Source organism: Cygnus olor, chromosome 5 (genome assembly GCF_009769625.2).
Source record: "Cygnus olor isolate bCygOlo1 chromosome 5, bCygOlo1.pri.v2, whole genome shotgun sequence".
In the NCBI taxonomy this organism is placed as follows: Eukaryota; Metazoa; Chordata; class Aves; order Anseriformes; family Anatidae; genus Cygnus; species Cygnus olor.
Genome location: NC_049173.1, coordinates 6,245,940 through 6,678,705, shown reverse-complemented (window position 1 = coordinate 6,678,705; position 432,766 = coordinate 6,245,940). Strand labels below are relative to the sequence as shown.

The following is a 432,766-nucleotide window of genomic DNA, read 5'->3' as shown; positions in this document are numbered from 1 at the left end:
TTTGGTGAGCATCTCTGTGCCACAGGGGTTTGGGTCAGGCACACCTCAGCCAAAGCACAGCATCACCGGAGCCCTGCTCGGGGCTGCTCTGCAGGAGGCGCAGAAATCCCCGGGCAGTGCCATCCCTGATGCTCTGTCTCATTTCTTTAAGTCTCTGAAAGGTGTCACGGGGCTATCAAAAACCATCCTGTGGAAGATGTGGGAGTGAAACTGTGCCTGGGCTGGATCAGCCCCTGAGAAGCACAGAGGTGGGGATTGTGCAGGAGCAGCTCCTGTCTCCCCGTGCATGATGGTTAAGCTGCATCAGCCTGAAAGGCAAAGCAGAAGGCTCCCGAGCACCACACGGCTTTTAGTGCCCTTCAGCTGCTTGCGTCTGCTGGCGGCAAGGCCGGGCAGGAGGCAGGCAGGCAGTGCGATTAAAGCAGCTGAAGGGTGCTGTCAGGGATGCAAAGTGTGTTGCAGTTCCCTGGGTCACCCCAATTCACTGTTTGGTCCCAGCCCTCTTGCACTGGCCTCCAGAACATATTTACCCATGTACACCATGTGTATCATATACATATGCATATATATATATATATATATAATATCATATATATCATATATATAATATATTTATATATGTGTGTGATATAAATGATATATATGATATACATGATATCATATACATGATATACACATATATGATACACATACATATATACTCATACATACATATATATATATGTCTAAGCCCTGCTCTTCTGAGACCTCTGGGGACACGGTTCCTATGAGATCATGGAGACCACGTCATGCCCTGTGCAAGGATGCTAGAAGAAAACAAAGCTAGGGCTGGAGCCCCTAAAAATCACGCAGGGGAAAAACACAGCCCCACTTGTAATGGATAGCCCCTGGGTAGTTACTTGTTTTTTTTTCTCGGTCTGAGGTCTCATTACTGCGTTGCTGAGCGGTGTCCTGGCCAGGTGTCGTCACCTCTCACCTCCACCCACACCACCCCAGCCATGGCATCACCCGGCTCAGGGTCCTGGGGCAGAGCAGCTCCGGCAGTCGGGAGGGAAACACGCTCGGGTTGGAGCTCAGGGCCTCGCACTGCCCATAGCAGCACCACAATGCTGCACACACTACTGGTTTCTTTGTTTGCTTGTTTGTTTTTAATTTTGCCAACCAGGAAACAGCTCAGACTGAATTTTCTCACTTTTCTGCAGAAGCGCTCGAAATTCTCCAGAAATGGCCTTTGAAAACATTCTGTTCTGAATGTAATCTGGAAGTTAAAAAGGAAAAAGAAATGCTGCTCTGAGCTGCCTGCGGCCGAGCTGGTCAGCAGTGGCTGAATCTAGGAGTTCTGCTGCATCATTGTTGAATTTGGCTCTTCCTAATGTCAATACCTACCAGGCTTTTAGGGCTGCATTAAAAAGATAAAAAAGGAACCAGACAAGGAGAGCTCAGGCCAAACTTTGGTACTATTAAATTCATCAAATGCACAAAGCAGCCGCTCTAAAGCCCAGAATCAATATTTTCCCACCAGAGCCCCACACAAAACACGGACCAGAGAAATTTGGGAAGTTTTGATGGAATTTTGTTTGGAAGCTTCTGGCTCAGCTCGCATGGCTCTGGAGGCCAGGCTGGACAGGAGTCAGGCCTACAGAACGTGTTTATAGGAGCTCTGAGCAGGGAAATGTCTGAGCCTTGCACGACCCCGCAGCTGTCTGGGCTGGGGGGCATTTGTTCGCCTGCAACCATTCCCACTGGATCTACCAGCCAGTAGACTGGCAGATTTTGGGGGGACAAAGCTGCTCCTGCGATCACTGGAGTTTCCTCACATGAAGAAAAGCGTTTCCCTGCTGGTTCATGTGTCCTAAAATACACCAGGGGAAGCCCAGCCAGCTGGCGCAGAGCAGATAACAGCCCCACAGCTCGCACCCCGCGTTGCCCCCCTGGCTGTTTTTCCGATGCTGTGGGGATGAGAAGTTGTTCTGCCGCTGCTTGAAGGGTGAATTACTGCTCTGCGAGCAAAGCAGCAAGGTGAGTCTGTCAGATACAACTCGTTTCTGTCAGGAAGGGAGAAGCTCAAGCCAAGGAGCTTCTCTGCACAAAAGCAAAATTTGTACGGGAATTCATGCCAGCGAGTTATTACATTGCTGATCAAAGCGAGCTTGAGATTAATGGCGAATCAACACATCCAACACGCAGATGCACACGGAGAACATGCCTGGATGAAGGCCTGTCTCGACCGCTCTCCAGCTCCAGGAGATGGGAAGGTGGGGCAGCAGTCGCCGGATCCGGCTTCATCCCGGTGGAAGCCAGCGTGACACACAGGCACCTGACTTCTGAGAGGGGGAGAAAAACCAAACGCAACCCACAAACAAAACCAAGGGCAGAAAGACATAAAAACCCTGAGACGTCAGGGCCTGGGAAACGTCCCTGGCTCGGTGCTGGCTGCCCGGAGCTGCTGCTGGAAGCCACGGGCACATGAAGGCCACCCCACAGCTCTGCCACATACGAGGAGGCCGAGCAGCTCCTGAGGCACCCCAGCACCTCCCCTCGACCCCCGCAAGCCCTTAACACCACATTCCCTTTCCAAAGGACCAGGATCTGGTCCTATGGGCACAGCAGGCTGAGGCCTCAGGGCTCTTTTTTCCTTTCCCTTGGTTTTATTTGGACGGATTTGCCCAGGGTGCTGGGACAGGCTCGGCCGCCCCGGCAGGACGGGCACTCCTCAGGGATCGGCGGCGTTGGGTGCTCATTGCCTGGCGCCATGAGGCAGGAAGAGATGAGCCACGGCTGTCAGGAAGGGGGGAAACGGAGGGGTGAAGCAGTAGGAAGCTCTGATAAGAAGAGAGCTGTAACCAGAGCAAATATTGAGTCATGCGGCAGCAGCAGACGGAGGAAGGAGAGCAGTGTGCTTCTTGCAGTGTCTGACTTGCCGGCTGACGCTGCGCAGGAGCCCCAGCACCTGCTCACCCGCCGCATGGGGTCCCAAAAATCGGCCTTTTGGGGCTGCCTTTCGCTGAAATCGAAGCAGGGAGGAGGAGATGCGTGCCCCAGCGGTGAGCGCGGGTCTCCATCCTGCGGGGCCGGCTGCGGCGCCGGGCAGGAGGCCAGGACAAACAGCGCGCGTTGTTTGCCACGCGCCCCGTAAAACAACACCGGTGGCAGGCAGCGTCACCGCCGGGTTGAGTCTCCAGTGCTGCCTCTAGGAATGCAAGCGTGGGGCTGAGCCCCCTCCCTCAAGCATCCAGGTGTCTTAAGTGAGACCAAGAGCTGCCGTGGCTGAAAGCAAACATAAAGAAATAACCAAAAAACAAAACACACACACACACACAAAACACCAAAAAACAAAAAACACAACAATCCAGCACCTTCCCAAAACAACCTGAGGGCTCTTTCCTCCCCTCCACTCCCCAGCTGGTGGGAGCAGGGCTGGTGGGACACCTCTGGTGGCCACAGGAAACCAGCAGAGGTCAAAAATAACCAACAGCCGAAATAACCACAAGAAGCAGTGGTGGTGGGCCAGCTGGGGCTCCACACCACAGCTGTGTAAAGGTGGAGGAGGGTACTTGATGCTCTCTGTGATGGGAGAGCAGTAGGCCCACCTGCCAGCACCGAGAGTAGCCGCAGCGGTGGGGACTCCATTGTCCATCGCTTTGTGAGGAAAAGTGAGCAACTCCATCCCCACCGTGGTGCTGAGCGATGCAGGGCTGGGATTTCAAAACCATGGCACCAATCCGCTTGAGCAATATGGGCCTGCTTGGCCCTACGAGATGGGCAGAGCCGCGCTTGTGTACGTCAGCTTCCAGCACTGACAGAGCACAGGAGCAGCACGCAGAGCTGGGAAATGAACAACAACCCCCCTGAAAAACAAAACACGGCACAAACAGTGATAAAATCACCTTTTCACAGCTCAGGTTTAAACTTTCTCCTTGGTGCAACACTGCTCCTCCCAACCGGGGAGCTGAAATAACACCGGAGGATCACAGCCCTAACAACGCGGAAGGGTGAGACAACGAGGAGCCCGCGCACAGCGCGGCACGTCCGCGGGCTGGCGTGGCCTGACGTGGCTTTGCAAAGACCTGTCCAGTCACTGACCGGCCTGCGAGAGAGAGCCCAGATGCAGCAGAACACGACCTGCCAACCAGATCAGCGGGAGGTGGAAAGTCCCTCTGTGACTAGCAAGTATGGACAACCCGAGGACATGACCTGAGGGGTCCCCATTTCTGCAGCGCCTTGCTCTTGGTGGAAGCAGCCTGCCCAGGAGTAGCCCGCAGTGACACAGAGCGCCGCGGAGCGTGGCTCTGCGTGGCCACCAATGCACTGGTCAGCAAGCGGGGAAAACACAAAATGTTCGTCATGGGCTTTTTGCCACGGGTGCTTGCAGCTAAACCAACTCAGCATCGCGATTTCGTGCTCTGTTGATAGCATGGCTTTGAGTCATGGATGTTCATGAATCCTTTTCAATGCCTAAAAGACCAGCCGCAGGTGTCATGAGGAGGTGTAAGCATCTATACAGCACACAAACCCCATGCACAGCTCTGGTACCACTTTCCCACCCTCCATCCTCTTCCCCATGGAAGAACAGGCAGAGAAACACCGGGGGGCTGCCAAGAAGGCCAACAGCCCCGGCAGCCCTCCGGCTGCTCCTCCCTTGCCCTGCGCCACGCCGAGACCGCGGGCACTGCAGCACTCCTGCCCCGGCCGTGCAAGAGCCGCGGCACATTGCATCACCCCCAGGGCAGGGCTCCAGCACCTCCAAGCCAGGGGGGATTTTGCCAACTGGCCCCACCCGGATGAGAGGAGACGGGGAAACGCTTCCCCCGTGCCCTGCAAAATGCCCAGGGCTTGGGGTCATTTCCGGTCTGTGCCAAAGCCAAGACCTGGTGAGCAGGCAGACAAACGCTGCACCCTCCTCGGAGACCTCTGTGCAAGCTCCTACCTGCTTGCGAAGACTCATCCCAGAGGGACAAGGTTTTTAGGTGCCTGAAATTGTTGTTATGAGCACACATTCAGATTTACCCATTAGAGGCTACACAACTTTGCCCAGCAACGCTCCTTTGCAGACCAAAAATTAGGGCTGAAGTGGAGCAATTAGCATCTGATGAAGGGATGGGGAGGTGAAATTTTAAGGCCAGGGTGGTTGTTTCTCAGCAAAGCGGGGCCTGGAATTCCCTGCTGGGAATTTCTCAGTACCACTGTGAGAGAGAAACTGCCCAGAGAAGTAGCTCTCCTTGGGCTGGAGAGCGCTTGGTGTTCCACCTCCTTCTGCGTGGTCACGCTGTGACAAACTCCATTTTCCAGAGGTTTCCTGGCTGTGCGCAGGGAGCAGCCTGTGAATCTGCCACCAGCACGGGGGAGTCTTAAAAACAGATGCAAGCCCCGTTCATACAAAAAATAACATTATGAAGGGCTTCTGGCCAGAGGGAGTCCATCAAAGCCTGTGGAAAAAGAGGCTGGTACTAGAGGCCAGTAGGGATCTTGGGGTGCCCAGCTGTGTCCTGCTGGGGGCAGCTGAGGCAGGTAAAGCCATCACCAAGCATCACCGTATCACATCCACAATTTTTAGGACTTCCTTCGTGGTCTTCTCTATTTTTGACCTGCCAGCTAATCTCATAAGCTGCTTTGCAGAGTACCTAAAGCACTTGCAGCTTTCATTGACCTCCACCGGGTGATCGGGTCCTCCAAAAACAAGAGCAGAGGTGGCCAGGAGGGAGATGCCAGAGCCAGCCTTGGTTTGACCTGGCTTCTTCACCTGGTGGTCCCCAGGCTACAAAGAACGGCAGGTGGGCAAGGGGCAGGGGCAGCGAGCGAGGGGCTGGCGGTGCCCAGCAGGCAGCTGCCACCTCACGTTTGCTTGGGGCAGGCCTAGGTACCTGACAAAAAATCCTTGTTTACAGCTCTCCCCACGCAGCAGAGCCTGAACTAGAAAGCCAAAACGCTCGGTGCACTCTCGACTCCAAACAAACAGTGGGTGTTGGGTTTTAAAGAGCATGTCACCGTGACCTTAATGGCCCACTTTGTGCGTGGTGGCATGGAAGGGAGCCCAAAGGTGAAAAGGCTTAATTAGTAATACTTCAAGCTGATTACCACGGCCCATATATAGGGTGACCCGCATCTACTATCACTTAGCATAGTAATGACTAAGTGCAGCGTGTGGTTTAAATATCTCCCTAATGCCGAAGCTAAATGCATCCGTAGCCCTAACCCTCTAATTGACTGATTCTAAATATGATAGATTAGCTTTCCATCTCATTATATGCATCTAATCAGGGGATGAGGGCGTGTATACCCTTAGACACATGGTTTTTCATTTCTACTGCCCTACAACAGCAATTACAAGAAAATTACCTGCATGCTCAGGTTCGTTGCAGGCTTATCTCGTACCCCATCTCCAAAAGCTGCCATATTCACTTTATGATGGTAATAAAAAGAAGCTGCAGAATCCTGCTTCTATTTGGACGCCAAGATGCAGAAACGCGGTGTTGCCTGCGTGACCTTTGCTGATCACCCTAAATCAGAGCCGGGCTCCTGCTACCCGTGGTCACTGCCCCATGGCCAGCAGTGCCCCGTGGGGCAGGAGTGGGAAGCAAGGGGTGGGTCTGGGTACCTTGGGCTTCACTACTGGCCCTTGGCAAGGATGCTCACTGTGCTACTGCTGCAAAAAGGCCGCCTGCTCCTGCCACCCAGCCACGCAGGGTGCCTCTTCCTGCGGCCTCCATGCCCGGCTGCAAGGCCCTGCGCACCAGGCCGCTCCACGCCCCTGGGAGCTGCTCGTCGCGCCCCGGCCTGAGGACACGGGTGGGTGGAGGACTAAGGCAAGGTCCCCGAGTGACCTCATGTGCCTCTCGCAGCCCAGCACTAATGAGTTTGCTGTGTTTAGGCTTTCACTCCAGGTCTGGGTAGCTCCAGGCACCTCCTTGCTCGTGCCTTGTGTTTGTGTAGGAACCAGGCCCCACCAGGGGCTAGGGGCCCCCTGTTGGACTCCTCTTGCTGCTGGGGGCTCCTAAGCCAGCTCCTAGTGCTTGGGAGTGCCCCAGATACACCCGTGCTCCACCAAAATTGAGAAGCACCCACATGAAGTCGCCCTCAGAATTTGGCCAACATCAAACCAAAGGCCCAGAGTACCCTTAACGTCACGCTGGATGGTCCAGACCCACAGACCTATAGATAGGTCCGTATGCAGACACACAGTAATTCACCACGGGGAGATGAGCCACGTTACGATTTTGTCATTTTCCATTCAAGCGTCCCAGGCAGTGATTGCAGTTTGGGGATTTTCCAGCTCAGACAAATTACCAGGCTCCACCAAAACAGCTACGAGACAACCCAATTTTGGGTTACAGAGCCTTCACCAGCTAGGCAGGAGCTGAGCTCTCCTCTGTCTGCACGACGGAAATGCCTGCTGTGCACAGGAGACTTGGGGCCATGGTAAATTGTTGCAGTGCAAGGAAAATTAAAGGAGCCAGGCTAACAGATCAGAGAAGGCATCCCGAGCTGGCAGGGGGAATTCTTGCTCATTAGGAGCAAAAACAGAAGACAGCTTTCAATTGCCAGGGTGTAATTTAGACCGAGGCTCTACGCAGCAATTTTCATGGGTCTGCATGGAGCCCCAGTGACACTCGGTGATGAAGGTTCCCACAAGTGAAGTCCAGGCTTAGCTGGCTTAAAGGTCACGCTTACCTTTTTTTCCTCCAGTTAAAATTGAGTTTTAAGCTGCTGAGATTACCGTTTGAAATGGAACATTGTCCTCTGTGACATCTGGCTCACTTGTCTGGTTTCCTTAGGCAGCAGGTTTCCTCCAGTGCCCAGGGAAGTGGTAGAAGCCCCGAGCTGAAGGAAACAAATACCGTGCCTTCCCCTTGGAGAAAGGGTTAGCGAGGAGCGAGAATAAAGGGCCTGAGAAGCAGCAAAGAGAAAGGTTGCCCTAAGGAGAGCAACATGTTCAGATCCGTCTATCAGATAACAATACTTAAGTACCAGCTCGAGAGTGTGTTCACAGAGCTTAAAAATAATGGTGACTCAGCTCTAGGTGAAATACTTACTCATCCATAATGCTGCCTCCCTGCCTCAAGTCAGGAGGTTTGAGCTACCAATGGTGCCGCGTTCACTCCAAGTTTGGGACACACCAACATCCCAGAAGCTAGAGGAGATCTCAGACAGTGTCTCAGTGGCATCTGCAAACCCAACGGCCCAGTTCTTGGGGCAAATGTGACACTAAGTCTCAGTTCAGAAAGAATTTGTGGTTTAGCATCAAGCTCCAATAAAGGTTCTTAAGTTCCTCTTTCTTCTAGACTCTGCATTTGGGGAAAAGCGAGACTTGTGCAAAAGGCATCTCTGGGCAGCAGACGAGCCTGTAATGACTAGGAGGCCTGGAACTGTTCCGTGTCTGCGTCTAGAATTAGATTAGATGGAGATATATAAAATTGCCTCTCACTCCCAGCCCGACCACAGCATACCTTGGCTGGTCTCCAAAAGTGGCCTTACTGCCAGCTCTTGCAATGTTCTGTCTTGGCACGTTTGGTGGCAGTGGTGGCAGTGCTGCTGTTGTTGCCGTGGCTTTGAATGTCTTGAAATCTTGTTCCTGGAGTCAAGTGAGATGAAGGGGAAGCAGGTTTAATTTAAGGAATAAAAGCTTTATTTCTTACTGTTGTAGGAAATCTGAGACTCTGACCCCAGCCCACGTTACGTGTTTGGAAATGAGAAACCAGATGAATAAACCCCTCTTTTGAAGGGAGGAGAGGGAGGGAAAGAAGCACTGGAGGAGCTGAGTCACTGGTTTTGAGCAATCCTGAACTCCCTGCTAAAAATCTCTCATCTCCACTTTTCTATGACCGGTTGCCAACAACAGTCATGGGAGCTCGAGGCTGGAGCAGGAGAGCTGACACCACAGGCAAGTTAAAACTGTTTCAGGTCTAAAACCTTGACGCTGACACGTTACCTGCGGGAGCCCACACCGCAAAGTCTCTGTCTCTGCCGGACCCTAGCTTGTCTCACACTTCCTTCCTGGGATGAAAGGAGCAGGGCACGTTCCTGGGCAGTTCTGCCCAGCAGCCTTTTGCCACAGCAGCTTCTAACTCCCACCATCTCCAAGACCTGTGGTCTGCGAGCCTCCGAGATCAAACCAGCCTCATTGAGGGCAAGGCGTTTGCCTTCCCCGGTGTGATGGGGGCAGAGATGAAAGGACAACTTTAGCGCGTGCCTTCACTAGCTGCCTACAAGTGGCCTCAGGCACTTCTAAAATACACTCCTCCCTCTCGGTCACAACCTGGAGCTGTGACCCCATTTCTCAGAGGACACCCTCCTCTCCCTTCTCTTTCCTTGCCTTCAATACAAGGTGTGAGGGGGCAGGCAGCCTGCCTTCCCTACGGACACCACGGGGACGCTGGCTGTCCCAGCTTCCCACCACCTCATTCAGGACCTGAAGATGCTCCGGCAGCCGAGCACCAGCACCACTTGCTGTTCTTCTGCACTTTCTGACCTCTTGTTCTTCTCTCGGGCTTGGCTCCAGCAGCAGGGCACTGCCAGGGGCGATGCTGAGTGCGGTGCGGTGTGGAGGGGGCAGCGGCAGCACCGAAGGCGAGAGGTGACACACTTGTGCAAGGGCTGATGCAGGAGCTCAGAAATGCTGCTGAACGAGCCCCACGTGCAGCAATGATACGAGGTGTAAACGCCTTCCCCAGCCTTCCCCTTCTCCTTCCTCCCTCCTGTGTCTCCTGTACGCCGCGTGCCCTGTTATATGGGTTTGGAGACAGGGAGGAGGCTCCAGTTTGGAGGCAAGGGACTGCACTGTGGTGGCTATACAGAAAGAATAAGAGATGGAAAAGTACATAAAAACCATACCATGCCTTCTGTTGTTACAGTTTTAGCACCCATCTTTTGGTGCTTGCCATTTTCCTCCAAGCTCCAATGCCTGGCTTCACATCAATTCATGGACCCCGGCTTTCATCTAAATAAATTATAATTACAAGACTTTCCAGCTCCTATTGATGTGGAGGAGAAGCGCAAGTCAGAATCTGAAATATTCATAATCCAGATGGAAAAAAAAAAAAAAAGAGAGAGAGAGAAAGAAAAGAAAAAAAAAGAAAAAGAGAAAGACTTTGACATTTATTATTTTGGAAAGCTCTTGATTTCTGAATGAGCCGTGATTTTCAGAAGACCTGACTCATCATCTTTGAATGCTGGGGTTTGGCAGCCCTGTATATATTTAGTAATACAAACCCTGACTTGCAGCTTCCAATGAGAATCCTAATGGCATGATAAGACAGATTTTTATCTCATTCACGTCATTTCCAAATATCAGGAAATTTAACTAACAGCAAGAGTTGTAAAAGCTGTGAAACGCTCTCCCTGGGGAAGAGCAGAAGTCCCGTGACTACCCACTTGAACAGCTGAACAATCCAGCAGAGCACGCAGCAGGGAACAGCTCTTTTCCTTCTGGCTGGGAAAGAGCGGATGATCCCAGACACATTTTCCCTTTCATTTCTCCTGGCTCTGGGCTTTGCTAACCAAGGCTTCATACCACAGCCACTGGAGCCTCTTTCCTATCCAGCAGGGGAAACAGCAACTTCTGCAGGGGGAGCGCACAGCTTCAAGAGAAAATACTGTTGCAAACCATTTAGGACTTCACAAGGAGCAAGGAACCTGTGCCAGTCCTTGGGAATGCATTCAAAGCATCTTTACCCAGCGGTTAGAATTGCATCAAATACATTAAAATCCCCGAGGCACTTGGAGTCTAGTGAGATTTTTTTTTTTCCATTGCCTATCAAGCAGTGGTATTAAAAATGATGTCTTTGGCAGCACAGTCAGCCTGAGTAGATGCAAGATGATTTTAATCTATTCATTCTAGACCATCTGCTTCTTACCCTCAACTTTCAAAGGCCTTGAATGAGACGTAGGCCATTGAATTTTATAGCTAAATTTCATGAACCTCTTTGAAAATGAAAGGATTGCACAGAACACAAATTTAGAGACATCAAAGGGACCTTCCCTTTTCATGCAAGCACTAAAAGCAGTGCAATGGGAACTAATTACAATTTGCTCTATTGCCAGTTTTCACACTGGAGCAAATACAAGCATTTTATGCTTTAAACCTTACAAACCTGTGGCTGCCAGCTTAATATACTCCTAAAGCCAAAACCAAATTAATAGACTAAAACCATCTTGCATCCACTTAGGCAAACAATGAAGCCAGAAGAGCTGTCAGGCTAGCTCATGGAGAAGTTCTTTTTTTGTGTGTGTTCCTGCTTTGTTTTGAAAATCAACATTTCTTTACATATTCAGTGGCAGTGTAAAAACTAATTCAGGTTTTTCAAAAGCAACGCCATTGCACGGATACTTTTTAATGAGCTGATCTTAATCCATGTTGCCGACAGAGTCTGGAGGGAACACAATCGAGATGGCAGCTCCTCGTAAAAGTATGGCAGAGTTCAGGGATCTCAGCCAGATGTGGCTGACTCAAGATCTGCTGACTCGAGTGGCTGAAGTCATTACGTAGACATGTAAGTTCCAGGCAGGCAATGGGGGGGAAGAGCTGCCCTGAATTATGAAGCAACATCTAGGTGAAATTGTGAAAATCCAGGACATTATAGCAGAATATTAGGCGTCTAGTCCCAACACGGATCTGCACGCATTGTTCAACAAGGGTGGTGTGACCCTGACAGCACTTGAAATCAAGAGAAGTGAAGCTGGGGAAGAATCTCCCTTTGATGTTTGATTCTTGCCCCATCAAGTCAAAAACCTCTGGGACAAAGCAGGCACTGGCTGGCCAGAGCAGGAGCTCTTCCAGCTCTGTGTGAGGGCCTCAGACACCATTTTATATATCCCAGTTATCTACAAGCTTTCTGATTTACAGTTCAGAAAAATCATTATGGTGCACCTACAAAAGTGTTTTGGTTTCCATTCCCCGAGCATTCAGGACGTGGATTGGTGGGTAACAGACCTGCTACACCACTACAAGTCTCCAGAGGTGAGTCTTCCACATGCTTCATGCTCTCAGTGGTATAAGCAGAGCTACTTGGTCCCTGGGGCCATGGAGACAGAATCTGTTTTGATGCTGAAGGCAACACTACGGCACTAGCTTCTCCAGGAGGGGAAGGCTTCATTTCAGAACGTCTCCAGAGCCCCAAGGAATAACACAACCAATGAACGCCTGGGATGGTACCAACATGTTGCCAAAAAGGCCTATCAGTTATGAGTCTCCTGCAGTGACACTGACTTCTCCAGGGAAGGAGAGGTCATTCATAATCCTTGATAATAAGAGACTCAAAAAGCCATCATCGCAAAATTCACAGCAAGTTGCTTACACAAGTTTTGGTGCTCCCACTCCTGGTGGGCAGGTTCACCGCACTTAGCCCTGCTGAGGAAGCACTGCTGCAGTCAGTAACGCTGAGATACTGCAGGAGGAGTTGCCTTAGGGCCACGTCTGCACCAAACAGGTGAACGCTATGCTTAATGTCCACGTGAATATGATGGCACAGTGGCCCCTTCACATAAATGCACTCATCCCTGTGCTGTTTCTTCCTATATGAGAAAGCGACTCAAGCTAGCCTGTGCAGCTGATTCTTGGATCGTTTTTCCGGATATCCACTGCTCCTTCTCACGCATACATCCTGTCCTTCCTCCTCTCTTGCCCCACTTTGAAGAGGCTGGGTATCCAGGGATCAGCAAAGGCATGAGAGGCTGGCTGGATGTGATGTGGCGAGAAGATGTCCATGGAATGGAACAGACCAGAGGATGAAGCCATGCTTAGATGAAAGAAGAGACGCAGGAAATAAAGAGGGAGATTTGGTACAATACACAAGCACAAAGGCAAGAAGTGTCCAAGGGTAACTGAACCTGTGCCCCACCTCTCAAACACTTCAGCAAATGGTTTAGGGAAGTAAAAGGTAAAAGTAAAGTAAAAGTAAAAACTCTTTTGCAAGAGGTTTTAAATCCTTCTCCAGCAATTCATACCAGCTCAAGAAAGAGGTTATAATCCTGACATAACAGCTTCAAGCCTAGCATGGAACACAAAGCTGTGCCATGGAGCTACAGAAAAATCACTCAACTTCCAGAAGAGCACAGAAATCACAGAACTATCTCCTAGTCTGATTTTTGTCTGATTTCTACAAACTGCACTAAAAAATTGCCTCAGTCTGCCTGGCAGAGGCTTGAGGCTGCAACTGATAAGAAGTTCCCTGTGAGTAATAAGCCCTTAAATCTAAACCAAACCGAGTCACCTCGTTTCTTAGATAAGCCTTATCCTTCTCATGGGAGAAAGTTGTCCTTTTGTGTTACCTATTGGTCAACAACTTTGCTTTCAAGGAGATCGCCAGCTCTGCAGCTCCCATCACGATAATGCTACAAATAAATTAAGCACTACCACTTTGGATCAAAATTTTAATGAGGCACTAAACCCACAAAAGGGGCTCTGTATAGCATAATTAAATAGAACGGGCGTAAATAAACAGTAAAGTTTTACTAGTTACATTATAGTTGAAAACAGCTGGGATGCAAAGAAAGGAGCATTGAAGATGCATGATGTAAAAAGGCATTTCACAGAATGCAAACACTAGAACTTTTCATATCGCACAAACAGTAAAACACTACGAGCACATGACTTCCCTTTGATTTGGAAGAATCTGTGTGGGGCACAGGGCACTTGTTTTTTTCCTTCTGCTAGTCAGCACAATGAAATATTTCACATAGAAACCCAAACAGCGGCAAAGAGAGCCATTTGTCCTTCAGAAAGAAATAAATACTTCAGAAACAGGTAAAGTCAGTAGGAACATCTGGTTCGGCCAGGCCATGGGATTCTGCTTCATGGCTCTGAAACGCTGGACAGTGCTGGGACTCCACGAAACAGCCTTGCAAACAATCAGAATTATTACAAGTCCATTTGGCTCAGAGCTGCAAGACGCTTGATTTGTGCTCACGCCGACTCCTCAAATCCACTGCAGGCTGCAAGCGATGACATTCAGGCTGAGCCAACTAGCTCAGTATTCAATTCTCCGTCTGCATCAGCTATTTACAGTATCACGTTTGTTCCACCCCTGTCAATATTTGATCAAAGAGCTGAATAAACCTACAAACACAGGAAGGTTTCAATTTCACATTAAGGTAATGTTGACAGTGGTGCTGCCGTATCATGTAAAGTCAGTGCACTGTTACTTCTGGTAACTGAAATTTCTGGTAAACCTGGTTTTCATTGCATTTCCCGCCAGTCCTCTGAGCAGCTCTTCCTCAGAGCCGTAGCTATTGCTGCAATTCCGAGCTTGTGAATGAAAAGTTTCTAAATTCATCTTGGTTTATCATCGGAAGAATTCCTTCTTCAATGGGGGTCAGAATGGGCTCCTCTTTTATAAAATCTGGATCGAAGTTGCTCACGTCATCTTTGGATTTCTGTCAAATGGAAAAGACAAAGGGAAGAGATATCAGAAGTATGTATCATCTGCCTGACACTCTCTCTGCATCTTTACTCTGGTCTTGAGTGCAATGAAACATTGCCTCCATAACCCAGGCAAACCTTACTGAGAGTTTTTTCTGGGGTTGGACTGGGAGCAGCTGAGTTGCCCCACAGAGCCTCGTACAGTATAAAGTCTTTTAGAGCCTCTGCAGGCTTTTGACAGGCAAACCCCTCTCTGATTTAACTGATACTACCTCTGAAAGGTTGCTTACCCCGACATGGCAGGGCAGGGCACATAAATCAACTCCCTTCCTCAAGTGTCAGCACAGACCCAGCCATTCAAAGTGGTTATCAGCAGTGTTTCCAATTAGCTGACTCCACACAGCCCTTCCTTATCTGCAGAGCGTCTCAGCTGGGTTTGCTGGGGGGGAGGGGGGTACACTCCTCTATGTGTGAGTCATTAAACTTGCACAATAATGAATTACTAGGTCACAGGAAGACAAATGGCTTGCCTCCAGGTGCTGGATTCCTCGCTGCACCATACAAAGTGGAACTGTTTACAGTGCACACAAACAAACGGAGTTCGTGGCACATTTTGACAAGGCATGTGTTTTTCCTGCATCCAGAACAAGATCTTTTATTGACGCTGAAGTCTAACGTTTCCAGATTCTGCCCAGCTCACGGATGGACTGAGGAGGCTTCCTTAGCCTTTCATTCAGGTCAAGAAGCAACTCCAGAGCCTGACCTCGTGCTGCTGCAGTTCCCCTGGATGCCTGGTCCCACACCCAGGGATCTCCATGGAGCAGGACTGAGCACTGCCACTAAGAGTTAGCAGTGTGACCACATCATGGGACATGGCCACCCCAACCGAGAATTTCAAAGGCAGGGAGGCCACAGAGACGACCCTGGAAAGTCTCTCCACAGGGAGCAACATCTCTTATCGTGGAACATCCCTTGGGCTGTGTGGCACTGGGAAAAGGGGCAGCCCTGTGTCCTCTGCAGCCTGTTTGCCATGTGAACCACTCACCTGATAGTGGCCTGAGCAGGGAGCACTCTGCTGGGTGCTGTGCACAGAGAGACAAAAACAGAGGCGATGTGTATAGAGAGACAAAAGCGAGGCAGCCCAGACCCGAAGAGGCAGGTGGAGTGGGCAGAACGAGGATTACTTACCCTGTCTTATATTTGGGCAAGGCAAAGGGCCTGATCTGCTGCGCCTGCTCTTATAAACCTGCATCTTTTGGCATTGAGCTGGCTTTGAAAATCCAGCATGGAAGGGAAAAGCGACCTGTACATCTTGTGGCCAACCAGCGGCCAAGCCAAGACCATAGACTTCACCTCCTGGGTCCCAGACCAGGGCTTTCATGTCAAGGTTACCCTTCCTCCTTCTGGGTCTCGCAGCAATAAACGTGCTCAAAACACCCAGAAGAGAAAAAGATAATAAGACCCTTTCCCCCACCCCTCCCTCTCACGTACAATTCGGGGCCTGAACGGTGGCTCCATCTGGCGCTGGTTCAGCAGGTCCCAGTCCAGCTCTTTGAAGTAGGGGTGCCGCAGAATCGCGCTCTCGCCGCCCAGCGCCGGGCTGCCCAGCCGCATGCTGGGGTTCTTCGTCATGAACTGCAAAACAAAAAGGGCTGTTTGTTTCCTCCCGTCCGGCAGGGCCACGGGAGAAGGACCCATTAGCAGTCGCACAAAAGCTTGTCCTCAGCTTTCCTGTTGAACCCAGTCGCTGGCCAGACTTCTCGATTTCATTGTACTGGAACTGTGTGCAAAGACCTTGACTCACTCTCTACAGGAAGCAGTTTGGGCGTATTTCTCCCTGATCCCTTCTATTTCAGTCAAATCCTTGGTTACCACAACAAGAAAAGAAAGTCAAAGTGCATCGTTTGCAACATTATAGATGTTGCACAGTGTTTTGGGAGGTTATTTATTTACATATTAATTTCTCAGGGATACAAACTCGCTCTCAAATGCTGCTCGCCAGCCACCCAGGCTTTGGACTGGAGTCAGTCCCGAGCTGTGTCTTTTTCCTAAACCTCAGCTTGCTGAAGTGCAGCCAGGAGCCTACGCTTTCCTTCCTGTCATCTTAGGAAACCGAGGAAAATGAGCAAGGCGCTGGCTTTCACAGCTCCCAAAACTCTGAGCAGATAGATTAATGCTTACAGGTGACCATCCCCTCCTCTCCATGGCGAAACTCCAAAAGAGGGTTTCCTTTTGCAACGTTTTTTACTCTGCTACTAGTGAAAAGAGATCTCAAACTCCAGCCAAAGTGCCCCGATTTGCCAGGGAGCCATGAGAAAAGCCATTGACCATGCACACAGCGCAGAGGGCCGTGGCGGGTGCCCTTTAGATCCTGACAAGAGTGATGAAGTGTGAGCGCTACAGGTATTTTGTAAGGGGAAAGAAATAGTGGGGGAGGAGGGGAATCCTTTCCCAAGGCAGGAAACGAGCTCGTGTGCTTGTTAATTTAGGGTTATAGTTCTTAAAACTTCAGTAAAATGCAATCTTTTCCTTCCCCTCGAGTATTTCTAATTCATTAGAGAAATCAGGCTATGTTTAAACCGGGAAAATAGCCACTTGTATTTGCCTATTGAAACGGCAGCATAAAGCAAGCTTCACTCTGGTGGAGGTGTCCAGACGATTTCCTTGAAGATGAAAGAGCATTATGTTTAGCAAACAGCCGAACCAGCCAAACCAGACAATCGGTCACTGTTTCGGGAATGACCAAGTCTGCTGCATCTCTGCCGTGGGGAAGCGAAAAGAAGGGGAGGTGCAGGAAGAGACGAACATCGTTCTGAGCACAGGAGCTTCTCAGCAGGTACAAATTCTCCTAGGACATGTGGATAAAAGGTGTAGGCATTCCCTACCTAGAGAGGTGACAGGGAGAAGAAAGAAGACCCATGGATTTGTTTTAGATGTCTCCCCGATGCTCCTGTCCAGAGGGGGCTTCAGAACCCGAACGGATGGGATATCTGCAGGGTATCTGCAGCTCAGGGACGCCGCAGGAGCCCAGACTCTGCTGACATGAGCACAAAACCCCAGCTCCAACCTGACCTCCCTCCTGACCCCTCTGAGGACACGTACTGCCCCAGGACTCCCTACAGGACAGCTGTTTTCCACCATCCCACCCAAAACCATCAGCGGAAAGGGCTGCTGAGTGCACCCAGGACAGGAGCAAAGCCAGCAGGGCTCTCCTCGGCTGGGGCCTTCCCATGCTCTCCCTGAACTCCTCAGTTATGCAGTATTTTTCCAAGGTCAGGCAGGCCAAGTACAAGTACAACTTGTGTTTCCCCCTGGCCCTTTCAACCTGCTTTTGTCCCTTCCTGCCAGCAGAAACCAAACACAATTTTTTTTTCCCAAGAAACTCTGGCCCAAAATTTCTGTGTGATTCTGAGCACCAGACAACATTTTGGTTTCCAAACCAGAAATGGGTCAAGCCAAAATTTCTCAGAGACCTGGTCCAGGCAAGCCTTTGCAAGTCTTTACCTAAACTTCTTTGGTTTGCAAAACAGGCCAGAAATCTCCTGTTAAACCCCTTTTTCTGTCTAGAAATTCCCTGCGCAGCTTCTTTGTCCCCACAGATGGATATCTGCGCCTCACTAGCTGTGATTTGCATTGCTGGAACATCTAGAAAGCTCATACAAGATCAGAGCTCGCTGGTGCTGGGAGTGGTAAAGACCAAAACAGTCCAAAAAGAGAAGACAAAAAGGAGAGAAGGAGAGCTGGGAATAAGTCCCATGTCTCCTGGCTCTTGACCTACCGCCTCCTCCATTTCACCAGGAAGCTTCTGCTAAATGTGTGTGGGGAAAACATAAAAGAAATTAATCTCTGGAGAGGGCTGGTAACGTGCTTTGCTTGGGTTCCCATTCATGCTCAGCCATATAAGACCAAAAACCAAACTGGACTGCCCACTCCCAGACCAGTTCAGTGCCCTGGGATATAAAAGTGTGTTTACGTTCCTGTTTGCTTGCTTTACTCAACACGATGCCAAAATTGCACCAAGCAAAGGCACCCGCTGCAACAACCGGAGAGCCAAGGTAAATGCATTCCTTGCTGCTTAAAACACTCTTTTTGTTAGGACAATGAGGATTAGCCAAGGGCTGTGCCTTCAGCTGGGCTGTTTTGGGCTCTGAGAAAACAAAACCCAACAGTCAAAACAAAATGACTGCTCGGAGTCCAGCAGCTAGCTCTGGTTTGTGCGCCCGACCTGCGTGGCGAGAAACCTCAGCTGACGCCCGGCAAAGGGCAACCCAGGCACCCTCTGCTCCAGGTTAGGTGCACAAAGGAGGCAGGAGGAGGGTGAATGCTTCACATTCGCCCGCTGCTGGAACACGTCCTCCCGGCTGGCTGCTGAGAGTGGTGCTGGGCTGCCACAAACCCCCTCTGACTTAATCCTCGCCTCCGAAAACAGCGAGCCGACTGATGGGATGGGTACCTGAACACACAGCACCTTCCCCAGCTGCCAGGCACACGTTCAGCTGGAGCCCATACCCGTGGCTCTGCCCATGAAAGCAGCACCTCCGAAGCAACCAGCAGCAGGATAGGTGCAGCTGTGTGCCCAGAGCACAGACACTGCCCCGTGCCCATGGGCTGGCTATGCAGGGGGAAGGTTTTCGGAAATGCAGCTCATCTTTCACCTGATCCCTTCCGCTGCATTCAGAAATAGCCAAGCTCTGGAGCTGAAAAAGCCTTACAAAGTGTTGAGCCCAGAAAGGCCAGAGTTCGACTCTTGCTTCACAATTAGGCTCAGGTTGGATAGTCCCAAGTGTCCTTCCAAGTACAACTCTCCAGTGTTTTTTGCAGGTGGCGAAAGAGGTCTGCAAAAAGTTTTTCATGGCAAAATGTCACCTTGTAATGTTTATTATCTCTAATTTGGCATGGTAATCTGAAATCCAGAATGAATCTTAGCCTCCGGCACGCAGAGCCCCGTGAAGAAACAGAGAAAAAAATCCAACTGTAATACCAACAAAGCAAACCAGAGACGTTCCTGAGCAAAAGGAAACACATAATCGCCCAAATCCAAAATGCCTCCCGGCGAAACCAATAGCAAGCCTATTGGTCTTCAGCCTGAACCAGGCCATCCAGCCCTGCATGTGAACACATCCAGCCATGGGGAATTATCCCATTCCTCGTGCAAAAAAGCCCCTTGGGGCATCCAAGAGCCCCTTTGGGCTTTGCCAGGCTGCTGAGCAGACTGGAGCGAGGCTCTTGCTGACCTCAGCTAACCCTCTCAGCAACACCACGGCCAAAAGCAGCAGCTGGAACGAGCCAAAAACCCATGACTTCATGAAATCGTTTGAAAACATTTACTGAAAGAAAACGCAGCAAGCCACGACAAGAAATTAAAGAGGTGGAGATCAGTCCACGGACGGCCCGTGAAGTTACAAGGAAAAAATGCAGAAAAAGCAGCGCCAAGCACGGGGGAAAATCTGCGTCAGCCCTGGGAGCTCAGCCCGCCAGCAGGTGAGGGAGGGCAGGATGGATGTCACTGCCACGGGGGTGTGGGGACCCCCGCACCAATCCTGCCCCCGGGCTGCTGCGTGCCCTGGACCCCGCTGGGGAATGCTCCAGGGCTCTCAGCCGTGGGGCAAGGCTGTGCTGGGCTTCCCCAGGGTTGCTCGTGTGCAGCGCTGCCACTTCTGTGTCACGAGGCAGGGCAGGTGACAAGTCGAATGGCTTGGAGGGCGGTGAAGGGATGTTTGCAGACAGGTAATGTCTGCAGGCACTGATTTCCGTGAATTTACGGGTTGCCTTTCTCAATACTGGAATCCCGATAGGTTTTTATGTGACTCACTTGCGTGCGATTTGCATCGGGATAATTCATGTCATCAGTAATATTACATCAAATAGACTACATGAAGTTACAGCATGTTTTAGGAAGACACAAACAAATCCAGACCCCTTCCCAGAAGAAGTGCACTTCAGGAGAGGAATACAACCCCACCCTGCACATCATCAGCCATCTGAAAGAGGAGGAAAACGTTCTTGTACTAAAGAAAGTCACAGATGTGCCAGCTCCCCCAGGACCCAGCTGCACCGGACAGGCTGTATTTACCTCCTAAGAGAAAGCACGTGCCCCCGAGCAGCTCATCTTTCAAATGCAAGCCCACAGCAGAGACGGAGAACATCCCCGTCCTGCAGACAGGGAGGAGAGGAGCAGAGAAACTCATCACTTTGCTGAGCCCTAGGCAGCGTGCCACAGATCTGACAGCAAACCCTCGGTCCCACCTCCTCTCCATCACAAATTCCACTTGCCTCTAAGGGTCCCTGTTCGGGGCTGTGCAATCATCAGCCCCTAACTGCTAAAACAAAGCAAGACTTCCCAGCTCATGGCATTAACTTTTCCTGCCTGGTGGTGTTTCTGGTGTTGCTACCAAGGTGAAAAGCAGCACGCGGGAGATTAACGCCCCACAGCCTCCCCTCTAGTAACGAGGAGGAGTGGGGAGATCAGGAGATACCCGACATGCTCACCTTTCATTAAGATTCATGAGCTAAACGAACAGGGCAGAAATTAACTCGAAAGGAAATAAGATTTCTCAAAGATCCATTTGATCTCAGACAAAAGGGAATCGTTATATAAATAGAGCAATTACTCTAATTAAGGCTTCCCTCCATGATTCTCTCAGCTGAATGCTGCAGTTGCTGACAACAGTTCGGTCGCCCATTACGTAAGGCAAACAAACCCACAGGCCCGGCTTTCGTTAGCCCTCATCCAGCCCTAACAAAGAGAAGATGGATGTATGGCTCTGGTTGTTAACGTCTGTATTATTTGTAATGATTGGAAGCCAGGAGGCTTTAGCATAGCATTTTTTAAATTTTTTTTTTTAATAAAAAGCTGCTTTTTTGAGTCAGTTTTTCATTTTGGTCTCCTGGGCAAGGCTCCCACCGCTCTCCATCACCACTGTACCAGGGCGACGCTCGCGTGGCTAGCTTGTCATGCAAGAGAAGCCCAGGGCTCGGACACACGAGCAGGTTACGGGGACCGAGGGCACCGGCACCTGGCCACGGAGCAGCTCTGGGACCTGTGCCTGCTCCAGCAGCACAGCCTGAGCTCACTGAGGGCTGTCCCATGAAGTGAGCAGGGTGAGATGAGAGCTCTCGCAGGGACCTGCTTGTTCTTAGGGCAGCTCAGGGCCTGGCAACTTAGACTGCAGCGATCTGGCTGTGGGTGTGAGGCAGGCATGGGGAGCCTGAGTCCCACGACCTGCAGCGAGAACTGTGCTGCTGAGATCAGGGCCTGGGGTCACTGTGGTCTCCCGGATGCTGCCTCTGTTTTGCATTTGCCCCGACTGCAGCCGCTAGAGACCACACGGCATTTTGGCTTTCCACCCTGCAGGCGGCGGGACTGATTGCTAAAAGCCATGGCTTGTACCAGTGCAATTCATCGTGGTGCTGAGCCAGGATAGGACCCACGTGTGCGTGTGGCACCTCTTCCTCCACATCAGGCTCCTAGCTACAGAAATCCTTCAGTGCAGAAAAGGCCCGGTGAGCGCAGTGCCAGGACTCAGAGTACAGGACTGCCCTGAAAGCAATACGGGCGGAGGGAGACAGAGCATGAATTCTCAGTTATTTCCCCTTCCAAATAATATAGGAATAGGAAGGGAGGTTAGAACCAGTCGTCAGCCCTGCTCCTAAAAGCCAGAAGACCTCCAGAGGCCCCTCCCAACCTCAGCCATCCTGTGACACTAAGCATGACAGCAGTCACGTGCTAAATGTGCCAGCCGCAGGCACGAAGGACAAAATGTCAGCGCAGTGGATATTAAGCAGAGAAATTTGCTCTTGCTCCCTCCCGGTGCAGAAAGGGCTGCTCGATGCGGCCGAGTCAAAGCTCAAGGGAACAAGGAGGATTAACTGCACTGCAAACAGTGCCGAGCGAGAGACTAGCAAAATAAACCACGTGGACGGAGCCCCTCACGTGTGGGACAGGCACATCCGCCCCCAAACTGCCCGGAGGTGCAACTTCACTGACTATCACCAGGAGAGAACTTGGCCTAAAATATGGAAATTAAATGGTGTTTGAATAGCTACAAACTTCCAAACCAAAAAATCTACCTGTTTCCTTGCCTTCTCCCACCCGATTTAACTCATCCCCACTATCGCAGAATAAAAAGGTCACAAGTACACAAACACCAAGCACAGGAGCTTTATACTGGCCCCTGAGGGCAGCCGGTGATTTTAGACACTTCTGCCTTTGGTACTCCTCTAATATATAACAAACAGAAATTAACTTTAGTCATTAGATCCGTGGATTATTTAACATAGGTTTCGGTCAAGATGTCCCCCCAGAAATCTGTGTTTTCAGAACTGAGCAGTAAAACCCAGCTCCCACGTGGGTCACCTGCTGCAGGGGCTGCTCAGAGAGTCAAAAGCAGGCTGCTGGTTTTAAATCACCCCGCTCGGATTATAGATACAGCATGGGGATACGCAGGTCGATTACTAAATCAATACATCAATCAGGGTAACACAAACGCACAGAGGGAATGAGCAGCACACTTATTAACGGAGTGGGGGCATGATCCCACTCGCTTTTTAACCAGTGGTAAAACCTCCCTAGGGTTGCCCGGGAAAACAATTAATCCTTTTCTGATAGTCTTGTCAAGAGGAACCAGGCATTTATCACACAGCCCTGGGTGGCCTATTTACATAGGGTCAAGTACAAAGGGGACTAAAGTGCCCCCAGACAAACCTGTGAAGGCCAATCAGGAAAAAAAAAATCACAGGAAAATACTTCAAAGAAGCTTTTCCATGGTCTTGGTTACATTTCAATTCTTTTAATTTTAAAGTTCCTGAAAAGACGCAGCAGGTCAGAAAGGTCAAAGCTGGAAGGACGAGTGGACGAGAAAGACCTCCAGCCCTGAATAGCTCGGCCAGTCGGAGATTTATGGCTCCTACCGAGGCGCTGAGACCTCCCAGTTAGACGCACTGGCTCGCTCCTCTGGGGCTGGGCAGCCAGAGATGGTCCCGGCTGCAAGGGAGGAAGGATTATTCTCATGGCCAGGCCAGAGCCAGGTTCTCAAGGGAATTCTCGGGCCTTCCCCCAAGATTAGGTTTTAATGAACTCCACCAGAATACCCCGGAGGGTCTATAATCACAGTGTTTATCTGGGGCAGAGCAGAGAAGTGAGCCCAGGCCACAGGTCTTGGGCTCGGCCGCAGGAATTGCTTCTTCCCAAGCACTTAAGAGCAAGCAGAAAAAGAAAAGGAAAAAAAAAAAAAAGGTTGACACAATGAATGCTGCTTCACTTTTTTTTTTTTTTTTTTTTTTCAATTCTCTGGCAGGAAAGAGAAGGATGAATCATAATTGACACTACAATAGGCAGGGTGAGGAGCTTTTGTTGTGAAGCAAATCTGAGCCTGCATGCTCTGGGCTTAAACAAGAAGCTAATTTCAGCCTATTGGAAAGGGAAAGGTAAAAGACCTTCAAGATGAATTTGGCTCTGGCAAGCTACATGGGGATGGTATTAGCTTTCTTTCACAGTGAATTATTCAGAGGCATGAGACTATTACTATGGGGAAGAGAACACATCAGAGAGAGGTGTGATCAATCAACAGAAGAGATTGAAATCACTGGGGAGAACTCTTTGCTTTTCAAGAATTAAGAAACCAAGAGACAGCACACTGCAGAAATGCATACGCAAGCTCGAGCAAAAGAGGTATGCAGACAACCTGTGGTGGAGCTCAGCCTCGTCACTTAACCACGCTGCATGTTTATGGCAGAAATGGTTTAGGTGAGAGATCATTTAGAACTGCAGAATTCCTTCTGCTTGGGGAACAACCAGCTCCAGAGTCCTGCTTTCGCTGCACAGGTTCCAGAGCCAACCAGGAAATGCAAGATGAAAGCATTTTTAAAAACAAAACAAAGAAAAAATGTTTACACAGATCCAACGTAGAGTTTCACAGAGAGATTCAAATATGTGCCTGACTCTGACAGCCAAAGCTTGATCAAACTGCGAAAGGGGATTTATGGAGACTGCCAACTCTGAAGAGATGCCAAGGAGAATAATTTATTGGCATATTTGAAGGCATTTTTAATATCTGCCTTTGTTAGCTGGCTCCTCAGCTCCGAGAATAAAGCACTGAGCTCATCTAGCTCCCTCTTTGATTTCAGTGGGTCCACCATTGTGTTGTTCCTTCTCCTTTTAATCTCCGTCTAGAAAAATCCTCCCGGCATCTGGTTCATTCAAACCCAGGTTCATTCTGGCTAGTCCAGCACTGCACGTGAAACAGATTATCTTTTTCTGCCCGTTTCAAAGAAAGAACCTGGCCCAGGTCTGTGGGATGCAAGCGCAAAGCAGAGACGTCTGCCTCGTGCAGTGACGTACGAGAAACGTAGGCAACGTTACACCATCACCATCTGGCTGCCCTGTTCCACACCTCGTCAGCGTTTAGGACAGGACTGGGGAGGAAAAACACAGGGGTTTGGTCGAGCTCACACAGCAGCCAAACTGACCGCCCAGGACTGAGGGAACAGGCGAGGCAGAAAGGCAGCAGGAAGCACATACGTACTGCGCTGGGATGCGCCAAGCAAAGCAGAGCCGAGGTGTCTTGAGTCATACGTTGATTGCTGCAGCACGCAGGGAGGATGCGGACACCTACCGTGGCCGTGAGCCGATGACAGCTCTGACTGGTTCTGACCTCCCTGTAGCCAGGTGGGTTGGACCCCAAGCAAGGACAGTGCATGGAGAGAAGAAACATCTCCAAAGAACAGCCCAGAAGGCCTCACCCTCCGTGATGACTTTCAGAGGCGAGCAGCTGTGTACCGCAGGCAGCCTGGACCACGCGCATCTCTCCTGGACTCAGGTGTCTAAGCAAGCAGTCCCTTCCCTCCGCTCCTCTGTCACTGCAGGCTGCTTGCTTGGGTCACGTTAAAAATCTGCCTCTAAGTCTCTCTGCTGTGAAAGCTCCCTTCTCGCCTCATTAATGACGTTTTCAAGTTGCTCACAGCCGTGGGGCCAGTCTGGTTCAGCAGCAAGCACGCACCGAGCAGAAAGCCTTCCTGAAAACCACATGTGTAAAAGAATCTCACCAAGATTTTAGGCTCTCATGTACAAAAGGGGTGCTCACCAAGATTTTATGCGCTCATGGTGGCATCCCCTCGCCATGGAGTTTATTCCTCCCACGGCACAGCTCAGTCGTCACTTTGCTTTCTGCAGCTGGGCCTGGGTGGAGTGCCCTGGGGGATATTTTTTTTTAATTTCGTTCCAGTTTTCTTTCTTCTCAGCCTGTTACAGTAAGTTCACACAGCACAGCCGGGGTCTCCAAGGGCTCTGTTGGAGCCATTAGCCTGTGTCCGACCAAACCGAGCTGCCCTGTGCTCTGGCCTCACCAAGTAATGCAAGTTCCTCGGAATTTCTTTGAAGCGGTAGGAGATAGCCACCCTCAATCTGCACTCCCCAGAGATGCCTGGATTTAATTCCTACACACACAAAAATAATATTTCTCCCTCATTACGAGCCACCGCTCCTAATTCCTGAGGAACAACAGAAAACACTGCTCGTTTTCACTGGAAGAAAGGTCAGAGGAGGGTACACTTCACATTTAGTTTTTCCTCATCTCTTACCACCTGGAGAGGTAAAGAGCTCCCAGACTCCCACTTTTCCTACTGTTATTTAACATATTTTCTACATATGAATAACCAAACAGCATAAAGCACTCCTACAACCGACTACCAGTGCCTTCTAACTTAACTTCTTGATTTAAGGTAGAATTTGGCCACATTTCCAGTTAGATGTGCATGCTTCCCTCCTCCCTCCCCAGCTAGAGAGAAATCGCTGCTGAACAACACACTACCTCTGACACACGCCACCAGCAGTACGGTGTGGGAACCCTCAGTGGGCTCCTGCCTGCCCTGGCACTTACTGGAGGGATGGAGGGACCTAAGGTGGCCCCCATACCTGCTCTTCTGGGCAGCCAAGGAATGACAAACTTCTGCAGAGAGTTTTGAGTGGCTTTTTTAATTAGCAAGACGAAAATTGGCTGAGCTGTTGTGGAATGGCCCCAGTCTCTCTCTCTCCCTGAATTAAGTGACTTGCCGCCATCTGCACTGAGACATTCCTGAGCTCTTTCTTGCTCTCCAGAAAAATCTGTGTGTGCTGCCTCCTCGGAAAGGCGGATGAGCTGCCTTGCCAGCAAGCACTTGGTATTGAATGCTGCTGTATGTACTAGTTGTACACGCAAGCCAAAAAAGCTAACTGAAAAGACTGAGTTTCTTGGGTTTGGTCTGTGTCGTGGGCTCACAGGAATGGGAGAAGGCTTCTCCTTCTAGAGCAGGACTTTTTCGACTTCTAGATCAGGCTTCAAGGCTGTCTGGAGACCATGTGGTTGGATTTAAAGCGTGGCACTTTCAACCATTCCCCCTCCTGCTGCTCCCGAGATCCACACAAGCTCCCTCCCAGCTGCTGACAAAAGCCAGGCAGGAGATCCCAGCTCCATCCCCTTGTGCTCCAACAGCCAAGCCTGAGTCCATAAAACCTGGGCTGTCAGAGCAGGACCTGGCTTCAGCTGACCCCCAGAACATCCTTATTAACCACAACCGAGTTTGAAGCCCTAACCCACAGACATTACAGCCCCTTGGTGTTAGCCTGGCAACACCAAGGGGATTTTAACTAAGTCCGCAAGAGCAAAGCATAATATGGGGTGGGTGTTTAGACTTAAGCGGTGTTGTCGGGGTTCAGATGGCGCCAGAGGAGCCGTGGGGGAAGTGAACCCAGTAACACAAAGCAGCAGAGACTTCAGAAAACCAAAGCATTTGCCTTTTGACTCAGCCTCACTTCCAGGCTATTATTCTCTAGAATAACAGATTAACTTCAGGTTTCTCTTTTGCATCCTTTTCACTGTATTGCTGACATCATTTCTTCTCTGAAATACGGGTCATGTTTGTTCTCTCAATGGAGCTCCCTAACCTTTCAATCCCTCCTCCTCCTTCTAACACAGTTACGCTCTTCGCACTAATCCTCCAGCATCTGTACCACCCTGTGCTGTTCCACCTGCACTGCCTGGGACTGCAGGCTGCTAAAACCACAGCCAATTTCCTCTGCACCTACCTTATTTTTCATATGAAAGCCACTCAGAAGGGGAATCACCATTTTTGCCTAGTCTTAACTCTGAGAGAGTCTTCTCCAAAATGCTTGTGTTTAGCCAGCTGGAGGGTGAACAGGCATTCATCTAATTCGTGTCCCCAAAATATCCAGCCACATGCAAGGCTTCACTTTTTGAAGGAGCATTTCAGCTAGACCAGAAGTGCTTCGGAGCTCACATTATGAGTGGAGGTTGGCACACAAATGCCAAGAGACACCCTCAGCCTCACTAGGCTCAGCTACACCAGGAGTTCAGAAATCCAGGGTCTGAAGGCAGAGCCATGTTAACACCTCCCCAGGGAGATGCTGCTTTCTAACCCCCTGCTGTCACCTGGCCCTGAGAATGAAAACATCCGAGGTGCAACTCCTCATCCAGATCTCCAAGCCTTTGGGCCAACCATTGGGCCATTCAGTTGATCAGTCCATGGAGTGACTCAATAGACCTGGTTCTTCTCTCCTCACCTGACACCAGACTTGGAAAGGAAAAGCCCTGCAGCTTTCCCTGAGAGTTTCCTTCCCATTACACCACTAGCTTTTGAGCCCTGATTCTCCTTATGTCTCTTCATTCTCCCCTCCAACCAAGCCCGACTGTTACAAAGACAGCGCGATTGGATTGCATTTGAAAGTCATACACGAAGCAAGAGAAACCTGTGCCAAAATACAATGCACCCTGCTTATGGGAAACAAGAGGACTGTATTTCATTTTACGACTCAGCTTAATCCCAAAGCCTCCAGCTGCCTGGAAAGCCATCCTCTTTGCTCAAGCACTTTTTGCTAGTGACAATTCACAAATTCAAAAAATCAACACACCGGAACAAAGCAAACTCCGGCTGCACTCTCACCATAAAAGATATGGCGCAGCAATCTCTGCTCTCAGAAAGCCTCTGCTTGCTCAGGAAGTTTCTCTTTCACAGCCTCTTCATCCTCAGGCACTGGTGATTACTCAGCTGATAGCAGAGAGTATTTGAAAGAATTATTTGAAAGAAAGCAAAAATTACTTTCGGATTGAGATGAAATGGTCTGAATCCATTCAGCAGTAATTTTCCTTTTTTGCATTTTTTTCCTCCCACAAGGAAATCCATTCCCAGTTAGACTTGCTCACGCAAGAAGCCAGGAGAGCTCAGTTTGAGCCCGCTCTGCCTGACTTGAACCATCATCATTCCACCGATTCCCCAGTGACACACTCCAGCGGTGTAGGGTATATGAGTGGGATTTCCTTCTTTCCTCCTCTGGGAGCATCGACTCCAGCAAAATCCTGCTGATTTACACTGATTTAGCTCTGCCCTACTTCCAGAACTTGAGGGAAAATACCAAGGAGAAAAAAATAAAAAGGGAAATAGGTAAAAATTTCTTCTAGAGCACAAATCTTTCTGCTTTGAATTCTAAACGAGGTCCAAGGGCACTGAGTTTATTTTTGTTTTCCTTGGTAGCGGTGCTCAAAGCCACATCAGGAACACCCACCCATTTAAATGCGGTCCTACGGACGTATCTTGGTGATTATCAGGAAACGGCGAAGACGAACAGGATGCAATCTTCAGAAATCAGGTGATTTCTCATGGGGGGAAATCGGTGACACACAGTGATGGTAAACGAAAGCAAAACAAAATAACAGCATCCATGAACCATGTCCTAAAAACTATTATCTTTGTTTATAATGAACCTCTTCGTGAACACAAACTGATCAAGTGCTTTCTAAACCTAGCTATGTGCACTTGTAGAGAATCTCTTAGCACCTACACCTAATTGCCTCTTCCTGGCTGGGGAATTTGATTTCAGTTTCAGAGTTTTGCGTCACTCAAGTGCTAAGTGAATTCTCACTAGTCCTGTTCAAGGTTAGAGGCCAGAACTTTTAGTGAGGGGATGATCCAATTATTGAGGCTATTAAGGCCTCGGTCTGCAATATGAGAGACCCCAGGTTTAATTCCCTGGTCTTCCATAGATTTCCCATGCCGTGTAATTACTTATAATCATTTTTGTCACTGCAGCAGTTGAGTGCCCTGATTTCCCAGAGCTCTTAATATCGTGGGCTAGAAAGCACTGTCACAGCTGTAAATCAGGGAGTTCGAGTTCACTTTCTGTTGAGATAAACCCAGTAGTGATTATTAGTGTGAACAAAGATGCTCACACAGCAATGATGTTATATTTACTAAAAATAACATTAACATCAGAAGTAATGATAAGCAAATCAACTTATTTAGCAGCTAGAAAACCTAGTATCTTCTGTGAAAATAGCTACAAGGGAACAAAATGGGTTCCCCACTCCGTGTTACACTGACTACTAAAAATACTGTCCTACTGACATACTATCAGTACACTGCAAATATAGTACACAGCAGTGATTGCATTTATTACCATTCAAAAGAAATTAAAGCATGTATTTTTTTTCATTTCAATCTAGAGCCCAGAAAATCTCACGACAGCACGCTTCTCCTTCCTGCTAAAGTCAACGTGCTCTGATGCTTCTGAAACACCATGAGAAAGAGGAGGAATTAGGGAGCTCTTCTAGCTAGCAGGTCTGAACCCAAAAGCAGCCACTGAGACATTGCAGAAATTCAGGCTGCAGTGAACTACCACCAGTGCTATAAAACATGACACAAAATTCACCTCCAGGTAGCAGCCACCCAGGGAAAGGAAACACTGAAGAACTGAAGGTGCAGTAAAAATTTCAATTCTCTCCTCCCATCAGTTAACCACAAGGCTCCTGGTTAATGCTCTAAATTTCATCCTTCTCCCTGGAGTTACAGTCATCTCCTGAAAGCGCAGTGCTTCTCCTGAGCAACACGTGAATTTCAAAGAGGCAGTTTTGCTCTCATTTGGGTTTCACCAGCAACATGTGATACAGCTGACAAGCAGAGCGGCAGGAGAGACCTTGTGCAGGTAAGTACCCAGCGGTAGCTATGTTAATTATGCAGTTTTTGAGACGCTCAGTCAATCTCTATTTAAATCCTTAGCTCCCTCTTTCTCCAGTGCCACTCCTCATGCTGTTGTTTGCTAATCCCAGAAGAGATCTGCTGTTGAAAGCTTGGGTCTGAATATGGGTTAGAGCAGCTTTGTGTGAATGAAGTTTGTGCTGGCTGCTTCTACGAGGTTCCAATCAGAAAGAGGAAAATAAGCATTTCTTCATTAAGAGGCTAAAATGCAAATAGTATTTTAATATACCCTGAAATTCCTGATACGATGAGCATCTATCTGGCCCCATTCTACCACTTTTATACAAGACACCTGCCACAAATCTACTCTACTATTACCAATCATCGCAGAAAAGGAATCGACTCACATATTCGAGAGTACCAATTCAACGACAGAAAAGGCAATGAGTCAGAACTTCATTTTTTTATTTTAAACCGTTGTAGATCATTTCCATAGACCAAGAGGGCCTTCAGCATGACAAGCGATACCTCCTGAGCACGTCCTGAGATTTCAGAACAGAACCCTTTGCCTCCTCAGGAAGTGGACTTTACACTCAGTTGATTTCTGTCAAGTTTATGAGATGCATTTTCAGCTGCAGCATGTAATTGCTGATTTACTATCTGACAGAAAGCTTTCAGGAGAAATCTTCCAACTTCTGGCTACTAGATTAAAGATCTGACAAAACCAAACTCTCATCTCTTTTAAATGGTCCTGTAAATCATTCATTATCCCATTTCTTTGAGTCAGTTCTCCACGTTATTATGAATTGCTATCTTATCCAACTATTTCTCTGGCCCTCTATTAACACAAAATTTAGTGGTATTAAGACTTAAATGGATGTATATTCACAGTGCTTAAAAGTATTAGGTGATGTGATCATCAGCAGGAAGTAGTCAGTAGCTGAACAGCCAAGTCAGGTCCCCTGACTCCTCGGTTAACACCCTTATCGTTGAATCACCTTTTGATTCATGACAAAGCCAGGGAGTTCCAGTACGCTAGGCAGCGTTTGTACATGCACAGCCTGAAATCTTAGAAAGTTTCATTCCCGTGTCACAGGCAAAGATACGAGGCACAAGATAAGAGAGAGACTGGGAAAATTCAGGAATACATGCTAGGACTACAACAAGGACTAGGTGTAGCCAGCAACAGCTCTTCTCAAACTGTTTGCTGTACAGCCCCTCTTTTTTCCCCCCAAACACACAAAAATCAGAAATCTTTGCATGCAGGTAGACAGCAGTCCAACAAAGGATTTTCAGGAAGACTTTACTTCATTGACACTCTGGTCACATGGAAATCATAAAACTGCAGAATCATAGGATGGTTTGGGTTGAAATGGACCTTAAAGGCCATCTAGTTTCAGCTCCCTGCCATGGGCAGGGACCCCTCCCACCAGCCCAGGCTGCCCAAAGCCCCATCCAGCCTGGCCTTGAACAATTCCAGGGATGGGGCAGCCACAGCTGCTCTGGGCAGCCTGCGCCAGGGCTTCACCTCCCTCCTTGCGAAGAATTTCTTCCTTGTATCTAACCTAAACCCAGCCTTTTGTTGTTTAAAACCATTACCCGTTGTCCTGTCGTACAGCCACTGCTGATAATACCGTGTATACCTGCTCCTTCTGTTCTGGAAGATGACCATATGCTGTAAATCATTAAGCCAGCAAGGGAATGCCCAGAGAAGCAGACATGCACACACTGCCTGCCAAGTTGGCTGCTGAACCATATAAAGGACATAACTATGCAAACACACTGAAGTGTGGCAGGATTTTTTTTTTCAGTTTATCCTTCATTCCAAGATAAGAAAGGGTCAGGGTCAGGGAAACTGCAATTTCTGAGCTCCCATCCCCCAGCCCTGTTTTCTTTTGCTAGATTTAGGCTGAAAAAAGCCAGGAGAGGATGCAGACAAGCGGCCGAGGGAACTCACCGCTTTGAGGATTGCCACTGCGTCCTGCTGGAGCCACGTCGGGTAGACAACTTCGTCGTTCAGAATGGCCTCGAAGAGGTCGTCCTCATTCTCTGCCTCGAAGGGCGCGTGGCCGCACAGCATCTCGTACAGCAGCACACCCATGGCCCACCAGTCAACATCGGGGCCATACAGCATCTCTTGCAGAATCTGAAAAAGGGATGGGAATGAAATAGCACCCCTGGAGCTTCTTAAACTGAGCAGAGGAAGAAAACAGGTTTGGAAACATCAGTGCTGAAGATCTTGCTGTGTCCTAAGAGCTAGCAAGCCTGGCTGGATGTCCAGGAACATTTCTGTGACCTCAACCTGGGAACCCCCTGATCTACGCTAAAGTACAACAGACCCATTAAGCAAGGGCTGAATTAACTTGGCTGCTCACTGGGTCATCTTGGAAACAATGTCTTCAAAATTAGGCTAGGTTTTATCGGGAGCAAAAGGGGCTTTTCAGCTATCCTGCTGAGCCTCAGAAGTGGAGGAGCAGCCATGTGCATGGGCTGACACTGCCTTTTCCCTGCCCCAGGAAGGAAACGTGTACACGGCTCCAACAGCAACGCTTTCAGCTGGGGAGGGGGAAGGAGCCTGAGTGTGCAAGAAAGCACAAATGCCAACCACAGACAAAAATCATCTGGCAGCACCTGGAGGACAGCTGTTTCTTAAAGAGGTGTTTATTAATTTTGTAGTGAGGTTGGTGAATGACAGGGAAGGGGAGCAGGTAGAAAACAGAACTGGGAAATGAGGGAGAGAATTCAATCTCCTGTCAAATCAAACTGGGACAGTATCTGTGTGTGTCTATTTCTCAATTTTTTTTACAGCTGTGGCTCCACTTTTTACCTCACCTTTCCTTAAGAAAAATATACGCTTATCTTGGTGCCTAGAAAACTTTGCACCCAGCAGACAAATAAGGTGTAGCTAAAGACTCCAGAGAGCACACTAGTTGCTCAAAAACAAGTTTGCTTAGCCAAAGAAAGCTTCCCTATACCTCAGGAGCAATGTAGTCCGGTGTACCGCAGAAGGTGGCTGTGGTGATGCCATCGTGAATGCCCTCTTTGCACATTCCAAAATCTGCCAGCTTGCAGTGCCCCTCGTAGTCCAGCAGCACGTTGTCCAGCTTCAAGTCCCTGCAACGAGAATCATTCACCAAGTTGCTACGTGCTTGGAGCGGCCCCAGCACAACTGGAAGCAGCGTCCCAGGCCTCACAAGCTTAACCTGTAAACTGGACAAGCCTCATCATCATAAAAAAATAAACAGAAGTCATGCAGGAGGGGTTTTCTTTTGCCTCATCTCTTACAAAAGGGAGGGAGGAACAAACATCATTCTGCCGAACGGCATTTAAGATGGGCAGGTACTATACAAGTTCGCCCACATGGCTTTCCAAACGCACCACAAGCTCGACTGGCAGAGCTCCTGCCCACTCAGCTCGGGGACTCACTCACTGGAGCAGAGGTTGCCAGAGCTGTCAAATTGCGTAAGGATGCTCTGATGCAGCAAAACGCGCTGCACACGACACACTCCAGCTCGGCAAAGCACCACACCGGCGGGGAGCAGATCCTCACTTCTCCCAGGGTGTAGGGTTTAGGTCCCGGACTTCCCTCTATTGGGGTAGACCTGACTGATAAATCCCACCTGGCATTTTATCCAAGCTGAGAAAGAAAGAAAGCCCCTGCCAACACAGTGCCACGTGGGCAGGGTGAAGCTTCAGCCAGCAAGGGATGTAAAGCCTTAAAGTCTTCCCACGTGCACTGATCCCAGCCAGACTGCGCTAACGAAGAACCAATCTTCCCCCGTGGTGCTTGTTGGGGTCAGTGCCTCCTCGTTTCATACCTGCTTCCTGTCACGAGAGTCCCGCAGCCAAATGCTAAATGCCATAGTGAACAAGCCATGGAAAAACATGTTTTCCAATACCTCACCTGCAACAGCCTGCAAGCACCTAATCAAAAGCAGGCTGCCAAAATGACAGAGCCCTCACAAAGCTTATCAAGGAGATTGCCTCAGGGATCAGCCTGCAGTTCCAAGCGCTGTCAGGACCATTACCAGAGAGCACAGGGTCATCTGCAGACTTAGGCAATGTCTTCCTAAAAATACATACCGCCTCTTGGCACCTCCGCTTTTCAGCTGTCAGACGAGCTCTAGGCACTGTCACAGATGGAGGAAAGCAGCTACGATGGGAGTGCAAATAGGTCACATTTCTGGGTTTTGTGTATTTCATTTTTTTATTTTATTTTTTACAGGTTTGGAGAAAACTGCACCAGTGGGGGCCAAAAAGGTATCTTGCTGGCTGAGCATACCTGAACACAAATTTGTGCTGCTTCTCGCACGAGATACACTTGAACATCTCTGTCACAGAATGAATTTCCAGGTCACAGCTCTTCCACAGAAGCTATCTCAGGTATGGCTAATCTTTGCCCAAGAGCTTTGCAGTCCTCACAGCAGTTCTGCAGCAGGTAAATGTTACCACCATTTTGCTGAGGTGGAAGACGGGCTCATAGGCTTAGACAAAGCAACTTTCAAAGGCATTTGGATGCCCACATAGAAATAGAAAAGTAAATACATCTGAGGGGGCCTTTATGAAATCAGGGCCCCTTTATGAAATCCGTGTTAGAACTTGATTCATTTTTTCCTCTGGTTGGATATCCATTTCCCTGGAAAGTGGGAGCAATGGAGAAGGTGGTAACATAGGTGACATCTCCATACCAACATGAAAACCTGGGGAGAGCTGAAATCTGAATCCAACCTGATCCTGCTCATCCTCTGTCTATGATCCTGAAGTGGCAATCAGGTGGTTGATTGCTCTGTCTTGCATTAGCATTTCTACAGCCCACACCACCACCAGAAGCCTCTCTGCAGCTTGAGACAAGCTCTCTTGCAACTTCACTATTACAGTAGAAAGATCAGTGCCACATTGTGCTAGACAATTAGAGCCACATCCTGCCCTAAAGAGATAAGAAAAAAGTATTATTAGCTTCTTTTGAATGGATGGAAAAGCGGGGGTTGGAGGTTAAGAATTTGCCCATGTTCACCAGAGCCAGGACTGAACACCAGCTTCCTGAATTCCAGCTCAGGATCTTAATCGTAAGATTATACAACATCCTCTCTCTCCAGCTTTTAACACAGCCCAGATGCCAGTAAAAACCCCTCTGGAAGGACGCTGCCTGTCCCAGAAGGCTGGCTAACTGGTGGCCAGCGAAATTTGGAGGTCTAGGACAGTGCCCACACTTGTCTTACGCTGCAGTGTTTGCTCTGGGTGGGATGCTCAGCAGAAGATACTTATTTTTCCCCTTCTCAGAATTAAAAATGGCTGTTAAGCTGCGTGGGCAAAGGCTTGTCTTGTTAAGGATTAGGTGAGCACAATGAGAGGTATTGTACATGCTCGTCCATGACAGTATGCCTTCAACAGCGGTTCACAGTCAAAGCTCCTGTTGCTCTTCCTTGTGGTTACTGGCAGAGCAGGGAAGCCCTCCGAGCATAAAGGCAGGCCTTGTTTCCAGGAATCTGCAGTGATGTGGTTAAAACGCGCAGTTTATTCTTGGCTTGCTTTTAAATGCACAGCAAGCGCCTTTTCAGTCCTGGGCAGGTCTGACTTCTGGGGGAGGGTGCACCTAAACATGTGACTGGAAGGGGAATTTTGGTGAACTTGCTTGGAGATCCCCCTTCCAAACTTCCCCCCCACTCCCCAGAACACCCACCATGTCCTGGCGTGCTTTGGGAATACCTCAAAATACACCTTCAGTACGTCTGAGCCAGCAGAAACGCAGTCACATACCTGCGCCGAATAAGCAGGTTGCTGTCCCGCACACGGAGCCTGAGGAGCAGAGGCAAGATGCTGCAGCAACACGGGGCCTGCTCTCCGGACCAGATCCCCGAATGCTCTGCCACTTGGCAGCTTCTGCCCCACAGGACGTGCTGCAGGAAGCCTGCAGACCCTGCCGGCTCTGTAACGCACTGCCCTCATTACACAGGAGCTTCTGCAGGTGCATGAGCGCTCAGCGCTTGCTGCATCCTCCCAGAGAGGCTCTATGGATGTAATTGCCATTAAATTTCAACTGTCTGCCTCTCGCTGAGCTAGTAGAGTTTTAACCACACGAGGCAAACCCCCAGCCCTTTGGCTGCTCCGCGTTGCATGTTAAATCCATTAAGAACGCCTGTTGTCTCCTCCTGCAGTTGGGCTATTGGCTTCTCCCGGCTTCTTTCCAGAAACGTGAAACCTAAAGCTTGCATTTTCCATTTTCACATAACCGGTAACAAGCCACTGATCTCCTCTCACTTGCTCACGCTACGTGTGTTTCACTTCAGAAGAGGACCTCCCGCGACCAAAGGGACTGCTCAGTGCCTTGCCGGGCCCACAGAAGAAGGCCCCACAGGTCCCGTTGGCGCAGGCCTCGTGGGCCAGCATGGCAGCAGGCAGCTCCCTCCGGCTACTCCAGGCCCAGCCTAAAGCTTTCTCTGGGAGAGCTCACACATGGCATGCAGCATTTGCACCGAGCAATTCCAGCAGTCATACGCCCGGTGCTCGCTGCTTTACGTTGACGGGGCTCCCCGTGTGTCCCACCACGTGAGCCAGGCCCGTCACATGAGAGGAAAAACACTGACAGGTTTCTAAGATTTACAAGGAGCTCTTCATTTGAGCAGCAAGGATTCCGGGAAGCTGATGAAACTGGAAGCCATCCAGCTCACAAAGCCCAGATCTACCTCATTTCCTTAATACTTGCATTTTCCATTCAATATTTTTAGCAGCTCGATGAAGCAATAACAGCAGAAAGGTTTTCTGAGGGCTGCATTTCTAAGGTCCTGATGAGGCTCTGCCTTAAGCCTGTTGCTGGCAAACTTCCCTTGGAAAACAGACTTCATCTCAACTCAGAAAGGCAGCTTTGTCCTTGCACACAGTTACGGCACATCGGCTTAACGGCATCGTTTTATTCTAGACCCAGAAGAAATGACAAAACGAGCTGCCTAAGCGTCACTCGCTGGAAGAGGTGTTCTTTATACGTCTGCCACTAGAGTCTGACATCCGTAAAAAAATGCAATTACAATTGCAGATGATCCAGTCCTTTCTGAAGCACATCAAATATGATTCCCCTGCACCAGAGTTTTGCCAGTGAATAGGTGTTATACAAGTACCTGCCACTTGCTCTGCTCAAACCACCTCACTTATGACATAGAAATATATTTTAAAGGATGACGCTTTGTATTTTTTTCCCCTCTTTTGGCTTCACCACACTGTTTTGCCATGTAGTAAGGATCTTTTCTGCAGGAGTGGGGGCAGCAGAAAATGGCTTCCAGTTTGAACTGCTCATGTCAAGGTTCTTCTAGGTTTGGTAATCCCAAAGCCCAGATTAAAGCTTGTAAAAGCTCAGTGATCCCATCTCAAGGCAAATACTTTAGTCACAAAAGATGCAGATACAGAGCAGCAGCAGCTAGCCACAAATGTAGCTGCAACTAATATAACGGTGCAGTCAAATGTGAAAATATGCATACATACTTATATTGTACGTATACAATTAAAATAAAATACCCAAACCTGGAATTAGCCAAATGATTTATTTTTGGCATTTCTGAATGCAAACATTTTGATTATTTATTCTTCAGCATGCAAGGTCATTTAGATACCTCTTTGGAAACACCTTTGGAGTGAGCAAATGTGCATTCAAACCCCTTTTGCAAGCAGAGACTAGGTTTTCATTTTTCTCCATCTCTTCTGTTGAAGTCATTTTACTTTGTAGAAATACTGAAATCTCCATCGTGATGGAGAAAAACGTGTTTCTACTGCCTGCTCTGGAAGCCAGAGCAATACACGTTTCCAGCTCCTGCCGCTCCAGTGAAATTGTAATTATTTTTTGTAAAATGAAACAACTTCAGCAGAGGAGAATGAAAGACATTTAGCTCACAGAATAGCACAGTTGTTAAGATACTTAACTAAGAGGAAGAATTCTCAAGACGGAGGCCCTGCTCCAAATGCTGTGGACAACACACTTAAACCAACACTTCCATTGCATGAGGGGAGCAGGAGGAGGTCTCTAAACGACCATGAGAAGCTAACAGCGTTCTAATTTTCCTTTGCATACAAACATAACACTAAAAATGTAATATTTTATTTTACTTGAAACCAGCATTCTCTTGGAAAAAAATTATTTTTAATAAGTCCTAACAACTATTTTGGGCCCAACTGAAACAACTTTCTTCCCTCTTTTCTATTCTTCCTTCCTTCCTTCCCACACTGAATTTTAGGGGCTCAACAGCCAAACTCAAAGAAAATAATTGTTTCACAATGCCATTTCCACTGGTTTTGGAATAGGAATCTAAGGCTGGGAAGGGAATTAAGGAATTTTGGAAATTAATTTCCAATCTCATGTGTTTTAGAGAACTTGCTGATGGTTAAAATTTCCTTCACAGAAGATGGTTCACATCTCCCACATTCTTCTTATAACAACTAGGCATTATTTATTTTTATGATCAAGTTAATTTCTATAACCAGAAATTCATTAAGGAAGCAAATTTCCTAAGCACTGGTATAGCTGAGTGTCAGCAGGTAGTAGAAAATACTGGCTAAAGATACTTGCAATACATTCTACCAGAGCTAGGACATAAAAACCCAGTCTGAGCTGCTGATATTTGTTTAGCTGCTGCCACATCTGTAGGGTAGGGAGAAATACTGAAATCACAAATGAAAAACCAGGTTACCAGCCTTTGAAAAAGGAAGCCACAAAGCAGAGATCAGAAAAAGATCAAGCTGCACCGAACTTGGGAAGACAGCTTGAAAGCCTGAGGTTTGTTGCTGAAAAAAAGCTTTTACTCCCTTTCAGCCTTGGAGGCTTGTTCTAATTCAGCTCCTGTGGTTCTTTAAAGGGGAAAATCACCATATCTCCAAGAATCTCATTGTGCTTACAGAGAGCACAGAACCGAAGGAAGACCTGAAGGTACCATACTGTGCCGTTGTACAACATCTAACCAGAGTGCAGCCATGGGGCTGACATGCCGGTACAGTAAGCCTTACTTTACGCACCCACAGCTTCACAACACAGTCCCTAGACCCCTGGGGGATGCAATCCTGATCTCTCCCAGCCTCAGCTTTACAATTAAATGAGGAAGAGGATGGCACAGCTGCATGCTTCATCCTTCCAGGTACTGCATGGGGTAAACCAAAATACAGCTCAGGGATTGCAAAATGTAAATTCAACTTCTAGTTTTCTTAAAAAAAAACGTTCTTGTGGCTACAGAAAATGTTCCATTTGGTTTCCAACCAACTTCTGAGTTGCAGTGGCAAACTCTTGCAGACTGCCGGTGTGCACACAGACAGGCTGACCACAGCAGGCGTACCGCAACTTGCAGTGCGATGTCATAGGACAGCAATGAAGGGAAGATCTCTCCCGGTATATTTAAATAAATGCATAATTATCAGAAAGTAGGAATGAAACAGAGCAAGGTGCCCTTCTTCGCTGTCCTAACAACCAGAAGTTATTTTCAAAAGCTGACCACACTCAGCCATTTAGTGGCCTTAAATATAGCCACAGCGGCTCCAAACTGAACTTCTGCATTTCTCAGAAACAAAGTAAAAGCAGAAATATGACATAATGACACAAGAGTAACATTCAGACCCAGTGTAAGCAGTACAAGTGTGTGAAACTCTGAAAACCATCACTCCCTGCTAGGCCGCGTAACAGCTAACAGCCGCTTGTCCTTGTTGGCTGCTTTGTGCGGCCGGAGGGAGCAGAGGCCCACGGGGAAGGTCGATCCCACAGGCATCTCAGCACCTGAGCACTTCTCCAGCCAGGGGCCCGGCACCATTCCTGGGGATTTTACGCCCTCAGCCCACCACGGCACATCTACCAACCCCACGCGTGGCTGTGGAAGGGGAATGCAGCAGAGCACATCGGAGCCCCGTGCCCTTTCTCTGCCTCACCTAACCCACCTACCCTGGCACAGAGCACAAACACCTTTTGAAACACTCTGCCCTGTGCATCGGGAGAAACGCGTGATGGATTACGGCCACCCGGCCTCCGAAGCAGCTCCACCTCTCTCGCAGACACCAGGCTGGCACACGGTGATGCAACACGCACTCCTGTCGGGGTCAGACACAAAGCCAGGACCTGTGGCCGACCTCTTAAAACTGAAGCCAAAGCACAACCAAGGGCCCTTCTGGAGGGCAACGTGGGTGTTTGAACTCAGGCAGGACAAGGAGATCCTCACAACCCCCTGTATCTGTGCCCATCTGCATGTCCAAAGGCAATCTGTATCAGCCTTATGCACTCCCCAGGAGAAGACTGATTAAGCTTTAAAACGCATTCTTGCTCAGCCGCTTGGGCTTCAGCCTAAACCCTGATTGGCAAGCACCTGCATCCAGGAGCTCTATTATTATGTTTTAATCTCAAAGTCAAGCAGCCCTCCAAGCGTAAGGACAAGTTCCTGCAAGCCACCTGCCCAGGTTAGGGCAGCACCATTTGGGGTTTGGCGGAGACGGGCTGGGACCGGCGCTCCAGGCTCCCTCTCTGCCTGACCCCTTCCTGCTGGTGGGGTCCCTCCGCGAGCCGCTTCCCGTGGCCGGTCCCTTCCCGGGCTGCTGCTCGTGCCCAAGGGGCTGGCTTCTCTTGGGATATAGCTCGGGATCCAGGGCCTCTCCGACGGTTTGAAACATCAGCAGTCCCACCTCCCCTCCCTCCGGGCACTTCAGCAAAGTGTCTGTGGAAGCTAACACAATTACTGACATGATTTCATTGCTATTGAGATGAACGGGCGTGATTCATCCTCCAGTTAAATTAGAGTGGTAGGCTAAAGCATACAGGCACAGACTACAAAAAGCCTCGGCGCACCACAATGTGTAATCACAAAGCTCCCATCACGTTGGTGGGTCCGAACCCGAGGGGCACAGATCCAGGGGGACCCCACAGGTGCCGCGAGTCCCTCCAGGGTCAGGCACACCTCTGAGAGCTTCCCCTTTACCGTATCCACGGCAGCTGGCAGAGAGCTAATGGCAGTCTCCAAAGGCAGCTTTACAAGGACAGAAGGACATTCTTGTGAAATGGGGCAGCAGAGAGCCGGGGTCATTACTGCTGAAACACAGACGCGCTGGAGATTGCTACGTTGGAGTAATCCCAAAGATGGCGCAATCCGTATATATTTATATGTCCACATGTGTGCGCATACTTTTTTTTTTTTAAATATATTACATATATACAATACATGCATTATTCGCCGCACTTTTATGTGGTATTCTTGTCAGGAAAAAGGAGTTACACTCGAGGTATTTCCCAGAATCCCAGAGCAAACGTCCTCCCAGTTGGTGCAGGAAGGAGAGAGGTGGACAGAAAAAGGCTTCGTGTCCAGCCTTGGTATGCACGCCGCGCACACCCTCTCCGGATGAGCTGCCAGGCTGACTGCCTAGTCCTGTGATAGACTCCTCGGTCCCACTGGGCAGCAACACTGGAATTTGCTGGCCCAGAAACCATCATTTGCTGAGTTGCTCCCAACAGAGCTGCTATTTTATCCTTGCCAAAAAAAGAGGGAAAGAGAAAAAAAAAAAAATCCAAAACACAACCCCTCTTTCTGTGAGTCCCTTTGCCTGAGGTTTTCACAGGAGGTGTACAACAGACCTGAGACCCAAATGCGTGAACAAGAATAAGATGTGGACTTATGACGGAAGGTGCCAAGAGAGATTTAAAAGCATAAGCCTGTTATGTCACCTTGACAAAAATAGAGCAACATCGATTCAAAGCCTGATACAGAAATTAAAATGAAATCAGGCCTGTGCCCACAGTACGATGTGGTCTCAGTGCTTCAAGATGGAGTGGAAGAGTTACCCAACACGATTAACCATCGCCAGCGGCCCACAGCCCACCCTAGAGCTGCTCTAAGGCCTTGTCCCAGCAGGATCAGAGCAGGACCACGTTGCTCAAGAGGCTCCTCTTTCCAGCAGCACAGCCACCCGTCCCCATTTCGCCACCGTCTGCCACTAAGCCTGCCCTGGGGGAATTAGACGGTAGCTCAAACCAAAGCGACTCTCCTGAGCTCTCCTTGCTAATCTCACAGCTGCTCGTGAAATCTACCCTCCCCACACTCAGCCTCTGAGGAAGGACGTTTCACTCAAGGAAATACCAGAAGGAAAAAAAAAAAAAAAAAAAAAGAAGTGGCACCATCCATCATGATCATGTGTGCAGACTGCCTCTGGCAACAGCTTGGGCAGCAAACAAACCTGTACTAGTATTTGTAATGCCAGCAGGGCTTTGTGGGGAAGAAGACACTCCTGAACTGAACCTGTATGTCTAGTCAGGCTTCTCCATATTCATATCAACGGCTAAGGTTCATTCCACTCTGACCCTCATCCTGAATCCAGGGAAATCAGCAGAAGATATCCTGTCAGGTTTGCTCGATTTTGGATTAAGCCCTTAGGAGAAAAAAAAAAAATTACTTAACCTTATTAAGGCTCTGAATTACAGATCCAGATTTATAAAGCTAAAGCTATAGGCACTAATCTCCTTTCTATAATTGACTGAACAATGCTGAAGGCAAAAGTATTCTGTATTTTCAGATGGGATTTTTTAAAAGCACTTTGCTCTGGTCTCTGGATTTCCACTGCCAAATTTACTATTAACTTTCAAAGAATCATTTTTCTGGGCCAGAATGGATGGTTTTGAAAATCTCACCATCCCCACAGAATTTTTATGCACACGATGAAAGAGCTGTGTCAGTGCTAGTGATACATTGTGGGCATAAAATGCACGGACTGTGCCGGAGGGGGTACTGTCTAGCCCCCATTGGAACAAATTTTAAACATACTTCCCAGGAGATGCTGTCTTGAGATGTTTGTTGTATTTTAAGAACTGAGACCATCCCTGATATCATTGGTTATTTTTTTCTAAGACTCCGGCAAACCCGTGGGCACACTAAGTGCTTTCCTGACTGCTCTGATCTCTCCGCTTCTCGCCACAACAATCGCTTAAATAGCAGCAGTGAAATCAGATGGAAGAAGTCTTTGCAAGAGCCTAGCAAATGGGTCATTATCCCACGATTTAGGTTCTCATTTCATGTGGATTACTGCTGCTGTTCCCTCATTACAGGTGATTCACTCCAGGCTCTGCAAAGCCCAAGGATCCTGGAAAAGCAGGGCAGAGCCGGGTGCAATTCCTGGCTGGGCATGCCGGGCTCCCTGCAATCCCGCTCCCACTTCTGGGGACTCCTCCCAGCTTTGCAGCAGGATGAGAGGGACAGACTGCATCTCATGTGCCACCCCGAATGCCATGCTGGCAGCAACCAGACCCAAAGCCACCCATGAACAACGCCGGCCTGTCCCATCCCGTCAGTTCCTTTGCCCATGAGTCTCTTCGGTCGGGGCTCCCTCTCCAGTTCGCGCAGGGACAGGGAAGCTTTCCCAAGGCAGTTCAGCCCCTCTAAAATTTGACTCACCAGCTGGCAAGGCCTTTTAAGTTACCAAATTAGGTGCCTTAGCTTGCTGCCCGATTGCAAGCAAAGCAGAAGGAACTTCGAGCAGGAGTCAATGCTCAGCTGACACGGTTACCGTGCAGGGAAGGCTGCCAACTCCCCGTTCCCGTAAGACGCGAAACAAATGAATCAGAAAGTGAAAAATAAGCCCTGTCTCTGAGCCCCTCTCCTTTCATAATCCAACACACAGAGCACCAACTCCAGGAAGGAGACCGGGAAGTTTGCATAAAGGAAGCACAAGGGGCACTTTCAGGACAGGAATGGGAATAATGACTAACTTCGGCGGGCAGCGAGCTCTAGCTATGTTGGAAATTTGGGGATGTTGCCCGTGTGCCTTTCAGTCGGCTGATTCAGAGCCAGTTCACACTCTGACTCTGTGTGCTCACTCTTCTTTCCAGGACCAGGACGCCTTGCTTACTGAAAGGTACCTGTGACAACTCTTCTTAACTCACCCTTTTGCAGGCCAACACCACAGATCTCAGGACCCTCAGGTTTTACTGTTTTAATTGGGGAAGATCTGAAACTGTCAGGTCCCTCTTTTTCACACTATCCTTTACTATATGCTTATGGTTTTTGATTATAAATCCCTTTCTACTGGAAGAAGACACCATGAATCCTCACTGACCTTATTTTTAATCTAGGGAGGCAAGAAGCAACAGGCAAAACAGAGAAATCTTTGCTGAGAGTTGTGATGACACCACCTCAAATCAAAAGTTGTTAGAATTAATGATATTGTATCTGAACGTCCCATGTTTATACAGGACAGAACTGCACAACAATACACATTTTCTATCGCAACACCAAAGTCAGCCAACCTGAAGGCACGAAGTTTTTCAAAGAACCCTTTGTCTGTGCTTGCTAAAGGTACAAACACCCAAGTGACATCTGAAGTGCATTGTTTTTTAGCTCATGTCCTCATCAAAGCTTAGCACGTTCCACCGACAAGGGTATATTTTTATTTTGTGGCAGGAAAGTGATTCTTAATGTTATTGACAATCCCAGTGGATTCAGTCACCAAGTACACCAGACCCATCTACACAGTCAAGTACCACTACTCTCAGATGGGGCTGCTGTTTTCAGATCTTCTCCCCATCAATAAATAATTGATTGAGGACTAATGGAAGACCACAGAAGCTCGGGGAAGCAGAAAGACTCTCTACTGTCCCGAGAAAAAGGACCAAAAAGTGAATTATTTTAATTTTTACATGCTGAAATGCATCAACCACAAAAGATACATTAAAGCTGATGAATTCCTGGCACTGTTCTAGATGGGCTAGGCAGACAAGGAGCAATAGGTGACCTGCGTCCTCTCTGCACTTTGGGGACGCTACACACACGTGGTTTATCTGTCTCCCATTTCTGTTCTCAGGCAGACTTCACAGCACTTTACTTTACAAATGGTTTGCAAACCTCTTCATCATTTTGCATGAGAAATGATTCCATGGTAGGGTGGCGAGAGCAGAGAACACTGGGTGGGGATGGCGGGGATGGTGCTGCAGCCTACTTTGCGCTAGACCACAACAGGAAAGCAACCACACCATGACCCAGCAGCTACTTTCACATCAAGATTACATCCCTGCGCATTGGGAATCAGCTTCTAAACGCATGCCTACTTTCACTTCCCACCCCGCATTGTCCCTGCGGTGACTTGAGAAGCACCACAGTGATATGAACGCAAACCCAGCTTGCTTCCTCTTCAGCCCATGCCATGGTTTTTTTTTTTTTTTTATTATTATTACTTGTTTTGAATCTCTGCATTTCCACACGCATTCCTGTCTCCACAGCCATCCCTGCTACCTGGAGCTCAGCCCTCGGGCATTTGGTGCTCTGCCCCCTGACCGAGCGCTCGCACTCACTCCTGGCGCCACTGGCAGCCTGCATCACTGCTGGAGTGACTCAAAGCAGAGAACGCCCAACAAGAAGAAAACCCTCATCATCAGCCTTTCATTCCCCCACAGAAACCAAAGCGTGCTCCCAGCGCAGCTCTGCCCAGACACAGAGTTACCGTGTCGACACGTGTCGCAGCCGACACGCAGCGTGTGGTCTGAATGCAGCAGGCTCTGCCACGGAGCTAACCCAAGCTTTGGGGATTGGGCAAAACCGCTTTCTGCTGCACATCCAAAGATGAGGCTGTGGGTCAGATTTCTTCACTGAGCACTTCTCCATCTCCTCTTTCTACCTCAAGGCGAAGTGCTCCGCAGCCTGACGGCTCTGGTGCCCGCACTGCTCCTTCATGCCACAGACGCCGAGCTCCAGCACCAGTGACGCATTGCTCAAGCATGCGGTGGCTTGCTGTTAAAACCAGCAGCCAGCCCAGCAGAGCTCCTCATTGCCCTTGATTGCCCTGGGCAGCTGGAGCTTTTTCTGGCACCTGACTAGCAAGCCCGTGGCTGTTACTCCATGTGCAGAAATGAGACAGAACATGGATCCGGGCTCAGCCTCTTCCCGCATCTTTGAAGGAGCGTGTTCAGGTTTAGCACTGGCCAGCTGCTGAGGTAGCAGCGGGGTTGCTTTTTATAAGCGAAGGACAGCCAGGTTCCTCTTCACGGCGATGTAAGCCACCTTGCTCTGGCCTCTTCTCCAGCAGCACGGCCGTGGTACCTTCCTACCCAACCTGTCCTTCCCTGCTCTGTCCTATCGGTGATTTTGGGGTGCTGGGCTGGTAATGGTGCAGCAACAGCGTGGGCATTCAGTGCCTCTCCACATGCTACAACCAACCCCAGCAGCAAGAGCATGGCCCTGCAGCAGCCCTCACCGTGGGCAGAGGACAGCATTTCACTTTACTCATGTCACAAGCAGTTAAGGGAACCAAGAGACTTCCCAGATCGCCCTGGAAAAGCTGTGCCAAGGCTCGTGGTGCTGCCACAGGACTTCAGCTGGCCCCTGTGCTCTCCATCACATGCCCTGCTTTTTGCCGAATTCCAAAGCATTTAATCATCTCACATATTCTCCTACTCTGCAGCGCTGTCCCATCGCACGGGGTGAGCTGTTCCTAGAATCAAGTACCACACAGATGAGCAAGACTGGAAAAATCTCCCCCCCTCTCCGCCGTGCGAGCGCTATATTGGCTTGTCATTGGTACAAACCACACATTACTTCACGATTTTCCAGCACCCACAATCCACATCATCAGCCGGCGAGTGGGCTGGCTTATATACGCACATGAACCACAGAAGGGTTAACCCTGCAGTGGGCTGAGAGGAAAAGAGACCTATCTGTACCCAGGGCTGTGACTCACCAGGAGGGGCTGCGCAAAAACAGGGCTTTCGGAGGCAGACGGAGAGGTGAGGAATTTCTCCAGGGATTCCTCCCAACAGACAGACGCAAGGAAACAGACGCGAGGAAAGGCGGCTCACCTTTCCCATAACTGAGGCGGATCGGGTGGCTGCCCTGCCAGGGGAATCGCTATTGTCCAGCCCATTGTTTTCAGCGTGGCTAAAAAGGGGACGACAGGAGACTAATTGCTTCACTGGAGGAAAAAAAAAAAAAAAAAACTGTCTGGAGAGACCAAATTATTTTGTAGACTGTTGTTGTTTGGGTTTGTTTCCATCCTGGCTTAACGAGCATTAATGACTTCAGTTGCACGAGGATGGGGGGGGAAAGCTATTAGGGTGGGAACATGATCTACACAGACCTCTCTTCTCGCTCAGCACACGCTTCTGCCACCGACAGCCTCTACGGCCAACTGTGTGCCCCATTTGCCTGGCCATCCCTCCTCCGGACCATCGGACCGAGGAAGGTGGCCGAGAGCAAAGTGAAACATTTACGTTTTCCTTTTCCATCGGTGTGACTGGAGCTGCCAGACTTGAGCAGCTCCAATACTTTATTGTGTTAGCTGTGCTCAGCAACTTCTGCAGAAAAACTGCTGTCCCTTCTCAGCAGCAGGGAAACGAAGGGAAAATGTCCCAAACAAGGGGATGCTCCAGGAGAAAGCACTGGAACCCACTGGCTGCAAAATAAAGTGCGGGTATTTTTTCTGTTTTGTTGTTGTTTTTTTGTTTGCAGAAGCCACGCTGAAACTTCTGAGACTACATCTGGTGCCCAGAGTGACAGAATTAATGCTAGGGCCAAGACACACAATGAATGTTGAAGTTCTTCCTTATGTAACAGCACCTGGGACACAGCCACTCGCTTGGCTGATACTGTGAGTGGCCCTACCACTACAGGCCAAAAAAAAAAGGGTGCCTCCCGACCTGTGGGGATCAGGTCACTCAAGATGTGCCACCAGCTGGTGCTGGGAAGCAGCCCCAAAGAGCTCCAGCAGGAGCTTCACCTGACTGCCTAGTGGCCTGGGGGATGCCACCCGTCCTGAAGCACTCTGAAGGCTGCTGTGAGTGGGAAGGCTGAGCTGCAGTAAATAGGGCAGGCTTCAAGACAGTTTTCCATTATTTATATCGCACAAAATCTCTCTCTTCTCCCTGGAGCTACTGCTGTCAGGTTAGTCACCAATTTGGGCTATCAGTGAGCTGAGCAATTTCACTAGATTAAAAGAGTGCAAGGGGAAAAAACACTGAGACTTTCCACTCATGAATCAGACCTTTGCCCACTCAAACTGCAGATATTTTGTGTCTTCAGAGGTTCAAAAGCCAGTCCCACTTTGCTCTGACTCCTATCCAAAACATCACGATTTCCATCAAGAAGCACAGGTAAGTATCGCCTTCCTGAGAACTGACAGGAAAATGTGTTTCAAGTGGCTCATTCACAGATAAAAGCTATCTATTTAGCAAATACGGTGCTATAAAGGCCTTTTCCAGGGATACCGAACAACTGGTGAGATCAGCTGTGAGTTACACTGGTCACGTCCCAACCCTGCCACCAGCAGACCGGCTGCCATCAGTCGGCCACCACAGCACTGCCATTAACCCTGCAGCTCAAGGCACGAGGCTGCCTTGAAGCAAAACCAGCCGCTCCGCTTCGGGCCCTTCAGAGCAAGGTCTGGAAGGAAGGACACACAGGAGAGCTGGGCCACACGCCGTAAAGCTATCCGCTGCTGGCTCTGTCTGCGTGATCAATTCGTCCCTCAAACAAATCGCGGCATTCAGCCCCCGTTCCGCTCAGCCCGCGATGAATATGGATACAGAGGCCGTTTCCTCTTCCCCGGTGTTTTTGGACAAACCTTGCTGCTTCAAGCGGGAACAGCCAGAGCCAGAGTTGCTGGCTCGCTGTCTCCCGAGCAGCACAAGGGAGACTGAGAGCTGCAGCCCTCCTGTGGGTTCCTCCCTGGCCCCGACAAGTCCCCGCAGAGCAGAACCAGCAGGAGCAGCCCCAGGTCGCTGGTGCTGGGGCAGAGCAACCAGGCAGAGCTCCGACCTCCGCGGCGGGTGGGCTGCCTGTTTGGGAGCATGGCCAGCTGGCCAGAGGCACAGCAGCTCTTTGGCTTTCTCGTTTATGTCGAGGCTGGGCAGAGACGCAGGAAGCGGTAGCCCACTGCCAAGATCTTTGCTCCCTTTGCACAGCAGAGGCTGAATGCAGAAAGTCTGGCTGTAATGCTGCTGCTTGGGCACCGGGCTTTGAACCAGTGATACAAGAAATACTGAAATGGCAAGCTCCAGCTAGGAAGAACGGTTATAAAGCAAGAGGAAAAAATTAAGAGAACATGCAGACAATGACTAAACTAAATTGATATGATTGTGTTAAAATCCCCAAAACGTTGATAACCACCTAAGAATTCCTGAGATATTGACAAACTGAAATACAAAGCACAATCATTCAGCTTTTAGGCACAAGTCAATGAGGATACAGGACCTTGCTTGCTGCTTATTACGTTTTCCTACTCAGGTAAATGTCAAAAGGAACGTAACTAGATCCAGAGAGGGGAGGAGAAAACCTGAAGCCCGCTTGCTAAATGCCACGCACTGGCTCAGCCTCTGACACGTGTCCCACAGCGCCTGCCTGCTGAAATGTGCTGCGGCTGCACAGCGCCATCACACTCGGCCTTGTCTGAAAGATGATGAAGTTTGAAGGAACAGCTTCCTACCGCCCCTTTTACTGCAGGGATTTACACATGACAATTTCCCCGGGCTGCTTTCCCTGCTTTCTCACTCATCCTCTCCTCTAGCCCCCTTCAGTTTCCTCCACAACACACTTCAACAAGGCACCACAACGCCGCTGCCTGCCCCCAAATGGCACGGATCCAGGAGCCGGGACACCTCGCAGTGTCCCACGTTCCCTCGCTGCTCTGGTGGTTCAGATGCGAACATTTGCATCCCAACTCGATGAACTGTGGCAGGGCGGTATGCCTGGATTTGAGATTTAGCTAGAAAATAAACTCTCCTAGCTGGAAGTAATCTTCCCGATTCAGGAGCACTTCTATTCCTGTGCTGCTGAGAGATTTGTGAAAGCTGCTAGAGCTGTTAATAATAAATCACGCTTCTGAAACTTTAATTGATTCAGAAGAAATCAGTTCAGAGCGTGGTGTATCTCTGCGGTTATGAATGTATCACACTTTGTATACAGTATATATGTATATAGTTGAGACTTGAAGGCTTGCTCCTGTTCCCATTGTTGTCAGCTGGAATATCTCCACTAGCTTTAGTGGAATAATAATTGGGTAATACAATTCTGAGACTAAATTGTGCCTTTAGGCACAGCCTCATAAACAGGAGGATCTCAATCCCATTAACAGCAAAGGTGTTATGACTCAGAGGCCAAATGATGAGCAATGCTTTCCCCTTGCTCCATGGGAACAAGCTTTGCAATTTGCATCCCGGCCTGTGCCAGCAGCTAGCTACAACCCCCTGGCATGAAGAGGGCAGAAGCAAAGCCACGCTCGCTGTCCTGCCCAGGGCACCACGGACACGAGATGAGCTCCTTGTTCCACGGCAAGGCCAGGCTGACAACTCCAGCCGACAGCCACCACACAGTGATATTGCCTACTGCTGCTTCTTGAGGGGCTTAGGGAAGCTCAGGCTACAGTGATGGATAAACACTGCTAAGGAAGCAGAGCTGTTCAGCACCTGGAGTTTCCAGTTTGTAGAGTTACTTTACAGTTGGAAATTTTCATCTATTTTTTTTCTGGAATAAAAGTAAAATTTTAGGATTTTCTTCCACAGAAATTCAGAACGCAAAACTGACAGCAATTACTGCAGTGCTACAATATAATGATGAAATTTTCTACCATAATTATTTCTATTTTATTTATGTACTCATTACAGACAGCTGATGACTTTGAACTAGAACCTAAAGGCAAGATGATTCAATTGCTCCACTGATAATAAAAGCTGCTGGGTGACTTTACAAAATCCCCGTTTGCATAAAAATGGCGTATCTACATGCTCACCGGCATAAACAACAAAATCTAGGCATTGGGATTACTGACCAAGGAAACGTCAGCAGCTGATCTTGTCACAGATCGAGAATAAGTCAAATTCTGCCTGGAAAGCGATGGCAGTTGCTGCAGGCCAAGTATGTCAACAACACCGATTTTCTCATTGTCACTCTTACATCTCTCGCAGCTTCACCCACTGCAACATGTCATGTTGCAAGAAATCTTCCATTTCAGCAAGTCCGAGGGAGCAGATGCAACAGCATTTTGTCGGCATAATCTTTGTTTTAAAAACACTGTACAGAACATTTATTAAGGTTGACAGGGACCTTTTCCTCAGCTATAAATATCAGTCTCCCGAATGCTAACTCATGGGTCATATTCTCTGACATTCACGCTGAAAGCTTCCTCGATTCAATGTTATTTCTAGGATGCAGGTGGGTACAAAGATCAACAAAACGACTGGATTAATGCTGGGCGGTTCTGGAGATCTCAGAGCAAAAGTTTTCAAAATTGGGTGCTTAAAATTATTAGCCTGAGTGCCCTTGGTATCAGGGAACAAATCAAAAGTCAGGCGAGCAGTTCTGGATAAAAAAAAGGTAGCCATAATATTTTGGGGCAGTTTTAAAAAATAAATTTTACATGACTTCTTAAAATTAAAATATTTTTATTTTTACTTTTTCTCCTTCTCATGCCCTTCACTCCTTCAAACAGGAACAGAGAATGCAAGAAAAGCAGTATTTGTAGATAAGATCATTTCTTATTTTCAGAAGTTTGAACCTAAATATTTCCAAGTACTCTGGGACCTAAAAATCTGAGTCTAATTCTGGGCTTCTTCATTTAAGAGCTCATTATGCACAGCGACTACTTGTATTGTATCTGTAAGCTTTCTAATTGTGAAACGCCTTCATAAGGATGCAGTAGTCACCAGAAATATCAGAATACAATTCACGTCTAATTGCTTACCCCTGCCACAGATGAGCAATATTGCTTGTTTTTGCTGGTACCAGAGTTACCAAGAAGCACCAAGCTCTCACATCAAGCACTCGGTAAGTGAGAGTCCATGTCTGCAAGAGCGTAGCATGAAGTTATTACACACAAAAGTAAACCTGCGCCAAAGGAGAACAAGAGTAGAAGTACCAGGGCCAGGCGTTTAGGTAGAGGTTATCCAGCCCTGAGGCAGCTGGATGAACCAGACAAACTCTTGAGGCCCCTTCGAGCTCTGTTTTTAATGATTTATACAAACTCATCATGTGCAGGGTTTGCAGGTTTCAAATCAATCCCTTTAAATAAGCATAAAGGAAAAAGTAGACACTAGCAGAGCCAAAAAGTTCTGTAGGCTATTCAGCGGTCCTTAGTCATGTGGAAAGTTGCATTAAAGTTCACAGACTATATACAGTGGAGTCAATGGGGCACAGAGATCTGATATGTGGATCTCAAAACAGGACTGCTCTTCGTAAGCATAACTGTAAATCAGGACTGAACCGTCCGGCACAGTGACTGATTAAACATGACATGGAAACGTGAAAGGCTGGTTTTTGTCTCTGCCCTTTCCATTTGATCAAGTGCAGAGAAACAACACTTTAAACAGTGCATTCGAGAGCTCAGCTTGCAAGCATGCAACAGCCACAAGTTAGTGAGAAATTATGTAGTGGATGTACCCCCTATAAGCACAAATCAACCTACAGAGCTGTTGACTCTCACATAAGATAGCTGCAGACATTACCACCCTCCCCACCCTGAGAGACATTCCTTTATATTCTCTAAAGCTGAATGAAGCACTTTCAGGGACTCCAGCATGAAAATTTCTCTTCTACACTAAGCAGTTGCTGTAGGGACTGGGCTGCTGGTATGCTACTCCATGCCAATTTGCAGCTTTTAGCCGATTTGCTTCACTTGTTCACCATAAAATCAGCTTATATTTCATTCTTTCTGCTACTCTCATGTAGATCCCCCCCTCTTTTTTTTTTTTTTTTTTTTGGTCCTGCTTCCATGTATCTACTCCAGTCCTCCTGGCCCCGATTCAGGAAAGCACCAAATCCAGGATCCCATCGAGGTCTCAAAGCAACAGGGACAAGACCCCACAGCTGAGGTTATCCCAAACCCGGGTGGGGAGGAGGGAGACATCAAACACAAAAAGACTACTTCCAGGTGCATCTAGCGTAGCGTATTCACCCGACAGTTTTCAGAGTTATCCGGCTTTAAAATACCTCGTGCAACAAAGATTTACCTTGACTTGCTAAGACAGCAAAGCTCTGCACAGCAGCTAAGCAAAGCAGCAGGAACCCCCAGCCAGCCTCCCAGCCCATCGGTTTGCCTTGCAGGGCACTGCCGGTATCAGCAGCAGCCCCAGCCCAACTGCCAAGTTACATCCCTGGGGAAAGCCTCTGGACTTCAGGAGAAACCAGATCTCACTCCAGATGTGAAAAAGGGCAACGTGAGATGAGAATAAACAAAATCGCCAGTTGCAAAAAAAAGAAACAGAGAGAGAACATGAGGGATCCTATGTCTACAATGTCCCGACCCATGGAAAAAGCAAACAGCACGCTCATAAGAGCTGCTCTGTTAGCAGTGGCTCTGTGTAATTACGAAAGGCATTCAGCTTCTGTTTTCAGCATGTAATTTTTAATTGATTTTGCTGAAAGAAACTTTAGTGTTGTTTCAGTTAATAAGAGTCTTTCCAGCAAAACTGGTCTCCTTAAAAGGCTTATGTAAACCTTCCTCCAAATGTCACAGGCTCGCTGTTTGAATTGGCAGTGAATTAACCTGTTGCAAAAAACTCATTGCCTATAAAAGCCAACAGTCATGAGACATACAGCTGCAGACCTGACGGGCCTCCTGCGCTAAGGAAGGTGATGATTTCAGACACCTGGCCGGCATCCAGCAATCTCTGCAGATCTCAGAGGAGGAGGAGCTTTTCCCTGTTGTGAAGAGCACCGCACACAGGAAGGCGATGCTTGCGGATAACACACAAGAAAGTAAACACTTGCCATTAATGAGCCTATCATACGTTCCCCAAGAGCTAGCGTTCAGCTCCAAGACAAGACCACGTTCTTATTTGGGTAACTGCATAATTACCTTTTGCCTTCCAAAGGGACCGTGCGTGCTATTAAACACAGTCAAGTCACAGGACCTACTTAATGGTTTGCTGCCTTTATCTCAGAGCCTAGCCACAGCAGAGCACAGGGACTCCCTGCACACCATCCCACGCTCAGAGGCCTGACAGAGCACAAGCAGACCCCAAGGATCTCTAGACAGGCCACCCGCAACAGAAATCAGACAGCCATAATGGCAATGGAATAAGCTAACTAGCACAAGCCCTCAGAATTAAAAGGTTTTTCATCCAAAAAAGCAGTCCTTTCCCAAGCTGTCTAGCCCAGCCTTTTAGTGCTTCTGGCTTTTAACCAGCCACACTGCCTGTACCCTTAAAGATTTACCTGCCGTTGTGCTGTGCTGAGAGGTGAGCTGGGCCAGCTTTGCTATCCAACCACTGGCAAAACCAGCCCTGATGTGCAGGGTGCACGTGTGACACTGCTTCTGCTTCCAGGTAACTGCTGACCCAAGGCTAGTTCAGGTACATCACCATCTCCTCTGTCACTTCCACCTACAGCAGAGACATTCCAAAAAGCAACTGTTTCATCACCCTTCAGGAGATACACTTGCAGAGGCAGAAAGTTCACCATAAAAACCAAGACCATGCCAGCAGGTTGGGTTCGTTGCTCTACGTTGCTGTAAAAAGGCTGCTACCTTTCTGAAATCTCAAATGTCCGCAGGGCAAACCCCTACCCCTTCCCCCCTCAAGACAACCCAGTTTAAGAAAACATTTACGTTTGCCTTCAGTATGCAGGTGTGATGCCATTATTCAGGGACACCTTCTAGGTGACCTTGGCAAGGGGACATGGCCACCAACAAAGCTGTACACCACCCTACGCAAGGTTTGAACTGGAGGGCAGTAGGGCAGATCAGCCATTCTTACATACTGCTACCTGGAAGGAAAATTATAAAGCCTCATAATTATTTACTATCTCTTTGTTTTTAGAGACTGCAAGTGGAGCAGCTCATTTGCTCCGTGTAAGCCACTGTGCAGTCTCATACTGCTCAGCTGTGAATGCCGTTTTGTTTTGTTCCTGGCATGCACAGAAGCCAAAATATGCTTCCCACAGCCTGGGAACTGCTGAACTGAAAAGTGAAAGTCGGGAAAGAGCTGCCTCAAGAAAAATAGGTCACAGAGGCTTTACATAAAAATCACAAACAAACCTACCAACCTGCAAGAGGGCCCAGCATGCTGTTTTCCTTTAGAAGCATCCTTAATGAACGAAGCCGTGCAAGAAGAGTGCCCTGCGAGCAAAGATTTTATCTACAATAGCTTTGATTATCACCTAACCTTTTTCTGGCAGCGTACATCATGAGCTGATCCTAAGTATGTCCTTGTCCTACCCTTCTGTGGTTAGGGGTGTAGAGTATGCCATGATTTGGTACGTTGAAAAGCTCATTTCCATGTCTGCTTTCATTCTAGCTTTGTTCCTTCTATGATAGGATATGGAACCACACTACACTTGTCAACGTTTTTTTTTCAGAAAGCAACTATAAATAGGCACTGCTGAGATGACAGCTAAACCTCAGCTTAGGGCAAGCCAGAAATGTTTCCTCGTTAAGGCCAGAAAGCCACCTCTTTTGCAGTGCTGGAAATGAGAAGAAAAAAACCCAACACACTGTGAAACTAAAAGCTCCCTAAAAAAAATAAAACCAAACATAAATACGCACTCACACATTTATAGGACTTCTTTTCTGGGCAAGGCTTAGTAACAAAAAGCAGACTTTCACTGAAGTGAAGGGCGACCACTGAAAATTACATCAACTGCAACATGAAAATCAAATCAGCCTGTAAGAGCACCAGTCCAGCACCAGGACTGACCGCAATGTTAGAAAGTCACATCCAACCAACACCATCTGCCCAAGGAACCCCGTTCCATGGGCATGGCCTCACAGTAGCAAAAATACAGAAATACCATTCTATAGATATTTCAAATTGGGAACATGTGGCTGGAGAAGGACTCAGCAAACACCCAACGTTCCTTGTTACCAGCATTGCCACCACAGCCCAAAGCAACACAACTCAGCTACTTCTTGATGAACTTTGAGTGCTCTCTCCCAGGCTTCTCTGGCTTTTCAAAGGAGAGAAGACCCAGCTTTTGGCAGTACGTGTTGCAAAAGCTTGACGTACCAGGAGAAGAGTCATTGTGTTGGTAAATGCAGGCTGTCTCCTGAATTGCTTAATCTTGGAGGGGTGGGGAGTGGGGATATACAGGATTGTTATATGAAAGGCCAGCCCAGAAGAAAAACATATGACACAGGGTATTTCTAGGCTAGTGACTTACTCCACTGACCCCGGGAATCCAGAAGAGGCTCATTGAACAGCTTCTGGCACAACGCTTTCTGGTCAGGTTTTTCGTGGTGTCTCTCCCCACTCCTCCCAGCTTCCTATGAAAGCACTCAATATTCTAACAATAAATACATCAAACCCTCTTACACGAATGCAATGATTCCCTTGCAAGTATTTCCTTCCCATCTGCAGGCTCCCTCCTGGTGCCCACTTTCACACACCTCTCCAAAGCCTGGCATTTGTGACCCAACATAAGCAACCTCAGCTTAACGCAGCAACGACAAGCAGCTCTCTCCCCTTACACCCTCCAGAATGGAGTCTCCCTGGTGATTAAAAATAAATAAATAAATAAATAAAATAAACATGAACAAAACCCTCACCCGCTACATCTACCCATTGCAGCTGAACTGACCTGACTCCATGGCTCAACCAGTCTCCTACCAAGATCAAAGCCCATGCAGTTGTTCAAGCAGCTTTTCAATTACTCCTCCAGTTTCCATCACGAATTACAGCAGCACTTGAAGAGTGCCAAAACCCAGAGGGATCGATTACTCCTGCCCTGTGACAGGCAGCGGGCTGAAGGGTACAGGAAAAGCTGGAAGCGAAGTGGCATTACATTATGTGCAGGCACAGTTTTGCTGTTGAATGATTGACAATAACTACTGGATGTCACTAGTTCGAGGATAATGTCATTTGCGTACTTATCTGGCAGGGTCTCTCTTCAGCAGCTGGCATTATTCACGAGGGAAGAATCAGACTGAAATCCAGCTGTAGAATCAGTAGATTTGCTATTCTGTGCAGACAAACACTGTGCTTTAGAAGCTCAATACGTATGGGATATACATCACTGGTAGTTTTCATACTCTCAGGACCTGGAGAATATTACGGCGATACTCCTCTATTTTACTGTGCCACATGTATCACATGGTTTCATACTTTAAAAATAATGTGATATTCTCTATCTTCACCTGACCATCTGTTTCTTATGGAACTCAAGCTAGGAAGAGAAAGAGAAGTTGCAGTTCCTTGATTTATCTCAATCTCACCATCAGACAGGAGATCGCCCTCCGCACCACCCCTGGCCCTTTCGCCAGTTTAGCCCTCAGCTAGTCTGTCTGCGCGGGTTTAATCGATATGGGAAAACACCCTGCTAAACACAGAACAGCATCACCTGGGCTGAACTGTGCAAAGCCCCAAATCAAATGGCATTTGGCCCAACCCACAGTCTGATACAGAGACTGACTTGCACTGGAACTGCTCCCACCCTGGACCAGATGCGGGTCCTGCTGTACAACTGTACCCACGCACTGAAAACAGAGGCGACATTATTCTGCGCCGTGCTGCGTGCCACAAGTAGGACTGGGCAGGGTCACAGCAGCCCATCCCCAAATATGCCTGCTTTGCTGACAAAACCCAGGTAGCTGTATCCAAATAAAACAACTGACTGCTCCTCCTTCCAATGTTCTGGGCAAGAGGATGCCAGGGGCATTATACGATGCATGTCAGAAAGAAACCTTTCTCTTTAACTAGACTGTCGCAGTACAGGCATCTCCTTGCTCTAGGGTCCTGTGCCACTCCAGAACAGGTCTCGCTCTGCCTCTCACAAAAGATGCTGGTTATCTTGCTCAGGAAGGGCAGACAGGCTGGCTGATCCACGCTGGCTGGTCCATGCCTTGGTGTTTGGCAATACAGAAAGGAAAAAATACAACCAAACTGCCCTCCTGGGTACAGGGGGAGGACAAAAGCAGGGAGCTACGTACGGGAAAACATTTCCTGAGAACAGCCTTGAGATGTGGGCTAATGGTGCTCTGACCCTGGTGCAAACACAAAGATGCCAAACACAGACGTGGATAGGAAGGAAAACCTCCTGCTGTTGGATCATGGCAGGAACGAAAAGACAATTGGTAACTGAGCTGAATGGCATTGGATACGTACGTTGAATAAATAGGATTTAAGCATAGTCCCATAGCTAATACGGGGAAACAAACACACTTGGGCATAACCAGCACCGATTAGCCTTTAAATAACAAGGCATACAGCAGCAAAGGCAACAGCTGCTTGTATTTACCTCCCAGAAAATCTAGGAAGGTTTCTCTGAACGCCTGCCCCTTTGTCATCAGTTTGATACGTGCCCCACAGCAGCAGCACAGGCCCGGAGCAGCACGGGGGAGGCTCGTGTCGCTCAGCAGCTAACACCCTGCAGCCAGGCAGACCCGTGCTGAACACAGGCACCTGGTAGGGCAGAGCAGGGGCAGTTCTGGGCTGATGAGCAGCCAAGTCTGCAGAGCGACGTGAACCGACACCAACACAAACATCCCGTGCCTCGGAAGGAAAGCATTGTTTTCTATGTGTCTGCACACGTCATAGGAATACCCTCCCCGCAGACAACAGAGCAGCCAGAAGTTTCACTCCTTCCTGGAAGCTGGGTGCACCTCGGATATTGTGCAGTGGGAAAGTGGAGGTAGTGTTATCCCAGCTGACAACTTGTTCCTGGTGGGCAGCAAGTGACAGTTATTTACTCAAGCAGAAAACTCAAGCCATCATCCCAGCCGTGGGGTTCAGACAAAGAGAACGAATGAAAGCAGAGCTCACCGATAAATGATGCCTCTTTCATGGAGAAACATAAGGGCTGAAATAATTTCTGCAGCATAGAACCGGGCCCGATCTTCGTCGAAGCGACGCGACTTCTGAATGTGGAACATCAAGTCCCCGCCATTTACGAACTCCATCACAAAGAACAGGCGATCCTTCACACACGCAAACACAACAGATATGAACAGCATTAATCACATCCTCTGTCAGGCTTACAATTTTCTAAGTATTATCTCCCAAAAAAAGTCAGATTAAGTACCCATGAGATGTTGGGGGAAAAAAATCCTCATTTTTTCAGGAAAGATTAAGCCAATACCAGGAAGATCTGTTAATACCCCCTTGCCACCTCCCTCCACCTCCCGAACTTTTGCCCCCAGAAATGGCAAACGTTTACATGTGGATTGGGCATATCAGTAGTTGCATGCTCATCACTAACTGGCCTCTGGAGGGTTTGTTTAACTGTTTAACGTGAATCCAGCAGCGTGTGATACCCCTTCAGCAGCACTTTCTGAGCTGAGCAGTCAGAAGAGAAAACTGTAAAAAAAGACATTTAGTCCCTACTAAACATTGCAGCTTTCGGGGGGAAATGTTTCATAATACCCTGTGCGTAACCAGACTGCAGCTTCACCACGACAGCACAAGAGCTGTGGAACAGCAACAACAGCTCTGTCTCTGGGGCACCCCGACGCTATTTCTAGGGAATGTGCGTTGTCTTACAGAGACAGATTTCCTGCCATGCACTTGCATGGCAGCTGCCTTTTAGGCCTTCACATTTTGGCTTTCCTGGCAGCTCTGATTAACCTACAGATCTTTGTGCGATGAAGGAACTGATAAGGACAAAGTATAAACCGAAGTCTCTACTGGGCAGAAAAGCAACTGGTTCAATAATGTTCAGCTCATTAACCACAGCTGCTGGTCTCTGGGGCTTCTTTCTTCGCTTTTTTCTGGTTTTTGCAAAAGTCTCCAGATAGGGAGACGCTTGCTTAAACTCTGAGTGTTCGACAGTCTGGGTGCAGGCTCAGTGTGCCAAAGCGGTGCCCACTTAGCTGTGAGAGAATGGTTACACGACAATTTGTCACAAACGTAAAGCCTAGAAGTGTTTCAGACCCTTTTAAAATTTCCCCTAGTACTTGTTTCAGGACATTCAGCATTGATTGTTTCAGTTTTACTCTGAGTAACAGGAACAAGCAGGCTGGAGAAGAGGCATAGGATTCACTCAAGATCAGCCAGCCTTTTAATGCTACAATTTGCCCTTCTTCCCCTCCAGCCCCTTCCCAGGTCTGACATTAATCACCTAGAAGCTAGTTTTAAACCCTCTCTAAATTTAGGAGGATAAGCGTTGTCAGTCTCCTCTTGCTGGCAGGCGGCCAGCTTGCAACCACTACTGGACTTAACGTCCCGGGATGCACACAGAAGGGAAAAAAAAAGCAGCCAGGAATGCTTTCGATCCTCTCCGTACACAGGCAGGAGAGCAAACTGCTCGTGCCAGAAGAGGACAGCTCGTTTCTCGTCACCGTCCTGGGCTCAGATGAACAGCTCTTTGGGCTCCTTCCAGAAGCAGAAGAGCTCAGGTAGGTGGTTCCCAGCAGGCGAACAATGCAGCTGCGTGCGGCACCAAGGCCATGCGCTACGTGCCGCTTCCAGTCCCTGCAGACAACAGTGCTTCATTGTTTCACCCTGCCCCTATCTTAGGGCAGCCGCAACACCCGGGCTGGCTCGTCTGTGGCAGCCGTCTAGCGAGAGCAGCACAAACCGTGCAGAGGCACCGGCAACCTTGGGTGTTCGGCCCGCATCAGATTTGTACTGCCACATCTCCGCTGCAGTTGGTTCAGCTGAATCTGGCTCTGCTGTGCCTGCCTGTTCTGCAAGCCCTCCTCCAGCTGCAGCGCAGCTATCGCCTCTGCCTTGCCAGCTGGGCCAGCTTTTACATCTCCTTGTTATTCCTTCCCGCCTCCTTCCACACTGATCACTCCACACGCCACATGCTTACCTAGCTCAGCTTGCTCAGGCATCTTTTCAAGCCCACACTTTAAAAAAAAAAAAAAAAAGAAATTGAAAAAAAATCCCTCTTGCCAGGTCTTCTACAGGAAGCAATTTAACTTACCAGCACCCTGACAAGGTATGTGCGCGTGTATTTATGTAAGTAAGATATATTCTTGTATAAACACGCATACAGTTAGGAACATATATTTTCTACTCTCTCCTTAAAGGTAAGCTTCAGGGAAACAAAGTTAACCCTTCATCTCTCAAAACATACAAGTCCTGCTGCTCTGGTGCTGGCAAAACTCCAGGGCCTATCTCAGACTTCCGGACATACTTCTATGTACTGCAATGCTTAAAGGAAGGTGCTTCTTCCTCAGACCTCCAGGTGAGCACAGAAACAGTCTATCATGAAATTTATATACGACTGACGTTGGAATTAACAGCTTTTTGGTACAAAGAGCTCTGGCTTCAGACTAACTGCAAACCTGAGTACCTTTGTCTGTGTTACACGGTACTCACAAGTGCGATAGGTACTTCTCCTCCGCCCATGGTCTCATTGCACAAGTCAAATGTAAATATGGATTATTTAATTACTGGAGCTCTCCCATTTAGGCCTAGCAGGACTTTTCATTACCCAAATTTTTATTTTTACTTTTTTAAAGTCCAGCTAATCGTCTACGCGGTTTTCTAACACTCAGAAACCCCTTGTACTTGCTGAAGAGAAGAGCAGGATGGGTGTTACAACTTGTCCATAGCACAGCATTTGTGCATTGGCCTCCTACATACCTGGCAACAAGTATTGGAAAGCTCAGCACTAATGAGCATCCTTTGGGGACCAGGATCTAGGAACCAAGCAAGGTCTGACATTTTCACTCTTAAAAGGTCATAAGCTTGCCAAACTGCACAGACCAAACACTCTTCCAGGAATTGTTGATAAGTAAAATAAACAGTGGTATTTTATGGGGGGGGGGGGGAAGGCAATTTGCAGCACGCAGAATAAGAGCGGATAAATAGCTCAAAAAGGGGCCAGGAAAGGGAAACCTTAAAATAGCAGATAGTCCGGGTACTTGAGGGTTTGACCCTCCCTGCCTTTCCTGAGGCCAGGTGCTACGAACACGAGTGAGAGGAGGCTCAGGTTAGCTCTGATTCGCGCTGGTACACTACAGCTCCTCCCTCGGGTACACCCTCAATTGCCAGGTGGAGTCGTGAGCCCCCTTTTTGGGGACTTCTCAGTGGGAATTAGGAGGAGGAGAAAGCTGGAGTGTCTTTGCCAGGGCTCAGTGCTGCAATCCTCACAACTGTTTTCTGTTTTGCATTGCTCAGAAGTTTTCCCTGATTTACTATCTCATCTTGACGTTAGCAAAGTAAGAAAGAGCATTTGAGTCAACAGGAAATGGTGACGCTAAAGCCTCTACAGCAGCGGCGGCCGCACGAGGAAATCACATTGCACCATTTCTGTACTGGGATCGAGGCGAATAAAGCCACAGAACAATTGTTGCTGTAAATAAAAGAAACGCTTGGAGGAAACACAACGTCCATGGCACCAGGTGGGCCCATTTCAAGGCTGGCCTACATCTCGAGATTAGCCCTGACAATTGCAGCGAGAGACAACTGGTTCTTTGTCTTGTTTGTTTGTTTGTTTGTTAGTTGATTTATTTGTTTGCTTAAATGTGAGTTTGCCATGTCTGTTTGTTTGCCTCCTAGCAGGGCAGGGGCCACTAGAAGAACACACGACGTCCTAAGACCCATCCCGATACTGGTTACCATACCTATCAAACACAAGCACTCACCAAGCTCCAGTTCAAACACCGGTTTAGCCCTTTGTCCCCACCAGCTTCCCTAGGAAGCTGTCTTGAATCCTTATACCTTGCCTCCTCAGCACCCCAGCAGGGGCGGAGTACAGGTTTTATTAAAAGAGCATCCCTTCCCTCCCCATACCCAAAAAGGCCAGTGCAAAGGCTAGTTTCTACCCACTTCCAGCTAAGAGTCACAGCCGATGCCCATGTGTAAGCCACATGAGACTGGTGTCACACCAAGGACCTCTGAAAACAACCAGGGTGAGAGCCTCACCTCCTTTCACACCGAGTAAATGTGGCAGGGCAGCACCATCACCCCAATTCAAGCAGCGTGGAGAGAGAAGGAGGGGAAGAGATGTATTTCCTACGTGCAGGCACATAAGAAAATAACAAAGCTGCTGTGCCACGGACAGCGTGGAGGCCAGAGAGGAATTCTCTCAAGAGAGGCTTTGGTGGAGGAATTTTACAGAAGCCTCGTCTGTAGCTGGCCACTGCTACAGAAGGCAGCATCTTGAGATGAGACCTGGTCCAATGTGGTTTAGAGAAATGGTCCAGTTTTTCAAAAAAATTTTTCTGGCTCTGGAATTCTGCTACGTTTGCACTTCATCCTTTTGGAAGTAATTCATGCACACAACTCCTTAGAAAATCAGCTTTGGGCTTGATCTGAGTTCAATGAAGCCAAAGGGTTTCCCCAAGAAAAGTCATTTTTCACTGTTTTGGCAGTTTAAGCTGTGCAGAGTGGAAAGCAGGCTTTCAGAATTATCTCCATACAGAAACAGCTGTGTCACTGCTACACAGCAAAAGTTTATTGCTTCCAAAAATGAGTAGCAGGGCTTAGGGAGCTTGTAAGCAAATAAATTAAGATAATTACAAGAGCTGGCAGGCTCCCTCAGCGCTCCCGATGTTCTCTTTCTCCCTTTGTGGTCCGCAACCCCCACACAAAGCCATCTGCCCTCGGTCTCGCTGGGAGCGTGCAAATAAGCGGCGCTGTCTCAGGACCAGGCTTCAGCAAGCCACACGTCCAGCTCCGCCAGCAGCGCCAGTGACCATCCGTATCTGGGTCAAGGCGCTGGACCCGGAGGAGGAATAATAAGCAGGTTTGTTTCCCAATATTTACTCTCACAGGAGTAACACAACCAACAACCACGCTCGGACGCCGCTCTGCGCCTTCCCTCCGCGCCCAGCCCTTCGGCCGAGGCAGCGCGGCGTCCCCGCGGGCTGCCCGCCGCTCCCAGCTATGTGGTTTGCAGCAGGACAGGCTGCTCGGATGGGCGAGTTACCCTTGGAAGCGTTTCCAACCCGGAGAGGATCACAGGCACCTTCAGAAGGGGCTCACCACAAAGGAGTTGCTGGAGCAACCTTCACACGGGAGCTGAAGCAGACCAAACGAGCTCAGCCCTAAACGGCCGTGTGGTGTCGAAGCAGCGCCCGGCTGTGATGGAGCAAGACGCCGATGCCAGGCAAAGATTCGGTCCTTTGGTTTCAAATCAGAGTAGCTACGTGAAGCAGAAGAGAAGAAACAGCTCCATGTCGTGCTCGCTCAGCTGGAATTATCTGTAGGCGTTAGCTACGCTTCTTAAACACAGTCACAGCGACGACTGCCACCGGCACCTGCCACCGCTCTGCCACCACGGCCCCAGACCCCCAAACGGACAAGGCAGTGGAAGGCATCAGACATTACAGCAGCCTGCTGGCTGACCGCTAGTGCTCTCTTGGCCATTTTCTCCCTCTGCTTCAGTGGCTTCCGAAGCACGTGCCAGCCCCAACAACCACTTATGGCCAGGAGAAATCAGACCACGGCAAGAGAGCGTGTAGTGGATGCCACCGTACAGCCCCGGGGCTATCAAGATGGGAGAGATCGTGGTGTGCCGTGCCACATCTGAAGGGCTGAGAAAGAGAAGGCTGCTTTCTTCCACTTGTTTTCATTTTTATTTTTTTTAGCCAGAAGGAGGTGCAGTGAAAATTTGGACTGAGAGGTGGGGTAAGCTGCACGCTGCGCTTCCTCGCGGCTCAGCTGCGCTGGAGGTAGCGAAGGCACTTCTGAGAAGCACGGGTCGCATCCCCCATTTCGGGCTCTTTCAGCAAGGAACTGCTGCCGTCATCGTCACAACTGCGGGAACAGAGCGGTTATCGCTCACCGCTGCGCTCCGCGACGCCGCTGACAGTGGGCACAACGCTGCCTTCCCTACGCAGCGGCAGCCAGGCACATAAACATCGCCCGGAGAGTAACAAATTGGCTCTTGCCATTTGCATAAATAAACTCTCTGGGGTCCCTCGGGGTAAAGGCTGCCCTGCGTGTGCATGCGTGCACAGCACAGCATTAATGCTGAGCTAATTCCAGAAGAGCTGCACGACAGCCACAACCCAGGCCAAGCCGACAGCAGCCGTGGGGTCCCATCTGCTCCGAAAAAAAGTCCTGAATCCAGCTACATCCTTCAGACTTCAGCCTGTGTCTTCTTCACTGCTGGGCTGAAATTTCAAACTCGCAGGCTGAAGAGTTTTTGTAACACAAGGTCAAATGCGATCATCTCTCTGCGACAACACAGCCTTTGAGATCTGCAAGTGAACCGCACGCGTAGCTTCCCTCCCCATCCCCTCCCCTCACGATGGTCTAAATCACAGTGGGATTGGCTCATTTTATGGCCAGAAACCTTCACTCAACATAAATGCAAATGGACAATTTTTAATCACTTTTCTTCATTTGTATCTCTTTCACTAGAAACAAAACAAAGAGCCCAAAATCGCAGGCACTAGATCAACCGGCTCAATTATGTACAAAAAAAATAATAACCAAAAACCTACATAATCGCAATTCAAAAAGGAAAAACAAAGTGCTATCCTGGCCACCGAAACAAAATCTCCTAAAAGTAAAACACAAAACAGAATGAAAGAAGAAAAAATCTTCCCCTCCGGACCTTATTAAACGTCATAGAAAATTACATAAACACTCCTTCCCACCTGAAAGATCACAACCCAAAGGGCTGGCTGAACTTAGGAATAAATTCCGGAATAAGGAACTAGAATATATCAAGCTGTACGCATCACTCATTAATCAAAGATTTATAGGACATCTGCACCCCTCAGCTAGCCGCTAACATCCCGGTGTCTCAGAAGAGGGCAGCTCTGCAAAGATCATGCTGTTTTCACATCTCCCAGTTCAGAACAAGCTACTGGAATTGCTGTTCCCGCTTTGGACCGATCAACCCGAGACAGCTCTGGCCTGTTTTTCAAAAATATCCACTACTTGCAACACCTCCTGGCCTCCGACTGCACTTGGGGAAAGCTAGAGACCTCTGAAAGCTCAGCTAAAGGTCTTCAGGAAAATCTGAGCTGCAAAACAAAGGCTTTGCGGATCCACCCTCTCACCTGAAACGCTGCCTGGAAAGCAGCTCAGGTTCAAAGAGATTTAAACCTAAAGCACTGCTGGGTTGAGCCTCAGCTAGTTAGCTCGTCTCTGCCTTTTGATAGCTCCCCTCCCTTCCTCACTACTAACTGGCACTTGGTTGGTCACCCTGTTTGAGAGTTGGTTTCATTTCAACCCTTTTAATGCCACAACTTCGTAGATTTTAAGGCCAAAGAAAAATATTACTTCCATCTACTGTGGCTAACGATGTGCAACACAACGTCCTTTTGTTACCCTTGCACTAAGCTCGATAGCTTTGCCTAACAGGTACAGCCTCTCTCACAAGGCACTGCAGATGGAGACAGACATTTTCTTAGCTTCATAAAAACACAAGTAGCCCGAGTCCCTCAGCAACTAGGGCACGAAAGTTACACTGAGTGGCTACAACAGTGCTAAGATGATGGTAGCTAACACTTCAGGTCATATTTTCACTTCAGCTCCTATCACCTCGGTGTGCAGCGTAAGTGTGGACACCCAGCGAAGTTCACAGATAAAATCAGAAACGTCAGCCTGATCTTTTTCCACCTTCTGAAGCCAAAACCACTCTGCCTACAAAAAAAAAACACAGCCACCCTGCCCCGTACGTTCCTGCAGCGACGAGCCCACCAGAGGTGTGATGGTGTGCGTCAGAGATAAGCCGAGCCTTCCAAACTCGGAGAGCCTCCCACATCTGTTTTACCTACAAGTTAAACCGCTGTGCCAGCAAAGATGTCATGGGTTTTTGGCGTACCCGGTGACTACACAACCACAAGAAAGCACGGTTTTGACCGGTGTGCCTTTATTCCGTGTTATGTAGGAGCAATAAATACCAACACTGACTGTCCAGCCGGTGGTCACAAAACACAGTGCGTGGGTACCCGAGGCACACAGCGGTGCTTGAGGTGCCCAGCAGGAGCACAGGGGTGGAGAGATGAAATTCCCCTGTATCCATCTGTGTTGGACAGTCCACCCCCAGAAAAACCTAGCTCGCCTCCCCAGGGACCCACGTAAAGCACAGCACAAGCTCCACCAACCCTGACTTCAAAAGGACCCTGCAGCAAGCCCCCAGCAGGGTGCCTGCCTCCCTTTCTTGCCAGTGTTTATGACCAAAAAGCATTTCAGACCTCTTGGAAAATGCCAGGCCTATAAACATGACATTCCTGTCACCATCTTCGTTCGATTTGGGCTGCCAGCAATGAAACTGAAGCACACGCTGGTCTTCCAGCACGGCAGCCTGGGGCTAGCACCAGTCTCGATGCTTAAGAAAAGGGGAAAAAGGCCCAGCAAGCTTGCAGGGAAGCACCACAGAGACGCACTTGGCTGTCAGGTGTACGCACACAGCAAGTCGTACCTCCCCGACACGCCACAGGGGGAAGGCTGGGGGTTAGAGCCTGGGAGATGATCAAAGCTCTCCTCTCTGCTCCCAACGGGCTCCCTCTCAGCGCCCTTCAAACAGCACATCAAAGAGGCCTCACCATTTCCCTGTCTCCCACTAGCACGCTCCGAGGCCTCTGTCAGGATGCTTTTTCACCCCACCAGACCCAGGAAGGCTGCTGCTCACTTTCTGGAGTCCCTTACCTCCACCACGCTGAGCTCTGCCCCGGGGCTGCCCTGTGCTCTGCTCACTTTGTGACAGCGTGGAGCAGCTGATGGAGAACCAGGCTGGTCCTGGAGACCCCTGCAGGATCAGGACCAAGGGATTCCCCTGGACATGCGAGCACAGCCAGTCCTCTCCTGTGGCCCAGCGGACGGGGAAGCAGTCAGCCAGCCGCCCTTGCTCAGTCCCACCACTTTTGCTAGTGACTGGTAGGCTCTCACACGAAAATTATGCCCCTATCAAAGGTTCCAGGTTATCTTGAACACTTACAGAAGGTGAAATGCAGGCTCATCTCCCTAAACACCTGTAGCACAATGCCCATGCTGACCCTGGAAGAACTGTTTCAGCGCTCCGGGAGCCAGAGGTGATGAAGAGAAACCTTCCCCTTCTGTCTCAAGCATGACATCAGCCCACAGCTTGTAAAGGGGGCAGAAAGCTGCATGCCCTCATAAAATAAAATGGTACCAGTTCAATGATTAGCTGCCCTGGAATCCCTCCTGGCTTCAACAGCACCCTGCTAGCTATTAGCTCTGAAGGACGCTTGTTACAGAAAGTCACGTCCCTCCGCCAAGTTCTCGTGTCTCACTATTTTCGAAACAGCACACGCGGGCTCTGTGCCTCAGCAACTGTCAGCAGAGCCACACAGAAAGCAAATCCATATAACGATCCGACTAACAGGGACAGTGCTGGAAACAGCATCGCCTGGGGGATGGTCCCCTGAAAGCACCCTGTGGTCATGAGAAAAGGGATAAGGGCAATAAACATAAAAGGCAGAAACCTCTATCCACTGCTATTTGACCCTGTTTGCATGGGAAGCTGATCTCCCCCAGCCCTTTCATTCTCATGCAAAAGAGGTGAGACAAAAGGATTTAAAAGCAAGCCACCTGTGCAGGAAGGATGGTGCCTAAACCCCAAAGATGACAGGATCGACTTGTTGCAAACTCATCTTAATTAAAACATTCCAGGATCTGCATTCCCCAGGATTAAATTACTAACTTCACCATTTATACGGATAGCCTCTTTCACCTGTTCTAGGCCTGTATTGTTGAGGTGTTGGATGACACCAATGGCAGGTAAACGGAACGGAGCATTTTTGGGTGCTTGTGACCCCTAACGCAGAATCCAACCTTATCCACAGGTCAGCCCCAGCACCTGTCAGCAACTCACAGATTAGTGCAGCGGGAGCATAATCCTCTCTGACACTAAAGGATGGTTGTAAGGCCCTAGAAAAAGCAGAAGCAAACGGCTTAGGCAAGGTTGAAAGTACTCGAACCACGACATTCGATTAAAAAAATATAAAGTAACAGAGATTTATCTCAGTTTGTGGTGAGCAAGGGAGACCTCACACAGGTGCTGCTGGAACAGGCCAAACCCACTCCCTGTGAGGGACCAGCACAACTCCATCCCTTCAGAGGAAAGGAATCTGGAGGTGCAGGTCCAAAACTGCCTCCCTCGCTGCAGAGTGAGGGCCCTGCCCAGGGCCGAGCATGCACAGGGCCATGGCCAGCCTCTGCCAGCCTGCTGCACAGCCAGGGTTTCCTCTCTGGGCTCTGCAAACTGTGACCTACCGGGCAGAGACAACCCTTGCAGCTCCTACCACCTAGTGGCTGCAATATTTCTCTGCAAAAAGAGCAAGAAGGCTGGCTGGAGGTCGGGCAGCCTCAGCCCACCATGGGCTATTAGAGCAGCAAGGGCTAGCGTGCATCACTTACGCTGCAGCTGGGTCTTCAGAGGACCACAGTAAAGAGAGATGAGGCACAGAGGCAGCACCAAAGAACAAGAAACCTTTCTGAAAACAATAAACAACTGATGTGAGCACAGAAAAAAAAAATCAGCTAACTCTAAACAGGCAAGCAAAAGTAGCAACAATATAGATTAACTCAGACAATGCACTGCTGTTTCTGGCACTTGTGCCTGCTCAGCTAAAGCTAGCTTACCCGCGCTACACAGCATCGCGCTGTGCAGCACAGACGTGCCCTGGGCTGTGTAAGTCAGCCCTAGGCTCTAAGTCAGAAGAGTTTGCTGGTTTGGTTAGAATATTATACAAGAGTCTGAATTCAAATAGCTCCAGCTCCATCCAAACCTTCAGGACCTGTCCTGATAGCACGCAGCATTTCAGACTCTTCTGAGCTCCTTCTTCCCAGCTCATGTAACTTCCTCTTGAACTGGAGGGCCCGTAACTGAACACGTGTATTCTAGCTGCGGCCTCTCCAGCGCCAAGCAGAGGGGATAACAACTTCTCTGACCTCCTAAATCAGCCTGGGATATATTTTAACTTATTCATAATGAGTCTGCTGGTTCATACTGAACTTGGCACCTACCATGAGCCCCAGGTACCTTCCAGAAGCGATGCTACCCAGTCACTTAGTTCCAGCCTGTATCGATGCATCCACAGCATCAGACTCTTATTTTCTTTTGAAAAACAGTAAGAAGCCTCAAAATGGCTATTTCTCTAAAAACTCCTAAAGACAGGCCCACTAAGTCATTATTTACCCAGGATCTCCACTCATTGCAGACTGAAGCCATGCTTGTTTTTTTAAAAACACGAACCTTTAATACCACTTTTCCAGAGTTTGGGCTGTAAGTGTACGTGTGATGTAATTTCCACGTAATTGCAAGTGAAACCAGATATTGTTCTGAGTAAACCTCCCCCCAGCTTGAACCAAACGAAGGTGCTTTGGTATCTTTAAACATGGTTTCAGGCTGACATTTTAAGTAAGTGATTCCTCTTAGTTTATATATATGTATGTGTGTGTCTATATATATATATATATATATATTCTTTTCTGTCAAGTTAGTGTTAATGAAGGGGATAACTCAATGCCATGTAAAGAACAAGCATAAACCTTAAATATTGTATCAGCACCATTTAAGCCCTCCTGTGCAACGTATTTGCTGCAATCATTTCTCCATTATGGCAAAGGGTTTTAATTATGCTTTTATAAGCAATTTAAATCTGGTTATTCTGGATTGAGGTGGGTGTCACTGAGTGCAGAAGGTGGACAAAAAGACATGGTAAACCACATAAGTCTGAAATTCTTTTTTTTTTTTTTTTTTTGTAAATGCGTCTCTTTTTGTTTTTGTTTATTACTGGAGGGAAGTTATCAATCCAGATAATGAAATAATGGAGGATTCAAGTAAAAAAGGAACCTGAGAAAGACTGGAACTAGCAGGGGTCTGCTATGGCAAGCACCACTCCCTTGGCATCCTTTCAGAGACTGACCAGGTTCGGGGCAGTGAGGGCTGAGGGGTTCTTCCCTCCGCTCCTCTGATTAAAAGTTGGTCCAGAAATTCCTGTTCCAGGCTGTTCTACTGTTTAGCAACCTCCTTTTCATTTCCAGTCTAACTGTATCCATGGCCAGTCTAGACTCATTTAATCTTAGCCAGCATCTTGACAGCTTTGTTTCCCTTCTCTGTGACATCTGCAGACATCAATCAGATCCTCTTTTTGCTTTCCATTTGCTAGTCTAAACAGGCTGAGTTCTTCCCTTTCTTCCCTTTGCAAAAGACTCCTCAATTACCTCACAGCCCAGCAGACCTCCTCTGCACTCACAGCAGATTGCATTCATTTTTTTAACGTGACAGACGCTAATAGCACGGTGACCTTAACTCTTCCCCAAGTTCACTGAAAATCCCCTACACAGACCAGGACTGCATTTGCTATTTTCACATCTAAGTTGCAATCCTGTAAAGAAAGCCATAGCAAAGAGCATAGCAACGAGCTGCAGAAAAGGCTGCTGTCCTAGATCTGACCTCAAACAGCACTCATCAGTACTGGGCGTTTCTGATATCTTACATGAGAACTTCAGTAAGACCACTAAAATCGGGCCCCGCTTCTTCATATTATGGAACAAAAAAGAGTTTCCTTGGTTACTGGTGACAACAGCGAGCTTTGTTTCTGCTATATAGCGTGGCTGCTCTGTGAAACCATGTAAACTGTATATATATTTAAAAAAAAAAGAAGAAACACACCACCTCATTTCTATTATATGAGTTTACCCCAAGGGCTCCACCCTAAACGAGCTCAATTCTCGAATCCCATAACTGGCTGTTGCATCACCCCAATGAGAAGAGAAACAGGTAGGTGGCAGGACACATTTGAATGCCTTTTTTTTTTTTTTTTTTTTTTTTTGGCCTTTCTCCCCACCTCCCCCTTCTTTTTTCTTTTGAGAAATTTTGGGTTTATGAAAGATTGAAGCCACAAATAATAGGTGAAATTTCTCCTGTCTCTTCTAAGAGGGAAAAGAAACTCTATCAGCATTTAGCAATGGACAAAAAGCAACTGGAAAGGAGCCCAGCCAGTCTGGAAGAGCTACACTGCAAAAATGCTTTGGTCCTAATAACAGCTTAGCTCAGGGACTCCCAAACTTACCTTGCCAGGATACTGCTGTGGCCACTGCCTCCATCCCAGCCACTCCTGCCACCACCCACGTCAGCAACAAGCTCCCACCCATATGCACACGCAGGAGGAGGCTCTCAGCTGAACAGGCAGCACGTGCAGTCTTCCACTGAGGTATACAAATCACAGGTGACAGCAGTGCTGTCACTTGTCTTATCTACACGAGAAGGAATACCAGCCGTGTATACGGGCCTGAGCCAGTGTCTACCCATGCCAGTAAAATCCCTACCAGTAACCCCAGAAGGATATTTCATTCAGTTCTGAGCAGACAGGACAAATGCAGTACTATTACAGTTCAGGAAGCACGGCAGTAGGGTCTGAGATCCCACAGCAACTGGAGGACACTTCGGGCCTGTAGGCATTTACACACATGCATTTGGAAACGCTCAGTGGCATAAATATGTTTCTACGAAAAATATCTAAGATATATAAAACAAGGCTTCCCCGATACTTCCATCTTGTCAGGGAGCTTACAAGCCAGCATTTCGTTTGACAAATGCCTCGGTATCAGATGTTAAAGGCCCACAGTGCTCTGTTCACCCTTGAGCAGAGAGCTTTCTCCTGAGTTTAAGGTGGATGTTTGGAACAAGCAGGGGAACAAACACACAGGAGAGTGCCTCTATCCTGAACATGCCAGCCAGTATCAGGAGGAAGGCTGTCCACTACCTGGGTTATACTTACAGGAGTCTGGAAGCAACAGTAGAGCTTGGTGAGGAATGGGTGGTTCCTTGCTAAGGAAAGGATGCGTTTCTCAGTCATGGTGCATTCTACATCGTCATCTTGGAGAATGACGTCCTTCTTCAGCACCTTCACTGCATACAGCTGCCCACTCTCTTTCATCTTGGCAAGCATCACCTAAACCAAAGGGAAGGGTGAATTGCAAGGGCTGAGCCCTCAGCCTTTATGAGCAATGCTGAGATTCTCGCAGCTTCTCACACTAGAAAGGTCAGTTATCTCATGAGCAGGCTTGTGGAAGCAAGTGAATCAGACTGGTAGTATGGGCATCAGCGTACAGTCAACGGCACGTGCTAGTGCCTGCAGCAGGCTTCTGCCCACACACCCCAAAGCCTGCTGTGGGGCTAGGTGCCCAAAGATCATCCACCGTCAGCCAAAATCCTGTGCCAGGACAGACCCTCTGAGCATCACCATCTGTCCCATTTCCCTCCTCAGTTATCAATTTCCTGTGCGCCATTTTACGCTGGCTTTGTGGCAAAGCAGAGAAATGAAACCCCAGTCTTGTTACATTTGAAACCTCTGCTCTGTTTCCTTGAAAGGAAAAGTTTTCACATGCTCCAAGAAATGCTGCCCAAACAAGTGCTAATGCACACACGTGCAGTTTCTGGTATGAGCCCTGGCATGCAGCTGTTCTTCTGGTTGCTAACTTTCTTCTTTTTTGTGATATCCCACTCTTCACTTTGCTGTCAGTTTTCTTTCTCTTCCCTTTTCTCCCTTCTCTTTCAAACCAGCCTCATCGCACAGGGCACCAAAAGCAGAGTCCACTGGACAATCTGCATGTCTCATGATGAAATAACTCCACATACCTTGGAGCTTCTCAAATACGGAACACAGTATTTCCCCAAAGAGCTACAAATAACACTCACCTTTCCAAAACTGCCTTTTCCCAGTACACGGAGGAAGGTTAAGTCTTTGATCCCGAGTTTGCTCGCTGAATTTTCACTAACATTGTTGCCATCCTTCAAGCTGCCTTTTCCCTGATGTCTCAAAGTAGATCTTGAAGCCAGTTTCTGTGGAGAAAAGTAAATACATATCATTCTGCACAGAAATCGTACTTTGCCTCAGAGGTGATCACAGGTAGGCAGCCTACCCAACGTGGGCTTTTAGAAGCTGTTCAGATGCACTGCGTGGCCACTGGAACAGAAAGTGCATGGGTACTGCCACCCCACACAGCTGCTATCTGTACCAGCCAACCTTGTCACTGTGCAGAGGTGTGCTGAGATGTCAGAGCTGGTTCCTGACCCGGGCATTTTAAGTTGTAAATCCCAAGGCAAGCCTGCCTCTCTCTGCCCTCACTCCCAGAAAAAATAAGACAAGTGTGTAAATAAACGTCTTCCTTCTAACATCAGAGTGAAGAGCATCATTTCTGCAGTATGAGAGGTGCTGGTGAAATCCGGAATCCAAACAGATTTTCTCTGATTCTCTTATGTTTCTACCTGATGTGAGGACTCTTAAGAAAAGCCCATAGTGGGACTCAAACCTCAAAATAGTTTTCTTTCCCACAGCCATGCTCCTGGCTTCCTCTACTGCCACAAATTCAAACGAATGCTTTTCTTGCCCACACGAGCAATGTATGTCTGCATTTTCAGGAATTGTATCAGTATTAGCAAGCATTTCTAGAGCTTCTGGTTTTGCAGTATGTGAAGACCAAGTCAATCTCCAGTGCCCTCTGTTCACTGCTTTTCACGTACGAGTGGGCACACAAACTAGAAGTACTTTTGTTTAATTTATTGGTGCGAACAAAGTCACAGGGACTTCTTGAGCTCCACCTTGTGACTGCTCTGATGTAAAGCAAAATTCTTCCCTGCACAGGAAGCCTTCCCTTGCTGCCACAGAAATGGTAACCTCAGCCATGCAGAAAGAACCAAAACCATTCAGGGTAACACCCAAGAAAACTCCCAGATTTAAGCTTCTGAACAGTAACTGGAGCCTTTAGCTCACAAGTAAGAAGAGGAGATCGCTAAACACCAAGCACCATGATTTTTTTTCCTGGTCTCATTTTCTTTTGACATATATATTATGCAAACCATGAATGTGAACAAGTGATGATTTTTACAAAACTAAGTTGGGGGTGTGTGGCTTGTGTTTCCATGTAACTCCAAGAATTACTGAACCCTGAACTGCTACAGCATGAAGCAGGAAAATAAGGAAGTCTCATTTTTTATGAGCCAACTGAAATCAAAAAGGACAGCACAGCTTAATGAGCATGCTAGGCTGAGAAAGCTTGATGTGGTTGATCAGCACGGCTGACTAACAAGATTAACTACAGCTGGCGATTATCTTTTGGTTTTGAATACATATATGTAGGTCAAATAAAAATGTCTAGCATTTTACTATGGGTTATTGGGGTTTCAAACTGACTTTTCAAAACTGCTGGCAAAAATAAAAAAACGCTTCATGAAAACCAGTTTATTATCAAATTACAGCTCTGACTTCTGGTATTGTGTATGGACATTATCACTCAAGCTCTTATACTGTGCTTTAAATTCTCCAAATACATTCAGGTACACAACAGCTGAATTTTAGGGTGCCTTAAATATTGACAGACAAAAATTGTAACACATATGTCCCAGCTCTAGCAGTAATCTCACTAGGACCCTGGCTTGGACCACAAAGACCAGAGATGATGCTATGTTGACAGTGACCTCAGATTTTAGCTGGGGAAAGAGCGGTAAATCATGAAACGGATTGCCCAAAATGACTCAAAACCGGTGACAAAGCTAGGAAGAGAACTTGGGCCTCTTGCTTAGCTCGTCTTTTGCTCTATCACCAGCCACATACAGAGGCAGTGCATTTGTATTTGTGGAAAGGCTGAAGAAAGGTATGGCATGAATTGCATTGACAATTATTAGTTTGGGGTCTGATACTCTCATTTAGGCCAAACAGATGCAAGCAGCAATGGAGTCACACCACTACAAAACATAAACAAAGTAACATTTATAGACTGATGCCTCCACCAGGTTAAATCTGGATAGAAAACATCCATTTTCCAGGTGAAATCTTTGCCACAAGTTTCACAGAGCAACAGCCTACACATGCGGCCCACTGGCCAATGCCACTTGTTATAACTGAAGTCTCTGATTTCTCCTGTATGCATACAAATTGGACTCAGATGTAAACATTTACAAATAGAGGAGGAAAAAAGAAAAAGACTCACCGAATTTGGGGAAATGCTCCCAGGTTGCAGGCCCATGCATGCCAAGGTTTTAGCGAGCTCTGCTGAGTTCACCCCACAGTTTGGTGCAACATTAGCTTGGCATCGGATGTGGACGTTCATTTTACAGACTGACAGGGGCGATGGCAGGGGTGAAAAGTAAAAGCAGAGGAACAATTAGAATAACTTGGAGGGATTTATTGCTGAGAAATAACTTAGCAAAGGACTGCTCAGCTTCAGGAAATATACTGACCAGACTCTACCCTGGATCTGAACAAAGAGTGTATTTTTGCCACTGATCTCAGCAGAAAGAAGATTAACACTCATATAAGCGAATAAAATCCTGAAAATCAGGTGAGCATACCTCAAACAATCCAAGTAGGGTGCTATATTACCTGTAGCTATTCATAAGCTCAAGTATGTTTGTGAGGTATATAAATAACATTGCAGCCATGCCTTCAATTAAAATTAGGATTTATAATGCCACAGAATTAGCTACAAACTTTCCCTGCATTTGCAGATATCTAATTTTAGAGATATGTTGATTAATGGGAAGTAAAATCTTTCTTGCTTTCACTCATGGACGCACATACGACCTCTTGTGGGAGATGAAGGCAAACGGAGATTGTTTGTTACCTATAGGACTTTACAGTCTAGATCACTGAAACAAAAACGTGGATATGTTTTGTCATCAAGTAACAGTATGACAGTTTAGTCAACCTGTGGCAATGACCTTCTTTTCTTTGGATGCCTTTTGCTGCCTTATCTAATTAGGACAGCTAAGGTAAAGAGAAAAAATGATGCAGGAAGCAGCAACACCCAAGAATATTTTCAACAGTGCAAGCTAAACAGAGCTGTGCTGAGTAAAAATTTGAGTCCTTCTGGAAACCTGATATTAAAAAGTAGATGTGCATTTTTGTAACTCTTGCAAAGATGAATATTTATTGCTTGTCCTTCTCTTGGTTGCACAAATCAAGCTCACACAGTGCATTGAGAGTCTAAAAATATATATCATGTTGTGAAAAGACTACAGTAAGAAGCTGCTCACTTTTACACTGTAGGCCCTGTCGCATAATTCCCCAGAGCAAGGAACCGCAGTGGTCACAGAAAGTTGGGACTTTGTAGTTGTGGACACTGAACTTATGAGGAATGTTGATTCCAAACCTCTGTTCAGTCACCTGAGGGACCAAAAGAAAAGCAGAGATATAAACATTCAAATATACACATAAACCAAAGTTCATTTACATATTGACATTTAACTGCAGAACCGTGAAAATAATTACTCAGAAAACATCCCAATCCATCACTTCACTGAGATTTATTGTAAGAACCCTGATTGAAATCTCGTTTGCAGAGAATCTACTCTGGTTTACTTGCCAGGCAGGCTGGAATATCTGACAAAGCAGATTTTAAAGAAGGCTGCCCAGGCAATTTTAAATTCTTAAAACAAACTTAGAATTAGAAAGCATGGATTACCTCATCACAAACCTATTATACTAAGGTGCCAAATATAAATTGCTAGCTACAGCAATTTGTAACTAAATAGTTCTCAAATGACTAACTTGCATACTATGTGCGAACATGTAACTTTATGTCAAACGGCTGACTTCATTAAATTCAATATTGAATAGTTTTCCCAGCTCCTCCTAAAGTTCTCATTTCTTTTCTCACCCTCCTCTTTCATTTCAGGCCCACATTTAGCTTCGTAGCTTGCTGTCATCCCCTTTTTGACTTTGTTCTTTTCCAACTGTGAATCTTTCAGATCTCAAAGACACCATAGAAAAGGTTACATCAGCTGAAGGAACCCATTCCCATTTAACCTCTTCATTACTTTCTAATTTGTGTCTCAACAAGCAGCTGCTGGAAGAGTGACTAGGGGAAGCCATCACTTAGGAGAAGCCAGAGGGGCTACTGAAACGATGAGTTTAAAGCGAGTGGTGCCTCCTCACCTCTGTCTTCTTTTAAAGCAGTTTAAATATGTTATATACCATTCACGATGCTAAAAGGGGGGATGAGGTACAGGGATGACGACTCAGTATTAGACTTGCACTTTAGCCTTAAACATTTTAATTTATTTTTATCTGGTTTGGCAAGGGGTCATTTTAAGAAGTCTAGCTCAGCAGATCTGAGTCAAGAAATAATGAGGAAAGGCAATTGCTTGCATGCACTAGAAAGGTTTCTGCATGGGATACAATAGATCTACCTTCCAATTAAGAACATTTCAATTGGATTTCCTCAAAGAGTTATTAAACAATTTCCAGTTATAGAAATGAGATGCAACGCACAGTGCTGTTTTAGGTGGGGATGTTATTCCTGTCAAATACAGCCAAAACTAGCACAGAAGAAAGCCTTCAGAAACACAAGTTATGCAAGGGTTTCTTTATTACAACATATATAATTTCATAGAGTAAAGGTGTGGTGCAGTGACTAAATGGGCACTTAAAATTACCAAAAAAGAAAAATAAAAAAGGCAAAACAAAGAGCAGTGGTTGGATTTTAATGCCAGAGGAATCCACATTAAGAGTTGGGCACCAAATTTTGATGATGACGTGGTTAATCATGAAGGAAAATTACCAAGGAAAACAGTTTGGTTTGCTATTTCTTGATCTTTTCAGATGAAGACCCTTCCTAAACTATGTGGTGGTCCAACCAGTTAGTGGAATTAACAGAAGAACAGCTAGATGATATTACACAGCCTATGTAATATCATAATGATAGGGATGAATGTCCCTATCATTCTTCCTCATTTTTAAATCCATGAATGAAGGTAGCACAGAATAGGTTCTATGATAGGGAAATGCCCGGACAATCCTGAAGATTCACAAATTACGATGACCCAAAACAACAAACATGACTTTACCTTGAGATCGTTCTTGTTAGTATTGTTTTGGCACGTGCAAGCTGTAACAATTAGATGATGGCAGCGCTTGTGTACAACACAGGTGCATACTAGGAAATAAAAGAGGCATGCTGAAAAGAGCTTTTGAAAGACTCAGAACACATCACCCCATCAGCTGGTTTCTTTACGGCTCACTTATATTATCAGGACACAGTAAAAATGCGAAAAATAATCAGGGTGGCTCAGAATTTCCAAAATCTCCTAACAGATCTGGAGATTCATCTACAACCCACTGCAAAAGAAATTTTGCACTGGATCATTCATACTGACTAGAAAACAGCTGCCATAAAATACGGGAGATGCAAAGAGAAACACGAGTGTAAAATGAGCTCCCTAAAAATGCTGTTGTACTTTTCCTGGGATATTTCACACACATACACAAACAACATTAGAGAACACAGGTCCGAGGTACCAAAAGCCATCCCTACATCTCAGTGGCAAAGTGTCTCTCCTGTTGGATACCCAACTGAGTGCTGTCCAGGTTAGTTTGTTAGGGTCAGTGCAATGCCTGCATCTGGGAAGCTGGGTAACTGCAGCAGAACGGTGCTGTGTCTAGGCTAATCAGCTAGTCCTAATCAAGAGGACTAATTAGCCCTAAAGCACAGCAGGGCTCTCTGCAGCTCTGAAGCTGGCTTGGCTGGAATGAACTTGGATTCCTCCACTCCATAACCCTGCGTGCACTGGAGCCAACACTAATGGCCACAGCTACTGACTGGGCAAGGAGATTTTTGTAATGGAAAAAGTAAGTTGCAGATGTGTTGCAGGGTCCCGCACTATTCCATCTGTAGCTGACTTAAGCTTACATTCACAAGGGTCTACCAGTAACATTCAATTTCACCCAGAGATTTTATGCAAGATACCCATTTGGTTTACATGCAGCTTCCTTGCATATCAACACTCCAGTGCCCTATTATATTGCACAAGAAGGCTGTGTTAGAAGGCCTGGGTGACCATGCACTTGTGAAGCAAGTAGTTCTGCTACCTTACCATAGAAAAAAAGGGAAAGGAGCTAAAATAATTAAGTGCAAACAAGGACCACATACATCTGTACAGCCATTCAGCCAAAACGTGCATTCAGACACAAGTGCTGCACCAGGCCCTGAGACTGCCCTTTGAAGTCACATCCTTAATTTCACTTTGTTTATCTACACAGGGAGAGAAAGGAAGAGGGTGACCATTCCAGCAAGGTGCTTTGTATTTTAGTATCAGCTGGACACTGTGTTGAAGGGACGTTGGGTTTCTAAAGCCTAGCCAGGTGTTGCACACACACAGTAACTTGGTGGATCTGTACAGGAGGAAAACTGTGGGTGAAACACAGCAACTGGACCCCTAGGTGTTTGCATGAGCATGGGTGATTGTTCCTACACGCATTCAAGCCACCAGACTGACAGCTGCTCTAGTGCACGGTTTTGGCTGGCTGAGGAGGAAGATAAGCAGTGACTTCAGAGAAGCTCGTAACCACAGGACATCCCAGCAGCACAGGGAAGTGCTCCTGAGGAAGCACACCCAACAAACACAGAGCCCGAGCAGAGCACCTTACCTTGACACTGGTATCCCTGCTTCCCAAACACGCCCCTGTGCAAAGCAAAACATGAACAGAATTCAGTAGCAGTAAAGCAGCCTTCTTGCAGACCATTTACAGAAAAGAGAGCCAAAAGGCAAGAGGATCCCAAATGACCAGATCCCTGGGGAAAAACTGCCCAGCAATAAGGGTGCAATTCAGTACTGGGGGGGTGTAAGTGTAGCAAAGTACTGCCAGGGCCAGAGCTTACAGTGCAAGGCTGTCAATGTACGTGTTATTCTTCAAATTCCCCCTCACTCTAGTTTCTGAAATATTTCGTTTTATTACAACACACACCACACTTATTAGACTGATCCCAACAGCCCACACCCTGTTATTATCTCTCCTACTCCATGCTCTTTTGAGACATATATAAGTTTTTCTCCCTGCTCTGCCTATGCCCCCACACATATCATCCCACACCTTACACCTCCTCTGATGGCTTTTTGGTTCTCAGACATTTTCTCTAGTTTTTCAAGCAACTGTTTTTCTCATTGTAATCTCAAAACTCCACTCAAACTAACATTTGTGGTCTTTCTTTACTTCTTTTTCCTGAAATAACATTTGCACTTACAAGCGAGGAACATTGTCCTATCCCCACACTCTCCCAGTTGGCTTCCAGCATCCAACCTACACATCAGCTCTGGCCTCTCTGCAGCAGATTCCAATTTGCAGTGTAAATGTACCCTGGTAGTCCTGGTGGGCATGGGGAGTCACTTTAGTAGCCCTTGGTAAAGTGCTGGGTAACCGATTCAGCATCACAGATGGCATGTCAGTCCCCAAACATAAAGGGCAGGAAGGTCCGCACCACTGCTTTTGAGCAATTCTTACCAGATGAACTCCCTGCAGTGTGAGCAGTACGTTGGCTGTCGCAGGTAGGTAGCCATGAATTTGTGCCCATTCACCTGATGCACTCGTCTTCGCATTGCCCGCTGGCGCTTCCGAGTGAGGTTCTTAAAAATTCGATCCCTCGGGAGGGTTCCTATGCAGGAAAAACAAAAAGCAACAAAGCATTAGCACTGTTGTGCACAATTGCTACCCCACTTTTTGCTATGTATGGCACAAAATGCTTTCAAAGGCCACGATTACGTCCCTGGTTTAGAAGTTGGATAATTAGGATCTAGCACAAGAAAAGCATCTGGGAAAGGCAACAGAGTAAGTTAATGGCAAAGGCCAAAATCTCAAAATTACATTCTTCATCTAGAAATAACTGCTTCTTCCCATCTGCCTCTCACTCCTCTCCCATGTTGAGACATGTCACTAACACATTGATTCATAAGGTGTAAACAGACCAGAAGCTCAAGGCTAATGAGTTATCACAACTCACAGCTCTTTGGGTAATAACTTCTGAAAATGTGACTGCGTGCAACTGACTGACCAGCCCCATGCAGTGGTGCTGAGCCAAAGCCATCACTTGCTTGCTGAATAGTGTTTATCCTCCTTCAGTATCCTCATGCTATGCTTCAGCATCACCATTTGTAGTGACTTTGCTGTTTGGTATGTGTCATTCTCCACTTTCTTTAAAGGGCTCATTTACCAAAGGACAGATAATATTTTACAGTTCTAGAGAGCAACGCACCAGGAGCTGTTGGCACTGCAAAACTCAATCATCTCAAAACTTACTGTTATTTATTTATTTATTTTCAAAAGCAGGTTTAGTTCAGCCATATAACAATTCCCGAGCAAAGCTCAGTTTACACAGAACAAGTCACTCTTAAAACACAGAACTGAGCCCTGGATCCAGAAAGTCATTCACATACAGCAGCAGACATCTGTCTTAAAAACCACAGCCATCTGGCTTCTGGGATCCTTGCACAGACCAGGTCAGACTCATCTGAGCTTCCGAGATCAAAGCCTCATCTGGGCCACACTTGCCTCAGAAGAAAGAAATAAAATTTGCAGTGTTCAAGTCAGTTGCTTTCCAAAGGATGGGATCAGGCCCTCCTAACAAGTGCACCCTGGGGACACATGCTGGAGTCTGCTGCAGGACAGCATGCACCAGCACACTCAGGACGCCTGTTTCGAGGGCAGACTGCTGCAAGACAAAAGCCTGCTATTGCCAAACCCCTCTGCATAGATATAATGCCACAGGAAGAGCAGGCGGTCTGTAAACTTCCCAGCTCTCTGATCGTCCCAGCGCAGCTGATCGGCAGCCGTACCCAAACACAGCTGTTACCGTACCACTTCATTTGCCCATAAAAAGGGGGCAGAGCATTTCCCTGCTTTCAACTAGCTTTGTTGATTAACTACTAAAAAAAAAAAAAAAGCCATCGACCTGATCAAGGCTTGAAGTGTAAGAGTCCCACATCACAGGCACATTTCCTGGTCCTTTCTCTAAGAGTGGAGATTAGGGAAGCCGTCCCATCAGCGCTGAACCCAGCCACTTCAAAGGGATGCAAGCCACATGATGTATTCCTCTGAGTGTTCTTGCCACACAGGTTTCGAAGCAAAGCCAGCCATAAAGCTCAGTTTTGCTTTTTTTTCTACTGCATTCTCCCAGCCATTTGTGCACTTCCATAGGCACCGACTGGTAACTTCATACCCAATGACTTAACCGTGACATGGAGCTTGGCCTGACTGTGAAACAGCTTGCATTTATTTTTAAAATGGAAGCACACTATAAATTAGGATTTTCCCATTAAAAGAAAAAAGGATGTGGTATGGCTCATCCAAGCACTTAAAAAGAAACCTGCCTTCTTCGCTGCCGAGCTTCAAGCAGTTGCTCAGAAAGACAAGTGTAGAAAAGCCTGCCCTTCTAGGGAAGTGCTTAAATGTGTGTTTAATTCTCACTGAAGCCAACAGGACTCAGGGGACCACAGGAATTGCCAGGCTGAATCACAACGTTGGCCCATCTAGTTCAGCATCCTGCCTCTGTCAGTGGGCAACCAGGAACACATGACAGCAAGATGGAGGAACCCTGCAGCTGTGAGATAATTTGCCTCTTTCCCCCACACAAGATGTCATTTTGATCTCCAGAAGTGCGAGCCGACGTGCGGAGGTTTAATATCCCTTCCAAACATTCAATCATCGCTGCGCAATTTCAATAGCCTTGTTATCTACCACGGAAAACATGGCTGAGGAGAACTTCAAGAGGTCAACCAGTTCATCGTTCTTCCCCAAAAGAGGAAGCCAGTTCCTTTGCTGAGCTCAAACTTCGCGTGAGAGAATAAAAAATAAAAAATCAGAAATTTCCTTCCATTATTTTGGAATTTGCTCACCTTTAAATTCAAGTGAACTTATCCTTTGTCTAGGCGTAAGCTTACACTTAAGTGTTTTTCTGGATCAGGGCCAAAAACCTCAGTTGGCAAAGTTTTCTGGCTTGGAGCTCAGCACGCACAGGAGAACTTCCAAGGAATGGAAAACGAAGAGAAGCATTTGGGAGTGGGTGCTGAGCACAGAAGTCAATCACTGAAAGCAGCAGCCCGGTCACCAGCTTGCTTTGCACCGGCTGCTCCTTTAGAAGCCCAACAGCTGACCCCCCTAACTTCACGCGCTCTCATTTACCAGAGTTTAAGGGAATTACATTCCCAGTTTAGCTCACGTAGGTCTGTTTGTCACGGTTCCCCCTGGGGACCAGCATGGGATAAAAGCCCCCTGCCATGAGCAGGCCCCAGGTGGATAAGAGCAAAGCAGCCCACGGCACTACCAAGCAGGACACGCAGTGCGGCCTGGGGCTCAGCCTGCTTTCAGACAGCCCACGGTTTTGAAATGGTTCACAAAGGGTTATTAATATTTAAAACATTCCTCAAATTTCACGTTTTCCCACGTTACGCTCTTGCATTATCCTGTGCATTTCTCCAGGTGCAGGTCTTCCAGGTGATCCTCACACCCATGCTTATGTTCATCTCGCATTAAGTTACAGCAAATTTAGGGTTTATTAAACAGAAGACTGACTTCAGCAGGGCCTGCGCTACTTTCAACATGGAATCAGCTCTTTTGGGTACCTGCTCCCCCCACTTCCTGATGCTGTCTGGAGTGAAAATGGGAGGGAGAGCCCAGCACACCTCAGGGCTGCAGGAGGACATCCACCACGCGATCTGATTGATCCAAATACACAGCCACGTCCCACAGAATAAATTCCTCCTTCAGAGGGCCCGAGCACTCCCCGACCCCTCACACCACGGCACGGAGCGGGTGAGTTCTGCCCCCCAACAAGGCCCAGGTGATTCTGAAATAGCGGACCACCACCACCAGCTATCCTTACCACCAAAACCACCCTGTTCCCGACAGCCAGCCCTCACCAGGATGGCAATTCCTCAGCACACAAGCACCACATATGCCAAGCTACCCACAGCATCGCTCTCAAGAGGCTGTGGGCCGAAACCACCCACTCATGCCTGCTCAGGGTGGACAGCACAGCCCCCGTGCCTTTAGCGTCACAGGGTGTAAGGTCGCTGCAGAAGTCTTTCTGCTCACAGCCTCTGGAGAGTTTCCTACAGAACATGGATTTTCTGCTCACGTGCTGACAGGATTTTGCCAAACAAAGCAGCTCCAGACCACTTTAGGAAGACCCAGACTTTTAAAAGCCTCTAATCTCTGGTGAAGCAACAAACCACCACGAATAGTTCGGATGTCCACATACTGCTATAAAAACAAGCAAGTAATTACCCAGTGAAGGGAGTTGTCTGCGTTGATGGTTAAATTTGGATGTCTGTAACTATGGGGTATTTACTGCGCCTGGCTATCTGTAAAAGCGACTACAAAGTCAAGTACTAAAAAGCCTCTTCCCTTTTCCTCTTCTCCACTCAGGCCTAACACGTGTTTATGCCAGTGGAAATTATGCTTGTGGAGGGAGAGGAGAATAAATAACCCACCGAGTCATCCGGGGGCGGCTGCAGGCACTGGTGCCCCGCTCACCCAGCCAGCAGCACAGACACCCTGCCCTGCCTGCCCCCAAGCCCGCCTGATCCTGCCTTCCCGGACAGAGAACCCCCTTTCCCCATTGCATACCTTTCGGACAATTAAGCACAACTGCTGTAATGAAGTTATTTATCCGTATTGCTCAGTGCCACTACCCACTGCTCCTTCCAGCAGTCCTGGCTGGAGCTCAGCTCCTCCTGGTGCAGGAAAGACAAAGCAAGCTCTGCTGGAGAGACAGGTGAATTCATTTCTCAACAAGCCTTTTTGGAACACTTTTTTTTAAATTTATTTATTCCAAGGGTTTATTTCAGTTAAGTCCTTCCAGCGGTGGTGTAACTACAGCAGTAAGACAGACGGAAAAGCTGTAGCATGAAGTGCTGTGGCGTCACTGCTCACCTCAGAATAGTCAAAGCGTGTCAGAGCTCACCCATCAGAAATCAATCTCAGCACTGCTGCTGTAACGCCAGCACTACAAGTATTCGGGTACGCCCTGGCACATGAAGCTCTCTAGTGTTATAGTTCAGCACATGTCAACAAAACTTGCCTTTGAAAGAAAGACATTCAAAAAACAATGTAAAAAGCCTTAAGCAATAATGCTAATAGATTAAAACTTAACAAAGCCTTTTTTATTAGTACCAGTATGTGTGCTATCCTGTGCTCCCCTAGAAGCATCCCAAGCAAGATCCCATCATACTGAACACCATACAGGCATGGAGTGGAGCCCAAGCACAGGACACACTAGACTGCCAAAAGCATGTGAGCAGACTGGAGGCCATCAGCTGCAGCTCACAGCCCCTCACCAGCGCCGCAGCACAGAATAACAACCGCTGGGATCAGGCTGACGGCCCTCCTAGCCCATGTCCTGGCAGCGAGTAGTGGGAGGGTTTATTAGGAAACAAATACAAAAACCATCACCTACATCAGAGGCGGGAAGGAAAACACACACCCATCCCTTCCAGCCATCAGTGGTGCAGGAGCTCTCTCAACGCTCACCTAACAGCAGGCTTCTTCCTATTTACTGAAAATAAACAGAGGCTAAACCCAGATGTTTATTTTCCAAGCTGGAAAACATGTATCTTATGAAAAAAATCCCTTACAAGGACTTGGTGTATCAGTCAACCAAGAGTTTTATCTTCACAATCCCATGGATAGTCAAAACCACAGGAAGCCTTCCTAATTAAAACATTATAAACACAACGCAGCATTGAAGAAGCTGATAGCCCAACTCTGAAAGGGGAAAAGGATTTCAAAGCTACGACCTAAAGTTGTACTTCCACGGCTGATTGTTCTGCTTCCCCAGAACATGTGCTGTAGATTGAAAGCCTTTCCTTTCTTAAGGACTGCAAAGGTTTCTCTTCAGTTCACCTCATAAGTTACCTGGACGTGTGAATCTGCCAAAGGAAAACAGCACATCCCCAGAAAACCTCTTAACTACATGGGTAGTGGTTCGCTTTCACTTCACATCCATATGAGCTTCTGTCCTCCTGCAATTTCTATCAGTCTGTGCATGAAAACAGATCGGTTCAAATCCCAGTAGAAGCTTACACCAAAGAAAACATGTGGCACATCAAACAGAGGCTGAGGCTCGTGTTTGAGCCAGCTGCTGTTTTCTCCCCTCTGAAAGTGCGAGAAGTTTGGTACGAAGACCAGAGAAAGAACTAGCTTGTGCTGGCACGGCTGGGGTGTCTTCTACCAGCACTTGACAGAAAAGCCATTTTAATGGGCAGTTCATCTTTTAAGATGTCAACCAGTCAATATTGTCTTAAAGAACAAGAAGGAATAATAGAGCAATTTGCTCTGACTCCAAAAAAAAGGAATTTTCCCACTCATGAGTATGAAGCAGCGTTCTCAGCAGTCTCATTGATGCACAGAACATGCAATCATCGTTGCCCCAAACAGAGCATCAAGTCACACAGAATTACACACTCAAGGCAAGGCCTTTGGTTCTCGTCCACATGCTGAAGTAGGGCAGACCCCCTTCCTTGTTTTTCTTCCCTGTTTAAGACAAACTGGTCTCAGCTCTCATCCTCAGTGCTAAGTGATCAGCAGCATTTGAATATCGAGGCTGAATAATGATTTTGGAGTGCAGCAGCAGTGAGAACAGGATCAATGAAGTTCAATCAACAGCGCTAGCGAACATGACAGCGTTCAGCTACTGCTATAAATCCCATCACAAGCTTATTTCTGGAATCACACCGTGATGCCAAAGCTCTGGCAGCAACAGCAGGTGAGGAAGAGATCACAATGCTGAGCAGACACGTCTCAAGTTAGCACCAGGACCTTTGGGGGAAGTTCAATTTGCTTTGCAGTCTCTAGCATTTGGATGTAGGAGTGCAGGGACAAGGCGAGAGCTCTGCGGAGCTGGAGAGCCCAGCACGTGGCTGCCAAGGGGCCATCCACAGGCACGGGAGAGAAGAGGGCTGAGAAGCAGAAGGCAGAGCCTAGTGCTAAGGCTCGAGGAGGAATAGCTGCTTTATATCTGTTTGCATAAATCCTGTGAGAAAGTGAGAGAGGAGGAAGAAGGCAGCTTGAGAAACTTAAAGCAACCAGCAAGGGGGTATTCTGCTGCCACTTGGTGTCTACAGACCAGCTATGAATACTATAGAGGTTATTTTGCATAGAGTTTTAATCGTGATTGCCACACAGCTTTTCAGACACACACAGGGCAATTCAAAAATATGATTTTCCACATCTGCTCTTATAAATTCTAAATAAATAAAAAAAATAAAAATCACAGAAGTCTGCTTGTGGATATTGACAGTTAGCAAGCAAAGCACCGCAGCATGCTGTACAAGGCTGCAAAACATGATGGTAAGGCTCTTTCATTCATTTCTGTAGCGAGTAACAATGAAGAGGAAACGGGATGTGGAGATTAATGGAAGATTTCCATGAACATGAACAACCCCATGCCACAAAAGACCAGGTTCTGAAATGGAAATCATCACACGCCAGCTAGTTTGTGCTGTCCAGGCCACAGGCTGCAGAAGAGATGCCAGCTGCCAAGGAGGATGTGTTTGACGGGAAAGCCACTTCCCCGTGCTTCCCTCTTCCTTCTCTTTTCAGCCACACCGCTGTGAGAGAAGGAAAAGGACAGCTCCATTTTTCACCTACGTGTTTCTCTGCCAACAGCAAGAAACGTTTTTCTTATGCTCAGTTTGTCTTTGTCTCTACAAGTTTCTGCGTTAGTTTGGAGATGGTAACCTCGTGATATTTGTTTGAAAGAGATACCAGGCCGGGGTGATAACAGCTAAGAACTGCCTCAACATGCACAAGGAGGAGATGCCAGGGGAAAAGGTTTTTAATTTTAAATTGGAGGAGGGACTTGACAGACAGCAGATACCTGGAGCCCCAGATAGGCCCTGTGACTGGAAGGCCCACTCGTATCTGTGCCTGTACCCAGCAGGAGGCACGCAATACCCATGCGGTGTGTAAAAGCAGGATAAATTAGTCAGGTCATATCCAGCGAGATGACAGACGGGAGCTTCCCTCCGGCTGCAGCTGAACGTGATCTTCCAGGTGCAGCCGGGCTGGGCGAAGACACCCAGCCCCAGCCCCGTGCTGCCTGCTCACGATGCATTCCCCTCCTCAGCCCCTCGGACCCGCCGGCCTCACTCCGTGTGCAAGTGTGACCCAGTCCTGTCACGCTGATCTGGGCTAGGGACAGGCAACAACAAAGGAAACCAAAACCCGAAGGTGACCCACACAACAGTAAGAACTGCGTCCCCTCCCCAGCTGGGGACAGAGCTGCACATCTGCTTGGAGTCTCAGTTTTACCATAAGATGGGGAAAATCCTCCTTCTTGCTTGAAGATGTACAAATAATACTAGTACCTTGTACTTACTGCATCACTCGTTAGAGACTTAACGAACCGATTCCTCTCTCTCCTCCCCTTGCCAATTATACTCATTATTTCCTTCTGCTTAGGCAAGTGAATTTCCATTGTAAAACCTCCTGTTAGTCCTTCCCACCTACTAAACCGAAGAGAAAAATGTTGAGATGTGATTTATTGGGAAAGGAAACCATTTAAATATATTATTCATTAAAAACAGGAAAATAAAACTAACAAAGCAACTTTGATCTTTCCCATGATTAATTCATGCACTAGAAGCCCTCTGTACCGTAAGTTTTAGAAGATTTCAAACTACGCTGCGCTGGCTGAAGGGTACGAGTACTACTGATGGAGTGACAGCATTAATAGGTCAAAGTTAGCAGCACCTGTGCAAAATCCTTGAGAAACACATAATTGGCACGCTGGGCAAACAGCAGGGAGATCCTGAACTTTCCCCTGATCCCGACGCCTCGGGGCTCGTGTGTGTTGTAACAGCCAGCAACTCATGCTCGTCGGTAGCTCCGCAGTCGGTGTTACAACACGCGACGAGGAGGCCCTGCCTACCCAGGAAAGCATGAGTTTCCAAGTGGCATCTATTTTTAACCAGATGCAGCTTCGTGCTATTTTTAAGTAGATGCTCCAGGGACATCCTTCTTCTGGGCTGCGTGACCAGCTTCGGAATCAAAATCAGCCAAGAGTATTAAAACAAGCGTGGTTACACAAGGTTTTACGCTCGAGTAAATTTGCTTAGAAGTCATGCCTTTATGTTTAAGCAATGCAGCTTTTCCAGAGAGATACAGGCTCAACATCTGTCCCAAAGAGGGGGCACCAGAAAGATTTTCTTTATGTAACATGAGACAAAAAGCATAAAGAAGCTGGGATGAAGAGAAAGCCTGTTGAAATGGGAATACCAAGCAGCTTGTATCCAGCAGGATCCAAGGTCTTGCAGCAATTTGACAAATTGCAACCACGTTACAAAACACTGCAGCCATCCCTGGGATAAAACCTCAAGTTTCCTTACTAGGGGCACCGCACCTTGCAGTGGGAAAGCAAATTGTAACCAAAAGCACAACTGGAACCTAGACAGGAAGAAATTAATTGGGAAAGTTAACAGAGTTGGACAAGTGACTTCAACACTCCCCTTTTCTTGCTGTTGGGGCCGCGCAGCAGAGATCACCGGTGCCTCAGCCTTTCCCAAGTCTTTGCTGGGGCATTTGCTCTGTGCTCCCTTGGAGGGATGCCCAGCACCTGAGTCACCAGCAGCCTCCCTGCAGCAGCTCCTGGCTGACTGGTCACCCAAGTCGCACAGAGCCAGCCCGAGCGGCCCGGCCGCACACTCAGCCCTGATTGCACAGCCGATCCCTGGTACTCTCGAGATTTCCATGTGGCAGCTTGCTAATAAGTTCCCTAATTGCAACAGCCTTAAAAAGCAGGTTGTTTACCGTGTCGCTCTCCCACGCAGGTTCCCACACACCACGGGCCGAGCAAAACGCCGCCGCAGCAAAGCTTTTGTCAAAAAAATGAATTCAGCCTCTTGTATCCCAAGCTTATTGCTGCCATGAAGAGGCTTGCCAAAAGGCAGCACCTCTCATCAAGACAGCCCCACCTTGGTAACGCGGCGAGGAAATAATCTGTCTGCAAGTGCTCAGCCCAGCGATAGCATTTGGCTTCACTTCACAGCCCGTCCAAAAGCACTCCTGCAGATGGCGCGGACCATTTCTGCTCTGCCCCACGCACCGCACCTGTCCCAGGGCCGGCGGATTATCATCATTCCCCAGAGGGATTTCCTGTAGGGCCGTGGGCCAGGAGGAGCAGTCTTTGGAAAAGACATCTGTCCCAGACAGCCTCCCGCTCGGCTAACCCAGCCAGACACGACCGACCCCACTGCCCCGTCTCTCCCCCAACAGGGTTTTCACACTGCGATACATATTTCTCCATTTCGGAGATACATTTCTGAGATTTCAAAAGCAGATGTCCCAAATCCACGCAGCTACAGCTTGGAAAATGCTGGGTGCCACATGGAGAGGGCGTTGCTTGCCTTGGCTCGGGATCTCTGCGCAGAGGGAAGGGCCCCTGCAGGTTTCACCAGCTCTCCAACAGCCACCAGCGCCACCAAACCAATTTTCTTCTCACAAACGGACGGCCCTTTCCACGAGGTCTAAGAGCAGCAGTAATGCGGACGTGCTCTGCCTCCCTGAGGGCTCTCCCGTCTCACCCTCCTCGACTAATGAAGACGCAGAGGTGGCTGAGCGGGAAGAAAGCCACTTTCCCCACCAGCTTGTGATAGACACCTAAGTCTGCAGCTCCTTTCATCTCCTTCCCAGTGCCTCATGGAGCAGGAACATACGGGGAGGGAATTTGGTTAGGCTCAAATGGCATGAGATGAAAGTCAGACTACGGCTTGATGCTCGCAACAGTGTACTTACACTGAGTTAAGCAGTTCTTCCCCCATACAGCAGCGCCGTGCCTTCCTTCCAGCACTCCCCTCCACACAGGCACTTCTCTGCTGGATCAGGTCCCAAACCTGGTTTAGCCGCGCACCCTGCAAACAGCTGGGTTGGCACGATGCGAGGCGTGAAAACAATTTGGGAGGAAAAGAAGCCAGACATCATTGTGCCTTCTGTAGGATCTGTGTCACTGACGTCCAGACTTCGGAAGCATCCTGGCAGCACAGCCCAAAGCCTTGCGTGCTGCTGGACTCAGCCCTTTGTGCCCACGCACGGGGTGGAGGGTGCCTGAACAGCTACGGTGTGCGATGGTCCTGGAGTGCTAGAGGCCACCAGCCCTTTGGGCTGTGACACTGGCACCTCTCTCTGAAGGACTGGCTTTTCTCACCTTACCCCACATTAGCAGGTGAAATACAGGACCAAAGGCAATGCAGGTAAAAGTGCGTGTAGGACCAGACGGGGGCCCCAGATTCTTCACCCATCCCTGAAGTGCTCTGGGCTGTGCAGGCTGGAGGTGAGACATCTTCCTCTGCTTTTGGCTGGTCTGCAGTACGACTGCTATCAGGGCGTGCACCACGAACATACAGGGAGGCCAGATGTTAGGCACAAATTTCAGCATTTCCTGACGTTTGAGAGTTTGATTTTGTAACTTCAGTGATATCCCTCAAATTAAAAGGTTTTTATTTTTAAGATGATTCCAAAACAAATTAAAACATCACTGAAAACAAGTTACAGCCACGGGTACTGCGGCAGCCTTCCCCTAGCTCACCAGCAGGGCTGAGGTCCCATGCACACAGCGCTGTCCTCACTCCCTGGAACAAAGTGAGGAACAGGAAAAAGGTTTGCACGCTGCTGTGCAGATCCAGCACTGGTGACAGAGGGACACACTGGCTCAACAAGTTTCACACCTTGATGGGAGAAAAGAGCTGAGATTCTGGAATAAAAACTTGGTTCCGGATTCTAGCTAGAAACAGGCATTGCTGATCACAGCTCTTCTATTGTGGCCCTTCCTTGCCCCCCCAGCTCCTCCACCATACGTGTCTTTCTTCTCCCCTACCCACCCTCTGAGCTTCTCTAAGCTCTTTTGTTCCTTACAGCTTCCGGCCACCTCCACCCATCATCTCTCCCCTGCCCAGTCTCCTTTTTCCTTCCATCTCTCCTTTATATTTCTCCGTCCTTCTACCTTCTTGCCCTCTGTCCTTCTTCCCAGGTATATTTTCCCAAAGGCAGCAGAAGGCAGATGGAGACTGCAGAGGCTCTCATCCCTCCCACCCCCTCCTCTGCCAAGCTTGAGGTCACCCTGGCAGAACGACACCAGGATCTTTTCGTTCAAAGCCGTATTTTGATCCAGCATCTCGTTCTGGAAAACAACTGAATCATTTCGGCTGAAGCATTCCAGAAAACAAACATAAAACATCTGGCACCAAACCCCATCAAACAGCATTTCAGGCTGGGAACACTCAGGAACAGCCCAAAACAGGGACGTATAAATTGTGAGCATTAGGATCTACCTCTGAAAGCACCACTTGAAGACAAGCTCTGCTCACTGCAGCTCACCTAAGGCTGAAGACCCCGTTCTGCTTGGCTGCCAGCAGCTCTCCCAGAAAGGTTGCTACCTCATCTTAGAAAGCAAATTAAAGGGTAGAGGAGACTGGAAAGGCAAGGTTTAAATAGCAAAAAAAAGTGTGGGCACATTTAGGGTTGCATGTAGGTGGCAGATGTCCCTGTACTTCTTTTTACCTTGTCTGGCACTGATCAGCTCAGCCCAGATGCTTTCTTTCCCTCCCAAAGGCTTTCTTAGGATTGTGGGGAAATTTCCCAAGGCTTTGCATTATCCCACTCCCACAGAGTGCAGGAATTGACTGCCACAACACCTACAACGAGAAGCAGCTTGATGCTGTCGGTTCTCCTCGTAACTGTGGGGCCAGCAAGCACTAACGACAGATGAACACCTTCCAGGTAAACTCAGGTAATGAAGCACTGTGGACCACTGGGACTTTGCTACCTCACAGCCTTGCACATCCTCTGATGCTGACAGTCCCAGCGGATCTGCTCACACATCGAGTCCAACGCTGCCCCAAGGTGCCAGAGGCTTCTGGACTCCTTACGGGCTGGGCTGTCAGACACGAGGAAAACCCTTGCCCGTTGTGGTACCACCTAAACGAGCAGTCTCCTCCAAAATCCAGAGCTGTCAGGCCTGGATGTTAAATGGTACGTTGCCCAGTTTAATAGTTGGTGGAGGTGGGGTTAAAACAAAACAAAACCTAACAAAAACAACAGCAGCAAACTATATAGGCTTTTTTCTGCTACAGATTTACAGGGTGACCCTATGCAAATTACTTGGGCTTTTGGTAAGCCATTCACCTATTTGATCAGTCAGGTACCTCGGGAATTGTGGCCCAGGGGAAGGCGAACACAGCCAGAAGGTGTGCTGATGTCCTGGGGCACCCCACCTTCATCCTGGTGCAGGATGTGATCCAGGTGCCCTTGTCAGCAGAGGATGATCACCAGGCAGGGAGCAGCCAGGACAGGGCTGCTGTCGTCATCCCCGGCCGCAGGATCAGGGTCCCAACCTCCAGCAGCTTCGTGCTCTGCTCCTTTCAGCCCACGTTTGCCACTCTGCTGTGCTGCAGCACAAACACGCACTCCGGCACAGCGCTGTCCTCCAAGGCCAAGCAGATAGATGCAGCTCCTCTGGGAACCACCGTCACTTCTTCCAGGAATCACGGCAAAATAAAGCAAAATAAAATCTCTGTTCCTCATTACCGCCAGGAACACTGAAATCCCAGAGCAGATTGCAAGCTTGCATATTTATATTTAGGTTTTCAGAGCCTAGACAAAACACAGCCCACTGGAAGTAAAGTTAACCCTAATATTGCTGTTTGCTCTATTTCTACAGTGGCTGGATATCTACACAGTTGGCAGACCTTGGCAAGTCATGAATTACTACAAGAATCCCTCAGCTTTAGATTTACTGCTCTGCCTATGGAGCTCAAATCAGTCATCTTCCAGGAAATAAAGGTGGTCTTGTGACTGCACAATGGGCTGGGGGCTGTCCACCTTCTGGCTCTGCATTAGAGCCCCTCCATAACATCGAGCAAAGCACTTCATTTCCCAGGGTGCAGATCTTCCAGCAGTCAAGAATAAGCAGACAGTTCTGCCCCTCTCATCGAAATCCTTCTTACCTGTGAAAACTCAGTTTTCAAAAACTGCCTTTTTTTTTTTTAAATGGATGACAGTCATATGTGAGATGTAAGAGTGCCAGGGTACAAAAAAATGAAGCCCTAAGGAAGATGCCGTCCAGCCCCTTCTGCTCCCGGCATTTCATAGCCCAAATGATGTTTCGCAGTTCACCCAAAGGCACCTCCCTGCAGAAAGCATCTCCAAGTCGTCCTTTGTGGTTGATCAGACTTTGAAATTCTCTCCTTGGATCTTCAGTGCTGCTGAAAATTTTTAACATCCTTGTGCTTAGCTCATGCAGGCTTAGTGACACTGATGGAGCCGCTCTCACTCCCGCTGGCCTGGCTGGCTTGGGCGCGCAGGCGGGCACAGTGTGACCTCCAGGGCAGCAACAGCAGATCAAGACTCTGAGATCAGCCTCTGGAATTGCCTCATACTTTTCAAACTGATCACTGCACCCCCAGCCTTGCTGGAAGGTGCTGAAGTTTGCCTACCTCCCATGCAGAGATGCAGAGCATCTGTGGATGATGCTCCCAGTCTCTATAAGGACGCAGTCTTCTCAAGGGTGCACTTTGGGGGGATTTTTCCCCCCATGGAACTCAACATTGTTCTGACCTATTCCCTTCTCAAAGAATAGAGCTGACCCAACACAGGCTGCATCTGGAAATCCCTTGCCTGAAGCATGCACATTTGTGACCAGTGTAAAGCAATCAGGCATCGGGGGAAAAAAAAAATACAGGAGTATAGAAAAACACTTCCCCTGCTGCTCTGTCCCACGTAAGACTTTGGGCTCGTCATTAAAGACCTTCTTGTTCTCAGGCTGTGCACCTAAAACAGCAAAACATATTTTTACCCTGTCCCACACTGATATTTCCTGCTCAGATCAGGAGGATCTCTGGGCAGCATCCAATACATGCCTTAAAACTGCCTGGCTCGGGCTAGTAACCCAAAACAGAAGAGTTGCCCAACTAGCCAGCAGCTGAGAACAGGACATTTTTTCATTCTTGGTTCCTAGTTTCAAATAATTATTCCCCTGACTTTAAAAAACAGGCTGAAAACAGTTATTACTGCAGGTCACTGAGGACCAGTAAACATTTTTTTTTCTCTGCCTTGTGCAAGAAGCTAATAATGCGTCTGCCACAGAGCTTTGGTGGGGCTGAGAAGCCACACTGCAGCACGCAGCGCAGACCTTTTTAGCACGAAGGCTGTACCACTTAAAACTTCAGGGCTGCAGGTCTTCGCTGGTGCCTGTCTGAGGAAATGCTATTTCTTAAGACAAAAACCATTTCACATTAGAAAAACACAATGTGTTCTAAGAAAAACAACAGCAGAAGACAAAGCCTGTGGTGCTTGAGAACAAACCATCCCAAACCCACCACGTGACAGCTGCAAGCTGAAGAAACGTTTCCTGCTTCAGAGGCAGGTTCAGGCTTCCTTGCTGCTGCAAAGCCTACCTACATTAAGTATTTAGCAAGGGGTGCTATATCTGCTCCACCACTTGGCTTTTCAAAATTCTCTTTGTTCTATTTCTTGCCCAGAACTCAAATTTTTCTTTGTCTTTCCTAATGCTGAAAGAAAGAAAAAAAACACCACCATCACTTACCTCACAACACTGAAATTAAAACTGAACCTCAAGCCAGAATTATCACTTTGAGTGGCAGTGTCAGAAAAAAAAAAAAGGCAAATTACAAGAGTTCAAAGCACTAAAATAGAAGCACTTCATTTTCTACGGAGTTTGCTTCATTCATTAATTCAGTCAAATCATTACTTTGTATTACTTTCATTAGCTTCGCTCCAAATTAAAAATAGCAAATAAGCCATAGAGGTGGCAAACCCCGGGCAGGGCAGTGTTGCAGACAAAGCAGCTGGGGGGCTCCAGTGCTGGAAGGGAGAGAGGCTCACACCGTCCTCCAGGTGCATGCCAGGGGGCTCACGGTGCCCATCCTGACCCCAAAGAGTTGTGCCACGCTGGGAAAGCACGGACCTCAGCCACACGGGGCTGGAGGCATTGATCTGCCTCCTGCCAACGCTGTCTTCATGCCAGGGTGCTTCCAGGTGCCTTCCAGGAGTGGTGGGGCTCCCAGAAGAGCCTCCTCGAGAGCCGTGGTCCTCAGGGCTGCGGCAGAGCCCGGCGGCCTTATTGCAGCACTGCTTGGTCCCACTGCTCCCCGCTCCCATCCCCAGCTCCTCAGCTGAAAACACACTTCATGCTCACAGACACAGCACGTTCACGGCAAAGGCGTCTCTAGCAGAAGCCACTTTATTTACTTTAAAAAGAGAAAGGGTCTCAGGCCTGTTAAGGAGATGAGGGGCAGAGGAGAGCGGTGCCGGCCCCCCGCACACACCGCCAGCAGGACCACGGTCGTGCCTCTGAGAGGTAAATCTCCTCCCGAGGTAAGGAGATTTCCATTCTCATTTTGCACTGGCCAGTTTGCACAGGAAATATCAGCCGAACGAGGGGGGTTAATATAATCGGATATGACTTAGCGCAGCAACAAATACGCATAGTATGGAAAATAAAGGTGGGCAGGGGTAATTTCACTAGGCCTCCCTTGCTTCCTATCGCTTTGTTCCTTTCTCCTCCTGAAAAATTACCTCTCTTTTTAACAACTGAAACAGGTGTATTTCCCTGTCTCAGAACAGCAGGTTACCACCGATGGGCAGAAGAGCCATGTTCACAGGAGTTTCCCTTTGAGGAAGCAAGAGGCTCCAAGGGAAACGTAACGCATTTAAAATTTGGGGGGGTTTCAAGTTGCTGAAGAAGCTCCTGTCTCATTGCCATCCCTGGGACACCCGCTGGGAGAAGAAAGGTCTGAGGATGAAGCAGTAACATCAGCACTAAAAGAAAACCACTAACCCAGTGCTGGACTTTAAAATAAGTAAAGGAAGGCAAACAGCCTCATCTCTGCCTCCCCTGGGGGACCCTTACCAACCAGAGCCAGGCCCAGCTGGACACGTGGAAATCCTACAAACGGGCTCCCAAACACGGCTCTGCTGCTTCTGTCCATGCCAAAACACCTCAGGAGGCAGTGACAGATGGGCATGGAGGAATTTACAAAGGACTAATCTTTTACCAACCGTGTATTTTCTATACGGCACTCATCTTCACAGCACGTGAACGTTTCTTTCAGTCACAGAAGCACCATCCTCTTCCTCCGTTCGCACAATGGATAAAGCAGAACCAAATTATATTTTTGGTCAAGAGAACTCATCAAACAGAAAACAACCGCTCCCAAAGCCAGAAAGTACAAGCTGCTAACACCACCGGGACTGTCTATTTTGGGTATGTTTTCTAGGACAGCGAAATAATTGAGTCTCGGGTGTACCTAACGTTTGGGACTTCTTTCTTCCTCCCTCCTCCCCTCTCTGTCCCTCTCTTTAGTTACTTTTTCGGTCTTTTGCTTTACTGGAATTACATAATGGTGGCTGAGGTTCAGTGAACTTGGCCATTTCTATAGACAAACAATTAGCTCTGCAAAAAAAACACCTCTGAAACGACTCACACGTTGGCCAGTCAGTGTGAAGACCAGCAACAGGCACTGACCCTCTCTCTACCTTTGCTCAGTGAGAGCTCTCGGAGGCTTTCTCAAAGTTAGATTCTCCCCACAGTTCACACTAACCCCATTACATTTTTCTCCTGTCTCCACCGTCTATTGAAAGAAGTAAGAAAGAGATGCTGTGGAAGCACATGGATGGCTCCAAAAGTGGATCTACTGACACTGGCACATCCTTCTTTCTACTTTACTTGACTTTTTTTTTTTTTTTTTGCTTCAACACCACGTCACAGTTGCTGGCTACATTTCAAAGCAGGAAACACACCAGAATTACACTATCCGTAAGTCACAAGAAAATGAACAGAAGTCCTAAAACATCACATTGCTTGAAACTCCATGTGCTACCTCGATGGAGTCTAATGCAAACTCCTAATGTAGAGATTTGGGTTTTATGTGTACATACAGAAAGACACACGCAGCCTTCAAGCGGTCTCTGCCAAGCTGGCCATAACCAGCAGTGAGGATGTGGTAGCGGCTGCCCTCTAGATAGGGGCAAACAAGCTGAAAGTCACCTTTTGGGCTTTCAAGTTGTGCGTTACTTACAGGCTGCTTTCCAAAAATTAAATTTCCAATACAACTGTGTCTCCACATTTCCAGAAAGAAAAGAAAAAGAGGAAAAAAGAAAAAAAAGAGGAAAAAAAGAGAGGAAAAAATAGAATAAAACACGATATTATGACAAATACCTCAATGGTTTTGAGAAGGAAATCCCTCCCTGACTGATGCCTCAGCTTCCCAACTTGGAAGAAGTGCAGTACAGTACCTGCACTTAGCCTTGCCCTGGATTACGTCTGTTCTTGGAAACCCTAAATATGACCACGCATGGGACTGACCAGTCAAGAAAGGCCCCAAGAGCTGTCCTTGATCTTCCTGCTCTCTAAGTCCATACATTTCCAATTACTACAGGAGAAAGAGAAGTAAACTATTTCCAACATTGCCCGTTTTCCTCTGAAAGCAGAAGCAGTACAGACATCCAAGTTCTCCATCTCTCTCCTTTGAGATCCCATTAGCAACAAAACTTAGACAATTAACACTGTTTCTAATGTCTTTTCACCCCTATTGCTGCCTAAGAGCCTCCAGCCTTCCAAGAAGAGTCAACTCCTCCCTAGCACACCTTTGTATTCTCCCTGATCTCTGATGACAAACCAGAAATCTTCCCAAATTGACTCAAAAAAGCCATTCGCACGTCCCCTACAGTCCCCTGCCAAAGCACAGTTGTAGGGAGCGTCCCTCAGAGGAGAAATGGTAAATGATCTGCCTGCATTGTATGCCACAAGGGTGCTTACCAGACCTCAGCGTCCATATGTAGATGGAAAAACACGTGTTCTATGACAGATAAAGAACTGAAAGTTGAAGCAATACTTTGTGGACAGCACAGATTTACACGGAAAGTGAGTTTCAACGGAAAACTGAACTCTGGTCTTCTCTGCCCTGCTGCGATGCCCTGCCAAGGGGCTTTTCTTCACTCTTATTCCCTAATCCTCTGAAAACAAGAGGAGCAGACTGCATCGCTGCTGTAACGAGAAGCCACTGGCTTTCACTATACACCCAATGATGCTATTTGACTTCTTGCATCAATCATAGCCTAAGAACATCAGGACACCCTACGAATCAACGACGTGCTGCTCGCCAGCGGCCTTTGCTCCCGCTAGCAGCACCACTACTTGCTGTAATGATGTACTGGGAGACAGGATGAGAAAGAGCCAGTCCCCCATCAGCTCAGGCCCAGGCCAACACCCCTGCTACTCACCTGGCCTGCTGCCTTGAGCCATGGCTGCACGAAGCAACCCCACCTCCCTAACCAACAGCCCCTCTCCCCCAACACGTGTTCCAGGTTTCCCCCAGTGCATCACATCTTGAAGAACAGCTCTCCATTGAGATGCATCTAAGGCAACGTATTAGCCTGGAGGTTCCTTCTGCTAAGCCACCGAAACAAGCCAAGGAAAGGTCCTTGCAGCACCTCTGGGCACTATTCTCTCCTTTCTCTAGCTCTGGTCACTAAACGGGAGATTACAGCATTGACTAAAGCTCCTTCAGCCTACTGAGATGCCCTTCAAAAAGCTGTTGATCCTCCTTCATGCTGTTGGTCATTTATGGACATGCAATACAGAAGCTAAAATGCAGTTGTGCACCTGTGTTACCCCAGGGACAAGGCAGAGGCACAAAGCCACCTGATATTTACTTGGAAAAGTTCAGCACAGTGATATGATACTCCCTGTCTTCTCCATCACTCCCAGACCATAAATTTCCTTAGGAGTCAAACCCAGGCTTGCTGCTCTCTCCTAACATACCTCCTACGAGCAGGATTACGCCCTGCCCACGGTCCCTAGGGGTACGAGCAGCCCCAGGCTGTGTGCAGAGATACCTGCAAAACCCTGCTGCTTCCACACCACCCAACCAGGAACGCTGCTGCAGAGCTCGCCGTCTCTCTGCAAACCCTTGCCTGGCCCTCAGGTACAGCTCAGCTGGTTACACGTTGGACTCAAACGCTTTAAAAGGCCACAGCTGCCCTGCAAAGAGCAGCACACACCTGTGGTATGCATCACCTCTAATGAGCTGAGCTCTTCGTCAGCTCCCGCGATGCAGCAGCTCCCTACCTACCACAGCAGGCTGCAGAACCAGCAGAGACACAGCTCCCCAGAAGGGTCAGAGCAAATCACAAGCTTATTTTCAAACCTGCATTTGAAAAACAAAAGGCAGGGGTTTTGACACACTTTGTCCTGGGCACCTAGCGCGACGCGTGAGCTACGTGAGCCAGCAGCCGAACAGAGCCGCCTGCAGCCCCTGCAGCAACCACTGCAGCCTGAGCCCTCCTCGCCTCCAGGACAGAGCAGCAGCAGGGTGAGCTGCCCCTGCCGCAGCCCTGGCGCGCCCTCATTGCTCCAAGCAATGTGTTCCCGTGTAGAATGAGAGAAAGCATTAGAAATCCAGCACCCCAAGACCGAAGGCAAAGGGCAGTGGAGCAGGTCTTGCCTTGATTCTTGGCTTCTGTACAGAAAACGTCCTCCAAGCAAAGTTCAAGGCTGCAGCTAAAACAAGTAACAACCGTAAAGGTCTGAGGAAAATAAGCTGTTGGGTTTTTTTTGAGCCCTGTTCCAGATTTCCTGGGTTCCTCCACCACAGCTCACATCCACACTTACACCAGAGTTCACTGCCATCTCAACAAACAGCAGGCAAATTAAAACCATCACACTATAAAAGATGGTTATGGAAAGGAGTATCTGCCCAGATACTTTTTCAGGGCAGCTTTTGCACTAGAAATTTTCCAAGTTTCCTGTGCAAAGTGAACTCTGGGAACAGAAATGCACATGAAGTAGATGGGAATCATTACGGAATAAAAGCCATCCAGATGTTTGAAACATGTTCTACATGCTCCTGATCTTACCCTTCAAGAGGCACCCAGGTGAAAAGTACAAGTGACAAAAACAATCCGTTTGAAGGACAACTTCAGATAAATAAACCAGGCTGAGCATGAATCAACTCCCTGGGCCCCAGAGCAGAGCAACAAGAGACCAGATGGACTCCAGCACGCGAGGTTAGCAGCAGCCCTTCCAAAATTGCCAGCCGCTTGGGAAGCCTTTGGTGTGCAACAACGTGCAACCTGCGTGGGCAGAGGTGTTCACTTGCACACTGCTTGGTGACCGATGGCAATAGCACACACCAAAGGTGAGCTCTTAACCGAAACAAGCCAAAAATAAGGCCCTTACCTTCTGTGAAGCTGCCGGTAAGGGTTATGACGACAAACACTTTACCTTCTGGCTCCAAATCCACCTGAAAAAGTAAAGGCAACGTTAGGAGAGTGTTCTTCAAAGACTTTTCTCAGGATTTTGCATGACAGATCCTACCAACGTATGATAACATACGAAGCTATATGTATTCTCATGCTCACCCTTAATTTTACAAGAAATTAAGCATCCATGGCTCAAATTGTTCCGCACTTCTAAGAAAAAGAAGGAATAAGTTCCTTATTTTTTAAGGAGAGACTGTTCAACACTTTCTTCTTTTTGCTAGAAGAAATAATGATTAAAATAAAATAAATTTAAAAGAGGAAATGGTTAATAGCGTTCCAGTTTGTCAGATAAGTGAAGCAGGAATAACACTAAACACACAGAATTGTCTCAAAAGATTCACTTCTATCTGTTTAGTGCATTATATGCTTATTTCTTCCCTATTATCTTATCCCACTGAAATTGTTTCAGTCTCTCAAAATACCATCTGTGCCACGGTAAACTCCCGTTTCTGATATAAATCACCTTTTGACCTTAAACCACAGAAAACAGGGAACGGTCAGTGCTGTTCCCTAAAGACTTGTCATTTAATCTAAATTAGGTAGAGATACAGACTAGCATTTTAGGGATTAGGGATTCAATCCCAGTGTCAGCCAAGTCGTCCTTGAAAGGAGGGGGTTTGTTGTTGTTTGTTTGTTTTGAGGGGGGTTAACAGCTTTTTAGTTTTCAGTTGCAATTTTAATTAAGGTCTTGTTTCTCTTTTTTGTTCACCAACTAATTTTTAGCAAAGTCCCAGCTGAGAAGCCCTGAAGTTTGTGTCAACTGTCACACAGAAACCTCACTTAAAGGGGGAAAAAAAAGCACCCCCTCCATACACCCCCAAATTGCACGGATAAAATTAGCGAAGAGGAGCTTCACACCTCGTGAGTATTGATAAGCCGCGCGGAACAGGAATTCTGAAAATAGAGCTCTCTGGAGGGATGACTAAATAGCAGCGTTTCAAACCGTTTTTGCCATTGTGCAGTCACCTTTTCCTGGTCTGCCATAAAGAAAAGCAAGCCTCCCCCATCAACAGCGCCAACTTCCCTCACGGAGGTGCATTTAACACACCTTCATGAACAACCTGATCTAGTGGGTGGCATCCCTGCCCATGGCAGGAGGATCGGAACTGGGTGATCTTTAAGGCCCCTTCCAACTCGAGACATTTTATTCTCTGATTTGTGTGCGCACTGTGGAGCAGAAAAATATTTCCTTGCCCTGCAAGAAAGGACGGGCTCCATTTTTTGTCTTAGGAACCACACGTAACCTTCCAACACTTCGTGGCAAAGTGTATGGGCTAGTCCAGGGATCTGCACTAACTTTCTAAGGGATGGACATTAAAATACAGGTAAAAAGAGAAAGTTGAGCTCTATATATCTAGTGGGAGAGCCACAGAGCAGTGCTTTCTGCCAGGACCCCCTGCCCCAGCACACCACCGCTCCTAGGGATGCTACCTGCAGCTTCCGTGCCGAGAGCCAAGAGGAGACGGTCTTCATGGGATGCAAATCACGGAAACTAGAATTGCTTGGGAAAACCTTATCATAATGCTGATTTTATGGATACCCTATTTTCCACCCTCTAAATGTATATATATATGTACACATACACACTCCTGAGCAAAAATTTGAATTAAATGTTTAGCTTTGATTCAGGATTACTTTGGGGTTTGCTGGGGCTGCCTATTGCACTGGCTCACAGCAGCTGTGTTTGAACAGCCCTCTGTCTCTATTAACGTGGAAAACACCCCCCCCAAAAAATTCAATTTTAGTGATACCATACACCATTTTTGTCTAAATTTCAGTTCGATGGGGAGACAAGCAACTTTGAAAAGAAATTATTCTCTCAAAACGCATAGTATTTATAGCATATACATACAGTCCCCCAAACTGATTTATGGAATATCAAGATTTCAGGACCTAGGGCAAAATCCTTGTTCACACAGGTTGCCAAGTCATCCTTCAGCGTGTATCGTTTTTCTACCAACCTCCATGGACAGTGATATGTTAGACTCCTGCTTTCACATTCACAAAGAGAATCTTTTCTCACTTCTTCTGAAATATATGGTCTGCAGTGCAATGAGAAGCCCTCTGTTTTGTCCTGAAAACAAGGTTTGTCAAGATACAAGCAGCCAGCCTGAGACCAGGAGATGCAACAGAAGCCTCATCCACCAGGGCACAGACAAAAGTTGGTCGCAGCTCCGTGACACACCTTGTTCTCCCTCCCTGCAAAGATCCCTCTGCCCAGGGTAGCACAGTCTCACAAAACAAAGAACAAACATTGTGCGAGTAGTGGCACGAGGTTTATAAAGCAATCTCTCTCCCCTCCAGACTCTGAGATTAAAGACCACTCAAATCCCCTACACCAACTCAGCAGCCGTGCTCATGTTGTACAACAATTCAAGAGCACTCAATTAAGAGGACGTAGCTACACTCAAGACCTCCTCATGGCACACATCGGCAGGATCTAATGAAACATTACAGCCGAAAGGCTCTAAAATGAGGAGTGAAGCCCCAACACACCAGGTGTTGCAGAAGCAGAACGTGTTTTGGCACACCAGCACCTTGCTGGATGCAGGACCGACTGAACTGTTTGACATCTTCGTCTGTTCTGACATCTTCCGACATCTTTGTTGGTGACATGGACAGTGGGATCGAGCGCACTCTCAGCACGTTTGCTGGTGACACCAAGCTGTAGGAAGGGCTGCCATCCACAGGGGCCTGGGCAGGCCTGAGAGCTGGGCCTGTGCAAACTTCATGAGGCTCAACCAGGCCAAGTGCAAGGTCCTGCACCTGGGCCAGGGCAATCCCAAACCCAAACACAGGCTGGGCAGAGAATGGACTGAGAGTAGCCCTGAGGAGAAGGGCCTGGGGGTGGTGGTGGACGAGAAGCTCGACACGAGCTGGCCAGCAACGCGTGCTTGCAGCCCAGAAAGCCACCCATGTCCTGGGCTGCATCAAAAGCGGCGCAGGCAGCAGGGCGAGGGAGTGGATTGTCCCCCTCTGCTCTGCTCTTGTCAGACCCCACCTAAGTATTGTGTTCAAGTCAGGGGCCCCCAGCACAAGAAGGATGTGGAAGTATTGGAATGAGTCCAGAGGAGGCCACAAAGATAATCAAGGGACTGGAGCACCTCTGCTGTGGGGACAGGCTGAGGGTGTTGAGTGACAGGACCAGGAGTAATGATTTTAAACCAAAAAGGGTAGGTTTAGATTAGATATTGGGAAGAAATTCTTCACTCTGAAAGTAAAGTGAGGCCCTGGCACAGGCTGCCCCGAGGAGCTGTGGCTGCCCCATCCCTGGCAGTGCCCAAGGCCAGGCTGGATGGGGCTGGGGGCAGCCTGGGCTGGGGGCAGGGGTCCCTGCCCATGGCAGGGGCTGGGATTAGATGGGCTGTGAGGTCCCTGCCAACCCAAACCATGCTGTGATTCTGTGAAACATACAGCCTGTGTTATGCAAGAGGTTAAACCAGACCATCTTAACTGTCTCCCTGGTCTGACACTGATAGCAGCAACAAGATAAGATACAGTGGAATAAAATCATTGAATTTAATACTCTCCTGATAGAAGTGTGGCTTTTGGACCCGCCCTGATTTCCTTTAAAGATGAAGTGTGACCAGCTAAGCAGCAGCCAACCGGGTATCTGAGATCAACCTGCAGCTACGTGGAAAGTGCCTGAAACAGAAAATAATCTCTGACCTAGAAAACCGAAAGCAAACTGGTGCCTTAATGCCTGACCGCAGACGAGCCTGCCCGAGATCAGACGACAGAGCAGCTCCCGACAGCAGCCCCACCTGACGGGACGTGCTTCCTCTCGATGTCCCACGGCCGTGCATCGTGGAGGGGCCTCGTGCTGGCTCCTGGCACTTGGGGCACTGGAAGCTGCAGTGCTGCTGAGAGCAGACGATGTTCACGCACCACGATGATACATCACTGAGCCGCTCGCTAAACCGAGGCCCCGGGGCCATCCTCTGCGATCCCCGCAGCACGGCTCCCGGTGCTCCCGTCCCTGCTTTACACCTTTATTAGCGCCTTCATGCTTAGCGCTGCAGCTACAGAAACAGCTCGCGCTTCAGGATAGCCCTACCGACCCAGCAAGCGACCGCGGCCACGTTTGGGCACGAGGAAATGTGCCCGCACCAATCTGAAGCCGGCCACCCACAAACGAGAAGTGTGGTACCCCACTTCTTCCCCCAAAGGAGGAACTCCTAACACAAGCCCTCGTTTAATCTCTTCAGTCAGTGAAGAGCATCTATCACTAGCATGCACTTCCCCAGCACGAGCAGATTTCTCACTACGCTCTGCATTTAATGACATTTGAGCGCTTCAGAAGGATGCAGCTGGCAAGAGCCTCGCCGTGCAGCCGCAGAAGGGACACCCCTACCCAGCAGAGCTGCACTCATGGGATCCAGCAACGCACGTACTGTGCACCCACCAAGCTTTGCTTCTCATTTCTTTCTTTTCCTCCCAGCATCAACCGTGGCTGCTTAAAGACAAAAACTGTGTTTTTAGAGAGAAGCAGGAGCCACAGTGTTATTCTTGGCAGAATTATTAAAGTCAAAAACAGGCTGTGCAGTCAGTTTGGGTCAACGGTGAAGCCAATGCTGGAGAGGCTCAGAGAAAAAATCATCAGTGTGAAAATATGACACAAAGGAGGAGCTGCGTATGAAATGTGAGATAAGCGATAAGGGAATGTGATCATCTGCATGTACTTGACAGTGATATTCAGAGAGCACTACATGATGTTAAAAGAGAGGGTGCTTCTACAGAGAAAAGCTTCCATTTGGTATAGGATGGTTTCCTTTAGGAAACAGCATACTGTCTGCAAGGTCTAGTATCAGAGCAGCACATACACCGCAGTGGGAGAAGTCCTGCTACGCTGGGAGAAGCACAAATTTTTGGCACGTGGAGCACTGAGAATGCTGCAAAGGTGCTGATCCCCAAATAACCAAACCGGTGGCGTGCAGCGCAGCGAGCAGCCCACACGGTGCAACAGCGTAAGATCGGCACGCGTAGCTGTAAACAGTAATCATGGTCCCCACTCCGGTGCTTTCATCCCCAGAGAACAACTGGAAGAAAAACATGGACTTTTTGGCTCTTTCAGAGGTAAATTGGCAAAGTTTTAGCTAACTGGGAGAGGAGTACGTGCTTATCAGTCGTGAAACCTTTAATCACCACTCTCTTCTAGTTCAAGCAAATGGAAGATGGCACGTTTCTCTGTAACTCAAACCATGGGTACGATTGACCGTTCGAGCTCACTAACCCCCTTTATATCTGTAAGAAAGCAGGAATTTGGCCAAGAGCTAAGCCTATACTTTAACTTCTGTTGAACTTTACAGGCATACCTAAGAGAAAACAAGCGCTGGAGGATTCTGGCAAGTGAGCTGGAAACGAGCAGGTACGGAGCGATGAGTTCAGCTACGGTTTCATTAAGCTCTCGTTGTGAAATGCAGCACTTTGGCAGCACGGCTCAGCACAGGACCGCCGAGGACTTTTCTCAGTAATTCAAACCACTTACACCGTGGCCCATGCCTGAACTTGCTCAGATCGCTCAGCTCCGTGCGACTTCAAAGGGAGCTGCGAGGGATCTGTTTCCCACAGGAGGGGCCCCAGTCAATCATCTTATACACACCTTCTCCCAAAAGAACTGCATTAACGTCACCCCAGACAACTAGGCAGGTGTTATTAACTCCCCCTCTCCCCTACCTGTGTTAAAACAAAAAAACAAAAGCTAGTTCAGTAGCAAACGAGCGAACAGATGCAGAGAGACCAAAACAGGACTCGTTAATCATATGCCTTCACACACATCATAAAAACTGGTCGTGCGTGATTCATCAATGGAAGAGGTTTGGAAAACAATTTCAGAAGGAGGGTAATCTCTCAGGCAACGTATCAACACCCAACTGAAGCATCCGCTGAACTCGAAGAGCAGGTATAGTCAGTCAGCCTCGCAAAGAGCCTGGCATGCCTCTCCGAAAAACCTCCCCGCGGATGGGAAGAGGCAAACGCCAAGGGTGGCTGCCTGCCTGCAAGCCTCTCTGAAATGGGGAGCTGCGTAAATGTGAGTCAGATGGACCCCCGGGATAAAAAGATATCTTCAACACTGCATCTGGCACGAACGGTAATTCCTGTAAACTTAAATTTTTTGTCCCCTCCTCACAACAGATAATCCAGGCTGGGAAGCCTGAGCTCAAGTACGCTGAAATCAATGGAGCTCTTTTTATTGTCTTTGGATCAGACACAAAAGACAAGTCGTTTACCCTGGAGCCCAGAACATCCTTTCTCCCATTGCTGCCCCGTCCTTTCTTCCCCGCAGGCACAGTTAGTCAGCATCCTAGAAGTACAACCTTCTTTCTGAGCCATGTCAGTGCTGACGTGGCTTCAAAAACAGAACAAGCCAGACACTTGCAGTGAATAAAGCAAATATAAAAGCTACCTGGGGACTTAATTAGCTTAATTAAACAAGTAGCTATATCTTTTGACTTCCTACACAATTTTTACATTTAATTAACAGAACTGCATATATAATCAGTCATTTGTAGAGGCAATTCCCAAGGCTCTGTTCAGTCGTGAAGCTGAAAGTCTGGAAGAGTCTGGGTTAGTCCAAAGCTGTTTTTTCACATGCCTCTAGTTACTTCTTTTCTTTTTTCTTGTTTAAGCTCCTACCATGTCATGCTTCTGGAATGTCAGCTCTTTCTGCGTTTTAATAACATAGCACCTCCACCTGAGCATGCTTCGGTTGGATGGGTCGAGTAGCAACTTTCTCAGCCAAATACACATCGGGATTAATCAGGCCCTCTTGGATGTTTTGAGCCTGACAGATACCTGCCCGTCAAGTGAAACACCTCCAAAAAATCCCTAGAGCTCTCTAATAGAAAGAGGATTTTACATTTCCAGACCGACAGCAGATTAAGGTACGTTTCCTAAAAACGCACCGCATGCGTTAGGATGGAAACCAGGGTGCCTAAAAAGCCTGGGGTGCCAAATGTCTTCTCACTGCCGCCAAGTGCTTAGGGCACTCGTTTCCACCCAGGTGCCAAGGGCACCCACGGGTAGTTTCTGTGTGCACAGGGGACCTTAAGTGACACCACTTGGTGCAAAGCAGTGCCCCTAGCTCCCATCCTACCCAAGCTGCGAATCTGAAGCTGTCTGACAGCAGCATCTCCCTGCTCCTACCAGGATTTACTTTTGACACCAGGTCTCTGGGGGCTGCCCGCTGCCCCTGGCAGGCAGAAACCTGGGCTTCTACACCCCTCCTGTGACTGCAACTGTCCAAGTTTCAGTGGGGAAAAGAAACTCTCCCAGTGACTGCTGCTGCCGTGTGTTGGACGCTCTGGAGGTAAACCCACAAATGGGTGGAAAGTTTGTCTCGCTCCTAACTCCTACAACCAGTTATTCCAGCTATTACTGTAATATTGTCATTCTAATTTTTTGTTCCAGGACACCTGTTTAAAATATTACTTTTGTTTTCAGTCAGGCTGCATAATTATAAGCTGAGTCCCAGCCACGAACAATCATGGATAACTAACCGCTCTTAGCTAATCCCGGACTCTTTAATCAATTTTAGCCTGGTTTCACTCGAGATTCCCCATCTCAACAGGAGATCTGCTCAGAAGAGGAAGGGCTGCAAGGCGACTTATCCCTTCCCATGAAGGCTCCTGCCAAGAAAACCTGCTTGGAGGGCTACAAATAAAATATAGACAAAAAAGGAAGTTTCAAACTTTAAGAAAAAAGTAAAGATTTTCAGAGGCATGAGCCAAAGCCTGCTCCTACCGGAGGTACACCACCTTATATTGCTTTTGAGAAGCCCTACCTCTAAAACAAGGCAATGAAGGATTTCTCATTAATTATAGTAGTTATGATCATTAATGAATGATTTATTAATGGTTGCAGATGGGTGCTTTTTATGATATTTTGGAAAAAAAAGCATTCATATAAAATTAAGAGTGAGAGACAGACAATTGGTTGAAGAACTAAATTATATTTTTGTTCTCCCTACACTTTTAAAGAAGACAACAGCTACTCTCCGGAGGGATTTCAGATATTCCTGAGTTATACGGTGGGCCGATGGAGGAATGGGGAGGGTTCAATAGTACTGAAGCTTGTCCAGGACAAAGTATTGTCCCCAACAACACCTTCTCTCTGAACAAACACCCGTTCTTTCAGAAATTTAAGTCAAACTCAAAGCAACTTGGGGAAAATAATCTGGCAAAGTCATGTATATATGACTGAATTGTGCTACAGAAGAGGTCTCTCATCCCCAATTCCCAAATAAGCGCAGGGATAGAAATCCCGGGGATGGCAGGTGGGCTGAGGAGGTGGCGCAGATGACCAGACCCTAACACGAGGGCCCCATTTGTGAGGGCCCGGCACAGACCAAGCGTGGGACAGCTCTGCACATCTACCCGCAACCAGCGGCGCAGGTGCTGAAACTCCCACCTCGAGGCCTTTGTTCTCGAGTCAGCGGGTGTTTTGTCAACCCTGCCGAAGCGGGCCTGCGGGAGGAAGGTGGTCTGCTTGCTGCTGCCAGCTCGCTCTCGGCTGCCTCGGAAGCGGGGTGCGCAGCCCAAGCACACCACAGACGATTGCCGGGGCGCAGCCAGGCGAAGGCGAGCGGCTTCCTGCCCCCCGGCACAGAGTTGTGAGGGGGGCGAGCCCGAGAGCTGCACTGCTTCCACACAGAGCCAGCGGGCGAGCACCACAAGGCCAAGGCTTCCCCGTTTTGGAGAAGCTGCGGGGAGCAGAGGGGAGCGAGGAGGCCCAAAGCCCGCTTGGAGCCAGGGGCGCAGTGGGGAGACACCGAGTCAAGGGCCACCCTGCTCCGCTTCCACACCCGGCAGGCCAGCGGCAGCTCGATGGCCCTAGGGACCGTCAGCTGAGCATGTGGAAGGCTTAGGAAGTGAGCAGAGGTGGGCACGGGTTGCTCTGTGCCAGCCCCGAGCATCCTCATGAGCCAGCTGATCTTAGAGGAGGGCGGCAGGAAGGCAGCACCCCAGGCGGGCCCACAAGATACCCCCGGGCCTCTTTCCCCCGCAGGTTGCATGGCTGTAGCCCACATGAAACAGAAATCACACAGGCAGGACATATTTTGCCTTTCCCTATCACACATGTGTACAAGCAGAGGCTTAGCTCTTCTGCACGAAGTAATAAACATAGATCTTGCTTGGTAATACCAAACCAAATGCCACCACATCCATCCATCACTGGATCCTCCTCCCAACTATTATTGCCCTCTTCCTAAAGCTTTTTTTTTTTTTTTTTAAAGGGCTGAGGGAAAACACAGATTACTTTCATTTCCTAAAAGGAAGATGCTGACAACAATGCAGGACCACTAACTTAAAGGGTGGCAATACAGGGCTTTATTTCAGCTGCTTGAAAACTCAGTTACACTAAGTATGGCCATAAACACACCTGGTAACTGCTGACTATCGGCTTTACACATGCAACGTATGGAAATCTGCCTACAAGCAACTATATGCAATTGCAGGTAAAATAGGCTGAAAGTAGGATAAGATCTCTGTTCTTGGTAAGACTTAGGACCTTTGACCAAAAAAAAACCACAAACAACAACAAAACACAAAAACAAAACCCCTCCAATTTCCACTCAATGAACAGTAACAACAAATCAATAGACCTCAACAGCCAGTTGCTTAGCAAAGGAATCAAAATTATTACCAATGAAGTAAAAATCCTTCAATAGCCACAGAGCCACTGAGGCACCACGTCAGCTGTTGTCCTCCAGACACATTACTTGCAAAGGGATGATGATGACAACTCAAAGTTTAGGTCTCTGAGTACCCAACGCACCAAGTACTGTTTTCTATCCCCAAGTTCCGAAGAGGATCAAACATATTTTCCATCATCTTTGTTAACTCAGTATAATTTGGCAGAAAACCCAGGAAGCTGTGCCAGTTTTGCTGCCCACGGTCATAGAGAAATAAATCAGTGACGGGTGCCAAGCAGGCATGTTGGTGGCACTTCCCATTTGGAAACGGACCAAGGGCTGCAGCAACGAGTCGGTGAGCGGAGTTTCCTCAAAATACAAACATCACTGACACAGCTCCTCACTGACAGAGCGCCCCTTGACAAGGAGATGGCAGCTGAGTGTGCGTGTGTGAGCCCAGCGAGCCCAGGAACCAGACAGCCCACAGAGAGACTTGGGTTTTGCCTGGAAAGAAGCAGAAGAGGCACCAGAAGGAAACAGAAGGGGATAAACAAAAAGACTGGGCTCTCGGTCTCAAGGAGAAGTCTTCCAAGGCACTGCACTCACCTGCAGTTTTAATTAACCTTATTAACAAATCTAAGCTGGCCTATGAATGATTCATTATTTTAAGTTAAGCAGCAAAGTCTGCATCATGGTCTGAGGTTCTCTGTTCAAGGCGTTCTCGTTGGTCACCTCGGGACTGCCAGCCACATGGCTACAGCAGGAAAGTGCTCAGTAACTTGAGGGAAATCCATGGATTGTACAACAGAGAACGGAGCCTTCAATATCCTGTTAATGAATCTAACCCAAGGCATGGTGGACACCTAAGAACAGCTGCAAAACTCTGCAAAGAATCCATTTGCAGTTGTCTTCCCAGGTACTTACTCATTTACATACCTATTTTATTCTCCAGTATTTAATGCTGGAAAATATTTTCTTGTTCTTCACAGATTTTATTGCATTGTCTCGAACTTCTGTGAAATTCTTCTCGTTCAAGTCTCCGTTAGGTGTGTGTCACCATTTCTAGAGCATCTTCTTACTAAACACAATTCACTTTGGTGCACTGCTGCTTTCCCATTTTTGCCCAGTAGCAGCAGCTTCAAAGGATCCTCGAGTGCAATTAGATAACTATCTCGCTGCCTAAAGCCTGAATGCAGGAAGCTGGGGTTCCACAATGCAGGGATTCAAACATCAACCAAAAATCTCTGCAAAGGGCTTGATTTGCAGGTGCCTGCCCCCTCTTTCCCTCAGACAGCAAGCATTTCGGAGGAGATCTGTATTAGTGGAAGGCCTTGCAATACCCCACTGTCAGGCTGGCAAATGTTGTGTCGGCTGAATGCAGAGCCAACAGCTATCTGTTCTGATCATCACTCACCTCGGCTCAACTTCCAGAGCTGCTGTAAGACCACACTGGCAACACTTAAAACCCCAAAGGTGGATGGTGGGGAACCTCTGCACCAGAAGAGGTTCTTGCCTGCTTGCTTTCACTCGGGGAAGCTTCCTGCTCAGGCTGCCATTCCCCTGCTGCAGCCCTGGCACTGCCCTCCTACAGGCAGGGTGGGAGAGGAAAGGAGCTGCACACACGAGATAACTCTCCACCTTTTCACCCAAAGACCTCAAAGCCCCTTGAGGTGCTGCAGGAAACCTTACACCGTTACAGACAAGGAAAGCCATGTCTGGGGACTGCAGGAACAGAGCCAGGAACTTCCTGTGGGCTCCCAAAGCCTGATCTCGCACACTGCACAGCAGGCTCGTGGGCTTGCAGAACTGCAAGGAAGGCTCTGCAGTACCCATGCAAGCAACGCGCGTCTGGACTTCAGAGGTCCAGACGGCAACAAGAGCCAACTGCTCATTTTGTGAACGAGAAGCTGCCTTTCCCCACGGCATCAGAAGCCGTCATTCTTTTCTGTGACTGCAAAGCCTTGCTCTAAGTGCATTACTGGTCGAAAAAATAAGGACAACAGCACAAATAAAAAACCACCCTGTCAGTATCGCAATGAATTAGCTTACGTGCAGAATCGAGTTATCAGTAATACTTCTGACAAAATGCATGGTTTCCAACATCAGGTCTCAGCGGCACGCCAGTCTTTAGAACAGATCCTGTGATGGATATCCCCACGCAGAGCCCTAACTGCATTATGGATCCTTAGTGAGGGTATGAATAAGAGGGATTAGTTCCAGCAGCTTTTGGAACCTGGGTCCTGGTATGGGCTGCAACACCACGGAAAAGCCCAGCCACCTATGCTCTGACCATTCTTTCCCAATTTTGAATTAATCTCAGTGACTTCCTCCCTCCTCATCTGGCAGTTTCTTCACACTGAAACAATTATGAACTAGCTTTTACATCCAGCTAATATTAATCCACCACACCTCCTTTCACATTCCATGTTGCAAGTTGATTAATAAAATGATTTGAGAGAGAAGAAATGAAAACAAGCTAACGAATATGGGTGGTGTCTTACAGGAGAGAATCTACTCGGGGCACAGGGAAAGCTGGAGGAGAAGGTTAAAAGTCGTTTAGACTGCACGCTAACTCCTCTCCCATTCTTTACCACTGCTCATGGGATCGTTTAACACCCCTTGGGTACAACACATCCCAGAACATCATGTAAAAGCAGTAGCAATTTTTGGCCACATAACCAATTAGACATTTCTGAAGGTACAAAAAAGGAGTGCCAAGGCATGCACTCCCCCAGCATTCCTGAAGGTATGATGCTCACTCCTGGTGTCCAGATGTTACTGCTCGTGCCTGCGCTCTAATCGCACGACATCCAGCGCTGGGAGTCATCAGCAAGTCCTCATGGAGCACGAGGAATGTAGGTTGGGATCCAGAACGCAGCTGGCAACACCCGGACAGGACAAGCCATTGCCAGCATTTGCTTTGTCAAGTTAGCTCGTGCCCTGTTTGTATCGTGGTTTTTCTTTGTGCGTTTGTTTTTCTGTTTGTTTAGTGGTTTAGGGTTTTTTTTTCTGGGGGGGGGGGGGGTCAGGGAGGTACAATAACATATTTCTGTACAAGAGTGGCTAAAAGAAGGGTGCATAGATGAGGCTCTTCATAGCGAAGGACCGGCTCGTATATTTGTACAGAACAAATTAGGAAAAAAAGGAATTAAAATCCTGAAGCCAAGCAACTGCTGTAAGAGACAGACTGTTCAAGACCAGGCAATTTTTAGTCCCATCAAGTCTGTGATTACAGTTTTCCTCATCTACCTCATGAGGGAGATGATCTCAGCACGCACTTGTGACCGTACAGTCATAGCTGTGACTCCGGCAACCGGGCTGAGACAGGAAGGAGCTGAGAAGCACCAGCCCCCAGCCTTCTGCAGGCCGCTGGGTGGGTGACGAGGTGCAGCATCACTGTGGGAAACGCCGTTCAGCTGACCCAGCCATCTGCCTCCATCTGAAGGAGGATGCACTTTTGGGTTTCGCGTGCAACTGCGAGCTGACAGGCAGCATGTCAGCATCTAACGACAGCGTGTTGTCACGTATTTCCCCTTATTAATATTTCTTTTTCCCTTTCTAAAGCATGGTCTCGAGATGAGAAAGCATTTTGCAATGTGACCAAGATGTGCCTTGGATTAAAGGAGATTACAGAGGGAGTGGGGAAGGGAAACCCAGAAAGGGTCCGTAGAGGAAAAAGGTCAGAACACAGTTTGTAGTGGTTTTGCTCAGGTGTCCATCAAAAACACAACTCGGTGCTGACCACGCTCCCATCTGAAGCTCAGCATTGCCGAGAATGTAACACAACCTGCAGAGCTGCAGACAAATGTTCTCCTCTCCAAACTGAGCTTTTGATGGGGGTCACTGAGAGTCCAAGCACACGGCAAACCTAGGTAAGCCAGAAACAGGACAGGCTCTGTTATGAAGCCATCCTATTTAGGACATTTGCTGTCATGTTCCCTCCTTAATAAATGTTTAGTTTCTTTGTGAACAGAAGGCCTGGCATTTTATCCATGGCACAGCCAGTGATGCATGTGCTTTTTATTACAAATACACATGCTTTTAACTCCAGCCCACTAGCTAATACTTTTAAAAGTATAAATTCCCCTCTGGAGAAAAGTACTTCCCTACCTGGGTGGCACTGCTAATGTGGACCTTATGCTCCTCTTCCCACTGACAAAGAGCCCTTGCTGAGGAGGGGGCACCCTACCTTAATTCCCAAAGCAAAATTTTATTCACTCCAGGAAAAGCCACATCAATATAAGGTTTTATAACCTTAACCAGAGAGCTTTCACCAGCTGAGGACAGAAATCCCCCAGACAGCATTTATCTTTTTTTAAAATAAAACCAAACAACTTGCCTTCTTTAAGGCTTACCAAGCCCTGTAATATAAAGCTAGGAAGCCAGTCAAACAGTTCCTCGCCTCTGTACAAGTGGCACGCCTGGTAATGACCTTGTGGGGGAAGAAAATGAAAGAGATACAGTCCTAATAAGTGCCGCACATCCAGCGAAGTGAACCATTGCAGATGAAATCCCCTAAGAAAGGGGATAAACTACCTAAAGCTATCCAGCTAATGTGCATGGTATTAAAAGAGCCATAGATAAGATTACAGAAGTGAAGAGTTAGATCCTTAGTGGGGAAATCCTTAACCAGCTGAACTGGAGCTGCTGAGTAGACCTTGCTGTGGCTGCACCGTGAGTTTCGGCTTCGTATGACTCTGAGGATTCCTCTTGCAGCCCTTGAAATGTCTGTGACATTACCACACAGTAATACGAAGCACTACAGTGGTTTGGATAGGGAGATACAAAGTCTGAACAAGTAATGACCCACTGGAAAATTCATAGTGATAGATGGAAAGATCTGGTGCCCTTCAGACACCTACACCTTCTGCCTGTGGCTTCGGAGCAGCCACAACACTGTCTATTGTAAAGAGCACTGTTCCTGTGGAAACAGTTGCTTACTATATTTCAAGAGATGGAATAAAAAATACTATAGATGTATAGATTTTGGCAACTACCTATTTACTGGAGAGATATATATATTAAAAAAAAAAGTCCTGCTCTTATCGTGGATAGTCAATGAAACTATGAGGCACAGATAGAGACTATTGTTGTGTGGCTGAAATAATTGAAAGAAAACAGATTTCTTTGCAAGTAAGATTTTATATGCCCAGAACTATTAATACAAGGAGGCTGCTTAGCCAAACTAGGAACTGAACCACGAAACTTACGTTGGAAAAACGCTGAGGACCTTTTCTGAGGTCAAGAAGATTTTTTCTGAACAACCTCCCAGGAGTCGAGCACAGGGGCTCCAAAGGTTGTTTAAAACCAGCAAACCTCAGGAAACTTTCTCTCACCGAATTTTCACATCCAGAACAGAAACAGGCACTTACAAGATGTTATGAAAATGGGAAGTGATATTGCTTAAAAAACAATGAATACTGCATACCCATTTCTGAGGCGAATATTTGCGGTAAGCTTATTTATATATAGAAATAAACCCACTGGCCTTGTATTAATCATGAGCAGACTCTTCTCTACGGAAAGGGAAATGACACACTTGGAAGGAAGTGTCAGACACCTTCTGAGATCACTTCCATATAAGCTAAAATGTGACGACTTGAAGGATCATTCCCTCTCTTTAAAGAAAACCACCCAAACCCTGAAATTTTATTCTTGACAAAAATCAGAAGAGTAATTCTAAAATGAATCACCCGATGATTACAAATGGAGATTTAGTTCTCAGTTCTAAGGTTCTTCTAAAATTCTGAAGTTCTAAAGTTCTTAACCCTCAGACTTTTACCCAGCAGAGCCACAACCGTAGGGAACACAACCAGAGGGATTTCTGGTAGGCACAGCGCTAAGTGAGCACTGAAAGGAGTACATGCCACGTCCTATCTGCCTCTCACCACGCACATGTTTACAGGCACTTCTACACCACCAGAGTTAACACCTTTTTTTTTCTGCAAAGGTGCAGCAACTGCCCACCCAAGACAAGCTAAAAGGCATGGCTTTCAGCATGCGTTAAATGGCAAACAGCAGAGGAGAGGGTTATATATTCTGATATTGTGTATGTCCAACAGCAGTAGCTAAATGCCGGGAAGAACATAGGATTGATTACGAACTGACAAATCATCAGTCAAGCTCTTCAGTAGACACGAAATAAAGGGAAAAGCCATCTCGATACCAGCCTTTGATCAGAAGGAGATAACTGTCCCCAGCCCCCCTTTCCTTCCGGACGTTAGGACTGCCCTGCATGGGCAGCAGAATGGACGCTGCCTTCACACGTCCCCAAAACCACACTTCTCAGCCCATTACGTCAACTCACTCTGCTTTGACTGATGTTTTCTTCATCACACTGGGCTGTGAAATGGGTAGGTGAGAAGCAGAGCCACGAGCAGGAAGCTCTCCACCTCTCCTGCGGCACAGGGGCTGCCCGTGCGGCACAAGGGGACAAATCTGCTGGGCATCCTCTTCCATCTGCCCTGTGCCAGCTGCCACAAAGTCACGAGTCTGCTGAAAAAGGGCTCCATCATGGCTGAACACGAAACCCATTCCTAAACTGGATGACTTTGTAAGCATTCACCCAAATGTTTCATCCTTAGCTAATGCAAGAATGTATTTTGTCTACAAGGTGCTGAAAGCCTTTCTATATATGCATTATACCCTGGATTTTTGATGCTTTACTCCTTCTTTTGTCTTCCCTACACCCTTTTGTCTTTCAAAGGGAGAGGACAGGGCCCTGCTGGCTGGGCTGACCAGCATGGTGAGCACTACGAACATGACACTTCTCCAGGCTCACTCCAGAAATTGTTTAGTGCGAGCTTACAAAGGAAGGTGAAGCACATTCCTTCACAGATTCAAGAAGATGGGAGAAAACTTTCTGTTACCTTTACTGGCAAGACAGGATAAATGTTACTTTAGCTTATTATTTGAAAATGTGATCAGAATCAGTTACTATCATTAAGAACTGATGGGGTTATTTTCATAAGGGAAGACAGCTTACCCTAGCCTAGGTGGGTTTCTACCCATTTTTGCTCTACTCCAAACAAAGCACAGCTCAGTTGCTTGTACCGTAGCTACTAAACCACCACAATTACATCTCACTTCATTAAGAAGACTTAATAAAACAGCATTTTTCTTCCTGCAGGTTTGTAAGCTGCCACATCGTGAATCCCCTCCAGAAACAAGAGGATGAAACTTCTAAGAAAGGGAAGGGCTGGCAATGGCCCGACAGGCAGTGTCCTGTGAGTGACCCCCTCTCACAAGCCAGTCTTGTGGGAGCAATTCTTGCAGGTGCTCAAAGCTCCCCTTTCGACTTTTTACTGTTATGAAGTAAACAGATAACGAAGTGCTAAGTTTAGGGCTCAATCTTGCAAAATGATGATAATCAGCAACACTCCTACAAAGCCCTGTTAGGAGATGGCTGAACACCCTACACATTTGACACCGCTGTAGATTTTGTATAAAAGAGCATGTACCAACTTTGACAAGAAATCCCACCATAGATTTGGACCACACAGGAACATTTTCCTCACATGATTACATTTTCTTCGAGGCTTAGCAGCAAGCTGCCTTACAGAATAAATTGTCATTGAATATATTAATGTGAGATGCCTCAGTCTGCGAATGACCTAGATAATAAACTCGTTGCACAGAAGCCAATTTCTTCCTCTTTCTCAGGGTTCCAGGAGCACTCTTTGTGCTCCATAAATAATGTATAACCCAGCTATCATAAATCCTTGTTGCAGGAAGGAGGAAAGAAGCATGTCCAGTTCTTCTCCCAGTTACAGTGGTGCAAAGTGGGCAACTCCACTGGTGCCACTGGAAATCACTGGTGTAGACCTGGCAAGCAGGAACAGAAGAAATCGCTGGGCTCCTGTTGTGCTGACATCCCACAAAACATGTGGATGAACTTTTTACGGTAACATTTCACAACAAATGAGAAAGAAGATGACTTTCACTTCAAAGTTATTAAGAACAAATACCAGAAAGAAGTGAGATACAGAGAGCAGCGTCACATGGAGCGTGACAGAGTCTGGGGGAAGGACAGGAACTGGGCCCCATGCAGGAAAGATTTCTCTCTCTCTTCTTCAGATTTAAAGCATTTAAATCTAAACGAAATTAAATAAGAGAGACAAGATAAAAGAAAACATTCAGTGAATCACTCCCCAGATTGCAGCCCATAGACCAACATACTTTTCCTCTTCTGGATCCTGGGCAAAAAGCCGACAGGCTGCACGGCCTTGTTTACACAGGAAAATAAATGCAGGACAAAGTAGGAATTCAAACAGGATGAGCTAGTCTTCTACCAGTTCTTCATCCACAAGACCTTCCTTATTCTGAATCAACTCAACCCAGAACTGAATACATGTAATAACGAGCACATTGACCAGTTTGGACGGAGAGAAGCACTCTGAAGATTAACTCAGGCGTCCACAAGCCAGCCCCAACAGTACCAGAGACATCAGACTGTTTCAGCTGTTCTGTCACATAAAAGCTCTTGGGAGCACGGACATCCCATTTTCACTGTTGTAGTAAAACTGTCACCCTCCTTCCTTCAGACTACAGGGCCAGCCAGCTCCAGCGAGCTGACACCATCCCAAATGATCTGACAGTGCCCGCCACTCTCTTCTTCAGGCCTACAGCACTCCGCACAGTTATGACTGGTTCCAGGTTGAACCTCCTCTATAAACCTGAATGACTGCAAATATTTTCTACCCAAAAGCACTAAAAAGATTTGCAAACTAAGACCCTGTTGCTACTGTAGGAGGTCTAAGACACAAAAGCAAGCGGAGATGTATAAAGAATAATTTACAAGTGGCATCTTGCTTACGTAACAGAGTAAAATAAATTTACTCAAGAGAGAAGCACAAAGTCTGGTACTAGGCCAAAATGGAGACCACTGACAAAGAGCCACGAAGCAAATGAGAAACAAGCAAAGAAAAAACAGAAACCACAAAACAGGCCAGACGGAGGGCTAGAAACCAGAGGTGCTGTAGGAAGGGATGAGCTGCATTTTCAGACCAAATCAGACCAGCTGGCAGTCAAAATGCAGCCTTTGAGGATGGCTGATAGTAAACATAGGAGACGAAGGCAGGAAAAACAATGTTTGGATAGGGAACTACCATCTCAAATCTCCTCTAAACTCCTGGATGCATGCTGTCAGAATACAACTAGTAGTAAACTAGTTGTAATGGCCTGCAACAGAACAGATACACATCCTGCTTCTCACATCCTCTCCCTCAATAGCCTGCATCAGAGAGGTTACTGCTGATCTGTCAAGTGATTTTGCACTGCAAATCATCTTTTTTTTTTGCCCTTTTTTTTTTTTTTAAAAAAAAAAAAAGGCAGAGAAGACACGTACTACTCATGTATCATATGATACTTTTAGAAATATGTCCTTTATGGACACATTTGAGAGAATATACCTGTAATGCAAGAAACTAAAAATAAATAAATGGTCAAATAATTTCCAGTAAGGCCTGCGCCAGCAACATCCTGTTAGTTAAAAAATAATAAATCTCTCACCCACATCACAAACAGAAGCTGCCCAACTTTTCCTTCTGCACCAACACTTCACCCCCTATCTGTTCAATGGCAAGGAAACCTCTCCTGGAAGGAATCTGGACAGCTGCCACCCCACCACCGATTCAGACACAATCACCTAACTAATGAAACTCGATACTTACGAAACTTGGCAGGTGCACGCCAAGAAGAAGTTTTTATGTAGTGTCATCTACGGGTTCACACTCCCCTCCCTTTTCCCCTGCCAACATTTTTTTTGTATTGGCAAAGCTCAGGCTAGCTATAGCCGTGTGCTTTCACTCTGGTATGAGCTGCATCAACCCCAAGGGCAGGTCTGCACCGAACAAAGGCATGCAGAAGTGATTTGTGTGCAGCATCGAGGAGGGCTGGCAGAAGAGCCGAAATCTTGTCCTCAACGGGCCTCGTGTCTGCATAGCCCTGAGCCAGGGCTCCCAGCCTGCTCTTTGTCTGTCTGCAAGGTTGTCCTCAGAGGGCACAATCCCTTTGCCACCTGGATCTGTCACGCATCCATCACACGGACGAAATGCAGGCATCGCTCTCTGCGAGTTTCCACCAGGGCACAGGGCACGGTGGGCCAGGGAACACGAGGCTGGCTGGAGGTGTCAGCAAATGCAGGTCCCATGAGGAAAAGAGTTGTGGGAAACAAACTGGCAGCTGACAGAGCAACTCTTCTGCCTCCCCCCTGCCCAACATGCGAGGAGCAAAGCAGGGAACAGGCCAGCAGCCAGCAAAAGTGCTCCGGCAGCCTGCGGGACAGATCCCATCATTGATTACATGCCTCTGGTCTCATGTAACAAGGGCACAAGGGCACGCGAGGCCTCACATGGGAAGAAAAAAGCACTTTTTCCATCACCTTGGGCCCAGCACAGACGCCAAGATTTTAGCATCAAATACCAGCGGCGGCAGGATGGCCGAGAAATGCTTGCTCTCACATAGCGTCGTGCTAGCGCGCCTGAACATGGCTTGCATCCGCTCGTGGTGCTGCCCTTAAAAATAGAGCAGGATGCTTTCCTCAGCGACTGACTTCACTGGGCGATCAGAACATTTTGTGACGTCAAAGGATAAAAAACGTCCTTGGCGTTGCAGAAATTTCAGTCGTTTGTCTGGCTTACCTTAAGTGGTTTAGCAACATTAATTGGATGCTCCAGGATGCACTTTGTTTTTAGAAGTACATTTGCTATCTTTGATATAATTACAAAGCAAGCCTCTCCCTCACATCCAGCCATCGCTCCTTGTTCCAGCACAACCGAGGGCATGGCTCAGGGAGGAAAAACCACGGGGTGACCTGCACTGGGTTCGTCAGCCAGGGCTGCAGCCCGCGCGCTGCACAGCCCCGCTCGCAGCGCAGGGGAGGAATAAGCAATCAGACCAAAACTTCTCGCTGTGCCAGAAGAAATGAAGTCTACGGCAGGGTTTGACATGCATTAAGTGCATGCCTAAATCGGCTGAGATGTCGGAGGCAAGGTGTGATGCCTGATCCAGAATCCCTCACGGAAGCTGCCAGCAACAATTCTGCTTGTCTTTTTTCCCCATGGTTACACAAGAAGTCCCCGACTTCTCGATTGTATTAGCAAAGCACAACAGCTACAATCGTCCTAAAACATCAAAGGAGCTTTAACAGTCTGCAAAGGAAGGGTGGGAGTCTGCCTCGGTGCAGTAAGGGATATGCTTTCATATTGAATTACGCCGTAAACCAGTTGACTTTTTAATGGCATTTCAATAGCTCAAACTGCCCCCTTGACAATCTTTTCTGCGGGGGTTTATTGCCTATAAGCTTGAGATGGCTAGAAACCAAATCATTACTCAGAAACTACTCAAAAACAGAAAGCCACGGACGGCCTGGATGAGACGCGTTTTAACAGAAAGACCTGTGGTAACAGCCAAAAATAAAACGCGGACAGACCGAGGCCTCCCCCCGCCGGTGCAAGCGGCAGGGGCTGCACAGAGCACGGCCGGGACTGCACAGAGCACAGCCGGGACTGAGAGCTTCCTGCGGTGCTCGATGTGCACATGCTGCTGCTGCTGCTGCTGCTGCCGCCCCGGCCTCGCTCCTCCGCCTGCACAAGCGGCCTCTTGTACAGCAGCGAGGGGATGGCCGGGGCTCCGGTCCGCAAACACCCCCAGGAGCTTTTTCTGACACTGATGTTGCTGAAGGAGACCCTGCGTCCCATCACCTGCCTCCGAATTAGCAAGGGCTTGAAAAAACAGCTCCAGAAAGCCTTGGGTGTCTGCAGGAAAGGGAGCCACCCGCTCCACCCCGTGCCTGGAAGCTGCCACCGAGTCCAGGTGCCAAGCGCCAGCCCACGGCCCCGCGCCGGCGCACGCGTGGGCAGGAGAAGCCAGCACGGGCTGAAGTTTCGCTTTGAGCTTCGCTGACAGCACAGCGTGTAGAGTGCAGGCAGGGCTCCTGCTGCAAACCTGAGCCCAGCACGCACTCAGCACGGAGATGAGGCACTGGGGACCCTTGGGTGGGATTGGGGTGAGCTCTTGGCATCGCAGCTCCTCGCAGCCGGGGAAGGCGAGGTGGTGATGCTGGCGTGCATCCTCTCCGCGCACGCTGCCGGCTCCCAGCACCCTTCCCAACTGCAGCTGTGGCAGGACCAGGCACCTGGCTGAGTAAAAAAGAGACAGCTTCCTAGCCTGCTGCATCCATCTCAAAGCCAGGGCACAAGCGCCACTCCCACAGACCCCTGGCATTCCAGTGGCTCTGATCACTGGAAATTGGGTTTTCTCATGGTTTGACCAAACATTTCAAGCCTCGGATATCCTTAGAGGAAAGAAACAAAAAACAACTCTCAAGCAAAATGCCTGCGTTCTCCAAGGATGCTCACGGCTGCCTGACAGGCCTTTTCTTGGGGAGGAGCTCGTGGATGAGAGACGTAGAGAACTGGCTTGGCTCAACCCCCGATGCTGAAACAGGGCAGTAAGCATGCAGCTCTTTGCCACGCAGTCAGCTCTAGTCTCTCTCACCTGCCTTGATCAGTAGAACCGTTATTAGCAACACAGCCCAGGATTGTATAAATACTTGACAAATAGCAACATTTTTTTCTTCTTTATTTTTTGCAACTTTTGTATGAGGCTGCAAGGCATGCTCAAGTAGCCTTGGTGCACTGAACTGGTGTTTGGAGGGGTTTGTTCGTAGGCACCAAGTCCAGCTACATGCCAAACGAGACAAAATTGTGGGAGCTTTCAAGAACTATCTTACCTTCAAGCAGTGAGTGTGTTTCCCCACTATTCCCATTCAACAATGTGACAGCGTATCAGTAATAATTACAGAAACAACTGAAAACTTCACAAGAAATAGGGATGGACCTTAATTTACTCAAGCCCAGTTTGCAATTAATGTGCAGCCCAACTTTCATATAGGTCAGAGAACTACACCATCTACATGGTTGTCCCGTATGTGGAGATGGGAACTCATACACCCAGAATACTACTGCTATTTCAGCCTACAACTGACCTGTGGACAGACAAACCATTTCCTCCAGCTCTACAAGACGCAGTCCATCCCTGCAGATGGGCGCAGGCTGATGCAGAGGGACGAGAATCAACCTGGACAGCATCCTCTTTTTGTACTCGGACAGCCTCACTTGACGTTTTGCCCAGCAGTCACATCATTCCCTTCAAACCTCTTTTTCAAGCAGGCCTTCCGAAAACTCACAGAGACCATACACATCACAACGTACTCTGTCAACAGCTATACCATATTTTCGGCTTCCTGATGCAAGTTTTGTCCTCCTGTGTGCCCTGTAGTACTTGGCCCACCACGCCTTGGCTCTCTGACAAGGTCACCACGCTCGGGGGAAGAAGCTGTGTCCTCCTTTAACTCTTCAATTTAATGTTCAATAAATTATACAATTTTATACAAACAAGGGTAAAAAACAATTCTTTTTGCTTTAAGAAAGGAAAAAATCATAGGAAAGGGAGCAGATAAAAGGGTTCAGGTTAAGCAATGCACGGGAATTATTTGTTTTAATCTCTTCCTGCAAACAAACCTAGCAGTTCTCACATGAGCACATGGTAACAAACTCATCAGGAAGTTGCAATTGGCTCATTAATCTAATAGTCCATCTGTTATCTAATTTCCTTCAGTATACTGTGATAATTTGCTATTTCAAGATTGAGTCACAGAAGGTTTAATTTTAACTCCTTGTTCAAGTGCTAGGAATGACACCTCTACCCATGGACTACCAATTTTTACACTCATAATTAACTCATTCCCTGGTAACGATGCAGCTCACTATCTCCTGTAAATAGTATCTCGCTGAGCTTAAAAATGAGTTCTGCTACTACGTATGCCTTGTAGGAATAACTCTACATATCGTAAACTTCTCCATTTCAAGTACAGCTCAGTATTACCTGAATTATTTCTGGTGTCTCACTGACGTACGATTGTTTCCTACACTGCACTCACAGACAGCTGAAAAGGAGAAAACACCTTGTAGAGACGCATACACAGAATAAAAAAAAAAAAAAAAATGTCAGTATATGCTAGAGCAGAATTAAAGACATGCTTTAAAAGAAACTACTCAACACCTGTTGTAAATCACAACTTCATAGCTTTCAGGTAACAACCGGCTTAATTCTGTACTGCTTTGCACCTGGCAGGGTCATGTGCACCTGCGTAAAATGCTACCATTCAGGTTTGCACAATTTCACACCCACTCATCCACAAGAAAATGCCTACCAGAAAGAGCATGGTACCGGCAAGATCGCCGCCGGTTTCAGCTACATCAAAGCATGCTGAAGGCAAGATGGCATTTATTTGACAGGATTAATAAAAACTACTGCTACTCCGCAGCTTGACAAGTAAATATAAAAAATGGGAAACAGAGAGCAGGATGCTGAAGTTAATAAGCTTTTAAAGATTTGATTTGTGTAAAGTTTGTCAAATGTGTTTTACAACTAATATGAAAATTAAAAAATATTCAGGCTGTGGTGATTTGTCTACCAGAAAGATTTCGGGAAACAAACAAAACGGTTAGAAGAAAAAGGTAATTTTTAAAGAGTCTCCAGAACATGGATTTTAAAGCAAACTACGACCACGATACCCTGTCCAGTACCCAGCGGGATGACTCAGGTATATAAGCATTACTGATGAGACGATTCATGTCCATACACTTACTCATCTGCATAAATGTTTGGGGTGATAATTGCAGCGATGTACCTGCAAGTCAGCTGGGAAGCACCAGCGCTTACACACCGAATGCTCCTACTCGCTTCTCACTGACACTTCCTACAACATTTGTCACCAGACCATGCGAGAACTGTAACTGAGCACTTATTTTCCCCACAAGAAGACCCAGGTTTATCAACAGAACAGCAAGAGCCTGAGAGCTCACACCAAACCTTTCAGGCAGTGTGGGAGCTGAGGGAACGTCCCAGGTAATCCCGGGCTGTTCTCCTGCGCTCCCCCCTCTCTGGAGGAGCGCTCAGGGAGCAGGGGCTGCATCACACCAGGTGCATTTGGAGTTTACCAACGTATTGTTGTCCTTGCATCTTCTCTGAAGTGAAAACATAAACATTCTATTTCAAATCAAAATGAAAAGCCATCCTTTACTTCCCTCCGCCCCAGATCTCCTTTACCAGACACTCAAACTTCTTCCCAGCTCTGCTGTCCCTTCAGTTCTCTCTTGGGATGCCTGAACATTGTGGGCGCTCTATCCCCCAGGATATTCTTTATGACTGTTTTTCAATCATTTTATATCAAAGGACTACATAACTTTAAGGGAATAAAAAATCTGACTGCTATTGCAGTGATTTTTTTTATGTATAGGCAAGGACAAGCCAAGTTAAACTCTGAGGATTCACTGATTTTCCCCTCACTTCATTCCTTTCCTTCCCTGCCTGTATTAGCCTATGTGCTTTTGTTTTTTTGGGGTTGGAAAAAGGGCAGCATGAGGGATTTCAGAGTGGAGATGTTGCAAATCATCTATAAAACCCTTGCGGTGTCTTTTACCATGCCGGTAGTTCATGGACCTTGTGTTAGTACACAGCAGCACTTCCTATCCTTCAGACTGCACAAAACCCAGTGACAGCCTTGCTGGATTTATCAAGAAATATTAAATTATCAGGGCAAGATCTTGTTCCCATGTCATCATGCGATTCTGCCTGCACGCTATGGGAGATGCTAACGGAGCAAGTCGAAAGGGAAGGCAGGAGAAAGTGACAGAAGACAAACACTTGCTCACCCTCCCCACTAAATCCACCCTGGTTGTTTTTTTTGGACACTAACTGAAAGGACAGAAGCAACTCTTCATCTCTGTCTACGTGCCCCATAAAACGTCAGCTTACATCAGTCGAGTTATAAAACTTGCTGCCTTCCCATCCCATTGCACCCCTCAACTCCCAGATACAGAAGTTCACAGAACATGTGCCTGTCCAACAGGGAGCAGAAACTCCTCCCTCGCCACCGAGCATCCCAAACACCTTGGCAGACCCTATACTGCATCCATCTTAAAAATCAGCAGCCTCGGGATGTATGAAAGGAAAGAAACAGTGGGCCCTTGCACATGTACGCATCCACACAGGAGGTAATATTATTATAGATATTTTGGTAACGTAAATAAGGCCAACACCCCACAACAGGGCAGTCCAAACCCCACATGCAGGCCAGCCCCTGCACAACCAGGACTCCAGCCTTCTAAGAGGGTAAGGTCACTCTCAACAGCAAACAGGAATCACTCCCAACAAATCAAACAAACAAAAATATCCTCAAATCCACGACCCTATATGCTGAGCACACTCCCTTGCCCTGTCCCACACAGGTCTGTTCCATATTTAAAACTGTTTTAGCACAAGTCACAGGAGCAGTTTCTCCCCAGCAGCACAACTAGCCTGGCAAGCTGGGTATGCACCCACGGAGCTCACCCTGATGAACTTGGTACCTAAGAATGCTGAAGGGGGGAAAAAAAAAAAAAAAAGCACCAATATAGGTCTGTTAAGCGCTCCTGCAGCTGGTATTTCCCCGTAGTCACCCCAGAGTTGGAGCATCACACCCCAGTCACAGGCACTGGCTGAGAACAGAAAGCACCAGCGTTCTCTCCAGCGATACCATCTAGATACATATCTGTTCTCTACACTGTCAGCTCTCTTTCCTCCACGTTTGATTTTATTGTGGTGGTTACCTGACCACAGGTACTGAACTTCCTGGTCTCAAAGTTAATACCTGTGTTAGCCTCAGAAATTCTGTGTTCTGCACCTTCTCTGCCCGGAAGTATTTATTTATTTTTTAACTTAATACTTACAAGCAAACTAGTTTGGATCAATACTTCCACTTCCTCCTGTGCTACAGCACTGGAAGCAAAGGCACAGCTTTACAGCCCGTGCTACTCCTTTCACTTAGGACTAAGACATAAAAGAGGTTCTCTGGGCCGGATGTAAGTGACTTGGAAATAACCTAGAATTAACTGTAAGTGAAACCGTGCTCAACCAGCACAGGGGTGTACATAATATATACGAGACTAGTCCTGCCATTCTGCTAGAAAGACCAAGAAATCTGCATGCACACATCAAACAATCGTGCAAGGATGTGTAGATCTCAGGAGAAATGCATCCCTCCCTGGGTATGTACGTTTCCAAGTAGGTCCCGGCGTCCAAAGCAAACGAGGGAAGGCACAAAATCCTGCGAGTCTGCAGGTGTACTTTGCCGGGTACGTATCACAAATTTCCTCTCTGCCAGGCTACAACGAGGAGAGACTTCACAGCCCTCAGCTACGAAGTCTCGGCCTTCCAGCTACGACAACTGAGACTTTGCTCTCAGGGTCCCAAAACGCGTCACCTGAAACGACGCTGGCCGCTTACCCCCATCGGTCCGGCCGCAAACCTAACGCTCACGGGCAGCCCCACGAGGGTACACCTGCGTCAAGGCAGCACCGCGCCGCGTGCATCTGCGGCGCAGGCAAGCAAGGGCAAGCCCCGGCTCTGCAAGCACCCCTGGAGCGCCTTCATTCATTCGGACGAGCCCAGCTCCGGCCTCTCGCCGGGCCAACCAACTCACCCAGCCCTCGAAGCTGTCGCTGGGGCCCGCTGAGCGCAAGAGGTCTTGGAAGTGCAAGGTGCAGTTGGCCACGAAGTCATCGTAGCCGATGGGGGTGTCGTGGAAGACGGACAGCTCGAGCTGGTGGCCGTCGGTGACCGTGGCCGAGAACTCCTCGTTGTAGGTGGGCTTGTTGGTCTTCTGCTTGGTGCTGGTCTGCCCTACGCGCACCTGGTCCACGCTGACGGTCACGTAGGGGTCCAGCAGCTGGTAGCCCTTGCGGAAGAGCGAGTGGCGGAGGGACCAGCGGGTGGGCTGCAAGCCCACCGCCTCCCCGATGCGCACCTTCAGGTACCCGTTGAACTTCATGGCTCCGGACATGGCCGGCCCCGGGAGGAGAACGGGACCCCCGTGCCGAGCCGAGCCGTGCCGAGCCGTGCCCGCAGCCAGCCCCGCCGCTCCTCCTCAGGGGGCCGGGCGGCGGCGGCGCAGCCTCCCCGGGGCCATGCCGGGGCCCCGGAACCGCCGCCCCCGCTCCCCGCCCGCCTCTCCGCCCGGCCCGGGGCTCTCGTGCCGAGGAGGGAACGGCTCGGCTCGGCTCGGCTCGGCTCGGCTCCGGGAACACCTGGATCGTGGGACGGCGCCGGGCAGGGAGGAGCCGCCAGCCCCGTGAGGGCGGGCCCGGGCCCGGGCTGGGAGCGGCGGGGCGGGCGGGACGGGCCTGGGGGTCGGTGGCTGTGGGGAGAAGGAGCCGAGGGCGGCCGGGAGAGCCGGCGGCTCCGTGCTTTGTGGTGGTCTCTGGCTCGGGGTCTGACGAGGGAAGCGGCTGCAGCGAGCCTCCAGACACGGCGCTTTTGCTCGCTGCGAAGTTTGCTGTTCCAGCCCTGTCCGCTGGGATTAGCGGCGCGTGATTCACGCGGCTGGCACGCAGGGGTTTGTCGTGGGGTGGGTTTCTGCTGGTTTCTGCCTGCGCTTAGTAAAGTCAGCAGTCAAGTGCTTGGAACGACGCTCCGGACTTCGCAGGAGAAACGGTGTGAAGCAGTTCGGGGATCGGCAAAATCCTGCCATCCCCGTGACACTTCAGCTGCCACCTGAGCGATGCAGCGATCCCCACAGCAGAGGACGTGGTCACCCAAAGGTCCCTCTGGGGACGAGGACGCGCAGCCACCGAGCCCTGCTGGGAGCTGGGCCCTCGCTAGGGGCAAGCAGCGCGGACACTAAAGGGCCACGGGGCAGCCCCGCGGTGCCCCAGGTTGGGATGCGGTGGAAGGAGTTGCTGGCCTCACTCCATGTTGTTCCGACTCCTCCCGTCTGGCCCTAGCCCAAGGAGCCCTCCCTGCCCTAATCCGGCTCCTTCCTTGTAGCTGCTGTGTGTATCGCAGTCCTGCGCAGGTGTGGAGGTGTCCTCCTTCCTTCTCTGTCCTGTCTTTTATTTTCACTCCTTCCTGTCTCTCTCACATCTCCCTGCTCTCTTCTTTTTGTGTTTCTTTCATTTTTTTTCTCTTCTTTCACATTTTCAGCGTATTCCTCTGCCCTCAGCCATTTATCTTCTACATTCTACGTAGCAGGCTGCCTTTGGTTTCCCACCGTTTCCTCACTCTTTTCTCCTTCCAGTTGCTCCACATTTCACAGGAGCTGGGTGCAGGAGCACCAAGCCAAGACTCCTGTCAGCCTCAGACAGAGCAGGGCTCCTGTTCCATCCTCGGGAGAGAGCAGGTGGAACAGGATCAGTAATGGGATAATTCCTAACAGGGAGGAAACAGTTCTGCCAGAAAACCTAGCAGACCCTTAAAATCAGACTTTTGACAAGCAGCCTGCAAGGCTTTTAAGTCCCTTGATCTATAACTATTAGCTGGAGATAAGAAGTGTTTAAGAATTTTTGAGCTTGGTTAGGACAGGTCATCCTGCGGAGGAACACAGGTCCAACTTCAGAAATTGCCAAACTGCAGGATATGCAGCCACCACAGGCTCCAGGATCTTGTCTCTAGCAAAGTCCAGCTCCAGGCCTTTTAACAGAAGGTATGGCTAAGCAAGCACAGAGTATCCTGTCCCTATAATAATACTTCAAGATTCAGGGAAGTTCTTGTTGGTCTGATATGCCTTCCAAAATACACTTCAGCATTAACTATCATCATTCTCGGTAGTTTTCTTCTCCCTAAAGATCTAGTCCTTTTTCAAATCTTCGTGCCTTCTTGGATTTCTCTATTCCACAGCAGTGAGTTGGTCAGAAAAACATAGTTTCTTTTCATCAGTTGTGCATCTGCTATCTCTTTAGTTTTTGCTTCACAACTGTTCTTCTTTCATGACACCATAAAAAAAAATAATTTACTTTCAGAAGTGTATCATCATTTGTCATTTTGCACTTTCATCATCTCTGTCTTTCCTAGCCATGAGCTGTCCCTTGAAGTCTGGACAGATCCTGTACTGACCAGGATGGTCAAACCACAGTTCTTACAAAACTTCACCATGACTCCATAACGACTGCAGATGAGACCTAAAGACAGTGAACTTTAAAGCACCCACCATGAATGTCCACAGGCTGAGGCTGAAGGCCTTATAAAGTCTGGAGTGCCTACTCTGTAAACTTCAAATCATCAAACATAGATTTTACTCTGCCCAGAGGCCTTCAGAGAGCTCAGTGCAATAGCAATCAAGAATGCTGATTTAAAAAGAACAATTTTTGGCTTAGCCTTTTACCTTGACCTTTTTCTGAGGAAGCAGAGATGAAAGCCTTCCCAAGCAACTTGTTAGAAGTAATCACATATTTACTGACACAAACAGGGAGAAGACTAAAATCTGGTAGTTAAAGGTTCAGGCAATGCTGTTTCCTCTGCTTAATCGCATAAGCTGAAGTTCTTTGCTGCACTGGATTTTCACATATAAAAGCAGTAGGAAAGGGGACATCACTTTTTCTACACGGTGGCACACTGGATTCTCCTGTGATAACATGATTCCTGGACCTGGGCCTTAAAAAAACAGCAAGATTGTAAAGCTTACGGAAAATGCAGGTGAACTGTAGCGATACATGTTTCTGATTAGCGGCAGTACCCATTGCCAGCCAGTTTTCCATTGGAGGAAAAAATCGATCCTGTGCAATCATATGATGCGAACATAATTAATTTTGTGTATCCACTTGAACCAGTCTGGAACAGATCATCTCAAACAGCACCTGAACTCACCCCTATTCTGAATTCCCAGCCAAAACCCAAGTGACCCATTCTCAAAGAGACTTGGCTAGTGACATAAAGCCAGAACATACCCTGCCTACTCTCCAGACACCCAAGCAGCGGAGAAACATCCCCAGTTCACTATTTTCTTCCAAGAATCAAAACATCCCTGCACACCGTGACCTTGCAAGGCTGCATGCAGCAGCACCATCTGGTGATGGCTGCTGCATTGAACCTCCTTGCACGGCACTCGGTGCCAGGCAGGAGCTGGGATGTCTCCAGGAGCGTGGCTTCTCTTCTCCTCCACAGCAGGAGCTCGGCGAACTGGCTCCTGACATGGGCAGGTTGATTCATTTTGTGCCCTCAAGAGTTCAGGGAGGCTGAGCTCTTCCTGGCACTTCCTGCCCAGCTGCATGGTTTCCTGAGCAGTCGGCCGATGACACAGAGTTGTTGAAGAAATGGACTGTGAAGAGGGCACGGATCTCCTGGTGCTGTGCCTGAGCAGCAGGATGGCAGATAGCATGCAATGGCTACAAAGACAAAATAAAGCACAAGGCAATACAATCGGAATTACAGGTGAATTGCAGGATAAACAGAGAACAGGCACTCCCACTAACCTACCACTCTAGGAGAAGATTTTAGAGCAGTGGTGAAGAGACCCCTGGAAAATCAGCTTAGTGCTCACTGATTACCAAAAAGACAAACAGACTATTAGTCTACTATTAGTCTACTAATAATTACTATTAGTAATTATTAGGAACAGAACTGAGATCAAAGCCGCCACTGAGGCACAGTATAAATGATACACCCATACCTTATATTGTGTGCAACGCTGCTTCTCCCACCACCTCACAAAGCACAAACCAGAATTAGAAAAGGCACAGAAAAAAGATGACAAATGTGATCAAAGGCATGAAACAGGGCTGTGGAGGGAGAGAGACTGACTAGCTTAAGATTTCTCAGTATGGGAAAGAATGACCGAAGGGGAAAATGTGGGAGAGATCTGTACAATCACACACCATATGAGCTGGATGAATGGGGAAGGATTTTTCATTTTTTCCCACATAAGACCTAAGGGGCACTTGCTGAAATTATGAGGTAGCAAGTTTAAAATATACAGAAGCAAACACCTTTTCACGCTGTGTGTAGCTACAATATAGAATCCATTGCCAAAAATGGATGCCAGAAATATAAACAGCCTCATAAAGGGGCTATACATTTAGGGAGGATAGACTTAGTGGTGGCTACTGACCAGCAGACAAACTCAGGAAATCCTTTAACCACAAATTGCCATCTGGGAGGATTCACCAGAGCAAGGAACACTCTGTGTTTCTCTTATTTCTTATTCTTTTATGCTTAAGCATCTTATTTGTTACTCTGAAGCCTCGGCTACTGGCCACTTTTTGGAACAGTATGGCTGAAGTATGATGAATCTAGGAGAGAATGAATATGCCTGTTCTGTTCCTGTGGATTGTAATTTCCATGTCTAAGTGAGAAAGCTCAGGAATGACACTTCTTGAGACCGGCTTAGTCACCTTTCCTGCAGATGAGGAAATGGCCAAAGAAGGGACCAACTCCCTGAGATTACTCTTGCATTCTTCCTTCAGGTCACAGTAACCTTAAGGATAAGTTTATGCCAGATCCCTCTTATATTTTTGGTAGCCTATCTGGGAAATTTGCCACTTAGTTTTGCAGACAGTCTATGATTTAAATTTATTATTTAAGGCTGGCCTCATTTCACACTACAGCTATGCACAAATCAGAGCCCATTCATACGTCATGTAAAAGCCTCCACTTCCTTTTTCCTTCTAAAGTGTATACTATTCCCTTCACAAATAACCTATAATTCTCTAATAATTTAGTATCGTCCCCATTTGGCAAGTTAAGAGCAAATGCTCTAACTGCTCCACTTGAAATTTCTACCAAACACTGGGTACATTCAGAAGTGAGTCAGTAAAGTGATGGAAAAACCTTGGCTTTCACAACCACCATTGCAAAAATGTTATTGACATCTCTTGTAGATGGAACTGCAGTTAAATACATTTTAAAAACACAAAAAATAAAAGAGCTGTGGAGGTTAGTAAAGCAGGAACTAACTCTATTTGGTTCCTCTATTAATTTTAGCCTATTTATACAACTTCCCTTTTATAGTTCTTTCTATAAGAGTGCTTGTTAAATGTCTAAATAATGACAGCTGCTAAAAACTGAATGTCCCATGTGTGGAATCATTTGTGGTCTGGAAAAAAAAAAAAAAATCAAATTCCTCTCTAATGATAATAATTACAGGATCAATCCAAAACTTACTGAAATTACAAGCAAAGCTGCTATGTAAGAATCAGCCCTGGGTTGTATGTCTGCTGTCACTCCTGGTTTATAGTTTTAGTGCAAACTAGAAAGAGACATTTAGCCTAATATCAGCTTTTCTTACTTAAGATGCATACTTATTTTCCACAGCTAAACTGGAACTCGCATGATCCTTGTTACTTTATTATTTATTTTGGAAAACACCGAGTCATTTTATAAAGTGCTGGTGTTATAAACTGCAGAATATAGTTTATAAGAGCACTAACTCCTACAAGCCAACCATTAATACAATTAATGGCCTGTTTGTTGTATTAAACTGATCTCATTTGTCTGGCTCAATTAACAAATGCAGTGGTCATTAACAGTTAACAGCAACTCAGTTATTAGATTTTATTACTTGTACAGGAAACACTGGAGAACAAACTGATTGTTTTGGTTTACTGGGGTGTATTTCTTTCCCAGCAGTCTTGCCCTATTATTTATAATTTAGCCACTTGCTTATTCCCAAACATAACTGACACGCTTAGGAATGGGTTCAAAGTCATCCACGTAGACAGCCAGTTCACTTGCCAGCCCCTCCTGCCAGCCCCCCAGCCCCATAAACCTCTCTTTTAAACCAGAGAGCTGCAAGGTACCAGGCATCTGCAATGGCCCGTTTTTCTGATTTTTCTGTAGCTTTTTGTTGGGCAGCAGCTTCCATCCATATATAAAAGGATGGGATTTAAGTAAAAGATAAAATAATGTGTGTCTAGGAGGCTGTAAAATCTCGTGCCTCAGTCATGGTCCTCTCTCTCTGTCTCTCTGTCTCTCTCTCTTTCTCTTGCTCCCTTCCTAATTCACTAAAATCCAACATGCAAGTTTAAATGTATATTTTACTTCTTTGTTTGGACTGATGCATCAAGTAATGGTGATCTCTTTCTGCCTCGCACAGACACTTAAACCAGATAATTTTAGGGGTCTCTTCTGGCTGACAAATTAGCTTACAGCAAACACTTGTACACGAGGAATATCACTCTGTTATTAAGCTTGGGAAGACCTCCCAGGTTCTGAATGCTAAAGACCCCTGACACACACCTTCCTTGCTCTGCTTTCTTCACCCTGATTTAGTTCAAAGCAATAGAAAAACAATACCAGCGTTACATTGTCACGAAGGACCAACAAAGGCTTGTCATGAAGGTGGCTTTCATCAAGCAGTCTGAGCAGCTCTCTTCACCCCGCATTGCCGCGATACACAAATGAGGGAGGAGACACCCACAGATGTGTTGTTAGTCCTCTTTGGAAACAGGATCTTCCGGACTCCCACCAGCCAGTGTTAGAGCAGACTGGTATTGCAAGACAACTATCAGTGCTTCTGAGGTGGAGATACGTGAAGAGACTGTGCCTTACCCTCTGTGGGATAAGTATGTGTGATGAGGCTGAAATAACTCCGTTTCTGAGCTATTGGGCTACGTATAGTCATAAGTTCTCTCCTCCTACAAAGGCACAAGGATATGTCTAGTATAAATGATGCTACCCATTCACTAAAGGCTTTCGTGGATCAGAAAGGTAGGGCCGTATCCAGCACAGCAGTGACACCACCGGGTGCTTAACTGCCCGAAGACGACAGGCCACACTCCTTCAAATGAGGTGGTTCACAGTGCGGTGTCTGAGCACGATGCACTGGAGACGTCCCACCAATCCTTTTTGGCTGATCAAATAGGGTCTTACCATGGTTTGATTACACACAAAGTGATCAGAGGGCCACAGTGGCATGCAAATTTGGCCAAATTACAATAGCCCCCTGCTACCTGCAAATCCATTTGGATGCTATGGCAGCCAAAGGGTACTATGCAGCTTCAAGAGGAAAAAAGGTGAGAGATTTTGCTAAGAGCAGGCACAGGACACTGCTAGTTTGCATGACCAGCATAGGTGATTAGAAAACTTTTCTACCACCCCTGGTGCAGAGGTTAAAGTCTCTTCTGTGTGCCCATGCCTGTGTCTCAGTGGTATGTGCATGGGGAAGTGTAATGTTGAAGTGCTGCGGACTGAAAGATACAAGTCAGCTTATCTGCTCCTGCCTATAATTGAGACACTTTGGATACAACTTCCCTCCTATCAGCTTCTGATAACAACTTCCTTCCTACCCTCTTTCCCAAGCTAGCACGTGCTAACATATTGTGCAACAGAACCAGTTAGACAAGAAATGGGAATGTATTTAAGAAGCCCAAAGATGAGCACATTATACCATTAAGAAGCTGACTCAGTGGAGACTTGCTAGGAATGGCCTCAGATCCTTGGGCATGTATGCATCCTCCCTAACTTGTAGTGACCAAGAGGGGCGAATAAAAAGAGCATCTCTGCCTCTTCTAGTTCCTGGTACAGCTCAGAACATTAAATCCCAGGATTTTCCATGGACAGCAGGAGTGTTCAAACACAGAGGAGACAACGCAGTCTGTGCTTTACATGCAGGAAGCAGGTGTCAGAGCTGCTATCCAGACCCTTGCTACAAAGAGTCTGAGCTCCTTGCTCCCTGGTCTTGCATGAGATGCCATGCAGCTTCACCAACCTCCCTCTCCTGTTTCACGTCCTTCTGCCTCCAGCTCCCCTTGCGAGAACGGGTCTTTCAAACCAGTCACTGTGCCTTTCATGAAGCATGTTATTTCTTCCGTTTCTTCCACTGGATCATTTTTCTTTCTCCAAGGATCTGGGTTTCAGCAGAGGAAGAGATCCTGTCACTGCAAACAAAAATTACGTTATCGTTTGCTAGTGGACCCATCCAGCCAGCACCAACAGGCTGATGCTTCCATTTGTGAGATGGCTTTGTTTATTCTTTCCATACTACTCAGACCACAAGCTACCACCTGAGCGAAGTTGCTGAGCCCTAACTGCATGTGGCAAAAGCTTCACGTTCAGCTCATTTTAAAAGAAATTGAACTAGGAAATTATGTTAGGATTCAGAGGGGAGTGTCAGGCCAGGGCCTCTCGCTGCAACAGTATGTAGCTTTATTTCAGATCAAGGAAACCTAACCCCTGTGTTCCCAAACAGAGAAGCAAGATTTTAGTGAGGCCCAGAACTGAGCTTTTAAATCTGTGGTTCCCTTGTCTCTGCAGCACACACCTGATCAGGCACAGATGCAGATCTCTGAAGTAAAAGCTGCCAAGATACCCTGGAGGAAAAATAGCTTCTGGAGGCAGCTTCCTGCCACTGCGAAATGAAATCCTCACGGTGACAGCCCATTTCCTGGGCTCCTGAGCTACTCAGACAAAAACAAGAAAAACCCAAGGAACAAGTTGAAGGTAAGATGAATAATGCTAATGAACATACAAAGTCTGGACTTTTGGGAAAGCACCTTTGTTCTACTTCACCTGACCAGAAAACATCGTCTGGTTTCATTCCTGTCCATTTTCCTGTTCCAGAACTTTTTCTATCCTTTTTCAGTCCCTGCTGCAGGGATCCACCTACTGAGAAATGGCCAGAGTCTAAGAGTCTGGGCCATCAAGACTTCATCCAGCAAGTGCATGTATTTTGGACACCAGCTGATAGTCTTGACCTGGGGACAGTGCTCCCTTGAGCCACCTAGCATCCTAGTGCTGTCCCTCGCCAACCAGCATCACAGCAGAGGGACATCTACAGTCCTCTAGCTGAGGAAAGGAGTAAGTCCTGAGGTCCTGTTGGTTAGGTCTCAGTTATGAATTAAATGAAAAGAGTGCAGGAGAAGACCAGACAGGGCATCACGGGATAGCACTGTAGGACAAACAGAACTTCAGTTCTGTAACCTGGGCTGCTGCTCTATCTCCACTACCAAAGATGCAACTGTTGAACCCAGACTCTGAGTGGTACCCACAAGCAAACCTTATCAAACCACTTTTACACCTGGGCAAGTGTATTTTTTGTGCTATTGACAGGTATCACAGATGGTTTGTATTACAGTCCGGAGAAATTCTAAGTTCCACTCTCATTAAAGACATAGTGAAAGGATTCATAGGCACGAAGGCCTGGGCACATGCTCACTAACTGTTCCTAAGGCTACTAGGAGGTAGCTATGAAGAATGCAATAGCTGCAAAGTTACAGAGCTCTGCCATCTCACTGGAGTTTGCTCCAGAAGAGCAGAGGGCAAAGTAGGGTAAGGTGTATTCAGCTTGCACGCCTCTGAATCACCAGCAGAGTCCCAGCTGCACGAGACCTTGTGCAGGTGCCAACACGACAACTCTGGGAGAGGAACTCTGCTGGCTCTGGAGAGCTGGGGTTTGCGTTGCTGAGGAGACTCGGAGAAGTTTGGCAGACAGCTTTGAGGGCTGCCGTGCTCTGGCCCCCAGGAGACAAAGCGACACCCCGTCTGCTTGCATTGAGCGAGAAATAATCTCTGTGAGAAATCAGCGTGAATTGTGCCTAACTGCCTGGTTCTCGTGGGAGAGTCTGAAAGAGGTGAAACAGCAAGTGATGGCGAGCTTGATGCACAAAACAACTGCAGTGGCTCCTGGAGATCTGTTTGAGAATTAAACACTCCAAATGTTCCCCAGAAGTGTTTAATATGAATATCATTCCTTAAGCAGTAGGATGTTGTTCTTTTCCTGAGTAGTTTAACTTTGCATTTTTTTGAAGTCTTCAAAAGACTGAACTATGACCCATGCTAAAACAATAGTAGATATTGTTTAACAGTAAGTAGGCTAAAGAAGAGAGAAAAATAAATGCATTAAAGTTATGGGACTATTATGAGTACATGTTGCAGACTCACTATGTTAGCTAATAATACCTAACTGAGTTGGCTCTTGCAATACTAACAAAGGATAAACAAGCCCTCAAGGTTCTCCTTTTGGACAGGACTTAGCCTGATCTTTCAGCTTCCTGCCATGTCTCTCATTAGATTCCTTTTTCTCACCAAAAAAAAAGGAAAAAAAATCCCATCTGCTGAGAACTGCACATTCTTTTTATCATCGCAAGTGCTGAACTCTGTTCACTGAAATGCAAGAGTTCACCAATAATCTCTATTTATCTGTACATTTGCTAGTAACCACAAGAGCTATCGTCTTTCATATCTATAGAGCAGATTGAAGTTGAAAAGCAAGCAGGAAAGGGTTAGAATGAATGGAGTTAAAAGTATACTGAGGTGAGTCTACTACAGAGAATATAGTGATAAAGAAGAATGTTCAAAGGGAGAAGGGAACAATTACCCAGACTAGGTGACAAGAAGAAAAAGAAACACATAGGAGGTACTTCTGGGCATTATTAGCCTTTAAACTCTACACAAGGAATATAGATTTATTTCTGCAGTCCATTACAAAGAACTCTCCTCTTGGTTCAAATGCAAACCCTAAAACATGCCTCAGCATACAAATGCAGTGCTGTGGCAGGCCTGTACTTCTAGGATATCAGACGTGCTTCTCTGTTTCTGCTTCCCTCATTGCTGATAGCAAGAACACATGCTGTGTATGCACTTTTACTGAGATTTTTAAAAGCTCAGGAAATCATAACTCTGTGATACCAAGATGCTATCCCGAGTATCCTTGATACAAACTGTTAGATTCCTAATTACTTAAAATAACGCCACTGTTGGTGCACACCTACACATTAAAGTTACCTGCATGTCCCCATCCCCACTTCGTGGTGGGTACCACAGTGATACTCTTCCCCTTTCGAATCAGAGTATAGGCTCAGACAACAAACACCACTGTAGGCTCAAGCACAGTCCTCTCAAATAGGCACTGAGAAATTCTGAGATGTCTGTGAAGAAATAGAGAGAAACAACAAAGAAATAATGGTGAGGACATCCCTGTCCATCCCAGTTCTGCTGAGAAGCCCCAAACTGTGCACAGATGCTGCAAACTGTACACACACGGATGTTCTTGCTGAGCTGCAGCTCACTCTGAAATAAGCAGGGGAAGAAAATCAGTATCTCAGGATTGCTCTAAAACTTCAAGGCCTTGCTCCAAAACCTTAGAACCTGTAAAACATTTAGAGACCAGGTATAACCACGCTGCACAAGAGAAAGCACCCCCATGCACACAGCGCTGCATCGGCCAGGAACTGTAAGAGCAGAGCCAAGAAAACCAGGTTTTCTTCTATTATCCAACGCCTCTAGATGGAGCTACCCCTTTTCTTTTCAAGCCAAGCATCAGACAGTGAGGCATTGCCAGCGTAAGGCAAGGCAAGAGAAATCTAATGCTTTGTAAGGGAAGCAAGCTTAGGCATTTGCGGCAATGTACACATCCTTTAGCATGCATGTTTTGCTGTCATTAGATATTCTGAGCTTTTTTGTAATCCTTCTGACACTAGCCATGATACCGGTGCCCTTGTACTAATTTACAAAGTAACCCCTTCCAGAAGAGTAATGTTGGGGAGTGAGAAGAAAGCCAAAGTGGATGGCGGAGTGCTGAGACCTGAACGTCATCAACATGCCAGATCCCCAGCAGGACGGGGATCAGCCATGCTAATTTATCTCAGTGGTGTGGCACTGGGAGCTCAGCTCAGTGCTGAATTAGACCCCTTTGAAGAGGGAAACACTATAAAAACAGAGACACTGAAGAACTCCTCTGCCTCCTGTGATTGGGGAGTTCATCTCTGGGAGCCCTGTCCCTTCTGGGCACAGCAGTAGCCTCGGAGTTCAATGGTTCCAGCAGGGCCAGCCAGCCTGGAGAGAATTGACCATGCGAGTGTCATGCTCAGCCTGTGAGATCCTGTAAGCCTGGAGAATGAGCCCTGAGGGTACAACCATGCCAGACAGAAGGAAATACTAACAATGTTACGCCCCTGTTTGCACTGCAATATCACCACCAGGCCCAAGGACTGCAAAGCCCTGATTTTGGAAGGATTAAGGCAGCACACATCTCCCTTTAAGCATCACCCCTAAACCCACCTGCACCCTGTCATCCTCGCACGGGGTGACGAGCACACATGGGCAGGGTCCAGAGCCAGCATTTCGTTTCCCATATTTTCTCACCAGCCCTAAAAAAGCCCCATGGAAGGCAGGACATCCCTGCCCTCCCTCCCTTGTCAGCTGCTGTGTTTCAGTGCTGCCAGCGCCTGTTCCACTAGAGGGTACCCTCGCCCCACACTGGTGCCACGCAGGAAGCTCTGCTGAATGCTGCTCCTAATGAAACCTGAAGGCCAGGCCCTGGAAAGTAAAAAATCAAACTTTACAGAAAAGCATGCTGTAATTTTATGATGCGCTTTAATTTGACTCTGTTTAGTTAGAGCAGCCCCCTGGGCAGGCTGGGACCGCACCGTGCAGCGTATGGCTGTGCTTTCAACTAACAGCTCCAGCCTGAAATGTAACTGTTAGAGCCTCACGCGCAATCAGAGCTGGAAATGACCATGGGGAGTAAAGGAAAAAAATATATATAAATAAAAATAAAAAACAGGAGGCCCACAGGAGCTCACATTTAAAATACATGTTTAATTTTATTGGAAGGATAAGAGCAAAAACGTTCAGATCTCTAATATTACTTATTATAGCAGTGCCTAAGGGGAACCAAATGAGCACAGGCCTGCTCTGCGTTCAGAAGTGGACAAACACCTAGTAAGGAGCACACAGCTTATTCCTCGTAACTTGCAATCTAAATAGACAAGGCACAAAGAAGGAAGGAAAACAGAGCAAAGTAGGATAAAGAAGTGTCCCAAGACCACCCTGCAGATGGGACAGAGCCGGGAGCAGGACCCAGGTCACCCAGTTCTCCTACCAGAGTCACCTCCTTGGCTCACGCTATCTCAATTGCTGTATGTGCACAGCATGTCCTGGTTCACTGTATTTTGTTTCTTCCAGCTCCGTTACAAACATGGATGTACAGCTCTTCTGAATGCCAGGTCCCCCACAGCTCAGTTTCAGCTAGACTAAAGCAGGTCACAAGAAAGAACTAGCGTGAGCAAACATTAGCCTAAACTGTGACCTAGAAAAAAGAACCAAATATTTGGAAATGACACTTATTTTTGTGTCAATGGAAACTAAACCCAGCACTTCAAGCTCTGCCTGTTCCAATACCTCCTATAACCCTGGAGACTGGCAGTAAAGTCTGCATCTCTCATATTCTAATGGAAGCTCAGAAGGATTCGGTGAGCACTTTGGCTCATGTAACTGGCTGTGCCAATGGTCAGTTTTCATTGTTACTAAAAATTACTGAATTCATGCAACTCCATTACACTTCCAGGGAAAGTGAGAGCTCTTAGCTACAAGGAGCAAAATCCTCCTCGATCCTGGAACTTCCTGCCCCTGGTCTGCCCTAGGTGGCTGTTAAGATCTGTTTTGCTCTCTTCCAGACTGGTAGAAAGCAGGTAGAAATTTGCATACTTACTCTAGAAACTACAGGAAAAGTTTTTCTCTCACTTTTTTCTTTCATTCGTTCCATCAGCACCCACTTTCCAACAGGTCCTTTCCTGCTCGCCACTCTTTAGACATCAATGAAGGTGGAATATGAAAGGTGGATGCCGGGTTAATCAGACAGCATGGTGTTTTCCCAGGTTAGAATACATCAAGGGAAAATATATGCAACTTTGTATATCCTGAAAATAAAAAAATAAAAAAAAAATTAACAGCCTCAAACCAATGACAATGACAGCTTGTGTGAGTATTTGGAATTGATCCAGGCATATCACTGATGTGAAGGGATCAAATGAAGGAATTATGAAAGAAACGTTAAGACACATAACAGCCTGAGGTCCCTCATATCCTCACAGCAAATACAATAGAAGAATCATTAACTGGTAGGGCAGCAAGGAGTCTTTCAGCAAAATGGATTGAAGCATTCCATTGAATCAAAACCCTTGGATGGGAAAAGTGCTGGTTTCCACCCAGCTCCTGGGGGGAAGTCGGCTCAGCACAGGATGGGATTGTGGTCAGTGTTAGATACAGGTCAGCAGACAAGACGCTCTCATGGGATGTGGCACACCAAGGTGTAAATCCTACATTTGCAAAAGGACTCAAACTTGGGTCTTCAGCACCTCCAGGGACTGCCCTAACCACAGGGCTATTTGCTATTTTGGCACCAGCCCTCTTATTCACTCAGCATTTTTTGTAGTAAAAGGAGAGGGGAAAAAAAAAAAAGATTTAATAACAGAAAAAAAAAATCTTCAGAGGGCTGATAAATTATTTGTTTCCCCACACTAATCACTTAGCATCTACTTTGCATGCCAGAAACCATCCCTGATGTCTAAAGACAGAGTTGGATGGAAAAGATTAGATCACTACATCACTAGAGCTGAGCACTAGTGGACAAAGTCAGGAAAACCTGTATACATCTGTCCTCACTGGGATAATTATTGAAACCCTATGATATTACTGGGGAACTTTCCTGTCTGAGAAAGGGATGCAAGGATCAGTCCTGCAACATTAAACTTGACTATTATAAAACTTGTCCAAATAAAGTTGGTGGTTCATTTCTCATTCAAACTTTTTTTGGGGGTGGTGGTGAGGGGGAATAAACTAGGACAGATTTCTCACATAAAATTATATGATGTGGTTTTGACTAATGTGAATGTTTCTGATGTATGTGTCTATACAGCTTTGCCTGTAAAACATTTTAGGAGCTTTGTGCACAAGATGTGTTCTGATATAGGTGGATTATACACGAACAAGTGGTACAATGAATGCACAATCACACGCTCCCCAAAACCCCTGTGGGTCATTAGATATCAGAAACAGAGCCTGAAACTCCCTTTTAGAAGCCTTACATACGTGCCTGGCGCTTTCTCCCTGGATTCGATTGACTGATTTACAAAATGAATAGCAGATGAATGGCTGTCATTTCCCTGCTGATTTTGACAGTGGCTGCACCCTTGTAGCAATCAATGTTTTTTAACAAAGAACACCATGTATTTCAACTGAATCGTTAGCTGTATTTTGGCATTCTGTTTATGATAAAGAATTATTTGTTATTGAATCCTTAGTGGTCCATAGCATCGACTTTGTTCTAATTACCAAAGCAGCCAAGTAACAGTTTTCTCCATTTACATATATTTGTAGGACTATAACCAGAAAGAAAGCCACGAGTGACTAGGCCAGTAAACAGTGCACTTTGCTGACTAGTGTTTGTTTTATAACCTTTGGCACAACTTGATATGTACATAATAATAGTTCTTAACCCATAAATAATATTTTACAGAGGTCACACTATAGTTATTTAAGTTCAGGGGGTTATTTCCCAGAACACTAAGTAGCTGTGAATGAATTATGTTTAGTCTGATCTGCCACAGAAGGGTCATAAACTTATAAGTTGTAGCAAACCATGGAATATTACTCCTGTATGTCAGGAAAACTGTAAATGGTAAAGAATAATGCTTGATAAGGGGAAAGTCTTTTTTATTTTGTTAAAGTAATATATGTTCCTAGGGAAAGACTATAAAAACTCATGTTAACTTAAGTGACAATTTGGGCAATCTCTCCACATAAAGCTTGTGAATTCTGCTCGATACAGGGGTCTCTCTCTGCATGTCTGAAAGGCTGCAAACTCCATTCTGAGCAGGCAATTTTTTTCTTTCTTGGCGCCCCCTTGGCTTGCAGTGTCCCAGAATCTACAGGAGGTGATCGGAGAAAGTTTTGTGCCTTTGCACAGAGCTAATAAAAAAAGAAGAGCGTCATTAAATGTTGATGATAGCCTATTCAGATGCAACAGCCTTGGACAAAGAGAAGGCTACCACCTCCTTTGTTAAGTCTGATAAATACATAAGGGACAGGGAGGGAAGAGCACTAAGCTGGGGAAAAGAAATAGGGTAGGGGTCTTCGATCACTTCAGAGGCTGCTCAGGGTCACCTACAAAGGAGGACAGAGCAGAAAGCAGTGCTGGGTGAATTGGGAGTGAAGAGACCAAAGGGACTGTATGTTCTGGGAAAGACACCTTGCGCAGGAAACAGGAGATGGGGGGCAAACTTCTGTAACAGAGGAATATTTGTTAATTGCAAGACCAGCTGAGATGAAGAAATCCAGCCAAGGAGGAGAGGGAAAAGGCTCCTGAGTCCTGAAGGGAAGACACAGATGGGAGGAGTGAGGGGGCTGGACCTGCAAGAGCTCTGACTTGATCCCAACGAGTACGTAAAAATGAGGAAAGCAGGGAAGTGCATTTGAGTCTATATGATTTTGGGGATGGTTACAGTAATCACTTCAAAACAGTAACTGGATTTAGAACCTGCTGGAAAACTCGAGTTTCTTTGTGCTTCCACCATCTTGTGTCCCCAAAGCAGTGAACTGCAAGGTTAGAGCCCTAGCAAAGAGCAGTTTCAGGCAAGGAGGAAGAACAACACTGGTCCTGAGGGTGTTCAGCTGCTGGGCCAGTAACTCCCATTTCAGCGAAGAGGCAACAGATCCTGCACTGGGGTTATGCCCAGGACTCAGCCCCCAGTTAACCTGGCAGTGAGTCCAGATCGCAGCACAGCAGCTGGTCACTGCACGCGGCCTACGCACGCTCGAGCCCACACCATGCTTCCCTTCTGCAGGGCCTGCGGCCAGGCCCTGTGCTCCCCCTCCTGTTCACCACCCCATGAACTGCAGAAAGGCCAGGGCTCTTAAAAGTCTGAAGAGTTTCACAGGTGACCTTTAAGGGACACCTTACTGAGGTGGTGACAACTTCCCAAAACAGAACATAGTCTGGACCAAGAGGATCAATAATAAAATCAGATCGCTTTGGCTCTCCAGATTTTTTCGACTCCAACCTACTACTTTGCTCCCGCTGACATCAGGGGGCCTTGCTGAGAAATTCTAGCCAGCCTGGAGACTTTTAAGACGAGGAGATCAATAAAAATAAAACAAAAAGTCACCAGCTTTATTTTTCCAGTGTGCGTTGCTAGTGCTGGAAGCCTCAGACCAGGCCTAGCTTTTGCGAGCGCTGTGGCGTGGCGAGACAGAACCTAGATGGCCGCCCAGCTGAGCCTGCTGTTACTGGCAAGTCGTGTGAATGTCCTGGCACTTCCTTCTATACAAAATTAGTCCTGCCCAAATGAATACTTGCATACCGGTGGGGGAGATTTTTAAAGTAAAAATATGACAGTGAATTGTTGAGTTCCCATTGAAAGCCAGCAGGAGATGCATGCCTAACTTGCTCGTTTGCCTTGAAAAACTTCAACGAATATTATTTAGAAATATATTAACTATCAAAAAGAAAATAAAATTTGAGTGATATGTCCTGACTTCTTCAAGAAATTTAAGGACAAATGACTTCTTTTCTGTGCAACCTTTGAGGGAACTTTGTGAAACTCATAAAAACAAGTCTTTAAAGAAAATAGAAAGCACTCTTAAGTGTCCTGACCACAGGGCAAGTATTCCAATTCATACGTGTTTTATTATGATGGTGAATTCAAACTGAACTGTAATTTCTCGTGGTGGAGGTCTAAAATCAAGGGCTTATGTGAACAGTGTAATTTGTGAAACCTGGTTTCTTGTGGCTGTCTCACACTTGGATGACGCTGTCTGACAGCGACTTCTGTTCTTGGGATCTTCAGTATGACTGCTCCTCATGTAATTCCCATCTCTATTAATATAGCAGAGACTGCTACAGCCTCTCTCTCAATGTGGGTATTCACTTAGATCTTTCTTTTTTGCACAGATGCCTTTTTTTTTCCATAAAACCTATAGGATACCTTTCTGAATCACTATTTTGAATCTTCTTGTTTGTCTGATTTGGTTGAAATTCCTTTAAAACAAAAAGATTTCTGGGGTGAATGTAAGCCAAAAAGCATAGGTGTGGTAAAAAATGTGATGTATAAGGTAATTTTGTTTCCTTATCCATAACCATATTTTCAGTAATACTTTATCGATGAGTTTATTTATTGTGAAATTCCAATTCAAAATACTGGGAAAAGAAAGTAAGTTGACTAACCATAACATCTCCTATGCCCAGAGATGTTTGGGGACTTTGGGCTCTGTGGTGGTCCAAACAACTGACGTGTCACAGAGCTCCTGGCTGTGCTCTGTAACCATCCCTCTCAGAGATACCAGCGTGAGGTCATGTTATATTTTTTATTATCTGTATTTTAATTCAAGCATTTGAGATTACAGCAAATAACACTGCTGTTATGTAAAGCATAATAATGGCTCGGTCATTTACTTGCTGCCCTCAGCCACCAGACACCAGTCGGATATAAAAAGGTTCATAGATATTTCCTACGTAGTGAAACCTCATGACACAATGTAGGGTAAAGATTACTGCTATTCAAGGCCTCTTTATACATGCATGCCATTGCCCTCAACTGGACAAAAGATGTGAAGTGGCATTCCTATATTGCTAAGGCTTATACTATGAACAGGACTGATTTTAATAAGTGAGGGTCCTGTGCATGATTTCTGAGTGCAATACATTTTGTTTCATTCTGGAAAAGAAGACTTTTAGAATACAAAGCATCTAAAAAACCTGATGAATTGTCAGAATTGATCAGAAGGAAACATCATTTTATTACTTAATATATTGCATTTACTCAATGCTTTGAATAAACAGATGATGCCCTCAAGGACGCTATTGTGCCAAGCAAGTACAGAATAAAAAAATAGTTGCCTTCTCCCAAGAGATCTCATGCTCATGCCTAATTCTGTTAAACATACGGGAAGTTTTGCATCTGTGCCCAAAAGCAAATTTATGACCATCAGTTCCTTGCTACCTACATCTACCTCTTCCAAACACAGCCACTCTGTGTAGCTCATAGGAGGTAGCACTTTAAGCTGCCATTTTCCACACGTGCATTTTTTGGTGAAATGAAAACTTCCACTGGTGTCACTGGAATTTCTAAGTGAAACTAAGCAAGTAAAGTCAACAGCAGTTGGCTGCCTAAATAAAACTGAAAGTGTCTTTTTGAAAATCCTAGGAATTTTAGGTGCAGCAGAAATACACTATGAGACTCCTTCTTCCATTATTACTAAATACAATACATTATAATTCATTTAAGACTGTATTTATCATTTCTAGACATGAATAATTTTCTAGCACTACACAGCATCACTCAAGCACCACAATCTACAGTGTAGTCAACTTTGACTAATTGTCCTAATCATATCTGGTACTTAGGACTAAAGCCCACCCCCTCCCCAGACACAGACAAGATTAGAAATACTTTAAGCATATCATGTTTTCTTCCCAGCTTTCAATAGTGACATTTCTTAATTTCTATGAGATCATTATTTATTGATTATAATAGTGCCTAAAAATCCCAAATAGCAATTTTTGAAAAGGAAACACAGATAAACAGAGATGTAAAAGCCTGTAAATAAAAGGCCCAGAGAAACAATCAAGTTACAGCAGTTTAAAGTACTACAGGTCAGCAAAACTGTGGTTACTGAGCATGAGCGTACTCTTAATCTATTGCAGATAAGACATAAAATGCATTAAGTCAAACCTCTTTTACTGAGATTTAAGTGGATGTGTCCTACCTTGATTTTGTTGCAGGTTAAAAGGATGGCCCCAGTGAAGAAGTACTGAGTAGCTGTGGCGTTAAGCCAGTCACTAGGGCACCTGAGCCCCATGTCACTCCCTGCATCATCCAGAGAGGTGTGTAATCACCCCTGCGCACCTTGGCTATATGGGGTACTGCGAAGCACAAGGTCAAAAACGTGCTTCCTACTACCCTCTGCAAAAAGGGCAGATTAATACTTAATTAACATGTATCGACTTGTCTTGTGGTGCTTATAAAATGTGTTTTGCATTATGTTTTTGTAACAGTTGGCTAGCAAACCTTGACCTGCAAAGGTTAGGATGAATACCTGCACAGCTGGAGCCTTCAGTGGCCAATCACAGTCCTTCTCTCATCATTTCCCGTTTTTATAAATGTAAATATTGGAGGTCTTGTTTAAACCTTCAGAACCTAAACATGTCATCACTATTAATAACATATGTTATAAGACACCACATGCTGGCAAAATAACCTGCAGTAAATGACACCAAAAATATTGAAAAGCTTAGCATAAAATTGAAACTCGTTAATGGTACGCTGTGCAGTTTGGCATACAACTAGAGGCAAGAATTCCACACAATGGGACTGTGTGAGTGCTAACAGCAGGCTCCCACAAGATAAAATAAACTTGTTTTATGGACATGAGGAATTGATTTTTAATGAGATTCTGCTCGGCCGTAACATCATCCTGGGAGGGTGAGCTGGTTTTCCCCTTGCCTCTGGTGCAAAATTATAGTTTGCAGAAGAAAGGCACATTTAAATTAGGCCTATGGATTTGCACCTTCATCATATTAAGTGAAAAGTAGGTGTTATCCCAGGTCTGAGCATAAAACAGCTGTTAAAATGCCTGCAAAGAAGATCTCCTCTTCCCCGTATTACCTATCCGTACGTTCTGGGGTCGGGAGGTCATCCCGCAAGCAGAACACACACTCCTCAAGTTCTTTAGGAGATAAATGATCTTCCAAGCTTATTTCCTAAGGACAGAAGATTAGTAAAATATGGATAAATCTCTCTCTTAGGAGAAGCTGAGTAAAGGCATTTGAGTTTATCTTTTCATGTTCAGGTCTCAACCGCCTGTTAAGAAAAAGTTAAGATCTAAAGAGGTTATCAAACCTGCAGTTTGATGTCAAATCACAGACACATCAAGAAAGAGCTGTCCCTTTGCTGCCTATTCACATGCGATTCTCTATCTCATTCATTCCATCAATTGGAATTCCACAATACCAAACCTCCTCTTTGAAGGTCCCCCCCAAAACTGATATCAAACAAATGGAAAGTGCCTTGTAGCCAGGCAGCATTGTGAGAAAAACAGAACACAAAAGCAAGAACAAATATCAAGCTTCCTTAGCTCTAAGCTCAAAACATTTTCTTTAAAAAGAAATCATACTTTTGCTTCCCAAATCAATGTCACTTGGCCCTGAACGAGCTGAACTGCACAGTGTTGTTGCTTTTCTTTCCTCTCTGCTGTTATGGTTTGCACTGTTTGTGTGCAATCATTGGCTTTTAATTGCCTTCTATTGCCTATTTCATTTGTCAATAAATAGAAAGTGCAGACCTATCACCAAAGACCTTACATCTGTTTCTCATACATCTTAGCCACCCATGGTGCCTTAAGCTTAAGCTATCCCCTACTGCTAACCAGGCTACCAGTTTATTAGGGTTTTTTTCCCCTGCCCTTTTAAAAAGATGAAAGTCCCTAAAAGCTTTTTTGTGTGCAAGTGATGGTTGAAGTTAATGAAGTAAGCATCTGTTAGGTGAGAGAAGGTCACCCTGGGGTTGGGCACCTCCCAGTGGTGGAACTGGCATTAACCCAGCGATTAGTATGTGATGACAACACCTTAAAGATAATTAGTTGACAATGAGTTGAGAGCCTGTTAACCCCTTTAACACCTTATAGTTTATGATTATAATGAAACACTTTGGGACAAAACAAAATAGATCTAGTTTTTCTCATTGACTTACCATTTCTTGTTGTTTCACTTATCATGCTTGTGACCTTCTTCCAAAGAAACAGCTGCTAGCAGCCCACAGCATGTTTCTTATCTTCAACCATCAGAGCTAAAATGTAGCTTTTCTGTCCATTTTCCTCCACAGGCAACAAGGTTAAAGACACTTTGGCCAGGAGTAGAAGCCATTGCTGGAGTAGACACAGGAGAACACATATGAGTAAGTTAACTCTTACAGCATTTCTCACATTAATGGCATTTCTCATGTGACTGAAGACTGAAAACTCAAGCTGATTTTTTTTTATTGCCCTGCAATTTTGATGGAGGCCATTGGATTTGAGTCATCTGAGTGTTACAACTGAGCTCACTGAGGCTTCCCCAAGAAACAAGAGCTATTTGGCAGAAGGAGAGAGAAGCTTTTATAAACTTTGTGTATAGTCAGGCAGGATCAGGCTGCATCTCCATTTGAGTAAAGCAAACAGGAAACAGCATTGATTGTGGGTGTGGGGAGAGGAGAATGAAGCAAATGGAGAACAACTGGCAGTCTGCTGTGATTTATGTAGGCTGGCGTTTCCCATCTTCATTCATTCACTCAACGTGTTTAATCACGATGTAAGAGCTCAAATTAATTATGACCGGCAGCAGCTCCAGAAATTGGGCAATAGCAAAGTAAAATAAATCTGTGCACAGCATTCAAGAAAAGCCTGTCTTGAGACTAAAACTAAAATTCCATCTAATTTACAAAGATACACTTCTCACTTTCCTCTTCTTTTGCAATTTCTAGGTCAATGTGATACAGGCAGTCTTGGTGAGAAAATTTTATGAGAACATGTACTTGTGCCATTTTTTCACACAGAGCCAGAGCAAGGATTGCTCTCACTTTCATTAAGCTTAGCATAGGGCTTCAACTGATTTCAGCAGCAACAGGCTGTAAGTTTGGTGTGTACCCAAAGACATGGCTAACTAAGCTGATCTGTGAACTTTCTGAAACATGCCCATCATTAACAGTTACCAGGGTATTAGGATGTACAGTAGTTCCACACAATCCTCATTTCTCCTGTGCCTCCCATTTCAGCCCCTTAAAATGCTTTAAAAACACCAGTAAATTAAGCTCCATTGTGGCAAAACTTCCCTGGAGAGACTTTTATTCCCAGCTGACAGGCAAGGCAAATGCTTCCAAAGGATCCCTGTAGCAGTTACAGCCCAGACCTCCTGGCTCCTAGCCTCGTGCTTTACTGCTAATTAAATACATCTAGCTTAATGCAGAAAATGTAGAGTTTTGTTATGCTTTTTACATTTAAAGGGAATATATGGATTCAGCACTATATCAAATGTCCATAAATTCAAAAATAAAGTATTTCCAACAACTTATAAGTCGCTTATTAACTAACCTGTACTACTGGATAGTTCTGAGATTACAGAAAAATTGCTGTTATTTATCTTAATATAATTTTAAGAATAGAAAAACTGTCATTCTCCAGAAGTTGAGATTCTGTTATCCAAAACTTTCACTTATCTGCTGTTATGACCATCAGTTCTTTTAGCGGTGAAAAGAGCTCACAGTAACTTCATCGTAAACACAGTGAATATAACTTGCTGTTGTGGGTAGATGGGTCATAAAACCAGAATTCCTAGATCACATCATTGATTGTTTGAATCTTGATTATTAATCGTAATTCAGGATTAATTAACTCATCTCCTCCATAATACAGCAGAAAAAAAAATTAAAATACCTTACAGAATCAGATTCTCTTGTCAGAGAAGTATTGCTCAATATTGGTCTTTACATTTATTTGTGCCCCTTCCTGTAACTCTTAAATGCATGATTAGTCATGATGTTAAGTACAGAATTATTTGTCTGGCTATGAATTTCAAAAATATGGCTTATACGTGGATGGATATAGAAGGCCAACATTATGGGTTGAATCACCATCTAGTATAAAATGGCTTGGCTCCACTGGCTTCATCAGAGCTATGTAAATTTATGCCAGCTGAGGATCTGTCATCATCTCTACAAAATCTTTTCTATCCGGTTACTTCCTTTGTCCATTTTTAAACTACTTTAGAACATCACTCTGGGCAACCCATCTAAAATATCCGTTTGATAATGGGATTCTGCATCAAGATGAACAACTCAGTTTGAATTTGGCACTTACCTGCATTCCTTGTTATCTCATCAAAATGATGAAGGCTCATGCTGATTTCAGCATAAATGAATCCAGAAAACAGGCAACTTGGACAGGTATGCTGGAAACCAGACCTATGCAAAAGTCATAAGAATAGCTGGACGTGGAACAAGTGGAATTATCCAGGATATCAAGGCATGGTGTTCTTTCTTCATACGACTCACAACTTGTTCCAAAGACGCTTACAGAACCACTGCCACCACCTTGCTCAGTTGTGGGCTGCTGCCTCCTCAGTGGGGGTGAATCCAGCACAATTTCCAGATGGATTTGCATTATCCCAGCAAAATGGAAACAGCTGGTTTGGTGGTTTTGAGCATAAAATATTTCCTTAAGAATTTTCAAGCCATATTGTAACGCGTCCAGGCGTTTTCAGCTCTCAGCAAGGAAAAAAATTGTCAATATACATGGATTTGAGTACCAGGTATTTCCCCTCATCATTTAATCTCACAAATAGGACAAACCAAAGCACATAGACTATATAGCTTCGGTATTCTGAGGGAGCAACGGTATGTTACCCATGTCTCACAACCAGGAAGGATTATTAGGAGCTGGACGTTTTGACAGACATTATTATTACTTAGTTTCACAACCTGGATGTTCTACAGAGGTGCGACCACAGCCAAAATGCAAAGCCATGCAATGGCTCGTCTCGTCAGCAGGTAGGGCCGTCTGATACAGCATTCTTACTAACCAGCACAGCTCTCCTGGACAGGAGAGAAGCAGCAATGGGTATTCTGTTGTCCAGTCATGAAATCAGCTTGACCAACTGCTCAGCAAAATGGTCATTGATTAAACAAATGTCTTCAGCTGAAGAGGTTACCAGCATAAAGTCATTTGAAAAAAGACGATCTCTGATGAGCGGCACTGCATATGGAGAAACTTTCCATTGGTATAGAACTAAATAAATACTCCTCTCTCAATGTCAGCAAAATGCCTCCGCCAGCACAGCCAAGAAAAAGAAGGAAAACAGCGTGGGAGCCAGCACACAACCTTGTTTGGGGCTGCTTGAGACAGGAATGGAGTCTGATATGTTGCCATTTTCCATACACTGGCCATCACGGAAAAATAAAGTGACAGAAATAAACTTCGGAGACTTCAGAAAGATGAACAAAATTTTCCAGACCCCCTCATGATTTTATGCTGTTAAAAGCTCCTGCTAGACCAACCAGCAAATCTGCTCCCAAGCTATTTTCCTGAAGTTGACAGAGATCCCATCAGTAAGAGCATGGCCAGACCTAAATCCACTGAAACTCAGGAAAACATTGAGAACATTCAGGAAGACTATGGGAGGATCTTTCCAGTAACAGAGGCTAGGAACATGCTTGGAGAATTGTGATAGTTCGCTTTGTCACCTTTATGTTTAGAGAAGATTATACAAATTGCAAGCCTGTGTCATTGACTTTTGCTTTCAGATAATCCTAAATATTCAAGCAAGCTTCCTTCTAGACGGGTAATTGAATGCCTCTAAAGATGACTTGTCCATATGTTTATTTATTAGCTGCCTATGTTTGTCATGTCCAGTACCGCACAGCTATTTGTGACCTGTTTTTCAGGCCAGAAATGTCATGCAAATCCACCACATCTTATTAGTGCTGCTGCTAGTCTGCCCATGAATGCCAGCTTTGAGATATTTCCATGCTTATCTGAAGGCTGATCTGAAGGATGTTCCAGTACCCGCAGGTCACAAGCATTCTCAGTAGCAAGTAACACCAAACCTGTAATACTCTCTAAACCAAGTTGTCTAATTTATTCCAAATTACAAAGGTAAGTGACATAAGACCCATAATAAAGAGGCATCGAACCTCAATGATCTTCTTTTCATATGAAAGTCTCCTTTGGTAAACAGTCTACTACTATCCAGGTCAAACTTATTATAGTTTGAATTTCAGGGCAAGAAGGAACTTATGCAACATGTTGCTCCATGGGGGACCCTGGTCATTTGACAGACCTGTCCAAGGGCTACCCAGCATGGGAGGCTGGAAGTTGTAAGAAGAATCTCTTACCAGCTCTCTTAGGGAGGGACAGACACTGACTTTGTTTTCTAGAGGAGAAGACAAGAGGATTTATCCCAGAATTAGAAGGCTCTGAGTGAAGAGCATGTGAGATGGATGAAGAAACTTAAAAAAGCAAATATGGAAGACATACTTATTTTTTCAAGACTTGTGTATTTTTTTCAGAAGCTGAAGTAGCTCAACACTGTTACTAATTAATAAAATTTGAAAACTTCATTCATCAGGTATCTGTGTTTCAGCTACGACATGCCTTTGAAGAGATGGCCTCTAAGAATAGGGAATGTAAAAGCCTGGAGCTCTGCAGAGGATATTCATACCAGCTGGAGCGTCTCTGAGGCTCTGTGGAGTTCTCAAGTAAGATTGCAAATGGTAACAGAGAAAAGTCATCTTAGGAGCATGCCAGATAGAGGAGAACAGAGGCCATGTTAGACACAATCCATACCAAGGGAAAATTAAGGATGGGCAGGCCTTGTGTGGTGAGACCCACACACAGGAGCCAGTTCTGTGTCCAGCTGGAGGAACTCTACTGGGGCCATGTGACATGCAATGCTCAGTTTTTGTTAACATCTGTGTGGTCTAATTTTCTATTACTGTCAGCAAATTATTTCTAGGAGTGCCAGGTTATTTTGTCCATAAACGTTGTCCCCATCACACATTTCCAATTTTAACCCTATTTGTCTCCGGTTGATTTACATTTGGCCAGAAGCAAATTACCTATTGGAAGCATTTATTGAAAATTAATTAGGTGGCTAAAATACCTCCAGCAGATTCTGTTAACGGTGTCTGTTCCTTGTGGCTCTCCAGAATTCAGTATTTTCCAGTTAAAACACCTAGCAATTAAAAAAAATCCATAAAGTAAATGATATAATTAGTTCCAGAATGGAACTTAGTCTCTTTGAAATCAGATGCTTTCTTGTAAGGCTACAGTACCATACAATAGCAAGAGGTTTATAGTACCAGGGGATTTTTGATAGACGAAAGAGTAAGGACTTACAACAGCTAGGTCACTGCACGAAGCAAGATGAAGGTGTCCTTACTAGCTTAAAGTTGGTCAGGCATACAGGACAACTGTGCAGATACCAAAGTCAGGAACAGGAAAGAAGACAAGATGTATGAAGGGATATTTAGAGGAAAAATAGATGATTGCGTCTGAAGCAATCACAGCACCCAAGAACAGGGAAAATACACACTGCATCTCTCTAAAGAAAAGCCAGGATGTTAACATGATTTACTGCAAATAGTTCCACAACATTAAAATGAGTTTTTATTTTCTGTGTGTGCTGCTTCAAAGAACAACTCTGTGGGCTCATAAAAATGCAGAGAACAAATAGGGGCCTCTAAGACCAATTTATATGCCATGCCCACTGTGCACTGAGACACATATAATCTGTAAAATGTCAGCTTCAAAGTTCCACAGAGATTGGTGTTAACCCTGACCCCCGACCTTGCCGACTCTAGCTGGGCCCTCATGCTCTCTTAACCAGCTGTTTTAGATAAATGTGCTCCATTTTTAAAGAGATTGTCTCAGAGTTTTACGTGAATAGTAGTAATATTATTAACTCTCGCTGAAAAAACCACCTTAACCGAGAGTCTTTACAGATGGGCCAATCAAAGTCTTACCCCATGCAGAGAGTGGTGGGTTAATAAATATGTCATTGGACTGAAAATATTTAAACAACACTGGGAGAAAAGAGCAAGGCATACGACAAAAGGAAAGCATATTAGTACTGTTTCCTGTCAAAATACACAGAGGAAGCACTTTACTTTGACCATTTTCCTCATAAAGAGACACGGTAGGCCAAAACAAACAAAGCTAAGGAATCTGGTTTATCCCACTGTTGGATACTGAGGACTATCAACTTAAATGAAGTAAGGCTGAGAGACCCAAACCAGGTTCTGCTCGACAAGACTGTTAATTGAACATATCAGCAAAGGCGAGACACACCGACTGTGGCCCTGTCGATCAATACCTCCATTTTATAAGGCCTTGTGCATGTTTTTCATATTTTACTTTATGTATCTCGCCAAAATTAGGTGGGGGATTAGCCACTCATGGTCTGTCGGAAGTCCAAAAGTATGATGTAGCCTGCTGGTTTGGCAAACCGTGGACAAAGTCTAAATCATCCTTTTGAAAGGAAAATGTTGAAGTTCAAGGGCAGACAGTATATTTTAGACAACAAAGCAGCAGCTGGTGTCCACTCATAATAAATAAAAATAAGTTGGGGTCAGCAATACAAGTCAACTGGCTCCCCATTCACTGGAGGTGAGCCAAAGACAACTCGAGTGAAAGGGAAGGCTCAGAATGATTTCATGAGGTTTTGACTCAAACCCACTGCGAATGGGGTGAGAATATATCTGCCGATTTCCATGGGATGTGGGTCTGGCTCTTCGGCGCTGCATTTCGGAAACCACCTACCCTTCATTTTTTGCTACTGATATGTTCAAAAACTTTCTGAGTAGATAAAAGAATAAAACGTAGCTCCTTAAAAGCCACAACAAACACAATGATACCGGATGTAGGCTACAAAGATGTAAGTGAGATTTAGAAATACTGCTGTTCCTTAATAAATAAAAAAGCCTTTCAGTTTAAACCACTGTTTAAAATATTACAGCCAAATTGTTTTCACACTATTTACTTCCAGGGACAGTGCAACCCCATCTTCTCGCTGAGTTTCCAAACCTCGTTCCAGCCTTTCTGGGTTAGCAGATAACCATAATGCTAAGAAAGCAAATACACGACTGTCAGAACATGCCAAGTTACAGCTGAAAGCTCAACTTTTGCTCTTCCCGTCAGTACCTCATGACTCAAAAACAGAAGATCTCCATATTGTGATCAGTCACTTGGCTGTTACTGCAATACGAACAGGAACTTTATTCACTTACAAGCACAGTACCCAGTCTGCAAAATTGACTCAGGTTTAAGTGTCAAAATGCCATTGACAGGAAAGGTAAGTTTGAAGAAGAATAACTCATGATCACCCAAGCTTTAGCATATTTGCTTTTTGAGCTGTACTTCCCTTGAAGGTTGAAATTGTCCAAATTCTTTGACAATGCCAATAAATTAGGTTTGAAAGTTACTTCCCACATCATTGGATTCATGTTTTCTAAACAGAATATAACCTCCCACTAGAAAATGCAAAACACACACAAGAGAAGTTGGCAGAGACACAATAAATGAAAAGGCACAGAAACAAATAGAGGCTGCAATAAATATAATAAATACAAACAAAAACATATGAACAAAAATATACAAATAAATACAAACAATAAATACAACAAATAAAAAAAACATAAATAAAACAGAGGAAGTGCTGGGAAGTCTGATGAAAGGACATACACAAATCTTTACAGAGGACTGATCTGTGGCTGCTTTGCTTTTGTCAGTCATCTTTAATACATAAGTTGGCTCCCTAGAAAATCTGTTTGTTTTTGAAATGTAATCTCCTTAAACAGCACGGGAGAGAAAAGGCGTTTAAATTACAGACAAAACAAGTTTGTGACGGTAAACATTTTGTTTTTCAAATCCCCAAAACAGGTTAATAGTTTTGAGTTCTGTGAACTTTCGGAAGTTTGCCCATCCCCACTTGAAATATTTACTTCCTGTTCCCACTTGTGTCAACAGAAATTCTGTTGACTAACAAGGAAGCAAAAAAGGACATGAACACATGAAGCAACATAAATAAGAAACATGTTTCTCAACACTTGTTTATGGTAAAAATCCAATTATGGTTCCTCAGGATGTCTGAACAGTATGACAAAGCCCTTGGGAAGTAGTAGATTGTCTTGATTTCAATTACAGCTCTTTCTAGGAATAAGAAGCTGTTCATCCTCAAAGTTGATCCCATTTTTTTAACCAAATATTGTTTCTACTAGAACCATGAGCCTATCTTTGTCTGGCTCTCATTAGGATGCTATGAACTTTACATGGAAACCCAATAGGAAGCACAATGTGGGGCAGCAGCAAAACCATTTTTTCTTTGTAAAACCCCCTTGGATCTACAAACCTAACCTCACACTTCTTTCTGCACCATCTGTCCTTTGCACATCCAACCCAGAGCTTGGTCCTTTTCTCCTTCTTCCCCTTTGGCACAGCTTGCTTGTTGAGAGCACTCCCATGTTACTGGTTCCCTTTTAAAACAGTCTGTAGGGAAAAAAGCATCTCTTGCTTACAGTCAATCTGGTCACTGCCTCTCTTGTAAAAAAAAATAAAATAAAAATAATGTGTGTCTTACAAATAAAGACACACAGACCTATAATTAAGGTACTGACCTCATGTTTGGCAAAGTCAGGCTTACATTCTTGCTCTACCAAAGGCCTCCTGCGAGGCCTTGGGCAAATCATGAAGGGCTTAATCACAAAGCATCTTGTGGTACCTCACTCACCGATACAGATCCTCAGTATGCCAGCCACAGTGCTGCTTGAGCCTGTATATCCAGATTACCACACTCAAAGCCATGCATGCGTACAACTGCTCCACCACTGTGCACGTGCATGACAAGAAATGTTTACCAGATCTCACACAGCACTAAACATCAATAAGAGAGATGGGTGGAAAGGTGTTGCTTTTATATCCAGTATTGGGAACACAGGGACATTCCCCACGATGTGCTGAACTTCACATTTTTTCCTGCCCAATTTGAGCCTCTCACCTTCCTAAAGATTTTCCTAATTACTGCACCATCAGATATTCTGAGGTTGGTCTTGTTCAGACTCTCATTTATACAAAATAATTAAATGCTTACTGGGGCAACTGCTGTTCCCTAAGTGACTGTGCTAACCACCAAGCCTGAATAATTCACTCTCTGACCCTTCATGCATGTGAGCATTTAGAAAAATTACTCCGTGACATTATAGAGCTGCAGTTTTCATCAGTTTTCAATTTACAAGCCCCCTAAAATTTTTACAGAAGAGGTATGGATCTTTGAATAGAGAATTTAAACCAACTGACAATAGGCTTGCTTCTGTTAGTTGTTTTTCATGGACCTCTTGGAAGCATTCTACAGACTCCCAGAGGTACAGAGACCACAGGTTGAAAAACACTGTTGCAAAAAGAAAAAAGCACAGGTTTAATAACATAGGCTCATTCTCCCGGGGCCTTAAGACTGCTGCCTTCATAATGCATGTTCTGCAAGCCTTGGCTCTGAGAAGAGGGAATATGAGACACGATCTAGATGTTCACCTGCCAAGTGAGGAAAATCCTTTCCCTTCCCAATGAGACACAAGTACTGGCACAGGAGGTCACTAAAACCAAGTGTTTGCTGTTGTGGTGATGTGGGTTCGAAAAAGACAGATGTGTGTGAAACAAGATCCTCTGTTCCTTAAGATCCCAGCGTACTATAAGAAACTCATACGGGAACTCTGGCAGTTTTGAATTGCAGATGTGGTTTGCTCCCCTGCCCCCTCCCTGCAAACGAAAAGGAAGACAGAGACATGTCCCTACCTGATACTGATGGGGAGCACATTTCAACTAATCTGGCGGAATTTCTGAGCTGCAGCTTATGGTAACAATGTCACAACTGCAATACCTGATTGTTGGAATCACCCTAAAATACTCACGTCTAGTAGGTGCTTGCCTAAACATGTCGAAAAAAATGCATTACCGGAATCAACAAATTTACAGACATTCTCACATCTTATTTCTCTAAGGAGCTGGAGTGAATTTTCCAGTTAGAGGTCTGTTTTGTAATCACTTATGCTCCATTTAGCCACTGGAGGGAATGAAGCAATTCCAGGCCTGGTTCATCTGAAGTTTTTTTGGAGGTCTGCAATAAGATAAATCACACACGGTGCACCTCTCTCTCTGTGGACTAAAAAGAAATGTGCAATATTAACACTGCATAAAGGACTACACTGTAGGCATTTCCACTTGAACGAATGAAACCCACTCCTCATGTTTAACTAGGGCTGGTTTACATTTTCTGGTGGAATAGCAATAATGAAACGTCCTCAAGAAAGAAAACATCGATTTCTGTAATCAACTTTGCAGACACTTATTTATTTCCCTATTGGGAACCTGGGATATTTATCTTCGGTCAATATTCACATCTGTATACACGTGAGTCGCCAAAATAGGGGCTGCAGGCCAAGTACCGCAGGGCCCTGTAGGCTGTGATGCATAGCTGAACTATGTTTCCTGTGATGGACTGTGGCAGCTTGGCAACTGGGACAGAAAAATCCAGCTACTACTTATCTGGAGCTGGAACAAACTCCTGTAATCCGTGCTTGTGTGTGAAGAGGATTGGGATAAAAATGCTGGAAGCCAAATAGCTGAGGAGCAGAAATTGAGTTTATTCAAAAAGAAAGCTTCATGGAAGCAAGAAGTGAGTTTTTTACTTCCAGATTATTCAATATGTAAAGAGGAACCTTTACAGGAAGAGATTTCCAGGGGAAGAAAGCAGAATAAAACTGTTTTCCCATTCCAGTAAGAGTAACGCTCACTTGTGTGAGTTGTGGAGCCAGGAGCTGGACTTGATGATCCTTGTGGGTCCCTTCCAACTCAGCATATTCCATCATCCTATGATTCTAAGAAGGGAACCGGTGCAGCTCACGAGCCCAGTGACTGTGGTATAGTCTAAACAAAACCCTGCTTCAAATCAATTACTTCAGTACTTTGCCCTGGGCAAAAAATATAGGCATTTTAATCAGCTCCAGTGTACTGCTGCAGCACATAGACTACAGAAGAGTAATTAAGACCATAATTAAATTTTCAGTAAAAGGCTGAAGTGGGAATATGGGAAATAATGTAGGTATTGCTGGACGTAGCATTGCTGTTTTTCCACTGCATTGGTTATGGTAGGTGTTTGCCAGCTGGCACTAAGCAGAAAAGGGGTCAGTTGTCGGATGATTACCAACCGTGACACTGGTGGTTGGGTTTCCTGATGTGCAATTCCAAAACAGCTAGCCCAACAGTCATCACAGTTACACTGACCATGGAAGGGGAAATCCATGTGCTCAGAGTTTGTCATTTCTTTCCACCTGAAGTAACATTTCTTCCCAAAATAGTATTTTGAGAATAAGTTCCTCCATAGCTGCTTCCCTTTGAATAGTGCAGGGTTGGGAGAATGAAAGCAGTATGCTGGTGGCCAGAACGTGAATTCAACATGTAGTGAAAACAATCAGGTCTTTGGGGGTGAGAGCTCATCCTGCTCTTCTGGGTTTATTTCAACACTGGTGAAAATAAGGACAGAGAGTAACAGTGATAGCGAACAATAAATAACTGCAGGGACTTAGAATATTCCTGGACGTGTAAGATGCAAATCCTGAAACTCTGTAGAGGTCCAGAAATGTGACATCCAAACCAGAATCAGAGTGTCTTTGTTGCCAGCTGTGGCTCTGGAAAACCATTAGTGGCAATAGAATTCAAGACTAACAGCACATTGCAAAAAGGAACAGGAACCAAGGCTCTGTTTCTCAGTGCCAAAGTGCAAGAACCTCATACAAAGCACATCAGAAAACCAAGAACATTCCAGCACTTTGAAACCAGGTCTCAAATCTGAATTTCAGCAATAACCTGTGGGGTTTTGTTTGTTTGTTTGTTTGTTGTTGATTTTTTTTTGTTTTTGTTTTGTTTGTTTGTTTGTTTGTTTCAGTAGCCAAAGCCTAAGCACTGTTATCAAAAAAGATTTTTAGGCCATAAGGAATCATTGTGATAACCAAATGTGATCTCCGGCATAACGCAACCCTGACATTCCCGTACCCAGTGCAATGACTTGCAATTGTCATTGTTGTGCCATCACAGTGTCTGTACCTCCTTACCTCCTCCTGGCCACCCACTTCTGCCTCCGTAGGAGGTGTTTGTGCAGCCTTGCAGCAGATGCTGGCTGAAAAAAAAAAAAAAAAAAGATAAGCCAAGCAGCCTTATTAACACAAACCTAACATCTCAACCCAATTATTCACACATTTCTAAGTGTGATCAGTTCACCACCCAGCTATGTAAACGCCTGTGCCAAGCACACTCAGAGAAAAGCAACAGGCAGCCTGCAGTGAGCGTGGAGGGAGCAAGGCGCTGCGTTTCGCGCTGGCCAGCTTAAAGGGTCACCAAACTGCCTGTGTGTGGGCATGCACACGTGTTCATCAGTCTTTGCTGTTCATTCCCTCTCCCTCTGTAGCTGTTAAAATTGTCTGGTAACTTCAACCAAATGTGACAGCAGGGCTGAGGACTCAAATACACTGAGTTCCTACCTCTTACGTAGACGTTGGAAGAGGGGAGAGATCCAAGCCAGAAAGTCCTCAGAGGAAAAAAGCCACAGTGTGAGCTCACCTCTTATCAGCCATCGGAGAATACACGTGTGCAACCACTTCAGAGACACTGATGTTATTAGACACCGGAGAATCCACGCTGAAGAGGCACAGGAAGCCTGACTTCACAAGTTCCACTGCTCACCGAGCAACTTGTGAGATTTACTAGGTTTTACTCAACTGATTTGGGGTCTCTGAAGAATCTGCAGTGCTGACTGTACAAGAACAACTCACTCTGGCTCTGGCAAGTAATTAAAGGGAAAAGAACCAGAACAGCCATTAAAAGAGTTGAGGCAAATTTTTGATCCAGGACTCTTTAAAAAAAAAAAAAAAGTTAAACTAAAAATCAGCATGTAGGAGGAGAAACACTTCCCAATCTGCCACACACGCTCTGTCCCCATCTCAAGTTTGGTCCTAGGGGGCTTGCAAAAGTGTTAATACCCTTTGCAGTGTCAGCCTGAGTTTCACCATCATGTGAACTTCCAAATTCATAGGAAAGCATAGCCTGACTTAGGGCCTGAGAAACGCTCTGGAAGGAGTTTTTCACCCTGAACAGAACTAGTGGCTAGAGTTTAATACCCTTCACAACCTTTCCACATATCAGCTGGAGCAAAGAAGTCCTGTCTCAGGAGGGCTGGAGCTCAAACCAAACTTTCACCTGCCCCATTCTGTAAACCAGGAGTTTGGTTCAAGAAAACAGGGAGAGGAAAGACTTTCTCCAAAAGATGGGTGAACACTTGGTTTTTATTGGTGCTACTACTACAAGCCACAGTTTCATTTAGTCTAATTTCCCTTAGACTTGTTCACTTTGTCCTGCAGAGGTCGGTCTTGCCTGCAACACTTTACAAAACCCTCTTGCTCTGCAAACGGTAGGTGTATTCCACTTGCCTAAAACTCTTCTGGGATTAGAAGGTTTCTTTCCCAAAATGAACTTTATCTATACAACAGAGATGCACTGGTTTTATAATAATTTATGTTAAAAAAAAGTGATCGTGACCCTCCTAAATTATATCATTTATCCTAAGAAAAGAGCAAATGATAAATCTTATTTCCCCCAAAACTCTGGTAATTGAGAATAAACCGGTCACATCCAGTGAGTTTTGATATAAATATGCTAAACCAAGTCTTTTTATTGCCCTTTTAAGCCCAACATTTGCACTTGCACTAACCAAGGTTTTCTGGCCACAAGATGGGCAACAGAGCAAACTGCTAACGCCATCAGTTCTGCTGCTCCTGTAAATGAATACACATTCTCCCCGTTTGGATGCAGCCTTGCTCCTGAAGCTGTACCAGAACACAACCTTGGAGACTACAGCAGGCCTGAAATCCCTCTCTAACTCTGCAGTACTCAAATGTATGAATGCAGACATCTTTTCCTGACATTGCAACCCTTGGGTGTACTGCAAAAAATCCACTGTCATCTTCCAAGAGAAAAAAAATATCACCCTAGTTCCAAAGCAACAAAGCACTGCAGCTTTGCTTATTTACCCTAAACATGATTTGACTTATCAAGTGCTAAAAGCTCCTTGCCTCTGAGCTGTGAGGGGGGTTTCTTATCTGCTCTAAGCCACTGAAACATGAGCTGAGTGGCAGCTCTTTGCTAAGCTGGTTTCAACAGCAATTTCACTAACATTTTCCAAACCAGTTCAACTTTCCCACCGTCTCAGGACCGATCCACAACTAGAAGTATTTAGCGTGGCAGCTGCTTCCTGAGACACTTGGCCTTCCGAATGCATTCCTCTGGGGCTAGGAGGAGGTTTCGAAGGAAGCCGGAGGTAGTTCACTTCTCAGCATTTTGTGGTCAGCCTCTTTTCCTCGCTGCAGCCCGGTCAGTATGGATAGCCAGATAAGAAGGAAAGACAAAACCCTGTCAGCTTAAGTAACCTGGAGAGAAGCAGGGGCTCAGAACAGAGACAGATTTTCAGGTTGCACTTGTGTGAGGGTCAATTAAGCCAGGCCTCTTGTTAAGACCAAGAGCAAACACAGCTAAAACAGTGGAAATAAGACCCAATTGCTGGCAGAGAGGACAACTTCTGTGTTTTTTAGTAGGAAGATTAAGAATTCATGAGTAGGAACGAAGGCAAAAGTTCACCTGAGGAAACAAGGAGTTTGTCTGGAAGGCGACAGGGTCCTTTATTTAGACTTTATCCTGCCTTGTACATTCCTGACTGTTGCTTCATATTGTCATGTGCTGGTTGGGATGAGCAGCTAATAGCAGCTGGCCCGCTTTAACTGACAGCTTGAAATTACCTTCAAAGCAAGCAGCATAAACTTGTGCTACTGTAGATGTGGAAGAGCTGATTCCTACCTATGCCTTCTATTAACAGGCAGGATTTCCTTACAACCTCTCAATACTTTCCAGGTGAAATCACCGAATCCCTACTGAGGTTTACATACAGGATGGATCACAGAAAAGTGGATTTTTGTCCATAGTGATTACGTCTCATTATTCTTGTCTGGCAAATGTATACTCTCACCTTTATTTGTCACCTTTCTTGCTCTTACACTTGTAAATGCTCCCCATGAGTTGAAAATATTTCTGAAGTGACTAGTCAGATATATAAAACAGATGCACGATTGCATCTTGGGATGAATTAATTCTGTCTGTGTGTGAGCAAAAGAATAAATGTGTAGGCAGATCAGGGAATAGATTGGACTAAGCACAGCAGCTGATTTTTAAATCTCTAGATCTTGATCATTGTTTCTTTGTGTCTGTTCCCCCCCTTCTGATTTAGAGGGGGAATCAAACCAGGAGGTTTTAAGAAGTAGTCCCATGTCAAGTATCACACATTAATTTAAATCAAACTATCTTAACGCCAAAATGTATCCAACACTCTTAATTTCCGGTTTTCTGTCATCTGAAGTGTGACTTAAAAGCAGCCAAGCCAGCAAGAATCTTCCTCTAAACTAATAAGGCAAGGAGCCAGTTCTGTAGGCCTTCTCTCAGATCAGTTCTTGTAATGTTTACTACCAGCAAACAGTACAAATACTCCCTGGGATTTGTAGGCGTAAATTAGGCTACCACATACACTGTGGCAGATATTCACATGTGCGGGTTCCCTCGGTGTATTTTGAACAACTGTTCTTTGTCTGAGAGCTTGACAACCTGGCCCTATATCTCAAGTGTCAGGGCTACACTGAGTTTTATGGCTGGGCTCAGATCTTCTGAATTACATATATCATCCTGTACTCAGAGAGACCGTGGACATTGCTCTTTTGAGAGAGTAAGCAATACTCGTGTAATTAAATCCTCACCTCTGAAAATCTGCATTATATTTCCACATCTTCCATAGTCAGTATTTCATGATAGAAATATTAACATTGCAACCAACAAAGCTGTAATAATGGCATATGGTATGGCTAGGGAACATCCTGCATAACCATACGACCAGCCAGGAACCTGGAAGAGGCATTTGAATCACTGAACCTAAGCTGGGGTACCATAAACAAACCTATTACCATCATTTCCTCAAATGTAAAGCTACGTGCCCATGACAACAGCCTCTTACCACTTTCATTAACTATGGACCGTGGCTTGCTTTCACATCATCTGCTTTGTTACCTTCAGCAGGACAAATGTTAAAACAAATGGTGGTCTGTGTGCATGGTATTGGTTGGGCTCTCAAGAAAAACTGAGTCATTACCTGATGCCTTCTTACACAGCCGTGGGCATGGGAAGCCCAGATCCATCAAACACAGTTCATTATTGCATCTATGTCAACAGAAATCATGCACTGATCTATTTTGAAGTGTCTGCTCTTGGTGATCCAGTTTTCTACCCATAAAATCCCTGTTCATTAACTGTGATCTGTTTCAAGGGAATATTGTGGGGATGTATATATGTTTTGACATCTTCTATGTGTGTATTTTTGCCCTTATAACACTGATGAGGCCAGGACACATCTAGAAAAGTAACGGTCATAGAATGGCTTGGGTTGGAAGGGACATTAAAAATGATCTAATTCCAACCCCCCTGCCGTGGTCACACTGAACAGGAAAGATTTGGTCCTCTTTGTTTACACTGTTTCTTCTGCACTCTCTTTCAGAAAGGATATGTGAAGTGGCCAAATCCAGCTTATTTTCTTATCAGCTTATTATATATTTGTGTGTAAATATCCAGACTCATGCAATTTAAAATAATGCATTAATGCCCTTGTAAAAATTCAGCCCTTTTACTTTTCTAAGAAGCCTGCTAACAGAAACAGCTACAGGGTCAATCTCAGGTATAACAGATTTTTCTTTTAGCCTTCAACAATAAAATAGTTGGTGGTCTCTAGTGCTACTGCCTTTAAAACATTCCTGGGTTTTATTAGGATAACCCATAAGTCTGGAAAGTCCCACCCTAAGAGCAGCAGCAGCTTTTGTTCAACAAACACAAGTTTCTTCTTGTACATTGTTGGACTCAAGGGTATCTGAACTATGAATGGGTGGCTAAGGGCATAATAGGCAACAGGTTTCAGACTTTTATGAGGGGAGGGAGAAAGGCAGCCCTGCATTTGGTGCTAAAGTATAACACCACCTGAAACATGAAAGGATTTCACCCAGCTCCTGTTATACACGGTCAGATCCTCAACTGGTATAATACAGTGAAGCTCCACTCAGTGCTGATTTGCACTCCCAGCTCTGGCCATATATCTAAACACCACATGTTGTCCTTGAGAAATCAGAGAACATGCAGATCTCTTCAGCAAACTTTTCTAGGAAACCACATGCAAATGAACTTGGTTTCTGACGTGCATGAAACATACCTGTGCAGAGCTACAAGACGATCTCTGAGATACACAGTCATTTCTCCCACTGCAAATAACCATATTGTTCCTTTTCTTTCTAAAATGCCTGGAAAATAATGCCATGGCTCACCATCTTTATAAAATTACGTTTTTTCTTGGTTTATTATTGCTGCCTGACCTCATGAGCTAACTTTTCAGAGGAGCACATGTGAATTTATTTACATACGTGCCAATTATATTAATAGAAGCTGCAATGACTCATCACTGCACATTGCTAAAAATCCTCCCTCATCTCATCTTCGCAGTAAGGCTTCTGTTCTATGTGAATTTACCTTGCTAGAAGTTCAGGCATCCTCAGGGAAGAGAAGTTCCCTTTTTCCTTCCATCACAGTGAACAGGCCTGCAGCACCTTGACTTTGTTGCAAGGGCCACTGTAAAGTGCAGTCCTATTTGGGATTCAAATCCCAGCTATCTTCCTGGCAGGGAACTGCTGCTTGCTCTGCCACCTCTCAGCCCCTGGTCAGTGAAGCTCTGAGATCACACACATATACAAGCAATAAGAACAAATCATAAACATTTAAAACTCTTTCACAATATCATAATATTTGTGTCAGATGAGGCACATCTCATGAGGCTGGAGCTGAGTGGACTATTAAACGCTCATTAGAGATAATATTTGTTTATTAATATCTTTTCTCTATTCCCTTCCTAGTCTTTCATATAGCTCCCACATCTTTATTTTCTTCCATCTTTCTGCCTTTCTTTTTCTCAATTCCACTTGATCATTTTTCTTATTCTGGCAGTTTCAACTTTACAAAATACAAATCCAGCCACACCTTTCAGTGTTAGCCATACACACAAATAAAGCAAAATGCTCAACACTACATAAAGCACCTGCAGGTAAGTGGCACCATAACTCAAAATACTTATGGTGGGTTTTTCAAAACTGCTCTGTGTTGGCGCAACACGGCTCCTAAAGGGAGCTTTTGAAAATCCCACTGCAGTATTTTAAACTCCTGGAACTAAAGTTCAGAAATGATTCCTAAGGAATACTGTGTTCCCTTGAAAAACCTAACTGATGGTGGTTTATAGGCCAGAGTCCAGATAAGGGGTTCTTCCTTGTGAGGACTACGAACATGTTCACAATTTAGACTGTCCGTCTGTCCGAGTGAAAGGCAGAACTGGAACAGTTGAGGTGTTCTGCACAAAACTGTCGTGGTACACATATTTTAGATATGCACCCACGTGGGCAGCTATTTCGCAGAATTTCACTGCCCGCTTTTCAGTTACATATCTGCAGGTAACCTCAGAGGGTAACAGCAGTATTTCCTAAGTGAGTTTTGGCAAGGATTACTTGATTAGAGCTAATAAATGTTAAATGTATGGTACATCAATAATCAGATTTGTTGATGGTGCTGCTGAACAGATCATTTCAGACAATTTTACTTGCTAGTAGAAAGGAATAAAAAAAAAAAAAAGAAAGCGGTCCTTGCCCTGAAGAACTGGCATTCAGGGCAGACCAAAATATCCATCATTTCCCCTTCTGCAGTGCTGCATGGGGACAGATGAGGGTGCAAATTTTTAGCATAAAACCAGAGGAAAGAGATGTAATTCAGGCCCATTGTGGAGCACAGCCATGGAGCTCAGAAGAGTGGAAGCAACTTTCCCCAAGAGCTCACAGGTCACATCACAGAGCTGAGCTGAACTGGGCTGAACCCAAGCCTTTCAGGTCCCCAGCCGGTGCTTTAACCATCCCTCCACTTAGGCAGCTTTACCCAGGTAGCCTCAGAGGTCCAAACTCTGCCCTGGGGTATGTATTGGCCTCATTAACTTACTGTAAATAAGAGCTGTGAGCAGAAGTTGGCCCACAGCAAGCAAGATTTATGGACTGAAAATGCCACATACTTTGCTTTTTATTCAGTGAGAAAAAAAAAAAAGAAAAAGAAAAAAAAAGCCTGAAACAAGCCGAGCAAAGTAAATGAATCAAGACTGCATATCTTTCATTCTACAAACACGAAAATATATACATGTGAACATAAAAAACACAGGTGCCTAAATACTGCAGTCGCCTCCTAAATCTGCTATAAAGCACCAATGGCTATGTTATACTTTTCTCCAGACAGATACGTAAATTACTTTTTTCTTTTCTTTTTCCTCTTTTTTTTTTTTTTAAGGGGGGGAAAATCATCTTAATCTTTTTTTTTTTTTTTTTTTCCATCTTTTCCCCTGAAGCCCTGTGGCCCTTTCACTTAAATTAAGTCTATATAGGTGTCATTTTCTTTGAACATAAACTGCACAACAATTTATTCTCAACAGGAAAAGGCAAAGCTTTGGTTATGCTGCATTCCTAGTATTTTTTGCAGTTTATGGAAAACTCCCATAAACAGAGTACAACACAGTAAGCCTCCTCTGCTAATATGCTGTCTAGACTGCTTAAAATATGAGTTCTCCTTGCCTACCGTGTACCATAGCTTAAACTTTTGACCTTGTTTCTTTTCCCTTTGACCACTTCATAAGCTTTGACCTTTTTCAAGTATTTAACATCCAAATGGCATGTCACCCAAGCTGCTGGGGATGTAAGACCAAGCACTCTTTAAAACTCTCCTTTATTGTGAAGTTGAGAAAAATGACTACAGTCTAACATATAAAAAAAAAAGTTAAAAAATGTCTTCCGCCTTCATACAGCCTCCAACATACTGCACCCTCCTAGGCTGGGCGACATTGATGCATTATAGAAGTGACAGCAGACAATTCTGTAACACCATCACATACGTGCTAGAAGGGGCAGAGGGTTCCTCGTGGAACCATACAAACACTGGGGCATTGCTAATGCATGCCTTTGATTTCTGTTTATGGCCCCCAAGTCGAGTGATCTGTCTTGTTGGCACCAACCTAACTATTTTTAAATGATGTAGCAGCTGGCTCAACACATACTTTGAAGATTTATGTTCATGTCGCGAAGCCCTCTTACTGAAAAGGAAACTGTGGAGTAGTTTCTATAGCTTATTCCACATGCAGATATGGTCTACATACTTCATCCTGGGCCATCATAGCATACATTTTAACAACAAAAAGGAAGAAGCAGTGAGATATATAAGGGAAGGCAAATACAGAATAACAAACAGCAGTGAAACCATTGAGGGTTTACAAACCTTGAAGTTCCTGAAGTACAAGGCATTACTCTAGAGTGCACATGCTACAGTCAAACTCTTGTTGTGAATAAAGTGAAAGAAATCATCCCTTCTTATAAAAACAGTCAGAGTTAATTCCCACACTTGCAGAAGTACATGGATAGACACATACCCATGTGAACTGGGGTGTGCTCACATTTCAGTAATAGAGCAGAACAGCAACACCCGAGACCACTGTGCTGGTTACCATCATCAGGCAGCAGTTTATGGAGGATACCTAGTGACACTCATGCCTGATGCTGAAACACAGAACATTTTATCTAAACTTTTCACATGCTAACACTAACAATTAGTAAAGACACTCTTCTGCATGGAGTCACTGAATATGATATTCAGCCTACAACGCCTCTCTATTACAAATAGTCTGAGTGAAGTCCTGTGGTTAACTGTCATTCCAGCAGTGCTGATCAGCCTCGTCTTAGCAGAGGTCTAGAAATCCGAGGGTCCATAAGGGAATATGTTTCACTACTGAGTAGAAAAATACACGTAATTCCTGGCACTGTTTTCCTAGCTAACTCCATGTGGACTCTTGTCCAAAGCAGAGATCTGCAAAAGTGCAACAGCCACGGGAGGCTGCCACGTACAATCGGGACATTTTGGCCCATTAAGACAGAACAGGCCTTTACCCAACAAGCTTGAGATGTGAGCCCCATCATAAGACACCGAGGCAAAGTGTACACAAAGCAACAAGCTCTCTGTCTGGTTTACCACGAGGACACTGCAGTCCTTCGGAGCCCAGCATTGCCCTGCCTCCTACCTGACCCTCCTAAGGGATCCCCCGCACCCCCACACCCCAGTCCCTACCAGCGTTGCCCACCCCACAGGCCCAGCTCACTCCTGTCAGCTTTGCCTCCCCTCAGCGCAGGCGAGCTCTCCTCATGGCAGCCCTGGCACAAAGCAGAAGCATCCCCAGCCCCAGGGGCAGGCAGGATGGCGGTGACAGGTTGTGACTTTGCACATTGTGTAATACCCACGCCACAGTTGCACGACTGCCATTAGAAGAACTGGCTACACCTGCATGCAGAGAGGAGAAGGGCCCCTACCTGTGGCTAGGGACAGATCGCCAAGGGTTTCCTCATGGGTGAGTCTCCTCCTTGCCCCCAAAGCCTGTCCTCCCCAAAACCGACAAGCTGTAGAAGGCCTTTTTCTCCCTTAACCTCTGCATGTCCCAACACATGAGGATATTCAGAAATCCCTTCCGCACTGAGTCCCCCTGGGAAGGTAGCACTTTCACTGCATCTCATTTTGCTCCTTCAGCTTCTCTCTAGCTGTTTCCTATGCTGTCTGGTTTACCAGCCTAAAATAAATCACCTTCAAAAGAGAGATTTTATAGAAGTGTCCAAAATCAACTGTTGTTCAAGCACTTGGATTATGGAAAAATTTTAACGGTATAAAAATGTAAACCACAGGGAACGCATACTAGGAGATTTTCCTCCCACTCTCTGTCTTATTATAAGGTTGATACCAGACCCATCTAGACTTTCTGGGGACTTTCTCACCAAAGCCATCCCCAGAACTGCTCAGGCACCCGTGCTGCTGATCACAGACCAGAATCGCTGGCTGGTGCGTACCAGAGAGCCTGAAGTGTGACCACATCCAGCTGTAGTCTACTTGCAGGCTCTTCCCCTACTCCAAGAGCATTCCTGTTTTCTCACAGGAGGTTTCTGTCAGCAGTCCTAATACCGAGAGGTTCCTACACACCTGAGCCGAGCCCTCAGCCTGCCAGTCAGCTGTAGCTTTCTTTCCTTCTTTAATGCCTAACATTTCTCTAATATCTAATATCTCACTACTTAATGGCTAAGTTTTAGCTTCCAATATTTGACAATACAAACAAAAATTTAATTTCTGCTCTTCCCTGGCCCCACAGTCTGCAGCAGGCTTTTCCTGTGGTGGAAAGGGAAATCCAGCTCCTCCCAAGAGAGGAACTTTTTTTTTTCTTTTTTTTTTTTTTTGGTACTTTCTTTTACAGTTCAGGAGGTTCCACATCATCTGAGAAGCCAAACAAGCTGGAGCTCCTCATTGTAGCACCAGCACATCAGGTAGCTTTCCTCCTCTGTGCCTACAACGGCATTTAGCTCCTTGTTGGTAGCCTGGGGACCAGAAGCACGCCTAGACCGTCACGCTTTCTCAGGTCTGGCCTCTGATGGGGCTGGAACACATTCCTCCCAGGCCTCATTTCTTCTGGTTTATATAAAATGAAAGTCTTCTGGTTATATAAAATTAGAGCTGAAAAATCAGGCAATGGCAGTTTGTTGGAAGGGATGGTAAGGTGACTGACAGAAAATGAACTTCATCCAAACCGGAAAAGCCAGAGAGTAATTCCATAAAACCCACACTAAACATATACACACATACATACTCACACCCACATTTATCATCCATATGTTTGTCTCTCAGCTTCATTCAGGCTTAAGCCAAAGCCCTTGTAATCTTTATGAGGCACTGTAGCTGCCATCCCTGCGCCTCACTACCTTTAATGCTTTTTAGGAAATACAAGCCCAAAGCCTTTGAGAACAATAGGAATCTTTCCATCAGCCCTGTTGGGTTTCAGATCAGGACCTAAATGCCTGCTCTATGCCAAGATCTGTGTGTTGTCCTCTCTCTTTTCACTCTAATTTTCATGTCTGCCACAATTCCCTGTCTTCCTTATAACATCTGGCTGAGTTTTTTATGCATCTATATCTGAGGGCTGAATTAGACACATGACTTTTAAATTGCTTAAAATATTGTGACATCTTTCAACCTACTCCTAAATCCTACAGACGGGTCAAATTATCTGCTAAGATCTGCTCAGTGGGTCTCACCCTGGTGTTTTCTTGTCTCGAAATGTGCAAAACAATTATGTGAAAAAGAGTTCCTCCTACCTCAGCTGAAATTTATGGCGCTGAGCTGAGGAGATAAGTTCAGCTAAACATTTTGTCGGCATGTTGCAAACCAAATGTGAATAAGGAATTGATATTCTCTGAGTGTCTTCTTGGCATTCTTGTATGCATTTATACTCATGCATCTCGAGAACTAACATTGTAAAAATACAGAGTTCAGGCATGTATTGAATATTCACACACCATAATATTGATACATTTATAATGGTCTTCATATGGAAAATTCTAGCAATTTCAAATGATTCACTAAGATTTTGCTTAGGTATTCACGTCTGAACCAGAAACTCTCCAGAGGGTCATTTGCTTGTTTGATAAATCAGAGAAGAACACATTTTTATACAAGTATTTTAATACAGGAAATATGAGTCTAGTCAGTATCTTTCCAAATACATGTCTGAGTGGTTTTTGATGTGAAATGCTGCTTAATGTCTTTTAAAGTACTATTTAAACAACTTCACATGAGCAACTACCAATCAATATGTCTCCCATTTTCTAACACTAAAAGACCAATGCTAAATAAATACTTTTTAGGCTCACATATAATGAATAAAACAGAAACAAAGGAGAAGAGGGGGAAAAAGACAACAGCAACAAGGTGTTATTTAGAATATGTATTACCCCAAAAATGTAAATGGTCACCCCCGGTTTTGCTCCCTAATGGAAAAGAAATGACATGAAATTGGGCAACTGCAAACCTTTTGCTGAGGTATGACTCAGCCTGCTGCATTTTGTGAGGACTGGCAGGAGTGGCACTGCTCCTGAGCAGTGTCCAGGCCAGAAGCAACTGGTTTATGACATGAAGAAGGGTGTAGCCAGAGAATAACTTCTAATAAATGCATCTGAAAATGAGCTGTAAAGAAATGATGGATTGATAGCAAAGAGCAGGCCCCCAGGAAATGTTGGGGTTTGAAAGCTCCCATTTAACTCTGGTTTAGTTGTTTTGAATGGAACCAGCAGAGGGAAAGGTGGCTTTTTCCACAAGCCATATTTTTATATTGTAAAGTGTAGAGCAACTCAGAAAAGAGTCCCAAGTATCCCAGCAGAGGAAATGGAAGACAAAGCTGCTTGCCAAACAGACACTAGCCATGATTGCAGAGCTTTCCTTTCAGAAAAAAATTAAATCTAAGCATTTTGGTAATATGGCTCATCAAGAAGATTACTGAACGAGTCCAGTGCTGTCACATGTGGGGTGGGAAGGAAGGTCTAAAATACAGTAAGCCACATGAATGGGAGCGGTCACCGAATGTTTTGGATGTTGAGTTTATGCGCCAAAAATGCTGATCAAGGTCTGGAGAAAACGATGGATGGACACTTAAAAAGCCGTGTCTGTTTGGCTCACCAAAAACAAACAAGACTGAGAAGTGACTTAATAACAGTATGCAAGTCTCTCCATAAAAATGTGAAGTACTAAAGGCCTAGCAAGGAACAGGATCACAAAATCAATAGATGGAAGCAAGATTTTTAACTCTTGGAAGGAAATACTGAACAGATAGAGTAGTTAGCTGCAGGGACTCATCATCAAGGAAAGCGAGAAGCTTTCTGTCTGTGTTTGAATCAAGACAAGATGCCTTCCTGGAGAAGGGGTTTCAGCCAAACCCAGTTTTGTCTTGTGCCAAACACAAATTGTTGGTCTCAAAAGAGAGTTACCCTTGGTAAGTGAATTATTTTCTGCTAAACCAGATTAGATAATCTGATGGTCCACACTGACCCTAAATTTTCTCAGTCTATAAGTCTACCTACCCACTTCAATGAGTGTGGATATGAACGGTAATGTTAAATTAACGTGCCTATCAAAATTTGTATTAATGTATGATTTCTGGGTTGGAAAAGCCTCAATCCAATTTAAGTGAACACTTAAGCATACATGAAGGTTTTTCTGAATCCACCAGGACCAATCTCATGTTCCCTAGCATGCAATCATGAAGCACACTGCAGACAATAAAGATATCAATGAAGTCCATATCTGTTGGTATAGCATCTACATTTTCCACATTTCTTTTCCAGTATACTTAGCATATTCTCATTATTGTAAAATGTCTCTCTTCCCAAGTAAAGGTATTTCCAAAATAATGAAAAAGACTGCATAATGATAGCGATAATTGCATTACATGTAGGACCAATCGTACTGCCTCTTATTACAATTGCTCAGTATTGTCCACTGTAATATCATTTTGATTGCTTGTAACTTATGAAAATGCAATTGCATGCACTGAGATTTTCTACATATTCTAGAAGCCTTAAGTTGAATACATTGATATATATACAGTAAAGATTTATTTGTTCAAAACAGTTGTTGTCTCTAAAAAAATATGATTGGGAGAATCACATTGTTTATCTATGTTAAAACAATTCTAGTGCCTTTTCAGTGAATAGCTGTAGTGCTTCTTACCTTCTGAGAGAAGAACTCAAAAGCTGGCAAGCATTGGAAGGTGACTTTTGCTGTGCCTATAAAATCTCCCCTAACAACACATTCAAGAAGCTTCTGAAGAGTCACAGTTCCCGCAAGCTCAGAAAAGACATTTTAAGTCTTAAAACTAAAAATGCCCACTTTTACTGAGCATGTTCAGCTACCTCACTGCTCCTAGTGCTGCTCAGTCTGGGCTGGGACTTCCCCACAGGGCAATTATGGGTGCCTGTGGGGACTCAGGAGGACTTTCTCTGTAATTATTGCTCTGTCATTTGGGTATGAGGACATGGACACTGAGAAGTCCGTGTCTCTTCTGTAGCGTCTCCCCTAGCGCTCAACCAGCACAAAGTAGAGAGCAGACTTACTCAAATGTAGAGGGGATAGAAGCTGTTCCGGACAAGGACGGAGGAAATGAGGTGTATAGGTTGACTTTGTGAAAAGGTTGTACTCGTGTAGTTAGACTGTACTGTAAAGAACAATAGGGCCAATTTAAGATTGCACAGGCAGCCTTAGTTTGGGTAGTTTCTGAGTTTTGTGGATCCCATTTTGCATCCATGATGTTGTTCCTGCAGTTTATTTTTACTGGAGATGTGTAATGCCTCACACAACCAGTATGAAGTAACGAGCTGCCCCAAATGGTGTCATTCTGCTGTCTCCAGTGTGCAGCTCCATCTCCTCAGCAGTTACTTCCTTGAGTATTTCTCCCATTTCACTTTTTCTTCTTCTCTCCAATCTCTTTGGTATTTTCCAGTCCTGACAGATTTACCTTTGTGCCTCTCTCCTTTTTCTTATCTCCTTTTGTTGGCATCCCTGTGCATCTTATGCACCTTGCTTGGGCAAGCAGCCCTTTTCCAGCTCAGTTCTTCTGTCTTCCCACTCTCTTCTCTCATTGCAAACTTCCCCTTTTCCTTTGCTATTCTGTTCCTCTCTAGATCTTTTCTAGTTAGCAGCATTTTCTTTATTTTCCATCCTCAGGTTCCCTGCTCTATTCCTTTCTTCTAAGTTATATTGAAAATGCTAAACTTCTTGCATCCAGAACATCCTCTGGCAGGGATTTCCAGTTCTGTTACCACTGTATGGTAGTTACTGTGTGAGAAACAGTAACTTTTGTTTTTAGCCTGGCTCTTACTAGCTCTGTGTCATTCCCACTAGTACTTGTGCCAAAAGAGACCACGAACAGTTGCTCCCGGCTCAACTTCTCCTTCCATCTGTGGTGTTCATTTCTTATATAGGAGTTATTCAACCATCAGATAATTATTTTTTGAACCTTTTCCAGTTTACTACATCCTTTTCTATAGATGAGGGGAGAGCAACACACATTGTTTTTAGGTATGGGTGAACCATGGCCACACAGAGTGCTGAAGTGATTTTTGTTTTGCTTTCTATTCCTTTCCTAATCATTCCTAATTTGCTTTTTTGATGGCTTGTGAACCCTGAGCTGATGTTTTCATTCAACATTCACTCCTTAGTGTTAATAGGCAGCCCAGAGCCCATCATTTTATAGTGAAACTAGGATTGTTGTTCCCCCACATGCATTGCTTTATGTTTATATACACTGAATTTCATCTGTCATTTTATTACCAAGTCACTCAGCCTCATGAGGACCTTCTGTAATGCTTCACCCTTCAAAATCCTCACCATTAAAAACCAACAGGAAATCTGTGGGTCTTTTTTTTTTTTCCCCAAGGAAGGCGAGCAGAGCCTGGGCACTGCAGAGAGACTCATCTTTGTGCAAAGTCGCCTGGCTGAGCTGTGGCCGTGCTCTTCTCAGGACAAGCTGGGCACTCTCAGAAAGGCTTGGAGAGAGCGCACAAGCAAACCAGAAGACTGTCTAGCACACCTCTACAAACAAACTTCAGTCTTCACCTAAATGGGGCCTGAAAGCATGGGTGTATGAGCATGGGGAGGAGCAAGGGAGGCTTTCCCTGTGCAGCTGCACATGTTGCTTGGGAGTTAGACTGGCTATGGTACAGCCACACGTCTGCTAATGTCAGCTCATAAAAGACAAAAAAAAGAAATCGCCTTTGGTTTAAAGTTTGCCCCCTCTGTGCCCCCCTTTTTTCCCCCCTTCTCTGCTTCAAAAGAAAGACAGGTTTGAGTCTGACTCTGAAGCACCCTCTGCTACAGTATGTGCCATTTACTTTAGTAAGGCTGATTAAGTCATGCATTTACAAGTAGACCTTCCATCAGAGCTAATTTAAAGCAGATGTTCTGGGTTCCACAGCCAGGGAGGCATCAATCTGAGAATTGCAAGGGTCTCTGTAAGAGCACTGTTTTTACTGCACTTTATAGCGCACTGGGAGGAGGTTAATTGGTGTAAAAGTTTAATTTCAAATAAGGATCCCCTTTTAAAGTTGCATATATGCATATACTTTTTATGGAGCGTTATATTACAAAGTCAAAGTGGGGGAGAAAAATCATCCAAAAACATTTCAGGATCAAAGACACCCAACCTGTCAAATGCTAAGATATTTTTATGAGGAAATAGGACTCACATTTTCTCCAGAAGACGCAGAGAGAAGCAAGGAGTGGAAAAATATTTAACTAGATTCCATGGTATATTAGGAGAAGGAGAAAAAAACCACCCATGCCAATATGCTGGTTTCAGAACCTTCTGGCTTGGCTTCCGCTGCTGAAAATATTGGCAAGAAAATGCTCTGTGCTGGGATTATTTATTAGAAAAGCAATAGATTTATACAGCTCAACAATAGAGGGAGGATTCAGAATCGTCCATTTGCTCTGTCTCCTAACTTTCAACTACTTTTGTTTTTTATTTGTGAGCCAGAATAATTATCCTTATCCCTTGAAATTATCATCAGCACTGGCTTAAACATAATTTTATTATTTGAGTAATTGTATTGCCTATGGAGGGGTTATGGCCTGCCTGTTACAGTGAAAACTGCATGGGCTACTCCCAGATGGGAGACTGGTTTTCTTATGAATCTTGAGTCATTTAGATATATATTTAATATTTTTTAGAACTTACTGTTTGTTTGCTTTTGGCATTAGTAAAGACAACGAGAAGAAGTTATATTTACCTTGAACTTCAATCTAGTTTTGCAGGCAATACAGACTACATCAGTTTTCAGCTCTATAAAGGCCCTCCCTCCCTCTTCAGGGAGACTCCCATTAAATTTTGCTGCCCTTCCTGCCTTGCATTACAGCAACACCTAAGGGTCTCAGCTGAACATGCTTAACACCTCCAAAACTACGGCCTTGACAAAGCACCTTCAAGTCTACCAGGGCAAGACAGAAAAGCACACGCCTACAATCTCTTTCTGCAAATAAGAAATGAGTGATTTACTCAAGACTGTAGGAAAACTATGCCCCAAGTCTTCACACACTTCTACATCTGAGGCAAGAGCCCCAAACATAGCAGGTTCAGTTTCTGTTCCCAGTCAAGACATCTCATCAGCAGCAAAACACGACAGCTCATCTCTTCTGTTACTACTTCTTTCCCACCCGTGCACTGCACAGAGGCCCTTCAGACTTGCATGGCTGAGGGAGATCGTTGTGGTTTCAGATTTCTTGTGCACCCCTGGCCCTACATCATGCTCCCCTTCTCCTCCTTGGCCAGGACTGTATTTCATTTTTCTGTAGTGTCGTGCTGCAGTAAGAGCTACGTGGCAATGTTCAGACACGTATGAAGCTGCTACAAGGGATCCACATCACATTCACCAAAGTGCCCACTGAGTTCCTCACCTCTGTCCGTCTGTCCGTAAGCAGCACCGTTTGCTGCTGTGGAGAGGGCACCGTCTGAGCTCTGTGCAGCTTAGGAGCAAGGAATGTGGGGCACCTGGGAAGGGGAAGGGAGCAGTTTACTTTGGAGATTTCCCAACTGGAGCTGAAGGCTGGGCAGGCTGGAGGTCTAGGCATGCAGGACATTTCCCAGACAGCAGAACAGCCCAGGTGCTATAACTGCACTAGCTGAATGGGCACTTTTGTTATAGGCAATGTTTTGAAGGGGTTGGCAGGATTCTATCCTTTTTGCTAAATTCTTTTTCAAAATTAAGGCTAGCTGTGCAGAAGGACTCAGACCCTTCACGTCTGGGTAGGATGCACCAAGCCCACCACTAAGTTATTTCAAAGTGCTACCTAAAAAGATATTGACATGATCAGTAAAGGTCCTAGGCAGTGTTCACACCTATCCCTTATAGCCTAATTCAGGGGTACACAGGGACAAGAATGGGCTTAGTGCCCAAGGAGGAATATTATCCTTCAGGGGATATGGAACTAATATAATCTCATATAGTACTGGAGCCAAAACAGGCAGAGCACCCTGGACCAAATGTATACATACATACTGGAAACCCTATGATTTGAGAAGGCTACAACAAGGATGAATTAACCCAATGTGCTTCGAATTTAAAATAGATGCCAAGTGGTAACCATTCTCACTTGAAAATAGCTAACATCTCTCTTGGAGACCAGCGTGTTCCAATGAAGTGCATAAAGTTAAGATTTTTTTTCTTTCCAGCTGAATAATGTAAGAATAAATTAAAAGCAGGAAACCCTGGTAAGTACTACAAGGATGTCCATGCTAAAAAAACATCAATCTCCAACTTCCCTGGCTCCCTTTCTCAACACCTTCTTCTTCATTAATCTCACTTTCAAAGTTCTGAAACAAGTTACTGCCAAGCCTGCTGTCTGAGGCCAGGCAAAAATTTTTATGCTATAGATGGTTGGAATATGCATTGCAACTTTGTTAAAATGCAGGGAGATTGCCCAAAAAGCAGTTATTACCCACTTTATACACGACAACAGTGATCTTCAGGTTCTTTACTTCTGTTTTGTCTTTGAAGAATTCATTTCTGAAAAGATTGCTTCCAAATTCCATGCAGTTATTTTCAGCCTCCCAAACACAAACCATGAGGCCTTCCAGTTAGCAAATGCTAAAACCTGGAGTCAGCTTTTCTAAAAGTTCTTCTGGAGAACATTATAGTCCTTCTGACTTTAATAGGGCCTTTTGTTTTAGCTCTTACTGGTATCAGTAGGAGCTTTTCAACTTTTAAGCTCCTGGACCCCAAATACCATTATTCCCAGATAAAATAAGAATCCTTAGCACAGCCTGTGAGAGATTTGGGAGTTGCATTTAGGCCCAAATTTGATCCTCAAACTCCTATTCAGACAACTTTGTAACCTGCAAGCACCAAGGAACCCTAGTGCCCACCAGCAAAGTTTGCTGGACACCTAAATTCATGCCTCAGACTGGGTGGCACCTTCTTCTTCCAGATGATTTTAGGTATGACCACAATCACCAAACTGAGAACGGCAGAGGAAGGTGCTTCTCTGAAACCCAGCCTTTGGGGCCTATTTACCAAAGTTGGGAAGAAGTTACTGCTACAACCTCATCCCAGGTTCTCCTACTGACCTGTTCATGCAGCTTCCAGCTCAATAAACTTGCCTCGTACATGCCATTTGTGTGTGCATATACTTCCTCCTGAGCTGTCAAGAAAGCCTGAGTAACTAACTTAGCTTTGTGGCTTTTTCCATGTACTTAAAAGCATTGTAATGTCAACCTAAGCTTCATTGCCTTCCCAAGATTTAGGAGGAAAACTGACATCTGTTGATCCATCTTTCAAACTTAATACCATGCTGATAGAGGAATTATTGGCTTTGGCCTTTATTAGATGCCTTTGATATAGGACTATCCTGCAGAGGGTATAGACGAGGATAAGCTGGTTCTCTGATTTTCCTAAAAGCATGGAAAGCTGAAGATGAGCATAGGCCAGATGTTCTTTTCTCTTTAAGCTGAGGTGAGGGCTCTGAATTGCTATGAGTTGGTCGAATCTGTCCAGCTGGAAGATTTCTTCAGCAGGGATGAAAGCTAATGTCCTGAACCAGTGTTCAGCCATGGCATTCACTGCTTATTTGGGACATTTTGTTTTATCCTAATTTTCAGCTGCTCTAATGTCCATGGGAGACTGAAAACATCTGAACTAGTTATGTCTAAGCCAAAATATTAAGATCTGAATGCAGGAATGGTGCTGACCCTGGACGTATTAACATGATAATTTCCACCAGCTACATCTTTCTGTGTTTCTTACATACCTGTTACTTGCCTCATACATCAGTAGGGAGCTGCTTGCCTAGAAATATCAGCACAGGTAGGCAATGGGTAGGACTTCACAGACAATGAGATAATTCTTAAACCACTCGACTTTTATAGTGAAACATGCTACAGATGTATGTTTTCATCATTATTTTCCCTTCCTTCATTTCTAAATGCACAAAGCAGTTTGATGTTCGTAAAAACAGGAGACAAAATGCAAGGTCATGTCCTTGGATGCATCTTCATGGATCCTGGTGTCTGGCTGCTAGTGCCAAATGGCCTCTGTGCACAGCACCCCATTCAGCTCTGCCAACACATTTCTTGCTCCCCACTAACTTATGATGTCACTTGGAGCAAAGCTTCTCAATATCTTACTTTTATTACAGTAACTGTGTTGCAAAGTTGGAAATAAAAGCAGCAGTACCCTGGCTTCTCAGCTGGTATAAAAAGGAGAGCTCCAATGTTTTATGCCAACTGAGGATGTGGTTCAAGCTGTTCAGGGAGCTTGGGTGTCGCCCCCCACAAGCTGTTTGCCATAATCTCAAAGACATTAGTAAAATGTTAATATCAGCCAGTTGGGGGCAGGAGTGAAAAAAACTGAAAATTTAATATAGTTGCAGAGCGCTTTTTGTTTTTTCCATTAGCTGATATTCTCAGGTTACCAGAAAGGAATTTGGTGTACTTCTCCACATTCACTGCTAGTGAAACAAGAGATTGAAAGATCTTAGAATAAATGACCAGGCCAAGAACTAGCAGTGCTTGTGTTGGGGTTTAGGTTAGGGCCTTTACAAATTCAAGGCTGATTAGGCATCTATTTCCTGGTCCTTGGCAATAAGACTAGGAAGTGCAGGAAATTCATTGTCTTCAGCTTGCCACTGCTGGCTTGCTGCAATTGCTATACATCACACAAAGGACTGACAGGCTCAGAATGTCCATGTCAATCTGCAGCTGCCTTTAATCATATACAGATTTATGAGACACCCCCCACACCCCCTGTGGAGATCTAGAAACTGTGCTTTGTTTTGACTTGACATACATTTTTCCATTTAAGATTAAGAAGTATGAGCCCTATTAGACTGCAGCTATGAAGCAGAAGGGGTAAAGCTCTGTCTGAAATGGAGGAAATGATGATGTAATTTTGAACTGTTAAGGACTGAAGGGATTAAAAGATTTGGAGTAGGATTTGGAAAGTCTCTGGTGTTGCATACGGTAGGGCTATGTTGCCTGCCTCACCATCTGGACAGAGAAGGCCTTTTTCCTATTTACTGGTTTGAGGTTGTTGTTATAGCTGTGCCGCTCACGAGCGCCACTGCACTTAATACTCCATCATCATTTCCATCATAAACCCTTTTTTCCCCCCTGAGGGACTACAACGTCACAGTAAATATTTGCTGCAGGGTAGAGCTTGCCACTAGGGCCTGGTCTCAGGCCGAAGAGCAGCAGGGGCACATGGCAGGATCCGGCTTGGAAGCTTTCCACCTTGTAGTAACTTTACACTTACCTCATTTGCTAAAATGAACATTTCTAGACATTATCAACAACCATAGACCGAAGGCTGATGTTCCTTTTCCATGGGTTTGGACAGCTCGCTGTCCAGTTTGTGGAGGATTTATAACCCGACCAGTTTGGTGGTAGGACGCGTGCCTGGGGTGACCCTAGACAACCACCCCTCACACAAGGGGGTTTGTAAAACCTCAGCAGGCTCAGCAGCACGCTGGTGACTCCAGGCAGCTGTCTTCTTGGCCCTGTTTTGTGCTTTCTGATGCACCAAGCAGGATCTGCATGAGGAGGGAAGTGGCTGTATTTCTCAGCCTCCCCTAGGCCATTCTGCTCTTACAAAAGAGGTCCAAGAGAACAGGGATGAAGTCATCCTGTGCTATAGAAATTGCACTATTGTTCTGTACTGCTCGAGTGCTGTAGTTGGTCCTTGCCATGGTATCTTCCAGCAGCTCAGTAGTATGCAGGATCTCACAAGTTGTTTTCATTTATTAAAAAGTTAATTTCTTCTTCATGTTCCTAATTAAAACCTTGTTATGAATTCAAATGCTCTTTATTAACCAAATTTAGCTTCTCTGAACAGAGTGGGAATCAAATGGTGGGACGTCACCTGGTCCTATTGCAGACACCTACTCACCATTATTCTTTCTCCCCTTCTGTGTTCTTTTCTCAAGGTCAGTCTCTGACCATGTCTGGCTGCAGCTCAGGGCCCTTGTTGCCTTTTCTGTTTGCTCCCTTGTCCAGTCCACTGTTCTTACATACAAACAAAATTACAATCAGTGCTGTGCACTGTCCTGCTTGTACTCTCAGAAGTGCCTTTGCTAAGATTTTCATGGAAAATTAAGTTTTCCAGTTACAGATACATTCGCATCAAGTACATGACAGGGATTTCAAGCTCAGAATATGTTAACAAATGGCAAGACAATGAATTATCTATGAGTCTCTAAGAGCAGAAGTGATAGTTTGACAAGCATTCCTTGCCAGACATTAAAAGTATGAATAAACCCCATAAGCTTTCTAAAAAGATGGAAAGTAGGTATATATTCAAAAAAGTGGGCATATCCCCCACTAAAAAAAAAAAATTGAGAAACTGCATTGCAAATAAACTTTCAAAGCCTCCACTGTAATTACTTTGCTATAAAGAAACAGAGCATGAATTTGTGCTCTGTCCCCAAGAGTTTTAATCGCAAAGCAAGCAAGATTTCAGACATGCTGAATTAAATTCAAGGGCCTGATAGGTTTGCAGGAATGACCACAGATGCAAATCAGAAGTTTTTTTTTTTTTTAAATATATTTTAAAAAGTCAAAGTATATCAGTCTAATTCAAGAGGCTTCCAAAGATCTGCTTTATCTTCCTCCAAAGTCAGAAAAAATTGAGTGCAATATGTTCTGATAACAACTTCCATGAGCTTCTCATCTGAATAGAAATAGCACAGGGACTGTCTCACCAAGACAATTGTAAATCAAAAATGAAACAGTTTTAGTGTAACCTCTGGGAGCTGAAGAGTGGGCCATACCATTATAGCATAAAAGCTGGCCATAAAAACAGAGCTAAATGAATCTTAAATGCTTTTTTTTTTAAAGAGATAAATTTTACTTTCAGATATGGGCAGTGATTTACAGGATTCATATTCCTGTGTTATTTTTATTATTACACAGCTCATCCAGAGCCAGCTGAGACTCCAAAACTCTCTGAATCTGTGCCGCTTGTTGCAGGGATTAATACAGGAACTAACACCAAGGAAGCAAAGTCATTTCTGTCTATCTCTTGTCTGGACATAGATTTGTGCTGGGGAGTGGGATGCTGCTTTGTAGGGAAGAGGATATAGCACTGTGCTGTAGGCGGGCAGTTCTGGGTTTAATTTCTCCAGAGCACGACAGCCTTCATGGGTCCCAGCAGGAGCATGGTGAGATTGCCCAAACAACAGCACTGCATCACAAAATACACTTAAATACATCCTGCTTGGCTCCTGAAGTACTTCTCTGATGGGTAAGAAAGTGGTAAGGGAACATACCCTAGGTAAGCCAGAGGAGAACTTGTGGATGCTGTCCCACATTTCTGCTTTGGTTCATATGAATCCAGTGATCATCTTAATTAAAAAAAGGACTGGGTGACACAAGTACACACACATGGATATAGTATTCTTATTTAGAAAGACCAGAAAACCATAATTCCCCAGATGAAAAATATTGGGCCAAATCCAGAAGTCCTCTTTGCTTAAAAATATTCCACAAAGAATAAGAGTGTCTATCGAGGGATCCCAAGCTTTATGCGTTAGCAAAGCTGAAATAGTATGGCAAAATAATTTTATAAGTCTGTCCCTATTAATGCAGTTAGGGAATAAAAGTATAGGACCAAAACCAGTATTGCTCACAAGTGCACGAGAACCAAATTTTATCATATTCTTTTTTTTTTTTTTTTTTAATTCTCCTTCTGTGTCATGCTCAGGGCAGGTACTGACAGCCAGAAGAAGATTTCAATGCTCAGTTCGGCGGATCTGCTGTGCTCATTAGGAAAAATAGTCAAAGAGTATCTCAAGATGAAACCTTGTCATAGGTTACACTTTCAAGATTACAATTCGCAACTGACTGCTAGGCTGAAAACAACTCATTTCACCCATATGGTATTTTCAACCCACATTTGTCACCCAGATAGATGTGCTGCACCATCAGTTTGTCCTTATGCCTAGAAAGGAGCTTGGTTCCCTCCTTCCCTGAGCCCTGATGGACAGGTGGAAGCTTGCCATCAACCTGGGGGAAAGCTCCCCTTCGATTCCAGATGCATGAAATTATATCTGTAAATTCTGGTCAGTATTGCCATTGCTGGCTTTTGCAGGGTTGTTTAAAAGGGCTTTTTCCCATTGTTTTTCCAAGGACCTGCCCAAAAATGTTTCCATCCAAACCACCATCACGCAAAACTCCAGCAGAGGAGCAAAGAACAATAGCACACAAGGTTCCAAGTTCAATAGCAATTTCAAGGATTTCAGCTGTCAAAGTTAATTAGTGGCAGTTTCTCTCAGGCCTCCTTCACTTAACCCCTGAAGGACAACACTTGGAAAGCTGCTGGTTGAGAGGGCAAGAGAAGTCAAAAAGATCAGTTTTAGAGCAGCCAGGAATTATTAAGAAAGCAAAACTAAAATATGGAATGTGAAGTAAAAATTTTAGACAGAGAAAAAAAAAAGAAAATCAACTTTTATTTCCCCCTTTTTAAAGAAAGAGGCATGAGCCTGGAGGGTGGGGTTCAGAGTCTGGATTTTGGGCAGAGTTATTTTAGAAAGCTGAACACAGTCCAACTGTTGTTCTAGGGCAAGCGCTTCCCAACTTCAGGGTATTTTAAAAAAGTCTGGATCCTGATCTGAAATCCGTGGCTTGGGCTTGTTTCTGAACATTTTTTTTCTTACAGAAAAGAAGAGCCGTCATATGGTAAGCCACTGCAGAAAAACACTGGAGCTCTACATAATTACAGGAATCTATCTTGGCATGCCCTCCCTTAAAAAGGTGTGGTTGCTAGATAAAGGACTAAAAGCCAGATGAATTGGGAAATCCAATGTTCCCAAACACTGATGTACAAACCACTTCTAGATGATATACCAGAGCAGTTCCTGACCCTCCGGCACAAAGTCCCCTGACACACTGAGCAAGGCCCTGCACACACACTGCATGGGGAGCCACCATCTTGGTGCAGCCTCCTCCCTCGCAGCTCAGGGGAGCATTTCTTCCCCAGCAGCTACCAATCTGCATCACAGGGACTGTAGGCCTGCTGCCATCGCCACCTCCAGAATAATAAGGCCCAGGACACAACATCCTTGGCCCAGCCCACAGTAGGCCTCATGACAAGGGGCATCCCCACCATGTGAGCTGATCCAGGACAAGCATCCCCTGAGCCAAAAGAGAGGGCCACATCCCCTTGGTTGGCTCAGGTGGTCATGGGGAAGCTCCCCAGTCCAGGTCCCATCGAGCAGTGCACATGTCAGTCCCCTTAGACAGGTCAAATAGAAGAAAACACATCACAGGAAGAGATGTGGGATTTCAACCTCCAACATGAGAGAGACTGTATTCTACAGGAGATAACCAGCCCTGCCAGGCATTGCTCACTACATGCAACCCTCAGAGCCAGTTTTTTTTACCCCTACAACAGACAGAGTGAGATGGATTAAATCTGTTGTACAGAAGGAAGAGCTGAACAAGCAGGACACAGGAAGACTCATGCTTCTGCCTCTCCCAGCGCTGAGCTCAGCATCTCACAACATTCAGTGCACAGACACACTACTGCCCCTGCCCACAGGCTTGTCCCTAGACCTGCCCCATGGGAGCAGTCTTCACAACTGCCCCTTTCCTCCTCACACTCACACACACTTTGCAGCGCATACCACAGCAGGACAAGAGGCCTGAGCTATAGTTTGCCACCAGTCCCCAAGGCTGACCTATACAACATAGTACTTCACTCTTTCTGCCTCCGTTTTAGTGCATTCATGTCCTGTGAATGGCATCACAGATGGAAACAGACCAAAATTAGGGTCCATGCTGCAGAACACAGCAAAGGTAGCTCAGTGGAAATCAAGGGAATATTCAGAACATCAGCACTTTTGTGTTACCTGAAATAGAGCATTCTCTGTTGCTGGTGACATTCCTAATGCTTCTGTCTACATCACAAACAACAACAACAGCTGAAGCATAGCTAAATCCCCCAGTACCTCTAGCAGAGGAAACATAAGGCCCTTGTTTCCAAGTAAAATGCTCGTCACAGAATCTCTGTCAGAGCTCAGGGTCTGATATGAATGAGAAGGGGAAGCTGACAGCAGGTGGAGATCTTCAGGCTAATTACCTCTGATAATTTGCCTGCAGGTGCTGTGCAGGTGGTCTGAGCCCTGAGGCACTGACCTAGGAAAAGTGATGGCAATTCTGCATCCGCCACTGCTCCTGTCTGGGCTGTAGGCCTGGGATGCTAAAAAAATAAAAAAAAATAAATCTAGATTCCACGTTTTAATCCCTGGATAACAGTTTGGGGTTGTTTTCCTGAATGTCTTGAAAGAGGAAAAAAAAAAGTTTGATCCCATGGAAAAGTTTTACTGTTCACTTCAGTAGCTTGCTACATGTCAGCTTTGGAAGAGCCCCAAAGTGGAGCCCTTGCTCACAGATTAGAAGGGCATTCAGCAGCTAAACCCAGTGGCATTTAAAAAACAAAACCAAACACAACACACATTCTTTCCTGAGGCTGGCAAGGCAGCTAGCGGGAGTCGCACCCGCTTTACAACTGCCATGTGATGTTTTAAGATATTCTTGGGTTTTAGTTAGTGACAAACCCTCTGGTTCCTCCTGAAATGTGCTCCAATTCTTCTCCAGTCTGCTGACTTGAGGACTACTGTGGCTGCATTAAGGTTTACAGCTGTTTAACAGCTCTTTGTTCTAAGCCAAATTCTCAAGACACATGAACCTTAAGAGTCACAGTAATTTCTGAAGTGAAGTAGTAATTTATACGGGTGAGAACTAGATTTTGCATTATCAGCAAATCTCATTTCTGGAAACAAAAACGCTACACCACTATTCTATGCTTTGAAGTACAGGAATATGTTAAGAAATAAGGTTATTTATTTATACTACATGCTCTACTGGCTTCTAAAATCAGATACATGCCTGTGATCAAGTGAGAGTTTTATCATGCATTTTTTAATGCTTTATGCGTAATGCTTGGGTTATATCCCAACAAGCAATAACAATCCTTTCCACACCCAGGGAACACACTGGTCAGGACTCAGTGTAGACTGATCCCAAGTCTACTGAGAAACTGAAGGCTTTGCTCACCTGCTCAAGGCCCACTACTGGAAGGGGGTAGAAGAATGCTTGCAGGGGAGTTCTCATACACAGAGAACACACATTGTCTTAGCATAGACTGAGGACGTGAATGTCCTCCTATTAATGTTAGGATGAAGAAATGCAAAGCATTCAGAGTCCACTTCAAAATTCACTTTTTTTTTTTTTCCACTAAAGGTGTCCTCTGATATCAAAAGCTGAGATGCAACAAGGAGGTAACAGACGGATCAAAAGAAATGACTGTTCAAAGAATGAGAGAGCAGGAGTATTGGAACCAAAGCAAATCCAGGCTGTTCTGCGTGTCTGAAATACATGTTCCTCTTTTACAACTGGGAACCCGCCTTCCCATAAAAGAAACAGTTACTTTAGCACCTTCTTTGTGCACACAGCAGGCTAGATCAGATCCAAGAGGCGAGAGATTTTTATGTTCTTTGGAGGGGAGAGGAGCTGAAAGCAAATGGGTGTTGCTTTTGGTGCAGTTATTGGGCAATTCTGTAACTTTTTAAATAATCAATATATAGACACCTGTAACTGCTGGTATATCAGTACAACACACGTGTACATACATGTGGATGTCTGGTCACCTCCCTCGACCCGGATGGTTTCAGATATGTATTCAGAGAATACATATGTTAAGTTGTAGTCAGATGCCACTTCACTGCTGTACTCAATTTATTTTTAGGAAACGCAAACTGATCCCTCTTTGCCAGGGCACAGTGGGATCACATAGCAGGAGGCTGCTGCTTTGTCCACCCGTCAGGCGTCATGCTGGAAGGGCCCACACTGCCCCAGAGCCGGTGTTCTTTGTTCTGCTTCAGGGTGTGCTCTGTTTGCTTTCTCCCTTGCTGTTCTTGCCCATTCTGCTCAATTAGATAGCTTCAGCCCCTTTATTAAAGGAAATAGAAATGTCTTGGGAATGTCTTGATATCCTTCTATCCTTGCAACTCAGTTTCTAACTATTTGCCCTATGTTCTGCTCTATGGTCGTTATTATTATTATTATTATTTTATATTTATTTTTTTCAGCTGCTGCTAAATAAAGGAGCCATTTCAGAGGAGACGGGAAGACAGCAGCTCTGCCACCACCACTGACCGGAGACCAAACGCTTGGGAGCCTGCTCTCCCAGGGAACAGCATGCGCTGCCCATCTTCCCATGCCTCTGGCTGTGTCTGCACCAAGCAGAGAGAAGGAGCATGGACAGATTACAAATGGCGCAAGCATAACCAGGCAGCCACTATTTTTTGTCATGATGTTTTCATACTGCGAGTCCAGTCTGAGGTCTCTCCTATTCAAACCTCCTGGGGGATTTTTAATCTTCCTGCTTATTTTTGCTCCATCTGTCTTTTCAGAGAGTCCCCGAGGAATATTTATTCTTTCTTTGGAATCTGCTGTCTCTTTCATAAACTCTTTCTCACTTCTGCTATAAAAACATATCCAGGACAGAACTCCTTCCAGTTTCCAATTTAATTTTATTCTTGGTCAGTTTATATCCAGTTGTTTCCATGCTGCGGTTGTGTTTTAACTTGAGTTGCTCTTTTCCATCTCTGGTGTGCTCCCCCACAATGTGTGAAAAGCAAATTATTTCTTTCCAGGGCACCTCACATTTCTTTATGATTTAGATGGGCTGCCTTGAGCTTATCACAGCCCACTTATAAAGAGTTTATGAGTTTCCCTTCAAAGACTTTGGTATGCATCAGGGTATCAGCTAGATACAACAGGCTGGACAAAAGACACGCACCCCACTGCAGCCTCTTTGTTAGTGGATGGTGCATTTTCAATCTGAAAGCCATCTCTCAAAATGAGTACAAGCCTTGTCCTGCAATAAGGGCAGGGCTTTTCTCTTCCTGTCTTTTGTATCCACCTCTATTTTCCAACACCCATTTTCCAGATCTCATAAGGAAACCCTAAATGAATCTGCTATAGCACCCCAAGCACTTCATGGAAGCAATAACCTCCTTTAAAGGGACTGAAGTTAGCTTTCAAACATTCACTCAGGACCTGGTGCCACCATCTTATTTCACAGGAAGAACTGGATGAGGGTCAGGGCTTGACTACAGGTTAATCCATTTTCTCAGTAGTCTGTGAAGTCTCTTCTCCTTTTGTTACTTGTAAATGGCAGAGTGATTGCTTAATGAGCCTACTGCCAGTACCTATTTTCTCCTGGCCCATTTCACCAACACCTACACCTTTTCAGAAAATGTCTCAGACTGTTGTTTTCCCCATTTAGAGGTACGGATGGTACCAGTCCATGTACAATCCTGGGAATTTACTCACACTCCATCTTCCTCTTCAACCCGCTGCCCCTCCACACACACACGAGTCATATTTTGCAGTCATTCCTCATTTTATACAATTCTGCTGTTTATCAGATATGCTCCGTAGGCGAGCGGGAATCCATTTGTGCTCTGCAAAAGGCCAGACTCCTCGAACCTCCATGCAGGTCTCAACCATGCTGCATTTTTGTCCCTTGGAAACCCACCACAGGAGGAAGTTGTTATGATTGCTTTTGTCCCTGGGGGTGAAAGGAGTCACGCACTGCAAATGAGATGCACGTACTGCCGTCCCCCAGCCCCACACCACATGCTAAAAAGGGAATTTCTACCAGATTGCTGTGAACACCTTTCCTCACTCTAACCTATTCAGAGAGGGCAGTAATTCCTCTGCTACTTTGACTAATCAGTCCATAGTCTCACCCCGGAGACCCAGCTTCTAATCCTGGTTTAAGCCTTTTTTTTTTGGATGGATTCACCCATCACTGACACCAGTCAGAGGCTCAGTTTTGGATCCCTTGTTCTCTGCCTGCTCTCACATGCCCACGTCCACCACCTGTGCGTGCTCCCAGCAGTTGCCAGTGCACCCCCTCTGACCGCCGTGACCTAAACTCCATGGTTTGACTCTTCAGCTTTCTGTCACCTCCTGCTCTAGCCCATGCATAGAGGAACAGCTATATTAGGCACTCCCGAAATTCCTTTCTGGATTATTTCATGTGGCTAAAGGCTTTTTCCTGCAGCCAGGAATTTTAGTGTTTTGTTTGTTTGTATATTTTTTTGTTTGTTTTTGTTTGGTTTATTTGTTGTTTTTTTTCTTTAATTGCAGAGTGACAGATTGTAAAAGAACTACTCCTCCTTTCTGTGGCAGTGCACTTTTACTTGTTTTACAAGAATTGAACAGTGTTTCAAGTCACAAGCCACCAAGTATCCCCACTCAGCACTACATTCAGGATGCTCTGCCTGCATGCTCCTCTGCAGAAGCTGCTACTTGGAATGAACAGCTGCAAAGACCAAGTCATGTCCTGTAAACCATTTCCACAGTTTCTTGGAGTAGCTTTTTTTTTTCTCTCTTTTGCTGATACTGAATGTCAAAGCCCACTTGTGACTTTATAAATAGATCCATTGCCAATTCATCCTGGACGACCTCACTGTGCCAGGAACACACATTTCCTCTGCTTCTATACACTTTCAAGCAGGGCATCTCCTCTCTCTCCATTTCAAGCTTTTGACTCTTCCCAGGCCAGCTCAGGTTAGTAGCTAGTGCCAGAATATGTACTAAAGACTTGTACAAAGTCTATATTATTCAGGATTATTTTTTTTAAACCTGGCAGTTTTGCACCACTGTCAAAGCTGGTCTAATAGAATTCATGTTTGCAAACCCATATGCATTCTTCCTCCCTAGTTAGCCTTTTAGACTAATGTTCAGCTAAACTGAAAAACCTTTGAGGATTTTTCCCTTTCCAGTACAATTTTGCATTAGTTGAGAAAATAAAACCTCCCTTATTTGCACTTCTGAGTTACTGATGGGTACAGAAAAATGCCACAAACATACTGCTTTAGCCAAATTCTCTAGCTGGCCCAGTTCCCACATCAAGGAGGCTGACTTTCATTGTCCTTTGTGACCCCTCTCTCATCTTAGTTAGGCAATTTTTCAGCTCCTGGAGAGCAGTTGCAGAATCAGGAATTAATTTGCTGCATCATCTTCTGCATTATCAAGCACTATATAGCTGGAGGAATATAAAAAAATACATTGGTAGGTTTTTTTTAGACTACATTTTTAGGTTTGTCAGGTTAAACCAATCTATTTTTAGACTAAATAACTATAACCTCTTCACTCACCTTCTTCTGGTTAGTTCTGACAGCAGGAGGATTGATGAAAGATGTCTGTAGCCTGTGTTGATAAATGAGTGCACAGGGCAGCCGCTCGTCCTCCCTTCCACCTCCTGGTGCTCTCTGTGCTGAAGCAGTGCATGGGGAAAGGCATAATGAAGAAGGTGTATCTGGCCACAGCAAAGGGAAGAGAGGACCAGCTAACACCAGATTTCCTTCCATGTCAAGTTCAAGTCAGAAATGTAGAGGATAGGTGAGCCCAAGTGTGTGCTGCCACTTGATTGCCAGGAAACTTCACAGTGTTTCATATGAAACGGTAGTTTCATAATAATAGGTCATAATACATGAATGAGCTTTGGTTCAAAGTTTGAGTTTGTTTTTAGCAGGAAAAAAAAAAAAAAAACATGAAAAAAAAAACTCAGTGTCTCACTCTGGGTTTCTCTAATGCCACACACCTCTACAACCCCTCTACTCTTCCTTCTCTCTTGAAAGTCTTTAAAGTCTTTTATCTTTTTTGGGACACGACCCAAACACGGCTTATCCAAACTTGTCCATCTTGCTCTTTCCTTGTTGAGAACCTGGTTGGGAATATGTGACACTAAAAACATAGCAGGGCTTTCCCCCTGTTCGTGTCACAGACAGCCTATCAGGATATCACTTGGGGGAAAAAAAATGTGCAGAGGGAGACGTGTTTTATAATTAAGACCCCTTCAATAGTTTTCCTGGCTCCATTTTACAAACTTTGAGTCACCCTGGCTCAAGCCAGGAGGAATCAGTGTTTGAACCTGCAGAGATATTATCTGCCTTTGAAATATTTAGGAAAACTCTGAGCCTTATTTGGAAAAGTGAAATCTGCTGTGATAACCAAGGCCTTGATTAGCTGGAAGGAGAGAGGGGTCCTAAACACCTTCCTCCTCCTGATTAACTCCTGTTCTGTTTGTGTGGCACCCTGTGGGGCTGCTGGCACCTCAGACATCTCGTAATTGTTTCCAGGGTATCCCACAAGGTCCCAGGTGACCTCCCCAAGGGCTAAAACCTTCTTTTCCCTCTTAATGGAAGACCACGTAACACACAGTCCTACATCAGTGGCATAGTCATGGATGCAGAGCCCTTCTCCCACACCTCCCCTCAGAGACCAGGGCCACAGTGCGGGGCTCAGGCTGTGGCAGGGAGAGAAGGAACAGATATTCCCCTTACTAGCCACGGGGCTGGACACACATCTCCTCCCATAGCCAGATTTCTGCGATGCCTTGGTCTCCATCACCCACGACAGCACGGTGGCAGGGTCTTCTAGCAGGACTGGAGTGGGGACACCTCTGTCCTGGGACAGCATTGCCTTGTCCAGGGACACGTTTGACCACAAGGGCTTTGTTGGTGGCAAGACCCCATCCTGCCAAGCAGCACAGTGCCACAGCCCTGCTCTTTGCTGGGGACCCCCAGCAGCTGGGCACAGCAGGAGGTGCCAGCAGGATTATGGCAGTGGGGCCGTGGGGCAGGCCCTGTGTCACCGTGCTGTGACAGCAGAAAAGCCACCACTGGCTCTGGGAGCGGGCTGCACTCACCAGGTCTGGTGGCTGTGCTCGGTTCTGCTTCCAGGAGGTCAGCAGCGTATCGCTTACATTTACACAGTCACCAGTAACACAAGACCTGGCAGGTTCTCAAAGATGAGCAGAGGTTTGGAAGTCAAAGATATTTTTCATTCCCAAGCATTTCCTTCAGGCCACTGGGAGTATATGATTGTACTCTGCAAGCAGGATAAGGCAAGCAGTAGTGTGTAAAAGTGGTGGAAAAACACCCTCCCCAATTTGACATGGCTTTTTTACCATGTAATAGAGGATGGCCACACTCCCCCTTAAAATGTGCATTTATTTCATAATAGAAATACTTCATTTCTTTCCTTTAAAAGCCATTGGAATGTGGACAATGAACAATTTCACATTTAGAAGCCAATTTTTCATCAGGGCTTATCCTTTTGATTTGGAAACTGGCTCATTTATGCTGGAAAATTCTGTGCAATGTTGCAATAAAAGAGGCTCTATTTTTGCATTAGCTAAAATATGCACACACAAAAACCCAAGCAATACAAAAGCAAGCAAACAAAAAAGTGCCCAGCCCATAAGCTCCAAGCTGCCTAAAATTTCTTATTTCAAGTACAAATGCCACAAAGACCCTTGCCATCTCTAATAAGAAAGCAAGTTGCCACCCAACAGCAACATAACATTTCCACTAGGCAGTATGTTTTTCCCTGTGAAACATAACTTAGCAAATGTGGCTTCAGCTGCCTAAATGTCAGCTCAATCTGTTGCAATCTGTTGTAAACTTTGGAGATACTAATCGTATGTCATATACTCACAGCAGTTTCTGGATTTGCTTTGGGACTAAAATGTTCCTGAGCAAAACAATTCACTAAGGGAGAAATCCTACCCTTTGGTTTTTTTCCTCCTTCCCTAGAAGTAGCTTTTCACTGATTTTTCCCCTTCCTGGCCTACTTTTGTACATGCTGTTTTACTTTATAAATCAGATCCATCCCAGTTCCAGCAGACAGAAACGGGGGTATCTTGCTTTTCTATATTGCATAGCAGAGCAGTAACTTCACATACTGTTTGAGAGAAAAGGAGAATCCAGATCCAGGATAGGCTTCTGGCCAAACCAGCTCAGATTTTCCATCCCTTCTGTAACTGAGACATGAAAAGTGCAGGTTAGGACTGGGCAGCAGCCACTGACATCAGAAGCCCTATTTCTGGCAATCTTCTTTCCCAGATTTGTGTCTGATTCATGTTATGGCTTTCAGACCAAATACAGGAAAACTAGGTACCAAGATACATTCAGACACTGAATCAAAGTTTGAGGGAAGGCTAGGGTTTTCTACATTCATATTAAGCCCACATATACTTGCTGGCAGATATTTATAGAGCATGACAGTATTAATTCTCTTCTGCAGTCAAGAAGTGGGATAAGTTACATGAATTCAGTGCTGCCAGTCCAACATAATTTCCTTTCAACACCATGACCAAATTGCTGCACTTCATTGCCTTGATTTTCACACCTGTAAAATGGAGATAATACTTATGCCTTTTACAAGGGATAATGCTATAAACATTAGTTAAACTATCTGTGAAAATGCTTTGGAGAAGCACCGACTCCTTACTGTACAATGACTTTATCTGTACTGGCTGATATCAGACAGGAAGAGCTGAAATCTAAACCAGGAAAGTGAGGGGGAAAGGAAGCATAATTTCCTGTTTGCATGATGTACTCTGCAAGTGCAACTGAGAATATAAGGCTGAGGGATCTTGCAAGAAAAGGCTTTTTCAGCCAGCTCCCCCAGCTTTCTCCAGGCTGTGCTCATGCAATGCCACGGTCCTCAGTGAAGGCATTCCTAATTTGCCCAGCGTGAGAGGAGGATCCAGTCCTTTCACATCAAATTGATTTTCTTTAAATTCCAGAGCAGATGTGGTGCTGTGTGCCAGTGACCCCCCCCCCCCAATCTCGCACGCCCGTGCTGCACGCGGTGGTACCCTCTGGTTGCATAATAAACCCGAGTAACCACCACAGTGCAGCTGAGAAAGCAATGGAAAATCCAGCCAGGCAGGAAGCTTTTTCTTCTTGATTTCTGTGAAGTTCTCCAAGTTTGGCAAGCTTTGTAAACTCAGTAGCGGGAACAGAAAAGGAAAAACCATCACGTACAATTTTTCTGTGGATTGCAGAAGTGAAATAAATCAAAAGATAAAACGGCAAGGCATCTGTGATACAAGATTTATTCTGTGAATGCTTAAAGTATTTAATCGTTGTCCCTGTGGCTTCCAATTCTGTTTGCTAGGGCCACATTATTTTGCCTATTTTGTAAGGTATAAGCACGTATATCTCAAGTGCTTTCTGGCTGCGTTCCATATTCTCCTCTTCCCTGTTGGTGTTAGTGCTTTCCCTTTTGCATGGCTTGGATAACTCTCCGTAGTGCTCCCCATCTGTCCCTCTTTTCTGCCTTCTGATTTAGCACCTGATAACTTTCTATGTGACACCAGTGAAGTCCTCCTTGTCACCAGTGGGACCAGCTGTGCCATCTTGTTCCTTCCACCCGCTGTGGTGCCTCATCAGAGCTATGCCACAGGTCGCTGTCGGAGCCACTGTCCCTCTGTTGGGGCAGATGGATGTCCCCAAGCCCTCCCATCCATGGGTCAGGCATGAGGTGAGCTTACTATTGCCATCATGGTCCCATCCATCCATCCGCTGTGCCATGGTACATCTGGTACATCCCCTTTTCCATCTCTACACCCAAAGCAATGACAAGTAGAGGGGCTCAGGTTAGCACAGGAGATGTGGGAACCACCACAACCCAAGCACGAAGTTGAGGCACCCCCAGTGGCCCCCAGCCCTGGGGTCTGCTAAGACAGGACGAGCAAGGGTAAGCAGCCCAGCATGTGTTTGCAAATTGGAAAACCTGAAAACGTCCCCATCTGTCTTGCCTGGTTCAGTCCCACAGAGACCCCCTGTGTCCCACTGCATGTCCAGACCCAAAAGCTGCGGTGGTGACAGCGGGCCCCCTGCCCCAGCAGGGCTCTGCGGTGCCTGTTGTTAGCTCTGTGCCACGGCTGTTGAATTCCCATTAAATAGCTGAGTCTCCTTTAAACTTCATCCAGAACAAGGAGCTTAAGCCTTACGGCAGCATTTCCTAGGAACTCTCAGCTCTCCTTTGGGGACATATTTCTTTCTGTTGAAGGGAAGATTTCACAATACCTCTCTTCTGCTTCCAGGCACCGCGGTGCTGCTCTCCTACCATCTCCTAAGAGACTCGCACTCTCGACTTTCAGTTCTCCTGTCTCGTTCCAGCCTGTCTGCTAGGATTCATTCAAAGGTGTAGGAAAAAAAACCTCCTGGGACAGCCTGTCCCGCGCCGCACCCACCCCTGTAAAACCCCAGCCGGAGCACCACTGGTTCTTATCAGCCATCACACCTTAAAGTATAAAAGGTGTGCCTAATATTAGCCAGGAAACGTCGTGGTGAAGACCTGGACTTTTTCAGCTAATCGGTATTAATAACTTCCTATGCTTGAAGACAGCCCATAGGAAATGCAGCCTGACTCATCTACCCTGTAATTAGATGAACTCCTCGAAAAAGTGCAGGTGGCTGCACCGCAAAGGCACATTAGCCAAGGTGCAGAATATGCTTCTGACCAAAGGGCAGATAATAGCAGCAATAATTTCCTCCACTGATATAATACAAAAAAGCAGTATTTCTGACAGATTTGGCATCTGGCTGAGGCTGGAAAGTCAAGCAGTCATTTTCTTTCTTTCCCTCTCCCTTTTATCTCACTCAAGGGAAATCTGTAATATGCACAAAGCCTTGATTTATTTTTTACACTCTCACAAATTACTGGAATAATTATGCAGAGAAATTTCACAAAAAAAAAACAGAAGATATTCAGGCCTATTTGCTACTTTGGTTATACGTAGACTGCGATCCTTACCAAAGATATTTGCTTCCTGTGTTCTCTTTTTCTGCCAAGTTCAGCCGTATATCACTTTTATGTATCTGAAGGCCGCAGCGTAATGCAATATGAAGCTATGAATGGGATAAAGTTACATATTCTCCATTGATTTTCCATTGTACCCATTATCTTTAATGCTGGAACGCGGGATAGTGCGAGGGCCGGAAGCCTCCGCACCTCCACGCTGCCTGGTGCCGTATGAAAACCATCCCCTGGGGGCAGATAAAACCAGCTGCGAGCTGCAGAGAGGAGACAGGCGTTCCCTGAAGCGGCCGGCGTAATGGGGGGAGTGGGTTGCTCACCCGCCAGCAGGGGAGAGAAAGGGAGAAGCCAGGAGCAGGAAAGGGATTAGGGAGGGGGCATGCGAAGGGCCAGGAGGCAAGAGAAGGGCTGGCAGCAGGGACAGGGAGCCAGAGGAAGGGCCCATGACAGACCTGCCTCAAGCCTTCTTGGCAGTGGACGAATACTTTTTGCTTCACAAAAGAGAAAGGGGAAAAACAATAAGAAAAAAAAGTTTTGTGGTCCGTGATGCTGCCGCTGCCCAGGAGCACAGGGATGCTCAAAAGCCTTTGCCCCACTGGTCTGGGGTCTTGTGGAAAGCAAGCTGAGGGCTCGCTGCCGTGGCTGCCCGGCCCCATGGCTGCAGGTGTGTGGGGAGAACTCAAAGGCTGAGCATTGGTGCTGGGGGGCAAGGAAGATGAGAGGGCTGGGAGGATGCAGCTGCACGGGGAGAGTGGGGCGCATGGGTGGCCTGCAGCCCAGGCAGGCCTAGTTGCACTGGGACTAGATGTTAACACTAGCTCTCTAACAAGCTTCTCCAATCGCATTTTTTAAGGCCGTGTGTTAACAGAAAGCAACTGCGCAAATGCAGCAAGTTCCAGCACCGCTTCCACCCTCATAACGACAGACACCGCTGCGATGCGGTTGTTATTCCTCTTGCTAAGGGTCAGAGCGGGGAGCTGGGCAGATGATCGCTGCATGCGGTCTCACTCGGGTCATCCCAGTGGGGCCCCTGCCTGCCCCTCCCAGGCGGCCAGGGCTGAGGGTCCAATCCTAGCAGCAGAGCTCTCTGCCACCTCCGCTCTGCGGTCACCGCTGGTGCCCCTGTCATGTATTTTTCAGATCAGAATGCTTCTGAAGGACGAGCGACCCGCTCATCTTCGCCTGACCTTTACTGCTCTGGATACTCGTGTTGACATCTGTGACTAATTTGTGATCTACGAAACCGAGCTGTGACCAATATAAAAAATCTTTATGAGAGCCTTGCCATGTTCACCAGCAGGTTTCCTGACCTTGCTGCTCCAGAGCTTGTGCTCTGGAGAAATCCGCGGGCGACATCTCCACCTCCAGCATCCCGCCCCAACCTCTTCTCCACCACACCAGCTCTCAACTGTGGGCACGGAGTGCGGGGACCCTCAGGTGAATTTTCCTGTGGTCAGTGAGGAACAGAGCCCCCAGTGAGATCCCCCCATCCCAGTGCAAGAGAAATCTGGTGCCTCCTTTTGCTGCTCCAGTGGGGCAAGGATGTGAGCCAGGCTCCTTTGGGGCTGCCCCGCCGCCACATGCGTGTGCACGTGCATGTGCTGCGCAGCAGGGCCCCGCTTCTCATTTAAACAGCCAATTAAAGCCTACTTTGGCACTTAGCACATGGCATCAGCTTGCAGTACTTAAGCTGCCTAGCACAGTGTGAATTTAATTTGATAAAGGGGCAACTAATAAAGATCTTGGAAGGCTGGTTAAAGTTCATTAAGCCCTTCCTTTCAAGGTACACTTCTCTCCCCTGCAAAAGCTTGCGTCTATTTTTTTTTTAAAGCTGTGTTATATCCTGCCACCAGAAAAAGGTGCCTGTGTCACACTCTGACAGAGTATATTTAAAGTCTCGCTGTCAAAATCATGTCAGATCTTGATTCCTTGCCCAGAAATGTGCAGAAAGAAAAACTAAAGCCCCCTTGCCCAAGTGCGGGGAGAGGAGTGCACGACGGGTTCGTGCAGCTTCTGCGAGGGGAGCTCAGCTTCTGTCACACTGCGCTACATCCATCCTATTTCTTTTGAGCGATCCGGAATTCCAGATGGCTTTCATAAACAGATGAGGAGGCTCCTCCGAGTTCACTGGTTTAATGAAGCCCGTATGGCTGACTCATGTAATAAGTATTTAATCATGCTGATGAAAATCATTTTAAAAACTTCCACCACACACAGTGCTGTTCCCCGCACAGCCGCGGAGCTGATAACACAACATCACAGCCAAGGAGCCTCCGTTCTTCAGAGCCTCTCCAGTTGCCTGCCTCGACTTTCATTAAGGAGTTATAAATGTGTGCACGTCTGCGCATTGCCACCCTCTAACAAGGACCAGTTCGTCTTTGCAAATGCTCATCAAATCACCTATGTGAGTCCCACAGGAAGATTTTTGTTAAGCTCCACATTCCCCATGCAGCTGTTTTCAGAGGTCACTCATGGGTTAACACTTTGGTGTTTATATCTTCTCGTTAGTTTCAGTTTGTGCTCTCAAATGCCCATACTTGCTAGTTTAAGTGCTCTCCATTTGTAAACAGAGGAATGCCAATACCTTGTAAATACTGAGTCATCTTAGGTGGAAATCTGTCCTCTGGTCAGCAGAAGTCCCGGACAACACCACGAAGAATGTGGACTTTCGTCATTTTCAGAGCATGGACCTAAATGAACGCATGTAAGTGCATCATGTGGCCACTGGTCTCCCACACAATCTTGGTACATTTCAAGCTAGCTCCAGTCTGTCCTCGTCTCCTCCAGAGCAAACCCAGAGCTGGAGGCCACCCTGGAGCTGCTTGCACACCGAGGGTGGCAGTGACCTCCCCAGGGCAGCGCTGGGGGGCTCGGACATATCCTGGGGTTATGTGGTCACCCAGACAGCGCCCTGTGAGGGCTGGAAGACTTGCTGGAAGATCTGAATGTATTCCTTGAGGGGGAAGGGTCCAGAAGTCACTGCCTTGCAGGGTCTGGGTGGGCTGGAAAAGCCAGTGGAGTTCTGAGAACAAGCGGGGCGCCTTGCGTGGGCTGGAGCACTGAGGAAGTTGGAGACACTCTACCAGATGCTCTTTGCTTGTGTGAAAGGCTGAAACAAGGCACGTTGACTCCTAGGTCTGGATTCTCATTGTCATGTTTGTGCTTACCTTTACAACAGGCTCATCGCTGCTCAGCAGGCCCAGGCACTTCTGGGACCTCTGGCAAAAGGAAGAAGACAAATAACATACTGTTCTGCACAGGCTCCCAGCCACACATAGAGAGGAGTCCCTGTTTTTTTCTACAGGGAGTTTTGTGGATCAGTCCAAATTTCATAGTCAGATATTTTTTATCATCAGATGAATTAGTTTTACATGTTGGGGACAAGGCCACTTGAAGTTTCCAAATTCTAGAAATGTTGAAAGCTCAAGGCACATTTGCACTATTATCAGTTACAAATTTGCTTATATCCTGATGGGGAAAAGACTTGTTTTCTGACATGAGACCAAACAAAACCTCCACTTTCTGTCATTACAGCTAGTTCCCTTTGGTAAGCAATTTATTGTTCAAGCCACTGACGTGTAACACAGTGTTCATGGCTTGGGAAACTGGATTTGTTTTAATTTCCCTCATTTGATTTTACAATAGACGTTTTTCACTTCTATACATGTGCATATGTTGAAAACCTACTGCTACAGACTGAACAGAAAGCTGAGTGTGATCCTGTCTCTTACACTTACAAATGGTGTGCCCAGGAATTACCCCATGCTTTCTGAATGATTTAAACACCCTTAGTGCAGCGTAGGTGCTGCTTTAAATAGTTGTACCTTGGTGGCTAGCATTTAGATCTTCAAGACTGGGAAGTCTTCTGGTTAACTTTGAATCATATTGCTGCAGCACCTAGACATATGCAGCTGCAAATAACTGGGGCATTATGGTCTTTACAGGCTCAATAATGAGATCCAGAGTTCACTTTACACAAGTGCTGCATCATCCCATGTGTGGGCTTAAGAAGTTTGGAGCAGCAGGATCAAACTCTGCAAGTAAAGGGATACTGCATCCTTTCTTGTACCCCACTTCAGAGCGCCCAATTAAGATGTCACCATGACTTTTCAGAAGAGCACCTTAAATAGAAAAAACACCGGGACAGAGGAGAGGTCTCAATTGCCATGGTTACGACTTCAGACTCTGGAGCTAAAGGATACCAAGAAGAGAGCTTAATGCCTATAAATCTTCCAGGGTGACCTGATTCATGACTCAGCCAAAGCGCCCAAGTCCCTAAGAGCCAGGAGAACAACAACTTTAAAATACAGTTCACTACTCTTGCTGGAATCTGTAACCCACTGGTTTCACACTCAGAAGGTTTAAGCCGCAAAAGGCAGGAGAGGATTTATGCACTCCTCTGAACAAAATACATAAGGGTAGGAAAACTTGACCCGACAATTCTGAGACATGCCTGCCGTAAATAACCAATTGATTGGCTGACTAGCAAAGCCATTAGCGGGCGTGAGGTGCCTGCTGAGATTCAGACACCGCATAAAATGCTGGAGGTGCCTGCAAAATGGACACGGCAATTGGCTACGCAGTCATCTGCTTACGAGCCGCTCACAAGGGCTCATGAAAAATGGGGTGGCTTTCATCTCACCCACTTGACACCAGGGCTCTGGAAGGGGACCGTGCGTGGGATCCAATCTGTCACGGGCAAAGGGGGAAGAACACAGAGGTAAAATGACTACCTTGTGCTTGAGTAGTAAATCATCTGGAGGAGTAAAAGTATTTCAAATTAAGTTGGAGAACCTGCCTTGACAGTTGCAGACAATGAGTCTTTTCTGCTGTAAATCACCACAGCTGCCAAATGGCACTGGTAGGTCTGAGCTAATGGGGCTTTCCACCCCATGAAAAGTGGCTGCAGCAGGTATAGGAGGGGGGAATTTGGTGTCTCTGCTGATCACAGGCTGTCGGGTGAAAGGACTAGAGGTTACATTTTACTATCTGAGAAAGGGTCATTTTCAGCTTTTCCTTCCATCCCATTCCCTCCCAGTGAATTTATGCGGTACACCCATCTTCGCGCTCACTGTTGTGGCCAGTTTCTGGATTTGGATTGTCTTTTTGTGCCATCCCACCCGATGGCATAGGAACAGGCCAGTGCGGTGGAAGGCCCCTGAAGCTCTGCCTACCAATTCTTTCACTGAGAAGAGCAGGCCCTAGGAAGCTGAGCAGACATAATGCTGGGCAACTCCAGACACTCCTTTACACCAACTTGAGACATTTGCACTGTGCAATTAGGTAGGAATCTTGGTCTGAATGGCTAAATAAACAGCAACGTAATGACGAACCAGAGCCAGCTCCTCAGAGAGGCCGTCACTTCAGGCATGAGGCTGAAGCAAAGGCTTCAGCAAGCCTTTGCTGAACAAGCAAAGACGTGGCCTTGTTCCAGTATCAAACATAAGATGAAAACTGACATCTGGGAGATAAAAGGCAGGTAGGAGAATGTAGATACGTGAAACTACATTCAGTTTGATTTCACTCAGTTTCAGATCTTTCCAAGCTTTCCTACCCAAGAAGATAGTGGCTGGCTCACAAGAACCAGCTCCCTGAGCAGGCATCACTCCCTGTGCTAGATTGCCTCTTGCACTGTTTTTTATGGGAGTGGGAAAGTCCTTGGCCCTGCCCCTGTCTCCACTCCAACAAACCAAGCTGCTTGTTCACAAGCAGAGGATTTCTCCACTACGTAGCACTCAGTTCCCCAGACAGTTTTTCATTTTATGGATTAGACTAAACAGTTGTGTCGTTTTCTTTCTCCAGAGAGTGAAGGGCTGCAAGGTAAGAATTGGTTCCAAATAACTGCATTTACACAGTATGCAAAAACACACTGGCTGAGTATCGACATGCTTCTGCCCAGGTGGTTCCTGGTGTCTCCAAACCCATCAGAAATGGTGAGTACCAGCAGAGGATTCATCTGCTTACAGGAATCTGGCCCTATTCCTACAGACTACAAGATTGTACAAGCATGACTATGCCTAATGTCTCACCAGCTAACCTCAGGTTCTATTATAGCACCCTGCTGCTATCCCAGCAATGTCTTTTGAAAGGCAAAAATATCTCAGTCTCCCCACCCAGCCCTAGTCCCCCCAGTTTAATGCCACTGAGATACATATCTGTAGGCAGTGCTGTCAGAAGTAGCATCTGCTCCAACAAACTCTCCAGCGGAGCAACCTGCAGGACAATGAACATTGTTGGAGCGAGGGCCTCATCCATGCTCCAAGCACATCCCCAGAACTCACAGCATTGCTTTAGTCAATACATTCAAAATGTTGAGGGTTGATGTTGCTGGAGACCAGTCTCCAGGACCCCAGTATTCAGGATTCCTCTTCACGCTGGTTTGGCCTGCAGTCTCTAACATCGGAAGCAAAGTAAAAGACACAGGAAAAAAGAAATCAGCTAAATATTTCCCAGCCCTGGAATATAGAAAGATGGGGGGTTCTCTCCCTGTGAAAGTTTTAGGCATCACAACATCCATCCACTAGGAGGTGTTCTGCAGTGCCTTGAAGCCTGGTGGAACAGGGTCTCTCTCCTCTTGCTTGCTTTAAGCTTGCCATTGGGCAGTTTCATTAGGCAGCGTCCAGTTCTGTTTTTATGAGATGACAGTGAATAACAGCTCCGTGGTCATTTCACAGCTACGGAGGGATCAATCCGTATCCCCTCCATGGAAGCTTCTTTCCAAGAAGTGCATTACTCTTTGGGCTGTCCATTTTTTGGAAACCTAACAGTGCATTCTGTACAATATTTTGCTACAGGAGAGAAAGTTCTTGATTTTGGAAGTGTCATTTTAGTACACCCAGTGCAAATGTTTATAAATACATACCTGCACACAGACACAGTGCTTGTCCAAACACATTCAAAGGATACCTAGGTTCTTTCATGTATTACATACTCAGAGTGAAAATAACCAGCTATATTTAACCCAGATCCAAGCCTAGACTAAATTATTTTAAAGGTCACTTAAAGAACAAAAAATCTTGGTAGTGAAAAGATAAAAAGCTCCCATTCATTTGCCATTCCAAGAGCTTTAACAGAACCAAAGCACAGAATGAGAAATTACAATTCAGTAGGATTTTATATAAAAATCGGTGACAACTCCAAGTTCCTATACCTGCCAAGACCTGAATGCAGATGACTGAATTTGGCTGACAGCAGTTGATGGAAACTCCATCACTCACTGCGCTGATGTAGTTGTTTGGAAACCAACGGCTCTTGGCAGAGAAAACACATTTCAGCTTCTGTTGAATGACTGCACATATGATGAGCAGAAGATGAGATAGGCCAATAGCCGGTGTTCAAATCTGGATTATGTTTTGGCTAGGACTTAAAGTTCAGGTCTGGGGCCAAATGAAGGCTAGAATTTAGCCTGAAATATAATCCTGAAATCACATGGGCTCTTCTCCTCAGGTATTGGACTTGGCGGCAGGATCCTGGGGATATTTTCTCCCTTGCAATTGCTGGTCCACCCGTTTGGCAGGCGCAGCTGCGCTTGCTGCATTCCTGTTCTTTGGCCCTGTGTGAGTCGGTTCTGGAAAACTCTTATTTGACCACAACTGGAAAAGAAAAACTAAAAGGAAAAATAAAACAAACACACACGCACACAAAAACCCCAAGCCCAAACCCACAGATCAAATTTGCAAGATGGGTCGGAACCACAAAGCCCAGATTTCCGCGCCAGCAGCCTGCATGAGTTCAGCTGGGAGATCCCAGAGCAGATCCCATGAGGGCCACCAGCAGCTGGGTGGGCCATGCGGGGCCAGGACCCGTCCCGAGCCAGAGGGGCCACAGGCATCCCACGGGGAGAGCAAGTGCGGCCAGCCAAATCCCCCGAGCAGCACCAGGGTTTGTTCTCTGGCTGCCTCGAAAAGCTATTTCCAGAGCTTAACTCAACACCTTCCTTCAACCTCAGAGCACCTCCCAGAGCAAACATAATCACCTCCCAGGTTTGGGCCTTACGCAGAAAGAGATCCATCTGCACAGGAATGATATTTAGCATGGGTCACAGTTTAAAATGCCATCAAAAATACCTGGAAGGGCAGTCATGGTTCGGCTCTGCCATCAGCAGTGAGGTGAGGACACCTCAGTGTGTCTGCTGAGGTAGGTGAGTGACGTGCACCAGAAGATTTGTGCAATAAGCAGGAACAACAGCCTGGCTGCACTCCTCACCATTTCTTAATGTCTGCACTCCTTGCCATTTCTACACACTGGGAACCCGTTCGAAAAGCAGCGATGGAAATCTTGGAAAGCGAATCGAAGCGAAGAAAAGCCCTTGGTGTAATTTTACAGCGTGTGAAAGACTTAAAGCAAGAAACACAACCAGATGCCACAAGGAAACTACTTCCAATTAGTTCTGCTTTGTGTTATACCTACTGATGAAAAATAAAAACAAATTCATTCTGTCAACAGCTCTATCTATAGCATAATCCTTAAATGAACTCATCCGTCAAACTGGTCTCCTCTGGCAAAACACATTACAATCCCTGTTTCTCAGCTGTGTGAATCAATCATCTGTTTCCCAAACCCATTGGTCAACATCTTAGGAACCCAATATATTTTTATTGCGCTAAACAAGCCAGTTGCAGGGCACCAACCTCACCACACCACCGATGTACAAAGTGTCCATCTACTAGCAAACTTGGCGATTCTGGGGGAGCTGTTTCCCTGTCAAGGTTACAGGGTGAACGCACTGACCCAAACCGAGCAAACCTCAGCCGTCCTGCCCCGGCAGCGTGGTCGGGCTGAGCTGCTGCTCACGGTTGGACGAGGTGAGAGAGCACCGAAGAACAGACTGGATTTTCTTCTGGGTGGACAGTTCAGATAGTGATGTTTGAAATGGCATGGTTAGACTCTTTAGAAGATAAAGATTTTAAGACAAAGCAAATGGTTCATATTGAAGGGTAAGAAGTTACAAGTCACCTGTCACCAAGGTCTGAAACGTACCTCAGAGAAGTCCTGTTTCCCACCGACACTCAGTCGTGCTGCGAGCAGAGATGTGCGGTTGATGCTTTGGGCTTCACCGCACCAGCTGATAGAAAATCTACCAAAAGTGTGATGCGAACCTGGGAGTTTCTTGCAGATGTATTAGTTCAGACAGACAAACTACAGCGGCGGTTTTACCTGAGGCCACTTCATAAAAGTTTATTACTTAGTTGTATTTTAACTGTTAAATTGACAACCATTATGAGTTTCACTAGGGAATCCCTCAAAATAATCTACAACACAGTTACCAGGAGAGATTATCTAAGGAATATTGAGCAAAGAGACATGGCAAGGGCACCCTGGTCTTATTGTCCTTGCAATGGTACCCGCTGGTGTTACAAAAGCAGCAATATCCCCCCAGTAGCATCCCATTCAAGAGATACTTCATCATCTCCCATGGATTTCAGTTACCTGGCATATGTTTGGGATGTTTTGCTTCTGAGCTTGACATTTTTGATGTTAGCCTTTACAACGAAACAAACCTTTCAGAAAGGTCTGAGTAACACTTCCTTGAATCCTGGGGTGCACGCAGAACAGTAGAAGACCACCAACAAGAAGATCTTGTTGCTCAAGATGGCCAAACTCAAGGGATCCGTGTGCTCACTTCGGCAGACATTAAGTCTCTGCTGCAGGAGACCATTCAAGCAGCCCATCGATGTATATAGATATAATTAAATTTCCCTGCGGATACAAAGGCAACAGGATTCATCATTTGATGTGGATTTTGACAGCTCTGATGTGCTCCACTCAGGGCTTCCAGACCTGGCTGATCTCAGTGCTGGGCCTGGGAGCCAGAGGAGGAGGAAGAGAGGAATTCATCTGAGCTGAAACCAAGGTCAGCTTCCCTGAGGACCTAAGCCATGGCTCCTGGACACTCATGTACTGGGGACTGGCAGGTTGCATGGGGCTGGATGGGGAATTCTGTCAGTTCAACGTCTCCAGCACCAACATCCTTGGGAGGAATGAAAAGTTGCCAGCAGGACTGTCTAAAAAAACAAAGCAAATGAGACACCTTTCACTGGAGAGTCAAATAATCCCAGTGCAGTGCGCAAAGGCACTGTGAAATCCACCCATGGAAAACCATCTGGTGTTCATCTTCCCTAAACCCAAACATAGCCACCCCAAATCCCCAAGCATCCCAAGGGGAAGCAGCCTCAGCCAGAAGAACCATATGGACAGACACACAGACATGGACACAGCCCTGTACGCAGCAGGACGGATGCACCTAGCTCTGCTCAGAGCTTGCTCCCTTCTTCATCGAAGGACCTGCTGCAGTCCCCTGCCCTGTACAGTGGGCTGAGGCCATCCTCCCCTCTTGCTTTCACCAGCTCATCATTCAAATGTTTGTCTTTAAATGAAGCTGAAAGAGCCACTACAGCATGGCCAAATCCAAGCATTAGAACCCATGAATCAGCCCCACACCCTGTTCATGAGCTGGCGTTGAACACCACAGGGGTTTTCACGGTGCACTGAGCACGCCTTTGCTTCGCTTTTGTATGTCCAAGGTCTGCTCTACAGTCACAAAAAGTTTTTTCTTTTTTCTTTTCAAAGGTGTCCACCAGCACGAGCTTAGAGCCTAAAGCTCCTGCCCAAACATCAGGTACTGCTAATTCATAACGTGCCACTAATAAGTATTGAGCAGGTACTTGAATTCGGATGGACAACAATCTGTTGTGCTCAAAGAAAGGCGAAAAATAGATGTGAACCCTAGATGTTCACAGCTTTCTCAAGAAGAAAAATCATTTATTTAGACAGGGCAGAGAGAAGAACAAGCATGACACCCAGCCCCCTGGTCACTTCCCAGAACTCCCGAGGAAGGCAGCGGGTGCTGGGGCAGACGTGGGCCTGGCCGCGGGGCCAGGGCTGCTTCGGGCTTTTCCCACCGTGGCGATGCTGTGGGCAAGTGCAGCATTTTGCTGTCTCTGACCAAACTTTGCTTAGCTGGGGGGTTTGGCATAACCCGAAAGGCCCGATCCAAAGCAAGCCGTGCAATCCTCAAAATCAGCTCATACAAACAAGAGGACAGCTTTTGAGCACACAGCTGTGCTCCTGGCCAGGAGCAGAGCTCCGCAGTGCCTGGCCAAGCCAGGGCATGGCTTTGGGGAGCACCCACCGGGGCCTGGAGCTGTGCCCCAGGCATTTCCCCCTGCTCAGCTCCCTACACACCAATGGAGGGCTCAGGGCTCACCCCATAAGGATGTGGGGCACCTCGCTGCAGACCCCTGACCCCAACATTGGGATATTTGCACTCCTGCTCCTCGCACGCCACCACCTTGGGGAGCTGCCCCGCACGCTCATGCCCTTCACCTCACTGGAGCCTCTGCTCACCCCCAGTGCTGCACCATGCTATAAATATCCCTCCCGACCCCTCCTCATCCACTGAGCCCCTGGCACCCTGGGGCAGGGAGCAGCCCCGGGGCCACCACCTGCTTCGCCCACCCCGCGGGATGGCGCGGCCGCCCTGATCCCCGGGAGCCGGGACATCCCGGCCGGCTCTCCCCGAGGCACCGGCAGATTAGCGGCTCTATTTTTCAAGCTGCCCCTCTCTCACCCCCTCCGGCTTTCATTCAACTCGCAGGAATTTAAGGCAACTTGGCAGGGCAGGCAGGGTCTATATATAAACCCTGGTGGCCATCTCATCAAGCAAAACGCGATGAGCAAATGGCCTCTGTACCTGGAATGTGGTTTTGTGCAAGTGACAGGTCAGCAAAGCAGCTGACATCTTTCCTCGCAGCACAATGGGGATAGCAGGGATGCCATCAGCACTATTTTTTTCCTACCCTGCTGTGCACTAAAAAATTTATTCTAAGAACATTAGGGAGCAGGGGAGTAAAAATAGATCTGCAGTTTCAGCAAATGGCTCTCTCCACTCCTTGCGTTTCAACCTTTTTTGCAGAGAACAGAAGCAAAAAGGGTTGTGCTGCTCTGTTGAACTCTGTGTTTGCCCAGCAGTTCCTGGTAACGACACCGCTGCTTTCTGGGCTCATTTAAAAATGCTTCCAGCAACCTGGGCATTTTTGTGGTTCCGATTAAAACGTTGTTGACATTAACCACATGGTAAAGAAACTTGGAAATAAGGGTGACCTCGATCCAAACCCTCTTGCCAGGCTGGGAGCAGCCTGCGGAGCCGTCCTGTGTGCACACAGCATGCACATCTCAGGGGCCTGCAGTGGCCAAATTTGCCTGGCCCCCAGAGACATGGCGGTGGTCAGATAATCTCAGAGTTAATGCTGGTGGAGACATTTCCATGGAGCAGGCTGGGAAGTGCCACGACAGCATGGGTAGGCAGCTCCTGCTCTTCCCAGCTCTGCGGGCGAGTCGCCTGTGGAGAGGTGAGCGTGTTTACGGCCAAGTCATAAGCTGCTGAGTGCAGGCTTTGACCTTGGGCTCTCCTCTGGTTTCCTTGTAGGCAGAGGATGAGGACACGAGATGGGCCACCACAGCAGGACCATCTCCGGGGTGAGGGCAGAGCAGGCAACTGTGCATGTGGGGAGGCGCAGGCTGCCAAGCCTCGGGGCGGCAGGGCCGATGTCCCCATCCCCACCCCACAGCCCCCTGCACAGCAGGGCTGGTGCTATGTGCTTTCAAACACATCCCCCAAAGCTAACGACGGCCTGGGGCTGGGCCATGGGATCTCTCTAAGGAGCTGTTTTGGGGGGTAGATGATGCCAGCTTGACTAAGCTGAAACATCTGGCATGAGCACACTTGGTGTCCCCTCCAGGCGCCCAGCGGGGAGCGGCACAGAGCTGTGCACCACGCTCCCATCAGGCACAGCCCAAGCCCTGGAGCAGGGCGCTCCGGTCCCTGTCCCCACAGCAGGGACACCCAGCACAGCATGGGGGGGCACTGTCCCCAGCTTCCCACCACAGATGTCACTCCAGGACCAGCCTGGCTGTGCTAGCAACCAGAAAAGGGAGCGCCTGTGAACCTTTCTGGTTCCAGCTAAACCCAGCTTGGCTTCAGCTGGCTCTTGGGCCTTGATTAAGGTTTCCAAGCTATGACAGCCTCCAGGCTGGAAGACAAACATGCACATGGCCTCCTACTTGCCCCTCACCAGCTGGTGTTAAAGGCTTGAGGGATGAAGCACCTCTTTCACTGATTTACACTAGTGAGACCCTATGCATGGGTGGCTCATGGCCAGGGGTAGTCCAGAGCAGAAATTCCTGCTAAAAGAACCACCCCACCACCCTACTCCCAACCCCTGAAATTTGCAGACACATCCAAGTGACTTAAGGGCTGGGTCCTGAAGATTCAGCTTTCATTAAAGCCCTTGGCATTTAGGCTCCTGACCATACCAGAACAGGGGACCGACCCACAGGTACACCTGTCACCCTCTGGTGCTGGGCAGCATGGGACAACCAGGAGCTGTCAACTTCTCAGGGTTCCCAGCAAAACCTCACCTGTTTGTAGAAGCAGCATCCGTGGGGCTCTGCTTTTTAGACCTTCCCGGTTAAGTGAGTTCCTTCTGCAACACAAGAAGTGACTTCAGCGCTCAGCTTCTCAAGAGCTCGTTTAACAGCGTGCTGTGGGGATTAGGGGGACGACAAGGAATTTTAATAGAAGGAAAGCACTTTATAACTCACTTCCAAGTTGATTTGTACAGCCAAAGCTGCTTTGTTATTCTTTCACAGGGGAAAGATCCCAAGAGCAAACACCTTCAAAGGAGCAATCCAACTCTCCCTGAAGGCAGGAGAGGCAAACCCTGCAAGTCAAAGCAAGGGCTGAAATGTGCCCAGAATCCCCAAGTCCCTCAAGATCTCCATTTGGCAGATTGCTGCAGCATCCCCTGAGTCTCAGAAGCTGGAGCCTCATGGGTGATGCTGAGCTATCAAAACACTGATGTAGGTGGAATTTTTTTATACCTAGAGCAACGCCATGCTTAGGATTACATCTTTAAAAGACTCTTTTCTTGGTGCTAAGGTTCATTTCAAAAGGGGAAATTTCTCTCCTAGAACCTCTAAACCCCTTGTGTTTGCACTGCACCCTCGCACAGGGTCCAGGGGCAGTGGGGAAGTGCCCAGGCCAGGACATGGCTTGGCTTGGGTTTGGACAAGTTTAGACAAGACATGGCAAATGCAAGGCCCCTGCCCCAGCAGGCCAGCCTGGGTGGCTGAAGAGAAGTCGAATATCAACCTTCAGAATACCGAAATTTGGGGGCAGAGGGATCTATCCATGATTTCCATGTATCTCCAGCCTGAGGCTTTGCATCCCTTGGGCAAGCGTCATTCCTTGGCTTCCAACCCACCGAACTGAACAGTCAGATTAAGGAATGACAAGACAGACGACATTTAATAACATTTGGCAGCCAGGCTGAGACAACGTCTCTCCACCGTCGTTCGAGTAATCTCCCCTTGGAAAAGGCCCAGATGAGTGTTCCCGCTGCTCAGATGGTTCCAGAAGAAACGACTTGTAAACAGCAGTGGAAACCGTGCCAGGAAATACCAAAAGAAAAAAAAACATGCCGTTTCAACAACGATTTCAGAGCCGGCTCCAGCAGCGATGCTCTTACGAGCATTAAACACGGCCATCCCTGCGCAGCTCCTGGGGACGGGCTCCTGTGAGGGGCCTGCTCACCTCAGTGGTGGCACCCAGGCCATGCACTTGCCTCCACTCTTGGCCCCTTCCAACACTGATGAAACCCACAGCGCCATGGGAATGCCTCGGTCCTCAGCACCCAACAAATGTGCTGGGGCCTGCTTTTGAGTGCCACGGCCCATGGGCGGGTTTCTGCTTCTGCCTTTCCTCATCGTCAGCACCCTGCACATGGTGGTTCGCGAGCAGGGCCTGGCTGTGCTGCAGTGCTCCTGGAGAGAAACAGAGGGATCAATGTCCTGGGGATAAATACCATTTGAATTCATTGAGAGAAATCTGCCCCATGGCCCCGTACTCCATCACGTACACAGCATCAAAAAGGCAGGAAAGGCCGCAATTCCCCCCGGAGCCTGGGCAGAGGAAGGCACCTAGGGAAGTGTTGCAGCTCAGGCGCTTTCTAGCAGCCACAGCTCCCCCTCTTTGAGCAAAGTGGCTTCCAGAAAGATCTCACATTGGCGACCCTTGCCTCCCACCTGGGACTTCTCCTACAGCTCTCCATACTTCTGAGCTCCAAGCCTGAAGGACTCAGCCAGCACTTGGCCAGGGAGTAATAGAGGAGATTTCCCTGCACCTTTCCTAAAACTCGGGGTTGAGGAGCCCCCCCCACCCCCACAGGCTCCTGTGACTGCACAATGACTGGCAATTAACAGGTACCAGAGGAAGGCGAGGCCAGTATTCTTTCAGAAGTTAGCCTCCACGCCACCGAGACAGGGCTCAAGAGGGACACTTAGCACAGATGTTGTCCAGACTGCCTCTGTCTCCATGCTTGGTGTTCACCGACACGAGGCCAGACTGCTGACTCTGCCACACGGGTCAGGCCTTTCAAATGTTAGGTCTAAAGGATCAAATAACAATTTATGCATTTGGAAAAAGAGAGGTGAACCGCAGACAATAAAAAGCATGGATTCGGTCATTTCTTTCTTTGAAAGTGGTGGAAGTTGTTCATCAAAATCCCCAAGCAAAAATCTCACTACACGTCCTGTGAGCTATCCCCAGTGCCAGATCCGTACAAAGCTGTAAAATACACAGGCTTCTTAAACCCTTCCTGCGGGGAGATCTGCAGCCACGGGCTGCACAAACCCAGCTGGGAAAACGCTGCATTAAATCCTTGCTTCCGGACCGAGGTTCAAAATGAAACAGCAGAGCCGAGCTTGAGGAGGTGAGAATAGGGCCTGAGGTTTTCATGGTCATCAACTCTAGGTTCTGTGCTGTGATAAGCATGTCCTAGGTCCCTTCTAGGTCTCCATGTGTAAATCCTGTAACCTGCCTGGGAGGGTGGCTGGCAGCGCTCCCTGCACACCTGGAAGGAGCAACCTCCAGCAACCACCCAGCTTCCAGACCTCTCAGCTCTCCTCCAACCAGACCCACGATTTGCTGCGTGACAAAATGGAGCGATCGTTTCCACCCCGGTCTCCAGAAAGGTAGTTCTGCAACCCAGGCTGATTAGCTACCACACCAGCCTTCTGTTCTTCGTATAAATCTAGTGCCTTTGATTACATCATGCCAGAAAACTGAAATGTAAATCAGATGGTTAAGGCATTAATGGCTGCACTGTAAAGACTCAACAATGCAAACCTTCCCAAAATGAACTGTCTTGACCTTCACCATGCTGACAATAAAAGTGTGACATCATGTGCAAACGAGCTTTAAATTTAAACCAGGTGCAGCAAGCTGCCTGGCGTCTTAGGGCTGCTGTGTAAACCACTAACATGCAAGCAGCTATGCTGGAGGCAAGCGAAATGCCAAGCCCGGACAGGACCCACTCAGCAACAGAAACAGGTATAAGCAGCTGGTGTGGTGCAGGACAAAATAAAGCATCGCACTTGAAAAAGGCAGCTCTGGGGCTATTTGGTACCAATTCTAGTTGGGGCAAATGTTATTAAGTAAACACAAATTTGCTGATGTTCATTTCCGTGTGACGAGCACACTTGCATTCATACAGCTCTGGAATCAAGCCAGTAGTACACTGATGAGGTTTGTCCATTTTTCTCTCCTATTCAATTCAAGACTCCCTTAGACTTCGCAGAGTGCTTGGGGTTGTGCTCGCAGGTTGTCAGCCTGGACAGCAATCAGAGAGCTCTGTGATTTACAACCCAAAACCATGGCCCTGCTCCAGAGCCCTTCCAGTGCAGCCATCACCCCTCTTGCTACTGCTCCTTAAAGAAATGTTCTGCCTTCCCCGGCCGCCCCTCACCTTGCTGCACAAAAATGCCCTTCCCACGTGGGTTTCTATGAGCAGTTTTCCACCTGCTTTGCCCTGCCCGGCTCCCACCATCCATGCCTGGAGGCAGCGCTGGCATGGGGCACGCTGTGTGGCTGTGGCCACTCACATCTCTTCTGCTGGTTCTCGTTTCACAGAAGCAAAACAGACGCAGGGTTGCTGTGGATGAAACCAATACCTATGAGGAATTCTACTGCAATTCTCTGCACCCTTTACATTTTGGAGCATAGCTCAAAGAGTAAAATCAAACTCTGCTGAGAGCTGACAGGTCCTGGAGGAGCAATGAGCAGCAGCCTCCTGGAGCACATCTCACATTCATTGCAAGCTGGGTGCTGCAAGACATCGGTGCTTGGAATGAGGAATCACAGATGATTACACAGGAGAACACAGCGAACCAGGAATGATTTTAAGGAAATCACCCTTCCCTGGCTAGAGAAATGCTACAGCCCGAGCTGGAGCTAACAGCAACGCCATCGCACTTCAGGAACCGAGGGCAGAGAACCCAGCACCAGGTTTGCTTCGCTAAGCGGGCAGGCTACGCACATGGCACGGGGAAGGAAAGATGACAAGCAAACAAGTTATGCAAATACTGTTCTTTATTTTCTGCTTTTTCGGAACATACCCTAGCTGTTCCACAGGGAATTCAGAATAGGAAACATGTTGCACAACACACAGGTCAGACATCAGCTAGGCCTTTTTTACATACAGATGATTTTTATTTTTTATTTTCAACAGAATTTCAACTCCACATTAAGCACGGTTGAATGAGCACTACTGAAACACAAACACAAAAAACATCACCACAAACTGTAGAAGTTAGGCAGCTCTTTTTTAATACTGAAAACTGTCTGCCACTGGCAGTCATTAGGCAGTGATATGCCTCACGGTTTCTCAGTACGCAGAACAACTATAATGAATGCTTTCAACATTGAAGTCAACTGTAAAACAACAATTTTGGGTTAAGTGTTAAATCTAATTAGGAAAGGAGTTCTGCAGCAATCAATGTTACTTTAGCTCCTGGGCTGATCGAAAGTTGAATCTCTGAGAGCACATTAGGATGCCCACTACAGAGGTAACACTAATCTTCATCCCCGTAGGGACATTTGGAAACAACTTGATTATCTTCAAGCATTTGCAGTGGTAAAATGTCCATCCCCTTCTGTTGTTTATACAAATATCAATGTAAGCCAAATAAAGATCCCAGGCTGCTGAATTAGCAGGATTCAGAATTTTGAACCTCACTTTGGCTCAGTAAGAGCTCGGGAGCTGGCTTACGAGAAAGGTACACATCTGCATCGATGGCAAAGCAATTAATCGTTTGTATCCAAAACAGGCACGATTCTGTCCTCACATATCCTATGTAATACTGAAAGAGCATCAGCTGATGCTAATGAAAATGGTTCGTGTTCTTTACGATTAATCCTAAAATTAATTTTAGGAATTTATTTTAAACAGAACTGGCCATATTAGGTCAGGCAAAAAGCCCACAGTAATCCTGCTCTACTGGTGCCCAAGGGAGATGCCAGTGGAGGTACTTGCAGCCTCCCTGCACTGCAGCTTTTGGAGCACTGACTTCCAGATCCATACCGAAGTGATTATTTGTGCAGCACCAGTAATGAACATACTGTTCATACAGTAATGAAGTACAAGCCCATATCCTCCCTCATGGAAACAATGCGTTTACAAGCTGGGCAGGATTCAGCACTTGCCCTAGCAGCTCAATTGGACCATCACGCATTTTTCCTCATTAGGAGGATCGCAGGGGCAGGAAATATGGCACCTTGAGTACACTCCGTGTGACAAAAATGATTTAAGAACTCCAGATCAGCACAGGCTTCCCCTGTTACTAAGTTATGATATCTCCATGTTCCAAAAAGACAAATTCTTACAAGGACAGACATGACGGGCACACACCATAAAGGCTTGCCTGCATCTAGCACTGACCTTTGGCAATGACCAGCTGTAGACACCTAGTGAAAACCAGAGCCACAAGGCATGACTAAGGGCAGACCATTCACCCACGCTGCACTCCCCATAATGACCATGTGGAGTGCTCATAGTGGCACGTTCCTGCCCAGAGCCACAGAACTGGCCTGCTCTAAGGAACCTGCTTTGGCAGGGGGGTTGGACCCGATGATCTTTCGAGGTCCCTTTCAACCCCTACAATTCTGTGATTAATGCAAAACTGAAATGGAGGGAAGGGGAAAGGAATGACAGAGAGAACAGGATGGTTTCAGTGTCTCAGTTTTCACTACACAGGGCCATGAAAAAATTTTAAACAAACTTACTGCAATGAAGGTGAGTATTAAGAATGCAAACTGCTTAGAAACATGGAGTAAAACAGGAGCATTTGCCACAATACTAAGACAGGTTAAGAACACTCTTGTTTTGCAGTACTCATTTCTGTAATGCTGCTTGCACACTCTCCGCACCCAGTTTACCACAGTCCATCTGAAACGTGAGCAGCTCTTAAACTGGCAAGGTATGGAAATAGGAGAATGAGTGGAAACAAATCAAAGGCTACCAAATAATTTTCATCTCTACATTGTTCTTCTTGTTCATCTGGGGAAAGGCAACGTTGCCAAGTGAGTTCAGAAATGGTAGCTACAGATAATAAAGTAGAACCACTAAAATTTAGAAATGTGGAAATATAGCCAACAAAATCTGTACACAAGAAGAAAAATATATTTAGCAGCACATGACTCAGCAGAAAGCTCCAGAGCAGGTGTACATTCAGCTCAAAAAACCTCATGCTTGTGTACAACGGTAGTGAAACCCTTACACAGCCATAATGAACAGAAGAGTCTGTGGGAGATTCAGAGGATAAAAATAGTGTTCTTGCTTTGTTTTTTCATAGTGGAAAATGCTTGCACCTTTTTCTGAGCCCTTTCTCTTTCTGCCCCTCTCCCCACATTTTAAGTTATGTATCATCCAAGCTTCTTAAAAGTAGCAGTATTTCCATCTCTTTTCAAGTGGAAGATAACGCATTCTGCAAAGCCATGTGCTCCTATCCTTCCTGTACTGCAGCCAAAATGTAATAACAGAGCTCCAGCAGAGGTGCAAATTGCTTCCCTTCATCCTCACAGTGTATTAACTTCACACACTGGTATTCATCATTCCAGAGCCTACCTACCAGGACAGTTAGTTAATAGCCAGGCTTGCGTACCCACGGATTAAAAACAATTGTAGTGATTTCCATAGCATTACAGGGATCAACTGTAAAACTGACACCTTATTTCAGGTATTCTGTGAGTCCCCATTTTTTAACATGATGTACACAAACCCAGCTGTCTGCGTACGAGCAGAGGATTGCAGTGCAGGGCAAGACTCAGCTTTTTCAGGAGAAAGTAAGAGCAAAGGCTTAGCAAAACTTTGACAACTTTCAGCACCTTCACAGATGATATAAATCTTCTTTGTTAAGTCCTGCTGTTTAGAGTTTAAAATAAAGTGACTGCAATGATGTCTTACAACTTCCACTCAATAGTAAACTACAAGAGCATATGATAAATGAGAAAGAATTTCCATAAAACCTCCCAATTCTAAGAAATATTCCTCCTAATTCCTAGCATCTGGAAAAAAAAAAAAAAACACAAACAAACCCCAAAACCAAAACATCTATACTTCATTGACACATCTCCTGTTTTCCTAAAAAGTTTTGGTTCAGTCAGAAAATAATTTCTTGATCTACTGCTATCATCGATTTCTCAAGATACACTTTAAGAAAGCAGATTTTTAGCTTCTTACACTACTGTCAAGAGAAAGCCAGTGTGGATGAACCCCTATAGTTCACCTCTATAGTGAACCCCAAAGCCTATCAAACAGCTATTAGAGGGTAGCCACAGCCAGTAAGGTGGCTATACCTGGTTATGCAGAGTTGAAAAAGAACTGCGAGAACAAAGGCAAGATGCAGAGCCTCAATCCCTAATACTCACACAATGATGAGAAGCTGTCTGATTGACCCCTCGATCCCAGGAGGCCAGAGACCTCTTGAGTTGGAGGCATGCTCTGTGTGCACAGATTGCTTCAGCAGGTCAAGTGTGAGGTTTGTGAGAAAAACACTCATCTAGTGGCTGCTGCTGCACAAAAAGGCAGTCCTACTCCCTCCACCCTAAAAGAGCTCACTCTTTTTTTTTGGCAGATAACTTGTCACATCTCCTGGTCACACGGGCTTTCTGCTAGTTAAACACACTGAGCAGGAGCCACCGCCAGTGCTGGTGCCCTAGAAGGAGTTGTGACCTTCTGGCCAAGAGTGGAATGCTGTTTCTGGAAGTGACAAACTCTTAGATGGCTCACCTTGCATCATGAAACCTCTGCTAGAAGCTTTGTGATAAAAATGACTGCAATCTTTTCCAGAAGATAGTATACCAATTCCTACAGAACGGGGATTCAACAAAACTTCTGAGTTACTGCCTGTGCTTCACCACTCAAGTCTATTTCTGTATTAAACTCCTAAGCAGAAGAAAATTCCCGAGGCACAAAGGATTCCTGAAGCAGTACCAAGCTGCACAACCAACACCACCTGGGTGCCTTCAGGCCATCTATCAGAAGTGAAAAACATCTTACAGATCCCGAGAGTTGAGTGATCTGTTTGCACTGGAGCTCAATAACACAGACCTGCTGCTAAGAAGTTAGAAATGCCAATTTACTGGGGCATCTTCCCTATCTCAAATGATAAAACATACATCAACATATTAACAGCATTGTTTCAGCAGGATTTTCCAGCTAGAGAAAGGTGTGCTAACTGTGCACCTTATGGACAGAAAGAAAATATAAATGGCACTTACTAGCTGCGTCCAAATTACATAGATAAATTACTTTGCTATGTTTTGCTTGTGTCTTATACCAATTCTCAGATGTAAAAGTGCTAACCTAAATTAAAAGAAATACTGCATCTGGAAATGATGAAGAACTTTCCCACTCTCTAAATCAAGCCATTTGAGTCTGAGGTCTAATTTCTTAACTTTACGCAAGCCGTTCCTGGGGAGGCTTAACTTCTTTAGGGCATATAGTCTCTAAAGAGATTAGGTTATTTTAAAGCCATCCTGTTCCATCTGATAGTAACAAATTTAAGAAGGTTTACCATGATATTAGTAGAATGAAAGCAGTGGAAGATATGAGGAACTTTTGCGGTGGGCACCCAATACCATACATACCAGAGCCCAGTTGGTGTTGAAAATTGCAGTCACGTTCCATTTAGACCAAGAAAGAATTACAGAAGTGTACATTAAATTTTAGAGATCTGAGGTAAAACTAAGGTCCCATAAACGTAAAATTTCCTTTGACTTCAACACAGGCAGAATTTCACATTTCAAGCCCAAACCTCCTCTGACACACAGCAGTACATAACATATAGATATGCTCTATTTCAAACATGAAACACTAGTAGAAATGGGAGTAAGAGAGAAAAAGAAACGTTTTCCACCATCAGGAATAGTGAGGTGGATTGAATAACATTCAAAAGCAGACATTAATTGAGAGATATCTATTTTTAACTTGAAAATTGAGACTTCCTAATGCTACTAAAACCTATTAAGCTAGATGGGCAAAAGCTTCTAATTTAAAAATTACTTCAATATGATTCAAGTACACAGAGGTATAAAACTGTATTCAAGAAAACAATTACCACGATGTGCCCATTAAACTGGGCTAAGGCTCTTGGTTTCTGAATCCATATTTGGATAAATTAGGGTGAACATTTGGAATCAGGAAGTTCTTTATATGAACTGGCTGAAGTTTTGGAAATTATTCAAGCAACAGAAGTCTTTCACAGTTAGGATAATGTGTGGCATGCACATCATGATTGATATAAAATCTGTCCATATCATTCTCTCTAAAAGAAAAGTTATTTCAAGGTTCTGCTTTTGTTCACCATGTGCACTAAACTGTTTTTGCATTGCAGAAATTCTCAAGAGATCTTTTTACCTGTCATGATTACATCATTAAAAACTAATATTTTAGAATGACAAAGACTTACTGTGCAATAACTGAAGTGAGTTCCTTCTCAAGATTAAAGAAAGAACCTTACTAATGGACTAAAAACCAGAGGATTATTTCTTCGACAGTGATTTCTTTAGGATGTTCAGCATTCATTTCAGTAGTTTTGACATATCTCTGGTTCTTGATGTCCTCCTGAAGCCCACTTCAGTCAGTAACAATATGCTGTTACTGATTAATCCAATTGAAAATTATTAGAACTAAACTGAGAAGACCAACACAAATGCCAAAAATAACCAGTGCACATGCCTGTGAATAAAGAAAGAGAAAAATTAATGTTTTACTGAAGAAAGCATTTTACATTTCTAAAGCTTATGACTGATGATGAAAAAACCTGTAAGGACAGGTTTAAACAGTGTCTTTTCAAATAATCTTTTACTCTGCAATTATTCAGTCTTCAAATACAAGGTGTCTGCTTAGGGTGAAATGAAACTAAGTCTGCCCTGAGATGGTTCCTCTGGGAACTCCTAGAACAGTTTAGTTTGCTCGCAGTATCAGTATGAAAACTGCATAGATGGACATGCTTGGAAAAAAAAAAAAAAAACACACAAAAAAACCATAATTAGCCCTTTAGAGCTCTGAATGAATTAAGAAACTGAATTTGTATTTTACCAAAATTTAAATGACAATGGATTCTTTATATTTCTGAACAGCCAGGTTACAATAAGGAAACCACAGTTCAGCATACAATAGATTGTGAATTTCTAACAAGGCCCCCAATTTTTTGTGCCTACTTAAGACTTTAAATGGTCAGAAGAGCCTCATCACAAAATTTTCTTTCAGGTTCTCTAATTTATCAACACAAGAGCAGCCCTGTGAATCATAGGAATAGCAGATAATCTACGTATAAGCAGTTTGTTGGCATTTTAGACACTGTCACAGAGTTGTTCTGCTGAGCAGTGGTTAAAAAGAAGCAGAGTTATAGCGCAAAAAGCAGGCTGCCGCACAAATTCCAACTAGAGCTTAAAATACTGTGCCAAAAGAGAAACCATAAAGGAAAAAAAATCACCATGTTTTTCAGAAGGCTTACACAGAAAACAAGCATAAACACTGTTTCACTTAAATGCAGTTCGGCTTTGTCCCAGCTGCCCAAACAACATCAGAGTAATGCGTAAAAAACAAAGAGAAACTGAATTAAAAGTTGACATCTGAAAACTATAGGGAAAAGCATGTATTCAGATCAGTGGTCCAGCCCACAGACATACTGCTACTCTAAGAGGTCTTGTAAAAAAGGAGTTTCAGAAACAGCAGAGCTAACACGAATGATAAAAGAAAATGCTCACAGATTTTGCAAACTGCAATGAAAACAGGAACTTTGCCCCTTGGATTACATGCTCTACAGTGCATTAAAATGTATCTAGAATAAGCTTCTTTAAATATAATTAGCACAAGTTGAAAAAAAGCATACCCCAAGTTTCTGTGGTGATAGAAAGTCCTCTCTGCTAAGCTTCAGATAAAATAGTCCAGGATATATAAAAAGCAAACATGTTGACGTGGTTGAACCTTTAAAAAACAGAAAGTAAGATTTTACTTGGAACAAGATTAAAATATACTAGCTCATCATAATACTGAATTTCTTGAATAAAAATAAAAATAAAAAAAAAAAACAAACAACAACTTACCAACTACTCCAAACATGTTTTTAATGTCTGGCACATACATGGCAAACAAAACAACAATTGTATTCAGTGCTAAAGTGACAAAGATATGGCAAATCCATGACACAGGAATATGAGAGAAAAATAGCATCAATACTGCTTTCCTTGCCTGCATAAAAGGAAGAGAAACATTGCATGGCTAAATAAATGCATATATTTTAATCTTATTTCAATTTCATAAACAAGAATTGTATCATTTCAGATGTGAAAGAACATTTTAAATCAAATGCAAAAATAATTTGGTAATAGTTAAATGAAGTTTTGTCTTTCTGTAGCATGGAAATAACTAAAGTATTAAGGCAATATTTATCATGTGGGCCCTTAGTCTTAAGGAACAATTCCTTATTTGCATGGACAATAAAAGGTTTGGGGATAATCTTATGTCTCTGAGCATGCTTGTTAGGAAGTAACACTGCTGCCAACTTGTATGTAATCTATACACTACCTATATATACATAGTTTTAACTGTTGCTTTTTTATTTTTATTTTTTATTATTTTTTTGTCATAACCGAATGAATTCTCTCAAACCTACCATGGTATTGATAAGCTAACGTGTTTTTTTCTCCAGTGGTGAAATAAGTCAATATGTGTTTTCAATTTACAATGAAATTAAGTTTTCAAGTGTAAGTTTGTTTGTGTGCGTGTGCGTGCGTGTAGAAAGGAAAATCCAAGTCAGCAAAACTCAATCTAAGAGGAAAAAAATCAAACTAAATAAACTTTAGAAGTTCTGAATTCTCTAAATTAAAAACAATGCTGTGGGCTAGTTTTAATTTGAAATCTGTCTCAAGAGCACAAATTAGCTTAGTGGTTAGTTGTTATTTTGGAGCTCTCATGGAACGTATGCAAATATGTGGTCTTTGATCAATCACTTGACAAGTGAATAAGATACGCAAGACTAGATGTGACTCAAATATTTCAGTCTGCAAAGCATTAGTGTTACCATTGCTTATGCCATCTTAAAAATGTTTAGGAGTACTTACTGGGAAGTGGATTAGAGGGACTGTCAAAAGCACAGCAAACAGTACGGCTAATTTAACAGTCAGGATGACAGTATCATGTGGCAGGTACTTGTTGTAACTTTGCAGCAATTCAGAGTCTACTTTGTCTGAAAAACAGAAAAATTAATTATTTTCTTAATCACCTGAGACCTAACAGTGAAATAATTAGCAACGCATATTAAGCTTACATTCAAATTGATCATTTTGCTTGGAACTAATGCAGAGTGGGAGGGGGCACACAGAAGTATCACTGATATACCAGCTCTAACTGATACATAACCCAGAGAAAACTTAAAAAAAAAAAAATAAAATAATAATGATAATAATAAAACCTTCAAAAGGCAAGACCCTATAAAGCCTCTGCTGAATCCAAAGCCATCTAAGAGAAGATACAAATATGGAGGAGGAAGGATTAAAAAGATATTCCAACCTTGTAGATACGTGTTCTGAAACTTTCAATCCACTCACTATTCAGGCAATGTTTAAACTTACCTGAATTTTGCCACATTAGCTAGGCTTAAAATAAAAGACAAGTTTTAGTGGCTTGAAACGATGAGCTAACAACACAGGTAAAGTCTAGAAACCTCCTGAAAACATCTCACACAGAACTAAAGAAAACATACAGATATTGGTATCCACAAGTCTTAAATCTTTTCTATGGGAATATTTTCAACAGATAACAAAAAGCACCATTCACAAATTAAAACGTGGGTTTAGTCAAAGTCTGGACTCCCAGATATACTGACACTTGACAAAGGGCCTGAAACTTAAGCAGGGGCTTCATTTCACTAATAAAGAAAATGCAACTTGACTGATTAAGTCTTTACACAACTCTTCCAATCCTAACATGTCAGCAATACCGTAACCTCCGGATTCACTTTTCTAGGCTCCAAATACCTGCATGGAGGCTGCTAGAGTTCAATTTAGAGGATCTGGTTTGGTACTGATGCTGTACAAACCTGTTGACAAATACCATTTGCAGAGTAAAAAATCTTCAGTAGTGTGAAAAACAAATTGTATTATTTTTGCTGTCTGCTGTCTTGCCGAGTAAAGAAAAAGGATACATGAAACGAAGCCAAGTATACAGTACTGTAAAACTTGTTCTGTTTGTATGAAACAGACAACACCAGATTCTTTTTGTTCAACTAGAAACCAGGAACAAATTCGCTTTGCTAAATTGACTGAAATGCATTTTCCCTTTTTTTATTTTTCCAGAAACATTAAGTGATCTGTGAGGAAAAATTTCACGATTTGAAATAAAAGCTGCAATTTAATTTAAAAGAAGAAATGTTCAGAACTATGCTTGGGTGTGTGCTTTTCTTATCCACTGCCTATATATATATATTGGTGTATTGCTGGATGACATGGAGAAGAATATTTAGCATCAGTTATACTTCTAAAAGGTATTTCTAACAACAAAAAAAATCTATATTGACACTTGAGACTGATTTTCCTCCACGCCAAATGGAGGCAAAGTGCAAAACAATGACACTTAAAGGCTGGCAATTTGGTTTCCTACAGCACCCAGAGCACAGAGGACTGCGCTGGTAACACAACTAACCACACCAAAAGCTTTCGTATCACAGCTCTACTTTCTTCAGAGTGTGAATCTAGTGTGATCTCCATCACGTGCATATTTAGCTTTGCAAAACCCAGTCTACTGTGGAATTACTACGGTATTGTACACCGTGTGTACATCTTCACCACAAGTTACTTTTGTACTACTCAAGGCAGAAGTGGGACAGTGATGAATCAGCACCTGCATCCTCCACCTTTGTCTAAGACATCTGCCCTTTTAACCTGAAAAGCTTCACTACTGCTAAGCTGACAGCAAAAGTCAGAGTCCAGAAAACAGCCTACTCCTTTGACTGTGTGTGCTTTTTTGGAGTTCAGAATGGACCACGTTTTCAAAGTCCAGTCAGTGTATGAAGTTTCAAATCCACAGAAAACAATATAAAACTTCTGAGCCACAGAAAGATGAAATATGTCTCATTTCAAAGAGGAAACTTTTTGTTTGTTTGTTTGTTTTCCATTTAAAATAAAATGGTTTGCATTTTCTTGGACTGGTGTTTTAGGAACAGAGAACAGATTCTCTCTATTTAAAGAAGTAAGTTAATTAAACAAGACAACCAAAAAGTTAAAAAAGGAGCAGAAGCTTGCAAGGGAAAGAAGTAATATCTTACAAACATTCACTGTTGGTTCTGGTGTTTTAGGCTCTTGAGTCAGTTACTAAAAGAAATCAGGCTTGCAGAACACCAGAAATGTTCACAGTGAAACGGACTAGAAATCTGCAGTCAAAAGGCCTTGCCCCAGAGAAACCATGACAGTGAAGGTGACAGGAACTGGGACTGTTTGTAGGACTCCCTTTTTTTTTTTTTTTTTTTTTAAATCTTCCTGCGGAGATCTCATCTGACTCTCTAACAGTGAATCTCTCATCCTGAATCTCTCACAGCGGCACTTAAAATTATATTTTCCTACAAATCACATGGAGGCAGTTAATTAAATTAGGAAACAGTAACAGCGGCCTATACGCTATTAGGGGTTTCAAGACTCCCCATGTAATTTTTCAAAGGATTCTGAGTATCAAGGGAACATTTTCAGACAGTTAAGGTCAGACATACACTAATACTCGGAAAACAAGGTGCAAAATTTCCTAGAAATCTGGAATTGCTAGCTCCTGAAAGCCAACATTCTTGCTGCTTTGTCAAGCACTATCCCAAAGCTACGATCGAGAAATGTAAAACACTCCGAAAAGGAGAGGCAAGTCCTAATCAGAATACCTCAGTGTTATTGTCTTACTGTCCTTATAAGAATTTTTATTCATTCCAATCCAGACAGGCTAGCATGTGACCATCCCATATGAAGGGTGAGTTTTCAGAAGACATTAGAAAAATCCACGTAGATGACTGTGATGCACTTACATGATGTCATGATACAACTGCGGAAGACAGATCACTAAGAAGAGGCAACTCAATCTGAAAACGTGTGCTACATTAAGCGAAACACACCATAACAAATTTAAAGCAGGATGCTTAGAGATAAATGACATTTCCTAGAAATGGCACCACTGTGACATTATATGACAATAATGAAAACACTCTCAAACTGCTAACCATTCAGAAGATGACAAAACAGCTGCTAGCTCTGTTATATAAGACTGCTAAAATTGCTTTATGAAACAGACACACACCTACTTCTGCCAAGATTCTGATGGACCTTAAAAAGCCACTATGTAGATAAGAGTTTGGAAATCTGAGTATTTGCAAAACATGAGAATAGCAGTCACCTGTGTTTAAACTCAACTAAAAAACTGCTCCCAAAAGTATACAGGGGTCCCACGTAGGGTTATTAAATTGGTACTCAAGTACCTTGTCATGTAAGCTCTATAGCAAATGGAACTGAAAGATATCCATACAATTTAGTAGGGACAGTTTCACTGCCACTTTTCTGCTTGGTAAATAGAAAAGGTATATTTACTTTATCAGGTATTATGTCAACAACATCTCTAAGAAATGTGTGTTTCTTGCTTCAGAACATGTATCAAGCAGATACCACCTCCAGCTCAGGAACCACATGGAACACAATTTATTGAAGATGGGAAGCATGTACTAGGAAGACCAACTCAAATCTTACGCTTTAAATTTTTTTTTTAATTCTTCCCTAGCCTTTTTCATTGCCCTCCACTGAAGTCAAGCCACAAAATCAGATGGACCTTTCGTCTGATTCAGCCCTTTCAATTTTCTTATCTTCCTTGCCTATTTTTTCTGGAGTCCTCTGGGTTATCTTTACCTTGTGCATGAAGAAAAGGTATCACAAAGAAGTCGCTTTGTTCAATCCTTTAAAATAAAACTTCCTGTTATTTTAGGAAAGGAACTAAACTTCCAGCAGATTTTGAGTGAAATAGCTAGTGCTAGTTCTGAAAAATTTGTAAAAAGCATAAAACAAAACAAGGAAGCAATACATGCTTTGTAGCCAAGCTGTATCAGACAAGGCAAAAATGACTGCAAAACTACATGTCTCCATGACATCAGGGCTAGCTTACTGAAGGTCACAACCCTTACAAAAAAGGCAGCAGCCTCGGCGCTACTGAGAGACTACAAAACAAGTGGGGATATCACAGGGTTAACAGGCATGATGAATTTTGCTAGAAGATACAGCCTTAGAAGAGAGGTTTCAAACTTGCTGGACCAGCAGACTCTGCCACCAGATCTCAAAATTTCTCTCACAACCATGACTTTCACTTACACTCTGAGAAGTCAATGAGACTGTAACACTTTGCAGTATCAGGCATATCCTTAAGTCTTCACAGGACCAAGATTTCTGAGAATTTAAGTGTATCAATGCATAAACAAGCCTGAAGTTCTCCAGACAATGCATGCATCATTTATTATTAGCCTGCATTCTAGAGAATACTTGGAGAACATACTTACCATAAAATGTCAGATACCCAAACAAAGCAGACATAAAGTAAATTAGGAAACTCAGGCCAATTCCTGTGACAGTTACATTCTGCATTCTACTTTTGGATGGACTAAAATGAAAAAAAAAAAGAAAAAAAGAAAATGAGTGTTGTTTAATGTGAACCATTGAACACCATGCAATCTACATTATTAAAAAAACATAGCAGCTTGCCTTTCATAAGAAAGCATATTCTTAATTTATGGCCACACTTATTTGCTGAGTCTATGTTCTCAGTAACACTTGTTTTTCTTAAAGTATTTTTAATCTTGCAATTAAAGTGCACTTTCCATGCAGACAACAAACACTGTCCCTATGTGGTAGGGAATTTAGACATGCCAGAGTGATATATGTGAGTGTATATATATATATACATATAAATTTATTTTGTTTTTTTAAATCAAAGTTTTGATTTATAAAGGATGATAAATATCCGGACACAGGAAGGCAATCTGGGCCAAAATCCACTGAATCTAGTGAAATGCAGTTTCAGTTACAGCAATAAAAACTAACTAGTAAGTACCTTAGCAAATGACCTTTTTTCTCCAGATGGCCAGGACAATGTACTGACATTGCTGATGGAACCATATTTTCTACTTTTCTCTCCTGTAAGAGAGGAAAAGCCAGTACAGACTAGAGCTGTACACCTCCCAAAAACATGAAGGCTACTGAGTTTGCATTGCTTGACAGCACTGACTTCAGAACATTCAGGATTAATTTAGGGAAAATATAGCAGGAAAGCTACCATAACGTATTAATGTTGCCTGTGTTTTCATGTATTACCTCTGGAGCTCACAGTAAATCGGCAAGACGGAGGTATGGCAGAGAAAAGAGAATGCCATAGTTGGTATTGCATAAGCACTCTAAAATAGAAGAAGAACATATTTTAGATTGTTTGTTATTACAGATGGTTGGAAAATTATCTGAATGAATTCAGAGTTCAGTAAAAGCCTTGGAAGACACAATCTTTCCATATTAATGCTTCAAGATAAATCTTCACAACACAGAATGGTGCCTCTGAATCATTCCACAGAACTGGACCTTTTCAACTGGTATCTCTTCAAGTGCTGTTCCTAGCTTACTATTTCATGATCAGAAGAGGTCATCAGACAGCATGTCAATCAGCTAACAAGTCAGAGGCTAAGAACTTAAGAGTAGGATTTGCCCCAGAGTCCGTGTATCGACCATGGAATTTTCTAAGAAGTTTTCTAAATTTCAATATTCATAGCTACCTATCAAATTATTTACTCCATTAACCCTGGTTTCACTATTTTCTCATTATTTCATAAAAAATTGGATACAGCACCCAGAAAACATAACGTGCTTTAGCATCCGAAGTTTTAAGATAGTCACATAATTAAAGTTGTAACCACACAATTAGTGGTATGTTATTTCAAAAACTTCTACTAGCAGAGATGAATCATCTCCTATAGCTTACTTTAATTGCCAAGTAGCAATTAAAGTATAAAATAACCTAAACTACAACAAGGCCCATGCTGGTAAAAAAAAATATGCCACTTTCAATTGATAAAATTAAAAAGGCAAAATGCAGTATAGGTTCTACAAAGTACAAAAGGCCAGACCAAAAGCTGTAACATCATGGTAGATGCTTCTGGTCAAAACAAAATTTCTTCTTTGATCTACATTTACATTTGTCTGATGTTTGCACTGCCCAAGCTTTCTTTTTTTTTTTTTTTTGGGGGGGGGGGGGGGCAGATTTTGTTTTTTCAGACAAATGCAACCAACTGCAGCCCTCTTGAGTTCCAATACGCCATAGGCCTGTCCCAAACTTATTCTTCTCTTTTCCCCTTCCTCTCCACCCAGCAGAGACCAGAGTGCCAGGGGAGGTTTAGGTTGGATATTATGAAAAATTTCTCCACTGAAAGCGTTGTGAATTGTTGGAACAGGCTGCCCAGGCTGAGTCACCAACCCTTGGAGGTATTTAGAAGACGTGCAGATGTGGTGCTTAGGGACGTGGTTTAATGGTAGGCTTGGCAGTGCCACGTGAACGGTTGGGACTTGATGATCTTAGAGGTATTTTCCAACCTAAATGATTCCATGATCCTATAATACTTCCTCTCCTGCAAGACATAGCGGGTGGTGACACAATTTAAATGCCAGATTAATTAACAAATACCTGAGCTGGCATCCAATGAAATGCACAAGATTGCATTAGGCCTGAAGAATTAGCTTCAGGTAAGCAAAAACTAAGATTAGGTCCAGGCAGTTTCAGTAAACCTGTTCTTCAAGGAACTAAAAGTGTCCATACAGTCAAGCAGCAGTGACTTCCAGCACATTAAGTTGGCTTGATCTGACTGCATCATGAGGCTGGCCACCACTGGATCTGTTACACTTAATACTTCAGTCACATTTGCAAAATGTTTTCATTAAATGCTAACTTGGACACCCAGCCTTCATATAAAAAATGAAAGAGAGACTGGATAACACTTGGCAGTAGGTATAGGAAATATTTCAGCAGCCTATAACTAGTTTTACAGAAGTTTAGCTTACCCTGGATAGAGATTAAACCCCAATTCTTTAACACCCTCCCCTTTAGTTAGCTTACTGTTAGTAGAGATTACCTCTTTTGAAAGATGAAAGAGCTTTGCTTTACAATCTGCAGTAGAATTTGAAACCTGTAAGACATACATGCAAAAAACATGACATAATGAAAGAATGAGCCCAAACCACAGACGTGAAACTTTTTGGTTTCTCGACAGTAAAACTGAGATGGCTAAGAAAAGAAGGAATTTAAATCACAAGTAATTTTGAAAGTGTTAATGTAAAAAAAAGCATTCCAGTTATTAATAAAATTAGAAGAACTTCAGAACAGCATGTACTTTACCTGTAAAGGTTCTATTGCACTCTTCAGAGGTAAAGGACAAGGGATGGACCACTTTTTTATCATAACCTGCAAAACACCACATTCAATGTATGAATGATATCCTAAAAATCAGGCTACATTTAGATATACATAGGGATAATAACGGACAGTTGGTGTACAAAGCGGGCAGCTACACCCACAGTAAATCAAACAGTTTGACTAGTAGATAGTTGGTCTACAGAAAGGGGGATTCGACAGAAAAGCCTGTCCATGCCATTCCATCCAGCTGCTCACTAAGCACAGCTGGCAGCCTTATGGCTTGCCCGTCTGGAGGTGCTGTACTGAAACGAGCTATGACATTAACAGCAATACAACCAGTGCTCCGCATTCACTCTCTCTGTGCTCCACACTAACTGCCTCCCATACAGAATAGCTGCTGTGTTAGCTATCCCAGGCTCTTTCGCTAAGTAGACAAGCCCTTAACAGAGATAGAGCAGAGCCTAGGGCTAATCTTAAAAGGCAGAAACATATGGTTTGGACTAGAAAGCAAAGGAAAAACAATAAATGCAATTATTGTCCCAGAATGTCATTGGGGCTTTAGCTACACCCTGCTGGTTTAGGGACTGCCAAGTAACAGTGCTGAAAATCAAAGGGAAATTAAAGTAAGAAACGTTACCTCTTTTTTCAGGAGGCTAGTTTGAAATGATAGTTATATTGCTCTCGTCACCCTAATTAATTTCCTATTGTAGTTGCTTGGCTTTAGAGGTTATAATTCTTTTGAAGCCTAGAGCAAATAATTAAAAACTTAATTAAAGACTCAGATTCATGAGAAGAACAACATGGAAGACAGTGTTTCTTCTGGCTCAAAGAATTCACTTTTTGCTTGCAGCCAAGTGGTGCTTCCCAGAGAGCAAGGATTAGGTGCTCCCTCTTGCCACCAGTGCCAAGAGAAGCATGGGAATGCTACCTTGGGACAAACTGTGGGGCATGGAAATAGCAGGTACACAACATGCCGAGTGTTGTGGCAATAACACACAACTTAAATTGAATAAATGGATTCAAACAAATTGCAACTCAAGATATGGAACTAGGAGGCAGCTTGCCCAACAGCACTCCGTAAACTTTGTGAAAAAGGATTAAAAGTGAAAATAGGATTCCTCCAACGACGTCTCTGACACTAAACTGGCAGTGCTTCGTATCAGGTCTGTTCTTCTTCGCTTCCTGACTGGCCTAACTGCCTCCCTCTGTGCCGTGTCAACTGCAATGCCACCCAAGGAAAGGTGGAAGAAGGGAGATGACACTGCTGGTACATCAAGAAGCTCAACCAAAGAGTGAGCATGGGAGAGGAAGGAAAGGACCAAACACCAGAACATGACTTGGGCCTTAACACACACCTATGTATGCCTCTGCAACATCTCTTCCTTCCATGCAGTGAGCAGAAATAACGAGCTTGGACACAGATGCAGACTGCTGCACCACAGCCCTGGATGCGCGGCAGTGCTACCTCCCCAGGATGCCTAAGGCTCTTGGCTAGTTGAAGGCATTTATGAGGCTGAGCAAGAAGGCAAAGTAGTTTTTCAAGGAGATCTGTATATTTAAAAGGTACCTATGTAGGGAAAATAAGGGAGAGATTTCAAAGGCTCCAAAGTAAAAGGCTTTGTTTTTAAGTAAAGGGCTTTTAAGTAAAAGGCTTTGTTTTTTTAGCTCTGGCTAAGGCTTGAATAGGCTTCCTAAGCAATGAAAAGCTGCATGGAGCTGAGGGGGGAAATAAGCTGTGCTTGGCAGCGGTGGGCGTGGGTGCAGGGCTTCCAGCAAGCCAACAAGCAACCTTACATATATATATTGCAGAGGTCGGGGGGGGACAAGAAAAAACCACCATAAAAGCTGGAGCATATTCCTCTAAAATGAAATGGATACGGATTAAGAAGAAATTGAAATGGAAACAAAAGAAGACAATGCACTAGATGCATTCCAAATCTGTAACTTTATTTGCCTACCTGCTTAATTGTTCAGATCTGTTCAGATTCCTGATTGCAGTATGCTCCTTATTTCTAACAAAGTTGCCAACAGGAAGAGATTGTTAAGCTGGCAGCACAGCTCAGTTATCTGAGCAGGCGTGCAGGCAGCACAGACAATCCTCCTCTGGAACTTCAAGCCTATTCCATATAAACATTGTCTTTTGAGTATAACAAACATTTGGTTTTAACTTAAAAAAAAAAAAAAGAGGGAAAACCTAAAGACAGATTCTAATGGAAATAGGGTATTTTCAACCCACACCAAAACCACTGCTAAAAATAAAGCCAGAGGTCTCAAAATGTTCTAACGTTCTCAGGGGGTGCTGCTTTCTGGTATCATATGGAGGGAGAACAGGAACCCCTTTATTTCAAAAGTACTAACAGCATTCAGCAAAGAGAAGCTCTCTGTGTATAACATCATTCATTACATATGGCAGGTTCCCAATCTGCCTCACATTTTGTTCTGGGAACGTAAACAACAGATTTAGAAAAATACCACCAGGAATCATTAACACCTTTGTTGAACAAGCTACCAAATAGGGCTGTCTCCATAAAAAAAAAAAAATCTGTCTTTACTCTTCACCAATATTCGATGCAGCAAGGGGGAAGGCAATAAAAAAAGTGCAATGCTCACATTTCATTCCTCTTCATTTAGGATTCACATCAGGAAAGTATTCAACAATCAGAAAAAAGTGAAAGTGCTCAGGACCTCACAGAATCTGGCTTTCAATTAATAGTTACATACATACGTGCTTTTTCTTCCTCATCAGTTCATCTCAGTGTTTTCATTTTTTCCAAGTGAAGACTATAAACAGTATATTAACTTTACAGGAAAAGATGCTGAAGCCCAGAGAGGAGATATGTGACCTGCCAAAGTCCCACAGCAGAGCACAAGAACAGTCTCCAGCCCTTTGACTCAGTGCACTCACCAGACCATAGTGACCAAGACGTGCTGTCTGTAGCACCTACCTTTTCTGCATGCTGTATTTAAACTGTGGCTTGCTGGCAAAAAGCTTAACAGATGGTATGCACATGAAAATGCATAGAATTATTGTATATGCAAAATATGATTGTATTACTTCCATATGACTAACACAGCTTTCTTCTGGAATAAATTAAAGCATATCTGCCATACAGAAATTAACATTGTGCAAACTAAAACACCATTTCAACAGCACGTATCACCCACTTCAAAGCAATTAGATACGAAAACTAAACCACAGTTAACTCCTTTGAGTTTCAGTGTCTGAAAAAGTCAGATAAAATACTCCGTGAATAGTATTAGTTTTCTCTAAATATCCATAACAGCTTTTAATTATATATATTTTTATTTTACCTCAATTAGATTTTCAGTGGCTCTTTCTTTGTCATTTAAGAACAAAGATTAAGCATACAATTTCTACCATTTCATAAGAAATGTGCCCTCCTTCGTTAGAACTCCCTGCATGCTTTTCTGTTACAGGGAATCAAATCTAAACCCTAGCTCGAATCATCGCAGCTTGTCACGTCTGCATGCAAGCCTTGTTTACAGACTTGCTTTCTCTGAGCCCAGAATTACTTTCAAATGCAACCATGCGCTAGAACAGCTTTCTTCAGACATCTGTGCAAATTCACAATGAAATATAGGAATTGGACTTGTTTTAAAACTCTTGCAAATAGCTTTGGCCCAAGACCTATTTCAGCATTACAGTTAGAACTTTGTTGTTGCTGTTGGTAGTGGTTTTTTTTGTTGTTGTTGTGTTTTTTTGTTTTTTTTTTTAAGATAAAGTTTAGGAAAGAGGTCAAGAGTTAAAGTAATTTATAAATATTACAAATGAATTTCCATTAGCTCTGGAAAGGCTATGGCTGCTCCTCAATGCTAAACTTTGGAAGAATACTTCCCAAGGTCCTACAAACACTGCAACTCTCCAGGGATACCCTAGGGAGATGTTTTGACAGCTTTTGAAGTTTGGTTTTATCACATGGTTTAGTTCCTAATGGATTGCCTTGGTCTCCTGGATGGCATGTTTGTTCAACTTGCCTTCAACTCTGTTTATCCCTTTGTAAAACAGGTATTAAATGCAAGTCAATGCAAGCCAGAATGACAGGCAAGAGGGGGAACATTTTTCCAGGCTCCCAGAAAAGATTCTTGATTCTATACCTAGATGACAGTGTGAGTTGCATGGTTGTACTACATATTACACGTGTGCATTAACATACTTCTTCGCTGTAAAAACGAGAAAGGGTGCAATATTTTTCCTCTTAGATCTGCCCAGTAGGTCTCACTTCAGATATTTGGAAACATCTACCTCACAGGGGCCTTGAGAGGGTGAACATCAGGGTCAAAAAACCCATATGGCTCAGAGAAAAGAACTTTTCCTTTCAGCAGGAAAGAAGAATAAGGTCATTGATGTATTAATGAATCTTGTAAACTGCCTTAATGAAGTTCTAGTTTTCCTTGCCTTTTTTTGAACTCTGTCACTCCATTGTACATGTAAATTTAATTTATTTGGAGTATATTAAATTTTCTTCTATGCTAGTTGAAGTAAGTAATAGTTAGAAGCTAAGAAAACAGAATTCTATTCCATTACTAGTAGGGAAACAAAAGTATGTGTGCCAGCTCCCTTCACTGCACTGTCAGCAAAACAAAAATATTGTTACATTTACCAGTCCAAAATATAATTATTTTAAATCTTTTCACATGCTTGAAAGTTCATACACATTTCCATGCCTCAGCAAAACAAATGTAATCTGTCCAAGCAGGCACATACTGAACTCAAAACTCTGAATTCTACATAAAATGTAACGGGGGAAGGGAAGACAATTCATTTCAAAACAGACTTACGAAAACATTTAAACAATAAGAAAAAAAAAGATAAGCTGTGCACTGATTTTTAACTTACCACAAGAGCAAAGTACGCCATAAAGAAAAATGATAAACTACTTGTGTAGCCAAGAAAGCCTGTAAAATAACAGTAAAAATAAAAGAGAATTTATAAGGAAAGTGATCCTAATGTACAGCTAAAGCTTTACATTTTAGGCATGTTTTCTATTACAGTGCTTGGTATCTGGGGCTTAGGACTCAGAATAACAACATTCCAACTGCCTGTCACAGATCATTTATGTAGTTTTGTAGGGCAGAATTAGAACTGGCTTACCACTAATGGCATGCTGTAAGTAAATGCAGCTCTTTAATGTTCTGCTGTAAAGATTTTATTTTAGTATTGCAGACAAAATACTACTGCAACCCAAGTAATAGGTTAACTAGGCAGGGCTGGAAGGCAGAACATACTACAACAACTTAAGTAGTCCCCGCCATCACCAGCCCCCTGCCAGTTAAAATAAATAAATAACCCATTAAGGTTTTAAAGTCTTCAATTGTAATTGCTACTAAAGTAGAATAATATTCGCTTCTCTCTTTTAATTACTCACCAATTTTAGGAAGAAGTGCAAGGGGAAAAACAATGCAGACCGAAGTAATGAGAAGCAGCAGTCTCCCATCAAGGTACCAGGACCTGTTGGAAAAGCTACTTAGGACTGATCCAAAGTTCATGAGTCCTAAAAAGCATGTTTACTTTAAAACTGTGAACTTAGACAAAATATTCTCTAGGATAAAAATAAATAATTTCCAGTTTCAGGGTTTTTACCCCCGGTGTCTGTACTGTGATATAAAATAGAGCTCCCAGATAGTAAGAAAGCAGAGCACCATCCCATAATGAAGCAGCACGGCAGGCAATGTTCTGTAGGCAAGTGTCTGCATGGAGCAGGGGTCTGATGTGTGCAAAATTATTTCTCAGCAGCACAGTATGCAAATCCCTGCCTTTATTCAAACCAATGATCAGAGTGCCATGAGTATTCCATGCTCTACGGATTTCCAATAGAAGTGATTACACAACATGCTACACATATCTCAAGTTGGATTACATCAAGTTGTCTATTTCCACTACTAGAAGAAGTGTCAACTTTAAACCCCACTTACTGAAAAATCTCCCTTCAGTTTATCACTCCTACATGACTTAGTTCCTCAACATTTCCAAGAGGTATGATGCATAAAGCTAACTAACCAAAAGTCAACCCACTGGTTTAAAAATTCCATTACATTTTCTAAACATGGCAACTTTCCCTTCTGCCCAAGTTTCATTATTCCTATCACCCACAGGGTTCAAATAATACAGGAAAAGTACAAGAAAATCAGCTTTCAGGTAATTTGAAATGTTTGCTGTCCAGAGGTAAAATGAGAAAGAGCAGCAATAAAAAAGACTTCCTTATTTTTAATTTTGCACAGTGATCCTTCATTTGTTGCAACAATTGGGGGACAAAAGAGATGGAAATTATTATAATGAAATCTGCTACAATGCTTATACATAAAAACATACATATAGAAAGCACCACAGAGGCATGTGAAGTTTTAATGCAGTAAAAAATCTCATCTTCAGACAGAGGAAAGTACAGATGTGTAAGTTGTTAAGAAACAGAAAAATCTTGAGGGTGGCTCCCCCAAACTTGGTAACCACCATATCCTGTACTGATAAACATCTTGCACATCAGCCTCCGACTTTACTACCTATAAACACCTTGGCCTTTGACCTTCAAGTTTATTTAGTCCAGGATATGGTTAGCACCTAATAAACAGGCAGCACCTCAAGTTATCATAAGGAAAGCAGTGTAACACCTGTGTTAAAGAAAAATTACCGCATACACGTATGAATGACTGTCATACATGGTGGCCAACCACTTGCATCACTTGTTTGAAAAAATATAGGTAATGTAAATGAACAGAGGAATTTCAAGGCTGAGGAAATCTTGCCCGTCTCTGAATCAAAGTAACTCTTAAGTGACAATATCTACATTAAAAATAAAATATATCACTCTTCAAAAAATGTATTACTAGCCTACGCATGCTACTGCTACAGTTAAAAAGCAGCTTTGCCAAGATCAACTGCTGTAGTATTGTTAATATTGTTGAAAGTAATATTGTTGACACTTACGGGTGGCGTTTTTAAACTTTTTCTTTCTTTCTAGTATGGTGGATGTTCACACTAGGAGCAACAGAAGAGCAGGCAAATCATAAAGAATGCTGCTTTATGCTTAACGGTAACTAAAATGCCTCAGATATGTACACGTGAGGCTTCTAATTTAAGTCACCCAATTCAAGACATGCAGTAGATCCATGCTTGCTCATGAGCTCAACAGGCCCAAGGAAAAAAATGATTTGGGTTACTTTATGGTAAATGAAAAAAAAAAAAAACAACACAAACATTTGTGGTGGAAGGGAAAGAAGAGAGTAAAATTGTAGTGAGGTGATGTGAAGGAGAAAAAAATAATTGTGTGTACTTTTAGAATATCCAATTCTTTTATTTATAAGAGCTCAACCGACTTCCCTGCCCTCTACCCCCAAAAAAAACAATGACAAAAAATCCACCCGGAACAGTGGGCCAGCTATTGGTTATCAAAATATGTGTCTATTTTCTCCCAAAATACCATTGTAGAAATATATTTATTTTCCAAAGGCAGAATAAATGTGTTTATATTTCCTTTAAAATCAGTTTAATCTGCAGATATAATCCTACATGATAAATGCATTCCAAGTATGAAATTCAGAATACAAATCCTTGCCTCTACTGAAAATACTTTGGCATGCAGATGTTCCTTCTCCCTCCCCCATATTTTAACTAAAAGCAGACATTTATAAATTGCTTTAATTTCATTCCTGAATGCAACAGGACAAGAGATTCATATGTTCTAAATTAGGATCTTACTCTCAGTCCGTATCAATTATAAAACACACAAGCAAGACAACTTAATTGCATCAATCATATCCCCCTGACAGGGTCATTAAATGTTAACAGAGGGCTCACAAATTACAACTTTTTAACACAATCCTCATTTGAAACTATGTTCATGTCATCAAAACTATGCGCAATTCTTGTTATGCAGAGAGAGTGAAACATCTCAGCTTCAATTAACAAGTGTTTATATCATGTGTTTTTGTTTTTTAATTAAGACGTGAAGGTATATTACACACTGGGTCTGATTCTTTCAAACACATGCACACCTGCTTACCTTTAGCTATAAAAGTAATTCAATTTGCAAAACATTCTTTAGGTGACTTTCCTGGAAGTATGCTTCGGGATGGCATATGAGTATGAAACATTTTTCATAGATAGTTTAACTGACACATCTGACAAATTCTAACTACAGTTAAAGACAAATTCTGTACCCAAAGGCATGCCTATCAGATGCCATACTGACTTAAAACCAGAGCAGTTGTGCAACCACATCTGGAAAAAAGCAGGCCAGCTAAAACAGTTTAATCAAAGCAGGCAATATTTATGCCCTTTGCATACATAAGCTGCTGCTTTGGCTTGATAACTGATTACCTATTTGTGTTGGAAAATTTTGCACAATTTAAAAATCTCTGTTAGCAAAAAGCTACTCTAATATCATGAAAATTATATTAGAATTGATATTCCATATAAAGAAAAGCATGGAAACGAAAGATTACGATCCATCATGGCAACTAATATGGCAACATAATATATGAAATATGGATGTGGGCATACACGGACGGTCGGCTATGCCCATACAGCTGGAGTACTGACTGACCACTGCATTTGAATTATTTGCTAAGGCAAAGAACAGAGGAGTCAAATTGTGTCCAAAGAACATCAATCAATGGAAGAACTCCCAGTAACAGATGCAGAGACAGCACAAGACCTTGGCTGAAAATTAACTTACCATTTGAGCTGCGGTTAGTATTCCGATGGACAATTTCAGCTCTTTCTCAATGCAAAATTGAGCTTCATTCCCAAACTGTAATTTCAGCTAAGGAAGAAGTATGGGTAGTGGTAGTGCTGACAGCGCAGCGAGAATTACTGTGGCTCACATCATTTGCAGTAACTGGCTCAGCCACTGCAACCTGTCTGCGTGTTCAACCAGTGCTCTCCTCTCAAAGATCTGCATTAGGACCCTGATAACACCAAAAGCTGGTGGGAGCATTATCTAACAGGTAGTTTAATAAAAGAGTCTTTTATACTGCCTTTTTTAGACAGAACAGTATTTTGGCCAATATGTATGCATGTGGGACCTCCAAATTCTACCTGTTAAGAGTGCTCATAAGCTGTTTAAAAGTGTATTTTTGTTAGAAAAAGTCACTTTGCATTAACAGAGCTGACATTAAATTAAAGAAAGAACAGTTAAGTGATGTTTTACGCTAAAAATACGGGAATGGTCAGATGGGAACACACACCCAGCAGATAGAGTAGCAGGCTCAACATCACTCTGTATGAACAGGGGAGTTGAAAGTGCAATTTTGAAGGAGCAGGTGATAAAACCCAAATGAAATGCTGATGACTATCACAGCTGGAAAAGATACATTAACAGACTAAAAATGACATTTACATATGAAACGTAATCGTTTATTAAAGTCCTCTACTAAATATATATTATTGTGAGGGTATAAGGAAGGCAGGAAGATTACCAACACGTAATTTTTCAAGTCATATGTTATAAAATTGAAAAAATATAAATGAAACATATAATTTGAACTAAAGTAACTTTAAAAAACTAATTTCAACTTAAAAATTCAGCATTCAAGTACAGTACAAGCATCACACAACCTTTACAGAATTTCACCAAATTTCAATCCAGGGAAAGTTTTGAGTTCAAAACATCTGAAAATAGCAGCTTGGAAAAACTGCAGTAACACAGTGCAAGATACACTGTTATGAATGACAGCAGCACTGGAACAACTTGAACAAGGTATTTCAGTGCTGAAGCTGCAATGTTTGTTTTAGCGCAGGCACAGATTTCTTGCGACAGCTCTAATAGAAATCTGAGGGACGCACTCATTACATACAGCTTTATAGCTCAGTTGCGAAGAATAATTTCTTTACTGAGAGCCAAGTTAAGGAATTATAAACTGAGTCTGGAAACCTGGCATTTTCCCAAGGCAAGTCCAATTACTGGAGCAAGACAACAAAATATTTAAATTTAAATGTCTGCTGGATTTTGTACTGTGGTTTTGAAATATTTTAAGTGATAACATGACAGCAGTTTAAATGTTTCTCCTCCTCTCCCTCCTGTCCCCTCCTGCTTCCCCTTTTAAATTTTTACAGAAGGGAGATTTCTTTAGATGGAGTTTTGCCACTGACTTTAAGGTCGTCTGATGGGAAATCACTATGAGGAAAGAAATACGCTCTCTGTGTGCGCGCAGCAGAAGGTCTACACATGCCAAATACTTTCTTATTCCAAGAACTCCTGTAAATGACTAATTTTTTTGGCATGTGAGATCAGAGGGAAGTGTCAGTACCCATCTCCTTCAGCAGTCCTGAACCACTTTCTTCTTCAAGGTAAATATGTAAGGTTTGAAACATTTTTCCTTACCCGCTCTCGTCTCCACTCAAGAAGCCCGCAACAGCACCAGGAAGTTCAGACTTAACAATTAAAAGATAAGATGACATAGCTGCGAACAGAAGCAGAGCAGATTTAGTAGAGGAATACCAGTATCTCTGTTTGTAACAATTAGCATGGCTTAACCAGCATGGTCACAACTGGAACATCTCAGCCACATATTAGACACCATGGCACCAGGGTCAAAATTTATTTTCTCATGCGCTTCCTTTAAAAATAGCTGCAAATCCCTGAGTATTGTACTGGTGATAGCTAATGCCTCCAAAGAGGCTGTTACGATGTGAGCCTTGAAACAAGGAAAATAGAAGACAAGGGACTAACAAAACAACACAGGACAGACCTTTTACCTAGGAGTACGGATCTACAAGCCAGAGACAGACTTTAAGGCTGCTGCACTTCTCCTTCCCTACTCTTTATTAGATGTTAACAATGATGAGAGTAAATCCTGAGATTTGCTTATCAATAAAATAGATTTTTCATAAAGACTCGGTTTTTATTATTGTTCAATTGCTGCTGCGTTAAAAAAAAAGTATGACAAATATAAACACAAGAATGGGACTTAAAAGGTTCTGCATATACTGCATGCGTAGATTTTCAGGAACTGTGAACATGAAGAGAAATTGTTAGCTACTCTTAAGGGAATGATGATTAATTGTTTATATTTCTACTCATAAGAAAGCAATGATGCATATAAATAAATCCAAAAGCTAATTCACAGTATCAATTTTCTCTTTTACTCCATAAAATGATCAAAGGCCTAAATAAGAGTTCTTACACTTTTATTACAACTGATACTAACCTGATACCTTCACATACTGCTCATGTCACTTTTTGCTTTTACATAAACATCAAGCATTTATATGACCCAGAAACCAGCAGAGAAACACTCAAAGCATCAAGTTTTACAAACAGATTCAACACATATCAAAGCCTACTTGAAACTTCCATCAGTCAGAAACAAGTAATTTTAGCAACAGGCCTACAACTGCCTTCAGTTATGTTTAAAGCCTGACAAAAATTAATCTGTTGCACTCAAATTTTACTGTTTTGCATTCAGTAATTCTTTAGAATTTTAGTGTGGCGTATTTACTAATGCATTAAAATAATAACTTTTTTTTTTTTTAAAAGTAAGACAGCAAACTTCCATAAACTAATTTTTGAAGAGTGCATTTAAAAAAAAAAATGAGTATTTTGAACCCTGGAACATATGTGGACTCTGACATGGCTGTACCACAGCAGTTAACGTTAAATCTGAAGAAAGGGACTGCAGTCCCCATAAAGTAAGGGAATTGTATTAATACAGAGTGACATCTACCTACCGCAAGGTTAAATTAAAAACAGTTGGTAGGTCACTAAATAAGGAAATATTCACTGCTTTATAATTAAAAGCTCTGATTTTTCTCTTATTTTAGTATATTCCCCTGTTGACGTGTAGCAGTTGCTTGTTGGTGGTGAGATATTTATCTGCTGTCCTGATTTTACTCTCCTATTTGCATACTGGAGAATGGAAATTCAACCACACAGATCTTTACAGCATGTGCATTTGTACATCACCAGAATTTGTAAGAAAATCAGCACACTTTCTCATGCTAAAGACAGAGGCAGATGCATATTTCACCCTAAGCAAAGATGTATTTTCATAATAGCGTGTGTGGAAAAGAGAAAAATTCCTCTAAATTTTAATTCAACTTTATTTATCCTTTAGCCTTCTTTCTCATATTATACACTGCTTTTACACAAGCAATTCAGAACTTTGATATATTTATGTACTTCAGGAAGATTTTAAAATTAGTTCTTTTGCAGGCTCAGCTGCAGAAAGCTTCAATTTAATTTCCAGATCAGATTTCCTCCTAATATGCAATCTGTCACTCTTCCCTTGCATTCCTATTAGCCTCTGGCTAATCATTTGATCACTTATCCTTTGTTGTGCACTTACTCTTTGTTTTTAAAAGAGGAGTCCTATTTCACTGAATTCCACTCCGAAGTAGGGAACCAATCATGCACTAAGAAACTTGCACATGCTAAACATTTGTATGCATCTTTCTTCCTCTCTCTGTGCATATGGGAAACAATCTCACATAGTAGGATTTTTTTTTGTCAGTTTATCTTCTCCTGTTTGTTCTATAAGATGAAGACGATAAATAAAAAAGTAATTTATAGCCTGATGCTCAGATAAGACATGAATCTCTTAAATAAACTGGGGCAGGATGCCCTCACTAAATACAGTTGAAAAAGTCAAATCCTTTTTTTTTTTTTTAATTTACAAATGCAGCTGTACCTCTCATGAGAAACAGATCCTTGAAATTTTGCTCAGCATGAAAGAAGTAAAAGACACTAACCACTGTATGACACTCTATAAACTATGAATAAATAATATATAATAAATTATAATTATAAATTATACATTTCACTACAAAGTGAGTGCAGAACACTGGTTGTTTTTGAAGTTGAAATCAAAACAGAGAAGTAACTTGAAAAAGGACACAGCAACTGAAATATTATCTCCAGTAGGAATAAAGTGCTTATGGTATGCCAGAGAAAAAAAAATCATTTCTTCCACTGCAAAAAAGAAACTTTACGTAACTTCCCTGATGCCCACCATGACCAAAAGCATGTCAAGTTATATCGTAAAAATTAAATGTCAACTACCCTTGGCAGTCCTGATGTAAAACGGAAGGAAGAGATTACACAGTCACAAGGCTAAACTGTGGCACAAGTGAACACAACAAAAAACCCATCTTGGGCTTTGATTTATTCCACTTTTGAAATATTGACTTCCTGTCACTTGCAAAATAGTTGTAACATTTTAAAGGCTAACTTTTAAGGCACCTTTTATCATGTAAAAAGAAAAAACAATGTTAGATCTACATTATTCTTTAGAAGTCAAGTGCTCAAAAAAAAAAAAAGCAGATGTCAGGAGTAACATTCCCTTCAGTTTGCTCCCCCTTCTCGTACGTAACGTGAGAGCAGAACTTACTGCTCTTGCATCCCATTTCATCCCCTAAACTCAAAAATAATAGTTTTTCTTCATGCTGCCTTCTCTTTGCAAGATGAGACACCTATCTTTAGCACTGAATGAGACAGGTTTCCTGCAAAATGAAAGGCGTACAGTGATGTAACTTGAGATTTTAGCAACATGCAGATGCAACAAGTACAGACTCCAACTACTTTAGCAACCTTAATGCAGTCGCTTCCTAATTTTTACGTTCTGACTTTGCATATTGCAAGTATACACCAAGAGCTATTTGATGGAAAACTATGCAGGTCTGAACTTCTGCATTCAACAGAAGCCAATATTCAGACACTAAAACATTCAGCAGAAATCAAAATGATATTACTACTTTATTACTAAATAGGTTTACCAGCGTCTTGAAAGCAGCGAGAAATTACGTTCTTAAAACAGTTATCACCTTGCAATATTCCAAAAACATTGTATTGACTCTGATGAAAAACAACAAAATAAAGGAAGTGAAATATAAAATAGGGTACTCACATTAAACTTTCATTATTATATTATAACTTGTTTTTGCCAACATCATGTCCTTTTTGTACTATAATATTCTTTCACACTAATAATATGGGCCCCCACCAGAGAGAAAAAAAAAAAAACAACACCTTTAGCTGCTAGAGAAAAGAGAAGCCAAGGTTGTTTTTAAATTAGTCTCCAAAACACCTCTTATGACACAGCCTCAATTTAAATCAAACGCGTGATTGGCTTTTTGGTCACCAGAAAAAGAATCGCAACTTTTCCTTACTATCCTACCCCAAAAATGATCAGTTGCTGAAATCCACAGTAATGATACAAGAGAATATATACATGTTTATGCATAAGTTTAATGTAAGTTATTCCTTTCTTAGAAAATGGCTGGTGATAAATCCCTTCATTTCATTGAAGGGACTGAATCTAACTCTTCTGGTTATTTTTTCCTAATCTACCTCTCTAGCTGATTGTGTTAAATCACTGCAAATATGTCTCACGCTATTAAGCACTGTGCAAAAATGGATGCAGGCTGCCCTCCAAATGCAGGAGAAGGCAAGGGGCTGGGTAAAAATAGGCTTTATCAATACAACTACACTGCCTCTTCAGCTTCTACTAAAAAAAGGTGTGCTGATCTGGGAGTTGGGACAAGCAGACAGAGCAATCTTGGTTTTCATCTTGGGGGAACACTGGGTAAGACGGAGATTCTTCACAAATGCCTACAAATCATTAAGATAAATGAAAATGCTCACCGTCTAACTCTCTGAAGAGTTCTGGCAATAAGATCCCTGCTTTTTCCCCCAATACTGAAAAGATTAGAGGCCAAGAGACAGAAATAGCACTAGAATAAACATTATCGGTCACAGCACGCTCGAGCCAAGGAGAGCTGGATCCTTCATAGCAACTGCTTGTGACAAATCCATTTGGGCTTGTGCCTCCCTTTGTTGGTAACGGAGGCTGTTTAAACTTGAATATGCCCTGATCCAGACAGGGTGACAAAAAGGACAACAGGAAAGGATTTCAAGAAAGAAAGTGAAACTAGAGAGCAAAATACTGGATTCTGGGCAAGTTGTTCAATTTTTTTCCCTCCAGTCAAAGAATGAGAACAGAATAGCAAGGTCAGAAGCGTTTCAATATTGCATCAAGCTCCTTGTAAGTAATTCAAACTGCAAAAACATCAGGAATGATGCATGGATGCCATTTAAAACCATCAATTATTTTGGCCCCCACATCACATATCCTTAGGAGCATGCTCTTTTGTTTTTGTTTCACAATGAATCCCCCACATATTCAATTTTAAGAAGTTTCCCAATTACTTTATGCATTGTTCTTAGGATTTCCTCTTAGCGGAAGCTTAACGTCTTTTTTTTTTTTTTTTTTTTTTTAATAGAAGGGAAATGTAGACTTCAGTGTGTGAAAAAAGATGGAATGCTTTATCATATATCAAGTTCTGACAACAGAAAGAGGTTGTCAACTTCTTTGCTGATCTGTACTTTATGACACCCATCCTGCTGAATTTCTTCTCCCCTACCTCCCTCTTCAAGTTTAGCTTTTATCTGAATTACGCAGGAAACTTACCCATAGCAAGCTTCAAAAAAAAGAAAAAAGTTATTCTTATTCCCCAGGGAACTCACAGACAGCAGATTTATTTTAGTAAAATTTCACTAGTTTAATTGTATTTGCACAGTTATGCTAATATAACTGCCACGTAGCTCTTCATATCTCAATGTATAGCTTCAGGTTGGGATTTTTGTTATTATTTTGTTTTGTTTTTAAAGCAGGGTTAATATTCTTTACAATACCAAGCCTTTCCAACAACCATTCACTGCAATATGGAAACGTAACAGCACGGGTCATTAATTGTTAAATTAGTACGGGAGCAGACAAACCTGCCCTTAATTAAGGCAGCTTTGCACTGGAAATCCTCACTGTGAAACAGCAAGGATAATTAGGCTTTCAGGTTAAAAGCAAACTGCACTGTGAAAACATACACTGAGTTTGTTTGAAAACAGAATTAGACTTTCCGTACTTAATGGAAGCCCAGTAATTTCTTAAGGTATTAATGATACAGTTTGTTACATGCTGAGGACTGTATTTTATTCTTCATGATTTACACTTTTCAATTATTTTCAGTCCGTAGAGTACTGTACTCTGATTAGAAAAAGAAGGGTTTTCCAACATAGCCCTCATTGTCTCAAAATATTTGCTCCAGTTACATTTGGGACAAATCTTGTAAATACGTTTAAAATTAAATTGCAGAACTGAGGAACGCTGAGGAAAAAAAGCTGGCAAAACAAAAATGCCCAATTAACTTGGTAAAACAAGGTCGTTGGTTACATTTGATTTTGTTTTGGTGTTGTTTTTAAATACGTGCAGAGCACTTGCAAGTACTGACACAGGAAGCACACACATACGCCCCCCGACGAAACAAATTCAGGAGTCAAACACTTCAATGTCCATCTCCAAAACAGAAAAAAGGAGAAGAAGAAACAGCAAAAAGCAGCCCGGAGGGTCGGAGGCACCGGGCAAGGCCAGCAGGTGGTGGAGCGGGAGCGCTGCAGGCACCCAGCACGGCCCCATGCGATGGGTATGAGCTCACCAGACTTAAAGATGCAATATAGTTAGGATTGATTACGTTCGGAGCAGGGTTTCCATGTGCTGTCCATCATGTTGAGTGTATTAATGGGCTGTAAAATCCAGCTGAAGAACTGCGTCTCCCATCAGGACTAATCCTAGAGCTCCTATTTACCGCCTGCAGCGCTCAGGCAGAGCCGCGGACACAGCAGTGCTCGAGGGATACAGCACAAGCGCTTCTCCTCACAACTGACTATTACAAAGAAGAAAATCATGTACCTTTGAGTACATGCTAACTGCAGAATACTGAAAGGAAATCTGGAAGCACCAGTTAGAGAAATTACACTTAATTGAACTCTGTTTATACTAGAAACCCTACAATTCTTCGTAAAATCAGGGCTGCTATCTGGAAAGCATGTATCCAAAGAGAGGCTGCAAGGCTCATTTGGGTACACGCCAAAGCAGGCCAGTTACTCGCACTGATCCTCAGCAGGAGAGCTCTGTGCATCTCAGCCTACTGCAAGAAATTGAAAAGAGAAAGCCCAGCGCAAAAAAAATCCTGCTACAGACCACCTATGCTACATGGCTGCACCACATGTTCTGCTGTTGCACTTAATCCTACTGCTAATAAATTTTAAATAATTAAACTCATGTTCTCAGCAGTTTCAATTTATGTTTCCGTGCATCGCCAGTACCCGGCGCTCTGCGACGAGCCGCATCTCCCGACAGCGGTGACCTTCAGCTAATACCAGCCCGCAGCCCAGAGAAGTATGCTGTAAAACTCTCCACAGACTTCCTGCTAGACCTCAGCGCTGAAGATTTGTTAGTGTTGGCAATAGATTGTGAGCTGCTCTTGTGCAATGCTTTATTGTGTTTGTCTCCATTTTCCACCAGCCTCACTGAAATAATTCCTGCTCCAACTTCATTACATTATGTTTTGAGATTCCTACTGGTTTTCTCCTGGGTACGGTGGTGAGGACTGCCCTGCTTCTCAGTCAGATCAGCAGTGACAGCTCTAGGAGAAGAAACTCCTGTCCTTGCTCCTTAGGAGAGCATCCACCAAGCTCGCAGAACCTCCCCGACCAGGCCAGGGGAAGGCCTGCGTGGTGCCAGGCCAGGGCTTTGGCCTGCTGCGCCTCATCCATCACTTCCTAGAAGCACAGCGCTGTTAGGACAATAGCAGGGACTCGGTCCAAATCCAGTTGCTCCAGGGAAGGATTACATAAAAGAGGCGCAGAGCCACGTACCGGAGTGTTTTCCATGGCAGCCTCCCTTGCTCCTTCTACGCTTCCAGGCGTGCAACTGCACCAAGGGCCCTCTCTGAGCTCAGGAGCCGCATGACAAGATCCAAAATCCTCCAAGATCTTCGGCATGGCAGGCAACAAGTGGATGTTTAGAAGATCACTCCACTTACAGAGCTGGGGTGAACAGGATGGGAGGAGGGGATGAACAAAGTAACAGCCTGGTAGCATGCAGTTTGGCAGTCATCCTTTTAGTGTCGTATTTGTAACCCCACAGTCACACTAACCAGCTCGTAGGAGAAAAAGACAGCTCACATAACTCATCATGTTATTTAGACAAATGAGCCGCTGGACTGGGCCAAAATACTGACAAATAGAACAATATAAAACGAGTAATTTTGGCCATCCCATTCAACCTTTCCCCTTATTAACAAATATCTGTACTGCAAGAACAAGTACACATGGACATAAGGGAGGATAGACAAATATTCTCAAAGTTTAATCTCTCTCAACTAACTCTAAGCTAAGAATTTGTATGAATTCTGTGAAGTCTTTAAATCACAGTATTTTTGAAGATGACCTCAGTTCACATTTGGATATTGCAAAGTCAACACATTCTCTGGATACATCCTCAGTTAACCTTTGGTACTTAAATAGATTTTGGTATGTGTTATGTTTATCTAAGTAACACAAATTAAAAAGTGTTCCAGCACAGCTGAAAATCTGCATGAAAGTTGAGTGATCGTGTTAGACATACAGGTTGAAATTTCCAGGCAATGAACTTGAATTATTTAAAACAAACAAACAACAAAAAAAGAACAGAGGTATTTTACGATTTATTCTAAGTTTGGACAACTACTACTTTCCTGTAGCTGTACGAAATTAATGTGTTTTTTTCCCCCCTTTGGCTATCCTGCTAGTAGAAAAATCAGCTTCACTATCTACACAAAGCTGTAAGTGTGGGCAATTAGGATGTCAAACGCAAACCCACAGCTCAAGTTTTCTTTTTCAGAAAGCAAAGATGACAAATTAGAAAGCAAATAAATGCAAATCACTTCCACACAAAAATTTTAGAAGTGATCAGACCAAACTTTAAAACTGCCAAGACTAGATGCTGCTAGTGACAATAACCCTAGTGAAGTCGTTTATTTTAATCACAAATCATCATTCATTATTTCATGTTCTCCAATCACTTTTGAAATAAGATACTATATGATGCAATGTACCCAGGTCTGATGATGGAGGAGGTAACAGAAAACAATTTTATTTTTAGCCTTACTCTGAAATTAAAGATGTTGACAGAGTCTGGAAGTCTGCCCAACAGACACAGTGCTGCTAGTTCCTTCAAACACACATAAAACAAAAAAAGAGGTGAACGCCTAATTGTGCTACGGAAAAGGCGAAGAACGTAAGTTTTATACCTAATTCCAGCGCAGCTGCCTTTCAGGACAAACTACACTCCACAATTTCACCATTCCCATTTAAAATCTGTAGAAGGAGCTAGAAGAACAAGAAAAATTTCCTTTCTTTCTATGCATTTTTTCAACAGCCCAGGCTCACTGTGAGATGAGCTCTTCATCTCTCCTATCTTTAAGAGCCTGTTACACTGAAAATGACTATTCTGCAATGATCATTCCTGCCACAGTGCTGCTCTGCTAACTTGGACTCTGCCGAAGTGAAAATGGAAGTTAAGGAGAGAAACACCATAGCTGGGAGCTCTGACCCCAGACAGAAACCTAAATACCAAACAGAAGCTGTGACAGCTCCCTGCAATGATAGCACAATAGATCTCCTGTACGGAGGAAGGCGCCAAGGAAGACAAAGTTGCACGTGAAAACCCATGTTTTCACAGGGTATGCTTCATGATAGACTTGGGCATGGTTTGGTTTTACCAACTCTAACCAGTTCAGAAAAAGGAAAGTCAGCTTTCTCTTTTCAGTGCATTTGAAACCAAGTGATTCTGCAAACAAACGCAGAGGATGCATAAAGTGCTACCATTCCCTTAAATGAAAGACACTGCCCTTAGAAACAGAAGAAGCAAAAGAGTTTTGAATGCTTCCATTAAAATGAGGTCAGTTAAAAATATCTGAAAGAGAAGTTTCAATTTGCAGCAACCTCCTTCTTAACTAGTTAAACAGAAAACCACTGGTTGGCAAAACAGGCCCTACTTGTTGGCAGAGAAGCCCACTGCAGAAGACAGAGTAAGTAGTTTGATAATATCCAGCAGACACTAGTTTGGGCCCCTGCAGTTACTGAATTTTATTAAAAATGACACCGAGAAGGTTATGAACTGCTGTGAGGAAGAAACGAGAGTCATATTTCCTTTGACCACAGAGTCTTGTGCATGATCCCAGAGTCTCCAGAACCTGCACTGTGTATCCCTCCTTGTCTAGTACTGTTTATTTAGAGGTCCACTCAAACAGGAAAGGAAATTAAAAAATTTGTTCTTGCTACAGAACAACCTCTAAAACCCATATGAATAAATAATCCTTAACCTTGGAATTAGTTTGTTCACTCCTGCCTGAAGTTAACGCTAGGGTTTTTAACAGCCATATAAATTAAGCAGTTTTTACTGCTGTACAACAAAGGATTCCAGTTTTATCCTACAAGCAGTAACTTGGTCTAGTTCTAGGTCGCTATGTAGTGACAACAAATAGTGATCGCTGAATTGTCTGGACTTGACATGTAATGCCGAAGGAAAGAACAGCGCTGGAAGGCTGTTTCCTTTTGGCATGGTAGGTGAACATGTGTATCTTAGGTGTGGTGGTGGGGAATGGAAAGGAGGGAGCTTTCACACAGCTTCCTCATCTAAAAGAAAGAATCCAAAAGATCTGAAGGAAATAGCCAAGGGAATTAGAAATTGTTCTGTTAAACACTGTCAGCTTTCAGACAATTATTTTCTAAGGGCACTACTACTCAGTAACTCAAGTGTTTTATGCAAACATACCTGAGTAACAGCTCAAATGCTTAGATTATTATTTTAATGAAAACACAGCTGGTGTTATTTTATTGTTATGCACAAAGGAAGACAAAATAAGAATAGGGCTGGAGAACCCAGCATATGACGTCGTAGATTATCAGCCCACATGACAAAAGTCAGCAAACCGAAGCACGCACCTCCCCACCTCAAAAACCCAAGGTATTGAACTAACAAAAAAAGAAAGCCACTATAATAAAGCAGATTTGAAATTCCACAGCTAAGCACTCCGTTGTTACACAAATCACTAAAACACATTAGTGCTTTCCAAAGGAAACAAACAAAACAGATGATATGAAAAAATGCAGCAACGAGATGCAAATGTACAGAAGAGAAGGGAGGAGATTATGCCTCATCAGCCCCTTCCGATTAGCAACGCCAGCTCTGATGGATATGCTCCATGTCACGCGATGCAGTCAGCACCAGGCATACAGTCCAGCCCCCACCAAGTTCCCCTTCTACCCCATGACTGCAGTGCTTGAGTTTAGCATGACCACATAAGCCTTTTCTGCAAGTCTTCCTCTTTTTAATCAAACTCTTAAAAACACTCGCATTTAATTAGTGCCTTGGACGTTTGTGGAGTTGTGCAGACTGTGGAGATTATATTCCATTCAGTTAAAATTGAGCGTATGAAGTTTCTTACCTCCTATATTCTGGATAATTATTGTAGTTGCAACAAGGACCTATAAAAAAAAAGATTTCTTTAGAAAAGGTAAGGATAACTAAAGTCATATGTCTATCGCAGTCGTAAAGCACATGTATCATCTTAAAAAGACCAGATGTAGAAGCGATAACTGGTACTGAAAGGAAGGGCATCTTCTGTTTAATGAAGAGTTTATAACACATGTAAAGCAATGCAACCTAAAATGAATACAAAAGCAAAAAAAAAAAAAACTTCCTGAAAGACCACATTTGCATTCTAAGATGACAAAACAACAGTAGTTACAGGGTGAAGCTTGTTTTGCAGATGAGGTTTGAAATCACTGAAAACACACAAATGCACTCTAATTGATGTGCACCTCTGAAATGGCAATCAGCAGAGATTTATACAAACTACTTCCTCACTCCGAGTAACTATGAATATTTAACTGTCATGAATGTCATTATTCTTTTAAAGTTGTGAACTAGACAGACACTGCTTTTTCTTTAGTGTTTGCGATTATTCATATTGGACTGATATGGAAGTAGAAGTGACCATAGGCCATTAAAAATATTTTTCTGAATCTCTGCAATTGTCAACTCCCAACTGAAAACCCTAGAAGTAGTGTCTAAGGTTTTCCCAGTGTTGTTTTCATTTCGGTTCTAAAATAGCAGCATCATCTAGAATAGCACAGTTTTTCTTTCTGTACCCACTGTTCTTCATTATGTAACAGGACCTTCCTACACGAGTGCTACCAGAAGTCAGCTTGGAAAAAATCAAGCCACAGCTATGAGAAGAAAAACAAAATGGTTACTTTTGAATAAAATCTGAAAGGAGAATTGCCATTTTTTCAATTGATAGGTTAGAAAAACGTATCAGATTTGTAATGAATTGAAAGCTCACAAGTCAGCAAAAAAAATATAGTCTTGTCATTTGCCATAGATGGAAAGAAATACTTCATGCCTTTCGAGAGGGAGAATCAGAAATATTCCAATGACAGAAAATCTCCAGTCTCACAAAACACAGAGAAATATTTTTGACATGAAATCACCGTAAGGTTGAATAACTGCTTTACTTCAAGAGCAGTTACCAGTAGTTTACTGTCAATCTAGGATGCCAGTTCAAGCAAGGTCCTGCAGTGGTCTGGCTGTATTATTAGCGAATGACTTGGATGAGAAAAGAACAACTTTTAAAAAATAAAATCAAAATAAAAAAAATTAAAAAACCTGCCATCTGCACCCAACTAAGCTGAAGAAAGTTCAGGGTCAGGACTGGAATTCAGAATGATTGTGATAAACTAGGAGAGTCTAAAAAAAAAAGGAAATCAATAAAGCCAGTTAAAAGCAATGCATTCGGGAAGTAGAGATCGCATATACGACTTACAGTTATTAGATTGCAAGTAGAGGGAACAGGCTGAGATAAAACTACCAGCAGCAGCCACAGTAATGACAAATCCTGTTTTAGGATGCAGTAACAGGCATGCTTGATTTAAAATATAGGTAATTGCATTTGCTGTTGCTGTCGAGTTGTTAGCCAGCTTACTGCATTCCCTTTTGCAGTCATGTTTTAAGATAAACGTATAAACATCAAGGATATTTCAAGAGAGAAAAAACATCAGTTCATCGGGAAAGCTTGGCGAACTTTGTTTTATTATTTAATCGAAACAACAGCTTCTCAACCGAGATATATTCCAGTGATGGAATGCTCTCCATACACACTGAAAATGGAAGACCAGACGATATTTTTAGAAGAAATGACTGTAGTTCTTAAAACAGAACTACTAAACAGTAATATTGAGGAGAATAATAAAAATAATTGTCTACACAGTGAAACTGTGAAAACTCTTTAACTGAGTAACATTGAGCGGTCACGGAATAACAGATTCAACAAATGCCTGCCAAGAACAGCTTATATATGTTTAGCCCTACTTCAGAGAAGGGGCAGACTTGGTCACATTTTAATACTTCCTTAAGCTCTACATTTCTATGGCTTCTGCATCAAGTGGCTTGTGGTTAACATGTACAGAACAGACCCTCCGAAAAAAAAAATTCAATACATTGCTAATATCAAGATTTATCTTCTCTTGATGTTGATCACATCTTAACTCTGATCAATAAATATTGATCCACGCAGACTAAGCTCATTATCTGCTTATTAATGCTAATGGAAGAATTACACCTAGTAGCTCAGATTTAATTCTCTGTTACATTAAAATAGAATAAATCAAACTCTGGTTTGTTAAGCAGAACTCGTTTTTTAATTTATTTATTTTTTTTAGAAAACCATTAAAATTGCATTTCTGCATGGTAAACCTGCTTTTAGAATCATTCAACTGAAACAGAGAGCATAGTAGTCTTATTATTATATGTATTGTATTCACTATTAGCATTTCCTGTGTACCCACTATTAGTGAACAACATCGTCTATTAAGAAAAACAGATCGAGTAAAACTACTAAAAAGGCTTGGCTTACATGCTGAGTACTCTTATACCAAAAACGGTTCATAATTTTTTTTAATCATAAGATAAAGTAACAAGAAATGTTCATCTGAACAGCTTGTTAAAAAAAAGAAAAAAAATCAACATGCACAAAATATATTCTTGTTTATTTATTTTGTAACAACTACATGAAAGGCAAACACTTATCTTAGATCTCTATTAAACACTAAAACAACACCAGTAAATCACTTAAGTGTCTCTTAACAATTTATAGCAACAGTACAACGGGACTATAACCAACCTGAAATGGATCCCTGAGCCAACTTGATGATAAAGCCAGTGAACATGCATTTGCGAATACAATTAAAAAGTGAACACACTCACAGGAAAGCAGCACAAAACCTTGCATTTAAGAAACATCTATTTTACAGTTAACTAATCTTCAGGCTTCCATAGACACAAACACTAACTGAAAGGTAACAAAGAGTTGTTTTCAGGAACTAATGGATTTTTTTTTATTGATACTAGACCTTCTCTAATTATACTACATATTTCACCTGTATATCTTGACTGTGCAATGAACAGTTGTATATATTGGAAGTGTGAGAACGAAAAGAAAAACACACAGACAAAACCAGACGCTTACCTTTCCAGTTGATCCAAATGCAAACAGGCCAAGGTCTTCATAAGACATGACAGCTGTTAATGAGAAAAAATAAAAAAAAGCTAAAATATTTCTAACTCCAAAATCACCTAAGAGCTCCAGTTTTGTCTTTTTTTCTCTTTTTAAATGAACACAGTTGAGAACCAAATTTAGGGAGTATTTTATATTATTCACTAAATAGCTTTTATATACACCTGTATTCCAGCTAAAAAATACAACTAGATGTTCAATCATTCACAGATTTTCCAGAAATTCACTTTAATATTAGAAATAGTATTATTATTTTTTACTACTACTACGCTGGCAGCAAATTACCTTCTCCCAACCCCTATTGCAAGTGATACTACAGATGAAGAATTTTGAAATTAGTCTCAACAATTAGTTGCAAGCTATCATTTGTTAAGTATGCACTTGCTTTTAAATGAAGACAATAACAGAAAATCTGTTTTCATCTCTCTATGAATACAAACATCAATTATCACGTTGCCAGCTTTTAAGAACTCGACACTACTCGTTTCCAAGACAGCTGAAGGCAAACACCTTCCTGTGTTGAAATCTGTTATAAAAAACAAAAAAACAAAAAACAAAGCACGCCAAAGCAAAGACAAAAACAGAAGAAAACAAAATGCCTGCCCTTACTTGCACCTCACTTAAATAATTACATGGAAATAGGCTGTGGTTTCCTGTACTCTTTTGTTGAGCTTTAGCTGAAGCTCACTTCTATATTGATGGTAACTCAAAACAATCCCTTCTCAGAAGGGAGGAAGTCCTGTTAAAGCCCTCTATTGTTGTTCTGCATTTTGTTATTAGGAGCTCCTGCGATAGCAAAAAGATTAAAGCTCCCCGAGAAACACCCCTCCCTTTCTCGGTATATAATAAAACGGTCCAGAGTTGTAAATGCCTCAAAGGGTAAAATTAATCCCCAAACCACATAATTGTATTGTCATAACGCTTGCTTTCCCTCCCTAGGTTCTACCTGGTACACGACCGTTCCTGCTCCCATCGCATCCTAATTGAGGGCGTAGCCCTGCAACTCGAGCTGCTCGGGGCAGACCTTCACACCTGAGCGAAGCTGCTCTGAAATAAACGAAACGAGACCTGGGAGACCCAGGCAAGGACCAGGATCAGATGGCAGGACTGGACCCTCGCACTGCCGGCCGAGGCATTGTCCCTTCGCTAGGTACTGCACACATCAGGTCAATGCGCTACCGAAAAAAAAATAAAATTTCATCTTCTCACACGACTTTGTCAAGGACGACGTTCCACATTCTGCTCTACGACTGACATTAATACGCTATGAAAAAGTAAATTAAGTGACAAAATTAAATGCGCCAGAGTCTGCTCACAGCAAAAACCTGGAAAATTCTCCCACGTCTGCCGTTACACTAAGTTATATACAGATACAATTAAACAACTGATGTGTTATCAAATTTTACCCTGTGTTTTTCTTCATTTATATTTACAAAGCAGTTGATCACGAGAAAAAAAAAAAAAGGCATTTTAGAAGGCCATTCCCAATGGCATCAAATATCAGCAAACTTTTAAATGTGTTTAGTAAAGAGCTGCTTTTACCGCATGGGAACAAATACAGATAAACAGGGAGTTACCAATAAAGAGAACAAAGTCTCCACGCGATTCCAAAACAGCAAAATGAAACCTTAGGAGAGTATCTTCTGTAGTTATTCTGTTTTTGTAATCAATTTAGTTCTGTGAACACTGAGGAAGCCTTAATCACATTACTTTTGTAATTTCAAAAATACATGGAACAAAATATTAGGCACTATGGATAGAAACACATTCTGCCTGGTTGGCTTAATTCCAAATATGTTATTAATGCCATAAAGAAATTATCCATTTAATCCCAAAGTGAAATTGGAAAGTATAACACTGGCAATATTCATGACTACCTCCAAAATGGAAAAAACAAAGCCACAAAACTTGAAAGTATATCCCACTTAAATTCCCAATTCCTCTACTTTACTGAATGGGTTTAGCTTTTGTCAGCCCAAACCCTACAACAATTTATGTAGTACTGAATTAACACAGGGAGAAAACACTGACTGATCCAAATCCAACACTTTACACGTGGCAATATTAGCTTTCTAATTCTTTTGGTCTACATAAATCATTTGACTTTGACAAAGTCACTCTAGATCAACATCATTTTCAAACTGAAGGCACTTCTTTGTTTTTAAACTACAACTAAAATGCCTGAGCTTAATAAATTTTGGTCTCTGTTTAAAATGGAATTAAGGCTTCCTTTTTGGAAGGTATTTTATATGTCAACTCTTTCCTAGGATTACTTTTATGACTTGAATACCTGAATGAATAGCTTACAAACACTCCCCAAACTGTTTTTATTTTTTTACCTTCCACCCATCAAATTTTCCAAGCTCATTTTTTATAGAAAACTACGAAAATCCCTAATTCCTTGTCATGAATTAGGCTCAATATTGTAATACTGTTCACAAACATCTGCATGTTTTACATATTAAAAAAAAAATGCTCTGTTATCTACTTCGGAAGCAAGCATTTATACTGATTTTACTTTGCAAAGGCACAACTGGTCATAATTCTGGAATGGTATTTAACATGAAATTAGTTCAATAATTTACAGAAATTACAGTAAAATCTCCCCCCAACCCCCCCCCCCAAAAAAAAAAAAAACACACAGAGAGGGCAATAAAGCCAGCAGATATCTCAACATAGTTCTAGTGCTAGTATGACCTGTCAACATTAAGTGATAACCAATTACTAAACATAAGGTGCTAATTTCAGACAAAATAAATACTTTACCCTGTCATTCAGTATTATTTTTTTGGTTTTGGATATATGCATTTCAAAAATTCTTTCTGGAGGTAGAATTTTGCCTTTGAACAATAAATGAGTTAAATCATTCTTGTGTAGCTCTCTCTAAGTTTAGTTTTCCCCCCCTCCTTCCTTTGCACTATCCCCAGCAGTTCTTTTGCAAGGATATCTTCTCCTTTTACAAGATAACAACGCAATACTACCTAGGTGCCTATGTAATACAGAACCTCAGATCATTTTTTTGTGATATTTGTTCACCTCTTATCTCAAACTCCCTTTTTTTCAAATATATCTTTCTAGCTATTTATTTCAGGTCTTGAATCTTTTCTAATAAACAGAGCTCCAAGAGGGAAAAAAAAGAATGCCAGAAACTTGGTCCCAAATCATCAAACAGCCACCGATATCACACATTAAAGTAGCCCTACCTCTGAAGACTTTTTTAAAGAATGTATGAAGAAGATCACTCAACAGGTGAAGACAGGAGCAGCAGATCTAAGAAGAATCAGGAAGCAATCATCTGAGAGACCAAAGCTAGCTATAGAAAGCACAGCCAGTAAGGAAGAAATGGAAGCCTTCTTCCACCACCTTTGAAAAGAGGGGAAAACAGATGAGATGGAAACAATAACCAGGTGACTGGAAGAGATGGAGACTTCCTTCAGTAACATCTTTGCATACCAGAACTCAAGGAACCAGCCCAGTTGTTTCGGTAACAGTTTTTAAAAAGCAAGAATTAAAACATTAGCAGCAGATTAGGAATCAGATGTTAGAATCTACTCTTTAGACATTCTCAAAGCAGTACAATTTCTAACTAAGGACTGCGATACGACTTCACATTCAGTATCAAAAATGCTGTAATAACACACATCTATAGAGTGCCATGGGAATTAAAACAACTCAGTTTGATTACAAAACCTGACAGGTATCCATTTTGAACAGTGAATAGTTCTATACAAGTAGAGTAAAGGAAGTTGGCTGTTTATGGATCTTACTTTGCTGAAAGCAACAGTGAGACTGTGCATAGAGACAACCACGCACTAAAATGGTGTGGTCCAACTGGCACCAAAACAATTTTGCTACAGACATACAGGATCTCTCTTTTTGGAAAGATGAGAGATGTATTTCGAGAAAAAGTAAAACTGAAAATCTAGAAACCAGATAGTTTTCCACTTCCTTTTTATAATACATTTTGAAATTACAATTCTATGGCAATGAGCAATCACTAAAAACCTAACGTATTTCAACAGCAGTGAAGTAGACGTGGCAATATGTTAACATGTTGTTAATTATAATAATTAGATGGGTTCATGTCTTTGTACTACAGGCAAGGAAAAATTTCACTGTTAGATAAATCCTTTCCACTTACCAGTCTGAATGCACATACTGAGCAGAAGAAACACAGAGTAAGAGGCAAGGCTAGCAACTATCAGCAGCAAGATGCTAAAAATACAAGAGGGTGAAATTTAAGGCATTTTTACAGGTCAATGCAGTTTCTTTTTTTTTAAAAAAAAAAAAGATTCCATTGCAAACAGTGTATCACAGGACACGATTTCCTCATTTTATGGCTTTTCTTTGCTGACTGCGGTTCACTTGGTCGCTGGCTGTCCCAACCCCTGCTAAACCCCACTGCTTCTCGTATCGTGCACCACTGTGTAGGGTGAAGACATGAATCGCAGCGAGGACGTGACACAGAAACGTGTGCACACAGAAACACAAAGACTAACTTGAAATAAAGCCAGGTTTGTGACCAGAAGGCGGTGAGAGCTGACAGCCCCGGCCCACTCCCAGCTCGGCGCACACACCCGGCGGCAGCACCAGTGGGTTCACGCATTTGGGTGGGCAGGCACCCCGCTCCCAAAGGCCCCTTTCTATAGCACGGCGGTGTTCGGACATAAACATATCGGTGCAGGGGGATGTAAATATATGGGTCCGGCGGGAGAAATGCCCAATAAATCACCACCGGGCAGCAAATATCAGTGCCTGGGCAGCGCTCGCGGTGGGCCAGACGTGAGCAACCAGAGGCATGAGAGCTCACCCGGGGATGCCCACAGCACACGGTACTCGCTGCTCCTTGGGTCCGTGCCCCTGTCCCTCTCCCTGTAATTAATCACCCCCCCTCCCCCCCCCGTAATTAGTCCCCCCGCTCACCTGAAGCCCAGGACGCCCGTGCTGGCCATGGCGAAGGACAAGCCCAGCGCCCCGCTGCCCATGATCGCGTTCATCAGGTTCAGCACCGCGCAGCCGAAGGAGGAGCCGGGGGGCTGCTGGGGAAGGAAGGGCAGGGCGGCGTGAGGCGAGACCCCGAACCCCGACCCCAAACCCCTGCCCCGAGCCCCCCCAGCCCCTCCCGGCGCCCCCCTCTCACGCACGCTGCTGGGCGGCGGCGGCAGCAGCGGGGCGGACTCGTCCCAATCCCGGTCCTGGTCCTGGTCCTGGTCCTGATCCCAGTCCCAACCCCGGTCCCCGTCCCGGTCCCGGTCCCGGTCCCGCTGCCCATCCCCGGGCCCCGCGCCCCCCTCCCAGCCCCGCGCCCCCCGCGGCTCCTCCATGGCCCCGCCCGCGCCGCGGCTCCGGGAGGGGCGGGGCCGAGCCGCACCGAGGGGGGCGTGGCTCTAGGCGGATGGGGGCGCGGCCTCTACGCAAACCCCGCCCCCTCCCCCTCGGCCAGGCGGAGCGGCCTCAACGTCACGGCGCGCGCGGCGGCGATGACGTCACGGGGGCGCCGGCGCGCGCGGCGCGGCTCGGTATGAGGTGAGGGCGGGGTGGGGGGTGGCGGGCGCGCGGTTGCCATGGCTACCGCTCCCTCCCAGCTGCCCCCTCCCACCCCCGGTTGCCATGGCAACCGCGCGGCCTACCCGCGGGGCTGCCCCGGGCCGGCCTGGGCCTAGGCCGCGGCCGGGACCGGGCCCTGCTGGGGGACTGGCTGCGGGACCCCCGCCGCCGTCTGGGGGTCGCGGCCCCCGGTGGGGCCTCGCCAGGCCCTCCCCAGGCACCCCCGGCCCTCCGCGGGGAATGCGGTGTTCGGTTATGAGCCAGCGGGGCAGGGAGAAGCGCCCTGCCGGGAGCCGGCTCGGAGCCGGGTTGTCGCCGTCAGCCCCCGGGCTGAAAGCAAACTGCGCAGGCAGTCAGGGAACACATCGGGCTCCAACCCTACCGACCCCGTTGGTCCCCGTCAAGAGGGAAAGGCAGGGCCCCTCGGGCTGTCTGCGGCGGGGGAAGCACTTAAAGATGTGCGGAGCTACTGCTCGAGTCACCGTGCTCACGAACGAGCTGTGGAGAATGGTTCGGTCTCTGAAGAGGCATTATTAATTCTTCCCCGTACCAGCAGGAGAACTCTGCCTTTAACCCGTGGTCTTTCTGCCAACTGATGCGGTCCGTGAAGTGAAGGCACTACAGAGCGTGTAACCCCTTACACTGGGCTACAGGAGGCAGGAATTGCTACAGACCAACAGTGACCGCTGTTGCTGATAACTGTTTTCTAGCAACCGCTCCTTGGTAATGCATCTTATCAGAAGAGATCCAACAGCGGGATCAAGATGGTAGAATTTTTTTATTTGGCTTGCTGGGATTAATACTGCGTTTATTAGAATAGGGAGAGGCCACTGAGTTTTGGCAGGAGAGGCTTGTCTCACTGCTTCAAGTGAGTTAAAGTTTAAAAATACGTTTGCAGAAGGACAGAAATTTGTAGGGTATAATTCATAGTAAAGAGCTTTTACAAAGCTATTGTGGGTTCTTTGGTACTAATGGAAATTCTAGTTTAAGAGACCAGCAAATCCATGTGATTTGCAGCCTTTTTAATGGAATGATTACATAATGTCTATAAAATGAATAATTTCTCTTCTAGGATGTTATGGAGATTTGGATACTCTGCCAGACTACTGAAAACTAATCATTCTGGGACAGCTGCATCAAATACATCATTTCCAGCAGTTTGGATGCTATTGGCGCAACATTCTGGCAGAATACCTGGACTCTCTGCGGTAGCTCAGAAAGCCAGTTTTTGTACAATGCGTGAAACCGTGGAGGATAACGCCAACCCAGAACTGTACTCGCCGCATCCCGAAGTGCGTGGGATGACCCTGCTCAACAGAGAAGCTTTCAAAAGGACGGTCGTTGTTCCGGTTCTTAAAGTAAAGAAAGAAATCGTACATACTTTGATGAAGTCCCTGAAGCACACGGTACTACAGCGTCCTGGTCTAAAGCGAGTGATTGAGGATCCAGGAGACGAGGGCAGTAAACTTGTTATACTGGATCCTCATAAAGTACCAGAATTCTCACTGGGACAGGCAGAGCAGGAGGTATTAAAGCAGCTTAACATTCCTCCTGAGGTATCCAGGTATAACTTGGAGCTGACTTACGAGAATTTCAAGTCAGAGGAGATCCTCCGGGCAGTCCTTCCTGAAGGCCAGGATGTCGCCTCTGGTTTTAGCCGCGTTGGTCACATAGCTCATTTCAATCTTAGGGACCATCAGCTCCCTTACAGACATTTGATCGGTAGGTAAAACGACTCTGATCAGAAAAGTAATTTTCTGATATTTCTACAAGTATTCTACTGATAAATTACTACTTGTACAAAGAAAACCTCAAAGCACTCTTCGTTGCTTTACGTTTTGGCTTTAAATAGCTTTGTGCAGATCTTTACCTGTACACAAAGGGCAGTTCTTTCCTCTTACGGTAATTGCAGTCGCACTTCACTGAGCATGGGATCAGGGTAAAGTATGTGCTTTAGTAAGATCCCGCGACATCTGCAGTCGTTAGAGGGAGGCTGTTCTAATACACACTTTTATAAACGTGACTGTAAACTGGCAAGTTTGTATCTCTTAGAACATTCACAGGCTGCAGTCCCTTAACCAGCGTATCTCGTGCCCTTTCTTTCAGGACAGGTTATAATCGACAAGAATCCAGGCATCACCTGTGTGGTGAATAAAACCAGCATTATTGACAGCACGTACAGAAACTTTCAAATGGAAGTGCTCGCTGGAGAGAGCAACCTGGTCACTAAGGTAGAGGATTTTTTCCCCTTTTATTTTAAATTTAATGTGCTGAAAGCCGAAGACATGTACTAGAAAGCTGTGAGGAAGAGACACTGATAACACCATTTATTTGCACGGTCCCTTCCTCACACCCCTTTTGGAGTGCGAGAGTTGGCAGTTACTTCTGTCTTCTTTTGTCCTGCTCTGCCACGAGCAAACTCACAGCCGTAGGGATCAAGAAGGTAAGCGTTCTTCCCAGCTCACAGCCTACTTTCAATAACATGTAAAAGCAGCTGAAGTAGAGGTTTCTTACCAAGATACTAGTTACAAACTTGAAGGGGGTATTTCTCACTCCGAGGCCGAAACATTTAGTGGATTTGATCTAAAAAATAAAAGTTTCTTAATTTTACCAGTCCTTGTACTTAAATCTGTCTGGCTTTGCAACTTAGGCAAGAGTTTGCCTGATCCTGTTTCTTTTTCTGACAGCTAGAGGACAAACCTCATCTCATTCATTTTGAGATTTTTCATGTGAAAAGCATTATTAAACTGCCAAGTATTCTTCCCTTGGGGTTCTTGTCTTTAGCTGGAACCTTGGCCGCTGGTTTGACCAAAAAATATCTTTCATAGCTGTTAGCAGTTTTATTCTTTTAGGAGAGAAAATATGAGGTTACCAAAGTAAAAAGTTGAATAGCTCGGTGGCAAAGAACAGCCTGCACATGGACACAGAAGGCATTTGAACCGGCAGGTCAGGAGGGACGATCAAATATTTTGGAGATGATATTAGCTCGTTACGCACACATCTGGCGTACCACCGGGCTGCGCGCGGGGGAATGCCAGTACACCTCAGCGTGTTCCTTCCTGGCAAAGCAAACGCTGCGGTGATTTGGGTCATAAGTTACTGCAGAGTCACACCGTGCGAGTGTGGTAGAGCAAAGTGGGTATTACCCTGCATCCCCCTCTCATCTGAACAGGCACCGTTTCTTTGTAGGTCTGTTTGTAGGATAGCGGCCATCGCAAAGTCTGGGGTTGGCTCTGTTTCCAGACTCCCGTCACCCCGAGAGATAAAACGCAGTATTTTTTCAAGCTGCACAATTGGCTCCCAGCGGCTTTGAATTTGGCTGAGCGCTGCCGTTCTCGTGCTGCAGCATTCTCAGGCACTTACTGACTGTGTAGACGCTGTGCTAAGGAGGGTTTGAGGCATCTTCCCAAGATCTGCTTTCAATAAAGGAGTTTTCAGACAGCCACAAAGCGTTTGGAAAGCCTCAGGTTTTTATTTTATGGTCATTCTAAGTTGCTGCTTTATTTCCACCTGGTGACTAAGACATGCATAAGCCAGCCGTGTGGATTGACAGTTGGAACGTTCCTGATGGCTGCTTCTGATGAGTAGGCCTGTTTATACAAGATTTCTGTACACTATTAATGGGACAAATGTCAGTGTACACATTTTGATAAAGCACCTTGTTTTTTACCCGTCTTAATTATTGATATTACTTTAACATGTCTGGAATTTGAACACAGAGGCTTAACCAAATGTTTTGGACTTTCAGGTCAAAGAAAATAATATCTCATATGACTTGGACTTTGCTAAGGTCTACTGGAACCCCCGTCTTTCCACAGAACATGGCCGTATCGTTGAGCTTTTAAAGCCCGGGGATGTCCTTTTCGATGTCTTTGCTGGGATCGGACCTTTTGCTATCCCAGCAGCAAAGAAAAAGTGCGTCGTATTTGCAAATGATCTCAACCCTGAATCCTACAAATGGCTTCTGCACAACTGCAAGCTAAACAAAGTAGACAACAAAATCAAAGCATTCAACCTGGATGGCAGAGACTTCCTCCTGGGGCCAGTAAGAGAAGAACTTAGTAAAGCGCTCGCACTTGAAAAAGAGGAGCAGAAACCCGCTGTCCATATAGTCATGAATTTGCCAGCTTCGGCTCTTGAATTTCTGCATGTTTTCAGGCATCTCTTGGTCGGAGAGCCCTGCAGCGCTGCTGTCCTTCCCACGGTGCACTGCTACGGCTTCTCCAAACATGAAAACCCAGCCAAAGAGATTCAAGAACGGGCCGAGGCTTCGCTGGGAGCCTCCCTAGACGGGCGCTGTTCTACGTACCTGGTGAGGAACGTTGCCCCGAACAAGGAGATGCTGTGCATTAGCTTCCAGGTTCCAGCGGATGTGCTGTACAAGAGGCCCTGCCCTGCTGAAGGTGAGGAACAGCCCTCCCGCGTGGCATCGTGCTGTCAGGCTGCACCTTTTGCCCTTTCAGGCCAGTCCCACCTTGTCTGTCCTGTGTATCAGTGCTGTTACGGTGTGGCACCCAGACGCAGGTCAAAACGTAGCCTGGTGCAGGTCTTTTGAAAGTCCTCTTTGGCACTTGGTAAAGAAAAGACCTCCCTTACTGCTGTAACAGTGTTCTTTGTGACCATTAATCCTGATCCTAAGCCCCATCACTTCTTGTTAAATCCCTTAAGCGTTGCATGGCTTGTGGTTCAGTTCCGTCTGTTTACGGTATGCTAACTAACTGAATTTTTCTAACGTTCTTCCAGAAAAACCAGCCTCTAAGCGTCTGCGTACCAGCAAAGATTTTACTGAAGAAAATTTAGCGAGTTGAAGACCAGAGTTTGGGTAACAACCTTACCAGTTTGTGTAAGGTACACCTAGGTTATGTCTTGCCTACCCCTTGAATTGTTTGACGAACACCAGTGTTACCTGCCTGAGGTGCAGAGATGCACAGTGCATGTCGCAACTCTCCTTTGTGAGCATCGCTTCCTGCATTTACCGTTTTTAATTGTGGGATCAATAACCAGATCGATATTGTTCAGAAAAATAAAAAGCTTTTTTGTAACAGTGTTTTGGTACTCTCCTGTCTCACACCCTGTGATAATGCAGTGACACAGACTGGGGTCGTTATTAGCAGTGCTATTTTTGAACGTGTGCAGTTTGTCGTGCAAACAGGTTTTTATATTTTGTGGGCCTGGCAAGATGACTTACATGGCCCCTGCATTTACAGTTTAGAATGGGATTCTCTTCGACAAACGGTTTTGGTGGTTAAGAGTACTGGGTTACTGTTGGCAGATGCACAAACAGCTCTTGTGTAAGCAAGATAACCTCTCAAAAACTTGACCTCAGGTAGAAAGAGGCACAAGTAGCCGTGTATACTTGCTCCTGGGCTTTTGGAGCAATAAATGCTTTTTACCGCGAAGGGATTTAGCTGGGGATTAGTTGGCTCCTAGCTTAGTGTTTGACCACAGGTAGAGCAGGAAAGGCTCTGATGCCATTTGCACACTTGCAGGTTAGGCACATACCCGTTAAAGCACCAGACTGAAAACCAGCGCATGGCTGATTGGGCCTCTCGCCTTCAGACCTTTTCCTCCTTCGACTCCTGTGCCTCTCTTCTCCGAGCTCTGCCCCACCTCTGGCTGCTCCTCTGATCAGTCCCTGCATGATCTCGCTGCCTGGCTGCTTGCGTTCTGCAGGGAGTTGGAAAGCCTCTGCCTTTGATTTGGTTTTCTTCCCCATCCAAACTATTGTTGGGCAATGTCAACCACAAATAATTTATTTGGCCAGAGAACTCCCATCGCCCTCGGTTTCAGTTATTTTCCTTCAGCCCCAGCTCAGAGCTCCCGCCTAGCAACACTTACCACGCGCCCACCTCCCTCCCTGGCCCTGCTGCTGCCGCGCCATCGCCGGGTTCTGGGACCCGCTGTCCTGGGTCTCACCCAACGTGCGGCTGCGGCCTGTGGGTGAGGTCTGCTCAGGGGCTCTGTCACAGCCTTCCCCTTGTTTTGGGCCAGGCTTTCGTGGCTCGGTTCCTGCTGGAGCGCCTTTATCAAAGGGGGCAGGGGGATGACCATGACTCACCCGTACGATTGTGAAAGCAGCTGTACAGATTACGTCCCCGACCTGCCACTCCTGCCCGAGCATTCCTCCGCTGGCCTTTAAAATGGCATCACAACAGCTTTAACCTCTTTGTCCTTTCTGTCAGTGACGGTCACATCACATCCTACCACTCACTGCCCCTCTGAGAGCAAGAGCTGGACTCTCGCCTCCAGCCCACGATGCGCACCCGGGAATGATGCAGCCACGCAGTGCCCTGCGCTAAGCCCCGGCCGGTAACGGAGGGGAAACGCAGCTCGCTCGGTGTCTGCAGCTTCACAGCCCGAGCTCAGGGCTTGGCACTGCTGCAGCAACAGCAGCCTGGCTTCGGTCACCGTCTTCGTGTCGTGTTTAGCACGTCATCTCCGTAACGCCGAGCTTCAGTACGAGACTAAAATACCCCAGGGCAGGGAAGAAGGGTTTTAGTACCGGCATTTTTGTTCGCTGAGGGATTACACGCCACTGTTGTTTTAGCAGCCTGACCTTAGTTACATGCAAGTCAATGGAATAAATTGAATTGTATTCAATAGCAGTTTTTTCCCCCGTATTTGTGCGCAGCTGCCACTTCCGCATATAAACCACATCCATGAGCAACAGCTAGCCAGTGCACAGACAAGTTGTGTATTTACACGGTAGGTGTTAATAGCGCGCACAGTTCTGCACTCACCAGGCTCATCAGCTGCAGCTTTACCAGCCGAAGGGAAACCAGGTATCGGCGAGGTCTGGGTGAGCGCGGCATCCTATGGGTGAGTCGGATCCCGGAGGGGCTGCGGCCACCCTGATGCGTGCTGGGAAGAGGAGGCAGCCTGGCAGGTGTCTGGCATGGAGGCAGGGAACTCCCAAAGGTTTTCTGCCTCAGGTCAGGGTGCCTGCCCAGCAAGGAGCCACACTCTGCAGGCTACGTACGGCCCTTTACACCTCAGCCTTGTGCGCGGCGATACCTGTCAGCAGCTGTTCTGGGCACAACACAATAGGATTTCAGAGAAAGGGAAATGTAAATTTTGGCACCTCCCTCTCCCTTCCTTAATAAAAGAAGCACTGAGTCTGGAATAGAGCTTATTCTTCTCTTTATTACAACATAGCAAAAAATACATTCATTTAGTACACTCCTCAGAGCAGTATTCAACGACCATTAATGGATGACCTATAAAACACAGCCCAGGCTTTACTCTAGAGGTGCTCATTGTCCTGAGTGGTTTCCAGCCTCCTGCAATTTATACATATTCATGGAAAAAACATCCCGAGACAGGAACCCCGCTTCTGCTGCAATCAGTATACGTTCTGCCACTAAGTGAGGCGAGGGGGTATATCAAAGCAGCAGCTCAAGTGGGAAGGATTATCCCAAAAGCCAGACAAAGGGATGCTCCTGCCAAAAGAAGATCCCAAACACTTGACAGAGAAGTTGCAAATGGAGCTAAATAGGGAAAAAATAAACCAATTTCGACTACTTTAATGAACCAGCTTTATATAAAGGCATCTTAGATTGCTTTAGAGGAACACAGTTGGAAGACTTGCAGCTACAGGTTTTGCTCATTTTCCAGTCAAAGGTAACAACCAAGTGACATCAAGATGGATCCTACATAACACTTGTGTCAGCACAGTTCCAGGGTTTCTCGTCTCATCCAGCTGGCAGGAGGAAAAACCCACTTGCCTGAACTGGGGAAACTAGTTTTATGGGAAGAAAACGTAGGCTTGAATATTGACACTAAATGTTATAATCAAAATGGCATTTAAATGCTTGTGCAAATAAAACCCTGCAATAAGAATGAAACCACAAACTTTAATAAAAAAGTCTGGCTTTATTTAAAAAAATTTACAAGTGTATTTTTTTAAACCTCAAACATACACAGCTGAGTTATTCACGTCTTCCATTAGATGTGGCTTATTGCTTCAGCCTCCCTCAGCAAAGTGCCACATGACTAACGAGTTTCCCCCTCCGCAAAAATGTATCTACCATTTTACAAAGCTCTCCTGTAGACTTTTTTTTTCCCTTTAACACTTAAACACAGCTGGTTTTACACAGAAAAGTGACTGCAGCTTAGCCATTGTGCAGATGGCAGCAATTTTACCCAACCTTTGCTGGCTTGACTTGCTTCCCACTCCGTTTAGTGTCCCTTCATCGCAGGCTGGCGTAAGCTGGCTAACTGGGGTGCCAGAAGAGACCACTGAAAGCATCCTGTAGGGCTCGGTGACACGCCAGGGAAGAAGTGTAGCCCCCAGCAAGATCCTGCGAAGAGGCGGCTCGTACGTGGTTGAGATACCTAAAATAAAGAGAAGCATTACTTTAGCACAGAAATAAATATGTCAGACACCTGCACGGTTCCAGTACGACGGGGCTGAGGCTGTTTTTTGGGAGAAAGCACGGAGACAGAAGCTGCGAGGCACTATGGACGTGTCAGTACTGAACCTTCCTTAGTCCCACAGAAGTGCTGGAGCTGACAGCTGACCTTCGGACGAGCTGCACAGCCATAGCACTGAAAAAACTGCGGCCTAACTTTCTGCTCCCAGGCCCATCGGTATCTGGAGTAAGTCCACCGACACCAGGCAATTACATCAGTACGAGGCTGTCGTCAACATTTTGGCTAAAAAAAGCCCTCCAAACCCCACCATTAATTCATTAAGCACCATGACCAACTCGCGGAGCCATCTGACTTCCCCCAAACCAGCCAGACCAACGATGTGCAGCTGAAGCACGGCACCCACGCTGCTGCTCCCTCAGGCCCTCGGCTCCCCGTCGCTCCGAGGGCCCAAACGCAGTCGCTGCACACAGAGAGCTCCCTTTAAAGCTGTCTGCTCGGCGGGGCTTCAATGTTTTCATTCAATGCTGTAACCCTGCAGTTTGTGCATCCCGCATAATACAAACATAGAAAAGGATTCTCAGCTAGTTTTGCACCAAAACCCCACCGAATAATGGTTAATAACCAAAAAACACGGACTGTGCTTAGCACTATCAACACAATGCCTCAAGCTTTGAGCACCAGAGAAAATGCCATAAATGAGAACTGCTTTTCACAGTTGCAGTGCAAGCCACTGAGCTTCAGCTAGCTGTTTTGATTCATCACTTGGTACATGTTGCTCCTGGGAAGGTTGAGTCATTCCACCTCTGGCTTGGCAATTCAAGCATAAACTTGCAAAACGCATACAGCCTTTTATAATGTTATCCCAAGAAACCTAAACCAGCTGCACTTCTGGCAGGAAAATACAGGACCACCAGTAAAATATCCAAAACAGTTGCATCTTTTAATTTATGACTATACATTGTTTCCATAAAGAGTATATAAAACAGGTCAGATTTTATAGGTAAGACATAATAAACAGTCATACCTATTGATGCCATAAATGTGTAGAAAAAGAGGTTACTTAAAAATGATTAATTACAGTTTTAAAACTATTTCATGAACCTAATAACCGCAACAGGCAGACACAAGCAGCACTTCTGAGTTACTGTGAGGAGGATGCTAAAGCTGAGACACAATTTGCCTCCTGTGGCCGAGTGTACGTGAGCCCTGCTGCCCGGTACCACCTCGTGATGGAGCACAGTCCTTACGCTGAGCGCTGGTTCCCCTCGGTGCGGACACGGACACTGGGGGAAGAAACCCGCTTCTGACAGCATTTAGTGCAAAGGAAGCTCCAAACGTAACAGCAAAGCTGTTGGCACCTCAATTTGTAAGGACAGACAGTCTGCAGAGAGCTCCTGTTCTGTGGGAGAATGCATTTAATAGATTAGAAAAAAAGAACATTCCACATTCCTGTTACTTGTCCCCTAGTATTTTAGGAGGAAAATCTCACCCTTCCCAAAGGCCTTTTACAACTGCTGTGGGAAACAGGAGCTTTTCCCCCAGCCAGGAACGATGAACGGATACTGACTATAACAAATAATTTCCTTCCAAACACTGGTGTGAAATTACCTCCACCCTCCAAGACATAGTCTTATAAAATCAATTCCCATCACAGTCCGATTTTACTCCTTTCATGTTTATTTCATCGTACAAGCTTCATTTTCCACTCACGCGTGGAATAGCCCAGAGAAAACAGGGGATTAGTTTGTGTTTCTATATTAACAAAGGCTGGTTGTGTGTTTTTTTGCTATTTTTCTTATATATCACTAAAAGGAGGAGAAAGGCAGAGCCTATTGTTTCCCCATTTTAGGTCATCTGAAATCGAGACATTAGGCTCGTAGTAAGGCCTGATGTGCAGATATTACAGCACCTCTAGTTACTTGCTATGTGACCTCTGAAGCAGCACAAAGTCATTACGGCCAGAAAGGCTCAGACCAACTTCTACTACGACAACCCGCGTTAATTCTCCTCGCTCCTGCGAAACAAGCACGATGCACCGCTGGCTGTCAAGTGAGGTCTTTCTCTTCTTGTTAAGTATCTGAATTTAATGCTCCGGGCCCATTTAATGACTGTGGCACACCGGGCAATTGCAAGAATCCGCTAGGCTGAAGCCACACAACGAGAAGGGAATGAATGTTTCGGCAGCTTCTCCACGCAGCTCCCCGTCTGTGCTGCCCGACTCCTGCCATGCCATCGCTGCGGCATCTCGGAGCTGGATTCCTGGGGTTTCTGGCAGAGGTCAGCACGGCTTTTCATGTGCACCTTTAGAAGAGCACCAGGAAGAAGCGCGTGCCAAGTCTTCCTTCCAAAAGGCAGGCTCAGTTAGGTCTCGGGACCTCGAGGTAATTGCTCTGACTAGTTAGCAAATTCCAGCACACTGGGTCTGTTTTTCATAGGTTTATTTTAAGTACCTGTAAATCTTATAAGCAGAAACCAGGAAAAAGAGGTTTGCTTTTCTGGTGTACGCTCTTTTTTTAATGTGACTTGTTTTTACTGAGGGCAGACTAAACTGCAGTTAAAAAAAGCCTGCTCTATTATTTTTGAACCAGGCTGAAGAGCTGTGTGTTCCCTGCCCCACGGCTTCACGCTCCCCGACCGGCGCGGTGCCTGCGCCGCCCAGAGCAGCCCCTCTCCCTCGCTGCAGCCATTCCATGTTGATCTTCCCCATTAACCTTTCACGTGGGTTAAAACACGTCGTATTTTGTTCTTCATGAGCCTTAAGGGGGTTCATTCCGGACCTTTGGTTTCTCATCGCCGTGCGAAAGAAAGCCTCCTGTTTTCAAGGGAAGAGGTGTAATTTACCCTGGGTGCAGAGCCTCAGAACCGAGCTGGCCGTTCCTGGGGGTGGGTTTCCTTCACCTTTTCCCTTTTCCAAAGGCCGTGTCACCGTCACTTCATCAGGAATGACTGGAACTGCTGGAGAGCTCCGCGGAGGTGCAATCCCCGCGACTCCACCGCCGCACAGGCGGCCTCGGCACCGCTCAGCGCGGCCGTGTCGGAAAGCCAGGGGGCCCGGAGTCACACAGCAACACCTGAGATCACCACCAAACGCTCTCGCTGCTCAGTGGGGCAGTCCACCCCTGAAGGCAGGCGGAATGAATTTTTTTTTTTAATCTGGTCAGATTTACCGAGGCTGTTTCAGTAGGTCTCCCGAGACCTTGGCTCCCAAATAGGCGCTCGCTTTTCTCTTCCTCGCGCTGCCTTTCTGCCTGATGGCAGTGAAGTGGTTTCTGGAGTCTCTCAATAAGCCGGGGTCTGGCTTGACCGCCCGTTGCGTCTCCCAAGCAGCTGAGCAAGGTGCGGGGAGCCTCCAGGGACCGGCCCCGCTGGATCCAGAGCCAGGCCAAGCTCCCGGATCGCTCCCTGTCTCCCCCAGCCTCAACGCTGCATCAGTCCTGGCTCCCGAGTATTAATATTCAGGATAAAATATTCTGTACCCTCCCTTTTAAAATGGAAATGCCACAAATAACAGCATTCATTTCACTGTATTTGAAAGTGAGGTACAAGAAAACACGTTCTGTAACAGTTCTTAAATAAACCTGGAAGTGTAAATCAGGAGGCTCTCCCGGACACCTCCCCGAGGCTGTTTAGAAAACGCAGCCAGCAAGTGCTGACACCGGGCTCCCGGTGCTCTTCCCATCCCAGTACGGCTCAGGGCCCTGCTGGGTGCTCTGCGACCTGAAGAAAGGGAAATCGTCTGGTCTTTTCAGCAGGAACCACAAAACTATCGTTACTGACCCAATATTAGGGGAGCAGGGGCTGGATAACCTCGGCTCAGCTCTCTGGGCTGGACACGGATGTGGACGCTTCCATGCAGCCCCCACGGCCCAAGGTGTAAGCTTTGGTGCTTTTTTTGGGGGTGGCACGAGAGGAAGGAACTCAGGAAAAATTCCTAAAATCACTAAAGGAGGACCAAGACAGCGCAATCAAACAAGCAAACCAAGCTAAAAAAACATCCAAAGGATAAGCCCAAACCCCCAGCGTACTTCCCTCCACCCACACAACCAAACCCCTTTAATGTATTCAGGACCATTTCACACAATCATCCCTTATCTACCCAAGATAAACACACTCCCGGTGGTGTATCTGCTGATGCGTTACTGAAGGTACACGCGGAGCACTGTGTATTTGGCACACAGATTTCGCTTTTTTTTGATCTGTTAGACACTTTAAGGAGGTGAAGAAAAATCACCGACAAGTTGTTTGAGGAAGAAACGATAATGTAATTCTGTTCTACGGAGTAGATTTACTGTTCATCTGATTATCTGCAGTATCCAAGAGAGAGAGTACTGGGGCAGACATGAGATCTGGGCTGTTTTCCAGAGTGAGCATTTACATAATGCATACTGGTTGCATGAAAGCAAGCAAAAATACTTCCAGCCTGGAAAAGTGTGTCGAGCATTAGTAACACAGCAGCACACGCTGCATCCCTGCCTCTTTCTGAAGACGGCGTTTTCATTCGATTTACCAGGTCTCTGCGGTAAGCTGCTGATGCATTACTCACAGAATCCTTGCAGACGCTGGTTTTATCGGATGGGAGATGCACACCAGAAGCCGGATTTTCTCTGTGGGATTTTTGTTGGTGAGGAATGTGTGGCCTGGGTTACTCGGCAGCCTCTAAGCAGGTAAGAACCGGGCTCTCCGCTCACCTCCGCTTTGGTTTGAACCAGTTCTGTGACACGGTCGGTCTATGCAGCCCAAACAAAAAACATGTTTATAAAACAAACCAAGTTCATTGTTGTTCTTTAATAACCCTGGGAAATCCGTTCAGGAATGGGCCTTTGCTAGGTGCTATTCAAACGCACCTAGGCTCTCCCTGTCTCAGAGGCTGCAGTGCCTGAGCACAAAACCACGACGCACAAAGCTGCTGCTCAAAGCAGCAGCCCACAACAGCAATTCATCCCTCCACAGACTCGCTGCAGACCTGCTCCCAAACCCTCCAGAGTCAAAAAGCAGTCTTTCATCTATTCTAACGGAGACTCTTTGGGCACCCCTGTTACATTCAGACCTTAAAAACCAAACAAGCTATTACCGGTGTCAGAAATTCCTGCTTGAACGACAGCCAGCATCGCCTGTTGCAACACACAACACAACCCGAATGCACCTACTCAACTCCAAACCTTCTGCAGTCCCTGCACCATCAGCTGCTCCTCTCCTCTGCTCCCCAGCTGGAGGCACCCCCCATCAGCTGCTCCTCTCCTGGGTCCCCCGGGACAACAAGGACCGAAGGGCAGCAATCTGGTGTACAGCTGAACTGGGAGAATCGTGCTCTGGAGAGGAGCAGGTCCGAGGCTGTCTCAAGGAACCGCGATGTCATTTGGTTGATAAATGTGGCGTAACCGTTTTCATTGCTTCAGTTTGAATGTGACTTAGGAAGTCAACAAAATGGACAACAAATTACCGTGGTGTGGGGTTTGCTGCAAGCAGCAGCAAACAGGCAGGCAGCCACCCGCTGCAGCAGCCGACGGCTTTTTCTTCTTTTTTAATGACTCTGGATAGCTCTGCGTACACAACTGCAGCAATCAGCGTGAATGTCAAAAAACTGCTGAGCACAAGGAGGTCCAAATATGACAGATCTCAGGGCAGACATTAAAAATATATATTTTTAACCAGATTATGTCACCTGTTAGTCTTGCAACAGGACAGGACCAAGTACAGCCTATAAGACAGGGCTGCAAGGAAACGTCAATCTAAATACCAAGGAAAGTTCGGGCTAAAGAAAAAAAAAATGCCAAAGACAATAACACAGGGCTACCACAAACACCCCCCTCGCAGCCTGGAAACCCCAACAAGATTTCAATCCCATTTGCAGGCAGCAGCTCTACCAGCTCAGATTCAGCTCAGTAAGCCAGTCTGGGTTTTGATTATTAATAACATTGTTTACCTAAGCTAGTTTTCTGCGGGCCTGGGGAGCTGAAATCACTTATCTAGGTGTCAGATGAGTGCCAGACCCAGCACAAAGGGTGCGGAATTCACTGCTGAATGTCCTGCTCAAACTGCAGGCAAGCCATCCGGTTCCAGCAGACGTTACCTTTGATGACATTTCAAGGGGCTCCTCTGAATTGCTTTGAAATAAACAGATCTATACCTAGGCGATGATTATTTTTTATCCCCTTTACTTAGAGGGAAACTTCAAACGACTTCTGGAATAAGGAAAAGTTAGTCCTCATCTTGCAACAAACCCTTCAGAGTCAGATGCCTATTGACCCGAGTGTCCCCCTGTTTGTTATAAAGGAAGGTTTAAGAAAAATCCTCTCAGTTGGGAGTTTGAGTTCCTGGCTCCTAGAACTTTTATTCTTCAGTTTTTGGTCTTCAAGGAGAAGAAGAACTTTCTACCAGAAATAATTCTTCCCAGTAGAGATGCCAAAAAAAACCCACCTATCAAATCAATAAAAGAAATCTGGGTCCTCAAGTTGTTCTTTTTTCACCTCTTCCATCTGCTTTTTCTAACTATCGAATTGCTACAAATGCTGTCGGTGTTTCTGGACAGGAGCTGCACATCAACAGTGTGTGGTGAAACACGGTTCTTTAAAATTAAAATTGTATGGGTCTGCCACAGCATGCCTCAGCTAACGTGGAACAGCACAGAGGTCTGCTACCGGACACGAGCAGGGAAGGCAAAGCCTAGAAAAGTAATATTAGCCGTGAAACAGCTGTCTCTGATAAAGGCGGTTCTGATTCCAAAGGTAGAAATCCTCCCTCTCTTCCTCCGCTCCCTTACATCAAAGGGCAAACATTTCGGATGCTGGCAGCCCGAAGCCATGCGCCGGCTGCAACAGCAACCCCGGCAGCCCCGTGCAGGTTCTCGGAGCTCCCTGATCCGCCGTCCTTCCCGGTCAGCTGCTGCAGCGGCCCATAAAGGGATCTCTGGAGTGTTTAACATCAGAAGTGAGGCACTTTTATTTGATGTTTCGCATAAACTGTTTCCTCTTTTAATGGTGAAGCACATATATAAACTGCAAGAGACCGCTAATTACCTCTGTCTGAGGTTTTATTGCAAATTACCTATGACACTGGTGAGTACAACTGTGAACTTTGCAGCTGAAATATCTTTAAATTCAAAGACACAAAGTCAAAGAAGACATCCTCTTTTAGACATTGAGACACGAAAGCCTGGGGGGGGGGAGAAGAGAACAGAATCAAATTTTCCCATATTACTTTCCCTGAAAACTTCCTCTTTTTATGATGAAATCCAGGCTCCACAGACCAAGCATTTCCACTGAAGAGCTAACATATGGGGGGATGGGATGGAGGAAGCATCTTCCTGTGACAGCTATCTCAGAATAAATCTGCAGTACTCATAAGAGAGTGCATCCTGATAAGGAAAAAAAAAAATCACTTCTACTTGTAAAGGTTTAAAAAGAAAAATTTGAGAGAGCACTTGGTTCTCCTGCGTTTTCAGAGCACTGCAATTGTACCAGTGCTCTGGTTTTTAAACAGATACAGGACCATAATCAGGTACTCACATTTATTTAACACCCAGATAAACATTTGCCTTTGGAGTAACTGAGAAGCCAATGCTCTTGCCTGAAGGTAAGATGAAAAACTAGGGAGAAATAAAGATCAAAGAAGCGAGGAGAAATGCCTTCTGACCCACAGAAACTATCTGATGTAGTTTTAAAAGAAGTGGATGCTTTCAAGTATAAAGACAGGAAACTAACGATGAAAAAAGGTTTATTGAATAAAGAAAGCTTTGCATTATTCTGGCCTAATATGCGTTTTGTATGCTGCTGGCTGAATGACAGCCCTGGGATAGCAGGGGCAGGCTGCGCACGGAGGTTTCTGCAGGTGCTGCCCTTGCAGCTGGTTTTAGGCACCTCCAGCCCCACTGCAGGGTCCTACCAAGAAGGCAGCAGCCTCGGTGCCATTATTTCATGCAGAGAAAGACTGTAGACAGAAAGCACTACGGACTATGGACTTAAAGACTATAGACTGAAATGGCACATAACCCCCTTATAAACAGCGCTGACCTAGTCTCACTTTCAAAAGGAACTACAAATCCAATTACACCTGTAGCAATATGTTAAAAATGTTAACAAAGTTCAGTAAAGCTCCTTTACTACCGAGGAGTTATGCAAGCTAGAGATTTACATTCAGCAAGAATTCATGTGTGTAAATCGAGAGCATGCTCGATAAACACATTTTGTACTTCATGTAAGCCCAGAAATTGCCATGGGTGTCTGCATATTTACCCTGATAATAACGAAATGCTACATTTAATCACGTTCTCTTAATATCTCTCCGGACAGCACCACTTCAGACAAAGTGCAACACAATTTTAAGTCTAGAAAATGTAAATAGCAGTACAAGTGAGCAGACATCCCTATCTTTGTCACAAACTCAGGCACCTGAGCTAATGTAAGGAATCTTGAAAGCACTTTCAAAAGTTAAAGGTATGACAGAAGCCATACCGTGTTCGTGGTTTTTTAAAGCAAACAACGAGAAAACTTGAAGCAGCCAGAGTCCACCACCAGCATCAATTACCAAACTTTAGAGAAAGGAGCCATATTCTCACCTGGTGAAAGCTGGCATTGTTTACAGATTTCTGTGCTGTTACAGGGCAAATTCAAGGCAATTATTAAAGTTCTCCCATTTTAGCATGCAGCTACATGTTTAAAAAGAAAAATGGGAAATGGAAAGCAGAACCTGCAAACCATTAAGCCTTTGCAAAGAAAAAAAATAAAGCTTTCTCAGTTACTTTTTGTTCACATGCTTTGACTCTATAAAGGATATTTTATAGGTGTCGTATGCTAACATTTCCTTATTTAATTGTTTGGGGGCTTCCTCACATCCCACTTTCCTCTCTGTAACATATTTAGTCGTTTTTAATGGCTCTGCATGTGCTGGTCAAGAACCTGCATTGATTACGTGGTGTAAACAGTTTGCTTCTTGTTGCTCACCACCCATCCTCTGCCAGCATCCAACGCTGCCTCCAAATAATGCACAACCACGACCATTTGGATGACCATTTTCTCCCTTCAAACTGAAAGGGCTCGTGCTAAAATCCCTTCCCGAACAGCCACCTGAATTAATTACCCCCACACACTTAGCCGGCAACAAAAGGTTACCGTTTATTTCTAGAAGTGGTGAGGCTGCTCGCAGGAAGCCTTCCTTTCGCATGAATTACTTCCGTAACCCGCGCCTGGGCGAGGGCGAGGAGCGCCCCGGGATGAGCGGGGCACCTGGTCCCCCATTTGTCATCCTCCCGAGGTCACCCGCCAGCTGTCTGTCCTCTCAACACCCAGCCTCGCCACCGCCGCCGAGGCATTCTCCCTCGCTCGGGTTTCCAGGTCTGAACTTCCAGATCCAGTAAATCAATCAGCCGTCGCAGAAGCTCCTCAAACAACTGCAAGTAAGCGTTTTGACACCCTTGAGCAGCCTCGCTGCGTAACAAGGACACTGCAGCCCTCGCTGGAATCCAGCAAAGCGCTCGCTCTGCATGACTGGTGTGGATTACACGCGGGGACTGCAGGGCTGCAGCTACATTTAGGCTATGACTAAATCAGGCTCCGCTCATGCTTGACCCTGAGAAGAATGTCATTGAACGCAAGGGACTTTGCTCAGCTATCATTTCAGATTTTCCTCTTCAAAGGCTAAAAAAACCAATAAGCCGTCATTTCTGTAATCGCAAAGCCACTCGTTTTAACACGTGGAAATGTTTCGGCACGGCTCGGTCTGCAGGTTTTTCATTCCCCCCCTGCCCACCAACTCTGCTTTTTCTCCTGCAGGCTACATTTAGGACAAAGGGCACCAGAAGAACACAGATATATTTAAATAATAATTATTACTCTGAGGAAGCTAACCATTGTTTTGAAACTTGCTGCCCGAGTCAGCATTGTTTCCACAGACTTATCTTTCTTTTAAGGACAGGGTAAGTTCAGTCCAAAAAACATCACCGTGTCTTCCCCACGGCCACCTCCCTGGGTTCACCTCCTGGCAGCTCCTCTGCAGGCAAGGACAGAGAACACAGCTTTTATTCTGAAAGAAAGTTCTTTCTGGACACAAGAGTTCTCCTTTTAGGATCAAAACTCCCCGCTGTTCCTCCCTCTCTGCCTTTTTCTCTGACTTCCTCACACCCCACCGCGTGCCATAAATCCCCACGTGCCCGACGAGCAATCCATATTGATGAACTGGGGCTTTGAGTAAGTGACATGAAAGAGATTCCTCCCGAACCAGCCCCATGCAAATTATGCAGCTATGAAGCAGACGGAGCCCTTTCCAAACAGAGGGCTCAGTCAGGAACACCTCCAGAAAGAGGATGGGGCTGCAGGGAAACTTTTTTCCTCGCCTTTCGGTGCCTTTTGCCGTCTGCGTGGTTCTGTAGCAACAGGCTGCAAGGACGGCCGTGGCTCTGCCCCAGTGCGAAGGACAGCCTGCCACAGGCAGAAGGGACAAGTTTTTGCCGAGGATTGGAAAACGGACTGTCCGGCACACTTCTAGAGCCCCTTTTCAGGCTGAAGGACTGTCCAAGTCCCAGCAGGGCAGGACAGAGCCGCTGCGTGACACAGGTGCCAGCTTTGCAAGAGAGGAGGGAAGGAAGCAAGCTGGAGCCAGGGGCCAGCAGCCTCCTCGCCCCTGAGCCCTCCCTCCTGTTTGCCCCCTCCACCAACCCGTCCTGAAACGGTGCTGCAGGACACTGATCCAGTATAGGAAAGGGGAGTCTGGGCTTCAGCAGGTAAGAAACATCACCTTTCCCCCCCCCAACAACATAAGAGATGGAGTGCATGAAAACAGCACAGGAAATGCATTTACCCCAGCCACAGGATTTGCTCCCAGATCACTTCTGATGGAAAAAAAAGAACCATCATCTAAGCAAAGAGAAAAACGTGTATAACCTCAACTTTGAAAATATTGCCTCCCTGGGTCAGCTGGTTTGTTCTGTTTTAGCTGCAATGCGGCATCCTCTGCTCTGGCAGAGCAGCAGTGAATTCATGTTGCATGGTATTTCCAGCTTAATATGACTCAGAAACAAAACAGCACAAGATGCACAAGAATTTCTAGACGTTTTTCTAACCTCTGATACTAATCAGATAAGTAAACAGCCAAACCTAATAATTATCTTGAATGAGGAACTACAAGCATAGAACAAGCTAAAGGAGAACCCAAAGTTATTTTCTTTAGGCAGTATTTAAAAAGCATAGATGTCAAAAGCAAACAGACTGTACTTTGAATGACACTATTTAAAGAAGTTGAGACCATTCAGGTCAAAACAAGGTGAGAAAGAAGAGCCCGCCTGTTATCACAGCTGACTGGTGCTCTACCGCGTTAGACCCTCTGCTTCTCGTTCTCTTTGCTGTGATCAGGTCAGAATTACAAACTGATGGCGAGGATCAAGTTTACAGCTCCCTGCCATGCTGGCATTTGCTCCTCAGGAAGGCCTGGAAGATGTGGGAGAGAGAAAAGAGGAGAGCAGGAGCTAGGAGTGAGGGCCTATCCTCCAAACTATGGCTGGGCTAAGAATTGGATGCATCTGCCTAAGTCATGTGCACCCTTTTGGCTGAGCTCCCTGAAACGACAACCTGCAGAGGAACCTAGCCCCAGCCTGGATCACACAGCACTCAAACACAGCTTACAGAGGTGGAGGGGAGAAGGGGAAGGAGCTGCTCTGTTCTCTTGGGAAGATTTCTGCAGGGAACGAAGGCGAAAAAAAATAAACCCACACTCCTTCAATCCTAAGCAGTTTCTTTCTATCTGTCAACATAGGGTAGGAGCCATTATTCTTTGGCTTAAATATAAAACTTCATTAAGCCTATTTTTCCATTTTAAGTTTGACATTTCAATTGTGAAATCTGGCTGTAATTCTCTGGACTTTATTGTCCTTTTTTATTGTGCCCTGGTGGAATTTCTAGAGGGGAAAGAGCTGTGATGATGGGAGATTTTCATTTTACTCTTCTAAAAAGACAATGAGTTAAGTGTCTAAACGAAACTGTTCTTTATTTTATATAATTTCTGTTGAATTATTTTTTATTCTCTGCTGCTATTTTCAGTCTAATACAATTTCCTGAACCAGCAGGAGCACGGACATCAAAGCAGGAGTGTGCTGAGTTAGGCAGAACCCATTAGCTTCACCTGGGGGAGAAAAGTGCTAGCGCAGTTGTTACACAGGAGTGACATTCAAAGTTACTGAAATTCTCCGTGGATTATTTGTGTAACAGTTTGACCTACCTTGCGAACTGCATCGCCCATAAACATATCAAAAGAAGTTGTGCATGGTGATCGGATTGATTTCAAAACCCTCTGGTGCAGAAACTGCATCGCTAAATGTTTGCAGGGAGCGCTTAGTAATTGTGGGGGGGATTATCATTAATAAATAATGGTATTTAATAAATTATCTAGTGATACCCCACTGAGGAAAGAACTCACATTAACACTAGGTGGCAGAAGGCTCTGTCACATTGTAGACACCTGCAAGCACATACACTCAGACCTAGGCTTAAGCTTGATAGCAGATTTTAGAAAAGCCAAGGGAAAAACAGTTGAAAACAAAACAGCTAAAAAAGATACTGTTTTCCATCCACTCTTTCAGTTCTAATTATGGCTCTGACATCTTCACTGTATATCATTTCACTGTTTAAAAGATTGCTGGCTATCCCTGAAGCTGAATACACTTTCTGAACTTGAAGCTTGAATCACATGTTATTCAATTCAGGTGAAATTCTGTACGTGACAGACAAGCTTTAATTTAAGTAAAAGAAGACTTCAACGTTTAAGGACAAACGGCCACAAGGACAACCAGACAATAAAACTATATGGCTAATTACCTTGAAAGATAACTCGAAACCAAACTTAATGCACAGCAAAATACACTTCTGCAGCTGAAAGAAAACCAACAACCTACAAAATCCATTCAAACTGCTCAAGCCTCACTGCAAAGGGGCTCTCCTAAAAATAGCAGTTGCTCATTCACGGAGAAACATTTTCAGGAGATACTTCTGTAATTACATATAATCTTCCATGGTGTAACTGGTTTCTTCTATTTTTATGTATTTGTCCCTTTGAAAAATGCTTATGCTTGATTTTCTTCTGTTCTGGCCACTTTCTTTTCATCTACTCTAAGTTTCTCTCTCTTCTAGTCTAAATCAAATTAAAATACGGAAATAAAAAGTTAGATTTCTAGTTAAAAAAAAAAAAAGACAGGCAAAGAAGCATCAGCAATCACAACTCAAAGTCAGTACATGAAGAAGAATTTACTGTGGGCTCTGGCAACCCGGATAGAAAAGAAAGCAAACGTCAGTATGAGGAGGAAGCTGTGAACACAGCAAGGCAAAGTGGAAGACGGGCAATGTCTAGATGTTCAAAACCAAAAAGAGGTGGGGGAAAAATGTTAGAAAAGTTAGAGTTGACAGCAAAGATTTGTTCCAGATCACCATGGCTCCACTGCTTTTACATTTGCCAACCAGTAACTTCCCAGGTTTACAGCGCTTGAGGAGCAGGTTCAGCAAGCGTAGCTGGTGCCCCTGAAGAGCTCGGTAGCGTTGCGGTAGGTTGTTCTGCACCTCTAGACATGGAGGCTCTTTGTGTTTAAATATAGTGTATTTTATCATTCGCAGTTGTCAGCAGTGGAAATTGTCATCTAAGCAGTAAAAGATGCTGTTGAAGAAACGGGAGCGGTTGGTTAGAAAGTAAAAATTGTTTTGGCTGTGACGACTCATCTGACTGCCCATTCCGAGGGTAAAGGATCAAGCCACCCATTGCAAATTGCTGTCTGAGAGTCAGAAAAATCAATAGTAGGTAGGAAAGCCTACTTGCCAACGCTACAGCCACTGCCAGCAGATTATTAATGCATCTGTCTGCATTCTTTAATGTTTCCTAAGAAGCAACTATGTTAACTGAAAAGGTGCGATGTGTCACCAGCCCTTCTCTTCTCTCCTCTTCATTTTCTTTCTATATTAAAACCTTGGCTACCAAAGAAAACAATCATGTTTCACCTCATCTTTTCCCAGCTTTTCTGAAGTTCAGTTTCTGCTCTATAGCAATATATACAGTCTAAGTACTGTCCCTGACAAGCTGTTTGACAACGCTAAGTTGCACATCTATTTTACTCCCCGTGCTTTGGAGTTGGTAGGGCTTAGATGGGAAATGGAGGCCAATTAAAATAAACACAGACAATATCAATGAATTCTTCAGAAACACACAAGACAAGCAAAATGAAACACTACTAGCTTTTGCCCACAATTAGAGTTCAGCACATCTTGCATGCCGAATGCTCTGGCTGAGATCCAGAAAGACACTTAAGCACATGTCTTATTTTAAGCATGTGAGCAGTCTCATTGATTTTTCACTCATGCCAGTAAGAATATTCAATGCGCTTAAAGTTAAGCACATTGTTAAGTGCCTTCCTGGATCAAGGCCAGGCTATTTAGCCCTTGCAAGAGTTAGTCTACAGAATATTTACCATTATTTTAACTTCTCAAGTCTTTCTTTGAGATAAAGTTTTATGGTGTATGGAAATACTTCATTCATCGAGGATCGTACAAGCAATGACCATTTTAGAGCAACCTTCAGGGAACAAGTATTCTTCTCCTTCCCACATCTTCTTAAGTAGTAACTGGAAGGGTAATCAAGACACGCGGGCAAATACACCAATAAAGAGAATTAGTTTTGAAAAGGAAGCCAGTGGTCTACATTGCTGATCTGGAAAGCAAAACTTGCCCCATACTGAAAAGCTGACAGACATCAATTTTCAGTGAAAACTAATGAAGTAATTCATCAATATCTCATTGCAATACCAAGTCCCATTAAGGATCTTTGAAGAACAAGCTAATTGTTGACTGAAATTCACTATCACAATAATCAAATATTCAATTCTGGTTTTCCTTCCTTTTATATCAAGTTGAATACAAAATTCAAGGAAAGACCAGTCAGTGCTTCATCAACATGATCTCATCACATCAGAGCACTTTGTATAGATCAAAGGCACAACGAACTCTTGCTTTTTCTACAAAGAAGCAAACACCATTTACTTTGCTACGGACAGTACAACTGGATTAATTGCCTGGTATGCATTATCCAAGTTCAGTACTGTACCTGGAACATGAACTACAGAAAGGTGCTTCAGACAAGAAGAGCTGTACTGGGTGACACCAGTGCTCCTTCCACCCCAGCAGTCCCTGTCCAGGAGCAGAGAAGGGAGCACACGGGAGCCTGACAGCTCCAGGGACACCAACAGGACATTTTACTCCCATTTTACAAGCAGATGTATCTTTTTTAGTTCAGCACTTTTTTCTCCCTGGAATGTTCAAACTCAGTAGAGAGAGTAAAAAACTGACTGCGTGGTAAATGAACAGAAAGCCAAATCAAAACTGTATTATCTCTGAAACCTCAGGTTGACTCAGCTGTATTACTCATCATGCTGTACATCAGCACAACTCCACCGGCTTCACGTCAGCAAGGCCACACCTGATGGCGACTCAAGCCTCATAGCATCCAAAATACCACTTTAGAAACTTGCGGACTTCTTCCATGGACAACCACTGAGTCCTCTGCAAAAAGTAACTAAGAAGATGCAGCTTCTCTGCTGACAGACACTTCTTGGTAGATTCCAGCTTTGAAGTCCTTGATGTGAAAGAAATAGTCTCTCTTTTTTTAAATAGAGATATTTTACTTATCTTGATGCTGAGATTTGATGCTATCATTGTGCACAGTCAGAACAGATGGCCATAAAGGTCACCACAGCAGAGAAGCACTGGGGCTAGAAGGCCCACCTGGAAACCCTTAAGGCCCTGCTCAGGGCAGGGTTGGCTTGAGCAGCTTGCTCAGGGCTGCGTCCAGTCAGGTTTGGAAGATCTCCACGGCAGAAGACTCCACAGCTTCTCTGGGCAACCTGTTCTAGCATTTGATCTCCTTCACAATAAAAATGTTTCTCTTTTCTTTTAATGGTATTCCCTGTATTTCAATTTGTTCCCATTGCCTCTGCTCCTCTCACTGGGCACCACTGAGAAGAATCTGACTGTCCCCTTTACTCCCTGCCCTCCGCCAGGTATTTACACACAAGATCCCCTTGAGCCTTCTCTTCTCCAGGATAAACAGGCCCAGCTCCTCTTAATCTCTCCTCGTATGGTGCCTCTCCTCATCATGCCCTAAGTCCTTGATTGCTCCAATGCTTCCATGTCCCTCTTGAAGGGAAGGACCACCTTCCTCATCCTACTCTGCCCAACTCAATCCAGGAGGCTGCTGGCCTTCTTGCCCACAAGGACGCGTTGCCAGCTCACGTCAGGTTGGTGTGCCCCAAGGTCTTCTCTGCAAAGCTGTTGTTCCTCCCCGGGTGCAGGAATTTGCATTTCCTTTGGCTGAACTTCACGAGATGGCTGCTGGCCCATTTCTCCAGCCTGGCGAGGTCCCTCTGAAGGGCAGCACAACCTCCTGATGACGAGCTACTCCCCTGAATTTTACATCATCTGCAAACTTGCTGCAGGCACGCTCGCTCCCATCGGCCAGGCAGCACTGGAGAGGCTAAGCCATGTGGGCGCTGGTATGTCCCCTGGGGTACACCTCTAGGTCCTGTTTTGAAATCCACACCACAACAGGTACGTTAACATTTATATATTGTGTTGGTTTCATTAGTCCCCATTTAAGATAGTTAAATGAGAGTGCTACTTTAATGGAGACAAGAACCAAGTCTATTTCTAAACAAATGTCTGCTGGCTTACATAATTCTTAAAGCAAACTTTATTTAAAAAAATAAAAAACTATGACTTCAGAGACAAAAATAAACTTTTCTTTTTGAACTGCTTTGATATCTAACTAACCCAAATGATGGACTTTATTATCGAATCATTTCTGTGGACAAAATTTCACCTTCACTTGAGACGAGAGCAGCGAGAAAGCTGTATTCCAGAACTGGGATTACAGCCAGTTTATGATGGAAAAATATTGAATGCTTATGGCATAATTATAATGTTACAACATTTGCTGTCATAATTAGAAAAATTCTTAAAATTATGCCCTAAATAGAATGTTGTTTAGCTAAAGTGAAAGCACATTCCAAGAAATGTGAAAAAATAAACTTACCATTATTTCAAATGTAAATTATGCATACTAAGGGGCTTGTTTTAATAAAAACACATTTAGTGGCAGAATAAAGTTCTCAAAAAATGATTTTAAAGATAATGAATGCCTGATGTCCAAAAGAGTGCCACATTAAACTTCATCGCTGACTTGTGTAAACTAACCTCAAATTTAAACAAATGCAACTGTGATCAATACTGTGTCAATCTGAAAATACCTGTACTTTTAAGGCAAGAAAACCAGATGCAAGGATGAGTAAAAAGTTGGAATCCACAGAGTGAACGGAGATCCTTGCCACTGAAAGGGCTGGAACCGTTACACTGACAGGGAGAAACCAAAACATTGAAAAGCTGTGATAGTATTGCCACAGTTAGCAAGAAGAGAGTCAAGTGCAGAAAGAAAAAAGGAGCCAGTTTGAGCAGCTTGTTACTTTTACGTCTTATTTAATTTCTTTCTTTTTAAAGATGGCATCCTCCACTTCTAGGCAGTTTGCAGTATGGACTGTTCTGCCATACACCCTTTAATCACCATATAGTGTCTAGTATGAAAAAAACCCAACCTCATAAAATACAAACAGATTTACCAGCATACTCAGAAAAATGCTGATCACCTAGCAACTTTAATAAATGCAACCACCCTCAGCCCTGATGACTTCAGGGGCTCACGCAGTCAGAAAGAAACCCACCCAGTGGACAGAAACCTAACACAAAGCAGACAGTCACGTATCTTCCTAGTCTGTAAGAACTTCAATTCCTGCAACAGTTTTATCTTTGTTCTGCTGCAACATGCAGCCACCTGTAGTACTAACTGGAGAGAGGGAATGCAGTCTGGTCACCCAGTCTGACTACACATGAGCTTTATATCACAGAGGCATAGACTCTTTTAATTGCACTGCAGATACCTTTTTGGATGTGCCATGTATTTGTATATAAAAGTGTGCATTGGCTTCATCATTTCTGGGCAACACCACTTATCATGAGTTGCAGTGGTAAAACCTGCTGCAGGTTTCCTCGCTCAAAAACTGAACTGAGGGAGGAAAAGGTGTCAGAGTAGAGAGAATTGGGTTTTATCCCTCAAACAATAACCCCTACCATGGCAGCCTTTCTGGCTCCTCCTCCATGGACAGGAAACTTCTGTTAAAGAATCATGTGGTGCTGTAACAGAAAAACTGCAGTTTCATATATGAGACAAACTATAGTCCTGAGCAGGGATTAAAGAGCAAAATAAACAGCCCAGTCCTCTCTCCTTTGCCTTTCAAACACTAAAAGCTCAGAATGTGACAGAAATCTGTAGCCTCTGAAGGGGTTTAAATCATACCAATGTGAAGTCAAAGAAGCAGAAGAACAACTAAAACCAGAAGAAAAACAAGAAGTCCAGGACTTCATTGTCTCACGGTGTCCTGGAAGTTTGTATCTTCACATGGAGACTGAAAATCCTAGAGGACCACAGATGGGCAAGGGGTACATGAAGCCAGAGAACCCCAAAACAAAGATGCAGTTGAGCTAGCTCATTTTATTATTTTATCCCTGAAAGCTTAAATTCAAAAATAAGTAAATAAAAAGCACAGAAAGCACCTACTGGAAAAGCACTATGTCAGTATTGTCCTTAAGGCATGTTTCTCTCCCCACCTCTGAAAGGCTGTCTGGCATTTGACATAATTGGGAGGAAGAATTTTCTCCCCTGGCTAAGTCAATTACCTTCACTGTATTTGTATAATCTGTCATAGCTGAATCTGCTATCTTTTTAGCACCTGACACAAGCTTCTACACCTACTTGAAAGATCAAACAGGTTTTAAAGAAATTGCTGTGCTTTAAAGGGAAGTTCCATGGCTACATTAGCTCAAAAAGCTGCAAGACTTTTGCAAGTGGTTATTATATTAGTATGGTACATTCCCCTAGAATATTAAAATGCATCTTTGTACTTGAGATCATTTTAACTTTTTAATGCAATTTGCTATTTCATTATGAAAATCATTTAGTCTTCAATCATCATAAACATCTGTATAAAATTAAATTAGGTAATTTTAAATAAGGTGATTTCCCTACTTCGTGCTCTCAAAGTGCTTAATTTCTCATATTATTAGGATATAAAAACTTCTTCTTATAAGGAGGAATATAAGAAAAAGTGTGGCTCACTGCTTTGACATGCAGCCATGAACAGGTATATCCGTGCTTTTACATGAATAGGCACTGGATGGTACACCAAGCTTCTTTTTAAAAAAAGAAGAACACATAAAATATTAGTGCTTTATGCAGCACCGTACAACGCAATGTCATTAGATTACTGGTCATACCACCCTTTGGCATTCTTAAACCAAGTGCCAGATCTCATCATATTTTATGGTCACTACTCCTCAAGTCCAGACTCATTTCCCATTAGCCCCAATTTAATGTTTGCGTTTGTCATACAGCAATGTATAAACCTCCTAATTAAAGGCAGCAGAGCAGGGGAAGGTAACACATACAGTGTGCTTACTGCATTTCTTCAGTTAAAACACGAATAGATGGCAGCATGGTAGGTAAATGCAGGTGTTGAAAAAACTTACGAGGAAATGAATTTCCACTGAGAATGGGCTGTTAAAAGCAACTGGACCAGTACCTGAGCTCTCCCCAGCAGCAACTGGGAGCTCTCACTGGTATATAACTGGGAACAGCATCAGGGGCTCTGCGGACCCGTGCGTTGTGGTTCTGAAGTCCCAAAGCAGAAAAGCGCCTCACCAGAGAAAAATGGTCACTTTTCTTTGAGCACACCTCTATTCTGAAATTAAAAGCTGTATTCTACTCACTAAAACCCCTCTGAAGTTCTGGTGCAACAAAAAAAAGGGATTGAATAAAGTCAGTTTACTAGCGAAAGAAAGCTAATAATTTCTAGCGAGTGGGTCGAGGTAGCGCAGACCATCGCATCTGACAGCTTGCTAACATGGTTTAAGGGAAGAGAGCAAAGGACCGCATTGATTTCCCTCATCATGAGGACAAGCCCGCTAGTAAGTTCACTTAAAGCAGCTACATGGAAGTACTGCATTATCTGCCACACAACTGCTATGGAGGTTTTCAAAGACTTAAGTAATAGTTTGGCGCACAAACCTGCTGTAGACTAATGTGATGCTGGCACTCGATCCCACCCGTGACGAAGAATTTCTCGTACTGCATAGGTTCTGTTAGCTGGAGCCTCAGAAGAACAAAAAAACACAGCAGAGCTGGCTCTGCCAGACCACCTCTGCGTTATTCCAACATATGCAGGAGCTCAGGCAAGTCCAAGCTGCCCTGGAAGCTGTCTCGAACACAGCCCCACACTTTACCATGAGTGCGCTTTTAGACTATTTCCTTGTAACTCCTTACAGGAGGGTTTAAACCTGTATCTATGCAAATTCCTCACTTTTGCAAAAAAATATTCTTTTTTTTTCCAAGAAAAAAAATATTTAGTAAGATTTCAACAGGAATGCTATGTCTTCTTCCTGATTTAGTTATCTTTTCACATCTGAGTTATTGTCCCTTAACCCCACTAGAGTGCAAAAGCTCCCGCTGCATGCCCTGTCCATTTAATGCACTGCTGGTGAATCTGTTCCACGCTGCCCTACAACACATTTGTTTAGCCAACACTGGTCTCAAATTTCTTCCTCCCAAGATCCAACACATCTCTCAGTGACTCACCTCAATGAAAAGGAAAGATGAAGTTCACATTTAGGTTTGTAACAAAAACAGGTCAGCTTTTGTTTTTTTCTGAAAGTGCCATATTCAGAATTATTTCATAGGTGCTACACTCAAATATATTTAAGCACAGTTTGCACTGATAGATCACAAAAAATAAGTATAAATGGGCATTTGTTATCTGATGAGCTATTTTCCCTGCAGGGATCTCATTTTATCTCAGTGATACTCAACAACTTTCATCTACGATTTGAAAGAAGATATAAAAATCACTGCTTGTAAAGCGTGCAGCTGTCACAAAATCTGAGGGGGCTGGCAAAACAGATAAATTATTCAGACTAATCCGCAGCACTTACCAACACTGACTTCTTCCTACTACAGACAGCTTAATAGCAAAGGTCATGCAGCCAGGAGCAAAGAACATAGGTCACACAAGACACAGCACTACATAAATGAATTAATAATGGAAACAACAGAGATGACAGTGGCAAACTTACAAAACGAGCTCCAGTTACTTCTGCAGCCTGGGAGGTGGGTATGTACACAAAATAGTGCCAAGCAGGAGAATGGGGGGTGGAGAAAGAAGGATTTACGTATGGACTGAAGCCAAACTCCAAAGGTATTTGGTACTTAGCTGCCTTTGAGGATTTTAGCCTACCTGATTTAACAAAGGCTATATAGGAATTGTGATAGGAACAGATCTGATTCCCCTTCCTGCATGTTCCATCTATTCTACCTACTGTGCCTTTGCTGCTGTGCCCCATGCATTGATACATCCTTTTATACTAACACCTTTCCTCCTCTGCTCTTATTATCCTTAGCTAGTGTGTTTTTCAAATCAAGTTAGGGCCTAAATTTCATTAAAACTGGCAAGACAGACTCCTCATTCAACTAGCTGCCCCAGAAAATGTCACCTTCATCTACTCAGTGTTCAAACCGTTTTTCTGTAGTAAGTTGTCTGAGCAGTACCTTTTGTCTTCTAGGGCAAAAAACCTATCTTAACCTGTAGCTGCTAAAACAGTCAATGCGCTGACATGCCTACAGGAACACCTAATAACACAACAGCAATAATAGCAACGAGTTATTTTGTAAATGTAAAATGATATACAGATGTACATATATGCACACACACGAATAATTCCAGCAGGAATTACAGCTTTTCTGGGTGCACAGAGCATGCCTCCAGGGCAGTCGTTCTTCATCACCCTCTTCTTGAGGGAAACCAACAGTGCCACTGCAGTTTCTTCAGCACTTTGCAAGGAAGTGGAGAGTTTTGGGGGGCTCTCATTCCCCCCCAGCATGTGGTAGCTATTCCATTGGGAGCATCCAAGCCCTTTGCCAGAGGAAAAGCAAAATTTTTAGAAACAGTTTATTAAAAGAAAATGTAAACTATTAATTTGGATGTGGGATGGGAAAAAGGGGGGAGGAAAGAAGGTGAAGGGAAGATAGGTGTACACATGCTTATTTAGATGACATTATCTCATTACTTAAAAAAGCACTAAATTTAGCGTGTCTTCCAAACCCTTTTTGTTTAGCTTGTTTGTTTTTTTGTTTTGTTTCAAACATCAAAAGTATTTTAAAGCCTCTCCTTTATTTGTATTTCTTGCTTTACCTACTGTTTTTGCTTTCTTAAGGAAACTGGCAGCTCAAATGCTGTTTTAAAAACAAGTCACAAACATTTAGCAGTGTTGCCATTTCAAACACCAGACTCAGCTGAAACTGCTGTGTGGCAAGACTGTGCTGTTTCAGCTGCTGGAGCCCTCAGAAAGGGCAAAAAATGCTGAATAAAAACAAAATATAAGTCATGAATCAACAAAACTCTGGGGTTCGTCGCAAATAACCATCCTTCAAAGCAGGCCAAAATACAGGATGCGCTATTCTTCGAAAACACCAGTAGCCTGTTATCACCTCCACCCAGCCATTCCAGCTTATGTGGTCCCCTCTTCTGGACCGAGCATGCACTTCCCTGTGCCGAACGGTGGCATTTCAAAGCAGACATTCCTTCCCATTTTACAGATAACGAACCAAAGCACCAAGGTCCTTAAGGAGCTCAGAGGTGTAACTGCACGAGATTTTGGTGAAGATTTGACCGCACCTCGAGCACTGTGTTCAGTTTTGGGCCCTTACAACAAGAAGGACATTGAGGCCCTGGGGCATGTCTAGAGAAGGGCTATGAAGCTGGTGAAGGGCCTGGGACACAAGTCCTGTGAGAAGCAGCTGAGGGCACTGGGGGTGTTTGGTCTGGGGAAGAGGAGGCTCAGGGCAGACCTCATTGCTCTCTGCAGCTACCTGAAAGGGAGGTGTGGGGAGCTGGGGGTCGGCCTCTTCTCACACGTAACTAGTGACAGGACCAGAGGGAACGGCCTCAAGTTGTGCCAGGGGAGGTTCAGGTTGGAAGTGAGGAGACATTTCTTCTCAGCAAGAGCAGTCAGGCGTTGGGACGGGTTGCCCAGGGAGGTGGTGGAGTCACCGTCCCTGGGGGTGTTCAAGGGAAGGTTGGGCCTGGTGCTTAGGGACATGGTTGGACCAGGTGATCCTGGAGGGCTTTTCCAACCGTAATGATTCTATTACTCTTGCTGCTGCTTACAGTAGCCTTCTCACGCTTTCAAAGACAGCAACAGGGGGGTGAAACCAGCTGCCTCTCCTGAGGTCTGCACTAGAGCCTCTGCTGTAAAAATGCCATTTGCATTACTGTACCCCCTCATCGCTCCCACTGAAACAAGAGGTGTGCACGTGCACGAGGAAGGTATGAAATAGTACTGGCATCTCCACATACTTGCTACCCTCATTCACAAATTATTTTTCTAGGGGGATAAAAATAGCATTAAGAGCCACTGATTTTCTTCTTAGGGACAGATTCTGATCTAAAAATCTCAGGGCAAACAGCCTGTAAATCCTGTTACCACAGTACATACGGGCAGTTGATCTTACCAGATAGCTCCAGATAGTTTTTCAGCATTTCTGTTTTGAAATGCAGGAAAATCAACTAGCAACAGCTCCCAGAAAAAGCCCCGTCCCTGGTAACTTGGCCAGCCTCTTACCATGATGATCAGCCTGCAGCATTACTGCTCTGCTTCGCTACACAGAGACTGCCATTCAGGCACCCGCGTCCACTTGCTCCACTTGCAAACATCCCTGAGCCATGTGGTGCCTACTGCTCGATCGCATGAAAGCACCTGGGAACACTCCTCCTGTTCACACTGCTCATCCTCTCCGCTGCCACGCAGAAGCAAGCAGGATCCAGAAACGTACTGCCCAAGGGCAGGAATGCTTCTGCAGGCCTAACTGCTCCCACCGACGCCACTACAAATGCCCTCTGCCAGACCCGTGTCAGACTTTTATTCACACAATTATTTTTAAACCTCTCACCCTCAGCACATGAGCAAGTTCAGTGCGAATTTTTCAAAACGCTGTTTTGACACCGAAGCCAAAGCCGTGCTAGGGAACACGTGAACAGGATGCACCTACATCATGGAATTAAAAAAAAAAAAAAAAAAAAAGGGCAAGATTTTCTTTCCCTATTTCAGATTTGCTTGCAGGCTCGGTATCTGCAGGACTTTTCATTCCAAAATTAACTGTGCACTGAAGAGCCTGGAACAGCAAAGGCTTTATGTTTCCAAGTTTTGAGATGGCCTCAGAGTCCAGATCTCCCCTTCTCTCTCATTTCTGGAATACTTTTTGACAACTAACAGAATCAGTGACCACAGAGCAAAGAAGTCTGCCCAATCGATCACGGCCTCGATGTGAAAAGAGGAGGAGGAGACAGGGAACCTTCTAACGACAGGAAGGGGAGAAGAGGTGTAGATTTTTTTTGGCTTTATGCACAAGCATTTCCTCATGAATTCTGGAAAAGCGTCAGGGAATAAAGATAGCAGCCAGCACTCACCTTCTGAATCGTTTTAAGGGAGAACTAAAACACAGGGGTAGCAAATAAAGGAAATAGAAATACTCTGTGCAAGGCAGATGATACCCCAGTACACAGAGCTGGCATAAAACCAAGGAAAAGAGGTTCTTTGGGAAATTTCCAGTAAGTACAAAAATATGAATATGGTAATATCCACATTTTTTCCAAAGCTGATAGAAAAATTAAAGCACAGGTTGATGCTTCTGAGAATGGAGGGATCAGTAAGATTCCCACGTCTGTGGGGGGAAAGAATGAAGAGATGGAGAAACTACCTCTTATGAGTCTCAATTAATGTTAACAGACTGCAGAGCAAAGAGAAGAGCCACCGCACTAGAGTCAGGACCACAGCTCCACTTCTATCCCTCCAGAAAGGCTCACTTACTATTTTGAAATGGGAGCAGAGGTGCCTGGAGTGGTGCCTAAGTGACCAATGCCAGCAATACCCAAGAGATGGGACCTCCTCTTTCCACAGAGTTCACAGAATGGCTCACGTTGGAAGGCAGCTCTGGAGGCTGCCCGCTCGAACCATGCTGCTCAAGCAGGGCCACCCAGCGCAGGTTGCCCAGGGCCATGCCCAGATGGCTTCTGAAGATCTCCAAGGAGGCTCCTGACTCCTCACGTTCGTGGCTACCATCCAGCCTCTCTCCCTGCTGTGAGCGTTTCTCAGCCCCGTTCCCAGGAGGGAAAGTCACTGGCCCTTTTCCCCTAGCACACCCCTGCACAGCTCTCTGCAGCCCAGCCCCAGAGCTGCCTGCCCAAACATCCGCACTCTGGTAGATGGAGAGGAGTCAGGAGGCAAGGAGCAAGGAACGAGCATCCCTGCCTGCCAGCCTGACACCACGACATGCTGCCCACGACCCTGCTCACCTTGCGAGCCGCAGCCACGCTGTGATTTAGGACAGAAGCTATTCAGGGCTGTCAACAGAGGCAGCCCGACGTGTCTGCCCTTTGCGCAGCTAACATAAATCCTAGTTAGCTGCTCTATGCCTCTCAAAGAGCTGTCCGTTGTGTCAGCAGCTACCTGCAAGGGCAGAGGAGAAGGAAAGAACTGAGACTACTTCATTTCCAATAGAAGGTAATTACAAGCGGGAAGAGCAGACAGAAGGGAGCAACCACCCCCTGACATCAAGAAGAGCCCAGAGGACGTGCTCACCTGATGCAGCATCTTAGGAGCAGCACCACCTCTCCACCAGGACAGCTGCATATTGGATCCCTGAGCACAACACCCTATCCAGGCAAACAAATCTGAACTGCTGGGTCATTAAAAAGAATGCCTAAAATAGACTTTTTTAAAAAAAATTTTCCAGAAATATTTAAAATACAGAAAAACACAACTCATTCCAGTGCAAAAGTAACCAGAATGTAGCAACCGTATTACATCAACTGAAATAATAAATCTAACCTGCTAATATTTTCAACACCATACTTTGTTCTCACACGCTTTTGAATTACTCTAACACTATTTCTAAATAAATCCATTCAGTGAAGAAAATATCAATATATCAAAACTATTTTTTAAACTAATGAGCTTCCTCTTTTGCAAAGCAATTATTTTAAGCACTGAAAAGGTTTCCAAGGCACCCTCCACTTCCAAAAGACAAATATCAGCAATAGCTGGCTTTAAAATAAACAAACTGAAAAACTCAAATCAGTGGCGTTTGACTCAAGGAAAAACATTATTTTCAAGGCGAAGAATTGAAAAACTTATTCTTTCTTGAAGAAAAAAAAGTACGCACACCTGCTGTTCTATCAATCTAAGCAGGAAACCATTTCACTGCTGCATCATAAGTAGAAGAAAAGTGCTTATTAAAACATTAATCACAGTCCATTATATTCTGACTCCATGCCAGAAGTTCCCATTACATCACTGAAAATATCTATTAACCAAAACCTGATTCTGACAAGTTACAGAAGTGTAGTGTTTAGGATTTAGTAATGTAAAAGTCAGTTTTAAAAGAACAGTTACACAATTGATTTTGCAGTGGCAAGCAAGTATAATTAATTGTTTTTGTGACATTTATTACTGCAATGGGGTTGATTTAACTGGTGTTTCTACTGTAAAATTATTCAAAAATTATTTCAAACTTCATCTACTTTTATTAAACACATTTATTGTGAAGGTATTTAATACCCAGGGCTGGCTAAACAATTTTAAAGTGTGCTGGATATACTAGTACATGTAAAACTGTATTGTCTTGTGTAAATATGGGCCTTGTTTAGAACTACGTCTCACAGGAAATTATGCCAAATGAAAACCATCTCCCCTTCTCCTCTCACTGGAAAGGATTTATGTTTTTACATTTAATACCAGTTAGGCAAAGAAACAAAAATATGGTGGCGTTGCCTTGAAGCCTGAGCAATAGTTCATCTGTGAAGCATGATTATGTCCAAGCCGCTGTTTCGTTATTACAAACATGGCCTAACACGAATACCTCAGTTTTGAAGAGCGAGAAGCGAACAACTCAGCTCTTTCTGGAAGCCTGGCACAACAGGGTTTGTTTACCTAGAACAGTTTTCAGCTTACCATTACCAAAGCTTTTAAAAACAAAATGATGAAAATCAGTTCCTAAATGTGTATATATAAACTGCAGCCAACCGACTTAATTGCGGGTACTTTCCTCAACCCACCGCAAGTAGCCCCACTCCAAAAAAAAAAAAAAGTAAACAAAAATCAAAGCCACAGAGCATGACACAAAACACATAACCCTAGAGAGAAAAAGAAAAGGCATATTTTCAAAAATGCTGAGTTAATGATCACTTCTGTAGTGTATGTTTAGTGCCACCAATCTTCAGAAAGATTGCCGTGCACTTGGGGGGTCAACCCTTTCTTTTTCAGCTCGAGTGGGTGCTGCTGAATGCCCCAGGATGGCAGCAGACACCTTCACTGGCTGTGGTGTGGGGTTTGCTGGCCAAGGCAAAGCACTGTAACTGCACCACAAGCCAGCTTTGGCATCGCCGGTGAGCTTTCTGCAAAACACTGCATACAAGTGGGTGTCGAGTAACCCAGTGACATCTCATTCATTTAATGTAACACTGATTTGAAATGAAAGCAGAAGATGCTTAGAAACGGCTAATATTTAGAGATCCCAATGATTAGATGCCCATCCTGCAAACACTGGCTTTTAAGAGACTCTGAATTAAAAGCACCTCATATCATTAGTGTCTGTGATGAATAAAAGGTCTCTGGGACACATGAAGCTACGAACAGCTGTGAGGTCTGTGTTTGGGTGGGTGGTTTTTCAAAGCCCTGGGTGCCTCTCTTCTGTCCCTTTGCCCCCAACACACTCAAGTCTCTACATACAAAACATGCCTGAGCTAATAACCTTCTACCTGTCCTTGGACAGCTTCCAATTTCAAAGATCCAAAGAGCTTCAGTTTTCCTCTTCTTTCTTTTTAAGTAGTGCCATACACAACTAATTTGGCCTGGCTTCCGACAGCTTGGTCTTGTGGGTGCTTGCAAGCTCGGACTGAAGCTTTTCTTCAGCAGGCAGGACATTTAGGAGGTGTCTCACACCCATGCAGATCCTTTGGCGTTCAATAGGTTTTAAGCTCACCATGCAGCCTTTTTGTCAGCCAAGGCACTTTTAGGGTCCCCCTCCAGACCCAACCATTCCTTTTCACGCAGCACCTACAGACTTACAGCCCTGAAATTTCTGCTGCTGCACTGTGACCGAAATCAGTGAACGGACGCAAAAACTGATGAAATGGAGGGTGATACAAAATGTGTCCCCCATTTCAGATAGGTTTGTAAGACCTGGCTTAAATTATTTTTTTGAAGGCAACCAGAAAAAAATACAGAAGTGAACAGATGTGGTCAGATACCATTAACTCTCAGGAAAGTCCTCCAGTTCTACTTTTCCAAAATATTCCTCTGGTGTGGTCTACTCTGGGGATCATCAGGGTTGTTTCTAAGAAGCAAACACAGCCTACCAGCCCAGCCCTTAAAAATCTTGCCTTCCATCATATCGGGTGTGAAATCAGTTACATACATAGAATCGAATTTATGAATGAGATTACTGAATTTGGCAAATGGCATCCTCCTCTGGGAGGACATCCCTCACTCCAACCACTTCGCGCTCTTCAGACAAACTTTAAACATTGTTGACTTGTGATCGCTGTGAGAAACACCACCCGCTAGGAATAAAGCTGAACAAAGCTATCTGAAGGGGGTTAAAGAAGAATCACGAGCAACAGCTTGAAAAGCTGTTTGAAGCTTTATGCAAGGCTCTCCCATGTTACTCTCTGCCATTTCAGGAAGCTTGTAATTAATCATCTTTTTAGCCATTTAGTACATGAACGTGGAAGGCTGCATTACAGCTATGTTTATCAGCATCAGAGTCAAGAAGATGCATCATTTCTGGCTTTGTTTTCCTCTTTTAGGGGGTCTGTTCCGCTGGCTGTCCCACACAGTCCAACTGTTTCCATTATATATTACTCACCCCTCTTGAAACAAAAATGTTTGCATTTTTAGCACTCATTGGATTTTTACAAATGCCTTAGGAGGGAAAATTCAAAACAGGATGCTCCTTGCCTTTGTAGTTCAATTACATCTGAGACTAAATCATTAATTTAAAAAATCAGGCTGTCTAAACAGGCCCTTCAGAAAGCTGGACAGTGTTTGCCTAGGCTGCCCCAGAGCAACTCCTTGACATGACATCTTTGCAGTCCCTTACGGTGGCGTACAAAGCAGGAGTGATTCTCACATGTCAATCAAGACAAGCTCTTCCTCTCACCAGCAGTCCTCCATGAGCTTCCAAGCCCTGCCCTCCCATGCTCTCCGTCACTCGACTGACTTTGCTCTTCTTGCTCCTCATCCCTAGGCGTTCCTCCCTGTGAAGGCTGTCTACCGCTGGGCTTCAAGAAAGCATTTTGAGGCTCTGACCTGGGAAGAGCCACAAAAGCTGAGGACACTGAGGCTGTCCTGTTGCTGGAGTGAGAGATAAGCAGGAAAAATTACTTGTCTGTCCAAAACGTATCACTCTCCTTGTAGTAACTGCACTGTTCCCAATGCATAGGAGTCAGAGAAAGATTCAAAAAGGCAACACAGTGGAGGGCAGGAGAAGCAAAGAAGGGAAAGCAAAGTAAAGAAGAGAACAGAACACAAATATTACTGGCCTCAAATTTACCACGACTTCCAAGAAGCATTGGGAGATCTAAACCTTAACTTCCACAAAAAAATCTACTTTTCTAAGCAGATGGAGAACAGGGAAGGAGTGAAGTCTGCGGATGTATGAAGTCACGGGAGAACCACACATAAAAAGTGATACCAATGTAGGGGATGAAGGGAAGGATGAAAGCAGAGGAAGGCTTTCAGATAAGAACTATCACAGATCACAGACCACCAGGTATGTTTAAGTGGCTAGTAGTAAAAAGACGTCGATTTGGTGAGACACGAGAGTGCAAAAAACAGGGCATTTGGCCCACACACTTGCAGGATGCCTCCTGCCGCATTGCAATCCATCATCAGACAGCTTTGCCTGCCGCTGTTTCAGCTGCCTGCTTTGCAGCACTGCCTCTACACCTGCAGGGAGGGCTCCGGGTTTGCCTCCTACCAACCTTCAGCAATAAAACCAAGGTTACCATCCTGATTTTTTGGAAGCCATTTTAAATATTTGCTAGTTAATCCTGTAGTAGTTTGCCAGACAATTATTTCTTCCTTACGTTAAGGCTCTGAGATACTTATATTTAATATTACACGTACTTTAATAAACAGCATGATTTAGTATTCTGCAAGCCCACACTACAAAAAGACTATTCTGGAATAAATGGTATAATTACATTTCCTACAGCGACCTTGTAATCTCTTGAGTATTTATTCTAGACTAAACAGCCTTACTCAGCTGCCCTGCGTCTGATTGTCGATGAAAGAAGCTTGTTTGACAACTGCTTCGAGCAGAAACATATTTTTTCCATGATCGCATGAAAAAGTAAAAAAACATTACCAGGCCAGTATTCTGAGCACAGAGACTCATGTTAGATCGATGAGTTAATTTTGAAGCCAAACGCCAACAAAAACAATCACCATGGACATTCTGCTGTCATGGCCAGCTTTTGAGGTTAATTTAGTGGTACATATACAACTACAGCCAACTTTAAATATAAGAAACGACATGGTGTGTGCAGGCTTCCTTCTTTGTTTCTTTATATATTTTCCATATTCTCTGCTTTTATAACCCTCCCGAGACCTTTTACAGTTACAGAACCCACACTATACCCACAGGTGGGCGGGCAGGAAGTGAAACTCTCCGTTTCATAAGCAGTCCACTTTTAATATATTCAATTGCTAATGACCTTGACAGAAGAGCTCCATGCAAAACACCATATACTTTAGGGTGTCGTTTGAAATGTTCATAGACATTTTTGCCAGAAAGCTGATTTCTTAAACAGTACGATCTCAGACTTACTATAGGCTGTGCTCCTTTGCTCAATTTCCATTCAGTTGGAAAAAAATCAGTGCTAATCTACCTACTCCATATTAAATTTGCATCCTTCCAAAATCTTACGGTGAAGCCTGCAGGATTTCTGTAGTATGCAAAAACAATACAAGGCAGTTTCTACATCAAACCAAATTAAGATTATAGACATAGGTCTATTTCCTTGTTCCATCCTCTCTTGAAAAAGATAGCACATTCATCCATATTCATTATTCAAAAAAAATGTACCCACAGAGCGCTATTACCACCATTCATAAGTCTTTATTCAATTACTTATGGTATAACCAACAAAAAAGAATTCACTTTAACAGGCTATATGTAAATGGCATTGTGTCAGTAAAGCAATAATCACTTCTTACCTGCCAATTCTCATTCATTAAGTGTCTTATTCGAAAGTCATCAAAGCCAATAGAAATCTTTCTATTGACTTCAAAGAAGAGAGGATCAGGCCCTGCAACAGAAGACACTGGGAAATTTAGACCATATGCCTTGGTAGCCAAGAGAATTCCTGTAAGAACGAGCGCAGCCTTCTCGGTGTGCTCCAAAGCAAGACAAGCTTTCCTTGCTCTTACTCAATCTTTTGATTCTGACTGCTGAGCTTATTGAGAAACTATATTCTGTTTAAAGGAGCAGAATGAATTCAGTGTTCAAAATCAATGGGCCAAGACGGACCAAATAAGTCCTTAATTTGTGGCTTTTCTCCTTTTCCAAGATTCAATAAATATCAGCATACCCCAATCACAAAGTGAGCTGACGTGAAAAATCACCTGCTACAACTTTTAAAGCCCAGTGTTCCTGTCACCCATTCAAAATCAATTCTCAGTTATTTTACTATGTTGTATGCAAGACAGAAACTGACAGGTTTTTATCAAAAACTAATCCAGCCAAAGACCTGATCAGCAGTGGTTCAATAGTTTGGAGAGCATCCTCACTATTCCTCATTTAAAAAAATACCACAGTGATTGACAGCAAAGAAGTTGCACTAGTCATTTCTGGATTAAGTGCCAGAACTCTACATGTGGTTCGAATTACACTACAACACTGTACAACAAAGAAATATGCAGAAATTTTCCACTTGAAATGAAGGCTAAAAATTAAATGCTAACAAAGCTGTAACAGATATGAAATCCAGCCTCCTCATCTTAACTCAAAATTTGAAACGACTAAGCTGTCCTACACTAGGGAAAAAAGGAATGGATCAATCCAGTTGCTCCTTATAACAAGCACAGTGGACTAAAACATGTTCATTCTATGTAGAAACTTCCTACAGAGCTCCGATTTTCCATCAGAGCTTAACCTCAACTCTCAAAATGGCATTTTGCTTCGGCTTAACTTTTAAATTAACAAAGAAGGTACTTTACCTACCCTCGTTAGTGTTTGCCGCTGACATTTACTTTTGCATCATACTTAAACAACACACTAAATAACTTGGGTGCTCCTAACAATGTGGTTAGAGATGAAAACAAGTCGATACATCAAAGGGAAGTCCCATTCTTCCCTACAGAAAAGCAGATATTTTTGGAGCAAACTCAACTGTCATATGCAGATGTATATATTCGGGAGGCATCTCTGCAGACAAAGCTAAGTAGGCAAACATTATTTTATTTTAAACGGAGCAGGCTTGACTTGTTTACAAGGTCTGCACAAGAGTTCTCTGTTAAGGCTGAGGATTTTTATGCGGAGTGCTAACAGAAATTTTAACTCATACCTGTGAATTACCTCTAGGCTGTGAGAATGGCGTGAGCAGGACTGGCGCTGTGCTGAAGAGGTCTTTGGATTTGGATTACAAGGACCGCTCCTAAACTTTAAGACATGAAATTCACCCATCTTTTCCCACAATGTTAATCACATACACAGGTTTTTGATTCACAGTAAGTTTTTAAGTAGCTTGTGCACAGCTCTTCCGCAGCTGTAAGTACTCGGTGAGAATGCTTTGTGGCAGCTCCTGCTGGCTGTACATGTGTCCGAATAATCCCAAGAATGCCTTTACATTTTTCAGGACCTCAGACAAACACCACTTTGAACTTCGGGTTTTTTTGTTTGTTGGTTTGAAATCAAAACTACATAACAAGCATATATTTTTAAATCAACAAAGCTATTCACAGGATAAAGGCAACTCATTTCCACCCCCATCCTGTTTTGCTCTTTCACTACTTGGCATGACGGAGTTTGTTTTATTTTTCATTTCTTCTGTTTTGCAGTAAGAAAAATCCTATCTATTCCAGACCTCTAACCACACAAATTCAGTGTGCTCAGCTAAAACATTAGCAAAAACAAAAAACGGGGAGAAAAAAAACAGAAGACAGACCTTCTTTAGTTCCCTTTAGGAAAACCTGAGGTAAAGCAATGGCAGCGAGTGCCTGAGCATCCCGGTGCTCTTGGTCTTTCTCAGCCACACGATTCCTCTCCCTGGAAAGCCGTGGTAGGTCAAACAGCCTTGCAATGACTTGGGCAGTTGAACAGATAAGTCAAATGACACCGATCTAACAGCTTCTGGTGACCGCAGAAGCACCAGCAGTGCCTTTAATCAGCCGGGCTCTCCGAACACAACCCCCATCATCAAGTTCCCTTCAACCTCACCCAGAAGCCTGGGACTTCCCGACGTGTGTCACCAAACACTTGGGTAATTGGGAGTAGCAACAAAAATCGCACAGACACAGGGCTACTGGTCATCACAGAGCACACAGCAGCTGTATAACCTCCCTGCAGGATGGGTAAAAGACCATGATCCTAGACCCCATTTTTCTCCAAGGACAGCACTGCAGGTTTGGGTGCTCATAGTCATCTTCTCCACTTCTTCCTTTCAAGCCCCGTTTCCATCTGAGAGGTGCAGGCAGGCACGAGCTGGCCTCACGGGCTGCACGCCTGCCGTGCTCTTTGCCACCAAGAGCAAATCATCACCAAGCTGGATGCAGCGTGTCCGGTGGTGGTCATGGGACCATCGCGGGACTTCCTTGCCAAAACCCCACAGACACGGGAGGCAAGGGAACCTCCATCACACTGAGGAGGTCTCCCTCCCCCTGCCAGAAGGTTAAATACTGTCTACAAATTAGTGCGACACACATTGCTCCTAGAAAGCCATGCAATTTTCAAAAAATGTGAAAAATTAAAAAAAGAAGAAAAAATGAAGGGGGGGGGATAAGAATGGGACGGGACACGAAGGACACAAAACTCTACACACGGTACCGCTCATTTGTATCGGAGAAAAAAAGGAAAAAAGATTTTTCTTCATCATCGTCAAACTTCCAACACAACCGCAAAAAAAAGCATCATATGGATGTTAATGCTTTTCTGCAGTGCACAGAATAAAACAAAATTTACAGCCCCAGGAGAAACTGAAAACAAGTTTCTAAAAACATTTTGAACGTAATTTCCTTATTTGCAAAACATGCAAAATCCATATAGAAGAGCAGTGGGAGAACACAGAATCAGTTTATTGGACTACACAGTGTCTTTTTTTTTTTAATTCTAATGAGCAAATAATATAAGTCAACTTATAAAGCTAGTTTTTTAACTAAAAAAAAAAAAATCCTAGCAAACGTTCTCAACGATCCCTTAAGAATTCACCCCTTTTTCTTGCTCTTTGCTAGAAACCTTCTTGCCAGCTGTCTCCTCCATTACAGCAGTTTACCAAGAAATAGCAATGTTTATGCTGCAACCTAAGGTAAGTCTTGCAGAAGGTAAGAGGTTAAGATCTGAATATTCAAAAAGCTCTTTCTGTTGGGTGTTTTGAAGACAAACTGCATCTTACCAAAAAATAAAGTCAATAAATTATGCTGCCAGATGAAAATTCAAAGTCTCCAGATTACTGGAAGTCTCCAGGTTGGCAGTGTCTTTGCAATAGTCTGGCTCCAGAAGCTCAGATGATAGCAGCCTGCGCATTTGAGGGAACTATTTAGCAGTAATAAATGGCCAAACTTTCATCTGCAAAATTGGTAGCAAGAACATGAAAGGTTGCTATACTTTACAACTAACAACAGCATGGTCAAAGTGAACAAAAACTCACAAATTTGGAAGGACTATGGAAAACTTCTTCCCTTCTTACAGAAAGATGATGGAAGTGGGGATGAAGAAGAAGAAGGAATGAAAACTACAAATTCTTTTAGATTTAACCTGTCTCTATACAAGTCCAAAGTAAGAGGAAACTAAAAATCTTTAGCAGGAGTGGTTAACATTGTGCCCAGCTCTTCTGCCTCTCTCAGGCAGCTGTATGCAGCTGCCTGCAAAAACCCCAAACCAGGGACCAAAGCACATTAGTTAAGCATTCATCAACAGGAAATGCGCATGAGTTCATATAAACACAGAAACACAAATATATATAAATGAATAGCCTTGCATGGTTTAAGGTATTTCAGACACCCAATGGAATAGGGTTAGAGTCCTACCAGCTGGGAACCCACAGCATCGATGTATTTGTTTTGGAATTGCAAACAGCCTCAGGACTCAGCAGAACTCTTCCGGTGGGCACCGCGTGCCTCCCCTTACCGCGTGCCTCCCCTTGCCGCCACAGCCACCCAGCTGCTCTTAACTCTTTCACCACCTGCAGGGTCAGAGCGGACAACCGGGGCTGTTCGGGCTCAGGGAAGTAAAACGAGGCGCGTGTCAAAGCACCTCCAAGAACAGACCGAGTGCTGCTTGCAAATCCTGCTCCGAAGACTCTCGCACGCAGACACGGCGATGCACGGCGCTGTTTAAGGCACGTTGTCCTGCAAGGTGCTGGGCTGCCTCCGGAGCAGAGCCGCGGGCGGTCGGATGGACAGCAGGGTTCCTGCCTGATCCAGGTGCCAGCACTCACCTTACGGGGGCACGTGCAAAGGGACAGAGGCTGGGAACTCTGCTGGTACAAGCCATCTTCCTCCCCACAAGCTGTTTCACTTGCGATAAGGCTTAGGGCTGAGAGGGCCCCAAGGCTCCCATCGCCCCGGAGGTCCCTCACAGCTGTGCTCCATCCAAACAGGTGGTGAAGGCCGAATCTGGCTCTGCCCAAGTTTAAACTGCTAATTAATATTTGGTCTCAGAAGCCTGATATCAGATAATAAAAATTACAGGCACCAGGAGGACAAAGAAACAATAAAAATGGAGACAATCTCAATTCCAGACAGCCTTGAATTTTCTAAAGCACCATTAGGTTGCTTATTTGTTTAAAAAAGTTCATCTACCTCTAGCATTTTCTGTGTGAGATGCAGTTCTGCCCGTGCCACCAAACTAAACAGGATTCGTGTTAGGATTTCAGTGGTCTCTGAATCTGCATCCTCAAGTGTCTCAACTTTCTTCAGTACTTTCTGGCTTCAGTTTCCTCCATTGGGGTAAAGATAAACATATTATTATTATTATTATTTTTAAACTCTTTCTTGCCTTGACACTCTGTGCGTTCATTCTGCCCCACCGTTTTCCAGCTGCTGTAGGTGCTTGTGACCTTGGAAGCCCGGCCACAACCAGTTTGGGGACACTCCCTATCCCAGCGGTTGGGCATTTTCAGGTTGCTTTTCAGCTGTGAACACCCTCCAGCGAGCAGACGTGTCACTTTTGGCCTTCCCAGCCTCCATTTTTCAGGCACAGCAGGCTCCCTTCCAAACACGACTGCGCACCGTGATGCCACCAAGCTGCTGGACCAGCCCTGCATTATACTTTTTGACAAAGTTAAGCTCTGTGCTTCATTTCTCACAAACGCAGTTTGACTGTAGACAGCAGTCGACAAGTAAATCTACCCTTTTCCGTGGCAAAAGGCCCAACTTTAATATTTTTACTGGCTTACAGCTGGGTAAATTAGGCCCCAGATTTTTATTTATTTATTTTTTAATACCGTGCAACTGAAAATGAACAGCTACTTCACTACGACTGCCAAGGACAACCTTAAAAACACTAATGCAATCCAGTCCAGCTCTCAATAGATCTATAAAGGCTTGAGGACCAAAAATTTTAGCTATCCACCCAAACAAAATGTTGGTTGGTTGAGCAGGAAGTCTAATATTTCATTAAGATCCTTTAAAACAAAACAAAACAAAAAGTCCCTACATCCTGGCAAAGTGAAGATGGTAACAGTCCCAGCTACAGCCCTGTGAAATGGGAATTAAAACTTGCAGCGTTACTTACCCCAGCCTTCCCAGCATTTCAAGCTCTGGAACTTGTGGTCCATATGTCTCCACTTGCAGAGGTTGATACTCGTACAAAGCTTCCTCTAGCTTTTGCATGGGAGCTAACGAAATATGCTGACCCTGTTAAAGAAAAGAAAATATATGGTAAAAATTGCTAAAGAGCAGGTCAAGGTTTTATTTAGATTTCTTTTTTAAATGCTTTGCAAAAACAAGTGTACACCATTAAGCTGGTCTGGACAAAGACCATTCCCATTAAGGACATGCTGTCTACTACACCACTCATTTCTTCAAGATTTAAACTTTTTACTGTGATCTACAGTTTAGAATTAATGTTTCATTAGCTGCAACTATTTGGACATGGTAGGAAAAAAAAGGGGAAAGTTTTACTGAAGGCAGGCTTAGTGTTAGAGAAAGCAGCTGCTTCCAGTGCCACCAGTAAAATTATTATTAGGTAAAAATTTCATTTATCAGAAGTAATATCAAACAAATGTCTCTGAGCAAGCCTATTAGATTCTGTAATCAATGATTTCCTGAAAGCCCTAATTAGAAAGAGAAGCCACTTTCATTTCTCTCTGCAGGCTTTGTAAACTCCCATATATAATGGCTCTCAAGATACGACTTTTACAGTGCAATACAATTAATTCATTCAGCAAATTCCCATTTGTTTCATAACCAAAAATACAGAAACACACAAACATAAAATTTTAATTCCAGATGGTACTTTTGCAAGCCCTTCAGACCACTGAGAAACAGCTAGACTTTTTTCCCCCCCTCTCCAAGTCCCTATCACTCCAAGCTCTCACAAAACAGGAGACTTGTGGCTGCAAAGGAGGGGTCAGGAGGATATGAGATAGAGCCAAAGTTAACAGATGTTGCTGCATGACATTCTACACTGATTTGTTGATCTTTCACACAGTTTCAATTTTCTACTGTATTCTATGGTGCTCACAAAAATTAGCAGCAGCAGCAAAAAAGACAGACCACGATGATCTCCCCCAAAACAGCCTGGCTTCCCCTCCAGAAACTGACCTTCACATCTGCAAAACGCGGGAATTTGGGAAAGTAGCAGGATTGTTTGTGTAGACATTTTGTCTGCAACGGGAGATCGGAAGCTTTCCATGGCGTAATGCTGCGCATAACCCGGGCTCCCACTGGTGAGCACTTGCTCTGCTTCAGTTCCCGGGGGCCACTCAAAGCATCTACTCCCTCAACAGGGAGCTGAAGGCTCCTAATGCGGGACACTGGGTTAAAATTAACTAAACGGGGGGGAAAAATAGTCAGTAGAAAGGGAAAGCTGCTAATTAAATTTCTGGTTGAGGACAATGACCTTCCTGAATTAGTAGCGTGGCTACTTTTGTTTAGAGAGTTGCGGAAAGTGGATAACAAAATTGAAGATGCAAGTCCTTGAGAAGTGCTATCATGGGGCTAGGCTGAAATAAAAGCAGCTCACATCCTCCATTGAAAAGGCTTTGTGTTTGTGATGAGAAAGAGTTGTGGCCTTTTTCTGCACTGCTGACGAGCCTGGAGCGGCTGCTGCTAGCAGTGCTCCAGTGACAGTGGCTCAAAAGCAAAACGCGGTGGAGAAAGTTCCCAAGTCAGCCATGAGTCACTCCAACTTCCAAAGCTACCGCACGCTGCTATTTCTACGCCGCAAGCTGTTGCTGCAACATTAAAACCAGGCGACCACACTTAAAAAGTAGGAAATAAAGGTTAAAAATTCAGCATTGATACTACTTCGTGATATTTTAAGGTCTTTTTATATTGCTAGGCGTTGTCACTTTACAATCTATTCAAGCTCACGAAAATATTAAACTTTGTAGCTACCCTGATGTGGGCACGTAACACCCAGTGTAAGAAATGAATGCTTAAATAAGACTTTCAGATTTACAGCTTTGACAAACTTTGCATCTCTGACCAAACTGGAGGGAAAAGATGCCTCATCATTTTATATGTGAACACCCTCATCTGGTGAGTGAAAAGCCTCAGTCTTTCCAAATCCAGAGGAATTTTGTTCCAGCCATAGAAAAGAAAATTCAGTTTCAGGCAAAGATCAAAACCATGATAAATATTTTTGGAAATTACTTGTGTGTGGAAAAAGGGAGCAGCTCAGATTGCAGGAGCCACATCTCTGGAGGGCATCACCAGAACAGCTGCTCGCTGTTAGCAGAGTTGCCATTGATGCATTCCTAACACTTTTTTAATGAGAGCAACTTCTGCTGACATTGGCCATGGGACGCAGGAGGGCCCTCGACAAACGGACGGGGCTCATCGCCAAACTCTTACCCCACCACCGCTTCTGTGGCTGCAGATGCCCATCTCCGCCTGGGGACTCCTGGTCGGATGGGATGAAAATATTTCATTTGTCTTCCTCTGGGGCATTCCCAAGGTGCCAGAGGCCAGAAGGGATCGCGATGGTTATTTACTCTCACGATGCCCAACTGGTAAGTGCAAGTGAGCTGTGCTTGGACGCTGGGAGGCTGACTGGTCAGCGTGCCACCTGCATGGCAGGCACTGGTGTACGCATCACAGGGAAAATTTACCTTTCACCTTTCAATGAGCATGCCCTAGGACTGTCAGCTCAGGCAAAGCACCTTCTTTTGAAAGGCATCCAATCCAGACTCGGAGATTTCAGGTCATAAAGGTCCAGGCACATCCTCTAGGTAGGTTATTCCAATAGGCAATTATTTTCACCATTAAACACTGGCAGCTCGTTTCTGGCTTATGGTGCTTAGTGTCAAAGCAGGGTCTCTCTCCTTTGTCTCTGTTACACCCTGGGCCAGGGTACAAGTGTTACGAACCACTACACACTTCTGCATGGCAAAACCACCGTGGTGCTTTGGGCCCAGCAGCAGATCCGCACCTCAAGGAGCCCGTGCAGCTGTGTGACACAGCTCATTTGTTTTCTTTTCCCCAAATCACAGCTTCAGCTGATGGGCTTTGGCAACGTGGATTAGATTCCACTTAGCAACAGGGAAAAAAACACGACTGGCTGCGGCTCCTGCCCTATAGCTGTCTGACCCTTAGGTAAAGGCTTTTTCCTACGAGCTGGCATTTAGTCTTCCTTGAGCTGGGAAAGGGCTAGATGGAAGCACGGGAATTACAACATACGTTCCCGGATGAATGGGGCTGCACCTCGGTCAAACCCCGCGAGCACAGCAGCTCTGTCGATGCTCTGGGTAGGAGCTGGCCGTATGGACGCTGCCGACCCCATGCCGTGCAAGTTTAGGGCTTGGCCAGGCGGGCTCCTGGGCAGGCTGGGTTCCTACTCCTTCAGCCCCGTGCAGGTTACGTGGAGGTCTCAGCACCGAGAGCTGCACAGATCCGTGCAAAAAGCTGGCATGGAAACCACTAAAGTTCACCGTTGGAAAAATGCTGCTTTTCCCCTTTGCGCTGCTGTTTGGCTAAGGTGCTTTTGCAACAAACCTTGGTGAAGTTAAAAGGTTCAGTCTGAGCGATTTGTCCAGCTAAAAGCCGTTTGACCAGCAGCATCTCCCTTTTGTGTCTGCCCTGCGGTCCCCAGCCACTTCAGAAATGGCTGCTATACAGGGGAAGCTGTTGTGTAATTCGGAGACATCACATGAGACAATAACTATTACTTCGGACTTACACAGCACTTTTCCAGATCCAAGAAACATTTCACATCTATGAGGTAAGACTTATAAATTTTCTGTATTCCACCTAGACAGCCGGCCTTATCTCTTAGCCAGCCTTACCTCCTTCCAGCATTAGGAGACAGTTATTAGCACGCTAAAACCGAGATGAAGGCAGCGGGTCCAAGCTCCTGCTTTTGCATTACTTTCTCCCGACAAACCTAAGATCTGACGTTGTGGTCACGGGTAAGTATTTCTAATTCCCCTCGGATGCTGTAATGTTTGTGTAAAAGAAACTGACAGCATCCAAATGGAGACAGAAAAGGTTTCCAAGAACACAGACAACAGATTTTCCTGCCTCTTCTCCCTCCCACTCCCTATCTTCATGGCATACATGTGTTTTCTCTGGGATTATTTTAGGCACTGTAGCTGCCTATTGCATTTTGGAATGTATGGAACCGCAAAAAACACTGCTAATTAGAATGAAGGCATTTGCTTATCCGTAGAACTTTGTTTATTTAAAAGACTGCACAGCAGTGGATTTGCGAGCAACTGATTTTCCATTCATGTACTGTATGGTTTTAGATTAAAGGAGTACAGGATTAAACTGGGGGGAGAGGGGGGATAATGTCTTTGCATTACAAATAAAATGGACTGTTTAAAATGGACTGATTTACTTCTCACTGAGATGCATTGTTTGAGCTCTCTCTCAGTTTAAATAGTAAGAAAGAAAAAAGTAGCCAATTTTTGTTTCAGAGTGTGATGCAAGATGGCATTAACTAAAAAAAATAAAAAGGATTATACGCACAGATGCGAAGAGCTGCCCTTGCAGTGACACTGAGCTTATTTTAAACAAAAAAGCAGTAAAATCCAGTAAGGTCCTTTTAGGAAACATCAGAGCCCACTTCAGGCTATTAGAGCACCAGAGCTAGTGTATCAGTGCACCTCTCACACAGAGGCTTGGCAAATGCCAGGTGTATTGGTGTTTGCTCGCTAGCAGGAGGAGGTTATTTTAGCACAGACTCCAGAAATACCAGCTCGAGGTGAAGCGTTCAGCCTTCCTCCCATCCTTCCATCTCTCACTTTTCCTGCCTCCAAGACTACACTGCCTTTCTTCACCCCCGTCCCTCTGCAGCAAAAAGAAAAACAGCCAGCAGCCTTCTCAGAAATCTCCAGTGCCAAGGAGGAGGGGAAAGGAGAATGACAACTCCAAAAATGCACTAGTAGGGGAAAGAGGAGGAACAGCTATGCCACAAAAACATCCCCAGGCAAGAGACAGAAGCCAGAGATTGGGGTCATTAAAACATGCCCAGACAATGCCTGTTTCTGTGCTGGAGGTGGCTGGACCAGACGACGTAGCTGATCTTTTTGCTTTTTTCATCTCTCTGCGCTCAGGAACTTGCCCAGGTCTGCTATCACCGCACTAAGAGAACACACCGCACATGCCGGATAACAGAAATAGCAGATATGTGCTACGTCTCCCGAAGCCAGTTTGCAGCAGTGCTGTCTCTGGGGGTAATTCTTTTCGCCATCAGGTCGCGCTCCCTGCGCAGCCAGAAAGGAAGAAACTGCTCCCAGCACAGTGCCAGGGCACGGCTCTGCTAAAACGCATCCCAAACGTCGGCTCCATCACACGCAGCGCTGCCGGGAGGGTAACGAAGACCCTTCCTGATACACTGTCACTTGGGTTTGCAATGACCCCAGTGCTTACCAGTGGATGTTAGAACAATACTACAGACTCCTCGAATTTTTTACTATAAGTTGTCTTAGAAAACCATCTTACTTTTAAGCTCATGACAGAATTCAGGTGTTGGAAAGATGTTTTCATGATAACAGAATTTCTTAGAGAACAATCTTAATGCAAATATCCCAGGCACTCGGAGCCAAAAGCTGTTTTTTCAGTTCCCACCCTCCTCATTTACTATTGACAAATCCGTGTCAGCAGTGCTAATATGGCTATCTGATTCTGATTAACTACTTTGTTTGACTACAGTAATACTCAGGAAAAGGAGAATGAAACTGATAGATTTGGAGGGCTCAGTTAATATTATTTTAACCTTTACCCTCCCTGTCTTCCACAGCTTTTTTAAATAAACAAGAAAAATGTCAAACTAAAATGCATAATTCCATTCCCTAGCCTAAAATTCCTGTGCCAGTGAGGTTTTTTCCAAGCACTTAAATATCTGAAACCAACTGCTCTTTCTTCTGCTTTCAAAAACCAACAACAAATCTAATTTCTTTACACAATTACGAAAAGTACTACGGGGATATCCCAGTAACTAAGCAGAAAAAGAACAAATGATCTGACACAGAAATCATCAGGATCAATTTAAGTTTTCCTGTCGATCTCAATAACAGAATCTGACCACATGTGGCAGGGCGAAGATAGAAGATTCACACCCCTCTTCTCTTGGGGGTAGATGATTTCAGATGCCTAGCACCAACCTGACTAGATTTAGATTCCCCCCCCCCACAGTAAATTGAATTTTCAAAGCCAAAATGGATTTAAAAAATGTGCTTTCTTTACGAATGGCAGAAATACAGCCAGAGATCAACAGCACCGAAGAAGTTATTAACAAAGACGGTCACATATGTGATTTGTTACATGAAAACCTGTATCTGGGAAATTAACCACATCTATGCATGTGCTCAGCTATACTTGCCTCCAAAATTTTCCTTTTACAACCTTCTGACATAAATAATTACCTGACCAGACTTATCTTTAAGCTCCTGCCAAAAAGCCGCATTTCTCTAATCTCTCAGCAGAAAGCCTACGTCCATCACATATGCTGAAAGAGAATTCTGCTGGTTCAGTGCCAGTAGCAGGATTTAGTGACTACTCTTTACAGAGAAGTCTTTTGCCCTTTCTTCACATCAGTGGATGACACTGCCTGTTTGCCCCTGTCATCTCCCAGCGAGCTGTCGAAGCACAGATATGATTCAGGGGATAGTCTGGATGTTTGCAGGACCGCGTCACGCGCTCATTTTCGGCAGAGACTCCAGAGCTCTGCCAAGCTTTGCTCAAAATCTCCGTCACCGTTTAAAGGACGGCACTGTACGCAAGACAGCACCGTTTCTGAAAACAGAGAATTAAAACACAACGACATTTTCACACAAGTAATGAGCCCACATGTCATCCCCTGGTTTTCAGGGCTCATTTCACAACCTTGCTCCCAACTCAGCCTCAGCCCCTGCGTGCTTACTCCGTGGTTTGCAAGTGCATCGTGCTGCATGCAGCAGCTCAGCCTCCTCTGAGCCTTCTGCCCTGGCCCGCAGAGCCTTGCCTAGCACGATTCCTCTGCCTTGCACGATTCCTCGTGATTCCTCTGCCTTGCACGATTCCTTGTCGGCATTCCCAGCTGGACCGAAGAACCATGCCTGAACCAGCTGCTGTGGGGGACGCGGATACCTGGCAGTTGTGACTGCAAACCTCACCATCAGCTCGACTGTTCTTTGTCCTACAGTGGCTTCAGGGCTCGACATTGCCCTTTTCAGGGTACACCTGCATCTTCTTTCTATTTTTTGTCGAGAGGCTTCACTAAGGGTGACTCAGAGTCCACGTTAGTTCAGTTTGTTGTGCTGTTTCCCAGTGTGCTCTGTCAGTATTACAGCATTAAGCAGAATTAAGGAAACTTTTGTTGCATTTCTACCATCAGACTTCTGGAGCCTTGATCATTTTGATTTGGCTCTCAGCAAAGCATAAGCTCTCCTGTAGCCAGTCTAATTACAGGATTATAGGCCTTAATATAATACGGTTTTAAATGCCCACATTAAGGGCCTAATTTTTCAAGGGATGTGAAACAGAAATCAGTTTGACAAATGCCACTTTGTGTATCACAACAAATAACATTTAGAGAGTGACAGACGTACCAGCAGAGATCACAGCACAGCAATAGCCGTGCATCGCTCACCAACCAGCAGCAATTGTTCGAGTCTCGGTGCAGCTGAACCTGCTGGGGTTCCTGTTGTGTTGCAGTAAAGCCGGGCGTTATGCTGATAAGACTCCTCGATTATGCAAGAAAATAATTTAGGAATTCCTGGAGAACAATGGAACTTGCAAAACTTAGCTGCTTTATTGGTGAACCCGTCACGATCTGACAAACAATGATACATCGCTGTACCCACTGCCTGCTCTTTCCTAGGATTCCCTAAAGCAGCTCCCCCCAACCCAAATATCCACAGCTAGACAATATCATTCTTAAGGAATGTAGAGTCTGATGGATGATTTAAAAAGAAAGACTGCTTAAACTAACAAAACCGAACAGAAAGCTGACCTCAGTCTACAGAGGATGAGAAATTCCGTGTGTGAAAATCAGACATATTCCCTATTTCACTGAGCATACAGCCTAGACCCAGATAAATGTTGATAAAGATGCAGAACACCCCAACCAGAATGGCTTGTCTGACTGATAAAGAAATAAAGTGAGATTCCTTGAATAGCTAGATTTTAAGGAGGGACTGCTAAAACGTGATAAAACTCTGGCAAAAGAAAGCATGGAAGTTTTTTAAGCCATGGGGACAAAATAAAGGAATAAAATATGAAAAGGACAGTAAAGGCAGATGAAAAGAAGAATGTGAATAGAATAGGAAAAACAGAAGGAGAGAAAGTCAGAATGAATTATCAGAAATAGGCAAAGAGATAAAAAGGAGGCATTTAGTATAACTCAAGTCCAAAGCAGAAAAATGAAGAGAGCATCACCAGGCATTTGCAGTACATGACACCTCCTGCACAATATTTGTGGACTACTTACTATAAATTTTAAATGCAACCTGAAACCTGTTAGCAACATATTTAGAAATTATCGCTTTTAGAATAAAGTGCAAAGCAGTTTATTTCTAGCCTTTTTTCTCATTTGCATGCAGAGAGCACAAGAAGATGTGAGCTGATTATCGTGGTGACAGGAAGAGACACTGCAAATGTAACAGTTCATGCACTGCTTTGAAAATACACATTAATTTTGTCAAACTAAATGAAACACTCCCTGGGGTAGAAGCAACTGTGTTTTTCACAGATCCTCACAAAACATGCTTTTTGTCCTTCCAGAGAGGTTTAGTTTTTTTTCCATGCAAGTTTCAATCTCTGTTTTAACTGCTTACATCAAAATGATGCTCACACCTGAATTACAGACACGTGACAGCTTTCCCAGTGGTGCACACTTCCAACAGCACCTGAATTTTAGCAGTACAGGACAGGATACCCGGAAATTCACAGGATCAAATTCTGGTTGCAAGCCCTGGCCGATCCCCAGAGCGCTGCAGAAAGACCCCTCCGTGCACCCAAGCCCTGCCACGGCCCCACCGCATCGCTGCGGTTACAGGGGCTGTGGCTGTGTTGCTCCTTGAAGCACAATAACCAGAAACATCTAAAGCATTCATAGCGCAAGCAAAAAAGGAACGGTTCCTGCTGGGAAAAATCTACAACCTCACTTAAGAGAAAAATAGAAGCTGGCAGCAAAACTGCAATATAATCGCACATTTTTTTTCACTTAGACCTAGAAAAATCCTATTTATCTGTTTATAATATAAGGAGATGCTTCATCTGTTTTACCTCATTCGCTGGCTCCTTCGTGAGCCCTTTTGCTAAAACACTTGTATTCAAGTACAAAAAAAAAAAAAAAGCAAGTGTCGCCACACATTCTGAAAGAGGAGACTGCTGTGAAAGCAACTGCAGCACAAACGTCAGGTTTCGAGCAAGTTACAGAGGCTGCATGAGTATTTCCTGCTACATGCTTGTAACAAGACAGCTCTGCCTTAAAAACAACATTTCCATTGTAGAAAGGGAGATAAGCTCTGACAAATACTGGATGAACCCGCACCAGCAGCATGCCCTGAAATGTGGTGATATACCACGCAGAAGGAAACAGCCCAAACGCAGTGTACTTTTTCACTGCAATCGCACGCCGCAGTTACTTCTTACTTCTCAGTGAAAAAAAACACAAACGAGCTGTAATCCAAGAAAAAGGAAGCCCCAAGAACAAGCATTAAAAGCATTTGTTAATCAAAGGACTAAACATATAGGAAAGTTTTCATTTCTTTGACTTTCGTATGTTATTTCCATACAGGAAAATAAACATGAAGCTCTCCACAGATGATGTAAATGTCTTACCCTGGCTCAGGACAGCTGCTGTTCTGAGAAACAAACCAAAACGAGCTGATCATTTGAATTCCCTTAAAACTCAAAATATCGGGCCAATTAAAGCAAAGTAGAGCTTACAGTACAGTTTAGCAAGCCATGCCTAACATCTTCGTGCACTTAAAATTTTTAATTTAATTAACTTTACCTGTTAAGCTTACAAGAGAGAAAAAAATACAAACTTATTTTCTCCTAAACCCTGAATTATCAGGTCCAAATCCCTATACAAGAAGTAATAAAAATAGTTTGGTTTCTGGTAGCAATAACAAAAATGAGGGCAAGATTAATTCTTACACTTTTATGGCAAACAATCTAAAGCAGATGTTTGAGAATAAAAGCGAGATGTCAAAGTAGTTAATAAGAGCTTTTCAAAACCAAACACAACAAGACAACTTGCAGCTTTATGTGCTTATATAAAACTCTAAATCATCTCAGTCAGCTTCCACCGTTAGCCCTTCTCTATTCTCTGGAGCTTCACAATAACCAAAAAAATGCTATATTCAAGTCTAAACTACTACAGATCTACACCTTCCAAAGGCAGGTACAAAGCTGCAAGTGAGCTTTGCTGATTAGAGATCAACTGCTGAATCAGGGCCTCTGTGAGCAGGAATACATTTCCATCGTTTGAATCGTCACAATATCCAGAATAAAGTTCCTAAAGTTTACAAGAACAGATTTTAAATATATCTTTAAAAGTCCAGATCATTTCTTCTAGAATACTCAGTTTTAAGACAGAGATCAAACTTCACATAGTAAGGTCAAAAATCAACATAAGCATTCCTTAGAATCAGACTTCAAATATCTATTTGAAGTTATCCACACTTTGTTTGCGAGTTCAAAGAATTGCTGATCATAAAGCAAACTGGAAGATATTAAATCTTCTAAGTACAAATTTCACAAAAGACAATGCGTGCATGCAGGAGAATTGAGTCCTTCCACATTTAATATGGCAAAAGTTTGTGTAAGGTAACCATAAGCACACCCTTTTCAAATGAAACTAGCTTTTATTGTGAACACGAAAGACACTGTGTTAACTTAAAACACCGTTCACTTAGATGTGCTTTCCAAAACGCCTTAAGCGGGATTATATTGATTTAAATAAAGTAAATTAGGCAAGTTTTTGCACTCAAGCTTCCCACACAAATAGGATTTGCCAAGCCTTTTGAGTCTAATCAGTGGTACAATCATACAGGTACACAAGAGACTGACTAAGCACGCGCACACATTTCTGGACTCACCAGCACGAGCTGCTTTTGGGCCGACTACGAAAAGCTGCCTCGCAAGCCAGTCAGCCTAAACCTCCATCTACCTGGAAGCCATCCATCCAGCTACAGTGGGCTACTGCGCATCTGCATCGCCGTTCCACTTCATTACATGAAACACTAACCCCTTCTTGCAGGCATGGGGGTAACTGATACCGTATCAGTGAAGTCCATGGGAGCAGATCAGAAAGCCTAGAGTTCATATGAATAATAATATTTTGTTGCATTTCCTTTCCCAAGTGCAGGCAGTCGGGGGATATTCTCCTCCTCCTCCCCAGCCACCTTCACTGCTGGACTATAACCACGTTAATTCCCTCATGCCAAGGCAAGCTGTTCAAGAAGCTTTCAGCATGTTTGGCTTGATAATCCAGGGTGGGATTTTTCTTATTTGCTTTTTTGATTTAAGCATCCAAGATTTAACAAAAGAGAGAAAGGTAAGACGTGCAACTCTCATGAAAATTATATTTTCAGCAAGAGATAGCAAGTCCATACCTAAAAGCTTTTAAAAGAACCCAAACAGCTTAAATCACCACCAGCCTAAACAGCTTTGCCCTAGAGCTCTGGACATAAACTTTTACCAACCAATAATAAAGTGAAAATCATGTTTTTGCCTTCTGTTTCACATTAATCTCAGGTCGCAGTTAAACCACAACACCGCATCAACTTTTCTCTCCTGTCTCCTTTTCACAGCCATCGCTGTGTTGTAGAAACACTCATTGCTAGGATGGAGCATTGGCACCTGGTGTGTCCGAGATCTACAAGGAAAAAAGACTGCCAGAGCTTAAAAGCAGCTCACCTTACGAAGCCGCCTAATCCCCAGCCTCGGCTACACGAGCGGCCATGCCAGCCAGCTCCGGGGCATTAGCAGAAGCAGGGAGTTGCAGCAACTGTTTGTGCTATCGAGAGGAGGAAATTCAGACTTTGTTCATTCTTTCATATCTTAGATTTAAACCAATACCAAAAGGCAACCGTTCAGTGATACAAAGCGCACCCTATAATTCATACAGCCAGTTGACTCACAGCAAACCGGCAGTCCAGCCAGGATAATGCGTCACAGAATGTACCTACATTTGTTTCTGTCAAGGGTTACAGTTTGCTTTTAATCATTTGTAATGCCTCGCAATGTACTTGGATGTGTATACTGTACATACACACAGAAGATTTAGTTTAAAAAAAAAAAACGAGTCTCAGTAATTAGGGACCTGATTGCAGTGCTCAGATGCTGCATTTTTAAATGAGATGCTTTTTTTGCTCACGGGTGTTTGTTACATATGCATATACACACTCAAATAATCAAGCACGAGAGTTAAACAGCTCTTAACAAATGCTATCACTGCACGTTTTGCAAGTCTCTAACACCCCGATCATGTGTGGATTTACGTGCAGGTTTCATTTACAGGCACATCAAGCCAACAAATCTATTTGCTATAAGGGAATTTCATCAGACACCTATTTGGGGCTTAGACACGGGCTCAGCAGTGTTGATCCAGCTCCAAAAACCACCCAGCTTTAAGCACCGGGGCAGCCTCTCGAGGCGAAAGGAGCAGCCCCACAGCGGTCGCTTTGTCTGGATGGCGGCCGGCGAGTCCGGTCCAACAACGCCCAGCAAGCCTAAACGTGACTGCGTAAACCGAGCCCATCCGTTTCGCTGCAATTACCTATGGCAATAAACACAATGGCCTAGGAAGCTGAGGCTTGCAGAAACAGGCCTCGAGAGAAGCAGCCAGCGCCCTGACAACCCCGACCTCGGCTCCATGTCCTCCGGCAGCTCGCAGTCAGGGCCCGGCCACCGGCACCTGCCGCGGCCCAGCCCGCGGAGCCGCCATGATCCCTCAGCAGGCCATGGGGACCAGGCCGCGCGTGGCAAGGACGAGTAACAGAGCGGGGAGCCGGGCCAGCAGGAGCACTTACTTGCCTCGTCTGACAGCACGTGCTTAAGGGATTTCTGGGTCAGGGCCAGGATGAGCCCTATCCTATGTGACCAAGCGCCTCTTTCGGTTTTGGGTCATAATTTTAACATGGCTATTTCAGTGGTAACGGTAGCTAGTCCACGAGGGCAGGCTTTTGTTCAGTACTCAGGAAGTGTATAGTAAGATGAATTTTACCAGATTACTAGGCCATTTTTGAAGCAAACACCCATTGGCATAAGGATTTTAAAAAAATATATTTAAATGAATGCTTGACCATGCCTCTTTAACCGAAGGTGGGCGTCAAGAGACTAATACAACATAAGAGATATAAAGAAGTATACAGGGCTTCCAAGTACTCTCTCAAGAGTAGTTTTTAAAAAATATTATATATATATATATTTTATATTTTTTTTACATAAAACATTTTAATTTTTATTATCTAAGCCCCAATTCCTTGGCCTGCACAAACTGAGAAAATAGTCCCACTAGGGACTATGGATAATTGGGTCCATTACTCATAACAAATAGATCAAGCATCCTCAAATAAGCTAATTTGCAGAGATAGTTTCCAAATTTCTCTACTCATGTCTTTAAAACTTTAAAAGGAAGATAGACAGTTATAAATCATACAAACACACAGCCTCAGTGATCCATACCATTTTAAGAAGTAGACCATAGAAGCCGTTCACTGTCATAGCCACTGAAGTAATTGTATTTACTGAAGTAATTGTATTTACTTCAGTGTCTTATTTGAATAAATCATATCTCAGCATTTGGCAGTACACTTGACATTTGCCTTTACAGTAAAAGAAAAAATTGCAAAATGCAATGCAGACAAACCACAATCCTCTGTAAATTGATGTTCAGGGGCATCAATATGGGATGCACCTAATCACATCAAAACAATAGAAGAAAACTTGCTTTCTTTCAAAATCCACATCAGATTTCTTTAATTTCTGTATTTACTAAACTGTATAAACAGAAAAACAGTGGTTCAATGCAATCAGTACAGTTCCATTTAAAGAATAACACATCACAGAACTCTTAAGTCTTTTTGGAAATACCTCTGCTGCTCAGAAGCACTGGCCTTCCACCAGTTGCTGCTCCACATGCTATTGCCAATCAGCTCCATTTGCTGTAGCGCATTCCAAAGTTTACTAATTAATCTCTGCACTAAACCCCACCAATGGCTGGTTGCCATTTGAAATGATCATCATCTTTTATTTAAAGACATAGTGACCCTATGGGCTAACTCAGACCTTATTTGAAAGCAAGGTGTTGCAAGTTTCAGGTAACTAGATCCACTTCAATATCAATATCAAATATGATGTTTTTTCTACTGGACAGAGAAAACCTCTTGATACAATTGTTAATAGTTTGAGTGCCTATACTAGACGTACTATGTTATTTCAACATTAACTGTCAGGAATCGAGAAAAATCTTACGCTTTCATCTAGGAGTGACATTCAGCAGAGAGTACGAGATGCAAAGTCCTGGAAGAGAGCACTTCTCTCTTGCAAAACAATGTATGTGCTTTGAAGTCATGTGTTTTAATGATTCCAGCTTATTGCTACATTTCATATGAGGTTTTAAATATTGATTTCACACAGTCCAACCACTCGCACTATTGTTGTAGGCTGCTCTCATTCAGCAGTGCATGCGAGCTCTGTGACCTTCACAATGACCTCTACAAAAGCAGTTGTGCATTTTAGTGTGGTGTAAATCCTCACAGACAAGTCGAACCTGTTCTTTTTGGCATCCAGCCCTTTAGATGAATACTCTGCTGAGATTTATTATGAAAGGGGAATGAAGGGGCATTATTGCACAACAGCCATCCCTCTCATACAGAGAAGTTCTATCTTTTACAACTTCTAAAGACTTTTAAATAAGCAGATCCTCTTAATTACACAAATCCTTCTTTCTTCTCACCAATTTTCTGCAATTAAAATTCACTGTGATTTACAAAAATGTAGACATGCCCAGAAAAAGCATGTGTGCTAAGGTGTTTTATATTATCATTAATAAGTAATATTCATACTTCCTGTTACTATACACGAGGGATTAGTGTTTCCTAGCACGCCATTCAGTTACAACACTGAAGTATTATTCCACATTGTAGCAACATACACTGCCCTAAAAGGGTCCATTAATTATTTTTGTAATGCCATGAAGTTGCTGCAGGATATTAGACTGTCTCCCTAAGAAATACACTCCAATAGTAAAATGATGAATGACAACATTTGCAGGTTTTTAATTAGATTCCAGAGGAGTAAGAAAGCTTTGTCAAAGTTATTTTCCATGGCCTTAGTTTAATACTTTGCATGTCCTTATGCAAATTAAAAATTAAAAATAATATAAAAAAATCAAGATTAATTGAATTTAAAATATAAAAGTATATAAAGTATAAGAGCGACAGATTCTATAAATTCAATCAATCTGCTGGAACGGTCAGAGTAGTAACCATAGCATTCACATTATCCACGTTCCTTATGGTTTCCTAATTAGTTCTTCAACAAAACTTGTCCTAATAGGGAAGGTGGGGAAACCAAAACAAAAAACACCCAAATAAAGTTGTATTCATACTCTAGGCCAAAAATTCAAGTTCAAACCGGCTTTACCTGGCAGTCAGTTGGTATCAACTGGAAATGAACTGTGATCGAAACAAACGCCCCCAATCTAAATCTCTCAGTTCCCCTGAAAACCTCCTTTCCTCTGCCAAGTGACAATGCACACAGACATACCTCAGACTGGAAAAACAGAGAACTGCTGTATCCCTCTCCTGGTCTCACACACACATTAACCCATGGGCTATGTCAGGTATAAGATCTCTCTCCCATTCCTCTAGTCTCAGCTGGCCATTCCTTAGCTTTCTTGCTCCTCCTTTTCTGCCAGCAAAATCACAATAGCGAAGACTTCCCAATACAAGTAAAAAACACACTGTCACCCCACCTTTCCCAGGTCCATATTGCACTTTCACAGCTCCAGAACTGCAGAGGTTTCTCTAACAGAAAATGCAGCAACAATTTTTACCATCTAAATTCACTTCCTATCTGTAGGTCCTCCATCTGCTACCTCAAGCACAGTCCACTCATTGACTTCCAAACCTGATACCACCACTAAGATGGATCGGAGATAGCCTAAAAATAAAAGACGACAAACCAGCGTGATCACACGGTGTTGTATTTAACAATTATGTATCCTGAGTTCTAACAAGACTTCTTCCTAACGAAGGAATTTCACATTTTGAAAAGCTGCAGTTGCCATGTACTCTTCATAAATAAAAACAAAAATGCAGCTATGTTTATACCTTGTTCTTCATGACCAACAGAACAGCACAGATAGCACCACTATTTTATTTCTGGCCATTAAAAAAAAAAAATCCCAAGGTTTTCAATCAGGTGATTAACAGACTTATTAACGCCAAGGTTGTACCTGGCAAACCAGCTACAAAGAAAGTTACTTACGTGGAGCTTAAAAGCAACCAACAGCTAAATGGATACAACACTCCTCAGGAATACTTTTGTATTTTATATTTTGCTCTAAGAATGAAGTATTTGTTTAATTTTGTATGTCGTATTCACTTAACTAACCAGATACAAGTTAGGTTAAAAATTAGCATTAAACAAATGCTGTACACAACGCTATCTGTAAAACTAAACTAATACAACATTGTGCTTTAGTATATACTGCACCTTCAAGGTGTTTTTTATCCCTTATTCCAAACAGATTTTAGAACTGCTTGATTTAAGAGAAATTCTTGGCCTAATCCTGTCTAGGCTTCAGATCCTACAGAAGTTAAAATGGGTATTCGACCTCAAGACATCATCCCACAAAGAGATACTTAGGGTGGATAAATGAAAACTGAATGGTTGAAGATGAAGGAGGCAGACAGTTTCCACAGTAATCCCCTGTACATCCTCCAACCAGCTCTCAAGTCAAGCCATCTTCCTCTCCCCACACAATGAATAAAACCCTAATAATGCTCCAGTGGGAACAAATGCAAAAGGGAATCCTTGGTATGCAGGCACAGCCAAGACAGTGCCAACAGACATTAAGCACCAGGATATAGATGTTGAAGATCTATGCCAAGTTCTCTTCTGTCAAGCAGACAACAAAGTAGCCCCCCAACTCTATCTGTGTTACAGCGTCCATGTGGCTGGTGGGAAATCCTTACAATAAAGCTCCTCAGCTTATCCCTTTTCTGGATTGTAGTCATGAGCTGGCTCAAATCTTGCTCCAAATGAAAGCAGACTGCCAGCATTCTTACTGCTGGTGCCACTGCCAGCATCCTTACCACCAACCTCTTCCAGAAACTGCTTACTTGGTGGAAAGGCAGAAGCTTCTTTGAATATTTACAAATTGATTATTCATCAAACTACACTCATCTAAACTCAAAGGGCCTACTGCAAGGCTGCACTACAAGCTGGGCATCTTTACATACATCCTTGGGACACACGTGGCTTTTCTTTTTATGCTAGCCATGTACTCATGCCCACAGGTACACAAACACAGGCAGCCCCGAGCCCTGGTGCCAAAGACCGCCTAACGATGGCAAGGATCAGATGCCTACATCGATCCCGGTTAGATCTGTCAGCAAGTCTACGCAGCACAGAGCATAAGGTCTTGTTTACTTGAGTACTGCTTATGACAGTCTCGCAGAGGATCACATTTCTGTGGTTCTCTTTCTGTGCTTTGGAGAAGAGAGTACCACTGCATTTATTTATGCCCCTCTTTCAAGAGATGAAACAGGAGAACAGACCTCAGACCTAACAATATGTGGTTCTTTGTTCCTGTCAGCAGCCCGCCATTCTAAATTCTTTCTCCCTCCAACCTACTCACCTGTTCTTCCTTTTTCCACCGTTCTCCAGCAATTCCCCAAGCACCACCTTTAAATGTACTGTCTGCCTTGTCCAGGATCTACTTCACTGTCCCACAATAACACGAGAATCGTTCTACTTACACAAACCCATCATTTCATTTCCTAGTAATCCTTGCAAATGTTGCAAGTTCCAGTGTCCTGGCCTCCGTCCAGCTAATTTAGATGGATGGTTCCACATGTGCTCTCTGTCCCTCCGCTTCCTGCCCGTACCACTGCGCGCATTTGTCTGAGCGAGCCAGAGCAGGTTTCTTTGTTTCCACAACATTTCCAATTATTTTATATTTTAAAGGACAGCCTGAATAAAAGGACAACATTCACACCATGATAGCATCCTCTAGGCATGAGGCAGGGGATGTTACTGCTCTGCTACACATTCTGCATGTCTGGCCCTCCCATTTCCCCAAAATACCGAGTTACCTGTGAGGCAACTGGAACAAAAACTCCAATAGCCAATTCTCCACTCTGATATATTCCATATTTACATTTTTATTCTTTAAAAAAAGAAAAGAAGAATAAAGACAAGCCAAACTTTCAAAGATCAATGCACTTCTTCATGAGGATGACTTCTTTCATTAGTATCCGGTGCTGACAATATTCCTTTCCAGCAACACCCCGACTGACACACTGAATCCAGACTAGGTATGTATGGGGAAATTCACCTTTTCATGTCCAACACTGATTGCCTAAAACAATATTCCCTTCTCCCACCCTCTGCACCTGAACAAACATTCTTCGGGAAAATTCTTATTGAAGTCTTCTTGGTAGAGAACATTGTCTCTTTGATCCAAAATATCTTTCACTGCAAGTGCCCTAGTACAGTGAGTGCACCTTGGATGACTACTGACTATTGAAAACTAACACCCTCAACACACCTTTGAAACACATCTTTATTTTTAAATGTATTTTTAATTTGTGTAAGTGTGCTATTTTAAAGCTCAAAAGTTGACTCCTTCGAGACCTTGTAGCAAGCACTTATTTGTCCACTGTGCTCATTTAGGTACAAGTATAGATGTGGAGAGAAGGTGATTAATACACACGCACACCCAGCATGACCTTAATCAACACGCTGAACATTTCTGCTTCTTATAGAGGATTAATATATTAATAACAATGGGGTATCTCATAACAGGGATTTAATCAAAACAGAAGATGCTGTGGGGAACAGAGGTCCTGCACACATGCCCCTGCCTACAGCCAGAACCCTTGTTAAGAAGTACATGGGGCGTCACGTTCAAAACCATCTACACGTGCCCACAATCCTGCTGCTCTTGGAGTCCAGACTTCTCACACGGAAACTCATCCAGCCAGAGGACTGCCAAAATGCTTGTCCCGGTTTCGGCTGAGAGTTAATTTCCTTCATAGTAGTTGGTATGGGGCTATGGTTTGGATTCAGGATGAATATAATATTGATACCACACTGTTTTAGCTGTTGCAGAGGAGTGCTTACACAGTGCTGAGGACTTTTCAGCTTGTCATACTGCCCTGCCAGCGAGGGGTGCACGAGGAGCTGGGAGGGGACCCAGCCAGGACAGCTGACAAAGACTGGCCAAAGGGATGTCCCACACCATATGGCATCGTGCTCAGCAATGAAACTTCGGGGGATTGGCCGGGGGGGCTTCTGTTTCTCGGGGACAGGCTGGGCATCGGTCAGCTGTTGGTGAGCAATTGCATTGTGCATCACTTGTTTAGATTTGTTTTGCTTTCTTCACCCTTCTTTCTTATTAAACTGTCCTCATCTCAACACATGAGTTCTTGCACTTTTTGTTTTTCAGTTCTCTCCTGAAGAGGACTCTCCATTTCTCAGAATTACTGCACCAGGACTCAATTGTGAACTCCCCACCACATCTCCTCTAGTGACCTTCTCCCACTACGATCACTACTCTTGGCCCTCCTCGCATGACATTTTAACTCTGGCAAGAATTTCAAAGCCAGATGTTGGCTGTACTTACCCAAAACTTGTCTGAAGAAGGCCCTGAGAAGAGGCAAAGAAGAAAATATAGGCTTACAGGAGATCTTCTAACCATGCTGCAAGGTGAACAGGCTTTATGACATCAGCAAACAGACAGTTCTGGTTCACTAAGAAATGGAGTAGCCAAGAATAAAAGTGATCTGTGAGATAAGTCTGCACACATGTGCCTAACAGGCAAGTGTCTCAAAACCAGACACAATCCAACTGACAGCTGACTCGGAGGAATCTGTGAGCCCATTAGCCCAGCTCTGCCATCCCAGACCACCAGCCCTCCATCAGGTAAACAACAAAGAGGATCAAGGAGTGACACAAAACTGCTTTGATCAGCAGCAACAGAAGAAAAGATTAAAAGCAAACCTGTAGTGTTTTCACAAATGCAGACAAGTGCTAAGAAAATGGGATCATGGCAGGAAGATCACACGTTCTGTGCACAAACACAAATTCACTCCTCTAGCTTGCCTAAATGGCTCTAAATCCTCTTTGCTCTTACTGCAGTTCCTTAAATACTCTTATTTCTCTCTTTAAATGATTTTTCCTGTCTAAGGAAAAAAGAGTCCTTTTATCAGTTGATGAATAAATTTCACATCTAGTCTGTAGACTGGAGACAGACTATCAAAGATTTGCAGAAGAAATCAATTCTTTTATTGTTAAGCAACAATTAGGATGTCTGGACTATTTCTCTAGATCTAAATTCTAAAATATTTAGTTCTGTGAAGTCCTCTTACCTAGTCGTCTCCAAGTACATAACAAGTTTCAGCAAGGAGGCTGAGAACAACCTGCTTTCTGCATCTATGGACTGCCATCACGTCAAGGTAACACACGGTTACAAAGCTCCCCCTAAAATGTAAAAGCAAAGGCAGTGAAGCACTGTCAGAGACTGCTGGGGAGCCTCCATCTTAGGAGGTCTCTAGGAACGGGTCAGCCAAGTCCCTGGCAGGACGAGCTGAAGCCTCACCGATGCTGCCTCAGAGCAGGGAGAAGGCGTCATGACCTCGAGCCCCCCACCCAGCACTATGATTATCCAATTCCCCAAATAACCACTGCAATTTCGGCATCAAAGTTGCTTATTTTATTCCTTTTTTTTCTTCCCTGGCCTAAAAGTCCACTCTTTCAGCGGAACTTTGGCCTTTCTTGATTTTTTGTATCATCTCTGCCAAGATACAACAAGACAGGTTACACTCACACTTTGAAACAAGGAACATATTTACTTCTGTTCCTGCCTATCCCTACCTTCTGGGATGTTGACTTTTAAACAGTGCACCAAGCACCACCATTTAACAATTTTTTTGCTTTAAAAAACGTGGTTCGGTAACTTTGCACCATTCTTTCAGCACAAACTTTAATATTGAACATTCATGATGTATGCAACTCTTGGCCAAAGCAGAGCATCAAAAGGGCATATATGTACTAAATTGTATCTTGTTAGAAAGAACAGCAGCACCAAAAAAGTTATATTGGAACAATCTATAAATGTGTTTACATTATATGAATGATTTGCTGTTCCTTCACAAGGCATGTAGGAAGTCAGCACTTCTCAAACGTGTAAAGTATTTCCATGTGCTTAAAGCATGATCTTTCCAAAACAAACAATGATTGAGAAATTTTTTATTATTCTTTATTTCCCTGCCAGCTGTTTTTTTGGACTCTCCTCTCAGCCACCTTCTTTCTTTCAGTCAGATCTCTCCTTATTGCTCACAGTAACACCTACTCAAGCAATAGCATTTTCAGAGCTATGTAAGACTCAGAAATAGGAAGATCTCCGCCTGATTTAAATGTCACTTGCCTTAGGTCAGTTTACAAAGTGTCTTTGTGCTATTGTAGCAAGTGGCAGGTCTGGCTGCTGGTGAGGGTGGAATTTGGGCACCGACAGGAGGACCTGTGAGCCAGTTCTCGCCGCCCTTTCCCGGTGACTGCTCCAGGACAGGCAGGGGAGCGGAGCTGGCAGCCTCCTCCCTGCGAGCCTCTTTCTAAATAACCTTCCTCACGCAACCAAGACATCGTGCTGCCTGACACACAGATGCACTTCTGCAACCTGATGGCAAAGAGGCAAGCAAGCCCTTGAGCAATTACATAAATCAAACGGGAGGAGAAAAAAAGTAAAAGACCAGTTCCATTCCAAAAAGAGGCAGATAAAGGGAAGATGTGCTCCGCTGCTGGCTACAGCCACCAACTTTAATAACACACACATTTGTCTCGTTGCTCACTCCTGTGCAATTAACAGCTTTGGCACTATTTCATTTACTGAATTCCAGTCATTACAGCTGTGCAAACTTATGGGCCCAATTCCTATTTATACTATATGTATATATAAACATGTGCTGCCTTAGCCATGTAAAGGAGCCTTAAAGCAAATGTACAAATATTTATTCTAACGGAGCAGTATAAAAGAGTCCTGCCATAAAACAGAATCGGGACAAGTGGTTCTGATTATGTCTGTGCACCAAACTGTTTAATTTTGACTATGGCATCTTTCCTAAGGCATTCCAAACAGTAATCCTGCAAAGAGATACAGGGAGATGCAGAACCCCATTTCCAAAATCCAGTCTCTTTTTGCAAGTCCAGCACTGTATAAATGAGGGGAAATGACAAATAATATCATTTGCCTTGCTTTTTTTTTCCCCTAAAAAATCTTACCTACATTAGGAAAAACATTGAATATAACTTGCTTAATGTTTACACACTTTGATATAATAGTAATTACACAGTAAGCCGAGAACCCAATTAAATATTTTAGACTTGAGTCTGCAGGTTGGAGTGCACAGGAAGCATTCTGATGATAGATCACTTTTAAATACAGTGTATCTGGCATACACTTCAAAAACAAAGTTCAAATATTTAAGCACAGTTCTGCATGTATGTGCTCGAATCCTAACACAACATCTTTAAATAGCAGGCCAGAGATTTAGTGAAACTAATATATTTACTATTGCTAATCATTCTCCATCATGCCACTCAGACGTCGCAGGCATATTGTGAACATAATCCTATGAGATTTAAGTGAGCAGCATGTGGTCACAGGACTCTACATCACTTCTAAATCCAGGTTGTTACCTCTAAACTGAATTCTGCCATTCAGCATTTTTGGTGTCCTTTCACTCGTGTCTGTATCTGTATTGTCAGAGGTGGTTCACATCCAGCAGCCATAATTTCTTCTCCCTTTTTGCTTTTCAGAAATAGATACCCTTCTCACCAAATCAATGCAATTTTCATTGCTGAAAACAACCTATTGTTAGTGACGACAAAAAATCAAAGCTAAAACAACATGCAATATTCTCACTGGGAGACAAGAAAGTGCTCAGAACTGCAGAACCCCACGAGCAGAGCTGGTGTTACAGAGCTGTACACATGCACCTGCCCTCCAAATGTGCAACCCCCCTAAATCTGCATTCCGAGGAAGCAGCTTCCATGGTTTGGCCAGCAGTGCTGCTTCTCTCAGCATGGCTGAGCACCACAAATCCCCTCACCAGCACATCTGCATTTCCTCTGCAGTGGGATGCTGCTTCATGGGACTGCTGCCCAGCCCGGTGCGTCCAAGCACTCAGCTGGGATACAGCTATCACGCACGCAGGCACCGCGACTGCAAGGGGAATGCAGAAGCGTCGTAGTATAGATTCAGCCACTGACTCCTGCTGGAGGTCTAGATAATGCTCAGTGTCACTGAAAATTTTACCTTTACATGCACGCTCTCTAAAGGAAGCATGCCTCTTCTGAGCGAATCCATACATCTAAACACTTCACCTCTTCTTGAAAATCCACGTTGTGATTCTAAACTATATAATCTTGTGAAAAGGGAATTATTCCACCCGGCTGCAAAAGAGACAAGCATAGTGGGAGCCTGATGAAGATTAAAAACAAAATAGCAATTAAAGTCAGGCTGGCATAGATTGCAAAGAAATCAATTCCATCTGAAGTGTTTCAGCCTAAAGATATACCAGCTGAGCTAACAGCGAGGGAAGGAAATGGGCTGGATTTTATTTTATCTTTTAAACTTTAGGCAAATTCTAAAAGCGCTTTAGTAAAACCAGCAAAACAACAAACAGAAACCCAAAACAAAACAGAGCAGTAAAAACTGGGAAGGCAAGGCTGGGAGGCTGAAACAGCTCCGCTCCCTGTCACACAGATGGGACGGCAAAGCACTCGCTGGAGCTGCAGAACAGTTGCAGCCTCAACAGCAGTGCTGTGCTCACTTCACTTACCTCCAAGTACCTGGCATATGTCTAGGGAACTTTGAAGGAGCACAACTGATTAAAAAAGTATTTTGAAAGACTTTTTTTTTTTTTTGCGTTTGGAACAGGATTTTGGATAATTGCTCCACAAGCTATAAAAGAAACAGGCTGAAAACCAGGAGCCGCCACTGAAGAGTTGTTTGCACAGGAAGCAATATTGTAGGAAAAGGCAATAACAAAGAACAGTTAATTTGACCTGAGCTGATGAGGTCAATGTTTTAAAAGAAAGAGCTTCACATAATGTAAAATAAGACCGCTCTTTCCCATTAGAATAATAGTGCAAGTGTAACGCTGCAAAAAAATCTATTCCCTAACACGTGTTCTGCTCAGCTGAGTAGTAACGTGCATTCCTGAGGTGTCCTAGACATCCTGTGTCTGACACAGATTCATTCCGGTGAAATACTGATTTGACTGCTCCCTCCTGCAAGCTTCGGCTGCTTCCGGCTGCAAGTTGCTCTCCCTGGCTTCCAGTTACCACTAGGCTCAGCCTACAAGAACTGGAATAAAACCCTGACGACATTCAGACACACACAAAGTTAAATGCAATGACGCTGCTGTGATTTAGACAGGGAAGAAGCTGGAGCAGATATTTCACTCTCCATTTGCTGCCATTCAGGGGTGCTGTTGACAGGAGATGGAGCCCAGCTTGGCCAAGAGACACCAGGTTAGGAATTCAGTAGGGCTGGATCCTATTCCTCCTTCCGCCGCTGGTCTGCTGTCTAATCCTGGGCGAGCACATCGCCTCCGGGCATCTGGTTCCCCTCCCTCCCACATCTATTTAAGCTGCAAATTCACGGGGGTAATGACCATCTTGGTAATGACGAAGCATGTCCTACATGCACTAATACTTCTATTAATAAATACTCCCACTGCTATTAAGTAATTAAACAAAACCAATGGCAAAGATTGAACAGTCAATGATGCACTATATTAATTTTGAGGTATTTGGATACAAAACGCAAAAGGAAAACTCTCCCAAGTGGTAGCTGACCAGAGGACACCTATGTTCTTTTCCTGCACATTTGGGCAATCCAATTAGAGGTAACTGAGTTTTGAACTGCATGAAATTACTTCAAGAATACCATCACCAGAGGCTAAGCCCCCTGGGAGACAAGGGGAAGGGAGCAAAAGTACAAAATAAAACTGGAAGCAACAGGGCATACAGCCTGAAAGAGACTGAAGATAGCACGCATTCGAAACAGTCTAAGGGTTTCAGACTTTCACAAATGTGTAAATAACTGAGTCAAAAGTGCGCATGTTCCCAGTTTCCAACGAATTAAAGAGGAGCTGAATACTTCCACGCTTCCACACATTTTTAACTACAAGGGTAATGTAAAGCACAGAACTACAAGCACCAAAAGGTTCCTACGGTCCTGCGAACACCAGGGGCACAAAAAGAAAACCAGAATTACTGTAACATAATGGATTCCTGCTTGCATTTGCAAGCTGCCATTAATGTGCAACGCATAAGAGCACCTCTTAGCTTCAAAATTAGCTTCCAGTTAAAGCCATCTCCCAACCAGAAATGGTCACTATGCTCACCAAGAAATGGAGGAACGGTTCTATTCCCAGACATTACGTTTGTTTTGCCCACCCCAATAAGCCATAGAAATGCTAAAAATGGCATTCATTTCTTATAACCTCTGCTCTTTTTGACTAGTACTAAAATGTAAAGTACGTGCATTGACAGGAAGCATTCTCAGTGCTATTGCAATAAGTATAATTAAGGTTATTATAATTTCTTTTGTAGCTTTACCCTGATTTGAGATTAGATATAATAAGACTAATATTTTAAATATTCATATATGCTAAAAGCCTGTTCCTTAATATGATGAGCGGAAAACTCTGAAGTGCTTTCTCCCCCACTTAGAGAGGCTAAATCAAACTGACTGATTAGGTGTGTACGCTTCATACATGGAAGACATAATTTACTGAAATAAATTTCAGAAGTTAATGAGAGCCAGTAGAAGGCAACTTAAAAGCAGCTCCTGTTTGAAGGGAGCAAAACAACAGTTTAACAAAAGGAAAAGCGAAGATGGAAACCCTACCTCCCTGATCTAATTGTCTCTCTCATGCTATAGGGGATGCTCTTGCTTAGCTTACCGGTTGCAGACATTCCCTCCTCCCCCTGTAAGCACAGGAACTCCACAGCACTCACACGACACCTTAGATGAGCCAACTTCCTTGAGCTTTGCCGGGGAGACTAGAATGGGCATGCCTCTTAATTCAGAAACAGAGAAACTTGTCCAATTATCAGTCAGGCAGAAGAACATCTCTGACCAAGACCATCCCAGGAAAACCACTCGTGTTCAAGCTGAAAAAAACAAGGACTGCCACAACTGGCATGTAAAGCCTTTGTGTAAACACCAGCTCCGGATTTGCCAGCATCTCGGCTAGCTTTATCTGGATTCCCTTCTTCTGAACACAATTAAGGAAAACATCCACCAGAAAAGGTCAGCGGCCAAACTACTAGGAAAAAATAAACACACTGGGGAAGAACATACGTGGTCACTTATAATCTGCGTGATGCCAAAACTCTTTACTGGTGAGCCCAGAAGGGAATTCTCACAGAAACAATAGTTCGTTTGCACAACTGTAGAGCCAAACAGAGCATTAATTAGAACTTAAAAATATCTATATCTCCATATTACCCTACAGCTGCCCCACCAATCAGCGGTGCAAACCCCATGGCTTAGAGGAACAAAGCTAGAGCACCATGAGGTGCTGCCCATGACAAGCAGCACAACAAAAGCTCTACCAGCTCCACCTATTTCATGTGTACAATTAAACAAAGTAGATGGCCTGTGCATCTCAGGATTTTAGAAAAACTCAATTGGAACATATTAAGTATTTCACAAGGTGAGCCTCAAGGTAGAGGAATTCACCCAACGCTGTCACTGGGTCAACAACTGCACTAAATCTTACACGACGAGCACTGTTGCTTTCTACAAAACCCCATTCTGAGCTGAACAACTGGCATTCAACTACAGTAACTTTTCAAAAGGCATCCCAGTCCTGATCTGAAACCATCAGGAATTAGAGATTTCATCACATTCCACTGTCAATTCTAACAGCGGGGCCAGCTAACCACTGGAACATTGTGAACTTTAAGGTCTCCTTTCTTCCCTCAGTTCCTATTTGTTTAACTAAGGTTACTGGTTCTTGCTACATTTGCTGTTGTGCTGTTCAGACCTGGCATTTTCTGTATTGAGGAGGTACTTAATGTACATTGAGTCATGTCTTAACTTTCTCATGAACTAGAGGCAGAACTCACTACAAAGCATATCCTACCACCTTTGGATGAACCTTCGTTGCTTTTAGTTGTTGTCTTTACGTTTTTCCCTTTCAAAATGCAGTCAGCAGAGCGCTTCAGTGCATGAGTCTTTCCAACACTGCCTTCAGCAGTCCCTTCCTATTTGCTGCACTACTATTTATATATCCAAGGCTTACACACATGCTGTGGTTGAGGGTCAAATTCATTTACATGCTTAGCTAAACTTCCAAATACTCCTCACAGAGCCCATTATTTATTATTCTATTTATAATTTTGCATTTAGCCATATTAAAACATCTCATTCAAAGGAGGCCAGCTTTTCAGAAATGCCCTGTAAAGCGCCAACTTCCATGTCATCCATAGAAATTCATCATCTGCTTCCAAACACTGAACCGTGTCCTTCCATGTCCCTTCTGTACTTACCCACAGAAGTATTCCCATGCTTGTGGTAACCAACCACTACTTTAGGAATTACAAGGTAGCCAGTTAATTCATTTAGTGTGCAGAATATCAATATTGTTATTATTATATAATGTCATTTCTATAAAATTTTAAAAACCAATGTCGGGTAATAATTAAATGAAGCACCCTATAAAGAAAATATGGAGAGAGTCATCATTCTCAACCAAACCTGTAATTTTATCAGTGCAAAATCAATTTTGCTAATCCATTTTCCTTAAGACACTAGTCACAATCTTCAAATAGTCCTAACCTTAAACATTCAACTTTTTTTTTTTTTGTCTTTTTAATCTAAGACTATGGTCAGTAGAGGAGGGTTGTTTGTTCATCTGGGACTGAACAAATAAAATTACTCTTCTACTCACACCTTCTGAACACCAATAAAACAATGATCAGTTACCTGGAGTATGTCCTCTTATTCCGAATGTTAAGATTTAAATGTCACGATGCTAGAAATCTCCTCATCCCAGTCTTTCATGTTTTTTGAACGAAGTTTACTTCAGGCTGCAGTTTTGAAATGTTTGCTACTACACAATACTATTTAAAATCCATTTACAAATGCAATGGAAAGTATTTCCACTGTCCTCATCATGCAGCATAAGCTACATGGAAGCTTAACTTAGCCCTCCAAACTAAGCTGGAAAGACCAACAGCTTTAAAAAAAAATCTAAGAATATATTCTAACAGCTAGACAAAGTAGAGGCATTCAGTTAGAATATTTTTTAAGCAGAACGCCTAACACGTTCTGTCTAGTAAATGTCACAGCAAAAAAAGAAAGAAGAAAGAAAAAGTTAGAAGATATAGTTTGTACTACAGAAATATAAGAGAACAATCTGCACAAGTTTGCAAGAGCCGACACTACTTTTGGAAAAGCAAGCTGCAAATGCAATTATATTGTAAACTCTTCGGGGGAAACAGACACAATGAACACAGCACAGATATCCCTGACAAATCAAATTGATTAATTGATGGGAGACTGGTTTGATACAAAAGTTTTTGCTTCGTTTACTTTCTGGTTTGTTAGGGGAGGTAGGGAATGTTGGTCGTTTTCAAGACATCATTTAGCATTATCAAGTCTAACGCATAAAGTCTAAGAAAAGTGCAGGGATTTTTAAAAAAGCAGGGGACAAGTAAGGTGCAAAAAAAGATTAGTAATTCCCGCTCCCAGCCCAAGCCCCCCAGATAAAACTTGAATTTTATTATTATTTTTAAACATTTCCACACACCAGCTGATGTGTACTTGTGCCACGTTGGGATAAAAAACAGGAATGCTGACAGATCTTCAGCTGTCACTACAGAAGTAACACATTTGAAAAAATACTTGTTGCTTCCTAGATTCCAAGAGCAATGAAAACAGCATCCTTAACCATTTCCACACTGTTTGTCTCACACTCGGACTACTTCAGTGCTCCAAGTAAACATTAAAAAAGTGCAGTCTTGTCTTGAGCTACCAAAATTTCAACTTCCAAAACTGTTACACAAATGAGAGAAAAAAGCATTCAAAGTACAGCACCACTTTGCAGGGAAAAAGGTATAGCTTGTTTTGGGGCAACTACGCAATGAAAAGGTTTCATACATTCTAAGTAGCAGAATGATGAAATACTTTGACTGTTCTCTTCCAATTATATAATTAGAAATTCATCTGTTTCATATAATATGCAACTCAGGTTTAAATAACCTCTAAGTTTCATGTTAGGAAATCTTGGCTCTTTTGAAAGGCGTTCAAAAAAAGAAAGAAGCAAGTCTTACCATTTTGATGCCAGTGGAAAACGTGACTGGTTTGACAGGTTTGGGTTTTTCCAGTTGCATTTCTAGCTGAGTAGATCTGTCCTTATGCTGAGCTAAAAGCAGCGAAGCAGGAAGGCTGGAGCTCTCCTGCAAGCATACAAATAACAAAGCTGAGTGCTAAAACAAACTAAATACAAATTAATGCTGCATCTACTTGAAAACCGTAAGTTGTGTCTGAAAGGCCATCACCAGCAGTGAAGTGTAATACTGAGTATCCTCTGTATGAAAAACAGTTTACAGAAAACGATCATTTTCAGTAATAAGAAAAAGCTGCAGTAACCCCATAAATCAGAGTAACCTGCAAACAACCATTTTTATAGAATCCACATTAAAGACAATATAACAGGCTCCTTATTCCAAATAGCCAATGCAACTATATTTATTAAAATTATAAAAAAAAAATAAAACTTAATCAGAGAAGGAATAATACAAAGTAGTATAACTTGGATCAGATGTTTATCTAAGACACATTCTTTCTACCAATGAACTCAGACCAGTTTGAAATTGTTTCCCATTAGATTTCACCTGAGGCCGTTTGGAAATGATCCTTGCTCTGCTTTGCACAATGGCACTATTGTAAGTGCAACCAACAGCATATTTATTTTCTCCTTCACCAACTTATTTTTAGGGAAGCCAGCCAATTTTTTTAAAAATATATAAAAGTAATAAAATGAATAGTTAAGCAAATTAACTGCTAAAACTCTCGTGTTTAGGCTACAACAGAATGATTATTAACATACATCTACGTACCACATTCTTGAGAGAGTCAGAAAATTATTGGCCAAGTAGGTTGCTAATAAACTAACGCGACTATCCACATGCATACTGAATTCCTCTAGATTTCCTAGCTAGAACAAAAGTAAAGTTGAGAGCAAAGAAGTTCAGAATGGATTATGCCCAGAGATCTGTAGTGCAGAGTTTCTCATAAGGCACTCAAACCAAGCAAATATTGAACTATGAATCATATTTGCTACTCACCAAAACCAACCACACTGTAATATACTGTACTGGGATTTATTTATGAACTTAAAACAGTTCGGGGGAAGGAGTTAGGAGTTTTAATGCCATGAGATGCCTTGCTGTTCTCATAGTATCCTGGAAAAATCTCCCAAAGTCATCACAAAGCTTGGTTATGCTTTACACCTACTTTGCCCAACGCTGTCACTCCTCTTTGCATGTCATTGTTTGTTACACTCATTTTGTCTTACGACTAGATTGCAAGCACTGAAAGCAGGAAAATCTCACATGAGATCTGCTCCAGAATGACCAATAATGTAAGACACGGGATCCTACTGAAATTTCTGCAGTTCCCCAGGTGGAAAAGGTTTAAAAATCTAAATTGTAATGATAAGACACATCTGATTCCTGTACAACCGAGAGAAAGTTTGGACCACAAACACATTAGTTGACAGTTTTGTGTCTTCACAACACTGTACACGTCCATAACCACCAGGCAGACCCTATGTGCTGCTTGCTGGCAGCAGAGTTTAAGGATGCTGGTTTCTTTTAAATTTCAGATTTAATATTCTGAAGAGTGGGAATTATTCTCTGGTTTATTTGACCCTCTCATATTCCTTAAACATTCACTGCATTTCTAGCACAATAACTAAAGGAAGCCGGTTTTTGTACTAACTTCTCAACAGTTTCGCATTAGCACAATGGTCGGCAACCAGATTACACAACTGTGGGAAATCAACACCGTGCCAGCAAGCCACCACATTCACAGTTGTTTGTCCTTTCTAATATGCACATAGTCCTCCTGTTAACTATTAACGCAGAAATAGACAGAAATCAAAGATCCAATCCTGTAAGCATTTGTCCATACCAGCAATTTTCTGTATGGGAAAACAAACCGTGTAACAGCATGAACAAAGCCACTTACACACAAACATTTCTGAAAGATTTCTCTCAAGAACCCTGAGGTTCTGGCAAAAATGGGGACACTTGACATCTTTAAGGCACCCTGCCCTTTGTTTGTTTCCAAGCTAAGCCACGGCCCAGGGAAAACCTGCCTCTTTGTCAAGTGCTGCAATGCCATTCTGCTCCTGCCTGGGAAGCAGAGGCTCTCAAAGAGGTAAGTCCAAGTCCCACAACACAGAAGACATCTAAGAGCAGTTCTATAACCCTTTGTATACAGATGAGTTTATACAGTAAATAAAGGAAGTGCTTTAGTATTTTACTAAGCCCTTATTACCCACGTTTAGAGAGTTAGAAAATAAAATAAACCACACATCCCTTGCAATAAAATGTAAAATACATTTGAGACTGCAAGTCTAAATTACAACAAGGTGCCGTGCTTTTCAAGTGGGAGGTTATATTGTAAAAGGGGTCACTTATAATGAGGGCAACATAAAATCTGCTTAACTGAGCAGTGGGGGGCAAAACGGACAAGAGGTAACAGAGTAGGACTGGGAGCCAGGGCACCTGATTGCTCTTCCAGTAGCCTGGAGTGCCTGGGGTGCCTGAAAGCCTTGCTCGCCTTTCCAGCACATCACACTGGCCTTCTCCTTCCTTCCCAGCCAAGCTCTTGGAGCCTGGGTCTTGAGGCCAATCCTTTCTGCAAGACTACTGAGCTCCCTCCCCAGGCTGACCATTATCCAGAGCCTGCTGCACGACATCTTAAACACCAAACATTTCTGTGCCTTTTCCCCTCCCCCTGGACTCACCGAATTATAAGCACCTTGAAAACAGGACAGTGCACTTGCGCACTGTTTTGTAAACAGCTGAGGCCTTTATTCACTCTAACACAATAAATATGTATTAAAAACCATGGATCGCCTCAGTCAGGGCTTAAGCACCAAAAGCAAAATTCTCCTCTTGAAAGTGCGTGGGGGTGCTCAGTCCTCACACTCTTCTCTTACAAGCCCACAAGCTGTCTGCTAGTGACAGTTTAGTACCTGAGGACTACCTTGACATCTCTACACACTACACAAGAAATTTGCCCTAGATTTTCTCTTAATGCCCAGTATGGGAGAGAAAAAAAAAAAAAAATTGAAAAAATCACCAAGAGCCAGGTCACAGTGGCTGCAGGTTCCAAACACCAGGTGATGCATCCAAAAGAGAAGATTCAAAATCTAAGGGTGAAACGTTGGCCTTCCCACCTTCCTCTGTGCTCACAACCCTGCCAAGCCACTGCTTTTGCCCCTGGTATCATAGTAGCACTGCAGCCAGAACTTAAACCTTGCGGTTTTGGTACAGTACCAGCAGGCAGAGATGTGAGATTTTTAAACTGTAATTCCTTACATTGCTCCTTATGCTTGCTTTTGCTGCGTTTCTCAAAGAGAGCACACATTTCAGCTTTACTTATGATCGGCTTCATCTTCAGATTTGTAGCACAGCATTAGAGGGATTTAAGAGACCATAGGAAATGTTTATTTGTTTAACAACTGCTGGTTTTCCAGAGACTTTGTAAGTCATTGTACAAACACTTCAGTGCTGGTTTTATAAACCTTTAGTATTACAAAACAAGTTTAGGCCCAAATCTAGGGTGACAGTGCTCCTTCATAAACAGAAACATAACTTAAAATTGCCCAGTTTCCTTCCTCAGCCTTTAAAATCACCTTTCTGTAGTTTTTAGAATATTAAGGAATTTTAATAGCAATACATATGCAATCACAGTTAAAACTACCTATTTTGGTCATGTTTTAAGGATTATTTATAACCATTCTTTCCCAAGCCATCTGGTGAAGTAGGTTTCCAGTAAAACCAACTGCTGTGTTAAAGAACAACACTGATCTCTAGTAAATTAAGAGTGTGTTTTAGAGCAGGATTGAAGTTAGTCAGAAACCAGTTCAAAATCCCTTTTCTGAGACATTAAATATCCTAGTGCAGCTTTTATGAATTGATCCATTACTTAAACTATTCCTAATTATGTGGCCTGTAAGCACCTTGAAAGTGAAAAGAGACTGCTGGATGCAAAGTTATGGACTTGCAGGATTCTCAAGGAACCCTTCTACTTATCTCTGCTTCTGTCTACAAAGTATGTAACACCAGCTCCTTTCAACAAAACCAATGAAATGCTGCCAAGTCTCCTGGCTTTGAAAGTGACAGCTCTTCAGGAGAGCTCCAGAATCTCCTGAACTGCACATCAGTGCTCTCTCTTCAAGTCAGCACCTTCTGTTTTGGTTCAAAGAGGAACTATTTTTCCTGGAAAAGTAGAAGAGCATCTACAGCTGGAATAAGAACTGAGCATACAAAGTAGGAATTAATGTTACGAGATAAACTGGAATAAGAGAAATTCTGAATTAACATCTGCCATGCAGCTTTCAACCACATACTGACAAAACTGCACACTGTGTAACTACATGCACACATACGTTGTTCTGATTTGCTTCGATGTTATACACCGACTGTTATCGTGGGTGTTAGAATGTGTGTGTATGCATGTCTACACACACACACAAAAAAAAGCCCTGAGATGTGAGTCTTGTTTACAGAACAAGTATTTACTGAGCTTCTCTATAGCCACACATCGTCAGTGGATTTCAAATACAGAATCAGTAGCAAATTAAGCCAAAAACAAGATTAAGACCATTTCCAGGAGTAGCTAAGTTCCATACCCAACCTATCATTTAGGTGCTCTGACTCAAAGAGTTGATTAATGTTCAATTAACTCATGAGAATACTGTCCCTTGTTTTTTACTCCTCCACTGCAGAGGTGATTGAGCTCATGGAGCAGCTCCTGATTACTGCTTTGCTTCAGCACACCAGACTGTCGGCCACAGCAATTCAGGGCTGCTTAACAAGCAAACAGTGGTAGAACTTCACATTATGCCTGAAGCAACTTCGGAGCTCCTCTCTACACCCTCAAACTCTGTGATCAGACATTCACCACAACATATGCAACCGTCATCAGCTGAAGGCAATAGAAGTAGGCAGTTGCATGGGCTAACACATGGCAGAACTCATTCATTATACATCAGGTTCAAGGTGGAGTAGTAAAAGTATCAGCTATGCTAGGGCAAAGCCATCCTGGATCACAGTCAAAGCCTGGGGCTTTCATATTGTCGAACTCAGTAGAAATCTAGACTTTCATACTAGCTCTTCTTCAGATATTCAGTGAAATATCAACTCTTAAGTAAACCGTAAGGTGGTTACACTCACTAAAGACATATCAGAAATACACCTCTGCGTGTCAAACAGCAACAAGTAAAGGGCCTTCAGTGGAAGCTCACGAGGGAAAGAAAGAAACAAACAAACAAAAAAAATACAACTGGCAGAACCAGGAAATAAACCTTCTTCTAAATATCCAAACAAGCCTTTCTGCATCTTATCCTGGATTAATTTTGTGTTGAAGCAGCCAAGAATGTTTTTCCCTATAATTTCCAAGCACCATTGGACATTCTGGACAACGATTCCATTCAGCCAAAGAACTTGTTGTGATATCCCAGAAGCACTCTCCCACCAGTTCTTGGCTTACCAAAATTATTCAGAGTTCTTTGTAGCATTGCAATAAGTGATAGGAGACCGAACAGTCGTACAAAATTGGCAAGATAGGGAAACAGAAAGGGGCAGATGTGTTAATTACACAGTTAACTGGAAGAGATGAATACAAACATACCTGCTACCGAGCACTCAAAGCCTCCAGTTTTGTTACTCACCAGTTCATCCAAGAGTGCCTGTTTATTCTTCCTTTTTATCATCTGTTGTAGTTGTTCTTCCTTCTGTACAAGCAGTCGCCTTTGTTCATTTTCTTGTCGTTCCACCTCTAAAGCTTCCTCCAATTCCTCCTGCTCCCGCGTCTGAAACGGAAACATTAGAAATTCACTCACAGCAGTCTTCGTCTTTGAGTAGACAGAGTTCACCCACAGCTATATTGCCCATCAAAGGACCTAGGGCAGACCAAGTGATGGGAAAGTAGCCAAATTCTACCTTTTAAAGGTCATTATGGATGATGATCACACTGGACAATAAGAGGAGTTAGGAAGTTAGATTTTTTTCCTTGCTGCAATAGAAAAAGCATCCATCTAGATCTCAGTTCTTTAAATGTTAGAGAATTACAGTGGCTTTTCCTTATCTTAGCTCATTGCTCCCACATATCCTATTTCCCAAGAGCTACAAGTAAGTGACAGAAAATATAATTCTCCTACACAGTTCCTGATCAACCCTCCTAGATCAGTTGCATCCTGTATGCAAAACACACTGTGTGGTTATCACTAGTGTAGAAGAAAATCTCTCTGAATATTGAGAAGTTTATGAACTAGAACATGTTTAAGCATGAACTGTGAACGTGTCACATTCCCAAAAAATTAGGTATTTTTCCTACGACTTGGATAATACTTGTGTGCTAACAGAAGTAGAAAAGAAACAATTTACTAGGACAAGGTGACTGAGGTTTCGTTTCAGGATTTACTTCTTAAGTCTTTTTTAACCTGTAAACTATCAAGTCAACTGTATTTGGAACTTGGAGTGGAAGAAAAAAGAGGAGGGCTCAAAGACTACAGAAGCACAGACCGGGGGGATAAAAAAGCATTAAAGCTGAACAACTTCATACTGAAGAGACAATCAAAAGCATGCTAGTTTGCAGGTAAGATGGGACAGGACAATAACATACAAAAACATTTTCCCAAATCATCCTCCCCAGAAGCACTGAAACAAAAGGAAATCCAAAACAGAGAAGTAGAGCGCTAACATTTTATAAGATTTAAATGGATGATTAATCCATAGAAATAGTTTAAGCAAAATATTATTGCAGCTTAATAAAATCTTTTTGTCATTACTAGAAGACCCCAAGTTATATCAGAAAGCACAGTGATATGATATATGCCAGAATATGCTGAAAAACATCCCTTTAACAGGCAGATCAAGCTGGTGGGTCCCAGAGAGGCCCAGTTACTCCTGGATGGAAGAGCTGACAGATCTCATCACTTGCCCCTGAGTCAACCAAAGATGCCTGTACCCTGTAAGTAGCAGTGACACGGGTGAACAGGTCACCGACCAGTGACCAACTGGAACTGGATTGTCTTTGCATTTAACCAAAGGAAACAAACAAAACTCCTCAAGCTGTTAACTGAGGTTATTTCTAAGAATTAAGGGATCTAGTTAGTTCAGTCATCAGAACAAAGAGCTCAGTCTTTAAGACATTCCAAGCCTCTTCCTTGCTTATGTATAAAAGAACTTTGCACTAAAACAAAAGAAAAAAAAATGTAGGAAAGTGCTAACCGATCTAGTCTGAAAAAAACAGTCCAGAAAAAATGTAGTCAGGAATAAGTAAACTGATATACAAACCTAAGCCAGATCAGACTGCAGCAATAACAGAAGAATTATCACAAGTCAGATCAAATTCTTTCTGAACAGACGACCAAATAAAACAGTTAAAAATAAGAGAGCTCAATAGGCAGCAAGGGTTGTGTCAAGCCTGAAGGTAAACTAGACAGTTTCAAGATCGAAAGAGAAGAAGATAATGTTGGTGAAGCCTGGAACAAAGTCAAAATAGCAAACAGGAAGAAATGAATAGAAAAAAAAATGCCACATTCAATAAAGCAAAATCAAGAAAATTTATACACATTCACACCACAGAGTCTGGACAAAGCTATGTCAAGACTGAACAAAGCAGCAAGTGAAATTAAAAAACTAGTACCAAAGCAAAAAGTAAGGTTATACTATGACTGGACAACAGCAGTTGTTTAAGGAAAAAGACAAGTTTGGAAAAACTGTAACCAAGCTGGTCTTTGAACTCAGAGTGCAAGGCATTTTTAAAACATACACAATATCTAGTCATCATTATTTTGTTACAACAATATTTTATATTTATATATAGATACAAAAGAACGACAAGAACCCTTTCCCCAAGAGTTCTTCAGCTTTTTCCATTAACCTGTGTACTTAAACTTTTTCTCCACATGGCCTGGCACCAAATCCAGAGATCTAACAGATGGGTTAGCATACAAGTAGCAAGATCATGAAGGCTTGTATTGAAAGAACAACAAGCAGTTGTTCAAGTCCCGGGGATGACTAGTTCAATAACTTCGGATTTGGATTTGTAAGAAAGAATGACACTCCTGACAACAGGAGTGACAGAATAGAGACAAAAACAACTTACGGGCAATGGATTTGGTGACATTAATTCACTAGTTAGAAACAAAACAGGAGACAATGTGATGCACTTCTTGATCACGATTGATTTTGAACCTCTTGTATGGCAGTGCTACAAGAGACCAACCACCTTAGGATGACACGTGTCAACGTGTTTCTAGCAGAGATGGGAAAACGGTGTTACTTTGTAAGAGGCAGTTAAGATCTCAGCTATAATACTGCTTTCAACTCTGCTCCCTTCTGCCTGCCAAACAAATTCAAACTGGAACAGACAAACGATTAAAAAAAATAATAACACCAAGAGCAACAGAGAATATCTGTGTTTCCGCAGGAGCAAACCACTACAGTGGACGCAATTATTTGTCAGTCCAAGAATGAAGGGATAATGACTGACCATAAGAAGTTTAGGCTAGGAATTAGGACACCCTTTACTATTCAAGGAGTAAAGACAGTCCAGAACCTGACAAAAAGAGCTAGAGAGAAAAAGTACCATTTCAACTTTTGGGAGAGGGGTAAATTTATAGGGAAGATCATGCAGTTTTTGTAATACCCACTGTGGCAAGCTTATTATTATGTTTCAATTGTTCAAAAAGAAATTAATCCAGATTTACTGGAGATCTGGAGACATGCAGGCTTGCCCAGCTTCTACAAGTCAGCCTCTAGCACAACAAGACCGTACAGTACAGAAAACAAAGACCCGGGGGCCTTGGGTGGGCACAGCGTACTGCTGTGCTGCTTGGTATGATCATGCTGTGAGTGCACGTCTGTCTGCAAGTCAGGTAGATGAATGGAAGGTGGGCTGCAGGCAAAGCACCCTGTTATTACGGTGACCCTGGAGGTTGCGCCTACATCATAAAACAAGACGTAGCCGAAGATTTGGAAGGTCTCTTCAAGCTCTGAAGCACGGGACATTGCACAGTGTCAGACACGGGATAACAGATCAGAGATGGACCCCTAGGGAAATTTCCTTGCCTTTAAAAGGAAGAGGTTCAAACAAACATTTTTCAGATTCCAATCTCCTCCTGTGAAATCCTAGTGCTAAAGAAATCACTGGGAGTTTTGCCACAGACTTCAGGGGAGCGAGGATTTCACCCCTACTGATTTGAAAGCAAGTCCTTAGTGCAACTGGAATACAAACACAAAACCTTGTTATGTCACACTCTGGGCAGACATTTTCCTTCAAGAACCGATAACAATGTGTATTTTTATACTGAAAAAAATACTTAACAGATTAAACTTTTCTTACAGAAAGAAATGCTTGCAAGTTTATTTTTAAAGAACAAAATGATAACTGAGCCATATTGTAATGAATACATCTTCAAAGAACCATGTGTTTTGCATACAGATCATGTATACAATACTCCTGATGTTATTGTTACCAGCTCTTGAACAAAAATTTGTATGTTTGTTTCAACATCTTTCATTTTAAATTTTGCATAAACCAGACCTGTGCTTTCCTTCAGTTTTACAGCTCTCTCTTGGGAGCTTCCTAATGTCTGCGTCTGGATTCCCTTTTCCCTTCAGATGAGAAAGGAATGGTTGTCCTGGTGTAGGAATGAACTTGGTCTCTCCTGGATATTATCCAATGACACTGCCAGCATGCATGCAGTAGTGATGTATTAGATGCAGACTTTACTGCTTGTCCCTCTTTCTAAGCCCTTTCCAAAACAAAGGATAATTGCATTTCAACTATCAATTTCATCTCTTTTAAGCAGCCCTAAATATCAGTATCACAGAATATTAGTATACTACATATTTTTGAATACAAAGTGAAGTATGCATAGTGCCTTCAGCTTTGACTTGCTTTTAAGATACCTCATAAGCGCTCCACATTGAACAACCTTTAATTCTTTAGCTAATGAATAAAAATTGTAAGGGAGAGAAATTAAACTAACCAGTTTTATCTTGTTTTTCTGAATGACTTCTTTGTTATCCTTCTGGTACAGCTCCATTTTCTTTTTGGTGTTCTCCAAATCCACATTGTTAGTCAAGTTAAATACTGCATAAATATTAGAAAGACAGAAAACAAAAGCATTAGGTCGGCATGCACTACTACAACAAAGAAATACAAATCATATTCTCTATCACTTCCAGAAACAGACATGAACATCACAATAATAGAATTTACTTAAATATGCCTTGAAAAGCAAGATACTATCTGCTAAATTACTGCAAACTTCAACAGAAGACAGTGATGTTCCTTTAGATTTATACATCTGTAGCAGATGAAAATTTAAGTTTTGCATCCTATTTTGTGAAACCGGTAAGGACATACATGAATAATCATGATATTCTCAGTAAAACACTGACCTTTTTAAGACCTAAGAACACAGTTATTCCTGTAAAATGAAGTTAGACTAAAACATATGCATTGTAAGAAAAGGTTAGAAATTAAGCTGTTCTATTCCATAAGATCATCTAGTGCACAAAGAATACAGAGATTGAATTTTCAGGTACACATAAAATTCCTGTAATTTGATGACTTAAAAGGCACCAATGTACAATTACCTTTATTATGAAGAATCTGTAAATGCATCCAGACTAATGGGTTAAAAGACATTCTTTTGATACCTCTTGGTAGTGACAGACTGTATCTCACATAATTACAAGCCAGCAGGGTCAGCCAGCAGGCTCCATAGTTCAGCAGAACATTCCCAATTATCTACATATGGCATGGCATATACCTCAAGAAATTGAACAGTTTCTATAACCAACAGCTTGAAAGATGTAGATGGTTTGGATGACTCGTAATTCGATACAGTGCCTGAGCCTTTCACCTCCAGGTCACTGGTTCAATTGTGGGTCAAGTGAATTCCAACTGAAAGCCATTATCACTGTGAAGGCGCTTGGTGTTTGCCATCCAGAGCGGATGCTGGGCTCACACCCACATCCCTAAAGCTACTGCAGACCATGAACATACAGCGTTCTCCCCCAAAACCTCAATGAGCTTTGGTTACGTGCCTACAGTAAGGTTACAGGAGCAGCAGAGAAATTCGCATGGCCGTTGATAAATCCCTCGCAAGAGAACGATGGCACAGGGATTGCGAGAAGCCAAACCCTCAGGAAGAGAAAGCGGTTCTAGTGAAAACACTAGCACAGGGCCTGGAAGACTTTTATTCACTTCTCTATTTCTGGTTTCTCGAGTGACTAGGGCCAAATAAACCCTGGGCACATACACAAGAAACTCTGCAGCAGTACAAGACCAATAGAGAGAAATAGAAGGAAGAAACACGAAGTCTGTGTGACCCATGAGAACAGCCCCCATCTCAGTTTGGTAAAGGTTGACAATGCTTATTCTTTTCTCCTCTCCACAGGTAACATGGCAGAAATTAACTTTCAGGAGGGTTCTAGGTAAGAAACCTCAAATAGCCTAGACTAACAAACCAGCTGAGAGGAACTAAACAAAGAGCAAGAAATCAAAGCAGAGATCAGTTACTGGGGGTGAAAGGGGAAGGCTGAAAATGCAACAGCCGTGAGGTTCAGCTCAGAGCAACGCAGCCACACAGCACCTCAGTACTGCCAAGCAGCGGTGGTCCTGCTCTCACGTCCATCCCAGGCGCAGGTCTCACCTCTGCTCCGGCTGCAGGACTCTGGGTGCTCTGCGGTGTCAACAGAAACTTCTCAGTAACCTGAACTGGCTCAGCAAAGGGGATGGACGAGTGCCAGAGATGGTGCAAGGGAAGTAATAGAAGTGTACAGATGGGAAATAAGAACGCTCTCTTTCCAGGAGTACAGATGCAACATTATCTTATTTCTATAAAAAAAGTATTCAGCCCTTCCTTGAACCACAGCAAAAGGGTTAGGCGGGATATAATTGAGAAATTCCTAACCTTAAAACAAGCAAACAAAATGCTCTATTTATTATTTTTCCTCTTTTCCAAATAATAAACAATATCAAAAGGACTGACATTTTAATTCAGCCTGGCTCCTGCAAAACAGCTCAACTCCTCCAGCCCCTACCCCACCGCCCCAACTTCAGAAGGGATGCGAGAAGCAGGTTGGTTTTGTGCCTTAAGCATTTGATCGGGAATCAAAACCTGGGTTCAATCTCCAACTTGGCTACTGTTCCAGGGTAGATCATTTGCCCTCTGAACTGGGGGAACCACATCTGTGAGAACTACAAGCAGGAGAATAAAGCTTCTTTTTTCCTATACATATTCTCCTTTATCTCCTTACTATAGTTACTTGCAGCACCTATCTCAGTGTTGTCTTGATCTCAGGTGGAGTCCCTGGGCATCACTATAACCCAAAAACACCGTGCTGAGAGTCCTGTGACTTTCAGAGCTCAGCTCCTTCGTTTTTGGAAGCAAGTTACCCATTTCAATTTTTTTTTATGTCCCTCTCCAGAAGGTATAAAAACATTTTCCAATTTGGTATTGCAATAAACATACACTTTCTGGATATGGCAGCATTCCCTTAATAAAACACATTATTTCAGTCTAAATCTTTTGTATTTTAGTGGAGATTTGACCTCCAACTTTCTAGCCTACAGCCTCCAGCTGACAATCAGCTTCATATTTGAGTGTGATGGCAGAGAAGAATTGTCATGTGAAAATGCTGGCATACAACCAGGGCTCCGCAATGACAGCAGCTGCATGGGAATGTCAGCACTTCCTACAACTTAAATCCACACACCAGCTCCCTAAACTCTTCAATGACGACACAAGAAAGAAATAGCATATGAGACATGCTGTGCTAAGCAGGATGTCCAGATGCCACCTTCAGGTGCAAGAGGAGGAACACGATGAGATGCCAAATGCCTTTGGGCTGCTGAATATCATGGGTATTTCTCTAAAAATAATCCAGCAATAAGCTGATGACCAAAGTTTTTGCAACTATTGCTGCTTGAAACACTCGGGTTTTTTTGTTTGTTCCTTTCTCAGTTATCGTTAATTACTCAACAAGACACAACCTAGGTTTGTAAAACACCAAACATAAGACTTAAAACTCATACTGGGGAAAGCAGGCAAGTTTTAGACACAGGCAGATGCCTGCCTTTATTTAGAACTACACACAGAAGTGAGTATATCTTGCTATTCAATATAGCAAGTGTTTATTTCTTAAACAGTGTTTGAGAAATCATCAATATCCACCCACGTAGATTCGCTTAAATGATCGCTGCTCTGCTCACGGCAAGGTGAAAGGTTCCTTTCTCCTTCTGTTCCCCTGCTGTGGCTGGAAGCCCCGGGTAAAATCCTCCCGGCAACTGGATCTCCTTGCACCATGCTGGTTCTGCTCTGCCAGTCTTACTCTGTCACTTGAGGAGATGGGAGGACAGCAACAGGCAGAAAGATTCAAGTTTCCTACACCCTCGAAGACCAGAGCAGATTTCTCCCATTGAACATTGACTTGCAGCCATCGAAGAGGAACATTATCTCAGTCCTACACATCCTTAGCTGTTGCTCTTCAACAAGCACTAAGTGGTCCACGTTTCGAGATTTAACATACCAAAGAGCTACATTTTGTGGGAACAGTGTTAGGACCTGGATGTCTCTATCCCAAGATCAGTGTCAGCAGCTGTCCTTGAATAAACGCAAAGAATTATCTTCCCTCCTACAATAAACATCCTAGCAGCAAAACAAACCGTGTTCTTTGACGCTGCACAGTTATCAGTGGCCACCCACCCAGCGAAAATACCTGCCAACATGTTTTCATGAGTTTCAAACGTCTCTCCATCAATATTTAGGGAATACAGATTCTTGCCATTCTATCCTCACAATTAAAATTGTCAAGTCCATTTTGTAAGGGGGACTAGCCATGAAAGACAACTGAAAAATTATTTTTCTCTTCTGTGTCCCCTCCACAATTTACCTGGCATTTGATTTGGTTTGATTTGGGTTTTGCCAGAAATTTACTTTTAATATAATTCTTCCAGATATATTTAAAAAAGGAAACATATGTAAAACTAGAAGAACCAGAAAGAGTTAAAAAAAAAAAACCTCACATGCTCTACCTACCCTGAAAAAACATTGGTATAGGTCTGAATATGACTGGCAAAGCAGATGGCTAGTTTGAAAAGGTTTCAAAGAGAAGACAGACTTATTTTTGTCCATGTTGAAATATAGCATAAGCTGATATAAGAGGCCTGAAACCCTTCAGGGAAAAGAAACAGAAGCTGTTTTGTATGCAACAATTATTTATCTACTTATCCATCTCACACTGGTTGGTTTATAAATTGACTTGCCTTGAGACATCTGTTGAAGTACAACAGGAAGACTATTGTGTTTTCCTGAAACATTTCATTCTATTTAGGTAAAACTCCCTACTGCTGAAATTCAGCCTTTACAGGGAGTACTTTGCTGCTGTAAAAAAAATAAACTTTTATTGTGCGCTCCTATTATAAATGCAAAAGCATTTTCCTAATTATTATAAAGGAAACAAAAAAATTTGAGGCAAAAGTTTGGATAACATGGCATAATAAGTTGTCCAGAGATGCAGCAGTATGAGTGCATGTTGCTCCACTGCACAACTGCAAATTAAACCCACCCAAACCTCCTCTGAGATACTGCAAGTTTTCTGAGATTTCTCCTCCTAGCTCCTTAAGAGACAGTGATGTTACTATGTTAAAATATTTGCTTTTCAAATATTAGGCACACTGCCTCTCTGCCAAGATAGATGATTAGTCCAGTGACCTCGAAAGTCCGTTCCTATGTTGATCCTTTCTCCTCTCAGGCACAATCCACTTAAAGCCTCCACCTTTCACTCTCTCTACTTCTAGCTGAATCCAGCTAGTGGGAGACACAGACTGGGCACAAGGAATGGTCACTCCATGCATCGAACTCTCCTGTAAGAGACATTAATGAATTATGGATGACTACAATTGCAAACAGAGGAACAAAAAGAACAGTAAATCATAATATATGTGCCAGCGTATGGCTGACACTACTGTGACAGTCAAATTATTGTAAGCTTTATGAAATTTTGTTATTCGACTGGGATGGAGTCAAGATCAATTTTTATTTCTTAAGGAGAAAAAAATGATTGTGTGCTACTTAAGCAATAAACCACAGTAAGTTAATCAGCTCTCTCTTCCAACCATTAACACTTCTCTAACCTCCTCCCCCTCGCCCTGTCCACAGGGCACCTAACCAGAAAAAAAAAAAAAAAAAGAACAAAATTGCCTGTGATTACCTTGCAAAATACAGTGTTTGATCCACACTGTTGGCATGAACCAGCCCTAAATTTAACAGATACTTAGTAATTTTTATCAACAGTATTCCTCCCACCCTACCACAAACAACCCAGCCATTACCATCTTCATAAATAGCCAGCTGCAGACTGGGACTGGCAGAAGAGCAACTGCTTTGGGCAGAGCACTATGAACGGAGGCACAACCACGTCCCCCGTCCATGCAGGGAGTCCAAAGCTACTGTGGCACCTTAGGTCAGTGTTTTCCATGTCTGAACCTACCCATGTCCCCATACTTTTAAGAGGAGTAGTCTGGAGGGAGAGGAGATGGACTAGATCTTTAGAGGTCCCTTCCAGCCAACATTTCTGGGATTACTACAAAGCAATTGTCAGGAAAAAATAAAACCCAAAACTAAGCCAGGAAAAATCTTGTTAGGCATTATTAGTTATTTCTGTTTATCCTCAGTTGTCTTTTATTGCGACAATTTTCCAGAAAAACACCCTGGCATGCTACTGACTGATTCAAATCCCTCATCCCCACCAGATCTAAGAAAGATCGTTTTGGCTGGAACGGCGCGGCACTGAAATCTTTGTTCAGACGAGATGGCTGAAACAGACCTTTGATAAAGCTGCCCTTTTTCATACTGAGTTATTCCCATTGTTAGCAGCAGCAATACCATCTTTGCGCGCACACACGGAGGAAAAAGACCACAAAGAATAAACAACATAACCCACAAGCGATCGGAGATAATAAAATCCTGCCTATCCGAGGATCACTTGTCTGACAAATGTTCTGAGCAAGACAAGCCACCAGGCAGCTGGGATTGCACAGTCTCAGAGAAGTGATGAGGTACTGGAATCCGAAGGGCACAAAAACGGTAGCCTCCTTCCAAGTTGAATGTACTGAATGTTTTAAAAAGCAATAATTACTATTAGGAATCGTGTTGCGGTAATGCCTAGAGGCCTCATTCAGGTATCAGGAGAACGGTGCCAAGCAGTGTGTGTACACGGGCTAGGAGGCGGGCCCTGCTTTGGAAAGCTTTCATACCAGGTTTTCAAAAACTGGCTGGGAAGATACCCTGGGGAAGAAGAAAACCTCGTGGAAAACACAAGCAAAGTTTGCATGATGTCCAGAGACTGCAACCTGTAGTACCACTCGAAGGTTTAACCTTGTCCCTCTCAGGGACACAGACCTGCCTTATTCCAGTAGATGTTGCACGTACCTTTCCCAAAAAACAGGTTTTAACCTTTTCACTTTATTTTTCTTCCTAGTGTTAATGACAACAAACTGTTTACAATGTTCTCAAATTGTCCAACTGATTTTTCGTCTGGGGAAAGCCTGCTTTAAAATGTGGTTTCTATTTAAAGCCTTGTATAACACATTTTAGCCCAAAGCGTTATTTAGTGGCTACATTCTAAACCACTTAAAAATGTGTTCTTTATAATAGAAATCTTAAGAGGTGACTACCCTGATGTTTGACCTTTTCCCCCCACCTCTTTTGCTGTACCACCCAACACTTTCCTTTAAACAGAAAAGCCTGTAGATATAATACACCTGATATGAAGGGGGAAAATGTGTTTCAAGTGAGACCATACATCAATCGAACGAGACGCTGCAAACGTTGGAGCTGATCTACCTGAAACATTTGGAAAAACTGTCAGAATCGTGCCAGGGTCACGTGCAGTATATGAATACAGGATGTTTACATTTTGTCTCTGCCAAGCTAGCACTTGATTTTGACCCCCCCCCACACCCCAACAACAAGATAAGAAACAAAACTTACAAGCAAGCAGAAAACGGGGTAACGCTGCACTTTTTATCACTTCGACCTTCTCAAAGGAAAACTGGAAATTTGCATCAGGGGGAAGCAAGGGGAAATCTGGTTCTCTGCTGCCCGGCTTCCTGAGCTGGCAGCCCCACCACCCGCCACCAGCCACTGCCAACCTGCTGCACGTTGGCCCCACGAGGCAAAGCTTTGCTCCGCATGACTACCCTCTTTCTTTCCCTTCTCACAGCCCAGTTTCCCATGTGCGCAAATGAGCAGGGAATTCACACACACAAAGAAAAGGAAATTACTAGTCCTACTAGCAAAATCTGAAATACCACAGAGTTGAAGATGCCTCCAACACGTTGTTCAGCCGTGCCGCACGCAACACACACAGCAAAAATGCTGGAAGAAGTCTGGTACGTAGCAGTAGTGTGACAACTGTCAGGTGGAGAAGAGTTCAGGGAACCAGGAACAATCACCAAAGGTTGAAAGGAAAATACGTGCAAGGAGCTTTATCACCAGCGAAAGGAGAACAGGGCTTATATTCTTATCAGAGGTGTTGTTCTTGAATCTAACCAGCCCTCCGGCTTCTGGTTCTACCTAAGCAGTAGATCATAAAGTTAGTAGATCATAAATATCTCCTTAGACTCTGAAAACTTAGAGCCTTCTGACTGCACCCCTTCCTTCCTCTCATCACCCTGGACAATGCATGAAGAAATGAGGAGATACTTGGCCTTCCTAGTCCTTTTAGTAGTTTAGGTGTCACTTTCCAGCAACTAATTTCAATTCCTGACAGCTCCATTTATTGAGCTTCTATGTTATGCATTTGCAGGACGAGCAAAATCACAGATAAATTCACTCTTCTTCACAGAGTTATGAAGACCAGCTGTGAGCTCTGCTGCTTCGAAACCAAGTTGCCATCAGAGGCTCTGGAACCATTTGAAATTTAACAGCCTAATCCCAAGAGCAGGAGAATCATAACATTCTGCACGAACTGATGAGGTTCAGGCAATTTCAGGCAAAGCTTCAACTCCCTCGTTGCAGATACCAAAAGCCCATGTAAGAGCAGTAAGTGGGAAACCTGTATTTAATGCTACATAAATAAAAAGCAGTTTTCCTTTCCATGAGCACACAGCCTCTTCCAGGATCGTCTGGCTAAGCTGCAACCATTCTTTCTACTCCCTCCCTCCTTCCCATACACCATCCAAAGAAGTATACAAACAGAACTACACCCACTCTCCTCCAGATATTTGGACCCGTATGAGTGTGCCTGGTGTTTCCCAGCCACACGATTTAGCTCTCCAGCCTCAGCCTTCTGATGCCAACAAAAACATGACACATTACTCACAGCAGTAAGCGTACTGGATACATTGCTACAAAACAGCACAGTGCAAAAATGAGCAAGGGCTTCTTTGAGAAGCTGAAAGGGAGTGGCATCTCCATGTTTTCCTTCAAATCGCATTCACTGCCTCTTTTGCACTTTCTAAGCCATCTCTTCTTCTTCCAGGACTGAAAAAAAGAAAAGCCTCAGAAGCTTATATAAATCAAGAAAAAAAAAAAAATTAGGAGTCACCCGTTTGAACACATCCATGTTTTCCTAAGCAAAATCCATCACTCCACCATAAATCACAAGTCACCCTAACGAAGGAGAAGAAAATAAACTCCATTGACAACACAGTCCCTTTCCAAAGGGCAAAGTTCTACTTCAACTAATCCAAAGAGAAAGAAATCAATGTCTCTTCCTAAACCTCCTCCTTCTACACAGCAACAGAAAATGCTACCACAGTGGTATGTAAGGTCATCAGCTTCAAAGCAGCTTCAACTACTGTAACATGCAGAAGCAAAACTGACAAAAGACACCATATGGCTTCTGTCATGGTTGATAAAGCTAATAGAGGCATATAATGAAAATTTGAATTTCTCTTCTGTTTAATCTTTCACAGTGTAGCACTGACAATGGCCTGCAAGCCTTTCTTTTCCACCTATAAAGCACTACTTCCTCTTTGAATCATGTTTTTCCTCTGGCAGATAAAACGTTTTACTTAACGGTGTCCTACAGTTCAGCAAATAGGATTGAAACGTACAGAAAAAAAATAATTAGATAAACATCTGACACTATGATAAATCCTTTTACAGAAACTCAGCTTAGACATGCTCATAGGCAGTCAAGTCAGAAGATAAAAGCCTCTCATGAGCACAGCACTTCAAAAAATGCAAGCATTAAGACTTACCAATTTCTTCTATTTCTTCCAGGAAATCATTATATTCACTTAGACTGGGAAAGTCATCCTCTCTTTTATTGTATCTTTGAGAAAAGAGAAACAAGCATTTATATAACACACACAGATGAAATTTCAATTCAACAAGGCTCTTGCTGCAAGCATATTAAGTATTGACCTAGTTTTATCAACAATGTGCTTTGTGACTCCCACAACTGACCAGCGCACGGTCTTTAACAGGAGGCAGAAGTGCTTGTTATAAAGGAAAGGAGCTGGTCTGGTATAAATCAGTGCTATCTGTGCCTACTGTTTGCAGATTATTCTTCCAGTGTTGCAGGTAAACAGGAGCCCAGAGACTATTAGTACATAGTAATTTCCAGCCAGGGCTTCACCATGAAAAACCTGTTAAAGGCAGAGACAACAGTAACGCCCACAAGAAAAGCTTTTTCTACAAGTATCAGAAAAGGGAGTTTGGTTCTTTGCCAACCACAGAAAGCTTATGTCAGCAGCAAACTGAAATGCTACGTGATTATCTTACTCCCTATCAATAGATCATTCCAGAACTCATTTATCCAGCTCCTGATAGCTGGAAGAAGTAAAGAACTGAAGGGACAACAAGTCTGGTGAGAACATGGACAGGCTCTGAAAGTCAAGACACACAGGTTTTCTTCCCAAGAAAACATAAAGCTGAGATTCTGCCTGCTCTGCAAACCAAGATACATGACACCCAGGAGTATAAAAATCGAATTCTGAGAAGTCAAGCAAAATTCCAATTTGGAGGATTTTTTTGCCTACTAAAAATTAATCTGGCAAATCCAAACGGGTCAAATATTTTACATTTTCTGTTCAAAATATGCTTTGTGCTTGGTCAACTAAGCTGACTTCATTCCAGCTTGACTTTTGTTTGCTTCAGTAGACCTTATTATCAGACCTTAAAATTATTACTTTCCACATCAGCATCTTGGTATCCAAGAAAACAATTTCCCTACACCTCAGCAATATCATAAGATTCATTTTGCATCATACTAAGTCTCAGACAAAGGCTGCCAAGCTTACAGTTTACCTGTATGTTTAGTTTTGTACAAGCAACTCTCTAAGTTTGCTACATTCCATTAGGTTTTCTTTTAACAATGCATCAACTGGCCTGCTTATTTTCCTCATAAAATGTTGTTTCATGGCCACAAGGAGTGAGACGTAATTTTAGATGTAATTTATCTCAATTGCAAGAGCTCTTAAATCTGCCTGACACAAGGCTTGTAAGCAAGCATTTCCACTAACAATTGCTGTGTGAAGTAGAAAACAATGTGAACATGGCTTCTCTTTTGTCCATTTTCAGTCGGAAGGGCGCTAGCCTTCAATTCTCAGAACAGGTCCCCAGGCAACAAAACAATCTCGGTCCTGCTTCTCGCCCTACTCCCATGATCACCCCCTCCAAGGGAAAGCAGCTGTAGTCCTCCATACGTAACCACCTCCACTTCGAAGGCAGGTCTTTGCCAAAAGTATACCACACAGAAACACCCAACGTTTTCTACTGCTAAGCAGGAATTCCTCTAGGCTACGCTGAGACTTCATTCCTCAGTTGTTGCATAGTCAGATTCTCTGAAATCCCTCCATATTAAATGGAGTCAAGCTATGTGATGGTGGTGGTGGTTTTTTGGGGGGGAGAAGGGGGACGTTTTTTAAATAACTACTGGAGGAATAAGTCAATTTTTGGAAACGATGATCCCTGAAATATTCACGTTCCATTCTTTGAACTGGTGACACTCACATTTTCAGCACCTTCTTACGAATTTCCACTTCCTTGTCAACAGCAGGATCCTCAAAGAGCTGTACCCTGAAGTTACTTTTCCGCAGGGGGGTATCGCACTCGTGGCAGTTCCCAGCCCCTCTTACAAACAGCAGCTCCACGCAGCTCTCGCATCTGAGGAAGAAAGGAAGAGTAAAAAGGCAGGCACATGTTAAACAGTAACTGACACAGAGGATTGTCCCCCCCCCTTTTTTGGTGCTCCCACACGCATTGCATCGCCCCTTTCTTTCCCTTTTTACACCCAGTACCACCGGGCTCTGCAGCCCTTCCCGCGTACCCAACAACTGCAACGAAGCACAGGCTCTCCCCCAGGGCAGGAAGGAAACGACCAACCTCAGCAGCACCATGGTATTTACTCGCCCTGCCCGAACAGCTTGCCTCTTTGCTCTGGCTCAAAGTTAATCCAGGGACAACGATGTTCTTTGCGTCAAGGGGAAGTTTGCTCATGGACACTGCCAAACTTATCGCACACAGACTAGACGGCAATATCCTTATTTGCACTACCTGGCAGCACAGAAAGCCCCAGTGATGTTCTCAGTGCCATCCTCAGTGCAAGCAGGGATACCAGATCTTGCTTCTCAAGATCTTCAGATCTTCCAAGCACCCACTGCTATCACCACGTTACAACTGTTACAGCAAACCTGAGCTAAACTCCAGCCCAACACAACTAAAGGAATCAAAAAAATTCTCTATACTATTTTTACCAGTGCCCAGCTCTCCTCTGCCTTCTGCAAAGACTTTTAAAATGGCACATAAATGCACTTCTTATCCAGGCTGCACAGAAATAAGGCAATACTACCTTTCTGGCTTTATTTCTTCTGTCTTAACGAAGATTGCAGATTTTAAGACAATGCTTGTAACAAGTCAGCTGGCATTAAATAAAGGGAGAACACACAAGAAAGCTAGTTATTTTAAATAAAAAGAAAGCATTTGCGTACTAATAAGCACAAATTTCCAGCAGAGGACAACACCTGCTGCAGTCATTTCCTGCTGCTACGGGGGCAAGAGGGTGTCTATTTATAACTTTGGTATATCGAAGCCAAGACAGTTGTACATTAAGGGCTAGGCTGCATCGCACCTTCACAAACTCAGCACAAAACTAAACAAGTTAAGAGAAACAATACTGACAAGGCTGCAAAGGATCTTAAACAAAACCCTCGCCCCGCCGACCTACTCCCAACTCGACTGGTTCCAGTACGCTCAGAGCAGAGCTGGCCAGAGCCAGCTAGTTCTGCCCAGCTTCTGTTTTCAAGATTAGAAAGCGCAAGGCAAATTCAATTGTATCTTACAATTTAAAAAAGAAAAAAAAAAAGTGCAGTTTTTTTTTTTTTTTGTCAACAGCAGCAGAACTGCAGTTTCGTAACGCATCTTGCAGCTGACTGCACCAAAGAGCGAATCTGGGATTTACTTAGACATTTTCCAGCCCAGGAATTCCTCTAGTGAGAGGAACAAACACATTTAAATATGATTTATCTGTGAAGGGAGAGATCAAACCTTTTGGCACACTACATCTCAAAGCCAGAAGACGTCGGGACATCAGCTCAGGAGTTGCCCTTCTCTGTGAAAGCCTTTTAACTCGCTATCATGGCAGAAGCAACACCGAGTGAAAGAGAGGGGGAAAGGAAGGGAAAGGCTCTCGTCTGCTTCCCCCGACCAGTCTGTGCACGCAGCAGCCCTGTACCTAAGGACAGTTTCGCCATCTCCTTCGTTTTGGCAGCCAACGCTGTTTGTACCTCTCTCAACATGGCAACTGAAGTACTGGGGGGGGGGGGAAAAAAGCCTGTCTCCTCCTCCCTGTTTTTAAGTTACAGAGAAGGGAGTGCAAGGCTCCAGAACTTGGCAGGTGGATCCAAGCGCAGGTGTTTGTATTGTTTTTTAGCGTGGTGTTGCCTAAGGAGCAACAGAGCCGGGGCTCCGTGCGCAAGACATGAGCACAGACAGAAGCACCTGAAACTGTTTCGTTTTTTTCCCCTTTTCCCTCAATCAAAGACATTTCAAGTTTACACAGGACTTGACTAAGGACAACACCCCTCCTTGCAAAAGCACTCCAGTGCTGCGGTGCCTTCCCAGACGGGGCCTGGTGTTTCTAAGGCTAGAGGACAGCCTGCCACGCACAGGAGCCCACACTTTGCTACAGGAACCCCGCATCGGCCGGCCGAGCTCTCTCTCACTCACTCACGCACGTCCACCCGTGTATTTACCCACACATGGCTCCTCTGGAAGTCAGAGGTGGCTATAGGAGACATGTCGAGGGCAGGACGGGACTCGGCCCACACCTCGCCTCCTCGCCATCTCCCGACAGATTTAACGCACACGGTCGGGTAGATCCAAGCTTACTCCCTGGCAGACCTGTCATCCTCGTCCCCACAAGCTGCAGCCGCTTTCCCAGAGATGACAAGCACACTTGGTCACGGGTTTCCATCTTACTCCTGGCGAAGGAGAAAAGCCACTTGCAGGATTCCTGACAAACGAGCTCCTCGGGGTCCTGCCGCCCACTGCTAACTGCAACGAGCGCGGTGCTCACGTGAAGAAACCCCCCAAAACCCCTGATCTCACACCATGCTGAGCACAAAACCAAAACCAAGCTGCGCCTCACACTGAGACCGTGAACAATACCACAAGGCTCTGCAGAGATGCAGCAAAGGGCCTCAAGTCTGTGATTTTTTTTTATTTATACACATATACATGTTTATATACATGGTATGCATCTGTGTTACAAGTGTTCTTGCTTAAAAATCAGTCTACACATTTGGTCAAAACTTCATACAACTGGTTGAAGAGAACAGCTTCACATGAGATCTGAACACCAATCGCTGGTTCTCGTCTTCATGAAGAGATAGTACGGCCTCTGGGACCTGTGTTTCATTTCACACATTCACTAAAATATCTCAATACCTTTTAGGTTTAGCTTTTTATTCTGGTAATAGGTGAAGATAACAAAAAAAATACCCCAGGAGTTACTCACACGCAGACAGCAGAGGAAGACTATTAGTAATGTCACCAACAAAAGCAATCGCATCATCTCCAGGAATAAAGTCTCCTGGTCCTCCACAGCAGGACAATAAATAGCAGTACACTCGCTTTCATTTCCGTGGACGTTGGCTTGATCCGTCTTTTTCTTCTTTTTCATCGCCATGAAATATTAAATGAATGGCTCAGCCTAAGCGGTCTACAACAACGCCACATTTTTGAGGAAAACAAGTAATAAAGCATCTAGATGGTCGGCAGCACCAATGCTCAAATAGCCCTACATGCCTTATATACACTTCAATGGTCAAGGACTTCAGGATCCTACTAAAAATGCTTCTGATACATTGCGGAAGAGAAGCAGAAGTTCCTCTCCAGAAAAAATAAGATATTTAACAACTAAATTACACTTACTGGAACCTCATGTGTGTTTTGGACAAAGTGCCTCCAAAGGATAAAAGATTTGTGCCCAAATCTGCATTCCCTCACCCCACACACACGCAGACTTCATGTAGGAAGGATGGGAGACGAGGCATCAAGCCTCTTGGACATCTGAACAGATGAAAACATCTCACAACATTAGCATAGCTTGATGGCCCCACTCACTTTTCTAGCTCGGCTGGCAACAGAACAAACAAAACAAAGGAAGATTTTCACAAGCAGGAGAACTAGATAACCCTTTCTTAAATTTTAGATTCTGCTGAGCATAGCACAAATTTGCAGGACTTAGATATGCAACCATTAATCATTTCAGAAAAAAACCTTTATGGCTTTTGCTGTTGACTAGGATTATTACAGAATGAGTTACTACCCTTCTTTACAAAGATTATTTTTAGTAGATACAATTATTAAACAGAGTCAAGTATTTAGAATCCCTAAGACCCTCTTTTCCAGCTTTTATAACCAAGATGTTTCTGTTATTTAAAGTAACAGGCAAAATAAATGATCCTCTCTACTGTGGAAAAGTTTAGATTACAAACATAATACAGACTTCAATGTATAGCCAAGACTTGAACTACAAACAAAAGGAAGGGACGGAATCAGCAAGAGAGATATGTTTTCACTTGTTCCTCAGTTCTGATGTCAGAGGGAAATTTACTTACAGAATCGGAACGATCCTTGATTTATAGATAGGGAACATGAAAAACAAACATAGAAAACACACACAAGAAAGGTTACTGTAGGAAGACATCTCGATTTTTCAATCAAAGATGCTTCTAAGGACATTCGCAGGCTTTTTGCTTAGCTTGGGCTAGACAACTGCGTCTTGCACAAAGATTCTTGAATTGGGGTATGAATGGCCCAACGTGGAGCAAGCAGCTGTCAAACCTGTTTATTTCACAACCTTCAGTACATTTAGCAAGTACTTATAACCCACGGTGGTTTCTGCTGCATAGCCAAGAGTTCATCTACTATTTGCAATTGGCCATTGCAGGTTTGTTTTCCAAAACCAGGCTGAGGGACCAACAGGCACATCCTAGAAGGCAGGTTCTTCCTCGAGCACGCAGCAGTGATGAACTCTCCCTGATCCAAGAAGCTATGGGATCTGAGTGAAAGCAATTGCTTTCTTCCACATTACAGGACAGGGAGCACAAACAGAGGAAAAAGAAGCACGACTGCGATGATGCCAAACACTTCTGAGAGCCTCGGAACAAAGGACCTTATGAGACCAGTAGCTCTCAGATGAGAAGGGAGCTGGGAGCAAAGTAAGTCTCTTTTCACAGCTCAACTTCAGGAATTTAGAAATCCTCATTAAAGTACTTGCTGAAGGAGCTCCCTAGTCTTTTGGGCCATCTCTACCCTTCCGTGCCCACAAAACACAAGAGGGAGCCTGGAGAAGATGCTCATTGCTCCCTCCTTCCTCTGCTGTTCAGATTCTGTGCAGTCTTAAGAATGAGAATTTTGCTGTTCTCACCTTGTAAGGAGACAACTTCCGAATGCTCTCAAAACCTTATTTGGCCGGAAAATCCATGAATCCATGATCCATGTCCTCAACCAGTACACGAGCAGTTCTCACAAGCAGTTTACGTGCCATCTAGAGATTACAGCTCGTTACAGCAGCAAGGCATTTCAGGTTTCAGGCAGAAATCACAATTCTAGCCACCAACAAATGAGTTTTTTTAGAACACCGCTTATAAGCTATCTTCAGTCTGCAGCTCCCCTCTGCTCAGCCCACAGTAACATGCACTGCAAGACAAAACCTCAGAGATCACTTTGCTAACATTTACATTTTTTTTCAGAAATACCTAGACTCCAGAGAGCTGATCTTAGCTTCTCCTTTAAATAATAAAGCATAACCAAAAAAAGGCTCCGGTACTCTGTCTATATCTGTATTATGTCAGTTCTCAGCATCATCTGCCAAGCTGCTAAGCATACAATCTTTCCTTTAGACTATTTATATCTTTTGGGAAAAGGATGCACGGGTACACTTTTGTTTCATTTCTGTTCTGTCAGACGAGTTCTGCTCCATATTGCAGAAAGGAGGAGGTTAAATGAACCCAGACATCTCAAAAATTCATAAGACACTCAGCCACAGTTAACCCTGTTTTCCAAACACCCATATACATGCCCTGACCATCCTGCAAACACTACAGACCAGTACATCTCAACTGCACTTACCAGAAAGAAAGCAGACCAGGTAGTGGTTGAACTACAGTCTTGAATGACTGGCATTTAAAGCAAAAAAAGACATACTGAGTGAATTAATAATAAACAGAAACATTCCCGCCACCCATTGTGTTTCAACATCTCCATTACAAAACCATTTCAAGTGTCTTGGACTTGACAAGAGGATTTTGCTGCAAGCTGAAACTTAACTCACTCAGTACACAAGCCTTTTCTTTTTCCTCAGTGCCCCTTCAAAAATTAAAGAAAAACCTTTTATGATATTAACTATGGATAGTAAATAGAAAATATTTTACAGATATTTAAATAAAGTGGTTCTTCACAAGGTACTAATGCATACTCAATTAAGCACACAATAATAAAAACATATCTTGTGGCACATTTAACTCAATTGAGTCGAAGTGACAGGCCAATGCTTGACAGGCCAATTCTTGACAACTCAAGAGCAGCTGTGTGGCATTGAGAAATAAGTTTTCACAATGACTAGGCATACCAAAATCAATAGAAAATTTACCCAATGTACCAGAATAACTACTTCAAGCCCATTACAGTCTACTGGGCAAACACATGCGCTAAAATAATAATCCAGCTATGTCAATAACCCCTTTATTCTGTTTTATTCTCTTTCAGTAAGAACCTTTGCAAGTTTTTCAGGTTCTCAACAACCATCAAGCTTGGTAGCTTCCAGGATTTGTAGCTGCCCACAGCACACCTAAACCTAGGAGATGATTACAAAATTCTCTGCGTCTGCCTTAAATTTAGGAACTGCACATTTTTCAGATGTGGTCCAGCTCAGTGGTGCTCATTGGCTCCCAAGACACAGGACAAACATACTTATCGTTAACAAGTCTAAGATCTCACACCAAACTCCATACAGGACACGTTGCTCCATTCTAGTCCCATATCCATTTGTGACCTTGGGAGAAACGCGTGCGCCACTATGTGGGTTGACCTGCCCCCAGAGCCTGCAGACCTTGTCAACTCAAGTATTTTGAGCATTCACTTGCTCAGTCTTATGAAACACCTGCAAATACCAGAAATCACACGTGAAAAAAAATAAAACACAGATAACAGAAAAATAAACGCTTTAGGGACCCAAAATAGTCAAGACAAATCTTTCACTTGAGGTTTCTACCTTCTGTTCTGTCCTTTCAATGCATTTTACAGTGCAACAATGGCATGTGGAATCAAGACAAGGAAATAAGGCTGTATGGTAAAAGGGAAAAAAAATTTAAACAGTATTTATGGCATGACGGGATATCCTGACCACAATACTGAGGGCTTGTCACAAGACACTACCCACATTTCACATCTAATCTCAGAAATGAGATAAAGTTGATAAAACACACATCTGGAAGAGAACCAGGCACATGACCATGGTCTTCCACAAAGACAGCGGTGGTTTGGGGTCTCAATGGGAAGCATGTAAGCTTTTTTAAAGCTCAAAATCAAGACGACCTCTCAAAATCAAAACCTTTATCAATCTCTTGTAGACATACCTGTTGAATGATCTGCGTATGTTGGCTCATCTCACTCAGCCTTCAGGAGGAATCAAGCCAAATTTCTGCCAAGAGCACTGCCTTCTATTTCACCCTAAGCATAAAAGTACACAGTCCCCTTTCCTTAATCCATTCAAACACAGAGAGACACTGTGGGTGCATGTACACACACTTAAAAAGGTAAAAAGAGCAGTCTATTGGAACAATAGCTACTTCTTCCATGTTCCAGACAGCACTGGAAACATTGCCAGGGCACCAAGAGCTGTATGTAAGGAAGAACCATGAAGTTTGCTTGGTTTGAAAAGACTGAGAAAGCACAACCTGTCATGAAAGCGCTGCATGCTAGCTCCAGCACACATCGTGTTTTATGATACAAGGAAGTCAACTATTCCCTTGCAGGTAAATAATTTTAGGTAAACAGTGTCATTCATTTCAGTTGGAAATGAGTGACCAAACAAGAGGTCGGACATCAGCTCCCATTCGCACAAGTAGCAAAAGTCTTAGCAGCCTCGGGCTTGTATATTCAGCCTAGGAAAACCAAAATTGTATTTATACAGGTTAAGCCAGCACTAGTGCCAAAGCTGCTGCTGCTCTCATCTCCCTTCACACCGTTGTACGACCTCCTTCCCTTGCTGTCGTCTCCTACGGGGCAGAAACAAACATTTGTGCAGCCACATGGTTAGTCGCTGGGTTATTTTCCTGCCAGACGAACTCTCCCATTTGGTTCACCACATAGTTCACAAATGCTTACACCAGCACATAGCAAAGGGCAAAGTGAATGTAGGAACGAGCAATGAGGGTGAGAACGCTTAAGCGGCGTGTTGCCAAATACAAAATCCCAGTCAGAGCAGCGAGCACATCCCACTGCTGCCACGGAGCCTTGAGAGCCAGACACATTTAAGGATCGCTCGTTCGGGAAGCTGAAGCTTGAAGAGAAGAGGGGCTGTGTGCAGCACCAGGCGATGCAGCGAGGTGCCCAGCAGCACGGCCAGGCGCTGTGAGCAGTGCCATGTTCCTCAGTAGCTTCGCAGATCCCATCTGGAAGCAGAACCAGGAGAGCCCTCGAGTGAACAGCAGGACCCAGCAAGCCCGGCTGCCAGACTTCTTGCACCCTTCAAACAGGCAAGAGCATCCCACAAACAACAATCCCATTCAGGCCGCTTCTGCCACAGCGTTAACACAGGGGTGGTTTTGACATGGTTTTGACAACAGTGGGTCCCCTAACTGCGGACATGCCCATGACAGGAGCACCAGCACCAGAGAGAGGGCAGCGCCACAGCGGGCAGCCATCAGTGGCGTAGGCCGACGTGGGATCGCATCCTCTGGGAATAAAAGACCCGCCCCAGTGTCCAGCACAGGATCACAGACTGGTTGGGGTTGGCAGGGACCTCTGGGTCCACCTGGTCTGACCCCAGCTCCAGCAGGGCCACCCAGAGCAGGGAGCCCAGGCCCACAGACAGGCGGCTTCAGAAGCTCTCCAAGGAGGAGGCCCCACCACCTCTCTGGGCGACATGAACATCACCTGAGGGAAGACAACTCAACCCTTAGAGAAATACTTCCCCTAGAAGGCTCCTTCACAGGTAACCACAGCAAATCAAACTTGTGGAGGTGCCCGGCAGAGCCGGGGCCCCAGGGAGGCCTTTTCAAGCCAAATAAGATCCCAGAACTAAGTTACAGGGAGAGCCTCTTGGTGGGACAGCACAAAGAGCTGGTCCTCTCTTCCCAAGCTCTGAACTCAAGAACACACAACATTGTTTACTAAATTTTGTCCTTCCCTTCATTCTTACAAAACTTTTATGATGTTATTTCAGCTTGATCCAGAAGTATGAGGAGACAGAACACAACCCAAAAGTGTCCTTCATGATTTCAGGGTACCCTAAGCCACCTGATCACCCCACCTCCAGAAGGGTGACAAAGCGCGGTTACAACAAGCCATACAAGAAGAACAGGTGCAGTAGCAGACAAAGGATTAGAACTATTCTTCAGAATTGCTAAAAATAAAAGAGCCAAAAAGCATGTAATTATTTTAGTATATCTTAAACAATGGATACAAGATCACTTTACAGGCAAGTACCTCCACAGCAGAAACTGAAGGCAATGCAACCGAACAAAAATTCAAATGTGAAAAAAGTGACAAAGCTACTGCGAGCTCATCATTTAAAAAGTACCAAGAAGCAGGCAAGGCACCTCAGTACACTAATTAAATATTAGCTTATGGTCCCTCCGCAGCGCAAAGCAGCCAGGAAAAGGCATGTGCAACCCAAGGATGCATCTGAACAACTACTGCTATCAGACAGACGGTTACCACCAGGATCTGATGAGACTTCAACTGAAATCACATTTGCAGGGCTGGTCACTCACACTCAAGACAGATGAGCTCAGCCTGGAAATGCAGAAAAGAGCAACCAGGATGATCACAAGCTTGGGAAGATAGGCTTATCGGAGCAGAAAGAACAGAAAAGGTACTTAAACCGAAACTGACAGCTCTAACCAGTAGCATACAAATTCATACTGGAAATTGTAGTTTTTAACCAGCCACAACAGTAAGTGTGGAACCACCTGCAATAGGAGCAGCAGGGCAAAAAATCAGTTTCATAATGAAGTTTAATAAGCTCATGAGGAAAACTTTTTGATCTGGATGTCTTCAAAAGGTAACTGGATAGCCAAGAAGGGGTCTTCCACTCCTATCTATGTTCCTCGCAGCTTGTTCTGAATCCTGAAAGCGAGAGAGAATAATGACTGAAGAAGAAAAATAAAAAAGGATTTTAAAAAGCTAATTTTGGTGAAGATAGATATATTACATGCATCTTTGCATACTGAATTTATTTCTCTTCCAAAACAACGGCGTGCATGGCACAGATGTTCTAGCATCTGCTCCTTCTGCTCGTAACAGAAATAATTCTTAACGCTCAATCTTAAATCTTAAGAAAATCTCTTTCTTAAATTACACAGGTTCCTGTTCTTCTACTGAAAACCAGTTAATTTATCTTATCTGGCATAAAACACAATACACGTATGTTTTCGAGATCCAAATTTTATTCACTTGGGTCAACTTTTTCATCTTTTCATCATACCTTTCTGTTTGTCTGACCTTAACAGCTGATACAATAGCACAGAAGAAAACTAAAGAATAAGCATTCCCAGTTTGTCTTTTTTCAGATAGCATGTGCAATTTAATATGTACATAATATGGATATCTACTCTATTAGCATATTAAAAAGAATCTCTGGTAGAAAGTATGTATTAACTGATGCATATTTCTGTACACCTTGTGCTGTGACATGGCTTAGCTCACAAGTAAAACAAGTTTAGAGGGATGACATCTCTGCAGCAAAAAGTGGTGGTCGTGATTCAACAAGTTGTCATTCCTTCTTTAGCATCAGTCCAACGCGGCCTTAGTGAGCAAACTGCTTCCCAAGCTGCTGGCAGTGAGGCAGACCGAAGGCCCCAGCAGCCTTTGAATAGTAAGGACTCGGCAGTATTTTTGTTGTAGACAGCACTCAGGTTTCCCTGACAGGTGTAGGTAGCTTTACATCATATCCTAATTCCCTACTGGAATTTCAATTGATTCAGCCATTCTTAATTTCCTGACCTAAAGCACTGTACAGAACAGCTTGCTAAATCTCTGTTGCCTTTACTAAAACAGTGTGAACAGCTGAATGTCAGGGAAGGAAGAATGATCTCTGCTCAGTCCTTAAATACCTCACAGAGCTGACTCTAAATTATTGTTAACATTAAACTGCAAAAAGCTCATCAAAAGAAAGACTCAAGAACATTTTATTGCCATCTTGCATCCACATTCAGATTTAATCCTTGAAGACAGAAGCCTGGGCAAGTATCTTTTAAAATAAAAGATAAGCATTAAAAAGAAAAAAAATCATTTGCAAACAGTGAAAAGTTTATTTCCGTTTTTGAAAATGCAGACATAAAGGGTAAGAGGTAATCTTTGACATGCCAGATTCGTATCAAAAAATTAAAAATAAATCTAACAATTCATGGCTTGCTGAACCAATTCACTTCAAAATAATCACACAGACAAACAGGGCTGAAAGGGACCACTGGGGTCACTGCCTGCATTTTCACGCAGCCAGGCACTTGACAGTCCGGGGAAACCTGCAGAACGTCTGCCCCAAAAGGGCCACAGGCCACACAGAGAGCTCTGCAACCCAGCGCCAGGCTTTTGGCAAATATACGTATACTTTTGTGTAACCTAAAATAGTTGAAGGAGATGTAAAGTATGAACCCCAAACCAAGTAAGGCATTCTCCTGTTGCAACAGGTCACTTATTTAGGAGAGGTGACACTGCAGGAGCTCCTGGTATTAGCATCCAAGGGCCCTACACATACTGAGTTCCAGGCTTGCTTTTAGTTTCTGTAACCAAACAGATCTTAGTGCATTTTTTTCACAAAGCTTCTTTATCTCACTGATCCTCATTTCCCTCAGTATACCTGCAAAGGAAATACTCTTGAGAAAATCCCCACAGTAGCAATTCCAACAGCTCCCCCGCTCCCTAGTCTCATCTGGGAATCTCCTACTTCCTACCAATTTTTAAGGGTCATTCCTCACTCCATTTTCACATAATCCCTAAACAACCATTATCACATCTTGACTCAGCATGAGATAAAATATAGACTGTGCTTCGTAAACAGTGGAGACCTTAAGATTACATTCTTAGTGGGACGCAGCACGATAAATATTTCAGGGATGTCTTGAAATACCCTACAAAATACAACATGTGGCCAGTGGAACAAGTCTCAAAACCAAATATATTTTGACTTATTAAAAAAAAGGAGAAAGGAAAGCCCACCAAAACCTCCTCCCCCACATCCCACGCTGGCCATTGAGCAGGTCAGGCTGCAATTGATCCTGACCTACTTAAAGCCTGGGAGGAAGCATTTTTTTTTGCATTGTAAATTTAATCACTCAAAAAAACTTTTTTCCTTGAGCTTAAAAATAAACAGCAACTGCTATTTTAAAACATACTACATATTGCTATTTTAATATAAGTTGGTGAACATTACTCAAACTTTCTGAAATTAAGTCTTACGGTCACACTCAGTGCAACTACTTCTAGAGGAAGGTATTAAACAAAAATAAGGAGGACGTGTCAGACCTTCGTTAGCTACGCTGGCATCTCAACCATTTCCTACAGATTGTAGGGAATAAAAACCCAGCCCTATTCCAGTGAAGCTGGAGGTAACTTCAAAGGTTATCAAACAGGACTCAAAGTAAGCAAATACATTACTTGCCAAAGAGGTAACACAAACTGTTCTTCCGAAGTTTCAGCACGTTTCAGACTATTTAATCATGGTTAAAATTTGTGCTATGCGTCTATCCCCTTGCTTGAGGGGCAGAGATGAAGAGAGTTGGTTGCACAATATGGGAACAAGAAGCAAGACAACATACGGATGATCAAAGAGGCAAAAGCAAAAAAAAAATACTAATAATCTATTTTATCAAGGTATATTATATTCTTGTTTGTATTTATATCTGCACCCGTTATGCCACGAGCCACACAGATCAGAACAGCCCGGTGTTGTTATTCAGCAGTGGATGCAGGCATTTGGACAAGAGACACAGGGTACACGGAGGAAGACGCACGGCTGAATCCCCACATTCATAAGCTGATCACATTTGAATTTTCATCAGCAATTTGAAGTAAGATAAATATCCACAAATCTGTTCTTTATTACACGGAGCTCCTGCCATGCACAAGCACCAAACTCAGAGCACAGATCCACTGGGCGCTTGTGTGTGGCTCTTAGCGTGCACAGAAATAGCTTGGAAGAAGTATTTTTAGGTGTCTGTTTTAGCATAAACCCCACCTGCCACCCTCTGTAGAGCTGGCCCATTTTGCAAAAATACTCATTTTGCACAATATTTTTGTACGTTCCAATCTGTGTAACATCAACTGAAAAAAAAGTTCTCAAAATTTCCATTCACACTTCACACGGCACCATTTTCGAAGGCAGCTGAAATACACAGCCAACCCAAACCCACCGTTATCCCAGGCTACAGCCGCAAAGAAGGAAACAACAATCCCAAGACACAGATGATCAGTTCTGGACAATATTTGAGCCTACCTGTTTTACCCAAACATCAGCTGAGAAGCACTCGACAATGCTGCAGGTTCTCTCATAAACACCACGCTGCTCTGTAATTACACGAGACCTGTGCACCTACTCAAAAGCGCTGTTGTATTAGGGTCACCACAGCTGTGTTAAAAACATTGTTTCTGGTCTGACAAACAGGGACTAGTATTTCCTTATCCATAGAAACCATGCAATAATAGCTTGGTATTATCTAGCAGTACTAAAAGCAAATTAAAAACACATCAGGGGAGTATACCCTTGTGCATGCACCCCTAAAAAGACTGAAAGCCTCTGAACACAGAATTTTATGTTTGGTTGGTTTTTTTTGTTCTGTTTTTTGTTTGTATGCTCCTGGACATATTTAAATAATAATCTTACATAGAAGTTGATAAGTTTATTTCTTCCACCTCCCCAACCCCAAATCAAAATAACTACTTCACCAGGGAATTTTTGATTCTGCAGACCCTCCAAGAAAGCAACAGCCACCCTAAATTCCAGGGTGACCATCAGTCTGGGTGACCCAGTACAAAAACCCCAAAACCCAAAGGGTAAGTTGTTCAGAAAACATAGGACCCCTTCAGTTTCTAACACTGTGGAGGTGCCCACTTAACATCGACTGTCTTCAACCTTCTTGGCCAAAGCAGACTTTGTACACACAAAACAAAGTTTTCTTGACTATTAAATCTCTAAGGAGATCCCAGACTGAATTATTCACTATCGTCATTTTGGGGAATTACATATTACTGTGAGTTATTGGGCTCAATCCTGCAAGCTTTATGCACCAACAGCCATTAATGTCCCACAGGGACAAGCTGGGCAAACAAGGCTCCTTCCACAAGGACCTTGGGACTACTTTTCAGAACAGCTGAGTGAGGTTGTTCCTCTATATCATATTCCTGTCCCTGAAATGATCCCCTTGAAACTAACCCACATCCTTAACATCACCACTTCCATCTAAATGCCCATCCAAGCTGCATCCACCCCTCAGAACCCCAGGCACCATTTCGGCTAGAGGCATAAGGCCTTCTACCCTTCACCAGTATTTCCCCCAAGAAACACTTTGACGCTCCCCGCAGGGCGATCATCTTACCTACTTCCACAAAGGACGTAAGCCAAAGGGATCCAAACATGAGAAAGCTGGAGGTTGTGGATACCGAAGGCGACACGTGGGCTACGAGCCATCGTGCAGCCAGCAGCCAAGCGCTGAGAAGAAGCCAAGAGCCGCAGGCAGGGGCTGCAGCTGGTGACCGCCGGTGCCATTGCGCAAGGGCAGGATTGGAAAAGCAGCCGCAAGCAGCCTCCTGCCTCCGCAGGGCATCGGCCTACGGAGGGCAGGAAACACCACCCTGGATGTTTTTGTTGGAAAACCCTGTAAAACAAGTTTGGTGACACCCACTGCAGCATGCCCTGAATCCGACGCACGGATTAACCAGTCGAACAAAATTCCCCAGTGAAAAACACGCTACGGTTGGGTCGTGAAAATTCAGAGAGCAGGCCACATTGCCAGAGCGGCCGACCTCGATACAGGAAGCAACACACCTCTGTTTGTACTGGCGAAGCATAACCATTACCCGCTGTCCTCCCACTACCACCTTCTCTTCGTCATCTACCTACCTGGGAGGCTGGAGGGGGGTACGCCAAAACTGCAACCCTGCCGTCAGGGATTGATGTGGTCATTAGAACAAAAATACACGTGTAAGTGAATTTGGTGATCCTACAGCGTACAAAAGGTTCTCCCTTCTTTTTCCCCCTTTTAGGCCTTCATGTGTCACCTTATGCTTCATGCCCTATCACCACCATCCTGACATGCTGAGTCTTCAGAACTATGTTGTATTAAAAATAGAACGCATAACTCAGGTGGTTTAAGGAGGTATATGCTTACTCATAAAAAATACTCCCTCCCAAAAATATCATCTCTGATAGCAATTTGTGTCATAGTCTGCAGAACTGCCAAGCAGTTGGCTGCAAAACTTTCAAATGATGGAACTGAGCCACCTGCGAAATACAGCGTTTTCTTTAATGCTGATTTTCTGTAGTTCTTACTAGAAATATGGGGCAGGGAGGGAATATCCTTGCTGATCAGCCCTTATGTAAATGTAATGCACCTGAACACCAAGACGATCAATCTCCACCTTTGATCTGAACGTGCTCACGTGGAAGAAGGACCTTCTCCAACACGAAGCGCAGAAAGGGCATCTCCTGGCGGCCCCTCCGTGTGGTCCAAGACCTGACAATACCGATTCTCACACTCACTTCTCGGGCCAGTCCCCCGAAGTCACTCGGATGCAATCACGCTGAACTCTTATCAAGACTCCGAGGGTGGAATTAAGCCTCACTCCTAGGCTTTAACCGATAAAGTGTTAAAACTGTGGGAATGCGCATAATAAAGGTAGCTTAACTGTAATTGCCTAAAGAAGTGAATGCACTAATAAGATAATGGTATGTTTTGGTTCTGCTAGCGAGGCAGTCATTTCTCACTCTGGGCACAGAGTCAAACAGAGCAAACTGTCACCAGCACCTGCACCGTGCCCCCACCTACACAGCAAACAGTTGACACTGAAAGGCAAACCCGTGTGACTCCTGCACGGCAGCTTTTAGCAAAACCAGTTTCAAGTGAAGCTAAATGGTCCATTAAATGACCATACCAAAAGTTGCTCTTTGTTTTTGACAATATACAATTAAGTCACTTTTTCCATCCCCAGGGTACCCACTCGAGAGGCATGTTAAAACTCAATGCCTCACCACTGGCTGCGCAACCGTTTACAGCCTATACACACTTTGTAACTTACTTTTTTTCAGACATAACATGTCAAAAGTTGAATATGTTCAGGTCTTTTTTACTATAGGGAAAAAAAAAAAAGGTCCAATCCTCCAGGCAACTACTCCTGGAGAGGAGAGCTTGCTTCACAGCCCGCTGGGAATGGAGGTCAAGGAAGGCAGGGAAGCAAAACCTCAATATCTGGTGGGCTTCAAAGACGTTTTGGACTCGGCTCCATACTTCTCATTGGAACATTCCCACAGGCATCATCAGCGCACAAAACCACTCTGTTCATTACCATTCACAAGATCAGGCCCTCCAAGACAAGGGCCTACTGACAACACACAAACATCTACTACCCAGAAAGGAGAAAAATCAAAAAAACAGATCCAGACACCTGAGAAGATTCTTATTAACCCTAGCAGCAAGGCCATACTTACACCAGATATTGTGGAAAACTGGTCGGGAACTACTTCTCACTGGTTCTTTGCTACAGAAATAAATATTCCTGAGTTCTTGTTCAAAAAGAAAGACTATAAAGGAGTAACAGATTATTAAAGGGAAACTTGAGCACTCTCTCAGAGAAACGAGAGCCCAAACTTGACGTAAAACTCAGCACAAAAGGCTACAGCTCTGCTCTGTTCCACTAGCAGGGGCCTTTCCACCACCAGGGAAACAAAAAGTATCATCTGTCTGCCGTGCTGGAGGAGTGACCATTAAATTCACAGAGAGCAGAAACAAGGAAAAGAACCGCACGGCCCAAAGACCTGGTTGGAGACATGGAGCCTTTCATTGCCTGTCCTGGGGCCTCAAGGATACATATTTGTGTTTTTGGTACCCTGCCCAAAGACGCTCACCCTTGCCTGCCCTACCTGAGGATCACCCTGCTGCAGAAAGCTTCCTGTGTATTTCACAGGCTGCTGATGCCACCTGGGGAAAATGCGTCAAGCCGGTCACTCCCAGAGCGTTAAGGAAAACCGGTTAGAAGACAAAAGCCTTCCTCAGCTAGCAGGAGTGTTTACAAACGCGCTGAATGCCAGAGTGTGTCCGAGCATGCCAACTTGAAAATAAGTCAAGCACCTGGACCTCAAGCACAAAAGGCTGACTCACCTGCATGGCATCTATTATCCTCTGAAGAGACCCCAAGTTTGGCACTCCAGGGACACAAAGTGCTTTCAGGAGGCCGATGGGAGCGTGACTTCTCCACCTCCTTCTCTCCACCTGCGCGCAGGGCAGACAAAAGCTGCGGGATGACTTCCCAGGCTGAGGCACAGACGGACCTACAGACACGAGCTTTCATACGGCACAAATGTTCCCCGGCACCAACCCACCTACTCTAATCCAAGGGTAAAAAAGAACAGCACGGAGATTAAGACCCACAAATGCAATTGCTTAAACTCACACTCCAGGAAGCTCTAACACCAATTTTGTTCCCCATCCCACCCTGCAACTCCTGAAAAAACAACGCATTAAACAGAGCAAGCACTTTAGTATGAGACACTGTGTTAAGCAAGTCGTGATGAAACCGTGCTTTTTTTGTTCACATTTTATCCTCAAAGTTGTTTGCTTTTCAGACTACAGCTAACTCGAGGACATTTCCTTTCCCTGTGCAGAACTATCATGAGCTGGGGCTGCAAAGTTTTTTTTGGCTACTACCAATGTGAAAGCTGCTTTAGAAAAGCAAGCAAAAATAATGCTTGGTGATGACAGTTATGATGCAGCAAACATCAAGCTTGCTTCGTGGTCATTCCCAGCACCATCAAAACACATTTTGCTTTGCATCGCCTTCACTTCCACTTACATATAGAAGAAAAATACACAAAATGAAAATCATCACTCACATGAAGTATGGGTTGTGCAGTGATCATCCTCCTGAGCAGCACCTCCTGCAAGCACCTCATTCACACCAGTGACAATCCTAGAAGGCCAGGGTAAACCGAATCCCCCTGCCCGAGCTTTGAAAGGACTACAAAGAGACCTGAAAACTCTCGTCCCACCTCAAGGAGAAAAGCTGTATCCTCCCCAGCACAGCTCTTTTCAAATTGCAGCACTTCTAGTAATCCACAAGTGATCCTTTTATTCTCAGGAACATAAACTTTACGTAATATGAAGAGACAGTTCCTTGTGATTTGTTTAAGCTAAATCCAAATCCAAGCTATACGGTGTTCGAGCAAAAGAGAAACGGAGCCTCTGCATGCTCAGGCTGTCAAGTAAAGCAAACACATTAACTCCCTCAGTATGTATTGGGGAAATTGCGTGGGATCATCCAAGATCAAAGGTTTTTTCTGCATGGCTGCCACATACCTCCGTGGCTACTTTATGCTGTACGACTGCTATGAGGACAACCATTCTCCTGGCACACTGCTGAAACCAGCAACTATGAAGCATGTGAGCATCGCATATAGAGATGTATTTATTTATTTTTGCCAGCACTGCATATGGCTACACAATTGCAAGGTATGGTCTAGCCCCACAGTAACTTATTCTGCTTTTAAATCTGTGCTCCCAAAACAGCACAGCTGCCTGGGAGCAGTACAAGGAGCTAATCCAGTTGAAAACAGCTGAAGACCCTAAGCTGGATCACCTCCCTAACTGGCTCACCATTCAATGTCAAAAAGGAGGTAAAAACACGTGGATTGGGCCAGCCATGTGACACTGGGGACATCTGGACTGCAATTAGCTGGGGCTACCATGAAGACTCAACGGGAAGTCAGCACATGTGGCCAGTCATTTCTTGTTTTTACCAAGCCACCGCTCATCTTCTTTCTCCCTGTCACCTTCACACATGGCATGGCCAATGATGTCTTCGTGTACAAAGCATAAAAATATTTTACGCTAACGAAGCCAGTCACAAAGCTTGTACCTTCTAGAAGCCAAGGGCAAGCAGGGACGATACCACTCAAACGGCAGGATCGCAGACGCTTGGCAAGGCGCAACCTCTCCGTTCATGATTCAGTTTAAAAATGCCGAGACAAAACCTGCACACAAAGGAGCAGGTCTGCCAAAGCATCTCAGAAAACATAAAGGACCCACAGAAAAGATACCCGGGGGGGTGGCCACGCTGCAGGTTTTTTCTGGTAGCGTCCTCGATGCTGCTTATCCCCATTTCCTCCCTGTACCTGCACTGGCATCACAGCTTGCTGCCTCTCGGGCGTGCTGATACAGCTGTTTGGGGAACTGGGACATAAAGCACAACAGAAAAAATGAAAGAATGGGGGCAAAAAAAAGAGATACCATGCCCCCAGTAACCCCATTCTTTTTTAAACTCTGCTGTTTCTTTTTATACGCGGTTTCCCTTCCTCCAGGACCAAAACTTCAGTTTTAATATCATGTAGTAGCACTGAGATGATTCTGTGGGTTAGCTGCCCAAACACTGGGTTATTCAACTCACCAGTCATCTGAGCTCAAGGCTGTAACGCAAAATAAAACCCTTAAAAAACTCCAAAACTATACTGCAGGGCAAAGGTGAAATATAATTACCTTAACAAACGCAAATACCTTTTCTGGAATGCCTGATTGCTGCTCAGAGGATCGGCACAGACTAAGTTTAACACTTTTCATTACAAGGCTCTCAAATGGCTATTTTTGTTTGCTGTGGAAGCAGGTTGTTTGAAAACAAAGGGTAGCTGGCAGAAGTTCTGACATTCCCCTTACAGCACACTTCTGAAATGTAGAGATCCCTGCAAAATCTTGATTATTCCTCTCATCAGTTACGTACACTTTTACATCGCAGGACAAATACACAGGCACAGAAGGGTTTGTATCCCGAGTCATTTAGCACCATAAAAAAGGAAGAAATTAATGAGTCTGTTATTCATTACAGCTGCTCGATAATGTCCAGTAAGTAACTGGTTCATCAAATAAAGATGAAAATGTTCTCTGAATACGGTACAAGACAAGTCCTTGCAAGATGAAAAATAGCGTTCTAGGCGAGTAATCGTGTTATCGTACACACAGGGGAGCCAGCTAAAACTGAACAAGGAAACCTTTTTCTGGCATTTTCTAACTTCTGAGAGCAAAACTCAGTAACAAAACATGGAATGTAGCTTTTGTGTACAGTTTTTATATACCTCAAGATACTCCAGGCAAAAGCACTCAAATCAACTTTAAAGCACCTGAAAAAAGCCTGCAGAAATTAGGAAAGTAAATATTAGTTTTACTAAAGACGTTCCTCCAAATTTGGAAAAAGAAAAAAAAAACACTTTTCTCATCATGAAATTAAGTTGCATTAGTGCATTTGTTACAGACCCTAGTAAAAAGTTGACCCAGACAAAAGCGATCGTGCTTCAGACTGGCAACTAAAATATCTGGTGTCACTCAAGTGGAGATGTGAGAGAGTCATTTAAGAACTTTGAGCTGGTAATATAATTTTTTTTTATTTAAATAAAAACCAACCTGTCTATCTCAATCACCTTCACTCTCCAGTGTTAATAGTCCAAGCCAAACACAAAAAGTGACTCTGTTAAGACAAATTACTTATTTAAGAGAAGTTGATAGCAGCAAACTGCATTAAGTAAACAATTTAACAGAAGTGTGACCATCAGAAAAACTGATGCACACTTTTAAAAAGTGAAAATAAATAGTATGGCTTTGATCATGAAAGTCATTGTCACATGAGGAGTCTCATTCTTCCTATGGAATATCTGCACAAGTGGGACTACGCTGACATTCAAGCACCTGATGATCTGAGCCCAGCTTCTGAAACAAGTCTTGTTATGCAGTTCTTTCCTCTGTCCTACCGTCTTCTGCACAGCTAGGAAACAAGAATTTTCACTAGGAATTTGTATTTTTTTTTAAATTAGCCATGATAAATTCAAGAAACACAAATCTATATGCAGTGGAAGTGTCCACCGTTGATACATATGTGATGTTGCCCAGCAGCTCCATTAAACGCCTAAAGCAGATGAGGTACAGCAAGTGATTTCACTTTCCTGCTTCACGAGACATCAGATTTACTTGCCCATACCAGATCTCTTCTATTAGGGACAGAATCTCAAAGCCTTAAAAATCAGGTAGGGCAGAATTCAGAAGGTGAAAAAGCCATATTCTTGCAGGGATGTGCTCGAGGGACCAGGAAACCACCAGGGCCAGGGACTGCAGGGACTGCAGGCTGCAGCGCATTTGCTGCAGCTTCCCCTGGCAAGGGCTTAAAGCACGGCAGGACAGAGCTGGCTGAGGAGCCAGAAGCCATCCTCGCCGGCTGCGGGTGACTGCTCAGAGGCTCCTGGTGAGCCCGTGCTCTGGCAGCTGCGAGGACACCGGCCCCAGAGCTGCACCTACCAAGAGATACCGGCCTGACAACTCCTCTCGGTCCTCTCTGTGGAGAAGCCACGAAGGTCAGGTGTAAAGTCTTGCTAAAGGCTGAAGAGAATCCTGGGGCTGCTACACATACCTGACACAGAGAATATCCACGTAACACGCTCAGCAGACACTGTCCTGTTCCACCTGCAAGGCCACTAAAAGACGCGTTAAATGTTGGATTAAAAAAATGTGGGAGAACATCCTGATTAGCCCTGATAGCGTAATGCACTGAGTAAATTAATGCAAGAAAATATGAATAGCCAAAAGCAATCAGGACACTAATATATGCTATGCAAGCATAAATTTATCTTGGTATTAAAATAATCAAGATTAGTTAAAATAAAACAAAAACACTTTACTAGATTAAATATAAAATCACATACTGCTGGGAAAGGGGGTGGAGCAAATACCATTCTCTACATTGCCTTTTGTATTATTATATGTACTATACGTAGTGGAGAATGGTTCTGGTTATTAAATTTTATGTTTCTATATTCAATGGCATCACGTTATATATGGCCTTTTTCTGCAATTAACCTCCAAAACACAAATTAAATATTAATGGATAAACGTCAATTATGATTATGAGAACCAATAAAAGGACCATAAATTAAAATAATGCAGATAGACCAATAAAGTATTTGCACGTCATCAGAACAGCGCGTTAGTGTTAATGTTTTCCTATTCTAATTGAAAATGTAATTATGCATTCATAGGTGTTGTTATTGCATAAAATTTGGTAAACAATACCATCTTTTCAACGTTATGATCCACTCCCAGCGAGCAAAACAAGCCCTGTTGGGCTGCTAGGCTGGGCTGGGCGAAGCAGCATTATCTGATGCTTCACAGAAATCTTCTCTGAGACTGTCCAGAGGGCAGTAGGATGTTTTCACAGTTATTCCTAGACTATTTCCATCTTCTGTAATTAATTATACACAATTCTATATTTTGCTCTGTATTACCAGCTGTCCCACACATACAAGAAAATTTTCCCATTATTGTACTTTTTAACTAAGAAACCAACCTTAGGCTGGCTAAGGGAAAAAAAAAAAAAACCACCACGCAGCAGAAATACTTAGAAATGTCACTCAGACAACAGCCTCATTGCTTTAAGGTCACTGCTTCTGTTTCCTCGGGCTGTTTTTTATGAAAAAAATAGAAGTCTGAAACAAAACATTTTAAGCCAGCTACCAAACGTAGCCAAAAGCCAACTGAAACAGCAGCTGTTTGACGCGGAGACGTACGCCAGCTCCCATGCTTTACCACGCCGGTCATCAATGGCTACCTTACAAACTGTAAGTGACACGGGACGTGCTGTTCGCAAACAAATCAGATTTATGGTTATATTCAGCTGTTCCTGTTACCTGAAATTAGGATTAGAAGCTCATTAAATATGAATACGTTTCAGAGAATGTGGAGGCACTGCGCTGTATCGATGAAAGCTTCATTAAATTTTCAATGATGGAGCTGCTTCTATATTCGTGAAGGAAGGACGCGGGGTAAAAAGAACCACGTTGGGGCAATTCTCCTCCGGGCAACTTTGCATCTTTTTACTATCAGTAAGAACCACGTGATTTTAAAATAAAATATCAGACTAATTAGGTGTCAGACAAAGTGATTGTGGTCCATTACGTTCAATGATTGATTACTTTCAGATCAGCATTGACCTCGTAGATGTTTGCCAATTATGTAATTGATGCTCAAGAACGAGAGAATGGGTAGAACACCAGAAAGGGGATCTGAATGATCCAGCTCGTAGAAAACACAGACTCTGTGTGGGTTCTCACCTAATGATGCAGATGTCTTTTTGAACTATCCACTTCAAGATGTGACGAGAGTTTGGGAAGTGAAGTCTTACCTAATAAATAACAACTGCTTTGCAAGTAGAAACGTAAGACTGTACCCAAAGCAATACAGCCTTAGTTTTGCTGCGAAGACTGAAACCAAGAGAAAGGTCAGTGACAGAGAATGTAAACTAGACACCAGCCGACCTACTTAACTCTAAGGCTACCGTAAATAAGTCAGACAATTAAAGTCTCCCTGCGTCACCCATAACCAAGCCATACAAATCCCACTTCAGAAGCGAGAACTGAAGCCTGATCCCTCTTGCGGTCGGCGCTCCGAGATGAACTTCCCCCTTCGGAAGGAGGTGGGCACCCAGGCTGTGGCCCTGTGCCCCAACTCCGCTCACTCCCACTCACCTTACCAACCCCTCCAGGCCTCGGTGCCGTTCCTCCAACACACCCGCACGGCAGTCGGCCTGGGCACTGCCTTTCTTCCCTCGGAGCTACGCGCTCGGCCTGCCAGGAGCTGAGGTGCAGGGCTGCTCTTCCCAATTTGGCAGGACCTCTTTCAGCCCTCTGGGTAGGCGACGCTCAACTGACGTGTGTGCAGACAACGCCATTTTATCCTCGGCCCTTGTTTATAGCGGCCCCCGTTCAAATCCTGCTTCGACAAGTTTACTCTTTCCCTTCTCTCCAGTTTTGCTTGGCATGCAGAGCGAGCATTAAGTAACTGACCTCCTCCAAAATCACCATGAGGCAGCGTTATCCCCACATTACCAGATAAGGAAATTAAGCCACAATAATGCCTGAAGCATGCCCAAATTTCACATTCCTGATTTGAGAGTGATCAGCATTAGCACTCCGTAGGATTTCCTCTGCCTGAAGCTCAGCTCCCGAGGAGCGCAGGAGCCTTTCGCACAGCCCGCGCTTCTGCGGGGCCGTCTGACCAGCAGAGCCCCTGGAAACACCGGGCTGCGGGAATTTGGCCAACTCCGGGGCTCTGCAGAGCATCTCTCAAACCCCAGGTGTGCTCCGACCCCAAGTGGGAAAGCCAGAAATCAGTGCCAACCCCTCCTGCCTGCTTCCTTTTTTTCCCTCAGCCATGACTTCTTGATCCAGGCACGGCATCCTTGCTCGGATAGCATCCAACCCTACACCAGTATCCCTCCCACAAACACACGTGCCCGCTGTCCTTACCTCTGGTCTTCCTGTAGCCCCCCAGTGCATCTGTCCTCCCAGAGCCTCGCTCCTCCTTCCTCAATGGATCTGCAGCTCCAGTTCTTCCTCACTCCTCCTCTTCCTCAACCCTTCCCCAGCCATCACTTCTCTCAGGTCCTTGTGCAGTCATTCCCCTGTCTCCAGCCAGGTTCCCCTACACCTTTGCTGTTTCCTTTACTGCCACAAGGTAGGATGGGAATCAGCCTCCCCTTTCCACTCCACTACAAACATCCCAGTTCCCCCAGAGCCGCCCCAGTCACACGCTCCTTGCAAGAGAGAAGGATCCTCTCCAAAATCTGTCTGGTGGCAGCAAAGGTTCCCAAACGGACCCCAAACAGTCTGCATTCCCTAACCTCATCCCACTGAAGGTGTCTCACAGGGGCTGTGCACGGATGCATCCAGATACTGCCCACATGGCAGCAGCTAACTCTAGCTGCGTCTGCTGTTCCTTCCTGTATCGCCTTTCCCCAAAACCAAACAGATAGAGTAGAAATCGAGGACTTGCTTAGCAAAATTTTAGGTCAGGCTTTGTTGCAAGACTGGTAACAAAAAGGTTCAAACAAATACAGTGACGCTAGACTAAGCTTGACCTCCCCAGCTCCCAAACTGCTCCGGCACTGCTCAGGTGACAGCATTCACAGCGACACCACATCACCCTGGCATTGCCCTCAGTCCCAAATAACGCCCTTCTCTCCCTTTGCAGGACATAATCATAGCACAGACTGGATGAGGCTGGAAGGGACCTCTGAAGATCACCCAGTCCAACCCCCCTGCCCAGCAGGATCACTTCGAGCACGCCGCACAGGATGGCATCCAGGCCGGTTGTGAATATCTCCAGAGCAGGAGACTCCACAACCTCTCCGGGCAACCTGTCCCAGTGCTCTGTCACCCTCACAGCAAAGAAGTGCCCCCTCATACTGAGCCAGGACCTCCATCCGGTGCTCCAGTCCTCTCATCATCTTCGTAGCCCTCCTCTGGACTCGCTCCAGTAGCTCCACATCCCTCCTGTACCGGGGAGCCCAGAGCTGGACACAGCGCTCCAGGTGAGACCTCAGCAGGGCTGAGCAGAGGGGGAGGATCACCTCCCTTCACCAACATCCCCAAACTATCGGTAGGTCCCCCGAAACCAGGGGCCCTTGGGGATTTAAGGGCAGCCTCTCATCTGCAGGTCACAGCAGATCAGTCCCAGGGTTATCCAGCTGCACAACTGCCACCGACGCCAGCCAGGGTGAGTAAGGACTAATTTATTTATTTTTGGTCTTCTTAAGCCTGTAGACAGCTTCCCTAAGAAGAACCTGAACCCTTCTCTTTACACAAGGCTACTCGTTTACTCACTCTAAAGATTACCTAGTCATCAGGCGCACAAGCAGGGCGCTCAGCTCCTGATCTCCACGAAGACACCCATTTTTTTCGGAAGGCACACAACACACCGCCAGCAAGGACGACGAAGCCGCCACACGTTGCTCTGCCTGGACTTGCCGGTGCCAAAGAGAGGCCTTCCTCCTCGGCCCGGCACCGCCAGCAGCTCCGTGATGCAGCCTCCTGCCCGGGAGACCCAACGCCTCCCGTGTGGCTCAGAAACCTCAAGGTGACACCACCGCCGAACCTCTCCCTCGCCTTTTGCTGTCTAGGAAAGGCAGTAAATCCCTGCAACCCCAGCAGACGGACTCACAGCCCAGCCACATCGCTTAGCATTAATAAAAGCCGGGGAGCAGCACAATCTTTGGGCTTGGGAAGCCGGGCCTGGGGAATTTTAAAGAAGCCGGCGCGCTCCAATTAAGCCGAGGATTCTGCAAATGCTTAGAGGTGTATTTAACCCCAGTGCCACTCATTGGAGCACGACTGTGGTAACAGCAAAAATCATTATCTGCGTGTTTCCCGACTCGGAGCCAAAATATTTATCCGACCAGATTACTCGCTCATCATTCAAAACCAAGTAGGTGTCATTACGGAGGCCAGTCCGCTCTCAGGGCTAGTATTTATGACTTTTATTACGGCCAGAGCGGCCTTCCAGTGAAGAAGCACCCCCTGCCTCCGGCGTGTCAGTGAGCCCACGAGGGAACTGGCAGCGAGCAATGTGCCCACAGCACCAGCGCAGCAGCTTGTCCCATGGCCTGTTGCTATCAGGGAAGGTTTCTTCTTTTTATTTCTTAATTTCCTAACCAGATCTGAACACTGGAGTGCTCGATTCAATTTCCAAAACGCTGACCCAGCTATACTCCAAACTTTACCTTCAGCTGTCCTTGGGACAAAAAAAAGCAGAAAACCCAACCAATGCCTCAAACCAAGAGCCCACGCACACAACTTCTGAGTGTGGCACTGTCAGTTCTGTTCCACTAAGAAGTCACAATTATCCGAGACATCCTTTTGCAAGGACTCAGGAAGATATTTGCTTAATTTCATAAATGTTAAATCCATGCGTACCACTCATCAGTGCTTTACAGCTAATGCAACCACACCGAAGTCAAACGCCCTTCTTGCTCACAAACCCACAGAATTACTAGCTTGAATTATAATGCAGTAGGTGCAATTAAAAAAAAAAAAAAGTTTCTAGTATCTAATTGTTTAAAAGGCTTTCATGCTTACCTTCTTTTTTGATAAGTAATTTTACCACGGGGATTTCCCGTGTGTCTGTGTCGGCCCCCTACCATGCCGGACGTTTATCACGACTAACCCGACAGGGCGAGCACTTATCCAGGGGGGTAAAAGGGTTAAGCGTGGCTGGAGATGCCTCAAGCTGGGCATCAAATCCATTAGCCTGCTTCAGATCTCAAGCAGCAGATTGAGCCAGACCAAATTATCAGAATCAAGTAAAAAAAAAAAAAAAATGACTTTTCAATTGGCTCGCCGGAGATCCAGGACACAAACAATAGCTTGCCTTTCAGAGCAGAACCACAATTCAAACTTCCAGAAATGCTTATGAGGAATGAAGATTAGAGCTCTGCAAGCCTTGCTGCGCGGACAAAAAAAGTGTTACAAAGCAGACATCCCAGTTGTGAGCTCGACAGAAAAAAAAAAAAAAAAAGATAAGATTTTCTAAATATTTAAGTTTTAAAACAAAAGGAAGAATCTAACCAAAACACTGATGCCATTTCAACAGGAGTATGAAGGCCATGATCCAGAGCCAAATTTAAAAGCAAATATTCACTGTCAAAGCTGGATGGCAGAAGGAAATAACCTCTTGGGTATTTCAGCAACGATTTAATTACCTCCCATGAATAAACTGGAGAGACTCTGGAAGAGTAATGGGATGGATCGGAGTCCAAAGACCATCTAATCCCAATTAATAAAAACAGGAATAACTCCAAAAAGACGAAGAAAGATGACTTAGATTTGTATACCCTAAGAATTCAGGGGAAAGGAGCCTGCTTTCTGAGGGAATACACCCAGCTAAAAAAATAAAAGTCATTTGCTTCTTCCTTTGAGGATAAACGGGCTACGATCATGCAACTATTTCAAACCAGCGGCAGTTAACCCAATTTCCCATGGCAGGCCTGATGAACACGAGTTAAAAACTCCCCGATGTCTCCCCCAACTCACCCAGAAGAAACACTTGGAACAAAGCACTTCACCTAGTATTTACTGTTGAAGTCCTGAAAGCAAAGCAAGCGTTTTTGGGACCACACAAAGTTCCTGCTCTGGGGCTACGCGCAGCTAAAAACCTCAACTTTTGAGACGTTTGGGGGCTTTAGCCCACCAAGCCCACTTACGTTTGTTCATGCAGGCAAGGACCCACACCCAGGAACCTCGTTTGAGACGTGATACAGCAAGTCGCAAGAAAACAAGCAGACTGAGGGAGACAAACCAGAGCACCTGCTCTCCGAGATAAGGCAGCTATTCAGGCACGCAGCCTCACAACGCGGCGCGCGCCAAGTTCAGGCTGCCGCAGCGGGACCTTCTTCAGCCCTGTCCCGCCGTGCCTGCGGACGCCCGTTCCTCCAGGTTACCTCGTGCCACCTCCGATGCCTGTCTAACCTTCCGTAAGCCAGCTCAGCTCACTAATCCCGTGCAAACATCACCGCAGGAACCTAACGAAAGAGCTGCTCGTTTTGTGCCGGGTTAGCAAACCGGATCCCGGGGGTAGCAGAGCCTGCAGCCACACGCACACCGCTAAGGTTCAGCCAGCGCTACGCACGCCGCTAACGCTCACGAGCCCAAAGCTCCGCTTCTGAATGATCCAGACAGGCAGTTTTCTGCTACGGTAACAGGTTCAAGCGCTCCAAGGGATGCTGGCCAGGACTAGCACCAGGCAAAGCAGAAGGCGGGTGGCCAGGAGCGGAACTCCCTGGGCCTTGCAGAAGAACAGCGCTGGCGTCTCTGCCAGGAACAGGAACCTGGTGGCCTTGAAAAATCATCGTCATCTTCATCGCCATCATCCAACACAGCGAACTTCTAGGTTACAAATGGCAGCCCTGAACGCAACATCACTGTGCTTGTGTATCGTGATTTAAGATGCATTGTTCCGAAAAAAGTTTGCCGAATAAGAATCCAACACATATTTAAACGCTTAATTCCCACATACCTGAGTTAAAACTACAGGTTAAAAATTGACAGCTCCTCACTGCCTACCTCTAATTAGACTTCTTCAAACTCGGTTGGCTTAAACACAGCTTTATGTTCTTTTCCACAATCTCCGGGGCTCCCCCCCATCCTAAAAGAACGGCATTTTCTTGAACCACACTACAGGGAAGAATGCAGCGAGAGGCCAAGAGATCCTTTCACTTGGAAGGAGATTAAACACTACGATTCCAAACTTTTTTCCAACGGCTCCAGCCCCACATGTTGGCATGAGACCCCACTGCGCTGAACTCACTGGGGATGCTCCTACGTGCAACTCCTGGAGAATTTGACAGCCACAAAACTCCGAATGCTCCTAACATTAAAATAAATAAGCAAATAATGAAACCTGTTTCTTCATTTTAGCAGCCGTTAGCACCGCAATTAGAGTTCTCCAAGGATGCACTTACCCCCTAATGAATCCCCGGAAGAGCCGTAACGGGGTGCAGGGCAGATTACAATCCCCACGGCACAACCTGGTGAATTGATGTCTCCCCTGAGCGGCACAAAGCTGGGCCTAGAGATCGTAAGCGTTGCTGTGCCGTCTTCATTTTGGAGCCTTATTAAAAAATTAAATGAGAAATAAACACATCTCCCTCTGGGAAAAGGAGAAAAAGAATTAAATTTTCATAAGGAGCCTAGACAACTTTCCCTGAGCCTCTTGTGGACAGGAAGACGACAGCAAAAAAGTTTATAATCGAGCAAGTTCATTAACTACCATCAGTGATTGCAGCAGTACATGAACAAAGCCAAACACTCCGTAGGGGCCAAAGCAGCAGAAATTGAGCAGCAGTTCCCTGCAGAGGCTGCTCTGGTGCTGTGCCCCTGCCCCCCCGAGATGGCAAGCCCCGGGAACACTTTGCAGAGACAGCGCAACAGCTGGCTGCCACTAGGGAGGGAAGGGAGTGCCTCCGCTTTTGGCAGCCTGCAGGCATCACCCGCATTTTCTCCCTCAAGCTGGGACGAGCCACAGGTAGCTGGAGCAGCCCCCCAGCCCCGAGGAAGGAGCTTTACACACCAGCTTCCCTCCTCCTCCTCCCTGGAGCGGGCAGTGGGACAACAAAGCTGAGCCAGGAGCCCCAATTAACTCCTTTTTTACCTAAGCCTTTTGTGCCTGACTGTTGGGGACCATATGGTCCAAGTTTACAGCCAACAGTAAATTTCTTTACCCAGCCCTGTTTGCAGCAACCGCCTTAACATTCTTTTAACGCAGTTTTGGGTGGGTGCATTTCCTTCCCTCTTTCTGGAAGTAAATCACCGGGATATGCTTACCCTGCCTCCTAAAACTCGGCACAGGCAACGAAAATCCAAGCAGGCCGAGCAAAAGATAATTCACGGTCTCAACCGAAGCCAGGTGGATTACAACTCCGTCGGCAAGCACGCCCCCAGCATCTGCACACTCAGAAGAGGCAGTGGGAACCATCTGAATTGTCAAAAATCGTCACGCGTGCACAAAGGCTCTGGAACACAACTTTTAAACGAAGGCAAAGCCATCGCTGCACCTTAGGAACTAACGCGCTGCAAAACTTGAATCAGGCGCTGCTCCATAATTAGACACGCCTTCCCGCCGCACAAAAGCATCTTTAAAGCCAAGTATCTGATGACTTGAACCTCTGTTAGACTTAAGAAAATAAACTTAAAAAGACATTCATTATTCTTGAACCGAGCATTTCCATACTAAGTCCCATCTTAGAACAACTTTTAACTGCTAATTTATCATCCTCCCTCCCGGTGACAGGGAAGATTTATAGTGGAAAAGGCTTATTTAACAGCACTCTAATGCCAAAAACACATGGTCTTACACTTTTCCTGATATTGGACAAGAAGCAATAACTAGGGAAAATCCTAAAAACCAACCCCCCCCCCCCCCCAAACCATTCCCGTAGCCGTACGGCTTGGCACGGTTCCGTTGGAATAAACTACGGCGGGGGCCCAGCTCGAAGGATGTTTACAGCAGAGACCCCACGTCCGATTTCATCCTCCCGCGCTCATCTGCTCACCCCTTATCTCCACCGCGCTGCTTATCACCGGCCCCTGCTCCGCCACCGGCGGCCACGACCACATTCCTGAGCCCCTCCGGCCACCGGGAACTCAGCAGGAAGGGGGAAGCCTCCGAGCTGCTCCGACAGAGCGTCAGGCTCCCTGAACGTATGCAAAGGACGGAAAAGAAGAAATGCCGTCTGCACATATAGGTCCTGAGATGCAGAATGAATTTCTTGGCAGGGTCTAGGGCACAGTGAAAGAGAGATGGGAAGCCAGCGCAGGTCCTGTAACACATAGTACCTGCTCCACAGCCCCGGATCTGAGAGATTTAAAGTGGCAAAGCGGGGAAGGGGAGAAGAACGAGCAGCAGGATCGCCAAAGCACAGCACTTCAGAGCAGCAGGGACCTTCACTGCAGGCATCTGTCAAAAAAAAAAAAAAAGGAGGAACAAACAGGACACACATTGCCCAAGAAGCTCTCAAACACTTTGAGATTAACTTTGTTTATACAAGAGGTGGGAAAAGAAAGCTATAGAAGGAAGGCTCTTGTAGGGTTATTCCAACCAAAGGAAGGGAACTGGCTAAGAACATGAAAGCAGAAACAACTTGGTGACAGAAAGCATGGAAAGGCACCACTCGCCATTCTTCAGGAGGGCAAAATAACGAAAATTAACTGAAGGTAAAACAACAAGCTATCTGAAACCCAAAAGAAGATCTGAAGTGTACTGACAAGCCATCTCAGCCGAGTATAAGCCCTTTAATGACTTGAAATTCAACAGATTTTGCACTTTCTCCGTTTTGTACAACTCCAAGTAACTGAAGATGATGAAGAGAATAGCACAAACAACAAAATACAAAAGGTCAAAGCATTAGGAAAAAAAACTAACGGAGGCAAGCCTCTAGGTAATATGAAAATATTCCTCCAGGATGCACGTGGTGAAAGAGGGAGCAGTTGAAGAAGGAGTGCTTTAACCCACGGCTCAACGGGAAGGAAACCTCCAACAGATAACGCCAAAGGACTCGGGGTGTTTTCTGCATCGGTCTTCCCCAAGTGAGATGAACTGGCTAATGAAGCCGCTACCGGCACGAAAGGAGCGGGAACACAAGCTAGAACTGGGAGACGCGTTAGAGCAAGTGCTTCACGCCTCCCAAACCAAGAGACCAGAGTCAGGACCCAATATCTCGTGCGTGTTTATCAGTAAACTTCAACTAGAAAACACAATAAAGGCAATACAGTCCTGCAGGCTACTTATGAAACTTCACCTCTGGACTACTTTCAGGGGTTACCGCATTAAAAAAGTACTGCAAGGTTTCCAAACCTGGTAGACAAAACAATATACACCCTTTGAAAACTGAGAAAGGCAGCTATCAAAGATCAGCTCTGCTCTCCACATCAAGTCTGAAGAAGGGCAGAAGCACCTACCTGTACGGAGCAGGAAAACGAGCGGGCAGGGAGCGGAGAGCAGAGCAGCCCGGCTTGCCGCCGGTCCCCGGGACGATGCTGGAATAGGATCAGACAAGCACCTATCTCCCGCGCGCTTCAGATAACACAGCACTCAGGAGCCAACACGCCGTTCAAGAACAAGCCGTACCAAAGGAGTATAATTTCCTTCAGTGACAGAGTAGCAATGTAGATAGGGAAATGCCAACTCGAGGCAATATAGTTTTGATTTAGCGGGACTTTTGACACTTAAATTGACAGTCATATAAACTGAACAAATACAGGACATGCTGGAGTACCGAGAGATTGCTAGGAGCCCTACCCAGAGATAAGTTATCATTATTTCAGTCAGAGAGAAAATAGGTAGCAAGCATATTAACGTGGCTCTAATCTTCTTTAAGTCTCCACTACTATAAAAAGTAACTCAAGGAAATAAAGATTATTTAACAAGGAACTTTCTGTAGGTGACTCTGTGTTCTCCTCCGCCTCAGTTTGATTTCTTACGGCTACAAGCAACAACTTTGAACATCTCCCAGACAACACCTTGTCAACAAATTGCATATTATAAAACATCAGGACAGAAAGGTTTTGTTTGCCTAAGTTAACAGACGGCATAAAGCTGGGACAACTGCAAGCACTTTGATGGACGGGCTCAGAATCTAAAGTCACGTGAAGCAAGTGCAAAAATCATCTGAAATAATGTAGAGTTTGATAAAGCAAACAGGTAAGAGCAGTCAGCTGCTTAACAACTTGGAAAGCAGGGTTCAACACAGCTCTGCACAGAGATATGCTGTGTGGTGAGGTGCTAAAGAATCTGGGGCTTGAGCCAAACATAAATCAACACGTATCGCCAGAAAAAATAAAGACATGCATAGATTCATCTGTCCTACCGAGATGCATGAAATGCCAATACCATATGCAAGGCACATGAAATAATTTTGACTCTGCCTGTGGTTCTGAGGACTCTGAGGATTATGTCCATTTCCGAGCACTCCAAGAAAAACACAAACCAAGTGGAAAAAGCCTCGAGAAGAGAAATAAGCCGAGGCCGCAGATGTAAGTGAAATATCACTGAAGGAACAGGACTTGAGTGTGGAAAACACCAAAGCACGCAAAATGTTCCTGCAAAAGAGGTATAACAAACGCTTCGCAAGGTAAAATGCATGTTAGGATTCTTACATGCTTAAGTTATTGCAAAGAAATTTAGATTAAGAATTGGGAGAAGTATCTTCAACAGTAAGAAGAGCAAACTACTATAAAAAGGGTAAATTCCCACCGCAAATTTATGTTGGCTCATTTGCTTTGAAAATAAGTTAGACATTCTTTCCCTGTGGCAGAAACATGGTAAATTTATGAAAGAACAAATGCCAATTGCCTCCTTTTACCCCTCATACTTCACTTGCAGGTGTCTCCACCGAGCTTCCAGCTTCGAGACCAGTTATTATGAGAACACACTGGCCGTTACCAAGAAATGACTTCCAGTATGGAGGCTTTGTAACATCATATGGAAGTAATAATAAAAACACGTTAAAGGCGTTATTAAAAGGATATTTCAGAGGGAAAGTGACCCGCTTGAACCACATCAAGACGGAGAGTCCTTGATTTCAAAGAAGGTAAAGAAATCCAGAAATCCTACTTACACAGTGACTTCAACGTTACCCTCAAGGGTAAAGTGGAGCTTTAAAGCTGTGGTTCCCTGCTGCAGAGCCCCCCTTTGCAGGGGGGGTGAGGGTGGGACTAGCAGACCTCACCGGATCCAGGCAGGGTCTGTCTGGCTCTGCACAGACCTCTCCTGGCAAGCACCCAGGCTGGCCCAACCCAGGGCCGCACAGATTCAGACCAGCTCTGGCCTTGGACAAAACAATTTCAAACGCAGAAGTGCAAACAACAAGAGCTGGAAGGAAGACAACAAGAGCAGAGGAAGTCCTTGAACAGCTGGGAAGAAACAAGGAAAGCAAGGCAGGGACATCAGTCCCAAAGAAGATGTCAGCAGCTGGACCCAGAAAAGCACAAAACATGACTAATTTTCTCAAGCAAAGCTCAGCTACAAAAGAAAACACTGAGAACCAAAGAAGGAGAGCAAACTGAAACATGCTGTCCTCTGCTGGAAGTGGCTCTGGAGGAGCTTGAAAGCAGAAGATCATGAAGACCACTAGTCCTTTGATCTTCACTGGAACAGAAGATAGAAACATCATTTTAAAACTGCGCAGCCTTGCCCAAACGTGGCTGTTAGCTTTTGAACTCCAGCTAACGCTGCACTTTTACACAGCCAGCACTGCTGTCACCACAGGGGCACTCCTGCTGCTCCCCTCCTACAACAGCGCGACCCGGGGAGCATCTGCTGCTCTCCCACATGCCTTCCCTGGCAGCAGTGCAAGTGCTTCGTGGCCAGAAGATGGGATTGGGGAACTGCACTAAAGCTAACCCTTTATTTCATAACTACGAATACATACGCACGTCCTCTGTTGCAATCCAGTTCCTTCATCCTGATCGCTTACAGTGGATGTGCACATAGGGTTAAGTAAAGGTTTCAGGCTGTCTTTTAAATGTAATTCATGTGCGGTTTAAAAACAAGCATCTCAACGTAAATGTCATGGGAAAGATGAAGAGACAACAAAAAGAAAGGGCTGCTACTGCAGGGGGAGACTTCTATCGCATAAACCTAGAAAGAACTTGAATAGCACCTTTACAATTTCCACGGAAAAGAAGAAAGACCTCCAGATCCGAAGGTGAATGAGTGCAGACACATACATTACTGAGCTAATTCCCACTGCTGGCTGCAGCTGATACAAGCGTTCATCTTTGGGGAAAAGGAAAAAGAAGCGGTCACAACCCTGCTGTTGCAAGAGATAACGTAAGGAACAAACAACACAGGCGGCACCGGCTCAGAAGAGGCTTCTCCACTATTAAAAGCAGCATCAACCCTTCAGAGAAAGCACCGTTCATTAGGAGAACTGACAGACCAATAAATATATAGGTAGGTAGATTAGGACTAGGATTTCTTCGTTATCCAAGCACAGCACTGAACATAGCAGACGTTTAACCAAGAAGCCTTGCCCTTCCGTTCTCGGTCCTGCATCCTGACACCCCACAGCGTTTCCTGAGTCTCACAGCCCCCCAAAAACCCCTCACAGCCCCTCACAGCTCCCCACAGCACCTCACAGCCCCCCACAGCACCTCACAGCCCCCCAGAAACCCCCGCGGCTCCCCACGGCCCCTCACAAACCCTCACAGCTCCTCAACTCCCCCCACAGCCCCCCAACGCCCCCCACAGCCCCTCAACGCCCCCCACAAACCCCTCACAACCCCCCCTCCGGGGCCGGCGGCGGCTCCCGGCCGGGCCCCAGCGGGCGCTGCCCCGCTCCGAGAGGCGGCCCCGAGGCCGGGCACTCACAGCGTGTGGCCGCAGACGTTGACCATGAGCTTCAGGGAGGGGTTGCGGTACTTGGTGGTCTTGCACCGCGGGCAGCCCTGGTCGTCCATAGCCGCCGCCTTCTCCCTCCCCCCCCCCCCCGGCTCCTTCCCTCCCTCCTTCCGCCTTCCGCCGCCCGGTGCCGCCGCCAAAGGGCCCCGCCGGCCCCGCCCGCCGCCCTGCGCGTTCCGCCCGGCCCGGCCCGGCTCGGCCCGGCTTTGCCTCGCCTTCCCCGGCCCCCAGCAGCGCCGCCGGGCCGGGCCGGGCCGGGCCGAGCAGGTACGAGCCGCCGCGGGCAGCACCTGCCCCGCACGGCTGGGCGGGGGCCGGGCCGAGCAGCTCCGGTTGTAACGGGGGGGGGGGGGTGAGCCGGGGGGGGAATTGGGGATAACGGGGGACAACGGGGGGCAATGGGGGGGTGAAGTGGGCGAGGAGCGCCGCCGCCCTGCAGCCAGCAGCGGGCTGAGGTGAGCCCCTGCCCGGCGGGGCAGCGCCGCCTGAGGCGCCCTCGCTTTTCCTCTCCCCGAGCGGTTCCACGTCTTTATTTTTTTTTTTTTTTAACTTTTTTTCTCCTTTTACTTCTCTTTTATTTCACTCCTTTTTTATTACGTTTCTTCTCCCTTTTATTCCTTTTTAATTCCTTCACGTTTTTCCTTTCTCCGCCCGCGGGGCTCCAGGTGGAGGTGCCCGTGAGGAGGAGGAGGGAGGAGGGAGGAGGGGAGGGGAGGCGGGGGAGCGGGGCCGCTTGATTGACGGTTGCCATGGGGACGCGGGAGGCCCCGCCCCCTCGGCGCGGCTCAGCCAATGGGCGGGCGCGGCCGGGGCAGCGGGCGGCGGGGCCATATAGTGTTGCGGCGGGGCCGGGAGTCACGCTGGGGGGAGCGGCGGAGCGGAGCCCGATTGCACGGCTTGGCCATAGCAGCGGTCGTTAATGGTCGGTGCGTGGCCGGGAGGAAACCTGATCGGCTAGAGCCGGCCGAGAGCAGGAGGAGGAGAAGGAGGAGGAGGAGTGGACTTTGCAGAGAGAGAGGAAAAAAAAAAAAGGGGGGGGGGAAAAGAGGAAAAAAAAAAAAAACAAAAAGGAAAACAAACCATGTCTTCTGCCTCCCCCACGGCCGAGATCACGAGCGCGGTGGAGATCAAGCAGGAAAATGTGATGGAAATGCTCTCCGAAGCCGTGCCCCCCGACGGGGCGGCGGCGGGAGCCCTGAACCCCGCGGCGCCGCCGCCCCCCCCCGCCGCCGCCGCCGCCGCCCCGTTCCCCATGGAGCACGGCGGGGAGGAGGCGGCCGCCGAGCAGGTACTGCTCCACACGGAACTTCTGGCCAGGAACCACCACGCTGCGGCCGCCGCCTCGCCCTCCTCCTCCTCCTCCTCCTCGTCGTCGTCCTCCTCCTCGTCCTCGTCGTCCTCCTCGTCGTCGTCTTCCTCGCAGACCCCCCTGGCTTTCTCCCCGGACCACGTCGCCTGCGTGTGCGAGGCGCTGCAGCAAGGTGGGAACCTGGACCGCCTGGCCAGGTTCCTGTGGTCTTTGCCCCCAAGCGATCTGCTACGTGGCAACGAGAGCCTGATGAAAGCCCGGGCGCTGGTGGCTTTCCACCAGGGTATCTACGCCGAGCTCTACAGCATCCTGGAGAGCCACAACTTCGACTCGTCCAACCACCCGCTGCTGCAGGAGCTCTGGTACAAAGCTCGCTACACCGAGGCGGAGCGAGCCCGGGGCAGACCCCTGGGGGCGGTGGACAAGTACAGGCTGCGGAGGAAATACCCTCTGCCCAGGACGATCTGGGACGGCGAGGAGACGGTGTACTGCTTCAAGGAGAAGTCCCGCAACGCGCTCAAGGAGCTCTACAAGCAGAACCGCTACCCCTCGCCGGCCGAGAAGCGCAACCTGGCCAAGATCACCGGGCTGTCCCTCACCCAGGTCAGCAACTGGTTCAAGAACCGCAGGCAGCGGGACCGCAACCCTTCGGAGACGCAGTCCAAAAGGTGAGCGCAAACTTTTTTTCTCTTTTTTTTTTTTCCCTCCCCGCCCCCCTCTCGCCGCCTGCCGCCTTCCCTTTCCCGGCTCTTTCTTCCCTTCGCAAACATGGCGCTTACCTTCGCCGTGCCCCGGCCTCCCCTCCTTCCCCCTCCCCGCTCCCCCCACGCCCGCCCAGCCCCGCGGGGAGGCGGCACAAGGAGAACTTCTCCTCCGGGCCCCCCCCGCCCCCGGCCCCCGGGGGGGAGCCCCAGGGGGGAGAAGGGGACACACACACACACACACACACACACGCTGTTTGTTTCCTCGTTGTTTTTATTTAATTATTGCGCCTGACAGAGTTAATCATTGACGCGCGGGGGTGTGGGGTCCCGCTCTGTTTTGAAACCTGACTCGGGAGCGGGCCGGGCTCGGGTTTCAGAGCGGGGGGAAGCGGGGCCGGGCCCGGCCTGAGAGGAACCGCAGCGGGCCTCGGGCCTCCGAGCAGCCTCGGACGGCCCCCCGGGGAACGGGAGCTTCCCCCGGCCCGGCTCGGTTCGGCCGGGGGAAGGGGAAACTTCTCCCGGTCCCCCCCTCCCCCGGGTGGCGGTGGCGGAGCGGCCGGGGGCTCGGCGGCGTGAGGCGGGCAGGTGGAGGTGACCTCCCCGGCTCTCCCCTCCCTCTGAGGGGAGGGAGAAAGAAAGAAAGAGCGGGGAAAGGAGGAGGAAAGAAAAAAAAAAAAAAGGCAGCGGCAGCAGCGAGTGAAGGGCCCCAAGGCATTTCTCAACCAAGGGCGCGATTGTGCAGCCGCGGCCCCCCTCTCCTCGGGACACATCAAAGGGCGGGTGGCTGCGGAGGGGGAAGGGAGGGAGCAGCCAAAAAATGCGAGCCCGGGCGGACAAGTCAGGAAAAAAAAAAAAAAAAAAAAAACAGGCGCTGCTCCGGCAGGAGGGGCTCTGCGGGCCCCCCTGAGCCTCCCCCCCGGCCCCGCCGCCCCGGCTCTGGGCCCCCCCCGGCTGAGGCAGGGCCTCCCCCGCCGCCGGTGGGGCCTCCGGCCGGCCTGCGGAGCTCGGGGAGGGTCGGGCTGGAGCTTCCTGGCCTGCTTCTACCTCCCGAGGCTGCCACGGAGCAAGTTCCCAAATGGCTGCTCCCGGGGCCGCCGGGTTTCTTTCACACGTGTGGCACCGTGCCTTGGGGCGGTGGGCCCGAGGCGGTCACCCCCAGGTTGTTTGGATTAGCTGACCGCCGAGGGGGGATTTATTTACAAGGCTGTAAACCAGTCTGTAAAGTTTCACGCCGGTTAGTAGCCGGTTTTGACGTGTTCTTTTCTAAGAAACCTCCGCCTCGATCTCAGATTGCCTTTAAAACACACTTTAAGGCAAAGCATAGGAAACAAATATGATTTGGACAAACTCCCCTGACCCGTATCGAAGCAAGGCGTCTCCTTTGGTCCAGACGCTGGTGTGCCCTGGTAATGCAATGTCATCTCTCCATCTCTTCCACTAGCGAGTCAGACGGCAACCCTAGCACGGAAGATGAATCCAGTAAGGGGCAGGAGGATTTATCTCCACATCCGCTCTCCAGCTCGTCCGATGGAGTTACCAGCCTCAGCCTTCCCAGCCACATGGAGCCTGTGTACATGCAGCAGCTTGGAAACACTAAAATAGCCTTGAGCTCATCTGGTGTCTTGTTGAATGGAAACCTTGTGCCTGCCAGTACTTCTCCTGTCTTTCTCAATGGTAGCTCTTTTCTTCAGGGACCCAATGGTGTAATTCTCAATGGACTCAGCGTGGGGGCTTCCCAGACAGTAACTTTAAATTCACCCAAAACCACTTCGAGTGTTGTGAGCAACGGGGTATCCATTACTGACATATTGTCATCATCTTCAGAAGATGTTAAGGACTTCAAACTCCTTCAGGCTTCAGTCCCTAACACAGCAGCAGCCACCACGTTCAGCCCCAGCAACATACCGGTCTCATTCCCAGGATTGATACCAAGCTCAGAAGTGAAAAGGGAAAGCGTAGAAACTGTTGCTTCCCAAGATGGAGGCTCTGTAGTTACTTTTACTGCTCCTGTCCAAATAAACCAGTATGGCATTGTCCAGATCCCTAATTCAGGAACAAATGGCCAGCTGCTGAACGGAAGCATCGGTTTTTCTTCTCTGCAGCTGCCTCCTGTTTCTGTGGCAGCTTCACAAGGTAAAAGTTTTGTTTGTTACAGGGAAAGCTACAAGAAAAAATGGGGGTTGGGCACACTTCATATTTCAGGAGCTGTAATACTTTTCCTGTCATGTACCATCATTGTACCTTGATCCCAGCTGCACACAGTACATCAAGTAATGTTTTGCGTTCCTTTATAATGCGTCCCGCATCCTTCTCTGTGGATTATGCTCATGGGTAGGCTATTACATGAGAACCGAGCCTCTTTACCAAGAGCAGGGAAGGAAATCTGGTATTTTACACTCTTTTTATCTCGTACTGTTCTCTGAAGCCTATGGTATTAGTTTTCACAAATATTTGTCAATTTTACACGTTTCAGTAATTCAAAATATTCCCCGTTTGCTGTTGAATTTTTTTTAATGAGAAAGTTTATAAAAATGAAAACTGCTGCAGCTGGAAGCTGTTACCGTTGTTGTTCTTGTGGTGGTTGTCTTGTGTGTTTTTTTTGTTTTTTTTAACCAAACCATTTCATAAATAAATTTTAAATGACTATAGACACAACAAGACCAAGCAGTTACACTCATAGGCTTTCTGTCCTATAATTAAGAACGATTAAACTGCAGGGAAACAATAGGAGTATGTAATAGCTTGTAGATACAAAATGCAAGGGTATTTGGATAGAACTGCCCTCAGTCCAAGGGAAATATGTCATCGCAGGTTCACATGCCAAGTGTGCAGGCTCCTCCCCGAGTTTGCCTTAGAGTTTGTCTTAACATACCATAGACTGAAGCTTCTGGCCAGGGAGGAAGAATCTTAGGGAATGCAACTCCAGCTCTGGATTGTTATTTTTGAAGCGGGTCAGTTATAAAGCAGAACTGAAAAACTCTGTTACTTCATAACCAGTGTATCTTTGGTTATGAAAATGATTAAACTTGAATGAATTGCTGTATTTCCAGGAGCCGGAGTACTACAATGAAAATCAAGTGGTGCTCACGTTAGCTTATTTCAGTCAAATGTGTGCAGGGAGTTAATCGGTTTTGCTGTTAAAATAACATAGATAGGAACGGTGAAACTGTACAGACACATCTTAAATGGGTACAAAATTACAAAATCCTAAAATGCAGCACTTATAGTCACTGGAAATTACTGGTAATTAGTTTAACCAAGATTAAAAAACATCAGACATTTGGTCTGAATACCACCTGTAATTACAAAGGCCGTTTAATCCACATGCTCCAAGGTATAAGCTGACAGCCAGCAGAGCTGAGAAAGAAAGTTCTGTCCCTTAATATGGGACAATCAGTGCATAATAAGCCACTCGCTGAAGATTTTCCCCGGTGTTGAAAATAACAATTCCCACTGGAGACTGGTCCGCCATATGTCTAGTCTGGTGCAGAGAAAAGTCAAGAGAGCTGGATTTGCTGCTTTGATTTCGCTCATTTTTTTTAACGTGAGAAGGATGGATAGCTTGCTGCATGTTCCAAGCAAAGTGCGTTGCAGACTGTTTTAAGTAAGCTACAGTAAATGATACGTTATTGCCAGGTAACCTTCAGTTGCCTCACTTTGTTCTCCTGGTTTACGCATATGAGTAGATCTTTCAAAAAATCATCGTGATTGATTAATGGAAATGAACAAGGACCTAAACTGTTCCCCTGGTGAGATGCATCTTCAGTGCTATTATAAAAAAAACGAAGCATCTCCAATTGTAGTCTCTTAAATATAATTATTAAACAGCTTTTGAGAAAGAGAGGTGTTTAAGGTGAGACCCTGTCCCAAGAGCCAGCATATCTTATTTTAGGAATGGTCCTAACGACAACTTAGAAGGCATGCCCAGTGAAACCAGCTTCAGGCCTTGGCTGGCCACCTGTTCTTGCCCTGGTTAGCTAGGACATCGCACAAGCAGTCCCATGGCTTTCCGACGGGGTAGCTGCTCGCTGGGTGGCTTTACAGCGTTCGGTGGTTGTGGTGGGGTTAGGCTTCTAGAAATAGGCGATGAAGCAAGGTGAAAGGCACTACATCTAAATGCCTGACTGACTACAGAGTCAGCCTGGTAGAAGTTGTTTGAACTTTTCCCTGCAGGTTACTCAGGTAGATTCTGCCCAGCAATAGCGTGTTTTATGTGACGTGTCTACGGTTTCCCACACACAAGTTGTAGTCTGTCACCGAACTATCTTTAATAGCTTTTCATGCTTCTATTCTTAGATAGAAATTGAGTGGTGGCAACTAGCGAGGGCCAAAGCACGTTCATTTTAATCACGTGGCTAGGGACTGTTTGCCCCTTAATGAGAGTCTGAAAGAGACCTAATATACCAGAACCATTTTTTTTTCTTTCTAGAAGCAGTTTCTATTAACAGAAGCTTTTATTTCTTCATACTGAATTTTCTCTCACCTGTTATAAACAATGCTGTTCTATGTTGCATGAAACATTAGCGTATATACGTACTTCAAAGATAAGAGGACCAAAGTGTCTTAAGAAAATGACTGCAGAGCTCCCTGCCAACTATAATCTGTATTTTCCTCTCTTTTGCTTCCCTTTCCCTAGGTAACGTTTCAGTAAATCCTAGCACATCCGATGGGGGAACTTTTACGAGCGACTCTTCAACGGTGCAACAAGGAAAGGTTTTCTTCAGCCCCCTCACTCCGAGCGCAGTCGTTTATACGGTTCCCAATTCAGGTCAGACGGTAGGATCTGCTAAGCAAGAAGGACTGGAAAGAAGCCTTGTGTTTTCTCAGTTAATGCCGGTCAGTCAGAACACGCAACTAAATGTAAACATGTCTTCTGAAAATATATCCAGCGGAGGACTCCAGTACCTGGCCTCCTCTTTAGTGAATGTAACGCCCTCACATAATTTTTCCCTCACGCCACCCACTCTTTTAAATGCTGCAGAACTGAACTCTGGTATCTCAGAGAGCCAGTCCATGTCATCGCCTGTAACCAGTACCTCTACCGTGATATCTATCAGCAACACTAACTATGCAACCCTTCAGAACTGTTCGCTCATTACCAGTCAAGATCTGTTGTCCATTTCTACAGCACAGCCCGCACTTGGAGAAATAGTTTCTGCAACCGGAGACCGTGTCAGCCACCCGTCTGCACAAGTACATCAAGATTTTGTCAGAGAGCACAGGTTGGTTCTGCAGGCTGTACCCGATGTCAAGGAGAATTTCTTGCCTAATTCGGAAAGTAAGTCAACTGGCAACTTAATGATGCTGGATTCAAAATCCAAATATGTTATGAGTAACATGGTTGACACGGTTTGTGAAGAACTGGAAACGGACAAAAAAGAACTTGCCAAACTGCAGACAGTTCAGATGGATGAAGATATGCAAGACTTGTAATTTTTTTCTTGCTTTCTATTTCACTAGCTAAGTCTCCTGTTGAGGCCCTAACAAGCACCAAGCGGGGTGTTTGTTTTTTTTTTCATTTAAAGAAAATAGAAGAACATTGACATGGTCTGAATTAATGTACAGAGGAATCTCCGGCAACGGAATTAGGTTGCCGCACTTGGTTTGCATGCAGTATTCTCTTTTAAGCAGATTAAAGGAGAAAGGAAACGCCAGGGGAAGTACCAAGCGAATGGGTACAGGTTTGGCTAACTGCTACTACGCTGATAATTTAAGTAGACTCTCCATAGTGCAACATGCTCTCAACAGTAAGTATACACTCCTAACGTTAGGTAGAAGACAAAAATCTCGCTCCGAAAAGGTAGAAACAATGCAGTCATTTTCGCTGTTTACTTCTAGTCCGTGGGCATTGAAAAATTTTTAAGAACTCTAGACGATACCTCACAGGCCGCTTTTTTGTTGTCTGAGGTTAAGAAACGAAACAAAATCATGAATAATCTTGTTACTGGTGTGTTTGCTTTTTTCCAGCAGACTTGTGTTCATACCAAAAATCTCACATCAAACACTTACAGGTTTCTAAATGCTACAGCTAGCATTTTGTCAGTGCACAAGAAAAGCATCATCTGAAACTCTAATTATGCAACTCAGAAGCTCTCTCTCCAGTATGAATGTAAATATTGTTTCAGTTCTTATAAAGGAGACTTTTTTTAAATTAGTACAATGGATTTTATTTATGGTTTATGTTCCCTTTTACTTTAGACACAGTGCATTGAAAAGGAAAACGTTTTTTGGCTGTTTAATTTATTTTTATTGTTTGAGCAGGAAGTAAACGTAGTTATTTCTGACAAGGTTTTACTTTTTTGTAGTTTTTCAAGCAATAGACTCTAAAAGTAAAATGTTAATCACACTGAAACTAGAAGATGAGCTCCCAGTCTCACAAACCCAGGAGGTCCTTGTCTCTACCCCCTCTGTCTTTGTGTTCAGGGGTTTTTTGTTTGTTTTGTTAGTAATTTGCAAATTAGTTGAACCTTTTTTGTGTATTTTTTACAGAATTCCATGTGCCTTTCTTCCTAGTGGCCTTATCTTTGTTACTAAAGCACAGTAGCAGGAGGAATACAAACACTGACTTGCAACTATCCGTCCTCAGGGCCAAATCCTGATGCCTTACTTTTGCAAGTAGACCTGCTGACTTCAGTGCCCCTACTTGCACGAGTAGGAAGAGTTAAAGTCCTTTGGTCGTGGTGGGTGACATTTACCAGTGGTGCGGGGAGCCAAAGATAGGTCCTCTGCGCCGCGTAAGCTGGGCAGGAGGAGTCGGCGGAGAGCCCACGGGCAGCGCAGCCGTGCAGAGGGAAAGATCTTGGCTCCTGCCTCGGGCAGATGAGTGTGAAAGGTTGGCTGGGCGGGCCAGGGAGGGGAGTCCCGTGTTTACACGGCCCCCTTGGCCAAATAGCCCGTGTGGGAGAGCTTCAGCTGCTCTTCAGCAAGCAGGCCCCCATCCAGGAGTGCACTTAAGCGTGTATTTATGTATCCTTCCAGAATAAGCGGCGCAGGGGCTGATGGTGGGGGCTGCAGCTGCCCGACAGGTCCCTCCCTCTTCACCCCTCCGCCGGGGCAGCACGAGCAGGCAGGCTCTAGGCAGGTGGAACACATTTCGCCTTTCCTCCAGAGGAATTTTTGTAGCATGGAAAAGCACATCCTTAAGCTTTAAGATAATAATAATAATACTACAGGTGTATAAGAATGACATGCTGTTAGTCTTTGTGTTTCTGTTTTATTTGTATCTCTTATTCTAATGTGAATATATACAGTAGCTAAGGCATGTATTCATCCTCATCGGGGGCCTGGTCCGGAGCCTTTGGAAGGCAATGGGAACGTTTTTCATCCACTTCCGTGGGCTCCGCATCAGGCCCAAGACAAAAAAACACTCGTAAAGGACAAAAAAAAAAAAAAAAAACAGAAAGGAAAGAGAACAGAGGTAGCACATCCCAGTCTGTTTCTGTCTTGGTTTTTACCTGGTTCCGTGGAAAGACTTTAAGGACCGAAGGTTTTTCCTGCGCGCCATGAGCGTGGCACGGACATCCTCGCTGTTGTTTTGCACTATATCGAATGCAGCATGTTTTGCAAGGTATTTCGTGAAATCTCAAAGCTGAGCTCTGTTGGTAAGCGCTGTAGTTTTACACTGCGAGCCAGAGAGTCTGGGGTTGCAGGGAAAAGTGCAGAGAAAGGGAAGAGCAAGTGTGCGAGGCATGCACTGTGCAGCTGTAAGGAGTCACCGGTGCTTTGCAAACAGAAGCAGCCCATAAGCAGTTGGCTGTCCCCACGTGCACCCAAGCAAAAAGGGTGTCCAAGGCAGGCACTTTAAAGTGGAGATTATCACAAGCAGAACATGGAGCTGCATATTCCCCTGGCACAACTTCCTTGACGCTCAGGAGATCTCCGCGTGAGCAGGGAATCGGATAGTCCAGAGCTCTGCTCTCTGCTCTGGGGGTTTATCTGAGTACCCCGCTGGCTCCAGCAGGGACAATATGCTCCCCACCTCTTCTTCACCTGTAAAACCAAGATGATGATGGTCACAGTAGCCGTATCTGCTTTGCATTAATTGATCAACTGTTTGGAAAATTGGAAGGACCCTGTGTTGTCGCGTTAATGGAGAACGTGTGCATGGAGCAAGAGCTGTCCGTGGCTCTGAAGGGGTTGTTCAGGGCTTGACGTTTGGTCTGTGAAGCTCAGATTATGTTTAAAGGCAAGCTAGAGAATATTTCAGAGCACTCTGTCAGTTGTTGAAGCAATCAGGTCCCATAAATGAAAAGACTGTGGTGTTACACCAGTACGTTACTTTTTTTTTCCTCCTTTGCATTCATTGTGTTACTGAGGCTCTGAATCCCATGGCTTTGCAGCACAGTTGACATAAAAACTGTATGTTGTTACAGTGGTGCGTATCTTGGAGTGTCTGGTACTTCTAATAGGAGACCTCCCATCCCTTTGTGGGAGCGGAGGATGTACGTAAAAGCAGCGGTTTGGGACAAAGTAAGATAAATCTGTTCGTCTTCCAGATATCAAGTAACTTATTTTGTTATTATGTTCTACTCTTTCTTTCTCCCACTGAAAATAAGTGTCATTCCCTCCAGATGATGTAGGTATAACCTCATGTTTTCTGCAGGTACATATGCACAATATAAAGACTCATTGCACGGTACAGTGTTTCTAAAATAGATATTTAAATAGTAGTTTTCCTCCTACTGTAAATTAAGGGTCGGGTTTTGTGGCCCTCAAGCAAGAAGGCTAACGGCTCTACCTAGACAGTACACAAAGCCCCGAGCAGCATCTGGGGCCAGATCTTCAGCTGCTGTAAATAAGGCATTGCTCCACTGCTTCCTGACTGAGGATTTTACGTGGTGTTTAGGAGATACGGATGCTCATCTCCCACATGCATTAATGGCAGTGAGCGTCTGTATCTCACAGACAGTCCTTATTACCCCGTTCTGTTGTTTAAATGGAAACTATGTCTATCTTGCATAAATACTACTTCTCCTCCCTCCCTGTTACGGATGAGAATAAAGGATCATTTCAACTTCACGTATGTTTGTAAGTCCACTGGAAATCTTACAGGAAACGTTGCCAAATTCTCCTACTTTTCTGGTCCCAGACTCAGCTTGGAAAAATATGCTTAAAGTTTAAGCAAATTCCTACAAAGCGTGAACGTTAAAAAAAATATCTTTGTTCTTTACTACTTTTAATTAAAGCTGCCTCTATTTCACCCAGACTTTCGCAGAGAACCAGAAATGTACTGAATCACATGCTCTGTCTGGACTATTTGCAGCATTATTCCTGTGGTCTTACCTAAAAGGACATTTCAGCCACATAAATGGTGGGCATCTATCGGCCAGGTCCTCGGCTGGGACAAACGAGCACAGTTCCACTGACTAATGTCATTTCACCCCAGCTGAGAATGTGGTCCATGCATTTCACTGGAGTTGGATCAGGGACGGATTTGGCCCAGTACGCAGTGGCAGCACGAAGCAGTTCGCTAGGCTGATACTCAGACAGCTATAACTGAACAGCAACGATCTATCCAAGCATATACCTCTTTCCATTTGTTGCTTTACCCTGCCTGTGGATTCAGGAAGACGCATTCAGAAAGCTATTTTCCCCAGAAGTAAGGCTGGAACCATTTTTATAGTTGTCATTATCAGGATTAATGACGATAATGGAGAGATTCACCGCAATAACCATTTTCAGTTAAATTAAGCGAGACAGAATTTGGCCCCATGTGCACAGGAACTTTTCCTGTATGTAGATTTCCAGTGCCTGTGCACTTTTCTTACCAAGGACAGACGAGCAACCAACGGGGTGCATCCCTCCAGTTTCATGTGAAACAAATGTGCAAAACTCCCAGGGGCATGAATCCTGTAGCGTTTGTGGTCAAGCAGCATCTCAAATCATAAAAAGAATAATAATTCTAGGAAGTCCAGAAATGAAATTAATGACGTTTTACAAGCAAGGAGACCTGAAGTCTTCCTGTATCTCCTAGCAGTTATTATCTTGAAGGATATTTTATATCTTACTTGTATGTTTCATATAATTTAAAACTAGCTTCTTACATTTCTGAACTCAAGGAGGAGGGTGAATCTTCTGACTTTCGGGATTCGCGTTCAGAGGATGTTTGTTCTTTTGCTGCATGTACTGTTTGTCCAGAACTAACCAGTTATTTCTGTGATATGGGTTTATTGTGCCTTACAACAAATAAGAAATTTAAGCGGAATGTACGCATTAGAGGAGGGAATAATCAGAAGTCTTTACTGCACTGTTAGATGATGCCGACCCAGAGTGTATCATCAAACGTAGCTGTGCTTAATTACCCAACCAAAGAGATCTAAAAATGTGTATGTTTGTTGTACTGTAATAGGGGTTTGTGCCTGGACAATTAAGTGTTTTATTTGTATTCTGAGATGATGTGAACTTATTTTTCTAAACACTATACTGAATAAACTTTATATTTATACACACCTTGTGTAAATATTTCTCTTTAGATACAATATCTGAGGGCTTTGAATTTTGTGTTAAAAGAGCAATCTGAAGTAGAAACTTTGCTGTTAGTGACTCACTGTGAGGGTGATGGCAATTGAACGCCTGTGCTCAGCAGAGAATTGATCTGAAGCCTCCCTAAGCTAGAATGAGGGTTTCTGTTGACTTGAACGGGTTTTTGCAGACCCTAACTTTGCTTCTAAAATATTACATTAAAAAACATAAACCTATTTCGTACTAAAACCTAGGCATTAAATCTGTGTCTCAAACCAAATTTATACTGTAATTAAGAAAATACTGTTGTAATATATTCCACACACTATTAGGACTGGTCGGTATTTACTCACAGCGTTCTTGGCAGTGGGGCACTTCCTACATCAAGGTTTCTTTCTGGATAGGTAAATCCCTATTTACTAAATTTGTTGAAAATTTTCTTGAAAACATGGCACCTGGTACCAGACCTGGCTTGGGCAGACTTTAGAGAACAGCTTGAAATTTATTCTTTACCCTTGACACTTAAGGATTTAAATAAAATATCTTAAAAATAATTAAAAAAATAATAATCCCTGCACCAAGAGCTAGGATTGCCTAGATGCTGTTTTGATGCCGAAGTGAGTGGCACTAAGTTCAAGCAAACTAAGCCGTACATCCAAATTGTTTCCTTCGCTGAATCTGTATGCCCATTACAGATCCATTACACATTTCCACCCCTTAAATTGTATTTGGCCCCAAGAAGCAAGATGAGGTCTGCAAGATCTATTTTTTTAAGTAGTCGGATCCAGTTGGGTATAGCTATTACATTTTCAGTCACCAAGCCATTACCTTTCCTCACCTTTGTTCACTATTCCTCCGTCTTTCCCGTTTATCCAGCAGTGGCACATGTCTGGCTCACTCCACGAGCACCGCTGGTAGCGGTCAGGAGGCGAACAGCAGCGAGCAGCCTCCCAAACCCGAGAGCATCGCCCTCCCTCGCTGGCCTGCGGTTCAGCCCGCGCGCACTCTGCAGCTGCCGAGGTAAAGCCACTTCGGGAGCAGCCCGAAGGTAGAAAGAGACAACTGTGCTGTTGCCCAACTCCTTTTCCAGCGTGCGTGACTCAGTCCTGCTGTTCGTATCACTTACCTTTGCCGTGCCAAAGGTTTTGCCTGAGCAGTAGGACTGTAACAACATTTTCCTGCCCGCGGGGGCCGGCTGCAGTTCCCAAATACCTGATCGATCCCTGGACAGCAGCTCCGTTCCAGCTTCGCTTGGAGCAGGGACTAAGGGTCTGAAGCCATCCTTCAGTGAGCAACTTCTTGCCTTAAGCTGTAGCATGGCCCCTGGAGCTCACCCGTGGCCCCTTTTAGGTGGCAGGGCAGAACCACTTCTGCTGGGTCGGCTCCAGCTCGGGGAGATCCCTTCTGGCTGCGCAGCCCCCCTGCTCGAGCAGGCAGAGCGCGGGAGTTGGAGGGCAAGCGAGAAGCGGAAAGTCTCTGCCTATGCAAATGTCAAAATTCTCCCTGAGCAGCCACCCATGCGGTATGCAGGATGAATCATGTCCTAACGGAGCACATTCCTACTACTTTGGAGGGCTTTGCAGATGTGTTCCAGGTCACCCTAGGCGAGAAAACCACACACAGCCACGGTTACTTGTTCCCTGGCAGCTTGTGCGCAGATGGAGAAAGGGGGACAGCGCCTTCCGAAGGGTGGGCAGCCTGCTCCCCAAGCCAGATCCTTTTACACAGGGCCAAGGGGTGCTGGAGGGAGGACCAGGGGCTGCCAATGCAGGAGGGAGCTCAGCTGGGAGAAAGCTGTGCTCGGGCTGACGGTAGGGCTCGGCGAGACAGGCTCTGATCTAGCAGGGAGAGTAGCTGGGAAGGGAGGCAACGCTGAAAGACAGTGCTTTTTATCCTCCGTTTCTGGCTGGGTTTTCCCTCCTGCGAGATCAGAGGGGAATTTTTGCTGCTCTGAGGCAGCGAGTGGGTCAGTAAAACAAGACCTTAACGGAAGTGCTCGTGGCTCGGACAGCAGAGGTCTCCTCGCGAGGCTGCATCCCCCTGCCTCGGTGACCTCTGGCTGCAGAAATCTTTGGGCTGGAGGCGCAGGACAGTATATCTCACTTATGGATACAGATCACATTTTTAATATAGAAATACATTTTAGAAGGAAAATGATTCCCAGAAATAGAAATTCATCTGCCAAACAATGTGCACATAACTGACTTTACACTCAGAGGTGCCAGAAAGTTCAGGAATGAGACCAACAATAAAAACCAACACACGTGTGAAAAATCTACTACATTAAAGCCAGATTCAATAAAAATAGCACCTACTTTATATGCTGCAGAAGCTGGCACGAGCCTGCGAAAGCAGAAGGAAAAAGATAAAATGTTCAGAAGTTGCACACGGTCCAGAGAAATTGAGCAGCGCTGGCGCAGAGCTGATGGTTACTCAATAACTCATGTACAATATTCTCCTGTGTAAGTACTTTAATTCTTCGTCCTGCTACTTCTCGGGCAGAAAGACCCAATTTGGAATACTCTGGGCTAATCAATAAGCTTTGTTGTTGCAGCCAAAGTGCTTTACGATATATCTTACATTACCCAAAAGGACCCAAGAATGCTACAGCACCATTTTCTTCTCTGTTCTGCAGACTGACATCCAATTATTTCAGCGTGGTAGCGGTGTCCCTTACACCGCTCGAAGCTGTAAAACGCAGCCCCTCCCCTGAGGAGCTTACAGTATGCAGAAACAAAAGAAACGCAAGCTGGGGAGGAGGGGAGACGAGGGCAGAGAGGAGAAATAACTTGCCCAAGGTGATGCTGGAAGTCAGTGGCAGAGGCGGGTTGCAAACCCAGGTCTCTGCCTCCCCCTGTTGCTTTGCCCACTGGCTCACGCCGCCTCCCGAGGAGCCAAATCCAGCTCTGATGCAATGCCCCCTGAAAGCAGCAGGAGGACTTGCTGCTTATGCCAAAGCGGAGCCTGCTCCATTCATTTATTCACTATTTACAGCCGCCTTGCGATGCCAACCGACAGCAAGCCTCGAGCGAAGCCCTCGCGATAAATTGGCTGGCCCTGGACTGGGATCGCTGAAACCGGTCAGAGACGGAGCCTGCAAACAGCTCCTGAGCAACTGCTCCTGCATGGATCATCCCGTGGAGGTGAGGTATGCTCCAAAGCTCCCTGCTTCCACGTCAGGGTGGCCTGGGAAAGTCTTCCTTCATCTCCCACCTAGCCCGAGGAGCGGAGAGAGAGAGAGGCTCTCGGGAGGTGAGGTGGGTTAGGCCAGATTCCCAGCTGCATGTGTTCTTGCAGTGGTTGCTGAAATAATAAATCAAGAAGAAATGACCACTAAGAGCCTACCCACATCCTGGGAAGGTGAGGGGATTTTGCTATTCGCCGCTCTCTGAGCGAACAAGGGCAGGCAGGGGAATCAGAGGCAGTTGTGGAAAGCGACACATCACATACCAACCTAAAGACATTTCCAAGGGACATACAAACGTACAGTTCATCTGTGGTAAAAAAGCGAAGTCTGTTGTGCTGTACGCATGCAGTGGGCAGCGACCAGATTAAGACTCAAAAAAAAAAAAAAATCTCTATTTTGATTTCTCCCTTATGCAGGGAATGGCGTTATCTTCCTAAAGGCTACTATAAACTTTTTTCCCTCTCTTGCCTATGGATATAATAATGTTCTTCCCAGAGCTTCTAACCCAATTGTGTGCAGCCAGCCTTGCTGCATCCTGCATCACCTGCAGGTCTTTATCTCCCCCCAGTTTCTCACAAAGGCAGCCCACACCAGGCTGGAGAAATAAGGCACACTTAAGTCTGTCCAGGAGGACAAGGACTGGGCAAGAGACCCAGCAGTTCCAAAAACAAGGGTACCTGGAAGCCGGATGCCAACATCAGCCTATTTCCAGGTATTTCTTTATCAAGACCACTCTGGCTGTCCTGGAAGCGCTCCCAGGAGCGGGGCGTGCTGCGCATACCGGGCACGGGCTCCTTGTACCCGCTGGAGAATGGCCCCCGCCTCACTGCAGCTGCAATTTATGGGGTAGAGCAGTGCCAGGCTCAAATCTGGCTGGCCTTTGCTTCTAGGAATAGCTCCTTAGAGCCACTGGGTTTTGTGCGCATGGGTTTTTTGGTGAGGTTTTTCCCCCCCCCCCCCTTTTTTTTTTCCTCTTTTTTTCCATGCAATCCAAAGGCAGGGCTAGCCCAAATATCAAGGCAGAATAGCTTCACCCCATTTCTTCAAAACCTCCGTCCCAGACCATGAGACTCCTTAACCAGTTGCTCTTGGTTTACATTTGCTGTCTAGTTATAGCAGCAGCCATTTCCAGTGTACACATAGTTCTGCAGTGCTCCTGTGCCTTTCAAATCTCTTCCTAAAGATCTGGATCTTTACAGTTCAGGCTACAAAAGCAATACTTGTTCAGGTGAACAATGCTTACACAGACAAGGAATAGTCATTACAGATGGACAGAAGTACAGTACAAAGCACATTTCATGTCTTAAATGTTCTCAATTCTTAGGATCTTTTTAAAAGCCATTATAAACTCAGTATGGCTGGGAAATAAGCAGCTGCTATACACAGAGATTCACAAGGCTATAAGGCAATAGAAGAACCATACCTAAGCACAAAATGAGACAACACTCCAGCTTAGGCTTTGCCAGAGCTGATTCCAAAAGAAGTGCCTCCTACCCTATGAGCTCAGCAGTTAGGGACAGCATGCACCTCCCTCACAAGAGCCTGATATCACTTGTTATTACCGGCCACCACATTTAAGAACCCATTGCTCCACCTCTGCAGCCAGCTGCTCCCCATTTGCAATTTGGGTGAGCAATTGTTGCTGCCCAGGTGCCCACTGCATGTCCCCACCAAGCCCCCCAGGTCCCCAACCAGTGACACTCGTGCCTCCCAGGTTTTCCTCAGCTGGGTGTAATTCCTGTATTTAACACACACACCCTCTTTCAAAGTCCAGGGTGTTACTGAAAATACTGATTATATATACAGATACATATATATATATATATATATATACACAGATCCTCGTGTTTTGACCTGGAACCATGAGGTCATCCCAGCTTCAGAACAATTTCCCACCCATCCTGCAGTGGCTCTGCCCAGATTGCATTTCCACAGTTCATTTAGGCATGGAGCAGCATAAAAATGTTGAAGAGTGCCAAGCCATTCCTTTCCCAAATAGCACGGCATGCCATCAAGAACAGTGAGGCTGGCAAGACAGAATATGAGAAACCCACTTTGTACCTGCTAGAAACCAAATCCCAGCATCTTGTTCAGTAATGATGTTCCATGGAACTGATATACCAGGTACTGATGCACCAGGTAATACTATTTCCCAGTCTCCTGGCCCTCAACCTCAAACCTAAGCAATGCTCTGATTTGCCAACTTTCACAGTTTATGAGATTTGCAATATTTAGTAACTGGTGAGAGAGAGGAAGTAGGAAGGGGGGTTTACAGCCACAGCTTCCTGCTCAACTTAAGAATTATGTTCCTGGTTTTTAAAAATAAAAATTGGAGGTGTTGAAGGCCTCCAAACCATATCACATATACACTTTGGTTTATTACATTTATTCACCTAGCCATGTGTAAGCATTTTATCTAAAAGCTGGTGTCATGTTTTTAGGGCCAGCCTCATGCTTTGGGTTGCTAACAGGCCACAAGGCACTTCAACAGAATAAACCAGGATATCAAACAGGTACTTTACAAATAAAATGAAAAAACATAAACTTAAAAATAAACTTCTGGGTTAATTTACTTGACAGTTGTAGTCTGATCAGTAAAGGTACCAGATGAGTTTTGACAAAACTCAGTATAATTCAAATATTTCACTGGCCTAAAAAATATTTTAAAAAAATAGAATACAAATGTATTTCTTCAAATCAGCACCTCTAACACCAGCTTTGTTTTTAAGGAACTCAAGAAAATTCCTATTTACTTCCCTGTATAAAGCAGCCAGGATTTCCAGAGCATCCTGTGCCTGTCCTTAAACCAGTTTATCATGAGCAAATGGCTCCCAGTTATAACAAATGGTTCTCAGCTGAGTTACCACTGATAATGAAGACAAGACTAACCTCAGGGGTTGTGGGAAAGGAGAGAGACGTTCATCATGTGCCTTATATTAGCAAACACCTTAAACCCTGTTCTAGGAGAACTCTGAAGCATTCGTTCTCCCAGGTAGAGACCTGAAGACAAATTTAATCAACTCCAGGATTTCTATTTGCTGCAACATTACAGCTGCAAGAAGAAAAATTGCTGAGCTGCTCAGCTCACTCAGAGTTTTAAAGCTTTGGCTAAAAACAGTAGTTTGAACCTGGCTGAAAGGGTAGCAATGTTTTTTTTTCTGGCCCTGACTACAATGGGGGTTGAAATCTTCCAAATACTTGTATTTTTACAAAATAAGAGGGAGCAGGGAGGGAAAGATGGATTATTCTATATTTTTGGTCTGACTCCTAGGCAGCCTGAACTGTAGCTATCTCCCAAGCTGATGATAATCATTGGGAACCAAAACCCCAGTTCCTAAACACCTGGATTTCCATTTCCCCACCTGTACAAGGGAAGTCACAGCACTTGTCACCTTGAGAGGAGAGGCACAGCCAGGCTGCCATTCACCCAGCCATGACGGCACAGCCCCAACGCTGCGGGTACGTCCTGCTGATGGAATAGACATCTTATTTGGATAACACAATATTAGGATGCCACTGAACTTGCTCCTCACATGCATGAATTCTCAAAATCGGCCTGGCTGCAGGAGAGGGCAGTAACAGCGCTCAGTGGAGCTGCTGCAGCTCTTCTAGAAGCCGCTTCCCATGGCAAATAAATTGCACTCGCACAGCACTGCCTGGAAAGTCTGCATGGTATGTGGCTTAATTTTCTTTTCCATAATACGAAATCCAATCTGAAATGCACAGATTATTTTACTAATCTGTGCAAATCCTATTAATAGCCCTTACGCTGCTGCGCTCCCATTCACATTCGAACAAATCTGTTGCGATTGGGTTGGTTTCCCCCCATCTCCGGCCAGACCGTCACCACCTGGTTGTGGTCATGTCTTTACGAAATGGCTGGCCACAAATGGAAACTTCTGCTTTACAATCTTCTCTCATAGTTTTCCTCCTGTCCCATGGTCCAACATGCTGTGGATCAAAGCATTAGCTCTGTAAATCACCGCGGTGCCATCGAAGCTAAAGGGATTACGGGAAGGATCGCTCGGCTTTCGCGGGGAAGGGCAGAGCCTGGGCCCTCCTTCCCTGTAGCATGGCTGCCTTCTGCGCCAGCTGGGCCCCAGGCACCTCGCTCAGAACCGAGCTGTGCATGAACCACCTAATCCCCCTGTACCTCATTTCACTGTTACCCCAGTGTCCAAACGCTTTTTGTTTCCACCATTGGCAGAAGGAGGGTACCACGCCATTACCTTTGGGTAACGGGGACCCTCACACCAGGGTTCTGGCTGCTGGAAGCGGCCTGTGGTGAGGGCCGGCCGAGCTGACCACCCTGGCCTTGCCTTGCACCTACAGCCTGCATGGCGATTCCAGCCCCTGAAGGCCTCGCTGACAGCATTATGGGTTTGTGGCCCCTCTCAGCCATCACTGAGCTGCCCCCGCTCCCCTTCCAGTCATGGGGAGATTTTCTCTCATTGATGTAGAATCTGCTCAAGATACAGCTTCGCCGCCTCACGGTTTCTCCTAAGTTGTTTTTAATGACCTGCATAATTCCTGCTGTTTTGCATGAAGATTAGCTCAGGAATTGTTTATAATTCCTCAGCGTAGTGGAAGAAATGTTTTAAAAGTATTGCCTGCACAAGAAATTCTCCCCAAATCCTCTTTACAAGGGGGTTGTGGTTGTTACCTATGTTAAAGCCTGCCTGTGAAGCAGGCATTTGTCTTTGCATCTTCAATCTCTTTCTAAAGGTGCCTGTTGTGCCATGTTGTGCCTGTTAAAATGCCACGGAGGAAAAAAAGAAAAAGAAAAAAAAAAAAAAAAGCGGAATTTTTAGAGGGAGCCGACCAGCCAAATACAATATGTGGCCAGACAGAATCAGAAGCGCTGGCTGCAGTACAAACCCAAGAGGCTTCAGACAAACCAGCCCAGCCACAACGGTAACGGTTCACCAGCAGAAGGAATGCAGTAAACAAAATGGGGGGAAGCCCCCCGTGAGCCCCCTCCTTCATTCCTTCCCCCCAGAAAGCTGTCTGGCACGGCAGAGGCTAACCTCACGGAAAGTGGTGGCTTAGATGCTGAGGCAGCACGGGAGCACCCTATGTCAGGCCCTCTGCACATGTACTGCGCTCTTGTTGAAATCAGTGAGGTTTTCCAGGCTGGCTGGTCCCAGCGTCAGGCTTCAGAAACTCAGGGCTCAATTTCCATTGCACATTTTGGTGTTAATGCCTGCAGCTCGCTGCAGCCTTTTTTGCTTCTCACAGCATGCACCACTGGTGCACAGGTACAGGACCCTGTCCTGAGTGGTACCTCCATGTCTCACAGTGATAAAACTCACTTTCAAATGAATTTTAAAAGGAGAATTTGAAATTGGCTGCTGTGTAAAGGACCACAAGTCCCGCACCTCGGTACATCCCCGTCCTCTGTGCATAAACACCAGCAAGCTGCCAGCTCACTCCCCAAGCACAGCCTGCAGCTCCAGCATCCTGCTGAGGTTTGCAGACCTGGGAAGAAGCTATGAGGGTGCCAGCAGCTGCCGTGGCCACCTTGCCTTCACAGCCAGGATGCTTTGGAAAGTGATCCTGTACAAAAATAAAAATAAAACCCAAACCCCAAATCTTCCACGCTTCATCCTCCTGTTTAGCCAAACAGCTTCTTCAGGGACCAGTCTGTTTCATTTAGTAATAAAGTTCTGCCATTGCCACCCCACCTCAAAAAGTGTAAGAGCAGAGAGAAGGACTTACAAATATGTATTGGAAGACACTGGTATTGCCAAAATGCTTCAGAGTTAAAGGGACTTCAACTTATATGAAAAGAGACAAAAAAAAGGGGAGGAGAGAGAACTACAGCCATCAGATGGATGTTGCGATCTGGTCCACTTGTGGCACAAAGGATGTAAAATGAAACGAAACCAAAACTCAGTGGAACTGAAATGTAATGAAACCAAGATAGAGCAGACCTCTCTATAATTAGCCTACAGGATTCACAGCCAGAAAATACCAGAGGAGCCAAAAGCTTTTCACAGAAAGACTGGAAATATACATGTATTTTCATGGCCAGACATATATGTGTATATAATAAAACTGTGGTGTCTCAGGGCTGGAGAGGACCTGACATCTCCATTCAGCCTTTTCCTCAACTCCAGGACAGGATCAAATGCATGGCGGTATTTTCTGACAGATGTTTGTCTAGACCTGTTTTTAAATGCGAATCTCCCACCTCCTCGGGCAGTTTATTCCAATGCTTCCTTTTCTTCTTCAGCTTTATGCACACACACATGCACGCACGCACACACGTGTATCTGTCTCAGAAGGTGAGCTGAGCTGTCTCCGATGACTTGCACATCAAAAGGCTTGTAAAGTCATTTCTTGTGGCAAGATCTTTATTGTGAATGATGTATGAGCCCAAAAGATCCCATCTTGACCTGACTTTACAGGCTGAGCTTGGGGGACCAGCAGATGGGGTAAGGGGGGCAAATGGGAAAAGAGGGGGAAAATCATTCCTTTCCTTTTTAACTGGCCAGATTTGGTCTGCTGATAAGAGACCCACATGCTGCTTTTGTATACTCAGGTTTTAGACTTGAGCATTCAGTTCCTCTGATTTGGGTAAAATAAATACACTTTTGGCTTCTTCAGCAGCCACCTTGGAAGAGTTGCTGTCCTGTCAAACTCCAGGAACAAAAAGGACGGGTGAGGAAGGAGGCTGTGCATCTGGATATGCAAATGGCATGATGCAGAGCAGCACTTTTCCAGCATACCCTGGGTATCTATTACCCTGACTTTTGGACTGACAATGCACCAAATGTTTCAGTGCCTGGGGCCTTACAAAGCTGACTGGCTTTTTTAGCTGAAAGCACTAATGTAGAAAGGCAATTGGGAATTAATTATTTAATGCGATCCTCATTGGTAGTAAGCTTCTTACTCCTCCTGCATCTCGGCTACCATTATACATATGTTGCTTTCTTCAGACTACAGTGATTAGACAGCAGCAGAAAATTATGGCTAAATCCAGTCCCCTCTTATGACGAATTCCATTTAAATCTGCAGATTTGCACTCAAGTAACTAAGAGCACAATTTAGCCCCATGCTATGAAAACGGTGGTCGTGACAAAACCCGTAGGCAGGTCTCAGCGTCTCCATTTCTGAAAGTCAGCCGTCTCATACCTCTGCTCCAAACACTCCCTTTGACAGGCAGTGGAAGACTATTCCTGTTTAAAAATTAAAATACGTGCAAGAAGCACTAGTATTAGTAGGAAATCAGGATGAGATCCCTTTAGTGCGGGTGCCCGGATGCCTCGCTCTACGCAGCGGAGCTGAATGAGCAGGCAGGAAGGTGAATTTCTGAATCTGCGCCGCACGCTGCTTCAGCTCCCGTTTCTCAGGGATACTAAAGATAAGCATCTATTTCATTTGGAGTGTTTTTAGTGATGACCTGTGTAAAAGCAAACGTCCTTTTGAAGATCGCTGAGCAACAGCTGCATGCCAGAAACTCCCATTCAAGTTACTTCAAGAGCATAAGAATCAGGCCCCGTGTATTTAAAAACAAAAGTTTGCAAAACAAGATGCTGCAGGAGGGCTGATAAGGGGCACAGACTTACGGTGTCAGCTGTCATGGATGGTGAAATGGTAACTTCCCCGCAGCCACTGCCTCCGAGATGTTCAGGACGAAGCCTTGACAGGATCCTACCGAAATTCAATGCAGTGAATTAAGCCAGGCATTAATTTAACGTAAGGTGTGGTATACTCCCAAACACAAATATATTGGTTTTGGGGTTTTTTTGTCTCTTCAGATGAAAGAAATACAACTGTACAGATGTGCTTTTCTAAGATCCAGTGGCATGAAACCTGAAATACCCCAGCAAGATTCAGGAGTGAGAAGTTTTAATCACCATGGAAGCGAGACATTTTGAAGGTCTATGAAATTATATACCCGGCTCTGAGAACGGTAAACTTATCCGTCAGGACAGATCTGCTGATAAACAGATACAACTCATTTTCTCCTGGAAAGCTGCTTTATACGTTGCTTGAAAAAATAATCAGTCATGCAAGACAGGTTTATGCTGGGAAGAGAAAGGAGAAAAAAAAAAACAACACAGCGCTCACAGAGACATTCTCTAAGGAAAAGGCGAGGCGGTACGAAAGTAACCGCTTCATTTCAGCGACTCCCTGCGAATTTAGGGGGAGGAAGAGAAAAGGGGCTGAGCATCTCTCAGGGCCAGACGGAGTGAGGCCGGCGACGACGGAGGCATATGGATGCCCACCCCGCACACAGACAGAGGGGGGACCCCCAGACCCAGCTTACGCAAGGTGACCTTTCCCCTCTCTAAAATTTCAAAGCTGGCGTTGCCGGCACTGAACAGACTGCGTGCCATATGTAACGTGACCTCAGCTCCGCTCTGCCAAGCCACTGATGGCATCACTAATGAGAGGTGAAAGGTCCCTTTCTCGCAGCGCTCTCGGAAACCCACCGAGGCGGTGGGTGCGGGACGGGCCCCCTCGGGCTCCCAGATGCCCTCCCAAAATCTTGCCTGCACCCAACCCACAGCCTGAGCTGCATCGGGCACGGTCCCCAGGCAGAGGAAATATTTGCTCAGTGCCCAAATGCAAAAAGTGCAGGTAAACAGAGCCATTTATGTAAATCTTGTACCCATTCTGCCCCGTGTGAACCCCATGTGTACAGAACAGATTATGCGCTTTGCATCGCCCGGGCGGGGAATACAGATTTGTGCTTTCGGACGGCCAAAAGGGAGGGGAGTGCCGGCCCCGGGCAGCTGTAGGTGCCAGCAGGTAAATAAAGCACCCTGGGAGAGATAAATACCGAGAAGTGTTGGGTTTGTCCCCCCACCACAATGCTGAGGCCCTTACGGGTGGGACTGCAAGTCCCACAGCACGGACACACCCAGGTGACCCCACTGGGGGCAGTGGGAAAAGTGGCAGTGCCCATCCAAATTGTTTTTGTTTTTTTTTTTTTCAGTTGTAATTATTTTTCTTTTTCTTTCTGCAGGATTTTTTTGCATTTTTTCATATTTTTTAACTTTTTTTTTTTTGCATATATTTATATTTCTTGCACAAAAAGTATTGTCATATCTTGCAGAAAGAAAGAAAGAAAAAAAAGCCACATACCCCTCTTGGACAAATACTGAATTTTTGCTTTTTCTTCTCGCTGTTTTCCCAGTGCCCAGCGCCCCCCTGCCCCCAGCCACCCCCTAGGCAATGCACGGTTGGGGCTCACCTCTCCCGAGCACCCGGCTCCCTGCCCCAGACACGCCTGGGGTGACCCGGACACGTGCACGAGTGGGTGGCTCTGGCATGGAGACACGCGTGGGGTGCGCACACGGGTGGGGATGGGATGCGTGCACAAGGTGTGCGTGTCCCAGGGGGTGCGTGCACGCGGGCGTGCAGGGTGCACACGCAGGGAGCGGTGCACGCACGCGCACGGGTGCAGGTGCATCCCTTCGTGGGTGCACCCGGGTGGACAGCGGGGTGCCCACGCATGGGGGCGTGCAGGTGGGAGGCGTGGGTGGCTCAGGGGGACACAGGGCTTTGCATGGGGCCAACTGGGGGCACCCTCCCAGGGCCGGGTACCTGGGGCTTGGGCCAGACACGTTCCCACGGCCACGCGTGTCACGGTGCGGGAGGTGCGGGCAAGCTTCGGCGCAGCGGAGGAGTTAAACCCCGCCGCTGTCCTTGGGTTTTAGGAAACTGCTCATCCAATTCGGTTCCAGATTATTCAGGGGCAGGCTGACTCGCTCGCTCCCCACACCAGCCCAAACATCTTGAAGTAATCAGCAGCTGAGAACGGAGACGTCCCCCTGGCATCTCAGGTTAAAGAAGGAGGTCCAGGAAAATGTGGTAGAGCCATTACAAGAAACCTGAGATGCATTCATCAGAGACTCCAATTGCCATCGCATTAGGATTGATTAGAGACCAGCAGTACCGTAATGACCCGGAAAGAGGGGCATACGGGGATTATTAATATCAGACTTAAAGAAAAAAAAAAAGGAGGAGAAAAAAAGAAGGGAGGAGGAAGGAGAAGAAAAGAAATCGCATTGCAGGGCTGCTGCTGCTGCTCGTATACAAACTTACCTGGGGAGTGCGGGCACCGGAGAGCCACCCGGGCGGCCACCTCGCTGCTGCGAGAGCACAAACGGGGTGGCACAGGAGCCTGGGGCCCCCCAAAATCGCCCGGGGGGGCCCAGGCTGCGGGGGGCGGCTCGGGGAAGGGGTCCCCGCGCCCCCGGGCCGCCGGCAGCAAGGACGAGTTAAGGAGGCTCCGAGAGGAGCAAGGAGACCTCGGCGGCTCGTCTCCTTCTCGGTTCCCTGCGCCAAAACAAATCAGCCCCTCCTGGTCTGGGTTTAAATGCAGCTCACTGGATAATTAACTCCATCTTTCCAGCCCTGCTTTAACTGTTTATTTAGTGTCACCCCGTATTACCATCACTAGCACTTTCCTCTGAACAGGAGGAGCTGGAGGGTTTCACCTCCCAAAAGGAAATTCTTCCTAGCTTAAAAAGAATCAGCATCCCGGAGGTACGCGGACGAGCAGAGAGGGGCTGCGGGGGGGGGTCCCAGGGCAGGGAGGGGGGACGGGGACACCGGGCCCGGGTCAGCCCACGGAGAAAAAACCCACTCGTGGCCAGCTCCCGTCCTTCGGACAGCGTGCCGGTAAGTGCGCGGAGGAAGGGCCCGCTGCGCCCCGGTTGCGCGCCGGTTGCGCGCCGGTTGCGCCCTCCGCGGGGTCCCGGCTGGGCCGAGCCGGGCCAGAGCCGGGTCCCCGTCCCCTCCCCGGGGTCCCCTCCCCGGGGTCCCCTTCCCTCGGCCCCCGGCGTTGTTTTTACAGGTGTCCGGAGGGCGATTTACCAACACGTAATTAAAGGTTGCGCCGGTTTGCAGGCGCTCGGGGCCAAAGGCTCCTGCGAGACAAGAGGGATGCATATGGAGAGGGGCTTGTCCCTCCTCATTAAAAAAAAAATAGAATAATAAAGGGGGAGAGAGGGAGAGAAAGCAAATACAAATCCTTTATTGTTTAGAAATACGCCAAGGAAGCTGGCTGTCTCCCCTGCGCCTCGCATTCGGCAGGGAAGGCAACACGGATCCGGTATCACGTTGCAGATTCTCACTGAAGATAACGAAATGTGATCTATTTTTCAGAACAGCAAGTGGATGGGAAAGGAGTCCTCTACAACACAAACCTCATTGACTAATGGGCCGGTTTTGGGTTTCGCCTTCGAAAGGTTCGGAAATGGGCAGCGTTGTGTTACTGCCCCGCCGGCTCCCAGCCTCCGAGGCAGCACACGGCTTATTAGCACCGCCGAGACACGGCTCCGAGATAAAGGGAAAAAAAAAAAAAAAAAAAAAAAAGCGCTCCTGCTTTTATTTCGTCGCGATGCTTGCTTCCCCAGACCCCCACACCTCGAGACAACAACAAAACAAAACAAAAAAAAAAATAAAAAAAAATAAAAAGAGGAAGCAACAAAATCAAATTTCTTTTAGGAAGAGGGTTATTTCTAAGGGGAGAGGGGACGCGTGTTCTGCCTGTTGTCTCCATAGTTTTGCTGTTTGTTTTTCCGGCGAAATCGATGAAAACCCGCCGAGTGCCTTTGCACGAGCCCCGTCTTCCCCCCCAGTTCCTCGCCGCATCGAAAAAATCACGAAAATAGGAAAATTTCCAGCGCAAACGCCGCGGATCCGCGCCCCGGCGGCGGCCGAGGCAAAGCCGGCGGGGAGAGGCTCCGGAGGCTGCAAAGCCCGGGCTGTGCCCAGGCTGCGGGCTGCTGCCCCTCGCCTCCCGAGAAATAAAGGGGCTGGCGGCTCCCCCGAGCCGCCTTGTTGTTCTTTGGGTGTTTGCATCCACTTCTGTTTTACTTCTTCTTTTTTTTTTTCATTACGACTGTTTTTATGGTTTGGTTTTGGTTTTTTTTTTTTGCGGCTCGAAACCGTTTCTGCGTGATTTTGAACGGGGGTGAATGGCACGGCGTGCCTCGCAAATCCGTGCCATTTTCCCTCTGCCCGGGGTTTAAAGCGAAAGGTTTCAATTTTTAGGAAAAAAAAAAAAAAAAAAAAAAACAAGCCCCTGATAATTAACACCCCCCACGAGCGGCTCTGGGCTGAGCACAGCCCCCAGGTGGAGCCCACCAGCGGACCGCCGCCGGCCCCTCCTCGGGCCAGTTTCGGGGAGCCTGAAGGAATAAAACCCCGCTCCCCAAAATCACGGGGAAGCCTCTCTCCGGCCGCCAAGGGACTTTTTGCTTCTTCCCAGCCACCGCGGTGTTTATTTAGGTCGGCCTTTTAAAGGAAAGAGAGGAGAAAGGCGAAGGGGGATAGAAACCAAGCAAGGGGCTTCCCCAGCCTCTTTTTTTTTTTTGCGTTTTCCTCACCCTCAGCCCGAGGGTACGAACCCGTGGCTCGGCTCTTTCCTATCTTATTCGAGGCTAGTGATAACAATAAAGGGAAATAAAGCGAAAGGAGGGCGGGGAGCCCGTCCCCAGGCTCGCAGCTGGACATGGCACCGCTCGTCCAGGAAGCGGCCGCGGGAGGCTGCGAGCCCATGCGCTGTAATTCTGCGCACTTGCTCCAGACTTTAGGGTATTAGTTGATTTTAGAGCCGGGTTTTAAGGCTCCGTTCCGGTCCCCACACAGCTGCCTTGTCAATAAGGATCTGTTCCAAGCAGACATTCCTTCTGGGAGGACATTGCAGCTCTTTAAGACTTCATCTGAAACATCATAAGTACTAAAATAAAATGGCAAGGGAAAATTACCAGACACATGGTCACGGGCACTGCGCAGACGGGGTGGCAGGGGCTTATTTTAAACGGCCCCGAGACGGGAAATACACGGGGAAAACAAGCTCCGGGGCTCGGAGAAAATATCTTTGGGCACGGGCCTTTCCCCTGCGCGGCCAGGAGGGTGGAGAGGTCCCGGGGGTCCCCCCGGATAGGGACACCGGGATGGCCGCCGGCCTCGGCCCCAAACTGCTCCTAAAACCCGATAAATGAACCCGGAACGCTTCAAACCGAAGAAATCAGCCCGGCTTTAGCGGGGGCAACCAGGTTTTAAAGAGCCCCGTGAAGCCGTTCCTTAACCAGAAGCGGTCTGAAGTGTGCTTAAAACGCCGCAGATCGCGGAGAAGTAGGGGTAGGAGGACCCCCCCCCACCGCTCCCCTTATCTCAGCGCATTGTCCTCCTCTCCCAGCCCGTCCCGGCTCCTGACAATAGCTTATCTTTGTTTAGGGAGCCTAATTGTTTTCTAATTTTTCCTGAATAATTGCTTTGGAGCGAGGTGTGCAAATGAGGATTAGGGTAATTAAAGCGCCGCCGGTCGGTGCGGTTTGCGCTCCCGCTTTGCCCGGGGGGGGCGGGGGGCATGGGCTGCTCCCTCCGGGCCCCCCCAGACCATTTGGGGTAAAATTGGGGGGCAAAAGGGGGGGTAAAAGGAGGGAGTAAAAGGGGAGGGGGGAAAAGGGGGGGGTAAAGGGGAAGGGGGTAAAATGGGAAGGGGGGTAAAAGGGGAGAGTGCGGCGCGGGGAGGTTCACTGCGCATTATTTATTCATCCCCGGCATTAAGGTAATTAAAGACGGGCTGGATGCACGGGGACGGCGAGCGGGCGAGGAGGAGGGGGGGGGGGGGAGTGAAAAAAAAATTTAAATAAAAAATAAAAACCGATCAAAATAGAGGGGAAGGAAGGCAGGAAAGCCCAAGCTCCTTTCCGAGGGGGGGTCCCCACCCCCCCCCCAACCCCCACCCCCCACCGCACCCGCGCAGAGGCGGCGGAGGGAAGCGCAGCCGGGGCCGCCAGGCTCCGCCCGCCCGTGCCGAGGCTCTGCCCGCCGGGCCGGGCTGGGCTGGGCCGGGCTGGGCCGTGCCGGGCCGTGCCGTGCCGGGGGCCGAGCCGCGGGCGCCCAATCAGCGCGGCGCGGGGGCTCGGGCGCTTTAAGCGCGGCGGCGGCGGAGCGGGGACAAAGTCCCCCCGGCACCGCACCGAGCATCCCCGCTCCGGGGACCGGGCCGGGACCGGCAACCGGACCGGGAACCGGGACATCCCCCCCCCTCTCCTCTCCTCTCCTCTCGTCTCCTCCTCGCCTCGCCTCGCCTCGCAGCCCCTCCGGCCGTGTCACCGCCTCGCAGCCCCGGCCATGTCGATGCTGCCGTCGTTTGGGTTCACGCAGGAGCAGGTCGCCTGCGTGTGCGAGGTGCTGCAGCAAGGGGGGAACCTGGAGAGGCTGGGCCGGTTCCTGTGGTCCCTGCCGGCCTGCGACCACCTGCACAAGAACGAGAGCGTCCTCAAGGCCAAGGCGGTGGTGGCTTTCCACCGGGGCAACTTTCGCGAGCTCTACAAGATCCTGGAGAGCCACCAGTTCTCGCCCCACAACCACCCCAAGCTGCAGCAGCTCTGGCTCAAGGCGCACTACGTGGAAGCCGAGAAGCTGCGGGGCAGACCCCTGGGAGCCGTGGGCAAGTACCGGGTCCGCCGAAAATTCCCCTTGCCCCGCACCATTTGGGACGGCGAGGAGACCAGCTACTGCTTCAAGGAGAAGTCCCGGGGCGTGCTGCGGGAGTGGTACGCGCACAACCCCTACCCCTCGCCCCGCGAGAAGCGGGAGCTGGCCGAAGCCACCGGCCTCACCACCACCCAGGTCAGCAACTGGTTCAAGAACCGGAGGCAGCGGGACCGAGCGGCCGAGGCGAAGGAAAGGTACTTAAATCCCCCCCCCCCCCCCTCCCGCGCCCCCGGCCCTCCCCGCTCCCGGCCCTACGGAGGCAGCCGCCGATCGCTGCCCGGCTCCCGGAGCCCCCGGCCGGCGCTGGGGCTGGGAGAGGAGCCCCCGACCCCCTTCACCCCCTGCCCCCCTCACCCCCTCGTCCCCGGCCCCCTTCGCCCCCGATCGCCTTCGCTCCCGGCCCCCTCGCCCTTTTTGCAGCCCCCCCCGCCCCCCAGCCGCGCTGCTGCCCCCCTGCAAGCAATTCGGCTCTAGCCGGCTGCAGCTGGGGGTCCCGCATCGCCCCCCCCCCCCGGGCTTAATGGGGCTGGAAGCCGGTTCCCACCCGGCCCCGGTGCCGATCCCACCTGCCCGGGGGGCAGCGAGCCCCTCGGCCGCCTCCCCAGGCCGCCCCCGCCTTTGTTCGGTGCCTTCCGCCCCCACCCGCCCGGGGTGGCCTCGGTGCGAGGCGGTGGCTCGGCTCGGCACGGCTCGGCTCGGGCTGCAGGCCGCCGGCACGGCCAAAGGGGGGAAGGCTCGGGGCCGGCACTCATCGCCCCCCGGCTTTGCGGCGGCCGCCGGCGGCCCTAAAGAGGCCCGGAGAGGAAATAGGGCCGGCCGGCCCCTCCGAGCCTTCCCGGGCCGCGGGGCCGCGCTTCGATTTTTTTTTTTTTTTAATTAAAAAGATGAGGAAATAATTAAAAAAATCTCGGAAACCCCGACCTCTGCTCCCCACCTAACTCACCGGGCTCTCGGGGGTACGCGGGGCAGCTGTCTTACCAGGGGGGCAGCTGCGGGGCCGCTCCGTTAGGAAAATACGAGGCGCTCGCTTGCTTTTTTTTCCCCCTTCCTTCTTTCTTTCTATTTTCATTTATTTATTTTTTCTACTGGGGGCGGCCGCGAGGCCCCGTCGGGGCCGGCATCCCGGAGCGCTTCCCCCCCCCCCCCCCCCCCCCCCCCCCGGGCCCCGGTAACGTCCCCGCTCTGCTTGTGCCCTCCGCAGGGAGAACACGGAGAACTCCAACGCCGCCACCAACAAACCCAACCAGCTCTCGCCCCTGGACGGGAGCAAACCCCTCCTGTCCAGCTCCGAGGAAGAGTTTTCTCCGCCGCAGAGCCCCGATCAGAACTCGGTCCTGCTCTTGCAGGGGAACCTCGGGCACGCCAGGAGCTCCAGCTACCCCCTGAGCGGCTTGGCCGCCCCCCAGAGCGCTCACAGCCTGCCGGGCCACCAGCTCCAGGACTCGCTGCTGGGACCCCTCACGTCCAGCCTGGTGGACCTGGGCTCCTAAAGGGCCGCCACGGGACAGGAGGCTTTGCCCGGGGACACGGACTCTCGGTTGTACGCAGCGGACAGCCTCCGGTTTCGCAGCTCGCCCTCTTAACGGGACTCTCGGCTCTTTTCACTCGACCCCACGTCGGTCCAGTTCTTCCCCCCCCCCCCCCCCCCCCCCCAGCGTCTCCCACTATCATCATTATTGTTATTATTTTATTTTATTTTTTTTTCCACGTAGCCAAACGCAGAGAGCAGCAGAAACCCTCGTCCCTTCGAGTTCAAACGAGCTGGTCCCAGCGGGAATTACAAAAAAATAATATTAAAAAAAAAAAAACAAAACAGCTGGATCCGATTCCACCCGAATAAATCCCAGCCCCGCAGGCGTGCTGGGGCAGGGGCGGCCGGGGGCGTCCTGTCCTTGTCCCTTGTCCCTGTCCCCGTCCCCGCGGAGCTCGGACGGAGGCAGAGGGAGCGGAGCGCTGTGTCCTAGCGGGAGGAGGGAGGGGAAGTTTCGTTTACATTTTTCATATTTAGCGTTACCAGGAAAGATTTCGATGTAGTTGAAGTTTTAAAAGAGGAGAAAAAAAAAAAAAAAAAAAGGGAAAAAGGGGAAAAAAAAAAAAAGCTGCAGTATTAGAGTTTTACCAAGTGCCTATGTCTTAACGCGGCGGTGCGGGGCTAGCGAGCTCCCGTGGGCCCGCGCCCCCCGGGCATCCTTCTCCTCGGCGGGGCAATGCTTCGACGTGGCTAAAAACGAGGAGAACAGTGCTGAGAATACCGCGAGCTGCCGGCCGTTCCCTCCTGAACGAGGATTTCTCGGGCTGCCCCGCCAGCCCCACGCTGCCTTCTCCTGCCCGTCCCCGCTCGCCGCCCTCCCGGTTCGGCTTGCGAGGAGCCCGCGGCCGAAGCTGTCTGTCTCGAGTATTTGTTCCCAGAACTAGCACGTGCTTTCAGGTTTCTTTTCTATTGTACCTAAAGAGGCTAAATTAAAACCGCGCTGATGGCAGAACTGCGAGGCTGCGCTCTTCTTTGCGGGGCTGAGCCCCCCGACGTGCCTCGGAGGCGCTGGGGGCTCGGGGGGAGCCGCTCTCCTTCCACGCAGCCCCTTTTGTTTTGCAACCGAGGGATGGAGGGATACGAGGAGGGCTCGGGGAGGGCACCCCGGGGTGCCTGGCCGCGGGGTGGGCTCCGTCGGAGCGCGGAGCCCGGCCGGGGGGAGCCGCTCGCCGCCCGCCCCGTCGGGGCCTCCGCCGCTGGCGGTGCCGAGCTCCCCCGTTAGCGTTTTGCATCATTAAACGCGTGTTTATTTAAAGTCGCTGCCGTGTTTGTTCTCGAGGTCCTGGGCCGTGGAGAAATGTCACCCTCTGCAGGAGGGCCTTCCCAGCTCCGCCGTCCTCCCCGGCGCATCCCGGGGGCGCTTCGCAGCTCCCCCCGGTCCCCCCGACGGGGCGGGGGGGGGTCCCCCGAGCCCTCCTCCGGCCCCACCCGCGGTCCCGGGGGGGACAAAACCCTCGGGGCCATCCCTGCTCTTTGCCGAGGCCCGGCACCGGCCGCCCCGTCGGGGCACCCAGCCCAGACCCCGCCGGGTTTCGTGCGCTCCCCCGGAGCCTGTTTCTTGGGGGGTTGCGACACGGGCAGGACAGGGCGAGATCCTTGTCCCTACGGCAGGACGCGCTGTGGGGCGGGAAGGGCCCCGCTGCGTCCCGATTTTCAGCGAGCGAGTGTCCAGCAGCGGAGGGGAGCAGGGCGAAAAGCGCAAATCCTGCGCTTTGTGTTGGATTTGTGCCCCGAGGGGTCCTGGTGGGACGGGACGTGCGCCCAGGTCCCCGCCCCAAGGTCCCCCATCGCCCTTCCCAGGGGACCGATCCGCCAAGAAGCAGCGCAGCCTCCCCGCCCCCCAAAGAAAGCCCCGCGGGCAGAACGTGGGGAAAGGGGGGAGGTTTCCGGGTGAGCAGCCGCCGGGCTCTGCGCCCCCAGGACGGCTGAACTCCAGCTCCCGCTTTTCCCAAGCCACGGGCTCGGTGGAGAGGAAAGATAAAAATTGCCCGGGGCTCCGGCCCGGCGCGGCGCAACTCAGAGCGGGGACTCGCAAGCCGGTGGCTATTTTCAAAGCAAAGAGCGCAGTGGCGCTTCCTGCGCGCAGGCAGCGGCAGGGCTGGCTTCCAGAGGGGTGGCCGGGGGGGTCCCGCTCCCCCTACGCCCCCCTCCCCAGCTCGGTCCTGCTTCCAGGCCCGACGGCTGCCGAGCGGGGCCGCGCAAAGAGCGCGCAAGCACCGCGCACGCTGCGCCGCCGGCCGCAGAGCCCTGCCCGCGCCCCGAACCTCCGCTTCCCTTGGCAGGGAGAGGGATGAGGCTGCAAACAGGCGGGCGGTGGCCGGCGGGGAGGGAGGGAGGGATGGAGGATGCTGAGGGAAGCCCCTGGAAGAGGAGGGAGGGGAGGCCGGCGGGCAGGTGGGAGCGGGGACGCCCTGGAGCGGAGCCAGGCGCAGGTCGCTTGGCTCTCCTCGGGGCAGGCTTGACCTCGCAGCAAGCTTTTCACAGCAAAGGCAGCCTGGGGAGGCAGCCCCCGGGTCGGTTCTCACCTCTCTCCGCTATATTTTCATCGGCAGGAAGGAGTTAATCCCCCCCCCCCATCCCGCTGCCCCCTCCTCCTTCCCCCTCCCCAGGACAGATTTCACACTGTGTCCAGGTCAGCCAAAAAGGGGAGGAAATGGAGAACAGCAGAATGATTAATTCTACCTGCTTTTCCCATGAGTGATCACCTGCTTTTGGGGTCATGAATAGCAGGTAGCTCTCCCCGTCTCCAGCTCTGAGAGGCTCATTTGTTTGGTGACAGCTGAGTGACAAGACCTGAAATCTGAGCCCTCAACTTTGCCTGATGTGTGGATAAAACCCTGGATGTTCCCTCAAACATTTCAGGAAATGAAAGTTGTAACGCGATCCCTTGTGCGCCCACATCTCCCCCAGCAACACACAAAAGCTCAAAGGAACCTTCTCGGATTAAATTCAGCCTGGAGAGGATGGAAGGAAAATGGAGAGCAGGCTGAGAAAGCTGGAGCTGGCAGGCTTTTCTTCGGCACTTATTGGAAATGTCTGTCCAAAGCAGGGATTTAGAAAGGTCACCTCTACCATAACCGCCTCGTCCCCCTGCGGAGCGGGACTGGCAGCCCGCTTCTCCCCAGCCCACCTCCGCCTGAGAAGTGCTGGGGGTTTCGCTGAGATTCCCCAAGCAGGAAATTCGGTGCAGGAAAACAGACGCTGGGCAGGAAAGCCAGCCCCCTCCTCTCTCCTCGTTCCATTTCCTGGGTCACGTTCAGCGAGCGCTGTCCCGTGGCAGCACACACGAGCCGCGCGCCTGCTCTGCCCCTGCCCTGCTGCCAGCTCCTGCCCGGCTCCTCATCCCCAGCCCCATCCCTGTCCCCATCCCTGTCCCAAAAAAGGGACAGGAATGGCCACATGCGAGCAGATCTGCATGAGGCCCACAGCACAATCTCACGTCTGACAGATTTCAAGGCAAGGGTTTGAGGCCCTGCTACCAAATCTCCCCACCTCTCTGCAGCGCGTGGAGCGGTGGCGTGGGTGGCAGGTCTTCGTGCTCACTTGTCCTTGCAGCCCCCAGTCCCGGGCAGCCAGATAGGGCCAAGGCATCCGGACTGCCTTCCCCAGGCAGGAGGGTTTTAGTGTGCTGCCTGTCACCCAGCAGCCAGTCCTCGCTTGCTCCCTTATCCAGCCCGAAGATAAAGTCCTATTTAACAGTTGTTTAACTGTTACTGAAGAGCTTAGGGCTCTGCGGACCTGTAAAGAAAACTTAGCACATGCAGCACGATAACGCTTCACCTTTGCACTTTCCTCTTGCTCCTGCTTCCCCGCAGCGAGCACGGAGCAGGGACCAGGTGGGAAGCCTCACGGGCTGCCTGCCGCCCCCCTGCTCCCGGGGGGTTTGCAGCCAGGGAAGAGCTGGAGCTGCTCGGGCTGTCCCTGCACACGCTGCCCTCGGGGAGCCCCTGAGCCCGACCACTGCACCTGGGCGTTGTTAACAGCAGGAGTAGTGAAGGTGCAGACACCGCAAGGTTCATCCGACTGGGCTGTACAAACCCGTCTCCATTTTGCTGTTCCTACTGGGGCCAAACCCATCGGGTTCCTGCGCGAGGAGAGCGGAGGGGGCAGAGGCTGCACCTGCAGGGGCTTCGGTTCAGCCCGAGTGCACAGAGGGACCCGGCACGCCGTCGTCTGTCCCACCTCGATGTGGAAACAGTCTGAAACATGGAAGCTGAGCAGACTTAGGTTTAACCAAAGAGGGAGGGAGCACACTGCCAGGCTGCCCAGAGATCAGTCATAAGCAGCATGGTTCTGCCTGGAAGGCAGGGACACGGCCGCGCCTCCCTGGCTCACCTCTCTCCAGCCTGGTGCCTCGGTGCAGGAACATCTCCTCTCCCTGGCCCTACACAGAGGCTGAACTTTCCCCAAAGCATATAATCCCAATCCTAATAATAAGGTTAAAGAGGCAGATTTAGTTCAATTACAGTTTCCTGTTTTCACTTGGCTACAGCTCCCAGAAAGTGTCTCCATGGGCAGAGGCTCCCTTCCATGCCCGCATCAGCTTTTTACCTACAGCCCAGTTCTGCAGGGCGCCAGGCTGTAGGTAAATGCCCATGCTTGGTTCTCAGGATGGAAGAAAAGGGGTAAATGCACCTTTTCAGGCTTTGGGATGGAAAAGCTTGTAAAGCCAGTAGTTGGAGCATGCACCGACCCTGCCTCACAGCAGGGGAAACTGAGCCCTGTGGCCGCAGAGCTGCTGACGGGCAGGGCGAGGGCAGAGGACGGAGCCGGAGCGCACCCACGCTGCCTCCCGTTGCAGTCCCCATAGTAAGTCACCGCGGCTTATCATTATGTAATGCAGTATTCCTAATAATGCAGCACAAAAACAATTGAATAAAAAACAATGCCAAATGAGGCTTGTGGCTAACACTCCCTGAAGAAATTGTCCCTTTTCTGGAACTGAAAAGAAAAAAAAAAAAGCAAAACCCAAACTCAAGAAAATTAGAAACAATTGAAAACGAAATCACATCTGCAAGCCATCAGTGCGCTCCTCCTGAGCCCTGGAGGATGCTGCTGCCCCTTTGCTGCTCTGGGTGCAGGGTGCTGGGTGCCAGCAGGACCCGAGGCCGTGCCCATGTGGGCACAGGAGGGGTGTGGGCAGCACTGTGCCTGTGGAAGGACAACCTTTGGTTCTGCAGAAGGGCCACATCCTGCTAGAACAGATCAGAGATTTATTTAGGGAATCAAGATCTTCCCATGCCTGATGTCCCGGAGCTGGTGGAGAAGGAGAGAGTGCACGCGAGAGGGGGAGCACCCGGCTCAGTGCTGCTCTCCCCATCCTCAGCCCTCGAGGGCTGGGCAGAGGCTCGGGCATGGGGAAACCGCAGAGCTTGCCCAAGCACTTGGCCCTCGGCTGCAACGCTTCCCACAGCCGGGGCTCTCATTGTGCTGCAGGGACAGGGCCTGGCAGGAATCCTCCTACAGAGCAGCGATTATTTCCTGGGGGGAATAGCGCAGGTAAAGGACGTGGGGATGTCAGTGGGAGCGATGCTGCCCCCTGGACACACAGTGCCTAACGCAGGGACAGGCGTGCTCGGTGCACTGTGCTGGCCAAGATGCTGATGCCATTCCGGGCCGTGCCGGCCGTATCCATTACCCCGTGTGTGGGATCTGCTTCCGAGGCCTCCAGGTCCGACGGGTGACTTGGATGAGGTTCAAAGAGCCCCCGGCAGTGCTTGGGGAGGGAGCTGCAGGATGCTTGCTGGTCTCTGTGGTCCCTTCTCATTTGCTAGTGTGTGGGGTTTGGAAAAGAGGTGATGTTACATGGTCTGAGTGTGTCAGTACAAGGGAGAGCTCTTAAAAATCTTTAAACCAGGAGGAAAAGAGGAAAAAATGAGCACTAGCACCTGAAAGCTGTGAATGGGACTGGGATATAAGGTGTTCCTGCAGCAAATGTAACTCAACATCCAGGTGGCTCCTCCGCCACGTAGGCCGAACACAAAATCCCAAACATTTTCCAAGAGGCCAATGCTGTGGGTATGTACCCACCGATGCTCCCCGATGCTTTGCCTTCACCCAGGCCCTCTCCATCCTCGCAGCCTGGCCCTGCCAGCGCTACGTGGCTGCAGATCCTTGCTGATGGCCTCCGGGGAAACCGTATATCCTGCCCCTGCAACCGGAGACAAGGTGCCCACGCAGCCGCCCCGGCGCTGAAAGAGGAGCCCGCGGGAGGCGACGAGGCCAAAACGGGGGCACCGAGGGAGCAGGGAACGTGCCCAGCTCCTGCCCTCACCCCAGGGAGAGCTGCTGCGGGATGGGGGAGAAAAATCAAGCCCCGTTTGCAGGACCCCCCCTGAGGAGACGTGCTTGAGGCCAGGCCTAAACGGGGCGTCCTGCCCAGCGATCCATGAGGAAGGCTCAAACAATGAGCGGGGAAAGAAAGCCGCGGTGATGGTCACCAGGAGAACCTGACACCCGCGGTGGGGAAAACAAATAAATATGGGGCGGGAGCCTCCTCCCGATGCCGAGCTGAGGCAATCTGTGCTTACGCAACCCTACCCGAGCTGGGTATCTGCGCCTCCGATCTGCGCTGATAAGATTGTTCTCCCCTGGAAATCCAAACCGCAGGGATTCCAGGCGGCTCCGCCGGAGTCAGGTTGTCCACCTGAGCACCGGGGCACTTTCATGTGGAAAAATAATCGCAGGGTTATTTTCTCTGAAATAACGAGAGGGGGAGGGAGAGACAGCCCTTGACTTTTTAGGGTAAAGGAGCAAATGGCGCCGGCTCCGTGCAGGGTGGCAGGAGACACTCCGGCCACCGTCCCATGCCTGAGGTGTCCCCATGGGGTGACAATTGCCACCTGCCATGGAAGAGCAGAGGGCTGTTGCACAAAGCTGGCTGTTCTGCAGTGAAAGCTCCTTCTTTTAGGGCTTAGGGTCTTGCAGCTGGCAGCTGTCGTGTGAGAAGCCTGCAAGGATCACGCAAGGGGTCTCGGAAGCGGTCATCGCCTGCAAGACATAGGGCACTTCTAAAGTTTTAAAACAGCATGTAATTAATGTCTACACTGAACAGGAGACAGAATACATAAACAGATCATAGACGTATACATAGATATATAGATATGGATGCACTAGATAGAGCTGCTCACCAGAAC

At 45.3% G+C, this 432,766-nt stretch overlaps 6 protein-coding genes and 3 long non-coding RNA genes across 30 annotated transcripts; 3 read left to right on the top strand and 6 right to left on the bottom strand.

The window, feature by feature from the left end:
• Nucleotides 1-2,628: 2,628 nt before the first annotated feature.
• Nucleotides 2,629-10,049, bottom strand: LOC121071812. Of its 7 annotated transcripts, none has more exons than XR_005820789.1 (5): nt 9,829-10,049; nt 8,445-8,569; nt 8,031-8,380; nt 3,591-3,848; nt 2,629-3,267 (listed from the first exon to the last, which is right to left on the bottom strand). It is a non-coding gene; the product is annotated as an uncharacterized LOC121071812 (long non-coding RNA). The 7 variants fall into 7 exon arrangements; XR_005820788.1 differs by lacking the exon at nt 9,829-10,049 and adding an exon at nt 9,407-9,802; XR_005820785.1 differs by lacking the exon at nt 9,829-10,049 and adding an exon at nt 8,660-8,728.
• A 3,302-nt stretch (nt 10,050-13,351) lies between these two features.
• PRKCH (protein kinase C eta) lies at nt 13,352-129,911 on the bottom strand. 3 transcript variants are annotated; one of them, XM_040560568.1, is made up of 14 exons: nt 129,304-129,908; nt 102,060-102,123; nt 81,317-81,467; nt 80,465-80,499; nt 78,886-78,974; nt 77,074-77,203; nt 76,029-76,156; nt 73,738-73,881; nt 72,818-72,991; nt 58,980-59,134; nt 33,292-33,430; nt 32,274-32,462; nt 15,845-15,988; nt 13,352-14,367 (listed from the first exon to the last, which is right to left on the bottom strand). In XM_040560568.1, exons 1-14 carry the CDS (start codon nt 129,661-129,663, stop codon nt 14,221-14,223), a joined length of 2,049 nt encoding a protein of 682 aa, XP_040416502.1. In that variant the 5' UTR covers nt 129,664-129,908; the 3' UTR covers nt 13,352-14,220. The 3 variants fall into 3 exon arrangements, 2 of the variants coding, with proteins under 2 accessions (XP_040416502.1, XP_040416503.1); XM_040560569.1 differs by lacking the exon at nt 129,304-129,908 and adding an exon at nt 113,826-113,882; XR_005820784.1 differs by lacking the exon at nt 13,352-14,367 and adding an exon at nt 15,404-15,435 and having other exon boundaries at nt 15,542-15,988; nt 129,304-129,911.
• Nucleotides 129,912-162,991: 33,080 nt separating this feature from the next.
• LOC121071807 lies at nt 162,992-214,818 on the bottom strand. Of its 8 annotated transcripts, XR_005820783.1 has the most exons (10): nt 214,696-214,818; nt 213,927-214,434; nt 213,031-213,095; nt 209,041-209,310; nt 208,591-208,687; nt 206,762-208,450; nt 202,779-206,004; nt 202,196-202,301; nt 184,871-184,981; nt 162,992-163,056 (listed from the first exon to the last, which is right to left on the bottom strand). It is a non-coding gene; the product is annotated as an uncharacterized LOC121071807 (long non-coding RNA). The 8 variants fall into 8 exon arrangements; XR_005820777.1 differs by lacking the exons at nt 162,992-163,056; nt 184,871-184,981 and adding an exon at nt 197,786-198,410; XR_005820782.1 differs by lacking the exons at nt 162,992-163,056; nt 184,871-184,981 and adding an exon at nt 198,431-202,011.
• Nucleotides 214,819-217,028: 2,210 nt separating this feature from the next.
• SLC38A6 (solute carrier family 38 member 6) lies at nt 217,029-262,149 on the bottom strand. The gene is made up of 16 exons (XM_040560563.1): nt 261,969-262,149; nt 261,748-261,863; nt 260,966-261,039; nt 256,777-256,829; nt 253,696-253,735; nt 242,756-242,834; nt 237,803-237,885; nt 237,274-237,332; nt 232,398-232,463; nt 232,135-232,188; nt 230,336-230,415; nt 229,525-229,625; nt 225,077-225,201; nt 224,060-224,204; nt 223,846-223,940; nt 217,029-222,686 (listed from the first exon to the last, which is right to left on the bottom strand). Exons 1-16 carry the CDS (start codon nt 262,146-262,148, stop codon nt 222,606-222,608), a joined length of 1,431 nt encoding a protein of 476 aa, XP_040416497.1. The 5' UTR covers nt 262,149; the 3' UTR covers nt 217,029-222,605.
• A 138-nt stretch (nt 262,150-262,287) lies between these two features.
• TRMT5 (tRNA methyltransferase 5) lies at nt 262,288-267,389 on the top strand. 6 transcript variants are annotated; one of them, XM_040560558.1, is made up of 5 exons: nt 262,288-262,350; nt 263,444-264,093; nt 264,478-264,602; nt 266,120-266,774; nt 267,115-267,389. In XM_040560558.1, the coding sequence occupies exons 1-5, from the start codon at nt 262,346-262,348 to the stop codon at nt 267,177-267,179; spliced, it is 1,500 nt and encodes a 499-aa protein (XP_040416492.1). In that variant the 5' UTR covers nt 262,288-262,345; the 3' UTR covers nt 267,180-267,389. The 6 variants fall into 6 exon arrangements, with proteins under 6 accessions (XP_040416492.1, XP_040416493.1, XP_040416496.1 ...); XM_040560559.1 differs by having other exon boundaries at nt 262,299-262,343; XM_040560562.1 differs by lacking the exon at nt 262,288-262,350 and adding an exon at nt 262,534-262,827.
• A 2,105-nt stretch (nt 267,390-269,494) lies between these two features.
• On the bottom strand, nt 269,495-394,083 carry MNAT1 (MNAT1 component of CDK activating kinase). Of its 2 annotated transcripts, none has more exons than XM_040560555.1 (8): nt 393,937-394,083; nt 358,280-358,432; nt 356,524-356,597; nt 347,291-347,394; nt 342,962-343,102; nt 337,323-337,448; nt 307,870-307,991; nt 269,495-270,705 (listed from the first exon to the last, which is right to left on the bottom strand). In XM_040560555.1, exons 1-8 carry the CDS (start codon nt 394,023-394,025, stop codon nt 270,585-270,587), a joined length of 930 nt encoding a protein of 309 aa, XP_040416489.1. In that variant the 5' UTR covers nt 394,026-394,083; the 3' UTR covers nt 269,495-270,584. The 2 variants fall into 2 exon arrangements, with proteins under 2 accessions (XP_040416489.1, XP_040416490.1); XM_040560556.1 differs by lacking the exon at nt 393,937-394,083 and adding an exon at nt 375,370-375,395.
• A 441-nt stretch (nt 394,084-394,524) lies between these two features.
• On the top strand, nt 394,525-406,427 carry SIX4 (SIX homeobox 4). The gene is made up of 3 exons (XM_040560554.1): nt 394,525-395,943; nt 397,421-398,112; nt 400,616-406,427. The coding sequence occupies exons 1-3, from the start codon at nt 395,048-395,050 to the stop codon at nt 401,410-401,412; spliced, it is 2,385 nt and encodes a 794-aa protein (XP_040416488.1). The 5' UTR covers nt 394,525-395,047; the 3' UTR covers nt 401,413-406,427.
• Nucleotides 406,428-407,454: 1,027 nt separating this feature from the next.
• On the bottom strand, nt 407,455-411,399 carry LOC121071802. The gene is made up of 3 exons (XR_005820775.1): nt 411,051-411,399; nt 408,756-409,743; nt 407,455-408,040 (listed from the first exon to the last, which is right to left on the bottom strand). It is a non-coding gene; the product is annotated as an uncharacterized LOC121071802 (long non-coding RNA).
• A 12,104-nt stretch (nt 411,400-423,503) lies between these two features.
• SIX1 (SIX homeobox 1) lies at nt 423,504-426,765 on the top strand. Its single transcript, XM_040559695.1, has 2 exons — nt 423,504-424,293; nt 425,301-426,765. Exons 1-2 carry the CDS (start codon nt 423,734-423,736, stop codon nt 425,587-425,589), a joined length of 849 nt encoding a protein of 282 aa, XP_040415629.1. The 5' UTR covers nt 423,504-423,733; the 3' UTR covers nt 425,590-426,765.
• The last annotated feature ends 6,001 nt before the right edge of the window (nt 426,766-432,766 follow it).

Excerpts from the sequence above, each read along its gene's own strand:
- SIX1 (XM_040559695.1), top strand. The coding sequence starts at position 423,734 with ATGTCGATGCTGCCGTCGTTTGGGTTCACGCAGGAGCAGGTCGCCTGC. Across the intron at positions 424,294-425,300 it reads GCGGCCGAGGCGAAGGAAAG|GGAGAACACGGAGAACTCCA; the intron begins GTACTTAAATCC and ends TGCCCTCCGCAG.
- MNAT1 (XM_040560555.1), bottom strand. The coding sequence starts at position 394,025 with ATGGACGACCAGGGCTGCCCGCGGTGCAAGACCACCAAGTACCGCAAC. Across the intron at positions 347,395-356,523 it reads GGAAGAAATAGAAGAAATTG|TATTTAACTTGACTAACAAT; the intron begins GTAAGTCTTAAT and ends ATATTTATGCAG. Across the intron at positions 307,992-337,322 it reads TTTCCACTGGCATCAAAATG|GGTCAGCATATTTCGTTAGC; the intron begins GTAAGACTTGCT and ends TTTCTTTAACAG.
- PRKCH (XM_040560568.1), bottom strand. The coding sequence starts at position 129,663 with ATGTCCGGAGCCATGAAGTTCAACGGGTACCTGAAGGTGCGCATCGGG. Across the intron at positions 15,989-32,273 it reads CAGTGGCAATCCTCAAAGCG|TTCATGACGAAGAACCCCAG; the intron begins GTGAGTTCCCTC and ends TTTGTTTTGCAG. Across the intron at positions 14,368-15,844 it reads CACCGTTCAGGCCCCGAATT|AAATCCAAAGATGACGTGAG; the intron begins GTACGTGAGAGG and ends TCCATTTGACAG.
- SLC38A6 (XM_040560563.1), bottom strand. The coding sequence starts at position 262,148 with ATGGAGGAGCCGCGGGGGGCGCGGGGCTGGGAGGGGGGCGCGGGGCCC. Across the intron at positions 261,864-261,968 it reads TGCCGCCGCCGCCCAGCAGC|CAGCCCCCCGGCTCCTCCTT; the intron begins GTGCGTGAGAGG and ends TTCCTTCCCCAG. Across the intron at positions 223,941-224,059 it reads AAACATGTTTGGAGTAGTTG|GTTCAACCACGTCAACATGT; the intron begins GTAAGTTGTTGT and ends TGTTTTTTAAAG.
- SIX4 (XM_040560554.1), top strand. The coding sequence starts at position 395,048 with ATGTCTTCTGCCTCCCCCACGGCCGAGATCACGAGCGCGGTGGAGATC. Across the intron at positions 395,944-397,420 it reads TCGGAGACGCAGTCCAAAAG|CGAGTCAGACGGCAACCCTA; the intron begins GTGAGCGCAAAC and ends CTCTTCCACTAG. Across the intron at positions 398,113-400,615 it reads TTCTGTGGCAGCTTCACAAG|GTAACGTTTCAGTAAATCCT; the intron begins GTAAAAGTTTTG and ends CCCTTTCCCTAG.
- TRMT5 (XM_040560557.1), top strand. The coding sequence starts at position 263,098 with ATGCATCTTATCAGAAGAGATCCAACAGCGGGATCAAGATG. Across the intron at positions 263,139-263,443 it reads CCAACAGCGGGATCAAGATG|GATGTTATGGAGATTTGGAT; the intron begins GTAGAATTTTTT and ends TTTCTCTTCTAG. Across the intron at positions 264,603-266,119 it reads AGAGCAACCTGGTCACTAAG|GTCAAAGAAAATAATATCTC; the intron begins GTAGAGGATTTT and ends TTGGACTTTCAG.